Source organism: Phyllobates terribilis, unplaced genomic scaffold, assembly GCF_046119375.1.
Source record: "Phyllobates terribilis strain yellow unplaced genomic scaffold, ASM4611937v1 Scaffold_2__4_contigs__length_985480577, whole genome shotgun sequence".
In the NCBI taxonomy this organism is placed as follows: Eukaryota; Metazoa; Chordata; class Amphibia; order Anura; family Dendrobatidae; genus Phyllobates; species Phyllobates terribilis.
Genome location: NW_027362762.1, coordinates 191577222 through 192153937, shown reverse-complemented (window position 1 = coordinate 192153937; position 576716 = coordinate 191577222). Strand labels below are relative to the sequence as shown.

Below are 576716 nucleotides of genomic sequence, written 5' to 3'. Positions count from 1 at the left end.
CTCGATTCATTAAAGTGTTTACACCAGAAAAGTCATTAAAAAGTCACTAAATTTTGGGGCAACACCAAGTTAGCATTTTCACGTAAATTTTAGCAAGGGTGGAGCTAGGGTAAGATGGGGTGTGACAACACCCACCCAACCAATTCCTGATTTGTCAGGGCTGGAGTAAGATTTCTGGCATAAGGTATGCCATAACTAGAGTATGATTTCTGGCGAGGCGTACGGAGCATGGAGGCACACACCTCTTAATGAAATCAGGTGCCTCTTACCCACCATACCAGTTCATTGACACTGGCTTGTGCATCGCCAGTCTTAGGCCACGGCCCCACTATCAGTATTTGGTCAGTATTTTTTCTCAGGAGTGGGAGCCAAAATCAGGTGAGGAACAATCAGAGAAAAGGTATAATAGAAACAAGTGCACCAATCCTGTATTCTATCACCCACTCCTGAGGAAAAATACTGACCAAATACTGATAGTGGGGCCGTGACTTTAAAGGGAATCTGGCAGTAGGATTACCACTCTTAAGCAGTCTAGTTGGGCACGGAGGTCATAGGAAGCTGAATAAAATGATACCTTGATATCTTCGGTCTGATGTCTTATTCCAGAGAAATCCACGTTTTTTAATATGTAAATGAGCTGTTAAGATCTACAGGCGGGATATATGGATCTCCCTGAGAATCTGCTTCCAGGGATTTTATTTTAAATAAAGGGGGTATTACCAGTGTGAGACATGTAGATCAGGATAGCAGACTGTCAGTCATTACATACAGATAAAAAGGAGAAGACAGTGTCCAAGCAGGGTGTTCAATTGCAAAAAGAGTGTTTATTCAGCCATGCCAAACAACATTTTGACCCTATGTGTCACTTGACAAAGACCCACATAGGGTCGAAACGTTGTTTGGAATGGCGGAATAAACACCCTTTTTGCAATTGAACACCCTGCTTGGACATTGTTTTCTCCTTTTTATCTGCATATATACCCCCAAGTGGGTTCCTTGGGGATTATTGACGTGCGTCCACCACAGTAAGTGCTGTCGGCCATTACTTTCTTTTCAACAGTCATTACATGTCTCACACTGGTAATGCCCCCTTTCATTTAAAATAATCCCTGGAAGCAGATTCTCAGGGAGATCCATATCCCGCCCATAGATCTTAACAGCTCATTTACATATTATGAAAATCATGAATTTCTCTGGAATAAAACATCGGATCACAGATATCAAGGTATCATTGTATTCAACTTTCTATGACCTGTAGGTCCATATCGATGGCTTATGAGGGTTGGTCCTACTGCCCGGTTCCCTTTACGACTGGCGTTGTACAAGCCAGTGTTAATTTCAGTTCTGACAAAAGCACTGATGTAGTGCTTGATGGAGCGCGTTGCATTCGTGTATACCTAGCTTGAGGCCTCATTCATATGTGTTTTCCACAGATAGAATTCATACACATTACAGTCCTTATGTGCAGGTTTCTTTTGTGAACAGCGTGTCTGAATAAAAAAAAAGAATTTGAGACACGTTCGTTTTTGATCCAAGTCGCAAATCAAACTCAACAATTGCACCTTTTTTCAGTTAAAAGGGTTGTTCAGTTCAGGTTTGTGATGGAAGTTTATAGTCTCTCTTTTGACTGCAAATTTCTGAACTCTCACAGGGCGCGCACCGCACACTAAGGATTTTCCAGTGTCAGGGGCGAGAATGCGTGTATATGTGATTTATATATTTCCGGCCACTTTCCGACTAGACGTGCATGGTCTCTCTCAATTTAAAGTGAATTGGGCAAGGCCGAGCAGGTCTAGTCGGCACTAGACCGCATGTATGCAAATTGTATCCTTTCGGTTATGTGACTGCCCGCTCTCACTGGAGGATCCTGACGGCGTGCAGTGCATGTGCGGTGAGGATTCAGAAGCTGCAGTCACAAACCTACACAGTTACAGACTTTTATCACAAACCTAGATAACCCCCTTTAACATTTCTTGATTTCACCCATTTTTTTCTGTACTATGGCTGGGGTTTCCCTTATCCAATTTTTCTTTTAATTTATCATTTGCAACTTTTCGAAATGTTGCAATTGTTTTGCACAATCATACACCGGTATGTATAAACATGTCTAAAAGTAACATAGTAACATAGTTTTTAAGGTTGAAGGAAGACTAAGTCCATCTAGTTCAACCCATAGCCTAACATGTTGATCCAGAGGAAGGCAAAAAGCCCCATGTGGCAAACACTAAGCTCCACATTGGGGAAAAAAATTCCTTCCTGACTCCATACGACAATCAGACTAGTTCCCTGGATCAACGCCCTATCAAGGAATCTAGTATATATAACCTGTAATTTTATACTTTTCAAGAAAGGCATCCATGCCCTTCTTAAATTTTAATAGTGAATCACTCATTACAACATCATGCGGCAGAGAGTTCCGTAGTCTCACTGCTCTTACAGTAAAGAATCCCCGTCTGTGATTATGATTAAACCTGCTTTCCTCCAGACGTAGAAGATGCCCCCTTGTCCCCATCTCTGGCCTCAGAGTAAAAAGATCAGTAGAAAGGTCTTTGTACTGTCCCCTTATATACTTGTACATAGTAATAAGATCACCCCTAAGCCTTCTTTTTTCCAGAGTAAATAACCCCAAGTGTAATAACCTGTCTTGGTATTGCAGACCCCCCAGTCCTCTAATAACCTTGGTCGCTCTTCTCTGCACCCTCTCTAGCTCAGCTATGTCTTTCTTATACACCGGAGACCAAAACTGTACACAGTATTCTAAGTGTGGTCGCACTAATGACTTGTATAGAGGTAAAATTATGTTCTCCTCATGAGCATCTATGCCTCTTTTAATGCATCCCATTATATTATTTGCCTTTTCAGCAGCTGCCTGACACTGGCCACCAAACGTGAGCTTGTCTTCCACCAATACACCCAGGTCTTTTTCAGTGACAGTTTTGCCCAGTGTTTTACAATTAAGCATATGATTATACATTTTATTTCCTCTGCCCAAGTGCATTACCTTACATTTATCCCCATTAAAGCTCATTTGCCATTTATCAGCCCAAGCTTCTAGTTTACATAGATCCTTCTATAATATAAAATTGTCCTCCTCTGTATTGATTACCCTGCAGAGTTTAGTGTCATCTGCAAATATTGAAATATTACTCTGTATGCCCCCTACAAGGTCATTAATAAATATGTTAAAAAGAAGGGGGCCCAATACTGACCCCTGTGGTACCCCACTGTTAACTGAGACCCAGTCTGAGTGTTTTCCATTAATAACCACCCTTTGTTTCCTATCACTGAGCCAATTCTTAACCCACATACATATATTTTCCCCTATCCCCATTGTTCTCATTTTATGTATCAACCTTTTGTGTGGAACCGTATTAAAAGCTTTTGAAAAGTCAATATACACAACATCCACTGCATTTCCTTGGTCCAGTCCAGAACTTGCCTCCTCATAAAAACTGATCAGATTAGTTTGACAGGAACGGTCCCTCGTAAACCCATGTTGATATTGGGTCATGAGGTTATTCTTCTTTAGATACTCTACTATAGCATCTCTTAGGAAACCCTCCAAGATTTTACCCACAGTAGAGGTTAAGCTTACTGGCCTATAATTTCCAAGTTCGGTTTTGTCTCCTTTTTGAATATTGGCACCACATTTGCTATACGCCAGTCGTGTGGTACAGACCCTGTTATTATGGAATCTTTAAAGATTAAAAATAATGGTCTATCTATGACGTTACTTAATTCCTGCAGTACTCGCGGGTGTATCCCATCCGGGCCCGGGGATTTGTCAACTTTAGTGATTTTTAGATGCCACCGTACTTCCTGCTGGGTTAAGCAAGTGACATTTAATAGAGAATTTTTGTTATCACTAATCATGTTTTCTGTCATGCGATTGTGTAAATAAGGTTGAAAAAAAATCATTTACCATATTGGCTTTTTCCTCATCCTCATCCACCATTTCACCCAGACTATTTTTAAGGGGGCCAACACTATCATTTTTTAGTTTTTTACTATTTATGTAGTTAAAGAATATTTTGGGGTTACTTTTACTTTCTCTGGCAATGATTCTCTCTGCCTCAATCTTTGCAGCCTTGATTTGTTTTTTACATAATTTATTTAATTTTCTATATTTATTTAATGCATCACTACCTACTTGCTTTAGTTCTCTAAATGCTTTCTTTTTGTCACTTATTGCGCCCCTTACAGCTCTATTTAGCCATAGTGGTTTCCTCCTATTTCTAGCATGTTTATTCCCAAAGGGTATATATTGTGCACAGGTCCTATTCAGGATGTTAATAAATGTCTCCCATTTGCTTTGTGTAGCTTTATGTCTCAGGATATCGTCCCAGTTTATTGCACTAAGATCATCTCTCAACCGTTGGAAATTTGCCTTCCTGAAGTTTAGTGTCCTTGTAACCCCTCTACTACACATCTTATTAAAGGTTACATGAAAACGTATTATTTTGTGATCACTATTACCCAAGTGACCCCCAACTCGTATATTTGATATGCGATCTGGCCTATTGGTTAATATTAGGTCTAGCAGTGCCCCCCTTCTTGTTGGGTCCTGAACCAATTGTGAAAGGTAATTGTCTCTCATAGTTGTCAAAAATCTATTAACTTTGCTTGAACTACATGTTTCTGTCCCCCAATGTATTTCAGGGTAGTTGAAGTCTCCCATAATAATGACTTCTCCTTGAGTCGCTGCTTCATCTATTTGCTTTACGAGGATATTCTCCGCTACTTCCATTATTTTTGGAGACTTATAACAAACTCCTATCAGTATTTTATTATTTTTTCCCCCTCCCCTTATCTCCACCCACAGGGACTCTACATTTTCATTAGATTCACATATATCCTCCCACAAGACGGGTTTTAAGGATGATTTTACATATAAACACACCCCCCCCCCTCGCTTGTTTGTACGGTCATTTCTGAACAGACTATAGCCCTGTAAATTAACTGCCCAGTCATGGCTCTCGTCCAGCCATGTCTCAGATATCCCCACCATGTCATAATTATTTTCCAACAAAATTAATTCTAATTTCTCCATTTTGTTGGTGAGGCTTCTGGCATTAGTGTACGTACATTTTATGTCTCTCTCTGTACCTCTATTCCTTCTTACTTCATTGACTGTTCTAACCCCACCCCCAATTTCTTTATTTGTGCCCAGGTCACTATCTGCACTATCTTCCCCGCCTATAAAATGAATACCCTCCCCCCCAATCCCTAGTTTAAACACTTCTCCAACCTTCTAGCCATTTTCTCCCCCAGCACAGCTGCACCCTCCCCATTGAGGTGCCGGTCCCTAGCGTAGAGTCTGTAGCCAACTGAGAAGTCGGCCCAGTTCTCCAGGAACCCAAATCCCTCCTTCCTACACCAGTTCTTGAGCCACTTATTTTTCTCCCTAATCTCCCGTTGCCTCTCAGGCGTGGCACGTGGTACCGGTAGTATTTCAGAGAATACCACCTTGGAGGTCCTTGCTTTCAGCTTGCAGACTAATTCCCTGAAATCATCTTTAAGGACCTTCCACCTACCTCTAACTTTTTCATTTGTGCCAATGTGCACCATGACCGCTGGGTCCTCACCAGCCCCTCCCAGTAATCTGTCAACCCGATCAGTGATGTGCCGGACTCGAGCACCAGGTAGGCAGCACACTGTTCGACGATCCCTGTCTTTGTGACAGATTGCCCTATCTGTTCCCCTAATAATTGAGTCCCCCACTACCAGCACCTGCCTGGCCTGCCCTGCTCTCCTATTTCCCTCTTTACTGGAGCCGACACTCCTCCGGCTTTCAGGGGACATGCCTTGCTGCAGCAGTGCTACCCCTGTACCGTCACTCCCCTCATCTGCCAACTTTGCAAACTTATTGGGGTGTGCCAGATCAGGACTAGCCTCCCTGGCACTCTTCCCTCTACCCCCCCTTCTGTCACCCAACTAGCGACCTCACTGTCCTGCAGCTCCCGACTACCACCCTCCCCCACATCTACCCCAGTGAGCTGCTGCTCAGTGAGCAGCAGACTCCTTTCCATATTGTCAATGAATCTCAGTGTTGCCAGCTGCTCATTTAGATCCAGTACCTGGGCTTCAAAACGCACAACGTGCACACATCTCGCGCAGCAGTAAGCAACCCCGACCGGCTGTTGAAGGAAAGCATACATGTGGCAAGATGTACACTGGATAGCATTGCCAATAATGGAGCTCATTTTCTAATGGGGATTGCAATAGACAGAATGTTAAGTAAAAAGAAAAGTAAAGAATTAATAAAATACAGACAGCTATTCAGGCCAAAGTCCTCCCTTCCAAACTCCCTGAATTCAAAGTCACTGAAAAACAAGTCACACACTTACTTTCGTTCGCACTTACGCTCCAGTCACACTCAGCTCATTCACACTCGCAAACTAAGAGATTTAAAGAGGTTTTTTTTTTTCTCCCCTTTTCCAGCAATGTACCCTACAGCTCAATGCACTTCCAAACCCGCATTGTGGATAGATTAGTAAAATGACACAGTACCTTTAAATAGTTCAAAACCAGTAGCAAAAAGACTGACCGTCACTTCCAAATCAGAAAACTGGTGTGTACAGGTGCGAACTAAGAGTAGCCATCTCTATACATAATTAAACAATAAAGTTGCACGCTGCAGTGCTAAAGCATGTAAACATGAAATATATGAAATCTGAATAGCATTACTGCTCTAGATAATAGGAAAAATGGAGATGCTTAGCACATAATTTGGCCAATTCATGCATGTCCAGCTTCAGCCTAGGAGAGTGTTCACATTAGATAGGTTCCCAGCAAACCGGAGATCGCCTTGTCATTGGCTGCTGTGCATGCATGAATTGGCGAAATTATGTGCCAAGTATCTTCATTTTTTCCTATTATCTAGAGCAGTAATGCAATTCAAATGTCATATATTTCATGTTTACATGCTATAGAACTACAGAGTGCAACTTTGTTTAGTTCAAAACCAGGTCATTTTCCCAAGTTCATGACCAGTCACATTTTTAGGTTTTTCCGTCCATATGGATTTAAGAACTGTAAAATTTTTCTTGTTCGGTTATTCAAATAATTTTCATGATGCATGGAGCCCAATTTTTCCATTATATATACACACACATACATACAGTATTTTTTGGCTTATAAGACACACTTTCCTTCAAAGTTGGGGTGGAAATATGGGTGCGTCTTATAATCCGAATGTAGTTTGGAGACGGGTCCCAGGGTCGCCACTGCAGGAAGCTTCTGGAGGTGGCGGCAGCAGTGGGGCGATGCTGCGAGTTCCAGGCTAGTAGGAGGGGGTGTTAATCGGCGCGGGGGTGTCACCGACATTTTGTGGAAGCCCGGAGCTTCCACAAAAAAAAATGTTTGTCAATGCGGTGGACTTCGGGAAAATGGCCACCGAAGGCGACGCATGAGCAGATTGAGATCTCTGCACAAAGATCTTGTCTCCTGAGATTTAAATTGCACATGCGCCACCTCCAGGGGCCATTTTCCCATAGTACACCACATTGAAAAGCATGGAAGTGCGGGAGCTCCGTGCTTTCACAAAATGTCGGGGGAGCCCCTACACCGCTGAACACCACCTCCTATCAGCATTGCCCCACTCCTCCCTCCGCCGAACACCACCTCCTACCATCCTTGGACCAGCAGCATCACCGCAACTTCTGCCTCCCCCAGCTTCCTGCAGCAGTGACCCTGCCATTTGGAACCCCGCTCCACCACCGCCTAGCAGGTAAGCTACCGTAAAAGCGGATTATCATTTTTTTTCCTATCTCCCTGCCCAAAATTTGGGAAAGGTCTCAAAATTCTTAAAATACGGTATATGCCTTTGTAGCAGCTAACTGGCACTGGTCACTATAGTTTAGTTTACCATCCACCCAACTATTTTTCAGTGACAGCTTTACCCAATGTTTTACAATTTAGTACATAATTATACATTTAATTTCCTCTGCCCAAGCACATAACCTTACATTTATCTACATTAAACTTTACAATTTCTCAGCCCAAGCCTCCAGCTAACAAATTCTTCTGTAATATTCAATTATCCTCCTCTGTGTTGATTACCCTGCAGTGTTTAGTATCATCTGTACTCTCCGCCCCGCTGACCTGAATTGACAGGTCTCTCTCTACACGCGCACGTAGGCACAGACCTGTCAATTCAGGGCAGCAAGTGGGGAGAAGCGGCTATTAAAGCATGTTTCTCTCGGTTTTCACACCTGGCTGTGTTCATACAGCCAGGGCCTGATACATGCTGCTGTGGATTGGGTAGCAGGTATCATGTGTCAGGTTCTTGTGTTGCAGGGGACAACATACATGGATGCAATAATGAAGCCGGTCTCTGATCAATGCTTCCCATGGATCATGCAGCATGAAGCCGCCGACAGGTTCCCTTAGAGAGACTGGTCTCACTGTAAAGAAGCAGAGGTGCTTGAAGTATTGTAATCTCTCGTTATTTTGCTCTCATTTTAAACAGACAAGTATTATAGGAGTGACCACAGTAAGAGCACAGAGGCCTCTTTATCAGGCAGATTTACAAATTCAGAGGCCCAAGACATGGGGGATTGTATAACCCAGAACTTGGAACTTTCCAGCATTCTGCCAAACAGCAGAACTCTCGGGTGTCAGATCAGTGGAAGGACGTATTAAGCTTCCAGACTGTCATATAGAAGAATATCTACACACTCATCTGGGGACAAGATTTATAAATTCAAGCAGACCTTGTACTGATCTTCAAAAGGATATTCTGAGCATTATGGGTCTCCCCCTCACATGCAGCAACACATCAGCTTATTGTCCCAATAGATTGGTCTAGTCTGACCTAGTTATGCATTTGCAGGCAATCATTAAATATAGGATCTGATGCAAATTAGATGATTTTAGAGAATTAACCTTATGCGCATTGTTGGCAGTATTGAGAACACTCTAGGGTAAACTAGGGCGTCAGTAAGGGCGAGCGAGTGCAGTTTTCCGTGCTCTGTATTTAGGGTGCCAACCTCTGCGCAAGGCAAGTACTAACCATACGGACCACAAGGGATAGCATGAATATGTGTTCTCTCAACCTGCTCTTTTATAATGTCGGATAGATTAAGTTTTTGTCTAATTATATAATATAATTGTATTTTTAAATAAATTTTATGCAAGTTGGTTTATGATTACTCTCCACCCGATCAGTGTTCTGAAGAAAACATAAAAAAAACAAAATAAAAAAAACTGCATACTCGGGTGAGCAACAGGAATAAAACTGAGCAAAGACTGGCCATTTTAACCTGATAAGTTGACCTGATAAGTCCTACAGGTGGCTGCAATACTGGCTTAAAAGGAAGAAACTGATGCTACCCAGGCTCCTTTCTAGAACCTGTCCGCTTTTCTTCCAAATTCAAAGGGAAGGGCAGATTTTTTTTATTTTTAGACAGTTTAGTAACCGCCACATTGATTTGAGTGGATTTTACCCAAATCTCCCATAACTTTTCTGCAAATGGATATTTCTGCTTAATCCCAGTAGGGACTGAAACTTTCCAACACACATTTTCTACTTTTTTGTGAGAAGTGACAAAACCCTCTTATGAACTGTGACGTGAACACATAATGCTTACGTTCCTCAACCCACTCAGAGTTCTGAACTAATCTACGTTATTTAGGCAACTCAACAGTCATTATGATCTTACAGCTTTACATAGGGTTCTGTATCTTCCACCAGAAAGCAAAGATGACCAAAACTTTCATAAGAGCCACCTTCATTAAAAACTTCCCCGGTCTCAACAGCCTTATCCTCAGAGCTAGATTCATTTAATTATATTTTCTTGAAGGTTTCTTTTTCTCAATGTAACTTCATCCCTGATTAAGGACTTAATCTCTTGAAATAAGAGACTAGATTAACACAAGGACAGTTCTATTATAAAAATTAGGAAATTTTGCCTTACACACAAAGCACTTTCCTTATTCTTGTTATTTGATCAAGCTTTTCTAGGTCTATCCTACATAAATATATAGACAAAACACAATCTGCACATTCAAATCTGGTTGTCAACTCACCCCCTCCTATACGTTGGAAACTACAATGCTTGGCTCCTGGATGGGGTCACCTTAGGGCGTTGGAAGGGTCCTTCATTCTGCATCTGGTTTGAAGAGCCTCGGATAGCTTAAGATGGCGCAGATACTTCTAGTGAGCTGGAGGTCAAGGCCAGTCTTATGAGCACAACTCCAATGTGAAGTTGGCTTAGACAGGTGACACGGTATCTCGATGCACACAATGACAAGATGTCACGCCACTTCCGATCCTGCATTCTGTTTCTGGAGGAATCCTCCTTCGATCCCATGAATTTTCTCAAGAGGATGAAAGGGATCCAAACAAGTAGGGGGACCAAGAGATCGCACCACCAACCACTTTCGTAGGAAGACACTCGCTCCAACGAACACCGGAGGAATCTTTCCCCAGGTAAAACATCTACTGCAATCTTCTCTCAGGTAACCCTGAGCTGTAGGTCTCCCTTCAAGAAGAGGAAACCAAACTAAAAAAAAAGTGTATGGAGAAATTTCACCTTTGCCAATCCACTTTCTCTTTAATGGAAAGGTATGGAAAAAAATTGGTATTTCTATTACCCCTTGACAGTAAGCATGGATTTTAACGTAAGTTTGGCCCTTGTATGCTCTAAGGACAAAAGCACTTTTTTTTTTCTGAGTTAACCCTTTGATGTTTGTTTTATGTTGGCCACCTGTTGGCTCAATTTGCAACCTGAATAGAGGGTGAGTGCAAGACTGAGCTGAAATAGATTAACCCTTCACAGTAGCTTCCATGTTACGGTAAGTTGAGTATGTGACAATTTATCCCATTCCCATGGATACGCAGGGGTGGTACTTTTGTATACACTCCCGTGTGTCTCATCTATGGTATGTGGAGAGCTTTTATTTATTAAAAAATCTTCCATCTGACTTCACCAACATTCGTTCTGCGGCCAACACTGTGGGTGTACCTCATCAAGCTACGCATGCGCCAATACATGGAGACTGGATGGGTATGTGGGCGTGGGTCACCCTAGCAACACATGACGCATATTATGCTGGTTGCACATGATGTATTAATGCCGAGGGGAGTACTTCCGGTTCAGTAACATACACTTCCGCTCCACGATGTCTGGGGCTCCGGCGTCTTTTGGAATGCAGCTGTTTCTTGGGTAAATCATTAATTATTTAGGCTTTATATACTGGCACATGGAATGGGATCATACATGCCCCTGATGAAGCCACCGTGCGTGGCGACACGCGTTGGGAATTGAGGTCCCAGCTCCACCTTCCAGAGCACAGGCTGTCTGAATTAAGTATACTCGTCTAGGGTCATGTTGCGGCTCTAGATTGCCATATTTGCAGGGAGCAGTTTTTTCTGCCTTAACTGTCGGGGTGATCAACTTTGTGGGGGTACTCAGTGTTGATATATCACTTCCTTATTCTATCTATAGTTCTACCATATCACTGGCCCGACACCCTGCATATGGGGAGTAAACACTTATTGATAATCATTGTTTGCACTTTGGTTATTCAAACTAAGTGTACAATATATAATTTTTCTTTTTTGGGTGTGTGCAATATAGGACCTGTGCAATATTGACCACTACAGATATCTTACACAGCCTGTTTGACTCAATTGTGTGCTTTATTTGCATTCTAGTCTATTACATGATAGAAAGGTTTTTGGAGTAGCTGGCTCCTCATTAAGTGGTTCATTCCACTATCTTTTAATGGTGTTTTAATTTGTTGGTATGTCCTTCATTTGTGTCTGTTGATATTTAAATAAAATTAACTGATGTATCTTACATGCAGGATATTTATTACTATTCTTCATTTATTATCTCGGTGATCACTGCTTAGATGCACGTTTTCTTTTTGTTTGATGTTCAATAGACTAGTAAGACAGAAGTATGGATCTAATGCCCAGTGTCCCCCCGAGATCCCCTTAACCAGACTCCTAATACTTTTCCAAAAAATTTGGATTGTTTTACAGCTCCATAGCCCGTGAAACAAGTCAGTGCGATCTTCTTGACATTTCGGGCAGTTCCTCTGTCGACCTCCACCCTCCCCTTGAATCTGGACGTTGAACCCATAAATGGCCCTATGAATAATCCTAAATTGGGTATCTCTCCAAGCCTCATTAATCACGTTTTTTTCATTGTTGCCCATCCTTGTAGGATCTTATCAGCTATGTCAGGGTCATTAAGCTGTTTCACCCAACCCTTGAAAATTGTCTGCTCGCCTGTGGGGATAGAGTTTCTCTCAATGCGCCGTAGATTCTTGATACATTCAGAGCATACAAATCACCCTCCAGTAATTTATCTATAACATTTTTACATAACTCCTTCTCAATCGAACACAATTCTTTCATAATCCAACCTTTAAGCTGTGAGTATTGTATGCTTTGAAAGGGACTGAGATTAAATCGTTCCACCACTTCCCTCTCTGCCATCCATCTCTTTTCTGTCACATGCACGATATCTTCATCCGTCTCACCCCTTTCTCCTTCCATTCCTTAAAGAGTTTATTTTCCTTTCCCAGCTTAAAATTCGGGTATGCCCAAGGTTCCAGATATTTGGACACTTTCCACGAAAGCCCCATCTTTTTCCGTACCGCTTTCCAAGTTAATAGCGTGTCGCAACATATGGAATTTCTAATTTTCGGGCTAATACATGACATACAGGGCCCAAGGACTACAAAACTCACCCTCTAATTTGATGTCCGAATGTCTCTCCGATCCCCTAAGCCAATCTGTTACGTGTCTGGTGAGGCAAGTTAAGTTGTATGCTCTGACATTAGGAGTGTTTAGTCCTCCCCGCTCAGGAGCTTGCATTAGAGTGTTTAAACTAATCCTAATTTTCTTTCCCTTCCACAAGAAAGATGTGAATGCTTTATGCAATCTATGAATATCTTTGCGTTTAAGCAGTAAAGGAATTGTCTGTAAGGGGTATAGCAATCTTGGAAAGCACATCATTTTAATTAGGTGATTTCTTGCTAACAAGGGTAGTGGCAGACCACTCCAACCCTGCAACTGCTTCTTCATTTTGGATATTAGAGGCAAATAATTTAGGTTGCATACTGCATCTGCGGTGCGGCCCAGATGGAGCCCTAGATACTTAATGGATGTGTTCACAACAGGGATCTCACACATGACGGCTCGCCACTCCGTTTTCCTTTCATCATTAAGTAACAGAATTTCGCATTTCTTTTTATTAATTTTAAAGCCTGCAAAATCTCCAAATTTCTCCATCAAAGTTAGCATATTCCCAAGATCCTTTCTTGGGTCTCTCATGAATAAGATAAAGTCGTCACTGTTTGCCGACGATATTATCTCCCTACCCCCTATCGGTATACCTTCAAAGCTGTCCCCACCATTTAGGACTCTATAACGGTTCTGATTTGCTTTTAATGTACGCGTATACGCAGGGACCTGTCAATCCAGGAATCCAGGGTCAGGTTCACTTTAAGAAAAAAAAAGAAAGACACCTACAAATAAAAAACAAACAAGTTGACAAATGGCAGAAAGGAAGCAGATGCGCATGACTTGCATTTTGGTGTGTAGTAGCAAAATTGAGCACGACTTGAGACATATACCAAATATCCAACATGTCTGAGTTGTGGGTAGCAGTGTGACCCCGATTTACAACTAATAGATAGAGCTATACTGCATTGTGACACTATTATCTCCCCATAAGTGGAGCAGGGATGTTGGATTGTTCTCTTCTTCCTCCACGTACTGGTACTGTGGTTCTCAACCACACAAACACGGTCAGGTATGAACAGGCATTTACCAAGAGAAATGTAAAATAATGAATCGGACAATCATTAAGAAGCTAAGTTCATTTAATATACACACACAGTCTTTGTTTTTACTTACATTAAATACATTGGTAGATTGGGGGGAGATGTTCATTATGGTTACAACTGAAGTTAGATTTTTCTTAATGCAAATAAGAAAAAAAAAATGCACATTAAAACCGAGAAATTCTAATCTCTCAGAGCTGCGATATACCAACTTGGTCCAGGTTTCACCCATGTGCAGATAGGGAATCAAGGTGAAGTTGGCAGTGTCATTAGTATTTGGAGTACAACAGTGGTTGTTTGTGGCAATACAATGTGTCAATTCATCTGGACATTGAAAAAAATAAAAAATAAAACGACAAGCACAACATTGCAATCTGCTGTCCCATAACTACACCTCAGCAGTGATTTTATTTTCTCTAAAGTGAATTGTAGTGAGTCCGAGCCAATGACCGATGTTCACCTAAAGCCGAGCTTTGCAGAAACGATGGATGAGAGTTTCCGTGAAATCAAAGGCATAAATTGCTTGTAAAATCACAGTAAAAAAAAATATCACTTTTAAATCCGCTGCAATGATTAATAAAACTGTTTAAAATCTCAATAGCCCACTTACATCTTCCACAGGCAGAAGGACATCCTACATAAACTCTGCTACATACGCTCACTGTTCCATCAGCAGAGGGGTGTTTCAATTGTAGCAGCAACCATAAGCTGTACAAACATGGATCAATTAGTGTCCAGTTTGGTAATTTGCATAAAAGCTCCAAAAAGGATGTGATCTCGGTCTAAAAAAAATTTAGGCCGACATTATTATAGATGGTTGGAGGGTATCTTCGTATAGGCTTTTCTTACTGTATACACAAAACCTACACTTGGGCTGGAAATTCAATTAATTTCTGGGAAATTTTGTACAGTCGTATGCATAGAGGCAAGGTACGTGCAGAATTGCTCCAAGAATGAACCTTGGAGATGGAGCCATATATATCCGATAACTTTACTAAGTTACCCAAAGAGTGAAATCTGAACGTGTTCAGAACATGAGAAGTCTAGAGCTTCATATATTATTGTAGTGTTGGGAAACCATCATTAATGCCTATTACACTGCACAAAAGGTGCAGATTTTCAATAAATGTGCAATATCTGTAAAGCAGAATTAAGTAGTAAAGTACAGCAAAAGTGGCAGAAAATACAATAAAAGTGGTATAAGTTTCTTTTAACCTACCTCCAATGCCATGATAATAAATCCTAATGAGTATCATAAAGCATGCACCAAAGGAGGACCTGTAGGAGAAATTCCCATGCAGCAATATAGAAAATCAGTGTAACACCTCTGAATGATTTTCTTCTAGCCCCATTCAGATTAATTGGACAGCCTCGGCAATTACTGCAACAAATCTGCTGCTTGTGAATATATCCTTATAATAACTCCTAGATCTATGTCATTCATGAGCTGTCTAGCCCTCTCCCACATGGGACGCTCACAGAATCAAGAGTAAGAAAATGTAAAGAGTGGTACACCCTTAACAACAGTCCTGTCCACCTATGGAAGGAAGGCACATATCAAGAGAAAACTGGCAATCCATTAAGTCACCAACAAAAATTAGTAAGAACACTTAAACACACACAGAAAGGCACATACCCGTCATGCCAACTGGTGTATATATAAGACTTAGGAGAACCTCACGAGTCAGATTTGGTTCAGTGTGGCCCAACCTGGCTCGATGAGAAGACTCCTTGGTAGGGTGAAGAGTGGTTAATAATGTATGTTGTGATGTGAGAGAACATGATCACTATTCTAGTGGAGGATGATGATCTTTAATAATCAATCATTTGCTACAGGATAACCAAAAAATTGAATTCCTTAATATAATAAAAGCAAAAATGGACAGAAGAGCAACCTTTCCACCACTTGAGAACTAAAGTCCACATTGCTGGTGGCAATCCTTACAGAAGGTAACACTAAACACATAGGTCAGTATGGAAGTTGCAGATTATCAACCGAAATACTAAACCATTATATGGGGTCTCTACTAGAGAGGAGAAAAGGGTCATTTAGTGGCTGCTTTGACAGACTTCTCTATGGTTACACAGCGTGAAGGACTGATAAGTAATTGGTAGGAGAATGGTTCAGCTGACCATTGCCAAGCGGCATCAGGACTTGCAGACGGGTAGGTACAATACACATCTCCAAACTGGAAATCCTTCATCTGTCACTCTGTCCATAGTCTATATATCGATGGGGCTTTGTCTATGGTCATACAGCAGCTCTACGTCCTAACATCACAAGCTGGATCTGCTGCACAAATGGATGGAAAAACCAAGTGCTGTATAAAATCCCTGAAAACCAGATGGCCAAAAGAGCTCTAATGACTGCGGCATAGAGCGCTGCCATTTTTTCATCAAGTTTCTGTAAACCTTTTTATGTGCTTTAAAGTCCAGACACCAATCAGATTTCCCCCTTGATTTTCACTGCGTTACGAGAGGCCGCTGCGTTTCCCGCCTGGACCAACCCCACAATCCCCATCAATGGAAGGTGTTCTCACCCCTTGGAGTGCTTTACAGTAATACAAAAATCTCCTGTGTGCCTCTTAAATCTCCCGCGTTTACACCAGTGCACCACCCATAAAATGGTTCTTCATGTTTTCAGTCTAAATCTAAAGTAACGTGAATGATCATTTACCAGCTACACTTGTCCAGGTGCACAAATAATGCATTTGACAGGAGAAGCAAACAAGAAATTAAACATTTACAAGTACTGTAGCAAGATCTGTAAGTAACGAGAGGCTTCTTCAAGGTCTGAAGATCTATAGGGTGCTCGACAGGCTGCAAAACAGAAAAAAGCAGAAGGTAGATGGTAGGTAGAATATAAGTAGTAGGGAATCTACATGAAGTCAAACGAAAACCAATATTAAAGTCACTATATGCAGCTATAATACAAAGTAGAATCAGTTTTTTTTGTTTCTTTTCTTGTTGGCTCTGTTGAGAAAGTGCGGTCCCCAGAAGATGCGATCCTTTGCGGTGTCACAGGAGTAGTCTGTGTGTGTCGGAAGCGGTAAAAGGAATAAACAGAAATTAAATCCCACAATAGTGCAGTTAGCAGGGAGGTTGCTGAGGGCTGCAATGGTGTGGGGGGCGGGGGAGGTCGGTAAGGGACGTTTCGAGCCACTCGCTTTGCTTCCATGTATGTGCTGATTATCCATAGTGAGGGGGTAAGGGGTGCAGAAGGGAAAGTCTTGGCAGAAGAGTGAGGTTCTGGATGGGTGTTAGGATGTATTTCGGGAAGGTGGAAGGGCAGGTGCAGGAAGAGAGGTTATAATCTTATCTTGAATCCCCTTTGTTCTCCATTCTCCAGTATTAATTGCTGCAGCACTGGCTCCTGTTCTGCTGCGTCTGCTCATGGAGATCCACACCCCGGCTCCGACCAGCTGCCCCACTTGTGCTCTGGGGCTCATTTTTTGGCAGCTTCTTAGCTGTAAAAGAAAGAAAGGTAGGATTTCATTAAGGCATATGATGTTTATATATACACACACTCCCTAGTGGGAGATAAAAAAAAAAAAGAAAGACTTAAAAAAAAATCTTAATCTGCAGCGCTTTACAGACATTATGGGCACTGTCCTCATTGGGGCTCACAATCTAAATTTCCTATCAGTATGTCTCTGGTGTGTCGGAGAAAACCAGAGTACCAGGCGGAAACCCACGCAAACACGGGGAGAACATACAAACTCCTTGCAGATGTTGTTCTTGGTGGGATTTTGACTCCAGGACCCCAGAGCTGCAAGACTACACTGCTAATCACTGAGCCACTGTCTATCAACTAGCTTGAGGGATAAAAAGTTTTGTTGTCACTTTTTTGTAGCAATTGTGGCTCCAATAAATCTAAAAAGGGTTTTATAACTTTTGTCTACAGGGCTCCTAAGCGGACAAAAGTGCACTTGGCTGATGCAGTCTTTCATGGTTACAGAGAACAAGCAAACTAAACTAAGTTGCCTGATCCTACATTCTTGATTATGGCTGTCCTCTTGCTGAGCACAATAAAAGCTTATGGCCCAGATTCATCAAGAAAGTTGTGCTGGACGGGGTGTGCTGGAGTCAGACACTTGATTCATTAAGGGGCACATCTGAAAAGTGGTGTGCAGATCACGACAAATCTTAACCCTCAACTGGTGAGGTGGGGTTTTTGTCACGCAACTGGTGATGTGGGGTTTCCTATACCCTAGTGTTTAGAAATCTCTTATTTTTACACAAAATGCAAAGATCACGTTTGTTTTAATCGTTTTCTTATTGGCGATTGATTACACATGAGTATAACAAATTTTTGACACCCACAAATGGATGGAAGCTAGTGAGACGCGTATCCTCATACCAGCATTTTTCAATGAATGGCAGCCGAACAAAAATTCCCTGGGGTTTGGCAAACCCCACCTCACCAGTTGAGGGTTAAGGAAGTCAAGGGCAGGAGTAAGATTTCTGTTGTAAGATATGGCACAGCTGATCATGAATTACACGAGCTGTGGCATCATGCCCCCGTTCAGTCCATTTTGGCAGAGCTGATCGAAACTTACCTTAAAAGTCACAAAATCTTTGTGCAATTTTATTTTGCACAAAAATTTTGCAACTTATCAAAAGAGATTTGCACCAGAAGTCTATTGTAATATTTTAAGTACAATCAAAGCCTGTGTGTTCAGAGAATTCTAGGTTGTTTTCACACAGAAATAACAACCATATTCACATATATGAGAGTAGAAGACACAGGTGACCAGGCTTGTATGTTAACAACAAGTAAGAAAAGGGAGTATGCCTTACTTCAAACACCCACTGAGCTATGAACTTGCAGGACCACAAGCAGGTAGGCAAGATAAAGCATTAATACTGATTGGAAACAGTGGTGTAAGAGTCTGATGTCCCCCGATATATATATCCCCCATTCTGGCCTCATCTCCCATCTTGGTATATGTCCCGCGTTCTGCCGCTATTCTTTAATGTATAAAAAAAATAAATAAACCATTATACTCACCAAGGGCGTACATAGCAGAAGTATAATGCACAGCCCATAGTCCTCCATATTAGTACGGGGAGCGCATTATAGGCCTCCATATTAGTACGGGGAGCGCATTATGGTCCTCCATATTAGTACGGGGAGCGCATTATAGTCCTCCATATTAGTACGGGGAGCGCATTATGGTCCTCCATATTAGTACGGGGAGTGCATTATGGTCCTCCATATTAGTACGGGGAGTGCATTATGGTCCTCCATATTAGTACGGGGAGTGCATTATGGTCCTCCATATTAGTACGGGGAGTGCATTATGGTCCTCCATATTAGTACGGGGAGTGCATTATGGTCCTCCATATTAGTACGGGGAGTGCATTATGGTCCTCCATATTAGTACGGGGAGTGCATTATAGTCCTCCATATTAGTATAATGCACAGCCCATAGTCCTCCATATTAGTATAATGCACAGCCCATAGTCCTCCATATTAGTATAATGCACAGCCCATAGTCCTCCATATTAGTATAATGCACAGCTCATAGTCCTCCATATTAGTATAATGCACAGCCCATAGTCCTCCATATTAGTATAATGCACAGCCCATAGTCATCCATGCACTAGTATGGCCACTAATTTAAAAAACAAACAAAAAAAAACACGCAACTTCCCTTCGCTCCCCCGCTGCGCGGCGTTCTCGTGAAGCTGGCAGCTGACTTTGGCGTGCGACAGGAACGTATGACATCACTGCCATGCGTCCTGATTGGCGGGCAGCATGCATTGTTGCGCACGCACCCAATGGATCTGTGTCGCAATAGAATTCAACTGGAAGTGCGTCCGAGTTATTGTAATTGTTCTTGTATGTATACCCCCTTTTCACATGTAAAGTGCCATGGAATAAATGGCGCTATAATAATAAATAATGAGAGGTGACTGCATCTCTTGCACAAGAAGTTTTTCAACATCACATAAGGCTTACAGCAAATCTACAATATATTAGAAAGCCGAAGGCCAATACTTCCTGAGCAATGGGTCACACCTTCCATAATGCATAGTAGATTTACTTGGGGAGTGGAGAACTAAGTGACTACAAGAAACCTCCAGCAACCTAATCATCAGGGGAATAGAGAAATTAATACTATAAATGAATGTTGATTTTCTTTTGACAGGAGAGGCTTTACCGGCAACCAGAGAGTAGACCACGTGTCAAACTCTGGCCTGCAAGGAGAGTTTATTTGGTCCACGATGCCGGGGCAGGTCCCCAAAGTATACTTGGCCCGCGACGTGGGGTAGGTCCCCCACCTGGCATCACACTTTCAACTATATCGGTGTCCTAGATACCAATACAGTTGAAAACAATGATGGAGGAGGGAGTGTCAGCCGACGTTCCCTCTCCCATCATTTCGCCTCTGCGTCTGACGTCTCAGTGCAGCAGGCGTGATGACGTCATTACAACTCACCCTCTGTACAGAGATGTGCAGAGGATCTGAAGACACCATGAAGAGACCGGAGCAATTGGAAAAAGGGCAAAGGTGAGTGTTTATTTCTTTTTTTAATGTGGGGCCCATTATACTGTACGGAGCACTATGTGGGGCCCATTATACTGTACGGAGCACTATGTGGGGCCCATTATTCTGTATGGAGAACTATGTGGGGCCCATTATTCTGTATGGAGCACTATGTGGGGCCCATTATTCTGTATGGAGCACTATGTGGGGCCCATTATTCTGTATGGAGCACTATGTGGGGCCCATTATTCTGTATGGAGCACTATGTGGGGCCCATTATTCTGTATGGAGCACTATGTGGGGCCCATTATTCTGTATGGAGCACTATGTGGGGCCCATTATTCTGTATGGAGCACTATGTGGGGCCCATTATTCTGTATGGAGCACTATGTGGGGCCCATTATTCTGTATGGAGCACTATGTGGGGCCCATTATTCTGTATGGAGCACTATGTGGGGCCCATTATTCTGTATGGAGCACTATGTGGGGCCCATTATTCTGTATGGAGCACTATGTGGGGCACATTATATTGTATGGAGCACTATGTGGGGCCCATTACACTGTATGGAGCACTATGTGGGGATTACAGTTGGAGAATCATACTGTGATGGGGTATCATACTGTTTGGGGACACTTGTTTGCATCGTACTTTATTATCTGTATTATTGAAGCTTTTTTTCCTTTGTTATTACATATGCCGTTTACTGCTCTTACATAACATATTACATTATTCCAATATCTTATTCTAAGATCTATTAATTAAAATTTAATTTGTTCGTGGGACAACCCCTTTAAGTTTGTTTCTATATGAAAAAGTTCATAGTTATATTTGATCATAAGGAAAAACTTCCTCAATTGTAGGAATTCTCCAAGCTTTTAATTTTGGCCCTCCATGTATTTGAGTTTGTCATCCCCGGTGTAGACAATTCAGCTTTGCTGGAGGAAGAACGATGAACTGATCACCTTCTCTCTCCTACACCAACCAAGTAAATCCACAACAAAGGGGATAGACAAAATTGAAATGTTTATTTTCACTTTCTGTAGAAAAGTAACGTAGCAGTACCGTGTCTGAACAATTGGTTGCATCATGATAATAATGATTAAGTTAAATGATGAAGAGGAGGTCATTGGCTTGGAGGTTAAATTATTAACAAGAACACAGTAGAGCAATAGCTGTTATAAACCCTTAAGTGTCACTGTCAATTACAGCCAATCTGATAAACAGCACAATAAAGAAACCTTTCAATAAACTAATCTTGGTCAATGCAGTCAAATGATTGTACCGGAGCGGGTCACTGACATACAGTGCCTACAAGTAGTATTCAATCCCCTGCAGATTTAGCTGGTTTGATAAGATGCAAATAAGTTTGAGCCTTCAAACTGCAAACGAGAGTAGGTTTTATGAACAGAAGCATAAATCTTACAAACCAAAAAGTTATGTTGCTCAGTTGAATTTTATTAAATTTTAAACATAAAAGTGTGGGTCAATTATTATACAACCCCTATGTTTAATATTTTGTGGAATAACCCTTGTTTGCAATTACAGCTAATAATTGTCTTTTCTAAGACCTGATCAGGCCGGCACAGGTCTGTGGAGTTATCTTGGCCCACTCCTCCATGCAGATCTTCTCCAAGTTATCTAGGTTCTTTGGGTGTCTCATGTGGACTTTATTCTTGAGCTCCTTCCACAAGTTTTCAATTGGGTTAAGGTCAGGAGACTGACTAGGCCACTCCAACACCTTGACTTTTTCCCTCTTGAACCAGGCCTTGGTTTTCTTGGCTGTGTGCTTTGGGTCGTTGTCTTGTTGGAAGATGAAATTACGACCCATCTTAAGATCCTTGATGGAGGAGCGGAGGTTCTTGGCCAAAATCTCCAGGTAGGCCGTGCTATCCATCTTCCCATGGATGCGGACCAGATGGCCAGGCCCCTTGGCTGAGAAACAGCCCCACAGCATGATGCTGCCACCACCATGCTTGACTGTAGGGATGGTATTCTTGGGGTCGTATGCAGTGCCATCCAGTCTCCAAACGTCACGTGTGTGGTTGGCACCAAAGATCTCGATCTTGGTCTCATCAGACCATAGAACCTTGAACCAGTCTGTCTCAGAGTCCTCCAAGTGATCATGAGCAAACTGTAGACGAGCCTTGACATGACGCTTTGAAAGTAAAGGTACCATACAGGCTCGTCTGGAACAGAGACCATTGCGGTGGAGTACGTTACTTATGGTATTGACTGAAACCAATGTCCCCACTGCCATGAAATCTTCCCGGATCTCCTTCCTTGTTGTCCTTGGGTTAGCCTTGACTCTTCGGACAAGCCTGGCCTCGGCACGGGAGGACACTTTCAAAGGCTGTCCAGGCCGTGGAAGGCTAACAGTAGTTCCATAAGCCTTCCACTTACGGATGATGCTCCCAACAGTGGAGACAGGTAGGCCCAACTCCTTGGAAAGGGTTTTGTACCCCTTGCCAGCCTTGTGACCCTCCACGATCTTGTCTCTGATGGCCTTGGAATGCTCCTTTGTCTTTCCCATGTTGACCATGTCTGAGTGCTGTTCACAAGTTTGGGGAGGGTCTTAAATAGTCAGAAAAGGCTGGCAAAAGAGATCTTTAATCCACACATGTGAAGCTCATTATTCTTGGTGCCTGAACTACTTCTTAATACTTTAGAGAGACCAAACAGAATTCTTGTGGTTTGAGGGGTTGAATAATAAATGACACACTGAATTAACTTTTAACGTTTTAAAAAAACAAAAAAAAACAAAACAAAAACAAAATTTGCTGCAGTGCATTTTCCACTTCCAGGCTGATCTACAGTACAAATGTCACAATGCCAAGTTAATTCCGCATGTGTCAACCAGCTAAATCTGCAGGGGGTTGAATACTACTTGTAGGCACTGTACGTACGCTACAGTTCATCTGAATGGAATATAAAATGCTAAAAGGTAGAAGTATCATACTACGTTTACCCAGGAGACAACAAACCTGCATATTAGCAGTACTGAGAAGCCGCGTCCTGGCTCAGAAACAGAGGAGACCATCGAGCACAGCGGTATGTATGTGGTTGTCATACATATGTCATAGTGGTCTATAGACAAAACAAAAGACTATATCCAGGCAATGACTTCTTCAATGTGTTATAGAGCAGGGGCAGCGGGGGCATGTGCCCTGGTCTCGACCAGCATGTGGGCACCTTCAGGCCCCCTACTGTGGCATTCAGAGTAGTCTCCTAGGGGCAGCACTTTGCCTCCTCCGGGAGTGGGATTTAGCCATTCTCTGAGCTGGTTGTTAAACTGATAGCTGGCTCACAAAACCAGTAAAAAGCCGGCTGACTGCATGATTGTATTCGTGTCTGAAAGACGCGAGTACAATTGAAGCTCGGACTACCGCCACTTCCGAGGTCAAAAGGACGTACAACTTGATGACGTCACCGGATGGCGCTGCTGACATCAATTTTGCGCCACAGAGGACTAGTAGATGGCGGTAAGGAAAGCACTCCATTGACTTTCACAAAAAAATTTACACTTTGTAATTACTTCCATGACCTTGATCAGTTTTTGTTTAACCGCTTCCAGACCGTCCACTGTACATAAAAGTCAGCGCAGCCTAGGCTCTGTGCAGCGCCGACGTTTATGAACAGTTGGTGGTCCCACCGCCCTCAGGACCCCCAGGGTCCTGCAAGTGCTGCAGTTGCGGTTCAGAGCGAAAGATCTGACAGGGGACATCATCGGAACCTGATTGGATCAGGTCCCAATGATGTTAACCCTTTGCCATCTTCTATATGCCGTGATCTATAGTGATCGCGGCATATAGAAGATAGTGAGAGGAGAGGGGGTTGTCCACTTACCTCTCCGACGGCCCCCTGATGTCTTCCAGGACCTGCCGTTGTTATGGCAGCCGGAGGTCACATGACCGCCTCCGGATCTGCCTGCAGCTGAACTCTAGCAGGAGACACTGACTGTGAAACAGTCAGCAAAGCTCTCATGCAATGCAATACATGTCTATTGCATTGCACGAGAACAGTGATTAGAAAAATAAAAATTGATGTCCCATACAGGGACTAAGTAAAAATGTAAAAAAAAAAGTAAAAAAAAATGTTTTCAAACTGTTAAAATAAAAAAAATAAAAAAATAAAAATCACAAAATAAATAAATAAAATATTAAACCAATAAATCCGTATATTTATGCAAAAACAAAAAAAGTACACATTTGGTATCGCCGCGTCGGAAACAACCTGATCTATAAAACTGTCACACTAATTAACTCGTGTACACCGTAATAAAAATAAATAAAAAGCGGAGCAAAAAAACCTATGCTTTTTCATCATATCGCCAAACAAAAGTGGAAAAAAATGCGATCAAAAAGCAAAATGGAAATAAAAATGGTACCGCTGAAAACGTCATCTTGTTCCGCAAAAAAATGCCACCATCAGCCGAAAAATAAAAAAGTTATAACTCTCACAATAAAGCGATGCAAAAAAAATATTTTTTTCTATAAAATTGTTTTATTGTGTAAAAGCGGCAAAACATAAACAAAAAAATATACAGTAAGTGTAGTATCGCTGTAAACGTGCTGACCCGAAGAATAACGCTGCCTTCTCACTTTTACCACACACAGAACAGCATAAAAAAACAATTCCTGAATTGTTGGGTTTTTGTTAATTTTACCTCCCAAAAAACGGAATAGAAAGCGATCAAAAAATGTCACGTACCCAAAAATGGTACCAATAAAAATGTCAACTCGTCCCGCAAAAAACAAGCCATCACATGACTGTCGGCCGAAATCTGGAAAAATTATAGCTCTCAAAATATGGCGATGCAAAAACTAGATTTTGCAAAAAAAAAAAAAAAAAAAAAAGATTTTTGTGTACTCACCGTAAAATCTCTTTCTCTTAGCCTCTAATTGGGGGACACAGGACCTTGGGTGTTATGCTGCTGTCCACTAGGAGGCGACACTATGCTTATCTGAAAAAGATTAAGCGTGGCTCCTCCTCTGCAGTATACACCCCAGGACGGCATCAGCCGTTTTGTGCAAAAGCAGTAGGAGGAAAGTAACAGATAACATAACCATGCCTATAAGAAGGCAACTATGTAAGAACTCAAAAGGAAAACCAATATGAGAACTCAACTTAACAGCCCGGAACGGGCAAAGGGTGGGTGCTGTGTCCCCCAATTAGAGGCCAAGAGAAAAAGATTTTACGGTGAGTACAAAAAAATCTCCTTTACTCTGTCGCCTCATTGGGGGACACAGGACCTTGGGACGTCCCAAAGCAGTCCCTGGGTGGGAAGCAATGGACAAATATTGTGTAGACGGGTCCCTACAATTGGGGCAAAGCAGCCTGCAGAACACGTCTGCCCAGGCTCGCATCTGCTGAGGACTGGGTATGAACGTTGTAGTGTTTTGTAAACGTGTGTAGGCTAGTCCAGGTGGCTGCCTTACACACTTGTTGTGCCAAAGCCTGGTGCCGAAGGGCCCAGGAGGCCCCAACCGCACGTGTAGAATGTGCAGTAATACCTGCTGGAATAGGCGAATTTTTGAGGCGGTAGGCCTCTTGTATGGTGGATTTGATCCACCTGGCAAGGGTAGCTTTGGAAGCTTTGGACTTCCGGAAGGGCGTAGTCCTAGACACATAGATACGCAGAGCCCTGACAAGGTCAAGCGTATGCAAAGCCTTTTCCACTCTATGAGCCGGAACCGGACAGAGGGATGGTAGTGAAATTTCTTCGTTGAGATGAAAGCTGGATACAACCTTCGGAAGGAAGGATGGAACCGTACGAAGGACTACCTTGTCCTGGAAAAAAATCAGGAAAGGCTGTCTGCAGGAGAGTGCTGTGAGTTCAGACACCCTGCGTAGCGAGGTGATTGCCACGAGGAAAACCACTTTCTGGGATAGAAGACGGAGTGGGACTTCCCTAAGGGGTTCAAAGGGTGTTTCCTGTAATGCTGTCAGCACCAGGTTGAGGTCCCACGCTTCTAGAGGTCGTCTGTAGGGGGGAACCAATCGGGAAACCCCCTGGAGAAATGTTCTTACTTGCGGTTTATGAGCAATGCATTTTTGAAAAAGCACTGAAAGAGCCGACACCTGGCTCTTAAGGGAGGCCAGGGATAGTCCGGCTTCCAGACCCAATTGGAGAAAACCGAGTACCCTGGATAGGGAATAAGGGAGTGGGGTCTGGTTACGAGATTTGCACCAGGTAAAGAAAGTTTTCCAGGTATGGTAGTAAATTTTGGCAGAGGTTGGTTTTCGTGCTCTGATCATCGTTTTAATGACGTCTGGCGAAAAACCTGCCTGGGTTAGAACCCAGGTCTCAATGGCCACGCCGTCAAATTGAGGGCCTCTAAGTTCTGGTGGTAGAACGGGCCTTGTGGCAGAAGATCCGGGCGGTCGGGAAGACGCCAGGGAACGTCTGCTGTGAGTCGTACGATGTCGGCGTACCATGTACGCCTGGGCCAGTCCGGTGCGATTAGGATGGTTGGAACTCCCTCCTGTTTGATCTTTCTCACCACTCTGGAAATCAGGGGGAGAGGTGGAAAAATGTACAGGAACTGGAACCGAGTCCAGTCCTGAACCAGGGCGTCCGCCGCTAGAGCTCTCGGGTCGCGTGTTCTGGCCATGAAGTTGGAGACTTTGGCATTGAGGTGAGACGCCATTAGGTCCACGTCCGGAGTGCCCCAACGATGGCAGATCTGTTGGAAGATTTCGGGATGGAGAGCCCACTCTCCCGAGTCTATTCCTTGTCGGCTGAGAAAGTCTGCTTCCCAGTTGTCTACACCCGGAATGTGGACCGCAGAGATAATGGAGCTCGTTTTCTCCACCCAGTGAAGGATGCGTGTCACCTCTCGCATTGCTCTGGCACTGCGGGTTCCCCCTTGGTGATTGACATATGCCACGGCTGTGGCATTGTCCGATTGTACTCTGATGTGAGAGGCTGCCAGTAAGTGATGGAAGGCTCTCAACGCCAGGAGGATGGCACGAATCTACAGGATGTTGATGGGCAAGGTTGCTTCCGCTGGGGACCACTTGCCCTGTGCTCTGTGGTGTAGGTGTACTGCACCCCAACCTGTCAGGCTTGCGTCGGTGGTCAGGACCTTCCATTGACCTGGGAGAAAAGATTTCCCTTTTGTTAGAGAGGTCCGGTTGAGCCACAAGTGAAGGGACTTCCTGGTTGACTACGTCAGCTGGAACTTCCTGTCGAGAGAAGAAGGGTTCCTGTCCCATGACTTGAGAATGTCTAGTTGGAGAGGTCTGAGGTGAAGCTGGGCAAATGGAACCGCTTCTATTGCCGCCACCATCCTGCCAAGGACTCTCATTGCAAACCGGAGAGATCGAGGGGGGTTTGCCGAGAAGGGTGCGAACTCCTAGACGGAGAGGCAGTGCCTTGTCTTTGGGGAGAAGCACTAGGCCCTTGGAGGTATTGGATAGCATTCCCAGGAATGTCAGAGACTGGTTTGGGGTTGGTGATGACTTTTGTAGGTTGACTAACCAACCCAGGCGACTCAGGGTGTCGATTGTGATTGAGACCGCAGTCCTTGAAGGTAGAAGCCTTGACGAGAAGATCGTCCAGGTATGGAAAGACTACTATGCCTCTGGAGTGTAGAATGTGCATGGTGGCTGCCATGACTTTGATAAACACTCTGGGAGCCGTGGCGAGTCCGAACGGGAGAGCCACGAACTGGTAGTGGTCCTGGTCGATTGCGAACCTGAGAAATCTCTGATGGGAAGGTGCAATCGGTATATGCAGGTATGCAACTTGTATGTCTATGGAGGCGAGATATTCTCCTTTTTCCATGGATGCAATGATTGACCGGAGGGACTCCATACGGAAGTGACGTACTCGTACATATTTGTTGAGTTGTTTTAAGTCTAGTATGGGGCGTACCCCTCCTCCTTTCTTGGGGACTATGAAAAGATTGGAGTAGAACCCCTGGAAGCGCTCGGCTGCGGGAACAGGTATTATGACTCATGCTTGAAGAAGCGATGAGACCGCTTGGTGGAAGGCGCGAGCTTTTACTGGCGATTTTGGGGGAACAGATATAAGGAGTCTGTTTGGTGGGTTGGAAGTGAACTCTATTTTGTATCCTGAAGATACTAGTTCCCTGACCCACTTGTCTTCTGTAATAGGTAGCCAGACTTGATGAAAGAGTAAAAGTCGGCCTCCTACAGGTGGAGTGTCTTCCTGAGTCCGTGAGTCATGATGAGGAGAAATTCTTAGATTTTCCTCCTTTTGATTTTGAGTGGCCTGCCTTTGACTGCCAGGATTTGTCCGACTTTTGTGTCGGCCTCGAGTCTTCCCTGCGTGTGAAGCGGCTGTTATTTTGTGGTGGCCGTGAAACGGACCAGCCGGAAGAGTTCCGAAAGGATCAGAAGCGAGCTTGGTTACGCTTGTTATAATTGCGCTTGGGTTTCAGTTGGGGAAGAGAGGTACTCTTACCCCCTGTGGCATTGGATATCATCGTGTCCAAGCTTTCACCGAAAAGTCGACCGCTGAGGTATGGAAGGTGCGTGAGGGACTTCTTTGAGGCTGCGTCCGCTTTCCATTCATGCAGCCAAAGGATATGCCGAATTGTGATGGCGTGTGATATTGCGCCCGCTGCACCCCTTGCAGAATCCAGAGCTGCATGAAGCATATAATCTGCCACAACTGCTATCTGAACTGCTTGGTCCGACAGTTCAGGGGCAGAAGCTTGGAGGCCAGTTTGTAGATTTTTTGCCCAAGCCAGTATGGCCTTGGCTGCCCAGACTGAAGCGAACGTGGGGGCTAGGGAGGCCCCTGTGGTTTCACAAATTGAGCGAGCCATACTTTCTACCTGCCTGTCTGATGCATCCCTAAGGGTTGAGCTATCTGGCAGTGAAAAGTGTCTGTGCTGCCAGTCTGGAGACTGGGGGGTCCACTGCTGGTGGGTCTGCCCATTCTTTGGTGGTTTCCTTTGGAAAGGGGTAACGGGCCTCCAGAAACTTGCGATTGTTAAGCTTCTTGTGAGGCTGTGAGAATTGTTTTGTGAGGATAGATTTAAATTCTGGATGATCCAAGAAAACCTTAGGTGGTTTCAAAGCTCCTTCAAATGAAATCTTATTTTGTGGTGCGTCCGGGATCGGATCAGAGATGTCTAGCACCCGATGTATGGACGAGATTATGTCCTCAACTAGCGCTGCATTGCTAGGTGGGATTGGAGTTAGGGATCCATCAGTTTCCTTGTCTGAGTCAGAATCGCAGACGCCTTCTGACTCCTGTGTATCACTAAGGTGAACCAGAATGAGGGATTTCTCTGGACGGAGATTGGTGCGGAGAAATATCTTGTCTGTCCCTGGTAGGGGACTGTGTAGATGACCTGTGACTACGGTATCTCTCCCTAGACCGGGATGACCGTGTGCTATGGGATGACGCAGATGAGCGTGACCTATGGGTGCGCTTGCGTCCTGACCTTGACATGGATGTGCCTGGGTCAGTATGTGACTGAGTCCGGCTTTCCCTTTGTTGGGTAGCATTCATAGTCGAGGTATGGCTTTGCAGAGCCTGAAGCAATTTGGAGGTCATGTTATCTATGGACTGTGTCATAGACTGTGACATTTGAGTGACCCATTCCGGCGTAGGATTAGACACTGAAGGGTTGGTAGGGGCTACTTGGGACTCTGGCACAGTAGTCTGAGTACAATCCTTGCAATGCGGATATGTGCTGCCGCTGGGAAGAGCATTACTGCAGGCTGTACAGAAAGCGTAAAAGCAGTCCTGCCTGGTTTTCTTAGACTTTAAGCCCGGCATAGTGCACCTGGAGTGGCTATGCAGGGGGGCTAACTGTGCAGAGGAGGATACAGAGTAATAAAATTCACAGCTGAGGTAACTCAGACTGTGAACTTACCCCACCAATTTGCCCCTGTGAACAGCGCTGAAAGAGCCTGGTCCTGTGCCTCCCCAGAGACTTGGCTGGCCTGTATGCGTCCTGCAGCTTATGATGGCCGCCATAGCTCTTCTCCTGCTTGCAGAGATGAAGGAGAAGGGGGCGGAACGCAGCAAGGGCAGCAGTTGCTATGGAGATGCGCGCCCTGCAGCCTAGATCCGCCCCCTGTGTGACACCGCAGTGAGTCAAAATCGTCATCCGGGGGGCGGGCCGGGGGGGAATGGGCGGCGGCTTCAGAACCGGACCCCCCCCCCCCGGATTGAAAGGCAGAATGGCGGTGGGGGCATAAGTGGAAGGGGGTCTCTGAAAAAAGAGTCCCCCTTAGGCGCTTAAGATGAAAAGCTGCCGCAGGTGCAGAGCCTCTGAAGGCCTGTGCCTGTGTGTGCCATGGCTGCCTGCACTCCCCCCCCCCCCCCCCCCGGCTCCTACAGGATCCCACAGACAGACTGGGGCTCCTGTATTGCTGCTGGTCCTCGGCTGAGGTGTGCTGGCTGGTGAGAGCTGCAGATGCTGCCGTCCAGGCCCTACCTGATGGTGTCTCAACCTAATACCCCCAGAGGGGATTAGGGAGGGTGCCGCTGTCACCTGTCAGGGGGCTTTATCCTCGCCTCAACTTCGGACCAAGACCGAGGGAATTGGGGAAGGAGGGGGGTTCTCAACTTCGAGCCTGACCCGAAGGGCCGGAGAAGGAGCAGCATGGTGGCTACGCCATCTCAACTTCAACTGTGCACCTCGTAGTAGGGGGCAGAGGAAGGAGCCATGCCGGGGGTCTCTTAAGAGACCCTCTTTTCTTCATCTGTAATCCCGTGCTGAAGCGAGAGACGAGTGAAGGTCTGAGGTGTGCCTCCTTGCGACACTAAGAAAAAACTGGAGTAGGCTGATGCCGTCCGGGGGTGTATACTGCAGAGGAGGAGCCACGCTTAATCTTTTTCAGATAAGCATAGTGTCGCCTCCTAGTGGACAGCAGCATAACACCCAAGGTCCTGTGTCCCCCAATGAGGCGACAGAGTAAAGCGTCTTTTAGTGTGTGACAGCTTTCAGTCATAAAAACCCGATATAAATCTGGTATCTCTGTAATCACACCGACACGAAGAATAAAGTAATCTCATCACTTATACCGCACGAGGAACGGCGTAAAAAATAAATAAAACCAATTCTTCACCTTCTACTGATTATTATGTCTCCCAAAGATCGCAGTAAGGCTCTGCTCACATTTATCCTGCGCTCTGTGCTGAGCACTTACACCAGAGTTTCCGTGTAAATCTCTGAAATACATGATTCAGACAGAACCCATGACGGAAGATTCCCTGTAATGAGACAGATATAGGCCACTGTGGATGCCATCTGGCCTGTGATCCCACGGTGTCAGCTTTTTTAGGCGTGCATAAAAGTGCGGTTGGCTGCAGTTTTATGCACTTCTGAAAAAAAGGACACCGCTAAACAGAGGCCAGACGGAGTGAAGAGTAACTCTGCTGCCTCATTACAGTGAATGGATCCCACAGGGGTTTCATCTGAATTACATCACTTGGAAATTTAGATGGAAACCCTGATGTAAGTGCTCAGCCTAGAGCGCCGGATAAATGTTACATAAAATGTTCCCAATAAAAGCTTCAACTCAGTCCTCAAAAAAAGCTAGTCCCCACTCAGGTCCGTCATCTGTTAAAAATATAAGGGACTTCCAAGTTACTGGTAGCAGAAAGGCTCTGGAAAAGCGAAATGGCCCCCCAAAAGAAATTCAGAAAATGTTGTGCTCCCAAATCCAAATGCCTATTCTACAATAATTTGTTCTCAAATTGTCAAATAGCGCTCCGTCCCTCCCAGATCTCACCGTATGGCTAAGCGGTACGATACAGCCACATATGGGGTATTGCCACTTTTAGAAGAAATTGTGTGACACATTTCGGCACCATTTTTACCCATTGCCCTGTGTGAAAATGTAAAATCTGAGGGTAAAACATTTTTCTGTGGTAAAAATATAATTGTTTTTTTCACTGCCCAATGGTATAAATTTAAAAATTAAAAAATGCTCACTACTTCCCTAGATGAATTCCTTGAGAGGTGTAGTTTACAAAATGGGGTCACTTGTGGGGGTTTCTGCTGTTTCGGCATGTCAGCGACTCTTCAAATGTGACATGGTGTCTGCAACCTATCCCAGCCAACATAGCGCTCCTTTCTCTTCCGAACCCTGCCGTACACCAAAGCAGTAGTTTTCTCCCACATATGGGGTATCGGCGTACTCAGGAGAAATTGCACAACAAATTTCATGGTGCAATTTATCCTGTTACCCTTATGATAACGCAAAATTAGGGAATGAAAAACATTTTTGTGGGAAAAATGTGAAAATTTTATTTTTACGGCTCAATATTATAAACTTCTGTGAAGCGGCTGGGGGTGCAAGGTGCTCACCACACATCTAGATAAGTTCCCTAAGGGGTCTAGTTTCCAAAAAGGTGTCACTTATGGGGGGTTTCCACTGTTTAGGCACATCAGGGGCTCTCCAAACGCAACATGGCGTCTGCTAATTATTGGAGCAAATTTTACATTCAAAAAGTCTAATGGCACTCCTTCCCTTCCAAACCCTGCCGTACGCCCAAACAGTGGTTTTCCTCCACATATGGGGTATCTGCGTGCTCAGGAGAAATTGCACAACAAATTTCATGGTGCAATTTATCCTATTACCCTTATGATAATGCAAAATTAAGGGATGAAAAACGTTTTTGGGGGAAAAATGTGAAAATTTTATTTTTACAGCTCAATATTATAAACTTCTGTGAAGCAACTTGGGGTTCAAGGTGCTCACCACACATCTAGATAAGTTCCCTAAGGGGTCTAGTTTCCAAAATGGTGTCACTTGTGGGGGGTTTCCACTGTTTAGGCACATCAAGAGCTCTCCAAACGCAACATGGCGTCTGCTAATTATTCAAACAAATTTTACATTCAAAAAGTCTAATGGCGCTCCTTCCCTTCCGAACACTGCAGTGCGCCCAAACAGTGGTTTTCCCTCACATATGGGGTATCAGCGCGCTCATGAGAAATTGCACTACAAATTGTGTATTCCATTTTTTCCTGTTACCATTGTGAAAATAAAAAAACTGGGTCTAAAGTAACATTTTTGTGAAAAAAAGTTAAATGTTCATTGTTTTCTTCCACATTCCAAAAATTCCCGTGAAACACCTGAAGGGTTAATAAACTTCTTGAATGTGGTTTTGAGCACCTTGAGGGGTGCAGTTTTTAGAATGGTGTCACTTTTGGGTATTTTCTGTCATAAAGGCCCCTCAAAGTCACTTCAAATAATTTGGGGTCTTTATTTTCTACAGAAAGCATCAAACCTATTTTGTGATATATTTGGCCCTGGATTTTAAAGGTTGGGATAAATCCTGCTTCCACAGGTCCAGCTGTCGTACCAAAGGATATACCTGGAAAGATGAATTGTATCTCCTAATACTTTGCAGAAAATGCTTGGACTCAGGAGTTGTTCCTGACATCTATGAAAGAAGTGGTGCAGGAGGTGGATGACCAACGTTACATTTGGAGGAAAAAGGGAGAAGCTTGGAAGCCTAAGAACACCATCCCAACTGTGAAACACGGGGGTGGCAGCATCATGTTGTGGGGTTGTTTTGCTGCAGGAGGGACTGGTGCACATCAGAAAATAGATGGCATCATGAGAAAAGAAGATTATGTGGCAATACTAAAGCAACATTTCAAGACATCAGCCAGGAAGTTAAAGCTTGGGCGGAAATGGGCCCAAATTCCGACCAACTATTGTGAGAAGTTTGTGGAAGGATATCCCAAACGTTTGACCCAAGTCATTCAGTTTAAGGGCAATGGTACCAAATACTAATGAAATGTATGTAAACTTTTGAGTTTGCAGTAAGTAATAAAAATGCCTTAAAACATTCTCTCTCTCCTTATTCTGGCAAATATTAAAACATTATGGTAATCCTAACTGACCTAAAACGGGAAAGATTTATTCTGATTTCATGTCCGATATTGAGAAAAACATGCATGTGTGTCTTTTTATATAGTGTATGTTTCATGTGAAAGATATACACATACACACAAAAATAAATAAACGGAACTCATCACATAGTGGAATTAATTGAGAACAATGGAACATAAAAATTATCAATGTAAATCTAAGGGGTTAAGTTTTTCCTTGTGGAGAGTGATACACCGGCTCTGGCACGTCAAGGTAAGGAGGCTTATTCGCCGTGCAATGCTCCTCTGGGAAATTTAATATGCAAATTGCCTCTTCAGAGAAAAAGAGGACTTGAACGCTATAGCGCCACCTATTGGAAGCAGCAATCCTACAAGTCACAATCAACCCTTTAATGAGTCTTGCAGTATAACTTAGGATAAAAGAAAAATCAGAATCTCAATTTGCAGACACAGTGTTTCGGGCTGTTGGCCCCCGTCAGTGCAAAGTATGAGAACTGATTTGGCTAGGTAAGAGGCTTTGGACTGTAATGTAAATCAAAATTAATATCGCATGGAGGTCTGGATTTGGAACAATACTCAAAATCAAAGTGGAAAATCAAATTACAGGCTGATCCAACTTAAGTGGAAATGCCTCAAGACAAGGAAAACATGCGCAGTAGTCTGTGTGGCCTCCACGTGCCTGTATGACCTCCCTACAACGCCTCGGCATGCTCTTGATGAGGCGGTGGATGGTCTCCTGAGGGATCTCCTCCCAGACCTGGATTCAAGCATCAGTCAATTCCTGGACAGTCTGTAGTGCAATGTGGCGTTGGTGGATGGAATAAGACATGATGTCCCAGATGTTCTCGCTCGGATTCTGGTCTGGGGAACAGGTAGGCCAGTCCAAAGCATCAATGCCTTCATCATGCAGGCCTTCATACCACACTCATGGAGTCTGTTTCTGACAGTTTGAGCAGACACATGGATGTTAGTGACCTGCTGGAGGTCATTTTGCAGGGCTCTGGCAATGCTCCTCCTTGCACAAAGGAGGATGTAGTGGTCCTGATGTTGGGTTGTTGCCCTCCTACGGCCCCCCTCCATGTCTCCTGGTATCTGCTCCAGCCTCTGGACACTACGCTGACAGACACCGCTACCGTTCTTGCCACAGCTCACACTGATGTGCCATCCTTGAAAAGCTGCACTACCTGAGCAACGTCTGTGGGTTGTACTGTAGACACCACCTCATGCTACTGCATCACTAGGGGTGAGAGCAATGACAAAAATGCAAAAGTGGCCAAAAAACAACAGCCAAACCAGAAGTATCTTATTAAGAGGCAGTTCTCATAAATGGGGCCCCAGTTACTTCTGCAACAGTCATTGCTATAATTACAGACTTTAGAGCGACTTCTAAAGTTTCCCCACCTTAACGACTACATGGTTGCTGCCCCTTTAAAACTGACTCTTTGAGCGCTGTCACTTTAATTCGTTACGATCCTTTGGGCCAAAACTGTGGTTTTACATTCAACACACAGGCACCCATTTTCTTCTTTATTTCTATAGAGTCTAAATTCGGGAGGTCAAATCTCGTGAAAGGGGTATGGGGTGGGGAGGATTGAGTTTTAATATTCGCAGTATTTTTAGATTGGTTTTAAAGACGGGCCGTGCACAATTTCACTCCAATCGGGTGAAAAACTTTGTTTTGTATTTAACGGGCTACCACACAGATTTTCTGCTTTATATAATATACATATCTATGTATACAGTGCTGATCAACCATTTTTCTTACTTAAGTGTTCTATGTTGCGTCTGAATGTAATGTACGGTATACTTTAGAATATGGAAATGGAAAGAAATGTTCTGCATGTCAGCTCTATAACACACGGCAGCAGAAGGTTAACGACCTCGGGGTCACCCAGCATCCAAGTGTTGTTGCTTTAAACTACTATAAAAGTGTCGTTACACAAAAAGCTAAGTCCTCTCCTGTATGTTCTCTGGAAAGTTCTACGTCACTGCCATTGTATTAAAAAGTGTTAGACATAATAATCGCAGGTGAAGAGGAGGTTAAGAAACTCAAGTACAAGGTGACTTGAACTTGCAGTAATCGACCCTGTGCACCTTGACACCTATAGGGAAGTTATTCCTTTACTATCAATAAGTCTATTTTCTCACACAGAAATTATACTTACATTTATTAGCAAAATGTCAATCTGACTAACACTGTTACATCTACAAAGCCAAAAGATTCAGATCTGCATAACACAGACAGTCTGAATAAGACTTAGAGATTCTAGTTGCATAAATAAAAGAGTACATTTTATTGAATCGTATTAAAAACCAATAAGATAGGCAGGATAATGAGCTCTACAAAAGAGGGACACATATACATTAAGGCTGTGTGCCCACTATGCATTTTTTTAAGAGTTTCCGCAGCAGCAGTTCCGCCGCAGAAACGCTTAAAAAACGCTTGGCAGAAGGCCTGCCATGTTCCCCAATGATAATCCGCATGTGCTTTGCACATGCTGCGGAAATTTCTGCTGCGGATTATCATTGCGGAAAAAAACACAGCACTACCAATTATTTTGCGTAATCGCAGCGTTTTCGACGCCATTCACTTGCATTGAAATCGCTTAATATCGGCATGACTACATGTGCACATGCGGATATTAAGCTCTTAATATTAACTCTCCTTCAGACCCGGGTACCATAGAACCTGTAAAAAAAAAAAAAAAAAAAAAAAAAATTAAAATAAAAAAATATACATTATACTCACCTTCCGATGTCCCCCGGTCTCCATAGTGATGCGTCCTGGCTCCCCGGCATCTCGCGATGGTCTAAAAGGACCTGCCATGACGTCATTTAGTCATGTGACAGGTCACGCGACCGCCATCGTCAGCGGTCGCGTGACATGTCACATGACTAAATGAAGTCATGGAAGGTCCTTTTAGACTACCGCGAGCCGTCCAACACACCGGACGCACCGGAGGCCATCGGAAGGTGAGTATAATATTTATTTTTTACCATTCTTTTACTATAACTTGGTCACACTATATAAATCCATGCATATAGTGTGACCAAGTTGTCAAGCACTTTCCAAGTGATGCTAAAATCGCTTGGAAAGAGCTTGACAACCCGCATGCGAAATCGTATGATCAAAAAATTTCACTTACGCTTCTACCTGGCAGGAAAACGCATGTACAATCCGCATGCGTTTTTTTCTGCCAGGGAAATGCAGAAACGCTCAGGAAAAAATCCAGAGCATTTCTGCATCGTGGGCACATAGCCTAAAGCAGGGAAAAGTGTTCCCCAAAGTAAGGCTATAAGCATACATTAGAAAGTTACATGAAAGCTATAAGCAGTCTTCTCCACATTGTTACATACATATGTAAGCTGTCCATATAGTAAAAGTTGCTAAGACCATGGCACAACTGAAATGAGGGGAAAATTTAATCAAAACATTGTTAGTAAATATTATAAGAAAACCATCCTTCATACAAAGTAAAGTGTAAGTGCTTAGATGCCAGGTAGCAGTAATCAGAATACTAAGGGAAGCTTGATATTTAAAGTGCATGGAGCCTGATGAATACGGTGGAACCTATAGCCTATAGAAAGTGCAGTATAGTGGTAGAGTTACCTTTTGCTCAAGTTGCCACCAGGGTGTAGTGTCCTCCCCACCCCAACGCCGTTTCGCCAACGCTTCTTCCGGGGGCACAAATTCAATAAAATTTACCCTTTTATTTATGCAACCGGAATCTCTTCTTATTCAGACTGTGTTATGCAGATCTGAATCTTTTGGCTTTGTAGTTGTTGAAGTGTCCAGTGATGGACTGTTATAGGACTTAATTGGTAATTGGTCACTGTTACATGTTTTATACAATGCACCCATACATGTAGATTTTATGAAAAAAAAAAAAAAAAGTACAGTTTGTTTTATATTCCCATGCAAAATGTTTAGAAGTCACCGACGTCTAGACAGAAGAGAGTGTATATGACGAAGGTCGATGAACAGACAACCGTCCAGGGCACTATTCATCAGGCACACAGGGCGACAGCAAAATGAGAATGAGTGGAGGTCTGGGCAATCATTAACCAAGTCTAGGCAACGATAACAACGGTAAGAAGCCAGCAATGACTAGCATGATTTAGGGATTTTAGTCCTGGCAACATGCTGCACATAAAAATAATAAAAGTCAGCCATACTCACTGACCCACCTCTGCTCCAGGTCTTTTTTGACAGACTATCAACAAATGACTACAGTGCACATGACCACTGCAGCCAATCACTGGGTTCAACAGCTTATGCCGCCTACATCAGTAGAGCCGCTGAGGTCAGTGATTTAACCGATCAGGTTAAAAACAGCATTGACAAAAGAATCCTTTAAGGGTATGTGCGCACGATCAGGAATTACTTGCAGAAATTTCTGCACCTCTTGGCATCAAAAAACGCTGCGGAAATTCTGCACGTTTTTGATGAGTTTTTTTGCATCTTCATGCGTTTTTGCCATGCGTTTTTTCCAATGCACTGTATAGGAAAAAAGCAGGCAAATCCACACAAAGAATGCTGCTTCTTTTTCCGCACATGAAATCCGGTCAGGAAAATTCCTGATCATGTGCACAGATCTTCCAAAATCCCATAGAAAATGCTGGAATAAGGTTTGCAATGCGTTTTTAGGGCAAAATCCAAGCTGATTTGCCGCATAAAAAAACGCACCGTGTGCACATACCCTAAAGGGGAACCAGTCATGAAAAATAATATGGGGTTAATCTGCAGGTGAAAGGGACTCAGGATGACTGTTCAAACGAAGTGCAGGGGCCGCACAGTGTCGGAAAGCTATTAACCTGCAGATTAGCCCCATTTTACATGACTGGTTCCCTTTAAACTCTCCTGCTAGTCAGACAAGCACTCCCCTTGGTAGTAGCACTACCATTCCCCTCTTGTAGTATAAACTGGATCGCACACTTTCCACACCACGTCCCCTACAATGCCTGCACTACAGCGGACAAGCAGGTCCAAGCATCTGACCAAACTCCATAGTAAGTGTGGTTTAGTCTAGTACTGGACCAATGAACCTTGCTAATCTTGTAGTGCGGCCCAGCAGGTCTTTCTGCCAGGAGTGACCACAAAGGGTCTGCAAGCTCTTATGGAGACCAGTGCTGGCACCTTGTATACTACTTGAGGTTTTTTAACATCTTCATGCCCAAACACGTTTTCACCTTCATGACCAGGCCAAGTTTTACAATTCTGACCAGTGTCATTTTATGTGCTAATAACTCTGGAACACTTCAACGAATCCCAGTGATTCAGAGATGTTTTTTTCGGGACACATTGTACTTTATGTTCATGGCAAATTTGGCTCAATATTTTTTGCATTTATATGTGAAATATTGGAATTTTTGCAAAAATGTCGAACATTTAGCAATTTTCAAACTTTTATTTTTTTTGCCCTTAAACCAGAGAGTTATAGTACACAAAATGCTTAATAAATAACATTTACCACATGTCTACTTTACATCAGCATCATTTTTGAAACAATTATTTTTTGTTAGGAAGTTAGAAGGGTTAAAAGTTGATCAGCAATTTCTCATTTTTCGAACAAAATTTACAAAACCAAATTTTTTTTTTTTTTTTTTTTAGGGACCACATCACATTTGAAGTGACTGACAGAAAATACTCAAAATAGACACCATTCTAGAAACTGCACCCCTCAAAGTGCTCAAATCCACTTTCAAGAAGTTTATTAACCCTTCAGGTGCTTCATGGGTGTTAAAGCAATGTGGAAGAAAAAAATCTGAAAATGTTACTTTTTCCAACAAGAACGTTGTTTAAGCCCCAACTTTTTTTATTTTCACAAGTGTAACAGGATAAAATGGACCATACAATTTGTTGTGCAGTTTCTCCTAAGTACACCAAAACTCTATATGTGGTGGAAAACTGTTTGGGCGCATGGCAGGGCCACTGAGGTGCCTAAACAGTTGAAACACCTTGAACCCACAGTTGCTTCACAGAAATTTTTAACATTGAGTTGTGAAAATAATAAACACATTTTTCCTGCAAAAAATGTTGCTGCAGCCCCAGATACCCCACATGTTGTGGAAAACTACTGTTTGGGCGCACAGCAGTGCTCAGAAGGGAAGGAGCACCAATTGAATTCTGGAGCGAAATTTTCGCTGGAATAGATTGCGGATGCCATGTCACATTTGAAACCCCCACAAGTGACCCCCCATTTTGGAAACTACAATCTCTTAAGGAATTCATCTAGGGGTGTATTGATAATTTAGCCCAATGTTATACAATTCTGTGAATCACCTAAGTAAATGGAACATTACCGTTTTTTCCACTAAAATGTTGCTTTGGCCCCAAGTTTTTACATTTTCAAAAGGGATAATAGGAGAAAATAGACCATAGAAATTGCGTAACAATTGTCTTGAGTATGTCAATAACCCATATGTGGTCAAAAACTACTTTTGAGGCACAATGCAAAGCTCAGACGGGAAGAAGCGACATATTGGAATTCAGATTTTGCTGGACTGGTTTGAGGGTGCCATGTCAAATTCGCAGAGCCCCTGCGATAACAGAACAGCAGAACCCCCCATAAGTGACCCCATTTTACAAACTACACCTCACAAACTCATGTAGGGGTGCAGTGATCACTGACACTCCAGGTGTGTCACAGCATTTTATACCATTGGGCAGTGAAGAAAAAATAATTACATTTTTATCACTAAAATGTTGTTTTAGCCCCAAAGTTTTTATTTTATAAAGGCTAATAGGAAAAAATGGACCTCACAGTTTGTTGTGCAATTTCTTCACATTATGGCCAGCTCGTGATTCTGGAGACATGCACCTGTAAGATAAGTGGGTTCTCATTGCAATAGAAATGCCAAACATGTGGATGCTAAATGTGATTTAGGCACACTGGGGCATTTGGATTTGGGAGCGCAGAATTTGCTGGATTTCTTTTGGAGGGGAGAGGAGCCATAGTGCTTTTCCAGAGCCTTTGTACTACCAGTAACGTGTAGTGGGGCCTTTTGGGGAGTCCTGAGTGGGGGCTTTTTTTGTAGATTGAGTTGAAGCCTTTATTGGGAACATTTTACATAACATTTTGGATCACATTTATTCGGCGCTCTACGCTGAGCACTTGTATCGGGGTTTCCATCTAAATCTCCGAGTGATGTGATTCAGATGAAACCCCTGAGGGATCCATTCATTATAATGAGATGAGGTAGCAGAGTTACTCTGGACTCCATCAGGCCTCGGTTTAGCGGTGACCTTTTCAGAAGTGCACAAAACTGTGGCGGACCACGCTTTTATGCACGGACACCGCCGAATCACAGGTCAGACAGCGTTCACAGTGCCTCCATCTGCCTCATTATAGGGAACCTTCTGCTGGGGGTTACGTTTGAATCACGTATTTCAGAGATTTACACGGAAACCCCCGACGTAAGCGCTCAGCGTAGAGCGCAGGATAAATGTGCGCCGAGCCTTACTGCAATCTTACGGAGGCAGAGTGAAAAAAAAATCAGCAGCAGGTGAAGAATTGGTTTTGTTTATTTTTTACGCCGCTCCTCCTGTGGTATAGGTGATTAGATGACTTGTTTATTCGGGTCGGTGTGATTACAGCGATACCAGATTAATAATCGGGTTTTTATGTTTGGCAGCTATCACACACTAAGAGACGAGTTTTTTGGGGGGTGTTTTTTTTGCAAATACGAGTTTTTGCATCCCCATATTTTGATAGTAACATTTTTCCATATTTCAGCCAACAGTCACGTGAGGGCTTGTTTTGTTTGGCGGACGAGTTGACGTTTTTATTGGTACCAATTTTGGGCACATGACACCTTTTGATTGCTTGCTATACCAATTTTTGGTAGGCATAATTAACAAAAACTAGCAATTCAGGAATTTTTTTTTTTTTTCTTTATGCCGCTCCACGTGTGGTAAAATTGATAAGGGAGCTTTATTCTTCGGGTCAGTACGATTACAGCAATACTACATTTATGTCTTTTTTTATGTTTTTGCACAAACCATTTTATAGAAAAAAAAGGAATTATTTTTGCATCGCTTTATTCTGAGAGCTATAGCTTTTTTTATTTTACCGCTGACTGAGCTATATGGCGGCTTGTTTTTTTTTTGCGGGACAAGATGACATTTTAAGTGTATCATTTTTATTTACATTAGTCTTTTTGATCGTGTTTTATTCCACTTTTTTGCGTCATGATGAAAAAAATTATTTTTTTAAGATGTTCACTAAAGGGGTGAACTAGTGTGAAAGTTTTATAGGTCAGGTCCCTCCCTCTCCCAGCCTCTTAAAATGTTGCGATCGATATTGATTGCGGCGTTTAGGGCGTTAAACTGCTGGGGGCACCGCTCCTGTCTGTGACAGCTGGGGTTTGGCTGTGCCAGCGGCGATCATGTACGCACAGCTCCTGTGCCAGGGGACCCCTACCCGACCATGACATATATATATATATATATATATATATATATATATATATATATATATATATATATATATATATATATATATATATATATATATATATATATATATATATATATATATATATATATATATATATATATATATACATACATCAAATGTTGTGAAGGGGTTAAAGCAATCAGAATAAAAGGAGAGGAATAACTGAAATGTCATTGCAATGTATAAATGTGACATTACATATAACATACTATGACCACTGGCCACAATGTAGACAGTCCACCCTCAAAAAAAACACTGTACTTTCTTTGCAGGGGCCCTCTGTATAGGAAAGTGAAATCAGCAGAGCTGGGAAAAAGGAAAGGTCTAACAACATTTGCAAATTCAACGGAGGCCAGAAGGTCAGTCCTATCCTCTATCGGGTGAGGTTAGGATCAATGTATACAGTAAATGTAGGGCAGAGATGCACGGAGTCTTGAAAAGGAGACTTATCTTTAACCTTATCTTGGTGATAACTTTTTTTAGATAAGGTCCTATCAGTCACGCAAGTTCATAGTGAAATTATTAGGTAAGAGATAGCAGTAATTATTAGACAGGAATTGTTCCAGATATCAGTTCAGCCTTACCTATTGCAAGAAACAGGTCATTGACATTCATGGCTGTCTTGGCGGAGGTTTCCATAAATAACAGGCTGTTGTCATCTGCGTATGCCTGGGCTTCCTGAAAATGAGCGCAGAACAAAGAGCGGGTCAAATTCTCAGATCAATGGCCGAGGTTACGTGAGAAAACAGCTGGAGAAAGCATTGACCTTAAAAGTAGTTGTACGCAGACCTGTCGATACACATTCCCTTGTCTCTCTCCATATTGGAAAAGTCAGCGTCAAACTATTTTCTTTTAGATTTCCATTAAAAAGGATGGATCATATGAAAAATTTAAAACCTGATGCTTTTCTGGCGTAACGACCGCACTTAAAAACAATTTTTATTTATTTTGATTATAGCATTATCGGATGGCTGTGCCGCTGACTTTCCAGTCTCTCTGCATTATGGCTGTGCTGCACCGGATGGATTCAGCCCCCTCTGATGAACACGTCCAGGCCACCTATTCTGCAGCGGGCATGGGGAGCTTCATATACTTTATTACTCTTGATAGATTGCCAATAAGAGCTAGAAAACTTGAGCATAATGGGCTAAAACAAAGCCCCCTCCCCAAACCACCATTCAGTCGAGTACTGAAAGTGTAAGTAGAACCTTCATAGCATTTACTTTTGTGATGCCCAGTAGCAAGACTATTATATCAGCCTGGTAAAAGAGAATATTACACTTTACACAGCGTCCTAGAATGAAGAGAGCAGCATGAGCAGGAACAGAATAGGGTATATTAATTTCTGGTTAATATTTTATTTTTACTAGGCCTATCTGAGAAAGGATGTTTGCAGAAGGGGAACTCATTAGAATTGTTGGCAGCACTTACTAACTGCAGTTCCCTTGAGATGGTACGAGTTTCTCCAGCATATAAAAAGAGGACTTCAAAAGAATTAAAAGAGGAAGAGTATGAGGGCTATATACACTGCTCAAAAAAATAAAGGGAACAATCAAATAACACATCCTAGATCTGAATGAATGAAATATTCTCATTGAATACTTTGTTCTGTACAAAGTTGAATGTGCTGACAACAAAATCACACAAAAATCATCAATGGAAATCAAATTTATTAACCAATGGAGGCCTGGATTTGGAGTCACCCCCAAAATTAAAGTGGAAAAACACACTACAGGCTGATCCAACTTTGATGTAATGTCCCTAAAACAAGTCAAAATGAGGTTCAATATTGTGTGTGGCCTCCACGTGCCTGTATGACCTCCCTACAACGCCTGGGCATGCCCCTGATGAGGTAGAGGATGGTCTCCTGTGGGATCTCCTCCCAGACCTGGACTAAAGAATCCGCCAACGCCTGGACAGTCTGTGGTGCAATGTGACGTTGGTGAATGGAGCGAGACATGATGTCCCAGATATGCTCAATCGGATTCAGGTCTGGGGAACGGGCGGGCGAGTCCATAGCTTCAATGTCTTCATCTTGCAGGAACTGCTAACACACTCCAGCCACATGAGGTCTGGCATTGTCCTGCATTAGGAGGAACCCAGGGCCAACCGCACCAGCATATGGTCTCACAAGGGGTCTGAGGATCTCATCTCGGTACCGAACGGCAGTCAAGCTACCTCTGGCGAGCACATGGAGGGCTGTGCGGCCCTCCAAAGAAATGCCACCCCACACCATTACTGACCCACTGCCAAACCGGTCATACTGAAGGACGCTGCAGGCAGCAGATCGCTCTCCACGGCGTCTCCAGACTCTGTCACATGTGCTCAGTGTGAACCTGCTTTCATCTGTGAAGAGCACAGGGCGCCAGTGGCGACTTTGCCAATCCTGGTGTTCTGTGGCAAATGCCAAGCGTCCTGCACGGTGTTGGGCTGTGAGCACAACCCCCATCTGTGGACGTCAGGCCCTCATACCACCCTCATGGAGACTGTTTTTAACAGTTTGTGCAGACACATGCACATTTTGTGGCCTGCTGGAGGTCATTTTGCAGGGCTCTGGCAGTGCTCCTCCTGTTCCTCCTTGCACAAAGGAGGAGGTAAAGGTCCTGCTGCTGGGTTGTTGCCCTCCTACGGCCCCCTCCATGTCTCCTGGTGTACTGGCCTGTCTCCCGGTAGCGCCTCCAGCCTCTGGACACTACACTGACAGACACAGCAAACCTTCTTGCCACAGCACGCATTGATGTGCCATCCTGGATGAGCTGCACTACCTGAGCAACTTCTGTGGGTTGTAGAGTCCGTCTCATGCTACCACGAGTGTGAAAGCACAGCCAACATTCAAAAGTGACCAAAACATCAGCCAGAAAGCATTGGTACCAAGATGTGGTCTGTGGTCCCCACCTGCAGAACCACTCCTTTATTGAGGGTGTCTTGATAATTGCCAATAATTTCCATCTATTGTCTATTCCATTTGCACAACAGCATGTGAAATTGATTGTCAATCAGTGTTGCTTCCTAAGTGGACAGCTTGATTTCACAGAAGTTTGATTTACTTGGAGTTATATTCTGGTGTTTAAGTGTTCCCTTTATTTTTTTGAGCAGTGTATAAAGCTGGTGCCACTAACAATATTACTATTCTAAATACCAAAATTATATAACATTACCCTACATTGAGGCTTCCAAAATATGTAGTCAGTAACACTCAAAAGCACTGATGTACAGATGTCTGTCTAGTACAACACTGCAAGGCAAAAACTTGTGTTCAAAGCCCGAAAAGACTAATGTACAGTTTACAATGGCCGATTAATAATCCCACCTTTACTGGCCTGTATAGACAGGCCGACGAAAACCCATGGGCACAGAATGATTGTGCTAAAATACCACAGAATATTATCTCCTGTCTGTAAATGGGGATTTTTACGCCGAGCGCTAGACTTAGCCATTTCTGGTAGTCCCATAGCCAACGGATAGAGTGGAGGTCCGGCACGCACACCTCTGATTCATTCAACACTGGCTGCAGAGCCCAGCACTCCGGATTGATGGTGGTCCCAGCTGTCAGACCCACAGCAATCAGTAAGTTTTATCCTATCTTTTAAGGGGATAACTTTTTTTTTTTTTTTTTTTAGAAACGCTCTTTAGGAAAAAAAGGTCCAAATTTATTAGGTGTGGCATTAAATGAGAAGTTTGTTGGAGTGTATTGCAGCAACTGTTTTAAAAGAGGCACACCTACTAACACATTTGGCACATTTTAGACAGTCTTAAAGTAAGAACATTTAAAACTAGACTTAGATTGGTGTGATTTTCTAGTTTTAATAAATCTGACTAAGAGCTAGTGTACATCACCGTATTTTCTGTGTGAGTGTGATCCAACAAAACATTCACACCAATGTCATTCTATGGGGCACATGTCCAATATTTTCCTGCATCCAAGAAAAAAAAATGTCAGCATGCTAGAATTTGATCCAATATATGGATTGCACTCAGCCATGCAAGTCAATAAGTTCGTGGAAAACCACAGACTGCAATCGGATGATTTCCGCGCACTTACAGAATGCAGAAGATGGAGAAATTTCTAATTTCCATCTTCTCCTCCTCCGAGAAAATCAGAGTACACTGATCACACTCTGCATCAACTCTGATCTATCAGTGTGATTAGCAGAAATCGGCCAGATTCTCTCAGATGAGAGAATATAAGCTGGCGTGACTCTGGCCTAAAAGTGGCTTAGAAAAGTAAAAAGAAAATTGCACACAATTGGAGCGCAAAATTGCAACTTTGACATCAGTTTTAAGAATGGAGGTGATCTGGCACAAGCTTTTACCTCTTCTCTCTCAACTAAGGCTTTGTTCATGTCACGCTCCAAAGTTAGGAAGAATTATATATTTTTTTGGTGTATCCCCAAAAATAAGACGGGGTCTTATATTATTTTTTGCTCTGAAAGATGGGTTAGGGCTTATTTTCACGGAAGGACTTTTTTTTTTTTTTTTTTTTTTAAACAATAAATCAACATTTATTCAAATATAATCATGTCATCACACACAAGTATATATACACACACTGCACATACACATGTATATACACACAGTGCACATATGGTACATAAAAGCCTGTCTCCTCTTCAGTTCCTGTAGACTCCCACAGTTAAGAGACCTTTGGTGATATCCTGGACATCACCATCATCATCCTTCAGCAGACTTAACCTCAGAATAGAAACCCTGGGGGCCCTGAACAATTGCCCAGTTCCCCCCCCCCCTCCCCAGCCTAACGCCGACCCTGACTGCAACTAGGGCTTATTTTTGGAGTAGGGCTTCTAGTTCAAGCATGCTCCAAAAATCCATGTAAAATCATGCTAGGGCTTATTTTCAAGGAAACATGGTAGTAATGCTCCCAAAGTACAAGTCTAGAGAGGTCACAGAAGTCTAGTAGCCATACACAAATGTACTGTACAAACAGAATATGAACACAGCCCATATACCAGTTATGAAAATGATAAATGCAGGTATATATAAAATGCCTGCTGTCCCATATAGTGCATGTATGTATCAAGCTAAACAGAAAAATGCATAAAACTTCAGTCATTTTGGACTTACTTCATACTCAACCATGCGTTTGTTAGTGAGGTCAGCCTTGTTGCCAGCGAGGGCTATGACAATGTTGGGACTAGCTTGTCTCTGCAGCTCTTTAACCCATGTCTTCGCTCTGGCAAACGTCTCCTGCAATGAGAAACTGGTGAGTAAGAGGAAACCGAAGGGATGCCATCTTTAGAAAGCAGAAATGCTGTTTCCATCAATCTATTTCTCATTTGTTTGTGATCCCTCTTTGAATATCCTTTTAAAAATCAAGAACAACATCTGCCAGGAGTTTGTATGTTCTCCCCGTGTTTGCGTGGGTTTCCTCCGGGTTCTCCAGTTTCCTCCCACACTCCAAAGACATACTGATAGGGAATGTAGATTGTGAGCCCCAATGGAGACAGTGATGATGTCTGTAAAGCACTGTGGAATTAATGGCGCTATATAAGTGAGTAAAATAAATAAGTAAATGGTACATTATTGTATTCACGTGTGCTGACATCTAGTGGCCAAACTGTTTATAGAGCAGACTAATACAAAAAAAAACAAAAAACCACTTCGCAGCCTACTGTAGTGACAATGTAAGGCCATGTTCACACATGGAGGAAAATTTCTACTATAGATTTGGTGATAAATCCGTGACAATACAGCAATGAATCTGCAGACTAAATTTGCATGCGTTACTTGTGGATTTCATCCTACTTCATTTACTAAGCATTAAATAAAATCTGCATAAGAATGAACTGCAGATTTCAAATATGGATTATGCTTCTATATTTCAGTAGATTATTTTCCACAATGTGAATGGGATTTTGAAAAATCCTTTTACTTGTATTGTGCTGTAAATTGTGGCAGATTTGCACTGCAGAATTCATGATGTGTCAACTTGGCCCAAGACACAAAAGGAAGAACCGTATAGACACTGTAGAGTTGGGGAGACCACTGACCATCTCCGTGACCGGAGTGCTGAAAAAATGCACAAAACGCCATACCATACAGAAAAAACTACATGAACGACTACAAGCTGGCGGCAGCCGAGGTGATCAACAACATTTGTCTCATCATACAAAGAAAACGTGACTGCTACTAGACTGTGTATTACGAAGGCCAGTCTCATCCCAAGTGTCCTCGCAGAAACCTCAAACACCTTGACCTACACTCACTCTCTGAATCCCTCCTCCCTCTTACAGACATACATTCCTTACATGACGCAGATGTTGCTGCTGCTTTATATAACACCACAACAGCTGTAGCTCTCGATTTGGTCGCCCCTCTCACACCAGCCTGACTAAAGAACTGTGACGGGCCTCCAGGGTTGCTGAGCGGAGATGGAAAAGGTCCCACTCCATCGAGCACTTCATCGCATTCTAACAGTCCCTCACTACCTTCAAGTCCACACTCACTGCAGCAAAACAAACATACTTCTCATCTTTCATATCCTCCCTGTCTCACAACCCTAAACAGCTATTCAACACCTTAAATTCTCTCCTCCGCCCCCCAGCATCTCCTCCCTCTCCTCGAATCTCAACTTTGCCTCATTCTTCAAGCAGAAGATTGATACCATCAGACAAAGCTTTTGCCTAAAGTCCCCACAGCCCCTCCTCATATCTACTCAACCTTCCTCCTCCAAACCCAACTTCTCCACATTTACAGAAGATCAAGTCTCCTCTTTACTTTCCAAATCACACCTCACCATCTGCGAACTTGACCCAATTTCGTCCCACCTCATCCCTAACCTTACCAACTTCATCCCAACCCTAACCCACCTCTTTAACCTGTCACTAACAACCGCTGTCTTCCCCTCATGTTTCAAACATGCCTCAATCACAACCATCCTCTCCAACTAGCTATTGCCCCATATCACTTCTCCCCTATGCCTCAAAACTACTGGAACAACAAGTCCATTCTGAACCGTCTTCCCACCTCTCCTCATGTTCCCTCTTCGACCGCTTACAATCTGGCTTCCAACCGCATCACTCCACTGAAACTGCCATTAATAAAGTCACGAACGACCTACTAGCCGCCAAATCCAAGCGACACTACTAAGTCCTCCTCCTCCTGGGCCTGTCATCAGTCTTCGACACAGTGAACCATTCCCTCTTACTCCAGACTAGTGTTGAGCGAGTATGTTCTATTAACCCTTTCACAGAGTATGCTCGGGCCGAGCTCCGAGTATTTATAGCTGCTCGGTGATATAGTTGAATCGCTCCCGTGTGCATGATTTGCAACTGTTTGACAGTTTTATTACATGTGAGGAATGTCTATTTCTTACACATTCCTCACATGTAATAAAGCTGCCAAACAGTTGCAAATCATGCACACGGGAGCGATTCAACCATATCACCGAGCAGCTATAAATACTCGGAGCTCGGCCCGAGCATACTCGGACCAGAACATACTCGCTCAACCCTACTGCAGACTCATCTCTTGGCATCATGGACCTGGCCCTATCTTGGATCTCCTCATACCTAACAGACCGGACATGCAGTGTCTCTCACTCACACACCACCTCCTCATCATCATCTCGCCCCCCAGTGCTCTTATCCATCTACACATTTGGCCTGGGACAACTCAGTCTCATGGCTTTCAGTATCACCTCTATGCTGTTGACCCACAGATCTACCTCTGTGTACCTGATAGCACCTCCTTACTAATCAGAATACCACAATGTCTGTCCGCTATTTCATCCTTCTTCTCTGCTAGATTTCTAAAATTTAACATTGATAAAACTGAATTCATCATCTTTCCCCTATCTCACTCAGTCCCCCCATCTGACCCATCCATCAAAGTTAATGGCTGCCCACTCTCCCCAGTCCCACAAGCTCGCTGCCTTGGGGTAACCCTGAACTCTGATCTCTTCTTCAAGCCACATATCCAAGCCCTTTCCACTTCCTGCCGACTCCAACTCAAAAATATCTCCCGGATCCGCACATTCCTCAACCATGAATCTGCAAAAAACACTAGTGCACGCCCTTATCATCTCCCGCCTTGACTACTGCAACCTGCTGCTCTGTGGCCTCCCTTCTAACACTCTCTCACCCCTCCAATCTATCCTAAACTCTGCTGCCCGACTAATCCACCTGTCCCCCCGCTATTCCCCAGACTCTCCCCTCTGTCAATCTCTGCACTGGCTCCCCATTGCACGTAGCCTCCAATCCTCACAAGATCTCCTTCTCTACTCCCCTCTTATCTCCTCTTCCCACAATAGCATACAAGATTTCTCTTGTGCTTCCCCCCTACTCTGGATCTCTCTACCCCAACATATCAGACTCTCGCCTACCATGGAAACCTTCAAAAGGAACCTGAAGACCCACCTCTTCCGACAAGCCTACAACCTGCAGTAAACCTCGCTCCACCATGCCGCTGCACGACCAGCTCTACCCTCACCTACTGTATCCTCACCCATCCATTGTAGATTGTGAGCCCTCGCGGGCAGGGTCCTCTCTCCTCCTGTGCCAGTCGCTGACTCGTTTTGTTAAGAGTATTGTAAGTGTTTTTGCTATGTATACCCCTTTTTTCACATGTAAAGCGCCATGGAATAAATGGTGCTATAATAATAATTATTAATAATAATAACTGCCCCACATATAACCCAATGGGTCTGCTTTACCAAACCTGAGAAATAAAGAAAAAAAAATCCCTGCAACCAATCAGAGCTTGTCTTTCATTCCTCACATTACTCTGGAGAAACGAAAGCTGTGCTGTGATTGACTGCTATGAGCAACAAGCCTAGTTTTTCTCTTTGAGTGTGTTGATAATTGAGGCCTATATATGGATTATACATATTTTTCTCATAAAAACGCATTAGATATGTTTTAGATGCTTTCTCTTCTCTAATACATTGCAGAATTACAGAGCAAAGAAAAACAGTATAAATAAATAAGAGTGTGCACAAAGCAAAAATGTCACAGGGAGCTCTGGCCGCTCCTCCAGAGCATGACGTCATCAGTACCTGGTTGGTGATGTCATACACCACGATTGCAGCTTGCGCTCCCCGATAGTACATGGGTGCCAGGCTGTGGTATCGCTCTTGTCCCGCTGTATCCCAGATCTCAAATTTTACCGTTGTGTCATCCAAACAGACAGATTGTGTAAGAAATGCAGCTGCAAAGAGGCACAAAATGGGATTAGAAAGAGATTTGGAAATGGAATGAAGACACAATCCTGCCTCTTTGGCCGTGGATGAGGCTCCTACCTCCAATTGTGCTTTCCTGGAATTCATGGAACTGGCCTTTGACAAAACGTAACACCAGACTTGACTTGCCGACTGCAGATTCCCCCAGCAACACCAACTTAAACTGGCAGATCTTACTGGCCTGAGACTGACCGTTCGGCCTCGCTGCTCCTCTCCCGGCCATTTCCTCAAAACAAAATTACAAGGAACGCTCCAGAGGATGGAGAACTGGAAGCGACTTTCTTGAGCTTGTGTTGATGTGAGGGAGAAGGTCCAGACAAGGGCAGAGTCTGCAAAACAGGAAAAAAAATCATAACCCGTTTAATCCTACAGAATATTTCTGCATGCACCAAAGATGGCTGCTCTGATCTGTAAACGACGAGAATTAGTGCACGTAATTAGGTACTGCCAGAAAAGAACTCCTTACGGGGGTGACGGGGGTTAGAAGAGAAGGTTTTTTTTTTATTCTTTTCACTTTTGTCACGGCTTCTCTACTAAAAAAACTCTCTCAGTTTCTTCTAAACATAAAAACTTCAGTATAGAAAGGGGTCTGTTCAAATTCATTGTACAAATTTTGGGAGGGTGGGGGGTTTGCAGAATGTGCAGGAACTTATGGAAACCCCTTATAAATAAATGGTCCACTGAGCATTTAGATATATCCCAAAATGTGAGAAAAATTATAGCAGCAGGTGGCATTGGATTAGATAAGACCCGGGCAAAGTGTGGCCCGCGGGCTGAGATAGCCGAAGAGCTGAAAACACTGCCCCACAAGCTGCAGTATGTGGCCGGCCGCCCCTGCTCGGCATCCTGATATCACCGTCAGCATCCTCAGGATACAAGTAATGGTGCATAGAACGGTGGAGGAGGAAGCCGCTGGCTCCTTCTCCCACCAATCAGCATGTGCGCTTGAGACGGCAGACGCGATGACGCCACTACATTGCACAAAGCGAAGGACAGAGCAGAGCGCCGGGGTAACTGGAGAAGGGCATTTTAATATGTACGAATGTGTGTGGGCTCATACTGTATATAAGGGGGCTGTGTGGGGGCTCATACTGTATATAGGGAGGCTGTTCATAATGTATATAGGGGTACATACTGTATATAGCGGTGCTTTGTGTGGGATCATTTTTATTTATATAGCGCCAACATATTCTGCAGCACTTTACAATTAAGTGGTGACATATACAGACAATAATCATAGTGTACATATGGGGAGCTATGTGTAGGGGCTCCTATTGTATATAAGGGTAGTATATAAAAATAAAAAAGTTCATCCAGCTCACCATACGTAGTAGAGTTCCTCAGGACGTGCAGGGATTGTGAGCCTGTGTTGGCAGCAGGGTGGATCAACGGCAGGAAAGATTATCCAGCACAAAATCCAGGGAAATCATTAAAAACCAGAAATGTATTTAAACATGATTAAAAAGATGCTCTATACAGCATGCTATCTGACGCGTTTCGAACTGTGTGTTCTTATTCATAGTAAGTGAACAGAAATAGAAACGCGTCAGATAGCATGCTGTGTAGAGCATCTTTTTAATCATGTTTAAATACATTTCTGGTTTTTAATTATTTCCCTGGATTTTGTGCTGGATAATCTCTCTTCCCTGCCGTGTATATAGGGGGCTGTGTGTGGGCTCATACAGTATAGGGGTATGTCAGCATACTTAATTCTACTCAATATTAAGTGATACAATATTAATATAAAGCAGAATTTCAGCCTATTGATTCGGCCTCCACAACAGTCACAGTCTCTCAGGTGACCCCTTGGGAAAATTAAATGCCCACCCCTAGATTAGAGGGTTGCAGCATGATACATATTTTATACAGTCCTTACAGCAGCTGCACAAACCTTTGAAGTGAATTGTTATTTTAGGCCTGTAAGGTAAGCTAGAAATCCTTCCCACCATGAGTTACACCACCTATGCAACCAGAACTATTGATCTATAGCATACAAATGTACACTGCCATTTCACCTGCGCCATTCCAGCACTCTGTGCCACTCTCTGCGTTACATTGCCTGGCTGCAGAAGTGACATCACCCGTAGCCCACGTGACAGTTACAGCCAATCACTGGTCTCTATGGTATTTGGCCTGAGGCCACTGAGGCGAATAACTGGCTGAATAGGTCACATGGGCGTATGTGAGGTCACCACTGCCGCCAGGAAAACCGAGGCCCAGGAATACGGTGCTGGACTGGTGGGGACGGAATCGGCGAGTATACATCTGTATATTTGTTTGTTGTTGGTGGCTGTGCTAAAACCCTTTAAAATTATCACTTGAAGTCAAACATTTCATTTTAGGCCTAGAAAACCATCATATGAGGCTGTTACCTCCAGTTATGTCCAATAAAGTCTGGCGATGACTCCAAACATAAATCGGTGCCTCTAAGGCTGCGTTCACACTTACGCAGATCACTACATTGGTGTCTGTCGGAATCTCGGAAACTGTATTCCCACAGGAGCCTCGATGGAGCCATTCACTTAGATGACGCTGACAGTCACTGTGGACCCTCTCTGGCCTCCGTCCTGGCAGTAGTCATCTTTTTAAGATACTCACAGAAGAATGGTTAAGTGTCAGCTTAAATCAAGTGAATGGCTCCATCATGACCCTGCCGGTATAGAGTTTTTAGGAATTCAGACAAAAACCCAATGTTGTGCTTGACGGATAGCGCTGTATAAATGTGAACCTGCCATAAAAAGTGTTAGCTGGTAAGAATATTCCCTGAAGGCTATGTTCACATGTTGTGTTTTTGCTGCGTTATTTTTTGGAAGCAAAACAGCAGACTTTTCTGAGATTTTGCTGCGTTTTTTGCGTGGTTTTGTCAGTGTACATTTGTCTCTTGTGCATGCGAATAAAGTTTAATGGCCAAAAAAAAAATAACCCGATTCAACTGCCTCAACTGCAGGTATCAGGTTTTGCTGTGTTTTTGATTGCAAAACCTGATACCTGCGTTTTGTTTTGTTTTTTTACAGCATTTTTTCCACTACCGGTGAAAAACGCTGAAAGTAGTGACATGCTGCATTTTGCAAAAACCAAGGTTTTGCACAAAATACGGAGGACCATAAAAAACAAGGTGTGTGCATGAGATTTCTGAAATCCCAGACTTTGCTGGTACTGAAATGCGCAGGTAAAAATTTGCATAAAGGCATCAAAAACCACTGAAAAAATGCAATGTGTGAACATAGCCTAACACTAGAGCTCAATCCCCCTTGGAGAAGGAAAGTCTGGATGGAGCGACCGTAGAGTATGTGCAATTTTGCTCTATAAGGCCATGTGCACACGATGAGTATTTGGTGAGTTTTCTACCTTAGTATTTGTAAGACGAAACATGGCCTTACAGCTCCAGGGAACAGACAGAAATTAAGCAATAGACTGGAATGGTTGCTCACATCTACCAATTTCACTTTTTTCCAAAGGAAATCTGGAAAGTTGCAGTCTGATTTGTTGCTATACACAAACAACTTCACTTTTCCTCTACAATATGTGGATAAAGTCTGCACATTGCTTGATGCATAACCGCAAAACCAACACCAGGACTGTGATTATCCCCAAATCAGACACACCTCATTTGATGGGCAGGCGACCATGATGGGACACTTAAATAATTCCTGCACCCGTGCCAAAAAAATTGAACAAAGAACAATTGGAAAAGTTAATCCTTCTTGTCCTGTGACTGCTGCAGGCCGGTCGACATCACATGGTTGGGCTATTTTATTCCTATAAAACTGCATTTTTGTGACAATCAGTATATAAGCAGCCAACCTGAAAGTGCCCTCTAGAAGGCGGGTTCACATTTTTCATTTTTTTTTAATATTTATGTAACCAGATGTCAGTTAAATGGTGTGTCTCATGAGAGTCATTTATGGTAAATCCACAGGCTACTCTGTAAAAGTTTAAGGGTTTGTTCACACATTGCATTTTGATGTGTTTTTGCCATGGAAAAAAAACACAGCTTTTTACAGTACCAGCAGAGTGAATTAGATTTCTGAAACCCAAAGCACATGCTGTTTTTTTTAAATCAATTGCAGCATGCCAATTCCTTCAGCATTTTTGCAGTGTCTTTCACCCAAATTAATGGGAAAAACACGTAATAAAAAAAACCACACACCATAAAAACCACACAGCATTATTCTGCCCAACACTCTAATTTTTACAGTAGAAAATTCTCCTGCATATACTAAGCGTGTGAACATATCCCAAGACTATGTGCACACGTTGAGTATTTGCAGTGGATTTTGCTGCAGCAAAGTGTTGGCAGAAAAACAGCTGGATAAAATACAAGTGTTTTTTATCCCATTCATTTTAATTGGTGAAAAAAATAAATAAAAATCTGTGGCCAAAACCATATAAAGTCAGGTCTCATCTCTAGGATGAGATATAGAGATCTACTGGTTTCCACAATGAGTGGGCCCTGATTCACTTTTCTGACTTGTGTCTACTGCAGTGACAGGACAGGAGGACGTACATGAATACAGCAACTTGTATAAATCCACAAAATGATCAATACCAATTTTTTATGGGTAATGAAAGCAACACCTCCTATCTATGAGAAATGTCCTTGGATAATGTAGAAATGCAGATTGTAATTGGAAAGTAGTTAACACATCACAATAAATCCAGAATGACGCTATATACACCCCAAGAGCTCTGCCCCAATTACTGTATTATCACACGTAATGAGGCTCTTAAATCTGCATTAGGATCACTGGAGGTCTGACATCTCACAACACAGAAATATCATCCTTCATCAGGTTGTAGCCAGATCAAGGCCATGAACGCACTGAGTCTTTAGATGCAGAGTTATCAAGGGCGAAACCACTCCAGGAACCCACCAGCGGTATCACTGACATTACAGCTCCGGCTCTGCCACCAGCCTCTGTTACTCCATATGTGAAGTACGGAGAGTGGGCGACTTCTGAGCTGAAGATGTCTGAAGAATGAGCAGGACACTTCTTTTAACCACTCCGGGGTTTCAACATTGCTGTGCACTATGGTCATTTTATGGGGCGCTTTTTCAGGGGGATTCTGCCGAAAAAAAGACAGCTTGCATATGACAAATTACAAATTTTCGCTCCATCTTTGGAGGAGTTGTTCCATCTCCTTCATTGTATTTAGAAGTGCTTTTTTCCCTTCATTAAAGCATTTTTAGCAGCCTTGTGATCAGTGCACAGTTTGGGGCAGATTCCATCAGAGCTGCCTCATAAAAGTGACTTGCAGTCTTTGCTTTTCCACATAATGCCTGAAAGACTGAAAAAACGAACAGAAAAGTGGTTTTACAATAGAAATTAACAGGAAGAGTCTTGAGAGTTTTTAAACCCATTTTCTTTATGCACATACCCCTACAATCCTGTTTGTCCTTACCTGTAAAGTTACAGATATGTCCGATGTGCCCATATACTTTGATTTGGCATGTATATATGAAATACAATTCCCTTAAATGCACTAGAAAGCACAGACAATACTTTTTTATTGAAACAAGTGATGAATGAGCTTTAACCTACTTATAATAAAGTGTATTCAACTTGTGAAATCCAAAGTGATCAGCAGTTCTAGTTGGGGTAACTACGGCCAATCATACATTTCAACTAACACGACCACAGCAGGGAAAGTGCAGCATTACACGGATATTACTCGTGATAAGTGGACCAGCTGGATGCAAGCTGTTGATACTTAACCAATCTCCATTCTAGCCCTTAGAGGGCATCCTCCTTGAGCAAATAGACTATAAAAAGTGGTGGTCTCAATATTAAGAATGCCCCTTTAATATGCAGTCCTCTAATATGCAGGAAAAATGTCCCATATACTAGTCACCTGACTGCTGCAGCCAATCACTGGCCTCAGCGGTCACCTTTCGTACATATAAACATTACTGTTGAGGTCAGGAATTAGCTGCTGAGGTCCCGAGACTTATATAGAGAATATAATCACTCTTTGCACCAGCAATGACCATCATAACGCCAGGGAATAAAGGTTGTTTTTTTAATACCGTTTCCTGTACAGCACTGCGCGCTGCGGGGATTTGCCGGTTTTTGACCCAGAACCAGAGGGTATGTATGAGCTATACATACTCCCGGTCAGAGCCCGTCCAGTGGGCACATCCTCGCTCCACAGACTTGCATAGAGCGAGGCAGCGTCCCAACTAGTGACATGGCCGTCCAGTGAACATGGCCGACTAGAGGGTGCTGCCTACATACAAGTGTATGGAGCGAGGCCGTGCCTACTGGGAGTATGTATAACTCATACATACCCTCCAGTCCCGGCGAATCCTCGGAGAGCACAGTGCGTGCTCTAGGGGGATTCACAAGTCTGCAGCCTTACACAGTGACGATTCGGACAAGACAACCCCTTAAAGTTAACTCTGCAAACCATGGAATAAATGCATCTGTTTAAAAGCTTCTGCACCAGAATAACTTCTGCTATCAGATAAAATGTTAATGAATAAATAAAATATTTTGAAGCTTCTGGACCTTGCTACTATGAATGTGAGGAAAGTGCCATGAAATGTATTATGAATAAGCCATTCCAGCACTAAAATCAGCCAAAATAGAATAAACGACTGAAAAAAAACAGTCAAGAATAAGCAAGAAACAATGAAAAGACTTATGGACATAATATATCCATGGCAGTGAGGTTTAAGCCCATCATGCATGGTCCAGAGCACAGGAATGTAAGGCCTGGCGAAAAAATATTTCATCCGGTCACGAGTGCCCGGCACTGAATTTTAAGATGTCTTCCATATGTATCAATCATTACACAATGGCCTAGATTCACCATAATTCTGATATAAAACTATTTCAAATGTCACAAAACTTTGGTGCAACTAGGGCTGTGTGCCCACGTAGCATTTTTCAAGCGTATATGCTGCGGAATTTCCGCAGCGTAAACGCTTGAAAAACGCATGTATATCCGCACCCCATGGTCCCCAATGGGATTCCGCAAGTTCTATGCACATACTGCGGATTTTTCCGCAGCATGTCATTTAATTTTGCGTTTCCGCAAGCGGAATTGCCTTTGTCCAATGCATAAAAAACGCAAGGCAATTCCGCATGTGGAAAACGCGTGATAAACGCGCGAAAAAAGCGCGATAAACGCGTGCGGAATTCCGCATGCGTTTTTCCGGGAGAGAACTTGCATTTATGCAGCAGAAATTTTCTGCTTCATAAATGCAACGTGGGCACATAGCCTAATAGTTCTGCAAAAAAATGTGCAGCTTTTGGCATTTTTGTGGCACTAACTTTTTGAAAAGTGGAGAAAGCTTAGCAGGACGGGGATGAGCTGCACACCAAATTCTTTAAGGGTATGTGCCCACGATCCGTAATAGCAACGTTTTGGATGCAGCTCACCTGCGCTGCGTCCAAAACGCTGCGTTGTACAGTAGACGCACAGTGGATGGATTTATAGAAATTCCATTTCCACTGTGTTTCTATTTGACACCATGTAAACTCACCGGCGGTGTGGGTTTACGAGATGCAGCATTTCAATCTCTGTTGCGGTGACGCTGGTCTCCACTACAGAAATTTCCCCAATAGACTGTATAGAATGCGGTAACTCCGCATGGTTCAATGAACACATGCGGATTTACCTGCGGGATCGGACGCAGCAAAAATACACAGTGTCCCAAGCGCTGCTATAGTCTGATCGTGGGCACATAACTTGAGAATACCCCTTTAGGCTATCTCTTGATCAGTTCAGAACAAGGAAATCACCTTACAGACTCCTTACTTCATGGTTTCTAGCAGGGCGGCTCTCCACCTTGAGTGATCGCTCTGATTAATAGAATTGTAGTATTAGTAGAACTATAAATCCCAGCACAAGTTCAGCTATAACACATTTACCATCAGTGGTTTGTTCTGGAGTCTACACTGTCATCACTATATTTAGACAGATAACACAGACAAGCACACAGTTCTGGACAGCAAGACCAGAGAACAGAGCAGAGCATGAATAGTTGACCCCCTGTGAAAGCTGCCATGGTTTATCTTCAAAAGATGAGGGAGAGCAGCAGATAACTGGACAGAGCTTGTCCAGTTGTGATGTTAAGAGTTAACTAACCCCTCTCCTGGAATGTAACTACTGCACAGCTCAGCCAGGCACTAGAAGCCAGGCTCCATGGAAACCAACTGTACACTAGAAAAGATAAAAGCTCTTATTTCAGGAGATTGTCAGCACATAGAAAGAGTAAGTCAATTGCAAACTTGAATATTTTCATGCTGTCTAATTAAAGCCATTTAAGAATTTGAGAGGCATATGCCACGTAGTGAATTTAGCAGATCTTACTCATGCACACTCTGTATTAATGGGGTTGTCCGGTCTAAAATGATAAGTCTACAGTCACGCTGTGTGACTGCAGAGTTATGAATACCCCCAGCGCATGCCCTGTGCGCTGCGAGGATTCGCCGGTCTCTGAGCTGGGGCCGGCCTGTATGTATGCGTTATACATACTCCTGGCCAGAACCCGACTAGTGGGTGTGGTCTTGCTCCATAAACTTGTATTGAGTGAGGCTGCGCCTACTAGCTGGACACGCCCACTGGGCGGTCGCATCATTGGAAGGAGCGAGGCCACGCCTAATAGTCAGGCTCTGGCCGTGAGTATGTAGAACGCATACGTACCTGCCGGCCCCGAAACCGGCGAATCCTCGCAGCGCACAGTGCCTGTGCTGGGGAGATTCATACATCTGCAGTCACACAGAGTGACTGCAGACTTATTTTAGACCTGACAACTCCTTTAAGACTGGAGCACAAAATGCCAGTCTTTATAAATCAGGGTCAGAATGTTCATCAAAGTATGAAAAGAAAAAAAATGACTTCATGAATCAAAATGAAGTGTTCAACACATATCTTCTATATATCCAGACCTCACCTAAACAACACACCTGTATTAAAAAAAACAACAACACTTTACTCTCTCTCATAGATTTCAAAAAGGAGACAACTACCAGCTCTCCATTGTTGTTAGTGTGGAAAGAGGCCACTTTAAAAAGGTAAAGCCTAGGGACACACCAGCGTCTTTTCTATCACCCGAAGGAATCGAACAGATTATACTAATCATACTCTGATCAGGAGATTGATCACAATGTGCTTCAATTTTCTTGGATATGGAGAAGGTGAAAAAAAAATATTCTCCATCTTCCCCATTGTGTTAGTCCTTGAAAATCAGACTTCTCTTGAATGTCATCTGAGTGCAGCCCAATGTTTTCCACAGACTCATTGATTTGCATGGCTGAGTGCGAGTCAATATTCGGATCCAACTCAGGAATGTTGCGATTTTTTCCACAGACCAAGCCGGTCCAAGGAAAATAATTGGACATGTGCAAGGCCCTCAAAAAAGTGACACTGGTCTGAGTGTGATCTGATATCTTGTCGGATCGCACTCGGACCAAAAATACGGTAATGTGCGGGAGCCTGAACTGTCATTTCAGCAGAATGTCTCTGTCTGCCTCTAACTCCTCCCCCCATAGAACTTCATAAGCACTAACTGACATCCCTCTCAATAATGGGAAAATCTATGCTCACTGAAGACAGATTTTATCACTGAATAAAGAGTTTACAGAGTGAAAGATCAATGCTAGAGGAGAAATAAGCAGATTTCTCTAATAATATATACTACAAAGTTGTTTACTTTCATGTGTACTAATTATACATACATACACACACACACACACTGTTCAAAAAAATAATGGGAGCACTCAAATAACGCATCCTAGATCTGAATGAATGAAATATTCTCATTGAATACTTTGCTCTGTACAAAGTTGAATGTGCTGACAACAAAATCACACAAAAATCATCAATGGAAATCAAATTTATTAACCAATGGAGGCCTGGATTTGGAGCCAACCCCAAAATTATAGTGGAAAAACACACTACAGGTTGATTCAACCATGATGTAATGTCCTTAAAACAAGTCAAAATGAGGCTCAGTATTGTGTGTGGCCTCCTGCCTGTATGACCTCCCTACAACGCCTGGGCATGCTCCTGATGAGGTTGCGGATGGTCTCCTGTGCGATCTCCTCCCAGACCTGGACTAAAGCATCCGCCAACTCCTGGACAGTCTGTGGAGCAATGTGACGTTGGTGGATGGAGCGAGACATGATGTCCCAGATGTGCTCAATTGGATTCAGGTCTGGAGACGGTTTTTAACCGTTTGTGCAGACACATGCACATTTGTGGCCTGCTGGAGGTCATTTTGCAGGGCTCTGGCAGTGCTCCTCCTGTTCCTCCTTGCACAGAGGAGGAGGTAAAGGTCCTGCTGCTGGGTTGTTGCCCTCCTACGGCCCCCTCCACGTCTCCTGGTGTACTGGCCTGTCTCCTGGTAGCGCCTCCAGCCTCTGGACACTACACTGACAGACACAGCAAGCCTTCTTGCCACAGCTTGCATTGATGTGCCATCCTGGATGAGCTGCACTACCTGAGCAACTTCTGTGGGTTGTAGAGTGCGTCTCATGCTACCACGAGTGTGAAAGCACAACCAACATTCAAAAGGGACCAAAACATCAGCCAGAAAGCATTGGTACTGAGATGTGGTCTGTGGTCCCCAACTGCAGAACCACTCCTTTATTGAGGGTGTCTTGATAATTACCAATAATTTCCATCTATTGTCTATTCTATTTGCACAACAGCATGTGAAATTGATTGTCAATCAGTGTTGCTTCTTAAGTGGACAGTTTGATTTCACAGAAGTTTGTTTTACTTGGAGTTATATTCTGGTGTTTAAGTGTTCCCTTTATTTTTTGAGCAGTGTATATGTATAATATATATATATATATATATAATTTCTCTGTAAATAAAAAGGTACAGGAATGACAAGACCACTACTCTTCTACCCCAGTCAATCTCCTATCTGTCTTATCTCCCCCCCCACTCTTCCTTTTATTATCCCTCTGATGTCATCTTGTAGAAAGTACACTGCTCATTACAGAGGACAGGAAGGACATTGATACGATCAGCAAACTGGACCAAGATTCAGATTACAGAAAGCACATTATTATTGTGGTGTGTGGTTTTTCAACAGAAAAAAAAGAACTATTCTTATCCAAAAAGGCAGCAGTACATTTGAGAAAACTTTATCATTACATATTGTATGGTGCAAAAAAAAAAAAAAAAAAAAAAAAAAGAAGAAAGTTAGGGGCACAGGCAGCCCATCTCCTAAAACGGGACTCTTACTGACAGTGTGCAGCACAAAGGAAAAGTCCTCCCATCTAGTAATTTTCCACATAATCATTCACCACTTACTAGCCACAATTGTCATGTTTATAGCCTGGTCTCTAGGAGCTATAGAAGGGTGCAACCGGGTACTAATGGAAGGCTATGTGCACATGGAGCCTTTTAGACAAGCTGAATGAAGCCTGCGTTTCCCTGTAGCAGCATCAGCAGAGGTTTTGCCGTCGTTCTTGACACGGGTCCTTCACCGGCGTCTTTTACAAAAAAAAAACCAGAATAATCAGGGGAGCTGCAGGAACAAAACAAGAGTAAAAGCTGCTCAAAAATAAACTATATTAACTAATACTCAGCAGGTATGACCCATTCTATGTAGCTACCTCTTTTGTGACCCGTGTGGCTATACAGACTTTCTTTGCTATATTACCTATTCTTCCATACCGTGTGGGAGGTCCCCACTGTCTTTCTAAAGCAAAAAAAAAGTGTCTACCTAAAATTGTGCCTCTGTTCTTTACAAGGACCTTCTGGTGTCCACAGAGGCAGTCCGAATACCAAGACACGTGACTTGTGACGATAATAGAAGTCTACGGACCCGATTCATCAAAGCTTTTTCGCCAATATTCTGCAGTAAAAAGCTTTATAAAGTCGCATCATTTTGGCTCAACTGGTGTCTGTACTAAACTTATGCAACTTTTGGTATTCTCAACGCCATTTTCACCCAACTCTGACCAAACCAATGGATCTGAGACGGGACGGGGGTGTAGCGCCCGCCGCTTGTCAAATTCTGTGCCACAAATCTTAGTCCAGCAGTGACTGGAGTAGGATTTGTGGCGAGACGCATTCAGAGGCACACGCCACTCGTCTGACGACCCGGATTCATGAACGCGCATACGCCTCTTCATGGATCAGGAGCGTCTGACTCTAGCACATCTCCTCAAGACCAGACCAGTGTAAACAACAGGGTCCAACACCGGTCTTGATGTATTGGGCCCTGTGTTTGGATTAACATGTAGCAAAATTATACTCAGCAGACGCCAAATCAACAGGCCTTACAGAACCAGCTAAGTAAATCAGATTTTTAAATCGTGTCTATATGTTCCTGAAATTAACAAGCAGTGCAGATTTTAAAGTCTGCGGTATGTCAATTTTTATAAAAAAAAAAACAACAAAGGGTTTCATCCTCTGGAATGCAAAGCGTGAAATTTGTGGCAAAATACGAATGTAGCATGGTTGACTTTGCTGAGGATTCGTTACGGTTTTGTGATGAAATCTGACAGATGTACATGTAGCCTTACACAGCACTTTTGTGTTCATTCCACTTCTGGCTTTGGATTACAAACAGAAAAAAAAACGTAAAATAAGATAGAAAACTCTTCTGCTTTGGGTCCTCCACTGGTTTTCGCTTACAAAAACTTATGCAAAGTGCCAACTCAAATACTTTTGTGCCCAAGTGGCCTCAAAATGACAGTGACCAAGTACCTGTACACAACCCCAAAGATCATATTCTCTTGTGTCATCACAACAGTTTTTCAACAGTTTTCAAGGGCAACTGTAAGAAAGTTAGAGGGAATCTGTCAGCAGGATGTTACCATTTAAGCTGAGAGCAGCATGATGTACAAGCTGAGAGCCTGATTCCAGGGATGTGTCACTTACTTGGCTGTGTGTTGTAGTTTCAATACAATCAGTGTTTTATAAGCAGAAGATTATCATTCAAGGACAACATCTCACCTGCAGGTCAGTCAGGCTCATCTGTGTAATCTCACCCCCACCTCTGATTGGCAGCTCGCTAACAATTCAGTGTACACAGGACGCTGTCAATCAGGGGTGTGGCTGGGGTTATATACACAGCCCATAGTGTTACCTCTGCTACATCTACATCACACAAGCATTATATCAAAACTGCATCAAGTAGCCCAGTAAGTGATACATTGCTGGAATCAGGGTTTCTGTCCCTACCTAATGCTGTTTTCAGATTCCACAGCAAAAACCTGCTGATATATTCCGTTAATTACAGGGGTATTCCAGGCTTATTAGATCGATTAAGGCTATGTGCCCACGTTGTGGAAATGAAGCAGAAAATTTCTGCATGTCCTCTCCCGGAAAAACGCATGCGGAATTCCGCACGTGTTTATCGTGTGTTTTCGACATGCGGAATTGCCTTGCGTTTTTTATTGCATTGCAAAGGCAATTCCGCTTGCGGAAACGCAAAATTAATTGACATGCTGCGGATTTTTGGGCGCATCAAAAACGCTGCGGAAAAATCCGCAGCATGGGCAAAGAATTTGCGGATTCCCCTTGGGGACCATGGGGGGCGGATTACCCAGCGTTTCACAAGCGTTTACGCTGCGGAAATTCCGCAGAATATACGCTTGTAAAACGCTACGTGGGCACATACACTTAGAGTGCAGTAAGATGGCCATATAAATCGGAGCGAGATTGGACCGCAATAAACGGATTGACCGGTTGCTCTACCAACCCAAGAGTGACACCTGCATAGAAATATATACAGCAGTCACGCTCGGGTGGAGAAAGTCGCCAGCCAGTCCACGCACTAAGTTCCGATTTACACAGCTTTCTGACTGCGCCCTTAGGATAAGTCATCAATATCAGATCTATGAGGGTCCGACACCCAGCTCCCCCCGCTGAACTGCTGTTACCAGCTCTGGCAGTGGCTGGATATAGTTAGTGAACAGAGCCAGAACAACCAGTGGCTGCAGAGTCGCTGCTTTTCATTTCGGTAAGAGCTCAGCAGCAGTTCTTTACATAAATCACAAAACTCAGCAGTTTGCCACGTTTATGGAAAATTAAAGACAAGACTGTAAAGTGTGAATAAACCCTAAATACCCTGCACTGAGTAACCTCTTTGATGATAACTACATTTCCCATCATGCTCACCTGCCAGGTGGTTCAATGAGGAGTTATCAGGCCTTGAGCACATTATTCAATGCTCACGTATATTATTTATGTGCTATATAACACTGTAGTCACTGGACTACTAGCTTTATCTCTGCAGCTGCTATAAAGATGTATATTGGCTTATACATCCCCACATATGGCATCGCACTGGCACACATGGGTCTGATGACTGCCTGCACATAGCCCTGGAGGCAGGAATGTGGGCCCTCAGTGAGTGGCTGCCAGGAAGAACTAACAGGAGATGAGTCTTCCATACACAGACCAGCAGGCTGGGCTAATGCACTGTGGCTGATCACATGTGTCCATAGGCTCTGTCCATGGTGAACTAATACAGCGTTATCCCCAGGGACTAGAGGTATCTGGTGTCAGGTCTAAAGGCCGCAGCCCTACAAGTGGCCCCCTCACTGATTGGACACATGGGCGCCCTGGGCCCCCTCACTGATCGGACAGATGGGCGCCCTCACTGATCGGACAGATGGGCCCCCTCACTGATCGGACAGATGGGTGCCTCGGGCCCCCTCACTGATCGGACAGATGGGTGCCTCGGGCCCCCTCACTGATCGGACAGATGGGTGCCTCGGGCCCCCTCACTGACCGGACAGATGGGCGCCCTCACTGATCGGACAGATGGGCGCCCTCACTGATCGGACAGATGGGTGCCTCGGGCACCCTCACTGATCGGACACATGGGCGCCCTCACTGATCGGACACATGGGCGCCCTGGGCCCCCTCACTGATCGGACACATGGGCGCCTCGGGCCCCCTCACTGATCGGACACATGGGCGCCCCGGGCCTCCCTATGGCAAGCCAAGATGCCAGCAATGGCTACAAGGGGGAAACCAAATGGGGGTGACACAGGGCAAGATCTGCACTGGCCGTGGCCGGAGAGACCATACTGGCTCGTACAAGTCCAATGATTTCTGCTCCTGTTTAACATAGTACGGTGCCTGATGAGGGCTGTAGTCCTCTCTGGGCGCAGTGGTGATGGCTTGTGTAGTCATCCCTGGCATCCTCCGGTGTGCCCTGCACAGGATCACATGGCGGGCACAGGCTTAGCATGTACTGGACGTGCCCAGGACGAGGAATCACTCACAGCGTCACATCTACACAGCCATGGTGGCACGTACGGCAGGGCCTTGTACTGAATGCTCTGCTCATAGAGAAGCCACAGAAGAATCCGCCTCATCTGGAGGAAATTACCTTCTAACGGAGGCGACCGAGTCCAAGACCCGAGGGTCAGCACTCCTGCTCCGCCCTGCCGAACGGGAGATGCAGATTCCGGGGGCCTAAAGGACCTTCCTTGACATCACAGTCATGTGACCGGGATTAGATGACGTCACTACACCATGTGACTAGTCTGGGGGCGGAGATATGGGGCAGTGGCGAGACGTTCAGTAAGTTTCGCGGCAGTCGGGATGCATCACACTCACAGGGCTCTGTGCCGGCATCGGACACGGGGTGCAGTAATATACACGGGTTATGCTCTCATTGCTGTATTCCTTACTGCACTCAATCAGCGCCATCGTAACATCTCGGATTAGTAAATGAAAGCTGAGCTCTCATTGGTGGAGCATACACTGTGGGGTGCGCAACAGTTAACGAATGACGCAAGTTATCCCCATCACCACCTTGCAATTTTCCTTTTTTGCGTGTCCGTTTTTTACTCCAATTCTTACAAGATCCGTAACTTTTTTCTCTCTGGTCATTTAGCTGTGTGAGGGTTTTTTGTTTTTTTTTTGTGGGACAAGATGATCTTTTGAATGACACCCTTTATGTTCCCACATGTTCTGGAAAATGGGGAAAAAAAAATCCAAGTGCGGTGAAATTGCAAAAAAAAAAAGTGCAATTCCACAATTGTTTTTTTTATTTACCAGGTTCACTATATGGTAAAACTGACCTGGCAATATGACTCCCCAGCTCAGTATGAATTTAACTGGTTAACAGCCGCAGGTGGGGACCTTTAACGTTAAAGGTACGTGATGGCTGATGAAATCAGCTAAGTACGGGGAAAGAAGCGGGATCAGCGTAGGAGCCCACGTCAAAGTCAGGAGCACAACCTTTGACCAAAGTTTTTCACTTTTGTACTTTTGTTTTTCCCTCCCCTTCCAGGAGACCTAGCTGCTCATTTTCCATCCATCTAAGGCTTTTTTTTTTTTTCTGGGTCGAATCATAGTTTTGAATTGCCCTATTCATTATAGTATATAATGTAATAAAAACATGGGGAAAAAAAAGTTTGCTGAAATGGTGAAAAATAAAATGCAATTCTTCCATAGGTTTTGGGTTTAATTTTTAAAGGGAATCTGTCACCCTCTGAGAGATTTGAGACTATGGGCATACAGGATATAGAAAAGTAAATCTATACATACCTGTATGGCCCATAGTAGAGGTCTGATTGCAGAAAAAAAGTGTTAGCACTAGTGTTGAGCGAGTATGTTCTGTTCCGAGTATGCTCGGGCGAGCTCCGAGTATTTACAGCTGCTCGGTGATATGTTTGAATCTGTCAAACAGTCGCAAATCATGCACACAGGACAGTTTTAATACATGGGAGGAATGTCTATTTCTTACACATTCCTCACATGTAATAAAGCTGTCAAACAAATCATGCACATGGGAGCGATTCAACCATATCACTGAGCAGCTGTAAATGCTCGGCCCGAGCATACTCGGACAGAACATACTCGCTCAACCCTAGTTATCACCTGTTTTCCACAGGCTTAGCATCCCCCAGATGGCAAGAAATCCCCACCGATCTTCTTATTTAGCATGTCCCTCCCCCCTCCTCCCCATCCCAGGGCCCTATGATGTGCACTGGTCTAATTCATTTTGCCGCATGCGCAATGTGACTCATCAGGAGCGCTTTGTCTCTGCAATGTTCTGGTGTGCAGGTTCCCCAGCACACCAGACCACTGCAGAACCGTGCGGAAACAAACGAGGCCGGGAGGAAACAAAGCGCTCCTGATGTGAGCGTCGCATTGCGCATGCGCGGAAAGTGAGGGAGTACAGTACTCATCACAGGGCCCTGTGACGTGCAGGGGAGTGGGTGAGAACATGCTAAATAAGCAGATAGGCGGGGATTTCTGGGCTAATTAAATAGATAGGTGGGGATTTCACTGCAAGCAAACCTCTACTATGAGCCATATAGGCATGTGTAGATATAGATTCCCTTTAACGTGTTTTTTTCTTTTCAATTTAAGTCTTGGAAAAAAAAATCCAGAGATTTGTGTAAAAAAAAAAGTCATTTTCCAAGACCTTTAACGTCTTGTTTTCCCATTGATGGAGTGTTGGGAGAGCTTATTTTTTTTGTGATGTGAGCTGATCATTTTGGTAGCTAATTTCATTTTTTTTTTTTAAGGGAAATGTGGTGCCGGGAATATTGCAATTCTGGTGTTTTCATTTTTCTTATGGCATTTACTGATCAGTTTGATTAATTTTAACTTTGATCGGATGCGGCGATACCAGAAGCGATCATTTCAATGAGCTTCACCGGAGGCCTAAGAGGGTAGTGATGAGGTCCTGTCATAAGGCCCCCGGCTGCCATGGTAACCAATCAGCCCCCCACAATCGTATCATGGGGAGCTGATGGAAGTCTGTGTGCGTGAGCTCCGGGAACCACGGCATTGAAATGTTGCTTTCAGAAATTGACTGCGGCATTTAAATGGTTAACAGCTGTGTGACAAGTTTGTCTCTGGCCACAACTGTAAGGGCATGCTCACACGAGTGTATAACAAGGCCGAGCACTCTCCAATGCTTTATCGGATAGCACTTGGCCCAATGTTACACTATGGGGCATTGCAGATCTGCGATTCAGCCACTGCATGCTTTGCGTGCCTCCGATGATCGGATGACACTCACCCATACACTGGGTGCATGTGAAACATCAGGCTGCACTTGGATGTCATCCGAATGTAGTCAGATGCAAGCACACTATGAAGAAATTAAATTATGTCTTCTCTGCACCTGTGCTGCGCTTCTCATGCAATAGAATCTGATCACACCAAGAGGACACTCGGCTCAAACTCTAATTTGATCCAAGTGACATTAAATAAATAGGCCCGATTCTCTCGCATGAGAACATTCGGCCGTGTGATCCTGGCCTTGGAGAGAGATGCTGGCTATGTAATAGTGTTCTGAGCCCCTTCCGCGCATCCAGACACTCTCCATGACGGATGTATTTGTCATAAGGCATTAACAAATGCACATTAAGTTTGGAGCAGCAAGGATTAGGCAAGGACATGACTGTAATCATGGCTCCTAACTTTAAAAGTTAGGAAAAAGGGACACCCTGGATCCATGACGGTTGGGAGGTATGGTTATAGTTAAAAACTACACTTGGCCATTTCCTCCAAATTTGTGCTCTGGAGTATTTGTGGGGCAAGGACTATGAAGTGGAGGGTGACAGAATGGTTTTAGAGGGGCAAAGCTATGGTGTCATTTTCAAAGTTAACTTCTGGATCTCCTGTCTGACCACTGGAAGCACAGTGATCTCAAGAATGGGGTTTACACTTTGTCCCCCAATTAGCCACACACATTCCAACATTGTGAGCGCTAACAGGCTCTAGGTACAGAATACTGCCTTCTGCACAGAGGTCACATCCACACCCAGTCCGGCAGTAGCATGACAACTTAAGGAGACGTTCCTTGTTACCATTGTATATAAACGCATCTCTATAATGGAACACATAGTAAACTGTTTTCTTTTTCCATTAGGCCAACATTTTGGGTACAGGTACGACCTCAATGTTTTGATCAGCTGCAAGTCTTTAGACCTAAACTTGACAGCCTTTAACGTCAATTCCTGCTGGTCCAACTATCACTGACCATGCTCAGACCGTCAATGTTGGCTTAATAGAAGAAAAAAAAAAACAATTTACTAAATGTTCCATGTGAAAAGTCAACCATTCCCGCTAAGAAAGAATGTTTTGGAGCTTAAACAGATCATAGAAAAAAAATAGACATTTTTCATGGCCCAATTCTAGTATTATGAAACACTTGTTGAGTCCAAATGCTCACAACATCCCTGGTGAAATTCCTTTAAACCTGTCAGCAGAATTGTGCTCAGTAAAATACAAGCAGTGTCATGTTGGGGCTTTTACATGGATTAAAATGATACCTGCGTTGATGAAATCAGTCCTGTGATTGTTTAATCTTTATTTGCAGTTTGGAGATAATTAGATTCTGAAGGATCAGTGACCTGTCATTTAAGCCACAATGATGAAGATAATGTCAGAGCACCAACGAAAGTCCCGCCCACAGGCTGCCCCGAAGTACGAGCATATCATTATCTCCAAACTGCAAATAAAGATTAAACATCCACCACAGGACGCATTTCATCAACTCAGGTATCATGTGGCCTTATGACTTTAGAAGATAAATGAGAATAAATGACAGCATACTGGGACATTTATAAGGTATGTTTCAGGGCATACTCTGACTGTAGGAGGGGGGCTAAATGTGAACAGAGTCTTGTACTGCAGTTGACTAACATGACATGATTATGCTAGGATGCCGCTATAATAGAGAATATGGAGAAAGCTCCAGTTTGGCAGGCCTTGCCAGTCTATGCATTGGCATTAATTTCAATGGTGGATACTTAACTATTGCAAATAACAGTTTTCTAATAATGAAAAGTCAGATGTTGTGTGTGTAGATAAACTATGTAAGCGCAGTAATAATTCCTCACGTTGGGGATTAATGTACAGATAATACATATCATTAGATGATCGGTAATCTTATAATTTACACGGGAATTTCTCACACAAACAAAACTCTACACAGACCCTGGAAAGCAATACAATAAAGTGAGGCCTTCTGTGCTTGTGATAAAGACAAAAAGCTTAAATAAAATATTTTAATTAACTAACTGAACAAGCAAATACACAGTAGCACAATCCATCTATAGTAAAACGTAATACATAAAAACTATTATAGCCATATCTGAGACAAGGTGCAGATTTTAGTATTAAACAATTTTTTAAAAATCTGTGCAACAAGAAACTTAGGAAGGAAAATTCTGCATATACTAAAATTGCTGGCGTGTCCTTTATATATTAAAATGAGAAAATCACAATGTACAAGTAGGTGCCAGCTCAGACTTGTATAAAAATATGGATGGAGGTGAAAGCCACTTAGGCCTTCAGCAGGTTCATATTGAAGAGAAGATTTCTGCCGATGTCCAGCTTTATAGTCCCAAGAAGAAGCATCTCCGAGCACTTGGTGTTAAGTTTTGTTCACCCTCAATTCAAGAAGCCTTCTGCGCAGGCTGGAGGTATTCTATGGTTTTCTGCACAGATCTTATGAAAAAGATGAAATCAATGCAAGGACATTCTCCAGGCTTTATAAAAAAAAAAATTAAAACTTGGCATTTCTCAATCTCAAAACAATTCTCAACTACACTACAGAATCAAATCGGGATATAAAATCTGGACAGTCATATGTAAAAGTACAATTATATATATATAAAAAAAAAAGTTTTATTTGAATGGCATAGTAAATGCCATGGTAATAAATAGTAAGGTATTATACATGTACTATTCTTGAAGCAGAAAGTCTTATATTTACATTGCTGTGCCATTACTCATTCAAAGGACAATCTCCTCTCACAACCAGGTTAATTAAGATGTGGAGCTGGTCTGCTGACATCACGGAAGAAAGCGTGCGTTAGGGCGGCCTTCGCAGAGATCCTCTTGTTGGAATCATATTGGAGCATTTGCTGGAAAGAAGATGATGTTGAGTATTCGATCAGAAGCCCAGTACACACCAACTAAGAAGCGTCAATGGCACCAAGAAATATTAGAGCTCATCTCTTTCATTGCGTAACAAGTGCACGGAGCAGAAATTCATCCCATGTGGGATATGGAACTTCAGTCATGAGACAATTATGTAGCTAGATCTGGCAGATACAACTAGACTTTTCAAAGTCTAGTGAGCGGTGACTGAAGCCCCTCAGCGTATGTCCCCATGACAGACGGCATAGCTGCTACAGTCACCGCTTCGTATACTGTGTATGGAGGCTTCAATCACACCCAGCCTCCATGACTGAAAGCCAGCGACTGCCAGGAGGAATAAGGTTAATTTTCTTCCAGTAGCCACACTTTCAGTACCGGGGAACTTAGTAATGCTATTTACAATTCTCTGAAACATTTCAGAAAACAGCTGTTTAATAGCCGCCAGGGACAGACAGCACAGGAGACTAGTTGGACAGCCGGGTCTCCGGCATTTTCTCCTCACCTGCAGCCAGTGACTGACAGGTTTGTCCCTATACACACATACAGGGAGAGACCTGTCAGCCACTGGCAGAAGTCACCAGGGACCCGCTTGTCTGACTAATCTCTCTAGCGGCTATTAAATGTGAAGCGTTTGAGTTAAAACATATGGCTGAAGCCATTCAGCCAGTCTAATTGTGGATTGGGCAGCAGGTATCAGTAGTCAGGTATTGTACGATGTAGGCAAAAAAACAAACGTCTGATGTGCATGTTTCAAAGAGGACAGACTGCAGCATTGTTACTTCTAGTATTTGACATTTTGTGTGCAGACTAGACCAGAAGAAGAATTTTAAAATTATTTAAAATAACCAATATAAAAGTTCACTATGTTGGCCTCTCACATTGTACAAGTTAAAGTATAATTTTGATCCCCATAAAAAAAAATATATAATAATAAATAAATAAAAAAAACCACAGACAGCTGATGACACTTACAGCCAAAAGATCTCTACCATCATCATCCAGCGGTGGTACAACTTTGCTAAATTCTTGCCGAGCCCATTTGGGGAATGTGGACTTATAGTCTGGCATAGTAGTAACTCCCGGCCATGTATTCTCATCAGGAGTTCCCAATGTTCGGAAAATACGAAACAGTTGATCAATTTCAGAGTCCCCAGGAAACAGAGCTCTTCGTGTTATCTAAGTAGAAAAAAAATAAAAATTATAAGGATACATTTGGCAAAGCATTGTGCTTTCACATTACACAAAAAGTACACATACGTCAAAAGTCATGTCCCGGCCTTTGATGCAGGCTTGAACACCGATCCCGCATCTTTCCCAGCAGATGATGGTTCATTTGATCAGCCATTTTGCACCTTTAACAGCCATGGGTGGAGCAGAGCTGTTTAGTGAAAATGTCATTTAACAAGCACCAGCAGTGGGCTGTGTCATTCCACCCAGCCATCAGCACACCTGTGACGTGATCGCAGGGCGCCGATGAGTTGTCATGATAGCTGGGGGTCTGCTGATTACCCCTCAGCCTGTCATGATGAATCTCATGTGAAAGCAAACTTTTAGATGGCATTCATAGGAGATCGTGATTTTAGCTATACAGTGCCTACAAGTAGTATTCAACCCCCTGCAGATTTAGCTGGTTTGATAAGATGCAAATAAGTTAGAGCCTTCAAACGAGAGTAGGTTTTATGAACAGAAGCATAAATCTTACAAACCAAAAAGTTATGTTGCTCAGTTGAATTTTATTAAATTTTAAACATAAAAGTGTGGGTCAATTATTATACAACCCCTATGTTTAATATTTTGTGGAATAACCCTTGTTTGCAATTACAGCTAATAATCGTCTTTTATAAGACCTGATCAGGCCGGCACAGGTCTGTGGAGTTATCTTGGCCCACTCCTCCATGCAGATCTTCTCCAAGTTATCTACGTTCTTTGGGTGCCTCATGTGGACTTTATTCTTGAGCTCCTTCCACAAGTTTTCAATTGGGTTAAGGTCAGGAGACTGACTAGGCCACTCCAACACCTTGACTTTTTCCCTATTGAACCAGGCCTTGGTTTTCTTGGCTGTGTGCTTTGGGTCGTTGTCTTGTTGGAAGATGAAATTACGACCCATCTTACGATCCTTGATGGAGGAGCGGAGGTTCTTGGCCAAAATCTCCAGGTAGGCCGTGCTATCCATCTTCCCATGGATGCGGACCAGATGGCCAGGCCCCTTGGCTGAGAAACAGCCCCACAGCATGATGCTGCCACCACCATGCTTGACTGTAGGGATGGTATTCTTGGGGTCGTATGCAGTGCCATCCAGTCTCCAAACGTCACGTGTGTGGTTGGCACCAAAGATCTCGATCTTGGTCTCATCAGACCATAGAACCTTGAACCAGTCTGTCTCAGAGTCCTCCAAGTGATCATGAGCAAACTGTAGACGAGCCTTGACATGACGCTTTGAAAGTAAAGGTACCTTACGGGCTCGTCTGGAACGGAGACCATTGCGGTGGAGTACGTTACTTATGGTATTGACTGAAACCAATGTCCCCAGTGCCATGAGATCTTCCCGGAGCTCCTTCCTGGTTGTCCTTGGGTTAGCCTTGACTCTTCGGACAAGCCTGGCCTCGGCACGGGAGGACACTTTCAAAGGCTGTCCTGGCCGTGGAAGGCTAACAGTAGTTCCATAAGCCTTCCACTTACGGATGATGCTCCCAACAGTGGAGACAGGTAGGCCCAACTCATTGGAAAGGGTTTTGTACCCCTTGCCAGCCTTGTGACCCTCCACGATCTTGTCTCTGATGGCCTTGGAATGCTCCTTTGTCTTTCCCATGTTGACCATGTCTGAGTGCTGTTCACAAGTTTGGGGAGGGTCTTAAATAGTCAGAAAAGGCTGGCAAAAGATCTTTAATCCACACATGTGAAGCTCATTATTCTTGGTGCCTGAACTACTTCTTAATACTTTAGGGGGACCAAAACAGAATTCTTGTGGTTTGAGGGGTAGAATAATAAATGACACTCTGAATTAACTTTTTACGTTTAAAAAAAAAAAAAAAAAAAAATTTGCTGCAGTGCATTTCCCACTTCCAGGCTGATCTACAGTACAAATGTCACAATGCCAAGTTAATTCCGCATGTGTCAACCAGCTAAATCTGCAGGGGGTTGAATACTACTTGTAGGCACTGTACATACTATGTATAGTACAAAGGATCAGATGATCACAGCTTCAAGTCCCTTAAGGGGGACTATTAAATACAGTAAAAAAAAAAAAAAAACCAACACGTTCAAATCACCCCTTTTGCCCAATTAAAAATAAAATACAAAAAAAAAACCAAACAACCCAAAATACATTCTTTGCATCACTGCCATGGGTGTGGTGAATATTCATGGCCTTTAATAGCGGGCACGCTGATAGAGCGCAGCAGGAGCCACGCTGCAGGTACAGTGTGCGCGCTATTAGGGAGAATGAATGGTCACTGCTCCCCACGCACACAGTCCCAGCGTGGGGAGCAGTGACTATTACTGCACAGAGTGAGACGCAGCGCTGGAGGAGAGAGGAGGAGAGTATGAGTGTTTATTTTTTTCTGTGCAGCGTGATGGGGATCAGGGGGTGCCAAGCATACCAGGATGATGGGGCCATATATACCAGGATGAAGGAAGAGGGAGGCCATACATACAGGGATGAAGAGTGCCATACATACCAGGAAGAGGAATGAAAGTACCATACATACCAGGATGGGTGTGAGGGGGCCCTACATAACAGGATGAAGGGTGCCATACATACCAGGAAGAGGAATTGGGGTGCCATGCCTATCAGGATGGGGATGAGGGCCATGTATAACAGGAAGGAGGGGGCCATATATACCAGGATAGGGGAGATTAAGAGAATTGGGGGACATTACCCCTATAACAGTGTCAGCAGCAAACCCCCTCCCCCTTAACAGGGCATCATGACCACATTTTTTGCTTACATTTCTTTTTCTATTTTCCTCCTCTAAAACCTAGGTGCGTCTTATAGTCCGAAAAATACGGTATGTATATATTACCATTGATAAACCTAAAGATTAGTGATTAGCAAGTATGTTCTGTTAACCCTTTCGCCGAGTATACTCGGGCCGAGCACAGTAGTTACAGCTGCTCGGTGATCGGTTTGAAATACTCCCGTGTGCATGATTTGCGACTGTTTGACAGCTTTAATACATGTGAGGAATGTCTATTTCTTACACATTCCTCCCATATAATAAAGCTGTCAAACAGTCACAAATCATGCGCACGAGAGCGATTCAACCATATCACCGAGCAGCTGGAACTACTCGGTGCTTGGCCCGAGCATACTCGGCAAAAGAGTTAACAGAACATACTCGCTCATCACTACTAAAAGATGTATTCCACTATCTATACATCATATGCTTTTATCCATATCCCAATTAGCTGATACACTTATAATTGAGTCTGTGGGATTTGGAGCACTGGAGCAGAAAACCTTAGCTCTGACCTTTGGACCCGCAGAAGCTCTGGTACATATGCTCATGTCAACCTGGCCTTAGGCAGACTTACATAGGATAAAAAAGACCCAGGTCCATCAAATTCAACCTTTCTCCACCAATTATAAAAACAATTATCCGTGTGATTAAACATTGGAGTGCGCAGGCATTGATCCAGTTACCTCTCGCATGCTAAGCGAGAGCTCTAGAGATCACATTACAGAAGGTTGCTACATTGAGCAGGAGAGGGGTTTACATCTTTATATCAGAGAATTGTATCTAGATGTGCCCATTTAATAAAATTCAGTAAACTGTGTACAAGAACGAACGATTGGACCACATTCATCCGCCTTTTGAAAAGTTATATCTTTTTATGTGAACACAGTGTCAGTCTGCTTTCTTGATGATCATTCTCACCACTATATTAACCCATTGCCTGGTACAAAATATGCCACAAGGAATAGAACATATTGCTATGGGCACAGTCTGTACCGCCATCTGATTGCAGTTTATGAATGTCTTCAACATTACTGAGGTATTGCCTCGTCAATACAGGGTCCTGCAGAGGTGACTTTTGTTGGATGAACACTGACTGACTATCACATACATGTCAAACTCTGGCCTGTGGGCCAAATCTGGCCCGTAGGGTGATTATATGTGGCCCGCGACACCAGAACCACCACCCCTATACGGGGCCCATTACACTGTATGGAGGGCCGTGTGAGGCCCATTACACTGGTTGGCCTTTTTGGACTTTGCCATGTACATGAGATCTTTAGCATTTAGACCTTTCAAGGATGTAATATACAAGAAAAGAAACTGGCTGCTCCTTTAGTCCATTAGTGTCTCAGATTCTGAATACATCGATCACATGCCATCTCAAGTTTAGGGAATTGTGCCGTGAGGAGCATTCTTTTATCAGCAGAGGCCAATATGAAGGGTTATTCACAATCATGAATGCCATCCCTACCCCAAGGGAGCGGAAGCAGGGGGTCATGACTGTGGTGGAAGCCACACTCAAGTCACACCATAAGAATACACAAAAGCCCCATTCTGTATTTATATCTCAGATGACTGCATTTTTTTCAGCAATTCAGATTTGAATTTTATTTGTCCCTGGGTAAAACATCCAACACTGCACGATATACCCTGTCACACAACCAGAAATGCACTGCTGAAATTACACTGCCACACATGTGGTAGAAGAAAAGATAATTAGTATGATAAATGTGGTAAATTCAGGTCTGAAGTTTTACTGCTTTTTTGTAAAGTAATGCTTCTAGGATTTTCTCTTATGGGAAAAAAATTGTGGTAGAATGAGACAAAACTAATACGTTTTCCAACAAACAAAAGTTAATTTTAATCAATAGATTCTGGAATAATAATAATTTCCACAATTGGATGTGTTTAAATAAAATGTTCCTGTGCTGGGATAATCTTATAAACGTGCCCCTGTGTAATGGCTGTGTCTCACCGTGTACGGAACATGGTCTGATCATACCACAGCTCCTGGGCAGGGGGGGGGAAACAAAAGAGTATACAGACATTACAGCACGGGATCACAGCTGGTTCTTTTTGTGAGGTAAAACATTTCCCTACCTACTTTAACCCTTTCGTGCCAGAGCCTGTTTTCGCCTTTGTGACCAGACAAATTTTTTTAAATTCTGACCAGTGTCACTTTATGAGGTAATAACTCTGGAACATTTCAGTATATCCCAGTGATTTCGGAGACTGTTTATTCGTGACATATTGTACTTCATGATAGTGGTAAAATTTGTACGATATAACTCGCGTTTATTTCTGAAAATATCGGAAGTTTGTAGAAAATTTCGCAATTTTCAAACTTAATTTCCATGCCCTTAAATCAGAGATATGTCACACAAAATAGTTAATAAATAACATTTCCCACATGTCTACTTTACATCAGCACAATTTTGGAAACAATTTTTTTTTTTTGTTAGGAAATTAGAAGGGTTAAAAGCAGGGCTGTGGAGTCGGTAAGCCAAACCTCCGACTCCACGACTCCCTCATACATGGCTCATGTTTAAGTGATAAATTTACTGTAGCACAGATTCATCTCAGCTAAAAGTCTAGACCCTTAGATCAGGAATAGGACATTTCAGAACTTTCCCAAATTTTTATGAAAAAAATATTCCCCACAATCTGCATTGAACTACTGTACCCAATTTATTATATAATTTTAGGAGTTGGAGTCAGTCCATTTTATACCTATTTTGACTCCACAGCCCTGGTTAAAAGTTGATCAGCAATTTCTCCTCATTTTTCCATCAAAATTTACAAAACCATTTTTTTTAGGGACCACATCACATTTGAAGTGACTGAGGGGCCTATATGACAGAAAAGAGCCAAAAGTGACACTATTCTAATATAGTTAATATTAAAAAGACAAAAAACATTTTTCCCACAAAAATGTTGTTTTAGCCCCATTTTTTTTTTTTTTTTTTTCACAAGGGTAACAGGAGAAATTGGAAGCAAAAAATTTGTTGTGCAATCCCCCCCCCCCCCCCCCCCCCGAGTACGCCGATACCCCATATGTGGTGGAAAACTACTGCTTTGACGCACAGCAGGACTTGGAAGGGAAGGAGTGCTATTTTGCCTAAGAGGTTACAGACACCATGTCACATTTGAATAGTCCCTGACATGCCGAAACCCCCACAAGTAACACCATTTTGTAAACTAGACATCTCAAGGAATGAATCTAGGGGAGTAGTGAGTATTTTTAACCCTCAGGCGATATACAAGTTTGTGTAACATTGGGCTGAGTAAATGAAATATGACTGTTTTTTCCACTAAGATGTTACTTTGAAACTACTTTTCAGGCACCGTGCAAAGCACAGAAGGTAAGGAGCTACATATTACAGTGCAGATTTTGCTGTTATGGTTTGCGGATTCCATGTCACATTGCAGAACCCCTGAGATCCCAGAACAGCCGAAACCCCCCATAAGAGACCCCATTTTACAAACTACACCTCTCAATGAATTCATCTAGGGGTACAGTGATCATACTGACACCACATGGGACACTCAGAATTTTATACCATTGGGTGGTGAAGAGAAAACAATTATATTTTTGCTGCAAAAAAATTGTTTTAGCCCCAGATTTTACATTTTCACACAGGGCAATGGGTAAAAATAGTGCCGAAACGTGTCACAATTTCTGCGGAACGTGGCAATATCCCTTATGTGGTTATACAGTGCTGCTTAGCCATACGGCGAGACTAGGAAGGGATGGAGCGCTATTTAACTCTTGGAGAACAAATTATTGTAAAAAGGTTTTCGGACTCCATATAAAGAGGCCCCTAAGCGCTAAAAGAGCGGAATCCCCCCTCAAGTGACCCCATTGTGGAAATTATACCCCTTTGGGAATTTATCTACAGGTGTAGTGACAATTTTGACTCCATGGGTGTTTTCCAGAAACAAGCAGCAGTGGATGTTGGTGAGTGAAAATTGCAAACTGCTATTGTAGTGAACAGTACATGCTTCTGGAAACATGCACCCGTAAGTTAGGCGGGCTCTCATTGCTACAGAAATGCCAAAATTGGGGGCGTGGCGATGTAGTGGAGCTGAGAGGACAAGTCTAGGCAGAACTCCCATAATCCTGACCCAATGCCTGCATTTATATTATCCAAAAAGACTCATACCAGTGATACTGTGGACCCATGGGCTCCTGATGACCTCCAGCTCCTGAGGAGGTGCAGTGTGCGGCTCTGGTTGGATCAGATCCAGGAGAACCCAAGCAGGAGACCGAGCCAGCAGAGGACGGCGGCCATTTGCTGCTGCGTGCTTCAGCAGTTGGAGGCACAGTACGGAAGAATCCACCTCAGGAGTGGCTAGCTGGACGGCGCACCAGACTCACGGAGGTATACAGGGAGGAAGACGCGGTGTGAGCTCTGAAAAATAAGCCCCGCACTCCCTCATTAATGACAGACTGTGCTAGCACCCCCCATTGTACTTGTACTAGTACTTTCATTATCACCTCCGTTGCTCAGAACTGGGGCCGTGGTTGCTACGGCAGCCTGCTGACAGCGCAGTACACCAGACCGCAAGCGGAGGTCTGCTACAGGACTCATACTTTGCATTCACCGCTCAGAGGCTGGGGTCATAGTTGGTATAACAATTTGCTGGCAGGGCAGTATATTAGACTACTTGCTGGAGTCTCTCTGTAAATTCACTTTCACCTCCCCAGTCCCCTGAGGCTGGAGCCATAGATGACGCAGCAGCCTTCTGACAGAGAAACATATCTGCAAAAAGACCTGCACAGCAGACTGGGCTAGTCATAAACCCCACTAACCAGCCCATACTGACTCTCTCTACATTGCTAAAATCCATGCCAGTTTTTTTCAAGTTGCTCTATTACTCTGCTTAAGACTGTCTGCACTGCTTCATATTATTAGTAAACCAGGAAAACTCTACTTACATCTCATAAAAGTACTACTACAGTTGGGAGCAAGGGAAGAAGAGAATATACCTAACCATCTTGTTGTTTCTCATAAACGTTAACTATGAGCCGCTCAAAGAGTTTGGGGGTGGCTGAAAAGCTAAAAGTTTGCAAGAACTGACCCCCCCGACAACTCACGATCTCTCAGAAATAACCCATTAAATGTTAAAGCTGCAGACCAATGTAAAAATCGCCCTTCTGACAGTGAAGAGGGTGGAGATCAAGAAGATTTAACTCTTAACACAGGCATCTGAACAATTAATGCAAGCCATATCTCTAACTAGGACATACCTGACTGGGAAAATAGAGGTGTATTCTTAAGTGGGACGTCTCTGACAGGATATACAAGCCATGGGGGGGGCCACATGGAAGTCGAATCAAGAGTGTCCTACCTGGAGGATAACCTTGCACCTATGGAGACTAAATTGACGAAGTTGGCTGGTTCCATAAATGCCTGGGGAGTAGGAAGGTGGATGACTTGGAGAATTGAATGCGCCGGAATAATATCCAAATCACTGAATTACCAGAACGCTCGGAAGGTCAGCGACCTGAGCAATTCTTGGAAAGCTGGCTCAAGGACACTTTAGGGGCTGAGTTCTCTCCAACATGGAAAGGGCTCATACGGTCCCCACAAGACCTCTCCCCCCGGGCACTCTACCGCGACCTTTTCTGGCACGCCTCAAATTGCAGAGACAGGGAGACTATTCTCCGTATTGCACTTTTAAGTCCCATTAAATTCAAGAATGCCACAATATCAATATTCCCGGATTTCTCTATGGAGCTTCAGAAACAACGGGCTCAATTCATGGAGGTCAAGAAACAACTCAGAGAAAGGAATATTCTGTATTCAATGACCTACCAAGCTCGACTCCGAATTGTTAATGAGGGCTCCTCCATATTTTTTACAACCCCAGCGGAGGCCGTGGAATGGCTGCAGTCCCACACAGGAGCAAATGGAAAGTAGTCCTGATCTGTTTGCTGCCGTCCCTATATGTGTGAATAGGAAATGGAACTCTCTCAATATCTGTAATGATAGGAGCTCTTTCCGCCAGCGTCCACTATAACAACAATACCGGACACTGTGTTCAGTGAAGGTACCCACTTTTTGGAATACGACAGGAGCAGGAGATGGTGCTCCTTCTTGAACTTTATCTTGTTCTTTGTTTTAGTTTTGATAGTTAATGTTTATATAGATACTGCTGCCAAAACACCAATTAAGTTGCCTGCAAAATTTAACCTGTGTGACAATGTACATCATATCTGGATAGGTGAACATGGGATCTGAAATTATATGTCTGACCTGGAATGTGAGGGGTCTCAGGTCTCCTCGAAAGAGAATTAAAGTTTTTTTCCCAGATTAAGCATCATCCTCCTCACATTGTAGCTTTGGTTGAAACACACCCGACCAGAGATTCGGCTCGCTATGTGCAGAAACTATGGGTGCAATGGTCCATACATGCATTTCACACTAGTTACTCTAGAGGGGAGTCCTTGTTAATACACAAAGACATTGGATGGGAGATCAAAGAGTATCGGAGAGGCCCTGAAGGACGCTTTATTTTTGTACATGCATCGGTAAATCTGAAAGATTACGTTATAATGTGTATCTATAACTCGCCCCCATCTAACATGACAATGCTTAAGAAGGCGGTAAGCTTTGCCCTAAATTATCCGGATGCACATGTTATGTGCATGGGACATTTTAACCTTGTCATGGACAACGGTCTTGATAGACTCAGATTGGTTGACGGGGCCTCCGGGGTGACCGCCTCTCCATCCCAGTTATCAATGTTCATGGAAGGCAATGGCTGGATCGATCTGTGGAGGGTACGTCATCCTAATGTGAGAATATACTTGCCACTTGTCCACTAGATGCACTTTATCCCGTACAGACTATATATTTGGATCCAGTAACTTGGCAATGTGGGTGGGGGATGTGGAACATGGTAACAAGGGTATTTCAGATTATACAACCCCTGGCAAAAATGATGGAATCAGCGGGCTCGGAGGATGTTCATTCAGTTGTTTAATGTTGTTGAAAAAAGGCAGATCACAGACATGGCACAAAACTAAAGTCATTTCAAATGGCAACTTTAGGGCTTTAAGAAACACTAAAAGAAATCAAGATAAAAAATGTGGTACGCTGTAAGGGTAATTTTTTTTCAGACCAAGCAGAGGGAAAAAAATATGGCATCACCCTGTAAATTTTCACCTACATCAAATTAGATCTGCTCGTTAGTCTGCATCTAAAAAGGAGTGATCACACCTTGGAGAGCTGTTCACCAAGTGGACTGACATGAATCATGGCTCCAACATGAGATGTCAATTGAAACAAAGGAGAGGATTATCAAACTCTTAAAAGAAGGTACATCATCACACAATGTTGAAAAAGATGTTGGTTGTTCACAGTCAGCTGTGTGTAAAATCTGGACCAAATACAAACAACATGGGAAGGTTGTTAAAGGCAAACATACTGGTAGACCAAGGAAGACATCAAAGCGTCAAGACCGGAAACAAAGCAATATGTCTCCAAAACAGGAAATGCACAAAAAAACAAATGAGGAACGAATGGGAGGAAACTGGAGTCAATGTCTGTGACCGAACTGTAAGAAACCGCCTAAAGGAAATGGGATTTACATACAGAAAAGCTAAACAAAAGACATCATTAACACCTAAACAGAAAAAAACAAGGTTACAATGGGCTAAATAAAAGCAATCGTGGACTGTGGATGACTGGATGAAAGTCATATTCAGTGATGAATCGCGAATCTGCATTGGGCAAGGTGATGATGCTGGAACTTTTGTTTGGTGCCGTTCCAATGAGATTTATAAAAATGACTGCATGAAGAGAACATGCACATTTCCACAGTCATTGATGATATGGGGCTGCATGTCAGGTAAAGGCACTGGGGAGATGGCTGTCATTACATCTTCAATAAATGCCCAAGTTTACATTGATATTTTGGATGGTTTTCTTATCCCATCAATTGAAAGGATATTTGGGGATGATGACATCATTTTTCAAGATGAAAATGCATCCTGCCATAGAGCAAAAATTGTGAAAACATTCCTTGAAAGAAGACACATAAGGTCAATGTCATGGCCTGCAAGTAATCCGGATCTCAATCCAATTGAAAATCTTTGGTGGAAGTTGAAGAAAATGGTCCATGACATTGCTCCAACCTGCAAAGCTGATCTGGCAACAGCAATCAGAGAAAGTTGGAGCCAGATTGATGAAGAGTGCTGTTTGTCACTCATTAAGTCCATGCCTCAGAGACTGCAAGCTGTTATTAAAGCCAGAGGTGGTGCAACAAAATACAAGTGATGTATTGGAGTGTTCTTGTGTGTTTGTTTTTCACGATTCCATAATTTTTTCCCTCTAATTGGGCTGAAAAAAAAAATTACCCTTACTGAGTACCACATTTTTAATCTTGATTTATTTTAGGGTTTCTTAAAGCCCTAAGGTTGCCATTTGAAATGACTTTAGTTTTGTGCCATGTCTGTGATCTGCTTTTTTTCAACATTAAACAACTGAATGAACATCCTCCAAGTCCGGTAATTCCATAATTTTTGCCAGGGGTTGTAGTCTGATAATACTTAAACTCAGGTTTGGCCAAATTTTGGAAGCTAAACTCATTCTGGCTGAAATTGATAGGCTCCAACGATAGAACTCTAGACCAGTTGGATTGTTTCATTTAGTCTCATCCTGAACCACAAAATATTACTGTATTTTTCGGACTATAAGACGCACCGGACCATAAGATGCATGTAGGTTTTAAAAGGAGGAAAATAGGGAAATAAAATGTAAGCAAAAAGATGTGGTCTGCTGCTGACACTGGTATTGGGGTAATGTCCCCCAATTCTGTTAATATCCTCCATCCTGGTATGTATGGCCCCTCCTTCCTGGTATACCTGGCCATCATCCCCCATCCTGGTATGCATGGCACCCCCTGAGCCCCCATCCTGGTATGCATGGCACCCCTTTATACCCCATTTTGGTATTAATGACACCCCTTGAGCCCCCATCACGCCGCCTTCAAAAAAATAAAAAATAAAACAATTATACTCACCTCCTCTCTCCTCCAGCGCTGTCCCGCTCTTCTGCCGACACTCTCACTGTGTGAGCCGCACATGGCAGGGTGCGCATGGCGTCCCTGCCATGCGCCCTCACACACCGTGTGAGACGCTGTGCTGGAGTAGTCACTGCTCCCCACGCCGGGACTCTGTGCGTGGGGAGCAGTGACCATTCAGTCTGTTCAATAGCTGGCACACTGTACCGCAGCGCGACTCCTGCAGCCGCTCTGCGGTCAGTGTGCCTGCTATTAAAGTCCATGGATATTCACTACAACTCCTAAGAGTGGGTTGTAGCGAATATTCATGAGCTTTAATAGCGGGCATACAGACCGCAGAGCGGCAGCAGGAGCCGCGCTGCGGTACAGTGTGCTGGCCATTAAGAAAAAGGAATATTTATTGCTCTCCACGCCCATGGGTGTGGGGAGCAGGGAATATTCATTTTCTCTAGTAGCGGGCACAGGGTAGGCTGCAGCAGGCGGCTGCTGCCTCCTGTGCCACGCTGATCTCCCGCTGCCGCTCCCCCACACCCACCACCATGCACAGCCAGGTATATAGTATTCGGACTATGAGACGCACCCCCCACTTTCCTCCAAAATTTGAGAAAAAATTGTCTTATAGTCCGAAAAATACGGTAACTTGTTTTGGGATGCCATTAAAGCGTATTTAAGAGGATGTTTATCTTCTACAATATCTTATATTAAACGGGTGACATCAAAGGAGGATAATGAAATGGAAAAACGACTGAGGGATTCGGAAACAACTTATATAACTAATCAAACAAATGAAAATAGAATTAAGTGGTTATATACCCAATTTATGGACACCAAATCTAAGAGTAAATTATTCTTTACCCCCAGTCATATTTTGAATTAGGGAACCAGTCCAGCAAACTACTGGCATTTATAGTACGCCAGCATAACACATCCAATACCATACTTCAAATTCGAAAACCAGATAACTCGATAGTAACCTCAACAGGTGACACTCAAATATTTTCAGGATTACTATAAAACAGTATCTCCAAAGGTGGTTTCAACACCTTAGAATGTCTTGAATATTTATCAAAGTTTTCCACGTTAAGCCCCACTCAACAAGCCTTTCTTGACACGGATTTTACTATAGAGGAGATAAATAGAGCTATAGTGGATATGGCTTCAGGGAAGCACCTGGGCCAGATGGATTTCCTATTGAAATGTATAGGAAATAATCGGGATATTTTGGACCACTCCTTTTAAAAGGGTTTCAGAGGACCTGGGAGGAAGGTTCTTTACCAGACTCCTCTTATGAAGCCAATATAATACTTAAGAAGGGAAAGATCCCCTCGAATGTGGGTCATACCGCCCCATATCGTTGGTAAATGTGGATTACAAAATTCTCACTAAAATCCTAGCCACTAGACTAAACTCGGTGATACTTTAAATACTACACCCAGACCAGACCGGTTTTATGCACGGGAAGAAAACATCTATTAACATCAGGAGAGTTCAATCAGCAGTTCAGTACAGTTCTCTGGTGCCAGATAATAAATGGGCCCTGGCCTCGCTGGATGCAGCTAAGGCCTTCGATTCGATTGAGTGGTCCATTTTATCTGCAGGTTTACAAAAATATGAATTCGGTCCTAATTTCGGAAGTGGATTTGCGCAATATACACTGCTCAAAAAAAAATAAAGGGAACACTTAAACAACAGAATATAACTCTAAGTAAATCAAACTTCTGTGAAATCAAACTGTCCACTTAAGAAGCAACACTGATTGACAATCAATTTCACATGCTGTTGTGCAAATGGAATAGACAATAGATGGAAATTATTGGCAATTATCAAGACCCACTCAGTAAAGGAGTGGTCCTGCAGGTGGGGACCACATCTCAATACCAATGCTTTCTGGCTGATGTTTTGGTCACTTTTGAATGTTGGTTGTGCTTTCACACTAGTGGTAGCATGAGACGGACTCTACAACGCACACAAGTTGCTCAGGTAGTGCAGCTCATCCAGGATGACACCAATGCGAGCTGTGGCAAGAAGGTTTGCTGTGTCTGTCAGCGTAGTGTCCAGAGGCTGGAGACGCTACCAGGAGACAGGCCAGTACACCAGGAGACGTGGAGGTGGGCCGTAGGAGGGCAACAACCCAGCAGCAGGACCCCTACCTCCGCCTTTGTGCAAGAAGGAACAGGAGGAGCACTGCCAGAGCCCTGCAAAATGACCTCCAGCAGGCCATAAATGTACATCCATGAGGGTGGTATGAGGGCCCAATGTCCACAGATGGAGGTTGTGCTCACAGCCCAACACCGTGCAGGACGCTTGGCATTTGTCACAGAACACCAGGATTGGCAAAGTCACCACTGTGCCCTTCACAGATGAAAGCAGGTTCACACTGAACACATGTGACAGCCGTGACAGTCTGGAGACACCGTTGAGAGCGATCTGCTGCCTGCAGCATCCTTCAGCATGACCGTTTTGGCAGTGGGTCAATAATTGTGTGGGGTGGCATTTCTTTGGAGGGCCGCACAGCCTCCATGTGCTCGCCAGAGTTAGCCTGACTGCCATTAGGTACAGAGATGAGATCCTCAGACCCCTTGTGAGACCATATGCTGGTGCGGTTGGCCCTGGGTTCCTCCTAATGCAGGACAATGCCAGACCTCATGTGGCTGGAGTGTCAGCAGTTCCTGCAAGATGAAGGTATTGAAGCTATGGACTGGCCCGTCCGTTCCCTAGACCTGAATCCGATTGAGCACATCTGGGACATCATGTCTCGCTCCATCCACCAATGTCACGTTGCACCACAGACTGTCCAGGAGTTGGCGGATGCTTTAGTCCAGGTCTGGGAGGAGATCGCACAGGAGACCATCCGCAACCTCATCAGGAGCATGCCCAGGCGTTGTAGGGAGGTCATACAGGCACGTGGAGGCCACACACAATACTGAGCCTCATTTTGACTTGTTTTAAGTACATTACATCAAAGTTGGATCAGCCTGTAGTGTCTTTTTTTCCACTTTAATTTTGGGGGTGACTCCAAATCCAGGCCTCCATTGGTTAATAAATTTGATTTCCATTGATGATTTTTGTGTGATTTTGTTGTCCGCATATTCAGCTTTGTACAGAACAAAGTATTCAATGAGAATATTTCATTCATTCAGATCTAGGATGTGTTATTTGAGTGTTCCCTTTATTTTTTTGAGCAGTGTATATGAATCCAAAAACCCAAATAATTATAAACAATTCTATATCGGGGTCGTTCTCTTTGGCAAAAGGAACACGTCAAGGATGTCCCCTCTCCCCGGCCCTTTTTTGCTCTTGCAATCGAAGAACTAGTGATACGTATAAGACGCACTCCAGTCATTATGGGTATAACTATAGCAGACCGTTTAGACACTATTGTCTTATATGCTGACAACATGGTGATATTTATAGATAAAGTAGAAGAAACATTACCTCATGTGATTACCACTAAAGACAAATTTAGTAAATATTCAAGATTATACATAAACTGGGATAAATCCGCTTTAATGCCTCTTTCCCAGGATCCAATGGATCACCTTGAAACGTTATCCCCACTGCCTATTGTATCTAATTTTAAATATCTAGGAATAAATATACCAAAACAAATTTACAATTTACAAAAAACAGGGATCCAGCAACAGACATCCAAATGAGAATCTGAATGAATGTTAAAACTTCATGTTTATTAGAATTCCTTTAAAATCATGCTGTTAAAATTGTAGATCCAGGGGGATTACGTGTTTCGAACAAAAATATCCTAAGTCATAACCATGTCTTGTGATCAGTACAAAAGCAGGGTTACATTCTATAAAAAAAAAAAAAAAAAAAAAAAAAAAAAAAAAGGGAGAGGAAAGAGAATAAGGTGAGCAATTAATCATTTACAATTTAATATTCTCCCGTTGTTAGAACTCGCCAAGCTTAAATTTGCCATTTGGAGTAAATTACCGTTCTGTCTGAGGACGTATAAACCTGATTAAGATGATTCTACTTCCAAAGCTCAGTTATACCCTCCAGCATAGTGCAGTATTGATTCCTAAATCTCTCTCAAACCTAAATTCACTTATCTTGTCCTTAATATGGGGGAAGACTAGACCCAAATTTAAATTGTCCACCTTACATAGATCTAAACAAATGGGAGGAGCGGCACTGCTGGATTTCTTTTTGTATTATTTGGCTGGGCAAATCAAAGCTTTGAGTAAGTGGATGGCCAATAATTATCTACCTAATTCGGAGAGCCATTTGGCCCATGCTGCAAAAGTCGATTGCCTGTTAGGTTTATCTGTTTCTAAAAAACCCAATACCCCTAGATTATTACCCTTACTCCGATTGGCACGATCAGTCTGGAGACAAAATTAAAAAAGTGATTTGCTTTGATGTCATCATAGCTGAAATGCCATTATGGAATAAGACTTACTTCCCAGTGTTACTAAACCACCCGTCCACTCAATTCTGGATCTCACATAGTGTTTCCTTGGTTAAATATTTATATGATCACGGTGTCCTAATGTCCTTTGAACAAGTACAAACTAAATACAGAATCCCTAGGCCCCATTTTTTTCACTACCTACAGCTCAGACCAGCAATTCAATCACACACGCAACATAAATACAACTCAAACAATATCGTCTTTCCCTTTAATAGGGATCCTTAAATCACAAGGTCCCCAAGGTCTTATTTCCACTTTATATACATACATGTTGTCCGTGAGTACTGATTCTGCTTTATTGACAGCAAGAGTAAAATGGAAACTCCTCATTCCTGATATCCAAGATGAAGATTGGGAGGAGATTCTTGAATCTCCAACCAAGGTGTCCCCATTCGGCCAATAACAAAATGACCCATTTTTATATAGTACACCAAACATACCTGACCCCGTTACGGTTATTCAGAATGGGACGGTCTCAAACTTCAGAATGCTTAAGATGCCATACAATGGATGCAGATTTTATACATATGGTATGGAGATGTCCAGTTATCCTATCCTTTTGGAACGAGGTAACCTCGTTGTTAACCTCCCTTATATCTACTCCCGTTCCTCTTAATCCATTAGTATGCTTATTTGGTGTGCTAGATGAAGAGATATGGGGATATCATGTTAAAATTCCCCTGCGGGAGACGCTTTTGTTAGCTAGGAAAATATTGGCCCTACGCTGGATGGGTAATTTACATCCATCTCTTAGAGCTTGGATTGAGCTGGTAAACTCAATTATACCTTACGAGCAGACAATATATCAGAATAGAGGCTGCTTAGGGAAATTATAATAGCTGTAGTAAAGAATACATTGACTCACATTTTATAGTATCATAATGTTGTTAATGTTGAAATCGCTCTTGGCAGCAGGGTAGTCTTCGTTTTTTCGTTCTTTAAGAATATGATAGTTATGTTGGATGTATTGTATCATTCTGAGCTATGTTTAACCAAAAATATATAAATCTGAATAATGAGTCTTAATTACTCCTCAATTGTTCCATAAGCCTCGCAAAAGAATATGGACTTATGGAATTGAAGTTCATACAAATAATTATACAAACTTGCTGTTTTCTTATTATGATGAGTGTGTATACATTATATTGGTTATACACAAAACGTGCACTTTTTTTTTATTATTATTATTATTGCTGTTTAATAAACTAATTTAAAAAAAAAAGAAATGCCAAAATTGTGGACCCTAAATATGATTTAGGCACTCTGTGGGGCATTTGGATTTGGGAGTACAAAATTTTCTGAATTTCTTTTGGGGGCAATAGCAATTTGGCATTTCCGGTGCCTTTGTGCTACCAGTAACATGGAGACCCCCTATATTTCCATAAACAGTTGACAGACCAGAGTGATAATTTGGTTTTTTTTGTGGATTGAGATGAAACCCCAAAGGGATTCATTCACTATAATGAGGCAGCAGAGGTTCAAAGTCCTTCGTTTCAGAGGTGCACAAAACTGACCAATTGCACTTTTATGCACGCCTAGAAAGACTGATCCAGCAGTGACCCAGGTCAGACGGCGTCAACAGTCCATCTGCCTCCGGGGGTTCCGTCTGAATCACATATTTCAGAGATTTACACTAAACCCTGGTGTAATCGCTCAGTGCAGGATAAATGTGAGCAGAGCCTTACTGCGTTGTTTTTGGAAGCAGAATGAACAAATCAACAGTAGGTGAAGAATTGGTTATATTTTTTACGACATTCCTCGTGTGGTATATGTGATTAGCTGACTTTTTTTCTTCGGGTCGGTGCGATACCAGATTTTAAATAGGGTTTTTATGTTTGGCTGCTTTCACACACTAAAAAGACGCTTTTTTTGCAAAAACTAGTTTTTGCATCACCATATTTTGAGACCTATAATTTTTCCATATTTCGGCTGACAGTCATGTAAGGGCTTGCTTTTTAGCGGGAAGAGTTGACTTTTTAATTGGTACCATTTTCAGACACATGACATTTTTCGATTGCTTTCTATTCCGTTTTTTTTGGGAAGCAGAATGAACAAAAAACAGCAATTCAGAATTTGTTTGAGGTTTTTCTTTTTTTTTTTTGTTTGTTTTTTTTTTTTTTTTAATGACGTTCCGCATGTGGGAAAATTGATAAAAGCATCTTTATTCTTCAGGTCAGTATGATTACAGCGATACCACATTTGTATAGTTTATGTTTTGGTGATTTTACACAAACTATTTTATAGAAAAAAATAGGTTTTGTATTGCTTTGTTCTGAGAGCTATAACTTGATTTTTCCACTGATGGAGTTGTATGGTGGCATTTTTTTTGTGGGTCAAGATGATGTTTTCAGCGGTACCGTTTTTATTTACTTTCATCTTTTTGATCGCGTTTTATTCCACTTTGTTTGGCAATTTGAAAAAGCATTGTTTTTTGCTCCGTTTATTTAATTTTTCTTTACAGTGTGCGCAGAAGGGGTTAACTAGTGTGACCGTTTTATAGATCGGGTTGCTCTGGACGCGGTGATACCAAATGTGTACTTTCGTTTTTGCATAAATATACGGTTTTATTGGTTTAATTTAGTGGGGTATTTTTATAGTTTGAAAACAATTTTTAAACTTTTTTTTTTTACTTAGTCCCTGTATGGGAATTAAATTTTTATTTTTCGGTTCACTGGCAGATCTCCTGCTATACTCAGCTGCTGGCTGAGCCTAGCAGGCCACCATACATGGCTGCTATGACAGCCCCAGATCTCATCACAGGGGCAGTCGGAAAGGTAAGTGGATGACCCCTTCTCTTCTAGAAGATAGCAAAGGGTTAAAAATCATTGAGACCTGATCCAATCAGGTCCCGATGAGGTTACTTGTCAGAGCTGTTGCTCGGCACAGGAATTGGAGAACTTGCAGGGACCTGGGGGTCCTGAGCGCTGCAAAACCGCTGACCGTTCATAAACGTCTGCGCTGCACAGAGCCCAGCAAGCGCCAACGTTTATTATGCACAGTGGGCGGTAGGGAAGAGGTTAAACAATGTTTTACTTCAAAGAAAGAATCATTTGCGATCCCATGCTGTAAATGTCTACACTTGGGTCCTCCCCGTCCAGGAGGAGCTGTGGTATGATCAGACCATGTCCCTGTACGGTCAGACACAGCCATTACACAGTACACAGCAGGGGCACATGTATAAGATTATCTCAGCACAGGAACATTTTATTTAAACACATCCAATTGTAGAAATTATTCCAAGATCTATTAATTAAAATGAACTTTTGTTCATGGGAAAACCCCTTTAAATGTACTACCACACACACACACACACACATGTACATGATTACAGGGGTTACGAGGGTGTAGAAAGCCAAGGAGCCAAGCAATCAGGGCTGTGGAGTCTGTAAGCCAAACCTCCGACTCCCTCATACATGGCTCATGTTTAAGTGATAAATTTACTGTAGCACAGATTCATCTCAGCTAAAAGTCTAGACCCTTAGATCAGCAATAGGACATTTCATAACTTTCCCAAATTCTTATGAAAAAAATATTCCCCACAATCTGCATTGAACTACTGTACCCAATTTATTATATAATTTTAGGAGTTGGAGTCGGTCCATTTTATACCGACTCCACCAAAATTGACACCAACTCAGACTCCACAGCCCTGAAAGCAACCCATACAAGCTGTAGATGCTGGCTGTATTACATAGCCGACATGTACAGTGCTGCTCACCATTATTGGCACTTTTTTTTTTTTTCGATAGACTGTACAATATTTTCAGAAATAAATGGACCAAAGTTATATCCTTAGGATTTTTTAATCAGAGATCCAAAGTAATACAACATTATTTTTCAACTTCCATGCTGCAATTTCAAAAGAAAAAACCCCAGAACAAAACAGCATGTGCAGCAATAAAGGCACCCCTAATTAATACTTGGTTGTACACCCTTTGGCATTGCTGAAAGCCTCCAAACATTTCTTGTAGTCATCTATAAGCTTCTTGCACTTCTCATTCTCAGCTGGAATTTTCTCCCACTCTTCCTTTGCAATTTACTCTTGAATGTTTGCAGGATTCGTTTTCCCAATGACAGATTTCAGCTCACCCCAAAGATTTTCAATGGGATTGAGGTCAGGACTCATTGCTGGCCATTTTAACCCCTTCATGACTGGAGCAATTTCCGTTTTTTTGCTCCCCTTCTTCCCAGAGCCATAGCCTTTTTATTTTTTGGTTAATATCGCCATGTGAGGACTTAAAGCCAGTGATGAAGTTTAAAAGTACAACTCGTCCCGCAAAAATTACCATATCGTGTACTGGAAAACGGGAAAAAATTCCAAGTGTGGTGAAATTGCAAAAAAAAAAAAAAAAAAAAATGAAATTCCACAGTTTTTGGGGTATTTTTACCACGTTCACTGAATGCTAAAAACTGATCTGCCATTATTATTCTCCAGGTTATTAAGAGTTCGTAGACAACATTTTTTATAGGTTCTTTTTTATTTAACTGGTGAATTTTTTTTTCAAAGTTTGCTATAAAAAAAATAAATAAAAAAAAAGCACCATTTCCCGAGGCCCATAGCGTCTCCACTTTACAGGATCTGGGGCTGGGTGAGGGCTTATTTTTTGTGCGCCGGGCTGACGTTTTTATTGATACCATTTTGGGGTAGATCCGATGTTTTGATCGCCCGTTATTGCAATGTTGAGGCGACCAAAAAAGCCTAAATTCTGGCGTTTGGTAAACGGCGTAAAGAGAAAAAAATTCCAATTTTTATTTTGATAGATCTGGCGATTCTGAACGCTGCGATACCAAATATGTATATGTGGGGTTTATTTTTTATTATTTTATTTTGAATGGGGCGAGGGGGGGGGTGATTTAAACTTTTATATTTTAATTTTTTAAAAAAACATTTTACACTTTTTGCTTGCTTCTATAGTCTCCATAGGAGACTGCCAGAGATTGACAGCGGCATTTAACTAGTTAACAGCCGCAGGTGGATCGCGATTCCAACCGCGGCTGTTGCGGGCACATGTCAGCTGTGTAAATCAGCTGACATGTGCCCGTTTCAGTGCGAGCTCAGCGCCGGAGCCCGCGCTGAACAGGGGGTGCCAAAGTGGTGCGCACCATTACGTAGCACGTCGGAAAGGGGTTAAAACAGTCCATTTTTTCTTTTTCAACCATCCCTGTGTACTTTTGGATGTGTGTTTTGCAGGGCTGTGGAGTCGGAGCCGGTATAAAATGGACCAACAACGACTCCTAAAATATATAATACATTGGGTACAGTAATTCAATGGAGTTTGTGGGGAATATTTTTTCATAAGAATTTGGGAAAGCTATGAAATGTCCTATAAATGTCTGTCCTATTCCTGATCTAAGGGTCTAGACTTTTAGCTGAGATGAATCTGTGCTACAGTAAATTTATCACTTAAACATGAGCCATGTATGAGGGAGTCGGAGGTTTGGCTTACAGACTCCACAGCCCTCGTGCTTTGGGTTATTGTCTTGCTGGAGGACGCATGATCTTCGACTCAAACCAAGTTTTTTTTTTTACACTGGGTAGGACATTTTACTCTACAATCTCTTGATAATTCTCTGATTTCATGATTCCTGTGATACATTCAAGGCCTCCAGTATCAGGTGCAGCAAAGCAACCCCACAGCATTATGGATCCTCCATTATGCTTAACTGTTGGTAAGGTATTCTTTTCCTTATAAGCTTCATTGCACCGTCTGTAAACAAACTGCTGCTTTGCATTGCCAAAAAGCTCTATTTCTCCTCCCCCCCCATGACGGCACCACGGAGAGAGAGGGGATCAGCCCTTCAAGGACAGGAAACCTACAGATAAAAGGGCGGTGCCTCTCTTCCGCATCAGTTGGTTTCCTGTCCTTGACAGGACCCTACAGTCCAGAGGAGGCATACCTGCGGGGTGCCAGAAGATGGACATCGTGGGATGCCAGGCACGGCCAGTACGATCCAGGCAGCGGGGGTCCCCCTGCGCCACCGCTGAGGTCAGTGAGCCTTTAGGGTGTGCGGAGGGGGGTCTGGACGAAGAGGAGGCCGCCAGGACTGTGCTGGACCCGGTTGCGGAGGTGAGCTCCCCCGGATGACGCGGCGCCGCAATGCATGACTGGGTAGCCAGTCTGCGCAGGCGTCCTCCCCCGCAGGCACGCGCGCGGGCGCCCCCGGATGCCGCAATGCATGACTGGATAACCAGTCTGCGCAGGTGCGGGCGTCCCACCACAGGAACGGGGGAGGAAGGGGGGGGGGGGGGTCACTACAGGCACTCCCAGTGCCTTAAACACAGCAGAGGACGCCAGTATGTGCTCTTCTGGGCTCTGGCACGCTGTATGAAAAATATATATATATATATATTATAATAATGAGTGACCAAGAGCTACCTGAGGAGCAGCAGCTACATCCTCAGTCGCCACCACCACCGCCAAACCAATGGAAAAAGGGGCCGGAAGAGACGGGGCGCCAGGACCGGAGTGGAAGCGGGCACTCTGGCAGATAGTCACAGCGCAGCAAGGACTCCACCTCGGCATCTTCCAGGACTCCGGCTACAAAGATGGCTCCACCTCCTGAACCGGTACCCGCTCTTCCGTCTGGTTGATAAGTGAGCTTCGTGGCCCTTGCTCTCTCTTGTCTCCTATAGGGGAAAAAAAAAAAAAGGAGTATAGGGAAAACAAAAAATAGGACTTGTGCACTATGCACTGAGGCCCTGCCCACTACTGGGGAAAAAAAGACTCTGCAGCACCTGCATTGAGCAGACTATATGCGAGGGAAACCCGAGATTTGCCTCTGAACTTAGAACGCTAATTAAGTCGCAAGTTGAAAACACTTAAATCTTTTCAGGGCAAAAGAGTAAAGAAAACTAAAAACATATCCCCCGAGTCCACGTCTAGTAGTTCTGAGGATGGCGGAGATTCGGACACTTCCACCTCTTCCTTGTCTACAGATAGAGGAGGTCAGAGCCGTTTTCCCATTGAGGAAACAGCCTCATCAAGGCAGTCAGGTCTACCATGGGATTAACAGATCCCCGGCCCAAAAAATCCATACAAGACGTGATGTTCAGCGAGCTAGAACAGAAAAAGAGGAGATCTTTTCCACTCAATGAACATGTTCATTCGCTGATTAAGAAAGAGTGGAAAAGACCAGAGAGGAAGGGCTTCCCGTCCCCTAAACGAAAGTACCCGTTTGAGGACCCTGTATGTTCCTTTTGGGAAAAAGCACCGAAACTGGATGTTGCCATAGCCAAAGCCTCAAAAAAAAATACTCCCTTCCATTTGAGGACATGGGTGTCTTAAAAGACCCCATGGATAAAAAGGCAGACACCTTCCTAAAGGGTTCCTGGGAAGCAGCTGGGGGGGGGGTTTTAAAACCTGCGGTAGCTGCCACGTGTACGGCCAGATCGCTAATGGTCTGGTTGGATCAGCTGGAATCACAACTGAGGCAGAAGACATCCAGAGACACAATCCTTGAAGCCATCCCGATAATGAAAGGGGCAGCGGCCTTCCTGGCAGATGCCTCGGCGGACTCCGTCAGGTTAAGTGCTAGAGCAGCAGGGCTTGCTAACGCGGCTAGACGAGCCCTCCGGCTCAAATGTTGGCCCGGGGAACTACAAACTAAATCTAGATTGTGCTCCATCCCCTGTGAGGGCGAGTTTCTATTTGGGCCTGCCCTTGATGACATCCTGGATAAAGCAGGGGATAATAAGAAACTGTTTCCTGTCCTGTCTAATACTGCTTACAGGAAACCTTTTCGGAGTAGAAAGTTTATGCGTAGAAAACCCCCTAAAGAGCAGGATAGGTGGGAAGACAGGAGAAGGAAGACCAAGGGATTCCTATTTAACAAGCCCTCCAGTGATAACAGAAAGCCCCCCCAATGAAGATTTGCCCCGGGTGGGGGTAAGGCTATCAAGTTCTCTCCCGGCCTGGGAGCTAATATCCAACAGCTCATGGAGACTCCAGTTCCTCAAAGTCCCTCAGAGAAACTTTATTATAACCCCCGAAAGGTCTTCAAAAGAGGAGCAACTAGCCTTGGAGCAGGAAATCCGGGGACTGGTAGGGAAGGCAGTCCTCCAGGAGGTCCGGGGGGGGTGGGGGGTGGGGGACAGGGGGTGGGTATGGGCTTCTATTCTCCTCTATTCCTGAGAAACAGGATGGGACTTACAGGATGATTGTGAATTTGAAAAAGCTGAACAAGCTGTTGAAGGTGGAAGCCTTCAAAATGGAAACAATAAAATCTTCAATAAAAATGCTGTTTCCCGGTTGTTTCATGGCCGTCCTGGACTTAAAAGACGCTTATTATCACGTCCCGATACACAAAGACTACCGGAAGTTCCTCAGGGTAGCTGTTCCTATAGGTGGAGTGGTGAAGCACTACCAATATACAGCCCTCCCATTCGGCATCGCCGTAGCCCCAAGGGTCTTCACCAAAGTGGTTGCAGAGGTGATGGCTCATCTAAGGCAGCAGAACACCCTAGTCGTCCCATACCTAGACGACTTCCTGATAATAGGCAGCTCCTTCCTAAACTGCAAATCCCATCTGAAGGTGGTCATGGATTCCTTGACTCGCTTAGGGTGGCTTTTGAATCTGGAAAAGTCCAAGACAGAACCGTGCCAGATACAGGAGTACCTAGGCGTCATACTGGATTCAAAAATTCAGGAGTGTCGTCTCCCCTCAGGGAAGATTCAAAAAATCTTAAACCTGATATCATGGGCAAAATCCCACCCGTCTATGTCCCTTCGGAAGGCCATGTCCCTGCTAGGTTCCCTGACAGCGTGCTTCCCGGCCGTTCAATGGGCTCAAATACATACCAGGACCCTTCAGTGGGAAATCCTAGAGGCAGAAAAAGCACTAAAAGGGCGTTTAGAAGGGCTGTTAACGCTATCTGTAAAAAACAAATTTTTCCCTAGAGTGGTGGGGGAACATACACAATCTGGCCCAGGGGATTCCTTGGACAATCCCAACACCGCAAGTCCTGACCACAGATGCAAGCCCCGGGGCTGGGGGGCCCACCTCAACAACCTGTTAGCTCAGGGGGTCTGGACAGAACGTCTAAAACTATTGTCCTCAAACATGAAGGAGCTCCTAGCAGTAGAGCAGGCACTCCGGGAGTTCATGCACACACTACAGGGACATCACGTGAGGGTCTTCTCAGACAACCATGTAGTAGTAGCATACCTGAACCACCAGGGGGGTACACGGTCCCTTTCCCTAATGCAGACAACAGAGGTCATCTTTCGCTTAGCCGAGGAGAACTTGCAATCCCTATCCGCTCTACACATAAAAGGGGTAGAAAATCGTACTGCAGACTTTCTGAGTCGGACTCAGTTGAAGCAGGGCGAGTGGAAATTAAGTCAGGCAGTTTTTCGGCAGATTGTACAAAGGTGGGTCCGGCCCTCCATAGATCTGTTCACCAACAATCAGAACAAAAAAACACGCTCTTTTTGCTCCCTAGATCCCAAAGGGAACCCGGTAGCCGTGGATGCCTTCATGATCCCATGGAATTACCCTCTAGCTTACGCTTTTCCTCCGACCGCTCTGATTCCAGCTGTTCTGAGGAAAATCAAAAGAGGAAGCGAGGGTAATCCTGATAGCCCCCTTTTGGCCAAAGAGAGCGTGGTTTTCATGGCTGAGGAGGTTGTCAATCTCCGATCCATGGGTTCTCCTGGACCTCCTTTCTCAGGGTCCGGTCCTCCATCCTCAGGTGTCAAGCTTACACTTGACAGCCTGGAATTTGAGAGGGCTCTTCTGAAAGACAAAAGGTTTCTCCCCAAATTTGATCACATCACTACTACTTCAAAGTAGAAAACCAGTCACCACCAAACTGTAAGGGAAAATCTGAAAGAAATTCCTTTCAGTCTCAGGTTCCAGGTTGGGTGGGGAGCCATCCTGGAATTTTTACAGAGGGGTTTAGAGCAGGGCCTGGCCACAAGTACCTTAAAAGTTCATGTTGCGGCCCTGGGAGCGCTCTATAATTTTGACCTAGCCAGGGATAGATGGGTATCTAGGTTTATTAAGGCATCAGCTAGATCCCGTCCTATCCCATCCCGAAATACTACACCCTGAGATTTAAACTTGGTCAGCTCTAACGGAGGCACCTTTTGAACCCCTGTCAGAAGCATCCCTAAAAACTCTCCGTCTCTAAAAACAGCACTCTTGGTAGCTCTTACATCCGCACGTAGGGTTAGTGATATTCAGGCCCTATCGGCAGGGCCCCCCTTCGCACAAATCTTAGAGGATAGGGTTATTCTGAAAACTGACCCTGCCTATCTACCAAAAGTGGCGTCAAGATTTCACAGGTCCCAGGAAATCACCCTCCCTTCTTTCTGCCCTAACCCTAGGAACACGAAAGAGAAGGTCTTGCATACACTAGACATCAGAAGGTGCCTAATCCAGTAACTAGAGACAACACAAGAGTGTAGGCAGGATAGTTCTCTCTGTCTGCTTTCAGGGTCCTCGTAAGGGGAAGAAAGCTTCTAAGGGCACGCTGGCCAGATGAATAAGGGAGGCCATCACATTATCCTACTCTTCACGTGGAGAAGCTGCTCCGGAGAAACTGAAGGCCCACCCAACGAGAGCGGTGGCAACCTCCTAGGCGGAGAAGGCCGGTGCTACGTTAGAGCAGATATGTAGAGCGGCAACCTGGTCTTCCCCCTCTACCTTCTTTAATCACTACCAGCTAAACTTAACCTCTGCTTCAGACCTTACTTTTGGGAGAAGGGTTCTGGAAGCTGTGGTCCCCCCCCCTAATGAGTCACTTCTCTGCAATTCTCTCCGTGGTGCCGTCATGGAAGGGGGGGGGGGGGGAGGGGAGACGGGGGAGACGTAGTTACTTACCGGTAAAGGGATTTCTCAGAGCCCATGACAGCACCCGTTCATTCCCTCCCTTCACGTGTGGGTGCGCACACTTATTAGTTAATTCTTGTAGCCACGTGGTGTGTCTGACGAGGTCTTAAATTGTAAAATTTTGTGTTACTAACCTGGTGGTCCTCTCATGCTCTGTAAACAACTGATGCGGGAGAGAGGCCCTTTTATCTGTAGGTTTCCTGTCCTTGAAGGGTGGATCACCTCTCTCCGTGGTGCAGTCATGGGCTCGGAGAAATCCCGTTACCGGTAAGTAACTATGTCTTTTTGTTTCATCTGTCCACAGAACACATTCCCAGAAAGATTGTGGTTTGTCAAGGTACTCTTTGGCAAAGATCAGTCGTTCCTTTTTGTGCCTTCTTCAGCAATGGTTTCTTCCTTGGCCTTCGCCCATAAACGTCTGCTTGGTTTAGTGTGCGGAGTATGGTACTTGTTGAAACTATGACCCCAGACTGTTCCAGGTTGGCCTTCAAGTCTTTTGATGTTTGACGTGGTTTTTTTTTTTTCCCACCATTCGCACCAACCTTCGAAGACATCTCGTCAATTTCTATTTCCCCCACATCCAGGCAGGTTCTTGATGGTTTCATGCTTGGCAAACTTCTTAACACTGCGCACTGTTGAAACTGGGATACCAAGGTCTTTGAGGACATCAGAACTGCTATTAGCAAACAGAAGACATCCAAAGGGTATAAGGTCATCTACAGACAGCTCCTTTGTCTTCACCATTGTGACAAAGGAACAGGGCCTACCATGTGGCTTTTTAAAACACTGACGTCATCATTCATTGGCACAGACAGTTAATCACAGGTGAATTAACGTGTTTCCATACTAAATTAATGTAAAGGATTCCAATAGCAGTGACACAGCAAGCTTTAGGTTCTATTTTCCCTCCCATTGTTTTTTGTTTTCAATTATTGTTTTATCATTTGCTCTTTTGTATTTAGCACGGGTGCTCTATACTAAAAAAACAAAAAGCTTTCACTTGATTTATTTTTTTCAGGAGATATTTCACATTATGGGTGCCAATAACGATGAGCAGGACTGTATCACTAACAACACGGTGGCTCAGTGGTTAGCACTGTTGCTTTGCAGCGCTGGGGTCCTGGGTTCAAATCCCACCAAGGACAACATCTGCAAGGAGTTTGAATGTTCTCCGTGTTTGCATTGATTTCCTCTGGGTTCCTCCAACACTAATGACATACTGATAATCTAAATACATTTTCTGTGAGCCCCAAAGGGGACAAGGATGATGTCTGTAAAGCACTGTGGAATTAATGGCGAGTATATGAGGAAAACAAAAACAAGAGCAAGCAGAGCCAAGCTTCTGGTTGCTACTTTTAACTATTTAAATGCTGCTGTCACTCTAACAACTTCATTTAATAGAACAGGCACTGGTATTTGAAAGCACTGCCTCCCATCAGCCCCCATGTCACAATCACGGGGCAGCAAAGGGTTATTGGGGCAGCTGGGTTCCTCATCACTGCCATACTGGTATACTTTTGAAGGCCAGCTATAGAGAAATGAGATTTCCACTGTACACAATAGTGTGGCCTTGCAGTGTTTAGGTATAAGCAATTAGACGATTGCAGGTTCAAGTACTCTAAGGGGACTAAAGTAATTAAAAAAAATGTTTTTAAGAATACTATATAAAAATTTGAACCTTCCCATTAAGAAATAGAAAAACACTTTGGTATCGCTGAACCAATAAAAGTCCGGTCTATCAAAACATAAAATTAATCATGTAAAAGCTGTAAAAAGACCCATAAATAAAAGAAAAGCAGAATTGCGGTTTTTACACTCCCCCCCCAAAATGTAAAACATCCTATGTACCCCAAATTAGTATTAAAAAAAAAACAAAAAAAAAAAAAAAACACAACAACAACAACACTATCCAAGTTTAGTATCCTAGTGATCTAGCAGACCTGGAGAATTAGGATTCAGCGGCATTTTTACCACAGACTGAATGCAGTGAAAACAAAACCGTGGCAGAATGGCATTTTCTTCACAATCTCAGAGCAATTAGATTTTTTTCCCCCTCTTTCCAATACACTGAAATGTTAACATGAATGATGTTAGTCAAAACAGAAACTCTAGCAAAAGAAAGAAAAAAAAAAAAAAGGCCCAAGAACCATTGTGGACAAAACTTCACTGCAGCCCACCCATAAGTCAAGCTTAGAACATTGGGCCACGGAAGCATCCCCTTGTATAGAAAACCTGCATAAAAACAATGCTTTCCACTCTTGGGCTGTGGTTTTTTTTTTGTAACCAAAAGGATTTGATCTTTTTTTTTGCGTCTTGTATAATATTCTCTCATGACAAAGACTTCATTGTTGCATTATTTTTGACCAGAAACCATCTAATCCGTAGGCCTGAAATATTATAGTAGCTGCTGTATTGTTTAATTTCTTCCTTGCAACTTTTTTTTTAAAAATTAACATTATGGCATGTATTTTTTCTGATGAAAGGAAAATATTTAGCCAATTATTGCATTATTCATATACACAAAAAAAATAGGTAGACCCATACAGAAAGACTCTTACAAATGGAAAATTTCATAAAGTAGTGACAAAGATACAACACTGTAGTCAAATAAATACGTTATAAGTTTACGTGACGCAATTTGTTAATATATACATACCATTTCTGCAAAGATACAGCCAAGGCTCCAAATATCCACCGCTGTGGAGTAGTACTTACAGCCAAGAAGAATTTCTGGAGCCCTGTACCACAGAGTCACCACCTAGTAAAAGAAAGCATGGAGTATTGCATAAGACAGGTTGAAACACAGAAATACAAAATATAGCTATTTGTTAGTGGAGATAAAGATGAACTCTGCTCACCTCATGTGTATAGGTTCTGACTGGCACACCAAATGCTCGAGCCAGCCCAAAGTCTGCTAGTTTGATCGCTCCATCAGAGTTAATAAGTAAATTTTGCGGCTTTAAGTCACGGTGCAAGATGCGATGTGAATGGCAGAAGGCTAAGCCTTGTAAAAGTTGGAACATGTAACTCTGAAAATGAACAAGGCACAGATTAATTTCTCATTCAAAAATAACAATATAATCTACAATCAAGAGTCATACTTATATTGCTGTATGTAATACCATGTTTATCAAGTTTGATATTTATCAGGTTCTGAAAATTGACAGCCCTTCAACATCAGATAAGTTGTCTTGCCATACTCTCTTCTGTCCGATCTGACATTGCGCATGGAGAGGCAACACTCTGCCTGATCTCATATCAGATGGGAGAGTATGCCTGGACAACCTTTAATACCACCTGACTACAAATCATGAGACCATCGGCTGTCATCCACTACACCTAGCTTGGTCTTGGTGCGAAGGACTTCTAGTAGCCTAGCGAGAGTAGACATGTATGAAAACCTAGGAACATACAGAAATGCACACAAAGTCACAGATACACTGAAATCTGCATTAGAAAGTGAACCTGAAGCTGATTCATGCTGCCCGAACCACATGCCGCACACAATCACAGACAGGATGAATCAGACACTCGCTCTGACGTTTCAGAGAAGATATACGTTTAAAAGTCGGCTGGGCACTCTGCAGCTGGAGTGACTAGTCCAAGAGGATGGTCCCTGGCGCCTTCTTCCCCCACTCCACCTTTGAACAAGAATTCTCTCCCTATGCACACAACACACACACACACAAAGTCAGACTCAGATTGATGCTGGATGTGGTCCGAGCACCATGAATCACGTGCCAGGTTCACTTTATGACGCAACATTAGAGCTTGCGATGCATCACTGCACAGACAGTTTTAAAAAGTTAGGAGCCTGAGAAAGCCAGAATATAAACCACTAAAGTAGAAGTCCAAGAAAAATTTTAGTTTCAAAGAATGGTAGTTATATTACCAAATCTCAGTAAAAAAAAAAACAAAACAATCAATCACAAAACATATCCAAAAAATAAACACTTGCCAAGCAGTCTAAAGTTCAGTGTAGCTGACAATACTTTTACTCACTTTAACAAGAGTCAATGGGATCCCTGTTATATTAGAGCTGTCCATAAATTTCTTCAGATCCTGGTTAAGAAACTCAAAGACCAGATACAGCTTGTTCTCGGTGTGAATGACATCCAGTAGCCTAGCAAGAGTAGACATGTATGAATAAAACCTAGTAACAAAAATGAACACAAAATCACAGATACATTGAAGAGCCACTGACCTGACTATGTTGGGATGGTTAAGTTCCTTGAGCAGCGAAATTTCTCTGATGGCAGTGCTTGGTACGCCTTCTGTCTCCCTAGGAGAAAAATGACAAGTGAACATTTTCTTCTAACTTGTGCTTTTTTCTGCACTAAAAACAAAAAACAAAACAAAGTTAAAATAGGAGGTGCTGAGCAGAGCTTCTAGGAGACAATACTGTGCCAACAAAATATAAAAGCACTATGGGGCTCATTTACTAAAGCAATCTTAACTTTTAGACAATGCAAATGTAGACTAGATAGTCTTAAAATGGACCAAAATTACCAAAGGGGCTCATGATTGTTGATAAAACTGGCACATCTGTAGACTGTGTAGTCTAAGGTCCCAATTCAACAATGTTCAGCCCGATCTGGAGTCAGGCGCTCCTTATCTTTCCATATGAGTGACCCATTTTGCCATTCCTATCATCTGCACTAACCTGGTATGTTTGTAAGCTGACTACAGCACGACCCCCTGTTTAACACTTTCTTTTCTTTATGACTAGCCCGTTTTCGGCTACGGGCCCACGATGCAGAAATGTAGCAGAAATTTCCTGAGCATTTCTGCATCTCCTTGGCAGAAAAAACGCATGCGGAGTTTACATGCATTTTTTTTTTCTGCCAGGGATAAGCGTTTTTGCATGCATTTCTGCATGCGTTTTTCAAGCGCTTTTCCAAGCGATTTTGAGCATCACTTGGAAAAGTGCTTGACAAGTTGGTCACAATATAAATCCATGCAACTGGCATAGATTTATAACCTGTGACCAACTTATGCTGCTTTAAATGCAGCATCAATACTTAAAAAAAAAAAAAAAAAACGTAAAAAATATTACTCTCCTCTCCAGTGGCGTGCTCTGTGATCGGCACCCCGCGGTGTTCAGAAAGGACCTGCGCTGACGTCATTTAGTCAGCTGACAGGTCGTGTGACCATCACATAACTAAATGATGTCACCGCAGGTCCTTTCAGAACACGTCACTGGAGAAAAGAGTATAATATTTTTTAAGGGGTTTTTTTTTTTTTTTTTTTTTACTAGTGGTTCCCAGGTCTGGAGGAGAGTCTCCTCTTCTCCAGACTCTGGTACCATACACACATTGAACCGCATGCATACATGTTATGCGGGTAAATGCAAGTGAACGGCGAATAAATGGTTGTGCTGCGATTTTTTCCGCAATGATAATCTGCAGCGGAAATTCGCACATGCGGATTATCATTGGGAAACATGGCAGAGTTTTTAATGCGTTTTCGTGGGGGAAATGGGGCCACGGAAACGCATTAAATCCACATCGTGGGCCCAATTTGTAATTATCTGATAAACCTGGGTCAGAGGCCTCCCCCCCCTTTAACAGCTGAATGCATTTGCTAGCATATATATTGTGAAGCCTAAGTCTGGCCAATGTGAAGTCACCAATTGTGATGAAACAAATGTGGCATTGAATTAATCCTGAACTGGAACCAAAAGGAAACAGGATACCCAGGCAACGTAAATTATGTTTCTGTTTGTCTTCACTCTCTCCTCTATAGTCCTTCACTTTCTACTAACCCCCCCTAACACCTACACCGTGTTCCAAATTATTATGCAAATAATATTTTCTCAGATTTACCCAAATTACCTATATGAAGTGCAGTCATTGTAATTTCCAGTCAAATAACTATTAGAGTACAATTGAAAGGTTTTTGTACAAACTGCCTATGATAACAGTATATTTTTAAAAAAATACACAACTCAAACTGCACTCAAAATGCATGTTCCAAATTATTATGCACAGCAGAGTTTTCAACCTTTTCATTTTAATAAAGAACAAAAAAATGGTCATTTTTGAAATTATAAGCATTAGCAGGTTATTACAAACTGAAATCAAACAGTTTTCAACTCAAAACTTTATTCTAGGTGATGTTACATTTGCACATAGGACTGCTTGTTCGAAAGGAGCTTCTGAACTCTCTCATCCATTGAATTTGTCAGGTTTTGGATGGTTTCTGCTTCAATTGTTTTGCATGAGGACAGAATACCCTCCCAGAGCTGTTGCTTAGATGTGAACTGCCTCCCGCCATCATAGACACTCCTTTTGATGATGCTCCAGAGGTTCTCAATGGGGTTGAGGTCAGGGGAGCATGGGTGCCACACCATAAGTTTGTCCCCTTTTATGCCCTTAGCAGCCAGAGATGCAGATGTGTTATGTGCAGCATGAGACGGTGCATTATCATGCATGAAAATGATCTTGCTGCGGAATGCACGGTTCTTCTTCTTGAACCATGGAAGGAAGTGCTGTTTGAGAAACTCAACATACATTATGGAGTTCATCTTTACCCCTTCAGGAATCCTAAAAGGGCCGACAATCTCTCTCCCCATGATTCCAGCCCAAAACATTACTCCACCTCCTCCTTGTTAGCGCCGTAGCCGTGTTATGGGGTGTCCATCAACCAGCCATCCTCCACTCCATCCATCTGGACCATCGAGATTATTTCACGCCACTTCAATTGTACTCTAATAGTTATTTGACTGGAAAATTACAATGACTGCAATTCATATAGGTAATTTGGGAAAATCTGAGAAAATATTATTTGCATAATAATTTGGAACAAAGTGTAGTAAGAAACTCTTCATTTCTCCCTCCATCCTCTCCACTCATCTCACCTCCTCCTCAGAACTATTCCTCAATATTCACTCCTGTGTCTCCAAACACAGACAACCACTTCATGCCCTCTCCTGCTCCCACCTGCTAACACTTTCCCTGCTCCTTCTGACTGCCAGCGATATCTCTCCAAATCCTGGTCCTCCTCACCACATCCCCAGTCACTTCCACCACCTACCCACAATCTGTCACAAACTCTCACAACCCTTCTAACCTTATTCCCATGCGCCCAGCCCCGCCTCCCCAGCCCCATTAACAGGAGCTCTATGGAACGCTCGCTCCGTGAGCAACAAACTTTCCTACATCCATGATCTTTTCATTATTAACAAACTCTCCTTCCTTGGCATCACAGAAACCTGGCTCACCCCCTCTGACACTGCCTCCCTAGCTGCACTTTCGTATGGTGGATTCCATCTTTCTCACACCCCTCGCTCCAATGGCAAGCATGGTGGAATAGTAGGTTTTCTCTTGTCAGGCAACTGCTCCTTCACCCATATCTCACTGCTACCCTCCATTACTCTCCCCTCCTTTGAAGTGCACTGTTTGCGCATCTACTCCCCCTCCAACTGGCTGTCGTTTACCGCCCCCCAGGACTAGCCACCACCTTCTTTGACCACTTCACCACCTGGCTCCTTCATTTCCTTTCCGCTGACATCCCCAATATCATCATGGGTGACTTCAACATCCTCATTGACACTTCTCACTCATGTGTCTCAAAGCTTCTATCCCTCACTTCCTCCTTCGGCCTTGCTCAATGGTCTTCAGCCCCCACTCACTGGACCTCATCTTCACCCGCTTCTGTTCCCTATCTAACCTCTCCCTCTTTCTGACAACAATCTACTCACATTCTCTTCCCTCTCCTCTCCAGGTGCACAAGCACCACTCCACAAACTTACACACCCACGCAGAAATCTCCTTGACCTACACGTACTCTCTGAATCCCTCGCTCTCTCTCTCTCACAGGCATAAGTTCATTACACGATGCAAATGCTGCTGCGACTTTATATAATGCCACAACAGCTGCAGCTGTCAATTCGGTCGCCCCACCTCACACATACCACAGCTCGCTCACTCAACCGACAACCCTGGCACACCAACCTGACTAAAAAACAGCAAAGGGCCTCCAGGGTTGCTGAGCGGAAATGGAAAAGGTCCCACTCCAATGAGCACTTCATCGCATTCAAACAGTCCCTCACTACCTTCAAGTCCACACTCACTGCAGCAAAACAAACATACTTCTCATCTTTCATCTCCTCCCTGTCTCACAACCCTAAACAGCTATTCAACACCTTCAATTCTCTCCTCCACCCCCCCGCGCATCTCCCCCCTCTCATCTCAGCCGAAGACTGCCTCATTCTTCAAGCAGAAGATTGATACCATCAGACAACACTTTTGTCTAAAGTCCCCTCAGCCCCTCCTCACACCTACTCAATTATCCTCTCCACCATTATGGACGATCAAGTCTCCTCTTTACTCTCCAAATCACACCTCACCACCTGCGAACTTGACCCAATCCAGTCCCACCTCATCCCAAATCTTACCACTATCTTCATCCCAACCCTAACCCACCTTTTCAACTTGTAACTAACAACTGGTGTCTTCCCCTCATGCTTCAAACATGCCTCGATCACACCCATCCTCAAAAAGCCATCCCTTGACCCATCCTCTCTGACTAGCTATCGCCCTATATCACGTCTCCCCTATGCCTCAAAACTACTGGAACACCACGTCCATTCTGAACGGTCCTCCCACCTCTCCTCTTGCTCCCTCTTTGACAGCCTCCAATCTGGCTTCTGACCGCACCACTCCACTGAAACTGCCCTGATTAAAGTCATCAATGACCTACTTACTGCCAAATCCAAGCGACACTACTCTGTCCTCCTCCCCCTGGACCAGTCATCTGCTTTTGACACAGTGAACCATTCCCTCATCTCTTGGCATCTAGGACTTGGCCCTATCTTGGATCTCTTCATACATAACTGACCGGACATTCAGTGTCTCCCACTCTCACACCACCTCCTTATCTCACCCCCTATCTGTCGGTCTCCCCCAAGGTTCAGTCCTAGGAGCCCTGCACTTCTCCATCTACACCTTCGGCCTGGGACAGCTCATAGAGTCCCATGGCTTTCAGTATCACCTCTATGCTGACGACTAGTGTTGAACGAATTTATTCAGCATTTCAAGTTCGTGTTTCCGGCTTGCTCGCGCCAACAAAAATAAAATAAATAAATTATCGGCTCTGCCCACGAACATCCCTGATTTGCCACGCAGATGACATCTGATGACACACAGATCTACCTCTCTGGACCCGATATGTCCTTCCTACTAACCATAATATTACAATGTCTGTCCGCTATCTCATCCTTCTTCTCTGACAGATTTTTTAAACTTAACATGGCCAAAACAGAATTCATCTTTCCACTGTCTCACTCACCCCCCCCCATCTAACCTATCCATCAAAGTCAATGGCTGCCAACTCTCCCCAGTGCCACAAGCCTGCTGCCTCGGTGTAACCCTGGAGTCTGATCTCTCCTTTAAACCACATATCCAAGCCCTTTCCACTTCCTGCTGACTCCAACTCAAAAATATCTCCCGGATCCACACATTCCTCAACCATGAATCTGCAAAAACACTAGTGCACGCCCTCATCATCTCCCGCCTCAACTACTGCAACCTCTTGCTCTGTGGCTTCCCTTCTACCACTCTCGCACCCCTCCAATCTATCCTAAACTCTGCTGCCCGACTAATCCACCTGTCCCCCTGCTATTCCCTGGCCTCTCCTCTCTCAATCCCTTCACTGGCTCCCCAATGCCCAGAGACTCCAGTTCAAAACCCTAACCATGGCATACAAAGCCATCCACAACCTGTCTCCCCCATACATCTGTGACCTAGTCTCCCGGTACTTACCTGGACGCAACCTCCGATCCTCACAAGATCTCCTTCCCTGCTCCCCTCTTCCCACAATTGCATACAAGATTTGTCCTGTGCATCCCCCCTACTCTTGAACTCTGTACCCCAACACATCAGACTCTCACCTACCGTGGAAATCTTCAAAAGGAACCTGAAGACCCACCTCTTGCGACAAGCCTACAACCAGCAGTAACCCTCGCTCCACCATTTGCTGCATGACCAGCTGTACCCTCACCTACTGCATCCTTACCCATCCCCTGTAGATTGTGAGCCCTCGCGGGCAGGGTCCTCACTCCTCCTGTACCAGTCGCCGACTTGTATTGTTCAAAATTTAATGTAATTGTTTGTGCTATGTAAGGTATATCCCTTTCACATGTAAAGCACCACGGAATGAATGGCGCTATAATAATTAAGACGCATATGACTGTTATCGAATTTGATGCATCTGAAAAGTGATGGGTGCCTCCGTGTGCACCTCACCATAAATCTTAAGGAATGCCGCTGCCAATCATGAATGTGCCATGCCCATGAAAGACCATCTTTTGGGGGATAAATTAAAAAAAGAACTCGCTTGAATTCCCCCCCGAATTCAACAGTCTATGGAAAAAAAAACGTCAGGGATGTACGTACTGACCGCGGGACTCCTAACTCAGCCTCATGTATTCCATTCAAGAGGGCAGACCATCAGTCTGCAGCAGGGCTGTGGAGTCGGAGCCCATTGTGGTGTAGTCGGTATAAAATGGACCGACTCCTAAAATACATAATAAATTGGGTTCAGTCGTTCAGTGCAGGATGTGCTTAAAATGTTTTCATAAGAATTAGGGAAAGTTATGAAATGTACTATAAATTTCTGTTCCTGACCTAAGGGTCTCGGCTTTTAGTTGAGATGAATCTCAGCAGCACTTTATGTACACGCTCAGTAGTGAGGCCGTGCTGTGGAGTCAGAGTCAGGGAAATTGAGGAGTCGGAGTTGGTGGTTTGGTTTACCGACTTCACATCCCTGGTCTGCACAAAGACCACATTTCACAGCAGACTCCAGTGGTGGTCATGTAAAGATCGCCATGTGCGCCACCTAGTGGTCGGCGCTCATAGCACAGGAGCATTTCTGCTACATAGAGGTGATCTGCTCATCGCCTCTATGTAGCCGAGGCGGACAGTTGCTGCTTCTAGTCTCCTATGAAGACTATAGAAGCAAGAAAAAAGTGTAAAAAAAAAAAAAAGTTAAAAAAGCATAAAACTTTAAATCACCCCTGTTTTGCCCCATTCAAAATAAAAAATAAACCCCACATACACATATTTGGTATCGCTGAGTTCAGAATCGTCCGATCAATATAAAAAAAAAAGAATCCGATCGGTAAACGGCGTAACGAGAAAAAAATTCCAAATGCCAGACATACGTTTTTTTTTTTTTGTCGACCCAACATTGCAATAAAATGCAATAACGGGCGATCAAAACATCGTATCTACCCCAAAATAGTATCAATAAAAAAGTCAGCCCAGCGCACAAAAAAATAAGTCCTCACCCGGCCCCAGAAAAATGGCGCCATATTTTTTTTTAGCAAACTTTGGATTTTTTTTTCACCACTTAAGACACCAAACATGTATAGGTTCTTTTTTATTTAAGAACTTGTAATGACCTGGAGAATAATAATGGCAAGCCAGTTTTACCATCCAGCGAACGTGGTAAGAAAAAAAAAAACTGTGGTATTGCATTTTTTTTTGCAATGTCACCGCACTTGGATTTTTTTTTTCTCCGTTTTCCAGTACATGATATGGTAAAACTAGTAATGGCGTTTAAAAGTACAACTCGTCCCGCAAAAAATAAGCCCTCACATGGCCATATTGCCAAAAAAAAAAAAAACGCTATGGCTCTGGGAACAAAAGACGAAAATACAAAAAATGGAAAATCCCAAGGTCATGAAGGGGTTAAATTAATAAAAATATATACAGCACATGGACACGTGAAGTACAAACTCTGCGTGAAACAGTCTGCTATGTGCCCTGTTTTGTTATTTACATCAGTCTTCTAAATGAGGACAGAATGACCATAATAAATCAATAACTACACTAAAAGGTCTGAAATTATTTGGACAGCAGAACCATTTCCCAAAGCCTGAAATGGATACATAAAATGCTACTTCATAGCTTCATCCTACTATATGAAGCCCAAAAGGAACACACATTGGGTGAAATAAGTGTTGAACACGTCACCAATTTTCTAAAGGTGCTTTTGACATGAAATGCTCACCAGACGCAGGTAACAACCCATCCAATCCACACAGGCAAAGAAATCATACCACACATATCCATAGATTAGCTCCACGTGTACAGCCACTTGTTTCCACGCCCCTGTGCCCTGCCACTTTTTTCTACAACCCTCCGTTTGACTCCCTGGTATGTATAGACAGGGTCTTCATGGATTGTACATTATAGACAAATGATCGTATATGGCAGTTATTTGTGCACACTATTGGTTAGGGGTGTATAAGTGATCCTTCAGTGCATTGCACTGACTGTTAATATATGCCAATATATATGCATCTGCAAACTGTGGATTATAGTATATGCTGTACTCAGTGGAGCCATTCTTTCAAGGTTTATATTGGATATATTTATATCTTACCCTAAATCATGCTTGTCATTCATAATAAAGTCTATTGAATTATTTTGTAAAATGAAGGCTTATTGATCGTTCTTTGTCCTCTTGCGCTATAGATTAAGTGATGTGTAATAAGAAATGACAGGGAAAAAGTATTGAACGTGTTTACTGAAATTTAAATTAATACAAAAGCCTTTGTTTGAGATGAAGATGCAAGATGCCTCCTGTATGAACTAGTCACATGCATTGCTCGGGTGTGATTTTGGCCCATTCTTCCACACAGACTCCTCAAATCCTGAAGGTCAGAGCTTCTTCTATGAACTCGGAGCTTTAGTTCCTTCCATAAATTTTCTATTAGATTCAGGTCAGGTGATTGGCTGGGCCATTCTAGCAGATTTATTTTCTCTGACACCAATTGGAGTATCGCTGGCCGTATGTTTGGGATCATAGTCTTGCTGAAACGTCCACCCATTTCATTATTCCTTGTAATGGCAGCAAAATTTTTATCAAGAATGTCTAGGTACATTTGTCCATTCATCCTTCCTTCACTTGCCAGTGCCGTATGGTGAAAAACAGCCCCACACCATGACATTCCCACCTCCAGTCTTCACTGTTGATATGGTGTTTTTTGGGGTGATATGCAGAGCCTTTTGGCCTTCAAACATGGAGTGTATTATGGCATCCAAAGAGTTCAATTTTGGTCTTATCCGACTAAACTATATTCTCCTAGTATTTCAGACTCTAAATGTTAAGCATACTTTAAATGCACTTGAATATGCTTTTTGTTCAGCAATGGAGTCTTGCGTGGTGAGCGTATACAGGTCATGGAGGTTGAGGGCATTATTGTTTTCTTTGGTGCATAACTGAGCACCCTAGGCAAACTTGAGTAACGAGCACTTGTGCTCATCACTAATTACACTTAATAAAATATAGCTACCCATAATTTATTTATATAGCACCATTGATTCCATGGTGCTGTACATAAGAAGGAGCTACATACCAAATACAGATATCACTTACAGTAAATTAACTGATTGATTGGTACAGAGGGAAGAGGACCCTGCCCTTGCGGGCTTACATTCTACAGGAATGGGGAAGGAGACAGTAGGTTGGGGGGTTGCAGTAGCTCCGGTTTTGTTGAGGTGGCTGCAGGTAAGGTCATGGCAGGCTGTAAGCTTGTTTGAAGAGATTGGTTTTCAGGTTCCGTTTGAAGGATCCAAATGTGGAGGCTAATCGGACATGTTGAGGCGCAGAATTCCATAGGATGGGGAATATTCGGGAGAAATCTTGGAGGCGATTGGGTGCAATAAGTGTGGAGGAGAGGAGGTCCGGACATTACGTAAGGAAATGTATTGGGAGATTAGTTCAGAGATGTACAGAGGAGAGAGGTTATGGATGGCTTTGTAGGTCAGTGTTAGTAGTTTGAACTGGATACGCTGGGCAATTGGATTTGCAAAGGGGAATAGCAGAGGAGTAGCGAGGGGAGAGATGAACTAGTCGCGCAGCAGAATTAAGGATGGACTGGAGGGGTGTGAGTGTTAGAAGGTAGGCCACAGAGGAGGATGTTGCAATAGTCGAGGCGGGAGATGATCAGGGCATGCACAAGTAGTTTAGTAGATTGAGGGTTGAGGAAAGCATGGATTCTGGAAATATTTTTGAGCTGGAGGCGACAGGAGGTGGCAAGAGCTTGGATGTGGGGTTTGAAGGACAGGGCAAAGTCAAGGGTTACTCCGAGACAGCAGATTGCCGTTACAGGGGAAAGTGTTATGTCATTTATTGTGATAGAAAGATCAGGTGGGGGAAGATATGCGAGATGGGGAAAGATGAAGAGATCAGTTTTGTCCACATTGAGCTTAAGGAAGCAGGAGGAGAAGAAGGAGGATATGGCTGCTAGACATGCTGGGATTCTGGACAACAGAGAGGTGACATCTGGGCCAGAGAGGTAGACCTGGGTGTCATCAGCGTACAGATGGTACTGGAAGCCATGGGATTTTATGAGCTGTCCCAGGCCAAGGGTATAGACTAAGAGTAGGGGTCCTAGGACAAAGCCTTGAGGGACTGCAACAAAGAGGGGGCAGGGTGAGGAGGTAGTGTGGGAGAGGGAGACGCTAAAAGTGTGGTTGGAAATGTATGAGGAGATCCAGGATAGGGCAAGGTTTTTGACACCAAATGAAGAAAGGATCTGTAGTAGTAGGCAGCGGTCAACTGTCAAAAGCAGAGGACAGGTCAAGAAGAAGGAGTACAGAGAATTGTCTGTTAGCTTTGGCTGTAAGTCATTGGTGATTTTGGTAAGGGGGTGGAAGCTGGATTGTCGGTTGTCAGAGTTAGATGAGAAGTGAGAGGAAAGTTCAGCGTGAACATGTTGCTCGAGGAGTTGGGAGGCAACGATATGGGGCGGTAGCTGGATAAGGTGGTTGGGTCAAAAGATGGCTTTTTGAGGATGGGCGTGATTGTGGCATGTTTAAAGGCAGAAGAGAAGGTACCAGAAGTTAGTGATAGGTTGAAGAGATGGGATGAGTGTGGGGGTGAGGTTGGGGAGGAGGTGGGATGGGGTCGAGTGCACAGGTGACTTGTTCAATATTTATTTTACCCGCCGTAATACACTTCATATTTTATCCTGCTGTCGAAAAGGCATGTTTTTTTGTCAATAGGGAACAAACTAATGAACCGTATTTTGCAAACTATAAAACGCAGCCTAAACTTTAAGGTGCAAAATAGGAAAAAAAAAAAATTTCCAATAAAATGGTGGTGCGCCTTTTAGTCCGTCTTAACGGTAGCTTACCTGATGGGCGGCAGCAGTGGAGCAGAGGGGGTCACAGGAGGCAGGGTCGCTGCTTCATGAGGCCGGCGGTGGCAGAAGTGGGGCCATGCTGAGGGCACTGGGCTCTTAGAAGATGTTGGCTCTGGTGGGCGGAGTCCCCTTTCTCATATATATTTCACAGTGGTGGGCTTTGGGAAAATGGCCGCTGCAGGAAAATAACGCAGGAAAATATACAGGAAAGCTGGTTGACATCTTCTGAGAGCTCAGGGCCCGCAGCATCGTCCCACTCCTGCCGCCGTTGACCTCCAGAAGCAGCGACCCTGCCTCCCGTGACCCCGCTCCACCTTAGCCGCGCCACCCCAGTTAGATACCTTCGGATTACAAGATGCACCACCTTTTTCCTCCCAAATTTGGGAGAAAAAAAGTGAGCCTTATACAACCCCTGGCAAAAGTTATGGAATCACTGGGCTCGGAAGATGTTCATTCAGTTGTTTAATGTTGTTGAAACAAAACAGATCACAGACATGGAACAAAACTAAAGTCGTTTCAAATGGCAACTTTAGGGCTTTAAGAAACACTAAAAGAAATCGAGATTAAAAATGTGGTACTCAGTAAGGGTAATTTTTTTCAGACCAAGCAGAGGGAAAAAGTTATGGAATCATGAAAAACACACACAAAAGAACACTCCAATGCATCAACAAAATACTAGTGAACCACCTCTGGCTTTAATAACAGCTTGCAGTCTCTGAGGCATGGACTTAATGAGTGACAAACAGCACTCTTCATCAATCTGCCTCCAACTTTCTCTGATTGCTGTTGCCAGATCAGCTTTGCAGGTTGGAACCTTGTCATGGACCATTTTCTTCAACTTCCACCAAAGATTTTCAATTGGATTGAGATCTGGACTATTTGCAGGCCATGACATTGACCTTATGTGTCTTCTTTCAAGGAATGTTTTCACACTTTTTGCTCTATGGCAGGATGCATTGGAAAATGATGTCATCATCCCCAAACATCCTTTCAATTGATGGGATAAGAAAACCATCCAAAATATCAATGTAAACTTGGGCATTTATTGAAGATGTAATGACAGCCATCTCCCCAGTGCCTTTGCCTGTTCTCTTCATGCAGTCATCTTTATAAATCTCATTGGAACGGCACCAAACAAAAGTTCCAGCATCATCACCTTGCCCAATTCAGATTCGCGATTCATCACTGAATATAACTTCCATCCATCCAGTCATCCACAGTCCATGACTGCTTTTCCTTAGCCCATTGTAACCTTGTTTTTTTCTGTTTAGGTGTTAATGATGGCTTTTGTTTAGCTTTTCTGTATGTAAATCCCATTTCCTTTAGGCAGTTTCTTACAGTTCGGTCACAGACATTGACTCCAGTTTCCTCCCATTCGTTCCTCATTTGTTTTTTTGTGCATTTCCTGTTTTAGAGACATATTGCTCTAAGTTTCCGGTCTTGAAGCTTTGATGTCTTCCTTGGTCTACCAGTATGTTTGCCTTTAACAACCTACCCATGTTGTTTGTATTTGGTCCAGATTTTAGACACAGCTGACTTAACCAACATCTTTTGCAACATTGCGTGATGATTTACCTTCTTTTAAGAGTTTGATAATCTTCTCCTTTGTTTCAATTGACATCTCTCGTGTTGGAGCCATGATTCATGTCAGTCCACTTGGTGCAACAGCTCTCCAAGGTGTGATCACTTCTTTTTAGATGCAGACTAACGAGCAGATCTAATTTGATGCACGTGTTAGTTTTGGAAATAAAAATTTACAGGGTGATTCCATATTTTTTTCCTCAGAATTGAGTGATTCCATAATTTTTTCCCTCTGCTTGGTCTGAAAAAAAATTACCCTTACTGAGTACCACATTTTTTATCTTGATTTCTTTTAGTGTTTCTTAAAGCCCTAAAGTTGCCATTTGAAATGACTTTAGGTTTTGTGCCATGTCTGTGATCTGCTTTTTTCAACAACATTAAACAACTGAATGAACATCCTCCGAGCCCGGTGATTCCATAAATTTGCCAGGGGTTGTAATCCGAAAAATACGGTACTTTGTGCAGCACACGGTGACTCAGTGGTTAGCACTACAGCCTTGGGGTCCTAGGTTCAAATCCCACCAAGGACAACATATGCCAGGAGTTTGTATGGGTTTCCTCTGGGTTCTCCGATTTCTTCCCACACTCCAAAGACATACTGATAGGAAATTTATATTGCGAGCCCCAATGGGGACAGTGCCAATTATGTCTGTAAAGTGCTTTGGAATTAATGGCGTTATATAAGTAACAAATAAATAATAGTCTTGTTAGCCTCCGTTAGTGTTCTGTGTCGATACCATAGGAGAACTCTGCCTAAATCCAGGGCCAGAAAACTCGGACGATTGTCATCTGTGTATCCGTATTTTACATTGAGTGACATCCACATTAAAACATCAACACTTTAAAATGTATGTGATCAAATATAGATTTTTATGTTAATAATGTCAATAGATCTGTAAAAAAAAAAAAAAAAAAAAGTGTTATATGGTTGGTGCACTGCAATAGACGCCACCAACCAATCAGAGGCCAATAGCTGACGTCAGGGTACCAGACATTGGCAACTCATGGCAGTGACTTCATGCGTCGCCATAGCAGACCCGCCGGTTGATGTCACCCGCCAGCCTTTGATTGGTTGGCTATGTGTACTACATCACAGGGAGCCAGAGAGTCCCCACATTGCAATACACTTCAGCTGAGGATAGGTGGCCCCCCTCCCACATGGGCCCTGAAGAGGAGCGAAGGTTTTTGTGGTTTGTTTTTTAACTGCAGAATGGGGTACATGTATACTAGGAAGGGGCCCAGGATGGGGGGCATCACTACATAATGGGGGAGGAGGGGGCAGACTCGTATGTCTTTGTAGGAAATGGAATGCTACAAGGGCCCATACATCTGACCAACATGCTGAGGGGCCCCAGGTCCAAATTCTGCACCGGGGCCCATTGTACCGTAGCTACACAACTGGGCACAAGATAAGTGGAAAAGCCCTGCCAATATGCAGCTGTTAAGGATTCCCTGGGAACAAGAAGAAGATGTGGACAGTGGTTGCAGATTGGGGGCGTAAAGTGAGGCAAAGAAGGGTCCGCACCTCCACACACACAGCTCTGACTGCCTATGCACAGGGGGAGGAAGGGTCCGCGCACACAGCTCTGACTGCCTATGCACAGGGGGGGGGTGGAGGAGAGTCCGCACACAGCTCAGAGTTACTATGCACAGGGGGAGGAGGGTCTGCACCTCTGCACACACAAAGCTCTAACTGCCTATGCACAGGAGGAGGGTCCACACGTCAGCACACACACACCTCGGACTGCCTATGCACAGGAGGAGGGTCCGCATCTCTGCCCGCACAACTCTGACTGCCTATGCACAGGAGAGCGGGGCTGGGGGCAATTATACATGTGGCTTATTACTACACCACGTAAACAAGAGGCAGGATACAGCCCCACCCATGAGTCACAGAGCATGCTGCTGCTTGTAGTTCCCCTGCACGCAGCACCAGTCCCCACTCTCTGCACTTACGTGTCCAGGCGGATCTTCTTCAGAGCCACCACCTCTCCGGTCTCCCGGTTCCGCGCTTTGTACACGACCCCGTACGTGCCCTCCCCTATCTTCTCCACCTTCTGGAAGTTGTCCATGGCAGCTAAGGCCAAGCACTGTACAATTGGACCCGGGGCTGACCGGAAGCCTCGGCTAGAATCGGTAACGGAACCTTCCGGAATCCCTACAATGCTGAGCCCAAAATCTTCCCGCCACCAGTCAGCCACGCCCCGGCAACTTGCGATTGGTGGAGCAGAAGACCCTGCGGTGACGTCAGGCTCTGAATGGCGGCACTACTTCGCGCGTCGTAATTCCGACATAATGTGCGGAGACTACAGGAGATTCAATGACGCCGCGGAGCGTCCGCCGGACTCATGAGCGGGGAGGAGGTATAACGAGCGGCCACACACTGCCGCCACCGTCTGCACCACGTCACATCGCATTGATCACAAGCACACTTTCCAAAGGAAACCAATCACGCTCCTTTTTGGAGATTTTCTTTTACTGAAGCGGTTTTTTACTTATTTTCAGCTATCAGGATCATCTCCAGAGAAGGCCCGGTCCCGCACTTCATCTTTTCAACATCTATTGAGAAAGAAGACTAAAAAAACCACATGAACAGCAAAGTGGATTCCCATAGAAATGAACAGGAAGAGTCTGAGTTGGATCTTGAAGCGGATCAGCTCGAAAAAGCTGAATAGTCCCTGTGTGTTTATAATCCCAATGCAATGCTATGTCACACCCCATACACCAGCGTTACTGAGGAGCGCGAGGAGGAAAGGCGCACCTAGGGCCGGTTGTAGACAAAGTGGGGCCCAAATGCTAATATATTGCCCCGTCACACAAACATTTCGGTTGTATTTCCATGCGCTGAGTTTAGGCCGCTAAACGAGCATGATAGACAATACTGAAGGCATTTGACGCTTGTTTCCCGGCCTCTTTACACCGGCTGAGGAAGAATGATGAGGACAGAACAATCACTAATAGCTTAATCTGTCCTTGTGTGGTATGATGCACCCCCATAGTCCTCACGATAGTATAATGCACCCCCATAGTCCTCACGATAGTATAATACACTCCCCATAGTCCTCCACATAGTATAATACACTCCCCATAGTCCTCCACATAGTATAATACACTTCCCATAGTCCTCCATATTGTATAATACACTCCCATATAGTATACTGCACTCCCCATAGTCCTCCATATAGTATACTGCACTCCCCATAGTCCTCCATATAGTATACTGCACTCCCCATAGTCCTCCATATAGTATAATACACTCCCCATAGTCCTCCATATAGTATACTGCACTCCCCATAGTCCTCCATATAGTATACTGCACTCCCCATAGTCCTCCATATAGTATAATACACTCCCATTTAGTATAATACACTCTCCATAGTCCTCCATATAGTATAATACACTCCCTATAGTAACATAGTTTGTAAAGCCGAATAAAGACTTGCGTCCATCAAGTTCGACCTGTTAGTTCTGTAATTGCTAAAATTGATCCAGAGGAGGGCAAAAACCCCACCACATTACTGCATGACCTCCTCTACCCCCACCTACTGTATCCTCACCCATCCCTTGTAGACTGTGAGCCCTCACGGGCAGTGTCCTCGCTCCTCCTGTACCAGTGGCTGACTCGTTTTGTTACGATTATGTAAATGTTTGTGCTATGTATATCCCTATCACATGTAAAGCGCCATGGAATAAATGGCGTATAATAATAATAATAATAAAAGAAAAGTGAGACAAACCACATATCATGCACAAGGTGGGTGAACCCGGATAATCAAAAAAGGGTCTGTACCATATATATTTGTATAGTACCAATATTTGTCAGTGAGTATACAAGATTTGTAAAAGGTCAGATATTCATACAGATGTATTAGGTAATAAAAAGTCAGATATTCATACAGATGTATTAGTTAATAACCTAGTGGTAATCATCTTAAATATATATACATTGTTGCATGCTAATCCTTCTATATTAATAAGACTGACAAAAGATCATATCTCCACCAGATAACAATCATCCATGTGTAGGATGTAAGGTAAGTATAGATACGAGAAAAATATATACCACACTGTTACCTCTGTGGTAGCTCCGGGAACCCACCACACCCAACGAGCGTTTCGCACTGAAATGCTTAGTCGACCCCTGGATGCCGATACAGTTGAATATGCGATGCGGGGGAGGTGGGGCCTGGCGGCTGGACAGGAGGCCGCAGATCTCTTATCTTTTGGGGCAGCCCGACGTCATCTGTGCATCCTGCTCATCTCTTGTTGGGACCTGTAGATTATTTCTTGTTCCTCGTTCACAGTCAGAGCCGCCAGAACTTTCTCATCTTTATGTAGCTTCACTATACGAAATCTGGCTTTTTTGTGTCTGTAAGGCCGTGTTCACACATTGCAGAAAACTGTGTTTTATGTTTTCAGCAGATGTCCGCACCAAATTCCTCAAGAACAATCTCTTCCCCCTAATTTGATGCGTTTCTGGTGCAGATGTGAATCTGCGTTTTTAAGGTGCTTTTTATAGTACATAAAAGCTTTGCACTTAATGAAGTATATGCATTTTTTAGGCTCCACATAGACACGTCTGAAGACGCTGCTGAACTCTGCGGTAGTGATGAGCGAGTGTGTGTTGTTAATAGAGATGAGCGTTGTTCGACTCGAACTGTTCGCCAATCTCAAATTCGAGCTGTTTTGAGCGGTGTTCGAGCCGTTCTACGAACCCGAACGTTTTGAAAAAAATCCGGCTGTTCGAGGTTATGTTCGATAACTGTTCATGCACCAAAATCATAACTGGATTTTTTCTCAGTAATGATGAAAATTAATGTTAATACACAGTTTGAGTGTACAGCGGGGCGGGAGGAGGGGCAGGGGATGGATCTCTGCAGAAATAATGAAGATCTCCATTTTTTTCTCTTTCCCGCATTTACAGTGGGGAGGTGCAGTCTGTCAGCCTATCAGCAGCGCACACACGGAGCGAACTGCTTTTTTTCTCACAAGCAAGGGCATGTGTCATTGGCTGCGTATGTCACATGTCCTTGCCCTATAAGACCCAGCCATTTTCCACGTCGCCACCATTTTCTCACTGCTGCAGCTGAGTGTTAGGCTGAGTTCACACGATGCCTTTTTAATGCGTTTCCGCGGCGTTATTGCAGTTGCGTAAACGCCGCGGAAACGCATGAAAAACGCATGGTAGAAGGGCAGCAATGTTCCCCAATTGAAATCCGCATGTGCTGTGCCCATGATGCGGATTTTTCCGCAGCGTAAACGCTGCGCTCAAAAATCCGCAGCATGTCAATTAATTTTGCAGAAACGCTGCTTTTTTGGCGCCATTGACTTGCATTAGACCGCATGGAATCCGCATCACTGTATATGTTGATGCGCTTTTCATGCGGTCTAATGTGCGGATGATACCCGGGTACCATTAAAAAAAAAAAGAATAAAATAAACAATATATATATACTCACCTTCTGATGGCAGGCGCAGTGCTCCTGCTTGGTTCCCCGCACTTCGCGGTTGAATGAAGAAGGACCTTCGCTGACGTCAGAGTCATGTGATGGGTCACGTGACGCTGACGTCGGCAGGTCCTTCAGTCTTCACTGCCGGTAGCCGGGACCGAGCGAAGCAGGACACCGGGGGCCATCAGAGGGTAAAGTATATATTTATTTTTTAACATTCACACACTATATAAATCCATGCCGGTTGCATGGATTTATATAGTGTGAAGTTGACAAGCACTTTCCAAGTGATGCTAAAATCGCTTGGGAAGCGCTTGTCAACCCGCATGCGGAAATGAAAGTGAAGACCGCTTCATTTCCGCATGTCCCTGGCAGGAAACCGCATGTACAATCTGCATGCGTTTTTTCCTGCCAGGGAGATGCAGAAATGCTCAGGAAAAAATCCTGAGCATTTCTGCATCGTGTGCACATACCCTTAGGCGGCACTGCTACTGCTGCTGTTAGCACTATATTGTGTAACTGAATTGTAAGCGAATTTTCTCTTAAATAGACAGAAAGGTTTAGGGAGTATGGACTAGTTTGTAATTGCAACCCTTTTGAGGGCTAGGTTACAGCAGTTCCTATCACTTTTTGCCAGGCAGGTCTGTGCTCTTAAATCGACAGATAGGTTGGGAGTAGTGACTAGTTGTAATTGAAGCCCTTTTGAGGGCTAGGTTACATCAGTTCCTATCACTTTTTGCCAGGCAGGTCTGTTTTAGTGCTGTGCAAGTGTTTTTCACAGCATTTGGCTAAATCTAGCTAAGCAAATCCTTTTGGGCCTCTTGCAGTGTGTGTTAGTCAGTGGAGTAGCCTATCTGTGTTGCAAGCCACACCACCTGTGTATGTAATACAAATTGTTTACTGCACCTAGCCAAGTAAAACCTTTTGGGCCTGTAGCAGTGTGTGGTACTCAATCTATTAGGCCATCTATACCAAGCTCCACCAGCTTTGAAATTAATAATAATTTTTAGCTGCATATAGCCCGGAAAATAATTTTGGGCTTAGTAGCAGTATGTGGCACTCATTGTATTAGGCCATCTATACCAAGCTCCACCAGCTTTGAAATTACTAATAATTTTTATCTGCATCTTGCCTGTAAAATAATTTTGGGCATATTAGCAGTGTGTGGTACTCATTCTATTAGGCCATCTATACTAAGCTCCACGTCGAGGCGCGTCTCTATCTGTTGGTACTCCCTTTGATCCCTCTGGCAGTCTGCAGGCTCTCCGTTGCCCGGTGTCTATCATCTGGGTGAGTTATTTTCTTTACTTCTTTGGCATTCCCTGTGCTTTTAGGCACTTCCTGGGTATATAGTAGTCAGGACTTCGATCTCTGTCATCCATACTATCTCTATATAGAGTTACTACTCTTTGAGCTTTGTGCTCATTATATGACCCCTCTTTGATTTGTTTCTTATAAGGGTCAATTACTGCTATTAAGCATGATTTGTATGTATGACCACCGGGAGTGTTCTTGGACTAGATGGCCCTCCTTAGACATGTGCCCTATTAAGGGTTAACCATTATAATTATGCGTGGTTACTATGTACTGTCATTTGGAGGGTCTTTATATATGTACACTTAATGATGCCTTTTTTACCTGGGACTGCCTTGCAGTCTTACTGCCATGGGTCACGGGGTCTGGCACTGCTTTTTTAGATCCCTTTTGCCCTATTACTTTTTCTCTGTAATACTTTCTACTACTATGTTTTTGTATTATTAATAAATATATTTTTTGTTTTTTGCTACTATACTCGTGTGTCCTCTGGTTTTTTCATATCGTTTGAGAGTAGGCAATTTGAACCTGGTGCCGGACAACCTGTCCTAGCACCTTGTTCTATACCATAGTATTTATTTGGCCAGTTTTGTTTTCAGGTCTGTTTTAGTGCTGTGCAAGTGTTTTTCACAGCATTTGGCTAAATCTAGCTAAGCAAATCCTTTTGGGCCTCTTGCAGTGTGTGTTAGTCAGTGGAGTAGCCTATCTGTGTTGCAAGCCACACCACCTGTGTATGTAATACAAATTGTTTACTGCACCTAGCCAAGTAAAACCTTTTGGGCCTGTAGCAGTGTGTGGTACTCAATCTATTAGGCCATCTATACCAAGCTCCACCAGCTTTGAAATTAATAATAATTTTTAGCTGCATATAGCCCGGAAAATAATTTTGGGCTTAGTAGCAGTATGTGGCACTCATTGTATTAGGCCATCTATACCAAGCTCCACCAGCTTTGAAATTACTAATAATTTTTATCTGCATCTTGCCTGTAAAATAATTTTGGGCATATTAGCAGTGTGTGGTACTCATTCTATTAGGCCATCTATACTAAGCTCCACCAGCTTTCAAATTACTAATAATTTTTAGCTGCATCTTGCCTGGAAAATAATTTTGGGCATAGTAGCAGTGTGTGGTACTCATTGTATTAGGCCATCTATACCAAGCTCCACCAGCTTTGAAATTAATAATAATTTTTATCTGCATCTAGCCCAGAAAATAATTTTGGGCATAGTAGCAGTGTGTGGTACTCATTGTATTAGGCCATCTATACTAAGCTCCACCAGCTTTGAAATTAATAATAATTTTTAGCTGCATCTTGCCTGTAAAATAATTTTGGGCATATTAGCAGTGTGTGGTACTCATTCTATTAGGCCATCTATACTAAGCTCCACCAGCTTTCAAATTACTAATAATTTTTAGCTGCATCTTGCCTGGAAAATAATTTTGGGCATAGTAGCAGTGTGTGGTACTCATTGTATTAGGCCATCTATACCAAGCTCCACCAGCTTTGAAATTAATAATAATTTTTAGCTGCATCTTGCCTGTAAAATAATTTTGGGCATATTAGCAGTGTGTGGTACTCATTGTATTAGGCCATCTATACCAAGCTCCACCAGCTTTGAAATTAATAATAATTTTTAGCTGCATCTTGCCTGTAAAATAATTTTGGGCATATTAGCAGTGTGTGGTACTCATTCTATTAGGCCATCTATACTAAGCTCCACCAGCTTTCAAATTACTAATAATTTTTAGCTGCATCTTGCCTGGAAAATAATTTTGGGCATAGTAGCAGTGTGTGGTACTCATTGTATTAGGCCATCTATACCAAGCTCCACCAGCTTTGAAATTAATAATAATTTTTAGCTGCATCTTGCCTGTAAAATAATTTTGGGCATATTAGCAGTGTGTGGTACTCATTCTATTAGGCCATCTATACTAAGCTCCACCAGCTTTGAAATTAATAATAATTTTTAGCTGCATCTAGCCCGGAAAATAATTTTGGGCATAGTAGCAGTGTGTGGTACTCATTGTATTAGGCCATCTATACCAAGCTCCACCAGCTTTGAAATTAATAATAATTTTTATCTGCATCTAGTCCAGAAAATGACACTCACAATTTGAAGCAACACTACTGTCTACTGCATTTGAGATCGCCTTCTTCGGGGCGCTTTGCATAAGCGAATTAGTCCCTCAATCCAAAATTACCACCAGTGGAGGCTTATTACACCAGGACGTAGTCATAGGCAATAATGCAATACGTCTACGCATACGGCAATCAAACACGGTTCCAGCGGGCAGGGGCACTTGGGTACTTCTACAACCCACAAACGGTACACTGAGTCGGGTAACAATAGTAAAAACATATATAACCATCAGATCACAAAGTAATTTCTTCCTATCACACATTGATGGAATGCCATTATCAAGATACCAGTTCCAAGCTATATTTAATAAATGCATAACATCGGCAGGGAACCACCCCAAAGATTACGGGACACACTCATTCCGCATAGGCGCGGCCACGGAAGCAGCAAGAGCAGGACTGTCAGAAACAGAAGTTCAGAGGATAGGGAGATGGCGATCCACGTGTTTGGCGAGATACATAAGACCGGACTTGTTATCCTAACGTGGTTTGTATCTTTTACAGGTGACGCTAAGCCAACAGTGTGGGTGATAGGCCACTCGTATATATATTGGGCAGAAAAAAGGGCGAAAGTCCGCCCAGGCGGGAGTAAATTAGAGTTTCATAACACATATTTCAACTGGAGAGGTATTAGAGGCCTGCTATGGCCATAGGTACTAATGGAGGTAATCAAGTTAGGGAGAGAGGCAAGAGGTCCGGTCATCTTAGTTATACAGGCCGGGGGAAACGACCTAGGTCATCACAAGAGCGCATACCTAAGGCAATAATGAAACTAGACACTGAGCGCATCAGAGAATTTTTCACAAAACTAACTATAGTATGGTCAGAGATTGTGCCGATAGCGGTATGGCAAGGTGCGCGAGACATCACGGCCATCGAACGGACAAGGCGGGTAATAAATATTCGGATGGCAAAATTTAGAAGAGACAGAGGCGGTGTAGTGATACAACACCGACAACTGGAAGGAGATAAAGCAGGCCTCATACGGCCCGACGGTGTTCACTTAATGGATATTGGACTGGACATATTCCTGTCAGGACTCCAGGACGGAGTGGAACAAGCGTTAAGAGTGATGGATGGGGGTCAGAGTCCTGCATACGAGTACGCAGGATCCTCCGTGGCCTGGAAATAGAAAAGACATGTTGGAGAGTTCCACTTGTTGGCCAACTTGCCGGTGTGGAGACCCAGGGCATGCTGCAACAAGCTGAATTATTTTAGAAATAAAATGCCTTTCTAATGGAATGAGCATAAAGAGTTAATAAAGCTGTGACCGATTCTCACCCATCCAGTTGTAAGAGTTACATTATTGTATTGTCAAGGAAAGGGGAGCGGTAGGGGGGCTGAGCGTCTGGGTGTGGTTGGGGGTCCCCACAGTCTGCCTAGGCTAGATGCATTTAAAAATTCTTATTAGATACACAGGCGGTGCAGCTTGCTTCGCAGCTGGGCTACTACGCCCAAAGTATTGCCTAGGCTAGATGCAGTTAAAAATTCTACGCTGACTAGCAGACACTGAAGCTTTGGAGCAGACCTCTGCGTAAACAGCTCTTCAGACTCAACCATCTGTGTTACCCCAAGCCATAGTGTATGTAGTTTCTTACAGTTAAAAGGGGGGGGGGGCGACCCAACCGACCTGGAATTGACGATGCCAACGTCACATAAAACACAGCAAGGGGACTCCAAAAAGAGTCTCCATTTTTTCCAAAAATTGTGGCACAGACACCACTTAAGTGGCATTAATTGCCCCAGAGTTGCTTAAAACGGTTGGTGAGGTGATTTTACCAAATCCTCAAGCTTTTAGTCTCCCCAGGATGACACAGGGGTAGAAAAGTCCTTGCGGATCCATTATTTATTCATCTTTATGATGGTGAGTCTGTCTACATTCTCAGTGGACAGCCGCGTGCGCTTTTCTGTCAGCACACCACTAGCAGCGCTGAACACACATTCAGAGAGAACGCTGGCTGCAGGGCATGACAAGATCTCCAAGGCGTGAGTGGCGAGCTCCGGACATTTTTCCAGATTGGAATCCCAAAATGAGCAAGGGTCCAGTAACACAGTCATGGCTTCGATGTTCACTTGGAGATACTCCTGTACCATCCTCTCTAGGCGTTGACTATGTGTCAGACTTCTTGTCTCCTGTGGCCTTTTAAAGGATGGTCTAAAAAAGTGGTGAAACGATTCCACAAAATTGCTGTTACCAGCAGATACTGTGTTACTGTTACGGTTTGAGTGATGAAGACTCGACAGTCCCACGGTTTGCAAGTTAGAACTGTGAGATTCACCACGTGCATCACTGGTGTTTTGTGGAAAAGCACATGTAAGATTCTGCAACAGTCTCTGCTGATACTCCTGCATGCGTGAATCCCTTTCTATAGCAGGAATTATTTCGGCAAATTTACTTTTGTACCGGGGATCTAAGAGTGCGGCAACCCAGTAGTCAGGATTACTTCGAATTCTGACAATCCAAGGGTCATGTTGCAGGTAGTGCAGCAAGAAGGCACTCATGTGTCTTGCGCATCCAGGAGGACCAAGTCCTTGTTGTGTTGGTAGCGAGGTAAGAATCATGCTTCCTTCCTCTGCCCTCTCCCCCCAACCTCACACAACAGAATTGTGATCAAGGTCTCCTTCATCTGATGAGTCATACATGCCCATCGCCAGTTCGTCCTCCACTTCTTCCTCGGCTCCTGCACCTTCCTCAACAGTTTGGCTGCTACCATGCGCCCTGGTAAATCCCTCTCCCCCACCCTCCCATGCCTGCCGCCTTGGTGTTGCCGACCGTCTGGACCTTGGAGATATTATCCCTTCCGCATACGACTCCTCTTCTACTTCCTCCACCTCCTCTTGTCCCACCACCTGACTCTGAATTCTGTTTAACGTGTGCTCCAGCATGTAAATCACCGGAATAGTCATGCTGATAATGGCATCGTCAGCACTAAACATCTTCGTCGCCATTTCAAAACTGTGCAGAAGGGTGTGTGGCGCCCCTGAGGGTTCAGTCGCCACAGAGGTACTGCATCTCACCCAAAGGTGTGGTATCTCACCCTCAGGTAAGGAAGGAGTATGGCTCGGGACCCTAACACCTGCATCCAAAACATTCCCGCAGTGGGGGTAGGGCGAGATTGCTCTTAAGGGAGAGCACAGTCCCAGGTCCCTAGCTGGTGGGAGGGTCCTATGTAGTGGGTGTGGGTGGAGAAAGCAGCTTAGGGGAGAACATGACAGGGAGAGTATAAATAGGAAGCCATCTTAGAAAGAGCAAGCCAGTCAGAGGAGCAGAAGTGACAGGAGCAGAGGCTCTGCATGAGCTCTGCTCCGGAGGCGGGCCTAGCCTGGGAGGCCCAGGACTGAAGGAGAGAAGAGAGGAGTGGGAGCAGGAAGGCTCCAGGAACCGAAGGGACCCTAGGGGTACGGGCCGTGTAGAAGGCCACCCGTACGCCCGCTGCTACCAGGAGGTAGAGGGGTCTGGCCAGATAAGGGGAACCGGTCCCTCAACTAGCGGAGAAACAGCAAGGCTCAACTAGAAACCGGAGGCTGCAGCATTTCATATACTGCAGGCCAAAGTCCACACCAGTCTCATTAAGAAGGTAGCCACATAGGACCCAGGGGACGGAACACACGTCGCCTGCCAAGGCCCGAGGATACCAGATAGAAGTGTCACTGGGTGTGAGGTGCAGGGAGAAAGCCAGAGAAAGGACACACAGAAGGGGGTCCTGCTAAGTACTCCAGAGCTATCTGGGGGTGGACTGAGCCCCTCACTGAGTACGCACAGCACGACGGGGGAGATTGCTCTGGTACCTGTAATCTGGACTGCAACAACTGTGAGTAAAGATCTTGGGACTGCATCACACGGACTCTGTGTTCATTACCGACTCCCTGCACTACAACCACCATCATCCACCCACACTGCCCTGAAGCTACACTCTTCCTGTGGGGAGTAATAATACCATTGCTGCAAAACCACCAGCTTCAGAGGACTGTTCCGCAGTGGCGGCCCCTTTGGCCGCACTCCACAGGTGGCATAGTCGGACATTATAAAACCCATATATACAAATTACCCTTGGATTGACCGCCCTGGGTCACGGACTGGGTCACCACCACAGTGACTACAACCCCCAGCGTCTACCGGCCCGGCTCCGGGTATCCCACGGCCCAGGGGGCGTGTCAACTTCATAGGTCCCTGATCTGAGACCACTCCTGCAGCGTGATTTGCCCCACCTCTGGATCTCGTTGACCCAGGCTGTACGTCAGAACGTATTGCACCAGGGCTTGTCGATGCTGCCACAGTCGCTGCAACATGTGCAGAGTTGAATTCCACCGTGTCGGCACATCGCATTTCAGCCGGTGAACTGGCAGGCCCAACGACTTCTGTAGAGATGTAAGTCGTTGAGCTGCGGGATGCGAATGGCGGAAGTGAGCACACAGCGACCGTGCCCTGGTTGCAGGTCCAGTGGAGACAACCATTCATGAAAATGGGTCTCCAGAGCTGACCACAACTCCTCAGCTGTGTGACTCACATTTCCCCGACATTTCAAAGTAAACACCGCCTGATGCCGTTGAGCCCTGCTGCCAGCATAGTAAGGAGGTGTGCAGGATTCCTTCTGCGCAGTTAGAAAGCGGGTGGCATTACCAGACAGGCTTTGGGTGCAGGTGGAGGACCGAGAGGAGGTTGAGGAGGCAGAAGCAGTGGAGGAACTTCTAGATAAAGAGGATTGACGCACAACTCGTGGGGACGGCAAGACTTGGACAGCAGCCCCTTGTCCTGCTGTCACCATAGTTACCCAGTGCCCAGTCAGCGACATGTAACGCCCCTGTCCATGCCTACTCGTCCAAGTGTCTGTGGTGAAATGCACCCTGTCACACACACAGAGTTTCTCAAAGAAGCAGTGATGTTATGTGCGACATGCTGGTGTAGCGCAGGCACACCTTTCTTTGAGAAGTAGTGCCAACTGGGCATCTGGTACTGGGGCACTGCGACGGACATAAGGTGTCGAAAATCCTCTGTGTCCACCAGGCGGAAAGGCAGCATTTCTGTAGCCAACAGCTTGCAGATGGTGAAATTCAACCTCTTAGCTTTGTCATGGCTAGGAGGAAATGGTCTTTTACTTGTCCACATCTGAGGGACCGAGGGCTGGCTGTTGTGCTTAGACGGGGTTGAGTAGGGTGTCCCCGGCAAACTGCCGGTCTGTGAGGAAGATGCAGGCTGAAAAGTTAGGTTGCCTTGATCCAAAGGTGGTGCTCTCGAAGTCGGAGAGCGCTCAACACCAGCTGGTGTTTCCACTTCCAAATGAAATGATGACCTGCCAATCACACTGGCTGTTGCGGGTAAAGAGGTGGCAGGTCTGCGTCCAAAAACATGTGTGACTGCTGTCCTCCCAGTCACAGAGGATCAAGAGGCCGCGGATGCACAAGATGATGCAGACGGTGGTTGGCCCGGCCCGCTAGGCCACATTGTAGCACAGTGAGCTTCCCACTGCAACTTATGCTTCATATCCATGTGACGGTTCATGCATGAAGTACTCAAACTATGGATTTTTTGGCCTCTGCTTAGCTTTTGGTGACAAATATTACAGATAACACGAGTTGGGTCATCCTTATCGATCTGAAAAAATGCCCAGGCTATGCAAGGCTTAGAGCCCATGCGACCTGAAGAGCCACCACGACTTGTGGTCAGAGGCAGAGTTGTGGTTGAGGATGCAGTTGTTGACGTGCTTCCAGTACTCCTTCTCTGTCCAGGAAGGCGCAACCTAACCTCGTCGTCAATAGCATCTGTGGCGCCCAGCTGCGCTTGGTATCACAGATCCTAGAAGAGTGCATTGATGGAATCCTCCACAAGAGGCCCCCATAAACATTCACACATCTCCACCTTCCACCTCAGACCAGCAGAGGGAGCCCGTTAGGGATATAAATAGGGAAGGTGGAGCTAGGCAGTTCAGTTCCTCTGAAGAGTTCCTGCAGTAGAGAAGCCTAAGAGAGGTCAGTCTGCAGTGGAGCTCAGTCTAGTCTAGAGAACTCAGTTAATAGTTCAGCAGTGAAGCACGAGGCTCCTGCTAGCTAGATTCAGGGAGCCCAGTTAGAGATTAAGGTGTGCCGGCGCCATAAGATCAGTGAAGCGCGGCAAGCTGCCGTTAGTGTGTATAGCCTAGTGAGGGCCCGAGTAGGCCAAAGGTGAGTGGAGAGTTAGTACATAGGGGGCAGAGGAGCTTAACCAGCTCACCCCGAAGCATTTACCGGACACCGGATCCGAGCTTACCGGGATCTCTATGACCCAGTAAGGCATAACCGGAATCCCTGGAGAACTACAAGTCCCAGGATCGCTAAGGTGCTGATACGTAACAGAGCCAGGAGACGCTTAGGCCCCGCATACTGGGAGTGTGAACTCCAAGACAAGGCCCTACCACAAGGTCAGCCAGCGCAGGACAGAAACAAAGTTAGGCCAAGCTCCAGACAGGTCAGAAACTTACTACGCAGAGGCCAGAAACAGGAGGCCCTACACCCGCTCATTGGGGAGGATCCTGATATGCACCCTTCACCCTACAGTGCTCCGGGATGTGCCTGAATTTCCACCAGTAAAAGGTACTGAAGTGACTACCGTGTCCGTTCCCGTTCTTGCTCTGACCCAGCTGGGTCTCTCCTGTCCTGCATTCCCCCTGCATACGCTGCCCTGAGGCCTAGCTCCACCTGTGGGGAGCTATACCATCGAGCTGCCTTATCACCGGCCTCAGTGGACTGCTGCAGCGCTGGTGCTTCTCACCAGATACCACAGGTGGCGTCACGAACTCTTATAAAATTACCAATTATCCACCCTTTTAAAGAGTGACCCCAGGGTACGGGCCCGGGAGCCGACAACCGCGACATCCCAAAGGCCAGGCAAAGGCCCGGGTACCGAGTCATCCCCATCCCCTGGGCTAGTCACATCCTCCTCCACCTCCTCTGCTGACCTCATCGACTGGCTGACTGTGGGTTGACAGTAAGTGGGATCTCCAACCTCGTCATCATCACCCTGTGTGTTCTCACACCCGTCGTCCTCAGAGCCAACCTCTTCCTGCCCTGACCGAAAAGTCAAGTTGTCGCTCCAATCAGGTATTTGAGTCTCATCATCGTCTTCATCATTGTCTCCACCAACAGGAGTTACAGTTTGGGAACGAGGGTCTACATTATGCTCAGAACCTTCTTCATCTGGTCCTGGATCCGACTCATAAAGATTCTGGGCATCAGTGCAGATCATTTCCTCGTCTGGATTAACAGAAGCTCTGGAGCAGACCTCCGTTTCCCAGTCTATAGTATGAGTAAACCGCTGTGCAGACTCAACCATCTGTGTTACCCCATACTCAGATGGGCAGCTGGAGACTTGGGAGCTGTGAGGAAGTAAGTGCGATTGGGGTGACACCTCTGAGGACTGGAGTATTTGTGATGCTGAAGTTGAGGTGGAGGAGAGCCCACTTGAAGGAGCACTTGATATCCGTTGAAGCACCTGCTGTTTTTGTGCCTCATCTAGAATTTGTAGCGATGGGCTTGTCCTTAAGAAAGGGATCGTATCACATTGTCCATGAAAAGAAGTAGACATCTTAGTTTGGCTGGAAGATGGTCTTTCTTCTGCAGATGTTACCCCCCCCTCCACCGCGGGGGAGCTCGACCCACCAGCGGACAGGCACCAGTATTGGGAGAGGGGGGCTGGCCGTCAGGGTCCACCGCGGCTCTGGCACAAACCCATGGAGGTCGCACGGGCAGGAACGGATTGGCCGTGTCGGCTTCGCACTCCAGCGTAGTCCCTCTGCCCTCTCGCGCCCGTAACCTCAAAGGGATGCGCAAGCGGCTTTTCTTCCCGGGGCTGTTCCCCGCCCAGCAGGAACGTGGGGGAGCTCAGGTCGGCCTTCCACTGTACTCCCTTACCTGCCTCGCCCTCTTTCCTTCTTCCGTTCTCCATCTAACCCCTCGGCTCTGTGGTGTCCGCTCTCCCTCCAGCTCTCTCCTTCTCACAGGTGGACTACAGCGTGTATTCACACTGTGGCGAATCTTTTGGGCCCAGGCATAAGAAGTTGTCGAGGTAATGGATAATATGTGCCCCCTTAGAAACGTCCATTACAACCCATTCGAGGAAGCAACTAAACGCCTCAAATAGTGAGCCGGATCTGGAGCACCCCATGGGCAAACAGCGATCTATATAGTATGCTCCTTCCCAGAAGCAGCCCAATAGGTGGACACTATTCGGAGGCACAGGTAGTAAGTAACCGGAACGCCGCATCAATGTATGTTTTGGTCATTAGGGTGACCCTTCCCAACTTCTTGATCCGCCTGATTGCCTTGTCAAAGGATGTACAGTATATACTACTGTACTTGGTTCAGCGTCGATGTTGTCGTTTACTGACCTGCCCCTTGGATATGACAAATGGTGGATTAGTCCGAATGTATTGGGTTCCGTTTTTGGCACAGCTCACAACGGGGATACCACTACGTCTTGTAAGGAAAGTGTTCTGAATGGAACTGCCATTCTACCTAAAGATATTTCTTTTTTTAATTTTCTTGTCACGACGTCTGGGTGTTGGTAGGCTGATTTTAGATTTTTTCTCCAGCCTTTCTTGATTTTAGAAGGGCATGACATGCTTATATCTGTGTCTCCCCCTCCTTTTACTCCTCCACCTCTTTTCTTTTCGCATGACTATATGTACTTGTCACTTTTCCATGTGTTAGTTGTGTCTTCTGAGCAGTTTTTCAGCTTTTGGACACCTTTGAAGTGTTTTCTATGTGTTTTCTATGTGTTTCTATGTGTTTTTGTTTGCCTGCCATTGGTTTTAACGGTGTTCGAAGGTGTTCGACGAACAGTTCGGCTAACATTCTGGTGTTCGACGAACAGTTCGGCGAACATACGGGTGTTCGACGAACCGAACCGAACTCGAACACTACGGGGGTGGCTCAACACTAGTTGTTAACCCTTTCGGCATTTATGTTAGTGCTGTCGCAGCTGCATGTGTCACGGCATCCTGCATGTGTCACAGCTGTCTAACACCAGCGACACATGCAGCCGCTGCGGCTCAAACATAGATGCTGAGCACGCCGAAAATACTCGGCGATCACCCGAGCCTGCGCACCGAAAGGGTTAACAATACACGCTCGCTCATCACATCACTACTCTGCGGTTTTGGTGCATTTTCTCTCTATAGGCTTCTTCTGAAAAAAATGCATGGAGAAAAAAAACGCCGCTGCATTTTTAAGTGCAGAATCAAAGCTTTTCTGTACTATTAAAAAGAGTTAAAAACTCTGCTTCATATCTGCCCCAAAATCGCATCAAATAAGCGGGAAAACGCATAAAAGAAACGCAGCAAATACGCAATAATCAGCGAAGATTGTTACTGCGCTGTCTGGTGCGAACACCTGCAGAAAAAAAGCAAAAAGAATGCAGTATTTACGCTACATGTGAACACGGCCTCAGCATTACAGTTTTATTACATATTTTATGGGTTTAATAAAGAAAAAATATCAATCACGCCATTTTTTTACACCATTTACCGATCCCCGTAAATAATCTGATCGCTGTGTTCTGTGGGTCGTTACGATTACCAAATATGTCCGTGTTATTTGCTGATTTGTGATGTTCATTATTTTTTACAAAACGCATTAAAAATGACAATATTTTTTTCATTATCCAATGCTTTTCTTTATTATTTTTACCAATTTTATCAATTGTGTCTTACATATAATCACATCGATTTTGAAGCTTAAGACTCTTCAGGATAATGCCGGTGGTGTTTTTCCTGAAGCGTCTCTTGTGACTTTTGAAGACTGGTCAGGCCACATCTTTTAGGTGTGTCACGGCTTTTGTAGCAGAAGACTGAAGATGTGCTCAGCAAGTCATTTTTGCATTGCTGTGCGATATGTTCATTTTTTGTAGCGTTTTTTTTTTTTTGTGCTTTTTCAGGCAGGCTGCAGGTGGAATCCACATGAAAAAGACATTGTGTGCACATATCCTAAAGGAAACTGCTAGGGAAAGCGCCCTGTAAAATGTTAGGACATGTGCGCACTTTGAGTACTTTGTGAGTTTTTTACCTCAGTATTTGTAAGCCAAAACCAGGAGTGTAAAAATCAGAGGAAAAGTATACTAGAAACACGTCACCACTTCTGTATTTATCACCCACTCCTGGTTTTGGCTTACAAATACTGAGGTAAAATACTGACCAAATACTGAACGTGTGCACGTGGCCTAACATTATTGAGTGAAAGCCTCTGGCGTCGAAGCTGCATCATGAAAACAACTGCCGGTGTATCCCTGAAGCTTCTTCGCCTGGGAAAGCTCGGCTGCTGCTTCAGCGCTTAAATTATGTCTTGTGAGCATACATTTTTGAGAAGGATTTGGACAGTTTCCACTCAGTTTTTGCTCCTAAAGCTCCTCAAAAAACTCTGTACATACCCTAAAGTAGTAAAGCATAAAAAAGTATATATAATTTGGATCTAACCCTAATCTTACTGACCTGCAGAATAAAGTCCATATGTTAATTATACCACACAGCAAACACCGTAAAGAATAAAAAATATACCAGATTTTAGAGTACAAGCAAAATGGATAAGTGACGATTTATGGAACTGGGAAAAGAGCAGAATCCTAAAGCTGACTTCCCATAATGAGTGTTTGCTGCATTTGCTGCATTTTTGCTGTTGCCTATTTTCACTGTGCCAAAAACACATCGTCTTACAGTTTCTACAAAGTGGATGGGGTTCATAGAAATCTCCTGCCCACTGTGCTTTTATTTATTTTATTTTTTCCATTATTTGTACACATATTAGGTAAATTCATTTTTAGGTTATGTGCGTACATTGAGTATTTGGTTGCAGAAATTTGTACAAGGTTTCTGCATCTCATTGCAGTAAAAACGCTGGTGTAAACAACGTGCGTTTTTGCAGTGATGTTTATGCGTTTTTTGCCGCATTTTTGCATGCATATTTGTCCAGCAATGAATGTTTTTTGGAGCTAAATAAAGATATTTGAAAAAAGAAACATGGGACATCACTGTAACCCTTGGATTACCGTTGGAACTGGAGTGAGTATATTGATTAATTTAAATGATTGAAAATGTGCCTGTTGTATTTCAAATGAAGTGTTTTATTCTCAGTGTGTGTGTTTATTTAACTCTTTACTTACAGGTTTAGTAATGACGGTGTCTGGCTAACACCTCTTCATAACTAAACCTAGGGCAACACCTAATCCCATTACCTATAGTCCCATTCAAACATGAAGTGTAATTTCTGGGGCAGCTGAGAGCTGCTAATTTTAGCCTAGGAAGGGGCCATTAGGCCAACATGTTCCCTGGCTATTAAAAACAGCTCACACGATCAGCAACCAGCAGCGCTTTGATGTAGCGTTTTTTTCCCTGCGTCCAAAACGCTTCGTTCTAATGCCGCACTTGTGTTGTCAGTACATGCTTATCCACTGCATGTAATGACATTTCAATCGGTGAAAACCTGACTCGGAGACTAGGTCCCCGCTACAGAAATTGACATGCTGTGGGTAAGTCTACAGAGCATCAAAAACAAACACAATGGACATGGGATTTCTTATAAATGAAATAAAATGAAGAATTAAATAAAAAAAATGGCATGGGTCTCTGCGTCATTTTCATATCCAACAGAGGGAAAGCCGACCGCTGGGGCTAATATTACTAGCCAGGGAAGGGGCCATTAGCCAAAAATGTTCCCTGGCTATTAATAACAGCCCACAGCTGTTTGCTTAGCTTTACGGGCCAGATTACAGGAGGACCCCAGAAAAAAAATTGACATAGGGTCCCCCTATAAAATATAACCAGTAAAGGATAAACAGACAGCTGTGAGCTGATATTAATAGCCAGGAAAGGGGCCATGAATACTGGCCCCTCCGAGGCTAATAATATAAGCCCTCAGAGGCCCTAGAAATGGCGCATCCGTAAGATGCGCCAAATCTGGAGCTTAGCCTCGCTCTTCCCACTTGCCCTGGTGCAGTGGCAAGTGGGGTAATAGTGTTGGTGTTCATGTCAGCCTTGTATTGGCAGCTGACATGAAGCCCAGGTTAGTAATGGAGGGTGTCTATAAGACATCCTCATTACTAACCCGATAGTAAAGGTTTTGAAATAAACACATGGCCTGAAACAATCCTTTATTTGAAGTAAAAGTCCACACGGTTTTAATAATTTATTTGAAAATAAAAAGACACAGTTATACTCACCTAATGCCTAATCCGCTAAAGACAATGTCCCATGTAAAAAAAAATAGAAAATAATAAAGAACAAAAATACTGATCTAATGCCTAATCTGCTGAAGCCATTGTCACCTGTAAAAAAAAAGCAAAAATAAAAAACAACCATAGAATAGAATCATAGAATGGTAGAGTTGGAAGGGACCTCCTGGGTCATCTGGTCCAACCCCCTGCTCAAAGCAGGATTCACTAAATCATCTCAGACAGATGTCTGTCCATCCTCTGTTTGAAGACGTCCATTGAAGGGGAACTCACCACCTCTCGTGGCAGCCTGTTCCACTCATTGATCACCCTAACTGTCAAAAAGTTTTTTCTAATATCTAATCTGTGTCTCCTCCCAATCAGTTTCAACCCATTGCTTCTAGTCTTTCCTTGTGCAAATGAGAAAAAAGATGATCCTTCCACAATGTGACAGCCCTTGAGATATTTGTAGACAGCTATTAAGTCTCCTCTCAGTCTTCTTTTTTGCAAGCTAAACATTCCCAAATCCTGTAACCGTTCCTCATAGGACATGGTTTGCTGACCGGTCACCATTCTGGTAGGTCTTCTCTGAACTTGCTCCAGTTTGTCAATGTCTTTTTTAAAATGTGGTGCCCAAAACTGGACACAGTATTCCAGATGAGGTCTGACCAAAGAGGAGTAAAGTGCGATAATGACTTCACGTGATCTAGACTGTATGCTTCTGTTAATACATCCCAGGATTGTATTTGCCTTTTTTGTTGCTGCATCACACTGTTGACTCATGTTCAGTCTATGATCTATTAGTATACCTAAGTCTTTTTCACTATTGCTTGGCTCTATTCCTCCCATTCTGTATATGCTTTTTTCATTTTTATTGCCCAGATGTAGTACTTTGCATTTTTCCCTGTTAAAAACCATTGTTAGTTGCTGCCCACTGCTTCAGTTTATTTAGTTCTTTTTGAATCCTCTCTCTCTCTTCTCTAGTGTTAGCTATCCCTCCTAGCTTTGTGCCATCAGCAAATTTAATCAGTTTACCCTCAATTCCTTCATCTAAATCATTGATAAAGATGTTGAACAATACAGGTCCCAGGACAGAGGCCTGTGGTACCCCACTTGAGACATTCATCCAACTGGATGTGAAGCCATTTACGACCACTCTTTGAGTCCGATCGCTAAGCCAGTTATGAATCCACCTAACAGTTGCCTTGTCCATTCCATACTTGGTCATTTTTTCAATAAGGATGGTGTGAAATACTTTGGCAAATGCTTTGCTGAAGTCAAGATATACTATATCTACAGCATTTCCCTGATCCACACAGTCAGTGATTCTGTCATAGAAGGAAATTAAGTTAGTCTGACATGACTTGTTAGTTACAAACCCATCCTGACTCTGGTTAATCACGTCATTCTTATCCAGGTACTTACATACATGTTGTTTAATAATTTGTTCAAAGATCTTTCCTGGTATAGAAGTCAGACTCGCCGGCCTATAGTTCCCTGGGTCCACCTTCTTCGCCTTTTTGAAGATAGGAACAACATTTGCTCTTCTCCAGTCTTCTGGGACTTCTCCTGTTCTCCAAGAATTTTCAAATATTATGGAGAGTGGTTCTAAAATTTCTTCTACGATCTCCTTCAGTACTCTGGGGTGTAATTCATCTGGACCTGGAGACTTGAACTCATTTATGTTAGCTAAATATTCCCTCACAATCTTTCTGTTTACAGATAACCTGGATTCTTCTATTCCTTTAATAGGACAGTGAAGATCAGTTGATGTTACATTTTCTTTCTGAGAGAAAACTGATGCAAAATAGGAATTAAAAAGTTCGGCCTTTTCAACATCCTTTTCAACATCCTTTCTTACCATTTCACCATTTTCACCATATCCCTCACCTGTCTGACGTGATGACATAATCCAGAGTGTCCCACGAAGATCTGGGTCACTTCTAGAGCAGTCACATCAGCAATCACTGATGTGACTGTTCTAGAGGACAGCACTGTATACACTGTCAGTGCATAGCGCTGAGCTGCCAGGAGAGAGGTCACCGGAGTTCAATCAACTGAAGAGCTCCAGTGACCTCACTTATGGCACCACCGCTGTTTGAGAATTTTCTCACTCAGCATCGGTGCAGTAAGTGAGGTCACTAGAGGTCATCAGCTGATGAACTCATGTGACCTCTGTCCTGGTAGCTCAGTGCTATACACTGCCGGGTGATCGGATCACCGTGGGACGCTCGGGATTACGGCGGATAGGTGAGTATAATGTGTTTTTTATTTTAACATTCGTTTATTTAAAAAAATTACTGTGAGCACAGATGCCGGCTGATGACAGCTCCCATCAGCGGCGCCTGCTCTCGCTATTGTCAGCGACAGCAGCCGCAGGCTGATGGGAGGAGTAGTCTCTCATCAGCAGACGCCTGTCACCCGCGGTCAATTCTTTGTGCATTTTTTCCGCATTTTTGACCCATTGACTTCAATCGAGTCAGTCAAATACGCAGCGAAAATACGCAACAAATCCGCAAATATTTTTATACCTGCGTTTTTGCTGCGGATTTCACTGACTCAATTGAAGTCAATGGGTGAAAAATGCGGCAAAAACGCACAAAGAATTGACATGCTGCAGATTTAAACGCAATGACAATCCGGTAGGAAAAATCTTGATCATGCGCACAGCACTTCAGGATTGTTATTGAATTAGCTGGCACAAGGATTCCCTAGCTTTTTTGGCCCATTTCCGCTCTGAAAAAAACGCACCAAAAACGCACCGTGAGCACACAGCCTTACATTGCATTTTTTAGTGAGTTTTTTTACATGCATTTTTATTGCGTTCTTTTTTTGTGTCTTTTTGGTGTGTCAAGTTTTAAACACAGCTGCTTTGTTTTTGATGCTTCCTGGTATTTGGCTTTGACAAAACTTTCTTGATATATTCATGTATGGAGTACATGTGATTTTGTGCGGTTTTTAACTACGGATTTTATTCATCTAATGCAAGTCTATGGGAAAAATCTGCAAATAAAACTCAGTGTACCCCAAAGAGAAATTTACATGTTGTTGGTTTAAAACGCACCGCAGGTCAGTTTACGCGGAGTTAAAAAAACAGCTTGGGGGAATTTCTATAAAAATCATCCACTTTGCTAGAACTATAAAATGCTGTAGTTTTGATGCAGCAAAAATACACAGTGTCAAAAACTCATAGTGGACACACAGCCATAGGCTTCTATGTGGAGCCTGAAAAAATGCATGGAAAAAAATGCTGTTGCATTTTTAAATGCAAAATCAAAGCTTTTCTGCACTATAATAAAAACATTAAAAACGCTCCTCCAAATCTGAACCCAAAACACATCAAATAGGAAGGAAAAGGCATAAAATAACAAAAATGCAGTAATCAGAGAAGATTGTTATTGTGTCGTGTGCTGCAGAAACCTGTAGAAAATGTACAGATTAAAAGCAGCAAAAAAAACGTAGCATTTAACCTACTTGTGAACACAGCCTCAGTGTTACAAATTTAATAACATTTTTTATAGGTTCAATGGAGAGAAAAAAGCTATCAAGCCATTTTTTACACCACTTACCGAGCATCGTAAATAATATGATCTCTATGTTGTATGGGTTGTTATGATTACAGGATATCAAATATGTATATTATTGGCTGATTTGTAATGTTTAGTATTATTTTTTAAGTGCATTAAAATGTCATAATTGTATCTGATTTTCATTATTTTGTAGTAATTTCATAGGAAAAAAAATCAGACTTTTATTTTACACCTACAATACAGCTACATAGAAATGCACTGGTACATAGAGATTTATTTCTATGTACCACTACAATCTGCCTGTCATTTCAGAGACTACAATACACATTCAGGTATAGAATTTCTCCCATGCTTGTCAGTGCAGCCTGTGGTTTATACATTTTTCTACTGCTTACAATGATGCAGGTTGGGTGTTCAAATACACTGGGTAGTACCAACTGCCGGTTTTGTCCTCCTTTACGATACAGGGTACCGTCTTCACTCAGAGCTTCGTCCAGATACTGCTGGTGACTCATTATCTCTCTTCCGTTTACTTGGTGTTAGAACTCTCCTGTTAGGTTTTTTCTATCTTGCTGGTCACATGACCTTTTTGCCTATTTAGTCCTGCTCCGCCCTCCTGGCCTTGCTTGACTTCATTGTAATTTCTACTCTTAAGCTAGCTTGGTGCTTAGTTACCTTTCTCAGTCAGTTTTGCTAGGTCTTCGGACCTTTATGTTCTATGTTGTGTGTTTGTCTTTTACTGCTACAATTTCTGCTAGGAGGTGTCCAACTTTATCCCTGTCCCTAGTTCTTGTAGGGATCCCTCCCTTGCATCTATAGCTCTTCGTACAGACTAGCCGAGGACTTTAGCGTGTCTGATCGCAGGATCAGGTTCCCCGTTACATCGTAGGGATCTAGCTTAGTTCTATTGCAGGGACAGATCTCCTTTCTTTCCTTAGTGCTTGTAGCAGATCATAATAGTAAGTCCAGCCCAAAAATATCTCTAAGGAAAGACTTCCAGTTTCCATCATGGTGTCGGTTCAGGATTTGGCTCAACGCCTGCAGGGACTCTCTCTGGAGGTGGCTGAGCTCCAACAACACGTGAGTAGCTGTTCTGGAGCACATTTTGTGGAGCCAAAGGTACGTTTGCCTGATTTATTTTTTGGTGATCAACAAGAATTTTTTTCCTTTAAAAATGCTTGTTTGTTGTATTTTCATTTGAGACCCAGATCCTCTGGTGATGAATCACAGCGCATAGGGTTCATAATGTCACTTTTGGGCAAAGAACCTCAGGGATGGGCCTTTTCTCTCCAACCTAGTGATCCATGCTTTAGATCAGTGGATAGTTTTTTTTCTGCTTTGGGTTTGTTGTATGATGATCCTGATCGTGTCTCATCAGCTGAGACTGAATTGAGACGTTTGAGGCAGGGATCAGGTAATGTGGAAAAATATTGTTCTCACTTCCGTCGGTGGTCTGCCCAGGTGAGGTGGAACGATTCAGCTTTGAAAAGTTTGTTTCTTGCGGGGCTAGGTGAAAGGGTTAAGGATTTGCTGATTGCTTATCCCACACCTGGAAACTTGCAGGAGGCAATGCAATTAGCTATACGGGTGGACAGGAGACTGCGTGCAAGGGTTAATGAGAGTAAATCCTCTGCCATGTCAGCTCCGAGTCTTGAGAGGGTCTGTACTGACATTGGAGAGCCGATGGAGATTGGGGCGATGGCACCCCGCTCTCAGGAAAAAAAACGCAGGTCTTCTGAAGGTTTGTGCTTTTATTGCGGGAAATCTGACCATTTTATTAAGAACTGTGTGCTTCGTATGAACAAAGAAAAAAAAAGGTCAGTTACGCCCGTATAGCCTGTTTAAATACTAAGGGTGTATTTCTTTCTGCTACTACTGCTGCTCCGGAAGAATTAATTGAATTTCGGGTATTTGTGGATTGTGGTTCTACTCTGAATGTGATTGATGGGGGATTCTGGGAAAAACTTAAATTAAAACCCAAACCTTTGTCATCCCCTATTGCTGTGGTTTCTGTCGATAGCTCTCCCTTGAAGAGTGTTACTCACAAGGTCTGTGAATTTCCCCTCACTATTAATGGTGTTCACCAAGAGAATTTGGATTTGGTAGTATTAAATAATTTGCCTTCTCCAGTAGTTTTGGGATTGCCCTGGTTAAAATTGCACAATCCTGTACTGGATTGGTCTACCAATGAAATTAAGTCCTGGAGCCATAAGTGTTATGAGAAGTGTTGTAACGGACGTATTGCTGCGGTGGAAAAAGGGGAATTACCTGTACCTATTCAGGATTTTTGGAGAGTTTTTTCTGAGTCACAAATTTTGCCTCCCCATAGAGACTATGATTGTACCATTGAATTTGTCCCTGGAGCGACTCTTCCTAAAAGTCGTTTATTTAATCTTACTATTCCTGAGAGAAAGGCTTTGGAGGAATACATACAGACAAGCTTGGCCTTCCAAGTCTCCTGTGGCAGTTGGATTTTTTTTGTTAAAAAAAAGGACGCCGGTTTACGTCCTTGTCTGGATTTTCGTGAGATTAATAAAATTACTGTACGCAATCCTTACCCACTGCCATTGATTCCTGATTTGTTTAACCAGTTAGTGGGGGCCAAGTGGTTCTCTAAAATTGATCTCCGGGGGGCATACAATTTGTTGCGCATGAAGGAGGGTGATGAATGGAAGACTGCTTTTAACATTCCAGTGGGTCATTTTGAGAATCTGGTTATGCCTTTTGGTCTTACCAATGCTCCAGCATTTTTTTCAGAATCTTATTAATGACATCCTTAGACCTTTGATTGGCAAAAATGTGGTTATGTATTTGGATGACATTTTGATTTATTCACCGGATCTGGAGTCTCATTGGCGGAGCGTACGTGAGGTATTACAGTTATTAATTGACAATTCGCTTTTTGCTAGGCTGGAGAAATGTGAGTTCGCTGTACAGAGAATTAGTTTTTTGGGCTACATTATCTCCAGCGAGGGCTTTGAGATGGACCCGGTGAAAGTTCAAGCTGTGCAGGAATGGCCTAGGCCTATTGGTTTGAAATTGATACAGAGGTTTTTGGGTTTCGCCAATTATTACAGAAAATTCATTAAAATTTTTTCTATTATTGTCAAACCACTGACCGATCTCACCAGGAAAGGTGCTAATGCGGTTCAGTGGACTACTGAGGCCATTGAAGCTTTTGTGTTTCTAAAGAAGAGGTTCAGCTCTGCTCCCATCCTTATGCAGCCTGATGTGACTAAGCCGTTTTTGGTTGAGGTTGATGCTTCTTCGGTGGGGGTCGGTGCGGTGTTGTCTCAGAAAAACAAGGATGGAGTACATCCCTGTGCTTTTTTTTTCAAAAAAATTTTCTGAGACTGAACTTAATTACGATATTGGTAATCGGGAATTGCTGGCTATTAAACTCGCATTTGAACACTGGCGTCATTTCTTGGAAGGTGCTGAATTTCCCATTCAGGTTTTCACTGATCATAAAAATCTGATCTATCTTGATGCTGCCAAGCGCTTGAATGCCCGTCAGGCTAGGTGGGCACTTTTTTTCTCGCGGTTTAATTTTTCCGTTACTAACATCCCGGTCACCAAGAATGTTAAAGCTGATGCTTTGTCTCGCAGTTTTTCTCCCATGGTCGGTGCTGAGGAGGAGGAGAGCATTTTACAAGAAGGTGTTGTGATTGCTGCTTTGGACTCCGTTTTGGAAGATGAGATTCTTAAAGCACAGGAGAATGCCCCATCTAACACTCCCCATGGGAGGTTGTTTGTGCCTAGGACCTTTAGGAGAGATTTGTTTGTCGAGTGTCATGAGTCTCGTTTGGCAGGTCATCCAGGAATTTCTGAGACCAAGAGACATGTATGTCGCAGTTTTTGGTGGCCTGGATGGCAGAAGGAAGTCATTAAGTGGGTGCGTCAATGTACGGTGTGTGCTAGATCTAAGTCTTCACATACTCCTGCAGCGGGGTTGATTTGCCCTCTGGAGGTTCCTAGTGCACCTTGGACACATCTGGCTATGGACTTTATTACTGACCTTACCCCCTCTGAGGGTTTCACTGTCATCTGGGTGGTCGTGGACCGTTTTAGCAAGATGTGTCACTTGGTTCCTTTCATCAAACTGCCCTGCGCTAAGACACTCGCTAAGGCCTTTGTCAAGGAAATTGTCAGACTACATGGCGTTCCTACTGACATTGTTTCGGACAGGGGACCTCAGTTCGTGGCTCGTTTTTGGCATGCTTTTTGTGACAGGTTGGGAGTTCATTTGTCGTTTTCATCCGGATATCATCCTGAGTCTGATGGCCAGACAGAAAGGAAGAATCAGGATGTTGAGCAGTTCTTGCGTTGTTTTGTGGCAGACAATCAGGAGGGGTGGTCTGAGTATCTGCCACTTGCTGAGTTTGCTCTTAACAACCATACATCCTCTTCTGCTGGTTGTTCGCCTTTTTTTTTGTTGTTCTGGGAGACATCCGTCTTTTGGGTCATTCTCCAAATTGGTATCGGCTGTGCCTGAGGAGGAGAGTTTTTCCGGTGATTTGGAGAGAGTTTGGACGGATGTGCGTGGTAATCTTCAGGAGGCTAACAAAAAGTCTAAGAGGTACTTTGATAGGAAACGGCAAGAAGTTTTGTTTGCTATTGGTGACATGGTTTGGTTGTCCTCTAAGAATCTGCGGTTGAGGATTCCTTCTAAAAAATTGGGTCCCAAGTTTGTACGGCCCTTTAAGGTGCTTCAGGTAGTTAACCAATCTGCTGTTAGGTTGGAGGTTCCTACCTCCTGGAAGATTAATCCGGTGTTACATGTAGAGATGAGCGTTGTTCTACTCGAACTGTTCGCCAATCTCAAATTCGAGCTGTTTTGGGCGGTGTTCGAGCCGTTCGGCGAACACGAACAATTTGAGAAAAATTCGGCTGTTCGAGGTTATGTTCGATAACTGTTCGTGCACCAAAATCATAACTGGATTTTTTCTCAGTAATGATGAAAATTAATGTTAATACGCAGTTTGAGTGTACAGCGGGGTGGGGGGAGGGGCAGGGGATGGATCTCTGCAGGAACAATGAAGATCTCCATTTTTTTTTTCTCTTTCCCGCATTTACAGTGGGGAGGTGCAATCTGTCAGCCTATCAGCAGCGCACACACGGAGCGAAGTGCTTTTTTTCACACAAGCAAGGGCATGTGTCATTGGCAGTGTATGTCACATGTCCTTGCCCTATAAGACCAAGCCATTTTCCCCGTCGCCACCATTTTCTCACTGCTGCAGCTGCGTGTTAGACGGCACCGCTGTTGCTGTGTGCGCTATACCTTGTTAATTTCAAGCCAATTTTCGCACAAATCTACAGATAGCTTGGGAGTAGGGAATAGTTGTGATTGCAGTCCTTTTAAGGACTAGGTTACAGCATTTCCTACGACTTTTATCAGGCAGGTCTGTGCTCTTAAATAGATAGATTGTGGGAGTAAAGACTAATTGTAATTGGAGTCCTTTTCAGGACTAGGTTACATCAGTTCCTATCAGTTTTTGCCAGGCAGGTCTGTGCCAGTGCTGTGCAAGTTTTTTTCACAGCATTTGGCTGAATCTAGCAAAGCTAATCCTTTTTGGCCTATTGCAGAGTGTGTTAGTCAGTGGAGTAGCCTATCTGTGTTGCAAGATATACCACCTGTGTATAGAATACCAATTTTTTTACTGCACCTAGTGAAGTAAAATCTTTTGGGCATAGCATCATTCTATTAGTCCATCTATACTGACCTCCATCAGGTTGCAAATTGAATATAATTTTTTTCTGCATCTAGCTCTGAAAAAATATTGGGCTTCTAGCTGTGTGTGGGACTTGTTGTATTAGTCCATCTATACTGACCTCCATCAGGTTGCAAACTGCATATATTTTTTTCTTCATCTACCTCTGAAAAAATATTGGTCTTCTAGCTGTGTGTGGGACTTGTTCTATTAATCCATCTATACAGACCTCCATCAGGTTGCAAACTGAATATATTTTTTTCTGCATCTACCTCTGAAAAAATATTGGGCTTCTAGCTGTGTGTGGGACTTGTTGTATTAGTCCATCTATACTGACCTCCATCAGGTTGCAAATTGAATATAATTTTTTTCTGCATCTAGCTCTGAAAAAATATTGGGCTTCTAGCTGTGTGTGGGACTTGTTGTATTAGTCCATCTATACTGACCTCCATCAGGTTGCAAACTGCATATATTTTTTTCTTCATCTACCTCTGAAAAAATATTGGGCTTCTAGCTGTGTGTGGGACTTGTTGTATTAGTCCATCTATACTGACCTCCATCAGGTTGCAAACTGCATATATTTTTTTCTTCATCTACCTCTGAAAAAATATTGGGCTTCTAGCTGTGTGTGGGACTTGTTCTATTAATCCATCTATACAGACCTCCATCAGGTTGCAAACTGAATATATTTTTTTCTGCATCTACCTCTGAAAAAATATTGGGCTTCTAGCTGTGTGTGGGACTTGTTCTATTAATCCATCTATACAGACCTCCATCAGGTTGCAAACTGAATATAATTTTTTCTGCATCTACCTCTGAAAAAATATTGGGCTTCTAGCTGTGTGTGGGACTTGTTGTATTAGTCCATCTATACTGACCTCCATCAGGTTGCAAACTGAATATATTTTTTTCTGCATCTACCTCTGAAAAAATATTGGGCTTCTAGCTGTGTGTGGGACTTGTTCTATTAATCCATCTATACAGACCTCCATCAGGTTGCAAACTGAATATATTTTTTTCTGCATCTACCTCTGAAAAAATATTGGGCTTCTAGCTGTGTGTGGGACTTGTTGTATTAGTCCATCTATACTGACCTCCATCAGGTTGCAAACTGAATATATTTTTTTCTGCATCTACCTCTGAAAAAATATTGGGCTTCTAGCTGTGTGTGGGACTTGTTCTATTAATCCATCTATACAGACCTCCATCAGGTTGCAAACTGAATATATTTTTTTCTGCATCTACCTCTGAAAAAATATTGGGCTTCTAGCTGTGTGTGGGACTTGTTCTATTAATCCATCTATACAGACCTCCATCAGGTTGCAAACTGAATATATTTTTTTCTGCATCTACCTCTGAAAAAATATTTGGCCTTCTAGCAGTGTGTGGGACTTTCTCTATTAGTCCATCTATACTGACCTCCATCAGGTTGCAAATTAAAAATAATTTTTATCTGCATCTAGCTCTGAAAAAATATTTGGCCTTCTAGCAGTGTGTGGGACTTTCTCTATTAGTCCATCTATACTGACCTCCATCAGGTTGCAAATTGAATATAATTTTTTTCTGCATCTAACCCAGCCAATAGTTTTGGCCTAATACCACAGTTTGGCCACTCAGCTCTGCTCGGTTCCCATCCATTGTTTTTTTGTGCAAACAACTCCAGAGTTGTTAATTAGTTAACCACCAAAATGAGTGGAAAAAGGCCTGCTGCTGGTGGAAAGGGGAATAGGCGTGTTGGGAAGGGGAAAAAAGGTTGTGTCCGTGGGGTAGGTGTTAAAGCAACAGTAACATCTGCAGAAGAAAGACCATCTTCCAGCCAAACTAAAATGTCTACTTCTTTTAGCGGACAATGTGATAAGATCCCTTTCTTACGGCCACGCCAATCGCTACAAATTCCAGATGAGGCACAAAAACAGCAGGTGCTTCAACGGATATCAAGTGCTCCTTTAAGTGGGCTCTCCTCCACATCAACTTCAACATCACAAATACTCCAGTCCTCAAAGGTGTCACCCCAATCGCACTTGCTTCCTCACAGCTCCCAAATCTCCAGCTGCCCGTCTGAGTATGAGGTAGAACAGATGGTTGAGTCTGCAGAGCTGTTTACTCATACTATAGCCTGGGAATCAGAGGTTGACTCCAGCGCTTCTGTGAATCCAGACGAGGAAATGATCTGCACTGATGCCCAGAATCTTTATGAGTCGGATCCAGGACCAGACGCAGAAGGTTCTGACCATAATGTAGACCCTCATTCCCAAACTGTAACTCCTGTTGGTGGAGACAATGAGGAAGACTATGATAAGACTCAAATACCTGATTGGAGCGACAACTTTAGTTTTTTGTCAGGGCAGGAACAGGTTGGCTCTGAGGACGACGGGTGTGATAACGCACAGGGTGATGATGATGAGGTTGGAGATCCCACTTACTGTCAACCCACAGTCAGCCAAGAGATGAGGTCAGCAGAGGAGGTGGAGGAAGATGCTAGTGACGACGAGGTCAGGTACTGGAAGCACGTAGTACTGGAAGCACGTCAACAACTGCATCCTCAAACACAACTCTGCCTCTCACCACAAGTCGTGGTGGCTCTTCAGGTCGCATGGGTGCTAAGCCTTGCTTAGCCTGGGCATTTTTTCAGATCGATAAGGATGACCCAACTCGTGTTATCTGTAACATTTGTCAGCAAAAGCTAAGTAGAGGCCAAAAAATACATAGTTTGAGTACTTCATGCATGAACCGGCACATGGACATGAAGCATAAGTTGCAGTGGGAAGCTCAGTGTGCTACAATGCGGCCTAGCCGGCCGGGCCAACCACCGTCTGCCATATCTTGTGCATCCGCGGCCTCTTCATCCTCTGTGACTGGGGGGACAGCAGTCACACCTGTTTTGGGGCGCAGACCTGCCACCTCTTTACCCGCAACAGCCAGCGTGATTGGCAGGTCATCATTTTCTTTGGAGGTGGTAACACCAGCTGGTGTTGAGCCCTGTCCGACATCGATAGCACCACCTTTGGATCAAGGCAACCTAACATGTCCGCCTGCATCTTCCTCACAGACCGGCAGTTTGCCGGGGACACCCTTATCAACCCCGTCTAAGCACAATAGCCAGCCCTCGGTCCCTCAGTTGTGGACAAGTAAAAGACCATTTCCTCCTAGCCATGAGAAAGCTAAGAGGTTGAATTTCACCATCTGCAAGTTCTTGGCTACAGAAATGCTGCCTTTCCGCCTGGTGGACACAGAGGATTTTCGAGATCTTATGTCCGTCGCAGTGCCCCAGTACCAGATGCCCAGTCGGCACTACTTCTCAAAGAAAGGTGTGCCTGCGCTCCACCAGCATGTCGCACACAACATCACCGCTTCTTTGAGAAACTCTGTGTGTGACAGGGTGCATTTCAGCACAGACACTTGGACGAATAGGCATGGACAGGGGCGTTACATGTCGATGACTGGGCACTGGGTAACTATGGTGACAGCAGGACAAGGGGCTGCTGTCCAAGTCTTGCCGTCCCCACGAGTTGTGCGTCAATCCTCTTTATGTCAAAGTTCCTCCACTGCTTCTGCCTCCTCAACCTCCTCTCGGTCTTCCACCTGCACCCAAAGCCTGTCTGGTCATGCCACAAGCTTTCTAACTGCGCAGAAGGGATCCTGCACACCTCCTTACTATGCTGGCAGTAGGGCTCAACGTCATCAGGCGGTTTTTACATTGAAATGTCTGGGAAATGTGAGTCACACAGCTGAGGAGTTGTGGTCAGCTCTGGAGAACCAATATCATGAATGGTTGTCTCCACTGGACCTGAAACCAGGGAAGGCCGTGTGTGACAATGCTGCAAACCTGGGTGCGGCCCTTCGCCGGGGCAATGTCACACACGTGCCTTGTATGGCTCACGTGTTGAACCTGGTTGTCCAGCAATTTTTAGCCCACTATCCCAGACTAGATGGCCTTCTGAAGAGGGCACGGTCGCTGTGTGCTCACTTTTGCCGTTCGCATCCCGCAGCTCAGCGACTTACATCTCTACAGAAGTCGTTGGGCCTGCCACTTCACCGGCTAAAATGCGATGTGCCTACCCGGTGGAATTCAACTCTGCACATGTTGCAGCGACTGTGGCAGCACCGACAAGCCCTGGTGCAATACGTTCTGACGTATAGCCTGGGCCAACGAGATCCAGAGGTGGGGCAAATCACGCTGGAGGAGTGGTCTCAGATCAGGGACCTATGCACCCTTCTGCACAGTTTTGAAATGGCGACGAAGATGTTTAGTGCTGACGATGCCATTATCAGCATAACTATTCCGGTGATTTACATGCTGGAGCACATGTTAAACAGAATTCGGAGTCAGGTGGTGGCACAAGAGGAGGTGGAGGAAGTAGAGGAGGAGGAGTTGTATGCGGAAGGGCTAACATCTGCAAGGTCCAGACGGTCGGCAGCACCAAGGCGGCAGGCATGTGAGGGTGGGGGAGATGGTTTTACCAGGGCGCATGGTAGCAGCCAAACTAGTGAGGAAGGTGCAGGAGCCCAGGAAGAAGTGGAGGACGAACTGATGGAAGACTCATCAGATGAGGGAGACCTTGATCACATTTCTGTTGTGCGAGGTTGGGGGGAGAGGACAGAGGAAGGAAGCATGATTGTTACCTCGCCACCAACACAACAGGGACTTGGTGCTCCTGGATGCGCAACACACATGAGTGCCTTCTTGCTGCACTACCTGCAACATGACCCTCGAATTGTGAGAATTCTGACTACTGGGTTGCCACACTGTTAGATCCCCGGTACAAAAGTAAATTTGCAGAAATTATTCCTGCCATAGAAAGGGATGCACGCATGCAGGAGTATCAGCAGAGACTGTTGCAGAATCTTACATGTGCTTTTCCACAAAATACCAGTGGTGCACGTAGTGAATCTCACAGTTCCAACTTGCCAACCGTGGGACCGTCAAGTGTTCAGCACTCAAACCGTAACAGAACCACAGTATCTGCTGGTAACATCAATTTTGCGGAATCATTTCACCACTTTTTTAGCCCATCCTTTGCAAGGCCACAGGAGACAAGAAGTCTGACACATAGTCAACGCCTAGAGACGATGGTACAGGAGTATCTCCAAGTAAACATTGAAGCCACGACTGTGTCACTGGACCCTTGCTCTTTTTGGGCTTCCAATCTGGATAAATGGCCAGAGCTAGCCACTTACGCCTTGGAGATCTTGTCATGCCCCGCAGCCAGCGTTCTGTCTGAACGTGTGTTCAGCGCTGCTGGTGGTGTGCTGACAGATAAGCGCACGCGGCTCTCCACTGATAATGTAGACAGACTCACGTTCATAAAGATGAACAAATCATGGATCCGAAACGACTTTTCTACCCCTGTGTCATCCTGGGGAGAGTAAAAGCTTGATGATTGGTTAAAATCACCCTACCAACCGTTTTAAGCTTTCAAATTACTAATCATGTTTATCTGTATCTTGACTGGAAAATAATTTGGGCTTTGTAGCAGTGTGCAGCACTGATCCTATTAGGCCATCTATACTAAAGCTTCACCAGATTTAAAATTAATAATAATTTTTAGCTGCATCTAGCCCGGAAAATAATTTTGGGGCTCCGAGATGCGCAAGACACATAAGTGCCTTCTTGCTGCACTACCTGCAGCATGACCCTCATATTGTCAGAATTCGAAGTAATCATGACTACTGGGTTGCCACACTCTTAGATCCCCCAAACTTTTCGATCAACCTTTTCATTTTAATAAAGACCAAAAAAATGGTCATTTTTGAAATTATAAGCATTAGCAGGTTGTTAGAAACTGAAATCAAACAGTTTTCAACTCAAAACTTTATTCTAGGTGATGTTACATTTTCACATAGGACCCCTTGTTCGAAAGGAGCTTCTGAACTCTCTCGTCCATTGAATTTGTCAGGTTTTGGATGGTTTCTGCTTCAATTGTTTTGCATGAGGACAGAATACCCTCCCAGAGCTGTTGCTTAGATGTGAACTGCCTCCCGCCATCATAGACACTCCTTTTAATGATGCTCCAAAGGTTCTGAATGGGGTAGAGGTCAGGGGAGCATGGGGGTCACACCATAAGTTTGTCCCCTTTTATGCCCATATCAGCCAGAGATGCAGATGTTTTATGTGCAGCATGAGATGGTGCATTATCATGCAGAAAAATGATCTTGCTGTGAAATACACGGTTCTTCTTCTTGAACCATGGCAGGAAGTGCTGTTTGAGAAAATCCACATACATTATGGAGTTCATCTTTAGCGCCTTCAGGGATCCTAAAGGGGCCGACAATCTCTCTCCCCATGATTCCAGCCCAAAACATTACTCCACCTCCTCCTTGTTGGCGCTGTAGCCGTGTTTGCGTGGGGTGTCCATCAACCAGCCATCCTCCACTCCATCCATCTGGACCATCGAGCGCTGCACGGCACTCATCCGTGAACAAAACAGTTTTGAAATCAGTCTTCATGTAATGTTTGGCCCACTGGAGCCGTTTCTGCTTGTGTGAAGTGGATAGAGGAGGTCGACAGGATGGTGTATGCACAGCTGCAAACCTCTGAAGGACCCTGCATCTTGTTGTTCGGGGGACGTTGGAGGCACCAGCAGCTTCAAAAACTTGTCTGCTGCTATGACAAGGCTTTTTTGCCGCTGCTCTTTCAACCTGACGTAATTGCCTGTAGGAAAGAGTCCTCAATTTGCCCTTATCAGCACGCACACGTGTGTACTGTGAATCAGCTACATACTTCTTGATTGCCAAGACACTTCATCCTGATCATCGCACAATGTTGATTGTAGTCATGCCTTGACCTAAACACTCCACAATTTGTTGCTTCTCAGCAGCCGACACATCCTTTTTCTTTCCCATTTTGGCAGAAAATGTAGGCTGCTTAATAATGTGAGACAGCCTTCTTAAGTTGTCTTGCCTTTCATTGGACACACCTGCCAAACTAATTAGCACAGGTGTCTGCAATTGCTTACAGTGATATAAAGAGCCCTGACACACATCACCATCAATGAGTTTAACTGACAAACAAACAAATTCTTCCCTTATCACTCCTAAACACTTTTTGCATAATAATTTGGAACACAGTGTACATGTGCTTTTCCACAAAACACCAGTGGTTCACGTAGTGAATCTTATAGTTCTAACTTGCCAACCGTGGTCTGTATGGAGTTGTTCAATAAAGGGCCCAAAATTAAGATAACATAGATGGGAGAGGTCTCTATGAATAGGAATTCCTAAGTATTTGATACCCTGTGAGGGCCAGGCAAAGGGAAAGTTGGACTGGATGGAATCCTATATGGATTTGGGGAGGGAGACATCGAGGGCCTCAGACTTCGCTGCATTGATTTTAAAATTTGACCATGTAACAAAGTGATCTATTTCAGCCATAACAGCATGGATGGATATATGTGATTGAGTGATATATACTAGGACATCATCAGCAAATAGAGAGCACTTGTACTCGGTGCCTCCCACCTCAATCCACCTAATATTGGGGTTATGGCGAATTGATGAGAGCAGGTGCTCCGTCACTAGGATGTATAAGAGAGGGGACAGAGAACATCCCTGCCTTGTCCCATTGGTGATTGTGAAAGGTGATGAAAATGTTCTGACGCGCCCCCTGGGCCTTGGGACACCCGGAGCCGGACCCTTTTTGGTGGATGCTGGTGGTTGTAGTCTCCGTGGCGGCAACCCGGTTCCGTGGCTCAGGGTGGTCAAACCAGTGGCGGAACTATTTATGTGGTTTTGATGTTTAAATGTCCGAATACGCCACCCGTGGATTGCGGTCAGAGTGAACCGCCGCTCCAGGGCAGACCGCTGAGGCTGGTGTGGGTGCAGCAGAGCGTAGCATAACTCCCCACGGGAGGAGTATAGCCTCAGGGCAGTGTATGCGGAGGATGGGGGTGATGGTGCAGGGCAGCAGCAGTAATGACACGGAGTCAGTGATGCAGTCCAGGGCCTTTACTCACAGTTCTTATTATCCAGACCACGTCTGCAGGTAACGGCTGCCCACGTCGTACTGTGCTCACCAGGTGAGGGGCTCAGACAACTCCCAGATAACTTTGGAGTGCTTCACAGGACCCCCTTTGTGTGTCCTTTGTCTGGCCTTTCTTACCAACCCTTCTGTCCGGCTGCCTCGGGCCTCCTCTTGGTAAACTTGGCGCCAGTTTCCCTGACCCTATGTGGTGCCTTCCTAGCGGGTGTAGCGAGGGGCTGCACCACATAAAATGTCACAGCCTCCTGTTTCTAGCTGAGGGTCGTTTCCTGCCTCCACTAGTTTCGGGGACCGGTCTCCCCCTTTGGCCTGACCCCTCCACGCAGGTGGATTCGGGCGTGCGGTGGCGACTCGCCCGTCCGCACCCCTGAGATCCCTTCGTTCCTCGTTCCTGGTGCCTTCTCCGCTTCTCTTCCTTCCTTCTCCCTCTTCCAGGCCTGGGCCTCTGTTACTAGGCTATGACAAGGCTTTTTTGCCGCTGCTCTTTCAACCTGACATAATTGCCTGTAGGAAAGAGTCCTCAATTTGCCCTTATCAGCACGCACACGTGTGTACTGTGAATCAGCTACATACTTCTTGATTGCCAAGACACTTCATCCTGATCATCGCACAATGTTGATTGTAGTCATGCCTTGACCTAAACACTCCACAATTTGTTGCTTCTCAGCAGCCGACACATCCTTTTTCTTTCCCATTTTGGCAGAAAATGTAGGCTGCTTAATAATGTGAGACAGCCTTCTTAAGTAGTCTTGCCTTTCATTGGACACACCTGCCAAACTAATTAGCACAGGTGTCTGCAATTGCTTACAGTGATATAAAGAGCCCTGACACACATCACCATCAATGAGTTTAACTGACAAACAAACAAATTCTTCCCTTATCACTCCTAAACACTTTTTGCATAATAATTTGGAACACAGTGTACATGTGCTTTTCCACAAAACACCAGTGGTTCACGTAGTGAATCTTATAGTTCTAACTTGCCAACCGTGGTCTGTATGGAGTTGTTCAATAAAGGGCCCAAAATTAAGATAACATAGATGGGAGAGGTCTCTATGAATAGGAATTCCTAAGTATTTGATACCCTGTGAGGGCCAGGCAAAGGGAAAGTTGGACTGGATGGAATCCTATATGGATTTGGGGAGGGAGACATCGAGGGCCTCAGACTTCGCTGCATTGATTTTAAAATTTGACCATGTAACAAAGTGATCTATTTCAGCCATAACAGCATGGATGGATATATGTGATTGAGTGATATATACTAGGACATCATCAGCAAATAGAGAGCACTTGTACTCGGTGCCTCCCACCTCAATCCACCTAATATTGGGGTTATGGCGAATTGATGAGAGCAGGTGCTCCGTCACTAGGATGTATAAGAGAGGGGACAGAGAACATCCCTGCCTTGTCCCATTGGTGATTGTGAAAGGTGATGAAAATGTTCTGACGCGCCCCCTGGGCCTTGGGACACCCGGAGCCGGACCCTTTTTGGTGGATGCTGGTGGTTGTAGTCTCCGTGGCGGCAACCCGGTTCCGTGGCTCAGGGCGGTCAAACCAGTGGCGGAACTATTTATGTGGTTTTGATGTTTAAATGTCCGAATACGCCACCCGTGGATTGCGGTCAGAGTGAACCGCCGCTCCAGGGCAGACCGCTGAGGCTGGTGTGGGTGCAGCAGAGCGTAGCATAACTCCCCACGGGAGGAGTATAGCCTCAGGGCAGTGTATGCGGAGGATGGGGGTGATGGTGCAGGGCAGCAGCAGTAATGACACGGAGTCAGTGATGCAGTCCAGGGCCTTTACTCACAGTTCTTATTATCCAGACCACGTCTGCAGGTAACGGCTGCCCACGTCGTACTGTGCTCACCAGGTGAGGGGCTCAGACAACTCCCAGATAACTTTGGAGTGCTTCACAGGACCCCCTTTGTGTGTCCTTTGTCTGGCCTTTCTTACCAACCCTTCTGTCCGGCTGCCTCGGGCCTCCTCTTGGTAAACTTGGCGCCAGTTTCCCTGACCCTATGTGGTGCCTTCCTAGCGGGTGTAGCGAGGGGCTGCGCCACATAAAATGTCACAGCCTCCTGTTTCTAGCTGAGGGTCGTTTCCTGCCTCCACTAGTTTCGGGGACCGGTCTCCCCCTTTGGCCTGACCCCTCCACGCAGGTGGATTCGGGCGTGCGGTGGCGACTCGCCCGTCCGCACCCCTGAGATCCCTTCGTTCCTCGTTCCTGGTGCCTTCTCCGCTCCTCTTCCTTCCTTCTCCCTCTTCCAGGCCTGGCCCTCTGTTACTAGGCTATGACAAGGCTTTATTGCCGCTGCTCTTTCAACCTGACATAATTGCCTGTAGGAAAGAGTCCTCAATTTGCCCTTATCAGCACGCACACGTGTGTACTGTGAATCAGCTACATACTTCTTGATTGCCAAGACACTTCATCCTGATCATCGCACAATGTTGATTGTAGTCATGCCTTGACCTAAACACTCCACAATTTGTTGCTTCTCAGCAGCCGACACATCCTTTTTCTTTCCCATTTTGGCAGAAAATGTAGGCTGCTTAATAATGTGAGACAGCCTTCTTAAGTAGTCTTGCCTTTCATTGGACACACCTGCCAAACTAATTAGCACAGGTGTCTGCAATTGCTTACAGTGATATAAAGAGCCCTGACACACATCACCATCAATGAGTTTAACTGACAAACAAACAAATTCTTCCCTTATCACTCCTAAACACTTTTTGCATAATAATTTGGAACACAGTGTACATGTGCTTTTCCACAAAACACCAGTGGTTCACGTAGTGAATCTTATAGTTCTAACTTGCCAACCGTGGTCTGTATGGAGTTGTTCAATAAAGGGCCCAAAATTAAGATAACATAGATGGGAGAGGTCTCTATGAATAGGAATTCCTAAGTATTTGATACCCTGTGAGGGCCAGGCAAAGGGAAAGTTGGACTGGATGGAATCCTATATGGATTTGGGGAGGGAGACATCGAGGGCCTCAGACTTCGCTGCATTGATTTTAAAATTTGATCATGTAACAAAGTGATCTATTTCAGCCATAACAGCATGGATGGATATATGTGATTGAGTGATATATACTAGGACATCATCAGCAAATAGAGAGCACTTGTACTCGGTGCCTCCCACCTCAATCCACCTAATATTGGGGTTATGGCGAATTGATGAGAGCAGGTGCTCCGTCACTAGGATGTATAAGAGAGGGGACAGAGAACATCCCTGCCTTGTCCCATTGGTGATTGTGAAAGGTGATGAAAATGTTCTGACGCGCCCCCTGGGCCTTGGGACACCCGGAGCCGGACCCTTTTTGGTGGATGCTGGTGGTTGTAGTCTCCGTGGCGGCAACCCGGTTCCGTGGCTCAGGGCGGTCAAACCAGTGGCGGAACTATTTATGTGGTTTTGATGTTTAAATGTCCGAATACGCCACCCGTGGATTGCGGTCAGAGTGAACCGCCGCTCCAGGGCAGACCGCTGAGGCTGGTGTGGGTGCAGCAGAGCGTAGCATAACTCCCCACGGGAGGAGTATAGCCTCAGGGCAGTGTATGCGGAGGATGGGGGTGATGGTGCAGGGCAGCAGCAGTAATGACACGGAGTCAGAGATGCAGTCCAGGGCCTTTACTCACAGTTCTTATTATCCAGACCACGTCTGCAGGTAACGGCTGCCCACGTCGTACTGTGCTCACCAGGTGAGGGGCTCAGACAACTCCCAGATAACTTTGGAGTGCTTCACAGGACCCCCTTTGTGTGTCCTTTGTCTGGCCTTTCTTACCAACCCTTCTGTCCGGCTGCCTCGGGCCTCCTCTTGGTAAACTTGGTGCCAGTTTCCCTGACCCTATGTGGTGCCTTCCTAGCGGGTGTAGCGAGGGGCTGCGCCACATAAAATGTCACAGCCTCCTGTTTCTAGCTGAGGGTCGTTTCCTGCCTCCACTAGTTTCGGGGACCGGTCTCCCCCTTTGGCCTGACCCCTCCACGCAGGTGGATTCGGGCGTGCGGTGGCGACTCGCCCGTCCGCACCCCTGAGATCCCTTCGTTCCTCGTTCCTGGTGCCTTCTCCGCTCCTCTTCCTTCCTTCTCCCTCTTCCAGGCCTGGGCCTCTGTTACTAGGCCCGCCTCCGGAGCAGAGCTCATGCAGAGCCCCTGCTCCCTGCCACTTCTGCTCAGACTTCTCTGCACTGAACTAAGATGGTGCCCACCTTTTATACTCCCTTCTCAATGCACCCAGGAACTGCTTCCTCCCTGCTCCTGCACTACAGGGTTCCCCTTCCTCAGTGTTCCCTCCCCCCACTCCAGCCAGGGACAGGGACTGTCGTGCCCATCTCAGGGGCATATTGGTCGCCCTGCCCCACGGCAATGTGGTGTAATGCATGCAGGTGTCGGGTCCTGATCCACACTACATCCTTACCTGAGAGTGAGATATCACACCTCTGGGTGAGGTGCAATACCTCTGTAGCAACCGAGCCCTCAGGGTGCTACAGTTCCATTTATCTTCAGCCTAGGTGACGTATTGCGATACAGGGCCGTGATTTTGGCTATAAAAGGGTCCCCTAGACCCCTACCCCAAGCTTTTTAAGAGAATCATATATGGCGTGCCAGGAGACTCTATGGAATGCTTTCTCAGCATCCAACGAGAGTATCTAATTACAAATTTTTAACTGCATCTAGCCCAGGAAATACTTTGTGCCTAGTAGCAGGGTCTGCTAGTCAGCGGATTATCCCGGCTGTTAAGCAAGCTACACCACCTGTAGTTTGGACACATCATTTTTTCAAAGGAAATACTTCGGGACCACGGGATACTCAGTGAAGAGCATCAGGAGGCACCCCAAGGCATAGGGGCTTCGACTGGCAGTAGGATGCCTTGCGGTGGACAGCCGAGCTCGATCCTTATAAAAGCTTTTTAACTGCAGCAGCTTTAGTGGACGCTACTGGAACTGGAATTACGCGGCTGCTGGCATGAGACTTGCCCTCCAATAGATCCTTGTAAATGGATTTAAAGTGTATTTATTCAAATTAGAGAGACAGTTTAAATTAAAAAGCTTAGAGCTGCCTCCACCACAGGGGGGCTCGCTCGACCCACCAGCGGACAGGCACCAGTATTGGGAGAGGGGGGCTGGCCGTCAGGGTTCACCGCGGCTCTGGCACAAACCCGGCGACACGGAGGTGGCACGGGCAGGAGCGGACTGAACGTGTCGGCTTCTCACTTTTTGGATTTTAGAAGGGCATGACATGCCTATATCTGTGTCTCCCCCTCCTTTTACTCCTCCACCTCTTTTCTTTTCGCATGACTATATGTACTTGTCACTTTTCCATGTGTTAGTTGTGTCTTCTGAGCAGTTTGTCAGCGTTTGGACACCTTTGAAGGTGTTTTCTATGTGTTTCTATGTGTTTTTGTTTGCCTGCCATTGGTTTTAACGGTGTTCGAAGGTGTTCGACGAACAGTTCGACGAACAGTTCGGCGAACACACGGGTGTTCGACGAACCGAACCGAACTCGAACACTACGGGGGTGGCTCAACACTAGTTACATGTTTCTCTGTTGAAAAGAGCTTATGTGTCGGATGGTGACGCCTCTGCCACTGTTCCTCCGGTGGTGGAGGACGGGGAATACGAAATTTCCCGCATCCTAAATTCTAGATGGTATAGAGGGAGTTTGCAGTATCTCGTCGCTTGGAAGGGTTTCGAACCCGAGGATAACTCATGGGTGAGGGCGGATGATGTTTCTGCTTCCAGACTTGTCAGAGCGTTTCACAAGAGGTTTCCTGATAAGCCTGGGCCTAGGGGATCCGGAGGATCCTCATAGAAGAGGGGTACTGTTAGAACTCTCCTCTTAGGTTTTTCCTATCTTGCTGGTCACATGACCTTTTTTGCCTATTTAGTCCTGCTCCGCCCTCCTGGCCTTGCTGTACTTCATTGTAATTTCTACTCTTAAGCTAGCTTGGTGCTTAGTTACCTTTCTCAGTCAGTTTTGCTAGGTCTTCGGACCTTTATGTTCTATGTTGTGTGTTTGTCTTTTACTGCTACAATTTCTGCTAGGAGGTGTCCAACTTTATCCCAGTCCCTAGTTCTTGTAGGGATCCCTCCCTTGCATCTATAGGTCTTCGTACAGACTAGCCGAGGACTGATCGCAGGATCAGGTTCCCCGTTACATCGTAGGGATCTAGCTTAGTTCTATTGTAGGGACAGATCTCCTTTCTTTCCTTAGTGCTTGTAGCAGATCATAACACTTGGAAACCGATTTTGGTCCACATAAAGTAGTGTTCTACCAATTATCTGATCTTCCCGTTGTGCTCTGCGGATTTTTCCTTTTGGTAGTTGTTGAATGGACAGGGGGTGATATTGTTCTTTCACTTTTATGGTGGTTTCCACCGTCAACTGACACCACAATGGTGTGTCTTCCTCTTGATAAGCTTGCACTGCTTGGGTAGTGCTCTCAATTGCTTCCAGACTGACTTCCTCCGAGCATTCTTGCATGAACTCCTCAGGCTCTAGTGGCATTCTCAACAATCCATCAGCATCTGCATTGCATTTTCCTGGCCTGTACTTGATGCTGAAATTGAAGTCAGCTAGTTCAGCGACCCATCTCTGACCCGTTGCATTCAGTTTGGCTGTAGTGAGGACATAGGTCAAAGGGTTGTTGTCAGTGTATACCTCAAACTCTTTGCTGTAGTAGAGATAATCTCTAAATCTTTCACAGATAGCCCATTTCAATGCCAGGAATTCCAATTTTCTGGAATGTAGATGGTAATTCTTCTCGGCGTCTGTCAACGTTCTAGAACCGTAACCGATGACTCTCAATTTTCCATCTTGATGCTGACACAGGGCAGCTACCAGTACAACTTGAGAAGCGTCACAATGAAGAATAAATGGTGAGTTGAAATCAGGATATCCCAAGATGGGTGGTTTTACAAGGCAGTCTACTAGTTCTTCCAATACCTCCTGGTCGTCTGCTCTCCAGAGAATGGGCTGTTGGGACGAAACGGCGTTGCTTATTTTAAGCCCGGTCTTACCCGCTGTTTCTTCTTTTTCTCCTTGGGTGTTGTTGACTCTGTCACCCCCCCCCCCCCCAAGAGGAGGTATAGCGGGGCGGCAATCCTGGTGAAGTTCCGAACGTAAGTACGATAGTAGGAGAGGAATCCTAAGATCTGCCTCAACTCCCCGACAGTAGAGGGCCGCTTGTCTTTTAAGGCCAGTACCGGAGCGATTTCTGCTGGGTCGATGGTATATCCTTCTCCAGACACAATTTTCCCTAGAAATCGGACTTGTCTTTTGAACAGTTCACATTTCTTTGGGGTCAACTTAACTCTGTGTTGTTGATACCGCTGTAATACGGTCCTCACGTGTTCAACATGCTCCCGGAAAGTTTTGCTGTGTACCACATTGTCATCCAAGTATGGCTGGCAGATATCGTCCCTCAATCCTTCCAAACAGGTCTCCATGCTCCTCTGATATTCTGCTGGAGCTGAACTGAGCCCAAAAGGTATGCGGATCCACTCATATAACCCCCACAGTGTGATGAATGCTGTCAAGGGTCTACTGGACTCTTCAACAAACCCTTGATGGTATTGTTAGAACCCTCCTGTTTGTTTTTTCCATCTTGTGTTTTGCGGTCACGTGACCATCTGCCTTTATATTCCAGCTCCGCCCTTTTGGCTGTGCTGGACTTCAGTGTTTCTCTGTTTCTCTAGCCTGGTGCTTTGGTGCCTTTCTCTGTCAGTTCGCTTGGTCCTTCTGGGACCTCTAGTACCTTTTGTCAGTTTGTCTTTTTGTGTTCTGCAACAAATTCTCTGTTTAGGAGGTGTCCCATTTTTGTCCCAGTCCTTAGTTCTTTTAGGGACCCCTCCCTTAATGCTATAGGTCTTCGTTCAGACTAGCCGAGGACTAAGGCGGGTCTGTTCACTAGGAACAGGCAGCCCGCTACATCGTAGGGATTCAGCTTAGTCTTACTGTAGGGACAGCCTTCTCCTATCTTTCCTTAGTTCATGTTGCAGATCATAACAGTAAGTCCAGCCCAAAAAAAACTAAAAGGAAAGAAATTCGGGGATCAGTATGGTTTCCGTCCAGGATTTGGCTCAACGCCTGCAGGGACTGTCTCTGGAAGTGGCCGAGCTTCAGCAACACGTGAGTAGCTGTTCTGGAGCGCATTTTGTTGAACCCAAGGTAGGACTGCCTGATGTTTTTTATGGTAAACAGCAAGATTTTTTTCCGTTAAAAATGCTTGTTTGTTATATTTTCGTTTGAGACCAAGGTCCTCTGGGAATGAATCACAGCGCATTGGTTTTATTATGTCACTTTTGCGCAATGAACCACAGGGGTGGGCCTTTTCTCTCCAACCTAATGATCCGTGTTTAAGGTCTGTAGAAATTTTTTTTTCTGCTATGGGTCTATTATATGATGATCCTGACCGAGTCTCATCTGCTGAGGCAGAACTCAGGCGTTTGAATCAGGGATCAGGTGATGTTGAAAATTATTGCGCACACTTCAGGAGATGGGCTTCAGAAGTCTTATGGAATGATCCTGCGCTGAAATGTTTATTTCTTGCTGGTCTGAGTGAAAGGGTTAAGGATTTGCTAATTGCATTCCCTGCACCTGAGACTCTGCAGGATGCCATGCAGTTAGCTGTTCCTGTGGACAGGAGACTGAGGTCCAGGGTGAATGAGGTAAAGACTTCTGTAATGTCAGGTCCTAGTCCCCAGAAATTCTGCTCTGGCGGCGGAGAACCAATGGAGGTAGGGGCGAAGTCGCTCTCCTCTCAAGAAAGAGACCGGAGGTTCGCCGAGGGATTGTGTCTTTATTGTGGTAAAGCTGACCATTTGATTAAGTATTGTGAGCTTCGTTTAAGTAAAGAAAAAAAAAAGCCAGTTACGCCCGTGTAGCATCGGCGTCTCTGCCTCCTGCCCGACAGAGACGCCGTCCCCCTTACAGCTGCGGTCCTGCTCCGGCGTCTCCTGGCTTCCCTGGCCCTGTGCTTAGGGCACGCGTGCGCACGCTCCCACCCTCTTAAAGGCGTCGTCCTAAAAAGTCCACGGCCAATGGCCGGAGGACTTCCCCTTTAAAAGGCACCTCCTCCAATATGGAGGTGCCCGTGCAAGGCTGTTGCTCTGTATGCTAAACTCTGCTTCAGCCCACAGGTCCTGCTGCCTGTCTGACTACCATTCCAGTCCGTCTGACTATCAGTCCAGTCTGCCAGCCTGATTACCAGTCCAGCCCGACAGTCTGCTTACAGCCCAGTACGCTAGTCTGTCTATGGGCTTGGCCAGTCCGCTTATCCGGAGCCTTCACCTGCTACTTGTCTCCGCCTGCCAAGGACACTCTCCAGCCCGACGGTCTGCCTACGGTCAAACCCGCCAGTCTGTCTATGGGCTAGGCTAGCCTGCCTACCTGCAGAACTTGCCTGTCACCTGGAGGCTCCTGCCTGCACCTGCCGTGTATACCTGACAGCCTACCTAGAGGCTCCTGCCCGTCACTTGCCGTGACCATCTGACCGCCTACCTAGAGGCTCCTGCCCGTCTCCAGCCGTGCCTGCCTGACAGCCTACCTAGAGGCTCCTGCCCGTCACTTGCCGTGACCACCTGACAGCCTACCTAGAGGCTCCTGCCTGTCACTTGCCATACCTGCCTGTCACCCTACCTGGAGGCTCCTGCTTGTTACCTGCCGTGCCTGCCAGTCCGTCTGCCCGGATCATCCGTCTGCCTGCTGTGCTCATCTGCTGTACTGGTCAGTCCCTGCCTTCTGACCTGTGGGAGTCACACTCTCATACAAGGTCGGTCCCCAGAGTGGCACATGGTCCCTCTGCTCGGTCCTTCCCTGGTCACGGAGTCGATTGAGCCGCCGTACGGCCTTGGTCGGTCCGAGTTGATACCTAGTTAAGCCCCTCTGGTCCCTCCTTGCACCACAGCACAGAGGTTCCACCACCCGGATCCGTAACAGCCAGTATAGCTTGTTTACGCTCTGCAGGAGTATTTCTTTCTGGGAGTACTACTTTGCAGGAAAATTTGATTGAATTTCAGGTATTTGTGGATTGTGGTTCAACACTTAATGTGATTGTTAAAAGGTTTTTGGAAAACCTTAAATTGAAATCCAAACCTTTGTCATCACCTATTTCTGTTTTTGCAATTGATAACACTCCCTTGAAATGTATTACTTACAAGGTTGCTGCATTTCCCCTCACTATCAATGGAGTTCACCAAGAAATTTTGGACTTGGTTGTATTGGATAATTTACCCTCTCCCGTCATTCTTGGTTTGCCTTGGTTAAAACTGCACAATCCTTTACTGGACAGGTTTACTAATGTGATTAAGTCTTGGAGTCCAAAGTGCTATGATAAATGTTGTAATGGTCGCATTGTGGCTGTGGAAAAAGGGGAATTACCTGTACCTATTCAAGATTTTTGGAGGGTTTTTTCAGTGGAGGAGTCGCAAGTTTTACCTCCTCATAGGAATTATGATTGCGCCATTGAGTTTGTTCCTGGAGCTACTCTTCCCAAGAGTCGCTTGTTTAATCTGACTATTCCTGAAAGAAAGGCCTTGGAGGAGTACATACAGACTAGCCTGGCAGCTGGTCACATTAGACCTTCTATATCGCCTGTGGCAGTTGGATTTTTCTTTGTTAAAAAAAAGGACGGGGGTTTATGTCCATGTCTGGATTTTCGTGAAATTAATAAGATTACCGTACGCAATTCCTACCCATTGCTGTTAATTCCTGACTTATTTAACCAGTTTGTGGGGGCCAAGTGGTTCTTTAAAATTGATCTCCGGGGGGCATACAATTTGTTACGAGTGAAGGAGGGTGATGAATGGAAAACTGCTTTTAACACTCCAGAAGGTCATTTTAGGAATCTGGTGATGCCTTTTGGTCTTACCAATGCACCTGCATTTTTTCAGAACCTTATGAATGACATCCTGAGACCTTTGATTGGTAAGAATGTGGTTGTGTATTTGGATGACATTTTTGATTTATTCACAAGATTTAGAGTCCCATTGGCAGAGTGTACGTGACGTTTTGCAGTTATTGAGTGATAATTCACTCTTTGCTAAGCTGGAGAAATGTGAGTTTGCTGTGCAGAAAATTCGTTTTTTGGGCTACATTGTCTCCAGCGAGGGCTTTCAGATGGACTCGGTGAAGGATCAGGCTGTGCAGGAATGGCCTAGGCCTATTGGTTTGAAATCTATACAGAGATTTTTGGGTTTTGCCAATTATTACAGGAAATTCATTAAGAATTTTTCTATAATTGTTAAGCCTCTGACCGATCTCACCAGGAAAGGTGCGAATAAGGCCCAGTGGACTACTGAGGCCATTGAAGCATTTGAGTATCTCAAAGAGAGGTTCAGTTCTGCCCCTATCCTTATGCAGCCTGATGAAACCAAGCCTTTTTTGGTCGAGGTCGATGCTTCATCGGTAGAGGTCGGAGCAGTTTTGTCTCAGGAGAACAAGGGTGGACTACATCCTTGTGCCTTCTTTTCGAAAAAAATTTCGGAAACTGAACTGAATTATGATGTTGGAAATCGGGAGTTGCTGGCTATTAAACTCGCGTTTGAACATTGGAGTCATTTTTTGGAAGGCGCTAGATTTCCTATTCAGGTTTTCACAGATTATAAGAATTTGATCTATCTGGATGCTGCCAAGCACTTGAATGCCCGTCAAGCTAGGTGGGCACTTTTTTTTTCTCGGTTTCATTTTTCTGTTACCTATATCCCTGGTACTAAGAATGTTAAAGCCGATGCTTTATCTCGCAGCTTCTCTCCTACGGTCGGTGCCGAGGAGGAGGAGAGCATTTTACAGAAAGGAGTTGTGGTGGCGGCATTGGACTCTGTTTTGGAGAATGGGATTCTGAAAGCTCAAGATGAGGCTCCATCTAACACTCCCCATGGGAGGTTGTTCGTGCCTAGAGCCTTTAGGAGAGATTTGTTTGTGGAGTGTCATGAGTTTCGGTTGGCAGGTCATCTAGGAATTTCGGAGACTAAGAGACTTATCAGTCGCAGTTTTTGGTGGCCTGGATGGCAGAAGGATGTCATCAAGTGGGTGCGTCAATGTACTGTGTGTGCTAGGTCAAAGGCTTCACATACTCCTGATGCGGGGTTGCTTTGCCCTCTGGAGGTTCCTAGTGCACCTTGGACACATCTCACAATGGATTTTATTACTGATCTTCCTGTGTCCGAGGGTTTTACTGTCATCTGGGTGGTCGTGGACCGTTTTAGTAAGATGTGTCATTTGGTTCCATTCATTAAGTTGCCCTGCGCCAAGACACTCGCTAAGGCGTTTGTTAAGGAGATTGCCAAGCTCCATGGCGTCCCCACGGATATTGTTTCTGATAGAGGACCTCAGTTTGTGGCTCGCTTTTGGCGTGCTTTTTGTGACAGGTTGGGAGTCCATTTGTCATTTTCGTCTGGTTATCATCCTGAGTCTAATGGACAGACTGAAAGAAAGAACCAGGATGTTGAACAGTTTTTGCGTTGTTTTGTGGCGGACAATCAAGAGGTGTGGTCTGAGTTTCTGCCTCTCGCAGAATTTGCTCTTAACAATCATACATCCTCCTCTGCTGGGTGTTCTCCTTTTTTTGGTTGTACTGGGAGACATCCTTTTTTTTGTTCGTTCTCCAAATTGGGGTCGGCGGTGCCGGAGGAGGAGAATTTTTCCGGTGATTTGGAGAGAGTTTGGACTAATGTGCGTTGCAACCTTCAAGAGGCTAACAAGAAGTCCAAGAAGTATTTTGACAGGAAACGTAAGGAGGGTATGTTTACTGTGGGTGACATGGTTTGGTTGTTCTCAAAGAACCTGCGGTTAAGGATTCCCTCTAAAAAACTGGGACCTAAGTTTGTGGGTCCATTTAAAGTGCTTCAGGTTGTTAACCCGTCTGCTGTTAGGTTGGATGTCCCTACTTCCTGGAAGATTAATCCTGTGTTTCATGTTTCCTTGTTGAAAAAGGCTGATGTATCTGATAGGGATGCCACTGTCACAGTTCCTCCTGTGGTGGAAGACGGCGAATATGAAATTTCTCGTATCTTGAATTCTGTAACGGGTCCGGGAGGCGGAACCTCTGAGCTACTATACAAGGGGGCGGCCCTTGTAAGGGAGCGGGTGGCAGTCTCTGGGTGAACGGACAGGGAGTTACGGCAAGTGATCAGGGCAGTCTCTGGGTAAGGGGTAGGTACGACCTGTGATGGCAGAGCCTCCGGGTAGGCTAGCAGGCAGATGGTAGATGTGTGCTCCCAGGTGAGCAAGCGAGAGTCTCTGGAATAGCCGGTGGTCACGGCACGTGACGGCGGAACCTCCGGGCTGGCAGGCAGGCAGATAACGGAGAAGCGCTCCCAGGTGAGCGGGCAAGCTGGTCCATAGACAGACTGACCGGAGTAGTAAGGCAGACCGTCGGACCTCAGGCAAGCAGGCAGGTAGCTGATATGCGCTCCCAGGTGAGCGGGCAGGCTGGTCCTTTAGACAGACTGACAGGAGTAGTAAGGCAGACCGTCGGACCTCAGACTGGCAGACAGGTAACAAGTATTCAGGCAGGAATCAGGCAGGTAACTGGCAGGTAAACTAGCAGGAAACTGGCAGGAAACTGGCAGGTAACTGGCAGGTAACTGGCAACGGGACCTGAGGGCTGAAGCACAGGTGAGACACAGGTGCAAACAACATTGCTCGGGCACCTCCATTTTGGAGGAGGTGCCTTATATATGATGAAGTCCTCCGGCCATTGGCCGGGGACTCTTTAGGGCGGCGCGCACGGCCCCTTTAAGAGGAGGGGAGCGCGCGCGCGCGCGCGCCCTAAGCACAGGGGCCGGGAAGGAGCGCGCGCTGAGAGCAGAGCAGGAGGAGGACGCCGGGACGGAGCGCGCGCTGACAGCAGAGCGGGGGGAGGATGCCGGGCATGGAGCAGAGCGGTGAGAGGAGCAGCGTCCCTGCCTAGCAGAGGGCAGGGACGCCGGCACTACAGTACCCCCCCCTTTAGGCCCCCCCTTTTTTAGGCCAGACAGAAATTTAGCTAGGATGAGAGGGGCATGGATGTTCTCCCGGGGCTCCCACGTTCTCTCCTCAGGACCAAACCCCTTCCAATCTACCAGAAAAAAGGTCTTTCCTCTTACCCTTTTGGTGGCAAGAATGTTCTCTACCTCAAACTCGTCCTCAGCAGAAACCGGAGCAGGAGGCGTACCTGTAGACTTGGAAAAAGAGTTAAGCACCACAGGTTTGAGGAGAGACACATGGAAGGAGTTAGGGATCCGTAAGTTGGCCGGGAGTTTCAATTTATAGGCCACCGGGTTGATCTGACTGATGACCTCCAGTGGGCCGATGAACCGAGGCCCTAACTTATAGGAAGGGATCTTGAGCCGGACATATTTGGACGAGAGCCAGACTTTATCCCCAGGGCGGAATTGAGGAGGGTCCAGACGTTTTTTGTCAGCGTGTCTTTTCATACGCTCGGATGACAGAAGGAGTGCGGACCGGGTACTCTCCCATATGGAGGAAAATTTGTTAACAAGAGATTCCGCAGCCGGATTGTCCACCGAGGTGGAGACGGGAAACGGGATCCGAGGATGCTGACCGTAGACTACAAAAAACGGGGATTTGGAGGAAGACTCGCTCTCGTGATTGTTGTACGAGAATTCGGCCCATGGCAGGAGATCCACCCAGTCAGAATGGTGGGCATTAACGAAGTGCCGAAGGTAACTGGTCAGGTTCTGATTGATCCGCTCCACTTGACCATTAGACTGTGGGTGGTAAGCGGAGGAGAAGTCCAGGGTGACGTCCAGCAATTTACAAGTGGCTCTCCAGAAACGGGAAGTGAACTGTACTCCTCGATCCGACACGATGTGACGGGGCAGGCCATGAAGACGGAAGATGTGGCGGATAAAGTCTTTAGCCAGCTCGGGTGCAGACGGAAGACCTGGCAGTGGAATGAAGTGAGCCATCTTGGAAAAGCGGTCAGCGACCACCCAAATGACCGTACAACCGGCAGAGACGGGCAGATCAGTTATGAAGTCCATCGCTATATGCTGCCAGGGGGCAGCAGGTACTGGCAGAGGTAGGAGGCGGCCGGCCGGCAGGTGTCTCGGAACTTTGTTGCGGGCGCAGGACACACAGGCAGAAACAAAGTCAATTACATCCTTGTGCAGGTTAGGCCACCAGTAGTGCCGGGTAATAAGCTGGAGGGTCTTTTTCTGACCGGCGTGGCCAGCTAGTTTAGACGAATGACCCCAGTGTAGGATCTTCTCCCGATCAGGTACTGGTATGAACGTCTTACCAGGAGGAAGACGATTTAGACTCACGGGAGCCACCTGCATTACTCTGGCGGGATCGATGATGTGTTTCGGATCCTCCTCGAGATCAGACACCAGAAAGGATCGAGACAAGGCGTCCGCCTTGACGTTTTTGTCAGCCGGGCGAAAATGAAGGACAAAATCAAAACGAGCAAAAAACAAGGACCACCGGGCTTGGCGCGGGTTAAGTCTCTGGGCATGCTGGAGGTAAGCCAAGTTCTTGTGGTCAGTGTAAATTATTACCGGGTGAAGAGCCCCCTCGAGCAGGTAACGCCACTCCTCCAATGCCAGTTTGATGGCCAATAACTCTCGGTCTCCTATGGAATAATTGCGCTCTGAGGAGGAGAAGAGTTTTGAGAAGAAGCCACAAGTTACCATCCTCCCGGAAGATGATTTTTGAGTAAGTACTGCTCCGGCTCCAGAGGAGGAGGCGTCAACTTCCAGGAAGAACTGCTTGTTGCCATCTGGGCGATGCAGCACCGGGGCGGAAGAAAAGGCCTGTTTAAGGGAAAGAAAGGCCTCCTCTGCTTCGGGTGGCCACTCTTTGGGATTAGTACCTTTACGGGTGAGCGCAGAAATTGGGGCCGTCCGGGAAGAGAAGTGTGGTATGAAGAGGCGGTAGTAGTTGGCGAAGCCCAGGAATCGCTGAATGGCCTTCAACCCCTCCGGTCGGGGCCATTTCTCGATGGCAGACAGTTTCTCAGGATCCATTTGTAGGCCGGTCTGAGAGATAATGTAGCCCAGAAACGGAAGCGAGGTCTGCTCAAAGAGGCACTTCTCAAATTTAGCGTAGAGATGGTTCTGCCTTAGCCTGAGCAGGACCTGACGAACGTCCCTCCGGTGAGTCTGGAGATCCGGAGAGAAGACCAAGATGTCGTCCAGGTACACCACTACGCAGGAGTAGAGAAGGTCCCGGAAGATGTCATTGACCAACTCTTGAAAGACGGCAGGAGCGTTACAGAGACCAAAGGGCATTACCAGGTATTCATAGTGGCCGTCCCGGGTGTTGAATGCCGTCTTCCATTCATCCCCCTGACGAATACGAACCAGGTTGTACGCCCCACGAAGGTCCAGTTTGGTGAAGATCCTAGCCCCCCTCAGACGATCAAATAATTCTGGAATGAGCGGAAGGGGGTACTTATTCTTCACCGTGATCAGGTTTAGGCCTCTATAGTCTATACAGGGACGGAGAGAGCCGTCCTTCTTTTTGACGAAAAAGAAGCCTGCTCCCGCCGGGGAGGTAGATTTCCGGATGAATCCTCTGGCCAGATTCTCCTCAATATATTCGGACATTGACCGGGTCTCAGCAGCGGATAAAGGATAGATACGCCCACGGGGAGGAGTAGTACCGGGTAGCAGATCGATGGGACAGTCGTATGGTCTATGTGGTGGTAATGTCTCTGCCTCCTTTTTATTAAAGACATCTGCATAAGACCAATAAGGAATCGGAAGTCCAGGTAGATTAGCTGGGGTAGGAGAAGGACGGACGGGATGGACGGGAACCAGGCAGGTTTTATGACAGTCTTGTCCCCAGCGAAGGACCTCTCCGGTTTGCCAGTCTAGCACGGGTGCATGTCTCTGGAGCCAGGGCAGACCTAGCAAGAGGGCGTGAAAGAGTCCAGGCAAAACATGAAAGGAGATACTTTCAGAATGCAGCATTCCCACCTGCAGGGTAATGGATTCGGTGATGAGTTGAATGGGGCGAGGTAAGAGGCCCCCATCCACGGCAGTGACAGACAAGGGTACAGCCAGAGGTTTGGTGGGGATGCGGTATTTCTCAACCAGGGACTGTGAAATAAGGTTCCCGGCTGCTCCAGAGTCAAGTTGGGCTAGTTCGAAATAACGGTTCTCCCCGTAGATGATCGAAACAGACAACAGCAGGGATGGAGAGGATTTATTCTTGTCTAGGTGGACCTCTCTGAGCGAACCTAGACACAGGCGTTTCCCGACCTCTCCGGGCAGGCACGGATCCGGTGCTCCTTACTGCCACAGTAGAAGCAGCTCCCCTCGGCACGGCGTGAGTCCTGACGGGTTTTGACCATCTTGGTCTGGTCGACCTGCATAGGCTCAGGAGAGTGTACCTGGGGAGAGACGGAGGGAATGACGGGTTTCTGGAAAGTAGGAGCTAAACGTGGAATCCTTCTCTCACGGGTGACCTCTTTGGCACGCTCTTGGAACCGTAGGTCAATCCGGGTGGCAAGGGTTATTAGATCATCGAGAGAGGTAGGAATGTCCCGACCAGCAAGTTCATCTTTAATACGACCGGACAGACCCTCCCAGAAGACGGATACCAGAGCGTCGTTATCCCAGGCCAGCTCCGAGGCAAGGGTGCGGAACCGTATGGCATATTGGCCCACGGTGAGACCCTCCTGACGGAGGCGTAGCAGAGAGGATGCGGATGAGGTCTTCCGTCCGGGTTCGTCGAAGACTTTCCGGAAAGCCGAGAGAAAAGCAGGCAAGTTGGACACCAGGGGGTCTCCTCTCTCCCATAGAGGATTTAGCCAGGCCAGGGCCTCCCCGGTGAGATGGGACATGATAAAGGCAATTTTGGCCCGGTCGGAATTAAACTGATGGGACAAAAGTTCAAAGTGCAGGGTGCACTGATTTATGAAGCCCCGAGCCTGGACGGGGTCGCCTCCGAAGCGAGGAGGTGCAGAGAGCCGGGGTCCGGGGTAGGATACCATAGTATTAGTGGGCAGCGGAGCTGCCGGATCACTGGCGGAGGTTGTTGGTGGATCAGACAGAGTGTTCAGGCGAGTATTAACATTCCGCAGGTGACCCAGGATGGCCTCCTGTTGGGACCTCTGACGGGACAGTTCAAGACAGAGGTCCGAGAGCGAGGGAGCTTGGGTGCCACCGGGTTCCATGGCCCGAGCAAACTGTAACGGGTCCGGGAGGCGGAACCTCTGAGCTACTATACAAGGGGGCGGCCCTTGTAAGGGAGCGGGTGGCAGTCTCTGGGTGAACGGACAGGGAGTTACGGCAAGTGATCAGGGCAGTCTCTGGGTAAGGGGTAGGTACGACCTGTGATGGCAGAGCCTCCGGGTAGGCTAGCAGGCAGATGGTAGATGTGTGCTCCCAGGTGAGCAAGCGAGAGTCTCTGGAATAGCCGGTGGTCACGGCACGTGACGGCGGAACCTCCGGGCTGGCAGGCAGGCAGATAACGGAGAAGCGCTCCCAGGTGAGCGGGCAAGCTGGTCCATAGACAGACTGACCGGAGTAGTAAGGCAGACCGTCGGACCTCAGGCAAGCAGGCAGGTAGCTGATATGCGCTCCCAGGTGAGCGGGCAGGCTGGTCCTTTAGACAGACTGACAGGAGTAGTAAGGCAGACCGTCGGACCTCAGACTGGCAGACAGGTAACAAGTATTCAGGCAGGAATCAGGCAGGTAACTGGCAGGTAAACTAGCAGGAAACTGGCAGGAAACTGGCAGGTAACTGGCAGGTAACTGGCAACGGGACCTGAGGGCTGAAGCACAGGTGAGACACAGGTGCAAACAACATTGCTCGGGCACCTCCATTTTGGAGGAGGTGCCTTATATATGATGAAGTCCTCCGGCCATTGGCCGGGGACTCTTTAGGGCGGCGCGCGCGGCCCCTTTAAGAGGAGGGGAGCGCGCGCGCGCGCGCCCTAAGCACAGGGGCCGGGAAGGAGCGCGCGCTGAGAGCAGAGCAGGAGGAGGACGCCGGGACGGAGCGCGCGCTGACAGCAGAGCGGGGGGAGGATGCCGGGCATGGAGCAGAGCGGTGAGAGGAGCAGCGTCCCTGCCTAGCAGAGGGCAGGGACGCCGGCACTACAAATTCTAGATGGCATAGAGGGAAATTACAGTATCTTGTCTCCTGGAAGGGTTTCGGTCCCGAAGACAACTCCTGGGTAAGGACTGATGATGTCTCTGCTCCTAGGCTTGTTAAAGCTTTCCACAAGAGGTTTCCGGATAGGCCTCATAAAACAGGGGGTACTGTTAGAACCCTCCTGTTTGTTTTTTCCATCTTGTGTTTTGCGGTCACGTGACCATCTGCCTTTATATTCCAGCTCCGCCCTTTTGGCTGTGCTAGACTTCAGTGTTTGACTGTTTCTCTAGCCTGGTGCTTTGGTGCCTTTCTCTGTCAGTTCGCTTGGTCCTTCTGGGACCTCTAGTACCTTTTGTCAGTTTGTCTTTTTGTGTTCTGCAACAACCTCTCTGTTTAGGAGGTGTCCCATTTTTGTCCCTCCCTTAATGCTATAATTCTTCGTTCAGACTAGCCGAGGACTAAGGCGGGTCTGTTTGCTAGGAACAGGCAGCCCGCTACATCGTAGGGATTCAGCTCAGTCTTACTGTAGGGACAGCCTTCCCCTATCTTTCCTTAGTTCATGTTGCAGATCATAACAGGTATGCTTTACCCTGATCGAGGACAGAGAACCAGGTACTTCATGATAGGCTATCCAGCATATTTTGAATCTTTGGTATCGGATGCCGATCAGGTACTAACTTTCGGTTTAGATTCTGGTAATCACAGCAGAGTCTCCCATGTACGGTCCCTTTTCCTAACACAAACAATAGGAGAGGAATAAGACGAATTCGACTTTTGGACCCAACCTCTGTTGATTAGATCTTGTAAATACTCTTTCACTTCACAGTGTAATGGTTTCGGCACAGACATGTAATTTCTGGTTACTGGGGTCGTGTCTTTAAAATTGATTTTCAATTGCAACGACAGGATACAGCCTATATCAGAGTAATCTTTAGAGAATGCATGACACTCTTCTCTCAGCATCTGTTTTGCTATCGCTATATCTTCAAAACCCAAGTGTTCCAGGGATACTGGGGGATCCCAGGACCCTGAGGTGGGTCGTGCAATTTCCTCCCCTGGGCAACTTCTGTTCCTTGGTGGGAAGACTGAATTCACGGCAGACCCCTGGGCGTGTCTCACACTGGCTGGATATACCGTTTTAACGGTTTCAATGTGACCTAACACAGTCTTTGGATCCAGTCTGATTTCGTGTTTCGTAGTATTCATCACCGGTACTGTCACTTCTGCAAACCCAACAGTAGGAATCGTAAGCACAGTCTCCCCTTGAACTAGGCCTTCCGGAAGTTCTGAGGAGTCTTTTGGCACGAACAGTCTTTTCTGGACTTTTCTTCCTGGCTCTACCCGAACTCCACACCTCACCCTCACCATTTGGTTTGCAGGGATGATGGTTGGGCACCAGCCTACCTTGACTTCTTTTAGGTCCATTGTATTCTGTGCTTTCTTTACTCTATGAATCACATTTTCCGCCATGGCGTAGGGTATGGCAAGTGATGTGGCAATTGCATTCCCCACCAGCGTCCCTGACTTGTGTTTCGTGATGACCCCACTGATTACATTATAACCTCTGCCACGTTCTGATCACTGGTCATGAGAAAAGGTACCAAAAGCTCAATGGTGTTGCTGTTCTTCGTGGCCCTCAGTTGGAAGTCACTTCCACTCAGCCTATGAAAGGGATTTCGGTCTGGTTGACAGCTTTAGGCTCGCTTGGGCTCCTGTGTCCCACAGTGCTTTTACCAGGAGTCCATCTAGCTGGCACTGTATAAAGCACCTTTCACTGATTAGGCTGATGAGGACTGAGGAATCCCAGGAGTACATTGTTTGACCTCTGCATTGGGCATTAAGTAACTGATGCCCCTGTGTCTCTTGCAGTTGTTGTAGACGGGAACATATTTGGGGATAGTACTGAAGCAGCCATTTTACCTCATGCGTCGTTCTGGGGTTTGGTGAGATTTGGATTTGCTTCTGGGGCCTCCTCCGTGTCGCTGTTACCAGTTGCCCCGCACTGGCAACCTCCTGTCTTATAACCCAAATGACCGTGACCATTGGCGTTCCTTGGCATAATGTCTTTCCTCACCACATCTTAGACAGTAGACACACACCGCACTCTGATTTGATGAACTGCACGCTTTCAAGCTGGGCATCTTCTGTTTTGGAACCCACTCCTGAGTCTGAGGGATACAAGTTCTGGCTTGGAACGAATCAACTTTTTCACCTCAATCAACTCAGCTCGCAGTTCTCCTATTACTTCCTCCCAGTCAGCGCTGGCGGTTCTCTCTTTTGTTGGTGATTTAAGGTTCCCTCTTGGAGGTGACACTGGACAGTCTCCATGATGATCTTCGGACTGGCCACCGGGGGTCTCCAACTTTAGCTGACTCATTTTGGTGATTTTAGGAGCAGAGCCTTTCTTTAACTTCTGTTCGCTCTCTGACCCCAAACTAGCTGCTTCATTCAGTTTTTTAATTAGGACTTTGTCCAGAATGCCAGGATATTCTAGGTACTGTTTCAGCTGCAACTTGATGTCTTTGCTGATTAACCCCATTTCCAATGATCTCAAGAACTTCCTCTGGACTAGTCCAGCATCAAACTTCTCCTCCGTTTCTACATCTCTGGATGCAAACAACAGTCTATCCTTCACTTCAATTGCTCTGAACAAGAAACTTGGGGGTGATTCATTATTTTTCTGTGAGAGGTTAATGAGTCAGTGGAACAATTCTGAAGTACTCTCTTCTTTATGGTGCCCTTTTAAAATCATCTTCAGCTGTTGCAAGGTCAATTGACTCTTCATTTCTTGCATACTACGGATGTTCAGTCCTGGGCTGATTGCTTTCACCACCCCCTCAACGATCTCATCTGGCTGGTAGCCTTTCTGTAATCTTGCATCGATCTGGTGCAACGAGTTCATATAAGACAGTTTCTCTTACTGTTCACACTCTCCAATCCGTCCCAGGATATTGAATTATTTCCTTATGGTAATTTGTGGTGTTAGAGAGGACTGTCTTCCAGACTTATGTAACCCGAGCAGGGTAAAGGTTCTGTCTGAGTCTGTTACCCTTTCAGAGGTTTTGGTCGATTCCTGCAGGGCTGTTGTTTGGGTTTTGAATTGTTCTTTCAATTGCTGTAGTTCTGTCTGCGGACAGAGATTCCCGCTTTTGGTAATTGGTGCTGCCCCTCCATCCTCCAACTTCAACCTGGTTAGAAACTGTGTTAGCTCCTGGAGGAACGTCCCCATGACGTCTTCAGCTTCTTTCTCCCCCAGCTCATCCATTTTTGCATTAATGGCAGCTAACAGTTGCCTGTGGTTGTGTGCTTTAGAAATCTGTTCTTCTGACATCTTTATATGTTCTGCTACTGTTCTCAATTCTTCACAGGCTAACTGAAGAAGCAGCTCACTAATTCTGTCCATTCGTATTTCCACATCCATTGCTGCTAGTGAGTTTTCTTTAGGGCTGGTCCCCTTTAACTGGTGTAGCAGAGTTGAATTGAGGTGCTGTGCTGCTGTGTTTTTCCAGACACTTTTCCTCTTCTCCCTCTACACGCTACTTCCCGCTCAGGATTCTCCGTATGGGCCACCAATGTTACACGCACGCCGCTAGGTTCAGATAGGACGAGACGGGTTTCATGAATTCTTTGGAATCCTGGGGGAACAGTTACTCAGGGCGACCATAGGCTGCAGCTTCTTTCAGGCACACGATAGATTCAATTGCTGACCAGACATATCTGACAAGAGTCTTTTTCAACAATTTAACAGTGGAATTTAATCTGAAGCACGGCCAGTGCAATTCAGGGATATTACAGCAACAATCTTCATTACAGTACAGTCTGAGTTTCTTGAGCAACCGGCTCCAGTAACAATACAGTACTTTCTTCACAAGGGATAGTATTACAGTCTCTTCAGTAGCATAATTCAGCATAGATTAGATCTCTTAGCAGCACACTTCTATGCATACACAACCACAGGCTTTTCCTTCACAAGGACACAATAGTACACAGCATTCTTTATCCTGCATGGAAATGGATGGGGGGGAGGGTTTGATGAGGGAGATGATCTCTGTGACACAATTCCTTTCAGTCCTTATCTTCCTGCCCGATAATACTCTGCACTATTAGTTCAGGGAGTTTATCTGACCTGTGTTTAGTTTCTCTCCTGATCTGAATCCTGTTCAGTTGCCTTCTGTCAGATCCAGATAACACACCACCTTTCTCTTCGGTTTCAGCCAGACTACAAAAACAAGTTCCCCACAATCCCCCTGGGGCTCTGCTAAAACACGCCCTGTCTCCTATGACTGTGTTAACCCTAGAACGCATGACCATAAAAATCAACTTTTTCAGATACCTGGGGCCTTTTAGGCCCGTGTACAAATAACATGGAATAACTAAAACAAAAATGACAAACAACTATATACCTGAGGAATACCTAGAGTTTCAAAATTCTAACTAAAGTAATCTTGCAGAAAATAGAAAACAATTAACAGGACGGGCCTGCGAGGTTCCAGGTATGCGTTCTAGGGTTAACTCCTCTAGTTGCTGGATGCTTCTGGAGCTCAACAGCACTACTTCTGCATGTCACAACATATATATTGAAATCTCAAAATGACTTGATGTACATATGCCCTGTCTTTTTGGGTTTCTTTTGACCACTTCAGGCTTCCGTAGAATTTAAAAAAAAAAAAAAAAAGACAGCGGCGGCGGCAAAGATGCTGCAAAATGATAAAGAAGATCCTTTTGGAAAAACACCTGGCGTTTTCCTTGAGCTTCTTCTGCTTTATATAAATGTACTAAGGAAAACCCCTGTGGTGTTCTTCCTGACACGACTTCTTTGGTGTCTCTTCAAGCATTATTGTGATGGCTTTGCCGCCAGCATTTTTATTAAAATTTTGTATATAAAAGTGTGGTGGAAGCTGCTACAAGAATGGATGGGTCACTTCTAGCATCTTCATGACTTTCTAAGTTTAGCAGCATCTAAGGCCACAACCCCACTATCAGTATTGACAGACCCGGATCTTTAGGAGGGGAGCATTTGGTATTATCATGCACTTGCTCTTCTTCTAAAAGGTTAAAGTAAATAGGGTTTTGGCAGGAATAGGTTGCTCCAGCTGGGTTTTGCCGCCACAGCAGCATGGACTTGATTGGCTGCGGATCCCAGCCAGTAGTGAAGTGTCACAGGGGAAGATTGCGTTTCTTCCCCTGGCGACACCTGCTGATAGGGGAGTTATTAGTAAATAAAGAGAAGTGGTGGGGGTATATAGTGACCGGCAGTGCTGAGGAGTTTGTCAGTCCTCGGCGTTGCCATAAGAAATTGCTGCCGTACCTACGTAAATGGATGTCGTCTTGGAGAAGCTGCGCAGCCGGATAGGAGAGGAAGGAATCCTTGCCTGCTTGCATCGCTGTCTGGAGACAGCGAGCAGCGATGTTCCAGGGTCAAGCGCGGCGGTGAGACGGAGCAGAGGTCCGGAAGTGCGGGAGGAGTGCAAGCGCCGGAACCCCAGATGACATCATCTAGCGGCGCGGGCATGCGCACTGGTGGCAGAAGCAAGTGGAGGAGAGTGCTATATTCCCCATCTCCGGTGCGCCCACCGAGGTCCCACGGGAGACGAAGAAGTCATAGGGGAACAGCTGACTTATCGCCGGACGGCAGGATCAAGCTGGCCTCAGTTGACCACCGGCTGGAGGGAGCCGTTGCTGGTCCTGAGGCTGCCGGTATGGAAAACGGAATGTCCACGGCAGGGGTTTTCATCCAGCATGACCAGACCCAGGACCCTGCATCTGAGGGTGGTGAGTATAGCCCACCTGTCGCACATCACACATTAGAACAGCTATCACACGTATTGTCATCCCTTAGGGATATATTGCAACCCCCTGCTGTCACTTCTATGTCAGCTAGCCAGTGCTCTGGGGCCACAGGTGTAGCCGGAGTTTGGAGGCACCTAGACAGTGGCCCAGAGACTGGCGGGGGGGATGCAAGATTCCCTAGCAACCCCATTGGCATCAGGTGTCAAAGGTGGGTGAGGAATGTTACAAGGAGATTCTGGTTTGTCCAGTTTCGCCGCTGGGATATCATTTGTCCACGACAGTTAAAGAAAAAATATGGCGTAATGAATTCATTGATATCCTGTCTTTGCTACCAGCCTCCAAGGAATTTTTGACAAGGCTGGACAAAGACGAGGATAGGCGTAGGGTGGTACCTCGGTCCTTTAATAACTGGTTGCAGGCTTTTTGTATTTACGCCAGTGTGATGGGCGAAAAGTTTCCCAGCAAGTGTTCTGGCCTTTTCCAGCATGTTGAGATAGTGTTAGAAGCTTACAAACATTTTGGTAGTTTAAGCTGGTATTTTTATGATGAAAACTTTCTCCAGAACATGGCAGTATATCCATCCCTGAAATGGGGAGTTAAAGATGTAGGTTTATGGATTAATTTAATGCTGCCAAATAAACCTAATAATGTTCAGCGTAATGTACCAGCTCAGACTAGTACCTTTGGGAAAGGTACATGTTTTGCATTTAATGAGGTACAATGTAAGTGGCCGAATACGTGTAAATACAGACACGAGTGCTCCTTTTGTGGAGGGTCGCACGCTATGTCCAGATGCTTTAAAAAAGCAAGTGGGCAACCTTCCACAAAGGAATACTTTGGTAAAAGCATTGACACCAGTAAATCTGGAGAAAATGCGGCCATGGTTAGAGCAGTACCCAAACCGCAAGATAGCCAAGTTAATAATTGATGGGTTTACACATGGGTTTATGATTCCACATTTTCAGGCAAAGGGTGCATATGGGTAAAGAATTTGAAATCCGCGGAGCTGCACCCAGAGGTGGTAGAAGTGAAATTGTTAAAGGAATTAGCAGAAGGAAGAGTGGCGGGCCCCTTTAAGGAGCAGCCATTTAAAAATTTTCGGCTATCTCCTCTGGGTGTAGTTCCAAAGAAAGAGATGAATGCTTTCAGATTGATTCATCATTTGTCTTATCCATATGGTACCTCTTTGAACGATAGCATTGATAGCAGTGTAAGTACTGTTACATACACATCTTTTGATAAGGCTGCTGAGATAGTTAGAATTTTCGGACCTGGGCAGGGGCGTACATAGGATTCATGGGGCCCCATAGCAGAAGTTCAAATTGCTCCCCCCCCCCAAAAAAAAAAATGTAAATAATTGTCAGGGTCACAGAAGAGCAGATCACACAACCTTCCAGTCTTTACATAGTAATTTTCCTCCTGCTGACGTCCTAGGCCCCTCTTTCATTGTCCCATAAAGTGTGATACCAACAAAAGTGTCCCCCAAACACAGTATGATACCCCCATTGTGAATTCGTCCACATGCGCAGTATAATGACCCTACTGTACCTCACCTCAACTCCCAGGGCAAAGTTTGCTGACACCAATACAGTATGATCCCCCAATTGTGAGCCCTAGAGCTAGAGAGGATGGTAGGTAATAAGGGAGGGTGTTATACATAATAAAAGATGAAACAATATAACTAAGGACGGCGCTATACATAATAAGCGAGTACACTATATACTAAGGGCATATGCTATACATAAGTGAGTACACTATGTACTAAGGGACTGTGCTATACATAATAAGGCTACATTCCTGCATCTGTGTGCAGTGTCGGTGTGCTGCCCTGTTTTACAGACGCATTGAGCATGTCCTATTCTAATCCTCAAAATCGGATCAGAACAGGACATTCTCTGACCCTCACAGATTTCATTCTCAGATTCGTGATTTTCATGGATGTGTGAATGGATCTATAAACTCTACAAGTCCGTGGACCATCTGATAAAAAAATCTGACATTTCACACAAATGTGAGAATGCAGCCTAAGGGATTTTACATGTAACATTATCACTCCAAGTAATACAGCGCAGATACCGAATAACATTTACATCCAGGCACTTACCGCTGACGTCTCATCTGATCAGAGTCGGTTTCTGCTGCTTCTCCATCTGGTCAGACCTTCATGTCGACATCTCCCAGTCACGATTCGTCTTGTCATGATGATCTCCAGCCTAGATAATAACAAGGTCACATATATTGTATATATACATGTGTCTCCCCCGCACTGCGCCTCTGAATACAGATCTGTAACCCCCCATTAATATACTATTAGCTACTTAGTAATCAAAATATAAAGTGATAAGCAGCACTGTGCCCCCCATTAACTATAATCTCCACCTGCCAATAATATAAATTATTCAGTCTCTGTAAGGCTATGTGCACACGGAAAATATACAAGCACTCCCATCATTGCTCTGTCCCAGCACCTCCATCATTGCTCTCTCCCAACATCCCCATCATTGCTATGTCCCAGCACCTCCCGTCATTGCTCTCTACCAGCACCCCCAACATTGCTCTGTCCCAGCACCCCTGTCATTGCTCTCCCAGCACCCTCGTAATTGCTCTCTCCCAGCATCCCTGTCATTCATCTCTCCCAGCACCCCCGTCATTGCTCTCTCCCTGCACCCCCGTCATTGCTCTCTCCCCGCACCCCGTCATTGTTGTCTCCCAGCACCCCCGTCATTGCGCTCTCCGAGCACCCCCATCATTGCTTTGTCCCAGCACCAATATCATTGCTCTCTCCCAGCACCCCCATCATTGCTCTCTCCCAGCACCCCCGTCATTGCTCTCTCCCAGCACCCCCATCATTGCTCTCTCCCTGCACCCCCGTCATTGCTCTCTTCGAGCACCCCCATCATTGTTCTCTCCCAGCAACCCCCGTCATTACTCTCCCAGCACCTCCATCATTGCTGTCTACAAGCAACCCGTCATTGCTCTCCCCATCCCCGTCATTGGTCTACTAATCCCCATAATTGCTCTCCCCGCCCCATCACTGCTCTTCCCAGCCCCACCATTGCCCTCCCCAGACCCATCAGCGCTTTCCCCAACCCCATCAGACCCACCATTGCTCTCCCCAGCCCCATCAGCCCCACGATTGCTCTCCCCAGCCCCATCAGCCCTACCATTGCTCTCCCCAGCCCCATCAGCCCCACTATTGCTCTCTCCAGCCCAATCAGCCCCATTATTGCTCTCCCCAGCGTTTCAGTAAAAATAAAAATAAAAACACTTACCTCTCTGCCCGTTCCCCCGCAAGCTGCAGCATCACTGCTCTTCCCAGCCCCACCATTGCTCTCCCCAGACCCATCAGCGCTCTCCCCAGTCCCATCAGCCCCACCATTGCTCTCCCCAGCCCCATCAGCCCCATTATTGCTCTCTCCAGCCCCATCAGCCCCATTATTGCTCTCCCCAGCGTTTCAGTAAAAATAAAAAATAAAAAACACTTACCTCTCTGCCCGTTCCCCCACAGGCTGCAGCATCCTTGTTGTCTGCAATTTCCTCCCTCACACAGGCCCGCGCTGCATGATGATGTCATCAAGCAGCACGTGCCTGTGTGAGGGAGGAAGCGGCGGGCAGGAAGCAGAGGACGGATCTCTGCAGCTCCGCTGCCATTCTGTCCTGTCAGCAGCGAAGCTGCAGGGATCGCTCCCTGCCCGCCACAAGCAGGGAGACGCTGCACCGGCGGGCCCCCCGGCGCAGCTGCACCAGCAGAGGTATGTCCGCCCCTGGACTGCTATGGGCCCCCCAGCTCACGGGCCCCATAGCAGTCGCGTGGTCTGCCGCCATTGGCGGTACGCCACTGGTCTCGGGGCATTAATGGCCAAGGCCGATATAGAATCAGCCTTTAGGTTATTGCCTTTACATCCTAGCGGTTTTAATTCACTAGGTTTTCATTTCAACGGTTTCTTTTATGTTGATAAATGTTTGCCCATGGGGTGCTCAGTATCTTGTTTTTATTTTGAGGCCTTTTCATCTTTTGAAGAATGGGTAACAGCACGGCAGTGCATGAAAGGCGGTATAGCGCACTACTTAGAGGATTTTTTGTTTATAGGTCCTTGCGATTCATTGGCGTGTGATGAGCTTTTGTCTACTTTTCAATTAATTTGCAAGCAGTTTGGTATTCCTCTAGCGGAGGGAAAAACAGTTCACCCAAGCAATTATTTAGAGTATCTAGGTATAGTGATTGATACAGGTAAAGGTGAGTTTAGGTTGCCAATAGCTAAAATTGTTAAATGTAGGGAAGCGTTGTTAGCAGTGATAAAGAGGAAGAAAGTGACAGTGAAGGAGGTCGAGTCGTTGCTAGGACTTTTAGCCTTCGCGTCTAGAATAATGCCTATGGGCAGAGTATTTTGCAGACACCTGTCAGCACATATCGCAGGAATTAGGAATCCTGTATTTCATGTTAGAGTCACAAAGGAAGTAAGGGAGGATCTACAAGTTTGGTTGGAGTTTTTAGAGTAATTTAATGGCCAGGCTTTGTGGCGTCAGCCTTTTATCGCAGAAGAGGAATTGAGTTTGTACAGGAATGCGGCTCCTGAATCAGGCTTTGGTGTTTTTTGGGATGGTAATTGGTGTGCGTGCCAATGGCATTGGGCATGGCGTAAGAATGGGGGGTTAAAGAATGAAGTGTTGTTAGAACTATTTACTATTTTAGTGGTTATAGTGGTTTGGGGCAGTCAGCTAGCTAATAGAAATATCATCATTAAATCCAGTAAAAAAGGGGTAGTCCTTTCAGTGAACCATTTGTCATGCAAATGTGGTTTGGTTATTAGGATTCTTAGACATCTAGTACTGCTGTGTTTGAAATGGAATATTTGGTTGAAGGCTGTACAGGTTGATAATAGTGATCCTTCAGGGGCTGTTTCGCTTTCTCATTTTCAGTTCAAGAATTTCTTCAATATCGCCCCAGGCACCCAGGAGAGGGGAGTGGAGTGTCCAGAGTATCTCTGGGGATTGATTTGGTCAGGTTAATGGAGCTGTTACAGCGGTCTATGGCCAGTTCTACATGGAAAGGTTATTCGTCGGCTTGGGTTTCATGGGTTAAATTTTGTAGGAGAATGAAACTACATGCTAATAAGTGTTCAGTACAGTCCGTTTTGCATTTTGCATTATCGCTTTTTGACCAAGGGCTCGCTTATTCTACAGTAATGAAAACATTATCTGGTGTGTCATTTTTTATGAAGGTTATGGGCCAGAAGGCATGCAACGATTATTTTTTAGTAAAGCAGGTACTAAAGGGTTACAAGAAAGAGAAGGTAGTTCGGGATGGCAGATGCCCCATTTCTCCAGAAATGTTGGTAAATTTATGCACAGTGTCATTCTCTTGCTGTTACGATAACTATGAAGCCCTTTTATTCTCCACAGCAGCTGCACTATTGTTTTTTGGAGCTTTGCGTATAGGTGAGCTATTACCGAGGGGCAGAGACGGTATTGAAGGTTTGGCTTTTCAACATGTTACATTGAAGAGGGGGATAGTAATAATTTTTATTGCTAAATCCAAAACTGATCAAGCCGGTAAGGGTACGTCTTTAAAATTGCAATGTTTAGCGGGTAAAGGTATTTGTCCGGTTTGCTTAGTACAACGTTATTTAAGGTTACATCCCGTGGGAGGTGAGAAGTTTTTACTTCACCAGTCTGGCAAGCCTTTCACTCAGTTCCAATTCAGAAGCATTTTGACTAAATGTTTGTCAAAATTGAATATGGGTAATAAATATTTCTCTACTCATTCTTTTAGGATTGGAGCTGCGACGGAGGCTGCCAGACTGGGTTTGAGTGAGGGCTTAATCAAAAAGCTGGGAAGATGGAGTTCAGGATGTTATCGGGTGTATATCCGGAAGTGATGTATACTAAAGTTCCTTTTTTGTTTGTAGTTTTTGTAGATATAACAGTATGGATCTTGGGTCATTCCTTCGTGCACTGGGCAGAGTGGAGAGCGCAGCAGCGGTGCTATAGTCCGAATCTGTCTTTGTCTGCCGATAACGTAAGGATCTTTTGGTTTGGAATCAGGGGACAAAGATGGGAAGGACTGTTGGAGCAAGCTGCCATGATGAATGAGAGATCTCCGTCCCCGGATATAATCATTGTGCACTTAGGAGGGAATGATATTGGTAAATTAGGTACAGTGGATTTACTATTCCAAATGAAAAAAAGTTTAATAGAGCTAAAAAATTTTTTTTTTGGTGTCAAAATGATATTTTCTGAGATCGTTCCCCGTTTAGTGTGGGTGAAATCTATGGATCTCAAATTTTGTGAAAAAATTCGCAAAAGGGTGAATAGATACATGAATAAATTTATGCCATCTATTGGAGGTTTCTCTTTTCGGCACACTGACTTGGAGGGAGGTTTGCCAGGCCTATTCAGAAGTGATTGGACCCATTTGTCTGAAGTGGGTAATGACATTTTTAACTTAGAACTACAGGCGATGGTAGAGTTGGCCCTGGGTGGGGCGGGTCATGCTTGCCTGCTTGATCCAGGCAAGATGGCAGGTTGGGGTTAGTCATTCGGGGAACCGAATGGACAATAAGTTATAGGTAATGTAAACGGGCTTGAGCTTTGGCTAAGCTGCGGTTGTTTATAATTATTATTTTATTATTTGAAGTTGGTACCTGTATTAAATGATTTTAATAAAGGCCGTGGCCAATTAATTTTCCAATCAAGTCAAGTGTGTCAGTGTAATTTGTTTAAACATAGATAAGATTAAGGTATGGGTTTGTGCACTGTAATGCCATTGGTCAGTATTCGGTCAGTATTTTTTTTCAGGAGTGGGAGACAAAACCAGGAGTGGGTGATAAATACAGGATTGGTGACTTGTTTCTATTATACCTTTTCTCTGATTGTTCCTCACCTGGTTTTGGCTCCCACTCCTGAGAAAAAATACTGACTGAATACTGACTAAATACTGATAGTGGGGCCATGGCCTTAGACGCACAGTGGTCACAGTTTTCTTGAAATCACATCTGATTTGCTTGGACACTTAAACACAGCTTAATTTCTGGCAATAAAACGCAGCATTAATGCTACATGTGAACAAAGCCTAAATGTCCAAGCAAAGAGAATGTGATTCCATGAATAAGACCACGTTCACACGTTCAGTATTTTACATCAGTATTTGTAAGCCAAAACCAGGAGTGGGTGATAAATACAGAAGTGGTGACGTGTTTCTATTATACTTTTCCTCTGATTGTTCCACTCCTGGCTTTAGCTTACAAATACTGAGGTAAAATACTGAACAAATACTCAACATGTGCACGTGGCCTTATCCTGCTCTCGGTACATTGTTGAACTATGCTGTTTTGATGCATTTTTTCTTTATACATTTCTATGGGGAGCCTGAAAAAAACGTTTGTAAAAAACACTGTTGCATTTTTCAGTGTAGAATCAAAGCTTTTCTGTACTATTAAAAAAAAAAAAAAAAAAACACATTAAAAACGCTGCTTTGAATCTCCACCAAAAATGGCTCAAATAAAAGGGAAAAGGCATTAAAAAAGTGCCGAAAAAAACACCATAATCAGAGAAGGTTTCTATTGCAGAAAACATGCAGATAAAAATCAGCAGAAAAAACTAAGCATTTATGCTATGTGTGAACACAGCCTTAGGCGCGTTTCACACGATATTTCCGGGACTGGAAAAACCCATACTAGAGATATCAGTGTGTCCGTGTGCACCTGGCAACCGTGTGCCGCATCAGGATCACACGTAGCGGCGCTTGGGAATCAGCTGTACAGTTAGCGCTGTTCCCAAGCGCCGGCTGCTGAACGCTGCCCTCATCATTGTCCCCTGCCGGCGCTGCGATCAGCACCAGCAGGGGATAATGATGAGAGTAGTATTCTGCTCCTGGTGTCTCCACCTGTAAAAATAAGAATAAAATAAAAAAAATCCTTATACTCACCTGTCCTAAGTGTCCCCCGCTGTAATCCAAGCGACCGCTCGCACCAAGAAACCGGGGAGAATGACTCGCTGCAGTGAGCGGTGTCCTGTTACTCACTGAGCGCAGCTTCAGGGCCGCTCGCTGGAGCGAGTCATTCTCCTCGGCTCCTTGGTGTGAGCGGTGAGATGGATTACAGCGGGAGGACACCTAAGAGAGGTGAGTATAAGGATTTATTTTATTCTCATTTTTACAGTTGGAGACAGCGGGAGCAGACTACTACCCTCATCATGGTCCCCTGCTGTTGCCGATCATAGTGCCGGCATGGGACAATGATGAAGGCAGCGTTCAGCACCCGGCACTTGGGAACAACGCTAACTGTACTGCTGATTCCCAAGCTCCGGTACGTGTCACACGGATGACACACGGATGTCATCCGTGTGGGATGTTTTGCGGCCCGTGCAGCTGGTAAAAAACGGACATGTCAGCGTGTTTTGCCCATGGACACACAGTCCGTGAAAACACACTGACATGTGCACAGACCCATTTTCACGCACAGTGTAGGAAAGACAAAGTGCAACACGATGGGATGAGGGGAAGAGAGCCAAAACACTAAGGACAGAGAGGGTAGAGACCTCCTAGGCTGTTACCAATCGCTGAGCAGGAACCTAAACCCCTGTCTCTCCCTAGAGATAGGGTCTGGCTAGGGAATGGGGGGGATGAGCGCTAGTCAGTACCCATTAACACTAAAGACAGCAAGGGGAGACAGACACGGGGGGAAGTAGCTTAGCTTGAGTCGACTTCAGAGAGATTGCACACACGTCCTCTTAGCACCAGAGAGGAAGTAAGAACTCAATTTTCTCCAAGCCTTCACAAGGGGTCATGTGAATATCACCGGCGCCTCCCTATTGCAAAGTGAAGGTATTTATACACCCAGGCCAGGGTGTTAATTAGCAAGAGGAAGGTAGCCGCTGGGTCCTAGAGTGAGACAGCTAAGAAGGTGTCTGTAATGCCAAACGAAGAGATCTCCTGCAACCAACTGCAGGTCAACTGTCTGTCACATCTGACACACCCGTGACACCCATTAATTTGAATGGGTCTATGTGTGTCAGTGTCTCCAGTACGTGTGGAAACGGACACCACACGTACTCGAAACATTGGACATCTGAAAAGCACCTTAAGCTTACATATTATTGCTTTTTTTATAAGTTTCATGGAGAAAAATATCAATTATGCCATTTTTTACACCATTTATCAATCACCATAAATAATCTCATGTCTATGTTGTGCGGGTTATTATGATTACAAGGACGCCAAATATGTCTGTTATTTGCTGATTTGTGATGTTTATTTATTTTTTAAGAGCATTAAAAATTTCATAATTGTAACTGTTTTTCATTATTTTGTAGTAATTTTATAGGAAGAAAAAAAATCTGACTTTTATTTTACCCCTAGAATACAGATACATAGAAATGCACTGGTATATAGAGACTAGCTATTGAACCCATTCTGCGCCCGGGTGGCGAGCATTTTTATTGGTATATGGTCTCCCATGCTGGTATGTGCTGCCCCCATCCTGGTATTTGTGCTGCCCCCATCTTGGTATTTGTGCTGCCCCCATCCTGGTATTTGTGCTCCCCAATCCTGTTCCCCCCATCCTGTTATGTGCTGCCCCCATCCTATCCTGGTATGCATGGCACCCCTAATCCCTATCCTGGTATGCATGGCACCCCTCATCCCTATCCTAGTATGCATGGCACCCCTCATCCCTATCCTGGTATGCATGAAATACTGACCGAATACTGACTAAATACTGATAGTGGGGCTGTGGCCTAAGGGCTCATGCAAACAACTGTATAACATGGACGGATAGCACTCGTCCACATGTTATTTAATGAAGCCACAGACAAGTGGTCTGAGGAAAAAAATCGCAGCATGAACGATTTGTTAATCGTATGGGATTCTGTTAACCCTCTGATGAAACTTCGATCAGAGTCTGATCAGAGTGTGATCAGCATAATCGGACTGATTTTCTCAGATGAGAGACTATATGCTGGTGTGACCTTAGCCTTATGGAAGCCGCTTGCTCTCTATACTTGAAAGTATAAAGTAAAAGACGCCGCAAGAATGATGGATAAACTTTTGGTGAAGCCACTTTAGGAAACTGCTGCAAGCAATTTCCAGAAACGGCTTCACTAAGGAAATCTCAGCGTCTAAAAGTGTGTGCACCTACTATTCTAGTAAATTTGTTGTGCGGTGGCTGGACACCATACCGTCTGCTATTCCTCACCCACCGCCAGGCCTCCTTCACACGTTCGTATAATACATGTACGTGGAAAACCAGTACCGGTGTTTTCCATCCTTGTGTCCATTTTTTAATGTGTGCCGTCAGTGTATTTCACGTATAGATAAAGAAAAAATAAATGACAAAGCTTCTCCTATACTTTGCAATGTTAAACATGGACAGTGCATGGATGCCATCCAAGTGATGTATGTGTTTTTCATGGATCCTTGTCATCCGTGCTGCCGGTAAAAAAACAAACTTAGACTAAGTCTAAGTGTATTCTGCATGGTCACACGGTCCGTGTAAAAAAAAGGACATGTGTACAGCACCGAAGGTTGTAATGGGTACATGTGGTATCCATGAAAGAAACGTATAGCGCACGTACTGGAAACACGGACGTGTGAATGGGGCCTAAACAGAAGTTCTACAGTAGATTTGACACAAAAGAGCAGAAAATTGCAGTTTTTTGCTCTATTATAACCTGTGCAAAATGTTGTGACTTTTTGATGCCAGAAAACTGATGGAGAGGGAATGAAAACTCCCTCCCTACTTGTGGTATGGAGGCGCATCTTATGCATATATACACCCCTGGATTGCATAAGATCTCAATGTGGCTAATTGCCATATAGTCATGCTTTGTATTTCAGTTTTAGTAACTTTTCTGAAAGATAAAAAGAATGTATCATAGAGATTATCCAGCAGCTTGTCACAGTTCAGTGGCATCAAAGGATCACATGACCTCCAATCAGGGCCAAAGTCTTTCATTAGCAGTCAAGTTAATGAGTTGTAAATGAGCAGGTGAAGCGGGGCTGAGATTAAGGGGCTCAGATATAAATGGGAAACTCCTAGTAGATCCTTATGCACTGGGATGAGGTGAGTATTTGGCTAGGAGCATGTAATGGTGGGGCAAGGTTGTGATAATTGGGCTTGCTAGTTTTGTATGGCATGTTTGGGCTAAAGATAAGACAATGTGGCGTTTGACCAGTTGTGGAAGCCATCTGAATGGCACATGTGGTTCCGGAGTTTGGCTGTTGACTGGATTAGCATTAATTTTAATCTTTTATAGTATTTCAGTTTTACAAGCTGCGTGACTAATGTGGACAGTCCTGTATGCCAAAGTCTCATACTGCATCTCCAGTTTTTTTTGGGCATTTTGTGTTCCCAGATTGTGTACGCTATGTCTAGAGCATCTGAGATCCTAAATGGGCATATTGTGGTTAGTTTCCCCTCTGCTTTTTTTGTAATTGGGCAGATTCTCAGGTTCCCACTTTTTTATATAAGGATGATGGTGATCACATGAAATACCTTGCCTGAGGTCTAATGTTGACTCTGTCCTCTGTGGGCAGGGAGGCTTGTGAGATGAACTGGAATGTATTAATCCATGTAAAGTCACAGGGGGAGGTAAGATTATGCTAATGACTGCTTGTTGGCTATTTTATAGTAAGTTTCCCTGACTTTCCTCTTCCATTGTGCTGGAGACTGGTCTTGGAGGATCAAGGCAACAGCAGAGATGAGAGTAATCTGGCAGCTGTCTGTTCTGTGGCTGCTGTGTGCTGGGGTAGAGGTGCAGAACAGTGAGTACTGACCGCTTCATGTCCTGGATTGTGATAGTTCCTAACCTTCATGGCTTTACTACTTCAGCCATTGTCCTTAAAGTGGGTGGGATGCCTTTTATCTAACAACTTTGCATTTAAAAAAAAACAAACAAAAAAACAACAACTTTCACTCGGTGTTAAAGCAGGTTTGCTATATCCAGAATGCACTGGTCTGGTCTAACTACATAGACCAGTATCTGGTTACTCTGTTCACACAAAATGCATCTTTCTCAACTTTCAAAGTGACAAATTGTAGTTGCTGTAGCCTAAAGATTTGCCATTTTAGTCTCTTGGCCACAGAAAAAATGTTAAAGCCACAGTCCGTCTCCTCTGCATTCCTCAGGCCAAGGCATGTTGCAGTTTTGTGTGGCGTTTACTAAATGGGAGGATCTTAAATGGGCTGTAATTATAGATAATGCTTTAAATTAGGTTTCTTTTTTTTTATTATTATTTCAGTCTGATGTATGTGATGTCCTTTACAGGTACATAGTACACGTCTTTCCTCACCTATGATTGGACTACTACAAGTTTATAAATTTAACTCTGGGAAAATGGTGCTTGGTCAAAAAAGGCACTAAGTTTCAGGTAGAATAATTCCATGATAGTCCATAACATGCCATTCCTAGCAGTGATCTCAAAGCCAGTCAGGTGAAAAAATAAGCACCTTTGAATGTCGGTAGTGATTTGTGGGTTCCAGGTCTTTCTGCAGGGTCACCCTTATAGAGCAGACCCTGCATAATGCTGGCATTTAGTATAGGCTCTGAAATATGGAAACTCTCAAAGCTCTAAAGGGGTTGTCCAGGATAAGAAAATAAGTCTTTAAGAAATGACACCACCCCCCCCTGAACATGAATTGTAAATGGTATTGAAGCTCGGCTCCATTCACTTCAATGGGGTTGAATTGCAATGCTAGACACTGCCTATGGTCAAGTGGCTCATTTTCTCAGGGGTAATGCATCAAATCCTGGACAACACTAAACTTCTGCAGTCTCACTGGTTGCGCTACCGTGTTTGGGTGGGGGGGTGGGGGAATCCACATTTTATATTTATACTGATACTCATTGCTCTAATACAAATATATTCCACATAAAGAATGTCCAACAATCTTGTACTGCGTTTATTACATAGTTTCTCTTGCCTTCAGTATAAATATGTACACCAACAGTTTATTGCAAAGTAGTACTGCTGTAATGGCTGGACAATAGGATAACCATGGTTCCATAAAGCCTCAGGTTAGACACCTCAGCTGAGAGTCACATGGAAGCTCAATCCTCCTTGGAATCCCACATGTGACCAACTTTGCCTAGAGCCCCTCGGCACGACTCCAGATCATGCATCACATGCTGATACAAAGGGGCTTTCTAAGCCAAAAAAGTCTGACTACACATTCTTCAGCATACGGCAGAGGAGCCTCTACATCAAAATTGCAGCTTAATCTCCCTAGCTCATGTGACTTGAATTACTTTCACAATTTAGTATTGGGCTTAATAGGCCACTTAACACTGTCTCTACAACATTAAGTTTTTCATTGGCAATTCAATATTTATTTCTTATAGGGTCTCGGAAGAGGATCCAACAGAATGCTTTAGAGGTGCAAAATAAGAAACGTGTGCTTATCAAGTCATGGAACAGCCAGATGTACCCTGTCTGGAAAGGAAGTGAAGCCCAGAAAAGAGATTGTTGGACAGGTCAGAAAACTGAGTTGTCTTAGACAAGGCACAAATAAAGGATATACCATAATACTCCATGGATTTGCCATTCCACCTTCCTATTTAACATTGCTTTTCATATGGTGAATTTATATACTGCCCCCATCCACCCCACCTCAAGGTTTTGATAGCCTTGCAAAGTTAAAAGGATAGGGGGTTGAGAGGGTGATGCATTGCTACTTGGAGGTGGAATCCATGTTAAATAGGCTGTGTGTGTTTTTTCAGCATTTCTGCAGCTGCAGAGATGCTTAACGCATGGTAGGAGGCCTGCCATGTTCCCCAATGATGGTGCACATGCTGCGGAAATTTCTGCTGTGGGTTATTGCAGGGAAAAAAATGCAGCACTACCAATTTTGTGGAAGTACTTCACTTTTGCCGCCACTGACTTGCATGGATTATGCATCACTGCATCGTAGATGCGCATTCTATGCGTTTAAATGTGCAGATGGTACCTGGGTGTGGAGGACAGGAGACTCTCCTCTGGACCTGGGTACTATAGAACATGTGAAAACAGAATAAAATAAAAAATAATTATACTTAACCTTCTGATGGCCCACGGTGTTCTTCTCTTCGCTTGTCGGCAGATCGCGGTGGACTGAAGGACCTGCACTAATGTCAGTCATGTGATGGCAGGTCCTTCAGTGTAGTCTACCATGAGCTGCCAGCAAGCCAGGATGCAGCGAAGCAAGACTCCGGGGGCCATCAGAAGGTAAGTATAGACTTTTTTTTTTTACATTCTTTGGGGTCACACATATACCGGTATATATTATTATTCATATATATATTTTTATTCATATATTCTCCATGCCGGTTGCATGGATTTATAGTGTGACCAAGTTGTCAAGCACTTTCCAAGTGATGCTGAAAGCGCTTGTCAACCTGCATGTGAACGCTTCACATCCGCATGTGTTTTTTTTTCTGCCAGGGAGATGCAGAAATGCTCAGGAAAAAATCCTGAGCATTTGTGCATCGTGGGCACATAGCCTTATACTCAAAAGACTGCAAAATGCTGAAGGAAGAAATCTGGGGGAAAGGGTGCCAAAAAATGAAGTGAGTTCTACTTAATCTAGTGTGTTTGTTTTTTTTCCCAGCCTCAAAAGAAACACCTGAATGTGTAGCCTTATTACTTTCCCATGATCAGCACTTCTATAAGCAATATGCATGCATTATATAACTATTTATATACTCTGAGGTTATACTTAATACTAGTGTTCTTACAATGTTCTGCTTCAGGAGGTCAGGTGACATTTACTATCCAAAATGATGCCCCAACATTGACTGGTGCTAAAGCTACCTTCTATATCCAGCTGAATTTCCCCCACAATCAGACCTTATTGCCTAATGGACAAGTTGTGTGGAGCCAAAACTACACTGACAACAGTAAGTAGCCCTCAAATTAACAACTTGGTGCATAAAAACAAATCTACTGGATTAAAGGGCATTCTTTGGCAGAAACTGTAGATGTTAATCTTTTTCGTAGGTACCTGGGTGTCGGCAGGTGAACCAGTCTACCCTGATGAGTCAGCAGAAGGTTCTAAATGTACCTTTCCGGATGGTCGTCCCTTCCCACGTGAAGCTGAGAAGAAACGCAGCAAATTTGTTTATGTCTGGCAAGCATGGGGTTGGTCTCTTAATTATAATTTTATTTTTTTTTAGTGAAGAGTTGACAGAAATAAAGCTATGATTTCTTCTAGGAAAGTACTGGCAGGTGGTAGATGGTCCTTCTTCCAATCTAACAGTAGAGACAGATGGCATTCCACTTGGCTCATACACAATGGATGTTGTTGTATACCATTATCGAGGGAGACAGAAATTCATCCCTATTGGCAGTACATCATCCCAGTTTGCAATCACTGGTATGAAATTACTACTTTGTATAAACTTCATTCATCTTTTGTGCTCTAGAATGTAAACCTTTATTACAACCTGTTTAAAGACATTGTTCTGTTGAGGAGAGATAAGAACTTGCTAATGTACTTCAAAGATGACCACCATGTACAGATCTAAGTTCTCCTGGTTTGTTTTAAACCAACTTCTTAATCTTGTTTGTTATAGATCAGATACCAGTCTCTGTTTCCATATCGCAAGTACTTGATCTGGACCAGGAGGACAGGCGCTTCATCCAAAACAGAGCAGTGTCCTTCTCTGTAGCAGTTCATGACCCAAGCAACTATCTTGAGACATCTGACATATCTTTCTCCTGGGACTTTGGAGATGAGAGTGGTACACTTATAACTCGGAATACAGGCGTTACTCATACATATGTTTCTCCTGGTGTTTTCAAGGCAAAAGTTGTTGTTCAGGCTGCTATTCCAATCTCTCCATGTGGCAGTGCTGCTCCAGTGGTGACAACTGCACAGGAGGATGTGACTACAAATCAGCCAGCAGAACCCACAACTGGAGCCGCTACAACAAATGGACAATTGACTGGTATGTCCTTTCTTCTTATTACAATGGTCATGGTGCTGCAATCTTGTGAAAATTCAGTATGTGCATGGTTTTTTGTTTTTTTGCCAGAATTTTAGAGATGGGATGCAAAAAAAAAAGCTACATGCATAGCCTTATATTGACAATATTTAAGGAATTAAAATGTACCTTCACTCAACTTGGGCCTAAATGCAATTGGGGAATAAGTACTTTCATACTCTAGGTATCACATTATGGATATTTTTTTCTTTTGTAGTGGTTCCCAGTGACACAACAGTACTGGTTCCAATTAACTCCACATTATCACTTGATGGAGCTGATGATCTGTCTGTAACTGAGACTTCTGTTAACAATGAGGTTGCCCTAGATTCTGCATCTGTAGAACCAGGAACAGATCAAGCAACTGTACCAAATGCTATCCTTGAAGCTGAAACTTCACAAGTTGTTGTGGTCAGTGGTGAAGATGCTGTAACAGAAGCTTTGCCTGATGTCTTGCCAACTACCCAGGAAGTCATTCCAAGTAATGCAGCAGCTATAACAGAGGTTGTGCCAACAGAGGTTGTAGAAACTGGAACACGACTTGCTGAGGACACTGTGGAAAGTGCTGCACCAAGTGCCACAACTGAAGAGGTTTCCTCAACACTAGCACCAGCTGAAGGTATCTTACTGCAGGGTTCTTGGCATGTCTATAAAGGCTCATGGTAGAGCCACAATGCATGCCTCAATTTAATTTATAAATCTTAGTGGTTATGCATGATAACACTTACACAGGATCAGGTGCTTTTACAAATGAAAGACTTGTTCCATAATCCTGACCATACAGCTGGCTTTCCTCTAGCAATATTGCTTAGATACAAGAAGACCTTTATGGTCTGCCCCTGACAAATGTTTGTGCTATAAACTTTTTTTTTTTTTTGTCCCTTCAGTAACTGATTTGGCTGCATCCAGTGAAGCTGTACAAATCACCGCAGCTAATGGAGAAGTCCTACTGCTTGCCAAGCGACAGGCTCCTGAGGGGCAATATGTTGGGTGCCTACTGTATAGATATGGAACATTTGCTAGTGACCTTGAAATTGTTTGTAAGTATCTAGTATAATAGGAGGGATGTAGCTGGAATTAATAAGGTCCTATAGCAAAAGGAGTCTGCACCAAATGACAAACAGCAGAAGTAGTAAAGGTATGCATAATTGGAAGCCACAGGGCAATAATAAATGTTGCCTACAAAAAGGAATAACCTAGTTCTTGAGTGGACCCCCATTGGCCTTTCTGATCTCAATGGGTATAACTATGATCTCATCCACTCCAACTAATGTTACATTTTACCTTTGCAGCTGGTATTGAAAGTGTACAGATTGTGCAAGTGGAGCCAATTGTGGCTACTGGGCTTGAGAATGCTGTGGATCTCATGGTTACATGCCAAGGAAGGTAAATGCTAGTAACTGCATATGTTGGTGGTTACCGCTAGATAAAGCTGTTTCTGTCTGTAATCTTTCACTCTAGGACCCCTCTTTATGCAGTGTTGGTCCCGGTAAATCAACATTTTGTGTACAATACATTATGGACTTCTTACCAGATGCAATAATATAAGGAAAATGTAACCATAATTACAATTTTATTGTCAAAGAATTATTGTAGTTGAACTCAGAATATGTAAGTAGTTACAAAAATAGTCTATGATCAATTCATTAGACTTGTTGAGTGCCACCCATCTTTCCCTGTATCCTGAGTATAAGCTTGTCAATCTGACAATGTCCATGGTCTGCATCCAGCAAGGAGAGGCGCAGGTCAGGTCCTTAACTCTCCTCCAATATGGTAATGTATATTGGTCCTGGACTTGGCACCTGTTGACAACTTGGTGTTCATTACCATGCACCTGAGCCAAGCATACACAAGATTTCAGCAGATGTATAACCAGTACAGAGGTGATGGTTATTTTATTTTTTTACCATAATCAACAGTTCCTTCCCAGCTCTGCGTGTGAAGTCATTCTTTCTTACTAAAAGTTGCAAACTTGGCACACAAAATGCTTGCAAAACTTTATAGCCAGCTGCACATCTTATTCCAGTGTTAGATCCACTTGGATATTAGGAGTGAATGTACTGCTGTTTCCAGGACGTGATGGTCCTCACTAGCTCTCATGTGTCAGTACAGCTTCAGTTCTGGAGTGACTTCCTGTTCAAAATTGAGTAGCAAAGCCCACTTTTCATCATGATTAAGACTTTGGGGGGGGGGGGGAGTGTTTCTAATTGGTATTAAAATTGGTTAATGTTTGCCTTTATCAAAAGGGCAAATTCAGTATAAAGGTGTTAGTGGCCTTCATTTCTGTCCAGTGTGCCAAATTATCAGATTTTCAAAAATCTTTTTATTTTTTTAAGTTTCCTCAACACATTAAATTGTGTATTTTAGTGTACCAAGAGAAGCTTGTACTGTCATTTCTGACTTGAACTGTGAGAATCCACAGCAGACTGTCTGCAACCCAGTGGAGCCCTCATCTGACTGCCAGCTAGTACTGCGTCAAGTCTTCAATGATACTGGCGTCTACTGTGTTAATGTATCCTTGACCGATGATGTCAGCTTGGCTGTCGCTAGTGCACAAGTCAGTGTGTCATCAGGTAAGTTGGACATTGTGCCAGAGCAGTTACTTGACCAAGTATAACTGGAAGCCTCTGGGCCCCATACAAATGGATCCATAGTGTCCAAAACTATACAATCTGGCTAAATGGCTTCTATCAATGTTTGTAGCAACATGAAAGGGGGTTTGAGTGTATACTACATAACTTGTCATTTGTGTAGGTGCAGCCTCTTCAGTCAGTGGAATTGCTGTTACAGTCGGTGTACTATTGGTTGCTCTGGCAGTAGCTACTGTAGCTTACACATACAGGTGAGGAGATGTAAATTATATATATAATTTTTTTTTTTTCTTCCTTCAGGGAGAGAAACTTGCAAAACTATGGTCTCCCATATTGGTGTAACAACTCTTGCCTAATGTTCAAAAAAAATCTAGAGACTTGAAGGGTCTCCTGCAAAGGGGGGTACATGCAATAAACTTGTGGCATATTGGGCTACTCTCATACAATAGGCACTTTCATTTTTTTATATATATTTTTTTTTTTTTTTTTAGGCATTTGAAGACTTACACTCCTCTCAGAACAGAACACTCAGGGAACTGGTTTCCTGATCGTCCATCTCTTCGCCTCTTTATTCAAAATGCCCTTGGACGTTCCTTGAGTGGGGAAAATAGCCCCCTCTTAAATGGCCGGGTGGTGTGAACACTGGTGCACCAATCGGTTTCTGAAAGATGGCAAGCGGTTACTATTTTCACAGAAGACTTCCCTTAAATGTGTATATAAGCAGTTTTTAAAGCTAACATCTGACTGTAACCTTGTAAGGTCCAAGCACTAAGTGAAATGTCTGAAAACAGGAGTTGCTGCAGTCTTCCTAAAATTCTGCCAATAAAATTTTTTTTAAAAATAAAACTAAGGGCTTTTTATCTTTTCAAACTTAGAGCATCTCTTATTAGGTAAACCCCTTTTTCCAAATTTACTAGCCAGTTAACTTTAGCAATAGGCTCCTGATTTGCTATATCAGAATTTCAGTTTTCTTGCCATATATAACATACATGCTGCAGCAATTTTGCTGTAATCATCAATGGTCAGATCTTCAACATATCCCAGTATACATACTAATGATGAAAGCTCTACATCAATTGAATAAACCCAGTTAATCATTGCTACAACACTCTTCCAAAAGGACACAAAGTTAGGACAGTTCCACATTATACGAAGCATATCTGCTATGTTGGTTTTGCATCTAGGACAGTGGGAACTTGACAGAATTTCTATGTTAAGAATAGAAGTGTCCTGTATGCCTGGTGTCTCATATGTGATAGTCTGTGGGATTCCCTTTAAAGACAGCTGTGGATCTCTTACCAGTATATCTGACCAGTGAGATTATATATATATATATAAATTTTTTTTTTTTTTTTTTTTTTCTCTATGGGTCCCATTACTCTCCCATTTCTTTTGATCACGTCGGCTGGCTTGTCAATGTCTAAGAATGTTATAAATGATCAGTCCACGAGAACTGTGTAGACTAGCTATTCTCTGTATTATTGAGTTTCAGAGTACCCTTCCTTCCAGGACAATGCCTTGCATCCGATATGTGTGCCTAAATTGTAAGTATTTATAGAGTTCAGAGGGAGGTAACCCATATTCATATTGCAGCTGTGAATTCCTTAATTTCAGCACTTAAGTCTGTTTAAACCCTTGGCGCTCCAGGAGTTAAATCCCACCAGTTGGTATAGATTTGGAAGCCATGGAGTGTTCCATAATTAAGTAAATTGTGAAACACCTTCTATTCCTTGTAATCTTCTCACCATCCCCCAAAGTTTGACATAACAGCATAGTTGGTATTTTGCCTCAAGTGTCACTCATGCGCCTCCAATACCTCAGTTTCTGATTGGAAATAATGCTGTAGCAACATACACTGAGCTCCCCAGATATGTTGAAGCTGAGATGCCACAAAATATACCCATGGGTTTGGAACCGCAAGCCCTCACATTGTTTGGTTTCTTTGCAAGACTTCCAGTTTAATTCTGTCTGTTTGCCCCATGTTGAATTTTTCTATGGCCATGATATTTTTAAATGGTGTAAAATACAGCAGTCATTTGTGACTGGCATGAACTAACTACTGCACAAATGCTGCATGTGCATCTTTTTGCAAATGTCTTTCATGCTTTGCACCATGCTAACATTCTGGGATTAATCTGACAAGGGTATGGAGGGGGACTCAATATATTATGCAAAGCTGGCCAACTAGTAGGTGTACTACACTTTGAAGATTCTCCAGATTTATTAACCTGCAAGTTCTCAGAGTGTCCTATGTTCCACATAACAAGCATTAGATTAATGTTAACTGTCTGCACCCCTCACCCATATACAGACTTTTGTAAGACCAATCAGTTGTCGGTCAAATTAGATCCTTTTGTGTCCCAATCATTTGTTTCTCTGAGGAAGATGCTACCAGATAGGTCTACTGGCAGCTCTTGGAGAACAGTGGAGCCCTTTGGCGGAACAAACATCTGTATGGGAGTGATTCAGATGTCTGACAATTGTTCAACTGACAATCTAATGTGATTGGGAACTTTTAGTTTAATGTGGTCACATTTAGTTGTCTGCAATGCCCTAAAGTTGCAATAAGCACAGCCCTACATATAGTTATGGCCAGAAGTGTTGGCACCCTTTACACTCTTCCAGAAAATGAAGTATTTCTCCCAGAACATTTCACATTTTTTTGTATTAAAACAGAAGGGGGCAAAATGTGTGTGTGAGATTCCCAACTCCACCCCAACACCCCCCCCCCCCCCCCCAAAAGAAAAAAAAAAAATGGGCTGGCCAAAACTGTTGGAAAACTCCACTTCAAGAACTTGCTTGTCCACTCACCTGTGACTGGTATGGGCAACTTGAAAATCACACCTGAAATTCACTAAAAAGGAGGTTGATTTAATATTTGCACTGTGCCACACTAAGCATGGATAACATGAGAACTGTCGGACTTGTAACTGAGGACTTGAGTACAAATCAATCTCCAGAGAGCTTGCAGTTTATTTGCCCATGGTGCACAACATATAAAGTGTGCAACCCACAGCATTGCAGCTAATCTCCATGGACTGCAGAGAAAAATTGAAAGGTTGCAATGCAGGATGGTGGGTAAGCGGCCCCAAGAAATTCAGGGTGTCAGTGCAAACACACATTTGAAAAATGCTATGGCAGGAGACCCTGGAGGACACCACTGCCACTAAAAAAACTACACTGCAGCTTGCCCAAATGTACATCATTAAGCCAAAATCCTTCTGGGAAAGATTGCACTTTTTTGGTTAAACAAAGAAAATACAGTACCTAGTCAAATATGGTGGATGTTCTAATGTGGCGAGGTGGCTTTGCTGTCACTGCAAGGCATCATGAAAGCTTACCAAGAGATTTTGTCGCAATGTAGTGCCCAGTGTCAAAGCTGGGTTTGCGTCCTGGGTCTTCCAGCAGGACAATGACCCAAAACAGTTAAAGAAGCACCCAGAAATGGATGGAAACATTGCTGGCTACTTTAGAACTCTCCAGCACCTTGAGTCCAGATCTAAATCCCATTGAACACCTGTGGAGAGATCTTAAATTTGCTGTTATATTTGAAGGGTGCCTTCTCCTGAGACCTGGAGCAGTTTGCAAAAGTGGTCGAAAATTTCAGGAGAGTTGTAAGAAGCTTTTTGATGGTTACAGGAAGTGATAGCGGTTAATATTTGGTTTCACACCCTTTGGAATAATTTGTGTGCCAACAATTTTGTATGGCCCTTTTTTGGGGTTTTGTGTGAAATTATGTCCAACTTGTTTTTTTTTTTATTTTTTCCTTTTTTGTTGCTCCAATAAACATGTAATTGCAATAATTTTCTGGGAGAAATGCTTCATTTTCTGGAACAATTCCAAGGGTGCAAACACTTTTGACCATGACTGTATATATTAGATTTTTTTTTTTTTTTTTTAAACAGCCCCAGCTGATTATCAATGGCGGCTCTAGCAGTCACATCTGCAAGGGCTCCACTGCTTTTGAACACTAACTTGGTAACTCAGTGCAGTTTCCTCAAATCATAGAAACTACTGCAGCAATTATCCTGCTGGAGATCTTGTGGGCACAGGGGTAGGATTCAAAGCTTTAACAGGTTCTGTGTTTTGGGAAACAATGCCCATTTAAAAGCCACATCCATTCTCACTTTCCTCAACCACAAAATATAAGTAACAGTAGCTAAAAGTAAATGCGCTTTACCCTTCTCACCCTACCTATACCTTCTATAGTCTCATTGGCTCCTGTCAAGCACCTGTTGTTCCAGTTAAACTGTCAGTAGCTTCTTAGTTTGGTGTTCATCATTAAAGGGTTTTTCTACAGGTTTTGAAAATTAATATTAGAGGAACCCTAATCAAATTGGATAGGATGACCAACTGTCACCCCAACTGTCTGCTGTACCTATTTTTTGGCCTCAGTCACAGACCAAATATGTGCAAAATACCACCACACTGTAAGCAGACCACATATTACCACAACATAATGACCAAACAGTACCACATATAAGGGAAAAATACTGCCACACCATGACCAGACCACATATTACCACCACACAGTGACTGAATAATATCACGACTAATATAGTCACCGGTGACATTCTACACAGGTGCTCTGTATATAGTGTGTGTACTGGTAACAGTGACTTACCAGTATGTCTGTAGATGAAGTAATTTATCTTTGCTTTTCCTCTCCATCCAGTGCAGACCGCAATGGATTCTTTCAGCCAGGGCTAGTCTTTGCAGCAGAAAGTAACACACATCTATCTATAGGTGATCGCTTCTAGAGCATTTCCCACTTTTTTCCCCTGACTTCTATGCTGCGCCAGATGAAGAAAAAAGTGACAGTGCCACTCTGCACAGTAACAGGACCTCCTTTTTGTTCCTCCTAATATTTGTTCCTCCCAATAGAAAACAATATCATCAAAAGTAAAATATATTCCAGCTGTAATGTCCCTTAATTGGCCACTACAGAAATTGTCCCCCACTTGCCACCATAATCCAGTAATCTATGTTATATCTATTCTGGCCCCCATACAGTAATTGTCACCCATGCTGGCCCTTCCTTTAATGTTCTCCATCCTGGGCTCCTTTCTGTAAATAATGTTCCCCTTCCTGGGCCCCTTTATTTAATGTCCACTGCCCTGAGACAATTTTACTATCTATTCTGGCCCCCATACAGTAATTGTCACCCATGCTTGCCCCTTCCTCTAATGTCCTCCATCCTAGGCTCCTTCCGGTCGATAATGTCCTCCATCCTGACCCCATCCTGTAGTAGTCCTTTATCTGTAAATGTCCTCCGTGCTAATCCATTTCTGTAATATCCCCCATCCTGGGCCTCTTCCTTTAATGTCATCCATTTTGGGCCACTATGTCCTCCATCACAAAACAAGGATGTGTGTAACCAGCTTAAACTCTACACTGACAGTAATGGTATGTTGATATGCAAATAGCCTCTTCAGAAAGAAAGAGGACTGGAACTGTAGAGCCACCTACTGGGGGTAGCAATCCTAAAAATCAATATCAACCCTTTAATCTCTTTCCTGCCCAAGGCGTACTAATACGTATCTATGACAATCAGCTGACACCTGGCGGTGATCTCGCCCGCACCGCTTGTGTGCAGGCGAAATCGCCAAGGCGTACTAATACGTATCTGTGCCATGGGCCTTGTGGGCCAGATACATATTAGTACGCCTCAGCGATTTCGCCCGCACACAAGCGGTGCGGGCGAGATCACTGCCGGGTGTCAGCTGATTGTCACAGCTGACACCCGATGCTATGTGCAGGGAGTGCTCCCTACACATTAACCCCCGAAATTCTGCGATTGGAATCGATCGCAGCATTCCGGGGGCAAGAGGAGGTAAGCATGATACTTACCTTCTCTGCCGGCGTTGCGTGCTGTCTGAGTCCGGTCCCGGATGTTGTCATGGTGACCCGATGTTATCATGACAACATCCGGGTCACCAGGAGGCAGGAATTTACTTTGGTCATGCGCAGTGCATGACCAAAGTAACTTCTTCCTGTGCAGCGCTGACAGGCTGCATAGCACAGGGATGGTGCTGCATTTTTGTGCTATGCAGCCGATCAGGCTGCAAATAGTGAAAGTCCCATAGTGGGACAATGTGAACAAGTAATAAAAATGCCAGAAAGTGAGAAAAAAAAAATTGTAAAAATATTAAAAGAAAATTGAAAATAATAATAATAAAAAAAAGATGTATATTGTATCCATAAATAAATAATCTTATAAAAAAAAAAATAAACCAATAGAAGTACACATATTTGGTATCGCCGCGTCCGGAATGACCTGACCTATAAAACTTTCCCACTACTTAACCCCTTTAGTGAACACGGTAAAAAAAAACAAAAAACTAAACTTAAAACGATGCTTTATCATCATACCGCCAAACAAAAAATGGAATAAAACGCGATCAAAAACACGAATGTAAATAAAAATGGTACTGCTGAAAACGTCTTGTCCTGCAAAAAACAAGCTGCCATACAGCTCCAATGGCCGAAAAATAAAAACGTTATATCTCTCGTAATAAACAGATGCAAAAACCATTCTTTTTTCTATAAAACAGTTTTTATTGTGTAAAAGCGCCTAAACATAAAAAACAATATAAATGTGGTACCACTGTAAACGTACTGACCCGAAGAATAAAGCTGCCTTATCAATTTTACCGCACGCAGAACGGCATAAAAAAAACAAAACAAAAAAACAATTCCTGAATTGTGGCTTTTGTTTATTCTGCCTCCCTAAAATCGGAATAGAAAGCAATCAAAAAATGTCACGTGCCCGAAAATGGAACCAATAAAAACGTCAACTTGTCCTGCAAAAAACAAGCCATCACATGACTCTGTCGGCCAAAATATGGAAAAATGATAGCTCTCAAAATATGGCGATGCAAAAACTAGTCGTTGTAAAAAAAAAGGGTTCTTAGTGTGTGACAGCTGTCAATCATAAAAACCTGATATGAATCTGGCATCGCTGTAATTGCACCGACCCAAAGAATAAAGTCATCTAATCACTCATACCGCATGAGGAACGGCGTAAAAAATAAACTGTAGGGTTAGGGTTAGAGTTGTGCTAGGGTTAGGATTGGGCTAGGGTTAGGGTTGGGCTAAGGTTAGGGTTAGGGTTGGGCTAGGGTTGGGGTTGTATTAGGGTTGGGGTTAGGCTTGTATTGGGGTTTTTTCAGAAGTAAAGAAAAAAAATGATGACGATATGACGACTAATGTTGAGCGCAAGTGCTCGCTACTTCAGTTTGCATCGGGTGCTCGGGTATGCACCGAGTATAGCGGGTGCTCATGTGACATGCTCGAGTCTCCGCCCCAAATGTTTTGCAGCTGTTATACAGCCCAAAAAAACTTGCGGGGATTGCCTGCCATGCACAAGCGATCCCCACGTTTTTTTTTTGGGTGTCTAATAACCGTGAAACATGCAGGCGGGGACTCGAGCATGTCACTTGCGCACCTGCGATACTTTGTGCATACCCGAGTACCCGATGCAAACTCAAGTAGCGAGTACTTGCACTCAAGACTAATGACACTTATTCAATATGATGACATAATGTTATCAAATTCTGTGTCGTACCTCTGGGTTCAAAATGTTCACTATACCCCTTGATAAAAAACCCTTGAGGGGTCTAGTTTCCAAAATGGGGTCACTTGGGGGGGGTTCCATTGTTTAGGCACATCAGTGACTCCCCAAACACAGCATGGTGTTCGCTAATTATTCAAGCAAATTTTACATTCAAAAAGTCAAATGGCGCCCCTTCCCTTCTGAACCCTGCCGTGCACCCAAACAGTGGTTTTCCCCCACATATGGGGTATCGGCTTACTCAGAAGAAATTGCACAACAAATTGCACTGTGCAATTTCTCCTGTTATCCTTATGAAAATGCGAAATTAGGGGCTGAAAAACATTTTTGTTGGAAAAATGTGAAAATTTTATTTTTACGGCTCAATGTTATAAACTTCTGGGAAGCACCTGGGGGGTTCAGGGTGCTAACCACACATCTAGATATGTTCCCTGTGGGGTCTAGTTTCCAAAATGGGGTCACTTGTGTGAGGTTTCCACTGTTTAGGAACATCAGGGGCTCTCCAAACGCAACATGGCGTCTGCTAATTATTCAAGCAAATTTTACATTCAAAAAGTCAAATGGCGCTTTTTCCCTTCCGAACCCTGCAGTGCTCCCAAACAGTGGTTTTCCCCCACATATGGGGTATCGGCATGCTCAGGAGGAAGTGCACAACAAATTTTGGGGTTCATTTTTTAATGATACCCTTTTGAAAATAAAAAAATTGGGGTCTAAAGTAACATTTTTGTGAAAAAAAAATAAATGTTAATATTTTTCTTCCACATTCCAAAAATTCCTGTGAAGCACTTGAAGGGTTAATAAAGTTCTTGAATGTGGTTTTGAGCACCTTGAGGGGTGCAGTTTTTAGAATGGTGTCACATTTGGGTATTTTCTGTCACAAAGGCCCCTCAAAGTCACTTCAAATGTGATGTGGTCCCTAAAAAAATGGTTTTGTAAATTTTGTTGTAAAAATGAGAAATCGCTGGTCAATTTTTAACCCTTATAGCTCCCTAACAAAAAAAAATTTGGGTTCCAAAATTGTGCTGATGTAAAGTAGACATGTGGGAATGTTATTTATTAACTATTTTGTGTGACATATCTCTCTGATTTAAGGGCATGGAAATTCAAAGTTTGAAAATTGTGAAATTTTACAACATTTTTGCCAAATTTCCTTTTTTTTCACAAATAAATGCAAGTGATGATGAAGAAATTTTACAACTTCCATGAAGTACAATATGTCACGAAAAAACAATCTCAGAATCAGTGGGCTCCGTTGAAGCATTCCAGAGTAATTACCTCATAAAGTGACAGTGGCCAGAATTGTAAAAATTGGCCTGATCATTAACATGCAAACCACCCTCGGCGGTAAAGGGGTTAACAATCCTTGGCACATGACTTAGGATAAGATCCTGTTTTGAACTGATGAGAGGAAAATACAGAACACACATCTGCAAATGGAAGTGTCTGGTTTTGCTACTTATCCTAAGTCATGTCACAAGGCAGGTTAAAAGGTCAATGTTGACTTTTAGGATAGTTACCCCCCAATAGGTGGCTCTTCAGTTCCAGTCCTTTTCCTCTCTGAAGAGGCTATTTATACAGTATATTTAAAATTTGCAGGAGATCATCACATGGCCAATATGAGTATGTGCACATTTATTTGTTATAATTCCACTGCGCTTTACAGACATCAGCCTCACTGTCCCCATTGGGGCTCCAAATCTAAATTCCCTATCTGTCTTTGCAGTGTGGAAAGAAACCAGAGTACCCAGAGGAAACCCACACAAACCCTTACATTTCCTTGCAGATTTTGTCCTTGATGGGATTTGAACCAAGGATCACAGTGCTGTATAGCAACATAGCAAACCCTTAAGCCACTATGCTGCACATGACACCTTTTAGATGCTGGGGTACCTGCTGAGCTTTGCAAGCATTAGATGCTTCAGGAAAACACCATTGATATTTTTCATGAAAAGTCTTTTTTCCTTGCCACCGTAATTGTTTTTTCACCTGAACGTGTAAAATAGTGAGTGACTTCCACCTGAAAAATGATCAGGTCACTTCTTTTAATCAGTCCAAGAAGAGAAAAAAAATAATAACACCCTCGTCATCCCCACCCCCAACCCCCCCCCCCCAAACCCCCCCCCGTAACACAGGACCCTTTGAAGCGCCGAAGTGCGAAATAGCCATCATCCATAGTCCATTTTTTATGTGACAGAATAAAGAAGTGTTCTTAAAGTACCGGTGAGTGCTATTTTTTTCTTCTCTTTCCACATGAACTATTCCAACTTTTTTTTAATCGCTTTGTGTCTTTACAAATGTGAAAATGTTAAAAGCAGCTGAAAAGATTGAGCATGTACACAATTCATTATTACATTGCAGTACCTATCTTCATTCTTTTTAACGTTTATTTAGCATTATTTAAGGGTTACCCAGCCTGAAAAAGATGTCATGCACATACCCTTAGTCTCCCTATGCCAACTTGGCACTCTCCACAAGGAGAAACTTAAACCTTTAGACCCAGTAAATGTTATGTTGAAATGTTAAAAAATTTCTATGGATTTTTTGATAGTATATTGGCATCTGCATTGGTTGCATTCTGATTTTGCTGTGGATTTAGGGTATGTTTACTGTCGATTTTTAAGGCTGAAAAATCCAGAGAGAATGCATAAAAAACAATGGTTTTGACACTTTTTGGTGTTTTGTTTTTTTTAAGACTTTTTGTATATGGGGTGTTTTTTTCTGCTTCATTTTCATTTGGTAATGAAATTATTTTTTTTCCCCAAGTAGAAATCCCTCAACAATTGTCATGTTGCTTCTTTTCTTAAGCTGGAAAAAAACAGCACTGTGTGCACTGCAAGCACATTTCCTATTGAAAATAGGAAGCTTATTGAAGTAGTATTTGAAGCTGTTTTTGCTGTGAATCTTGAAGAAGAACTTAATTGATAAGTAGTGTTCAGACTCTACTCCAAAATAAAAAATGTTCCACATATGAATAAGCTTCCTATTTAATCCCATAGGGAAATACACCTAAAGTGTACATGGCAGTTTGTTCAATTATTTTCCCACAAGTTTTTATTCTAAATGTAAAATTAAACATGTCAGGTCTTGAGACATTTCTGTTTGACCAAACCCCCACAATTGCCAGTCTATATAGTCCTACCATGCGCAGTAATGTATCCAGGCTGTCAATAACGCCAAGAAGTTATCAGAATATCTGAGGCAGGACGAGTCTGGGGGGAAGAGACTACTGCTGCTTCATTAGCAAATGTGATGCTGCTGAATAAAAGTTAATTCTTCAAAGATTGTGTTAGTGTGTAAGAGGGAAGACCGGGGTGTAAGTACTTTCAGAACAAGGGATCCGGAACTGCCGGGGCCGTACCTCTGGTTGCAGGGGGAAGACAGACTTCCAGCAAAGGAGTCAGGTGACTGGGAAGCTGCAGGCGTGTCCAGAGTGAGAGCTGGGAGGTCAGGTGACTGGAAAACTGGTGGTGTGGCTAGAGAGAGGGAGAGACGAGGACCTTTGCGCGGGAAAGCAGTGTGAACGGGTCCAGGCTTCTGGCTCCAGTACTGGGAGCAAGAGTCGAGTGCAGTGGACCGGAGGAGTCAAGCCGACTAGAGGGAGAAGAGACACAGGGTCTGTGGAGCCGAGCATGTGAGGTGCCGTGTTATGGAATAGGGGCTCAGCGGGAAAAACCGGAGACCGCCCGCTGCCGCCAGAAGACGGAGCATTGTTTGGGCGGGGAAGCCCGAAGAAATCAACCCTGGCATCAGCTGGCAACTGCCTTGTGGAGAAAAACCGGTTCGACTCTGCTATATCTAGTTAAACTGTGAACTGTCAGTTAAAGACTTTTACCTGCTACTTCCCTTGTTTTCCCCCCATATTTTCCCCTGTTACTCCCCGCATGGAGATTGACCTGTTATTATAAACTTACCCTGTTTATTAACCCTATATTGGCTGCTCTGTGTTTCTGTATCGCTGCATCTACATTTACATTTGGCGTAGTCGGCAGGATGCAGTCGTTAGACACAGACACTGCAGAGCAGTCCATCCTGGGAGCCCCTAAATCTAGCTTGCCGCTGGGGACCATGCTCAGCAATCTCCCAAAGTTCACCGGGGACAATATGATGCTGTGGGACTGGATTGAGAGAGTTAGGAGTATGTTACGTATGCATCCGATGACCCCAGCTATGCAAGCAAAAATAGCCTTACTGGCCCAGGACGGAGAGGCCCGACAATCCGTGATGTACCGCCCTCCCCATGACCGGGATACTGTAGAAAAAGTGGTGCGGATACTGGAGGAGATGCATAGGGATCCCACCAATGTAGGAGAGCAGAGGATACGGCTGTTTCACCAAGTGCAGCAGGAGGACTGTGACGCAGTCTGTTAATGCCTTACAGAGGGTGCATGCCTATATCACTAGAAAAGACGACATGGGGAATTTGGGAATGGGCCCCCATGATGTGATCTTAAGGGACCAGTTTGTGGCAGGCCTCAGGGATGTGCAGCTGAAGCAGGCCTTGCGGGGGCGCCTGCGCGCCAACCCACATATGACTTTTCTAGAAGTGGGGGCGGAGGCACGTGTGAGAGAGCAGGAGATGGGGGTGACGACCCTGGCAGAGATGGTCCGGAGTAACGAGGTACCCACCCCGCCTGCAGCTGAACCGGAATAGGCTCGAGAGATGCAAAAGGAGATACAGGAGATGCAGGATGAATGGTCCAGTCTCAAGAAGATCCCTGCCCCGACACCAGAGATACCCAGATCGATTGCTCCAGTTATGGAAAGAATTGAATTCAGGACCCCAACTGCAGGAGAGTTCTGTAGGGGAGTGAGGCAGCCCTACACAGACAGAGACACGACCTGCTGGAAGTGTGGAGGCGCAGGACATTACGCCAGGGGCTGTGCTAGCCGAGGGCGGCCCTTGTCGCAGCAGCCGTTATAGTAGCGGGCTCCGTGTTTGGGGGACACAGCCCGGAGCCTGAGGAAGGAGAAAGAAAAAGAGGAAGTCCCAAGGACCTGGTTTCCACGAGCCCAACTGTCTGGGCCCAAATAAGCTGTCGGGCTGTTCACTGCCTGATTGACACGGGATCCCAGGTGACTACGATGACAGAAACCTACTTTCAACAGCGATTTCCAGAGATAGCGCGGCCTGAATGGGGACCAGTAATTAGACTCATGGCAGCTAATCAATTACCCATCCCGGTCGCAGGGGTGGTGTGGATGAAGATCCGAGTGTGTGGGAAAAAAAGAAGTCGTCCTGGTCGCAGGGGGAACCGGAAGTGGACCCCCGGTCACCCTCGGAATGAATGTGCTGAAAGAGATCGGGCAAATCCTGATTAGTGAGCCGAAGGAGATTCCTCTATATCAGTGGGACCCGCGAAACGCCCAAAGGACGGTCTTTCAACAACTAATCCGAGCTGCCCAGGCCCAGGCCCAGGAGACGTCGAGTGAAGGGAAGATCCTGGGGAAAATAATAGTGCCAGCAGCTACGGCGCTCACCTTACCGCCCGGACAAACTGTACTCGCGTTATCCGCACGGGCCTGCACACCTCTTGAGGGGGTCGAAGTTCAGATAGAACCAACATCGATGGACAAAGTACCCACCGGACTCTTGGTGGCTCGAACACTGGCCACCGTTCAGGGTGGCAATGTTATAGTACGGTGTGTTAATCTGGGCGAAGATGATCTCACACTCCCTCTCAGGGTGGAAATAGCCAAGATTCTGGGAATACGAGAGAAGTTGGTGCGACCTGATGTGGTTCAGCTGTCCACTGTACGACGAGACCCCTGGACTCTGGCAGTCACCGTGCCGCCAGAATCCCACCGGGCTAGTGCGAAGGGGGGACGAAGAATCCTAGAATGAAGCAGGTTGAGGAGGCACTGGAGCGATACCAGGAAGTCTTTGCTCGCCATGAGAATGATTTTGGTTGCACCGAAACCATTACCCACGGGATTCCCACGGGGAGCGCTGCCCCAGTGCGGGAGAGATACCGGCTGATACCTCCCCAGATGTATAAAGAGGTTAAGGAGATGCTAGCCCATATGTTACAGAATGGTGTGATACGGGAGAGTCAGAGTCCGTGGGCAGTCCCGATTGTCCTGGTCCGGAAGAAAGATGGGACCCTGCGGTTCTGTGTGGACTATAGACTACTGAATGCCTGTACAGTACGGGACTCTTACCCACTACCCCGAATCGAAGAGTCCCTGTCGGCCTTGGGGAAGGCAAGATACTTCTCCTCCTTGGATCTGGCCATATTGGATCTTGGTTCATATTAACCATGGGACTGTTCGAATTCAATCGGATGCCCTTCAGCCTGACTAACGCCCCCGGGACGTTCCAGCGTCTGATGGAGAGGTGCCTGGGCGATTTGAACTTCGAGGCGACACTGATTTACCTTGACGACATAATTGTCTATGCCGCCACCTTCGAGGAGCACCTCCAGTGACTGGAGCAAGTACTGAGTCGCCTACAGAGTCATGGCCTAAAGATGAAGCCCCAGAAGTGCCACCTGTTCCGCAAACAGATCGAATATATCGGTCATACTGTGTCCGGTGAAGGAGTCAGGCCCACCCAGGAAAAGGTGGCCGCCGTACAGGAGTGGCCTACTCCGAAGACGGTGAAGGACGTTCGGGCCTTCCTGGGACTTGCCGGGTACTACCAAAGATTTGTGAAGAACTTTACCCGCATAGCCAACCCATTGCTGGGGCTACTTAAGGGAGTGCCGGTGGGCTCCAAGAATCAGTCGATTCGGTGGGGAAGCAGCCAGGAAGAGGCCATCCATGCCCTAAAAATGGCCCTGACCGAGGCCCCAATCCTTGCGAATTTCTCCCAACCATTCATACTGATGGGAGTGACAAGCCCAGGGGATGGGGATGACTCGGTTACCCGGGCCTTTAGCCTTAAGGAGGTCGCGGTGGTCGGCTCCCGGGCCCGTACTCTGGGGTCTCTCTTTAAAAAGGCGTTTATAGATATCAAGTTTATAAAAGTTTGTGACGCCACCTATGGTTTCTGATGATATTCACCAGCACTGCGCAGTCCACTGAGGCTAGTGATAAGGCAGCTAGATGGTATGACTCCCCACAGGTGGAGCTGGGCCTCAGGGCAGTATAAGAACGGGGATGCAGGACAAGGAGACTCAGCCGAGTCGGAGCAAGAACAGGGACGGACACAAAAGTCACTTCAGTACCTTTTACTGATGGAAATTCAGGAACTCCCCGGAGCACTGTAGGGTGAAGGGTGTATGTCCGGATCCTCCCCAATGAGCAGGTTTTGGGCCTCCTGGTTCTTGCTGCTGCGTAATAAGTTTCTGACCTGCCTGGAGCTAGGCCTAACTTTGTCTCTGTCCTGCGCTGGCTGACCTTGTGGTAGGGCCTTCTATTGGAGTGCAGGTTCCCGACCTACGGGGCCTATGTGTCTCCTGGCTCTGGTACGTATCAGCACTTTTAGCGATCCTGGGACTTATAGTTCTCCAGGGATTCCGGTTTATCTTACTGGGTCATGGAGATCCCGGTAAGCTTCGGACCCGGTGTCCGGTAACTAATTCTTCGGGGTGAGCTAGTTATGCTCCTCTGCCCCCTATGAACTAACTCTCTACTCCTTCGCCTTCGGCCTACTCGGACCCTCAATAGGCTACTCACACTAACGGCAGCGTGCCGCTCTTCACCGATCTTATGGCGCCGGCACACCCAAAGCTCACCTCTCTGAGCTACACGGAGTCTTGATCTGGAAGCTCCACTGCAGGATAGCAATTGCAGGAGCTGGAACAGACTTTTGTCCTCTGAGGTAACTCTTCTCAGACTGCACTGGACTCACTGCTAAACCAGACTGAACTCTGACTCCAACTGACGTAGACTAACTGCTGCCTGGCTCCACCTTCCCTTTTATATCTCCCAAACGGGCTCCCTCTGGTGGTCTGAGGTGGAAGGTGGAGATGTGTGAATGGTTATGGGGGCCTCTTGTGGAGCAATCCTTCCATACACCCTTCTAAGATTTGTGATACCAAGCACAGCTGGGCTTCACATTCCCCCCTAGTTAAACTCAGCACTCCCGGGCTGAAGTACATTTTATAAAAACAACAATAACAATAGGAAATATAAGCAATACTAAACAATCTTCCCTTTATGGGAGGCACAAATCTTAAACGTTGCATAACAATTACAGAGTGTCCTCAGAATCCAAGTCTCTGGTGGTGAGGTTCCCAAGAAGGATGTCCATCTCACAAGGTAGAGTACTTTGGTGGTGTTGAGGGACCTGTCCTAAACCCTCTACGTAGGCCCTGGGGTGGCTGCAGGGCATGAAGATCCCGTGTTGGACCTCCACACGTGCCACTCCAGACAGGTTTTGCCCTAAAGGGCACTCCAGGGAGCGCAATTATATACAAAAGCAGTTTTTGGGCTGCACACAGTCCTCAGCCACGAAGTCCTTTGGTAAATAAGACAGTAATTAGGCAAAGTGTCCATATCACTTAAACTGTTCAAAAATAAGCAAAACTCAAAATAATGTACATATGCATGGAAATTACACAATTATGCAGTACATTACAATTTAATACTCAATACCCCAGGGGTAACTATCTACACTTTCAGCAATTTTGATCATCTACTGTGTGTACCTAGCAGGAGGTTTACCTCTTGTGCTGCGTACTGATCTGCGTAGTGCTGTGGTTGGTGGAGTGTCAGTGTCTGTATCCTCAGTTACTCTACCAGTTCTACGTGTGACCATGTTGTAAATCTGTCTTAACCTCTCTCTTGGACTGGCAAGTCTATCATTGGCTGGGCCCTCTTGCTCCGCTTCTGCCGGGGATCCTTCATCCGGGGATGCTTCTTGAGCTGGCTCTTCTGCAGCACTTACAGGTACAACTTGCTGTAGAGGGTTTTCTGGTTGTTCATAGAATTGGAGTACTGGAATGATTACTGCACCTCCTATCCGAGGCCAATCCGCTGGGAAGTCTCCTAGGTCAGTGTGGATCACTGTTTCTTTAGGTTCTTCCTGGGTTGTGAAAGACAATTCTTCCTGAGTTCTTAGTAGATGTGGACACAATTTTAGATGGTCCCTGGACACTGTAGCAGATGTTCTTCCTCCATCACGACTGATTATGCATGTCTTTTTGTTGTCAAACCTTGATGGTAACACAGTGTCGGGTTCTTTCTCCCACTGGTCGTCTAGTTTGTGGTTACGTCTTTTCCTTTTTAGTACTGTTTCACCTGGTGTGAAAGGTTCTGCTGGTGCGTTTTTGTTGTAGTGCATTTCCTGCTTTTCTCTCACCCGAGTAAGACTGTCCTTGACACAAGCTTGTACCCTTCTGTACTGCTCTTGTCTAGTGGTGTCCCAGTCCTCAGTGGTCATATCAGCTTCAGGTTCAACAACAGCAAGCTCCAGATCCATGGGCAGCTTTCCTGGCCTTGCCCGCATGAGATATGCCGGAGTGCAATTGGTGGAACTGACTGGTATATGATTGTACAGATCCACTAGGTCTGGTAGTAGGTCTGGCCACTGGTTTCTCTCCTCAAGTGGTATGGTCTTTAGCAGGTCGATGATGATGTTGTTCATCTTTTCACAGAGACCGTTGGTTTGTGGGTGGTACGGTGTAGTCCTGATCTTTTTACACCCGTAGAGATGGCAGAACTCCTTGAACAACTCAGCCTCAAAGGCCGGGCCTTGGTCCGTCAGCACCTGCTCAGGGTAGCCATGGGGTCTGCAGAAATAAGCTTGGAACGTTTTTGCTGCTGTCTCTGCCGTCAGGTCTTTGACGGGGGCGACCACCAGGAAACGCGAGTAGTGATCTACCATGGTCAGAGCATAGGAGTATCCTGACCTGCTGGGGGACAGCTTGACATGGTCCAGGGCCACGATCTCCAGGGGTCGAGTCGTCTTGATGGGTTGCAGGGGTGCCTTCTGGCTGCTGAAGTCTTTCCTTCTTAGGCCGCAGGGTCCACAGTCCCGGCACCACCTTTCAATGGAGTTGCGCATTCCTACCCACTAGAATCGACACTTCAGCAGGGTCTCTAGCTTTTTCCAGCCAAAGTGCCCCTCCTGATCGTGGTAAGCTTCCAATACCATCTGGATGTCTGTCTTCGGGACCACTATCTGCCATACCATCTCATGGGTTCTTGGATTAACGTACCTCCGGCACAGCTTCTCACGGTAGATAAACAGCCGGCTTCTCTCGTTCCACAGCTGCTTTGCTTGCAGAGACGCATCTTTCTCCAGGGAGGCACCTTCTTGGGTTATCAGCTGTTTGATGCGGCTGACAACCGGGTCGCTGTCCTGGGTCTCTTTCCAGCTGTGGTGAGGAAGGGGGTTTAACGTCTTTTCACGCGGCTTCCTGGAGGCTCGTTGCTCATGGATCATCCCACTCCGGTGAAAGGCAGGTAGCTCTATCTCTTCCAGGTCATCCACTTCTTCTTCTGTGTCTGACTGGTGAGGCATCCTAGACAGGGCATCGGCATTGGCGTTCTTGCGGCCCACCCGGTATTTAATTGTAAATTGGTAGTTTGACAGCCGAGCCATCCATCGTTGTTCCAGTGCCCCCAACTTAGCTGTTTCAAGATGGGTCAAGGGGTTGTTTTCAGTAAAGGCAGTGAACTTGCTGGAAGCCAGATAGTGCTTGAATCTTTCAGTGATGGCCCAGACTAAGGCCAGGAACTCCAACTTGAAGCTGCTATAGTTCTCTGGGTTCCTCTCAGTCGGACGGAGCTTCCTGCTTGCGTATGCAATGACTTTCTCTTGCCCATTCTGCTTCTGACTTAAGACAGCGCCCATGCCTTCATTGCTGGCATCCGTATACAGCAGGAACAGTTGGCTGTAGTCAGGGTAGGCTAGGATCTCATCATCTGTCAGGATCTCCTTCATCTCCTGAAATGACTCTGCTTGCTCCTTACCCCAGTGGAATGGAGGGTTTTTGCCTTTGGGGGACTGCCCTACAAGGAGGTCTTGCAGAGGAGCTGCTTTCTTTGTGTAGTCCTTTACGAACCTCCGGTAGTATCCTACTAGTCCCAAGAACTGACGCACCTCCTTGAGGTTCTTCGGGTCCGGCCACTTCTGGATGGCTGTGACTTTCTCCGGGTCTGGTGCTACGCCTTCCAGACTGACAATGTGTCCCAGGTACTGTACCTTCTTCTTGAGCAGGTGGCACTTTGAGGGCTTCAACTTCATCCCGTACCGGGACAGTGACTCAAATACCTCTGCCAGGTGTTTCAAGTGGTCCTCGTACGTTCTGGAGTACACAATTACGTCATCCAGGTAAAGTAACACAGTCTCGAAATTGCGGTGTTCCAGGCAGCACTCCATCAATCTCTGGAACGTTCCGGGGGCATTGCAGAGTCCAAATGGCATGCTGTTGAACTCGCAGAGTCCCATCGGGGTGGTGAAGGCCGTCTTCTCCCGATCCTCCTCAGCCACAGCTACTTGCCAGTATCCACTAGTGAGGTCAAGGGTGGAAAAGTAATTTGCAGACTTTAAGGCAGCTAGGGACTCCTCTATGCATGGTAAAGGGTATGCATCTTTATGTGTAATGCGATTTACTTGACGGTAATCTACACACATTCTCATGCTCCCATTCTTTTTCCTAACCAGCACTAGGGGAGCCGCCCAGGGACTACAACTATTCCTAATCACTCCTGCCTTCCTCATGTCATGCAGCATTTCTTTTGCCTTCTGGTAGTGAGCTGGGGGTATAGGCCTATAGCGTTCTTTGATTGGGGAATGGCTGCCTGTGGGGATATGATGTTGAACCCCCTTAATCCTCCCGAAGTCTAGTGGATGTTTACTGAACACCTGCGAGTATTCTTGTACTACCCGCTGTACACCCTGTTTTTGATGGGCAGGAGTGGTGTCCGTCCCAACATGGAGCTGTTGACACCAATCCTCCACCTGGGTTGCAGGGTCATTATTCTCTACTTCATCTGGTGAGGTTAAGGACTCCGCCTCATGGATGCAGTTATTGTTGACAGCATGTAATTTGGCAACAGTGGCATAACGCGGCAGTTTGACCTCGTCTTCCCCTAAGAGCGTGGGTCTGTGCTCGGAGCAAAGGGGTTCTACTACAGCCTGATAGCTCTGTCCTCTAAGACCTATGGCAGCTCTACACCAGATGAGCATCTCACTCATTGGGGGGATGACAATGGGTATGGGGTCTGTTACCCTCACGTTACCGATTTCACAGTCTGTTAACTTTACTTGCTGTTGATACATCAGGACAAGGATCTCTCTCTGCAATGCCCTCCTCTGTCTCGGTCTGGCAGTGTCAGCGATCTGTTGGAGCAAGAACACAACCTCTCCCAAACAGTTACCAACAATGTTAGTACCTAACACCATATACGGGTTGCTGTCATCAGGATTAGTCTCCACTACAATTAGTCCCTGGTCCTTCAGTTCCACTCTCCCCACCTTTACAGTCACGTTCTTAACCCCAAGTAGGTTAAGGGGGAGTCCATTTGAAGCATATACAGACAAATTTGGAGCTGGAGGACATAGATCGTCCATGGACCAGAACCTCTTGTAGAGGACTTCAGGCATGATGGTTACCTGAGATCCTGTGTCCAGCAGGGCATGCGTCGGGATCCCGTCCAGTACAATGGACAGGAAAGGTCTTCCTCCGACGAACCTGTTGTACCAGTCTGATGGGCCTGGTGAGTCTACTCCTGGGTGTCGGCCCTCGGACCCAGGGTTTTCTCGTTTAAAGGTCACTTCTGGGCGAGGTGTCCGGTCTTACGGCATCAGTAGCAGGTTGGTTCCCTCGGTGGGCGGCGCTGGTCACTGGTCCTTGGCGAGGGTGGTGTTGGCCTCCTCCTCCTCCGCATCCAGGGGACATCCTCAGGGCTGTCGGCTAGCAGGATCTTCCCTCCTTCCTCGGGCTCTGTCCGCAGCTGCAGAGCACTCAGCACGGTGGTCAGAGTTTTGCTCAACTGACGTACCTCAGAGCGCAAACTGTCCAGTTCCTTAGGGGACATTGCTGGAACCTTAGCTTCAGCAGCCACTGGGGAAAAGGTGGGTGTAGCAGGCACTGGAGTAGTCCCACCCTGGTAACGTTGGATGGCATTTGTTTCCAGGGGCTGCAGTCCTTTTATAGCCATGTCCTTAAGATTGTCAAAGGTGGCATCCGGATGATCCAGGGACCACCAACGCACAGTCCTGGTCTCCTCTGGAGACTTCAGTCCCCGGACAAACTGTTCCTTCAGCATTTTGTTCTCATTCTCAACGCTGGTTGGACTAACCTGGTTCAGAGCCCGCAGGGCCCCTTGGAGACGCCAGGAGTAGTCCCGAACATTGTCCTCTGGTTGTTGGGAGCAGCTGTAGAACCTCATCCGGAGGTCCGCCTCAGTAAGGTCCTCAAATACAGTCTGCAGTTTTTGGAATATTGCGGGCACTGACTCCTGGTCTGCGGCTGACCATGTTTCCACTTCCCGTTCCGCAGCAAAGGTCAGTTGTCCTAATACAACGGCAGTTCTTTGTTTGCCGGTCATAGAGTACATGTCTAAGATACCACATATCTTCCGTTTGAATCCAGACAGGGTATCTGGTTTGCCGTTGTACTGGGGGAGCCACTTTGCTCCAGGAATGTACGGTAAAGTCATAGGAATCACAGGTGTTACAGGCGCTGCTGGTGGAGCGGCGGCTTCTGCCTGCCCATTATCGGGCGCGGGCTGAACTTCAGGGACGTTGACCGGTAGGTCGGCGTTCTGCTGTTCGTCGGACATCTTAGCGCCCCCCTAGTTAACCGTGGCTACCTTCTGGTTTTTCTTCCGGTAGGCCGCAGCTCCGCAGGTGACGGTTGTCTTCAGGACCTTGCGTCGCTTGCGTCCTACGTCAGAGCATTCAGCGATGCTCCTTTCAGGACCTGGCGCTTCCTGCTTTGACGTCGAGGCGCGGGGCGTGTCCGGGACTTCGCGCTCTTTTGCAGGTATGCCCTTCTTCTTGCTCAACGGCCAAACAATGGCGGCAACCTTCACCACAACTTTACGTACACAGTTCAAAATAAAGGCGCACAGTACCCGGTGGCAACGGGCAAAACACGGCGTCGTTGCAGCGGGCACGCAATCCTGTTCGTGATGCCAGAAGAGATGACAAGCCCAGGGGATGGGGATGACTCAGTTACCCGGGCCTTTAGCCTTAAGGAGGTCGCGGTGGTCGGCTCCCGGGCCCGTACTCTGGGGTCTCTCTTTAAAAAGGCGTTGATTGATATCAAGTTTATAAAAGTTTGTGACGCCACCTATGGTTTCTGATGATATTCACCAGCGCTGCGCAGTCCACTGAGGCCGGTGATAAAGCAGCTAGATGGTATGGCTCCCCACAGGTGGAGCTGGGCCTCAGGGCAGTATAATAACGGGGATGCAGGACAAGGAGACTCAGCCGAGTCGGAGCAAGAACAGGGACGGACACAAAAGTCACTTCAGTACCTTTTACTGATGGAAATTCAGGCACTCCCCGGAGCACTGTAGGGTGAAGGGTGTATCTCCGGATCCTCCCCAATGAGCAGGTTTTGGGCCTCCTGGTTCTTGCTGCTGCGTAATAAGTTTCTGACCTGCCTGGAGCTAGGCCTAACTTTGTCTCTGTCCTGCGCTGGCTGACCTTGTGGTAGGGCCTTCTCTTGGAGTGCACGCTCCCGACCTACGGGGCCTATGTGTCTCCTGGCTCTGGTACGTATCAGCACTTTTAGCGATCCTGGGACTTGTAGTTCTCCAGGGATTCCGGTTTATCTTACTGGGTCATGGAGCTCCCGGTAAGCTTCGGACCCGGTGTCCGGTAACTAATTCTTCTTCGGGGTGAGCTAGTTATGCTCCTCTGCCCCCTATGAACTAACTCTCTACTCCTTCGCCTTCGGCCTACTCGGACCCTCAATAGGCTACTCACACTAACGACAGCGTGACGCTCTTCACCGATCTTATGGGGCCGGCACACCCAAAGCTCACCTCTCTGAGCTACACAGAGTCTTGATCTGGAAGCTCCACTGCAGGATAGCAATTGCAGGAGCTGGAACAGACTTTTGTCCTCTGAGGTAACTCTTCTCAGACTGCACTGGACTCACTGCTAAACCAGACTGAACTCTGACTCCAACTGACGTAGACTAACAGCTGCCTGGCTCCACCTTCCCTTTTATATCTCCCAAACGGGCTCCCTCTGGTGGTCTGAGGTGGAAGGTGGAGATGTGTGAATGGTTATGGGGGCCTCTTGTGGAGGAATCCTTCCATACACCCTTCTAGGATTTGTGATACCAAGCACAGCTGGGCTTCACAGGAGCGTACATGGTCTGGGAGCCGTGTTATCCCAAGTACAGGAGGGGAAAGAGCGCGTGATTGCGTACGCCAGTCGCTCCCTTCACGACTCCGAGAGGAACCCTGATAATTATAGCTCTTTTAAATTAGAGTTGCTGGCTCTGGTTTGGGCAATGACCGAGAAGTTTGCAGAGTATTTGTCCGGGTCCGAAGTACTGGTGAGAACAGATAACAACCCGCTGGCCCACCTGGAGAATGCGAAATTGGGGGCCCTGGAGCAGCGGTGGGTGGCCCGCATGGCCAGGTACCGATATAAGATCGCTTACCGGCCTAAGGCAGAGAGTACTCACGCCGACACCCTCTCCAGAGTGACTTATGAATGGCCTGATCATGACCGCGATGAAGATTTGGAGGCGGATGAGACCCCTAGCTTCTGAAGTTTCGTGGGACCGCTGGCCGCGGCGCAGGGACAGATCGGAGAGTCGTCGGAAGAACTAGTGCTAGGGCGGCCAAGAGATGACTAGATCCGACTTCAAGAGACTGACAGAGAAGTTGCTCAATTACGTCAATGAGTGGCTTTGCGGCAAGTCCCCAGTAGAGAAGAGAGAAGTACCCTGTCCCCGGGAGCACTGAAAATGCTGGGACAATGGGAGAGACTGTTTGCGAGACGGGCTGCTGTACCAACGGGTGCAGCTACTGCGAGAGTTCGGGACCACCTGGCAAGTGGTAATCCCAGAGAAGTTGGTCGGAGTAGTGGCTAAGGAGGCTCATGAACGAGGGGCTCACTTTGGACCAGAGAAGACGTTTCAGTGGTTGCTGAGGCTGGTGTATCATCCCTGACTGCGAGCAACAATAGAAGACACTTGTTGAAGATGTCGGAGCTGTGAGCTGGTTAAGTCCCCGGAGCAACGGGTCCCATACAAACCATTATGACTTCTGCCCCCTTGGAGGTGCTGATGATCGACTATTTGACTGTTGGACCAGCGCATCTCGGGTATGAACATTGCCTGGTAATGACAGACCACTTCACAAAGTTTGCGGTAGTGACCCCGACCAGAGACCAGACCGCAGAGTCAGCTGCGCAGGCCATCTGCCGAGACTTCATTCGGGTGTACGGCTGCCCAAAGAGGATCCATTCCGATCAAGGCGCCTGCTTCTAAGGCCGGGTGATGGAAGAGCTGCACCAGTTGTAAAGATTGAGAAATCACGGACTACTCCTTACCACTCTAAAGGAAATGGGGCCTGTGAACGCTTTAATCTGACACTGATCCAAATGCTCCGAACGTTGGAGGTAGATCGGAAGGTACAATGGCCTGAGTTTGTGGCCGAGCTGGTGTGGGTCTACAACAACTGAATGAATAGTAAGACGGGGTTCACTCCTTATACCTTGCTGTTCGGGCGAAAGGGGCGGGAGATTACCGAGTTAGAGCTGGATCGCGAGGAGGACTACCCACGGACGGGGATGTCTTCCTGGGTCTGGGAACATCGGCATCGACTGCAGACCCTCCGACGGTTGGTACAACAAAAGTTTCCGGAGCTCAAACATCATGAGACATTGCCTCGAGAGACAGCTCTGAGGCCCGGGGAGCGGGTGTTGGTTCGGGACAGACGGCCCCGGGGCAAATTGAGTAGGCGGTGGGAACGGACCCCGCACCGAGTGAAGCTCAGGATTGGTGCTGAAGGACCTGTGTATGAAGTTCAACCCTACCAGAGAGGTTCATCGTAGTATGCTGCGACCCTGTCTGTCTAAAGATGACGAGGATGGAGAAGAATTACCTGCTTCTAGAGAGGGTCCTGTCACAGTTGCCCCAAGCCACGATGTGGACAAAGAATTGTTGGTTCTACCTCCGAGCTCCAGCACTCGATTACCTGCAGTCCCCAGTGCAGGCGGCGAGGGAACAACCTTGGTTGAAGCCACCGGGCAGGCGGAGATTGGGAATCCGAGTGACCCTGTACCCCCCATCGGTCAAACTGAGTTACGCCGGTCAGAACGAACAACATCAGGAGTGCCTCTTCACCGTTACGAACAAGATCAATTCATATGGTACCGTATCGTCCAGGAAGTCCAAGAATGTGAACGTTTGGTGAAAGAACTCTCGCCTGTGGAATGGCGAGTTAAAGGAGAGCGGGGGTGTAAGAGAGAAGACCGGGGTGTAAGTACTTTCAGAACAAGGGATCCGGAACTTCCGGGGCCGTACCTCTGGTTGCAGGGGGAAGACAGACTTCCAGCAAAGGAGTCAGGTGACTGGGAAGCTGGGGGCGTGTCCAGAGTGAGAGCTGGGAGGTCACGAGACCGGAAAACTGGTGGTGTGACTAGAGCGAGGGAGAGACGAGGACCTTTGCGCGGGAAAGTGAGAGCAGGGTCCCGCTCAGGAGAGCAGTGTGAGAGGGTCCAGGCTACTGGCTCCAGTACTGGGAGCAAGAGACGAGCGCAGTGGACCGGAGGAGTCAAGCCGACTAGAGGGAGAAGAGACGCAGGGTCTTTGGAGCCGAACACGTGAGGTGCCATGTTATGGACTAGGGGCTCAGCGGGTAAAACTGGAGACCGTCCGCTGCCGCCAGAAGACAGAGCATTGTTTGGGCGGGGAAGCCCGAAGAAATCAACCCGGCATCAGCTGGCAACTGCCTTGTGGAGGAAAAGAGTCAGCTAAGTGTAAAAACTGTCGATTACAACCGGTTCGACTCTGCTATATCTAGTTAAACTGTGAACTGTCAGTTAAAGACTTTTACATGCTACTTCCCTTGTTTTCACCCATATTTTCCCCTGTTACTCCCTGCGTGGAGATTGACCTGTTATTATAAACTTCCCCTGTTTATTAACCCTATATTGGCTGCTCTGTGTTTCTGTGTCGCTGCATCTAAAGTACCCGTGTTACAAGTGTACAACATGAAACCCTTTATTGCATTAAAGAAACCAGCACCCATACCTCTGTAGCAGCAGATGAGGACAAACATGAGTCTGACAGGTTCCTTGTTAAATCTGCACCACGGGTCAATTTATGTATGTAAAATGTTCAAAATGAGTAGGTGAGAGTTTTTACTACTCTGCTGGTACTGATTTACGCGGTTGATTTTCTGCAAGTAAACCCACACCAAATATGCACCATGTGTATTCACCCCATGCTATGGAGAGCTTTCTTAATAAATACGGGGGGAGGTCTCAGTTAAGTCCGGGTTCATACGAGTATATGCAAACTCATCCATTTTATGTCCAGAACAAAATGACAATTTTTCTTATGTATGCCATCCGTATGTTAGTTGTTGTTTTACATCTTCAAGCAATGTGTCCACTTTTTTCATGCGTATGAGATACATTTTTTAAATGAACAATTTAAAAAAAAAAAAAAAGATCAAATCCATTTTTATATCTTTGGAATTTAAATGGATCTGTGAAAAACACATGACATGGATGGTAACCAGTATGTGATTTGTTGTTTGTGCACCCATTGACTTATAATGGAAAAGTCTGATCCGGAATATGGATCAAAGTACAGCATGCTGCGATTTTTTTTTTACATGCAGACAACTGGTCAGTGTGCAAAAACGTTCATGTGATCCAGCACAATAACTAGCATAAGGAGAGCACACTGACCAATGCAATCAGTTCTGGATGCAGACAGCACACAGACTTTTAATATGTTCGTTTGAATGAGCCCTTAGGTTAAATTCACACATCCATGTTTCAAATAGACAGGACAAAACACGTTTGCTATCTGTGTTGTATCCATGTACTGTCTCATCATGGACCCCTTCATAGAAAAGTTAGTTTAGTCTCCAAATTGGCTCAAATACAAGCACATGTAGCTGCTGATGGCCCCTGAGATTTTCATACTCCCCTTCTGTTCTGCCCTTACCCGAAGGCCACGTGCACACGTTGAGTATTTGATGAATTTTCTACCTCAGTATTTGTAAGCCAAAACCAGGAGTGGAAAAACCAGAGGAACGGCATAATAGAAACACGTCACCACGTCTTTATGTTTTGCAAACTCCTGGTTTTAGCTTACAAATATTGAGGTAAAAAAACTCACAAAATACTCAACGTGTGCACGTGGCCTTACTTAGAAAGGTAAATTAGTGATTAATTTATTTGGCAACCTGAAGCAGTTAAAATACGACCAAAAAACTGAAAGTATGAAGAAGTTGTTTTTACATAGAAATGCATATATACATTCTTTTTAGCGTTTTCTGGGCACTTTTTCATGTGGATTTCTGAGCGGATCCACTAAAAAAAGATGGTGTGTGCACATACTCTTAAACGTCTAAAACAGCCCCAGTGTGTGTGAAAATCGCAAGATTACGAGTTTATTTTTTTTAATTAAGATCAAAATATAAAAAAAAAAAAACAAAGCAAAAAAACATTGACCTATTTGATCTGCGCTGCTGTCAAATATCCCACAAAGAATAGCGGAGAATCAATAGGATAAAAACATTTGTTTATTCTGTGGTGTGGATCTACGCATTTCGAAGTACTACAGTAAAGAGGGAAATAGGACAGTAGGGCAGGCCAGGCAGGTGCTGGTAGTGGGGGACTCAATTATTAGAGGAACAGATAGGGCAATCTGTCACAAAGACAGGGATCGTCGAACAGTGTGCTGCCAACCTGGCGCTCGAGTCCGGCACATCGCTGATCGGGTTGACAGATTACTGGGAGGGGCTGGTGAGGACCCAGCGGTCATGGTGCACATTGGCACAAATGACAAAGTTAGAGGTAGGTGGAAGGTCCTTACAGATGATTTCAGGGAATTAGGCTGCAAGCTGAAAGCAAGGACCTCCAAGGTGGTGTTCTCTGAAATACTACCGGTACCACGTGCCATGCCAGAGAGGCAACGGGAGATTAGGGAGATAAATAAATGGCTCAAGAACTGGTGTAGGAAGGAGGGATTTGGGTTCCTGGAGAATTGGGCCGACTTCTCAGTTGGCTACAGACTCTACGCTAGGGACCGGCTGCACCTTAATGGGGAGGGTGCAGCTGTGCTGGGGGAGAAAATGGCTAGAAGGTTGGAGGAGTGTTTAAACTAGGGATTGGGGGGGAGGGTATTCATTTTATAGGTGGGGAAGATAGTGCAGATAGTGACCTGGGCACAAATAAAGAAATTGGGGGTGGGGTTAGAACAGTCAATAAAGTAAGAAGGAATAGAGGTACAGAGAGATACATAAAATGCATGTACACTAATGCCAGAAGCCTCACCAACAAAATGGAGGAATTAGAATTAATTTTGTTGGAAAATAATTATGACATGGTAGGGATATCTGAGACGTGGCTGGGCGAGAGCCATGACTGGGCAGTTAATTTACAGGGCTATAGTCTGTTCAGAAATGACTGTACAAACAAGCAACAAGCGAGGGGGGTGTGTGTGTTTATATGTAAAATCATCCTTAAAACCTGTCTTGCGGCAGGATATATGTGAATCTAATGAAAATCTAGAGTCCCTGTGGGTGGAGATAAGGGGAGGGGGAAAAAATAATAAAATACTGATAGGAGTTTGTTATAAGTCTCCAAAAATAATGGAAGTAGCGAAGAATATCCTCGTAAAGCAAATGGATGAAGCAGCGACTCAAGGAGAAGTCATTATTATGGGAGACTTCAACTACCCTGAAATACATTGGGGGACAGAAACCTGTAGTTCCAGCAAAGGTAATAGGTTTTTGACTACTATGAGAGACAATTACCTTTCACAACTGGTTCAGGACCCAACAAGAAGGGGGGCACTGCTAGACCTAATATTAACCAATAGGCCAGACCGCATATCAAATATACGAGTTGGGGGTCACTTGGGTAATAGTGATCACAAAATAATACGTTTTCATGTAACCTTTAATAAGATGTGTAGTAGAGGGGTTACAAGGACACTAAACTTCAGGAAGGCAAATTTCCAACGGTTAAGAGATGATCTTAGTGCAATAAACTGGGACGATATTCTGAGACATAAAACTACACAAAGCAAATGGGAGACATTTATTAACATCCTGAATAGGACCTGTGTACAATATATACCCTATGGGAATAAACATGCTAGAAATAGGAGGAAACCACTATGGCTAAATAGAGCTGTAAGGGGCGCAATAAGTGACAAAAAGAAAGCATTTAGAGAACTAAAGCAAGTAGGTAGTGATGAGGCATTAAATAAATATAGAAAATTAAATAAATTATGTAAAAAACAAATCAAGGCAGCAAAGATTGAGGCAGAGAGAATCATAGCCAGATAAAGTAAAAATAACCCCAAAATATTCTTTAACTACATAAATAGTAAAAAACTAAAAAATGATAGTGTTGGCCCCCTTAAAAATAGTCTGGGTGAAATGGTGGATGAGGATGAGGAAAAAGCCAATATGCTAAATGATTTTTTTTCAACCGTATTTACACAAGAAAATCACATGACAGAAAACATGATTAGTGATAACAAAAATTCTCCAGTAAATGTCACTTGCTTAACCCAGCAGGAAGTACGGCGGCGTCTAAAAATCACTAAAGTTGACAAATCCCCGGGCCCGGATGGGATACACCCGCGAGTACTGCAGGAATTAAGTAACGTCATAGATAGACCATTATTTTTAATCTTTAAAGATTCCATAATAACAGGGTCTGTACCACAGGACTGGCGTATAGCAAATGTGGTGCCAATATTCAAAAAGGGGACAAAAACTGAACTTGGAAATTATAGGCCGGTAAGCTTAACCTCTACTGTGGGTAAAATCCTGGAGGGTTTCCTAAGAGATGCTATACTAGAGTATCTGAAGAAGAATAACCTCATGACCCAATATCAACATGGGTTTACGAGGGACCGTTCCTGTCAAACTAATCTGATCAGTTTTTATGAGGAGGCAAGTTCTGGACTGGACCAAGGAAATGCAGTGGATGTTGTGTATATGGACTTTTCAAAAGCTTTTGATACGGTTCCACCCAAAAGGTTGATACATAAAATGAGAACAATGGGGATAGGGGAAAATATATGTATGTGGGTTAAGAATTGGCTCAGTGATAGGAAACAAAGGGTGGTTATTAATGGAAAACACTCAGACTGGGTCTCAGTTAACAGTGGGGTACCACAGGGGTCAGTATTGGGCCCCCTTCTTTTTAACATATTTATTAATGACCTTGTAGGGAGCATACAGAGTAATATTTCAATATTTGCAGATGACACTAAACTCTGCAGGGTAATCAATACAGAGGAGGACAATTTTATATTACAGGAGGATCTATGTAAACTAGAAGCTTGGGCTGATAAATGGCAAATGAGCTTTAATGGGGATAAATGTAAGGTAATGCACTTGGGCAGAGGAAATAAAATGTATAATTATATGCTTAATTGTAGAACACTGGGCAAAACTGTAACTGAAAAAGACCTGGGTGTATTGGTGGACGACAAGCTCACGTTTAGTGGCCAGTGTCAGGCTGCTGCTGCAAAGGCAAATAAAATAATGGGATGCATTAAAAGAGGCATAGATGCTCAGGAGGAGAATATAATTTTAACCTCTATACAAGTCATTAGTGCGACCACACTTAGAATACTGTGTACAGTTCTGGTCTCCGGTGTGTAAGAAAGACATAGCTGAACTAGAGAGGGTGCAGAGAAGAGCGACCAAGGTTATTAGAGGACTGGGGGGTCTGCAATACCAAGACAGGTTATTACACTTGGGGTTATTTACTGTGGAAAAAAGAAGGCTTAGGGGTGATCTTATTACTATGTACAAGTATATGAGGGGACAGTACAAAGACCTTTCCACTGATCTTTTTACTCTGAGGCCTGAGACGGGGACAAGGGGGCATCTTCTACGTCTGGAGGAAAGAAGGTTTAAACATAATCACAGACGGGGATTCTTTACCGTAAGAGCAGTGAGACTATGGAACTCTCTGCCGCATGATGTTGTAATGAGTGATTCACTGTTAAAATTTAAGAAGGGCATGGATGCCTTTCTTGAAAAGTATAATATTACAGGTTATAAATACTAGATTCCTTGATAGGGCGTTGATCCAGGGAACTAGTTTGATTGTCGTATGGAGTCGGGAAGGAATTTTTTTCCCCAATGTGGAGCTTAGTGTTTGCCACATGGTTTTTTTTTGCCTTCCTCTGGATCAACAAGTTAGGCTATGGGTTGAACTAGATGGACTTAGTCTTCCTTCAACCTTAAAAGCTATGTTACTATGTTACAGCCCTGTCCTCAGGAAACAACCACACCACGGAATAAACAAATGTTTTTATCCTATTGATTCTCCGCTGTCCTTTGTGGGATATTTGACAGCAGTGCAGGAAAGCTGGCTATCTCCTTCCGCTATCCTTGTGGTCTTTGACCCATGGTCTGCAGCAGCTATTCAAGCGTTTTCATTGTTGCAACTTCAACAAAACAGGGTGAGCATACACCTCCTTTTTTTCATCCTTTATATCATGGGTATCATCATATTTGCGCTATTGCTCCCTAGTTTCTCCACTAATTTTATACTTGGTAGATAATTAGAAAATGGGACTTTGTGTGCATGGCACGGGCAGGGTCAACTTTGTTTGAGTGTTATGTGTACAAATACCCCAACAACAACTAGCCATTTACATGCAATGTAGAGTAATATTGATCCCACTGGGACAAAATCTGTGTGTGCACACAACGCCTAAAACAAAATAGTTAAAATATGCTAGCTATTTATACAATAAAAGTAGTACAGTGGCTTGCAAAAGTATTCACCCCCCTTGGCGATTTACCTATTTTGTTTGATTACAACCGGTGTTTAAATATTTTTGTAATGCACACTGTGTGATGAATCAGCACTAAATAGTCTAAGTTGGTGAAGTGAGAAAAATCTAGGCATAAATTAAATGTATGGGTTAAAATAACTAAGAATTTGCATGTGCATATGTGTAGCGTCGGCGTCCCTGCCTCCTGCTAGGCAGGGACGCTGTTCCCCTCACCTCTCCGCTCCGTGCCCGGCGTCTTCCTCCCGCTCTGCTGGCAGCGCGCGCTGCTTCCCGGCCACGGTGCTCAGGGCGCGCGCGCGCTCCCCCTCTCTTAAAGGGGCCGCGCGCGCCGTCCTAAGGAGTCCCCGGCCAATGGCCGGAGGACTTCACCATATATAAGGCACCTCCTCCAAAATGGAGGTGCCCGAGCAACAGTTCATCACTCTGCTTCAGCCCTCAGGTCCCGTTTCCAGTTACCTGCCAGTTTCCTGCCAGTTTCCTGTCTGATACCTGCCTGTCTCGTGTCAACCTGCTTCTATTCCTGCGGTCCGACAGTCTGCCTACCAGCCCTGCCAGTCTGTCTATGGATCCGTCTGCCTGCTCACCTGGGAGCGCACATCTGCTGCCTACCTGCTAGCCTACCTGGAGGCTCCGCCGTCACGTGCTGTGACCACCAGCCTGTCCAGAGACTATTGCCCGCTCACCTGGGAGCGCTCACCTGCTACCTGTCTGCTAGCTTACCTGGAGGCTCCACCGTCACGTGCTGTGACCACCTGCCTGTCCAGTGACTCTTGCCCGCTCACCTGGGAGCGCTCATCTGCTACCTGCCTGTTAGCCTACCTGGAGGCCCTGCCGTCACGTGCTGTGACCACCTGCCTGTCCAGAGACTCTTGCCCGCTCACCTGGGAGCGTCCACCTGCTACCAGCCTGCTTGCCTACCTAGAGACTGTCCCGGTCACTTGCCGTGACCACCTGCCCGTTTACCCAGAGACTGTCCCGGTCACTTGCCGTGACCACCTGCCCGTTTACCCAGAGACTGTCCCGGTCACTTGCCGTGACCACCTGCCCGTTTACCCAGAGACTGTCCCTGTCACTTGCTGTGACTACCTGCCCGTCTTCCCTGGGCGCCACCCGCTTCCTTACAAGGGCCGCCCCCTTGTATAGTTGCTCAGAGGTTCCGCCTCCCAGACCCGTTACAGTTTGCTCGGGCCATGGAACCCGGTGGCACCCAAGCTCCCTCGCTCTCGGACCTATGTCATGAACTGTCCCGTCAGAAGTCCCAACAGGAGTCCATCCTGGGTCACCTGTGGAATGTCAACTCTCGCCTGGACACTCTGACTGCTCCACCAGCAACCACCGCTAGCGTCATGAGTCGCATCCCGGCAGCGCCGCTGCCCACCAATACCATGGTATCCTGCCCCGGACCCCGGCTTTCTGCACCTCCTCGCTTCGGAGGCGACCCCGCTCAAGCTCTGGCTTCATAAACCAGTGCACCCTGCACTTTGAACTCCTGTCCCACCAGTTTATCTCCGACCGGGCCAAAGTTGCCTTCATCATGTCTCATCTCACGGGGGAGGCACTGGCTTGGCTAAATCCTCTATGGGAGAGAGGAGACCTCCTGGTGTCCGACCTGCCAGCCTTTCTCACGGCTTTCCGGAAAGTCTTCGACGAACCCGGACGGAAGACCTCATCCGCATCGTCTCTGCTACGCCTCCGTCAAGGAGATCTCACCGTGGGCCAATATGCCATACGGTTCCGTACCCTTGCTTCGGAGCTGGCCTGGGATAACGACGCTCTGGTGTATGTCTTCTGGGAGGGTCTGTCCGGCCGTATTAAAGATGAACTCGCCGGTCGGGACATTCCTACCACTCTCGACGACTTGATAACACTTGCCACCCGGATTGACATCCGGTTCCAGGAGCGCGCCAAAGAGGTCACCCGTGAGAGGAGGTTTCCACGTCTAGCCCCTACTTTCCAGAAACTCGTCACTCCCTCCGTTACTCCCCAGGCACACTCACCTGAGCCTATGCAGGTCGACCAGACCAAGATGGTCAAAACCCGTCAAGACTCACGCCGTGCCGAGAGGAGCTGCTTCTACTGTGGCAGTAAGGAGCACCGGATCCGTTCCTGCCCTGAGAGATCGGGAAACGCCTGTGTCTAGGGTCGCTCAGAGAGGTCGCCCTAGACAAAAGTAAACCCTCTCCATCCCTGATGCTGTCAGTCTCTATCACCTGCGGAGAGAACCGCTATTTCGAACTGGCTCAACTTGACTCAGGAGCTGCTGGTAATCTCATCTCTCAATCCCTGGTAGAGAGGTACCGCATTCCTACCAAACCTCTGGCCGTACCTTTATCTGTCGCCGCTGTGGATGGGGGCCTCTTACCACATCCCATCCAACTCATCACAGAATCCATAACTCTGCAGGTGGGAATGCTGCATTCTGAGAGCATCTCCTTTCATGTTCTACCTGGACTCTCTCACGCACTCTTGCTGGGTCTACCTTGGCTCCAGAAACATGCACCCGTGCTAGACTGGCAGACCGGAGAAGTCCTTCGCTGGGGACATGACTGCCATAAGACTTGTCTAGTTCCCGTTCATCCTGCTCGTCCTTCTCCTACCCCAGTCAATCTACCCGGTCTACTGGTTCCCTATTGGTCTTATGCGGATGTCTTCAATAAAAAAGAAGCAGAGACATTACCCCCTCATAGACCATATGACTGTCCAATCGACCTGATACCTGGCTCTACTCCTCCCCGTGGGCGTATCTACCCTTTGTCCGCAGCAGAGACCCGGTCCATGTCTGAATATATTGAGGAGAATCTGGCCCCGGGATTTATCCGGAAATCTACCTCCCCGGCGGGAGCAGGCTTCTTCTTCGTCAAAAAGAAGGACGGCTCACTCCGTCCATGTATAGATTATAGAGGCCTTAACCAGATTACAGTGAAGAATAAATACCCCCTCCCGCTCATTCCTGAATTATTTGACCGCCTGAGGGGGGCTAGAATCTTCACCAAACTGGACCTCCGTGGGGCGTATAACCTGGTTCGTATCCGTCAGGGGGATGAATGGAAGACGGCATTCAACACCCGGGACGGCCACTATGAATATCTGGTAATGCCCTTTGGTCTCTGTAACGCTCCCGCCGTCTTTCAAGAGTTGGTCAATGACATCTTCCGGGACCCTCTCTACTCCTGCGTAGTGGTGTACCTGGACGACATCTTGGTCTTCTCTCCGGATCTCCAGACTCACCGGAGGGATGTTCGTCAGGTCCTGCTCAGGCTCAGGCAGAACCATCTCTACGCTAAATATGAGAAGTGCCTCTTTGAACAGACCTCGCTTCCGTTTTTGGGCTACATAATTTCTCAGACCGGCCTACGAATGGATCCTGAGAAACTGTCTGCCATTGAGAAGTGGCCTCGACCAGAGGGGTTGAAGGCTATTCAGCGGTTCCTGGGCTTCGCCAACTATTACCGCCTCTTTATACCGCACTTCTCTTCCCGGACTGCCCCAATTTCCGCGCTCACCCGTAAGGGCACTAATCCCAGAGAATGGCCGCCCGCAGCAGAGGAAGCCTTCCTTTCCTTAAAACAGGCTTTCTCTTCCGCCCCGGTGCTGCATTGCCCGGACGGCAACAAGCAGTTCTTCCTGGAAGTTGACGCCTCCTCCTCTGGAGCCGGAGCGGTACTTACCCAAAAATCGTCTTCCGGGAGAATGGTAACTTGCGGCTTCTTCTCCAAACTCTTCTCCTCTTCTGAGCGCAACTATTCTATTGGAGACCGAGAGTTATTGGCCATTAAGCTGGCTTTGGAGGAGTGGCGTTACCTGCTCGAGGGGGCTCTTCACCCGGTAATAATTTACACTGACCACAAGAACTTGGCTTACCTCCAGAGTGCCCAGAGACTTAACCCGCGCCAAGCCCGGTGGTCCTTGTTTTTTGCTCGCTTTGATTTTGTTCTTCATTTTCGCCCGGCTGACAAAAACATCAAAGCGGACGCCTTGTCCCGATCCTTTCTGGTGTCTGATCTCGAGGAGGAACCTAAACATATCATCGATCCCGCCAGAGTAATGCAGGTGGCTCCCGTGAGTCTAAATCGTCTCCCTCCCGGTAAGACGTTCGTCACTGTACCTGATCGGGAGAGGATCCTACACTGGGGTCACTCGTCTAAACTAGCTGGCCACGCCGGTCAGAAAAAGACCCTCCAGCTTATTACCCGGCACTACTGGTGGCCTACCCTGCACAAGGACGTAATAGACTTTGCTTCTGCCTGTGTGTCCTGCGCCCGCAACAAGGTTCCGAGACACCTGCCAGCCGGTCGCCTCCTTCCGCTTCCTGTACCTGCTGCCCCCTGGCAGCATATAGCTATGGACTTCATAACAGATCTCCCTGTCTCTGCCGGTTGTACAGTCATTTGGGTGGTCGCTGACCGCTTTTCCAAAATGGCCCATTTCATTCCCCTGCCAGGCCTCCCGTCTGCACCCGAGCTGGCTAAAGACTTTATCCGCCACATCTTCCGTCTTCATTGTCTGCCTCTCCACATCGTGTCGGATCGTGGGGTTCAGTTCACCTCACGCTTCTGTAGAGCCACATGTAAACTGCTAGACGTCGCCCTGGACTTCTCCTCCGCTTACCATCCACAGTCCAATGGTCAAGTGGAGCGGATCAATCAGAACCTGACTAGTTACCTCCGCCACTTCGTTAATGCCCACCATTCAGACTGGGTGGATCTCCTGCCATGGGCCGAATTCTCTTACAACAATCACGAGAGCGAATCTTCCTCCAAATCCCCGTTTTTTGTAGTCTTCGGTCAGCATCCTCGGATCCCACCTCGGTGGATAATCCGGCTGCGGAATCTCTCGTTAGCGAATTTTCCTCCATTTGGGAGAGTACCCGATCCGCACTCCTTCAGTCGTCCGAGCGGATGAAAAAACACGCTGACAAAAAACGCCTGGATCCTCCACAATTCCGTCCTGGAGATAAAGTCTGGCTCTCGTCCAAGTATGTCCGGCTCAAGATTCCCTCCTACAAGTTAGGGCCTCGGTTCATCGGCCCACTGGAGGTTATCAAACAGATCAACCCGGTGGCCTATAAATTGAAACTCCCAGCCAACCTGCGGATCCCTAACTCCTTCCATGTATCTCTCCTCAAACCCGTGGTACTTAACTCTTTTTCCAAGTCTACAGGTACGCCTCCTGCTCCGGTTTCTGCTGAAGACGAGTTTGAGGTAGAGAACATTCTGGCCACCAAAAGGGTAAGAGGAAAGACTTTTTTTCTGGTAGATTGGAAGGGGTTTGGTCCTGAGGAGAGAACGTGGGAGCCCCGGGAGAACATCCATGCCCCTCTCATCCTTGCTAAATTTCTGTCTGGCCTAAAAAAGGGGGGGCCTAAAGGGGGGGGGTACTGTAGCGTCGGCGTCCCTGCCTCCTGCTAGGCAGGGACGCTGTTCCCCTCACCTCTCCACACCGTGCCCGGCGTCTTCCTCCCGCTCTGCTGGCAGCGCGCGCTGCTTCCCAGCCACGGTGCTTAGGGCGCGCGCGCTCCCCCTCTCTTAAAGGGGCCGCGCGCGCCGTCCTAAGGAGTCCCCGGCCAATGGCCGGAGGACTTCACCATATATAAGGCACCTCCTCCAAAATGGAGGTGCCTGAGCAATGTTGTAGCACAGTTCATCACTCTGCTTCAGCCCTCAGGTCCCGTTTCCAGTTACCTGCCAGTTTCCTGTCTGATACCTGCCTGTCTCGTGTCAACCTGCTTCTATTCCTGCGGTCCGACAGTCTGCCTACCAGCCCTGCCAGTCTGTCTATGGATCCGTCTGCCCGCTCACCTGGGAGAGCACATCTGCTGCCTACCTGCTAGCCTACCTGGAGGCTCCGCCGTCACGTGCTGTGACCACCAGCCTGTCCAGAGACTCTTGCCCGCTCACCTGGGAGCGCTCACCTGCTACCTGTCTGCTAGCTTACCTGGAGGCTCCGCCGTCACGTGCTGTGACCACCTGCCTGTCCAGTGACTCTTGCCCGCTCACCTGGGAGCGCTCATCTGCTACCTGCCTGTTAGCCTACCTGGAGGCCCTGCCGTCACGTGCTGTGACCACCTGCCTGTCCAGAGACTCTTGCCCGCTCACCTGGGAGCGTCCACCTGCTACCAGCCTGCTTGCCTACCTAGAGACTGTCCCAGTCACTTGCCGTGACCACCTGCCCGTTTACCCAGAGACTGTCCCGGTCACTTGCCGTGACCACCTGTCCGTTTACCCAGAGACTGTCCCGGTCACTTGCCGTGACCACCTGCCCGTTTACCCAGAGACTGTCCCTGTCACTTGCTGTGACTACCTGCCCGTCTTCCCTGGGCGCCACCCGCTTCCTTACAAGGGCCGCCCCCTTGTATAGTTGCTCAGAGGTTCCGCCTCCCAGACCCGTTACAATATGTATTAACCCCCTTTGCTATGAAGCCCCTAAAAATTTCTGGTGCAAGCAATTACCTTCATAACTCACATGCTTAGTGAAAGGAAGTCCACCTGTGTGCAATCTAAGGGTCACATGTCTGTCAGTATATACACAACTTTTCTGAACAGAGGCTGCAACACCATTAAGCATGAGGCACCACTAACCAAACAACACCTTGAAGACCAAGGAGCACTCCAAAGGGGAAGATGGATGGTGCAAAATACAGGGATATTCTTATGCAAAACCTGTTTCAATATTTCAGTGATTTGAGACTGGGATGGAGGTTCACCTTCCAACAAGACAAAGACCCATAGCATCCTACTAAAGCAACACTCTAGTGGTTTAAGGGGAAATGTGTAAATGTTTTGGAGTGGCCTAGTCAAAGCCCAGACCTTAATCCAATACAGAAGCTGTGGTCAGACTGGAAGATTGCAGTTCACCAGAGGAAACCATCTAACTTGAAGAAGCTGAAGCAATTTTGCCTTGAGGAATGGGCAAAAATCCCAGTGGCAAGATGTGCCAAGCTCATAGAGATTTATCCAAAGTGACTTGCAGCTGAAATTGCCACAAAAGGAGGCTCTACAAAGTACTGAATTTAGGGGGGTGAATAATTATGCACACAGAAGTTTTCAGTTATTTTGTAGTATTTGTTGTTTGCTTCACAATAAAAAGAAAACCAAATGTTCACAGTTGTAGACATGTTCTTTACATGAACTGATGCAAACCCTCAAAAAAACTAGTGAAATTCCAGGTTGTGAGGTAGCAAAACAGAAAAACTGCCAAGGGGAGTGAATACATTCGCAAGCCACTGTATATATATTTTTTTTAATTCTATAGCTGTTTACTGTATAATAAAAAAAAAAAAACTTGAATTCCCCCCAAAACATGATGACTTTAGACAACAGCTACAAGTGAGCTGCCAACATGCTTCTTTTCCAAATGGTTGTTTGAAGCCCTTTTGATCAGTTTAACAGTCTTGACATTTTTTGCAAAATGCTAGTTGAAAGTGTTTATTGTAATACTAGATGGTGGCCCGATTCTAACGCATCGGGTATTCTAGAATATGTATGCGGCCGACCGGGCGCGACTAATCAGCGAAGCAGTGTTTAAATGGGTTGTGCACTACTTTAAATTAACCCCCCAATGTATCCCCCCGGGGCCCCTAATGAATTTTGTAATTACGTCATGTTGTCAATACTGCTTGTGACAACATCGCTGACCACGCACAGCCAGCACGTAATTCCCCCGGCTGCAGCCGGCTCCTGCTTCCGCTTACATCAGGACTATTTGCGGCTGCAGCCGGGTGTCTCCTGTTCCGCGTACCACAGTGAATGAAACGTGACAGAAGTGCGTCACACTGTGACTGACAGAACGTGTTCACTGAACGTGACAGAAGTACATCACACACTGTGACTGACAAAACATGTTCAGTACGTCATGGGCAGTTGGTGAGTCACATGACCACATGGGTGGAGTCCGCCCTGCTATCTCCCGACTAGTTCTGAAATCCCGCGTCGCTGATTGGCAGCGGCCGGACCAATCAGCGACGCGGGATTTCCTGGACGGACAGACAGACGGGATAAGCCGATTATATAGTAGATGGGTTTGCTTAGATATCCAGCTATGTTGGTGCATACTCATAGTGTACTACCTGAATTTTTACTATCAATGTTTCAATTTACTTTTTTCCTGCATGTAGTAAAAACTGCGGTAAGGGGGTATTCCCATTTTAAATATTTGGCTTATCCACTAAATGTGCCATAAATACTTGATAGGTCTGACCTCTTGGACCCCTTACCTATTGGGAGAACGGGGGTTCTATATTTATGGCAGCTACTTCTTAAAATTTAAAGGAAGGATGGCCTCACCTGCACACAGCCCTCTCCTATCAGCAATAGTGATGACATTCAAACATTTAGGCCACGGCCCCACTATCAGTATTTGGTCAGTATTCAGTCAGTATTATTTCTCAGGAGTGGGAGCCAAAACCAGGAGTGGACGATAAATGCAGAATTGGTGACTTGTTTCTATTATACTCTTCTGATTGTTCCTCTCCTGGTTTTGGCTCCCACTCCTGAGAAAAAATACTGACCGAGTACTGACCAAATACTGATAGTGGGACCGTGGCCTAACTCACATCCTAAAAAGTCAAGTTTGACTGTAGTATAAAGAAAAACAAAAATGATGAAGATGAAACGTAAATGTTTTCATATCAAACACAGACAGATGAATAGTGGAATGTAATGAAAAGACATGTTATTTATTACAACTGAGCAGTCATCAGCATTTGTTGGATTGTTTTATTTCTTACTGCTTACATAATTATCTAAATCAAATTTGGCAACGTCTATATTCATTCTTAATATAAGCATCATAAGTTAAAAAATATAAATAAAAACAGTGCAATGTGATTTGTTGTCCCAAGTCTGTGGTTCGTACCCATTTCAGCTGCAATAAAAGATATGAAGTGGTCACGGTCTTCATATCCTGCTGCTGTATACTATACATGTTGGAAAGTTCATATATGATATGTTATTTCCTACGCATAATGTCTAAAGCTTTTCTGTATTCTAAAAATATCAGATATTGTAAACATACATACAATATATATATAGATTTTTATCTTGGAACAAGGCAGTGGAAAATACATTCTTATCCTAAAATTGGTGCTATGGGGTTATCAGTACTATAGAATAGCTTTTTAAGAGTAAGCTAAATGGAAAGAGGAACATGCTGAATGGATAGCTAGAGATCAGTAATCTAAATATTTGTGTTGTCATACAATATAAGGTAGTCCGATGAAAGGAAGTTCACTTCTCTGATATCTTGATTGTAGTCTTTGACTGCTCAGCTGGTATATAAGCTGGTCAGCGGCACTAGAGATGGCAGGACGACCAACCCTAAAGTTTGGCTAGAACACGAAGACTCTGAAGGTAAAAAGTTAAGTTTAGGGTTCATGGTTACTTGGTTCCTACAGTAGATGAATAGATATTAGGGGTCTCAAAGGCTTATCTGTTACTTAGAAAAAAAGCTTGAGGAACGTGGTGGAGGGGCCAACAGCATTGGTGCCTGGTTCTTGTGTGTGATCTTAATCTGAAAGACAAGATGCAATCAATCAGGACATGAAGGAATTGCACAAACAAATCCATATAGAGTAATGGGCAGGAGGCTCTGTTCACACCAGTTGTACTCAGACACCAATTATTTAAAAGGCGTCAGCCATTCTGACTGCAAGAAAAGCACTGCATACTACACTATTCTTTCTGTCAACACTAATGGAACCACTGACCGGCGCTCTTAATGCCAATGTGAACAGAACCAGGTTTACATAGAAACAGGAACATTACTTATGGGCTTCTAAAGGGTAATCCAAGGCAATACCTTTAAGGCTGCGTGCACACGATGCGTTTTTCATGCGTTTATGCTGCGGAATTTCCGCAGCGGAAACACATCAAAAACGCATGGTAATCCGCACCCCATGGTCCCCAATGGCATTCCGCAATGTCAATGCACATGCTGCGGATTTTTCCGCAGCGTTTCTGCAGCGCTTATAAATCCGCAGCATGTTCATTAATTTTGCGGAAGCGCAGCGGATGCGCCGCCATTGACTTGCATTGAGACGCATAGAATCCGTGTCTGTACATTTGTACAAGCGGATAACATGCGTCTCTATGTGCGGATGGTACCCAGTTCTGAAGGAGAGGAGACTCTCATCCAGACCTGGGTACCATTGTACCTGTGAAAAAAAGAATAAAATAATAAATAAAGTTTATATTCACCTGTCTGGCGGCCCCTGCAGCGCTTCTCCTTCCAGGACCTGAGATGACGTCGCGGTCATGTGACCGCAGGCTGTCTCGCGAGATGCCGGCAAGCCAGGAAGGAACCAGGAAGGAGCGCGACGGCACACGCGGCGGCATCGGAGGTAAGTATAGCTTTATTTTTTTATTTTTACGGTCACACTGTATAAATCCATGCCGTTTGCATGGATTTATATAGTGTGACCTAGTTGTCAAGCACTTTCCAAGTGATGCTATCGCCTGGAAAGTGCTGGTCAGTCTGCATGCGAATCCGCATGTATTCCGCATGTATTCTGCAGGAAAAACGCATGCACAATCTGCATGCGTTTTTTCTGCCAGGGAGATGCAGAAATGCTGCAGAAATTTTCTGCTTCATTTCTGCATCGTGGGCACATAGCCTAGGACTGCAGAGGTAGAAAATAAAAAGCAGAACAATAATCACCCTCCCCAAGTCCATTGCAGTCCTTTCTGCACTGACCCTGGTCCGTTGTTGACAGGCTGCAGCATGACGTCACGACTAAAGCACACATGAGCGCTGCAGCAAATCACTGGGTTCAAAGGTGTACAGCTTTAGACCACTGAGGACAGTAATTGGCTGCAGTGATCATGTGGGTAGATGGGCAAACCATTGCTGCACCATAGTAAGCTTGAGAAGTTGGAGATTTATCAGGTGAGTAATTGTTCTTACATTATTTTATGGTTTTTCTCCATTTCCTCTGAAGCCCTTTACATTATGCCACATCCCTAGGAGAGGCTATCACTGATCATTAAATAATTGCCTAATTGCTAAGACTCATTGAGCATACAAATAGTAGCATCTCTGGCACTGTGCTGTGCAGAGCAATACAGCACGGTCTAATTCAAGTGCTGCGTTAGGAGTAGTACAGTGCTTTACTAGAGATGTAAATCTTTGCGAATTCCAGTGGTCTACTCCACCAACAAATATATTCTGGCATCTTTTAATAATTGAACAATATCTTTAATTCCAAGAAAGAGGTTGTGACTTTTCACAAAATGTGATCTTCAGAACAACTGATAATGGGGTCCAAATTGCCCAAGCACACCTTGGCATACAAAGGTTTATTCCATTAGCATTAGTAGGTGAATACAGTAACCCTGATAATGCAGCTATGTAATCCTAACAGAAAAAAAGATTAATGCAAAGAATGATTTCCATAGGAGAGAGAGCGTTCTTACTGTGCATGGTGGCTGCATCCAGGGCTCCCCATCAATCTGCATTGGAAGTGGCTTTGTGGTTCTATGAAAAGTAGAAAAGTTTTAGGTAAAGCAGAATTCAAGCAGCCAAGAACTACACTTTAGGGTATGTTCACACTAGGAGTTTTTTCAGTATTTTTTTCTGCAGCAAAATTTGTTTTCTTGGCAGTAAAGAACCTGTGGCAAAAATGCAGTTTTTGGTGCGTTTTTTTCAGGATCCCAAAGTTCAGTTTTGCTTCCACTACAGAAGCAAAAGGTCCAAGGTCACCAATGGCAGTGCACGGAGTTTGTAGGGCACTGTTTAACGTTCACACTTTCCTCTGCCTTTGAGTTGCTCTGGCATTGTTCAATTTCACACCTTTGTCAGCCACAGTTAGGATTAGTACAATTTAATTAAATTCGTGATGTGTACAAAGTCAACATTCCCTTACCAAGGTGTGAGATTGAACAATACATGGTCAGCCAATGTTTACTTTGTTATGCATCACTAATTTAATTAAACTGTACTTATCCTAACTGCCATCTCAGGTGACCAAGACAAGATGGTAAACTTGGAAAAATCACAAAAATAAATGCGTTTCACATACTGCTGTACTTTCTTTTGCTTCACTAAAAACGCAGCAAAACCTGATGGCCATGTTCACACCAGGTGTTTTTTTACTACCCATTGCTTTCAATGGGTGAAAAATGCTGAAAAAACGTTGAAAGAAGTGACATGCTCTATTTGCAAAAAAACATGCAAAGCACAAAAGACTGATGACACAAAAAACAATGTGTGTGCATAAGATTTCTGTAATCTCATAGACTTTGCTGGCATTGTAAAAAAACGCAGCTGAAAATTTGCATAAAAAAAAGTCTAGCGTGAACATACCCTAAGTCATTATTTATGAACCGTTAAACTAGAAGAAGAGGGGATGGGAAGAAAAACGCCGAACACGAACATGAAACCAGAGAACATACTAATGAAAGATATGAAGTGCGACAAAGAAGGTCCAAGACAAGATACTTGGAAGGGAGGTAAGAAAATTTCTAATACAATCCACAGGGAGAAGATTGGAACAAAACAAAATCGTGTAAACTGCGTGCTAGCAAATGCCAGGAGCCTGACAAACAAGATGGATGAACTGGAAGCAGAAATATCTACAGGTAACTATGACATAGTGGGAATAACCGAGACATGGTTAGATGAAAGCTATGACTGGGCAGTTAACTTACAGGGTTACAGTCTGTTTAGAAGGGATCGAAGAAGTCGGAAAGGAGGTGGAGTCTGTCTATATGTAAAGACGTGTCTAAAGCCTACAATACGGGAGGATGTATGGGAGGGAAATGAGGAGGTCGAGTCCTTATGGGTGGAGATACATGGGGCAAAAAACAATAATAAAATTATCATAGGAGTCTGTTATAAACCACCAAATATAGCAGAAGCCACGGAAAGTCTATTAATGAGACAAATAGACGAAGTAGCAAAAAATAACGAGGTGATTATTATGGGGGACTTCAACTACCCCGATATAGACTGGGAAACCGAAAGCTGCAGATCTCAGAAAGGAAACAGGTTTCTGTCAATTATCAAAGACAATTATTTGTCACAACTAGTGTTGAGCGATACCTTCCGATATCAGGAAATATCGTATCGGATTGGATCGGGCCGATACCCAAAAAGTATCGGATATCGCCGATTCCGATACCGGAAACCAATGCAAGTCAATGGGACACAAATATCGGAATGAAAATAAACCCTTTCTTTCCTTGTAGGTTAATTCTACATGAAGTAAAACAACTAAGAATAATGTAGAATGACATGAAAAGCCGGCAATTCATCAGCGGCATTCACCGGTACCCGACAATTTACAACAGAAAGAATAGAGCATCACACATAGATTAGATAGATAGAAACATGTCAGTCACATATATATGAAGTACAGTGACAGTGTTGCTTACTGTACTTGTCATTTAGTGTAAAGGATTTATTAAAAAAAATATTAGTGTTTTCGTGCACCGTCTCTTTAAAAAAGCCGGCCGGCAATTCAGCAGCGGTACCCGACAATTTATAACAGAAAGATAGAGCTTCACACATAGATTAGATAGATAGAAACATGTCAGTCACATATATATGAAGTACAGTGACAGTGTTGCTTACTGTACTTGTCATTTAGTGTAAAGGATTTATTTAAAAAAATAATAGTGTTTTCATGCACTGTCTCTTTAAGAAAGCCGGCCGGCAATTCAGCATCTGTACCCGACAATTTAGAACAGAAAGAATAGAGAATCACACATAGATTAGATAGATAGAAACATGTCAGTCACATATATATGAAGTACAGTGACAGTGTTGATTACTGTACTTGTCATTTAGTGTTAAAATAAAGGATTTATTTAAAAAAAAATTGGCGTGGGGTTCCCCTTAATTTTAGGCTCTAGCGGAGGTTAAGCAGACAGCTGGGGCAAATGTTTGAAGCCTGGGAAGGGGGTAATACCCACGGAGCTTCCCAGGCTACTAATATCAGCCCCCAGCTGAATACCTAGCCTTTACTAGCTATTAAAATGGGGGAACCCCCCCAAAAAAATAACGTGGGGTCCCCCCTAATTTAATAGCTAGCACAGGCTAGGCAGACAGCTGGGGGCTGATATTAATAGCCCAGGAAGGGAGCCATGAATATTGGCCCCCTCCCAGGCTAGAAACACCAGCCGTCAGCCGCCCCAGAAATGGCGCATCCATAGGATGCGCCAATTCTGGCACTTAGCCTCGCTCTTCCACGCTGCCCTGGTGCGGTGGCAGGGGGTAATAGGGTTGGGGTTGATGTCAGCTTATAATGCCAGCTGACATCAAGCCCAGGTTAGTAATGGAGAGGCGTCTATAAGACACCCCCATTACTAACCCCATAGTCAAAGTTAAAAGAAAACACAAACACCCAGAGTAAAGTCCTTTAATTGAAATAAAGACACAATTCTTTATTGTTCTAAATTAAACCATACTTACCATCACGCCCATTCCAGCTGAAGCCAACGATCTCCTGCAATAAAAGAAAAATAATAAAGCAACCTCATCCTTACCTTTCCATGGTTCCCAGGACAGCTCCAGCTCTGCTACATCGAGATGACAGGATGGACCGCAGCAGAAAGCTGCCATCCAGCCTGTCATCCCGCGGACACTGAGAAGCGCAGGCATGCTTGCGCTCCTCAGTGTCTCTCTGTGACGTCATCCAGATGAGCCGAGTTCATGTCCAATGAACTCAGCTCACCTCATGCACGTCACTGACAGCGTGGGAAAGTTCTCCTGCACTCAGCGCTTCAGCGTGAGAATTCTCCCACGCTGTCAGTGACATACATGAGGTGAGGTCATGTCCAATGAACTCAGCTCACCTCATGCACGTCACTGACAGTGTGGGAAAATTCTCACGCTGAAGTGCTGAGTGCAGGAGAATTTTCCCACGCTGTCAGTGACGTACATGAGGTGAGCTGAGTTCATTGGACATGACCTCGGCTCATCTTTATGCCGTCACAGCCAGACATTGAGGAGCACAAGCATGCCTGCGCTTCTCAGTGTCTGCGGGATGACAGGATGGATGGCAGCGTTCTGCTGCGGTCCAGCCTGTCATCTCGATGTAGCAGAGCTGAAGCTGTCGTGGGAGCCATGGAAAGGTAAGGATGAGGTTGCTTTATTATTTTACTTTTATTGCAGGAGATCGTTGGCTTCAGCTGGAATGGGCGTGATGGTAAGTATGGTTTAATTTAGAACAATAAAGAATTGTGTGTTTATTTCAATTAAAGGACTTTTTTCTGGGTGTTGTGTTTTTTTAAATACTTTACTAGAAATTCATGGTGGTCATGTCTAATATTGGCGTGACCCCATGAATTTTGGGCTTAGGGCCAGCTGATAATACCAAGCTGGCCTTAACCCCTTTATTACCCAGTGAGCCACCGCACCAGGGCCCTGGATGAGTTGGGTACAGCGCCAGAAGATGGCGCTTCAATGAACGCGCCATTTTCTGGGGCGGCTGCGGACTGCAATTTGCAGCGGGGGTGGCCCAGAAAGCTTGGGTCTCCCTGCGCTGCGGATTCCAGCCCCCAGCTGCATAGTTGTATCTGGCTGGACACAAAAATAGGGCGAAGCCCCAAGCATTTTTTTTTTTAATTATTTCATGAAATTCATGGAATAATTAAGAAAAAAAGGGCTTCCCTATATTGTTGTGTCCAACCAGGTACAAATAGGCAGCTGGTGGTTGGGGGCAGCCCGTTCCTGCCTGCTGTACCTGGCTGGACACAAATATAGTGCGAAGCCCCACGTCAATTTTTTTTTAATTATTTCATGAAATTCATGGAATAATTAAGAAAAAAAGGGCTTCCCTATATTGTTGTGTCCGGCCAGGTACAAATAGGCAGCTGGTGGTTGGGGGCAGCCCGTTCCTGCCTGCTGTACCTGACTGGACACAAATATAGGGCGAAGCCCCACATAATTTTTTTTTAATTATTTCATGAATTTCCTGAAATAATTAAAAAAAAATTGACGTGGGGCTTCACACTATATTTGTGTCCAGCCAGGTACAGCAGGCAGGAACGGGCTGCCCCCAACCACCAGCTGCCTATTTGTACCTGGCCAGACACAACAATATAGGGAAGCCCTTTTTTTCTTAATTATTCCATGAATTTCATGAAATAATTAAAAAAAAAAAAACGTGGGGCTTCTCCCTATTTTTGTGTCCAGCCAGGTACAACTAGGCAGCTGGGGGATGGAATCTGCAGCGCAGGGAGGCCCAAGCTTTCTGCCCCCCGCTGAAAATTGCAGTCCGCGGCCGCCCCGGAAAATGGCGCGTTCATAGAAGCTGGATGCTGTACCTGGCTGGCATACAAAAATATGGCGAAGCCCACGTCAAAAGTTTTGGGAAAAATTTATTAAAAAATAAATAATAATTTAGGGACTGCATCTTTATTAAGTCCTCAAATGTCATTTAGTGTTAAAATAAAGGATTTATTTTAAAAAAAAATGGCGTGGGATCCCCCATAATTTTAGTCTCTAGCGGAGGTTAAGCAGACGGCTGGGGCAGATGTTTGAAGCCTGGGAAGGGGGTAAAACCCACGGAGCTTCCCAGGCTACTAATATCAGCCCCCAGCTGAATACCTAGCCTTTACTAGCTATTAAAATGGGGGACCCCCCCAAAAAAAATGACGTGGGGTCCCCCCTATTTTAATAGCTAGCAAAGGCTAGGCAGACAGCTGGGGGCTGATATTAATAGCTCAGGAAGGGTGCCATGAATATTGGCCCCCTCCCAGGCTAGAAACACCAGCCGTCAGCCGCCCCAGAAATGGCGCATCCATAGGATGCGCCAATTCTGGCACTTAGCCTCGCTCTTCCACGCTGCCCTGGTGCGGTGGCAGGGGGTAATAGTGGTGGGGTTCATGTCAGCGCCAGCTGCCATGAAGCCCAGGTTAGTAATGATGGGTGTCTATAAGACACCCCCATTACTAACCTACAAAGTGTTAAAAAGAAAAAACACACTACACCCAGAAAAAAATAATTTATTTGAAATAAAACACCATTTTATTTAATTCTTAGTTTACTAAAAAAAAATAGTTACCTGTCCACGTTCCTGCGCTGATCTCCCATGCACAGCTGTCACATCTGGAGATGGTGACAGCTGTGCATGGCTGCTGTAAGCTCACGCTGCCGGGAACACGTCCGCTCCCGGCAGCGGGAGCCACTGACTGAGGTTACCGGAGTGCATTCAGGCAGCGCAGCTCCGGAGACCTCCTTTACGGCAGTGCTGTACCGTGGGAATTTCTCACGATACAGCAGTGCCGTAAAGCAGCTAACCGGAGCAGCGCTGCCTTAACTCTGGTGAACCCTTACGGCCCCGTCATTCTAGCGGCGGCAGCGGTTCAGAGCGGTCACATTCTATTTGGCTGCTCTGAACTGGAGATCTTCGTGGGACACTCGTGGACTGCTACGGAGGGGTAAGGATAAGGTTGTGGTTTATTATTTTATATTTTATTACAGGAGATCGATGGCTTCGGGGAATTAGGTGTCTAGGTGAGTATAGGTGTAGTTTTTTATTTTTTACTTTATTTTAGGTGACGATCGGCGGGGACAGGTAATGTATGAACTAATTTCTTTTAGGTAACCACTGGCCACCAATGACATGTATCTAACATTTATTGGGGACACAGTAGGGCAATTTATATAGCAGGATCAGGCTGATGGGAACTACTGCTCCCATCGAGCTGATCCTGCTGGCACGAGTGGACGGGGGACAGACATAGGCCGATGGGAGTAGTAGTGTCACATCGGCCTATGTCTGCCTGCACGCACAGACACCCCGCACACACACCCCGCACACACACACACCCCGCACACACACCCCGCACACACACACACCCCGCACACACACCCCGCACACACACACCCCGCACACACACCCCGCACACACACACCCCGCACACACACCCCGCACACACACCCCGCACACACACACCCCGCACACACACACCCCGCACACACACACCCCGCACACACACACCCCGCACACACACACCCCGCACACACACACCCCGCACACACACACCCCGCACACACTAATCATGACGGGTCTGGGAGGTGAGGCTGACCTGTGCGGCCGTGGGAAAGTTGATGTGAGTTCATGCAGTCAAGCATGAACTCACATGAACCCTCTGAGGGCACCGCGGCGACTTCAAATGAACAGCTGATCGGCATCACCTGATACCTCAGCTGTTCATTTGAAATAACCGGCGGGAAAGCGCAGCACAGAACGGGAAAGCCGGCGGTGAAGTCTTTTCACTGCCGGCTTCCCCGCCCGGGTCCTTCGCTCCTTGGTGCTGCGCTCCCCGCCCGGTCCTAATTTACGATTGGGATTGGAGGTGGCGAGGGGAGCGGAGGATCGGGGTGGGAGGCTGCGGGGAAGCAGTATGGGGCTGTGTGATTGTTTAAAAGCCGGCGGCTTTTTACCGCCCGCCGGCTTTTAAACAATCAGGAGAATTCTCCCACGCTGGGATGGCATTCTGATGACAGGCTGGATCGCAGCTGAGCGCTGCCATCCAACTTGTCATCCTTCACAGACACTGCAGAGCGCAGGCATTATGGGAACTTCCGATTCCGGTATTCGATATTATAAAAGTATCGGAATTAAGTATCGGAATTCCGATACAGTGAATATCGGCCGATACCCGATATTTCAGTATCGGAATGCTCAACACTAGTCACAACTTGTGCAGGAACCAACTAGAGGGACGGCCCTTTTAGACTTAATATTAACTAACAGGCCAGACAGAATAACTGAGGTGCAGGTCGGGGGGCACCTGGGAAATAGTGACCACAACATTATACAATTCCACATGTGCTTCAGTAGGGAGCCCAGCAAGGGAGTCACAAAAACACTGAACTTCAGGAGGGCAAAGTTTGATCAGCTAAGAGATGCCCTTCACCTTATAGACTGGGATAGTATCTTTAGTAATAGGAGCACGGATAGAAAATGGGAAATTTTCAAAACAGTCCTACATAGTCACTGTAGAAGGTACATACCTTATGGGAATAAAAGGGCTAGGAATAGGAGGAAGCCAATGTGGCTAAATAAGGAAGTCAAGAGGGCAATGAAAAACAAAAAAAGGGCTTTCGGTAAACTTAAACAAGAAGGCAGCGAGGAAGCGCTAATATCTTATAGGGAAAAAAACAAAATCTGTAAGAAACAAATAAGAATAGCAAAAGAGGAGACAGAGAGACTAATTGCCAAGGAAAGTAAAACGAATCCCAAACTGTTCTTTAACTATATAAACAGTAAAAGGATTAAAACTGATGGCGTTGGCCCATTGAAAAATAACCTGGGTAAAATCATAGAGGGCGATGAGGGTAAAGCAAACCTACTCAATAGCTTCTTCTCCACTGTTTTCACAAAAGAAAACAATGTATCGGAGGAAATGCTGAGTGATAAAGTAAACCCTCCGCTAAATATCACCCACCTAACCCAGGACATGCGGATATGAAGCGTTCTTCACATGCATTTCCGCATGCAGATTGACAAGCGCTTTCCAGGCGATTTTAGCATCACTTGGAAAGTGCTTGACAACTTGGTCAGACTATATAAATCCATGCAACCGGCATAGATTTATATAGTGTGACCGAAAGAATGGTAAAAATAAATCTATACTTACCTCCTGATGGCCTCCGGTGTCCTTATTCGATGTGTCCCGGCTTGCCGGCAGCTCGCGGTAGACTAAAGGACCTGCCGACGTCAGCGGTCGCGTGACCCATCACATGACTAAATGACGTCACCGCAGGTCATTTAGTCTACCGCGAGCTGCCGGCAAGCCGAGACAAGGACACCGGGGGCCATCAGAAGGTAAGTATAATGTTTATTTTTTATTTTATTCTTTTTTTACAGGTTCTATGGTACCCGGGTCCGGAGGAGAGTCTCCTGTCCTCCACACCCGGGTACCATCCGCACATTGAAACGCATGGAATCCGCATGTACTTATCTAGTGATGCGGATTCCATGTGTTCCAATGCAAGTCAATGGCGGCGAAAACGCCGCGATTCTACAAAATAATTGGTAGTGCTGCGGATTTTTCTGCAATGATAATCCGCAGCGGAAATTTCTGCAGCATGTGCACAGCACATGCGGATTATCATTGGGGAACATGGCAGGCCTTCTAGCAAGCGTTTTTTAAGCGTTTCTGCAACGGAATTGCCGCTGCGGAAACGCTTAAAAAACGCATAGTGGGCACACAATAAAGTTATTTGTGATAGCTGCTTAAAAAAATAATATTAAAATGGAGAAAAAAAAACAAACAATGGTTTCTATTTGTTTTTATCCCACCTTCAAAAAAATAAATAAAGTTATCAAATACTTATCTAACCTCAAATTATGTTTTTAGAGCTACAACTTACAATGAATAAAACAAGCCCTTATGGAGCAATTTTGAAGGAAAAAGGATACGCACAAAATTAAATTACTTCAATTATGTATAATCCTGGAAAACTATTTTTTTAATATTCATCCACATAAAAACCCACAGTCAAGTTTTAATACAAACGAAAGGGAAAACCAAACACTAACAACAAACTCACCGAATAGTAAGCTCTGAGCATTTTGCCAGTCTTTTTCTTGCACTTTTCAGTCCTGTATAAATTTGGCCCATCTCAATGGCTCCCTCCAATCCCACAACTTCTAGCCTCTTATCACTAAGATCTGTCATAAGAGAAAAAATGTGCAATAAATATAATCTCCTATGACTATTTATTAGAAGTACAGAATATCAGAATCTCTGATAAGCCTTCCCCAGTTATTGTCAGCTGCTATTATTTTACTTTCATCTATACGATCAAAAATACAATAGTCAATTAAACGTCCTTGGCAAAGCTAATAGAGGGTTACATTGACGAGCAAAAAGGTAACAATGCTTTGAACCTTTGACTTTCAGGCTCCATATCTCACCATCCACTACTGCTTTGAACATGAGACTACCATCATTTTATAGACAATCATCTTGGCTATCTCATACATAACTTTGACTTGCAACTATCTTACTACATAAAGAGCTTAATGTTGAGGTGAGCCAGAGAAAAACATCAGCTTCAGTAGGCCTCAGGGGCAGCATACAGAGAGATTTCCACGCCATCTGCCCTGGACAATTCACTTTTTGAATTGGCGAACGTCTCTGTAATCGTCTAAATTTTATTTTTGTTTTCTTTAATGCCATTTACTAATTTATTAATTATGACAACTTTGTTGTTTATCGTGCAAAAAGGCTGAAAGTGAATAGACATGGGTAATTTGAGTTAGTTTTCATTATGTAGAGCGCACTTTTCTAGCTCCCGAAACTTATCTGTTTCGGAACTTGGGCTGCTGATTTAGCATATGATTAGTCATGAAGATTCTTGTAATGTTACTGCAGTGTTACTGCTTTGCTCCTAAAAATCTAAATTTTAATTTCTATTATTTTGTAAATCCACCTTTAGTTTTCAATACTGCCTGAATCCTTCTGCAAATTGGCTCTTCAATTTACTGGTCTGAATCCTTCTGGGCATGCTCTCATGTTCAAACATGTTTCGACCGAAATCTGATCCCAGGTCTCTTCTACATTTTACCAACGTTGGTGCATACTGGTCGACTCACTTGGGTATGTATACAGCTTCTTCTTCATATCTACCCACAAGTTTTGGATTGGGTTGAGGTGTGAGCACCTCTACTTCATTGTCATACCTATAGTACTCGAGTGTACAAAGTAACTCGTCTTGTATCATACTCACATATAGCTCAGCATTGAGACCATTGAGATCCTGGTCAAGTATTCAACATCTTTGGCTGTGAAACAGCCCCATAGCATTAGGCTTCCTCCACCAAACTTGACAGTTCCTTCAAATTCTCGATCCATTAGCCCCCTTTTCCCCTTGTTTCATCCAGACCCATTTGCACCCATCAGAGTCTAGTCTATTGACTTGTTTCATCACTCTAAATCACCCGTTTCCACTTTTCGTGCATTTTGGCAAACTTGAGCAGACTTCTTATGAAGATATTGAAGTCACGGCTTCTTCACCTTTTTTCGGGCCACCATTCCAGACTTGTGTAACATATGTTGCACAGTGCTTGCATGGATGTCGGTGATCTCACTATTATGAAGCATATGAGCCACCTCTACTGCCGTGTTTGTTGCACCAGAACTGATAGACCTTGTGAAGAGCCGACTTGTTGACTCCAATATTTTGCCTGGACTTCCATTTCTTAGCTTTTAAATGGATGGACGGACTTAATATTCTTCCAACGGTCATGGCATTCACATGGTGCAGTTTGGCAATTTTCTTGGCTGAAAGACCACTATCGTTGAGCTGGATGATGCGATTTCTCTTTTCTTGGGAAATCTTCATGGCTGCTCCTTGATTTGAACCAGTGACCTTTCACTTTGGAATCAACCTAATAACACACTGAGCTATTAGGGGATGTGAGAACAGGTTGTAATTTGTAGTATACAAGAAGAAAAAGGTTTTTCCACCACCAGGAGCAAAACAGAAACAATGCAGTGACATGACAAGAATCTGCATAACTAATCATATGCTAAATAACTGCAAGTCAATTTCATATATGAGATAGCGAAGATGATTGTCTATAAAATGATGGTAGTCTCATGTTCAAAGCAGTAGTGGATGGTGAGATATGGAGCCTGAAAGTCAAAAAATCTAATTATTACCCGTTTGTTCAGCAGTATATCTTGGTTATATAATCGAAAGAACGCGTTTCGACTCTAATAATGAGCCTTCATAAGGTAAGTTTGCACAGATGCGTTTTTTTCATCAACGGTTTCAAAATACTGCACTAAGCTCCCATTTTTATCTTTCTCCTCTCCACCAACATTTCCACTCAAAGACTTACTTCAACATTTTTCACTTTTATTTTTTAGTCTCAAAGTTTGTTCCTTAGAAATATTTCTATATTTATATTACTAATACTAAATATTACTATTATAATAAATAATGAGAGGCTCATTACTCTCACCTTGAACACACGACTTTAGAGCCTCTGGATCAGTGATAGCTTCAGGTAGATTCTGACTGGAAGCATTTCGGGGTTCACCCAAAGGTTTCCTTGTCTCTCCCCATAGATTGGAGCCACCATGCATGCTGGGAATATTAATAACTGCAATGCCCTCAAGGGACACTGAACTAAGATCCAAGGGGGATCCACAGCACTGTGCAAAGTACAAGAACAATTTGATTTTTTAATGGTCGTCATGTAATATATGTTGGTAAAGATAAATATGAACCCTTCATAACAGAATTGAGAAAAAGTATTTTCCCTGTGTAGATTACAGACCCATAGGCCCTCTGTTTGATAGTATATGCAGCCTATATGAGGCACTATATCCTCTGCTTCTAGGGTAGAATACTGGCATAATATTCCATGTGTTGGAACTTGGGTTGGTAGTATAGGCATGTACATGAGCCCAAAATCAGTAACAGGTGGAATAAAATATGATACCACCACTATTTATACATGCACTGATTTTCTGTACAAAATAATATGCTATGCCATTATAAAGTTCAGCAGATTCAGATTTCTATTCTATTTCAGATTTCTTTATTTGAGATGTATTTCTTACTACTGGACACTACAGAAAAGAAAATATTCTATATTTCCACAGTTCTAAGTACAGTAATACTTAGTGAACTAAAATTTGAAGGGTTTTTCTCAACTATAATAGACAAAACTATAAAGTGCTTATAAACACAAACAACTTGTCTTGCTTTTAAAAATCCTCTCCATTCTCATAAACAATGATTTTTTATTTTATAGTTTACTGCTTGATGCCTAGGGAACCGGTCAGAGCTGAGGTCTACTAGCACTGGCAAAACTTGCAGAGTGCTTAAAACTCTTTCCAACAGAGCTTGTAAGTGCTGTTCTGAAACTTGCTGGATCACAGGAGCACAATGTTAGTTTCTGACCCAGCCGGCTTTAGTTCCACTGCGTCTCCCATGCTGTCCCTGCTTGCAAATTCACATCAGCTACTAGCCACTCTCCATAAAGGTAAATACTGACTTAAAGGGAATCTGTCCGGAAGATTTCATCCCCCAAAATTATTTATGTCCACTTGTAGCTCTTTCAAAGACAAATCCAGCAATAGCTTTATATGGCCAATCCGTTCCTTTGTTCACAAGAAATCAGAGTTTGAATGGATATGCAAATGATGCTCAAGTGTTTCTGGCTTGTGGAAGCACTTCCTGAGCTTTTGTCACTCTGACTCTATTCCCCACCTAGCCCTGCCTCCTCCTGCTTGACTGACAGCTCCTTTTCTGTGTAACTTCAAGCAAAAAAGTTGTTAGTCAAGCAGAAGGAGGCAGTGTTGTGTGGGGAATAGAGCCGGAGACAGACTCGGGAAGTGCTTCTAAGCGCCAAAAGCACTTCAGTGTCATTCAAATGCTGCCTTCTCAGGATGGAGGAACAAACTGGTCATGTAAAGGTATTTCTAAATTTGGCTTTGAAAGAGCTACATCTGGATATAAATAGTTTGGGGGTGAAATCCCGAGGACAGATTCACTTTATGTATTTAAAAAACAGCTACAGCCAATTGAGGAAAACTTCAGCAAAGCAGTGGTCTTTTAGAAAAAGTAGTGGTGCAGCGCCACCTTATCATGAAACCCTAGACTAAAATTGATTGTAGAATTGTAGTGGTATCTGTATTTTCCAAATGAATGAACATTATCCCACAATTTTTACAAGAAACATTTTATACCAAATTTTAATGAGCCAGATATAATCCAGGCGTTATGCCCGCTGATATCAACACTAACCTCAATTGTCACATACTCCTTCAATTTTTTACATGTAGAGAAAACCGTTTCTGATGTAGCAAACTCAAAATACCAGAGTTTATTCTTCATCCTATAAATAACACATCACACCAGCAGGTTATTCATTCATTGACAGGTCTCTTGTATTTATGAAGAAATATCAGCAGAGAAGCCTTGAAACGTTAGCAACTTAGGATCGATGAATATATTACAATATGGTTTTCACATTTTAATGTATACTATATTGCTTTTTATTTAATTCTTGTCTCTTTAAAAGCAGTACAGCAAATATATAAATTGTCACCTGCTGTTGAATTTCTCGGGATACTTCTCCCTCATAACATGAAACCGATGAGCGATGGAAGCATCCTGCAGAAAGAACACACCATCAGACATGTTTTTTAGTGGTAAGCAAGCATATAATTGATGAATACTGTACAGTTGCGGCACATTACAGTCTGGTACCTGCAAATATTGCCTATCATTTACTGGAAAACTTTAGATAAATAAGTTGCAGAGATTCCAAATTAAAAGCTTCTTTTCGGGATACAAAAGGCCGCTTGTGTTTCAGAAAGCAGTGAATCGGGCTATGTCCCCCTAAGTCAGCATCTGTGCAGGAACTTTACTGGATAGATTATTTCTCCGTAAAGCTACACCCAAACTCAGGGGTATACCGCTAATAGTGGCAGACTAAGAGACTTCGAGCATCGGGCCCCACCAGCCAGGCGTCTCAATTTTCGAAGTATCAGCATCCTATAGTCAAAAGCAATGATGGAACAGGAAGTTGTCAGCTCCTTGGTTCCATCATTAATTCTGTGAGTATAAGCGCGGTCATCTCAGTGTAAGAGGCACGATGACGTCACTACATCGCTCTCACTGTGCGGAACTTCAGAACACGTCACTACATCGCTCTCACTGTGCGGAACTTCAGAACACGTCACTACATCGCTCTCACTGTGCGGAACTTCAGAACACGTCACTACATCGCTCTCACTGTGCGGAACTTCAGAACACATGGTGCAGAGACTGACGCAGTAGGGGTGAGTAGTTGTTTTTTTTATTATTTTATCAATGAGTATCGGGTCATCACACGGCGTATAACGGGATGTGGGGCTGTCATTTGTATTAAAGAGTGATCAAACTGTGTGGAGGGCTGTCTGGCAGCCATTATATTGTGCGGTGAGCAGTGTGGGAGCCATCATACTGTGTTGTGGGACTGTGGGGGCCATTATACAGTGTGGAGGGCAGTGTGGGGGCCATTAAACTGTGTGAAAGGCTTTGGGGGCCATTATATTGCGTGGAGGACTGCGGCAGCCATAATACTGTGTGGATGTCTGTTTGAAGACCTTTATACTGTGTTGAGGGCTGTGTGGGGGCCATTATACTGTGTGGAGGGTTGAGTGGAGGCCATTATACTGTGTTAAGTGCTGTGTGGGGGGATTCTAGCTGCATAGGGGCCATTATACTGTGTGGAGGGCTGTGTGGGGTTCATTAAACTGTGTGGAGGTCTGTCTGAAGGCCATTATACTTTGTGAAGGGCTGTGTGGGGGCCATTATATTGGGTTGAGGGGGGTGGTGTGAGGATCATTATTCTGTGTGAGGGGCTGCATGGAGGACATTATACTGTGTGCATGCCGTTATGCCATGTGGAGGGGTGTCTGGGCTATCACACTGTGTAGTTAGTACTGTGGGGGCCATTAAACTGTGCATGTGGAGGGTTCTGTGGTATCATACTTTATGGGGCCAAATTAGTTTGTAAGTGCCACAATACATGTCCCTCTAATTGTCTTTAAAAGTTGGGAGATATACCCATCTGTTACTATGCGTGTGTGCCGTGAATCTGCCGAATATATATGTACTTTTTTTGGGTGCGTAGGGGAGGGGTTAGGTGGGATGGTGTCTAGTACCGCTGCTATTGGGCCCCATGATTTCTATGTACACCCCTGTCTAGACTGTATGATAGAAATAATTAAGTCAAGTTCATTGCTAGTCTGCTTACACCCAGACAAATATAATATCTATAAAAAAATCACTGTTCGGTTAACTCCTTCTGTATTGAAGAGCAATTATCATCTTCAAAGATATTGTTGGATAGTGCTTGTAAAAACAAGCATTTTTGCAATTTGCTCTTTATTAATTTTTTTTTCTGTTCTTGATGTATTAACATCTTTCTTTTATCTTTGTATACAGCTCCTTGCCTATGTGACTGATCGCCACTGAGGTCTAGCAGTAGTGGCCGAACATGCACGGTGCTTACATGCTCTTTTGTATTGCTCTTGTAGGCATTGCGTTGAAGCTGGACAATGTTGCTGGCAGCAGCTGTTAACTCCTAATCTCAGCCAGCTTCAGTGCAGTGCTTACAAGCTAGACTGCAGCAGTGGTGGTCGGTCTCCTAGGCAACAAAATGTAAACAAAAAAAAAAGTGTTTATATCTCAAGAACATCTGCAAATTTTCATAAACAGTAAATTGAAAAAGTGCTTGCTTTTACCAGCACTACCCAACAATATCCATCTATGAAGATGTGATTAACCCTTTAAAATAAGTTAGAAATTCCAAAGTATGCTTAATGTCACACATGTTTTAAACTTGGCTGAGTTCTATAATACAAAAGAACGGTCACTATTTCCTTCATCGGAGTACTGTGCAGCGGTGTAAAGCTTGGAGTAAATATATCCGTACACACTGATGTCGACAGAGCCCGTATGGCAATGAATGGAGACTGTACCACTACGTAGTAAATGAGCCATATCATCTTCATGACAGTATAAATGAGCCCTGGAGAATGGTGTCCAAAGGGGAACAATTGCTTAAAGAGAATCAACCGTTAAAAATATGGACACATCTATTCCTAAAATAATTTTTCTTTTAGTACTATTTTCCATAGTTTAGGTTCTTTGCTTTATTAGCTTCATGTTTATATATTGGAAGTGAATGTGGCACTTATACGGGCAACTATGCAGCATAGAGGAAAAAAAATGGTAAATAATGAGATACCATCATATAACCTTACTCTACACTACTTTTTGCAAAGAAAATGTGTATCTCCTTATTCCCTAAGTGTCCGTGGTCCCCCAAGAAATTCATACGAGTGCCAACAAATCCGTACGTACCACTCCAATGGAAAAGTAGTTATTGATTATCTCGTATGGGACAGGGTCTCCTTTTTCATCAGTGTTCTCTGGTATCACCACAATGTTCCATCGGTCCATCAATAATATTGAACTTTTTTCAATGTCTTTTAACACTTTAACCAGATTTTCACCATCGTACCCTGAAAAGTCAGAAGTTTATATCTGAGGATCAAATTGCATACACCGCATATATTTTCGCTTTGCTTATAAGGGAGATACCAAAACCTCCTCCCTACAGATTTGTTTTGATATTTATTTACAATGGTATCTTAGTAAAGTGAGAAAAACACTGCAAAAACATCTAATGTAATAAAATACTATTGCTGCCATAATAGCAATATAAATGACAAGTAAATACACAAAGAAATAATAGAGTCAGTTTAAAAAGACACATGGGTCAAGACATAATTTCTGCCTGTCTACCAGATGACAGTACTTTGGTTTGCCATACGTACTGACCAATTGTACAGCAAACTGAACATTAAAAAAATCTCACCTCCTCCCCATCTGAGACATCGAGCAAGGTCATTCCCTGTACCCAGGGGCAGTACAGAGACAGGAGGCCTTTGCGGAAGATTAGCTTTGTCTATGAAAGATGAAAAGGAATAAGATGATATGTTTTGCTTTATTCTTTAATATAAAACAACATTGTCATCTTTGTCCATCAGATATCCTGCTTCCAATGCATGATCCTGGCTATACTTAAGGACATATCTAAGAGTCGATCCCAGTACTATATGAAATAATGCATGGTCTCGCAGTGCTGTGCTCATCATGTACTTCATTACTTATGTACAATTTCTTCTTGTAGAAGTATAATGATGCAAGCCTAGAATCTTAACATTGTGCCCTTTGATAAAGCATCATTTTAGTATTGGAATTTTATATGGTTATGTACTTTGGGTATAAGAAATTGATATATATTAATTAAGATAGCACTGGTGGCATCTATGTTATTAAATGTAATGTTCTTTCACCCTTTAAAAAAAATTATAAAATAAAACAACTTGCTCTTACCAATGGCATCTAAAATCCATCCAACAGTACCATCCCCGCCGCACACTAAAATCCGATAATCTTGAACATCCCAGAAGAAATTGAGACTAAGGACAAATAAAAGTACATTTAAGGTTGTAAGACAGGATATTTAGTGTTAAAGAGCTTTCCACCCTAAAAGCAACTTATTATAGGATGTAATGTCTAAGTGAGTCAAATGGTTCCATATCTTTTCCACTGCGAAGAATGGAAGATGACTGTGCCCAGACAGACACTTCTCCAACAGGAACAGATTCTAGCGCTATCGATTTTGGGAAACCCCTTTAATGTGTGCATTTTAATAATTGTATACATTTGCTTGTCGTCTTTTCTTACCCGGGTGAAGGGCCCCCATTACTTAGATTATACACTTGTCGAGGGTTTAGCAAATACTGAAACTTGCGAAGAACTCTGCAGTGAATAAGAGAGAAATTCAGTATTATAAGAGGTATCTTTGAGTTATTATGGAATATATAAATATACCGTACATATATAAGGCCCCCTCCACACGTCCTGGTGATTCCAGTACTGGAAAAACCAGTACTGGTGAGATCCGTGGTCCATGTGCCATCCGTGTGTAAGTATGTGACATCCGTGTGTCTGTGTGCTGTCAGTGTGACACGTATGGAATGAAATGCAGCATTATAAATTAAAGTGTTATGTGTTAAAGATGTTTAAAGATAGAGATAGATAGCGATGAGAAACATTATAGATAGATATATAGATAGAAATATGTCGGTGTGAAATATAATCAGGGCTTTGCTTGCTTATTTTCCTGTACTTTTATTTATTGTTTAAATAAATAAATAAATTAAAAAAAAAACACGCGGGTCCCCCTTAATTTTCCTAACCAGCTGAGGGAAAGCTGACAGCTGGGGGACTGCTGTTAATATTCTGGGAAGGAGCCAATAGCCATAAAGGTTCCTAGCTCACAGCTGTTTGCTTCGCCTTTACTGGTTAGTAAAAATGGTGTGTCCCCAAAAAAATGACTTGGGGTCTCCCCTATATTTACTAACCGTCAAAGGCTAAACAGACAGCTGTGGGCTGATATTAATAGGCTGGGAAGGGGCCATGGATATTGGCCCCTCCCAGTCTAAGAACATTAGCCCTCAGCCGTCCCAGAAACGGCAAATCCATTAGATGCGCCATATCTGGCGCTTAGCCTCATCTTTTCCCACTTGCCCTGGTGTGGTGGCAAGTGGGGTAATAGTTTTGGGGTTGATATCAGCTGTTTTATGTCTGCTGACATCAAGCCCTGGGGTTAGTAATGGAGAGGTGTCTATCAGACACCCCCATTACTAACACCATAGTCAAAAGTAATAAAGACACATGCAGAGACAAGTCCTTTAATTGAAAAAACATTCCCCCATAATAACCCCCTTTTACCCATTTATTAACCAAAAAATAAAAATAAAATCAAAGGAATCCTCACCTGTCCGTCGATGATCCATAATGCTGATGTCCCACGGAGATTTCCAACTGTGCTATATCTGGATGGTTTTGTGAGCAATCACATCAGTAATGCGACCGCTCACCACACCAGCCGTAACACACTGAGCTGAGCATGAGAACGCGGCTACGTGTGACCGGCGGTGACGTCATTAAGGCCAGTAACAGGCAGCAGTTCTCACGCTCAGCTCAATGTGTTCTGGGTGGCGTGGTGAGCGGTCACATTACTGATGTGACCGCTCACCAAACCATCTGGATATAGCAGACTTGGGGATCGTCGTTGGACATCAGCATTATAGATTATCGAAGGACAGGTGAGGATTACTTTGATTTTTGATTAATAAATGGGTAAAAGAGGGCTTTTGTGGGGGAGTAATTTTATCAACTAAAGGGCTTTTCTCTGCGTGTCTTTGTTATTTTTGACTATAGGGTTACTAATGGAAGTGTCTGATAGACACCTCTCTATTACTAGCCACTGGGCTTGATGTCAGCAGACATAAAACAGCTGACATCAACCCCAAAACTATTACCCCACTTGCACCAGGGCAAGTGGGAAGAGATGAGGCTAAGCACCAGGTTTGGCACATCTAATGGATGCGCCATTTCTGGGGTGGCTGAGGGCTGATGTTCTTAGTTTGGCAGGGGGCCAATCCTTCTCAGCTTATTAAGATCAGCCCGCAGCTGTCTGTTTAGCCTTTTGCTGATAAGTAAATATATGGGGGACCCCACGTCATTGTTTTTGGGGTTCCCCTTTTTACTAACCAGTAAACGCTAAGCAAACAGATGTGAGCTGTTATTGACAGGCTGGGAACCTTTATGGCTATTGGCCTCTTCCCAGAATATTAACACCAGCCCCCCAGCTGTTGGCTTTCTCTCAGCTGGATAGAAAAATTAAGAACCTCAAGCCGTTTTTTTATTTATTTATTTAATACGCGCGATACACAACGGGTGCTGACTACAAGTCTCATCAGCGTTGCCTGGTCACGCTGATCGCAGGGAGACCAGGCGACAATGATGAGAGTTGGATTCAGCACCCAGCGCCTGGGAACAGTGATAACTGTAAAGCTTTTCCCAGACACTGATACATGTCACACTGATGACACAGGGATGTCATCCGCGTTTCATCAGTGTGCAGTACGTATTTCCTACGTGCTGCCGGGAAAAAAAGGACATGTCTGCGGGTTCTTCACACTGACACACGGTTCGTCTGAAAAATCTGGCATGTGGGCACCACCACTGAATACAATGAGTGTGCGTGTGTCCGTATTTGCGGTTCTTAGAAAATGGACCACATACGGACATAAAAAACAGACGTGTGAAGAAGGCCTAAAACTCTATAAACTGCAATAAAATATGTACATTTAGTTCTGCATAATAAGCAATGAACCCAATACTATGCTTTAATGATCGATGGATATTAAAATATAGTTGTCATGGATTTATGCTGATGTATGTAAGCGCTCAAGGTAGTGATTCATTTCTTCAATAAAGGGACCTTTAGAAGCAATTTATTATTACTCAGGATTGCTAACATGTCCACCTTTGAACTCCACAGTTTATTATTATTTATTTTAAAAGCACTCTTAATTCCAGGGTGCTGTACATGTGAAAAAAGGGTTACAAACATAACAGATATAACATTTCTAAGTAAACAGACAGGTACTGAATGGAGAGGACCCTGCCCTCATGGGCTTACAATCTACAGGGTATTGGGGGAAGAGACAGTAGGTCGGGGGGTTGCAGTGACTCTGGTGGTAGCGAGGTGGCACAAGGGTAATTGCAAGCTGTAGGGGATTTTGAATAGATGAGTTTTCAGGTTCTGTCTGAAGGTTCCAAATGTGGGAGATAATAATCGGAGGTGTTGAGGCACTGAGTCACAAAGGATTGAGAAAGCCTGGGAGAAGCCTTGGAGGTCACTGGGTGAGGGATATATGAAAGCAAAAAACAGAAGGAGGTCTTGTGAAGACCGTAGATTATGTGTGGGGAGGTATCAGGAGATTAGTTTGGGGATGTATGGGGGAGACAGATTATTTACAGCCTTGTCGGTCATTGTTAGTAGTTTAAAGTGGATTTACTGGGAAATTGGAAGCCAATGAAGGGATTGGCAGAGTAGTAGCTGGGGAAGAGGTGGGTTAATCGGAGAGCAGAGTACATGACAGACTGGAGAGTAGCGAGAGTGTTAGTCGGAAAGCCACAGAAGAGGTTGTTGCAGTAGTCAAGGTGAGAGATGATGAGGGCATGCACCAACATTTATAGTAATAGATAGGTCTGGTAGGGGGAGCTGATTGAGATGGAGGAAAGATGATGAGTTTGGTTTTGTCCACACTGAGTTTAAGAAAACGTGATGAGAAGACGGAGGCTATGGCTGATTGACACTCAGATTCCGGACAGCAAAGAGGTGACAGTTAATATATACAAATAATCTATGTAAAAAGTAAAAATATTTATGGGGAGGGATAACTTCTCCGATATCTGTGCAGTGCCCAGTGTAGCCATAACATTAAGAGCCAGTGAGACTCTGAGCCAGCAAGGAACCAAGTCTATAAAGTTGTGTAGCTTGTTATATATCTAAGTAGTCAAACTGTATACATATGCAAATAAAAAAGTACATTCTGACTGATATTTAGCTGGTATTCACTCACTTCTCTCCCTGTTTACCTCCACTCTTCGGGTTGACAAAGACAAGTAAAGGGTGTGTGTCTGACATTGGTACAATCTGAAAATGAAATAATGATTTAAAATTAAATAATTGTTTTTAGATTTTAAAGGAGTTGCTCCACAATCAAAACCTCTCACCTATGTGTTATCTCCATAAGTCCCATAAAGTTTGAATGAAGTGCATGCATAATTGTTGTTTCATTAAAACAGGGGATGAAGGACTCTAACTTGGTGGTGGTCCTGACATCTTTATTGATACCACATTGTTAAATGTGATGCTAATTACATTTTATTGCAATATTGCAGCAACCAAAAAAACTTAATTCTGGCGTTTTGATTTTTTTTTCTCTTTATGCCGTTTACTGATCGGATTAATTTAGTTTATACTTTGATAGCGCAAACTTTTACGAACGAGGAAATATGAAACATGTATTTTTTTCTTTTTCTTTAATTGTTTTATTATTAATGGGCAAAGGAGGTTGATTTGAACTTATATGTTGAACTTAAATATATTATATTTGAACTTATCGACGCCCCACAATCATGTGACAGGGGCGCTGATGGCCAAGGTTTGTGATGCGCTTCCGATAAGCGCAAGTTAAATGCCGCTGTCAGCGCCAGGACACGACTTATGACTTATCTATACGTCATAGTTCGTGAAGGGTTTAAAGGGGTTTTCCCATGAACAAAGTACATTTTAATTAATAGATCTTGGAATAGTTCCACAATTGGATGTATTAAAAAAAATGTTCCTGTGCGGAGATAATTAAAAAAATGTGCCCTGCTATCTCCTGTGTAATGGCTGTGTCTGACCGAGCAGGAACATGGTCTGATCATACCACATCTTCTGGGCAGGGGAGGAAGGAAAAGAAAGTATACAGACAGGACAGCATGAGATCACAGCTGATTCTTTTTTTGAGGCAAAGCATTTCACTGTCAGTTTTTAAGCAATGTTTTACCTCACAGAAAGAATCAGCTGTGATCCCATGCTGTACTGTCTGTATACTCTTTTGCTTCCTCCCCTGCCCAGGAGATGTGGTATGATCAGACCTTGTTCCTGTATGGTCAGACACAGCCATTACACAGTACATAGCAGGGGCACATGTATAAGATTATCTCAGCACAGGAACATTTTTTTTTTAAACACATCCAATTATGGAACTTATTATTATTCAAAGACCTATTGATTAAAATATTGAATAACATTAACTTTGTTTGTGGGAAAAAACCCTTTAAACTCTATTAAAGCATATCTTTGACATAGATGAAGATTTCTTACTTGTGAGTCTCCTTTCCTTCATGAACCAGGGTGAAAAGTCACTTTGTATGAGAGATCCTTCTGGTGGATCTGACAAATCCATGCATTACATAGATGGCTTTTCATTTTAATATCCAGCATGTAACACTACATATCTGACCACTGCAGGGGATGTATAGCCAAATGAGGAATCCATTGGCAACTTCAGTTGATATTCAAGGCTTAGATGAACAGGACGTATTAGCTGATCATAAGGCTGACTTGAGTAAAAAAGGGTTATATTTATGACATTACCCTTTAAAGTGCACTACAGCACTTTACTAGTAACTCCACCATAATGGAGCTGAAGACACCTTACCCGTAATGCCTGTCCCTCTGCTGAACTGAAGCTCTGCGCCATTTCTTCTGGAGCAGCAATAAGATTCTTCTGGCTGTTCTGTCGTTCCTGAGCATAACAGAAGTAAAATAGGAAAATATGTAGTACATGAAACAGAATATTAACATATGCATTAAGGACAACATGTGTATAAAAGATATAATGATTTTTTAGTAAATAAAGGTAACTGAAAAAAATAGATATATTAAATGTCTACATAGATAGAGATGTTACAGACCGTTAATGGAGCAGAAGTTCCACATGCCCCTAATTCATTTACAAAGAGGTCTTTGGGACCTCCATTCTTGGGATCAGAAGGGGTGTCAGCAGCTATCATACCTTTATCACTAATTTGGATTCTGTAGATATTGGATATAGGTTGATTATGGGACAATTTATTTAAAGAAGCTTTTCCAACCCCCCAAAAAAATTAGAAATTACCAGTGTATGAGTAAATATCAGTCAATGTGTTTTTCTCTTCTATGAAGTTTCAATAATATTCACTTGCTCTCTATTATCTTTTTTTAAGACAGCTCCAATTACAGCACAGAGACATTCAGACCGTATTCTACAGTATTAAAGTTATTCAGCAATAAGGGTTCTGTATTACTGGCAGATTTAATGTTGAGGAGCTTGGGAATGATAAGTGATAAATCCTGTTGGTATAATGCTATCAATGATATAACGGATTGTTTGGTTTATAAAGCCAATTTTTCAAATAAATTATCAGGATATTCTGAGTTAATATAAAGGTACAAGAAAGTTAAGAGCAACTAGGAACCTTTCATCTCAAACTGAACAACCACTATAAGGACTATTATTACATTTTTTTTATTAGTGATTCTGTTGTTTAACTTCAATAGAAATAATAGCATCTACTAAGATCTGATAATCAACCCACCAAGATTACAGGATAAATGGAGGAAGGAGGTAATATGTGGTCCCGCAAGACACCACCGTCGCACTTAGGAGAAATCATGGAAACACATTCATCATGCACCTAAAATAAAAGAGAATTTATTAGTAATATTATTTGATAAAGCTAAATATTCTAAAAGTATTTTTCAACCAGAGTTTAACTAATTGTACTATTTAAAGTGTTAGCAAAGGCAGAGCTTCATTTAAAGGTGTATGTAACTGTACATTCATATGGTAGATCATAGTTAAAGAAGTATTTTCATGACAGCCACCATAGGATGTGCACAGGTAAATAGCGAAAATGTCTAATCCATAAGAGTCTCACACTTCCAGAATCTCATGAATGGAGGTTTCCCAATGCCATGTTCCAACTGGTGCCATGGCCACAGTGAAAGAAGAGGTGGGACCTGTATCTATTAAAACACTTATGGCATATTTTATGGAGATGTTATGAACACCTGTTTTAAGACGACCCCTTTAACTATGATTTGTGCTGTTACACATATCAATCAGCTAAAATATTAAAGGCATGAAAAACCAAATGTGTGTTCAAAGAATGATTACACAATCCACAGAATTGAAATAAGCAACAAAAACCTACAATAAAGACGGGGGAGTCATGATGATTCAAATTCTATAAATGCTGTAATTTAGCATTACAATCCAAATACAACAAAATACTAAGCATATAATATGGGAGAGAAAACAAAACCTATGTAAGGGTTCAGGGATCTGAGACACATCTAATACTAATGGCTTAATGTCACACATATATACTGTAGCTGTGATAGCATTTATCTAAAAAATTGGGAATGAATATCAATTTATGCACGGATAAGCAAAATATTGCACGAATAAGATCTATCTATCAATACACAACTAGGTCATGTATTTCCCAAAAATTGTGTATCAGTATTTAAGTCATTATCCTTAATGAAGCAGTAGATGGAAATAAAATACCTTTAGCCATGATAACATAAAAAACACCATAACCTCAGAGCCCCGCCTCAACGTACGTTTCACCACCACCTGCGGTTTCGTCAGGAGGTGGTGGTGAAACGTGCGTTGAGGCGGGGCTCTGAGGTTACAGTCTCTTTGATGTTATCCTGGCTAAAGGTGGACAGGGTAGTGGGCAATGGATTTAATTTATTTAATATACTAAATACTTGTAAACTATCGAAACAACAAGATTGTTACCTTTGTATGGCACCAGACACAGCGCTGACCGGTTAGACTCTGAAAGCTTTTTATCTTTTTCTGGCATTTGTCACACTTGCTGGCTTCACAACCCCCTCTCACCCATACGTGAGTCTGTCCCTGTGGCAGTAGAAGCAGAAATGACATACATTACCCACATGAACATCAAGAGTAAAAGTTAGAGCTCTAAGTGACTACACAAAACACAGTGATGAGAGAGATGAAGCTGATGCTAACAGATGAGACAAAGACACCACAACTGAGTCAGAAAGATACAAGCAATGGCAGCACACTGAGTGACACTGGGCTACAGTCATGAAACTTACACTGGCATCTTTGCGGGACTTGGCATAAGTGCTGATGCAGCTATTCGGTGCTTTACGAGCACAGCGTTCATGAACAGTAAACTTACAAACTGCAGAGAAAAATGTAGATTTTACACATACGTGTGCTCCTATACTACCTGATGTACAGTAACCTAGGATGCTTATTTACACATCAACCTTTGTTCTCGTATGTTTGGGTTTCATTTATTTATAGGGGTTTTCCATTACTATATATTGATAATCTATCCTTAGAAGCTAATTTGCAGCAGCCACTAATCAGTGCTTCGGTGTTCCGCCATTGCCGCAACCGGTAGCAGCTGATCGGTGGGGGGACTCAGATTTCAATCTCACTTTGATATATCCTAAGGACAAGCCATCAATATGATATTAATGGAAAAATTGTTAAACATAGGAAATGCACAAAAAAATTAAAAAGATATCCCAAGTTTTCATTCTCTAATTTTCTAATTTTATTTCATCCTGTTATATTTATTACTTCAATTACATCTAAGAAATATATAAAGAAATCTTCTATGTGAGTTCCCGGAAATCAGCAATGCTCTCCCTACAATTCCGCATCTAGCTGCAGTAGATCCCTCCCCCATCTGAGGCAGGTCACAAGATTAATGCACCGCACTCCCTCAGCCATTCACCAGCTTCATAAAATTGGTAAAAATATTAATAGGAAAAAGGGCAGACATAATATTAGAAAAGTGAGATGTGCTGATACTTCGGGAGAGTCCAGGATGAAGATACAGCTAACTGTTCTTGTACCCACCTGACAAGACGGACACAATGGAAAAATGCAAGTTGCGCTTATATGAACTCCTTTTGTCTCATGTCACACTCTATGTCGCTGTCGTAGGTACCACCTGAATACCGTTTTTCAGGGGTACCAATGGAATACCGGATTTTAAGGGACAAAATGACGTGTGACTGGCCCGTTACGTCTATGGCATTGTAACTACTTCTGGTGTTTGCAATCATAACAATACAACACCTATGTATGGTTACCATAGGAGATGTTCATACTTACAAGTGCAGCACAGGCCTTGCTTCCTGACCCCAAAGAGAAGCGCTTCACAAACATTGCAGTACACCGGCCGGTTAAAATGCTTTAGACGCCACAAATGCTGCCCATCATCCTTTATATTCTGTGCATGATGATAAGTGAAATACAAAAGAACTGTGTGAAATAAAAAAAAGACTGTAACCTAAGAAGACCAAAGCTTCAATCGTCTTAAGAATGTCATCTTATTATTTACACATTGTACTAGGAAACCACTAGTACACCTGTATGTACAATGTAAAAATAAGAAACTTATTGTATGTGGATTCGTAAGCGGATTTTAAACTTAAGAGAATTGTCCTTTAATTTGCTTTTCGCCGCAATATCTGAGCTTTGTGGTCGCACATTGAGAAGGAATGGGGATACTTAAAGGGGTATTTCCATCTCCAAGATCCTATCCCAATATGTGTGTAGTAGGTATAATAATAATAACTAATAATAATACTAGCAAATACCTCCAATTAGAAATGTAGTATAGTTCTTCTGATTTGCTATGTTGCTTACCCCATGTGCAGGGCATTCCAGTAAATTAGATATCCATGGTTACGACCATTAACAACTAACTAAATAACTAGCTGTCACTATATGAGTGGTCGTAACCATGGATACCCAAGCTACTGCAATGCCCTGCACATGGGGTAAGCGATATAGTGAATCAGAAGAACTATACTACATTTTCAATTGGAGGTATTTGATAATATTATTATTACACATACTACATATTGGGATAGAATCTTGGAGATGGGAATACCCCTTTAAAACCAACCGGGGGTTTCACAGAATTCATATGTAGTGCATACAATCAGAAACCAAAAACTCACAGCTTCCATTCCTAGCAGCACCAGTAAAGGCACTGTGGTGAGTCCTCCTTTCAACCATTCCTCATAGGAAACCGTCCCATTGCCATCATAGTCTACTTGTCTCATCATCTCTTCCAGCATCTGCAGAGGGGAAATAGAGAAGTCCTCGTCAAAGCCATTATTCTTTCTAAGATTTTACTTTATCATAAGTCAGTGTTCACAGGATGCCCAACAGAAATGATCTATAATCCAAGTGTGTGTCATCAATGAAAATACAACTGTCTGGTGACAAAATGCATGATGAATATTTGGTACCAGCTTAGTTACTTTACTTGGTGCCTTTGGAACGATACATGTGCAGCACTAAGGTTGAATGGCCAGACCTTGATGTGTATGGTCTACATAGCTGACAGAGCAGCCACACTAACTGGAATAGGGCAAACTCTGTACTGTGAAGGAAATAAGTATTTGATCCCTTGCTGTTTTTGTAAGTTTGCCCACTGACAAAGACATGAACAGTCTATAATTTTAAGGGTAGGTTAATTTTAACATTGAGAGATTGAATATCAAAAAAGAAAAAATCAAGAAATCACAATGTATAAATTAGATAAATTTATTTGCATTTTGCAGTGAGAAATAAGTATTTGATCCCTCTGGCAAACAACACTTAAAGGGGTATTCCCATCTCCAAGATCCTATCCCAATACATAGTAGGTGTAATAAGAATAATATTAGCAAATATCTCCAATTAGAAATGTACTATAGTTTTTCTGATTCGATATGTCTCTTTCCTCATGTGCAGGCATTGCAGGACCTTAGATATCCATGGTTACGTTCACTGATATAGTGATAGTTAGTTATCTAGCTGCCAGTGGTCGTAACCGTGGATACCTAAGGTCTCGCAATACCTGCACATGAAGCAAGTGACATAGCGAATCAAAAATACTATACTACATTTCTAATTGAAGATATTTGCTATTATTATTACACCTACTACATATTGGGATAGGATCTTGGAGATGGAAATAACCCTTTAATACTTGGTGGCAAAACCCTTGTTGGCAAGCACAGTAGTCAGATGTTTTTTGTAGTTGATGATGAGGTTTGCGCACATGTCAGGAGGAATTTTGGTCCACTACTCTTTGCAGATCATCTGGAAATCATTCAGATTTTGGGGCTGTCGTTTGGCAACTCGGAGCTTCAACTCCCTCCATAAGTTTTCTATGGGATTAAGGTCTGGAGACTGGCTAGGCCACTCCATGACCTTACTGTGCTTCTTTTTGAGCCACTCCTCTGTTGCCTTGGCTGTATGTTTTGGGTCACTGTCTTGCTGGAAGACCCAGCCACGACCCATTTTTAATGTCCTGGCGGAGGGAAGGAGGTTGTCACTCAGGATTTTACGGTGCATGGCTCCATCTATTCTCCCATTGATGCGGTGAATTAGTCCTGTGCCCTTAGCAGAGAAACACCCCCAAAACATAATGTTTCCACCTCCATGCTTGACAGTGGGGACGATGTTCTTTGGGTCATAGGCAGCATTTCTCTTCTTCCAAACACGGCGAGTTGAGTTAATGCCAAAGAGCTCAATTTTTGTCTCATTTGACCACAGCACCTTATCCCAATAACTCACAGAATCATCCAGGTGTTCATTGGCAAACTTCAGACGGGCCTGCACATGTGCCTTCTTGAGCAGGGGGACCTTGCGGGCACTGCAGGACTTTAAACCTTTAAGGTGTAATGTATTACCAATGGTTTTCTTGGTGACTGTGGTCCCATCTGCCTTGAGATCATTAACAAGTTCCCCCGTGTAGTTTTAGGCTGATCTCTCACCTTCCTCATGATGAAGGATACCCCACGAGGTGAGAGTTTGCATGGTGCCCCAGATCGATGTCGATTGACAGTCCTTTTGTATTTCTTCCATTTTCTTACTATTGCACCAACAGTTGTCTCCTTCTCACACAGCGTCTTACTTATGGTTTTGTAGGCCATTCCAGCTTTGTGCAGGTCTATGATCTTGTCCCTGACATCCTTAGAAAGCTCTTTGGTCTTGCCCATGTTGTAGAGGTTAGAGTCTGATTGATTGATTGATTAATTGAGTCTGTGGACAGGAATCTTTTATACAGGTGACCATGTAAGACAGCTGTCCTTAATGCAGGTAACGAGTTGATTAGGAGAGTCTAAATGGTCTGTAGGAGCCAGAACTCATAATGGTTTGTAGGGGATCAAATATTTATTTCTCACTGCAAAATGCAAATACATTTATCTAATTTATACAATGTGATTTTCTTGATTTTTTGGGGGATATTCTATTTTTCAATGTTAAAATTAACCTACCCTTAAAATTACAGACTGTTCATGTCTTTGTCAGTGGGCAAACTTACAAAAACAGCAAAAGGTCAAATAATTATTTACTTCACTGTATGGTAAAAGAGCTCATGGGCACATTCATACTAAGCTCAGTAAAATATAAAAGACATAATCTTATATAAATGAAGATGAAAAGAAATTAAAGCGGTACTCTGAGCACTGTTTTTCATATACTGCATGGGAATCTGAAAGGCAGGAAGAGATTATGTCCATTCTTTGGCTGCCTGACTGCTACGGTCTGTGATCGGCTACAGTGATCAGGGATCTAAGTATGGCACATCAGTGCCTCCATTCCTGGCAAAGACTATTAGTGTGTCCTGTGCAGAAGCTATGGGGGTTACAGCCAGTTGGCATACCTTTTTCTACTATAATCGCATGTAAACTTTTAGGGAAATTGGTCAATGTCACAATGGCCAAAAAAACTTACTGGTTTGAGTTCAGTGATATCCCAGTCCAAGTACTCAGCAACCCTCATCATTTGAGTTATAATCCGGTCCACTTCCTATCGTAAATATGGAGAGAGATAAAAAAATTAGTCAAAGAAAATGATATTTATACTCATAAAAGTAACTGACACTTAGAAGGGTAAAAAAACCCGATTTCACCATGTTTTACATATTAACCCTAGAACGCATACCTGGGGCCTCGCAGGCCCGCCCTGTTAATTGTTTTCTATTTTCTGCAAGATTACTTTAGTTAGAATTTTGAAACTCTAGGTATTCCTCAGGTATATAGTTGTTTGTCATTTCCAGTTGTTCATTTATTTTTATGTTGCAGGCATTTTCGGTATAACAACTCTTTTTTGAAAATACCCATTTTTATGGTCATGCGTTCTAGGGTTAAAGAGAACTTTTGTCAGCAAGATTTTATAATGTAAAGTAAAAACATGGCTGTTATGACGCTGTAATACTGATTACATTCTTTGGTGTTCTTCTTTAATCACCATTTGAAGTTTTCTGCTAGTTAGATTTTGGCGCACAGGGGCCGGACTGTACACGAGGTCTTCTCCTCCTTGTCTGTGATTCTCCAACTCCTCCGCCTGCCTCTGGTCTGTGAATGACAGACCACTGATGAAATGTCTCACAGAGGAGGCTGATCATTCACAGACATTGAGGAGAAGACCCCGTGTACAGTCCGGCCCCTGTGCACCAACATCTAATTAGCAGAAAACTTCAAATGGTGATTAAATAAGTGGATTTCTTCACCAAAGGTATTGATTTAATCAGTATTACAGCGTCATAACAGCCATGTCTTTTCTTTACATTACAAAATCGTGCTGACAGGTTCTCTTTAAAGTTTATTCCTACAGTTTTATTACTACAGTATAATAAGTTAATCTTCCTAATGCTGCCATAAATATCCCCTGAATGTTCAAAACATAACATTTTATTTTGCTCTAAATGTCACAAAATTTCAACTGATTGCTCAATTTTCATTGATTCTGAACATACGGAGAGCATCCTGCTCATGCACTGCTCACATAGGTGCATGGATCGTTACAAGAAATAGCTTTGCATCAGCTGAAAGGTAAAAAAGTGGAAGCACCTCTGTGCAGGAAAATGCTGTTACCAGCACTGCGGCTCTTTCATTTCCTAAATTAATGGGGTTCCTTCCACTTGTTCCCTCCCGATGAGATTCTAGCAATATACCACCATCATCATCGGTACTTGAAAACCCCCTTAATCATAAGAGATTGAAACTAGCCTGTGAAATGAGATGTCATTTAAAATGTGTTTTGCTTTGTACCAGTTAACTTCAATAATGGCAACTGGTGTGCCGGGAAGGAGACAAATATAAATGGTGAAACTCACAGAGCTATCCAGAAGTCCATTGCTGTCTTTATCGTACAATTTAAAGGTGACTGTGAATAGAAAATAAAAAGAACCATCATTATCATTTTAAAGATCAGTATACTAATTCAATTATCCCAAGACAGTATTTATACCAAATAAAAAACATATACTGATTGAAAAACCCCTAACATAGTGTTCAGATCACAATTCTTTTGGTTAAAATATATTCCCCATGTGGCATCAAAATCATAGATCACGATTCCAAGACAAGCTGTACTACTGCCCTCTGACAGGTAGATGGCAATGTCCTGCCTGATATCTCCTTGCTGCCGCAGAGAAGCAAGGTCATCACTGCTTCGTTTTCCACTACTCAGATTACACAGATTTACCTACTTTTTATTACACTGACAGCATCACAAGTAAGCATCTATAAGATCATTCATTATCTATGTCTCTAAGGAATCAGGGTTATTGATAGACAGTAATATTTACTATAAAGTTCAACAAGATCAGATACATATTACTAATAGAAAATACATTCCTTCTAAGATTTGGGCTGAAATTTATGTCGATGTCACTTTGGAATATATTGTACATGTCACTTTCAAGTACGGCGTCAAGGTCACTTTTGAGTATAAGATATTACTCTTTGGCTGGGTGTCCTCATCACACTGTGCATTGCAGTATTTGTTGGTTATCTTAAAAGAGAACTATATATACATATATTTTCATCTGGAGTCATCTCATTGCTACTAATTAATCATATCTTATTATCTGATTTTTTATTTCTGAGACCATAAATAAGACAGATTTTCTAGTGTGCAGTGTCTGATTTTAAGGGGCTCTTTATAACCAGTAAAAATGTGTCTGTTTCTATGGATTTTTAGCCTTCATAACAGCTTGCATTAATAATAAGTTCTTGTCTTTTTCATCAATTTATTTTTTTAAAGATACAGTAGTATTTCCAGTTTTCCATCCCTTCGGAAGAATTATGACTTAAAAAGACTTGTCTATTCCCCATGAAATAACAATACCAGGGCATCTTTTCTTGGAACTTGTTGTTTAGTTCCTCTATTACTCCTCCAGGAAATGTAGAATAAGCTGACAACTTTGTATGTACCATTTTTCTTGTCAGTGGGGTATGTATTTTCCAATCAGTGCTAAAAGACTGTGTAGATATCCACAAGGAAAATGGTTAAACCAAGTTTTTAATTCATTCAAACATTTCCAGGGGAATAATATTTCCAGAATTATATATTTACAGAGGAATGGCAGAATGCACAGGATTGCTTTAGAATGGGTATTTTACTGGGAATGGACATGTGAGCTTACATGTTCTCCGAAAATAAGTCTTCCAACAACTTTAAAAATGTGGTCACTGGGGCAATCGGCGACTATAGATTGTATATAGTGTAAATTGTATTATTATTATTATTATTATAGCGCCATTTATTTCATGGCGCTTTACATGTGAAAAAGGGGTATACATACAAGAACAATTATAATAATCTTGAACACAATGTGACAGCGACTGGTACAGGAGGAGAGAGGACCCTGCCTGTGAGGGCTCACAGTCTACAAGGGATGGGTGAGGATACAGTAGGTGGGGGTAGAGCTGGTCGTGCAGAGGTATGGTGGAGCGAGGGTTACTGCAGGTTGTAGGCTTGTCGGAAGAGATGGGTCTTCAGGTTCCTTTTGAAGGTTTCCACGGCAGGCGTATGTAGAAGATATACAGTGGTGGCCAAAAGTATTGGCACCCCTGCAATTCTGTCAGATAATACTCAGTTTCTTCCTGAAAATGATTGCAATCACAAATTCTTTGGTATTATTATCTTCATTTAATTTGCTTGCAAGTAAAAAACACAAAAGAGAATGAAGCAAAAATCAAATCATTGATCATTTCACACAAAACTCCAAAAATGGGCCAGACAAAAGTATTGGCACCCTCAGCCTAATACTTGGTTGCACAACCTTTAGCCAAAATAACTGTGAACAACCACTTCCGGTTACCATCAATGAGTTTCTTACAATGCTCTGCTGGAATTGTAGACCATTCTTCTTTGGCAAACTGCTCCAGGTCCCTGATATTTGAAGGGTGCCTTCTCCAAACTGCCATTTTGAGATCTCTCCACAGGTGTTCTATGGGATTCAAGTCTGGACTCATTGCTGGCCACCTTAGAAGTCTCCAGTGCTTTCTCTCAAACCATTTTATAGTGCTTTTGGAAGTGTGTTTTGGGTCATTGCCCTGCTGGAAGACCCATGACCTTTGAGGGAGACCTAGCTTTCTCACACTGGGCCCTACATTATGCTGCAAAATTTGTTGGTAGTCTTCAGACTTCATAATGCCATGCACATGGTCAAGCAGTCCAGTGCCAGAGGCAGCAAAGCAACCCCAAAACATCAGGGAACCTCCGCCATGTTTGACTGTAGGGACCATGTTCTTTTCTTTGAATGCATCTTTTTATTTCCTGTATACTCTATGTTGATGCTTTTTCCCAAAAAGCTCTACTTTTGTCTCATCTGACCAGAGTACAGTCTTCCAAAACGTTTTAGGCTTTCTTAGGTAAGTTTTGGCAAACTCCAGCCTGGCTTTTTTATGTCTCGGGGTAAGAAGTGGGGTCTTCCTGGGTATCCTACCATACAGTCCCTTTTCATTCAGACGCCGACGGATAGTACGGGTTGACACTGTCGTACCCTCGGACTGCAGGGCAGCTTGAACTTGTTTGGATGTTAGTCGAGGTTCTTTATCCACCATCTGCACAATCTTGCATTGAAATCTCTTGTCAATTTTTCTTTTCCGTCCACATCTAGGGAGGTTAGCCACAGTGCCATGGGCTTTAAACTTCTTGATGACACTGCGCACGGAAGACACAGGAACATTCAGGTCTTTGGAGATGGACTTGTAGCCTTGAGATTGCTCATGCTTCCTCACAATTTGGTTTCTCAAGTCCTCAGACAGTTCTTTGGTCTTCTTTCTTTTCTTAATGCTCAATGTGGTACACACAAGGACACAGGACAGAGGTTGAGTCAACTTTAATCCATGTTAACTGGCTGCAAGTGTGATTTAGTTATTGCCAACACCTGTTAGGTGCCACAGGTAAATTACAGGTGCTGTTAATTACACGAATTAGAGAAGCATCACATGATTTTTCAAACAGTGCCAATACCTTTGCCCACCCCCTTTTTTAGGTTTGGTGTGGAATTATATCCAATTTGGCTTTAGGACAATTCTTTTTGTGTTTTTTCATTGAAGACAAATTAAATGAAGATAATAATACCAAAGAATTTGTGATTGCAATCATTTTCAGGAAGAAACTGAGTATTATCTGACAGAATTGCAGGGGTGCCAATACTTTTGGCCACCACTGTATGGCTTGTCGGAAGAGATGGGTCTTCAGGTTCCTTTTGAAGGTTTCCACGGTAGGTGTATGTATAAGATATAGATTGTGTGTTTATATGTACATACATATACTGTGTATATACACACACATAGGTATGCATACACAGTATAGGTGTTATGTGTGTCTCTCAGGGGCTGTGTATGCGTATATAGCATAGGCGATGTGTTTATATACCATAGACCACGTGTCATTTAGCATAAATGCTGTGACGTGTGTGTCACAGAGGCAGTGGGTCTGTGGAAATTTGTGGAATGGGAGAACAACTGTGTTTAGCTCCATTTCCTGTATAGTGTGAATCTGTTGAGGCTTTACCCTCTTCACAGACAATTCTACTCTTCCGGTTTTACCCGGAGTCACCATATTTGTAACCACCATCCCCTAGTGATATATAGTTTTCACAAGATTGCCAGAATCTACAATTAAAAATGCCAGCAGCACAGACAAGCCTTCATGCAGCGCTTGTTTCTGATCATCCGCCGATGTACACAAATCGCTTGGTTTTCCATTTAAGCCAGCATAAATCGCCGTTATCAGCAGCACATTGCCTGCGTAAACAGATGATATACTGCCAAAAACATGATGTTGTATATGGGGACAGAGTGATCTTTTCAATGGGGTTCTGGTTGAAGTTCAGGTACAGTTCTGGTACCTGAATCGAACTTTGGAATAAAGTTCGAGTCGGGTACCAGAACTTGAACTTCCACGGGTCCGCTCATCCCTACTCACAATAGGTGGTGTTCCCAACTCACCTAATCCCCCTTCTTTCACAATGAGGTTCTATTCTGCCCTTATCTATTTTTCTATTATCTAGTCGATCGGCGCTCATCCAATGGCCTGAAATCGTTACTGTAAATCCACCCTATGTATTTCTGTGTCGTGATGCAAAACCTTAGCAATTGTTGCTCCATTTTGAGCAAGTTCGCATTTTTTCTAAAACCAGACTTGTGTACAGCACCATGTTATGTTCGTTTGGAAAAGGTTTCCATGTATGACTAATGCATCATTACAATAATCCTAAAAAGACAAATAATAATCCCATTGTTCAAAAACTAAAACAGAAGAAAATGTTTTTAAGAATAATAAAACCTTATTTTGAGCAATTCTTGAGAGGCAGTGTACCTAGAGAGATATGATGAATCATCCGGACACAAAATAGCCAAGATAGGGAATATTTCATTTAAGTCATGGTTACAAAAGGCACCACCAGCTGTCATACAAGATCCAAGCCAAGAAAGACATGATGATGGCTCCGGACAATCTGGATACAATTGTTGAGCTTTATCATATCCTTATTTATTACAAGTGTGTTTATGTCAGAAGTGCTTTGATGTCTAATGCAGTAATAAACCAACTGTAAATGGCACAGATACAATTAACCCCTTAAATGAATCTGCGATGTTTTGTATATTTTTGCGCTTTCTTATTTTTCCATTCATATAGCTAGCCATAGAAGGTCTTGTTTTTTTGTGAACCGAGTTGTAGTTTTGAATGACATCATTTACATTAACAGTCAATGTATAGGAAAATAAAAAACAAAATTGCAAGTTTTGCGAAATTCTGAAAAAAATGCAATTCCGCCTTGGCTTTTTAAATTTAGTTTTTATGGCGTCCATCCTGTGGTAAAAATGACACTGTATTGTAAGTGTTTCTGCTATGTATACCCCTTTTTGATATGTAAAGAGCCATGGAATAAATGGCGCTATAATAATAATAATAATACAATGTTTTGATAGGCTTTCATTGTTTTTTTTTTTTTTTAGGGAGGGGTGGTGACTTAAAACTGCAGTTTCAATTTCTTTTCTCATTACAATCGGGTTCATTAATTTTATATTTTGACAGAATGGATGTTTTCAGATGCAGCAATACCACATAAGTTTATCTTTTTATTTTTCTTTTATTTATTTTTAATGTGGAAAAGATAGGTGACTCAAATTTTTATATATTTTTTATATTTTTCAAAACTTTTTTCTAAAGGATTTGATTTTGTGATTGTTCAAATCGATTCTACTACACTCCCCAACACTGAAAATGCAACACCAAGAAGGAAAAGTAATGGAATTATGTTAATCGCAGGATAGACAGATGATGAAAAAAAATGGAAACAAAATTTTCAAAACATCTCAATTTATTTATTTAGTATTGAGTATGTGTAATAGTGGGGAAGGACGTAGCCTTCCTTTGGCACTGAAGTAGTTAAAGAAAGTGTTTCCGTAATTAAACCTCTCTAACTGTTGGTAGGCCAAGCTAAGGGGTTAGCTTCAGTGGTCCAGTCAGTAGAGTAGAGGGGGGAACTTAGTGCCCTGATCAAGCCTTGAGTGTTGTAGAGCCTGTTCCTGGCATAATTCCTTGTGGGCTGCAGTACCTGTGATCAGCCACAAGATGCCACTGTCCTGGGTGCAGATGTCAGGTTGGGTCTGCTAGCAGTGTTACAGACAGTGATGGGGTTAATGCTGTGTGATGACAGTCCACAGAGGGTGGGCACATTAGGAAAATCTCGGTTTAGTTTCCAGAAGCAGGAAGTGATGAGTTGTAAGAGATAGGACAGTGAACTGTATGGGCAGCCTGACTATATGGTGGCTGCTAGGGTAGACGGGAGCTCCATACCCTCAGACAGTGGGATCACCAGTGTAAAAGTCTCCCTACGCAAGAGTCCTGTTAGCCGGCCGGAGAAACTCAACAGAGGTATTGAGGACCCGGGGCACTTCTAGTCTGCAGGAAGCAGAGGAAGATAAATATGACTTCAGGCTAAGACGTGGGGGAGATGTTGGATCCGGAACACTGTTGGTACTGCAGAAGAGTCTCTTGGGCTAGAGATTAGAGTCACAGAGATGCTTCACTTAAAGAGGGAACCAGGGCTGAAGATGGTTGCCAGTGCCTGTGAGGGAGATAATAACCTGTCGGGCCTTATCCATTATATCTGCCTGTAAATACTGTACATATTCCTCATCCCCAAGTAAAGTCCAAGTTATGGTTAAGAACCTCGTGTCCTCTGAATTTATTGCTGCCCTGGTCCCAGAAGAGAAATGCCTGGAGACAGCCGCGATCGGATGGTTAGAAGTAAGTGGAGAGCCCCACGTACACAGCCACACATCAGAGGGAGGACACGAATTGTCTGTAGGGTGCCAGAGCGAGAGGGGGCTATAGCTCGCCCACGACTACCTCGCTGGGGCACCTTACATATGTGCAGAAATACACGCACTTACACAACTTGGAACACTGGCTGTACCACTGGTTCCACGACCAAATCAATGTAACGCTGAGCTATTATTGCACCTGGAATGAAGACTAAAGGAGTCCAGCCACCATGTATTATGTTACCCCCCCACCATAATCCCAGGAGTAGGACCGGTGTGATGTTTCCTTGCGAAGACCTCTTCCTGGAATTGCCCATGTGGTCTCCAGACCAATCTCTGGCTATCATTGCTGCGGTTTGATGCCTAGGCTTGGTATGCACAAGCCAAAGAGTGCAGCAGCACACAGTTTAGGCTAAGATATATGCAAACATGGAAAATGTGAGATGTGAACTGCATTACTGCTATATACAATATACTTGTAAAATGACGTACTTAGAGCACAAATTGGGAACTTCATATACCAGCCACTGCAAGGCAACCTTTCTATAATGGGACCCTAACCATTTCTATCAGATATGTCTCTCACTTGTTTATATGGCTTTCAGTACAGAATCGTTCAATTGTGGAACTGGTGCTATGGCCATTACACCAAACTGTCCCAAGGCCATTTTTCAAAAAGGTAACACCAGGCCACTTGCTACTATGAGCAGCTTGCATGGCTTAAATGTGCTACCATGGCCTGCAGTGTCCGTCTCCACACCCATCAAGCAAATATTTGGTCACCACTCCTCGCTGAAAAATAAATGCAATAAAAACCTTGTACCCCAAATTGATATAAACTAAATTGATAATTGGTGGACAATTGCAAAAGGAGCTGTTAGTAGCAGATCTTGATGATTTGCATGCCCAAGTGCCTTCAGCATGGCAGAACATTCGTCAGACAACCATTAATAACCTCAATGATAACATGCCAAGGTGTGTACGTGTGTGTGTTTCTGCACGTGGAACTCATATGCTACACTGAATGAATGGAGATGTTTTGAAGATTTTGTTGTTTGTGTGTGTATATAATATATATTAATCTTTGAAGCTCATTATCCTTACAAGTAGGAATACAATAAAAGGTAACACTTCTATGTACAGTAGATAACACTGGATTCACCACTCACAATAGGTGGTGGTCCCAACTCACCCAATTCCTCCTCTTTCCCAATGAGTACCATCCCGATTGGGGTACAACTTGTCGTGGTGGGATGGGTTTAATCTTTTTTTGATCAAGACAATGTTAACCAAGAACCTTAAGTTATTTACATATAGCATGACTATTTATTCTCTACAGGGTATTTGCTCATTTTGTTTTTATATTAGGTTCAGTTAAATGGCCACAGTGTGAAGGCACACCTATGCATTGCACTTATACCAAAATTTGCTCTGGCTTAATTTTTTGTTTTGGTATTTATATTTTATATACCAAAAGTTTGGACACACCTTCTCATTTAAAGATTTTTCTGTATTTTCATGACTTTGAAAATTGTACATTCACACTGAAGGCATCAAAACTATGAATTAACACATGTGGAATTATATACTTAACAAAAAAGTGTGAAACAACTGAAAATATGTCTTATATTCTAGGTTCTTCAAAGTAGCCACCTTTTGCTTTGATGACTGCTTTGCACACTCTTGGCATTCTCTTGATGAGCTTCAACAGGTAGTCACCGGAAATGGTTTTCCAACAATCTTGAAGGAGTTCCCAGAGATGCTTAGCATTTGTTGGCCCTTTTGCCTTCACTCTGCGGTCCAGCTCACCCCAAACCATCTCAATTGGGTTCAGGTCTGGTGACTGTAGAGGCCAGGTCATCTGGCGTAGCACCCAATCACTCTCCTTCTTGGTCAAATAGCCCTTACACAGCTTGGAGGTGTGTTTGGAATCATTGTCCTGTTGAAAAATAAATGATGGTCCAACTAAACGCAAACCGGATGGAATAGCATGCCGCTGCAAGATGCTGTGGTAGCCATGCTGGTTCAGTATGCCTTCAATTTTGAATAAATCCCCAACAGTGTCACCATCAAAGCACCCCCACACCTCCTCCTCCATGCTTCACGGTGGGAACCAGGCATGTAGAGTCAATCCGTTCACCTTTTCTGCGTCGCACAAAGACACGGTGGTTGGAACCAAAGATCTCAAATTTGGACTCATCAGACCAAAGCACAGATTTCCACTGGTCTAATGTCCATTCCTTGTGTTCTTTAGCCCAAACAAGTCTCTTCAGCTTGTTGCCTGTCCTTAGCAGTGGTTTCCTAGCAGCTATTTTACCATGAAGGCCTGCTGCACAAAGTCTCCACTTAACAGTTGTTGTAGAGATGTGTCTGCTGCTAGAACTCTGTGTGGCATTGACCTGGTCTCTAATCTGAGCTGCTGTTAACCTGAGATTTCTGAGACTGGTGACTCGGATAAACTTATCCTCAGAAGCAGAGGTGACTCTTGGTCTTCCTTTCCTGGGGTGGTCCTCATGTGAGCCAGTTTCTTTGTAGCGCTTGATGGTTTTTGCAACTGCACTTGGGGACACATTCAAAGTTTGCCCATTTTTTCAGACTGACTGACCTTCACTTCTTAAAGTAATGATGGCCACTCGTTTTTCTTTACTTAGCTGCTTTTTTCTTGCCATAATACAAATTCTAACAGTCTATTCAGTAGGACTATTAGCTGTGTATCCACCAGACTTCTGCACAACACAACTGATGGTCCCAACCCCATTTATAAGGCAAGAAATCCCACTTATTAAACCTGACAGGGCACACCTGTGAAGTGAAAACCATTTCCGGTGACTACCTCTTGAACTTCATCAAGAGAATGCCAAGAGTGTGCAAAGCAGTCATCAAAGCAAAAGGTGACTACTTTGAAGAACCTAGAATATAAGACATATTTTCAGTTGTTTCACACTTTTTTGTTAAGTATATAATTCCACATGTGTTAATTCATAGTTTTGATGCCTTCAGTGTGAATGTACAATTTTCAAAGTCATGAAAATACAGAAAAATCTTTAAATGAGAAGATGTGTCCAAACTTTTGGTCTGTACTGTATATATATTTGAAGACGGTGTTCTCAACTTGTTAAGTGGGTAAAATTGCAAAGTGCTTGTAAAAATAAGCAACTTTGCAATTTGCCTCCGCTCACTGGAATGGAGTGATATTTTATTTCAAAGTGTACTGCTTGTTGCCTCGGTTACCAGCCACCAATGCAGTAGGGAAGAAGCATGCACTTGTAATTACTGCTCTGAATCAGTCTGGATCCGGGCAGCTTCAGTGCCCCTGCGCTCCAACACCACTGCAGAGGAAAAGCTGCCTCTGCATGTAGCATGGGAGAGGGCACACTTTGGGCCAGCGCCATGACCATACCGCTGTCAGTCTTCAGGAGCGCACTGTTCCCAGCATGCAGTAAGTTGGAAAGCATAGGAGTGGTGAGCTCCTGAGAAATGATTAGACATTCCCTTTAAACAATTTGCCTTTTTCTGATTACGCATTCAGTTCTATTATTTTAGTGACCAAGTAATGAGAAAGTTCTGTCACAGATATAAAAAGAAAACAGCACTGAAATTTTATTCATCAGAACCACATTTTAAGACATGTTGGCTACTTGGCTTGGCAATTTATTTACCGGATTTTCCAGCTACAATAGATTGTCACTTTACATCACAGAATAGTCTCTGCTACTAATAAAAACAAAACAAATAAAAAATGTTTGTTAAAAAGTTTAAAAAGAATGACCTTGTGAAAAATGCCATAAAAAGTTTATATGTTCTTTAACAAGGTTTTTTATTAGAATGGAAAGTTATCCATTATATCTAAGAGCAAATTTCCAGAATGCTTCAGTACTTCTTTTTTCATCATTATACTCACACCATAAAAATATTTTTGACATTCCTCTTTATCAGGCCATATACTATACATACAATCAAATTATCCTATTGTTCGGATGAAAATATGTAATATAAATGCGCAGTCCTGTATAAGTCATGACACCTACTCTATTCTATTTTCTGATCCTCATAGTTGTCCTTATACGTCCCCCAGCCAGAATATAAACTGGAAGGCCTTTTTTCTCCAGTTCTCTGAAAAGGAATGTACAATCAAAAATGACCTGTTGTGTAAATCAGGTTTTCATGTTAAAAACACTTAGTTTTTGCCAGAATTCTGGAGTAAAGTAAATTTCACAAAATTCGATGATTTCCTGAGTGGCCTCAGTGGCCAGTGCAAACTGCATTACATCTGATTTTTTGGAATACATGAAAGAAAAGAAATGATCAAAACTGCACGTTAATGACCAGGACATTTTTTACAATTCTGAGGTAATAACTCTGGAACGGATCCCACTGATTCTGTTATTTTTTTTTGTTTAACATATTGCACTTAATGATAGTGATAACATTTATTTGATACAACTGGAGTTTAATTGTGAAAAAATTAGAAATTTCGTGAAAATTTCGCAATTTTCAAACTTTGAATTTTCATGCCCTTAAATCAGAGAGATATGTCACACAAAATAGTTAATAAATAACATTTCCCACATGTCTACTTTACATCAGCACAATTTGAAGTGACTTTAAGGGACCTTTATGATAGACAATACCCAAAAGTGACACCATTCTAAAAACTGCACCCCTTAATGTGCTCAAAATCACATTCAAGAAGTATATTAACCCTTCATGTGCTTCACAGTAATTAACCCCTTCATGACAGGGCCATCTTCCGTTTTTGCATTTTTGTTTTTTGCTCCCCTTCTTCCTAAAGCCATACCTTTTTATTTTTCGGTCAATATGGCCACGTAAGGGCTTATTTTTTGTGGGACAGGTTGTACTTTTGAATGACACCATTGGTTTTACCATATCGTGTACTAGAAAACGGGAAAAAAATCAAATTCCATTCAAGAAGTTTTCTTAACCCTCCAGGTGCTTCACAAGAATTTTTGGACTGTGGAAGAAAACAATGAACTTTTTTTCACAAAAATGTTACTGTAGACCCAAATTTTTTTTATTTTCGCAGGGTTAACAGGAAAAAAATGGACCCCAAAATTTGTTATGAAATTTCTCCTGCGCACGCTGATACCCCATATGCAGGGGAAAACCAAAGTTTGGGCGTAAGGCATGGCTCGGAAGGGAAGGAATGCAATTTGAATTTTTGAATGTAAAATTTGCGTGAATAATTAGCGGACACCGTGTTGCGTTTGGGGAGCCCTGATGAGCCTAAACAGTGGAAACCCCCGACAAGTGACCCCATTTTGGAAACTAGACCCCTTAAAGAACTTATCTAAATGTGGGGTGAGCACCTTGAATTCCCAGGTGCTTCACAGAAGTTTAGAACATTGAGCCGTAAAAATAAAGTTTTCACATTTTTCCCACAAAAATGTTTTTCAGCCTTATATTTTGCAGGGTAACAGGAGAAATTGCACCATGCCATTTGTTGTGCAATTTCTCCTCAGTAAGCCGATACCCCATACGTGGGGAAAAAAACACTGTTATGGCGCATGGCAGGGTTCGGAAGGGAAGGAGCGCCATTTAATTTTTGAATGTAAAATTAGCGTGAATAATTAGCAGATGCCATGTGGCGTTTGGGGAGCCCCTGATATGCCTGAACAGTGGAAAACCCCCACAAGCGACCCCATTTTGGAAACTAGAACCCTTAAAGAACTTATCTAGATGTGTGGTGAGCACTTTGAACCCCCAGGTACTTCACAGAAAATTATAACCCTGACTTGTGAAAATAAAAATAAAATAAAAAAAAATCACATTTTTTCCACAAAAATTTTCTTTTAGCCAACAAAAAAATATTTTCACAAGGGTAACAAAAGAAATTGGAAACCAAAATTTGTTGTGCAATTTCTCCTGAGCACGCAGATACCCCATATGCGGTTAAAAACTACTTTTGAGGCACAGGGCAAAGCTCAGAAGGGAAGAAGTGCCATATTAGTGTTCATATTTTAGTGGGCTGGTTTGACGGTGCCATGTCACATTGGCAGATCCCCCAAGGTGACAGAACAGAAGAAAAGCAGAACCCCCCCCATAAGAGACCCTATTTTACAAACTAAAAAACATTTGTCACACAATTTTTGCTGAATGTAGAAATACCCCAGATGTGGCTGTACATTACAGCTTAGCCACACAGTGAGACTCGGGAGGGACAGAGCGCTATTTGCCTCCTGGAGGGCAGATTTTCCTAGAATAGTATGCAGACTCCGTATACACAGCTTCTAAGTGTAAGAGCAGAATCCCCCCTCAAGTGACCCCATTTTGGAAATTATACCCCTTTGGGAATTTATCTACAGTTGTGGTAAGGATTTTAACTACATGGGTGTTTCCCAGAAACAAGCAGCAGTGGATGCTGCTGATTGAAAATTGCAAACTACCGTTGCAGTGACCAATACATTATGCCCAGCTCGTGCTTCTGGTGACATGCACCTGTAAATTAGGCAGGCTCTCATCGCTACAGAAATGTCAAACATGTTGATGCTAACTGTGGCTTAGGCATACTGTGGGGCTCAACAGGGAGGTGGGCATTTGTATTTGGGAGCCCAGAATTAGCTGAATTTCTTTTGGAGGGGGCAAGGGACATTTCATTTTTCAGAGCCTTTGTGCTACTAGTAACGTGGAAGTCCCCTATATTTTCGTTAACAGATGACGGACCTGAGTGGGGGCTTTTTTGTGGACTGAGTCAAAGCTTTTATTGTGATCCAATAAGTTATGTAAAATATTCCTATTCATCCTGTGCTCGACGCTGAGCACTGATATCGTTGTATCCATTTAAATCTCTGAGTGACGTAATTCAGATGAAACCCCAGAGAGATCCGTTCACTATAATGAGGCAGCAGAGTTAGGCCTCTTTCACACGTCAGTGTGTCCTGTATGTGTGGTGACAGTTTCCACATGTACTGGAGACACATACACACGCAGGCCCATTCAAATTAATTGTTCTGTGCACGTCAGTGTGTTTCCACGGACCGTGTATCCGTGGGCAAAACACGTTGACATGTTCATTTTTTTTGCACTGCACGGGCCGCAAGACGTCCCACACTGATGACACACGGATGAAATTTATGTGTCATCAGTGTGACACGTACCGACGCCTGGGAATCAGCGTACAGTTAGCGCTGTTCCCAAGCGTCGGGTGCTGAACGCTGCCCTCATCATTGTCCCCTGCCGGCGCTGCAATCAGCGCGAGTAATGGACAATGTTGAGAGTAGTATTCTGCTCCCGCTGTGTTTTACAGGGGACATCTTTAGACAGGTGAGTATAAAGATTTTTTTATTTTATTCTTATTTTTACACCAGGACACAGCGGGAGCAGAATACTACTCTCAACATTGTCCCTTGCTCGCATGTTATCAACCAAGTAAGGTCTGCTAAAGTCTTGAGACAGCTCACTGGTTTTACCCACCATGAGATGTTTCTTGTGTGGTACCTTGGTAATGAAACAATTTTTATAGGCCATCAGTTGAGCCAGCTGATATTATTCTTCATTAAGTGGCAGGATTGCTTTCTAATTACTGATCGATTTCTGCTGGTGTTATGAATTTCCATGGCTTTTTACACCTTTCTTCATGTGTTCAATTCTTTTCCCTGTGTCATTTCTCATTATTACACATAATTTATAGACATCTTTAGTTTGATTTCTTTGCCTGTGTGGATTGGATGGGTTGTTACTGACATCTGGTGAGAATTTCATGTCAATAGCACCTTTAGAAATATATTTACTTAGAAAATTGGTGACGTGTTCAATACTTCTTTCACCTGCCATGTCATTTTCACCTGTATGTCATTTGCACCATCAAATTAACAGTTGGAAATTAAAGAAGTTGTTCACTACTTTATATGAACCCCCCAATGTATCCCCCTAGGGCCCAGAAGTGTTTTTGTAAATACCTTGCGGTACCTTTTCTGCCCCTGAGCGGCGCTATCGCTGGCTGCTCAGAGGCATCACGTGACTCGTCACTGATGTCACGTCAAGTGAGGTGTGACATCAGTGACGCGCTCCCCGCGGTGGACGCTGGGTTGTGGGCGGGGTTACCCCGTGCATCGCACCCCGCGCGTTTTCCCAGTGAATGAGCAGAGGGAGGGTACGCGGTGGATGCCGGGTGTGAAGAGCGGGGTAACCCCGCCCACAGCCCAGCATCCACTGTGGAAAGCGGAAGAGGGACTTTGGCTGCAGCCTGGACTTGTCGTGACATCAGCGGATGTCAGAGCAGGCTACAGCCGGGGGTCACGTGATGCCTGTGAGCGGCCAGTGATAGCGCCGCTCACAGGCAGAAAAGGCACCACAAGGTATTTAAAGAAACACTTATGGGCCCTGGGGGAATACATTGGGGGATCATATAAAGTAGTGGACAACCCCTTTAAGGATCCCTGCTCAAGGATAGCAGTTCCCTGTTGATTGCTCGTAGCTTCTAATGTAGGATTTATAAAAAAATATTCCCAAATCCAAAATGGCCATCCTAACAAGAGTATATGAGCCTAACATTTTCATGTTCTCTGGAAGAATTGTTATTCTAGGTTTCTGTTCTCCTGAACTGCTCTTTCTTCTGTGATTAGAGACAGAAAATTCAAGAACAATCAGCCTTTTTGAAAGTTATGGATGAAATGCATTTTGTTGGCCAGTTACAGAAAGTGCGTAGAATGCAGCCACACCACCCCATTTATTCCCTTCCCTTATAGACAAGACCCTGTGCCAATTTGGATGAGTAGACAAGGTGAAAGCATCCCCAAAACTCCCTGGGGCCAGCAATGTAAAACCCTCCTCTTAGGTTTCCAGTGCTGCCAATGAGGAAAGCTGTCCGATAGAAACCAGCTTTAATATCTGACGTATCTGATGCAGATTCGTTTTCAGCGCAGACAAAAATAAGGGAAATATATAAAATTATAAAAATAATAAAAGTTATTCTGCATGCCTTAAAGAAACTATTTTCAACACTGTCCAAACACTAACACTCAAGATACAGATGTAAAACGCACACTGAACATTGCCAACAGTTATTATGGCTGGCTTCACAGGCTGACAGATTAGGCATAAAGAGCTGTAGGCCGTATGTTTACTGAGCCACACAGAATCAATATGTGAACGGCCCTAAACCAGACTGAAGTGAAATCATTAGAATGTGCTCACTGAGTAGATTAAGAGCCTCTAGTGTTTTCAACTGTGTGGAACGCACCGTAAATAGCAGAGACTATAGTCTAAGCTGGGACTACAACTGCCATGAGATGTGGCAGCTAGAGCACTGGAGGATATGTCGTTTTCAACAGCTTACTCATCAAATCTAAAACTTTTTTTAGGGCTCGTACTTTAAAAGAGGTAAAAGAGGCCAATGCAGGAAGCCTGTATGACTCCTGAGTCTGTAGGTGCATAGGTGTCATGACCTGCTGTACTGGCTCTGTCTTACATATTCTACTCCAGACGTCTGATGGACTACCTAATCTGATGGAGCAAAGGTTTCTGCAGAGGTATAGGTGCAGAAGAGGTTTCACTGACCTACGTGGAAGCCTAATTATGGCTTCATAAAAAAACAAGATATTAGTACAGCCAAAGGCACGAGTTATGTGGATATGTCTTAAAGTGTCTGTTTGGTCTTAAGCTACAAGTCTGCAGTCACTCTATGTGACTACAGACTTGTGAATCCTCACTGCACGTTGTGAGGATTCTCCGATGCCGGGGGGCAGCAGACACGTGACCGCAAGTATGCTATTTGCATACATGTAGTCACATGCCGACTAGATGGGTGCAGCCTCATTCAATGCAAGTGTATGAGCAAGGCTGGACACAGTTTAGTCGGAATGTGGCCAGAAATATGCCAATCGCATATTTGTGGTCACATGATAGCCCACTCCCAGCACTGGAGAATCCTGACGGCGCGCAGTGTGCGCAATGTAAAGATTCACAAGTCTGCAGTCACATAGAGTCTGCAGGCTTGTAGCTTCATACTGGACAACCCCTTTAAAATATAATTTTTATGGTCATAATTTTGTCAAAAGCACAGCGTATGCAAATCTTTGTGGAGACTAATACATGGGAAAATAAAAACTAAATAAAAAGAAGTTACTCACAAGCAAGTTTGTCCTCCGCTGTACCACCTTCCAGCAAGGAAAAATAACAGGACACATCATTCAGACTGACACGACCACTTTCTGCTAAATGAAAAATAGCAAATGGAATCATAAGAAGAGGAGACAAAACTTATTTTTTTCAGAAAAGTAAGAATTATGCTTTTGTCTTTATGTAAAATTGATGAAGCCCATAACAAAGATTATCACTAGATGAGTAGATACACTTATTAATTGCTGTGTGGTTAGTAAACTGCATCTGAAATGCTTTTACTTCCTCACTAACCGGACACTACAAACACTTTGCTTTCTATGGAAATGCATATTGTGATATAATATTCACAAAGGATGTGTCAAAAATAACTTAATGGACATAACACAAAAATGGTGGGAAGTGATACCTGTCTTTAATTGTGTCTTCCAACTCAACATAATATCGCAAGCAACAGTTAAACGTCCACTGAAGAGAAGACAAAGGGGCGTCGAGGTGTAAAAATCCACAAGCTGCAGAAACAACCTCATTCAGTCATATGAAGCAGATTTTCATGCTGCCGTGTGAACAGATCCTTGTTACTTCAGGAGATAAAGATGTACCTTTACAATGTTTACTGTGGTTTCCTCTGATTGGCCATCTATCTATACTTAAAGCTAATCTCTATCATGTCTAGCCACACCCCCATCCCTGAAGAAGGTAAGCCCCGAAACTCACGTAGGGGACCTGGAACACTCTCTCCCAGCTCTGGTAATTATACTTATTGTGATACCTACTATTGCTTCACCTTTACCTCTATTGGCACTTTGTCATAGTACTAGAGGTATTGTGCATGTAGACTAACCATCATATTGTCAAGTGTGTTCATTGATCTCTTGCAAATACCACTGTTTGGTACTACTCTTATTGATCCCCTCTTTGGACATGAATATTTAAATAATTATTTATTTGCCTATTTTGCACATTGTGTGAAGCCATATATACAGTTATATGAAACAGTTTGGGCACCCCTATTAATCTTAAGCTTAATGTTTTATAAAAATTGGTGTTTTTGCAACAGCCATTTCAGTTTGATATATGTAATAACTGTTGGACACAGTAATGTTTCTGCCTTGAAATGAGGTTTATTGTACTAACAGAAAATGTGCAATCTGCATTCAAACAAAATTTGACAGGTGCATAAGTATGGGCACCTCACCAGAAAAGTGACATTAATATTTAGTAGATCCTCCTTTTGCAAAAATAACAGCCTCTAGTCGCTTCCTGTAGCTTTTAATGAGTTCCTGGATCCTGGATGAAGGTATTTTTGACCATTCCTCTTTACAAAACAATTCCAGTTCAGTTAAGTTTGATGGTCGCCGAGCATGGACAGCCCTCTTCAAATGATCCCACAGATGTTCAATGATATTCAGGTCTGGGGACTGGGATGGCCATTCCAGAACATTGTAATTGTTCCTCTGCATGAATGCCTGAGTAGATTTGGAGCGGTGTTTTGGATCATTGTCTTGCTGAAAGATCCATCCCCTGCGTAACTTCAACTTTATCACTGATTCTTGAACATTATTGTCAAGAATCTGCTGATACTGAGTGGAATCCATGCGTCCCTCAACTTTAACAAGATTCCTGGTGCCGGCATTGGCCACACAGCCCCAAAGCATGATGGAACCTCCACCAAATTTTACTGTGGGTAGCAAGTGTTTTTCTTGGAATGCTGTGAATTTTTGCCGCCATGCACAATGCCTTTTTGTATGACCAACAACTCAATCTTGGTTTCATCAGTCCACAGGACCTTCTTCCAAAAAGAAATTGGCTTCTCCAAATGTGCTTTTGCATACCTCAGCCGACTCTGTTTGTGGCGTGCTTGCATAAACGGCTTCTTTCGCATCACTCTCCCATACAGCTTCTCCTTGTGCAAAGTGCGTTGTATAGTTGACCGATGCACATTGACACCATCTGCAGCAAGTTGATGCTGCAGCTCTCTGGAGGTGGTCTGAGGATTGTCCTTGACTGATCTCACCATTCTTCTTCTCTGCCTTTCTGATGTTTTTCTTGGCCTGCCACTTCTGGCCTTAACAAGAACTGTCCCTGTGTTCTTCCATTTCCTTACTATGTTCCTCACAGTGGAAACTGGCAGGTTAAATCTATGAGACAGCTTTTTGTATCCTTCCCCTGAACAACTATGTTGAATAATCTTTGTTTTCAGATCATTTGACAGTTGTTTTGAGGAGCCCATGATGCCACTCTTCAGAGGAGATTCAAACAGGAGAACAACTTGCAAGTTGCCACTTTAAGTAGCTTTTCTCATGATTGCATACACCTGGCTATGAAGTTGAAAGCTCAATGAGGTTACAAAACCAAAAAAAGTGCTTTAGTAAGTCAGTAAAAAGTAGGTAGGAGTATTTAAAACAAGAAAATGATAAGGGTGCCCATACTTATGCACCTGTCAAATTTTGTTTGAATGCAGATTGCACATTTTCTGTTAGTACAATAAACCTCATTTCAAGGCAGAAACATTACTGTGTCCAACAGTTATTACATATATCAAACTGAAATAGCTGTTGCAAAAACACCATTTTTTATAAAACATTAAGCTTAAGATTAATAGGGGTGCCCAAACTTTTTCATATAACTGTATATTCATTATACCCATTGCTGGGACTGTTGCCCTTTTATCCTTAGGTCCAACTGTATTTTAATTTTAAATATATCCAATAAAGGTTGATATATTTTACTGCTACCTGTTATATGGTCCTTATTGCATTTTTTCCCCTAAATGGTCCCTGAACTATTTTGTAGTGCATGACCGTCCCAATGGTCCAATCTTCCTAAAGTACAAATGTATTTAACATTATTTACATTTGATGTACTCTCTATGTACCTATGGAAATTCTTCATATTTGCTTATTAATGGCCACTAAAGGGCTGCAGTTCTCACACTTCTTTCAATTGTGCAAATTCCGTCTAAAGGAAATGTGAGCAAACCTACCTATTAGTGGCCACTAATTGGCTCACGTAGCAAAACAATGTCGCGCAAGCCCTGGAGAACCCAGCAACAACATCATTGGACTAGCACAGAGGCAGGAGGGGAGTATGTGTTATTTTCATTCTACATTAGGGGATAAACTGTTTAAGAAGGGGTTGTCCGAGTAGTGGACAACCCCTTTAATCCAATGCTAACTGTTATGTCTTCTTCAAAAAGTAAATCCACCATCATTTTTTAATTGTAACAATGCATCTAAAGTGAACAATGGAGCAACTCTGCTTTTGCTTCAAATTATCTATTGTACTGTGTATGCAGCTCCTATGCAAATATATGCATCTCCATTATAACAGACAAACCTGTAGTCTGATCTTGCACTCACTTATTTTCATCTGTTCCATACCTTTTTTTTCTAACCTTTTGAATGTATATTAGCTAAACATAATAGGACATTTTTCATAGAAAGTTGTTATCTTTTCATTTTAAATGCATTAGTAAATAAACAAATAGATAACATGAAAAGCTCAGTCAACCCGCATGCGGAAATGCATGTGAAGAACGCTTCACATCCGCATGTCCCTGGTAGGAAAAACACATGTACAAATCCTCATGTACAATCCACATGCTTTTTTTCTGCCAGGGGAGATGCAGAAACGCTCAGGAAAAAATCCGGAGCATTTCTGCATCGTGGGCACATAGCCTAAAAGTTACACATCCTACTACATCAAAAACTAGCACTCTAAGTAAGCATTCAAAGGCCAAGAATAAGAATAAGAGCTACCCCACTTTCTGAGAGAGACACAAAAGGGCACTGTTGCCACCAGGATCCGAGTTGTGTACATGTACACTAAACAATTTAACAGCCAGGATAGAATTAAAGGGAAACAATCATCAGGATTTACTCCTATAAGATAATAACAGCACTGCATGTATCTTATAATGTCAATCCCTATTGTCCCAATGGTTTATGTAAAGTTCTCTGCTTTTTGGCAAAAATCGCTATTTAATATTGTGGTGCCACATATGCTAATTACCAGGACCTTTCGGAAAACAAAAAGTATATGCAAAAGGAAGACTGCACATCCCAAAAAAATAGACTTTATTATGAAGAAAAAAAGAGAACTAATATAACACAGCGATTAAAAACACCAAAAGGTGAGTATAACATATGAGTATAACATATGCCAGCCCAAGATAATGAGTACGAATAAACCACGTCCTCAAACCAAAATAATGTGTATAAGATATGAACATAGAAAAATAAAAAAAACAATACCCCCAATAATAATAATAATGTAATACAATTCAAAAAATATTTGAAGAATGGGTGTGTAATAAATAAGATGTTTTACAGCCTAAGGGGTCTTTCACGTGTCCGTGTTTCAAGTACATGTGGTGTCCGTTTCCACATGTACTGGAGACACTGACACACATAGACCCATTCAAATTAATGGGTCTGTGCCCATATCAGTGTGTTTTCATGGACAGTGTTTCCTTGGGCACAACACGCTGACAAGTCTGTTTTTTACCCACAGCATGGGCCGCAAAACATTCCGCACACGTGCACACTGATGTAACACGGATGACATCCGTGTGTCATCAGTGTGACATGTACCGACGCCTGGGAATCAGCGGTACAGTTCGCGCTGTTCCCAAGCGCCGGGTGCTACAGGCATCTGTCATCATTGTCCCCTGCCGGCGCTGAGATCAGCGCGAGCAAGGGACAATGTTGAAAGTTGTATTCTGCCCCCGCTGTGTCCAGCAAGTGTAAAATAAGAATAAAATAAAAAACATTATACTCACCTTTACACCTATTTCCCTGAAGTCATTGTCCCCTGAAATAAAAATAAAATAAAAAACAACCATAATACTCACCTGTCCGACATACTGTCCCACGCTGTAATCAATCTGACCGACAATTCTGCATCAGCGGTGGCTTGAGGTGATTGCACACGTTGAGGAGCAGAGGAGAATGACGCGCTGTAGTGAGCGGGCTCCTGAACTGTGCCGAGTTCAGTGACAGGACACCGCTTGGTGAGCTCAGCACAGTTCAGGGGCCTGCTCGCTGGAGCGAGTCATTCTCCTCAGTGTGTGCTGTCAGATGGATTACAGCATGGGACACTTAATTCATCTTCGGACAGGTGAGTAAAAGTATTTTTTTTTTCATTTTATTCTTATTTTTACAGCTTTTGGAGACAGCGTGAGCAGAATACTACTCTCAACATTGTCCCTTGCTGGCGCTGATCACAGTGCTGGCCGGGAACAATGATGAGGGCAGCGTTCAGCACCCAGCGCTTGGAAACAGCACTAACTGTACCGCTGATTCCCAGGTGCCGGTATGTGTGATACTTATGCGGCACACGGTTTTCACACATATCATACATACAGACATCTCTGGTACTGTTTTTTCCAGTACTGTAAATATCCGGACGTGTGAAAGAGCCCTAAAAGGGATGATGATGAGAGGATAAGATAAGAAGAAACTGCTAGGAGGTGTCTACGATACTGGTCATTATAGAAAAATCACTCATGGTACAAAAATACAGTAAAAAACGCTGTGAACAATATTATCATCATCCCATAGGCAAAAAAAAGAAGATAAAATAACAAATTTAGCCAACCATATCTGGAAACAAGGAGAAGATATTATATGCTGCGATTTGACCAATATCACTGTTGCGGCTACACACCTCTAGCAGTTTCTTTCTTTCTTATTCTCTCATCATCCCTTTTAGGCTCTGAAACATCATATTGGGGTATTGTTTTTTGATTTTGTATGTTCCAGCTTCATATGTGTACCCATTTTTTTGATTTGAGGACATGGTTTATTCTTGCTCATTATCTTGGGCTGAGATATGTTAACATACACACCTTTGGTGTTTTTAATTTTTTTTAATCTCCGTGTCATATTTGTTCTTTTTTTATAATAAAGTCTCATTGTTTTTGGATGTGCAGTCTTCCTTTTTTTCCCTTTCTTCTTCTTTTTGTTTTCAATTGGTTGATTTTATATGCTCGACTGACACTCCATGCAAATTTAGAGTTTTGCCTGCCGCAATTTATTTCTTCCCCAGTCTCTCCCTTTTATCGATATCACACCCACAGAGGCAGAGGCGAGATAGATGACCCAGCCCAGCCTTCTCCACATTCTCTCTGTGCTCATATGTCCAGTAATGTCCGACATACAGCGATTCCCAGTGAGCAGTGGCACATAGGCAGGAGATCATTATACACGTATGCAGCCATATCTGTAATGTGCATGTAATGTATTTAGAGAAAGGAAAGGATGGGGGAGCGCTTCGCTGGGACATCAATCACTACTCTGTGGGCATGGTGTCAGCAGAAGGGGAGAAACTGTACATCATAACCAGGGCTGTGGAGTCGGAGTCGTGGAGTCGGTATAAAATGGAACCACTCCAACTCCTAAAATATATAATAAATTGGGTACAGTAGTTCAATGCAGTTTGTGGCGAATATTTTTTTCATAAGAATTTGGGAAAGTTATTAAATGTCCTATTCCTGATCTAAGGGTCTAGACTTTTAGCTGAGATGAATCTGTGCTACAGTAAATTTATCACTTAAACATAAGCCATGTATGAGGGAGTCGGAGTCATGGAAATTGAGGAGTCGGAGGTTTGGCTTATCGACTGCACAGCCCTGATCACAACTCTTGGACTAGTCCTGGTAATTAGCATATGTGGCACCACAATATTAAATAATAATTTATGACAAAATGTAGGGAACACTGGGGATGACAGGTATAACTGATAAAAGGTACAAGCAGAACTGTAACATTGTTAGCTTATATGGGTAGTTCCTGCTAACAGGTTCCCTTTAAACAGATCAAGTGTGTTTGTACAATATCCATTTTTTTCCTTCTATTGATTAGCAAGAGCCACTTCTTCAGGAGCTATTAATATATAAATCAATACCATTTTTTCCATCAGTTATAATCCGTTATATTATGTTCTTAGGTTTCATCTTTAGCAGCAGGGTGGTCACTGAGGTCCTGAATATATATCATTCCAGAAAACATGACATGAAGGTCATGCCATTGGTTTCACGTCAAGCTTACAGAGCATAACAAGCATCATGACAAATGGTGCTGTGACAGAATTATTGCAATCTCGTGTCTACATACAGTACTTCCCAGACTCACTATTACCGGGGATGGGGAATACAGACATAATATGGCATTCCATGCTGTACTGTTGTATCAATGAGTCCAATATACATGACCTAATTTTAAAGGTAGACAATAACTAAGGAAACAAAATGAATTCTGCCTGAAACCTTCATGAAATAAGTCAAGTGTTATAGATTATTCTGGAAATTATTTTAATATTCTGTTTCTGCATTCTTTGTCTTCTTTGCATTCCAATTATAATCATTATTATACAGATTTTCGGAACCACAGCTTAAGGGGAAATAACTTTTTAAAGGCAATTCATATTGGAATATGCTTTGTGCATACACACGTTGCTGAGGGTGCTCCATGCTACTGCTATTAATGACACCTTTAGGGGCAGAAAGCTAAACAATTGTCCCTATGTGACTTCTATAAACAGAATTGTCTGCACTAAATGGACCAATTCCATAATTCTTGACTAGAATATACAGTACTGTGCAAAAGTATTAGGCAGTTGTGGAAAAAATGCTGCAAAGTAAGAAACCTTTCAAAACTGGAATCAATATTCAGTGTGACCTCCCTTTACTGTAAAATCAGCACAAATTCTTCAGGATATACTTGTACACAGTTTTTGAAGGAACTCAGCAAGGAGGTTGTTCCAAACATCTTGGAGAACTAACTACAGATGTTATGTGAATGTAGGGTTGCACAAATCCTTCTGTCTTGTCATGTAAGCCAAGACAGACTTGATTGTGTTGAGATCAGTGCTCTGTAATGGCCATATCACTTCCAGGACTCCTCGCTTGTCTTTATGCTGAAGATAGCTCTTAATGATATTGGCTGCATGTTTGGGGTTGTGGTCCTGCTGCAGAATACATTTAGAGCCAATCAGATGGATAAATATCTGTCTGTATTTCCCAGCACTGAGGACACCAAGAAATTGGCATAGTTGAGGATGGTAGATGCAGTGGTCGTTCACGGAAACATAGTGCAGTAAATAAAAGAGACTAGCTTACGTCCCTTCAAAAAAGATGTCCAGCAGTGCCATCAGTTCAAAAACTGCAACAACTAGTGAGAACCAGGTACACCCATTCAGAAGTGGTCTACATGAACAAATGCTGAAACAAGGCAGTGTGACTCAGCTATGCATGAAAGCATAGGAATTGTGGTGCAGAAAAATGGCATTAGGTGCTCCGGACTAATGAGTCAAAATGTGGAATATTTGGCTGTAACAAAAGGCAGTTTATCGCCAAAGGACTGGAGACTGGTACAGTCATGAGTGTCTGGAGGCAACAGTAAAGCATGGTGGAGGTTCCTTGCAAGTTTGGGGCTGCATTTCAATACATACAGTAGAGTTGGACATTTGGTGAAGATTAATGGTGTCCTTAATGCTAAGAAATACAGGCAGATACTTATCCATCCTGCAATACCATCAGGGAAGAATCTGATTGGCTTCATGTTTGGGGTCTTTGTCCTGCTGCAGGATAAATTTGGAGCCAATGTCATTTAGAACTATCTTCTGTATGAAGAAGAACAAGGAGTCCTGGAAGTGATGATATGGCCTCCAAAGAGCCGGAATCTCAACATCATCGAGTCTGTGTGGGACTTCATCAAGAAACACAAGGATTTGCGCAAGCCTACATCCACAGAATATCTGTGGTAAGTCTGCAAAGTTGTATGCCTCCCTCCAAGTTCCAGCAAAAATGTATACAAGTATATTTAGAAGAATTTATGCTTTGGTGCCGTTTTGAAGGAAAATGTTGGTCACACCAAATATTGATTTGATTTAGATTTTTCTTTTCTTTATTCACTTTACAAATTGGTAATTGTTAACAATAAACTATTAACATTTCTAATTTTAATGCATTCGCACTTTGCAGCATTTTCCCCACCTGCCTAAAACTTTTGCACAGTGCTGTATATATAAAAAATATATTACACTTTTGAAAATATAAGACATACTGCATAAAAATAATTTCCAATATTAAACATTTTTCTCCAAAAAATTGTAAGAAGGTGACATATACATAAAACACACATAAGTATCGGAAATAAAGTAGATGTGTATGTGGTGTCATGTTCAATCTAGGCTTTGTTCCCATCTCAGATTTCTAACATAGAAGATACATGTTGAGATGAGAGATTTCCTTCATATATACTACTAAAATGTCCACAGTCACCATGCGTCCAGCATACACCTAAAAAGCAACTTTTTAGCATACACTGGGTTGGTTAACACAGTAACATCAGTTTTTCTCCATGTAAGAAAGCATAGACTACCATGCTTTCTTAACTAAGGGGACAGAGTAAGAAAAAATATTTTTTTAATACCTCCAAAGCATACTGCGTTACATAGACAAAACCAAGATGTGGATAGACCTTTTACTTATACATTCTGTGCTCAGTATAAATGACTACACTCCCTTTGAAAAGTAAGATTTTAATCAATATCAACCTCCAAAATTTTGACAAGACTGAGTTTCATAGAACATTTTTTAACCCATAACATGAAAGGGTAATAATATAAATTTTGCATCAATTTTACTCAAATTAATTGATGCAAAAATGAATACACTCCACATCAAAAACAAGTAAGGTACATCTAGTATTTTGTATGACCTCCATGATTTGTAAGGACAGCACCAAAGCATGGAATAAACAAGTTGACGACAGATTGCAAAATCTATCTTTTTTCATTTTTCAAGAACAACCTCTTTTAGAGCCTGGATGCTAGATAAAGAATGATGCTCAACTTGTCTCTTCAGAATTCCCCATAGGTGTTTGATTGGGTTCAGATCAGGAGACATACTTGGTCACTGAATCACTTTCACCCTGTTCTTCTTCAGAAAACAGTGGCCTTAGATGTGTGATTTGGATCATTGTCATGTTGGAAACAGCATGTCTACCAAAGGCACGGAGTGATGGTAGCATCTTCTCTTTCATTACATCTGTGAATTCATGATACCATCAATGAAATGTAGCTCCATGACACAAGCAACCCTCCTGCAGCCCCATATAACAACACTGCTACCACGTTTCACTGTAGGCACCATGCATTTTTCTATGTAATCCTCACTTTTGTAACGCCATACAGTTTTAAAGCCATCAGTTTCAAAAACATTTATCTTGGTCTCATCACTCCAGAGTACAGAGCCCCATACACGGTATTGTGTCATGGGAAACACTCACCACAGTTTGACTTTCTATTTCTTTAGCTAACTGCAGTAAACTTGCATATCGATTTTCTTCAATCCTTCTCACCAGAGGACACTCCTGTTTAAGTATTAACTTCCATGGTCGGCCTGGACGTTTCTATTCGATGATTGCAGTTCCATCTTTGTTAAATGTTTGCATCACTTTTGCTGCAGTATTCTGACTGATCAGCAAAGCTTTGCTGATCTTTTTGTAGCCTTCACTTTTCTTTTGTAAAGAAATTATTTTGTCTCTCAAGTCTTGTGACATTTCTCTTCCATGTGGTGCCATTGCTGACAGCATGAATTGAAAAGGGGTTTTCTTTGTTAGGTAATGCCCTTTTATAATTACCTGTCTGATGGACATCTGTTTAATAAAGAATTATACTTACCCGTAGTTAAATTCTTGTTAATTAAAATTTTATAGTCTAAAGTTTAGCTTTGTTCCTAATACTGTAGTTGGAGTGTACTCATGCAGCAAGGTCTTGAATTAATTTGTTAAGAAAAATTACTTTTTTGGATGTGCAAAAAAAAAAAATCTTGTTTGCCATCAGTGGCCCAAATTTGGCAGAGTATTTTGTCGTATGGTATCAAATAAAAAATATGGATTCTGAAAGGAAATTAAAGGTTTTCTGACAAATCTGTTGAGGTGTACTCATTTATGCTGAGCACGGTATAGTTTATGTATTTTATGAGACTGTAAAAAAGTTGTACTCATAGCTCTCTCTATATATACATATCTTTATAAGAAATTATAACTGAAATTATTTTGGCCCTCATACTAGCAAGAATATCTTTTGAAATGCTTGCTATATTAATTACTACAATTTTGTTTATTACATTTTAAAGAGCAGATGAGCAGCACATCATTAAAAGATTGGCAGCAGATCTTGACCGTCACTGCAGTACTGTAATAAGGAGGTGTGAGCACGGCCACAAGTGAAGATACCGCCAGCACTACTCTCTGTTAGGCTGTGTTCACATCTGCACTGGATGCTCCGCCCCATCTCAGATCTGGCCAAAAATACCAGACAAAATAGCAAGCATGCTGCACTAGTTTGGCAGTAAAAGGACAGACACCATGACGGAAACACCACAAACCTCAGTATAGTTAAAGGGGTGTGTTGGGCATAGATGGGGTCTACTATGAGGTAGATTTGGCACTGCCATCACTTTTATTGTTCTGCTCCTATGATGTAGCAGAACAACAATATATGTACTTAAATGTTTTTGTGCTTTGCAACAATTGGACTAGTCCTACACAGAATCATTATTTCAGTCTCAGCTTGCATCTCTAAGATTTCATCAAAGAGGAAGGTAACAGGAGGTGTGTAATTAAAGGAGGTAAGGGAAAGCTTGAAGAGAAAAGGGACAAAACCCAGGGGACAAACCAAGGGCAAAAAGGTAAGGAGCAGCATGAAAGGGCAGATAAAACATCGATAACAAGGAGGATACAAAAGGAGGTGATCATGTAGAGCAGGTCAGCATCAAGATCTTCCCTGTGCAGCCACTCAGGAGCGAGAATAGTCAAGTATAGAGAGGGGTCTGGATTCACAGGATGTTGATATTATTCAGTTTGGCATGGTGGCATTATTGACTCACTGGATGGTGACTGATTATAATTAGTCACTGTATTTGTTACTATTTAGGGGTAGAGCTAATCTTTGTATACAGATTCGAGATTCTGATTTAGGGCAGTGGTTAATGACACAGCGGTACATATTTAGTGGGGAGCACAGTCTACACCTCTGACCTCCAGGACCCGGCTATGTGGCAGCAATACCTTGAAAAAAGATTACTATGAGTGAAATATACATTTATCTATTGTACCCATTGATCATTATTTTTTCTGCCATCATAGCTGATGATAAACAATAGTTTCTTCTCCTTTTTATAATTACGTTTGTTAGTATTGACCAATTGGCATTAAGATTACTCAGCAATTCATGATGATAATGGATGTGTGTAATTGGGCCTGTAATATGGGTGGATTTCATGGTTTGTGCCCAGGGCAGCAGGAGTTGTATATATACGACCGTGTCTGTATGCCGTTCAGAATAGGACACTCTTGGATACCGGAAGTATTAAACCGAGACACAAAATCCGAATAAGGAGAATATTCTAAAGCTGTCATGCTTGTTAACAGATTCCAAATACCTACAGGAGATTTGTTTTCTCCTTTACTAAAAAAATAAATTGTAATAAAAAGGTATTACAAGCATAAAGGAATACCATAATGTGTTTTGTCTTACTATAACATATGGACATTTTCCAGAGACTTACTTACCATTTGCCCCATCCGTTTCATTGCCTTGTCCATCGACACTGGGTGCTGCCTGGAAAGACATGAACAGCCGCTTGTAGAGATCAGGAGAAATTTCATCTGTATCCAGGTAGGCTTTCAAGAAACTCTTAAACCCCTCAAAATCTATTGACTGGAAAATATAAAAGCAAGGTTTTAGACACGTCGGTAAGGAAATCTCTTTTCACAGCCTTTAACTATGCTGAAATCCCAGCACTGTGTGCATTCTATTTTCTATTTGGAAGCAGCAGGTAGCCACTTTGGATTTAGGATTTTTTCAAAACTTGCATTAAAATGAACATTAAAGATTGTTTGCTAATCCTGTAGTCTACTGGAAAATCAACAATGACTTTTTTTTAGTAATAAACTCACTGCACATTGAGAATTAAATTAACATCTATTACAAGTCCAAGGAACCACCATGCTAGAGATAACTCTAGAAGTGGATTACATACAAAATGTGCATGGATATATATGCACAGCGCTTCTATGGCTGCCTACTGGGCTAATTGTCATTGTAATTTGTATTTCTTCACTTTGCACAGATTTTTCTTCTTATACTATAGTTAATGCAATATAAAATGACAGATGCCTTCTTAGGGCACAGCACACTGCATGATTAGTACACAGTGAAGGTGATAGGTATATCTGAAAAGCATACATTTACATGGAAACCTTGGTCATAGCAGATCCTCGAAGAGGACATCTGTGTTGGATACAGAGCTGGGAAACACCCTGACGTAATATCACTTTTAAGCTATACCACAGCACCTGCTGCAGAGGAGGCGACCCTGCACACGAAAAATAGAACATAAATCTGCAGAAAAGCTCACCTCCTCTGTTAAGTGGGGGTTGGACGTGCCATCTCCGTAAAACTCCTGCAGAACATCTTGAACCTTTTTGCTGCTGTCTAGAAACAAAAGAGCATTTGATTTGAACATGTAGATCTCTGGCACAATTTGCTTGCAGTCTTCTCCTCTATCTAGGACAAGTGAGCCTGAAGGTTGTATAATCAGGATATATGCAGGGGAGAGTTTAGAGGATGTTTACTCACAATCTATGTACTTCTGCAGTTGGGTGAACTCCTCCGGGCAGAGGATTGCCCACTCCTTGTTCTCCTCACTCATTCTGGCTCTGCGACAGCCCTGCGGCAAGGCAACAAGATGAGGTGAGCGGATCCAATGTGCAAGGAAGAGGAAAGAGTATGAAAGAAAGGGGAAACTGCCTGGGATGAATGGGGTCTGATTCTGGCTCAAACCTTGGATTACATATTAGCTGATCTAACACATTCTCATAGAGTTTTCCAGAGCCATCGTGCTGCTGTAATAATGAGAGAGAGGCAGAGAGAGACAGATTGAGTGGCAGTGTGACAGCGAGAGAGGGGGAGGCAAGAATGGGATGGAGAGAAATGGAGAAAACAGATAAAACCAGGGATGCACACTGGATGTGTGCAGCAGAAAAAAGTGGCATTGGTTAAAATAAGACAGGAAGGGACAAATGAAGGGCTGAGAACAGCTGTACAAAATCAGAACTGACGGCAGAGGAGACGGCAGAGATGGGGATCCAGCAGTGAGTGGTGGGTGTAGTGCAAAAATATAAAAGTGTCAGAGGAGGAGAATTAGAGAAAGAGGAAAGGTAAGACCACACGGATCATGGAGACAGCCTTGAATTCAGACACATCAGCAACCTTGTTATTTTGTTTTCCTTACTCCGAGGCAACATCATTGGTGTCTACATCTAATATTTTTCCTCCTCTGTCTCCTTTTACAATCCAGTCCATAAACCTACTTAGTGACTGGTCGAAGTTTATATATATATTTATATATATATATCCTGCTGTATTTGAGCATCAAGGATGAACATGTGCACATCATCTGTATATTGTCCTCAGCAACAAGATGACACGCTGACATCTAAACATGACATTCAAAAAAGAACAATCATCCCCCGCTATTAGCTATTCAAGACGATAGGCAATAATAACCACCTACAATTAGTAAAAAAAAAAGTAATAAAGTAAAGTAATAAAGAACAAATAATAAGTAGTAGCTAAGTAAATTATATGTCACATGTCATGCATGCTGGCCTCTCTGGCATAAAGAAGATCTGACACATAGTGCTGAACAGATTAATAAGGTAAATGTCTATAGAAAGCACAACAGCCGCTTCTCTCAGCAAACACAACAAAGTCAAATATACAAGTAAAGGGCATTTTCATCAGGTCACCTGCTGTGTTAGAGGCGAAAACAACGCACACTTTGAAAAAATCTTTCGGAACATCACTCTTAAGCAAAGTGACCAGAATAAGAAGACAGGTCCTTTAAACAGTCCTATTCACAGCCACCATCTGCTACCTGGACAGGACAGAGCAACCACAGCTTGACCTGAAGCTAATATGTTCTGTATGGTCCTTAATATAAAATCATGTTCTTAGATTCAGTTATTTATGAGAGGAGGCAGCAAAGAGGAGACCACATGTATGTAATATTGAGGGTTAAACCATTTTCTCTTCCTTTATTGGTATTGACTTAAATATTTAATGCTGTTTTCCAAACTATTATGAAGAATAACAATGAAGCGTTTGATTTTCAGAATATTTTCACTTCCTCCTTTACCGCCGAGTGATCTCATAATGAGATTACGGGAGCAGCTTTCACTGCTTATATGAGGAAACAGCTAATGCGCGACATGTCTTTCAGTCAGCTAACAATTTTCTTATTGAAGAAAGAATTTATATATAAAACAACAAAAAGTTCACGCAACCGCATTTTCAGTGCGAGTGGTGTCCGTGAAAAAATTGACATCACATAGACAGGACTAGAACCGATGTTATTCAATCAGGCTGTTCAGATGAGAGGGTTTTTTTTACGTGGACTGAATCTGCGCGTGAAGAAAATCGCAGCATGTACTATTCTCTTCCTCATGTCAGATGGGACTTGCCTACTGAACTCTATGGATGCACACAAAAAAAAATCGAATCCCATACCGATCAATCCCATACCGATCATAGCATCTGATATTTAAAGGGGTTGTCCACTACTTGGACAATGCCTTGTGAATTCCAAAATTTGCGCCCAGAATAATAATAACACTAATGCTCCCCTCCGGTGCCAGCGCTGTTACAGCACTGTCGGCACAGACTTTCCCAGAGTTCGCGTGACATCATATCACATGATCCCTGTGGCCAATCATCAGACGCTTCACTCTCCCTGCCTAAGGACGAATCACATACATCCAGAGCAAGTAAGAGACCAGCATGTATGCGATTCGTCTGAAGGCAGCGAGAAAAAGCTTGGGCTAACTGGCCCCAGAGATCGTATGACATAATTTCACGTAAGCCCCGGGAGAGCCAGTGCCAACATCGCTGGAACATCACCGGTACCGGAGGTGAGTATAAGTGTTTTTATTTTAGGAATAACATTGAAATTCAGACGGGGTTGTCCAAGTAATGGACAATCCCTTCAAGGACACATTGCAATTCTTTAACAAAGGAAACTATATTTGGTCTTGAATACCTGCTGATGTATAAAATTGGATACCATACAGATCCCACACAGATTGCATAAAATAATAATTGAGAGCAAAATTGCCTATTTTCTCTGGATGAAACCTGGAAGATTTATTTACATGCTCGTATGAATTTGCGTGAAATTGCATATCAGACACGCTAAGTTGCAGAAACACCTATGAAAACATACTGTAGGGTTTAGTACTCACTCAGCTGTTGTTGAGGTAGGCAGAGGAAGCGGTTTCATTAACCATTCAGGCAGATTTATTATAGCTTCATAAACCACCCAGCATAAGCAACCAAAAACAGCTTTTCCCGGCAGAGTGAAAAAAAACAGAAAAGTAAATAATTCATATAAGATTGCGGGTTCGCCCGTTCAGGTCAGTCTCCACACCTCCAGTCACAGACACTGAATGAGACACTTGGTCTCCATTTTATCTGCCAAACCAAACCCCCAGGGTGGGGATATGTGAGCAGCCTCTCCCACCCATCTCATTGACTGCTCATAAAACCTGGCCCTGATATGTCCTATTAATTCTCTCAGCACTATACATGCTGGAGCATGCTTTCCCGGGCTTACATCACCGAAGCTACTAACCTTGATGATACATATCTCCCCTCAAGGACCTGTACGGCGGTATCTTACAATACATTATTATTATTATTTATTATTATAGCGCCATTTATTCCATGGCACTTTACATGTGAAAAGGGGTATACATAGAAAAAACAAGTACAGTAATCTTGAACACAGTGTGACAGCGACTGGTACAGGAGGAGCGAGGACCCTGCCCGCGAGGGCTCACAATCTACAAGGGATGGGTGAGGATACATTAGGTGAGGGTAGAGCTGGTCATGCAGCGGTGGTTACTGCAGGTTGTAGGCTTGTCGGAAGAGGTGGGTCTTCAGGCTCCTTTTGAAGGTTTCCACGGTCGATGAGAGTCTGATGTATTGGGGAAGAGAGTTCCAGAGTAGGGGGGAAGCACGGGAGAAATCTTGTATGCGATTGTGGGAGGAGGAGATAAGAGGGGAGTAGAGAAGGAGATCTTGTGAGGATCGGAGGTTGCGTGCGGGTATGTAACGGGAGACTAGGTCAGAGATATATGGAGGAGACAGGTTGTGAATGGCTTTGTATGCCATGGTTAGGGTTTTGAACTGGATTCTCTGAGCAACGGGGAGCCAGTGAAGAGATTGACAGAGAGGAGAGGCCGGGGAATAGCGGGGGGACAGGTGGATTAGTCGGGCAGCAGAGTTTAGGATAGATTGGAGGGGTGCAAGAGTGGTAGAAGGGAGGCCACAGAGCAGGAGGTTGCAGTAGTCAAGGCGGGAGATGATGAGGGCGTGCACTAGTGTTTTTGCAGCTTCATGGTTGAAGAATGTGCGGATCCGGGAGATATTTTTGAGTTGGAGTCGTCAGGAAGTGGAAAGGGCTTGGATATGTGGTTTGAAGGAGAGATCAGGGTCCAGGGTTACTCCAAGGCAGCGAGCTTGAGGGACTGGGGAGAGTGGACAGCCATTGACATTGATAGATAGGTCAGTTGGGGGGGTGAATGGGATGGCGGAAAGATGTTTAATTCTGTTTTGTCCATGTTAAGTTTTAGAAATCTAGCAGAGAAGAAGGATGAAATAGCAGACGGGCACTGTGGGATTTTGGTTAGTAGGGAGGAGATGTCGGGTCCAGAGAGGTAGATCTGTGTGTCATCAGCATAGAGGTGATAATGAAAGCCATGAGACTCTATGAGCTATCCCAGGCCTAAGGTGTAGATGGAAAAGAGCAGAGGTCCTAGGACTGAACCTTGGGGACACCGACAGATAGGGGGCGAGATAAGGAGGTGGTGTGTGAGTGGGAGACATTGAATGTCCTGTCTGTTAGGTATGAGGAGATCCAGGATAGGGCTAAGTCTGTGATGCCGAGAGATGAGAGAGTTTGTAGTAAGAGGGAATGGTCCACTGTGTCGAAGGCAGATGACAGGTCTAGGAGGAGGAGGACGGAGTAGTGTCGCTTAGATTTGGCGGTTAGTAGGTCGTTGGTGACTTTAGTCAGTGCAGTTTCAGTAGAATGGTGTGGTCGGAAACCAGATTGTAGGCGGTCAAAGAGGGAGCAGGAGGAGAGGTGGGAGGACAGTTCAGAATGGATGTGTTGTTCCAGTAGTTTTGAGGCATAGGGGAGAAGTGATATGGGGCGATAGCTAGTCAGAGAGGATGGGTCAAGGGAGGGCTTTTTGAGGATGGGTGTGATTGAGGCATGTTTGAAGCATGAGGGGAAGACACCAGTTGTTAGTGACAAGTTAAAGAGGTGGGCTAGGGTTGGGATGAAGATAGTGGTAAGGTTTGGGATGAGGTGGGACGGGATTGGGTCAAGTTCACAGGTGGTGAGGTGTGATTTGGAGAGTAAGGAGGAAAGTTGATCTTCCGTAATGGTGGAGGTGGTTTTGGAGGAGGAGGGTTGAGTAGTTGTGGGGAGGGGCTGTGGGGGCTTTAGGCAAAAGCTTTGTCTGATGGTGTCAATCTTCTGCTTGAATAATGAGGCAAAGTCTTCGGCTGAAATAAGAGGAGAGGTAGGAGGCACCGGGGGACGGAGGAGAGAATTGAAGGTGTTGAATAGTTGTTTGGGGTTGTGAGACAGGGAGGATATGAGAGATGCGAAGTATGTTTGTTTTGCTGCAGTGATTGTGGACTTGAAGGTAGTGAGTGATCGTTAGAATGCATTGAAGTTCTCATTGGAGTGGGACCTTTTCCATCTACGCTCAGCAACCCTGGAGGCCCTTCGCAGTTCTTTAGTTAGGCTGGTGTGCCAGGGTTGTCTGTTGATTGTGCGAGCCTTGGTATGTGTGAGGGGGGCGACCGAATCGAGAGCTGCAGCTGTTGTGGTGTTATATAAAGTGGCAGCAACATCTGCATCATGTAAGGAACTAATGTCTGTAAGAGGGAGGAGGGATTCAGAGAGTGAGTGTAGGTCAAGGTGTCTGAATTTCTGCGAGGGTGTGCAAGTTTGTGGAGTGGGGATTGTTGACCTGGAGAGGAGAGGGAAGAGAATGTAAGTAGGTTGTGGTCAGAGAGAGGGAGAGGTGAGTTAGAGAGGTTAGACAGGGAACAGAGGCGGGTGAAGATGAGGTCCAGCGTGTGGCCGTCTTTGTGGGTGGGTGTGGGAGACCACTGAGTAAGACCGAAGGAGGAAGTGAGGGATAGAAGTTTAGAGGCAGCTGAGAGGGAAGTGTCAATGGGGATGTTAAAGTCACCCATGAGGATTGTGGGGATGTCAACGGAGAGTAGCCAAGTGGTGAAGTGGTCAAAGAAAGTGGTGGTTGATCCTGGGGGGCGGTAAATGACAGCCAGTTGGAGGTTGGAGGGGGAGTAGATATGCACGCAGTGCACTTCAAAAGAGGGGAGAGTAATTGAGGGCGGCAGTGGGATATAGGTGAAGGAGCAGTTATCTGAGAGGAGGAAACCTATTCCTCCACCGTGCTTTCCGGTAGGGCGGGGGGGTATGGGAGAGGTGGAATCCGCCATACGAAAGTGCAGCAGGAGAGGCCGTGTCGGAGGGGGTGAGCCAGGTTTCAGTGATGCCGAGGAAGGAAAGTTTGTTAGTGATGAAGAGGTCGTGAATGTAGGAAAGTTTGTTGCAGACAGAGCGAGCGTTCCATAGAGCTCCTGTTAGTGGGACTGGGGAAGCAGGGGCTGGGCATATAGGTATAAGGTTAGAAGGGTTACGAGAGTTTAGGGTAGATCGCGGGTAGGAGGTGGAAGTGATTGTAGGGATGTGGTGAGGAGGGCCAGGATTTGGAGAGATGTCGCCGGATAAGGAGAAGCAGAGAAAGTGTTAGTAGGTGGGAGTAGGAGAGGGCATGAGGTGGCTGTCTGTGTTTGGAGACAAAGGATTGTATGTTGAGGAATAGCTCTGAGGAGGAGGTGAGGTGGGTGGGGAGAATGGAGGGAGAGATGAAGAGTTCCTTACTAGGTGTAGGGATTAGGGGTGGTTGTAAGAAGTGAAGGATTAAGGGGGTGAGAGTAAAAACAAAGACAAAAATTGTTTACCGTGCCTTAGTATCCAGTTCCCTTCAGGTTCAATTCAGGATTAATTCTTATTTCTCATACTTCAGCTAATGGCCATACTTAAGGTAATGGCCACAGACATAGTAACAAATGTAGTTAGTGGGTTAAAAAAAACACAGAAGTCCATCAATTTTAATCTTTTTATACTCAAAGGCAATATGTGACCAGGATTTAACTATGTAATCCTGAAAGCAGCAAGACATAGGAACAGAGACCCTGATTCCAGCGATGTGTCACTTACCGGGCTGCTTGCTGAAGTTTTTGATAAAATACCTGTTTTATTTGTTGCAGATCTTGCAGTTCTCTGAATGCGGAGCTCTGTATAAGTCCGCCCACATCACTGATTGGTAGAAAGCTGAAAATCAGTGATAGGGGTGGGATTATAGAGAGCAGGAGGACTACATGGCATGAGACAATTAGTCATCTATTGATAATCTCCTACTGTTGAAACACTTTTTTTTAATTGAAACTACAATATCAGTCCAACAAGTGACATATGGCAGGAATCAGGCAGCCTGCCCCTACCTTTTGCTGCTCTCACAGTGCATAAAAAAAGAACTTGGTGACAGATCCCCTTTAACCTCAGTTCATATGGAGAAAGGCAAAAACCACTCTTCAAATTAAATATACCCAAATTGCCACAAAGTGTAAATAGTTACTTCCTAAGCGCTGACAGATCCCTGGATCAACATTATATTTTACCACCTAAATAAATATTTAAACAAATGTAATTTATGGAAAAGCAATTTAACCAGCGTGTTTCTGCCAGATGGAATGGAACGTTTTACAGTAAATAAAAAATATAAATAATCAGATCTTTAGCTATTATTTCCTAATATCCAGGTTCTTGCTGTAAAAAACAAGCTTACAAATAGTATATCAAAATATAAAACACTCCCTTGCGAGGAAAATAGTTTGTTTTTAGTGGAAGTAAACACAAAACCGAATATGTGAATGTAGCCATAGCTTGAAAAGGAGGTGAATCCGTTAGATTCTTTGCTGCAATGTCTGTTAGCTTTATTTATTGAAACAATTGCAATCCGCCCATGACATGTAATTCAGTGTCTTGAGTATCTGGTTGCAACCCTTTATATTCCCTTGGCGACGTAGGAAAAACCTGTTTACAGATTCTTTTTAAGTGACCCATCTCTGAAATCAGGCTCTCTGCCCCAACATCATGCTGTTCGCAGATTACAAAGAAGAAAACTGGTGACAAATTTCCTTTAACCCAAGTTCATCTGGAGAAAGGCAAAAACCACTCTTGAAATTGCAGATACCCAAATCGCCACAAAATAAAAATATTTACTTCCTAAGACCTTAACATTATAGAATAAAGAGGTTATTACACCAAAAACACATCACCTATCCAAGGGAAGGGTGATAAATCAGTATGAGTCTGACTGCTGGAAGCCCCACTGAACCCAAAAATTTAGGTCAGTAAACAGTGGTACCACCGCTCCATCCATAGCTGAAACGTGTAAGAGAGTATTTCAGCCATAAAAACTGTGCAGATGAAAAATAACTTGCTCCCCTTCCATCCGGCTTCCTCCTTGCTAGACGGTAGTGTACTCCTGAAGATTAACAGTTCGTTATAGTGGCACGGTCACACTTCTGGCAACAACTGTGCTCTGTCCAATGCTGCTGGTAGACAGCTTTGTCTCTGCATCATCAGAGGAGCTCAGGGGCACTGAAGCTGGCCAGATTTAGCTTGTTGCAGAGCAGTGCTTGCACGCTTTAGGCCACGGTCCCACTATCAGTATTTGGTCAGTATTCGGTCAGTATTTTTTCTCAGGAGTGGGAGCCAAAACCAAATGAGGAACAATCAGAGAAAAGGTATAATAGAAACAAGTCACCAATTCTGCATTTATCACCCACTCCTGGTATTGTCTCCCATTCCTGAGAAAAAATACTGACCGAATACTGACCAAATACTGATAGTGGGGCAGTGGTCTTAAAGCAAAAAGCTTGTTTGCTAATATTTTGAATTTTATTAGGTCATTATGTAATTTTGTTTAAAAAAATGTAATAAAAATTCAGTTAAAAAACCCCAAAAACAAATAGCTTGTACGTGCTGCGCTTTTAGCAGAGTAATACGTCCAATAGATTTGCAGGGGTGACCGGCAATCTAGGCAATGACTGTACATAATAGAATTTAAAATTTCCTCATTTTTGAGAACTGACTGTTTTTTTTTAAGAGGTGAATTGCAAAGTTTCTTGTTTTTACAAGCACGTTGAAATTTTATCCATTTAACAATATAAAAGAACTCTTTTTACCTGCATGCAATTTTGATGTTTTATTTTTTTTAATATGGTTTGACCATGCGATTTAAAAGTTTCATGTAAATGTACCCTTTACCAGAGATTGGCTTACAGAGTTTTTCTATATACTATTGTGTCTTCTGGTTTCTCACCTACTCCATGTACCTGCAGTGGTTTCTGGCATAAATACATCACTGTCGGGTGGTAACTTGCTCAAACTATATCTGTGCTTTGAACTTTTTCAAAGTCCACTGCCAGTCTACTTACTTAGATATACTGTATAAACTGATAGTAGAAATTTGTAACTAAGTAAGGAAATAATCAAAGAGCAACAAAGTCTACAGATATTACTGATAAAATTGTATGCATGTGATTATTGGGGATCAAAGAAAATATGACAGATATCAGGATATGACTAAACAAATTCATATGAATACCTGTTTATTCTTTCTTAGCATGGGATGGAGTTTCAGGGCATGGGAGATATGGAAAAAATGTTATATTATTAATGAATCATTCCCTGGGCATACGTAATTGTATATATTGATATACAGCAGGTGAAATATGTATTGAACACATCACCAAATTTCTAAGTAAATATATTTCTAAGGCTGTGTGCCCACTATGTGTTTTTTAAGCGTTTCCGCAGTGACAATTCCGCTGTAGAAACGCTTAAAAATGCTTGTTAGAAGGCCTGCCATGTTCCCCAATGATAATCCGCATGTGCTATGCACATGCTGCAGAAATTTCCGCTGTGGATTATCATTGCGGAAAAATCCGCAGCACTACCATTAATTTTGCGTAAACGCGGCGTTTTCGCCGCCTTTGACTTGCACTGGAACGCATGGATTATGCATCACTGCATCTGTAGAAGCGGAATCCAAGCGTTTCAATGTGCGGATGGTACCCTGGTTTGGAGAAGAGGAGACTCTCCTCCGGACCCGGGTACCATAGAACCTGTAAAAAAAGAATAAAATAAAAAATAAATATTATACTTACCTTCTGATGGCCCCCGGTATCCTTGTCTGTGCTTGCCAGCAACTCGCGGTAGACTAAAGGACCTGCGGTGACGTCATTTAGTCATGTGACGGGTCACGCGACGCTGACGTCGGCAGGTCCTTAAATCTACCGCGAGCTGCCGGCAAGCCGAGACGCATCGGATAAAGTCAGCGCGGGCCATAAGAAGGTACTTAAATAGATTTATTTTTTACCATTCTTTACAGTCACACTATATAAATCCATGCCGTTTGCATGGATTTATATAGTGTGACCAAGTTGACACGCACTTTACAAGTGATGCTAAAATCGCTTGGAAAGCGCTTGTCAACCCGCATGCGGAAATGCATGTGAAGAACGCTTCACATCCGCTTGTCCCTGGCAGGAAAAACGCATGTACAATCCGCATGTACAATCCGCATGCGTTTTTTCTGCCAGGGAGATGCAGAAATGCTCAGTAAAAATCTGGAGCATTTCTGCATCGTGGGCACATGGCCTAAATGTGCTATTGACATGAAATTCTCACCAAATGTCGGTAACAACCCATCCAATCCACACAGGCAAAAAAATCAAACCATAGATGTCCATAAGTTATGTGTAATAATGAGAAATGACACAGGGAAAAAGTATTGAACTCGCTTACTGAAATGTATTTAATACTTTGTACAAAAGCCTTGGTTGGTGATAACAGCTTGAAGACGTCTATTGTATGGAGAAACTAGTCGCATGCATTGCTCAGGTGTGAATTTGGCCCATTCTTCCACACAAACATTCTTCAAATCCAGAAGATCCCGCGGGCTCCTATGAACTCTGAGCTTTAGTTGCTTGCATAAATTTTCTCTTTAATTCAGGTCAGGTGATTGGCTGGGCCATTCTAGCAGCTTTATTTTCTTTCTTTCTCTAAAATCAATTGAGAGTTTCCTTGACTGTGGATTTGGGATTATTGTCTTATGGAAATGTCCACCCTCATTTCATCTTCATCATCCTGGTAGATGGCAGCAGATTTTTAGCAAGAATGTCTCGGTGCATTTGTTCATTCATCCTTCTTTCAATTATATGAAGTTTGCCAGTGCCGTATGCTGAAAAACAGTCCCAAACCATGATGTTTCTACCTACAAACTTCACTGTTGGTGTGGTGTTTTTGGGGTGATATGGAGTGCCTTTTGGCCTCCAGACATGATGTGAATTGTGGCATCCAAAGAGTTCAGTTTTGGTCTCATCTGACCAAACTATATTCTCCCAGTATTTCACAGGCTTGTCTAAATGTTGCTCAGCAAACTGTAAATGCACTTGAACATGATTTTTGTTGAGCAATGAAGTCTTGCATGGTAAGCGTGCATACAGGCCATGAAGGATGAGTGAATAACTTATAGTTTTTATACAATTGTGCCTGCTGATTCCTGGTCTTTCTGTAGCTCTCCAGACAACTCTTCTGATAATTATTTTCACTCCTCTATCTGTCTGAAATCTTGTGGGGAGCATCTTGTCATGGCCGGTTTATGTGAAATGATGTTCTTTACACTTCAGCAAGGTTGCAAAGGTCTTGAGACAGCTCACTGGTTTTACCCATCATGAGATGTTTCTTGTGTGGCACCTTGGTAATGAAACATCTTTTTATAGACCATCAGTTGAACCAGTTGATATCATTTTTCACTAAGTGGCAGGATTGCTTTCTAATTACTGATATTTAAGTGGTGTCATGACTTTCCATGGCTTTTTGCCACTCTCTTTCTTCAGGTGTTCAATACTTTTTCCCAGTATCTTTTCTCCTTATTACACATAACTTAACTTATGGACATCTATGGATTGATTTATTTGCCTGTGTGGATTGGATGGGTTGTTAAAGACATCTCGTGAGAATTTCATGTCAATAGTACCTTTAAAAATATATTAACTTTGAAAATTGGTGACGTGTTTAATACTTATTTCACCCACTGTATTTATACACATTCCTCAATGTCAGAATTGCAAAACCAAGAAGGAAAAGTCATGGAATTATGGAAATCGCACGATCAAGAGACATGATAATAATATGTACAGTACAGACCAAAAGTTTGGACACACCTTCTCATTTAAAGATTTTTCTGTATTTTCAGGACTATGAAAATTGTACATTCACACTGAAGGCATCAAAACTATGAATTAACACATGTGGAAATATATACTTAACAAAAAAGTGTGAAACAACTGAAAAAATGTCTTATATTCTAGGTTCTTCAAAGAAGCCACCTTTTGCTTTGATGACTGCTTTGCACACTCTTGGCATTCTCTTGATGATCTTCAAGAGGTAGTCACCGGAAATGGTCTTCCAACAATCTTGAAGGAGTTCCCAGAGATGCTTAGCACTTGTTTGCCCTTTTGCCTTCACTCTGCGGTTCAGCTCACCCCAAACCATCTCGATTGGGTTCAGGTCTGGTGACTGTGGAGGCCAGGTCATCTGGTGTAGCACCCCATCACTCTCCCTCTTGGTTAGATAGCCCTTACACTGCCTGGAGGTGTGTTTGGGGTCATAGTCCTGTTGAAAAATAAATGATGGTCCAAACTAAACGCAAACCGGATGGAATAGCATGCCGCTGCAAGATACTGTGGTAGCCATGCTGGTTCAGTATGCCTTCAATTTTGAATAAATCCCCAACAGTGTCACCAGCAAAGCACCCCCACACCATCACACCTCCTCCTCCATGCTTCACGGTGGGAACCAGGCATGTAGTGTCCATCCGTTCACCTTTTCTCCGTCGCACAAAGACACGGTGGTTGGAACCAAAGATCTCAAATTTGGACTCATCAGTACAAAGCACAGATTTCCACTGGTCTAATGTCCATTCCTTGTGTTCTTTAGCCCAAACAAGTCTATTCTGCTTGTTGCCTGTCCTTAGCAGTGGTTTCCTAGCAGCTATTTTACCATGAAGGCCTGCTGCACAAAGTCTCCTCTTAACAGTTGTTGTAGAGATGTGTCTGCTGCTAGATCTCTGTGTGGCATTGACCTGGTCTCTAATCTGAACTGCTGTTAACCTGCGATTTCTGAGGCTGGTGACTCGGATAAACTTATCCTCAGAATCAGAGGTGACTCTTGGTCTTCCTTTTCTGGGGCGGTGCTCATGTGAGCCAGTTTCTTTGTAGCGCTTGATGGTTTTTGCAACTGCACTTGGGGACACTTTCAAAGTTTGCCCAATTTTTCGGACTGACTGACCTTCATTTCTTAAAGTAATGATGGCCACTCGTTTTTCTTTACTTAGCTGCTTTTTTCTTGCCATAATACAAATTCTAACAGTCTATTCAGTAGGACTATCAGCTGTGTATCCACCTGACTTCTGCACAACACAACTGATGGTCCCAACCCCATTTATAAGGCAAGAAATCCCACTTATTAAACCTGACAGGGTACACCTGTGAAGTGAAAACCATTTCCGGTGACTACTTCTTGAAGCTCATCAAGAGAATGCCAAGAGTGTGCAAAGCAGTCATCAAAGCAAAAGGTGGCTACTTTGAAGAACCTAGACATGTATTCAGTTGTTTCACACTTTTTTAAGTGTATAATTCCACATGTGTTAATTCATAGTTTTGATGCCTTCAGTGTGAATGTACGATTTTCAAAGTCATGAAAATACAGAAAAATCTTTAAATGAGAAGGTGTGTCCAAACTTTTGGTCTGTACTGTAGATGATGAAAATATGGAGGAGACAAAATTGTCAAAACATCTCAATTTATTCAGTATGTGGTATGAGCGCCACATGCAGAAACAGACGCACTTGGTTCCTATCAGTGAGGTTCTTAATGGTTGTCTGAGGAATTTATATTATTTTATGTATGTTTTATTAGATTAAATTACATTAAATATACTGGGGAAAAAAATCACTTATTTCGGTCTAGTCATATTCTGAGAAACATATGTTTAACCAGTTTTTCGTCAACAGGGCTGCGTGAGGGCTTATTTTTTTAAGGTGAGATGTTGTTTTCATTATTACAATTGGTTTTATAGGCTACCTGTCAAAGTACAACTATGTATGACAGGTAGTCCATAAGACCCTTGCACTGGAAATATCTGAGAGGCTGAGTGATAAGCATAGAACTGGAAAAACAAATGGGTTATTCTGCGCTGCCGTGGAGAAAAAATTAAAAATTCCAATCCAATTTCAGGTGGTTTTATTCGTCAATGTGTTTCGAAGTATACAACTTCTTCATCAGGACAAACCACAAATATAAGGATGCAATTTCAATGTCAATTTGCAGACACTGTTTTCGGGGTACTGCCCCTCGTCAGTGCAAAGTGTCTGACACCTCTCACCCAGCCAAACCAGAACTCACACTTTGCACTGACGAAGGGCAGTACCCCGAAACACAGTGTCTGCAAATTGAGTTTCTGGTTCTAGCTTATATCCTAAGTCATGTGATAAGGCTCGTTAAAGGGTCACTATTGACTGTCCTGTGGATGGCACGGGCACGGATCCTATGCGCGCTCCATCCTTGCGTCATGCATACAGTGCCTACAAGTAGTATTCAACCCCCTGCAGATTTAGCTGGTTGACACATGCGGTTGTGACATTTGTACTGTAGATCAGCCTGGAAGTGGGAAATGCACTGCAGCAAATATTGTTTTTTTTTTTTTTTCTAAACGTTAAAAGTTAATTCAGAGTGTCATTTATTATTCAACCCCTCAAAGCACAAGAATTCTGTTTGGTCCCCCTAAAGTATTAAGAAGTAGTTCAGGCACCAAGAATAATGAGCTTCACATGTGTGGATTAAAGATCTCTTTGCCAGCCTTTTCTGACTATTTAAGACCCTCCCCAAACTTGTGAACAGCACTCAGACATGGTCAACATGGGAAAGACAAAGGAGCATTCCAAGGCCATCAGAGACAAGATCGTGGAGGGTCACAAGGGGTACAAAACCCTTTCCAAGGAGTTGGGCCTACCTGTCTCCACTGTTGGGAGCATCATCCGTAAGTGGAAGGCTCATGGAACTACTGTTAGCCTTCCACGGCCTGGACATCCTTTGAAAGTGTCCTCCCGTGCCGAGGCCAGGCTTGTCCGAAGAGTCAAGGCTAACCCAAGGACAACAAGGAAGGAGCTCCGGGAAGATCTCATGGCAGTGGGGACATTGGTTTCAGTCAATACCATAAGTAACGTACTCCACAACAATGGTCTCCGTTCCAGACGAGCCCGTAAGGTACCTTTACTTTCAAAGCGTCATGTCAAGGCTCGTCTACAGTTTGCTCATGATCACTTGGAGGACTCTGAGACAGACTGGTTCAAGGTTCTATGGTCTGATGAGACCAAGATCGAGATCTTTGGTGCCAACCACACACGTGACGTTTGGAGACTGGATGGCACTGCATACGACCCCAAGAATACCATCCCTACAGTCAAGCATGGTGGTGGCAGCATCATGCTGTGGGGCTGTTTCTCAGCCAAGGGGCCTGGCCATCTGGTCCGCATCCATGGGAAGATGGATAGCACGGCCTACCTGGAGATTTTGGCCAAGAACCTCCGCTCCTCCATCAAGGATCTTAAGATGGGTCGTAATTTCATCTTCCAACAAGACAACGACCCAAAGCACACAGCCAAGAAAACCAAGGCCTGGTTCAAGAGGGAAAAAGTCAAGGTGTTGGAGTGGCCTAGTCAGTCTCCTGACCTTAACCCAATTGAAAACTTGTGGAAGGAGCTCAAGAATAAAGTCCACATGAGACACCCAAAGAACGTAGATAACTTGGAGAAGATCTCCATGGAGGAGTGGGCCAAGATAACTCCACAGACCTGTGCCGGCCTGATCAGGTCTTATAAAAGACGATTATTAGCTGTAATTGCAAACAAGGGTTATTCCACAAAATATTAAACATAGGGGTTGTATAATAATTGACCCACACTTTTATGTTTAAAATGTAATAAAATTCAACTGAGCAACATAACTTTTTGGTTTGTAAGATTTATGCTTCTGTTCATAAATCCTACTCTCGTTTGCAGTTTGAAGGCTCTAACTTATTTGCATCTTATCAAACCAGCTAAATCTGCAGGCGGTTGAATACTACTTGTAGGCACTGTATATGGTGTGGTGCAGTGAATAACACTTCTCCATGCACACCAGGGTGCTCAAAGGTGTTAAATAAAAAAAAGAAAGAAAGATAAAAACAACACCTTGTGAATAAACTGACAGATGGGCGTAACATTTTGGGGTGTGCCTTGGCATAGTATGCCATTGACCATTCAGTACTGCTAGGGCCAGACTGTGCAGGGGACACATCGCTTCAGCAGGATAAAAGGTAACACCCAGTTGTCCATTTATTCTTACATTTCTAGGAGCATAACAAAAGTTTCAATGCAAAAAAAAAATTATGAGAAAAGTTGCCCCCAGATTTTTCAAGGTTAATTGCAATTATTTCTTAAAACAGACAGTTCTGCACAGTTGGCAGGTTCCCTTTATAACTATCCTTTTGATTTAATTCACATAAAAAGGGCATTGCCAATGTTTGAGAGCATGATTATTAACTAACAAATCAAATAATTTGCATGTGTTTATATAACCATATCGTAGTCTTCTTGTACTATATAAGGAGAACATTAATATTGTAGAGATTGTGCTTTTGGGCAACTTAGAAACCACAGAAGTACATTTAAATGCAAGTTTTCATAATTATGTAATGCCAAGATCATAAAGTGGCATGTACAGGTGGGAGAGGGAGCTGTAAAACAACTGAAATCTATGTTATGGAAGGATACGAAATGGAAATGTGTCCCTAAGCAGAAATATCACTGTAAGGAAATGCAGCGGTGGAGTCTGTGGTTGGCAAATGTATTGACTTCCAGATATACTGAACATATTGCTGGTAGCAAAACAGTAATTCATTTCACTCATCTTTTGTAGAGTTGTAAATCACTCTTCTATTCGGTTTCATGACTTATATTTGTAAGCAATATACATGCTCGCAGTAATACAGAATCTGTGTAATTACTTTCCACATTTAGAGACTTCACAATAGTGTCAGAACTGCAAGAAATATACAGATGGGACAGCCTTGTAGATAGCAATAAAAGAAATAGGAAATCTAAAGATGAAATACAATGTTTTATTTATTACGGTAGTCTATGGTTAATAGCGACAATCTGCTTAAGGTATAACGCAAATCCAAACACCTACTATTGTTGTACCTCTGTTCATTTCTCTAGAGATCTACTGATAGTCTTCGAGCCTCCATACAAATTAGAATAAAGTTGTCCGCACCCACTATATTTGGCAAGACTGGACTACCATCTAACTGCCTTGGGTGCCCCCCATTTCCCCCAGATGGATGGGCAGTATAAATTCCAATGCCCAATCTTTTTCCTCCTAGAGGAGAAAAGTCACTGCAAGAAAAATCCCCAATATGAGTATTGTATTTTGATACAATGGGAACAGTTTCACATAAAGACTCTGCGGATCCTAGTAATATCCATTGGGCAGCTTTGACTAAGCCAGTAATGTAAAACAAATAAATCCGTGTGACCTGAAATTTAATTGGCATAACAGTGTCCGGTATCAACCCAATTAAAGGGAATTTGTCAGGGTCATTTTTGCCTACCCTACTATGACTATCCTGTAATAGGGCTTGGGCAGCCCTTTCATGTTATGCAACTTTTATTCATGTACGTTACCCCATTGTGTTGATGTAAGCCCCCGAAAATGTATTGTTTCGTGCCGGCTAGTGAAACGTATGTTAATGCCAAATAATTATTCACCCCTTTCTTCGTACATTATCCTGCCCACCCCTCTGCCGGTGTCAGTGATTCAGTCAGACTGCCATATGCCGTGATGATTAAATAGCAATCCTCGGACTGGCCGTCTGCTCTCCTGATCTGAGCGTGACAGCTGCACAGAAATACATGCGGTCATGCTCAGATCAGGAAAGGAGATGGCCAGTCCGAGGATTGCGATACGATCCTCGGGCGAGTAATATGGTAGTCTGACTGAATCAGTGACGTTGGCGCAGAGGGGTTGGTGCGATTATGGGAGGGTGAAGGGGTGAATATTAATTTGGCATTAACATACGTTTGACTAGCTGGCGCGAGACAATACATTTTCAGGGGCTTACATCAACACAATGGGGTAACATACATGAATAAAAGTTACATATCCTGAAAGGGCTGGCCAAGCCCTGTTTCAAGAAACTCTTAGTGCAGTACGAAAAAATGATCTGACAGATTCCCTTTAAGTTTCCAATGTATACCAAGACAGGTGGTCTTGTTAAAAATATTACCTAGAGCCCATGGATAAGAGAAACTACAGCTGCGTCTGTGTGAGCAATGAAGAAATGTGAATGCATCCGTCCAGTCACATGTACAGCGGCCTTTCCCCTGCCCGCTGCCTGCCTCCAGCCTCTGAATGACAGGTCCCTCATGTTTCAGTAACATAACAAAGCTGCCCACAGATCACATTATATAAAATTGCAAGGATGCATTCCCACACTGCATTTCCACTGGACTTTCTACAATTGAAATGTTGCAGAGAAACATGTGTGTCACCCTGGCCTGGATGCCACAAATATAATAAAGCTGTGTCTGAGAGCAAGGGGGAGGTTCTCTAGTCAGGGAAACATTAGCATGCAATACCTCCTGTCTCAGGCCAGTAGGGGGAGCAGGCTGCCCCTATAAAAGCTGGAACTGGGGGCAGGGTTAGGGAGAACTGGACGACCTGTCTCAGGATTGAGAAGTGTCCCAGAGCAGTGAGGGACAGTTGTATTGCACCCTAAGAGGAAGTGTGGCAGTAGGAGAGCCACAAGCCAGAGACAAGAGGCGAAGTGAGCCTGTCTTGGCAGACAAAGAACTCCATTTTACCAGACTTTGGTGTCTGAGGCTGTGAGGATTCCACGTCCTGCAGAAGATAACCAGTCCGCAGGGGACTGTATGTTCCTTGGCCTGAGAAGCCCGGAGGCTCTGCCACAACAGAAGGGACCAGCAAAGCCGTACCAGGCCGGGAGTAGAAAGGGACCCACGTTGCAGGCCATACAGGCGAGAATACACGGTGAGCTCGGACCGTGGGCTGTTACCCTATCAGGAGGAGATAGCTAGAAGGAGCGCAGAGAGCACGGTAGGCCTACACCCTCACCCTGACCAGGGCCAATTTCCCAATTGCTCTCAGACATCCAGGTCCCCTCCTAGCCGGGACTGTTTGTGGGTCAGTTCACCTGTTCTAGTAAAGACCCTGGACTGCAACCTGTTGTCTGCGTGCTCCTTGCTCCTCCAGCACTAACGGTACTGGGACGCCCTACACCATCACCCCCATCTTCCATTATACTGCCCTGGGGCCGCACTCTTCCCGTGGGGAGTCAGACTATCCCAGCTGCATACATCATCAGCCCCAGCGGTCTGCCTTGCAGCAGCGGTTCCTAATAACCGCAATCCACGGGTGGCGTTGTCGGACATCACTTAAAACTTATAAAGGGACTACCACTGGTCTGACCACCCTGAGCCACGGACCGGGTCGCCACTACTACCCCCATCGTTCCCCTATTGCCCGGATCCGAGTGCCCCACGGCCCAGGGGGCGAGTCACATGCAGTGATATATATACATTTAAGACTGCATTCACACATCTGTGAGTCACTGCCTCAGGCATACTGTATATGAGGCTATCCAGCTCAGCTCAGGAGACCTCTAACCAGTACATGAATCTCAGTCCAAATACAAAAGAATGTGTGAATCTGGTTTAAGGAGCACATTTCACACTTTGCACTGCAAAGTGCAAAATAAGCCCTGATACTGACTGCAATAACAGCTCATGGACAAAAGTGGTGTAGGTTTTTGGCATTGGTATAAATACTCTAAGGCCACGGCCCCACTATCAGTATTCGGTCAGTATTTTTTCTCAGGAGTGGGAGCCAAAACCAGGTGAGGAACAATCAGAGAAAAGGTAGAATAGAAACAAGTCACCAATTCTGCATTTATCACCCACTCCTGGTTTTGGCTCCCGCTCCTGAGATATAATACTGACCAAATACTGATAGTGGTGCTGTGGCCTAAGGGTGATACTGCACATTGGATAATTCTGAAACACTACTCCATCATGATGCCCAACATCCTGCAGCCATTGTGCATCATGGTGGGCAGTTTCAGTCACATGCTGCCAGACACAGTGTGTGGTATCACGGTAAAATATAGATTTCACTTTAAAACTATGTACACATGGTTATAATCCCTAGGTGCATTAAAGGGAATCTGTCAGTAGGATCAACCCTCCTAAGCCGTCTATACGGGCACACAGATCATAGGAAGCTGAATACAATTATATCTTGATATCTGTGATCTGATGTTTTATTCCAGACTAATCCAAATTTTAATAATAATATTAATATCATAATATGTAAATGAGCTGTTAAGATCTATGGGCTGGACATCGATCTGCATGAGAATCTGAAGCCAGAGCTTATTTTAAATGAACATCCCTACCATGCCACTCCATGAATCAGGTATTCACTATAGATTTCACCAAATGCAATGCAAATAGTAAAGTCTGTGATATATCCACAGCATAACCACAGTGCAATTTAGTGCCGATATTGCAGCTGTGAATTTGCAGCAGCATTTCAACTGCAGAAAATACTGTCAGCAAATACCCTCTGTGTAAACATACTCTAAATGTATTTTTCAACTGCTTAATGGGAACCTGTCACTTTGAACATGCAGCCAATCTGTGATCAGCACGGTATAGAGAAGCATAAGTTGAGCAGAATGATATACGGGTTTGTTGGAAAAGATTTAGTATAACTTTATAGTTTAATCATTGAAGTCCCTGGTGTCTGTATGTATACGAGTCCAGTGGGCGGTCCTACTCTACTGTGATTGACAGCTATCTGCATGCACAGTCATACATGGAACACTGTTAATCACTGAGTAGGACCGACTACTGGACTCGTATGCATGCAAATACCAGGGATTTCAATGAATAAAATGAAAGTTTTGCTCAAACTTTTCTCACAAACATGTACACACGTGGTCAAAATTGTTGGTACCCTTCGTTTAATGAAAGAAAAACCCACAATGGTCACAGAAATAACCTGAATCTGACAAAAGAAATAATAAACTAAACATCTATGAAAATGAACAAATGAAAATCAGACATTGCTTTTCAACCCTGCTTCCACATAATTAAAAAAAAAAATAAACTCATGAAATAGGCCTGGACAGAAATGATGGGACCCCTGAAAATAATGTGACAAAAGGGACATGTTTAATCAAGTTGTGTCCACTAATTAGCATCACAGGTGTCTACAATCTTGTAATCAGTCAGTGGGCCTGTATATAGGGCTACAGATACTCACTGTGCTGTTTGGTGACATGGTGTCTACCACACTCAACATGGATTAGGAAAGAGTTGTCTCAGGAGATTAGAAAAATTATAGACAAGCATGTTAAAGGTAAAAGGTTATAAGACCATCTCCAAGCAGCTTGATGTTCCTGTGACTACAGTTTCACATATTATTCAGAAATTTAAGATCCATGGGACTGTAGCCAACCTCCCTGGATGTGGCCGCAGGAGGAAAATTGATGACAAATCAAAGAGATGGATAATACAAATGATAACAAAAGAGCCCAGGAAAACTTCTAAAGAGATTAAAGGTGAACTTTACGCTCAAGGAACATCAGTGTCAGATCGCACCATCCGTCGTTGTTTGATCCAAAGTGGACTTCATGGGAGACGACCAAGGAGAACACTATTGTTGAAAAAAAAATCATAAAAAAGCCAGACTGGAATTAGCCAAACTACATGTTGACAAGCCACAAAGCTTCTGGGAGAATGTCCTATGGACAGATGAGACAAAAATGGAAGTTTTTGGAAAGGCACATCAGCTCTATGTTCACAGACAGAAAAATGAAGCATATCAAGAAAAGAACACTGTCCCTACTGTGAAACATGGAGGAGGCTCTGTTATGTTCTGGGGCAGCTTTTCTGCATCTGGAACAGGGTGTCTTGAATCTGTGCAGGGTACAATGAAATCTCAAGACTATCAAGAAATTCTATAGAGAAATGTGCTGCCCAGTGTCAGAAAGCTTGGTCTCAGTCGCAGGTCATGGGTCCTGCAACAGGATAATGACTCAAAACACACAGCTAAAAACACCCAAGAATGGCTAAGTGGAAAACAATGGACTATTCTGAAGTGGCCTTCTATGAGCCCTGACCTAAATCCTATTGTATCTTTGGAAAGAGCTGAAACATGCCGTCTGGAAAAGGCAACCTTCAAACACAAGACAACTGGAGCAGTTTGCTCATGAGGAGTGGACCAAAATACCTGTCGAGAGGTGCAGAAGTCTCATTGTCAGTTACAGGAATCGTTTGATTGCAGTGATTGCCTCAAAAGGTTGTTCAACAAAATATTAAATTAAGAAGAACCATCATTTCTGTCTAGGCCAATTTCATGAGTTTAATTTTTTTTTTAATTCTGTGGAAGCAGGGTTGAAAAGCAATGTCTGACTTTCATTTGTTAATTTTCAAAGATTTTTAATTTATTATTACTTTTGTCAGATTCAAGTTATTTCTGGGACCATTGTGGGTTTTTCTTTCATTAAACAAGGGGTACCAACAATTTTGACCACGTGTCAGCTCCTACTGTTCTATAACATCTTGCCTGCAGATCAGATACCAATTTCAACATAACTGGTTACATTTAAACTAAAGAGGTAAAATCTGCAAGGAGTTTGTATGTTCTCCCCTTGTTTGTGTGGGTTTCCTCTGGGTTTTCTGGTTTCCTCCCACACTCCAAAGACATACTGATAGGGAATCTAGATTGTGAGCCCCAATGGGGACAGTGCCTATAATGTCTGTAAATTGCTGTTGAATTATTGGCGTTATATAAGTGAGTAAAATAAATAAATAAAATGCTCCATCATGACAAAGATAAAACAGTCAGTACCTGTGATTGCCACAGCGGTGAGCTGAAATACCCAAAACAGCCCATGGACAAATACGGTGTCCACTTTAAGGCCAGGGTCACACAAGCGTATAAATCGGAGAGTCCTATCCGATTTTTTATCGAACAGCACACGGACCAATGTTATTCAATGAGGCAGTACTGATGACTGATTTTTTTCACTGACCGAATTAGTCTATGAAAAAAATTGCAGCATGCACGATTTGACTCTGAAATTGGAAGATACTCACCCATTCAAGTCTATGGGTGAGTGGAAAACATTGGACTACACTCGGATGACATCTGAGTGCAGTCTGATTTCTGTGTACTTACACAGTGGAAAAGATGGAGAAATGTTGTTCTCCATCTGCTCCTCACAGTGTGCTGCGGTTCTCTCGTCTGAGGGAATCTGATAATACTATGTTTGATCGAAGTATCATTAGCATAATCAATCAGATTCTCTCGGATGAGAGAATCTACGATTGTGTGATTCTGGCCTAAGAGTGATAACACACTGCACATTTCTGAAATACCGCCAACAATGATGCCCAGTGCAGATTACAGCCGCTGAGTTGGAGTCAACTGCAACCAGTTCATCACTGGTATGTTCCTCTGCAACACCAGCAGTCCTTATAGGGTTCTCCAAAGCTTTTTTCTTGGGAACTGGTACTATTTATTTTCTCACTCAGCTACCTCTTGGACTAGTCACCTTATCCCCAGCTGCATGTTTTCCTCTGAAACGCTGCAGCGCTTCTGTATTTGGAATGCAAGAGCCGGTATCTGATTCAGGCAGCACAGTATCTGCCCGTGGCTCAGGCAGCGTGGATCATTTGACAAGTGCCCTATCAGAAGATACAGGAGATTCTGCAGCCTGTACCTGCATATGTGCTTGACGTATTCAGATACTGTTCTGTGTCGCCCAGAAAAGGATGCAGTCAGAGACACTAGAGAATGCAGGCACATGGATAAATCATAGTCATGGAGAGGCACTCATCAATCTTAACATAGCCCATACATGGGCTACAGGGGACATTTAGTTTACGAGATGGTGTAAGGTATAAAGACAGTTATGCTCTGTATGAGCCACAACAAAATATCATTTCAGAAAAAAAAATGGGCTTTAGAAAGCTAACTTCCAAATACACTATAAGGCTATGTGCCCACGTTGCAGAAATGAAGCAGAAAATTTCAGCTTCATTTCTGCAAGTCCTCTCCCGGAAAAACGCATGCGGAATTCCGCACGCGTTTATCGCGCGTTTATCGCGCGTTTTCCACATGCGGAATTGCCTTGTGTTTTTTATTGCATTGCAATAAGGCAATTCCGCTTGCGGAAACGCAAAATTAATGGACATGCTGCGGATTTTTCCGCGCATCAAAAACGCTGCGGAAAAATCCGCAGCATGGGCATAGAACTTGCGGAATCCCCTTGGGGACCATGGGGGGCGGATTACCTAGCGTTTCACAAGCGTTTACGCAGCATATACGCTTGAAAAACGCTACGTGGGCACGCAGCCTTAGAATTAAAATGCTCAGGAACTTCATGTATTAGCTAGACTGAAGAGACTAAAAAAAGTCTCTCAATCGGGTGGACCCAGCAACCAAAAAAAGGGGTCTCCCAGACTGGAATTACCTTATCTGTTATATGTTTTCTCAGATGCAGTAAGTATAATTTGTACAATCAATGAGTATAAATACGATATCTGTCATCCATTGAATAGAACACTCTCGCACCCCTCCAGTCCGTCTTCAACTCTGCTGCGCGACTAAGTTCATCTCTCTCCTCGCTACTCCTCTGCTACTCCCCTTTGCAAATCCCTTCACTGGCTCCCAATTGACCAGCATATCCAGTTAAAACTACTAACACTGACCTACAAAACCATCCATAACTTTTCTCCTCTGTACATCTCTGAACTAATCTCCCGATACATTCCCTTACGTAATCTCCGGTCCTCCCAAGACCTCCTTCTCTCCTCCACACTTATTCGTTCCTCACCCAATCGCCTCCAAGATTTCTCCCGAATATTCCCCGTCCTATGGAATTCTTCGCCTCAACACGTCCGATTATCCGCCACACTTGGATCCTTCAGACGGAACCTTAAAACCCATCTCTTCAAACAAGCTTACAGTCTGCCATGACCTTGCCTGCAGCCACCTCAACAACACCGGAGCTACTGCAAACCCCCAACCTACTGTCTCCTTCCCCATTCCTGTAGAATGTAAGCCCGCAAGGGCAGAGTCCTCTTCCCTCTGTACCAGTCTATCATTGTTAGTTCATTTACTGTAAGTGATATCTGTATTTGGTATGTAACCCCTTCTTATGTACAGCACCATGGAATCAATGGCGCTATATAAATAAATAAATAATAATAATAATAATAATACACACCCTGCAGTTTACAACCAATAAAGCCCTTTTAAATAGTTAAATAGTCTGTTTACAATTTGATCATACAGTGTTACGATTTCTGGTAATGATGTGACTCCCATTAAGCAATTGCTCATTTTCAAATGAACACTCTTTCATTCATTAAAGCATTTTCTCATTCAGCGTACATTTACATACTTTGTAATAGCGCTTCCCCCAATCAATGTCTTCCTAAATGGCAATTACAGAAAGAAGAACAATCTGTAACGAAGGTAAGATTCTCTTGTGCCTCTTCTTGCCCCAGGGTATACAGTGAGCTGAATCTTGACTTTGTGAAGACTTCAGGTTTTTTTTTAAATCTGCAAGTACAAGATAAATCCATTTTAGGAAATACATTATATATTGACTAAAAATATACAAAAAATAACCAACTGTTCAAACGTCTAGAATCACCCACAAAATGTTACAGTTTCCATTGAAAACACATTAGTTTATTAAAAATATTGGACAAGCATGAAAATGACAAGACTAAAGTTGAATAGTTTAACCACATTTGGACCACTTTTCTGAATGTATTTGCAGAGCTGCAGCAGTACCTGCAATCATGATGCGTCCTACTCCAGTCCCTGCAATCACGCAATTACCAGGTGTCGGAAAGCAGAAAAGCAGATGGGTCTTAGCAGACCCAGATCAGTTCTGCTCTCAGGAGACTATATTTCTCTAGTAATTGGGGCAAATACATCAGCCCCAATTACAGGGGAAATTAGAAGTAAAAATATTGTAATATTCAAGCAGATCTGTTATCAAGTTTCACAATACGAGCTGCATACATTATTAGATAGATAGGTCATTTACGTGTGATGACCTACTGTGATGACATATTCCCGTCTACAGTTGTATTGAGCGAGGCCACGACCAGTCTAGTGACGCGGTTGTCCAGTGGGCATGGGCGACTAAAGAGCGCAGCCTAGCTCCATACAAGTGTATGGAAGCAAGGCCTCGCCCACTGGCAGGGAGTATGAATCACGCATACATACCCTCTGGTCCTGGCTCATAAACCGGTCAATCCCCACAGAGCACAGCGCGTGCGCTGGGGGAATTCATATGTCTGCAGTCACACAAAGTGACTACAGACTTATCGGTTTGGACCAGACAACCCTTTAAGGCCGTTTACACACTCGGGGCTCGGATCGGAATACCAGGCCCAACTGCTTTGTCTCCAGACCTGAGCTTCATACAAGCCTATTAGACAGTTAGCGGTCAGGTGAGGTATTCCGATCCAAGCCCAGATCATGTATCATAAATGTGTGAAATCGGTTTTACTGTTACGGTTTTCTTAAAGTAATGAAGGCCACTCGTTTTTCTTTACTTAGCTGCTTTTTTCTTGCCATAATACAAATTCTAACAGTCTATTCAGTAGGACTATCAGCTGTGTATCCACCAGACTTCTGCACAACACAACTGATGGTCCCAACCCCATTTATAAGGCAAGAAATTCCACTTATTAAACCTGACAGGGCACACCTGTGAAGTGAAAACCATTTCCGGTGACTACCTCTTGAAGCTCATCAAGAGAATACCAAGAGTGTGCAAAGCAGTCATCAAAGCAAAAGGTGGCTACTTTGAAGAACCTAGAATATAAGACATATTTTCAGGTGTTTCACACTTTTTTGTTAAGTATATAATTCCACATGTGTTAATTCATAGTTTTGATGCCTTCAGTGTGAATGTACAATTTTCATAGTCATGAAAATACAGAAAAATCTTTAAATGAGAAGGAGTGTCCAAACTTTTGGTCTGTACTGTATCTGTCTTAAAATGGATCTAAGTGTCCGGTCAGTGAGACTCAGAGCATGCCCTGTTCTCATCCACTTTGCAGATCAGACTTGGCCATTTAAGTCTATGGAGATCCATATAAAATGGAAGACATTCTTTGTACTTTCGATGGGACACTAGTTTCTTCTGTTTTTCACTGATCCTTTGGATAAGTAGAATCTTTGGATAAATAAAAGTTCAGTCTACCTCCTTCAGGTTTTAAAAAATGGAGACACATGTAAACATTGACTCGATTGTGAGACTGTAGCCTTTGATTCTTTATTCCCAGTAAAAAAAACTCAGTTTTACCAGCCTCAAAGCACCCCAGACCATCCAAGGACAAAAACCACTACCTTATCCTATCGAGTAAAGGATGGCAAGGCTGAAATGACTCTTCAAATAATCCCTTCAAAAAAAGCATAGGATTTGGACCTTTTTGATCTCTATAAAATAAATCAATACGTGTAATATTCCTTTCGTTACATATCTTGGTATCTTGCCAGAACATAAAATACATGAAAAATCACCTACACAAATCACTCAGTTAATTGTGAGCTCAGCAAAGTGTGTAAAGCATGATTACAATGGTAAAAACAGAAAAGTATTTAGGATACTTATAACTAGGGATGGGCGGACATGTAGATGTTCAGGTCCATCGGGTTCGGCCGAACTTTATAAAAAAGTTCGGGCACCATTCTGGTCCAAGAACCGAACTAGATCCCGAACTCCATTCAAGTGACTAAGGGGCCCGAACATTTGGCAGTTCCCACGCTGTCATGTGTGTGGAAGGGTAGGAAACTCCTGCTCTGACCGGTGGCAACCTTACTGAAGTCACCGCTGGTCACAGCTGCTGGGCATCGCGGACCACTGCGGGTTCCCACGCTGTCACGCAGAGGACAGCTTGTGAGCCAGCGGCTGTGATCGACTGTGACAAGGTAACCGCCGGTCAGGCATCGGCTGATGACTACTGCTCTCATCATCGTCACCAGTTCTCGCTGATAGCAGCGAGAGCAGGTGACACTGATGATAGTATTCACCAGCCGGCACCAGTGCATAGTAAGAAATATTTCAATGAGATATATAATTAGTGAATTGCGTGTGTAGCTTACTGTACATGTATTTAGCTAATAAATAAAGAAATAAAAGAAAAAAAGGCGTGGGATCTCCTTTTTTTAAATAACCAGCTGGGGTAAAGTAGAGAGCTGGGGTCTGGTGTTATCATTCTGGGAAGGAGCCAATATCCATGAAGCTTCCCAGGCTATTAATATCAGCTCACAGCTGTCTGCATAGCCTTTACTGGTTATTGAAAAGGGGAGACCCCTCCAAAAAAATTGTTGTTGGGTCCCCCTATTTTTAATAACCAGCAAAGGCTAAGAAGACAGCTACGGGCTGATATTAATATGGCTGGGAAGGGGCCATAGATATTGGCTCCCTCCCAGACTAATAACACCTGCCCTCAGCCACCCCAGAAAAGGCACATCCATTTGATGCGCCAATTCTGGTGCTTTGCCTGGCTCTTCCCACCTGCCCTGGTGCGTTGGCAAGCAGGGTAATGGTTTTGGGGTTGAATTCAGCTGTGTAATGTCCGCTGAAATCAAGCCCAGGGGTTAGTAATGTTAGTAATTTTAGTCTATAAAACACCTCAATTACTAACCCCGTAGTCAAAAGAAATAAACACACACATAGAGAAAAGTCATTTAATTGTAAAAAGCACTCCCCGACCCCCTTTTACCCATTTACTACCTTTGAAAAATAAAATAATCCAAAGGGGTCCGCTGTAAATCCATCCCACATCCCACAACGATCCCTAACTTTGCTACATCCGGATGCAGTGCTGAGCGGTGACATTAGTAATGTGACTACTCAGCATGCCCGCCGGAACACACTGACAGTAGCGTGTGAATAAGGCTGAGGTCACAAGCCGATATACTATACATAGCCGATGAACTGTGGTAATCTTATTGACGTCACTGCTCGCAGAGTGAGAAATTTCTCATGGACCTTCCCAGCCTGAGAATACCAGTTCAAAGCTGTCTACTTTACCTTGGCTGGTTATCAAAAATAGGGAGGACTCCACACTGTTTATAAAATTATTTATTTAAATAATTTAAAAAAAACGTTGTGGGGGCCCCTCTATTTTTGATAACCAGCCAAGATAAACCAGACAGTTGACGGCTTACATTTTGCGCCGGCCAATCACAGCCATGCCAGTACTTGTGTCAATAGTGCATATTGTCAGAAAACATAAGATCGGAAAAAGCATTATCAGGCAAAGAGTACAAGAGAGGAGAAATAGAATGGGAGGTCTTTTTTCTGCAAAAAAAAGTCTTTTGACAGTTAGCATTATGACAAATTTGTTAGTGTCCAAAAATGGCACAAAAAGATCAAAGTTTTGATCTGAAATGTAATCCTTTAGATAAAAAGTTGGATCTCATCAGATGAAATAACTGTAGGGGTAAGAATAATTACACTATCAAGACCTATGATAGATTCATTCTCCTGCGCGTAAAATATCTTGAGCTTGTCAAATCCTCTTTCTTGTTGTTGGTGTGGCTTCCAGACGTATCAAATTTTGATGAAGAAAAATTAACATGTTTAGATTGATAGCTGTCCTGGTTATATGGAGCATTTTTGAGGATAGATTTAGGCATATGTTCAGACCTATTGCGTTTCCATGAATTCACCTGGTTGAGTTTTATAATCCACAGAATCTCTATGAAATTTCTTTCTTTTAGTAATCATGATGGTTTCTTCAAGTTTAGTGATGTTTTGCTGCAAAGGGACATTCATTTTGTCATAATCAGTGGAATTAGAGAAACTCGATCAAGAAACTTTAATCAATTTCATTTCAGTCTTAAGAGCTGCTAATTTAGTTTCTTCTTCTTTAATAGTCAGTCTCATCAACTCGTAAGAACAGTTAGATAACACATTGTTCCATTAAATCAGGAATTCATCTGAGAAAACATAGGTTGGGATTTTTTTTAGTTGAGTCCTCTAGGGATGATCTGTCTCTCAATGTATGTACTGAGAGTATTTGTATCCCACCACGTGTGTAACTCTTGACAAGGCACCCCATAAGTTCTTTCAATTCAAGACAAGTGGATACCATATATACTCGAGTATAAGCCGACCTGAGTATAAGCTGAGGTACCTAATTTTACCACAAAAAACTGGGAAAACGTATTGACTCGACTATAAGCCTAGGGTGGGAAATGCGGCAGCTACTGGTAAATTTCCCCATCCTGGTGCGCATTGCTCCCTCATCCCCAATCCTGGTATGCATGGTCCCCTCACCCCCAATCCTGGTATGCATGGCACCCCTCATCCCCAAATCCTGGTAATGCATGGTCCCCTCATCCCCCCAATCCTGGTAATGCATGGCCTCCTCATCCCCCAATCCTGGTAATGCATGGCCTCCTTATCCCCCAATCCTGGTAATGCATGACCTTCTCATCCCCCAATCCTGGTAATGCATGGCCTCCTCATCCCCCAATCCTGGTAATGCATGGCCTCCTCATCACCCAATCCTGGTAAAGCATGGCCTCCTCATCCCCCAATCCTGGTAATGCATGGCCTCCTCATCCCCCAATCCTGGTAATGCATGGCCTCCTCATCCCCCAATCCTGGTAATGCAGGACACCATCATCTCCCAATCCTGGTATGCATGGCCTCCTCATCCCCAATCCTGGTAATGCATGGCCCCATCATCCTCCAATCCTGGTATGCATGGCACCATCATCTCCCAATCCTGGTGTGCATGGCCCCCTCATCCCCCAATCCTGATATGTATAGCCCCATCACTGCACACATAAAAAATAAACACTTATACTCACCTTCCTTCCTCACCTCTGCTCCAGCGCTGCGTCCTGTTCTCCTGCAGCAGCTCATGTCCGCATCTGAGCAGCCCATGGTGTCACAGCCATGTGCTCTCAGACACTGATGTGAGCTGCCGGCATATTCACTCCTTTCCACGCCGGGACAATGTGCGTGCGAGGCGCAAATATGCATTCTCTTTAGTAGCGGGCACTGTCAGCAGGAGCACCGGCGAAGCGCACCACGCCCATGGGAGTTGAGAAGAGGGAATATTAATTTCCCTTTAGCAGCGGGCACAAGTGGTAGCTGCAGCAGCCAGCTACAGCATGCCCTGCTCCTCCGCCGCAACCCCCCCCCACCACTATCCACCAACGGAATATGTATATACCCGAGTATAAGCAGAGGGGGGCTTTTTCAGCACAAAAAAACTTGGCTTATACTCGAGTATATAAAGTATGTTTTTATTGGAATCACCAAACACCTCTGTGAGCTTGGTTTGGCGGTGTTCCATGGTGATGGAAATGAAGGTATATATTGTATATACTCGAGTATAAACTGAGTTTTTTAGCACATTTTTTGTGCTGAAAAAGCCCCCCTTGGCTTATACTCGGGTATATACATATTCCATTGGTGGATAGTGGTGGGGGGGTTGCAGCAGCGGAGGTAGGGGGGGTTAGGGCGGCGAAGGAGCGGGGCACATGCAGTAGTCGGGTGCTGCAGCTATCACGTGTGCTCGCTGCTAAAGGGAAATGAATATTCCCTCTCCTCCACTCCCATGGGCGTGGAGAAGAATTAATATTCATTCTTAGTAGGGGGCACAGAGGAGCACTGAGTCGCAGCTCTTGCTGACAGTGCCCGCTACTATAGAGAATGCATATTCGCTCCTCTCCACGCCCATAGTCCCAGCGTGGAGATTAGTGAATATGCCGGCAGCTCACATCAAGGTCTGAGAGCGCCATGCGCGCTGCTCAGATGCTGACATGAGCTGCTGAAGCATAAAGGACGCAGCGCTGGAGCAGAGGGAGGGAGGAAGAAAGGCGAGTATAAGTGTTTATTTTTTATATGTGTGCAGTGATGGAGCCATACATACCACAATTGGGAGATGAGGGGGCCTTACATACCAGGATTGGGAGATGAGGGGGCCATACATTCTAGGATTGCAGATGAGGGGGCCATGCATACCAGGATTGAGGATGAGGGGGCCATGCATTACCAGGATTGGAGAGGAGAGTGCCATACATACCAGGATTGGAGATGAGGGTGCCATGCATACCAGGATTGGGGGATGAGGGGTGCCATACATACCAGGATTGGGTGATGAGGAGGCCATGCATAACATGACTGGGGGATGAGGGGGCCATGCATACCAGGATTGGGAATGAGGGGGCGATGCATACCAGGATTGGGAATGAGGGGGCCATGCATACCAGGATTGGGGGATGAGGAGGCCATGCATACCAGGATTGGGAGATTAGGGGGCCATGCATTACCAGGATTAGAGATGAGGGTGCCATGCATACCAGGAATTGGGATGAGGGGGCCATGCATACCAGGATTGGGGATGAGGGTGCCATGCATACCAGGAATGGCGATGAGGGGGCCATGCATACCAGGATTGGGATGAGGGGGCCATACATACCAGGATTGGGGGATGAGGGGGCCATGCATTACCGGGATTGGAGGTAAGAGGACCATGCATACCAGGATTGGGGATGAGGGAGCAATGCGAACCAGAATGGGGAAATTTACCAGTAGCTGCTGCATTTCCCACCCTAGGCTTATACTCGAGTCAATAAGTTTTCCCAGCTTTTTGTGGTAAAATTAGGTACCTCGGCTTATACTCGGGTCGGCTTATACTTGAGTATATACAGTATATGAAATCACACGCAATCGTAACTTGAAAAAAAATACAGTCAATTTCCAAAAAACTATGTGGATGAAAATGATGAATGAGTGCGTCAGTCTCTGTGTGAATGCATTTTATTAATTGAAACTGACAAATTATTAACCCTTCTATCTTTTAGAACATTTTTTACTTTGAAATATTTTTTTCACACCTACCTAAAACTTTTGCACAATGCTGTACGAGTGTGTATATTGTATATATACAGTGGGTGAAAAAAGGATTGAACATGTCACCAATTTTCTAAGTAAATATATGTAACGGGACTGGGAGGCGGAACCTCTGAGCTACTATACAAGGGGGCGGTCCTTGTAAGGGAGCGGGTGGCGACCAGGCAGGCAGTCACAGCAGGTGACCGGGACAGTCTCTGGGTGTACGGGCAGGAGGTCACGGCAAGTGACCTGGGACAGTCTCTGGATGAACGGGCTGGAGGTCACGGCAAGTGACCGGGGCAGTCTCTGGGTGAACGGGCTGGAGGTCACGGCAAGTGACCGGGGCAGTCTCTGGGTGAACGGGCAGGAGGTCACGGCAAGTGACCGGGACAGTCTCTGGATGAACGGGCTGGAGGTCACGGCAAGTGACCGGGGTAGTCTCTAGGAAAAGGGTAGGTACGACCTGTGATGGCTGAACCTCCAGGTAGGCTAGCAAGGCAGATGGAGGATGTGTGCTCCCAGGTGAGCAAGCGAGAGTCTCTGGAATAGCAGGTGGTCACAGCACGTGACGGCGAAGCCTCCAGGTAGGCAAGCAGGCAGGTAGCGGAGAAGCGCTCCCAGGTGAGCGGGCAAGAGTCTCTGGAATAGCTGGTGGTCACAGCACGTGACGGCGGAGCCTCCGGGCAGGCAAGCAGGCAGGTAGCGGAGGAGCGCTCCCAGGTGAGCGGGCAAGCTGGTCCATAGACAGACTGACAGGAGTAGAAAGGCAGACCGTCGGACCTCAGGCTAGCAAGCAGGCAGGTAGCTGATGTGCGCTCCCAGGTGAGCGGGCAAGCTGGTCCTTAGACAGACTGACAGGAGTTGTAAGGCAGACCGTCGGACCTCAGGCTAGCAAGCAGGTAGCAGGAATAACAGGCAGGAAACAGACAGCAAACTGGCAGGACTCTGGCAGGAATCAGGCAGGTAACTGGCAGGTAACTGGCAACGGGACCTGAGGGCTGAAGCAGAGTAGAACAGTGCAACAACATTGCTCGGGCACCTCCATTTTGGAGGAGGTGCCTTATATATGGTAAAGTCCTCCGGCCATTGGCCGGGGACTCCTTAGGACGGCGCGCGCGGCCCCTTTAAGAGGGAGGGAGAGCGCGCGCGCGCGCCCTAAGCACAGTGGCCGGGAAGGAGCGCGCGCTGCCAGCAGAGCGGGAGAGGGACGCCAGGCACGGAGCAGAGTGGTGAGGGGAACAGCGTCCCTGCCTAGCAGAGGGCAGGGACGCCGGCACTACAGTACCCCCCCCTTTAGGCCCCCCCTTTTTTAGGCCAGATAGAAATTTAGCTAGGATGAGAGGGGCATGGATGTTCTCCCGGGGCTCCCAAGTTCTCTCCTCAGGACCAAACCCCTTCCAATCTACCAGAAAAAAGGTCTTTCCTCTTACCCTTTTGGTGGCAAGAATGTTCTCTACCTCAAACTCGTCCTCAGCAGAAACCGGAGCAGGAGGCGTACCTGTAGACTTGGAAAAAGAGTTAAGCACCACGGGTTTGAGGAGAGATACATGGAAGGAGTTAGGGATCCGTAAGTTGGCCGGGAGTTTCAATTTATAGGCCACCGGGTTGATCTGACTGATGACCTCCAGAGGACCGATGAACCGAGGCCCTAACTTGTAAGAAGGTATCTTGAGTCGAACATATTTAGATGAGAGCCAGACTTTATCTCCTGGACGAAATTGTGGAGGATCCAGGCGTTTTTTGTCAGCGTGTCTTTTCATACGCTCGGATGACAGAAGGAGTGCGGACCGGGTACTCTCCCATATGGAGGAAAATTTGCTAACGAGAGATTCCGCAGCCGGGTTGTCCACAGAGGTGGAGACAGGAAAAGGAATCCGAGGATGCTGACCAAAGACTACAAAAAACGGGGATTTGGAGGAGGATTCGCTCTCGTGATTATTATAAGAGAACTCGGCCCATGGTAGGAGATCCACCCAGTCAGAATGGTGGGCATTAACGAAGTGCCGGAGGTAACTGGTCAGGTTCTGATTGATCCGCTCCACTTGACCATTGGACTGTGGGTGGTAAGCGGAAGAGAAGTCCAGGGTGACGTCTAGTAGTTTACAAGTGGCTCTCCAGAAACGTGAGGTGAACTGTACCCCACGATCCGACACGATGTGGAGGGGCAGGACATGAAGATGGAAGATGTGGCGGATAAAGTCTTTAGCCAGCTCGGGTGCAGACGGAAGGCCTGGCAGGGGAATAAAGTGAGCCATCTTGGAAAAGCGGTCAGCGACCACCCAAATGACCGTACAACCGGCAGAGACGGGGAGATCAGTTATAAAGTCCATTGCTATATGCTGCCAGGGGGCAGCAGGTACAGGAAGCGGAAGGAGGCGTCCGGCTGGCAGATGTCTCGGGACTTTGTTGCGGGCGCAGGACACACAGGCAGAAACAAAGTCTATTATGTCCTTGTGCAGGGTAGGCCACCAATAGTGCCGGGCAATAAGCTGGAGGGTCTTTTTCTGACCGGCGTGGCCAGCTAGTTTAGACGAATGGCCCCAGTGTAGGATCTTCTCCCGATCAGGTACTGAAACAAACGTCTTACCGGGAGGGAGACGATTTAGACTCACGGGAGCCACCTGCATTACTCTGGCGGGATCGATGATATGTTTAGGTTCTTCCTCGAGATCGGACACCAGAAAGGATCGGGACAAGGCGTCTGCTTTGACGTTTTTGTCAGCCGGGCGAAAATGAAGAACAAAATCAAAGCGAGCAAAAAACAAGGACCACCGGGCTTGGCGCGGGTTAAGTCTCTGGGCATGCTGGAGGTAAGCCAAGTTCTTGTGGTCAGTGTAAATTATTACCGGATGAAGAGCCCCCTCGAGTAGGTAACGCCACTCCTCCAACGCCAGCTTGATGGCCAATAACTCTCGGTCTCCTATGGAATAGTTGCGCTCAGAAGAGGAGAAGAGTTTGGAGAAGAAGCCACAAGTTACCATTCTCCCGGAAGATGATTTTTGAGTAAGTACCGCTCCGGCTCCAGAGGAGGAGGCGTCAACTTCCAGGAAGAACTGCTTGTTGCCGTCCGGGCGATGCAGCACCGGGGCGGAAGAGAAGGCCTGTTTTAGGGAAAGAAAGGCCTCCTCTGCTTCGGGCGGCCACTCTTTGGGATTAGTACCCTTACGGGTGAGCGCGGAAATTGGGGCAGTCCGGGAAGAGAAGTGCGGGATGAAGAGGCGGTAATAGTTGGCGAAGCCCAGGAACCGTTGAATAGCCTTCAACCCCTCTGGTCGGGGCCATTTCTCGATGGCAGACAGTTTCTCAGGATCCATTTGTAGGCCGGTCTGAGAGATAATGTAGCCCAGAAACGGAAGCGAGGTCTGCTCAAAGAGGCACTTCTCATATTTAGCGTAGAGATGGTTCTGCCTGAGCCTGAGCAGGACCTGACGAACATCCCTCCGGTGAGTCTGGAGATCCGGAGAGAAGACCAAGATGTCGTCCAGGTACACCACTACGCAGGAGTAGAGAAGGTCCCGGAAGATGTCATTGACCAACTCTTGAAAGACGGCAGGAGCGCTACAGAGGCCAAAGGGCATTACCAGATATTCATAGTGGCCGTCCCGGGTGTTGAATGCCGTCTTCCATTCATCCCCCTGACGGATACGAACCAGGTTGTACGCCCCACGGAGGTCCAGTTTGGTGAAGATTCTAGCCCCCCTCAGACGATCAAATAACTCCGGAATGAGCGGAAGGGGGTACTTATTCTTCACCGTGATCTGGTTAAGGCCTCTATAGTCTATACAGGGACGGAGAGAGCCGTCCTTCTTTTTGACGAAAAAGAAGCCTGCTCCCGCCGGGGAGGTAGATTTCCGGATGAATCCCCTGGCCAGATTCTCCTCAATATATTCGGACATCGACCGGGTCTCAGCAGCGGATAATGGATAAATACGCCCACGGGGAGGAGAAGTACCAGGTAACAGGTCGATAGGGCAGTCGTATGGTCTATGAGGGGGTAGTGTCTCTGCCTCCTTTTTATTAAAGACATCAGCATAAGACCAATAAGGAATCGGAAGTCCAGGTAGATTAGCTGGGGTAGGAGAAGGACGGACGGGATGAACGGGAACCAGACAGGTCTTATGGCAGCCCTGTCCCCAGCGAAGGACTTCTCCGGTCTGCCAGTCAAGAACGGGTGCATGTTTCTGGAGCCAAGGTAGGCCTAGCAAGAGGGCGTGAGAGAGTCCAGGCAGAACATGGAAGGAGATACTTTCAGAATGCAGCATTCCCACCTGCAGAGTAATGGATTCGGTGATGAGTTGGATGGGGCGTGGTAAGAGCCCCCCATCCACGGCAGCAACAGACAAGGGTACAGCCAGAGGTTTGGTGGGGATGCGGTATTTCTCTACCAGGGACTGTGAAATAAGATTTCCGGCTGCTCCAGAGTCCAGTTGGGCTAGTTCGAAATAACGGTTCTCCCCGTAGACGATTGAAACGGACAACAGCAGGGATGGAGAGGATTTATTCTTGTCTAGGTGGACCTCTCTGAGCGAACCTAGACACAGGCGTTTCCCGACTTCTCCGGGCAGGCACGGATCCGGTGTTCCTTACTGCCACAGTAGAAGCAGGTCCCCTCGGCAAGGCGTAAGTCCTGACGGGTCTTGACCATCTTGGTCTGGTCGACCTGCATAGGCTCAGGAGGGTGTACCTGGTTAGAGACAGAAGGAGTGACGGGTTTCTGAAAAGTAGGAGCTAGACGTGGTAACCTCCTCTCACGGGTGACCTCTCTGGCACGCTCCTGGAACCGTAGGTCAATCCGGGTGGCAAGAGTTATTAAGTCATCGAGAGTGGTAGGAATGTCCCGACCGGCAAGTTCATCTTTAATACGGCCGGACAGACCCTCCCAGAAGACGGAAACCAGAGCGTCGTTATCCCAGGCCAGCTCCGAGGCAAGGGTACGGAACCGTATGGCATACTGGCCCACGGTGAGACTTTCCTGACGGAGGCGTAGCAACGATGATGCGGATGAGGTCTTCCGTCCGGGTTCGTCGAAGACTTTCCGGAAAGCCGCGAGAAAAGCAGGCAAGTTGGACACCAGGGGGTCTCCTCTCTCCCATAGAGGATTTAGCCAGGCCAGGGCCTCCCCGGTGAGATGGGACATGATGAATGCAATTTTGGCTCGGTCGGAGTTAAACTGGTGGGACAATAGTTCAAAGTGCAGGGTGCACTGATTTATGAAGCCCCGAGCCTGGGCGGAGTCGCCTCCGAAGCGAGGAGGTGCAGAAAGCCGGGGTCCGGGGTAGGATACCATGGTATTAGTGGGCAGCGGAGCTGCCGGATTGCAAGATATGGCACTGGCGGAGGTTGCTCGTGGAGCAGTCAGAGTGTTCAGGCGAGTATTGACATTCCGCAGGTGACCCAGGATGGACTCCTGTTGGGACCTTTGACGGGACAGTTCATGACACAGGTCCGAGAGCGAGGGAGCTTGGGTACCACCGGGTTCCATGGCCCGAGCAAACTGTAACGGGTCTGGGAGGCGGAACCTCTGAGCTACTATACAAGGGGGCGGTCCTTGTAAGGGAGCGGGTGGCGACCAGGCAGGCAGTCACAGCAGGTGACCGGGACAGTCTCTGGGTGTACGGGCAGGAGGTCACGGCAAGTGACCTGGGACAGTCTCTGGATGAACGGGCTGGAGGTCACGGCAAGTGACCGGGGCAGTCTCTGGGTGAACGGGCTGGAGGTCACGGCAAGTGACCGGGGCAGTCTCTGGGTGAACGGGCAGGAGGTCACGGCAAGTGACCGGGACAGTCTCTGGATGAACGGGCTGGAGGTCACGGCAAGTGACCGGGGTAGTCTCTAGGAAAAGGGTAGGTACGACCTGTGATGGCTGAACCTCCAGGTAGGCTAGCAAGGCAGATGGAGGATGTGTGCTCCCAGGTGAGCAAGCGAGAGTCTCTGGAATAGCAGGTGGTCACAGCACGTGACGGCGAAGCCTCCAGGTAGGCAAGCAGGCAGGTAGCGGAGAAGCGCTCCCAGGTGAGCGGGCAAGAGTCTCTGGAATAGCTGGTGGTCACAGCACGTGACGGCGGAGCCTCCGGGCAGGCAAGCAGGCAGGTAGCGGAGGAGCGCTCCCAGGTGAGCGGGCAAGCTGGTCCATAGACAGACTGACAGGAGTAGAAAGGCAGACCGTCGGACCTCAGGCTAGCAAGCAGGCAGGTAGCTGATGTGCGCTCCCAGGTGAGCGGGCAAGCTGGTCCTTAGACAGACTGACAGGAGTTGTAAGGCAGACCGTCGGACCTCAGGCTAGCAAGCAGGTAGCAGGAATAACAGGCAGGAAACAGACAGCAAACTGGCAGGACTCTGGCAGGAATCAGGCAGGTAACTGGCAGGTAACTGGCAACGGGACCTGAGGGCTGAAGCAGAGTAGAACAGTGCAACAACATTGCTCGGGCACCTCCATTTTGGAGGAGGTGCCTTATATATGGTAAAGTCCTCCGGCCATTGGCCGGGGACTCCTTAGGACGGCGCGCGCGGCCCCTTTAAGAGGGAGGGAGAGCGCGCGCGCCCTAAGCACAGTGGCCGGGAAGGAGCGCGCGCTGCCAGCAGAGCGGGAGAGGGACGCCGGGCACGGAGCAGAGCGGTGAGGGGAACAGCGTCCCTGCCTAGCAGAGGGCAGGGACGCCGGCACTACAATATATTTCTAAAGGTGCTATTGACATGAAATTCTCACCACATGTCAGTAATAAACCATCCAATCCACACAGGCAAATAAATCAAACCATAGATGTCTATAAATTAAGTTATGTGTAATAATGAGAAATAACACAGGGAAAAAGTAGTGAACAAAATTACTGAAATTTAATTAATAGTTCATAAAAAAGCCTTTGTTAGTGAGGATATCTTCAAGACGCCTCCCTGTATGGAGAAATTAGTCGCGTGCATTGCTCAGGTGTGATTTTGACCCATTCTTCCACACACTTTTCAAATCCTGAAGGTCCCGTGGCCTCCTTCTATTAACTCTGAGCTTTAGTTCCCTCCCAATTTTCTATTGGATTCAGGTCAGGTGTTTGGCTGGGCCATTCTAGCAGCTTTATTTTCTTTCTCTGAAACCAATTGACAGTTTCCTTGGCTGTGTTTAGGATCATTGTCTTACTGACATGTCCACCCTAGTTTTATCTTCATCATCCTGGTAGATGGCAGCAGATTTTTATCAAGAATGTCTCAGTACATTTCTCCATTCATCCTTCCTTCAATTATATGAAGTTTGCTAGTACGGTATGCTGAAAAAACAACCCCACACCAGATGTTACTTACCACCTCTAAACTTCTCTGTTGGTATGATGTTTTTAGGGTGACATGCAGTGCCTTTTAGCCTACAAACATGGTGTGTATTATGGCATCCAAAGAGTTCAGTTTTGGTCTCATCTGACCAGACTATATTCTCCCAGTACTTCACAGGCTTGTCAAAATGTTCTTGAGCAAACTTTAAAATTGCTTTAACATGCTTTTTGCTCAGCAATGTAGTCTTGAGTGGTGAGCGTGGATGGAGGCCATGGAGGTTGAGTGCATTACTTATAGTTTTCTTTGAAACAATTGTACCTGCCGATTTCTGTAGCTCTCCACAGTTGGTCCTTGGCTCTTGGACAACACTTCTGATAATTATTTTCACTTCTCCATCTGAAATCTTGCAGGGAGCACCTGGTCATGGCCGGTTTATGGTAAAATGATGTTCTTTCATTTCTGGATTATGGCCCCAAAAGTGCTCACTGGAACCTTCAGTAGTTTAGAAATTCTTCTGTAACCAAAGCCATCGGTATGTTTTGCAACAATAAGGTTGCAAAGGTTTGAGACAGCTCACTAGTTTTACCATCATGAGATGTTTTTGTGTGACACCTTGGTAATGAGACACCTTTGTATAGGTCATTAGTTGAACCAGCTGATATTATTTTTAATTAAAGGGCTGCATTGCTTAGTAATTACTGATAGATTTTAGCTGGTGTCATGAATTTCCTTGGCTTTTTGCACCTCTTTCTTCATGTGTTCAGTACTCTTTCCTTGTGTCGATAATAATGCATTATCAAAACAGTGGCCGCAGTCTATGTGAGACTGGGTCACGCTTCAGTGATGCAACCGCAACTTCCAGAGTCCAGCAGTTGATGTGACATCATCGGATATCAGCGACGGCTGCAGCTGGGGGTCATGTGATCGGCACTGAGAGAGCACAGATAGCGCCGCTCACAGGCAAATATGAAAAAAGAATGTATTTTAAAAAATACTTATTTCAATGGTTTAAATCAATAAGCACAATAAAGATTGTAGTGGACCTCCTCTAAGTAACAAACATAAAAACCTAGACAAAGCAGATAAAAACATTTATGATTAAATATATATTGCACCAGAACCGGTTTCCTAAGCCAAAAATTTGCACTGGGATTCAACCCATATGACCGGCATAACTAATAGTACCATGTAAATGTGGTGGATATCTGAGATAAGTATGAATGAACATTACCCCTAAAGTGATGTCAAGTAGTAGTCAATAAAGAAGAAAGGTGCAATGCACATGTACAGAGAGCCGATTTTGCACATTTTCCCACCTACAAAGAATGGAGGGGATTGTAATTTTTATAGTAGGTACACTCCAACTGTGAGAGACAAAATATAAAAAAAAAAAAAAAAAAAAAAAACCCAGAAAATCACATTGTATGATTTTTAAATAATTAAATTGCGTTTTATTGCATGAAATAAGTATTTGCTCACTACCAACTAGCAAGAATTCTGGCTCTCACAGACCTGTTAGTTTTTCTTTAAGAAGCCCTCCTACACAGCACACATTACCTGTATTAATTGTATCTGTTTGAACTCGTTACCTGTATAAAAGACACCTGCCCACACAATCAATCACACTCCAACCTCTCCACCATGGCCAAGACCAAAGAGCTGTCTAAGGGCACCAGAAACAAAATTGCAGACATGCACAAGGCTGGGATGGACTACAGGACAATAGGCAAGCAGCTTGGTGAGAAGGCAACTGTTGACACAATTATTAGAAAATGGAAGAAACACAAGATGACTGTCAATCTCCCTCGGACTGGGGCTCCATACAAAATCTCGCCTCGTGGGGTAAGGATGATTCTGAGAAAGGTCAGGAATCAGCCCAGAACTACATGGGAGGACCTGGTCAATGACCTGAAGAGTGCTGTGACCACAGTCTCAAACATTACCATTAGTAACACACTGCACAGTCATAGACTAAAATCCTGCAGGACACGCAAGGTTCCCCTGCTCACGCCAGCACATGTCCAGGCCCGTTTGAAGTTCACCAATAAACATCTGGATGATCCAGTGGACGCATAGGAGAAGGTCGTGTGTTCAGATGAGACCAAAATAGAACTTTTTGGTATCCACTCCACTCGCGGTGTTTGGAGGAAGAAGGATGAGTACAACTCCAAGAACACCGTCCCAACCGTGAAGCATGGTGGGGGGGAAACATCATACTTTGGGGGTGCTTTTCTGCAAAAGGGACAGGACAAAGGGAGGGTGGATGGGGTTATGTGTCGCGAGATTTTGGCCAACAACCTCCTTACCTCAGTAAGAGCAGTAAAGATGGGTCGAGTCTGGGTTTTCCAGCATGACAATGACCCGAAACACATAGTTAGGGCAACCAAGGAGTGGCTCAGTAAGAAGCATTTTAAGGTCCTGGAGTGGCCTAGCCAGTCTCCAAACCTGAACCCAATAGAAAATCTTTGGTGAGAGCTGAAACTCAATGTTGTCCAGAGACAGTCCAAAACCTGAAAGATCTGGAGAAGATCTGAATGGAGGAGAGGGCCAAAATCCCTGCTGCAGTGTGTGCAAACTTGGTCAAGAACTACAGGAAACATCTGTAGTTTCTGTACTAAATATTAAGTTCTGTTTTTCTATTGTATGAAATACTTATTTCATGCAATAAAATGCAAATTATTAATGTAAAAATCATACAATGTGATTTTTTTTAGATTCTCTCTCTCACAGTGGAAGTGCACCTACGATAAAAATTACAGACCTCTCCATTCTTTGTAGGTGGGAAAACTTGCAAAATCGGCAGTGTATCAAATACTTATTTTCCACACTGTATATATTATAAATATATATATATTTATACACATACATACATATATATATATTGTAATGCAGCGACTTGCTGGCATTACGGTAATGGTCCAGGATGTGTTTTACCTGACCATGTACCTTCCCCCTCAGGTGACTAGTCACATGACTGTGACATAGCACAGGTCCTGCGTGCACAGAATGTCTGTCTGATCACATGACTGTGACATCAGCAAGGTGCTGTCTGCATGTGTGTGTGTGTGTGCACGGGATGCATATATAAACCCTGCTTGATGGGAGACAGGTGTGTTCTGTGAGAGAGGAGTAAGGCCTGTTCAAGTGTGTGTGGGACATCGACCGTGTGAGGCCTAGTGAGGCCGAGTGAAGCCTGGTGCCTGAAAGGCAGAGCCTGGATCCTGTGTGGATGCTAGTGGCCTTGGAAGGCAGAGGCTTGAGTAAGAGTCCTGAAAGGCAGAGCCTGGATCCTGTGTGGATGTCAGTGGCCTTTGAGGGAACGACGGCTGGAGACCCCTACCTGGGAAGCCGCAAAGCCACAGTGGTGGCAGAGTAATGGACTGAGACAGCTAAACCCGGCAAAGGTAATACCCTGTGTTATATGGACATTAATATGGACATTGCTATTTTATTACCTTGTTGAAGGCTGTTACTTGGGCCTGTCTGCTACTTGAGAGACTCCCGGATGTTAAGTGTGTAAACATGCCGGTGGCGGACTAAGATGGACTGTGTGAACTGTGGTTTATGTAGTGTAATAAACTGCAGCATTAAGAAATACCGGAAGGACATTGCTGGTGTGCTTTGATTTACCCGGTGCAGCGAGTATTCCCCATTATGATGACTAGTGCTGCCTTACATATGGTGGAGAATGCGGGCAACTGCAGCCCGGTTGCTAGCGGCAACGACAACCCGGTTGCTAGCGGCAACGACAGACCGGTTGCTAGGGGCAATGGCACAGGACGAGTGTAGATTAAAGCATCTGGCTGCAACTCGGTGGGGTTGCGAAGATTGGCGTCGCATACATAAAGCGGCATGACCCAGTCTCACGCAGATTGCGACTACTCCCCTTGATTGACTGGGTTGTGGGCAGTGTTTCATTGCAAATCACAGCCAGGTATCGAGCGTGCGCTGTAGAAGATTTTCCTCTCTCCTTCACTGCTTTCATTGGCTCATGCTTGCGGGGCTCTGTGTACTGTGTCAGATGACATGGCCTCTACAATCACCCAACTTCAACCCAACACAAATGGTTTGGAATGAGTTGGACTGCAAAGTGAAATGAAAGCTGTCAACAAGTGCTCAGCTTCTCTGGGAATTCTTTCAAGACTGTTGGAAATCCATTCAAGGTGACTACTTGATGAAGCTGCTTGAGAGAATGCAAAGGGGGTATAAAGCCGTCAGAGTAAAAGGAAGGTACTTTAAGGAATCTAAAATTTAACACGTGATCATGACGTCTGTATGACACTGGTGAACCCGATAAATGTTTTCCTAGGCAAAGCGGATTCAGGAGAAATCCGGTGAACTTTTTCCTGAAACAGCATAGCTGTTGGTTTTGCCATATTTCTTTTCCGGTGGCCCTGCTCCCAGCGTAATTTTTCTGTACTTTCAACTATAACTAGTAGAAACTGCCAAAAGAATGAACATGCTCCTGCTTTTAACCGTTTCACTGTTTCTGAATCCTTAAGCAGATAAAGTAGCAACAAAAGACAGAACATGTGCATAGTAATGTTGTTTTTACATTGAGGGGCATTATGTTAATTTTTTGCGACAGTTTAGAGGCACTTTTTCAAGCAGAATCTGACCGATATAAGATGTCATGCACATACCCATATTTTGGTTGCTTTCAAATGTGTTTCTTTACTCCTTGTTCCCATGTGTACCTCTGTAGTTTTGATGCCTTCAGTCTGAATCTCCAATGTGCATATTCCAATAATAACAGAATAAACCATTGCATGAACAGCTGTATCCAAGAACTCGAAAGGTAATTTGTATATATTTTTTTGTGTGTGTATATAATTTTAGATACATTTCCAGTAAGTTCAATATGAAAATGTCGTAGTTGACAATATATATACTTTTCACATTTTAAAACTATCTTGAAAAAAAGCCACATTAGACTTTAGTCTCTATACTATACTAAGGAAATGTTTCTGCTAAGATCCAGTCATGCTTTTCTTTCATATGTTTGACCCAATAATAAAGATTTATCTAATTATGCAGCACAAAGTAAAAGCGGAGTACAGTTATATGAAAAAGTTTGGGCACCCCTATTAATCTTAAGCTTAATGTTTTATAAAAATTGGTGTTTTTGCAACAGCCATTTCAGCTTGATATATGTAATAACTGTTGGACACAGTAATGTTTCTGCCTTGAAATGAGGTTTATTGTACTAACAGAAAATGTGCAATCTGCATTCAAACAAAATTTGACAGGTGCATAAGTATGGGCACCTCACCAGAAAAGTGACATTAATATTTAGTAGATCCTCCTTTTGCAAAAATAACAGCCTCTACTCGCTTCCTGTAGCTTTTAATGAGTTCCTGGATCCTGGATGAAGGTATTTTTGACCATTCCTCTTTACAAAACAATTCCAGTTCAGTTAAGTTTGATGGTCGCTGAGCATGGACAGCCCTCTTCAAATGATCCCACAGATGTTCAATGATATTCAGGTCTGGGGACTGGGATGGCCATTCCAGAACATTGTAATTGTTCCTCTGCATGAATGCCTGAGTAGATTTGGAGCGGTGTTTTGGATCATTGTCTTGCTGAAAGATCCATCCCCTGCGTAACTTCAAGTTTATCACTGATTCTTGAACATTATTGTCAAGAATCTGCTGATACTGAGCGGAATCCATGCGTCCCTCAACTTTAACAAGATTCCCGGTGCCGGCATTGGCCACACAGCCCCAAAGCATGATTGAACCTCCACCAAATTTTACTGTGGGTAGCAAGTGTTTTTCTTGGAATGCTGTGCATTTTTGCCGCCATGCATAACGCCTTTTTGTATGACCAAACAACTCAATCTTGGTTTCATCAGTCCACAGGACCTTCTTCCAAAAAGAAATTGGCTTCTCCAAATGTGCTTTTGCATACCTCAGCCGACTCTGTTTGTGGCGTGCTTGCAGAAACGGCTTCTTTCGCATCACTCTCCCATACAGCTTCTCCTTGTGCAAAGTGCGTTGTATAGTTGACCGATGCACAGTGACACCATCTGCAGCAAGTTGATGCTGCAGCTCTCTGGAGGTGGCCTGAGGATTGTCCTTGACTGATCTCACCATTCTTCTTCTCTGCCTTTCTGATGTTTTTCTTGGCCTGCCACTTCTGACCTTAACAAGAACTGTCCCTGTGTTCTTCCATTTCCTTATTATGTTCCTCACAGTGGAAACTGACAGGTTAAATCTCTGAGACAGCTTTTTGTATCCTTCCCCTGAACAACTATGTTGAATAATCTTTGTTTTCAGATCATTTGACAGTTGTTTTGAGGAGCCCATGATGCCACTCTTCAGAGGAGATTCAAACAGGAGAACAACTTGCAAGTGGCCACTTTAAGAAGCTTTTCTCATGATTGCATACACCTGGCTATGAAGTTCAAAGCTCAATGAGGTTACAAAACCAAAAAAGTGCTTTAGTAAGTCAGTAAAAAGTAGGTAGGAGTATTTAAAACAAGAAAATGATAAGGGTGCCCATACTTATGCACCTGTCAAATTTTGTTTGAATGCAGATTGCACATTTTCTGTTAGTACAATAAACTTCATTTCAAGGCAGAAATATTACTGTGTCCAACAGTTATTACATATATCAAACTGAAATAGCTGTTGCAAAAACACAAATTTTAAGAAAACATTAAGCTTAAGATTAATAGGGGTGCCCAAACTTTTTCATATAACTGTATGTATTCATATAACAACTATTAATACATCTGCGTCACTATGTGACATTTTCTTTTCAGTTTTGTGAGGCAAGTGACTAGTCCAGGCAAGAGAATCCTTGCTTCATTCCGAATAGCTTTGTCACATAAAATGAGGAAGCCGATTAGGGATTAATGCAGAATACAGATCGAATGATACACGCAGCATGGAGAGGTCGGAGAACATGATGCACACAGAACAGTCTGTTCTTTTCTGTTTTCTTTTATAATAAATAATTAACATCATGGATAAAGTCTTGTTTGGACCGGACCCTTTGAAGCGTAACATCCTGAGTTGATAAATCCTCAATACAGAGCCCACAAAAATCATCTTTCAGTTCATTTGAGTTTTCATAAAATTTTCATGGTTAACAAGGATATAAAAATGGAGGATAAGCAGTTATATCACACGCCGCGTTCAACATAAAAACTGAAAGTAGATGGGAAATTACGTCAATTCAGATAGCATCCATAAAAGTAATACAATCCGGTAAATTCCTTGGCGTTCTTAAACTGAAGTCATTTTTAAATTTTGCCATCCTGACACTTCACCTTTCCTGACTATTCCGGGGTATTTCTCAGAAAAATTACGGGTCTTTTTAACAACCCTAAAAAAATTGCCGTACTTTGCAATATAAAAATGATACCGCGTGATTGGACACAGGGCTAATGTCACGGATATACAGATAAAGGATTCTAATGATGTAATGGGAAGTGTTTTATCATAATGTAAAGCAGAATTTTTGTCATGCTGTTTTGTATTCACTGCCAAAACCACTAACGATAGTGGGTTCCTCAAAGCTAACGATAATGCCTTTTTCTCTACTACAGTGGGGAAAAAAAAGTATTTAGTCAGCCACCAATTGTGCAAATTCTCCCACTTAAAAAGATGAGAGAGGCCTGTAATTGATTCATAGGAAGACACAGGGCCGGCGTCACCACCCGGCGCACCCGGCCAAGTTCCGGGGCCCTGGACTAACAGGGGGCCCCACTGGCTGTCTGGGACAACGCATCTAAAATAGAGTTGCTCCTGTGAGGGGATGATGTGATTGGAAGGGGCGAGGCCTCCTCCAGTTCAGAGCTGACGGATACCAGGAAGCAGTGAGCAGGTGCTGCTGAGGTTCCGGATATGAGGTGATGCTTCACTAAAGATCCTAGGAGGACCGAGGAGCTGCATAAGTGGTCAGTGTGGAGACAGGAATTATGAATTTTAGTTTTTATGTATAGGACTAAGTGTAAATGGTCTGATACTGTGTTTTGGGGCATAAAATAGTGGATCAGGTTATTACATAGGGGCTTGCCTGTAGTTGGTCTTGCACACGAATGTGCACAGTTCTGCAGGTTGTGGGGGCTTACATAAGTAAGGGGGTGATGTTGGGGGGTCTTGCACACGTAAGGTAGTGATGCATACATATGCTGCATGTTGTGGGGCCTTTCACAGGGAAAGGGTTGTCCACTACTAGGACAAGCCCTGTTCATACCACACATTTGGCCCCAATAAAATAAAAAAGCTTACACTCACCTCTCCTGCCGTCGCCGTTTCAGCGGTTTCGGCATTAGCGGTCTCTGGGCTCCTGTGCGGTGGTTGTGACATGTGGTCTCTGTGCCAGTCAGGGCTGGCGTTGCTGTCCCCACCTTCGTACCAACTGAACATGAAGAGGAAGTGAGAGATCAGCCACAGCCCTGACTTCCTCTTGATATTTGATTTGTCAGACAACGCTGAAACGGCATCAGAGCTGAGTATAGGCTTTTTTCATTTTATCGGGGCCAAGCGTGGGGGATGAAAAGGGGTTGTCCTAGTTGCAGACAACCCCTTTAATGTAGCATATTGTGGGTCTTGCACAGGGAAGGGGGGTTGATGTTGCATGTCATTGATCTTGCCCATGAAATGTGCTGATGCTTCATGCACAGGGCAGCCTGCATGTTGCGGGGTTTGAACAGTGAAGCAGGTGATGCATTCATGGCACCGCATGTTGTAGGGGATTGCATAGGGAAGTGATGTTGCATGTTGGGGGCTTGCATATGCAAGTGGGTGATGTTGATGGTCTAGCACAGGGATGGGGGTGATGCATGCATGTGCTGCATGTTGTGGGGGCTTGTACAGGGAATGAGTTATGTGCACACCATCCGAATTGTCAGCGCTTTGAACACAGTATACTTTATGCTGTGTCCAAAGCGCTGCACGCAGGTGAATCTGCATGTGTTCATAGAACCATGCGGACTCACCACAATCAATACATTGCACTGATCTAATTTCTCTTGCTAGCGTCTCCGCAAGAGAAATTGACATGCTGTGGTCTGGAAAGATGCGCCGCATGTCCGTGTCCGCAGGTGATCCACAGGTGCACGGAGACGCATAGTGGGCATAGGATTTCTTAAAATCCCATCCAATTTGCATGTAATGTCAAACGCTGCGTCCAATCAGCAGTGTTTACTGACTATGTGCACATACCCTTAATGTTGCATGTTGGGGCCTTGCATATGTTGGGGAATGATGTTGCAATTCATTCCTCTTGCACGTGGAATTTGACTGATGCTGCGGACATAGGCCTGCATGTTGGGGGGCTTACACAGTTAAGGGGTGCATTTAGAATCATAATATCTGTTAAAGGGGCCCACTGAGACTCTTTCGCCCACAAAAACCTGGAGCCCGCCCTGGGTAGACCTCAACTATGAGAGACAAAATGAGAAAACAAATCCTGAAAATCACATTGTCTGATTTGGAAAGAAATTTTTTTCAAATTTTGGTGGAAAAAAAAGTATTTGGTCAATTACAAACAAGCAAGATTTCTGGCTCTCACTGACCTGTAACTTATTTAAGAGGCTCCTCTGTCCTCCGCTCATTACCTGTAGTACTGGCACCTGTTTGAACTTGTTATCAGTATAAAAGACACCTGTCCGCAACCTCAAAGGCTATGTGCCCACGATGCAGAAATGAAGCAGAAAATTTCTGCAGCATTTCTGCATCTCCCTGGCAGAAAAAAACGCATGCAGATTGTGCATGCGTTTTTCCTGCAGAATACATGCGGATCCACATGCGGGTTCACATGCGTTTCCGCATGCAGATTGACAAGCGCTTTTCAGGCGATAGCATCACTTGGAAAGTGCTTGACAACTAGGTCACACTGTATAAATCCATGCAAACAGCATGGATTTATACAGTGTGAACCGTAAAAATTAAAACAAATAAAGCTATACTCACCCCCGAGGCCTCGGCGTGGCTGCAGCGCTGCTTCCTGGCTGGTTCCCGGCTGCCGACATATCGCAAGACAGAGCGGTGAAGGGCCTGCGGCCACATGACTGTGACGTCACCGAAGGTCCTTCAGCGCTGCTGGCATTCAGAGAGAAGACGCCGGACAGGTGAGTATAAACTTTATTTGTTATTTTATTCTTTTTTTACAGGTACAATGGTACCCAGGTCTGGATGAGAGTCTCCTCTCCTCCAGAACTGGGTACCATCCGCACATAGAGACGCATAGAAGCCGCTTGTAAAAATGTACAGTCGCGGTTTCTGTGCGTCTCAATGCAAGTCAATGGCGGGAGTTCCGCTGCACTTCCGCAAAATTAAATGACATGCTGCGGATTTTTGTACGCAGCATAAACGCTGCGGAAAAATCCGCAGCATGTGCATAGAACATGCGGAATCCCCTTGGGGACCATGGGGTGCGGATTACCTAGCGTTTTACAAGCGTTTCCGCTGCGGAAATTCCGCAGCATAAACGCTTGAAAAACGCTACGTGGGCACACAGCCAAACAGTCACACTCCAAACTCCACTATGGTGAAGAACAAAGACCTGTCGAAGGACACCAGAAACAAAATTGTAGCCCTGCACCAGGCTGGGAAGACTGAATCTGCATTAGGCAAGCAGCTTTGTATGAAGAAATCAACTGTGGGAGCAATAATTAGAAAATGGAAGACATACAAGACCACTGATAATCTCCCTCGATCTGGGGCTCCACACAAGATCTCACCCCGTGGGGTCAAAATGATCCCAAGAACGGTGAGCAAAAATCCCAGAACCACATGGGAGGACCTAGTGAATGACTTGCAGAGAGCTGGGACCAACATTACACATGCTACCATCAGTAACACACTACGCCACCAGGGACTCAGATCCTGCAGTGCTAGAAGTGTCCCCCTGCTTAAGCCATTACATGTCCGGGCCCGTCTGAAGTTTGCTAGAGAGCATTTGGATGATCCAGAAAAATATTGGGAGAATGTCATATGGTCAGATGAAACCAAAGTAGAACGGTTTGGTAGAAACAAAACTCGGCGTGTTTGGAGGAGAAAGAATGCTGAGTTGCATCCAAAGAACACCATACCTACTGTGAAGCATGGGGGTGGCAACATCATGCTTTGGGGCTGTTTCTCTGCCAAGGGACCAGGACGACTGATCAGTGTACATGAAAGAATGAATTGGGCCATGTATAGTGAGATTTTCAGTGCAAACCTCCTTCCATCAGCAAGAGCATTGAAGATGAAACGTGGCTGGGTCTTTCAGCATGACAATGATCCCAAGCACACCGCCAGGGCAACAAAGGAGTGGCTTCGTAGGAAGCATTTCAAGGTCCTGGAGTGGCCTAGCCAGTCTCCAGATCTAAACCCTATAGAAAACCTTTGGAGTGAGTTGAAAGCTTGAGTTGCCCAGCGACAGCCCCAAAGCATCACTGCTCTAGAGGAGATCTGCATGGAGGAATGGGCCAACATAGCAGCAACAGTGTGTGCCAACCTTGTGAAGACTTACAGAAAACGTTTGACCTCTGTCATTGCCAACAAAGGATATATATAGGAAAGCATTGAGATGAACTTTTGCAATTGACCAAATACTTATTTTCCACCAAAAGTTGAAAAAAAATTCTTTCCATATCAGACAAAGTGATTTTCAGGATTTGTTTTCTCATTTTGTCTCTCATAGTTGAGGTTTACCTATGATGTCAATTACAGGTCTCTCTCATCTTTTTAAGTGGGAGAACTTCCACAATTGGTGGCTGACTAAATACTTTTTTTTCCCCACTGTATAACTCAGAAAATGCTGCTCAATATCTTGCTCTAGAAAACTATACGGCTGTGTTCACAGGTGCAGAATCTGACATGAATTTTGGTGAACATACAACCGAAACCAGCATTAGATCCAAAAATGTGCATCCCCTGAATGTAAAAGGAAAAGGCCTGGAGCACCATCCCCTGGTCATGGGTGGAGGCCGGCATGACGATGGGTTGGATGAAGGTTTTATCATTATTAGGGAAAGGGGTAGGTCAGGAGTGTGGGGGTTTATAAACGGCAATAAGGGGTGGGGTTTGGCATTATCCCGCTCTCAGGGTCATCGCCAGTCCTGCCCGCCCTCCTTATTTTGTAAGGTGTTTGGGGATTTGGTGTTACTTAGGGACAGTTGTTTTGGGGGTGGGGTGTGGAGTGGGATATTGAGGAGCAGGTGACGTAGGCATCGCACCAGAATATCGGCAATGCCAGAGTCATGTGGTTTTCACAACTCCTTCACAAGTCGCTACAGATTTTGTTGTGGGTTCAGCCCAGAATTCATCTTAGGTCTTGCAAAAAATTAGGTAGTGAAAATCTGCAGTTTTTTCTTCTCCACATGGAGCATGCTGCAGATTTGAGAATCTATGGCATGCACATATCTATGTGTCAAATTTTACTGCTACATGCGGATGCAGTTTTTAAAAACCCATTCACATGTTGTTGTTTACTGATGATCTGCTTTGCACCATCTTCACTGATCATTTCTTCACAGTCTTCTCTTGGGGTATGTGCTTTCACTCTTCACTCCCAGATGCTGTCAATCACAGCTCAGCAGTCTAGCAGTGCCAGATGCTGCAAAACTGTGATTGGCAGCATCTGTAAAGGAGAGAAAAAGCACAAAGAAAAGTGTGGCAAAATGCCCAGTTGAGCTGCAAGCAGAGATTTCACATACTGTGCTCCCAAATCAACAAATGTGAATATTCCTCCAAAGGAGTGACACAGCGCAAAACAGAAAAAAGCAACAGAATCAGAGAAGATTGTGGATTTTTACACAGTATCTGACTCAAATGTTTTGAGTAAGTGACAAGTTCTCTTTAAATGGCCAAGTCTGAGCTGCAAATATGGATGAGAATAGGACATGTACTGAATATAACATAATGGACACAGTTATCCATTTGAAGAAAAAAAAGGCACGTGCATGGGAGAAAAGGATGTGTGAATGTAGCCTAAGCTACAAAAAAATAGTGTTTCAGCCCATTCCAGATCAATATGCTAAAACAAAGCTCCTTTGGAATGTAAATGTCTACACATGTTGTTTGGAGTATACATTAAATTTTCCCAGTCTATGCACCAGACATGCATACCAATTGTGAAGAAAACTGAGCCTATGTAAGCCTTACATCACATCATAGGAACAGATCAATCTAGTTGATTGATGCTCTGTAAAGATGTTGCAAAGTGCTGCACGGTTCACATAAGTGTATATTCTAGTGTTTAAAATGCACTTGTCACCAGGATTGTGCTCAGTAAACTACATACACTGTCAGGTGGGCGACATTACACTGATTAAATTGATACCTTGGTTGATGAAATCCGTCCTGTGGTTCTTGTGTAATCTTTACTTTCAGTTTGGAGATAATGATATGCTCGTGCTCCCGGGCGACCTGTGGGGGGGCGCTCTTTCACCTTACATATTCATCTGTATGCTCTTATGACAGCTCACTAATCGTTCACTGACCTGCCTCCTATTTTACATAATGCATCTAGTAGTGCGGGGCTAGGTAAAATAGGAGGCAGGTCAGTGAAGACACAGTGAGCTGTCATAAGAGCATACAGATGAATAAGTAAGCAGAGCACCAGGCCGCCCCGAAGCACGGGCATATCATTATCTCCAAACTGAAAGTAAAGATTACACAAGAACCACAGGATGGATTTCATCAACCAAGGTATCATTTTAATCAGTGTAATGTCGTCCACCAGACAGTGTATGTAGTTTACTGAGCACAATCCAGCTGACAGGTGTACTTTAAAGAGTTAGCTTCAGCAATAAGTTCCCAAAGTTGTCTCTCTAGAAAATCGCATTGTGGCACTGCACACCCAGTCTTGTGTACAGATTTTTTCAGAATTGCAAAAAAAACTAGCATAGCATACAGCACTGTTTTAACCGTAAAAGGATTGAAGCCATGATGAAGTAGTGAAGGATCCAGCACTGCCGTTATTTTCTATTTTCTGCCCTTATGAGAGAACTAAAAACATAAGTGATTAAAGCAGATGTGGTCCTAACCTAACCTGCATTTTTATTTATTGGTCAAAGAACAGAATTCTCATTACTATTCCTGTTATGCTAAAGGAGAAGTCATGGAGCAGGCATTTCTCAGCTGTATTGTGTGAATGGCATTTCATAAAATTCCATTTACTCCAGTACAATATCCGGCCACTGCAGAAAGTTACTGTAAATTAGTTAGATCAGTACCAGAAACACTAAATCCATAGTTTGTAAAAGTATTTTAAGGTCATCATCTGGACAAATTATATCACATAAATGGAAAAGAAGAAGCAAAACATTTCATTACTGGAGAGTCCCCTGTGGCAGCATCCATTTGCATACATAAAATAAAAGCACATCACAACCAGTATGATGGCAATGTGTATTTAATTCCCATCCCACCGGGCAATTTAACCAGCACTTGTGCCCCTTTATTTTATAGGAATGAAGCAGTGCAATTATATCTAAGACACTTTGGCTTGAGCCTCACTTGCTGGAAGATCAATAAATAGATGATGGGAAAAAATTACAAAAGAAAGCCAGGAAAGCAAAAAGAGGGAGTGTATAATGCAAGATTAGACACAGAAAGTAGGCATGTACATACAAACAGGACATGCATCAGTTTCCTGCTTTAGACCAATAATACTACATTATCAGATCATTAGTCTCCCATATCTTATTAGGCCTCCAACTTCCTTATTAAAATGTCATAATAGTTTGCTAATCCAGCTCACATCTGCCTCTTTGTTATGGTCGACGTCATGCGAGATATTAAAGAGCAGGCTGAAAAAATCTTCTGCTTAGTCTAAGCCAGTTTTATACTGAAGCTTTGGCATGTGAAAGTGTGACCCGTATGATGAGGGCTGTTCATATTACTTGTCATCTAGAGACTGCTGATTTCATTCCATGATTTAGACAAGTAACCTCAGTCACTTCACTTCTGTTCCCGACATTCTCTGTAGTAATCGTAAAGAACGTGTTGATGACAACTTCATGGTTACAAACTCCAGCCATGTAATAGTCCTAAATATTGCATACTGGACACGCTGTTGATATTCTTATTCTCTGGGCTTCACAAATTATATACTTTTATAGATCAGAAATGTAACTACATATATTATAAGGGAACCAAAAAACGTACGGGATGTTCGGCACAACCACCAGTTCCACATGACACATACAAAACTGTCGGGTTTCTGGCGTGAAAACCGCCCTTAATCATAGTATATATAAAAGGATCATGTGAACATTATTTAAACCAGTTAGAGCCAATCATCTGGAAAAACAAGTTAATAGAATGATAATAAATTAAAAGCATCAAACATAAAGCAGGATTAAGGCTGTGTGCCCACGATGTGTTTTTTAAGCGTTTCCGCAGCGGCAAAAACGCTGCAGAAACGCTTAAAAACAGCATGGTAGAAGGCCTGCCATGGTCCCCAATGATAATCCGCATGTGCTGTGCACATGCTGCGGAAATTTCCGCTGCGGATTATCATTGCGGAAAAAAACGCAGCACTACCAATTATTTTGCGGAAGTGCTGCGTTTTCGCCGCCATTGACTTGCATTAGACCGCATGGATTACGCATCACTGTATATGTAGATGCGCATTCCATGCGTTCTAATGTGCGGATGGTACCCAGGTCTAGAGAAATTGAGACTCTTCTCCGGACCTGGGTACCATAGAAAACTGTAAAAAAAAAGAATAAAATAAAAAATAAATATATACTTACCTTCTGACGGCCCCCGCTCTCCTTCTCTTCACTTACCGGCAGTTCGCGATGTACTGAAGGACCTGCACTGACGTCATAGTCATGTGACGGGTCACGCGACGCTGACGTCGGCAGGTCCTTCAGTGTCACGCGATCTGCTAGCAGCCGGGACGGTGAAGCAAGACAGCGCGGGCCATCGGAAGGTAAGTATAGATTTATTTTTTTATTTTTTGACATTCTCTCGGGTCACACTATATAAATCAATGCAGTTTGCATGGATTTATATAGTGTGACCAAGTTGACAAGCACTTTCCAAGTGATGCTAAAATCGCTTGGAAAGCGCTTGTGAACCTGCATGTGGAAATGCATGTGAAGAACGCTTCACTTCCGCATGTCTCTGGCAGGAAAACGCATGTACAATCCGCATGCTTTTTTTTCTGCCAGGGAGATGCAGAAACGCTCAGGAAAAAATCGTGAGCATTTCTGCATCGTGGGCACATAGCCTTACTGAGAATAATAAAGAAATATCTCAAGTTAGTAAACGATGAAGAAGAGATAAACCAAATGAAAAAACTGGCACTCGCATCTTCATAAAAAACTTCTTTATTTAGTCCTGATTTAAAAGCAGCGATGGTAGACACAAGCAGCGCAAAAAAACTAAATGGCAGGAGGGTAACGCATACAATCCTCCAGGTGATGCGTTTCTGACCTACGTGGTCTTTTGTCCAAGACAGAGGAGCTGATTTCTCTTTCCTCCTGCAATTTTAGATAAAGAAGAGGTTGTTCTTGAAATTCATGCCATTTGGGTATGTTGTGTCTAGCAATAATATCCAAAATGCTTCACGTAGAATGACATGTTTTTGCCAACTCCCTCCACTATTGGGACGTCTGATTTTTTGAACTCCATAAAAAATCAATCAAATTAGTGGTGTCACAGTTGTGCATTGTTGCAAAGTGTTTGATTGCACCAGAGTACAACTCAATTTTGTTATTAATATTTGATAAATGTTCATTAATGCGTTTTTTTTAGGTTTTATGGTCATGCAGCCTATGTATTGTACATTACAAGTTCTGCATTCAATGCAGTAAACCACTTGGAGGGAATCGCAGTTGATGAAAGCGTCAATTCTGGGATTCACACCATGTGGCACTGAAATGGATTGTTTTTTTTTTATCAGTAAATCGACATACATTACATCGGCTGCATGCACACGTGAAAAGTTTTACTGTGAAAGCCAAGTGGAGTTAGCAGGTTGTTCATTGGAAAGACTGGGGAATAAGATGTTACCTTAAGAGTGACTTCGTCTAGCTACACATCTACAGTTGAAGCCAGAAGTTTAAGGGGTTAAACTGGCGTGTACTCTGTCTAAGCTGATGCAATGGGCTTGTTTGCCCAAACTACACGGTAAAGTTTAATTCATCGCATTCTCAAAATTCTGATGATGCAAAGTGTAATTTATTTATACAACAAAAACCAAGTAAATTTATCAAACCAGAGGTGAGTGGCGACAATAGAATGAGATGTTTCGGCCTGAAACTGGCCTTATTCAATTCAGTCGCTATTTCTGCTGGTGAGTGTGTAGCCTAGAGGTTTAGGTTGTGTTTTCAAGCAAGAAGGACCACTGCGGTGGTAGACATTTTATAATCCAGGGGGCGCTGGGTTTGAGTAAGCCTTGTAAGTAGATGCCAGTTTACAGCTGGTTGCGGGATGCTGCGGACATTAGGGCGACACTGGTGTATAGCGGCGCTACCAGCGCCTTGCTTTTGGGAAGCCAGAAGTTTACACACACTATATAAAAAGACACATATGCATGTTTTTCTCAATATCTGACATGAAATCAGAATAAACCTTTCCCGTTTTAGGTCAATTAGGATTGCCATAATTTTTAATATTTGCCAAATGCCAGAATAATGAGAGAGAGAGAATGTTTTAAGGCACTTTTATTACTTACTGCAAAGTCAAAAGTTTACATACACTAAGATTACTATGCCTTTAAACAATTTTGGACTGCCATATGATGATTATACGCAAGTACAAACAAGATGGGAATGTCCAGCCATCATGAACATGCTTTGGTCCGACATGTGCAAATAAACCCAAGGACAAAAGCAAAAAAAAGACCGTGTGAAGATGATGGCGGAAGCTGGTAAGATTGTGCCAATAACCACAGCGAAACGAGTACTGTATCAACATGGGCTGAAAGGCCACTCTGCCAGGAAGAAGCCATTACTCCAAAAGAAACATAAAAAAAAAAAAAACAGATTGTTTGCAAATGCACACAGGAACAAAGACCTAAATTTTTGGAGTCATGTCCTGTGGTCTGATGAAAGTAAAATTTTACTTTTTGGGCATAATGACCATCGTTACGTTTGGAGGAAAAAGGGAGAAGCTTGGAAACCTAAGAACACCATCCCAACTGTTAAACACGGGGATGGAAGCATCATGTTGTGGAGTTGTTTTGCTGCAGAAGGGACTGGTACACTTCACAAAATAGATGGCATCATGAGAAAAGAAGATTATGTGGCAATACTGAAACAACATCTCAAGACATCAGCCAGGAAGTTAAAGCTTGGGCAGAAATGGGTCTTCCAAATGGACAATGACCTGAAGCATACTGCCAAAATGGTAACAAAGTGGCTTAAGGATAACAAAGTCAATGTTTTGGAGTGGCCATCACACAGCCCTGATCTCAATCCTATTGAAAATGTATGGGCAAAGCTGAAAAGGCAGGTGAGAGCAAGGCGACCTACAAACCTGGATCAGTTATACCAGTTTTGTCAGGAGGAATGGGTCCAAATTCCAACCTACTATTGTGAGAAGCTTGTGGGAGAATATCCCAAACGTTTGACCCAAGTCATTCAGTTTAAGGGCAATGGTACCAAATAATAATGAAATGTATGTAAACTTTTGACTTTGCAGTAAGTAATAAAAATGCCTTAAAACATTCTCTCTCATTATTCTGGCATTTGGCAAATATTAAAAATGATGGTAATCCTAACTGATCTAAAACGGGAAAGGTTTATTCTGATTTCATGTCAGATATTGAGAAAACATGCATATGTGTCTTTTTATATAGAGTATGTAAACTTCTGGTTTCAACTGTACATCCATTTTTTGCAACCTTTTAAAGCATCCTAATTTAATAAAAGTAAATATTTTTAAATAATATGCTTGATCTTGTCATATTGTAAAGTGAAAGGTGTACTGAAGGTGATTGGAATATTTGATTTGTGATATTTGGTTTTAATTTTTGTGACTGTTGTGGTAGAACGACTCACTTGGTTGCACATAGAGACACACAGGAACACAGTCTCTTTAAATCTTCTGCTTAGTTTATGAAGAGCACTGCATAAACTACAGCAATGTTAGCAAAAACGAACACGGCCTTCCCGGCCTAACAGGAAATACAAAACATAACCGTAACGCATGGCAAAGTCATTGTTGCTACGGGTAACTGCCCGCTTCAGGAACAAACAACCCAAGGTTTGTCTTTCCTTCACATGACAAAACAGCTCAGAGTTTTCACCTCTATGCCCTCCCCACACCAAATGCTCTCAAGGCTGTGAATTTTATCCTCTGACCTCCTTCCTCTCTACAGGTGTTCAATCATCCTAGTCCTAAAGATGGCTGATTAACCCCTTTGTATGCTGGAACTTTTTTTCCTATGTTGAATTATTGAAGCTAACAGTCTCAGTGCTACATATCTCCCCTCCAGTACTTTGCCAGTGACTTTGTCACAAATTCCCCCCCTCTGCCCAAAGGCGTAGCTTTTGGCACTTTCAGTCACCAAACAGGGGTGGCATCTGCGCCTGGCATCTGCGTTACCGTGCAGCTTCCCAGGCCTGGGTTCATATGAAAGATGAAGACCTATAGTCCTCTTAGAACACTATCTCTGCATCAAGAGGCCATTTGGCCATTGACGTCTTTGGGTCCTTAAGAAGGTCAGTCAGGGGTGCGGCTATCATGGCGAAATTCGGGATACACACCGCTGATAGCATCCCACCATTCCCAGAAATACCTGAAACTGCTACTTGGAGACCGGTTTTGGCCAATTTTGGGCTGCCTCCACCTTATTCACTTGCGGCTTTACTTCGCTTCTTTCTTCCAATGATGTAGCCCAGGTATTTTCCCTTCTTTTTCCCAATGGCACATTCTTTGGGTTTATGGTAACCCCCTCTTCCCCCCTTTGCTCAGCGCATCCAGCACGGCCTGGTCCTTCTGCAGATGACTTCCGCAATCCGGTCTGAATATCACGATATCGTCAAGGTAAGCTATGGCATACTTTTTGTGAGGGGCTAAGATCCGGTCTATGGCCCTCCGGAAGGTAGCTGGGTCTATTTGCAGGCCCAATGGGCTTCTGGTATACTGGAAGCAACCGAAAGGTGTAAAAGAGGTGGTCTTCTTCTTGGCACTTTGAGAGAATAGGATTTGCCAGTAACCTTTCATTAGGTCCAGGGAGGTGATGTATCTGGCTGACCCTAGCTTCGATATGAGTTAATCGTTGCAGGGTATCGGATACGCATCTATTTTAGCCCCTTCCTTCGAAATCACCATGTGGCGGACTTAGGGGATTCTATATGGCCTTTGGTTCACCTGCACATGTGGTTCCGTCAGGATTGCATGTTCACCAACCTGCGTACATCTTGGTAACTCCGAAAACAGGTCCCGGTTCCGATGTAGAAGTTCTCTGCACTGTTGTTTCTGGGCCAGTGACAGTGTCTCTGCCACAGATACACCCTTAGTGTTATTTTCTGGTCTGTCTAGCCCACATGGAGTTTAAACTTGGCTTTTCTGTTACCCTGCCTTGACGGATATCGAGGTGGTAGCAGTTAACTGGCAGGTGTGGCAGGACTTGGAATATTTTAGGATTTCACGGTGACATCTAGGCCAATAGTACCTCTGCATAACCCGTTGTTGAGTTTTGTCCACCCCCAGATGGCCACCCAAGACATGTGAATAGGCCCTATACAATACCCTTTCTCTATAGGGTCCTGGTACCAATAACTGCTCCACTATCTCCTCCCTCACCTTAGTGAACCGGTACAATAAGCCCTCACTCGACATGAAATAGGGAAACCTGGTATCAGCCCCGACTCCTGTGCTATGCCGTTTATGACTGTTACCTTATTGAATGCCTCTTTTAGAATAAGGTCCCTATGTTGGGTGAACCCAAAATTTTCTCTGGTCACCCCTATCTCAGGAATGTCTGCCTCAGGTGATACTACCTTCTCCTCTTCACCCATTACACAGAAGGGAAACTTGTCAGACTGAGGTCAGTGTGATTTTTTTTAGGGCCAACCCATTTCTTACTCGAGCAATTGAGGTCTTGGCCGCTCCCCAGAAGTCCCAACCTATGATAATTGGGTGCAACAAATCCTGGACCACGCCGACCTCATGGGACTCAGTACCTTGGGCATTCTCAATGACCACTCTGGCCACCGGATAGTCTTTAGCATCCCCATGATTGCAGCGGACGCCCACCTTCTTCCCAGGGATCAATTGGAGAGGGAGTCACTGAACTCCCGGAGTCTATAAATCCAGTCATTTGAAGGCCATTCACCTTTACAGGACAAACTTGGGGCTCCTTGCCGGGTGGACAATCCACACTGCAAGCTGGATATGCATAGAAGGAACACCGGCGTCCCATGCTACAGTCCATTTGCTCGGTGGTCAGGGACAATGAGCTGCCATATGACCTGGGCTGTGACATCTCCAACAAATTACATCCCCTGAGGGCCTTGACATGACTTCTGCCGCCCCCTTGGATGCCCCCACCCCCTTTTTAACCTCCGCCCCCAGTATGGAATGGGTTAACTCCCCACGGATTCGTCAACTCCCTGATACCTTTCGACCAGTCCGACCAACTTATCAGCATTCCGGGGATCTCCCCGGGCAACCCAAGTCTGCATTGGGCTCGGAAGGTAGTGCACGAACCGGTCCATTACAACTCACTCCACCATCTGCGCTGGGATAGAGGACACTGTCTGTAACCACTTTTGGATGAGCTGCAGCAGATCAAACATTTGGGAGCGAGGGGGTTTGTCATGGTAATATGCCCAGCGGTGGACCTGTTGAGCTCTGACAGACATTGTCACCCCCAAGCGCGCCAAAATTTCTGTTTTCAAATTTTTCAGATTCTTTGGTGCCCTGTAAGGCCAAATCATAGTGGCTCCCATGTTAAGTATGGCGCCAGGACATCCGCCCACTGCTCTGGCGGGAGTTTCTCTCTATCGGCGACCATTTCAAAAACGGTTAAAAAGGCCTCTATGTCATCACCCAGGGTCATGTTCTGTAAGGCTCTTCTCACCGCCTTCCGGACAGAGAAATCATCAGCTGACATTGGAGTCGGAGCCGCTGCCGTGCCACGAACCGTCTCTGTGAGTAATTCAATCTGCTGCTGCTGTTGTTGGCTCAGTTGCTGGTACTGTTGCTGCTGCCGTTGGAGCTGCTGCTGGTGCAGCTGTGTAACATCCCTGGCGGCGTGCTGGCATGGCTTACCACCTCCCACCATGCAAGACCGCCATCTTACCTATCAGTCCAGGCTGCACACTTTGCTCCAGTACCTGCTGTGTGCATGTCTCTTGTCTGATTGCTTAGGGCGGCGGCGCGGTTACTGCCTGATTCTTATAGTTACAGTGTGCGCACTCCTAATGCGTCCCCAGCCTATTGTGAGTCACTGGATACTTAAACCCCCTCCACCCAGTAGGAGGTGCCTGAGAAACATTTTCTTTCAGTGTGTTCTGTGCAACTGAGTTGCCAGGTCTTGTCCTGTATCTTGTCTGTTTTCCGCCACCCTGGGGGCTGAGTACCCAGGCCTGTTACCTGTATCTGTGACTTCTAGTCTGTTCTGCCATCCTGGGGGCTGTATACCCAGGCCCGTTACCTGTATCTGTGACTTCTAGTGTTTCCGCCACCCTGGGGGCTGAGTACCCAGGCTCGTTCCTGTATCTTGTTCCTGGTTCAGTTCCTGTCTGAACAGTGTCCTAGCCCGTTACTTGTTTGTCTCTATGTTCGTATCTTCCCTTTTCCTGCAGTGACTGAATCTGCACCTAACTCCAACTCGTTGTCTCTGTACTTCTGTTTGTGAGTTAGGTGTCCACTCGCTACTTCGTTATAAGTACTTTGTGTGTATCTGCTCTGCTTGTCTACCGCACCTGCGGGTTTTGCTCTGGTCTGCTTGTCTACCGCACCTGCGGGTTTTGCTCTGCTTTGCTTGTCTACCGCACCTGCGGGTTTTGCTTTGCTTGTCTACCGCACCTGCGGGTTTTGCTCTGCTTGTCTACCGCACCTGCGGGTTTTGCTTTGCTTGTCTACCGCACCTGCGGGTTTTGCTCTGCTTGTCTACCGCACCTGCGGGTTTTGCTCTGCTCTGCTTGTCTGCCGCACCTGCGGCTCTGTTCCTGTATTCCAGTCTGTACTGGTCCCTATCCTGCCTGCGTTTTTACCTGCCAGTATCCACCTGTCTGTATACCAGCCATGCCTGCCAGTACCCGCCTGTCAGTATGCCAGCCTAACCTGCCTGTTCCTGCATTCCCTGGTGTGGGTCAACAGCTGTGACCGAAGTCTGGCCTGGAGTAGCACCTGGTCCCTCTGCTCGGTTCCTCACTGGTTCATGGAGTCAACTGAGCCGCCGTGCGACCTTGGTCAGACCGAGTTGATACTTAGTCACGCCCCTCCAGGCACTCCTCGGTTCATGGACCAGTGGGATCACTAACCACGCTCACACCAGTCAGTCCAGGCGTGTGCGTAACAAGCTGTTTGTTGTGCCAGCTGTTGCTGCTTCAGCTGCTGCTGCTCCCTCTGCTGCTGTAGCTGCTGCTGCTCTCTGTGCTGCTGTAGGTGTTGGCTTTGGACCAGGTGCTTGATCAGCTCCTCCATTTTGTTTGACCGCTGCTCCATGCTCACAGCCGCCTTCACCCAGGACACGCAGTCTGTCCACAGCCATCACACTTGCTTCCTGGGGATCTTGGCTGCACTTCTAGCACCAACTGTGGTAGATTGACTCACTTGGTTGCATGTTGAATTACTGGAGCTAACAATCTCAGTGCTACATATCTCCCCTCCAGTACTTTGCCAGTGACTTTCTCACACTGTATAGAGTCATATTACTAGTTTTGGAATTGACCTTGGCATAAGCAGAATCTACCAAACGTTTGTTGTAACCCATATTTATGAGCCTATTACTGATGACAGCACCCTCATTTATGAAATGCTGTCACTTGAGCAAATGCATCTGGATTGCAAAAATTCTCCATGGATAGCTCTAGTAGTATAAAAAGAATGACTGCTAGAAGGCTGTGGAATGGTAAAAACCTGAATTGCATTTTCTGTAAACAAGCGAATGGACCTTATTGTTTTTTATAGCTTTTTTTTATCCTTTTACTAGTGGTTATGCCGAAAATCCCCTATGTTTTTTCGTGCCTTTACTGTTTAATACCAGCAGGATTTGGCACCCACCCACCTGTCTATGGTTTTAGGACGTATAAATTACATGCAAGCGTGGTAAGTTCACTTTCCCTCCCTTTTTATACGGGAACCACTCAACATCCTACTGCCAAAGTCTGAAGAGAAGGCAAATAAGGTGTATTTCAGATTGTGTTGGGTACTGTAAAAAGGTTTATTTACTACCAAAAGTCAAGCCTATTAGAGTATTGACAGGCTTACACTGCTGACTGCAAATCCTGGCCCAACCGGGGTCTAACAATTTTAACTGACGGCATCATAGATCCTTATGATGCTGTTACTTCGGGTCATTAGGTCTATGGTTGGGCACAGAAATACACCCTTAAAGGGAATCTGTCTGGGGAACGCCAAGAAATGCCCGCCTATATGCTTAATTTAAATATTCGTCCCCTCCCCCGCCTGCCCCTGCACGTCACAGGGCCCTATACGATGTAGTTCCTCAGTGTTGCAAGGGTGCAATCCTATAGGATTCTAGGCAGCAAATCCATAGGATAAGAGATAAAAGATTTAGGCTAGGTTCGCACCCACGTTTCATCTGACTTTCCATAATTCCAACTGGAAACCGTAGCATAGCCACTGGCGTTATTTGTTCCAGTAAAAAGACACAATGACAAATATGATGGTTCTCACTATAGGTTAATGGAGTTCATCTAGCAGCAATAATGTATGTCATGTGACAGATCCATTCTGGGCATGAATTCTATTATTATGTCCCTAATACACCACAGAATAACAGAATTCAAAGCATTTATAAGTACCCAGCCTAGCAGGTGGTCGTCTTACTGATTTTTTAATGCGTTGTCCACTACTAGGACAACCCCTTCTCATTCTGAATTTTTGCCCATGTTTAAGTAAAAACATCTATACTCAACTCCGATGCCAGCACTCGCGGTCCTGATGCTCACGTGAGGCTGTTACGTCACGTGAGCCCTGCGCCCAATCAGCGCTGGTGTCACTGTCCCCGCCTTCAGTGTATAAGTAATCAAGAGGACGTGAGAGCTGCGGCTGATTATGTGAGCTCCGGGAACGCAAGTGCCGATAAGGATGTAATAGTGCTGGCACATGAGGCAAGTATAGATGTTTTTATTTTAATGTGGGCAAACATTCAGAATGAGAAGGGGGTGTCCTAGTAGTGGACAATCCCTTTAAAGAGTAAGGCTATGTGCCCACGATGCAGAAAAGCTCAGGATTTTTTCCTGAGCGTTTCTGCATCTCCCTGGCAGAAAAAAACGCATATGGATTGTACATGCGGATTGTACATGCGTTTTCCTGCCAGGGACAAGCGGATGTGAAGCGTTCTTCACTTGCATTTAAGCATGCGGGTTGACAAGCGATTTTAGCATCACTTGGAAAGTGCTTGTCAACTTGGTCACACTATATAAATCCATGCAAACGGCATGGATTTATATAGTGTGACCGAAAGAATGGTAAAAAATAAATATATACTTACCCTCTGATAGCCCCGGCAGTCTTGTTTCCCTCCATTCTCCCTTGCTGGCAGCGCTACACTGAAGGACCTACCGACGTCAGCGTCACGTGACCTGTCACATGACTATGACGTCAGCGCAGGTCCTTCAGTCCATCGCGAACTGCCGGCAAGTGAAGAGAAGGAGAGCGGGGGCCGCCAGAAGGTAAGTATATATTTATTTTTGATTTTATTCTTTTTTTTTTTTACAGTTTTCTATGGTACCCAGGTTCGGAGGAGAGTCTCCTCTTCTCTAGACCTGGGTACCATCCGCACATTAGAACGCATGGAATGTGCATCTACATATACAGTGATGCGTAATTCATGCGATCTAATGCAAATCAATGGCGGCGAAAACGCAGCACTTCCGCAAAATAATTGGCAGTGCTGCGTTTTTTTGCGCAATGATAATCCGCAGCGGAAATTTCCGCAGTATGTGCACAGCACATGCGGATTATCATTGGGGAACATGGCAGGCCTTCTACCATGCGTTTTTTAAGCGTTTCTGCAGCGTTTTTGCCGCTGCGGAAACGCTTAAAAAAATGCATCGTGGGCACACAGCCTAAACGTTGTTTCCATTTTGTTTTGATAACTCAATAGTACACATGAAAATAAAAAATATCTCATTAGAAAAATCTTCTTCTTTCGCCTCTGGGACTGATCTTTCAGAAAATTCAAAATTCATGTGTAAAATTTGTCTTCAGTGAATACATACTGTCCCATTAATGAGATAGATAACAGTTGGTGCTCTAAACATTCTATGGAGAACTGTAACTGTCATATCAGCATAACATGTAGCAGAATATCTTTGCCTGCCTCTAACTCCTCCCCCTCCATAGAACTTTAATAGCACCAATTGTCATTTCCCATCTCAGTAATGGGAAAATCTGGTTTCACTAAATACAGATTTTACCCATTGAGAGTGAAAGATCAGTCCAGAAGGAGAAAGAAGTGGATTTATCAGATAAAAGATATATAACAAAGTTGTTTATTTTCATGTGTACTATTGATTTAAGAAACAAAAATTAAAATAATGGTTATAACTCCTTGCTGATATCAGCCATACATGTGTGGCACAAGTAGGTAAAGGGTTATGGGGCAGGCTCACTGGTAAGCCCAAGCCATACCTGGCAGATAAAACTGTGTGTCAGAGACAGGACCTGCTTCTAACAACCGGGGGTGGAGCGAAGCTCCGTCTGCGGCTATTAACCTGTTAAATGTCATTGTCAAACTCTGACAACAGCATCAACAGCACACTGGCATGGGGGTGCGTCATTCTATGCGTCCATTGATGCCACGTGATGCGATCACGGGACGTCAATTGGTTGTTATGACAGCTGAGGATATGTTGAAAACCTCACTACCTACAGAGCTCCTGTGCCTGTGGCCGGGTTTCAAAGGAGACCTTGATTTTTGGTATATACAGCAATACTGTGGCATTTCTAAGTGGATTGATGCTTGTTTAGGTCCTTTTACACAGGCTCATACAAACTGCAATACAATTGTTGGTCCACATACACTTTGCATATTGTCGGCAGCACATTCCTGTTTAAATGATGCGATGTGCTGCTAACAAGTATTTTTAGACAGCATAAAACCAGTCATCAAACAAGTGTTTTGCTCATTCATCAGCTGTTTGCCATCATGTATACATGGCTCAGTGATTGGGAAAAGGCGTCTTACATAAGTATTACTGTTACGTCTCCTATAAAATGCACAAATACAGTGGACCTTGAAAGCTTAGAATAGGGAAGAGTGGACCCGTGGAAGTTCAGGTTCTGGTACCTGACCTTTAGTCCAAAGATGGAGTACCAGAACTGTACCCGAACTTGAACTAGAATACCACTGAAAACAATGGAGGCCCAAACTTTGGATCTGGGAAAAAAAAATCTCTCTAACTCGTATCTCTATTTTTACTTATGAACCCTTCAGAATTTTCCATGTCTGCATAAATTTGACCTAAAACTACATCAGATTTTCACACAAACGTTTTTGTAGAATGACTTCAGAGCTTTGGGTCATTGTCTTGCTGCATGACCCTCATTCTCTTGAAGTTCAGCTCATTGACAGATGTCCTGACATTTTCCTTTAGAATTTGCTGGTATAATTCAGAATTAATTGTTCTATCAGTTATAGCAATTCTTCCTCACTCAGATGCAACAAAGTAGGCCCAAACCTGAAAATGCCACCACTGTCTTTCACAAATGGTATGAGGTTTTATGCTGTAATGCAGTGTTTTTTTTTCCCAAATGTAACATTTCTCATTTAAATCAAAAAGCTCTATTTTGCTCTCATCCATTCACAAAACATTATTCCGATAGCCTTTTGGCTTGTCCAGGTGATCTTGAGCAAACTGCAGATGAGCACCATTGTTCTTTTTGAAAAGCAGTGGCTTTCTTCTTGCAATCTTTACATGCACAGCATTATTGTTCAGTGTGCTCTTGATGGTGAACTCATGAACACTAGGTCATGAACACTAGGTAATGTAAGAGAGGCCTTTAGTTGCTAAAAAGTTACCTTGAGTTCCTTTAAGACCTGGCGGATTATATGCCTTGCTCTTTGACAGTTCTATGTTGGTCGACCATTCGATGGCAGGCTAAAAATGGTCTTGAACATTCTCCATTTGTACACAATCTGATTGTGGATTGTTGGAGTCCAAACTCTTTAGAGATGATTTTGTACCCCTTTTAAGCTTTATGGGTGTCCAGAACTCTTCTTCTGAGGTCCTCAGAATCTCCTTTGTTCATAATCATGACACACTACCACAAACCATTGTTAAGATCCCTGTTCTTTTAATAAGACAGATCACCCACTCACACCTGATAGTCATCCTATTGATTGAAAACACCAGACTCTAATTTCATCTTCAAATTATTACCTAATCCTAAAAGTTCACATACTTTTTCCACTTAAAGACATGTGATATTGGATCATTTTTCTCATGTAAATGGAACCTGTCACTTGATTCATGTTGCCCAAACCATGGACAGCACGAATCAGAGACTGGCTGCACGACTGCAGCCAGGTATATTTTTCTCTGAAATGCTAGAGCATTTCAAAGAAAAATAATCATGCAACCAGATCGGATTCATGATGTGCATACTTTTGGGAGTATGAATCAAGTGACAGGCACCCCTCAAAAAAATGATTAAGTCTAATATTCCTTTACTCATTTGTTATATTTGGTTCTCGTATCTATTGTGGTAAAGCGACTTGATTGGCTCTCTCAGAGGCAGACAAAGAACACACGTCTCGGGTTAACTTCCTGCTGGTTTAGTTAGACGGCATAAGCTCCAGCAGGGTTCCACAAAAATAAACAGGCCCTCTCCGGGGTAATGGGAAAATAAAAAGATAAAGTATAACAGAGGCCATTAGCGAGTAAGGATTCACCCACTCCGGGTAGCACAGTGAAGTCTCACCAAACACCAGTCCTTCGGTGTTGCTCTCAGTCTTCACCAAACACAGCCTGGAGACTTCACTCTCCAGACCACACACTCCAGAGAAAAAACAGTGACTGAGCATTTAAACTTGCTCAACCACACCCTGAGGGGAGGTAGTGTGAATGGCTCCCCCCCCCCCTCTTTGCCATTCACAAAAAAACACACCCTTTAAGTGAATTAACCCCCAGCATATAACATGTTGGCAGAAAGTTTGTAGGTTTCAATTCACACAGGCTAGCAGCCACAGTAACACATACCTCCCCTCGTATATAACACCAGTGACTCTGTCACACTACTTTTAGGACTTCTGCGAAGATCTGATGTAGTTTTAGGTCAAATTTATGCACAAATATGGAAAATTTTGAAGAGTTTACAGACTTTCAAGCACCACTGTACCTTCAGGCTTCCTCCTCCTAATCCCTGCTAGGTAGAAGGAGGAAGCCAGCATCAAATATTTGACAATTTTTCTGAGTCCTGCTCATTAATATTTTATTATAAATCCTTTAAATTGAAAAAAAAAAACAAGAAAAATGGAGAATTGCCCAGAAGCTTGGGGAAAAATAATTTAGACCTTATTTTCAGGCCACACATGAAGCCTGACTGATCCCTTACATCTTGACCATCAAACTATATTGGTAAAAATAGAATTTGTACATAACAGGCTCCAAATTCACAAAGCAAACTCACCATCTTCACTATTAAAAAATGAGCACTAAAATATAGGTGACGGTGAATCCAGAATAGTCATTAAACACAGTATAGTCCATTTAGTGGTGTAGATTGACTTTTACAGGGGCTGACACAAAAACTGTACAAGACCTAAATTTAAGAAGACTAAATTTGTTTGATGAAACTTTTCCATCAAGCATGAATGCATCGGTCTGCAATCAGCATGACTTGTCAGCGCACGTCTCCACCACCCAGTTATATAGCTTATGTTTCCGCACACATAAAAAGCCTATGAATAATAATAGGCAGATCTATCATAATAATAATTTACAGCATGCATCCACTTAACTACTGTATGTAAGGGAAATCTTCAAATAAGGAAAAAACGAGAAGCTTCCCCATCCGTTATCACAAGGATAGATAGACGGCAGACTGTGCAAACTTAATTTAGTGCCAGAATTTCTAATTTAGAGGTTTACTGCATATGAAAAAAGCTATTACACAGCTCAGCCTGCCACGCTCAGTATATCTATTCAGAGTCCTGACCTCTGCCAATCTACCACGGGTCATCTGAAGACTCTAGAAAAGACTTTCTACAGTTGTAGTCTAAACTGGAAAATTTCCATTGGAAATTTCCGTACAAATTTACACCCTGGTAATTTCACACCACCAAAAGATTCAGGACCGTACCGCAAAGGGAAGCACTGTTGATGAATGAGGAATCAATAGGCTTTCCAGCTGACTTTATAAAAGAACTGTGGCAGAGATCCCGAAGGCAGCATCTAAAATGTATGGTCAAGTTCTGTAATTACTTTCCAAGTTGTAGTGATATTAAGCAGCAGTTCAAGAATTTTGCTCATTTGCTTCCCTAAAAAGTCACCCTCTAAGGTTAACGAATGTGATCTAAGAATGAGTATAATTCTGTGAGAATCATTACTGTACATTATTATCTAGGATTTTTTCTAGGACAGTAGATGGCTCAAAACATTAAGTGCAATCATCGCAGGATTTCACTTAGTAATAGGTTGCCAGCCACTTGTGATGGCATCATCACCACATAATGTAGAAATTCTTTTCCCCAGTTTTTGAACGTTAAGCTTTTTCACAAAAGAACTTTCATACTGAAAAATGGCAGAAGTATTTAACCACCCATTTCACCAAACCACTGCTCAAATCATAGGTTATCAAAGAAGGTAAACCCTGTAACCTAGACCCAAAGCTCCTCAAAAAATATCCTCTGCAGCATTTCAGATGCCCACTGGCCTGTCATATCAGCAGACGGTGAACAAAGGGGTTACAAATTGGAACTTCTTTTTTCACTTTTCTGTGCCACTGATTTTTAGTGAATCAACCCAGTTTGCTATATAGTCTATTCCAGGGGTGGACATATCATTGGTGCAGCTGCACAGGGGCCGAAGAGGTAAGGGTGCCCACTACCACCTCCAAAGAAGGTGTAATTATGCATTATAATGAGATATTAGAATGCAAAGGGCCCTCTTCTGTCTATGTTCACCACTGGTCTATTCTAATATAGTACTGTATCTTCCTAACAGTTGCCTGTAGATCTTCTGATGTACAATAAATTTATATTGTGATACCTCGTTAGCCAGAAAAATTTCTATAAATACTTTTATGCCCAATAAAGACAAAGTATTCTAGGAGTGATACCTTTGTAAACCCCTCTGATGAAGAACCCTTTAAGCTCTGAAAGCTTGCCAATACAATTTTTCTGGTTAGCCAATAAAGGTATCACTCCTAGAATGCTTTTGTCTTTTTTGGGCAAAAGTCTTGTGACTTACATCTATAGACCTTCTAAAAGGTGAAAAATTCACTAAGGATTTTTTTACTTTTATGATAAAGGTATTCGCAAGAACTACACCTGTAAATACTTGTAGATCACAGCTCCAGATGCTGAATGAAATTTTCTTAAAAGCAATCAAAAAGTATAATTAGGATCCCAAATCCTGAATCTGTCACTCCCCAATCTAGTGTGTAAGTGGTAAGGTTTCTCCTTGTGGAGAGTGACATGCCAGGTCTGGAACAACAGTATGAGCAGACAAACGCCTTGCATGCTTCTCTGGGAAATTAAATATGCAAATTGTCTCTTCAGAAAGCAAGAGGACTAGAACTCTAGTGCCACCTATAGGAAGTAGCAAACTACAAGTCAATATTGAACCTTTAACGAGCCTTGCAATATAACTTAGGATAAAAGCCATAAAAGCATTTAGTCATATTGCAAGGCTCGTTAAAGGGTCAAAATTGACTTGTAGGATTGCTACTTCCAATAGGTGGCGCTAGAGCTCAAGTCCCCTTCTTCTCTGATGAGACAATCTAGTGTAAAGCCTTTCTTCATTTCACATATAAAAAAGTTGTTTTTTAATATAGTGACAAAAAAAAGCAGAGATTTCTTGAGTTAATGCCCACAATTTTTATTGACATGCTTGAGGTTTATTTTTTACAACTTTTTGGGCAACACATTCGTTTTGAATGGTTCCAATAGGCTGGGGCTACACATGGACTTTGGCCACGACACCTATTGCGTGGCTAAAGCTCATTACATCGCAAAGCAATACAAGTAAATGAGGGCACATTGCGACCACCAGGGAACTGCGACAAGCAAGCTACAGAAGATCCAACACTGTTGAAAGTCTTGTGGCTTGATTGTTGCAGTACTCCTAGGGTTGCAATGTGACCCCATTCACTTGTATTGCATTGTGATGTAGCAGCGAGACCCAGCGAACTTTGGCTATGTGACAGGTGTCACGTACAAAGTCACCATGTAGCCTCAGCCTTAGACTATATAATTTGGATTAAAGAGAAGGGAAACAAACATATAATATTCGATATTTAGGAAGCAGAGTAATATTAAGCCACACATGTCTCACTATGCACATGAAGGTGGAGCTTTTATTGTTTTCTTGGAATTAAATACAGTAAGGGTACATACAGCAGTCTAGTACATTTCTTATCACACAACTCGACAAACTACATTCCAGGATCACAGCCTTGATGGTGAATCATTGCAGGTCAGTAACAAATAGTCCCCGCTGGGCATCATCCTCCCACCTATCTACTGAACTAAAGCAGGAAAATAATATTCCTCCCACACATCCAAAATCAAGGACGGCCAAATGCTGTTATGTTCTATTCTCTAAGGCCAACCGCTCACAAGACGTGAAATCAACCAATTCCTTCTCCTGCGTATTTCTCTCTATGTGATGTTCCTTGTAGATTATTAGCCAGTCCTTCATGCTTTGTAGTCAGCGATTTCTCTATTTCTCTACACATTTTGACAAGCTTTTCTTTCTGTATTTGTTCTTTCAGATATACACTGTAAAACATTGCTAATGCATATAATACATGACAGTTTGTGTTGGTAAAGAACACAAAGTTAGATATAGTTGAACAGTATTGCAACATCAATAATGAAGCAATGCAAAGAAATAATAATGCAGTACTGGGTGGAATAGTCTCTTTAGCACATGATGCATCAGTACATTCATGTCAAGCTGTGTGTTTTTAAACATGAACTTTATGAGGCTCATGGACAAAACTAAATATGGTGGACAAGTAACTGCACAAATCTACTGAATGCCCAGAATGACCTGTGCCCAACAGCTTATGCAACTGTCCCGATACTGAAAGAGCCAGTACTCGGACCCAATGCTGCTGGAGCTTCCAATGCAGAAGAGGTGGTAGCTTGCCCCCTGAGTATTCAAGTTGTGCACCCATGCTGCTACCTTGTGCTGCCATCCCTGCTTAGCCACGAGAAAGACCCAGGTCTGCTGTTGCTGGGTTCTGCTACTGCCTCCACAAAGTGTGCATCAGGACAAACTCATCTCAGCCAGTCCACATACTCCGCTCTGCTAAATCAAGGTGCTTCACTGCCTATCCAGCTCTGCTGTTCAAAGCTACAGTCAGCAATCTCGGTTCTGCTGCACCAAGTTGCCGTCCAGAATACCCAGCTCCAATGTTTCTCGTCATTCCACATGGCATCCAGCATACTCAGCTCCACTATTTCTTGCCTTTCCAGGTGTCAACTTGCTATCCAGTTCTGCTGTTCCATGTGCCATCTGGTTATCTTGCTCTACTGTATCTCATTACACCAACACCTCTGGGTCTCAGTTGTTCATCCAGACCTATGGGTTAGCAAATTCACCTCACCAGATAAGCAGTACCAGAAGTCAGTTTTGGCTATTTTTTGCAATAGAATTGTTTAAACTTACTTTTTGTGCCAATAATGAAACAGGGAAAAAATAACAACACTCCTCCATTACTTCTAGTTGTATAGACAAGTACGGTACATATTTAGGTTCCTGTTGGATATGCAGGTGCTGCTATACTTGCACAAAAAATATTGATACAAAAGTTCTGCACAAATCTATATTTAGCTAAGGATGTGCCTGCCTGCAAGCAACAAAAGAACTGCCAATTTACTTTGGCCTGAAAGTCGAAAATAGGAAATAGTGGAATACCTTTACATGTAATGTGCCACTAGGTTTATGCGGTCCTATCCGAGACCCTGATTGCACCACTGTGTCATTCGCTTTTTTTCTTGCTGTACATTTCATCAAACCACTATTTATCTGATGCAGTGTAAATGAGGCCATGTGCATGCTGTGGAGTCCTTGATATTCATGGGCTGCCAGCTCCCAATACTACCCGCCGCTGAGTGACAGCTTTTTTCCATTGCTCATTATAGAGAGAAAGAAGTCAATCAGCATTGGGAAAGCCGTGGACCCAGTGCTACATACTGTACAAAAAGTACAGCAAGAAAGAATAGGTGCCATGGTGATGGAATAAAGATGTCAGCATAAATCTGTTTACAGATTCCCTCTAAATAGATTTGTCATTTCAAAGGGTCAATTGAAGAGTAAGTACATCAACCTCATCAGATCTAAGACCCGTTTACTAATTTATGCTGTGAAATCTAGTGATAGATCCGCTTTAAAATTTGATCCATCACACAGACAATAGATAATTTTATCTTACTAGGATAGAATGAATGCAGTTCTGTGCTATGCAGTAATTGATCCACACCATATGGAAAAGTAAATATGTAAACTTGTGCAACTCCCTGCATAATTATATGCAACTATTATCATTGCTGCATTTCTATCCAGATCGTAGCAGAATTATAGAATCCAAACCCATCATTAGTATATAAGTATATAAAAGGAACCCCAAAGTGACCCTCCACCCTGGGATTAAAAAGTGACTATACGTTTCTCATGTATTGTCACCCTACCTGGTTACTTCCGCTTTCCTCCAGCTGCCTGTTCTGTTTAGATCAGCGTTCCCTTCCTCCCACTTCCAAGTTGGCCATCATAGTGGTATAGGGAGAGCAGTGGTAAGTCTAAATCATGCCTTCTCTGCCTTTCCTATCCCATAGTATAGAAAAGTTAGTGGAGGTCTCTGTAACATGGTCCATATAACTATCTTGGACCGATTTATTATATGATGCTATAGGTAGTAATATAGGTACTAATATGGAAAGCATGGGTTAAAATGATAGAAAATAGCTTGGCTTGCAGTCTTTGAGTGGGCTGCCAGAGAAATAGCACATTGTGCTGGGAATTATTCCTCAATAGGAACAGTAAAGCTCGAGGGAAGCTGAGTGTTTTCCTAAGAAAGAGAAGCCTTAATGATAAAACACTTTGTACTTTTCCTCTAGACCTATAAAAAGACCTGGACAGCTTCATTTTTGCCTTATTTAGAAAAAAAAGCTTTTCCTTTCATTTAATCACAGGGACAATGGATTATTTATGACAGAGAGACGTAGTGGCACTGTGATTCTCAATGTAGCCGAGGGATAATGTGGGTTAATAAGCAGCTGTAAATGAATAATCAGAATTGTACAAGACATACAGTGTTGGGTAGAAGGTGGCATATATTCCTTTATTATAGGATGACTGCAGAATTGCTGACTATGTAGCGCTGAGCGTAAGTAAGCAGAGAAACAGAATGCTTGAAAAAGTACAACTGAGCACTTGATTCTTACCCCAGAGTGCGATCCATAAGGAACGGAGCAAAAATAAAACACTAGTCATTGTAATTAGGGTGTGACCAGATTTCAGGTTGCCCAGAAATACAGAGTACCTACTGTTTTTTTTTTCAAAGGGGTCTCTATGCTGGCTGGAGCATCAGGCCTCAAGCAAACTGACAAATTACATATCCATAATGCTGCCCCCATGGCATCCAATGGGCTCACGATGTATCATTGCGTGTCTCTGATATCATACAGAATTCAATTCCCTATTATGAAGATGATATAGAACATTAAAGCACGTGTAAACTTGACCGTAAGCGGATTGGAAAATTCTGCAAATACTTAAAGAGGTTGTCCAGTCCAAATCGATAAGTCTAGTCACTCTTTTAGTGACTGCAGACCCGTGAATCCACGCAGCGCACAATGTGAGAATTCTCCTTAGCTGGTCGCAAGACCGAGAAGTTATGTGACTGCAAGTATGTGATATGCAAACTTCCGGCCACATTCTGACTAGACGTGTGTGGCCTTGCTCAATACAAGTGAATTAATCGAGGCTGTGCACGAGTAGTCGGAATGTGGCTGGGAGTATGTGTACTGAATACTTACAGTCACAAGACTGCTCAGTCCGACTGGCAGATTTTTGTGATAAACCTGGACAAACCCTTTAACCTAATCATGGTATAAGTGTGTAAATTCTTAGAGCGACTCCATTGTTTTCCCATGAGAAAAAAATTCAAAATACCTATTTAGCCTGGAACCGCAGTGACACTTTATGTAGCAATACTTTTTTTTCCTAAAGGTAATTGAAAAATGAGCAAGCACTTTCAAAGATGCTGATATAGAGTGGGTGAAATAAGTATTGAACACACCAATTTTCTAAGTAAATATATTTCTAAAGGTGATATTGAGATTAAATTCTCATTAGATGTCGGTAACAGCCCATTCAATCCACACAGGCAAAGAAATCAAAGCATAGATGTCCATAAATTAAGTTATGTGCAATAATGAGAAATGACACAGGGAAAAAGTATTGAACACATGAAGAAAGAGGTGCAAAAAGCCATGGAAAGTCATGACACCACTGAAATCTATCAGTAATTAGAAAGCAATCCTGCCACTTAGAGAAACATTATATCAGCTGGTTCGCCTGATGGCCTATAAAAAGGTATATCCTTAACAAGGTGCCACACAAAAAACATCTCATGATGGGTAAAACCAGTGCTGTCTCAAGACCTTTGCAACCTTATAGTTGCAAAACATACTGATGGCATTGGTTCCAGAAGAATTTCTAAATTACTGAAGGTTCCAGTGAGCAATGTTGGGGTCATAATCCAGAAGTGGAAAGAACATCAATTCACCATAAACATGCCACAACCAGGTGCTCCCTGAAAGATTTTAGACAGAGGAGTAAAAACAATTCTCAGAATAGTTGTGCAAGAGCCAAGGACCACCTGTGGAGAGCAACTGAAAGTCCTGGAATCAGCAGGTACATTTGTTTCAAAGAAAACTAGAAATAATGCATGATAATAATAATAATAAATAATTCCATGACCTGTATGCACACTCACCATGCAAGACTCCATTGCTGAACAAAAAGCATGTTCAAGAGCATTTAAAGTTTGCTCAACAACATTTAGACAAGCCTGTGAAATACTGGGAGAATATAGTCTGGTCAGATGAGACCAAAACTGAACTCTTTGGATGCCATAATACACACCATGTTTGGAGGTCAAAATGCACTGCACATCACCGCAAAAACACCATACTAACAGTGAAGTTTTATACAACAACCCATTTGGATCACAAACATAATGATTAGAGGTTCAAAAGTGGGAACAATGCCCCTTTTGTCCCTCAAAAGCAACTCCATATATATGCCATAATTTATAACAAAGAGAAAAATGGAGCCATAAATAGCTTAGAACAATTATTCAAATTTTATTGCGTATAAAGATTAAAATCAGTAACAAAAAACACCCATATAACATTTATGCACAACAATGTGATCAACACAGACCTCAGGCTGTGAGTAACCAGTGGCGCCAATTACAATGTGGTATGATGAATAGTAACTATGCCACAAAGGCATTCCTATACATAGTACATACTGATAGTATCTAATGAGTTCATAAGTTAAACCCTGAGCCAAAGGAAAGGTATAGTACCTAGTGCATCTTGGTAGTTATCAATAGGCTCAAGGGAGAATACATATTAAATAATTGGACTCATGAACATACCCAGCAGTTGGAGATGGACGCCAATGGGACCGTTAGCCTGGTGAGAAGATTCCCCACGTCCCCTACGCACGTTTCGCTTGTATAAATGACTGCTTCATCATGGGGGAATATACACCTATACCTTCCAGGACCTTCTTATACCATGTGATGAGTCACATGGTGTAGCCTCAGTCAAAAAGGGGGGAATATGCACCTATACCTTCCAGGACCTTTTTATACCATGTGATGAATCACATGGTGTAGCCTCAGCCAATGGGTGGTGGTTCTAAAGGCGCATGCACGCCTACTCATCCGAGCTAACGCCCCCCCACAGGCGTCACGCACCGTGCGCATGCGCGGGACGTGTCACAGGGCTCCCGGTCATGCGCACAACCCTGTGCGACACCACAAGGGACACAGAGCCAGACAAGAGGTGGGCAAATGCGCACCGCATCACAAATGCCACAGGTGGGCAAGGGCAATAACATAAATCCCACCCCTAAGAACAAATATATCAAATAGATGTGCAGATGATACAAACAATTTAGAGGTTCACACAAAGGATTCTCCTGGTGATTCGTCCTATTAACGTACATACATTGTCTTAACACAAGGAGCAGCAGTTTTCCCTAAGGTGATGGCCCCAAAGCAACTCTGTATTGGCTTTCAAAAGGAAGATCACTGTCAGGTAAGAATAGAGAAATAAACAATAAATAACAAATATACATAAAAAATAATAAAATATCATTATATAAATTAAAAAACAAGGAACAGAAAAAAACAACCAGGGGAGATAGGGATGCTTACAGGAAAGGCACAAAACTAACAGTCTCATTGAGACCATGCGGTACCATTGAACCCAGGACTGTGATCTATCGAGTCTCCTTTTGGGCCAATATCTTTTTCAGGTTGCCTCCTCTAATGCCACCATGCACAACATCAATGCCTTTAATGGCCAAGGTCTTCGCATTGCACGTGTGGAACTGTCTAAAATGTCGTGGCAGAGTTTTTAATGTAGAGGGATCGGCCACTGTGCTGGCAGAAGCAATATCGCGAACATGTTCCCTAGTCCTCACCCTCAGCTCTTTGGACGTCAAGCTCACATACACCTTTGGGCAGCCACACATGGCATAGTATACCACGTGGGTCGTGCCACAGGAAATATATTGGTTGATGTTAAATTGGCGCATTCCATCGACAGAGCTGAAGGTGGTGGCACGGGATATATTAGCACATGCCGCACAGTGGCCACATGGAAAGCAGCCTTGTAGAGGTCGTCTAGCACCGAAGGGATTGGAGGTACGGGGAGCATAATTGCTCCGAGTTAGGATATCCTTGAGATTCTTCGAACGCCTTGGGGTCATCATTGGGGTGGCTCCAAGGCTCTTCCATCATGAGGATCGGCCAATGTTTTTTCATGTGAACAGTGAAGTTTGCAGGTGGGAACATCATGGTGTGCGGCTGTTTTTCAGCATACGGCACCGGCAAACTTCATATAATTGAAAGAAGAATAAATGGACAAATGTGCAGTGACATTCATGATGAAGATGAAATGAGGGTGGACATTTCAGCAAGACAATGATCCCAAACACACAGCCAAGGAAACTCTCAATTGGTTTTAGAGAAAGAAAATAAAGCTGCTAGAATGGCCCAGCCAATCACCTGACCTGAATCCAATAGACAATTTATGAAAGGAACTAAAGCTCAGAGTTCATAGAAGGAGCCCGTGGGACCTTCAGTATATGAAGAGAGTTTGTGTGGAAGAATCTGACAAAATCACACCTGAGCAATGCATACGACTACTTTTTCCATACCGGAGAAAATTGATGACGTGTTCAATACTTATTTCACCCGTTATATATTGTTATAGAGAAAACAAAAATAGCATTTTTTTTTTAGAAATAAAAAATACCATCACATAGCAGTTAAAACAAGCATTTTCTTTCAATCAAGAGATTTTCTAGTGACTCAATACATACCGTAATCTAGTGATTTCTTTTGTAGTAGAGCAAAATAAAGTCTTCATGTAGCTCTAGCTAGATTGCTTGCAATTTAATTTTCTGTCTTTACCATAAAGCCCTGCAGTATGAAAAAGGAAGGGGCTTAGTTGGGATTTTAACTAGTAATGAGCAAGTATGTTCTGTTAACTCTTTCGGCGAGCATGCTCGGGTGCTCGCCGAGTATCTTCAGCGTGCTCGGGTGTTATGTTTTAGTTACTCCGTGCTCATGATTTGTGACTGTTTGACAGCTTTAATACATGTGAGGAATGCCTAAGAAACAGTCGCAAATCATGAGCACGGAGTGACTAAAACATTACACCGAGCACGCTGAAGAGCACGCTGAAGATACTCGGAAAACACCAGAGCATGCTCATAAATCTCGAGTAACGAGCGTGCTCGCTCATCACTAATTTTAACCCTTTACAGGTGAAGCCTGTTTTCACCTTCCTGACAGGGCCCCATTTATAAAATCTGACCTACGTCACTTTATATAGTAATAACTTTGGAATGCTTCTTCTTCCAATCCCTGTGATTCTATTTTTTCATGACACATTTTACTTCATGCTAATGGTGAATGTAGGTTGATAAAATTAGATGGTTAAAGTGTAACAGAGATTTTCATTTTTCCAACAAAATTTAAAATATGTATTTTTTTACATACCTATTAAGTTTGGAAGTTACTTTAAACCCTTACCGACATTGGATGTACTGATACGTCCTATTTTGCAGTGACTTCCCAACATTGGGCGTACCAGTACGTTTTGGTGATCGTGTGGGAACAGGATGAGGACCGCACAATCGCTGCCGGAAGCTCGGCTTAAGTGATAGCCAAGACCCGGCTGTCACAGCCACAAGCAGTGACCGCACTGCCCCCAGCTGTTTAACCCTCTAAATGCTGCGATCAATAGCATCATTGCAGGGGCCCGATGGTTGCCATGATAGCAGTAAGTCAAATGATAACCTCCTGATTTGTCAGCTACAGCGGCCTGTTAGACCACGCCTGAAGCATGGTCCAACAGGCGTTCTATCAGGGTAATACAGACAGGTATAATGCTTTGAGATGCTTGTGCATTGCAATGCATTATAGCAGTGATCAGAGTCATAAAAGTTATAAGACCCATACAGGGAATAAGTAAAAAAATAAAAGTTTAACACCTTTACGACCTATGACGTATAGGTATGTCATAGGTCGCCTCCCCCTGTTTGATGGCGCTGAGCCAGCATCTTTTCCGACACATGACAGCTGATTTCGCAATCCACTCGCTACTGTTAACATGTTAAATGCCGCTGTCAAACTCCGACAGCGGCATTTAACATGGCCATGCCACACGTGTCAGTAGCTCTGCCAATCGTTGCCCCTGTCACATGATCGTGGGGCGCCGATGGGTTGGCATGACTGCAGGAGACCCCTGTGGTGGTCAATGCGGATCTGCTATGAGCGCCTCCCGTGGCCGGCGTTCATAGCAGATGAGCATTTCTGCTATACATAGCAGGGCTTAAGCCCTGCTACGTGTAGCACAAGCAATCAGAAGATCGAAGGTTCAAGTCTCCTAAGGAGACTATTGAAACAAATAAAAAGTAGAAAAAAATGTTTTTAAAAATATTAAAACATTTTTAAAAATATAAAAAGTTAAAATCACCCCCCTTTTGCCCCATTCAAAACAAGACAATAAAAAAATAAAAAATATACATTTATGGTATCGTCGCATTCAGAAACACCCGATCTATCAAAATAAAAAAAGAATTAATCCGATCGGTAACTTGCAAAGAAACAAGCCCTCACATAGCCATATTGATGTAAAAAAAAAAAGTTATGGCTCTGGGAAGAAGGGGAGCAAAAAACAAAAACTAAAAACGGAAAAACCCAAGATGGTAAAGGGGTTTAAAAAAAATTGTAAAATTATTTAAAACAAAACAAAAAAAAATCACAAAATAAAGAACAAAAAAAATGAAAAGAATAAATATATGTATTCATTACTATAATATGTAAGAAAAAAAATTTACAAAAAAAAGTACACATATTTGGCATCGCAGCAGATGGAACGACCTGATCTATAAAACGGTCACACTAGTTAACCTCTTCAAAACCCAAGACAGAAACAAAATGAACATATACCTTGCTGTAAGTAAAAGAAATAGTGTATATAAAAAACATAGCGTACTTAGTAAACACAGTTTTTTAATTAAAAAAAAGCGTAAAAGCCATGCTACAGCATCAAGGTTTACCACAATCGGGATGGTCCTAACCTCTAGTATTAAAACCTTATGATGTGTCAAAGTGACATCAATGTGAATCAGGGCAGAGCAGCACCTGGTCCCGAATGGATGCCCAGCAAATGGTAAGCTATATATAAATGTTATGTACAGCTCAAAGAAAGGGAGGCCACATCCTTACCAGCACTAAATACAGAGCCCTGAAACTTAACCGAAAAAAATGAACTAGAGTATAAGTTGGCATGCATGCAAAATAGGAGCATGTTAACATTTGCCATTAAACAGACAAAACCAAAGACAGAAACAAAATGAACATATACCCTGCTGTAAGCAAATAAGTAAAAGCAATAGTGCATATAAACAACATAGGGTACTAATTAAACACAGTTTTTGATCAAAGAAGCGTAAAAGCCATCCCACCAGTAATAATAATAATTTTTATTTATATAGCGCCAACATATTTCACAGCGCTTTACAACTAAGCAGAGACATATACAGACAATAAAAACAATACAATGTAACACATTTCAACAGTTACAGGAGGAGGGGTGAGGGCCCTGCTCGCAAGCTTACAATCTATAAGGAAATAGGGGGACACAATACGTAGAACGTGCTTGTTATGTACGGTCCAACCATCATTATAATAAATAAGGGTTTTCATATTAAGCTGCATGATCCGGTCATCAGTCGGATCTGTATGAGTGCAGTTACCGTTTTGCTATTGGGTGCATGGAGGATGTGGAGACAGATGAATAGGTAGGAGCAAATTATGACTAACATTTAGGAGGGAACAGGGGAGAGTTATGTTAGTGAGTTGAGGTGATAGGCCTGTATAAACAGATGTGTTTTTAAAGCACGCTTAAAAACATATGTGGTTAGCGCTGTAGCCTTGCAGCGCTGGGGTCCTGGGTTCAAATCCAACCAAGGACAACATCTGCAAGGAGTTTGTATGTTCTCCCTGTGTTTGTGTGAGTTTCCTCTGGGAAAGACATACGGATAGGGAATGTAGATTGTGAGCCCCAATAGAGACAGTGCCCAAAATGTCTGTAAAGTGCTGTGTAATTAATGGCGCTATATAAGTGAGTAAAATAAATAAATAAATAAATATGAGCTAGATATTAGTCGGATTGTTTGGGGTAGTGCATTCCAGAAAACTGGCGCAGCACGAGAGAAGTCTTGGAGACGGAGGTGCGAGATTCGGATTATGGAGAATGTTAGTCTTAGATCAGTTGCAGAATGGAGGGCACGAGAAGGGTGATAGACAGAAACGAGGGATCAGATATAGGCAAAACTGTGGAGAGCTTTGTGAATGAGAGATGAGTTTGTATTCTGTAGCGAATTGGTAACCAGTGAAATGACTGGGAAAGGGTAGAGGCGTCGATAAAGCGGCCCAATAGAAATACAACCCTGGCTGCTGCATTCAGGATGGACTGGAGAGCAGAGAGTTTGGTTAGAGAGAGACAGATCAGAAGAGAGTTGCAGTAGTCCAGAGTGAATACGAGTGACAGTAAGAATTTTTGCAGTTTCAAAGGTGAGAAAAGGTAGGATTCTGGAGATGTTTTTAAAGTGCAGGTGACACGAGCAAGTGAGTGATTGGATATGGGGAATAAAGGAAAGTTCTGTGTCAAATATGACACCAATACAGGGAGCTTGTTGCTTGGGAGTTATGGTTGCACCACCAAAGGAAATTGCAAAGTCAGGTATAGATAGGTTGGTAGAGGAAGGAAAAGCAAGGAACTCAGTTTTGGAGAGATTCAGTTTCTGATAGAGGGGGGACATCATGTTAGAGACAGCAGACAGACAATCCCTGGTATTTTGTATTAAAGTGGGGGTGATGTCAGGTGAAGAGGTGTATAGTTGGGTGTCATCAACATAGAGATAATGCTGGAAACCAAATCTGCTGATGGTTTGTCCAATAGGGGCAGTATATAGGGAGAAGAGAAGAGGGCCTAGAACTGAGCCTTGAAGAACCCCAATAGTTAGGGGAAGATTAGAGGAAGAAGAGACAGCAAAAGATATTGTGAAGGAGTGGTCAGAGAGATACGAGGAGAACCAGGAGAGAATGTTGTTCTTGAGGCCAATAAAGCGGAGCATAGTGAGGAGGAGCTGGTGATCCACAGTGTCAAATGCGGCAGAAAGATCCACGAGAAACAGCAGGGAGCAGTGACCATTGGATTTTGCGGTTAGTAGGTCATTAGAGACTTTAGTAAGGGCAGTTTCAGTAGAGAGTGAAGTGTGGAAACTAGATTGTCAAGTGTCAAGAAGAAAGTTATCTGAGAGACAGCGGATGAGACGGGAGTAGACCAATTGTTCCAGGAGTTTAGAGATGAAAGGAAGATTAGAGACCGGTCTGTAGTTAGCAGCACAGTTCTGGTCTAGGGATGGCTTTTTAAGTAAAGGGGTTATGATGGCATGTTTGAATAAAGAGGGAATACCCGAAGAAAGTGAGAGGTTAAATATTTCAGTTAGGTGGGTAGTGACAGCTGGGGAGAGGGACTGAAGAAGATGTGAGGGAATGGTGTCACTTTTGGAGGTTGTAGAGTGAGAAAAAGCGAATAGTCTGGTCACTTCTTCTGTGACAGGCTCAAAGATGGAAAGTGAACTTGATGTGCGGCAGGGAAGGGGATCCAGGCTCCGGGGGGATTGTGCAAAAATGTCTTGATGGATACCACTGATTTTTTTGTAGGAAATAAGTGGCTAGATAGTTAGAGCTTATCTTGGTGACGGGGTCTGTACTTCTGTACTTTAGGACTCTGTAGGGAGTAGAAAGTTTCAAAGAGTTGTTTTGGATTGTTGGCTAGAGATGTGATGAGGGTGGTAAAGTAGACTTGTTTAGCCAGATGGAGAGCGAAGTTACAAGTTTTGAGCATGGACTTATAGTAGATGAAGTCTTCTGCTGAAAGTGATTTTCTCCACAGATGCTAGGCACATGTTGAGCAGCGCTGGAGAAAATGTGTTTGCAGCGTGTGCCAGGTCGTTCGGCGTGTAGCAGGTGCTCCTTCATCCAGGGCGCTCGGCAATGTATTGTTATACCATGACAAAGCTGAGTCTGGACCGGAGAGGGAGAATATGAGAGCTAAAGATAACTGTAGATTGTTCATAAGCTACTGGGTATTTATGGCACATAGATTTGTGTGTGTGGTAAAGTGGGGGTGTCTTGAGTGAGGAGACAGTTCTTGACAGAGAAGGAAAGAAGGTTGTGGTCCAAGAGTGGGAGAGGGTAATTAGTAAAAAGAAATGCAGCGAGCAGAGTCGTGAGAAGACCAGGTCCAGAGTATTCCTGTCTTCATGTGTAGGAGAGTTAGTAAGCTGTGAAAGGCCAAAGGAGGAAGTTAGAGAAAGAAGATGAGAGGCAGATGGGGATAATGGCTCATTAATGTGGAAGTTAAAATCACATATAATGAGAGTGAGAATATTACAGGGATAGGAAGTGAGGAAGTGTGGAAGCCAAGTGACAGGAAATTGACACTGGAAACAGAAACTGACAGGAAGAGCGATACACAACCACCACTCGCACGGAGAAGGGTTTGAAGAGTCTACCGGTGTGGACTTCGAAGGAAGGAAACAAAAGTGAGGGAACGGGGGTGGGGGTGATCTGGACAGCACACTGTGATGAATGGAGCAGACCAACACCTCCACCTTGTCTGCTCTCAGGTCTGGGGGGGTATGTGAAAAATTGTAGCCCACTATAACAGAGAGCAGCCCCGGTAGTGGTGTCAGACTGATGGATCCAGGTTTCAGTGAGAGTCAGAAGATTAAGTGAATTTGAAAGGAAGAAATCTTGGATGTAGAAGCGTTTGTTGCATGCTGACCGTGAGTTCCAAAGGGCACAATTAAAAGACAGGAGAAGGCATGCACTGAATGTTTATAATATTGGCAGGGTTTCTTTGTGCTGTGGGATGACAGTTAGATATAGTACTGTATGGAGGCTCAGGGTTGGGAGAGATGTCACCAGCGACTAGGAGAAGGAGACAGAAGACAAAGAGCAGGTGGTTCAATGATTTGTGTGAGAGTTTTGTGTGCTGTATGGTGGTAGTAGATGGTTTTGCGTGATTGAGAAAGGTCAATAGAGACTCAGTGCTGTACACTAGTGTTCAACATAATAGCAGTGTGTTCAAAAACATGAGTTAAGCACAAAATCATTATACTAGTTTTTATTCCCGTGCATTGGGAACATTGCACACTGTTTTCTAATTCAAAACATGAAGAGAAATGTATATAATTTTTAAAGGGGTTGTACACTACTATTTAAAATATGCCAAAGCGTTTTATGATGAAAAGAAACTTCTTTATAATTACCTCCCTCTGCCTTTTCTGCCTGTGAGCGGCGCTATCACTGGCCGCTGACAGGAAGCACGTGAACCCCCGCTGACGTCCCGTCTATTGAAGCATGACTCAGCGCTGGGTTGTGGATGGGGTTACCCCACCGCGTCACACTTAGCATCCACAGCGCGCTTTCCCAATGAATGGAGTGAGGGAGAGTGCGCGGTGGATGCTGGGTATGACGCGCGGGGATAACCGGGGGGTCACGTGATGCCTGTAAGTGGCCAGTGATTGCGCCGCTCACAGGCAGAAAAGGCAGAGGGAGGTAATTACAAAGAAGCTGCTTTTCATCATAAAAACGCTTTGGCATATTTTAAATAGTAGTGGACAACCCCTTTAACTACTTTACAGAAAATAACAAAAAATGAGCATTGGACTGTTCTTAAAAATAGCAGTGTTTGCATTTGTCTTTACAATCTCACAATATGTACAATTTTGTTGGACTAGAACCAAGATTTTGATCGTTTACTGGTGTATTTAGGGTCGTTATCTTGTTGAAACACCCATTTCAAAGGCATATCCTCTTCAGCAGAAGGCAACATGACCTCTTCAAATATTTTAATATATGCAAACTGGTCCATGATCCATGGTATGCGGTAAATAGGTCCTGAACCATAGTAAGAGAAACATGTCCATATCATGATGCTTGCACCACTATGCTTCACTGTCTTCAGAGTGTACTGTGGCTTGAATGCAGAGTTTGGGGGTTGTCTGAAGAACTGTCTGCAGCCCTTGGACCCAAAAAGAACAATTTTACTTTCATCAGTCCACAAAATGTTTCTCTATGTCTCTTTAGGCCAGTTGATGTGTTCTTTTGAAAATTGTATCTGCTTTAGTACATGTCTTTTTTTTAACAGTGGGACTTTGCGGGGACTTCTTGCTAAGAAACTAGCTTCACACAGGCGTCTTCCAACTGTCACAATACTCACAGGTAACTTGAGACTGTCTTTGATCATCCTGGAGCTGATCATTGGCTGAGCCTTTGCCATTCTGGCTATTCTTCGATCCATTCGAATGGTATTCTTCCTTTTCTTCCACGTCTCTCTGGTTTTGCTTTCCATTTTAAAGCATTGGAATCATTTTAGCTGAAAAGACTATCACTGTCTGCACTTCTTTATAAATTTTACCCTCTCCAATCAATTGTTTAATCAAAGTACGCTGTTCTTCTGAACAATGTCTCGAATGACCCATATTTCTCAGGCTTTCAAGAAGAAATGCATGTACAACATGCGCTGGCTTCACCCTTAAATAAGGGCCACCTGATTCATACCCGTTTCTTCACAGAATGCTTGACCTCACCAATTGAACTCCACACTGCTATTTTTTTGAACACACCCCCTTTAAATTAATTATTCAAATGCACAGACTCAAAAACATGCAGATCATGAATGCTGAGTCTGTTGGTTTTCTTAGAATCTACTGCACCAACTGGTAAATTGTTTGACATGTGGTAATATAATTTATACCAAAAACAGTGATTAATCTGGTTAGTTATATTGGACTGCTATTATTTTGAACACTATTGTATATGGGGGAGGGGAGGAGAGAGGTGACACCCCCGGAAGACGGCACAGCGCCGAAATGCACGTAGGGGCGACAGCACCATAAGACTGATATCCACAAGTGAGTAATGTGAGGTTATCTACATGTAGTTTAGGTGTAGGATGTTTGTTCCTTACTTATTATAATACTATTGCACTGTGCACTTTGCAGCACCTCATATGATCTAGATTGATGACTTGCTTAGTGACTTGGCTTGAACAAGTGTTATAAAGATTTTTTTTCCATTTTTCATTGTCTGACCTGTACTACTGTAATTCATGCTCATTTGGGTATCTATTATGGTGCTTCTTTCTTTTTGGTTCAATATTGATACTTACTGCCATTTTTTAAACATCATGTGTTTTTTGTCTGATTTTAAATATCACTAATAAAGAATTTTTTGTATTTTTGTATTTTTTGGATATTGTTCGGTTTATGTCTTTTTTTCTATTTGGTATACTTATTAATTGACGTTGAACAGCGTCACGTTTGGGTCCATCCTACTAAATTTCTGCATGATTGGTCAGTTATGTTGTCTGTATAGAGACTGTGTAGAATATGTCAAAGGGCGGTAGAGGTGAAACAGCAGCTAGAACATATATGAAGCAAAGAGAAATGGAAATTAGATGCTGTAGTGCAACTGAACGAGAAGCATTTTTGTTTGAATATCTTACCTGTTTCCTACCCTGTCCGCTTGCCATGTTTAACTGGTGAGACACTTAGAAAATTTTGGACATAGAATAAATTTCACATGTGCCCCAGCACACATGCTCTTTGTAAGCCAGATCTGGACATATTGGAAGTGTGTGCTGGGATGTAGGACCAGTTTGCCTTGTTGAAAAAGCAATAAGCAAGAGACCACAGCAGGCATTACTAAGCAAGATATACAAACATCCACACTGGACAGACACAGACCACAAATCATCAAGTGAAAGAAAACTGAACATTTAGAATAAAACATAGGAACAATTAGTAATTCGCAGACTTGAAACCTTGTGAATCAAGTAAGATGTTCACACTTAACAGAAGTAAAGCACCAGTGTCAAGGTGTACCACAATCGGGATGGTCCTAACTTCCAGTATTAAAACCTTACCATGTGTCAAAGCGACGTCACAAAATGGTTGCCCAGGACTGGACCAGTGACGAAAAATGGTGAAAACACCGGAGGGTGAGTATATGACAGGGGGTGGAGGACTTATGCTTAAAGCACTCCAGCGGTGAAAGAACAACAACATTGGAGTGGTGCTTTAAGTTTTCATTGATGCCATTTGGGAGTATAAAACATTTTTTATCACTTTTTATTATGATTCATTCCAACTTTTAAAGGTTGGATCATTGCTTCTGCATTGCAGGGTATTAAACCTTTCAGTCTAACACTGACAGTTCACCATAGCTAGGTGACCCTGCAGCCACTATTCCTCCTGGGTAAAAAGATGAATTTGGCACTCCAAAGTTGATGCAAAAATTAATAAAGTTTTATTGTACAAATTATCCACTGTTTACAATTGTTAACGTTTTGGCCAATTATGGCCCTCTTCAGAACAATTTGTTGCTCAGTAGAAAGCATATATGGCTTGTAGAGGCAAGAGTACCATGAGGTCATGTATACAGGTCCAAACCCCTGGGACTGGCGCTGCAGAAAAACACTACCGAGCTAGAAGGATTGAGCCATCTTCCTAGCATGGTAGTATTTTCAGAAGAAGGCCATAATTAGATGAAACGTTAACAATTGCAAACAGTGGATAATCTGTACAATAAAACTTTGTTAATTTTTGCATCATTTTTGCCAAATTCATCTTTTTACTTATTCTGGAGTGGAACACTACTGCAGTGCCCATTATAGGAGTATCGCGCAGCCTTCATTTCTACTATTCCTCCTGGGGTCACCATCTTGAACATCAGTACCCCGTGATCGAACAGAGGGAGCCCCGACTCTCAAATAAGCAGATAGGTGCCACTGTTGCTATTGACAGCATCATCATGGGGAATGGTAGCATCAATCGTAGCCATTGCAGTAGGGTGTCAGCTATAATTTATAGCTGACACACACTGATGATTTTGTCGGCTCTACTTGCAGGCAAAATTGTTGTGCTGTTCATGTGCAAAGGTTTGCGGGAACACACTGTCCGCAGCCCAATATAGGTACGCCGGACGTAGGGAAGTGGTTAGAGATAATAAAAGACTGTACAGTTGTACAGTAAAAATCTTATTGGGGTGCAGCAACCTGCAAGCACTTCCATCTAAATACTGGATTACTTTCCTCATTTAAAAAATATGGTATCGTTTTAGGTTGCAGAAATATGGAAAATTCTAAAGGCTTCACAAAGGTTCAAGCACCACTGAACCTAGAGGTGTAAATCAACATTAAAAGACTGTTGTAGTGGTATCATAACAGGGAAAATATATAGGACTATTGCTAGTAGTATTGCATTTCTATCCTGACTTATATAATAATAATTTAGTTTTATTGTTAAATTTTAACCAATTAATAACTAAGTGGTGTAAATTTACTGCACTAGGTCCCGGGCTTTAACCCTACGCCATTGTGAATTTAGAATGTGGGGTTAAAGTTCCTGCAATCTAGCAGGAGCAGGTCTGGGAAGAAGACTGAAGTGGCTTATTACCTTAGTAAGTGCTGATGCTTCTCAAGGACTTGAGGATCACATGATCGACTACTGCAACATCCTTCTCTGTGGCCTCCCTTCTAACACTCTCTCACCCCTCCAATCTATCCTAAACTCTGCTGCCCAACTAATCCACCTGTCCCCCCGCTATTCCCTGGCCTCTCCTCTATGTCAATCTCTTCACTGGCTCCCCATTACTCAGAGACTCAAGTTCAAGACCCTAACCTTGACATACAAAGCCATTCACAACCTGTCTCTTCCATATATCTGTGACGTAGTCTCCCGGTACTTACCTGTGCTCAATCTCCGATCCTCATAAGATCTCCTTCTCTACTTCCCTCTTATCTTCTCTTTCCACAATTGCATACAAGATTTCTCCCGTGCACCCCCCTACTCTGGAACTCTCTACCCCAACATATCAGACTCTCGCCTACCATCGAAACCTTCAAAAGGAACCTGAAGACCCACTTCTTCCAACAAGCCTGCAGTAACCATCACTCCACCATACCGCTGCACGACCAGCTGTACCCTCACCTACTGTATCCTCACCCATCCCTTGTAGACTGTGAGCACTCACAATTTTACATCGGAATTCTGGCATAAAAAGCTTTGAAAAATCACAACATTTTGGATCAACATGAGGCTACACTACAATTTTGCAACTTATGGCATTCTCAAGCCATTTTTGCCCAACTGCAACACAGTGGGCAGAGCTGGGGCGGGACAGGGGCATGGCAACCCTTGCTGTTTAAATTCCCTGACAGGGGTAAGATTTGTGGGGAGACACACATGAAGGCATACTCTACTTGCCAAATGCGTCGGATTCACTAAGAGGCATATGCCTCTTAGTGTATCTGGAATGCCTGACTATAGCACAGCTCTTTATCAAGACCGGTGTTGATCAGGAATCGAGCCCAATGTTTCAACGACATTGAGGTGCTGAAGACAAAGAACTGTGCATTACATCAAACTGAGACGTTAAAAGGAAAATATGAAAAAAACAAAATAAGTATAACGCCATGGGTCTGTCTTTGAGTCATCGGCTTAGATGGTCCTCTGCTACAGCAAAATTAGCTCATGGAATTATGATATTTTGCTGTGAAATGTTAATTAAACTTAAAAATAGCTTCTTTTCTTTTTTTAAATATGGGCAAGCATCAGCAGGTCACTTCTTGCAAGCAGGTGTGCAAATGAGTCACGGCTTTCCCCTGTGTATGGTATCACAAATGTAAGCATTTTGGTGAAGGAACTGCTCTACCAACCCTTTCCACTGTAATCAGCTCCTAATTTATTATCATTAGTGGACATCTAGAAGAATATCGGCCCAAGACCAGGCTAGAAATTCAGTCAGCCCTTAAATAAAAATGGAGAGTCATCTGGTGTTCAGAGTTTTCTGTCATGTGTCCACTGTGAAGGATTACTCTAGGAAAATAGTTTATTAGTTTATTGCACAAAAACACGAATGTTCTCACAATATTTAACCCCTTTCCCACATTTGAAGTATATATATGTAATGGAAGGGAAGGACTTCCCGACCAATGAAGTATATATACGTCATGTCATTCCTGCAATCATCGTGACTAAACGCACAGTGATCGCATGAAGGTGCCTGCTGTTTCTAACAGCAGGGCACCAGGACTCGTAGCCACCCCCTGTAACTATGATCGCTGTGATTGGCTGTTAAATTCTGAATAGCCAATCACAGCGATTTCAGTGTTTCAGGCAATGAAATTGCCTTAAACACTGATGTCCAGCCTATGATAGTTGCGGTGACATCACCGATCATAGGCTGGAGCCTAGCAATGACAGAGTCACCAGGCCCAGTTGTGATTGGTGCGATCAGACAATGACGTCGATCACACCAATCAGAATGCACAGGTATGATCTGACCTCAGTATGACCGCCCTGCGCTTCGTCATTCTAGCTTTGGACGTGTACAGAGCGGTCACACTGCTGTTCTGTCAGGCTGTGTTCATCCTTATGATGCCACAGACTTTTTGAAGCCTGTGTCATCACTGCTGGTATTGCTGCTGCTGTTAAGGAAAGACGTTCCTGATCCTTCCCTGATCCGTTCCTAATTTCTGATCATTCCTAATCCAACCCAATCCCCCTCTTCCACCTTTCCCTCCATTTCCCCCTCTCCCTAAAAGCCTTCCCACCCCCACTTTTGACACTGAGAGCAGAACAGCAGTTGGATCTCTTGATTTTTGGCAGTTTTTTTTAGTTCATGTGTTCTGCAGCCACTGAGCACTGATTAGTGACACAAATCAATGATCGGCGCTCACGCTCGCTGGTTTCCAGGACTTTTTTCATCCCTGTGTATTTCCTCTCCCCCCCCTTTGCACCACCTCCATGTGTGCGTCCTGTAGCCTCCAAGCACTGATCAGTGACACAAATCACTGATCGGCACCCGTGCTCGCTGTTTTCCAGACTTTTTTTGTCCCTAACTATTTTTCTCCCAGACCCTCCTTTGCACCACCTCCGTGCATGTGTCCTACAGCCTCCGAACCACTGATCAGACGCACATCACTGATTGGCACCTGTGCTCTCTTTTGGCAAGGACTTTTTGTTTCCTGTATTTTTTTTCCCCCTTTTTACTGACGTCCGTTTAGCAAGTCTGTTTTTTATTTTACCTAATTTTTATATTCTTTTAATCTTTTACTTTCTAGATTCTTTCCTTGCTTTTTATTTTCTAAATAAAAAAGTTTACACTAAACACTCACACACACCTGAATAAAATTTGGTACACACACAAACACCGCATACGAGATAAAAAATGTGCCGCTTGTCCAAAACACGGTATTCAGCCGAGGAGGCATATGCCTTCCTTGCCTCCGACCCAAAACCAGATGAGGAGCAATCAGAGAAAAGGTATAATAGAAACAAGTCACCAATTCTGCATTTATCACCCACTCCTTGTTTTGGCTCCCACTTCTGAGAAACAATACTGACCAAATACTGATAGTGGGGCCGTGACCTGAGGGAGAGTATACCACCTTTCTTTATTTTTCCACCTCTTCCCCCTCCTCCTCAAGTGATAACGAACCGCGACACAGATGCCCCAGGACAGAAAATGAACCAGCACCTACAGTTAGTGACCCTCTATGCACCTCACCTCCCGAAAATTATGAGAAAGAGATTCCTGATTTTGTGGCGCAATCAGAAATCCAATTTGACACTACCAGCATCAAAGAAATTTACTTTTTCAAAGTCTTTTTCTCTGAGGATTTTGTAAATCTCAGTGTCCCATAAAAATTTGTATACACAACAATTTTTATCTCAAAATCCCACTTCATCATTTGCCAACTGGACCCCTGTAACAGCCGTAAAAATTCTGAAGTTTTGGGGCCTTGTTCTTCACATGGGGATAGCGAAAAAGCCAGAAATTAGGCAATATTGGAGTGTTCACGTTTTGTATAACATTCCACCGCTCCGCATGGCTATGACCTAGACACGCTTTGAGGCCATCCACTTTTTTTGCATCACAGTGATAATGCACAATGTCCTCCCTGAGATGACCCCAACTTTGACCGATTTTTCAAATTTCAGCCGGTCATTGATCACTTCAGCAACTAGTTTGCTGAGGTGTACGTTCCCCAAAGGGACATCTGAGTGGATGAGTCCCTAATACATTTCAAGGGGAGGCTCAAATTCCGGCAATACCTGCCCAGTAAGAGGGCCAAGTACGGAATGAAGCTCTACAAACTGTGTTAGAGAACCTCAACGTACACCCACAGGTTAAGGTTTATGAAGGGAAGGACCCCCAAATCCAACCACCTAAATATCCCCTCTCCTGGGACTGAGTGGGAAAAGTGTGTGGGAATTAGTGCACCCACTGCTAGATCAAGGTGATCAACTCTACGTAGATAACTTTTATAAAAGCATACCACTCTTCAAGTCCCTCTCTGCACAAGCGCCCGCAGCATGTGGTACTGTCTGCAAAAATCAGAGAGGCCTCCCTAGGACGCTAATTGTTCAGCTGCTCAGAAAGGGTGAAAGCAGAGCCAAATGTAGCGACAACATGCTGGTGGTCAAGTACATGGACAAAAGGGATGTCCTTTTCTTGACCACCATACATGGTGATGGCAGCACCCCCCACCACTGTATGAGGTACCTCTACACAGGTCCACAAACCAAACTGTGTACTAGGGTACAACAAGAACATGGAGGGGTGAGTTGATCTCTCTGATCAAGTCCTCCAGCCAAATCCTCCAGTGCCATGAGAAAAGCCATGGTGTGGTATAAGAAGCTGGCCTTGCACATCATACAGATGGCAACGTATAACTCTTTTGTGCTATCATGATGTGCAGGCCAGACCGGGACCTTCCTTCAGTTACAGGAGGTAGTCATCAAGGCCCTAATATTTGGCAGTCAGGAACGAGCGGGCCCCAGTACTTCAGGAACTGAAGGTGCCAGTGTTGTTCCAGGGCAACATTTTTCCCGTGAGGACCCTCAAACTGCAAAGAGAGGAAGGTCTTAAAAAAGGTGCAAAGTATGTTACAGAAGGGGGATATGAAATTTATCAGTGTAACACCTGCCCTGACAAACCTTGTCTGTGTATGAAAGACTGTTTCAGAATCTACCACTCATTCGAGGACCAATAAATTTATTTCTGACTTACACAACTCACATATGCCAACCAGATGCACTCCACACAATTCACGTGTGAAAAATTCACATTCAAATATTCATATACCAGGAAAACACTACATCAATTCCAATATAGAGTCACTTGTGGAGGCACATCAGGGACTCTCCAAACGCCATACCATTCCATCAAAGTCTGTGCTCCAAACATCATACCTTCCTTTCCGATCCTTGCCGTGTGCCCAAACAGTAGTTTTCCCCGACATATGAGGAATCAGCGTACTCAGGAGAAATTGCAAAACAAATTTTGGCGTCCATTTTCTCCTTGTACCCTTGTGAAAATAAAATACTTGGGCTAAAAACATTTTTGTGTAAAAAATTAGATTTTTTATTTTCACGGCTCAACGTTATAAATTTCTATGAAGTACCTGGGGGTTTAAGGTGCTCAACACACTCAAATACCTTGAGGGAGTCTAGTTTCCAAAATGGGGTCACTTGTGGGGGTTTTCCACTGTTTAGGCACATCAGGGGCTCTTCAAACGCAACATGGCATCCGCTCTCGATTGCAGCCAATTTTGCGTTCAAAAAGTCAGACGGTACTCCTTCCCTTCCGTGCACCCAAACAGTAGTTTTCTCCCACATATGGGATATCAGCGTACTCAGGAGGAATGGCACAACTAATATAAGGGTCCATTTTCGGCTGTTACTTGTGAAAATAGAAACATTTGGGTCTAAAGTAAATTTTTTGTGAAAAAAAGTTAAATGTTAATTTTTATCTTCCACATTGCTTCAGTTCCTCTGAAGCACCCACTGTTATGATCTGCAAACAAGAACTAAGGAAACAAAGGGAAAGTTTTCCCTACAGTGAAATTAAGCTGCATCCCTACGATGTAGCGGGCAGCCTCTTCCTAGCGAACAGACCTGCCTTAGTCCTAGGCTAGTCTGAATGAAGACCTATAGAATAAAGAGAAGGGGTCCCTAAAAGAACTAAGGACTGGAACAAAAATGGGACACCTCCTAAACAGAGAAAGTTGTTGCAGAAAACAAAAGATAAACTGACAAAAAGGTACTGGAGGTCCCAAAGGACCAAGCGAACTGAGAGATATAGGCACAGAAGCACCTGGCTAGCAAAACAGTCAAACAACACTGAAGTCCAGCACAGCCAAAAAGGCGTAGCTGGAATATAAAGGCAGACGGTCACGTGACCGCAAAACACAAGATGGAAAAAACAAAAAGGAGGGTTCTAACACCTGAAGGGTTAATAAACTTCTTGAATGTGGTTCTGCGCACGTTAAGGGGTGAAGTTTTTAGAATGGTGTCACTTTTAGGTATTTTCTATCATATAAGCCCCTCAAAGTCACTTCAAATGTGATGTGGTCCTTAAAAAAATGGTTTTGTAATTTTTGTTGTAAAAATGAAAAATGGCTGATCAACTTTTAACTTCCGAACTAAAAAAATATGTTTAAAAATTGAGCTGATGTATTGTAAACATGTGAAAATTTTAATTTATTAACTATTTTGTGTGACATAACTCTCTGGTTATGTCATAAAAATGAAGAGTTTGAAAATTGTATTGAACAAATTTTACCACTATCATGAAGTACAATATGGCACAAGGAAACAATCTCAGAATCACTAGGAACCATAGAAGCGTTCCAGAGTTATTACCTCAAAATGACACTGGTCAGAATTGTAAAATTTGGCCTGGTCATGAAGGTGAAAACAGGCTTGGAGGTGAAGGGGTTAATCCACATCAGAGTCAGGTGAAGTCACAAAAATATATATCCAATATATATACAGATAAGGAAAGCTAATAAACTGGCCATTGCGGTCTGTTCAGGAGCATTTCTATAGCTGTAAGCATTCTGTGGGGGTGTGTAATAGTTGATATCATTACATGGAACACTATAAAGACGCAATAGTTTCACTGTTATGGCTTATGTGCAGGAAGTAAGACAGAGTTAGGCTGTCTGCCTACTATGTGTTTTTCAAGCGTTTTTGCAGCGGAATTTCCGAAGCGAAAACGCTTAAAAAACGCTTGGTAATACGTGCCCCATGGTCCCCAATGATAATCCGCATGTGCTGTGCACATGCTGCGGAAATTTCCGCTGCAGATTATCATTGCGGAAAAATACGCAGCATGTCCATTAATTTTGCGGACAAGCAGCATAATTGCCGCCATTGACTTGCATTGAAACGCATAATATCCGCATGGGCACATGTGCCCATCCGGATATCATGCGGTTTAATGCGCGGATGTTAACCGGGTCAGGAGAAGAGGAGACTCTCCTCCAGACCCAGGTACCGTATTACCTGTTAAAAAAAATAATTTAAAATAAAAAATAAAGATTATAGTTACCTTCCAATGGCCCCTGGTGTTTTCTCCGCTACGTCCGGTCTGTTGTACGTCTCGCGATGGTCTAAAAGGACCTGCGGTGACGTCATTTAGTCATGTGACAGGTCACGCATCTGCTGACGTCGGCGGTCGTGTGACCTGTCACATGACTAAATGATGTCATGGCAGGTCCTTTCACACCACCGCGAGCCACACAACAGACCGGACGTAGCGGAGAAAAGACCGGGGGCCATCGGAAGGTAAGTATAATCTTTATTTTTTACCATTCTTATTCTTTTTTTATAACTATTACTTTGTCACACTATATAAATTCAAGCCGGTCGCATGGATTTATATAGTGTGACCAAGTTGTCAAGCACTTTTCCAAGTGATGCTAAAATCGCTTGGAAAAGCGCTTGATAACCCGCAAGCAGAAATGCATGCAAAAACGCTTGACAAACGCTTCTACCTGGCAGGAAAAAAGCATGTAAAATCCGCATGCGTTTTTCCTGCCAGGGAGAAGCGGAAAAAATATGCAGCATTTCTGCATCGTGGGCACTTAGCCTAAGTACACTTTACACTGCTATTAGGCAACTGAGTATTTTGACCAAATCATCATCATTATTTTTAAGCAGATTTTCCTACTCCAAGTTGTATAACCTTGAATGCTCATTGGATGAAGCAGATCAGGTGATGTGTATATGTGTAATGAGGGAGGGTGAGGCCTAAGGAAATCAACACCCTTTATCAAGATGTGCAGAATTATTACGCGGCTTGTTTTCTTCAGGCAAAAAGGGCCAAAAAAAGAGAGATTAAACTGACTCTGAAAAGTCAAAAATTGTTACAAGTCTGACCTAAACCCTATTGAGAACCTATTGAGAACCTGAGGGCCCTTATTAAATGGGAGATTTATGGTGAAGGAGAACAGTAGACTTGTCTAAACAGTGTCTGGGAGGCTGTAGTTGAGGCTCCCCAAAAAGTTGATTGTCAGCAAACTAAGAAATTGACAGACTCTATGAATGGAAGACTTACAGCTGTTATTGAAAAGAAGGGTCGCTATTTTGGTCACATATATATTTTTAGAAAATGTCAGAAATGTATTTTTGCACATTTTGAATTGTCTGCTTATTATTCTCACTTTATTAGATGAAAAGAAACAGTTGCAATGGGAAAACTAACGTTTTTCATTTAGTTGCTTAATAATTCTGCACAGTAAAGCTATGTTGATACGTTGCGTTTTTGCTGCGATTTTAATGCAAATTAAAAGCTGCTTTTCACAGTACCAGCAAAAGCTATGAGATTTCAGCAATCCCATGCACATACTTGTTTTTTTCACTGACTGAATTGGAAAACTTCTACTTTTTTGAAAACTGCAGCATGTCAATTCTTTCAGCGTTTTTGTAGCGTTTTTTCACCCATAGGAAGCAATGAGTAAATGCAAAAAAGAGCATCAAAAATGTTGCAAAAAACATTTATCATCAGTTTTGCAGTGTTTTTAGTGAAAAAAACACAGGTACACTTATTTTTTTTATTTCCCCAAGTTTAAATCAAAATGTCTTGGTGTCCTCACAGGAGCCTGGCAGTTAGTATCAGTACAGTTTAATTAAATTAGTCATATGTATTAAAGTAAACAAATCCTGAACATTTCAATGCCCTACCAATGTGTGAAAGTATACAATGCCCAACCAATGTGTTAAAATAAACAATGCATGATCATCTCAATGCTACACCAATGTCCAAGGTAAACTAAGCCTGACCAATTCAACTCCCCCTGCTGTTTTTATATTTGCAATTGTGTATTTTTTCATGAACTCATATGAACTTTTTTGTTCAAAATAGTCACTATTTTTCCAGACATACATTTTTTTTTACGATTTGATCATATTGCCCTTTTTTCCAAAAATGTTTTATGGTTTCACATATGTCTTGTACTGGTGGCCTAACACCTTGCATTGTTCATGCTTGTATGGTGAAAGCAAAAGCTGAACTTTTGGAGCCTGAACAACACAGAAAAAAAGAAGCAAAACCTGCTTTTTGTCTGCAGCTTTTTTACTGCCACAAGATCAGGTTTTGGCTGAAAAAAAAGCAGCAAAAAAAGCAACGTGTTTACATAGCCTAGTAGTTGCCAAACAATTCTGCACACATAAAGACAGAAAGACAAAACCTCACTTACTTTCTTAACATTTCAGGCTTATTAACCTTTTGGATTGACTGACAGGCAATTTGTATTTTGATGATTAATTTTTATTATTATTATTAAACAAATACAGTGCTAATAATTCAGCACACACTAGTCAAATGATATTCTAACATTTCAATGATTTAATATCAGAAGGTTACAGCTGAAATTGATTAAAAATGACATTCACTAACAGTACCATATTTTTTACTAATCAGCCATGTAATAAAAATGATGTCAATATGATCTAAATATAAGATATTTTGACTGCATTTCTCATATAAGACTGAATATTGCAAGGGTTTTTATAACATATACATATTTATGCTATTTGTATTGTTGCTGTGTCTTATAGCAAGAGGAAGCTATAAAATCAGCATAGACAAAAGTTAAGTTATACAACAAAGTTTCCTGTTTGAAAGAACGGTTGGTTACAAAGACGCCTGATCAGATACAGCCATTCTATGAATACATCCTCCTCCTTTCAAGCGTTACCCTTTATCACTATCACCCACACAGCCTACGCATATTGTCAGCCTCAACACCACAGAACAGACCTAAAAAAAAAAAAGTTTGCTTCGCTAGAGAAGAAAATTGGGTTGCATGAGTCATATACATATCACACACGTATCAATAGGACATAGATATTATTTTTTTGATGGAAGATCTACTGTCTTTTGGGTCTGGTAGACTGTTTTCAGTTAGCTGCCCTTAAAATAACTTTTACTTGGATGTTTGTCCAATGTAAATGGTAAAATTATGCTAACCACGTCAAACCTCGCCAGTATAATTTATGCTAGATTTGGTCGCAAACAAATCATAAATAGGTTTAAAGCATAGACACTCCTAAACTGAGCCCACCTTTGAGCATTCAAGAGAAAGGTGTCAAGCATATTGAAAAATATGATTTTATGAATTTTTTCTAGCACAAATAGTTTATAAATCTGTCTAATCTAAAATGCGAAATTTTTTTTAGAACATTTTGAACTGAAAAACAGGCGTATTTTGTTCATAAATATGCCCGAATATAGTAGGATATGTTAAAAGGAATGAACGACGTAAAGATAAATAATCAATATCACAGTTATTGACAACTCCTTTAATATCAGACTGCACGCAGTTCCGCACATCAGTTGATCAAAATATCATAACGGTTTAGCGAGCACTTGCTAATGAGACACATCCCTTTGAATCAACTAATTGGTGGCAGGACCGTTACTCAAATCCTTGCTGATCTGACAATGATGACCTATCTGAAAATATTAAAGGGAACCTGTCAGTAACACTAGCCATGTGCAAGTAAAGGTAGGGCAGGATAGGGAAGTGTAAAATATTAGGAAAGATGTCTATTACAGAGTCATCCGCTGCATCTACATTTGTTGAAGTTCAAATTAGGTTAGCATGTGCATGGATGGGCGTAATAGTGCCCTACCAGTAAACCACATTCCAAATTATTATGCAAATGCTATTTTTCTTTGACTTTCCTAAATAGTCAATGCAAATGAGTCAGTATAAGGAGGAAGAGAAGAGGAGCCATATATACCGCATTCCAAATTATTATGTAAATTGGACTTAAGTGTCATAAAGATGTAAGTTTTTGTTTGGCAAATAAACTCATGGATGGTATTGTGTCTCAGGGCTCTTTGGATCACTGAAATCAATCTCAAGTACCTGTGATAATTAGTTTGGCAGATGAGCTCAATTAAAGGAAAACTACCTAAGAAGGACGTTCCAGATTATAAAGAAGGCCACAAGTTTCAAACAATACAGGAAAGAAATGTGATCTCTCTGCTGCTGAAAAGCGTCAAATAGTGCAATGCCTTAGACAAGGTGTGAAAACATTACATATTTCACAAACATTTAAGCATGATCATTGTACTGTGAAGAAATTTGTGGCCCATACAGAGCACATAAAGGTTTGTGCATATAAAGGTATAATCAGGAAGGTTTATGTCAGACAAATTCATCAGATTAAGAGAGCAGCTGCTAAAATACCATTACAATGAAGCTGCTGGTGGTTCTGGAGTCCTGCGAACCTCAATCTGTAGGATCCTCCAGAGGCTTGCAGTTGTGCATAAACCTTGTATTCGGACACCCGTAAACAGTGCTCACAAGCAGAAACGGTTGCAATGGGCCCAGAAATACATCAAGACTAATTTTAAAACAGTGGGAAGTGGCACCCTTGTTCAAGCTAGGTAATGATTGTTTTATTACTTTATATATATTCATGCATGCCCTCTTGGTCTTGTAGCCTGATGCTGGTTATCCTTCTACAACAGTGACATCAGCTCTGTCATTGCATTGAATCACTCTGTGTAGTTATACATATGAACGCTTTTCCACATCAATACAGTAGTCATTTGATTGTTAGTTTGCAACGCCTTAGCTTTTGTATAAAAGTACATGTATGCGGTATAGATTGTAGTTAGACTTAGCTGAACCTTGGTGCCACCTTTTGGCTTATAGCCATATATTACCTGCCCAACATTATGCATTGATTTTATTGTTGTCTGTATCAATAAAAATATATTTTTTTATATATATTTCTGTGTACGTATTTCCTTTTATATAACCTATAAAATGTTTGGAAACTGTTGTGCATAATCATTTCGAACAGTGCATTTCGAGTTTTTTAGTTTAAAAAAAAAAATACTCATCATTGGGAGGTTTGTCCAAAAAAATTTGATTTCTACTCTAACGAATGATGATTTGACTCATTTGCATCGACCATTTAGGAAAATCAGAGAAAAACAGCATTTCATTTGGAATGTGGTATATAAAATGTTACAGGTCTCGGAAAATGGCGACGTAAACCAAAATTTTTTAAATTTTTTTATAAACTTTTACATTTTTTGTTCAATAAACTTAAATAAAGCTTAAATAAAAAATAAGTCATACAAGTTTAATATCACCGTAAACATGCTCTATAATTTGAAGAATCATGTTGCCATTATTATATTTAAAACTAAACAAAATCTGTAAAAACAAAATCCAAAAAGCAATAGTGAATTAGCATTTTTTCACCATTTTATTCCAATTGCAATTTTTCACCATTTCAGCACATTATATTGTAAAATGACTGGTGTCAATCAAAACTACAACTTGCACTGCAAAAACACAAGCCCTAATATGGCTATGTGGATGAAAAAAATAAAAAATGATGGCTCTTAGAAGAAGGCAAGGAAAAAACAAAAGATCCAAAAAATAAATAAAATTAAAGTTCAGACTTTCAGCTTTATTTTGAGGGTATTCACATCCTAATTAAAGTAAAGGTTTAGCAATTACAGCTCTTTAATATGTAATTACCCCTTTTGAAAGGGACTAAAAAGTAATTGGACAATTATCTCAAAAACTCTTTAATGCGCAGCATGGGCTTAACTCGTTAATCCATCATCAATTGAGCAAGTGAACGGTCTGGAGCTGATTCCAGATGTGGTATTTGCATTTGGAAGTGGTTACTGTGAACCCACAACATGTGGTCAAAAGAGCTCTCAATGGAAGAGACAGAAGTATGGATAATATGTGGTTCGTCTGCGCTGCTGAAAAAAATCCAAAGTAAAATTCCAGGGGACACTATATGACTTGATGTGATTTTATTATCAACGCGTTTCAAAGTCATCCAATTTCTTCATCAGCCTAACTGTGGTTATATTCTAATGAACAAGTTGGATGACTTTGAAACGCGTTGATAATAAAACTGCCTCAAGTCTTTTAGTGTCTCCTGGAATTTTTCTTTGGATCTTCTTCAGCAGCGCAAAGGAACCACATGTTATCCATACTTTTGTCCCTTCATGGTTCATTTACCCGTGAATCTGAAGCAGTTGATTTACCCAAGGTCTTTTCTAGTTGTGTGGTACACAACTGTTCCCTGCTCTTACAACTCTTCTTTTATGGGATAAGACCCTGTTGCACATTTTTGTCCCCCAGCTATCTCCTGTTCAGCGGAAGAGAAACAGACTATCATTAGGCTGAAAAAAAAGAAGAAATCCGTCAGAGAGGTAGCAGAAATGTTACGAGTGGCCAAATCAACAGTCTCCAGGAAGTAGGTGTTTTAGTATGTAAGTCTACCATAAAGAGAAGACTTCATGAGAGCAAATACAGAGGGTTCACCACAAGGTGCAATCCATTAATCAGCTTTAAAATAGAAAGGCCAGATTAGACTTTGCCAAAAAAACATCTAAAGAAACCAGCCCAGTTCTTTGGACAGATGAAACTAAAATCAACCTGTACCAGAATGATGGTAAGAAGAAAGTATTGAGAAGGCTTGGAACGGCTCATAATCCAAAGCACACCACATCATCTGTAAAAGCAAAAGGAAAGTTAAATACAAATGAAAAAGGGAGGAATTAGAAACTTTGACCCTTCATCAATTAACAGACAAATGTTTGGATTCTTAAAACTAGAATAGAAAAATTGGGCAAGGATTGTATGATTACATTAAAGGCAATTTGTCGGTACGATTCACCCCGCACACTGTTGATATTATCATGTTACTCTCTTTCCATACCAAAAAAAAAATAATCACAGTTTTAATCATATGCAAATTAGGCTGCAGTGCTTTGGCTGTGACAAAGAACTTCTGATCTTCTGTTTACCTAGATCTATTCCCCGCCAGCCCCACCTTCTTCTGCATGACTGACGGCTCACTGGCTGTGTAAACTGGTTGGTAATCTGTCAGTGAAGCTGAAGAGAGTGGCTCCAGGTGAGGAATATAGTTCGGGAAACAAAGGATCAAGAAATTCTCACGGCACGCTCAGAACACTTCGATCTCATTTGGAATGGAATTAAAACAGTGTTTTTTTTGGGCAGAGAGTGATGGATTGCATAAAGGTGTGGATGACCTTATCTTTCAGATAGTAACATGACCACATAAACAATTTGGAGAGTTAGCAGGTGCTGACAGAGTCCCTTTAAGGCGTGCACTATAAAATATGGAAAAGGTTTAATAAAGTAATGTGTGGGTCAGGAGAGGTTGCCAAAAACAACTCAATCACCTGAAATATATAATGTCACATAAGTGAATCAGAAGAAAGTCTGTTTGGGAATTTAGACCTTTAAGGGTTTAAGTGTTACACAACCTGAATCTTTGCCCAGTCTATATTTGGATGTAGATTTGGCAGCAAGTGCAATATACAAGAAGGAAAGAAGAGACTATTCAGCTGATGTTCTCAATCTCAAATGAAAATCTAAAACTTCTATTGCTTAGAAACCCCTTTCTAGTCTTCCTAAATTAAACATGTAATCCCCAGAGAAATAATCATCACTGCGTTATTAAAACTAAGAACGCTTTGTGGTAATTATTCTCTAAATACTTATTTTAATGATGTTCCTTTATAGCAGTTGAGCTCAAAAGAACAAATACACAGCAAATGTGTAGACACCTATCACATCAGCAACAGATGTGCCTTCCTTTACCTTCATTCCATATATCCTAAAATAAAAGGCATTAAATGAAACCAAAAACCTAGAAAGAAAGGGAAGTATAATGCCCAGAAGGAAAATCAAATAATTTTTTATTAGATTACAAAATGTATATATACAGCTCTGGCAAAAATTAAGAGACCACTGAACAGTTTTCTATTGGAAAGCATGGAAAGACTGGTGGAAAACATGCCAAGACGCATGAAAGCTGTGATTCAAAATCATGGTTAGTCCACCAAATATGGATTTCTGAACTGTTCCTGAGTTGAAAAACATGAGTAATTTGAGGTCTGAAAGCACTATTTCTTTTTTAGTATTTTGACGCTTTATCATTTGCTGCAAATAAATACAAAATTTTTATCTCTGAATTTCGGACATATTGTCAGTAGTTTATAGACTAAAACAACAATGTACATTTTACTCAAAAATATACATATGAAGAGAAAAATCAGAGAAACTGAAAATTTTGCAGTGGTCTCTTAATTTTTGCCAGAGCTGTATATAAAAGTAGGGGATGGAGAATGTGTACAGATATACTACATCACTCAAGTGTCCTAGCAAATAATCAAGACAAATGTCACTGTATGCTAAAAACCCAAGAAGACAATGCAATTCAATAAATAGTGGCAAATGCTGCTACAGAGTTATTGGATGGCAGAGGGTGGTATTATGCAGTGATATGAAAATAGATGACACACATTACAGCACACTTTATAAGAATAAAGACAATAATAATAAAATAACTAGTCCAAAGGAAAAAATAAAAGCGGCACTCACCATTCCTGTAAAATCATCTGTCCTTTATTTCATACAATGGGACTGATAAGTATCAAGTAGGGGGAGTGGGGAAGAAGAGCGGACAACAGACGTTTCGCGCTTGTGCTAGCGCCTCTAATATGAATTCATATTAGGTAGGTCCTGGTAACGAGAAACGCCTTACCACGGCTACCAGGTACACATGAACTGGCCAATTTATGCGCTAAGATTTCTCAGTTATTTTTGTTTTTCTTGAGCAGTAGTGCTATTCAGGTTTCATACATTTCATGTTCGCATAGTTAGCGTTGCAGAGTGCTGCTTTATTTGTTAGTTAGAAAGTCTCCCCTCCTTTCTTCTTGATACAGGAGAATTACTAAAAAGAGTAGATGGCTTATGCCTAAGTTCTGATATGATATTGGTGACAGGAGATGTTGAATCACTGTATACGAACATTAAACATGAGGATGGCTTAAGGGCGGTTGGTTTCTATCTAATGTCATCTAATTTACCCAGTGATATGGCCGAATTGGTGATGGAACTTTTGGAATTCACTCTTACACATAATTTTTTTACTTTTAAAGGGTCCTTCTACCTACAGCTCCAGGGTACTGCCATGGGTGCAGCCTTTGCCCTGGCATATGCCAACTTATTCCTGGGGCTGTGGGAGAGGGACCTTACCCTGCCAGATCGGCGGGCGTCAATGGACTGCGTCCCCCTTTGGACGCGGTACATTGACGACATCCTGCTGATCTGGCAGGGCTCTGTTGAAGCACTGCTGGAGTTTATGGAGTCCCTTAATAATAATAATAATAATAATAATATGAATATTCATATTACATATTCATGGGATAGGGACTCAATTAACTTTCTTGATGTGACCTTTAAGAGAGATAGAAATAACTTCTTACAAACGAATATTTACAGGAAGGAAACGTCCACTAATATGCTACTCCATGCGGCATCCTCCCATCCCCCACATATGATTCAGTCTGTACCAACCAGTCAATTCCTTGGCTTGCGGAGGATTTGCTCTGATGATATGGAATTTGCTAAACAGGCGGAAGACTTGAAAAATAGATTCTATGAGAGAGGGTACAGCAGATGTATAGTAAAGAGAGCATACCATCGTGTAAAACACTCTAACTGACATGATCTGCTTTATAAAACTAGGAACCCTAATATGGAGGATAAAGTGAGATTTATTACACGCTATCACGGACAGTTTGAACATATGAGGGATTGTTTGACAAGGGCATGGCCAATCCTGTTGACAGTTAGTACCCTAGCAAAAATCTTTCCTGATCGGCCATGTATTACCGTGTGTCGATCTAGAAATTTACGGGATCAACTCGTAAATAGTCACTACCGTGTTGAATCCATAAACACTATTTTGGGCGCTTCAAGCCCTGTGCCTGGGTGTATACCATGTGGTCGATGTGTCACGTGTCCCAATGTTGAAAGAATCAATACATTTACAAATTCATCTGGTACAAAAACATATCAAATTAGAAATCGTATCACATGCACCTCACGTTATGTTATCTATTATGCCACATGTCCATGTGGGCTAATATATGTTGGCCTAACCACACGCCAAGTGAGAATAAGGGAGCATGTGTTGGGTATCATTGCGGCCACTGACTGCATGGACATATCTACACTCAGGACGATACCAAGACACTTCAAATTACTTCATGGGTGCGACAGTTCCCAGTTAGAGGGATTGACTCATTAAAAATTGGGATTCGCAGAGGTAGGTTGAGCCAGCGTTTGGCTCAACTGGAGTCAAGATGGATTTGGAGCCTAGACACAGTACATCCTAATGGCTTGAACAAGAATTTAAGCTTTGTCCCTTTCCTTTGGTCGCTCCTTGTCTGCTGCATACATTTATATTGTTTTTATGCATTTTAACATTGTTTTATTGTTCACAGTTATCATCCTACGTACATTTAGTGAATCATTTTTGGATGGACAGTGTTTTGCCATGCTTGGGGTGTACATCATTCTGTCCATTATATACGACATGTGCATGTGTCACCATTGCATGGGGGCATGCACGCATGCATGCATGCATGTGCGCGAGAGCCCACGTGCATGCTTACCTATGCATATGAGGATATATCTACATGGCCAGGATTTATCCATGGATTGAATGAACAGCTTGGTGATGAGTGACCTTTAATCCTCATTAGATTTCTGTGTCTGAGTAAAGTTAGACATTGGTGGCAGTATACTATATCACTATTACTGTCTTTCACTACTTTAGTTGTTATCTAATTAATGTTTACTAATCCAGCCACCACTATATATATTTACATACACCATTGTACTTTACTCCTATGAGACTATAGGTCACAGATGATTATTTATTACATGACTATGACTATCATATACTACCTATATACTATATGATTTATTACTAATTGATTATTTCGATATATAGTCACCATGAAACTCATATATTAATACCAGTTATGTCATCACTAAGTATCCTCATTTATATCCTGGGATTTTATTCCTATGAGACTGTCCTTCAGAGATTGCAATGCATTATATAATATATATACTATTGTTTGTTCTCTCTGTTACATGGTCACCTGTGATCATTATGTATCGATACTTGATGTATTAATCATGTTATTATTATATTCTCACCAGTGATCATTATACACTGATATTCTAATCATGCCCTTACTTAGTGTCCATGAGATATATGCATATATACTGTTCATTGCGAATGATAGGGTAACTTAGATGTATTGGTGGACTTGAAAGACCTGCACGCATGCGCATCACGGGCCTCAGGAGCGTCCCACGGCTTTCGGCGTCTCTCTGCAAGGACCTGTGTGGTCACATGGGCCCATGTGACCATCACGTGATCCGTTGCATGACGCTGACGTCACAGGTCGACCCGGCAACCGTGACACGACATGCGTCATAATTGGCCCGCCCACATGTTTTGATTGGTTGATATACTATTTAAAGAGGCACACCTCTCGATATGATTCACGCCTCCTGAAGAAGGCAGCGCCGAAACGCGCGTTGGGGTGGACGCTTGGCCCCTCTGTGAGCTCCTGTATCCTGTGGTCCTGTGCCTGGGTATGATATTATTGATATGGTATATTTATTTAACTGTATGCTCCACTACTCACTGACCATCAGTATAAACTTGGCAGTATTAACAGCTGCTATACCTTGGGCAACTAAATCCTAAGATCCATATGAATGTGACCACAGTGCTTACTTGTTGAACAGTCACTGTTTAGTACACATGGCTATATAGCCTTATGTTGATCTCACAGAATGGGCTTGGCATGTCCGGTACTATGATGTATTTTTATAGTGTATGTGTTTTGCACCACCTGTGCATCAACTATCTGTATCTTATTTTTATATTGATTCAATAAAAGTATATTTTTTACAGTTAAAATTTGGGTATTGGATCGTTGGTGTCCTTCTATGGTTATTTATTTGTTAGTTGTATATGGAGATGGCTGCTCCTAGTAAGCACCTGTACACACCAGTTTTCTGTTTAAGATGGGCAGGTCAGTTTTTTCGTAGTATTTCTATACACATCCCCCATCTTTTATGTATATATATATATATATATATATATATATATATATATATATATATATATATATATATATATATATAAATATATACAGTACAGACCAAAAGTTTGGACACACCTTCTCATTTAAAGATTTTTCTGTATTTTCTTGACTATGGAAATTGTACATTCACACTGAAGGCATCAAAACTGTGAATTAACACATATGGAATTAAATACTTAACAAAAAAGTGTGAAACAACTGAAAATATGTCTTAAATTCTAGGTTCTTCAAAGTAGCCACCTTTTGCTTTGATGACTGCTTTGCACACTCTTGGCATTCTCTTGATGAACTTCAAGAGGTAGTCACCGGAAATGGTTTTCACTTCACAGGTTTGCCCTGTCAGGTTTAATAAGTGGGATTTCTTGCTTTATAAATGGGGTTGGGACCATCAGTTGTGTTGTGCAGAAGTCTGGTGGATACACAGCTGATAGTCCTACTGAATAGACTGTTAGAATTTGTATTATGGCAAGAAAAAAGCAGCTAAGTAAAGAAAAACGAGTGGCCATCATTACTTTAAGAAATGAAGGTCAGTCAGTCAGTCCAAAAAATTGGGAAAACTTTGAAAGTGTCCCCAAGTGCAGTTGCAAAAACCATCAAGCGCTACAAAGAAACTGGCTCACATGAGGATCGCCCCAAGAAAGGAAGACCAAGAATCACCTCTGCTTCTGAGGATAAGTTTAACAGCAGCTCAGATTAGAGACCAGGTCAATGGTACACAGAGTTCTAGCAGCAGACACATCTCTACAACAACTGTTAAGAGGAGACTTTGTGCAGCAGGCCTTCATGGTAAAATAGCTGCTAGGAAACCACTGCTAAGGACAGGCAGCAAGCAGAAGAGACTTGTTTGAGCTAAAGAACACAAGGAATAGACATAAGACCAGTGGAAATCTGTGCTTTGGTCTGATGAGTCCAAATTTGAGATCTTTGGTTCCAACCACCGTGTCTTTGTGCGATGCAGAAAAGGTGAACGGATGGACTCTACATACCTGGTTCCCACCGTGAAGCATGGAGTAGGAGGTGTGATGGTGTGGGGGTGCTTTGCTGGTGACACTTTTGGGCATTTATTCAAAATTGAAGGCATACTGAACCAGCATGGCTACCACAGCATCTTGCAGAGGCATGCTATTCCATCCGGTTTGCGTTTAGTTCGACCATCATTTATTTTTCAACAGGACAATGACCCCAAACACACCTCCAGGCTGTGTAAGGGCTATTTGACCAAGAAGGAGAGTGATGGGGTGCTACACCAGATGACCTGGCCTCCACAGTTACCAGACCTGAACCCAATCGAGATGGTTTGGGGTGAGCTGGACCGCAGAGTGAAGGCAAAAGGGCCAACAAGTGCTAAGCATCTCTGGGAACTCCTTCAAGATTGTTGGAAGACCATTTCCGGTGACCAACTCTTGAAGCTCATCAAGAGAATGCCAAGAGTGTGCAAAGCAGTCATCAAAGCAAAAGGTGGCTACTTTGAAGAACCTAGAATATAAGACATATTTTCAGTTGTTTCACACTTTTTTGTTAAGTATATAATTCCACATGTGTTAATTCATAGTTTTGATGCCTTCAGTGTGAATGTACAATTTTCATAGTCATGAAAATACAGAAAAATCTTTAAATGAGAAGGTGCGTCCAAACTTTTGGTCTGTACTGTATATATATATTTTGTAATCTAATAAAAATTATTTGATTTTATTTCGCAGTGTTATATTTCCCTTTCTATGTAGGTTTTTGTATTCAATAAAAGTGCCCTTCAATCTTTGGCCATATATAGAAATGTGATGAAATGAAGAGCGTTGAAAAAAAAAAATCATGTCACTCTGTCGGGCGTTACTTATGCTATGCATGTCAAAATGTATTGAATTTGTATTGAGAAACTGGAGTCCATAAAAGGGGTTTTCAAAGACTAATATATTGATGACCATGGGATAAATTTATCAATATGAGACTGACAGAGGTCCAACGCCAGAGACTCTATGAGGGTTGCTAGCCCGAAACGTGTAAGCTTAGGGATGGTTTAACATTTTACCATTGGTGCCGTAACCCAGTCCTCATGGACCTTTCTTCCATTTCTGACCTGGATACCAGCCTGGTGTGTTCTTACAGCCCCTGCACCACATCCTGACCAAACAAGGTCTACCAGGGTGCCTATGGAAACTCAAGTTTTCATACTATATTGTCCTCCCTGGAAAGTGAGCCGAGAACCATTTTTACTTCTTCCCTAACTGTTTATAATGCCCAGCTTACATTATTTTCAATATTTTACTGTGGCAAAACCACCAAAATTGCAAAATGGAACAAAATGAGCCATTACCAAATAAGAACATTAACAGATATAGTGCATGGCATGACTGATTTGTTTTTCTGTAACAGAAGAAGAAATAATTGGGACAGTTTGCTAAGCAAAAGTCACCGGAGTCCTGGCTCAATTTGCAACAAAAGAACGTACATATATTTCTTGGTTGAAATGTAATAAGTGTTATAGACACTTTCCTTTTTACACGACAGTTTTGAAAAGTGTTTAAAAATGGGGACCTGGCTAGAATGAGTCTTGAGGCATGTTTCTACGGGCAAAACCAGTGTGTTATCCAGATGGAAAATGTGCAGCATTTTAAAGTAGCAGTGCTGTATATGAAATTTTAAGAAATGTCATGGAGGTACAGCAAAAAAATCAGCAGCGTCATTTGATAAATGCTAAATATTTGAAATCCGCAGCATGTGAATTTATGCTGCAGGTCTCAGAGTGTATTTCTCTCTTTCCAATAAAGGGTGAAATGTGCAGTTCATCCAGACCATTTTCACAGCGATATCATATACCCTTAAAAGGGACTCTGTCATGTCAAAAAAACATTATTATTCTTTCAGTTTTCAGTCATGGAGGCATAGCTAGCACAGGTTCAGTCATTGTTCAGTACATAGTGAGCAGTGGCAGTAAACATGCCCCTCGCACTGACTGACAGTTTGCTCTGCACTGATGCACTGCTGAGGCGGATGTCAGTCAATGCCAGGGAGTGGTTACAGCTGCCGCTCACTGTATAAGAAGTGGTGACTGAAGCCGCCCTTCTATGACTGAAAGCTGGAGGCTGCCATGATGAATAAAGTTAATTTCCCCCTGGCATCAGAGCTTTCAGTGCGGCGGCCACACTGCCTCAGAATGCTATTAGCCTGCAGATTCACCCCATTTCTGCATTTGTTTTTTTTTACATGACAGGTTCCCTTTAAAATGCTAATGATTTATTAGTGGCTGTTAGTGGCCTACTTTACCTTACTAACATGGCAAAAACATGTTAGTAAGCTAAAGTAGGCCAACTAAATGGTGAGTTAAGAACTAGTATAGTACAAATTTATCACACAGCGGGTCAAATGTGCCAAATTTATCACACAAATTTTCCACAGCTTCTATTTATCTATCTTGCATCGACGTCTCTGCCTCCTGCCGGGCATAGACGCCGTTACCCTCACTGCCGGGTCTGGCATTTTCCCGCTCCCCTGCTGCTGTGGCGTGCACCGCGCGCAGCTTCCCGGGCACTGTGCTTAGGGCGCGCACGCGTGTGCGCCCGGAGGACTTCCCCTATATAAGGCACCTCCTCCAAAATGGAGGTGCCTGTGCAAGGTTGTTGTTCCGTGTGCTAAACACTAGCTCCAGCCCTCAGGTCCCACTGCCTGTCAGTCCAACCCGCCAGCCTAACAGTTCTATCCTCCAGTCTGTCTACAGTTGTGTCCGCCAGCCTGCTTACCTGGAGCACCTGTCAGTTACCTGTTGTGCCCGCGCCAGCCTGCCTACCTGGAGCACCAGCCTGTTACTTGTTGTGCCCACTAGCCACCATACCCGGAGCACCTGCCAGTTACCTGCCATGCCCGCCAGCCTGCTTACCTGGAGCACCTGCCAGTTAGCTGTCGTGCCCGCCAGTCAGCCTACCCGGAGCACCTGCCTGTTACCTGCCGTGCCCGTCTGCTTGCCTATCCGAAGCACCCATCTGGCTATCTGCCGAAACAGGCTACTTATCTACCCGGACCACCCATCAGCCTTCCTGCCGTGCTTATCCGCTGTACCGGTCAGTTCCTGCCATCTGACTCGTGGGAGTCACCAGCTCTCACACAAGGTCGGTCCCAGAGTGGCACCTGGTCCACCTGCCCGGTCCCTCCCTGGTTCACGGAGTCGACTAAGCCGCCGTGTGACTTTGGTCGGGCCGAGTAGGCACTTAGTCACGCCCCTCTGGTCTCTCCTTGCACCGAAGCACAGAGGTTTCACCTTCCGGACCCGTAACAATCTACTTTAGTTAGAAATGTTAGTAGGACTATCCTAAATTTAGATATTACATGTGCTGCTTTGTGCAGGTCTTTGTTAAAGGGGCTATCTACCTTTTTGGACAATTTGCTTAAAAATGCATGCTAAATGTAAAAAAAAAATGTTGAAAATTTAGCAGCCAGTGATAGATTATTGTGACTTGTTTATTGTTGTACATTGTTGTACATTGCTTTTGTTATGGGGAATCTGTTTCAGACAAGTCATACAATACTGCATGAGATCACATGCAAAAACGTACCGATAAGACTGTGTGCACACGTTGTGTTTTTGTCCTGTTTTCTTCATGTTTTTTCCTTGCGAATTTGTCACAAAACCTGAAGGGTTTCCTGATGCCAGCAAAGTGAATGAGAATCCTGAAGTGTCATGCACATGTTGCTTATTTGTCACGTGCAGATTTGGTACAGATTCAAATCTGCAGCATGTCAATTCTTTCAGCGTTTTTTTACCCATTGACTTCAATGAAATCAGTAAAAAACGCTATAAAAACCAGGTATAAGAATGATAGAGGATTTGCTGCGTATTTGCTCCAAAAACCGCATGGGTGTTAATAAAAGGAAAAAGTTTCTGATGTCATCAGTAAGACGAGATTGTTGTTGTGTTAAATTATTTTAATTGTGTGTGTAATCGTGAATACACATACACATGTTTATTTCTCAATGTGTTTATATTTATATTGTAGGGATTTAGCTCTTTGGCAGTTGGCAGCGTTCACACAGGCACATAGTTTCTTGTGCAAACAGGAATTTAAGTCCATACACTTCCATAAAGTAAAAAAGTATTTCCCTCTGGCAAAAAGGTACCATACAAAATAAACAGTCCCACAGAAGGTATGGGCTCATCCCTTTAACTGTCAGTCCTGCTCCAACAGACTCTGGTTTAGACTGAGCAACATATCCCAGGTTTTGTCACTTCCACACTCAGACACTACTCCTTGCTCAGTTTTGGTCAGCAACAAAATGATCTCCCTTCAACAGCACATTTCCTGGTTCTATATAAAACACTGGAGGTGCATTCTAATCAATACCTACAGAGCTTAGATTTAACTCTCCTCACCCTGGCCTTGCTACATACCCTTACCCGCCACCCAAATCCGGGGGCTGGTCACCTTCTGCCAACCAACAGTGAGCACTATTTTGCCAAGGCTTGATTAAGTATATCTGCTAGAGCTTCCTTTTCCCTGGTTCGCAAACTTTATCGTGGCCCTCACCAACCCTTTCCACCACTTTATAGGGTCCTTGCCACTTGGCAAGAAACTTGCTCTCCGATTTTATAAAAAGATATATCAAAGTAAGCAGACCTCTAATATGGGGCATACAGGTATGTATAGATTTACATTTCTATCACCTGTATGCCTATATTAGAGGTCTGAAAAGTTCCAGGGGATCACAGATTCCCTTTAACTACTTGTCAAGGGTGCCAGCAGCTGGACCCAGATGAGAAAATCCTTTTAAATGGCTCTTGAGTCATCGCTTCTTACATGAATGAAGTTCTCCAGACCATCGTGCCACCTTGTAAGATGGAAATGTCCAGGTAAAAAAATGGAGCAGTGGCTATGCAGAACTCTACATTTATTTTAATGTGAGTTACAGAAACAGCTGAGAAAGGTGCCACCGCGCCATTCATTTTATGCTAGGATATGGAATTGGAGACCCATATTAGAGAGATAAAAACAGGTCCCAGAGATCCATATCCCAGAAATATCTACAATTGGTATATGCCTTCAAAATATGCTGCCTGACATCTACTCAGCTATTACTCCAGACAACATAAAAAATACTGTTCAGCTGAATAGAGCGTAGCCTCCTGCTTCAGAGTCCGCTGTTTTAATTACAGGAACCAAGTATATTCTTTCCAATCTGCTATTATACAAATGGCACAATATTTTCTCATTTGGCATAACAGATCAGCAGACCTGGCATTATAGAATGATCAACTAACAGTGGCATCATGCAACAATGCAGAATCAAAAGTCATCTACCTAAGCAAAGTCTGGGGCAAACACAACTGTTGTCCTAAACTTGCAGCACACACTGAACTTTGAGAATGCATGAATTATATAACCTGTTATCTTTTTCTATTTGAAGAAAATTACTGGTAGTTTTTTTTTAAGTTACAAAACTGTCTGAATGTGTTATTCTCAGGCCATGCATTCAAACACTTAAGGCTATGTTCACACTGCGTATTAGCCTACTGTCAGTAGCTCTGTTGGTGGGCATGTCTAAAGCCCTGAAAAATGGGATCCGGACATTTTGCGTTGACAGGGCCGTTGTCTTTAATGATGCAAATGGAGTCACTGTGTGCTCTTGTGGACTTCATTTTTGTCAGTATCCGCCTGTTTGAGCCGGGCACTATGACACATACAGACACCCTTACAAAAACATCTGAGCAACAGTGAAGCACCAGTGTGAGAAAATATTACTCTATGGGCCTGATTCATTATAACATTTGCGCCTTTTTTGTCTAGTATTTAATGCGGTCTTTTTTTTTACCTGTTTTTCATTTGCATCTAATTCTTATTTTAATTTGCACCGTTTTTAAAAGTCTTATTCATATGTGTTCGCCTGTTTTATCTCATTTTCACCATTGTGGGATTTCCAGATATTTTATGTTAATTCATCAATTGCAATTTTTTTTTAAAGTCATGCAAGTAGGCACAAATGTACTCCACTTTTCCGCTGGAGTCATTTTATGTGCACCAGATATTTTGGCATAAATTGTTTGTCATTTTGCAAAACATGAGACATTTTGTGCTAAGTTGTCGCAAAACAAGTCAAGGACAAAAATAAAGAACGGTTTTGACATTGCACAAAGTTCATAAAGTATGTGCACACTTTTGGAGAATTTGGCTCAAAAAACAGAAACAAATACTGTGAAGAATGGAAGCAGAGAGATCCCACAGAATCCCACCGCTGCCACCACTTGTGATGAATCCACACCTCGCCACCCGCCTGAAGTCACAGCTATGCCACACGGAACACGTGATATGGATCTGCCCTTTACACCAACGTGACATTCCACACCCCCTCGGGGACACATATGGTCAGATTGGTACACTTCTACAGACAACCCCTGTCCACACAGGTACAGGAAGGCACCGGGAGTGAGAAGAGGTGGCCCACTCAGTCACTGACGTGGAACCACACTCGCTCACACCCCTGACAGGCTGAGAGGCCCCTTCACTAGCCCCAGTGAAGCAGAACCTTGTCGGCCTGGTAGAGCTGCCACCAGTTTCTAAAAAGATATAATTCCTGCTAGGACTGGGGGAGGGATTATATCGGGCCAGAAACCAGCCCGGTAACGTGTTCGTTGGATCGAACAACAGACATGAGAGTTCATGGATCGAGATAAAAGAGCAGCCCAAGGTTAAATTATATATTTAATCGCCTTAAGGGCACACTAGACAATACACTATATACATAAGGGTTATAAATACATAATGGTCAGAGATGCAAACACAATAGTAGTGGTACAAAAGATATAAACAGTTATTGAGAGTCAGTTACCAGTCAGATGCAAGGCCTGGCTTGCGAAGGAGGGGCTGCCACATGGGAGGCTTGTGGTCCCCTTTGATGCCGGACTGCTCCCACACAATGTGTCGTCGCGACCTCCCAGGAAAGACACTGAGCTAGGGCTGCTGGAGCTCTTAACCCCTCTGGGTCACACCCCCTCCTGCCCCCAGGCTGAGCCTAAATCTTCACCCCTGGTCTCATTCAGCTACAAACTCTAACTACTAAAATGGGCTATACTTCCTTAATGAACGGTCCTAGGGAGCTGGTTCTAGTGTCATCGGATCCAGCCGGGCCCCTGCTATGCAGGGAGACCAAACACAATGGCCCTAGGGGTTTCCGAAAGGCTGTGCTGTGTATCTCCTCATCCCTACGCGCTAGACTGTGCTGGAAGCTAGAGTGACATTCCTCCTGTTTGTGTGATTCCAAAAATCTATTTGGTGCATCGCTGGGATGGATCGCATTCCCATAACTCGGTATTGAATTATACTTGTCTGACACAAAGGACATGCCGCATGACTGGTGTCCACAGGGGGTCTTCCTGTGGCAGCTCCACAGCAGAAGGTGGGGGTTTTGTCACTCATTGTGCCTCAGCCCCCTCCCTTCTTGTTTAGCTGCAAAAGTATCCGATTACAGCTGTACATTGTAGACCTCTATAATCCCCCGCCAAACAGGGAACAATGATTGACATGGGATTATATCTTGAATATTCTTCACACGAGACAAAGAAAGAAAAGGGAACGTTAAAAAACAAACAAAAAACCCAACAAGACAAATGATGAATCAGGGCCTATATGATTAATGTGATGTGTTATATGTGTAAAGTATTGCAAACACATTACAAATGACCATGTTACAGACCTATAGAAAATATATAATATACTTACCTTGTAATGTCTTCACATCCTGTTCCGTTCAGAGGTGTCTGGATCCCAGAATTCCAAGCAGCGGAAGTTCGTTGACCGCCATATTGGGACACCCAAGTGATGGGTGTCTCAATATGGAAACCACTGGTGGTACCAGCCTCTTGCGTGGTGCCACCAGCGGAACACCGCCGTACACGCCGCCGCCGGGATGAGCCAAATGATTCACTGACCGCCGCCATCTTTGTACAGGGGGTGTGCAGGCGCAGTTTTAATGTGACCGCCGCTATCTGCCTGCACAAAGATGGCGGTGGCCAGATTTACTGAACGGGGAGACAGCTCAAACGAGAGAACACATGAGGGAAGAAGACAGCACAGGGGTGGAGAGAGAGAGCAGACAAGGGGGAGAGCACATGGGGTACACAGGTCAAAGAAGAGATCACATGAGAGGAGAAGACAGCAGATGGGGGAGAGAGAAAGAGTACAGGGGGGAGAGAGACAGAGCACAGGGGGGAGACAGCTCAAATGGGACAACACAGGGGGGATAGCACATGGGGTAGACAGGTGAAAGAACAGAGCACAGACGGGAGAAGTCAGCACATGAGGGAAAGAGAGAGTGGATAGGTGGGTGAGCACATAGGGGGAAGGATTCTTAACGCTGCAAAGCCTGCCCCCATCATGACATTACCGCCCTCCCGATGCGACAGCATCGGGCCTCTATCTAGTAAAATATAATTGTGTTTTTCATTCATATAAAATCTCTTCCACAATCTGCAAATAGGATCTGCAGTGTAAATGGAGCGACTCTGAGGATGTGACATTCGTAGCTTGTCATTTTATGCTGTAAGTATTTACTGTAGATTTCACCCTTTGAGATACAAACATCAGATCAGTAGCAAAATCAACACACTTTGCTGCTGCATATTTGCTGCAATATATCTACTCAGTCAGACAGTTTGGTCTAGGTATACACAATGGCGTTATCAGATAAGATGAAATAACTGGCCTATTCACTTTTCGCTCCAGCAGAAAGGTAAGAAGTTATTGTATACTACTGATGCCTCTATGGCTGGGTCAAAGGGTAGGCACTATCAGCCAAAGTCAGGTTTAGGGCTATGCATAACAAGTTATATTTGTTGAAATATAGAAATTGGCCATAACAACCTAGAGCACTGTTCCCCAACTCCAGCCCTCAAGGCCCACCAACACATCATGTTTTCAGGATTTCCTTAGTATTGCCCAGGTGGTAATTGCAGTGCCTGTGTAATACTAAGGAAATCCTGAAAATACGACCTGTTGGTGGCTCTTGAATACTGGAGTTGGGGAACATTGACCTAGAGTATTAAATATATACGCAGCTGCAAGTAGACTGTGGCAGCTTTTCAGCAGTCTGCAAACATTATATGCGAAATGCACTATTACTACACATATAAAACATGAAGTTCATTGCGCACCTTTTGATCAAAGTGTGTGAGCCCATCTGCAAACAACAAGGAAACGGCATTCAGTTAATACCCTATACTAAAGGCTCACATTTTTAGTATTAATAGTGTAATTCATGTATACAATGTCTGCAGAGTTCTGTTGGATAATGTTTGCTTACAGTGCTGGCCAAAAGTATTGGCACCCCTGCAATTCTGTCAGATATTACTCAGTTTCTTCTTGAAAATGATTGCAATCACAAATTCTTTGCTATTATTCTCTTCATTTAATTTGCTTGCAAGGAAAAAACACAAAAGAGAATGAAGCAAAAATCAAATCATTGATCATTTCACACAAAACTCCAAAAAAGGGCCGGACAAAAGTATTGGCACCCTCAGCCTAATACTTGGTTGCACAACCTTTAGCCAAAATAACTGCGAACAACCGCTTGCAGTAACCATCAATGAGTTTCTTACAATGCTCTGCTGGAATTGTAGACCATTCTTCTTTGGCAAACTGCTCCAGGTCCCTGATATTTGAAGGGTGCCTTCTCCAAACTGCCATTTTGAGGTCTCTCCACAGGTGTTCTATGGGATTCAGGTCTGGACTCATTGCTGGCCACCTTAGAAGTCTCCAGTGCTTTCTCTCAAACCATTTTATAGTGCTTTTGGAAGTGTGTTTTGGGTCATTGTCCTGCTGGAAGACCCATGACCTCTGAGGGAGACCCAGCTTTCTCACACTGGGCCCTACATTATGCTGCAAAATTTGTTGGTAGTCTTCAGACTTCATAATGCCGTGCACACGGTCAAGCAGTCCAGTGCCAGAGGCAGCAAAGCAACCCCAAAACATCAGGGAACCGCCGCCATGTTTGACTGTAGGGACCGTGTTCTTTTCTTTGAATGCCTCTTATTTTTTTCTGTACACTCTATGTTGATGCTTTTTCCCAAAAAGCTCTACTTTTGTCTCATCTGACCAGAGAACATTCTTCCAAAACGTTTTAGGCTTTCTCAGGTAAGTTTTGGCAAACTTCAGTCTGGCTTTTTTATGTCTTGGGGTAAGAAGTGGGGTCTTCCTGGGTATCCTACCATACAGTCCCTTTTCATTCAGACGTCGACGGATAGTACGGGTTGACACTGTTGTACCCTCGGACTGCAGGGCAGCTTGAACTTGTTTGGATGTTAGTCGAGGTTCTTTATCCACCATCCGCACAATCTTGCATTGAAATCTCTCGTCAATTTTTCTTTTCCGTCCACATCTAGGGAGGTTAGCCACAGTGCCATGGGCTTTAAAATTCTTGATGACACTGCGCACGGAAGACACAGGAACATTCAGGTCTTTGGAGATGGACTTGTAGCCTTGAGATTGCTCATGCTTCCTCACAATTTGGTATCTCAAGTCCTCAGACAGTTCTTTGGTCTTCTTTCTTTTCTCCATGCTCAATGTGGTACACACAAGGACACAGGACAGAGGTTGGGTCAACTTTAATCCATGTTAACTGGCTGCAAGTGTGATTTAGTTATTGCCAACACCTGTTAGGTGCCACAGGTAAGTTACAGGTGCTGTTAATTACACGAATTAGAGAAGCATCACATGATTTTTCAAAGGGTGCCAATACTTTTGTCCACCCCCATTTTTAGGTTTGGTGTGGAATTATATCCAATTTGGCTTTAGGACAATTCTTTTTGTGTTTTTTCATTGAAGACAAATTAAATGAAGATAATAATACCAAAGAATTTGTGATTGCAATAATTTTCAGGAAGAAACTGAGTATTATCTGACAGAATTGCAGGGGTGCCAATACTTTTGGCCAGCACTGTATATACAGGAATATGTAAATGTTTTAGGCAAGTGTACAAAAAATGCTACAAGGTAAGAAGTATTTCAAAAAATGAAGTTTTAATAGCTTTTTTTAATCAAATAACAAAATGCAAAGTGAATACACTAAAGATAAATCTAAATCAAATCAATATTTGGTATAATCGCCCTTTTCCTTCAAAACAGCATCAATTCTTCTAGGTACACTTGCACAGTGTCAAGGATTTTGTAGGATTACAATCAGATGTGCAAATAACCAATTATACCAAGCAGCTGATAATGATCATCATATTCATAGTTTGAAACACTGTAATTAACTGAAACAGAAACAGCTGTGTAGGAAGCTTAAAACCGAGTGTGGAACAGCCACATAGGTGAGGTTGTGGAACTTTCATGTTACAGGTCATACTGTTAGAACCCTCCTGTTTGTTTTTTCCATCTTGTGTTTTGCGGTAACGTGACCATCTGCCTTTATATTCCAGCTCCGCCCTTTTGGCTGTGCTGGACTTCAGTGTTTGACTGTTTCTCTAGCCAGGTGCTTCGGTGCCTTTCCCTGTCAGTTCGCTTGGTCCTTCTGGGACCTCTAGTACCTTTTTGTCAGTTTGTCTTTTTGTGTTCTGCAACTACTTCTCTGTTTAGGAGGTGTCCCATTTTTTGTCCCAGTCCTTAGTTCTTTTAGGGACCCCTCCCTTTATGCTATAGGTCTTCGTTCAGACTAGCCGAGGACTAAGGCGGGTCTGTTCGCTAGGAACAGGCAGCCCGCTACATCATAGGGATTCAGTTTAGTCTTACTGTAGGGACAGCTTTCCTCTATCTTTCCTTAGTTCATGTTACAGATCATAACAGTAAGTCCAGCCCAAAAAACTAAAAGGAAAGAAATTCGGGGATCAGTATGGTTTCCGTCCAGGATTTGGCTCAACTCCTGCAGGGATTGTCTCTGGAGGTGGCCGAGCTCCAGAAACACGTGAGTAGCTGTTCTGGAGCGCAGTTTGTCGAACCCAAGGTAGGACTGCCTGATGTTTTTTATGGTAAACAGCAAGATTTTTTTTCCTTTAAAAATGCTTGTTTGTTATATTTTTGTTTGAGACCAAGGTCCTCTGGGAATGAATCACAGCGCATTGGTTTTATTATGTCACTTTTGCGCAATGAAGCACAGGGGTGGGCATTTTCTCTCCAACCAAATGATCAGTGTTTAAGGTCTGTTGCAGAATTTTTTTCTGCTATGGGGCTATTATATGATGATCCTGATCGAATCTCATATGCTGAGGCAGAACTCAGGTGTTTGAATCAGGGGTCAGGTGATGTTGAAAATTATTGCACACACTTCAGGAGATGGGCCTCAGAAGTTAAATGGAATGATCCTGCGCTGAAATGTTTATTTCTTGCTGGTCTGAGTGAAAGGGTTAAGGATCTGCTAATTGCATTCCCTGCACCTGAGACGTTGCAGAATGCCATGCAATTAGCTGTTCGTGTGGACAGGAGGCTGAGGTTCAGGCTGAATGAGGTAAAGATTCCTGTAATGTCAGTTTCTAGTCCCCAGAAAATCTGCTCAGACGGCGGAGAACCAATGGAGGTTGGGGCGATGTCACTCCGCTCTCAGGAAAGAGACCGGAGGTTCGCCGAGGGATTGTGTCTTTATTGTGGTAAAGCTGACCATTTGATTAAGTATTGTGAGCTTCGTTTAAGTAAAGAAAAAAAAAAGTCAGTGACGCCCGTATAGCTTGTTTACGCTCTGCAGGAGTATTTCTTTCTAAGAGTACTACTTTGCAGGGAGATTTTATTGAATTTCAGGTATTTGTGGATTGTGGTTCAACACTTAATGTGATTGATAAAGGGTTTTTGGAAAACCTTAAATTGAAATCCAAACCTTTGTCATCACCTATTTCTGTGATTGCAATTGATAACACTCCCTTGAAATGTATTACTCACAAGGTTGCTGCATTTCCCCTCACTATCAATGGAGTTCACCAAGAAATTTTGGACTTGGTTGTTTTAGATAATTTACCCTCTCCGGTTGTTCTAGGATTGCCTTGGTTAAAACTGCACAATCCTTTACTGGACTGGTCTACTAATGTTATTAAGTCTTAGAGTCTGAAGTGCTATGATAAATGTTGTAATGGTGGCATTGCGGCTGTGTAAAAAGGGGAATTACCTGTACCTATTCAAGATTTTTGAAGGGTTTTTTCGGAGGAGGAGTCGCAAGTTTTACTTCCTCATAGGGATTATGATTGCGCCATTGAGTTTGTTCCGGGAGCTACTCTTCCCAAGAGTCACTTGTTTAATCTGACTATCCCTGAAAGAAAGGCCTTGGAGGAATACATACAGACTAGCCTGGCTGCTGGTCACATTAGACCTTCTAAGTCACCTGTGGCAGTTGGATTTTTCTTTGTTAAGAAAAAGGACGGGGGTTTACGTCCATGTCTGGATTTTGGTGAAATTAATAAGATTACTGTACGCAATTCCTACCCATTGCCGTTAATTCCTGACTTGTTTAACCAGTTAGTGGGGGCCAAGTGGTTCTCTAAAATTGATCTCCGTGGGGGTGATGAATGGAAAACTGATTTTAACACTCCAGTAGATCATTTTGAGAATCTGGTGATGCCTTTTGGTCTTACCTGCATTTTTTCAGAACCTTATTAATGACATCCTGAGACCTTTGATTGGTAAGAATGTGGTTGTGTATTTGGATGACATTTTGATTTATTCACCAGATCTAGAGTCCCATTGGCAGAGTGTACGTGAAGTTTTGCAGTTACTGAGTGATAATTCACTCTTTGCTAAGCTGGAGAAATGTGAGTTCACTGTGCAGAAAATTAGTTTTTTGGGCTACATTGTCTCCAGCGAGGGCTTTGAGATGGACCCTGTGAGGGTTCAGGCGGTGCAGGAATGGCCTAGGCCTATTGGTTTGAAATCTATACAGAGATTTTTGGGTTTTGCCAATTATTACAGGAAATTCATTAAGAATTTTTCTGTAATTGTTAAACCTCTAACCGATCTCACCAGGAAAGGTGCGAATACGGCCCAGTGGACTACTGAGGCTATTGAAGCGTTTGAGTATCTCAAAAAGAGGTTCAGTTCTGCCCCTATCCTTATGCAGCCTGATGAGACCAAGCATTTTTTGGTCGAGGTCGATGCTACATAGGTGGGGGTCGGAGCAGTTTTGTCTCAGGAGAACAAGGGTGGAGTACATCCTTGTGCCTTTTTTTTCGAAAAAAATTTCGGAAACCGAACTGAATTATGTTGGAAATCTGGAGCTGCTGGCTATTAAACTCGCGTTTGAACATTGGCGTCATTTTTTGGAAGGCGCTAGATTTCATATTCAGGTTTTCACAGATCATAAGAATTTGATCTATCTGGATGCTGCCAAGCGCTTGAATGCCCGTCAAGCTAGGTGGGCACTTTTTTTTTCTCGGTTTCATTTTTCTGTTACCTATATCCCTGGTACTAAGAATGTTAAAGCCAATGCTTTATCTCGCAGCTTCTCTCCTACGGTCGGTGCCGAGGAGGAGGAGAGCATTTTACAGAAAAGAGTTGTGGTGGCGGCATTGGACTCCGTTTTGGAGAATGGGATTCTGAAAGTTCAAGATGATGCTCCATCTAACACTCCCCCATGGGAGGTTGTTCGTGCCTAGAGCCTTTGGGAGAGATTTATTTGTGGAGTGTCATGAGTCTCGGTTGGCAGGTCATCCAGGAATTTCGGAGACTTATCAGTCGCAGTTTTTGGTGGCCTGGATGGCAGAAGGATGTCATCAAGTGGGTGCGTCAATGTACTGTGTGTGCTAGGTCAAAGGCTTCACATACTCCTGCTGCGGGGTTGCTTTGCCCTCTGGAGGTTCCTAGTGCGCCTTGGACGCATCTCACAATGGATTTTATTACTGATCTTCCTATGTCCGAGGGTTTTACTGTCATCTGGGTGGTCGTGGACCATTTTAGTAAGATGTGTCATTTGGTTCCATTCATTAAGTTGCCCTGCGCCAAGACACTCGCTAAGGCGTTTGTTAAGGAGATTGTCAAGCTCCATGGCGTTCCCATGGATATTGTTTCTGATAGAGGACCTCAGTTTGTCGCTCGCTTTTGGCGTGCTTTTTGTGACATGTTGGGAGTCCATTTGTCATTTTCGTCTGGTTATCATCCCGAGTCTAATGGACAGACTGAAAGAAAGAACCAGGATGTTGAACAGTTTTTGCGTTGTTTTGTGGCGGACAATCAAGAGGTGTGGTCTGAGTTTCTGCCTCTCGCTGAATTTGCTCTTAACAATCATACATCCTCCTCTGCTGGGTGTTCTCCTTTTTTTTGTTGTACTGTGAGACATCCGTCATTTGGTTCGTTCTCCAAATTGGGGTCGGCGGTGCCGGAGGAGAATTTTTCCGGTGATTTGGAGAGAGTTTGGACTAATGTACGTTGCAACCTTCAAGAGGCTAACAAGAAGTCCAAGAAGTATTTTGACAGGAAACGTAAGGAGGTTTTGTTTACTGTGGGTGACATGGTTTGGTTGTCCTCAAAGAACCTGCGGTTGAGGATTCCCTCTAAAAAACTGGGTCCTAAGTTTGTGGGTCCATTTAAAGTGCTTCAGGTTGTTAACCTGTCTGCTGTTAGGTTGGATGTCCCTACTTCCTGGAAGATTAATCCTGTGTTTCAGGTTTCCTTGTTGAAAAAGGCTGATGTATCTGATAGGGACGCCACTGTCACAGTTCCTCCTGTAGTGGAAGACGGCGAATATGAAATTTCTCTTATCTTGAATTCTAGATGGCATAGAGGGAGATTACAGTATCTAATCTCCTGGAAGGGTTTCGGTCCCAAAGACAACTCCTGGGTAAGGACGGATGATGTCTCTGCTCCTAGGCTTGTTAAAGCTTTCCACAAGAGATTTCCGGATAGGCCTGGGCCTGGAGGATCCTCATAAAAGAGGGGGTACAGTTAGAACCCTCCTGTTTTGTTTTTTTCCATCTTGTGTTTTGCGGTCATGTGACCATCTGCCTTTATATTCCAGCTCCGCCCTTTTGGCTGTGCTGGACTTCAGCGTTTGACTGTTTCTCTAGCCAGGTGCTTCGGTGCCTTTCTCTGTCAGTTCGCTTGGTCCTTCTGGGACCTCTAGTACCTTTTTGTCAGTTTGTCTTTTTGTGTTCTGCATCTACTTCTCTGTGTAGGAGGTGTCCCATTTTTGTCCCAGTCCTTAGTTCTTTTAGGGACCCCTCCCTTTATGCTATAGGTCTTCGTTCAGACTAGCCGAGGACTAAGGCGGGTCTGTTCGCTAGGAACAGGCAGCCCGCTACATCGTAGAGATTCAGCTTAGTCTTACTGTAGGGACAGCTTTCCCCTATCTTTCCTTAGTTCATGTTACAGATCATAACAGTAAGTCCAGCCCAAAAAACTAAAAGGAAAGAAATTCGGGGATCAGTATGGTTTCCGTCCAGGATTTGGCTCAACTACTGCAGGGATTGTCTTTGGAGGTGGCCAAGCTCCAGAAACACGTGAGTAGCTGTTCTGGAGCGCATTTTGTCGAACCCAAGGTAGGACTGCCTGATGTTTTTTATGGTAACCAGCAAGATTTTTTTTCCTTTAAAAATGCTTGTTTGTTATATTTTCGTTTGAGACCAAGGTCCTCTGGGAATGAATCAGTTTTCCCCTATCTTTCCTTAGTTCTTGTTGCAGATCATAACACATACACCATGGCAAACCTAAGCACAGTAACAAGACACAAGGTAGAAGGTGGTGAGCCCCAAATGCAACGTGTTCGCCTTGAATCACATACCGGTCAAGTTTTTCAATTACACTAAATCCATAAGACTGTGACGGATTTTTTAAACCAAAAACTGCTTCAGCAAGGTCTCTCCTAAGCAAAGATTTCAAAGCAGACTGGGGATTCAACATGTGCTGTTCATGCACTTATTAAGAGGCAACAAGAAACGCTGGGCAACACTGAGGACTGCTGTGGTAGGCCAAGGAAAGTTAGTGCAGCAGATGAAAGACACATCATGCTTACTTCCCTTATAAACTGTGTAAAGATGTCTGACCAGAACTGTTCTTCATGGAAGAATTTCAGCTAGAAAGCCATATATATGACATGGAAACAAGACCAAGCAACTCAACAATTCATATGAACTGGGATGCAGAAAAAATGGCAGCAGGTGCTCTGGACTGATGAGTCAAAATGAGAAATATTTGGTGAAGGTAGTTTGCCAAAAAGCTGTAGAGCGGTACAAGTGTCTGCATGTAAGGCTTCACTCACATGAGTGTATAACACGGCCGACTGCTATCTGATGTTTTATCGGGTAGCACTCGGCCCAATGTTATACTATGGGGCAGTGCCGACCAGCGCCTTTTTTCTCATGCCGATTTGGCATGCTGTGAGTGCATCCAGTAATCAGATTACTCCCACCCATACAAGTCTACTGGTGAGTGTGAAACATTGGACTGCGCTCAGATGTCTTCCGAGTGCAGTCCGATTGCCGTGGACACAGAGAATGGGGAAGATGGAGGAATTAAGTTCTCCATCTTCCCTGCACCTGTGATACGATTCTCTCATGCAAGAGAATCGGATCATACTTAGGTGACACTCAGATCAAACCCTGACAGAGTTTGATCCAAGTGACATTAGCATTATCAGCCCGGTTCACTTACATGAGAATCGACGACCATGTGAGCGAGCCCTAACAGTGAAGCATGGTGGAGGTTCCTTGCAGAAATGCAGCCCCAAACTTGCAAAGAAAGTTTGTAATTTGTTCAGGATTAATGATGTCCTCAATACTGAGAAATGCATGAACATATTTATTCATCATGGAATACCACCAGGGTGGCATCTGACTGGCTCCAATGCCCTTGGGGCTCTAAATTTGAGCACCATAGATATTTAATTTGCTCCTGTTGTCTTCAAAGCTTGAATGGGGTTTTAACTCATTAAAGAAATTAAAATGATAGACAGGGCTATAAAACATACAATTGTGAGATTCTATACTGGATGTCTCATTATTTCCATTTCACAAGGCTGCATCTCATTTGGATAATACTTGGCAGCGAAATATCATGTCAATATCTTTTTTTTTTTAGAAAAATAAAAGTTTCAGCAAAACAACAAAACCCTGTAGACAAATAAAACATCCATACAAACAATCATATTAGGCATCAAGCAAAAGTGCCGGCGATACCACTGGCAAAGGGAACATTATTTCCTCTCACACCAACCTATAATTAGCACTGTGTACAATGGATCATTTTTTTACGAATCCATTTTTCCAGCTTGGTTTCCCCTAGAGGATTATATTTTAGATGAAACATGACACATTAATGTGAATGGCGACCTTTCAATTCCTAGCCATTATGCTTTTATTACTGCACAGAGTACTTTTAGTCCGGGCGTGGGTAGTTAGTGGTTTAGAGCTGTTCAATCGTGATCCTCTTCCATGGCTTTAACTCTGTGTGATGGATACTATTTCCACATTTCTAATAACGGCATCTTAAAAAGTGTAGCAAATGGAAAAAAAAAATATTGCCTCCTTTCTGCATTTCTCAAAAATAAAGTGAAAATAATATATAATGAAAAGAAGATTCGCTTTTTGTCTAGAAGAAACAGCACTCTTGTCCATGGGCCATGTCTATAACTTAGCCGCGTGGACTTGAATGGAGACATGTTACATCCCACGGACACAAGGGTTGCCATTTCTGATGATTTCTTTTCATCTTATTCCAGACAAATTCTTTAAAGCTAAATGTACAATGCGTCTGAGCACTTAGCCTAAATTATACATTGGGAGATTATCCTGACATATAATTTAACAATTCCATAGGTCTACATTCACCAGATGAAGGCCAAAAGTGTGATCTTCTGGCCTCCGTCTAGCAGTGAGGCATCTGCCTGTTGTTTAACTGTATAGGAAAGGTCTGCTAAGCTTCCTATACAGACAACCATCACACACACAAAAAAAGTAATTACATTTTTTTTTTCGTTTTTTTACAATGTGTCCCAATGGACTCATAGGCCTCCATCCTAACAGTGGCCACTGTCAGGTCTACACTTCTTGAAAGTATGAATCCAACAGTGGTCATAATTGCAGTGTGTCCTTAGCCGGTCACCCTGAAGTTTCACTTTCTGGTAATGAAAAAATACTATATATGCAATGCATTCAACAAACTACTTTTCTCAATTGTTATCAATGTGCAGTTTAATATTAAAATGATAAAACCAACACACTAGATGGAAATGCTCCCAAAAATATATAAAATATGTAAAGTTCAGGGTAAAAAGTAGTCCCATTGTAAATAGAATAGTAAAAGAATAGTCTCAATCCCTCTATAATCACAAAATAGAGACAAACTGTAAGAGAAAATACAGACACTTTATTTATGTAGGAGATGATTATCCACAAGATATCACAAAAAACACCAATGATGCATGGACAAGAAATAAAAGAAGACTGAAATAGAAAGCGGCAGAGGGGCAGCAGAGAAAGAGGAAACAAAGTAAATACCCCAACCAAAGAAAGGAAAGATATAGGCAATAAATATGTGCAAAGGGAAAAAGCAATAAGGCACCAATGCTAAACTAAGGCAAATTCAGATATATTTATATTAAAGCTAACAAACAATTCTCTATACTCCACCTTCTAGACCTGTCCTCTGCCTTTGACACAGTTGTCCACTGCCTCCTACTACAGATGCTCTCTTCCTTTGGTGTCAAAGACCTTGCCCTACCCTGGACCTCCTCATACCTTTCCAACCGCACATTTAGCATCTCCCACTCCCACACTACCTCCTCATCCCGCCCTCTCTCTGTTGAAGTCCCTCAAGGCTCTGTCCTAGGACCCCCACTCTACTACATCTATACCCTTGGCCTGGAACAACTCATAAATTTTCATGGCTTCCAGTATCACATATACACTGATGACACTCAGATCTACCTCTCTGGCCCAGACGTCACCTCTCTGCTGTCCAGAGTCCCAGAGTGTCTCTCAGCCATATCCTCCTTCTTCGCCTCTCGCTTCCTCAACCTCAGTGTGGACAAAACTGATCTCATCATCTTTCCTCCATATCATGTATCGTCCCTACCTGATCTACCTATCACAATAAACGACATCACGCTTTCCCCTGTACTGGACATCCACTGCCTCAGAGTAACCCTTGACTCAGCCCTGTCCTTCAAACCGCACATCCAAGCTCTTTACACCTCCTGTCGCCTCCAGCTCAAAAATATTTCCAGAATCCGTCCTTTCCTCAACTCTCAATCTACTAAACTGCTTGTGCATGCCCTCATCATCATCTGCCTGGCCTACTGCACCATCCTCATCTGTGGCCGACCTGCTAACACTCTCGCACCTCTCCAGTCTGTTCTGCTGCCCGACTAATTCATCTCTCTCCTCGCTACTCCTCTGCTTCTCCCCTCTGCAAATCTCTTCACTTGATCCCATTTCCCCAGCATATTCAATTCAATACTAACACTGACCTACAAAGCCATCCATAACCTGTCTCCTCTGTATATCTCTGAACTAATCTCCCGATATTTTCCCTCACGTAATCTCCGGTCCTCCCAAGACCTCTTTCTCTCCTCCACACTTATTCATTCCTCACCCAATCGCCTCCAAGACTTCTCCCGAATATCCTCCATCCTCTGGAATTCTGTGTCCCAACAGGTTCGATTACCCGCCACATTCAAATCCAGAACTTGAAAACCCATCTCTTCAAGAAAGCTTACAGCCTGCTATGACCCCGCTTCCTCTTCAACACCACTGGAGCTGCTGCAACCCCCCAACCTACTGTCTCCTTCCCCATCATCTTGTAGAATGTAAACCCTCAAGGGCAGGGTCCTCTTCCCTCTGTACCAGTCTATCATTGGTAGTTTGTTTACTGTAAGTGATATCTGTATTTTTAATGTAAACCCTTCTCATGAACAGCACCATGGAATCAATGGTGCTATATAAATAAATAACAATTTATACAAAGAGTATTTCAATCAATTGAAAGGATGCAAGTATTACACCTCAACAAAATTATACAAACCAATATAGCCAATGCCTAAAGATTACAGATGTGAGAAACAGTTATTCTGCATCAACTTTTTAAGCATAAGTTACACTTTGTACAATGGATGACAGAAAGATACAAACTCAAGTTATTGATGCGAGATTGCACTGCTCCTCTGCTTCACACTCCAAAGAGTGTTTTGCGATGTGCTTCCTCAGGGAATGAGGGGATTAACAGCACTCACTTGTCTGGAGCCCGTAATGTCAGTACTGTCTGTAAAGTGGGGAAGGTGGAGCATGCAAAACCACTACAGTTTACCAGAGCAATCAGTTGCAGGAGCTCGACTATAAAACATAGCAAGAAGTCTGCTGCAACTGTTAGGACTGATATTCTCGACAATCCTAGCAGTTTGTCCCCTCATATGTCACTGTCAAATATGACAGTGGCACATGAGGCACTACACAGAGGGAAAGCAATCCCTGTCAGCCCATTGGCACCCCCACAGTGCAATTGTAGGAGCCAATGTTTTGCTATGCAACCAGGGGCCTGACAGCAGGTCTGCCATGCATCATAGTCAATTAGATCCTACTAGGGGTGGGGCCTAATAGGCTACATATTAGTAACAGTGTAGTGTAATAAAGAGCACTGCTAAGGGAGTACTGAGTAATATTAATGCGATCAGGAGATCGCATGTTAAAGTCCACTACATCTCCTCCTTCATCCCGGTCTATCATCCTACCCATTTTCCCAGTTCTGCAACTGATCTAAGATTAACATCCTCTGTAATCCGGATCTCCCACTTCCGTCTCAAGACTTCTCTCGTGCTGCACCAGTTTACTTGAATGCATTACCCAAGACAATCCAGTTAATACCTAGCCCCAACCTTATTAATTATGCTTTAAAAAAACATCTCTTTAGACAGGCCAATCACCTCACTTTACTAATCTAACTCTTCCCTATTCCCTCTTTCTAAATTCTCCTCAAAATTTGTTCCCTCCTTTTCACCCATCTAGAAATCCTTCATGCAACCAAAAGAAATTGGTAACTGTATTTAGACAGACACTGGCTGGTGACCGGATCATGCAGCTTATTTGAAATGCCCTATTATTTATAATGATGGCTGGACCATACAAGACAAGGATGTTCTACCTATTGTGTCCCCCTTTATTTAATTATAAATTGCAAGCTTCCGAGCAGGGCCCTAACTTCCCTTGTAAATCTTGAACTGCAAGTGCCTCTCACTAAATTAGAATATCATCAAAAAGTTAATTTATTTCAGTTCTTCAATACAAAAAGTGAAACTCATATTATATAGTCATTACAAACAGAGTGATCTATTTCAAGTGTTTATTTCAGTTAATGTTGATGATTATGGCTTACAGCCAATGAAAACACAAAAGTCATTATCTCAGTAAATTAGAATACTAACAGCTTGAAAAATGTTTTTAAAATCTGAAATGTTGGCCTACTGAAATGTATGTTTAGTAAATGCACTCAATACTTGGTTCGGGGCTCTTTTTGCATCAATTGCTGCATCAATGCGGCATGACATGGAGGCGATCAGCCTGTGGCACTGCTGAGGTGTTATGGAAGCCCAGGTTGCTTTGATAGCAGCCTTCAGCTCATCTGCATTGTTGGATCTGGTGTCTCATCCTCCTCTTGACAATACCCCATAGATTCTCTACGGAGTTAAGGTCAGGCGAGTTTGTTGGCCAATCAAGCACAGTGATACTGTTGTTTTTAAACCAGATATTGGTACTTTTGGCAGTGTGGACAGGTGCCAAGTCCTGCTGGAGAATTAAATTTCCATCTCCAAAAAGCTTGTCGGCAGAGGGAAGCATGAAGTGCTCTAAAATTTCCCGGTAGACGGCTGCGCTGACTTTGGTCTTGATAAAACATAGTGGACCTACACCAGCAGATCACATGGCTCCCCAAACCATCACTGATTGTGGAAACTTCACACTAGACCTCAAGCAGCTTGGATTGTGGCCTCTCCACTCTTCCTCCAGACGCTGGGACCTTCATTTCCAAATGAAATGCAAAATTTACTTTCATCTGAAAACAACACCTTGGACCACTGAGCAACAGTCCAGGTCTTTCTCCTTGGCCCAGGTAAGACGCTTCTGGTGCTTTCTATTGGTCATGAGTGGCTTGACACAAGGAATGCGACACATGTAGCCCATGTCCTGGATACGTCTGTGTGTGGTGGCTCTTGAAGCTATGACTCCAGCAGCAGTCCACTCCTTGTGAATCTCCCCCAAATTTTTGAATGGCCTTTTCTTAACAATCCTTACAAGGCTGCGGTTATCCCATTTGCTTGTGCACCTTTTTCTACCACACTTTTTCCTTCCACTCAACTTTCCATTCATATGCTTGGATACAGCACTCTGAACAGCCAGCTTATTTAGCAATGACCTTTTGTGGCTTACCCGCCTTATGGAGTGTGTCAATGACTGCCTTTTGGACATCTGTCAAGTCCCATGATTGTGGAGCCTACTGAAACAGACTAAGGGACCTTTTTAAATGCCTTTACTGGTGTTTTTTGTTAATTATTTTAATTTTCTGAGATAATGACTTTTGTGTTTTCATTGGCTGTAAGCCATAATCATCATCATTAACAGAAATAAACACATGAAATAGATCACTCTGTTAGTAAGGACTCTATATAATATATATTTTTGTATTGAAGAACTGAAATAAATTAACTTTCTGATGATATTCTAAGTTAGCGAGAAGCACTTGTATGTGTTATTTTGAGATGTCTTTATTGTCTGTATATATCCCCACTTAATTGTAAAGTTCTCTGGAACATATTGACGCTATAGAAATGAAATTATTATTGTTTACAAGCAAGTCAGGAATATTCACAGCTCCTCTTTAGGAACAACCTCTTGAGTCCAGGATGTTCTTTGAATACTACCAGAGAATGTAAATGAAATGAATGTAAGTGCAATGCCTTAATTATTTTACAACCAAATTTATACAGGCATATTGAAATAAACTAAAAATACACAGCTAAGGCCTTCCGTATGAATTCTGAATGCAAAAACAGTACAATGCTATTTCTTTATATTGCCTATTGACTTCTATAGGGAGATTTTGGCTGTAAAATGGTCCATTGGAGAATTATACATATCAATAAGTGAAGATTGAATACAGATATAAATGTAACCATAAAAAAACTGCATGACTAACATTAGCTCTGTATTCAGGAAATACCAAATGTAAAACTAAAGGAGTTGGTAAATATGCTCATAGAAAAAAAGGCCTAAAGCTTGTTTCCAGTTGTTTATTCAATCCTTCTGGTAAAGATTAGCCTCTGGGTGTGCCTTACCTTGCGGTTTTCTGCCTAGCTGATCCATCATACTTCCCTAAGTTACCACAAAACTGACAAAGAGAGGAGAGCTAAGAAGAGAGTAAGAACGCAGTCAGGTCAGACGGCCGTATGTATCGGACCAAGATCAGAGCACAGTGCACGGACTGGCCGGCAGCTCTTCCGACTCGAGAGTGACAACTTCATGTATTTCTATGCTGCTGTCATGCTCAGGTTGGGAGAGCCACCGGTCAGTCCGTGGACTGCGTTCCAATCTCGGTCTGATTTATACAGCAGTCTGATTGCGCCCTTAGAAATACTGTAGACAGTATTCAGTAGCGGGTGACCAAAAAATCTGTAACCCGCCTCTAAAATTATTACCTGTGGCATAGTTACCAACATTTCAGTTGATAACTTAGGGATGTTTTACTTTAGCTCCCAGCTGCGACCCAACCCACGTGGTGCCGACTTTGTGGATGGGGGCTGTGTAACCATGTTCCATTTGGCCTGGGATGCTGCCATTTTTCTGCGATTGTTTCTAAAAAATGTGGACAACCTTGGCAAATTCAGGACAGTTGGCACATGCTATGGCAAAAGGAACACAATCTACTGTGAAATATTGTACAAAAGAATGTTCATGAGCCTTTGGTAATTTTATTTTACCTGAGTAATACTTTAAACCACCAGATTTTTCTTGCTGAACTGGATACACAATGTAATGTAGTGGCTGCAGAGAGGAATAAATTATTATTATTTTTTTTAAATTTCACCTCTCCGTTGCGGAGAAATTAGCAAACACATATTTGGCACCTAATGAGTTAAACTTTAGTTGAGTCCAAGTGGGTGCTATTAGTTCTCACTGGGGACGTGTACTTCTGCCTCCTGTATGAGGCTGTAGATATATTACACAGTCCAGAAGTGTTAATATTTTCACACTTCTGTGCCGTGTACTATATCTTCAGTGCTCATTTAGGCGGCACACTCTGGCTAGCAGGACCTGTGGACTCGGGTCATGTGACCCTGATGACATCACAGGGCCTTCTGTACTCCTATGTCGCTGCCTGCTTATGATTGGTCAGTGCCATACAGGAGGCAGAAGTACATATCCCCAGTGTAAACTATCTCATAACACCCACTTTACCCCCAGACGATTTTCTGTTTCTTTTTTCATTTTTTAGCCATATGAAGTCATGTTTTTTGCGGGACAAGTTCTACTTTTGTATGACATCATTCATTTTATCACGTGATGCACTGGAAAGCGGGAAAAAAATTGCTTTAAGGATTTTCTATTTACCATGTTCACTATATGGTAATAATTGTGCAGATAAATAAAAAATAAACTATACATTTTTGTAGGTGGTGAAAGAAAAAATTGTAAAAAAAAACCTGTATTGTATTGTACCTGCAAAATGTATTGCCATTTTCTGAGACATGTCAAACACTCCATTTTTGTGATATAGTGCAGTGTGAGGGCTTATTTTTTGCGCCCTGTGATGATGTTTTTACTGATACCATTTTGGGGTAAATATGATGTTTTGATCATCTCTTGCATTTTTGCATCTTGCATTTCATTGCAATGTTGCGGGGGCCCAAAAAAAATTGCAATTCTGGCGTTTTGATTCTTTTTCCTCGTTACGCCATTTACCAATGGGATTAATTTACTTTATTTTGATAGATCAGACTTTTACGAAAGCGGTAATACCAAATAAGTGTTTGGGTTTTTGTTTGTTTTTTATTTCTTTATTTGTAATGGGGCAAATGGAGGGTGATTTGAAGTGGTGTTTTTTCCCATATTTTTTTAAAACTTTTTACTGTATAAGGGGACTTGAAGCTGTGATCATCAGATCGTGGTATACATAGCAGTGCTATGTATAGTGAAAATCACGATCTATGAACACCAGCTACAAGTTAACAGCCGCAGGTGGAGCTCTACGCACGGCTTTTAAAGGCACATGATGGCTTATTAAATGAGCCATTATATGAAGGGAAAGTTGTGGGCTCAGTGTGCGAGCCCGCACCAAAGTCAGGGATATGACGTAAATATAAGTCGCATGTCGTGACGAGGTTGAAGGGTTTATCTGGGACTATTTTAATTCTTCCTTATGGGCCAAAGAACTTACAGGAAGGTAGTTGCTATCTATCTGAGTGTTGTGCCCAGCGCTGATCTCTGCTAGCTCAGAGCGCTCATGAACATAACATGAATAACTGCAGAGAGCAAGACGGCTGTCAAACAGCATGAGATGTCAGCAGTCACGTCGTGTTGACAGAGCAGACCGGAAGAGGAAGAGTTGAACAGAGCAGCAGAATCGCCGGCATGAGCAGTTTGTGATCACTCTGTGCTGATGCTGGGCAGAACAGCCAGGTAGTTCGCAACTACCTGACGGTCTTTTGTTTTATATCATGGGGCAAAAACTTAGTCCCGGATAAACCCTTTAACTAAAGTTAACTCATTAGGTGCCAAATATTTGATTGCTAATATCTCACTCTGTGGTGAAATTAAAAAACAAAATACAAAAATGTTTTATTCCCCTCTGCAGCCACTTTTACATGGGAGTCCACTTCAACATGAAAGATTTGGTGAAGGGTTTGCTTTAAAAAAGGTTTTATTATGGATATTAAAAAAAAAGTAATTCTGCCCAAAATGTTTCAAATTTTCAATAAAATTATCATTCAATTTTTCATCATTTCCTTAATGCTGCTGCGAGTAATTCTTTATTTCTAACATTTATCTAAAATGTTGATATCAGGCAGACATAGTGTTAACTAATTACAACTGACAATCACAGCATTATGGCTTCTTTAACCAGTTCTAGACTAGGCACATTTTTGTGTTTTTTTTGTACAAGCAGGATAAAAAATATTTTTTTCTCGTTTGAATATTCAAGTAATTTTTGCTTTTTTTTTTCCTTTCTTGATACATCGGGTTTCATTTTTAGGTCACTGTAATATTTTCTCTCTTTTTTTCCTCTGATAAAGGGTGGTATCAGTGGGAAAATAAGGGAAATAAGTGTGTTTTTCCCATATTTTATGACCATGCAGGACCACTAAAACATATTTAATAATTTGTTCCCCATTCTGTAACAAATATTTTTATATATTGGATACATTTTGTTTACGTGGTTGGTCTATTAACAGCGATTTGGATTAACAGTGGCATTTTTTTACATTTATTCTATACATTGTGCCTGCCATAAGGTCATAAAAGACCTTTGGGGGTATTTAAATATTGGAATATTTTAATTTTCATCTGCTCCCTAACTACACACAGCGATTTCATAACCACTGTGTATAGAAGAGGAAGACCCATCAGCGCTGCCTATTACTATGTACACAGTTCTTTAGTGTTGTGTATACTAAGGGATTGAGAGGGTACAGATGTTAATGAACCTTGAGTGCCTTCTCTACGGGGACTCCAGCCATCTCTGACAGACAGTTACCAACTTTCAGGGATAGATGATCTTGTGTAGCTGCACTGCTATGCAGTGACGTTTCAGAACGTCACTGCAGAGTGGGAATGGGACCGCACGAAAGTTTAAAACAGAGCTGTAGAGTCGGAGTCGTGGAGTCGGAGTCGGTATAAAATCGACCGACTCCGATTCCTAAAATATACAATAAATTGGGTACAGTAATTCAATGCAGTTTGTGGGGAATATTTTTTCATAAGAATTTGGGAAAGTTATGAAATGTCCTATAAATGTCTTCCTTTTCCTGATCTAAGGGTCTAGACTTTTAGCTGAGATTAATCTGTGCTACAGTAAATTTATCACTTAAACATGAGCCATGTATGAGGGAGTCAGAGTCATGGAGTCGAAGTTGGTGTCATGGAAACTGAGGAGTCGGAGGTTTGGCTTACAGACTCCACAGCCCTAGTTGAAAATCTATGGGCGATCCAGAAGCAGTTAAATCAGAAGTTAGTTTATTGGCAGATCAGGTCTGGCTCATCCTTGGGTACAATTTCAAGATACCTGAATGTGCCTCGTTCATCTGTACAAACAATTATACGCAAGTACAAACAAGATGGGAATGTCCAGCCATCAGACCGCTCAGGAAGGAGAAGGGCTCTGTGTCCCAGAGATGAACATGCTTTGGTACCACATGTGCATATTGTATCAACCCAAGGACAAAAGCCAAAGACTTGAAGAGGATGGCGGAAGCTGGTAAGATTGTGTCATTATCCACAGAAACGAGTACTTTATCAACATGGGCTGAAAGGCCACTCTGCCAGGAAGAAGCCATTACTCCAAAAGAAACATAAAAAAGCCAGATTAATGTTTGCAAATGCACACAGGAATAAAGACCTTAATTTTTGGAGACATGTCCTGTGGTCTGATGAAACTAAAATTTAACTTTTTGGGCATAATGACCATCGTTAAGTTTGGAGGAAAAAGGGAGAAGCTTGGAAGCCTAAGAACACCATCCCAACTGTGAAACACGGAGGTGGCAGTATCGTGTTGCGGGGTTGTTTTGCTGCAGGAGGGACTAGTGCACTTCACAAATTAGATGGCATCATGAGAAAAGTAGATTATGTGGCAATACTGAAGAAACATCTCAAAGCATCAGCCAAGAAGTTAAAGCTTGGGCGGAAATGGGTCTTTCAAATGTGCAATGACCTGAAGCATACTGCCAAAATGGTAACAAAGTCAATGTTTTGGAGTGGCCATCACAAAGCCCTGATCTCAATCCTATTGGAAATTTATGGGCAAAGCTGAAAAGGCAGGTGCGAGCAAGGCGACCTACAAACCTGGATCAGTTACACCAGCTTTGTCAGGAGAAGTGGGCCCAAATTCCAACCAACTATTGTGAGAAGCTTGTGGAAGGATATCCCAAACGTTTGACCCAAGTCATTTAGTTTAAGGGCAATTGTACCAAATACTAATGAAATGTATGTAAACTTTTGACTTTGCAGTAAGTAATAAAAATGCCTTAAAACATTCTCTCTCTCTCATTATTCTGACATTTGGCAAATATTAAACATTATGGTAATCCTAATTGACCTAAAAACGGGAAAGGTTTATTCTGATTTCATGTCAGATATTGAGAAAAACATGCATATGTGTCTTTTTACATAATGTATGTAAACTTCTGGTTTCAACTGTATGGCTGGCTGTTGTTTTGGTCACTTTTGTCATTGCACTTATCCTTAGAGGTACAGTAGTGTGAGGCGGTGTCTACAACACACAGACGTTGCTAAGTTGCTCAGGTAGTGCAGCTCATCCAAGATGGCACATCAATGCGAAATGTGGCAAGAAGGGTAGCTGTGTCTGCCAGCACAGTGTCCAGAGCATGGAGCAGATACAGTACCAGGAGACAGGCCAGTACACCAGGAGATGTGGAGGAGGCCGTAGGAGGGCAACAACCAAGCATCAGGACCGCTACATCCTCCTTTGTGCAAGGAGAAACAGAAGGAGTAGTGCCCAAGACCTGCAAAATGACCTCTAGCAGGCCACTAACATCCATGTGTCTGCTCAAACTCTCAGAAACAGACTCCATGAGGGTGATATGAGGGTCCGACGTCCGCAAGTGGGTGTTGAGCTTACAGCCCAACATCGTGCAGGGCGATTGGCAGATTTTACATTGGTGTACTGTGCACTTTACAAATGTGAGCAGGTTCACACTGAGCACATGTGTCAGACGTGACAGAGTCTGGAGACGCCTTGGAGAATGTTCTGCTGCCTGCAATATCCTCAAGCATGACCAGTTTGGCAGTGGGCCGGTAATGGTATGGGGAGGCATTTCTTTGGAGGGCCACACAGCCCTCCCATGTGCTAGCCAGAGATACCCTGACTGCCAATAGGTACCAGGATGAGATCCTCAGACCCATTGTGAGACCATATACAGGTGCAGTGGGCACTGGGATCCTTCTGGTGCATGACAATGCTAGGCCTCATGTGGCTGAAGTGTGTCAGCAGTTCCTGCATGATAAAGGCTGTAACGGGTCCGGGAGGCGGAACCTCTGAGCTATTATACAAGGGGGCGGCCCTTGTAAGGGAGCGGGTGGCAGTCTCTGGGTGAACGGACAGGGAGTTACGGCAAGTGATCAGGGCAGTCTCTGGGTAAGGGGTAGGTACGACCTGTGATGGCAGAGCCTCCGGGTAGGCTAGCAGGCAGATGGTAGATGTGTGCTCCAGGTGAGCAAGCGAGAGTCTCTGGAATAGCAGGTGGTCACGGCACGTGACGGCGGAACCTCCGGGCTGGCAGGCAGGTAGGTAACGGAGAAGCGCTCCCAGGTGAGCGGGCAAGAGTCTCTGGAATAGCTGGTGGTCACCGCACGTGACAACGGGACCTCCGGGCTGGCAAGTAGGCAGGTAACGGAGATGCGCTCCCAGGTGAGCGGGCAAGAGTCTCTGAGATAGCTGGTGGTCACAGCACGTGACAACGGAGCCTCCGGGCTGGCAAGCAGGCAGATAACGGAGAAGCGCTCCCAGGTGAGCGGGCAAGCTGGTCCATAGACAGACTGACCGGAGTAGTAAGGCAGACCGTCGGACCTCAGGCAAGCAGGCAGGTAGCTGATATGCGCTCCCAGGTGAGCGGGCAGGCTGGTCCTTTAGACAGACTGACAGGAGTAGTAAGGCAGACCGTCGGACCTCAGACTGGCAGACAGGTAACAAGTATTCAGGCAGGAATCAGGCAGGTAACTAGCAGGAAACTGGCAGGAAACTGGCAGGTAACTGGCAGGTAACTGGCAACGGGACCTGAGGGCTGAAGCACAGGTGAGACACAGGTGCAAACAACATTGCTCGGGCACCTCCATCTTGGAGGAGGTGCCTTATATATGATGAAGTCCTCCGGCCATTGGCCGGGGACTCCTTAGGACGGCGCGCGCGGTCCCTTTAAGGGGAGGGGAGCGCGCGCGCGCCCTAAGCACAGGGGCCGGGAAGGAGCGCGCGCTGAGAGCAGAGCGGGAGGAGGACGCCGGGAAGGAGCGCGCGCTGACAGCAGAACAGGAGGAGGACGCCGGGACGGAGCGCGCGCTGACAGCAGAGCGGGGAGAGGACGCCGGGCACGGAGCAGAGCGGTGAGGGGAGCAGCGTCCCTGCCTAGCAGAGGGCAGGGACGCCAGCGCTACAGTACCCCCCCCTTTAGGCCCCCCCTTTTTTAGGCCAGACAGAAATTTAGCTAGGATGAGAGGGGCATGGATGTTCTCCCGGGGCTCCCACGTTCTCTCCTCAGGACCAAACCCCTTCCAATCTACCAGAAAAAAGGTCTTTCCTCTTACCCTTTTGGTGGCAAGAATGTTCTCTACCTCAAACTCGTCCTCAGCAGAAACCGGAGCAGGAGGCGTACCTGTAGACTTGGAAAAAGAGTTAAGCACTACAGGTTTGAGGAGAGACACATGGAAGGAGTTAGGGATCCGTAAGTTGGCCGGGAGTTTCAATTTATAGGCCACCGGGTTGATCTGACTGATGACCTCCAGTGGGCCGATGAACCGAGGCCCTAACTTATAGGAAGGGATCTTGAGCCGGACATATTTGGACGAGAGCCAGACTTTATCCCCAGGGCGGAATTGAGGAGGGTCCAGACGTTTTTTGTCAGCGTGTCTTTTCATACGCTCGGATGACAGAAGGAGTGCGGACCGGGTACTCTCCCATATGGGGGAAAATTTGTTAACAAGAGATTCCGCAGCCGGATTGTCCGCCGAGGTGGAGACGGGAAACGGGATCCGAGGATGCTGACCGTAGACTATAAAAAACGGGGATTTGGAGGAAGACTCGCTCTCGTGATTGTTGTACGAGAATTCGGCCCATGGCAGGAGATCCACCCAGTCAGAATGGTGGGCATTAACGAAGTGCCGAAGGTAACTGGTCAGGTTCTGATTGATCCGCTCCACTTGACCATTAGACTGTGGGTGGTAAGCGGAGGAGAAGTCCAGGGTGACGTCCAGCAATTTACAAGTGGCTCTCCAGAAACGGGAAGTGAACTGTACCCCACGATCCGACACGATGTGACGGGGCAGGCCATGAAGACGGAAGATGTGGTGGATAAAGTCTTTAGCCAGCTCGGGTGCAGACGGAAGACCTGGCAGTGGAATGAAGTGAGCCATCTTGGAAAAGCGGTCAGCGACCACCCAAATGACCGTACAACCGGCAGAGACGGGTAGATCAGTAATGAAGTCCATCGCTATATGCTGCCAGGGGGCAGCAGGTACTGGCAGAGGTAGGAGGCGGCCGGCCGGCAGGTGTCTCGGAACTTTGTTGCGGGCGCAGGACACACAGGCAGAAACAAAGTCTATTACATCCTTGTGCAGGTTAGGCCACCAGTAGTGCCGGGTAATAAGCTGGAGGGTCTTTTTCTGACCGGCGTGGCCAGCTAGTTTAGACGAATGACCCCAGTGTAGGATCTTCTCCCGATCAGGTACTGGTACGAACGTCTTACCAGGAGGAAGACGATTTAGACTCACGGGAGCCACCTGCATTACTCTGGCGGGATCGATGATATGTTTCGGATCCTCCTCGAGATCAGACACCAGAAAGGACCGAGACAAGGCGTCCGCCTTGACGTTTTTGTCAGCCGGGCGAAAATGAAGGACAAAATCAAAACGAGCAAAAAACAAGGACCACCGGGCTTGGCGCGGGTTAAGTCTCTGGGCATGCTGGAGGTAAGCCAAGTTCTTGTGGTCAGTGTAAATTATTACCGGGTGAAGAGCCCCCTCGAGCAGGTAACGCCACTCCTCCAATGCCAGTTTGATGGCCAATAACTCTCGGTCTCCTATGGAATAGTTGCGCTCAGAGGAGGAGAAGAGTTTAGAGAAGAAGCCACAAGTTACCATCCTCCCGGAAGATGATTTTTGAGTAAGTACCGCTCCGGCTCCAGAGGAGGAGGCGTCAACTTCCAGGAAGAACTGTTTGTTGCCATCTGGGCGATGCAGCACCGGGGCGGAAGAGAAGGCCTGTTTAAGGGAAATAAAGGCCTCCTCTGCTTCGGGTGGCCACTCTTTGGGATTAGTACCTTTACGGGTGAGCGCAGAAATTGGGGCCGTCCGGGAAGAGAAGTGTGGTATGAAGAGGCGGTAGTAGTTGGCGAAGCCCAGGAATCGCTGAATGGCCTTCAACCCCTCCGGTCGGGGCCATTTCTCGATGGCAGACAGTTTCTCAGGATCCATTTGTAGGCCGGTCTGAGAGATAATGTAGCCCAGAAACGGAAGCGAGGTCTGCTCAAAGAGGCACTTCTCAAATTTAGCGTAGAGATGGTTCTGCCTTAGCCTGAGCAGGACCTGACGAACGTCCCTCCGGTGAGTCTGGAGATCCGGAGAGAAGACCAAGATGTCGTCCAGGTACACCACTACGCAGGAGTAGAGAAGGTCCCGGAAGATGTCATTGACCAACTCTTGAAAGACGGCAGGAGCGTTACAGAGACCAAAGGGCATTACCAGGTATTCATAGTGGCCGTCCCGGGTGTTGAATGCCGTCTTCCATTCATCCCCCTGACGAATACGAACCAGGTTGTACGCCCCACGAAGGTCCAGTTTGGTGAAGATCCTAGCCCCCCTCAGGCGATCAAATAATTCTGGAATGAGCGGAAGGGGGTACTTATTCTTCACCGTGATCAGGTTTAGGCCTCTATAGTCTATACAGGGACGGAGAGAGCCGTCCTTCTTTTTGACGAAAAAGAAGCCTGCTCCCGCTGGGGAGGTAGATTTCCGGATGAATCCTCTGGCCAGATTCTCCTCAATATATTCGGACATTGACCGGGTCTCAGCAGCGGATAAAGGATAGATACGCCCACGGGGAGGAGTAGTACCGGGTAGCAGATCGATGGGACAGTCGTATGGTCTATGTGGTGGTAATGTCTCTGCCTCCTTTTTATTAAAGACATCTGCATAAGACCAATAAGGAATCGGAAGTCCAGGTAGATTAGCTGGGGTAGGAGAGGGACGGACGGGATGGACGGGAACCAGGCAGGTTTTATGACAGTCTTGTCCCCAGCGAAGGACCTCTCCGGTTTGCCAGTCTAGCACGGGTGCATGTCTCTGGAGCCAGGGCAGACCTAGCAAGAGGGCGTGAGAGAGTCCAGGCAGAACATGAAAGGAGATACTTTCAGAATGCAGCATTCCCACCTGCAGGGTAATGGATTCGGTGATGAGTTGAATGGGGCGAGGTAAGAGGCCCCCATCCACGGCAGCGACAGACAAGGGTACAGCCAGAGGTTTGGTAGGGATGCGGTATTTCTCAACCAGGGACTGTGAAATAAGGTTCCCGGCTGCTCCAGAGTCAAGTTGGGCTAGTTCGAAATAAAGGTTCTCCCCGTAGATGATCGAAACTGACAACAGCAGGGATGGAGAGGATTTATTCTTGTCTAGGTGGACCTCTCTGAGCGAACCTAGACACAGGCGTTTCCCGACCTCTCCGGGCAGGCACGGATCCGGTGCTCCTTACTGCCACAGTAGAAGCAGCTCCCCTCGGCACGGCGTGAGTCCTGACGGGTTTTGACCATCTTGGTCTGGTCGACCTGCATAGGCTCAGGAGAGTGTACCTGGGGAGAGATGGAGGGAATGACGGGTTTCTGGAAAGTAGGAGCTAAACGTGGAATCCTTCTCTCACGGGTGACCTCTTTGGCACGCTCCTGGAACCGTAGGTCAATCCGGGTGGCAAGGGTTATTAGATCATCGAGAGAGGTAGGAATGTCCCGACCAGCAAGTTCATCTTTAATACGACCGGACAGACCCTCCCAGAAGACGGATACCAGAGCGTCGTTATCCCAGGCCAGCTCCGAGGCAAGGGTGCGGAACCGTATGGCATATTGGCCCACGGTGAGACCCTCCTGACGGAGGCGTAGCAGAGAGGATGCGGATGAGGTCTTCCGTCCGGGTTCGTCGAAGACTTTCCGGAAAGCCGAGAGAAAAGCAGGCAAGTTGGACACCAGGGGGTCTCCTCTCTCCCATAGAGGATTTAGCCAGGCCAGGGCCTCCCCGGTGAGATGGGACATGATAAAGGCAATTTTGGCCCGGTCGGAATTAAACTGATGGGACAAAAGTTCAAAGTGCAGGGTGCACTGATTTATGAAGCCCCGAGCCTGGACGGGGTCGCCTCCGAAGCGAGGAGGTGCAGAAAGCCGGGGTCCGGGGTAGGATACCATAGTATTAGTGGGCAGCGGAGCTGCCGGATTGCAAGATATGGCACTGGCGGAGGTTGTTGGTGGATCAGACAGGGTGTTCAGGCGAGTATTAACATTCCGCAGATGACCCAGGATGGCCTCCTGTTGGGACTTCTGACGGGACAGTTCAAGACAGAGGTCCGAGAGCGAGGGAGCTTGGGTGCCACCGGGTTCCATGGCCCGAGCAAACTGTAACGGGTCCGGGAGGAGGAACCTCTGAGCTATTATACAAGGGGGCGGCCCTTGTAAGGGAGCGGGTGGCAGTCTCTGGGTGAACGGACAGGGAGTTACGGCAAGTGATCAGGGCAGTCTCTGGGTAAGGGGTAGGTACGACCTGTGATGGCAGAGCCTCCGGGTAGGCTAGCAGGCAGATGGTAGATGTGTGCTCCAGGTGAGCAAGCGAGAGTCTCTGGAATAGCAGGTGGTCACGGCACGTGACGGCGGAACCTCCGGGCTGGCAGGCAGGTAGGTAACGGAGAAGCGCTCCCAGGTGAGCGGGCAAGAGTCTCTGGAATAGCTGGTGGTCACCGCACGTGACAACGGGACCTCCGGGCTGGCAAGTAGGCAGGTAACGGAGATGCGCTCCCAGGTGAGCGGGCAAGAGTCTCTGAGATAGCTGGTGGTCACAGCACGTGACAACGGAGCCTCCGGGCTGGCAAGCAGGCAGATAACGGAGAAGCGCTCCCAGGTGAGCGGGCAAGCTGGTCCATAGACAGACTGACCGGAGTAGTAAGGCAGACCGTCGGACCTCAGGCAAGCAGGCAGGTAGCTGATATGCGCTCCCAGGTGAGCGGGCAGGCTGGTCCTTTAGACAGACTGACAGGAGTAGTAAGGCAGACCGTCGGACCTCAGACTGGCAGACAGGTAACAAGTATTCAGGCAGGAATCAGGCAGGTAACTAGCAGGAAACTGGCAGGAAACTGGCAGGTAACTGGCAACGGGACCTGAGGGCTGAAGCACAGGTGAGACACAGGTGCAAACAACATTGCTCGGGCACCTCCATCTTGGAGGAGGTGCCTTATATATGATGAAGTCCTCCGGCCATTGGCCGGGGACTCCTTAGGACGGCGCGCGCGGTCCCTTTAAGGGGAGGGGAGCGCGTGCGCCCTAAGCACAGGGGCCGGGAAGGAGCGCGCGCTGAGAGCAGAGCGGGAGGAGGACGCCGGGAAGGAGCGCGCGCTGACAGCAGAGCAGGAGGAGGACGCCGGGACGGAGCGCGCGCTGACAGCAGAGCGGGGAGAGGACGCCGGGCACGGAGCAGAGCGGTGAGGGGAGCAGCGTCCCTGCCTAGCAGAGGGCAGGGACGCCAGCGCTACAAAGGCATTGATGCTTTGGACTGGCCTGCCCATTCCCCAGACCTGAATCCAATCTAGTACATCTGGAACATCGTGTCTCGTTCCATCCACCAATGCCACGTTGCACCACAGACTGTCCAGGATTTGACTGATGCTTTAATCCAGGTCTGGGAGGAGACACCTCAGGAGAACATCACAGTCTCATGATGAGCATGCCCAGGCGTTGTAGGGAGGTCATACAGGCACGTGGAGGCCACACACTTGTCTTCAGGCATTTCCACTGAAGTTGGATCAGCCTGTAATTTGATTTTGAGTATCATTCCAAATCCAGACCTTCATGGGCTATTAATTTTGATTTACATTGATCATTTTTACGTTTTATTGTACTCGACGCATTCCACTATGTAATGAATAAATATTTGCAACTGGAATATTTAATTCACTGATATCTAGAATGTAGTATTTTAGTGTTTCCTTTATTTTTTGAATAATATATATATACACATTACAGACCAAAAGTTTGGACACACCTTCTCATTTAAAGATTTTTCTGTATTTTCTTGACTATGAAAATTGTACATTCACACTGAAGGCATCAAAACTATGAATTAACACATGTGGAATTATATACTTAATAAAAAAGTGTGAAACAACTGAAAATATGTCTTATATTCTAGGTTCTTCAAAGTAGCCACCTTTTGCTTTGATGACTGCTTTGCACACTCTTGGCATTCTGTTGATGAGCTTCAAGAGGTAGTCACCGGAAATGGTCTTCCAACAATCTTGAAGGAGTTCCCAGAGATGCTTAGCACTTGTTGGCCCTTTTGCCTTCACTCTGCGGTCCAGCTCACCCCAAACCATCTCGATTGGGTTCAGGTCTGGTGACTGTGGAGGCCAGGTCATCTGGCGTAGCACCCCATCACTTTCCTTCTTGGTCAAATAGCCCTTACACAGCCTGGAGGTGTGTTTGGGGTCATTGTCCTGTTGAAAAATAAATGATGATCCAACTAAACGTAAACCAGATGGAATAGCATGCCACTGCAAGATGCTGTGGTAACCATGCTGGTTCAGTATGCCTTCAATTTTGAATAAATCCCCAACAATGTCACCAGCAAAGCACCCCCACACCATCACACCTCCTCCTCCATGCTTCACAGTGGGAACCAGGCATGTAGAGTCCATCCGTTCACCTTTTCTGCGTCGCACAAAGACACGGTGGTTGGAACCAAAGATCTCAAATTTGGACTCATCAGACCAAAGCACAGATTTCCACTGGTCTAATGTCCATTCCTTGTGTTCTTTAGCCCAAACACGTCTCTTCTGCTTGTTGCCTGTCCTTAGCAGTGGTTTCCTAGCAGCTATTTTACCATGAAGGCCTGCTGCACAAAGTCTCCTCTTAACAGTTGTTGTAGAGATGTGTCTGCTGCTAGAACTCTGTGTGGCATTGACCCGGTCTCTAATCTGAGCTGCTGTTAACCTGCGATTTTTGAGGCTGGTGACTCGGATAAACTTATCCTCAGAAGCAGAGGTGACTCTTGGTCTTCCTTTCCTGGGATGGTCCTCATGTGAGCCAGTTTCTTTGTAGCGCTTGATGGTTTTTGCAACTGCACTTGGGGACACTTTCAAAGTTTTTCCAATTTTTCGCACTGACTGACCTTCATTTCTTAAAGTAATGATGGCCACTCGTTTTTCTTTACTTAGCTGCTTTTTTCTTGCCATAATACAAATTCTAACAGTCTATTCAGTAGGACTATCAGCTGTGTATCCACCTGACTTCTGCACAACACAACTGATGGTCCCAACCCCATTTATAAGGCAAGAAATCCCACTTATTAAACCTGACAGGGCACACCTGTGAAGTGAAAACCATTTCCGGGGACTACCTCTTGAAGCTCATCAAGAGAATGCCAAGAGTGTGCAAAGCAGTCATCAAAGCAAAAGGTGGCTACTTTGAAGAACCTAGAATATAAGACATATTTTCAGTTGTTTCACACTTTTTTGTTAAGTATATAATTCCACATGTGTTAATTCATAGTTTTGATGCCTTCAGAGTGAATGTACAATTTTCATAGTCATGAAAATACAGAAAAATCTTTAAATGAGAAGGTGTGTCCAAACTTTTGGTCTGTACTGTATATATATATATATATATATATATATATATATATATATATATATATATATATTTACAGTACAGACCAAAAGTTTGGACACACCTCATTTAAAGACTTTTCTGTATTTTCATGACTATGAAAACTGTACATTCACACTGAAGGCATCAAAACTATGAATTAACACATGTGGAATTATATACTTAACAAAAAAGTGTGAAACAACTGAAAATATGTCTTGTATTCTAGGTTCTTCAAAGTAGCCACCTTTTGCTTTGATGACTGCTTTGCACACTCTTGGCATTCTCTTGATGAGCTTCAAGAGGTAGTTACCGGAAATGGTCTTCCAACAATCTTGAAGGAGTTCCCAGAGATGCTTAGCACTTGTTGGCCCTTTTGCCTTCACTCTGCGGTCCAGCTCACCCCAAACCATCTCGATTGGGTTCAAGTCTGGTGACTGTGGAGGCCAGGTCATCTGGTGTAGCACCCCATCACTCTCCTTCTTGGTCAAATAGCCCTTACACAGCCTGGAGGTGTGTTTGGGGTCATTGTCCTGTTGAAAAATAAATGATGGTCCAACTAAACGCAAACCGGATGGAATAGCATGCCGCTGCAAGATGCTGTGGTAGCCATGCTGGTTCAGTATGCCTTCAATTTTGAATAAATCCCCAACAGTGTCACCAGCAAAGCACCCCAACACCATCACACCTCCTCCTCCATGCTTCACGGTGGGAACCAGGCATGTAGAGTCCATCCGTTCATCTTTTCTGCGTCGCACAAAGACACGGTGGTTGGAACCAAAGATCTCAAATTTGGACTCATCAGACCAAAGCACAGATTTCCACTGGTCTTATGTCCATTCCTTGTGTTCTTTAGCCCAAACAAGTCTCTTCTGCTTGTTGCCTGTCCTGAGCAGTGGTTTCATAGCAGCTATTTTACCATGAAGGCCTGCTGCACAAAGTCTCCTCTTAACAGTTGTTGTAGAGATGTGTCTGCTACTAGAACTCTGTGTGGCACTGACCTGGTCTCTAATCTGAGCTGCTGTTAACCTGTGATTTCTGAGGCTGGTGACTTGGATAAACTTATCCTCAGAAGCAGAGGTGACTCTTGGTCTTCCTTTCCTGGGGCGGTCCTCATGTGAGCCAGTTCCTTTGTAGCGCTTGATGGTTTTTGCAACTGCACTTGGGGACACTTTCAAAGTTTTCCCAATTTTTCTGACTGACTGACTTTCATTTCTTAAAGTAATGATGGCCACTCGTTTTTCTTTACTTAGCTGCTTTTTTCTTGCCATAATACAAATTCTAACAGTCTATTCAGTAGGACTATCAGCTGTGTATCCACCAGACTTCTGCACAACACACCTGACGGTCCCAACCCCATTTATAAGGCAAGAAATCCCACTTATTAAACCTGACAGGGCACACCTGTGAAGTGAAAACCATTTCCGGTGACTACTTCTTGAAGCTCATCAAGAGAATGCCAAGAGTGTGCAAAGCAGTCATCAAAGCAAAAGGTGGCTACTTTGAAGAACCTAGAATATAAGACATATTTTCAGTTGTTTCACACTCTTTTGTTAAGTATATAATTCCACATGTGTTAATTCATAGTTTTGATGCCTTCAGTGTGAATGTACAATTTTCAGAGTCATGAAAATACAGAAAAATCTGTAAATGAGGTGTGTCCAAACTTTTGGTCTGTACTGTATATATATATATATATATATATATATATATATATATGTTCCTCAAATAAAACCACAATTTTTTAGATTCTGGAATCGGGGGACTTCCATTACGATTTCTTTGATGTCTAAGGGTTCGCTCACACTAGCGTAGAAGACAAAAAAAACGGCCCCCTTCTCATCCAGTAGAGTGGGACAATGTTCTTTCACTTGTCATCTGTGTGCTATTCGTATGTAATCGGTTTTTTATTTAGCAGCTATTAATCTTTTACAGGACCATTTACAGTTTCTTACGCTACAGAATTGTAATGTATTCATAAAAATCGGATGCCATACCTCTTGGTGCATTATAGCCATTATATGCTTTATTTGCTTCTATTTACATTGCAAAACTCGCTTTTTTACACCTAACCTTTTAGTCTATCATTGTTTTGATTGATATTACTTATATGGATTAAAGGGACTCTGTCAGCACAGAATTACTGTTCAAACCAATTACAGGCGCTCTGTGCTTCATGACGTGGCCAATCATTTAGGGTATGTGCACATATTCAGGAATTGAAGCAGAAATTTCCTGAGCGTTTTTGCCTTTCCCTGGCAGAAAAAATGCATACGGAGTTACATGCGTTTTTGCCGCGTTTTTACATGTGTTTTTTTAAGCAGTTTTTGAAGCGATTTTGAGCATCAATGATTTTTGGAGCTAAATAAAGTTATTTGGTGGGACATTGCTTAAGCCCTTGGATTACCATAAGAACTGGGGTGAGTATATTGGTTAATTTAAATGATTAAAGAATGGGCCTGTTGTATTTCAAATAAGTGTTTACACTGTGTCTGTGTGTTTCTTTACTTTGTTTGGTCATGAAAAGGTCTGATTGACACCTTGACATCACCAAACAAAAGAGCTGGGTATCAGCTAGTCCCATTCACCCAATCTTCATTAGCATTTCTATTCATGTAATTTATGCGACTGCTGTGAGCTGTTTTTTTAGCCTGGGAAGGTGCCAATAGGCAAACATTTCCCTGGCCATTAAATAACAGCTCACAGCTGGTTCCTTAGCCCCTACATCCCCCGATCAGCACTCAGCAGCGCTTTGGACACAACGTATTTATGTTGCGTCCAAAACGCGGTGTTCTAATGCCGCAGTTTTGTTGTTGGTACATGTAAATCCACCACATATAATGACACTTCAATCGGTCAAAATCTGCAGCGGAGACTGGCTTGTCCGCTACAGAAATTGACATGCTGTGGGTGAGTTTGGGAACGTGGCCACGGTCAGGAGCCACTGCAGGTATATACAGCGTCAAACCCGCAACGTCCAGATGTTACAACATAGTGGATGGGATCTCTAGAAATCCCATGTACGTTATGCGTGCATCAGAGGCTGTGAATCACCCATGGACACTGACATGAGGTGCGTCTTTCAGGATTGCAGCATGACAATTTCTCTTGCGGAGTCGCTAGTCTCCACAACAGAAATTTGACCACTAGAAAGTATTGAATGCAGTAAATCTTCATGGTTCAGCGAACACATGTGTATTTACCTGCATTCAATAGAATGCAGCATTTTGGACGCAGCAAAAATTTGTGTCCAAAGTGCTGCTACGTCTGAATGTGGGCTCCCGTGTCATTTTTATAACCAGCAGAGGGAAAACCGACCACTGAGGGTTGATATTAGTAGCCGATGAAGGGGCCATTAGCCAACAATGTTCCATGGCTATTAATATCAGCCCACAGCTGTTTGTTTAGCCTTTACTGGCTAGATTACAGGGGGACCCCAGAAAAAAATTGATGTGGGATTCCCCTATAAAATCTTACCAGCAAAGACTAAACTAGACAGCTGTGGGCTGATATTAATAGCCATGGAAGGGGCCATAGATACTACCCCCCTCCGCAGCTATTAATATCACCCCTCAGCAGTCCCAGAAATGGCGCATCCATAAGATGTGCCAAATCTGGCGCTTAGCCTCACTCTTCCCACTGCCCTGTAGCGGTGGCAGTGGGGTAATGGGGTTAGGGTTCAGTCAGCCTTGTATTGGCGGCCGACGTGAAGCCAAGGTTAGTAATGGAGGGTGTATATAAGACGCCCTATTACTAACCGTGTGGTAAAATGGTCGCCGCTTTTTCAATAAAAGACAGTCAGAATAAAGTATTTGAATTAAATAAACATACACGGTTCTACAATTTTTTTTATTACATGCCTCCGCGAAGCCCTCGATCTCCTGAAAAAAACGTAGAAAAGCAAAAAGCAATATTCCTTACCTGTCCACCGTCAACGACACAGTCCACGTAACGCCAAGTGTCCGACGATGATCCATGTCACTTCTACAGCTGTGACATCAGCAATCACTGATGTCACTGCTGTAGAATACAGCACTGTATACTGACAGGGGTGTAAAATCACCCCCTGTCAGTATACATGCTGCAGGAGGTCACTGGGGTTCATCAGCTGAAGATCAGCTGATGAGCCCCGGTGAGCTAGAGATTGTGGGAACATTCTTGTGAATGTCCCCACGCATCAGCAATCATCTTGACCATCAGGTGATCAGTGACGTCACCGCAGGTCCTGAACGTACACTGCGGGGCGCAAGCCCGCGCCCTGTAGTATTACGCTGGCTGCCGACGAGAGAGGATCACAGCCGGGGACCAGGAGGACGCCGGGGGCCGCCAGACAGGTGAGTATACTGTTGTTTTTTCTTTTATTTTTACTTTTTTATTCTTTTTTTTTACTACTGCAGGCATGCGGGCTGGGAAGACCAAACTGCTGCTCCTTCCATCCACGCTGCTCTCGCTGTTATCAGCCAGATCAGCGGTCAGATGAGAGTAGTAGCAGCCTCCTCTCCCGACCCTGGTACCAGCCGTAGTGCGATTCCGGCGCGATTTTGCACCTATTCAATTTCATTGAAATGCAGCAAATCTGCATGTATAGATATTATATATGCGGGTTTACAGCAACTCAATGCAAGTCAATGGGTGCGAATTCGCCACGGAATCGTGCCTGAATTGGTTATGCAGCGGATCTTTGCGGCAATGATAATCCGGAGCGGAAATTTCTGCATCATGTGCACAGCACATGCGGATTATCGTTGCTATACATGGCAGACCTATTACCAAGCGGTTTTAATGCGTTTCCGCTGCGGAAAAGCCGCCTCGGAAACACATTAAAACCGCATCACGTGCACTCAGCCTTATATACACCTTCCCACTTGCTTGGATTTCCTCTATCGTCTATGTTCTCTGGCCCTATGAAGCCAGAGCTATCAATCAAAGAAGTATAGAGGAAAAAGAAGCATGTGTGTAGGTGCTTATACATAGGATTGGCCTCACCATGAAGCACCGAGCGGCAGGACTTAGTTGGAACAGTCATCCTGTGCTGGCAGAGTCTCTTTAAGGTTGGATCTCTAAATGTATAACTAAATTATTTGTGTAGAATTAGTAAAAGAAAAGCAAACAGTCTGCAATATTCTGTCTAAAGGTAACTTATAAAAATTCACAATGCATATATATACGTGTATATATATATATATATATATATATATATATATATATATATATATATCTTGTGCTGTATATGACTGTAACATATAGCTATTGACTTTTCACTTGCAGGTCTCATAATCAGCTCTAGGGAGGATAATGAATTGTAAATAAACCGTGCAAACACGGCACAGAACAAATTTAATTACATCATCCGAAGCCTTTAAGCACTGTCAGCCATAGCCAAGTACTATATATTCCCATTAGCATGTTATTGTTTAACAATAAAATGCTTACATATATAAAAATCAACGTAACCAATGATCATTATATCTTTATTACAAGTATTCTGATCAGAAATATCGACAAGCAGCTTCATTACAGCTTTATTCATGTAGTTTGAAGATGTTTTCAGAATTCACAATCTTTATACATAAATCTTATGAACATAGTGTACTACAGGGTTATTCAACATTTAAAGTTATCACTAGAAAGGTGAGAACTTACCCAATCAATGGGAGTCTGACCTCTGAGATCTCCACCAATCCCAATATTGAAACACAGCTTTTTCTGACAGTCCCAAAGACAATGAATGCAGCGGCGCTCCGTTCTTGGGATTGGTGGAGCCCCAGTGGTGAAACCCATCAGTCTGCCAGTTATCTATTCGAATAGGTAATATCTTTAATGGTAGGAAGTATACTATCAAATATTAAACAATACTTGCTGAAAGTTATCTAAATAATTGTATTTATAGCCCGAAGAATCTTCATAATTTTACTCATCCAATGATTTTTCTGCAAAATCTGATCACAAACAATAAATATTCTTCCAAAATCCTACAGATCCTTGTGTTGCAAAATCTCACAAACTGAACGTCCCTTACTTTTATGCTGATGCGATTCCGAATGACATAATATGAGCTAATCTGCAGTACCCGGCAGAGTGGGATGGAATAGTAGTGCTGTGCTTCTTACACAGTTTAGATCAGGTCTTTTCTTGCATTGCAAACAGCTGATCAGTTGGGGTACCAGATGTCAGACACTCAGTGATCTGATATTGATGACTTTACCTAGGGCTCCCATACATAATTGATAAGATCATTTGGCCAACAGTTACCTACCCCTACTGTCAGCTGAGTGCTCTAGTGTTCTCTATAGGAGAGCATGACTCCTCTCTCTAACATCTTTCGGAGAACAAAAGGATTGGCCATTGGAAATGAGGCACATTGGAGTCCTCTCTCCCAACATCATCTGCCGGGGTAGAATCGGGAGGCCGCCATACACAATACTCTTGGCCGATTTTTGGCAGGTTCAACCGATGTTAGTGTAATGTATATAGAGGCCTTAAGAATAGAACATCAGTATTGAAAATAGTGGAAAACCCTTTTAACATGTTACTCTATCCTTGGAAAGGAAATGCCATAAGTAGTAGTATCCTAATATAACCAGAGTGAAACCTGCAGGAAAAAATGCATTATTAAAAGATTTTCTCCCGTTTTCATGTTTTAAACTCATCCGTGATTTTGCCATTCAAAAACTGATACAAGATACTGTCCAAAACAAGCAAGTGTAAAAGAGATCTCAGAAAAACCTGATAACATACCAGGCAGCAGGCAATTTCAGCCTTACCTGGTTCAACACACACCGATCAGATGATGGCTAATGGACTGGTCTGCTTCTAATGCGTACATTAACTAAATGCTCCCATTTGAACAAACCCATTTCATACAGCTCATTATCCCCTTCCCCCACATGCATTCTGGGCCTCAATGACCAAAGCAAATTAGCAATTTTGCTAGACCTTTTAACAGTTTATAACTTTGTAAGAATTGTATGTATCCCAAAGAATTTGGTATATTTTTCAGGAGAAACAGGGCCTAATATTGGCTACATTGGTTACAGATATTCTGCTCTTATACAAAATGGCAAAAATACACCAGTTTATTTCAATTTCGTATGTAACATTTTTTAAATGAAGATTTTACTTTTATTTTCTACATATGTTCTGATTACATTGATAACAAATATGAAGGTGTGCAATAATTTATTACATTACTATATGATCTAAAATGCATTTAGAAATTTTAAAATACAAGAAAAATTAGATACATTCTGAAATTACTTTGCAGGTCTTAGCGTACATATAGAAAAAATATTATTTTTCAACTACACTATTTGCATTAATTCACACCATAATATACACACAAATGGGTATACTTTGCCTTTTTGCCTTTTTTTTTTTTCGGATTTTTCTAAAATCTGACTTAAAACATAAAAACTACAATATAAATACAAAATCCAAATTTAAAAAAATGCTTTGACACTGGGTAAAATGTAAAGAAAACAAAAATGCAATGATGGCGAAACCCTTATAGTCATATTTTATTCAAAGCAGAACAAAGAACACAGAACAGAAGGTGAAAATAAAAAAGTTGGGGGACAGGGTTAACTAAAGGCTGGAAAAGTAAGTGGTGCTAATGAAAAACAGATGGAGGGTCAATTTTCAACTCAAGTCACATGAAAGTGTATAAAAAGAGCATGCTGGAGAGGTAGAGTCTCGAAAAAGCAAGATAATCAGAGGTTTACCAATCCGAACAACTGAGTCTAAAAATTGTGGAACAATTTCAGAAAAATACTTTGAATATCTCACCATCTACAGTACCTAATATCATCAAAAGATACAGAGATTCTGGAGAAAGCAATGTACAGTACATAAGGGACAGGGCTGATGGTCGATATTGGATAGTCATAATTTATGGGTCCTCAGGCGGTACCACATTAAAAAACAGAAATGCGTTGGTCACGCAATACATAGCATGGGCTTAGGAATACTTCCAGAAATCATTGTCCAAACACAGTTTGCGATACAATCAAATGATAATGCTCTATCATGCAAAGAAGAAGCCAACTATCAACACAAGCTCATTAATTCTCATTTTTGAGGATTGGGGATGGTAATATAAAGTGTATATATATATATATTATATACATATACACACACACACTGTATATATTTACTGAAATTTGTTATTTTAAGGCTATGTGCCCACGATGCAGAAATGCTGCATATTTTTTCTGCTTCTCCCTGGCAGGAAAAACGCATGCAGATTTTACATGCGTTTTTCCTGCCAGGTAGAACCGTTTGTCAAGCATTTTTGCATGAATTTCTGCATGCGGGTTATCAAGCGCTTTTCCAAGCGATTTTAGCATCACTTGGAAAAGTGCTTGACAACTTGGTCACACTATATAAATCCATGCAACTGGCATGGATTTATATAGTGTGACCAAGTAAATAGTTAAAAAAAAAGAATAAGAATGGTAAAAAATAAAGATTATACTCACCTTCCGATGGCCCCCGGTCTTTTCTCCGCTGCGTCCGGTCTTTTGTACAGCCCGCGGTGGTGTGAAAGGACCTTCCATGATGTCATTTAGTCATGTGACAGGTCACACGACCGCTGACGTCAGCGGTCGTGTGACCTGTCACATGACTAAATAACGTCATGGAAGGTCCTTTTAGACCATCGCGAGCCGCCCAACACACCGGACGCATCGCTATGGAGACCGGGGGCCATCAGAAGGTAAGTATAATCTTTATTTTTTAATTATTTTTTTAACAGGTACCATGGTACCCGAGTCTGGAGGAGAGTCTCCTCTTCTCCAGACCCGGGTACCATCTCCACATTGAATCGCATAATATCTGCAAGTGCACATGTAGTGATGAGGATATTATGCGATTCAATGCAAGTCAATGGCGGCAATTACGCTGCGTGTCCGCAAAATTAATGGACATGCTCCGTATTTTTCCGCAATGATAATCCGCAGCAGAAAATTCCGCAGCATGTGCACAGCACATGCGGATTATCATTTATCATTGGGGACCATGGGGCACGTATTACCAAGCGTTTTTAAGCGTTTTCGCTGCGGAAATTCTGCAGCAAAAAAGCTTGAAAAATGCATAGTGGGCACGCAGCCTCGCATGATGCACAACCTATTGATGCTTGGTAAAGATAACCTCATAGAGCATTATAACATCACAGCTTCTCTCCATGTCCACGGCTGTAAATTAATTGGCGCATGGAGATTTTAGCACTGCTTACAGTGCAATAAATCACTATAGAACTGTAAAAAGGTAGTACTGTATAATTAAGCATATTAATAACTGCCATAAAAAGGTGTATTTGCAGACATTATGTGATCATAGAGGGGGGGCCTCTGCAGAGCGAGTGCAAACAAATTAAATGGTCGCCCGTTCATTCGTTATGCCTTCAGTGCTCATAGTTGAAAAATAGCATGTCAAGAGGGCAATGTGAGATAGTGGAAAGACAACAAACTTATGTGTATACAGTATATTTCTCTGTTATTTGCATTTAATTCAATGATTTTGAATTAAAAGCAGTTTAACTGCTGATGGGACAAATAACAAGCTTTATAGTAACTGATGACATTTCTTGTATGTACATACAGTAAGTTTCTATACAGGAAGATTTGACAATCACTGTGGGGGCAGGGGTAACAGGACTTACAGGTATTTTATGACTCTAAGATGCCTGGCAACAATTAAACAGATCTTAATAGAAAAAAACTGAATCTAATAATTTGAAACTAAAACGTCCCTGAGCTTAGCGTCCCTCTTCAGCAGCAATCATCAAATTGAGACTTCATGCATAGGGTTGCTAATAACCTAATTTTTTTTTTCATGGCAACTTATCCAAAAACGTTGGTGGTGGTGCTGCTGTCGCTCACACTGCTTCTATCACCGCCCCCTGATGATTCCTTGTAGGAAAAGACACTGCATTGTTACAAGTAGTGATTGACGGAGGCGGTGGTAACTGAAGATATCATCACTTCTTGATCACCTCAACTGAAGCAAGATGTCATCAGAGGACGGTGGTGACAGTAGCTGTGGTAAGAGACCACAGGGCCGCCCGTTGATGATGTTCTGTTTCAAGAGGAAAGATAAACTCTGCAGAGAAGTGAGTGAAGCCCCAGCCTCCTGTGAAGTCTATTCTGATACTCCTCTCAAACGAAATGTCACAGGAAGTAAAGTAAAAAAACACATATAGGAAATAGCAGGATAGGGAGAAATGTAGGGAATTTAAACCCTTAGTGACCAATAGACGTCTTTTTACTGACCTGCGATATAAGAGACTAGCGTTCCCCGACAGGTGACAAACTCTGTAACTAATCTGTACACTATAGCTGACAACTTGCTGCATCAGCCACGATCAGTGTTGGCACCGACCATGGACATTTAAGCCCTTAGATTCTGCTGTCAATAGTGACTACAGAAACTAAATAGTTAACAGAGTGTGGGGGCTTCCTCTTTAACCTCATTGGCACCCTGAGATCTTGATTGTGTGGTCCTGATGTTTGCCATAGCAAGTAATGGCCAAATAACAGCCTAAAGGCCCCGTCACACATAACGAGATCGCTAGCGAGATCGTTGATACGTCACGGTTTTTGTGACGCAATAGCGATCTCGTTATTTCTGACAGGTAGCAACGATCAGGCCCCTGCTGTGAGATCGCTGATCGTTACAAAGCTTCCTGGACCATTCCTGGGACGTTGCGCTCCCGCTGGGCAGTGTGCATCGCTGTATTTGACACCTTATCAACGACCTCGTTAGCAATTCAGAACTGAGACACGTAGGCGTGCATCAATTGGACTTTTCCACGCCCCTCGTCCCCGATTGGTGGTCGCTACAGAGTTCTCATTTTCCGCCATGCATAAAGAAGGCAACAGAAAAGCGATTCCATCCTTTGTTTCTGACCTCGTGCTGGATTGCAGATCCTAGCAGAATTCTCCGGGCTGTTGATATCCGTTCATTCGACTGAGTTCTGATTTTGCGTAATTTTATGCACGTCTTTGTGACACAGTACAGTCCCTATCAAGGTGTGGATCGTTGAAATAGCTGCTGTGTGAAAGCGTCCCAACGACCGCCGAGATCGTTAGTTAGATCACTGGGGCGGCCGAAATCGTTGGGAAGTTCTGCATGTTTGACAGCTCCCCAGCGATCACGAAACGACTCTCCAGCGATCCCAAAACCGTGACGTAATAATGATCTCGCTAGCTTCTTGAAGTGTCCCTGAGCAATTTTAGCCCATTCCTCATGAGTAGTGGCCTCGAGTTCATTAATATTCTTAGGTTTGCTATAATTGCCTTCTTCAAAACCCACTAAAGGTTTTTATGGTGTTCAAGTCAAACCAAGCCTTTGTTGAGGTATGCTTAGAATCATCTTCTTGTTGGTCCAATGAACCAAAGTCTCAGCTTTCTCACAAAAGGCATGATGTTTTCCTGATACTTGATTGAATTCATCTTGCCCACGACATTTCCAGTGTCAAAGGAAGCAAAACAAGCATAGAGTATCACCATGTTGCTGCCATGAGTCACTACAGGCAGGGTGTTCATTTCAGTGTCCGTTAATTGTTCCTCCATCAGACATACTGCTAACCCTCAGACCAAAAAAAGTTAGTTTTGTTTCATTGCTCCACAAAAAAATCCCAAAACTTCCGTGGTCTCTTCAGGAATTTGATGACAGCAGGTGATTGCTTCATCTGTCTGCCATGTCCAGGTAGTGTAGCCAGTGTTTCTTTAACTCATAAACACTGTGTCACACCAGGTGTGGGGAAGACTTAGTGCAACAGAGAGGGAAAAGGGAAAGGGAGCCCAGACACTAGGGAAAGGGGGGAAGTGGAGACCTCCTAGTCTGGTCTAATGTCACCCTGTCTCAACTATCGTCCCTATATTGCCTCCTCAGCATGCGTGCCTCGCCCTACTCTCCCTGGCGTATGGCTACGGCCAGGGATGGAAGGAGATGAGCCCTAGTCAACCTCTACTAAACTCTAAAGACATCAAGGGTGGACAAAACAGGGGAAATGGCTTAGCTTTAGATGAACTCCAAATAATCACACGGCCTCAAGCTCCAGAGAGGACGAAGTACTTCTCCTGCTAAGCTTCACAAGTAGAAATGGATATGGCCGGCGACTCCCTCTCAGACACACCAGGTATATATACACCGAGGCCAGAGACCTAATTAGCAAGAGAGAGGAAGCCGCTCGGTCCTAAAGACAGCCTATCTAAGAGACTGTTAGCAATGCCAAACGTAGAGATGTCCTGCAACCCACTGCAGGACGACTGTCTTGTCACCTCTGACACACCCGTGACACACTGCTTCCAATTGAAGTTAATATCTTTGCTACCTTTTTGTATCCTTTTCCTTCTTTGTGCAAGGCAATCAATGCCTAACTTTTTGGATCACAATCTTACCAACCTATGAATATTAATGAACTGGAGGCCATTGTCCATGAGGAATGGGCTGAGATTCCTCAGGAACGCTGCCAGAAGCAGGTGTTGGCTGCACATCATAAATTCATAATAACAAAAGAGTGTTCTACTAAATTCTAAAGATGCTATTTATCAAGGGGTTTAATAATTCTGGTACTTTAATAGTAATTAAAAGTGGAATATTGTGATGAATTTGATGAATTTGGAGAAACCACTTGTTATATTAATTGTGTTGAGCTATATAAATTGTTTTTATTGATCTTATTTCACTGCTTTATTGCAAATGTCAGAAAGTTTGTAAATTTTGGGCATACACCAGGGATTGAATAATTTTGAATGTAACTGTAAATATAGCTGCAACACTTCCCTTCCATTAAAGCACCACTTTAGAGGCTTTTTTTTTCAGAGCTGCAGTGGCACTTTCAATGTAAGTTCCCTATCAGATACTCAGCCTCTGGCGTCTTCACCGTTTTTTGGCGCCATCTTGTGACAGTAGTTTCTGACTGGCCAAAAGTTAGAAGCCACGTCACAAGCCCTCAATGCAAGTCTATGAGCGCCAGAACAAGGGTCTCATAGACTTGTACTGAAAAGTGACCTCCGCACAGCTCCATGAAACACTGCAGCTGCCGGCAGGTCACTTTCCACCAGAGACAAGTAAGAGCGACGATGGTGAAAACAAATAAAAACGCTGGAAGGTGAGTGTCAAACAGGGGGCAGTGAACGTACATTTGAAGCACTACTCCAGCGGTGCAATAAAAAAAAGACGCTGGAGTGGTGCTTTAAGCTGATTTCACCTTATATTTAACAATGTGTTCACTTTGATCTTTTAGGGTCCTATGGACACTTCTGTCGCATTTGACGGCAAGCATACCGCACCACGCAGCTCTACTCTTGCTGTCAATAAACGAGACACCGTAAAGGAGCCCTAATTAATCTCATAGTGTTATCGCTATTTATTGCCAATATTTATAATTTTATTGCTTATTAAATTACCTTTAATTTTCACAGAAATAAACTATCAATGCTTGGGCATTGTGTAGACTTGCGTCGTGAGTCTCATCTGGATAATATGAAGCTTACTAACAGGTTTTATGTCCAAAAACAGAGCAATCTTCAGCACTGTTCATAAACATCAGCAACCTGACTATCCCCCATTAAAGGCAACCTGTCACCAGAAATCACACTGCTAACCTGCAGGTTAACAGCGTTATTATGCTGCCCGGCTCCTGCACACAGCCGAATGCAGCGGAGAGAAAATTAAATTTATTCTCCCTGCCAGCATTCGGTTTGAGTCTTAGTGGCGGGGGCGGCGCAGGTTCAGCCACCTATCTGACAATAGAGAGTGATGGCTGTAACTGCGCCCCTGACTTGCACTCTCTCTGCATTGGGGCTGGTCATCAGTCAGGGCCGGGGGCGCAGTTACAGAGGCCGCTCTGTATAATCAGAGCAATGACTGAACAGTGGCTCTATGACTGAAACCAAATGCTGGTGGAGAGAATGAAGTTTATTTTCTCCCCGCTGCATTCGGCTGCGTGCAGGTGCTGGGCAGCATAATAACGCTGTTAACCTGCAGATTATCAGCATATCTGCAGGTTAATACCTTTGTTTCTTGTGACAGGTTCCCTTTAAAGTCACTGAGGTCCATCAATTACCTTTACAAAAGAAAGCTATGACGCCAACATGAATAGTACCTGAAACAAAAACCTAAAGAAATGAACTGGACATTACGTTTATATAGCTCCTCGTGGCTGGGAGTCCATTAGTCGGGGTGTCGGCCCTTATTCACATTTATGTCATTTGACATATGGTAAGATTTTAATACTAGCGGTTAGGATCGTCTCGAATAGGGTCACCTTGACCCAGTGGGATGGCTTTTACATTTTTTTTATCAAAATTAAGTAAACTAAGTACCCCATCTTATTTTCATGCACTATTGAGATTTATTTACTGCAGGTATCTGCTCACTTTGTTTTTAGCGTAGGTTTTGTATGAATAGTACCTGAATGAGAAAACATTATTTTGACTTACACTACATTAGTTTTATTCATTTTTAGTACCCTTTAAAACATAATTAAAACTTGTAATAATAATGACAATAATAGTATGTTTTGGGGGATATATTAAAAATATAAATGAATAAAAAAAGAATAACCTAACTGATGAAGACTGGTACAAAACAATGCAAGCACTCTGTAATCAATTTAAACCATAGAAATGAATAGGATTTGTACACATAGCTCAAAAAGGACAAAAAAGTACAAACTTTAGTATATAGACAAATATCCCATATGTTTTCTACATTCATGGATACTGACTAAAATAAACATCTAAAATATGTATGTTTTACTCTGAAATGCTGCAGTGTTTCAGAGTAATTCCTACACAAAACATGGAGCCATACAGTACAGACCAAAAGTTTGGACACAACTTCTCATTTAAAGATTTTTCTGTATTTTCATGACTATGAAAATTGTACATTCACACTGAAGGTATCAGACTACCTCTTGAAGCTCATCAAGAGAATGCCAAGAGTGTGCAAAGAAGTCATCAAAGCAAAAGGTGGCTACTTTGAAGAACCTAGAATATAAGACATATTTTCAGTTGTTTCACACTTTTTTGTTAAGTATATAATTCCACATGTGGTAATTCATAGTTTTGATGCCTTCTGTGTGAATGTACAATTTTCATAGTCATGAAAATACAGAAAAATCTTTAAATGAGAAGGTGTGTCCAAACTTTTGGTCTGTACTGTATATCCACAAACTATGTCAAATTTACAAGCTTTATTACACATATGCACAAATAATAATATATAAAGCAGTAAGAATATACGTATCAATAGTGAAAACTCAACCACATATAGGGAAAATAGCATTATGTATGAAGGGGCAGCAGTAAACTATTAACCCCTTTATGCCATGGCCATTTTCCTTTTTTTCCTCACCTTCTTGCAAGAGCCATAATGTTTTTACTTTTCTGGCAATATGGCCATATGATGCTTTGTTTTTTGCGGGACGAGTTGTACTTTTGAATGGCACCATTGATTTTACCTTATTGTGTACTGGAAAACAGGGGAAAAAAATCCAAGTGTGGTGAAATTGGAAAAAAAATTCCAATTCCAAAATTGTTATTTGGGTTTTTGATTTACCATGTTCACTAAATGCTAAAACTGACCTGGCACTATGATTCTCCAGGTCAGTACGAGTATGCAGATACCAAACATAAATAAAAAATATACTATACAAATGGTGGGAAAAAAAATCTGAAATTTGTATGAAAAAAAGTTTTTGCGTTTGTTGCCATTTTCTGAGACCCGTAAACTTTGAATTTTTCGGGATCTGGGGCTGGATGATGGCTTATTTTTTACGTCCTGAGCTGACGCTACGAGCTGGCGCTCACATGAGTATCATAATGACAAGTACAGTGGTCTTCTGGAGACCCCTGGCTGTCCTGACAAGCCATCGGCGCCCCCCAATCAAGTGACAGGGGCGCCGATGGGCGGGATTTGTGACGCGTGTTAAATCCTGCTATCAGAGATTGACAGCAGGCTTTAACTCTTTAACAGCCGCGTTTGGAGCTCTGATTCACAAGCGTCTGTTAACAGCACGCGACAGCTCGATCAAATCAGCTGTCCTGTGCGGGGAAAGATGCAGGCTCAGTGCCGGAGCCTGCATCAAAGTCAGGGACATGGCATTTTACGTAAATATAATACGTAATTGGTGGGGTTGCTTGGTGTCAGGTCCCCACTAATCTCTTGTAGAAGTCAGAGAGGTCATTAATATGAGAGATCAGGACAACCCCTTTAAGCTTTCAGAAATTACAGAACTAATACAAATTTCTTTTATGTGCTGTAAGTGAAACGGGCCTTTTACCATTGTGAAAGCTACCAGTTAGCCTACGCTAGATGTGTTGTTCAGTCTGTTTGTCAGAGATTACATACTTAATGCAGAATAAAAGGTACACAGCATATAGACAATCCATAGCGAAGGGGCAAGATTGAACTAATAAAAAGTCAACACTTAAGAAACCAAAATGTAACTGACGGAGTTATACATGGCAGTCAGCAGCCGTAAACCACTGACCTAATTCTTCAACTGCTCCATGTAAGCAGGAGCTGCTGAGAAAATTCTGAAATCATTGACAAAGCAGCAATGACTGCTTAAAAACATTAGATGGAAAGCTGTGATCCCGGGAAGGGGTGCACACAGGCTATATTTAAATTCTTCTGGAAAAATGCCGCAATATGTTAAATTGAAGTATACAGTAACAGGGAAAGTGGGTTATATCCGAATCCAAACATTTCTGCATCTATCCATTCGTAGTCAAACATCTCTCGGTCTTTTCATCCAAGATTATTCTTCTCTAATATCTATTCTTACTGTGCTCCTCCTGATGATACAGGGTGCTAGCTGTACTTCAATTAGGCCTTATAAAACACATAATGTTCAAATAAACAACAAGTATGCTGGTTTTATCCATTTACGTGTCCTCGCCATGGCCTATATACTGTACAGGGTTAGTGAATCTGTCACACTGGCTACTTGGCTTCTGAGATATTTTCCAGCCCGGCTTTAGTATAAAGTCAAATGTGATCATGCCTCTCCAATACTAAGTAGTTCTTTTTCCTTTGTTCACAGTTTTCAGCTAAGCAAAGCACTGTAAGCCCTGCCAAGAACAGTAGGGAATAAGAGTCTTAATTGTTTTATTATACTAGGGCTTGCTAAAATAACAAAGCATATATGTACAACATGGACCTGAACATGTATGTGACGCGCCCCCTGGGCCATGTTGTTAGGGATACCCGGAGCCGGATCAGATGGGGGTTGTAGTCTCCGAGTGGCTGTGACCCGGTCCGTGCCCAGGGTGTCAAACTAAGTGGCAGTCTATGGCAGTAGATGTTAACTTGGATGTCGACTACGCCACCCGTTGATTTGCGGTCAAAAGGCCGCCGCTGCAGGATGGTCCGCTGAGGCTGGTGGTGTGTGTGCAGCTGTGGTAGTATAACCCCCAACGGGAGGGGTATAGCCTCAGGGGGTCAGACGTGGAGGATGGTGGTTGTTGTGGTGTAGAAAGGAGACTCTGAGACGGGAGGTGCAGTTCAGGGTTTTTACTTACTGATGTTCTTTTGGTCACTCTGGCCTTGAGTGCCCACCCGAGCCGTGCTGCGTCCACCAGGTCCTGGACTCGGCCAACCCCCAGGCAATTCTGGAGCGTGGTCCTGAGCTCCTTTCTGACTTTCCCTTTCTACTGGCCGTTCCCACCAGGGATCCACTTATGTCCGGCTCCCTCGGGTCTCTTGTTGGTCAAGCCTCCTCTGGGCTCCCTGACCCTATGCTCGGTGTGCCTTTCTAGTGGATTTGGTGAGGGTCGTGGCAGATCCTGCCCACGACCTCCGGTTCCTGGCTAAGGTTTGCTTTGGCCTCCGCCAGCTTGGGTTCCGGTACCCTTGTTCGCCAACCCCTCACCCTTCTGTCCTTATTCTGGGATCTTGGGGTTCCTTCTTGTTTCCTCTCTGGGTCCTTCTCACTCCTCTCTCTCTCTCTCAGCAGGCTCTGTTCTGGAGCTGGGCCCAGCCGGAGCCACAGCTCCCTGTCAGCCCTCCTGGCTGAACTCCTCTGCTCTGCTCCTCAGGTTAAACTATCACTGACTGACCCTGTTCTAAGATGGTGCCCACCTTATATACTCCCTCTATGTGTGAGCTCAGGTGACCAGCACCCAATGAGCTCCTACATTTACCCAGACTACTCCTCCTATCTGCCCCTACACTACTGGGATGTTCCACCCCCCTCCCACTCCAGCCAGGGACAGACGCTGTCGTACCTGCACATATACTGGTGGGAGTACCGTTGATCTGTCCCCCGGAAATGGGATGTATGTAGTGCATGCAGCCTACTAGCTCAGTTCCACACTCCATCCTTACCCGGGAGTGGAATACCACACCTCTGGCTTGAGGTGTAATACCCCTGTAGCAGCCGAGTCCTCAGGGTGCTACATATGAATTATAACACAACTCCTTAACTGGAAGTTAAAAGGGTTCTCCGAGCATATAATATTAATAACCCATACTTAGGTCATAAATATCTCAATGGCAGGGGTCCGACACCCTGCACCCCTACTCATCAGATGTTATTAGCAGCGGTGGCAGCCAAATGTAAACCCATTGAATGGAGCTGCACTCAGAACTGGACAACACCTTTAAAATAATTTACATTTTGCAATAATTATTCTTCAGCTTTACCCATCTAGGGTCTCAATCAGACCTCCATTTGCCATGAACAAGTCCTGTGTTTTTCATGGATAAAACACATTCTTGTTAGTCTAAAAGAGCTATTCACTTGTCCATTTTTTTTGCACATTAAGTGCTGCCCACTCCCCCTCTCAAACAAGGAGAAATGTTTTCTTTTGATCCAAGTCATGGATGAAACGAGCTCATTCAAATCAATGGGTCAGTGAAAAAATAAAAGACAGAGAGCCCATGCGTGCCATCCATGAGTCATCCGAGTGCTGTACATATTTTACTGTGTAATGGGTGGAGAAGCTTAGGGGTTTTTTTTTGACATACAAGAGAAAAAAGGATGCCACACTGATGGTATAAATGGACACATGGATCAAAAATGGATGAAAATCAGATTTAGAACATTGAAGCAAAACAATCGCTTTTTGGGGTTTTTTTGTATGCAAAAGAAAAAAAATGGATGTCTGAATGAAGCGTAACGCCAGGTGACAATACAAGTGATTTTCCACTATCCAAAGCAGGAGTGGCCAAATAACATCAGTTTACAATCTTTTTTGTGAGTTAGGTGAACTAGGGACAGGTTCATGAAGCGGTGGGGGGGGGGAGGGGGATGGGGGATATCGTTCTATGCATCATTTTCAGATAGAAGTGAATAATTATAGCAGTAGTTAATTATTGCTCTCGCTCCACAATCTTGCCATTTTCAGACCATTCCTTTTCTCTGCACTCCTCAAGAGTCCGTATCTGCTGCCAGGGAATGTCTACACCAATTAACAGCCCTGGTCCAAAGTCCTGATGCTAAATCAAGAACCCGTAAGGGTATATTTACACCACGTACAAATTTTGCCGCAGTTCTTGCCACCAGAGCTGTGGAGTCAGTAAGCCAAACCTCCGACTTCTTGAATCAGCGGTGGATATCGCATTCTCTGCCCTACACACCACTTATCTGGATACATGATTTACCTCAGTTTGGACACGGTGTCCTCTTCCTCCTTCCTCTTACTTTGTCCACAGCAGTCGGTTCACTGATGACGGTCATATAGACCGAAACGTCTGTTGTTACCACTAATGCACAGCCATTAAAATTTAAAAAATTTACTTCTTTCTGAGTACCAAGTTTTTCTCACTAAACCTCCAACTCCACAGCCCGGCCTCACTATTGAGCATGTATATAAAGTGCAGCACAGATTCATCTCAGCTAAAAGCCAAGATCCTTCGATCAGGAACAGAATAGACATTTATAGGACATTTCATAACTTTCCCAAATTCTTATGAAAATATTTAAAGCACATATTGCATTGTACTACTGAACCCAATTTATTATATATTTTAGGAGTCTGAGCCGGTCCATTTCATACGGACTCCGATTCCACGACTCAGACTTCACAGCCCTGCTTTCTACATGGCAAAAAAAAACAAACAAAGTTTACCAACAGGGCTGTGGAGTTGGAGTCGTGGAGTCGGTGTCCATTTTGGTGGAGTCGGAATAAAATGGACCAACTCCTAAAATATATAATATATTGAGTACAGTAGTTCAATGCAGTTTGTGGGGAATAATTTTTTCATAAGAATTTGGGAAAGTTATGAAATGTCCTATAAATGTCTGTCCTATTCCTGATCTAAGGGTCTAGACTTAGCTGAGATGAATCTGTGCTACAGTAAATTTATCACTTAATGTATGAAGGAGTCGCAGTCGGAGGTTTGGCTTACCGACTCCACAGCCCTGTTTACCAATAATTGCTACGGTTTTGTAGTTTTACTAAGCTCCACCTGTTCTTGCTGGGATACCTCAGCAATTCATTGTTATACCACTGGCTTTCTCACTATTTGATTATTGGCTTATAAACAAGAAGTGAGGTATGTGGTGCCCCTGCGGGTCCAGTTGCCACAGAGGTACTGCATCTCAGCCAGAGGTGTGGTACCCCACTCTCGGGTAAGGAGGGAGCACCACCCGGGACCCATACACCCACATCCAACAACACATCACTGCAGTAGGGAAGGGCAAGATTGCTCCTGAAGGAGAGCACAGTCCCTGTCCCTGTCTGGAGGAGGGAACTAGGTAGAGGAGGTGGGTGGAGGAAGTAGTTTAGGGGAGCACACAAGGAAGGACTGAAGGTAGAGGGGACCACGTAGAGTGACAGTTAGTGATGTGGGTCACATGACAGAGAGTATAAAAAGACAGGTAGAAACATCTAGAAGCGCCCAGTGAGTGAGGACTGTTGAGGAGTAGGGTCCAGACAGAGTGAGGGCCCAGTCTGAGGGGCCCAGTAGGAGAGAGAACGAGAAGAGCGAGGGAGTCAGAGAAGGGCTCCAGAGACAGAGAAGGGATCCTAGGGGCACGGGAAGTGCGGAGTCCACCCGTGCGCCCGAACTCACGCCGACCGTAGTCGGGAGAAGGGATCAGGTTACAGTGGGGGACCAGCCCCAGACTAGTGGAGGACTGCAAGACTCAGCTAGCAAACCGGAGGCTGCGGTATCTCTAAGTGCCGTAGCCAAAACCACACACATTCGCTGAAAAGGTGGCCATATAGAACAAAGGGGGCAGAGAGGACGTCGCCCGACAAGGCCCGTGGCCAATGGCTCGGGACACTGTGTGTGAGGCGCAGGGCAGGAGGGCGAGAGCCAGCGCAGAGAGACGACCAGGGAAGATACACAAGAAGGGGGTCCCGATCAAGTGCACCCAAGTTATCTGAGAGTTGGCTGGATCACTTCCCCGGAGGACACAGGACTCAGTGGGCTGTTATAACCTGCTGGTAGTTGTAACCTGGAACATCATAAGAACTGTGAGTAAAAACTTGAAGACTGCACCCCGCTGTGTTCTTGACTTAATTGCTGCGTCACCTGCCTTGCACTACACCAACAACAAAGCTACCTCTTTAAGGCTGAGTTCACACGATGCGTATTTAATGCGTTTCCGCGGCGTTTTTGCAGTTGCGTAAACGCCGCGGAAAAGCATGAAAAACGCATGGTAGAAGGGAAGCAATGTTCCCCAATTGAAATCCGCATGTGCTGTGCCCATGATGCGGATTTTTCCGCAGCGTAAACGCTGCGCTCAAAAATCCGCTGCATGTCAATTACTTTTGCGTAAACGCGGCGTTTTCGCCGCCATTGACTTGCATTAGAACGCGCCAATTCCGCAAGACTGCATTTGTACTTGCGTTATTGGCGCGTTCTAATGTGCGAATGGTACCCGGGTGTAGAGGAGAGGAGAGTCTCATCCACACCCAGGTACCATTAAAAAAGCTGTAAAACAAGAATAAAATAAAAAATAAATGTATACTTACCATCTGTTGGCCCGCGCACCGCTCCTGCTTGGTTCCCGGCACTTGCAGTGAGTTGTAGGACCTGCGCTGACGTCAGAGTCATGTGACGGGTTACGTGACGCTGACGTCGGCAGGTCTTTCAATTCAAAGTTGCCGGCGAGGGAGAACGGATTGAGCAGGACAGCGCGGGCCATCGGAGGTAAGTATATACACTCTCTCGGGTCACACTATATAAATCCATGCTGTTTGCATGGATTTATATAGTGTGACCTAGTTGTCAAGCACTTTCCAGGTGATGCTAAAATCGCCTGGAAAGCGCTTGTCAATCCACATGCGGAAACGCATGTGAATCCGCATGTAATCCGCAGGAAAAACGCATGCACAATCTGCATGCGTTTTTTCTGCCAGGGAGATGCAGAAATGATGCAGAAATTTTCTGCTTCATTTCTGCATCGTGTGCACATACCCTAACTGCCCTGGGGCCTAGCTCTACCCGTGGAGAGCTGAACTGTCTCTGCTGCGTCACCAACGGCCCCAGTGGATCTGAACAGCAGCAGCGGCCACCTATAGCCGCATACCACGGGTGGCGTCACAAAACTTTATTCCCAAAACTTTATTCCCTTCCATTATTGACCGCCTGGGGCCACGGACCGGGTCACGCCACCGTGACTATCCCAAAAGAATCGACCGGCCCGGCGCCACATTGGTACATAGAAGGCAGTTTTTACACTTTGTTGAAGCCATGGAGAGAACAGCTAAGTGGCCTAACATCCAAATTTGTTGATCCACACTTTGTGTTGCACCTGTAAATCATGATGGACAATTTGGCCACCATGGACAACCAGAAAATACCATGTCTATTTCTAATGTGCACATAAATCCGCCAGAGTTACTTATAGATACAACGTTTCACCACTTTAAATGGAGTATACATGAATTTATGGACAGTTTGATCAAATACATGACTTGAGAACGAGATTGAGTCAATCAGTGGTGGAGCAGTAAAATTAATATTCATATTAATAGAAATTAACCCAAAAAGCTAGGAATAAGTAAGTATCCATAGCCACAATGGCTACAGGGATGCAGAAGCCAAACTTCTGAGTCATCTTTTTTTCCATACTCCCAATTCCATTATAAATGACTCATATATAATAATTAGTAATAGCAAATTTACTGTAGCAAGAAGGTATTATCACGATTTTCATCAAAATCATCATCATTCCATTGAAAGTAAATTTGCAAACTATACTTTTGTTGCATTAATTATTTAACACTATATTAATGGCATCTTGTATTTTTATTTTGCAGCTGGAGTCAGTATATATTTACTGACTGACTCTACTGCCCTGAACGCTACTGGGTGTTGTCAAGGCCAGATCTAGATATTTACATGCTGAGATATTTTGCTCTGATTTTAAAAGGCAAAATAAAGCCCTGCTACTGTCCAAAATGAAATCTCTTGGAACAAGTAGCTTTGAAGTGTATGCTTAACACATCGGTCACGCAGTATGGTAACATACCCTTGGCAGCGGCCATGGCCTAGATTTACCTGAAGAACAAGCAGGCACATTAAATATAACAGGAAAGTTACTGCGTTCTAGTTTTGGGTACAACTCATTCTGCACCATCTTCTTACTTTTTAAATTAAAGTTAAAAGTATTTTGAATTTGTGAATATATTTGCACATTATTGTGTTATTAGACTGTATTTTTAGCCATATGCTCTTTGGTGTAATCATATTAAATTCAGTTTTTACAACAGTCTTATCTGAAAGCAGATGTTCATATTATTAGATAATATATCTAACACTCTAGCAGCTCCATGAGGAGCTCTGAATAATATATACCGTATTTTCCGGCGTATAAGACGACTTTTTAACCCCTGAAAATCTTCTCAAAAGTCAGGAGTCGTCTTATACGCCGGCTGTCATCTTATAGGGCAGAGGTCCCCAACCGCCGGTCCGCGGACCAGGACCAGGCCGTTGGGGTTTTTCAGCCGGTCCGCGGGGAGAGGGGGCCCCTCCAGCCTCCAGCAGGGCCGCCATCAGGGCATGACTGCCCTGACTCCAGTATGGGGCCCGGCCGGTAGGAGCCCCCTCGGAGCCCCCCTCTTGTGCGTCTCTCTCCTCATGGGGCCCCCGGCCGCATGCTAAGCGCCGGGTCCGGGACATCTTAGCGCTGCGCTGCTGCGGCAGCACCTTCATGATTCCCCTGACTTCCGGTCATGTGACGGCGCCGTCACATGGCCGGAAGTCAGGAGAACCTGGTGTCAGCGATTTGGACGAGCGCCAGGATTCTGCAGGGATCGCATGGGGGTAAGTATAACAAGTTTTATTTTTTTTTAAATACAATTAACTAGGAGTGGGGGGAATGGGAGATGCACATGGGGGGAGGGGAGAGATGAGAGATGCACATGGGGGAGGGGAGAGATGAGAGATCCACATGGGGGGGAGGGGAGAGATGAGAGATGCACATGGGGGAGGGGAGAGATGAGAGATCCACATGGGGGGAGGGGAGAGATGAGAGATGCACATGGGAGGGAGGGGAGAGATGAGAGATGCACGGGGGGGGTGAGAGATGCACGGGGGGGATGAGAGATGCACGGGGGGTGGATGAGAGATGCACGGGGGGTGAGAGATGCACGGGGGGGATGAGAGATGCACGGGGGTGGATGAGAGATGCACGGAGGGGGATGAGAGATGCACGGAGGGGGATGAGAGATGCACGGAGGGGGATGAGAGATGCACGGGGGTGAGCTGCACATGGGGGGGTGAGAGATGCACATGGGGGGGTTATGTTTACATAACTTTGTTGCCTTATGAAGGGCGGGGGGGGCCCCCAAAAATTTCTTGCACAGGGGCCCACTACAGTCTGTGTCCGCCCCTGGGATGAAGTAAATGCAGCTGAACAGCAGCTGTCAGGACAGCTGCCCTGTCCTGCTGCAGGGCGTGATGGGGTCTCAGTGATGCGGCTCCTGGCACAGCACATTATGTGGGGCTCCTGGCATAGCTCCTGGCGGGGACCTGGTCTACACTATATGATAAGTATGCACTAAACTCCAAATCCCTCCATTACCCCGCCCCCATATGACCAAAGCCCCGCCCACCCCACCCCCTCCTTGCTGGGCCATGGAAAAATGATCTTGCTTCAAGCCGGTCCCTGGTGCAAAAAAGGTTGGGGACCACTGTTATAGGGCATATAATTATGGTAATTTATAAGCCCTGCCTGTCTCCCAAGACTATCAGAGCGGTAGCATATCCCTCTGGCCCACCCTTGTATCCTATTACTGGTACCTCCTTCTCTGCCTCTCTGATCTCGCTCCTGAGGGCTGCAGTGACGAGGTGAGGGGGCGCCTCACTGGGAAGGTGTAAGTGAAGCAAGCTGCAGGCGTCCGGGATGCCTGGGGTATGGAAAAAAGAGAAAGAGCGGTGCTGTGCCCAGAAAAACATGCCTCTTACTCGTCTGGCCCGCCCTTGTATTACCTCCTTCTCTGCCTCTCAGATCTCGCACACGCGCGCCTGCGCCGCTTCACTGCAGTCCTCAGGAGCAAGATCTGAGAGGTCAGACGAGTGAAAGAGGTATGTTTTTCTGGGCACAGCACAGCTTTTTTCCATACCCTGGACGTCCCGGACGCCTGCAGCTTGCTTCACTTACACTTTCCCGGTGAGGCGCCCCCTCACTTCGTCACTATAGTCCTTAGGAGCGAGATCAGAGAGGCAGAGAAGGAGGTACCGGTAATAGGATACAAGGGCAGGCCAGAGGGATGTGCTACCACTCTGATAGTCTTGGAGACAGGGAGAGCTGGGCAGGCAGGGACAGCTGACCAATCCAAGCAGGATTTGTATACAACAACCAGCCAATCGCCGGTAAGGTTCATCACTTTAAAATTACCATGTTGAAATCAAATCTGATTTTTTTAACATTTTTGCCGTATGTGCGTTAGAAGAGGGGTAGTCTTATACGGCGAGTATATCCCAAACTCTATATTTTAACTGGAAAAGTTGGGGGCCGTCTTATACTCCGGAAAATACGGTGCTGTATTTCTCAGTCTATTTTTTTCTTCAGTTAAATCATTGGGGCTGCTAGGGGCAATTTATAGCTGAGTAAAAAATGTTGTTGGAGATAAAAGATAAAAAACAAAACAAAACATAATACAAATATATACCATGCCAATGTGTGATGTGTCCATGTATTTAGAGTAGTCTACCGGATCCAAAGTCATATAAATCATTTTACAAAGTGCTATAAACTGGGGGGAAAGGTAGCAGCACCCCTTCACTGTGCAAACAGAAAAACTGAATATGTAACTAGCTTAAACTACGGCGGGTACTGTGTATACTGTATGTCTACATAATTAAGAAGACTGAAAACAAACCCACCCCCCCACCCCAAAAAAAACAAACAAACAAAAAAAAACATGCTGGTCCATCAAGTTCAACCTCTATTCCTACCTTGCTGATCCAGAAGAAGGAATGCCTCATATTAGGGGATACATTTCTTCCTGACTTCAAATATTGCAACCCTCAAATATCCCTGGGTCAGAGCTCCATCTCCTTAAATCTAGTACTCATTACCTATAATATATTTTCTAAGAAAGGCCTACAGGCCTTCCTGATCTTGTTCAATCAATCAACCATCACAACATTGTGTGGCAGAGAGTTCCATAGTCTCACGGCTTGTACAGTAAAGACTCCTTGTCTATGATGATGTTAAAAGTTTCTTTCCTTCCATTAGACATAGACGCTACCCATTTTCATGATTACAGGCCTAAAAACAAAAAGCCAATGTACTGTCCGTTCATATATTTGTACATTAATAAAAAAAATAATAAGTTGTAATTTTTCAAGTAGTCAAGTTTGATAACCTGTCCTGGTATTGATGTCCACCCGATTCCTTAATAACATTTGACACTCTTCTCTGCACCCACTCAAGTTCAGCTATATCCATCTTATACACTGGTGGCCAAAACTGCACATAGTATTCTAAGTGTGACAGAGACGCTAAACTTTCTTCTTGCCATCAGAACCTATGATGCCATTTGCCTTGACAATGAAACCTAAAGTTGTACAGGGCTGTGAAGTCGATAAGCCTAACCTCCGACTCCTCAGTTTCCCTGACTCTCGACTTCAGCTCCTACTCCACAGCACTGGAGGAGGAGCTTCACTTCTGAGCATGTACATAAAATGTAGCACAGATTCATCTCAACTAAAAGCCGAGATCCTTAGATCAGGAACAGAACAGACATTTATAGGACATTTCAGAACTTTCCCAAATTCTTATGAAAACATTTACAGAACATCCTGCATTGTACTACTATACCCAATTTATTATAGTTGAGTTTACAGTTTACCAATATCCCCAAGTCTTTTTCAGTATCAGTTTTACCCAGGGTTTCACTGTTTAGTCCATAATACAGTATTATACAGGGTGAGCCATTTATATGGATACACCTAAATTAAATGGGAATGCTGCACATCTCGTATCTTGATGGTATGGTGTGGTATATGGGGTACAAAGATAGTGGGGCCATTCTTCATCAATGGAAACCTCAATGCCACTGGATATCTGAAATTGCTACATGATGATGTGTTGCCCTCTTCATGCACTGAAGATGGCACGTTCCCTGAGTTTTTCCAACAAGATGGTGCACCACCAAATTATGGGTGTCAGGTCCGAGCATTCCTACATGAACAGTTTCCTGGAAAGTGGATTGGTTGTCGTGGGCTAGTTGAATGGCCACCAAGGTCTTCCGATTTGACCCCCTTAGACTTTTATCTTTGGGGTCATCTGAAGGCAATTGTCTATGCTGTGAAGATATGAGATGTGCAGCATCTGAAACAACAGATACTGGAAGCCTGTGCTAGCATTTCTTCTGCGGTGTTGCTATCAGTGTATCAAGAGTGGGAAAAGAGGGTTGCATTGACAATCCAACACAATGGGCAGCACTTTGAACACATTTTATAAGTGGTCATAAACTTGTAAAAAACTCATGAAAGAATAAAGTTACGTTAAAACCAAGCACACCATTGTTTTTCTTATGAAATTCTCAATAAGTCTGATGTGTGACATGACCCTCTTCCCATTGAAAAAAATAAAGTTGGATCCAAAATGGCCGACTTCAAAATGACTGTCATGGTCACCACCCATCTGGAAAAGTTTTCCCCTTCCCATATACTAATGTGCCACAAACAGGAAGTTGATATCACCAACCATTCCCATTTAATTTAGGTGTATCCATATAAATGGCCCACCCTATATTTAGTTTTCTCTGCTCAAGTGCACTACTTTACATTTATCCACATTAAACTATATTTGGCATTTCCCTAGACATTGTATGATTTAAATAAAAAAGGGCCACTCCATTGGCTACTGGTTTATATAGCTGTTTAATATCATCATAGTAAATTTAGGAGCTTGCAATAAAATTATCACTACATCCCTAGTAGTGAGTGCTTCAACTGACATTAATTTGCTCAAGATCGACTCCTCTGACAGAATATGTCTCTTACTTTACAATGCCGAGGAATGTTAGCAGATATAACTTGTCTGCTTACTTTGAACATTGGACACATAGTTCAATGGTCCATAGTCTCATTGCTCATACAGTGAGATTATGGAAGCAGAGAGACAGTGGTTTTATCTGGAACAAAGAAGGCAAAACCTGGGTTTGTCAGCAGGCTACTCGTGCTGATGTTATAAAATATACTGATATATGCATTTTTTTGAGTATGACCAATAAATGTACCTTGTCTTTTTTATTAGTGGTCAATGTGCATTGTGGAGCACACTCATCATTTGGTTGTTTTTTGTTTTTTTAAGTGACGTTTTTTTTTGTCTTGTATTATTTGCAGACAGATTTTTCACCAAATTCTTAAGAATGGCTCATGAAAGTTGGTGAATTTTGTGCAAATGCAAAATAAAGCTTTAGCTTTGTCTTTTGTGGTTTTTGAGCCATTTCAGACTGGAAAGCTTCCCAATCCTTTAAAATGTGGCACATTAGTATTCAACTGTGCAAAGAAAAAAATTGACATTTTATACTCAACTGGGGTACTGGAAATTAATTGCATAAAAATGTTACAACAATTTGAAAAGTCCCATATGAAGAATTAGGCTAAGACATCTGGATAACCATAACCACGGCCATAAGGCCAAAACAAAAGAAGAAACAGATGAAACTAAGTAAATTTAACTTAAAAAAAAAGTACAAATAAAGATGCATAAAGCACAAAGAAAGAAGTCACTATTAAAACACTTAATACTCCAGAAAAAAAAAGACTTATCAGGAACCTTTCAAGGGGTTTTTAGACTCCAAATAAATGCCATTTACAGTTGAGATCAGAAGTTTACATACACTATATAAAAAGACACATATGCATGTTCTTCTCAATGTCTGATATGAAATCAGAATTAACCTTTCCCGTTTTAGGTTAATTAGGATTACCATAATTTTTAATATTTGCTAAATGCCAGAATAATGAGAGAGAATGTTTTAAGACATTTTTATTACTTACTTCAAAGTCAAAAGTTTACATACATTTCATTAGTATTAGGTACCATTGCCCTTAAACTGAATGTCTTGGGTCAAACGTTTGGGATATCCTTCCACAAGCTTCACACAATAGTTGGTCGGAATTTGGGCCCATTCCTCCTGACAAAACTGGTGTAACTGATCCAGGTTTGTAGGTTGCCTTGCTCTCACCTGCTTTTTCAGCTTTACCCATAAATTTTCAATAGGATTGCGATCGGGGCTTTGTGATGGCCACTCCAAAACATTGACTTTGTTATCCTCAAGCCACTTTGTTACCATTTTGGTAGCATGCTTCGGGTCATTGTCCATTTGGAAGACCCATTTCCGCCCAATCTTTAACTTCCTGGCTGATGTCTTGAGATGTTGCTTCAGTATTGCCACATAATCTTTTCCCATGGTGCCATTTAGTTTCTAAAGTGCACCAGTCCCTCCTGCAGCAAAACAACCCCACAACATGATGCTGCCATCCCCGTGTTTCACAGTTCGGATGGTGTTCTTAGGCTTCCAAGCTTCTCCCTTTTTCCTCCAAACGCAACGATGGTCATTATGCCCAAAAAGTTCAATTTTAGTTTCATCAGACCACAGGACACGTCTCCAAAAATTAAGGTCTTTATTCCTGTGTGCATTTGCAAACATTGATGTGGCTTTTTTATGTTTCCTTTGGAGTAATGGTTCTTCCTGGCAGAGTGGCCTTTCAGCCCATGTTGATACAGTACTCGGTTCACTGTGGTTAATGACACTGTCTTACCAGCTTCCGCCTGTTATGATCTGCAACATAAACTAGGGAAAGATGGGGAGAGCTGTCCCTACAGTAAGACTAAGCTGAGTCCCTACGTTGTAGCGGGCAACCTGTTCCTTGTGAACAGATTCCTTGTGAACAGACCCGCCTTCGTCCTTGGCTAGTCTGAACGGAGACCTATAGAGAAAGGGAGGGGTCCCTAAAAGAACTAAGGACTGGGACAAAAACGGGACACCACCTAACAGAAGTTGTTGCAGAGCAAAAGATAGACTGACAAAAGTACTAGAGGTCCCAGAGGACCAAGTAAACTAGAGATAGATAGGCACAAAAGCACCTGGCTAGAGAGACAGTCAAAACAACACTGAAGTCCAGCAAAGCCAGAAGGGCGGAGCTGGAATATATAGGAAGATGGTCACGTGACCGCAAAACACAAGATAGAAACAAAAACAAACAGGAGGGTTCTAACACCGCCATCATCTTCACAAGGTCTTTTGCTTTTGTCCTTGGGTTGATATGCACATGTTGGAACAAAGCATGTTCATCTCTGGGACACAGAACCAGTCTCCTTCCTGAGGGGTATGATGGCTGGACATTCACATCTTGTTTGTACTTGCGTGTAATTGCTTGAACAGATGAACGAGGCACCTTCAGGAATATTGAAATTGTACCCAAGGATGAGCCAGACTTGTGCACGTTTACAATTCTCTTCCTGATATCTTGGCTGATTTCTTTAGACTTTCCCATGATACTACACAAAGAAGCAGTGTGTTTCAGGTGTGCATTAAAATACATCCACAGGTGTGTCTTTAATTAGCTCAGATGTTGCCAAAAAACCTTCCAAACACATGACATCATCATATGGGCAGTCCAGAATTGTTAAAGGCATAGTAATCTTAGTGTATGTAAACTTTTGACTTTGCAGTAAGTAATAAAAATGCCTTAAAACATTCTCTCTCTCTCTCTCTCTCTCTCTCTCATTATTCTTGCATTTGGCAGATATTAAAAGTTATGATAATCCTAATTAACCTAAAACAGGAAAGGATTATTCTGATTTCATGTCAGATATTGAGAAAAACATGCACGTGTGTCTTTTTATATAGTGTATGTAAATTTCTGGTTTCAACTGTATGTAAAGTCCCTGTAATGTTGACGAAGTCCATACCTGTTTTATAAATCTGTGCCTCTGTTTTAATAGAAATCTATTGGTGGATTTTCATGGAAATGAGCTGCAAGTGCTGGGGGTATGGCACTGCACATACAGCTCTCTGGCCTCTCTCCCTTCCCGCCACCAGCCTCCTGTCACTGACTGCAGGTCACTCTTCTCTGTGACTTGTTCCCCCATGTGAGATCTTAAGATTAAGTTCGATAGCCGGACTGTCATTATGCACATGCATCGCCCTGGGAATTACAGCGCTTGTACAAGACCTAAATGTGGGGGGGAGGTAACAGAGAAGAGTGACCTGTCAGTCACTGAAAGGGGGCCGGTAGCAGACGGGGAAAGAGGGCGAGAGGTCGGAGAGCAGTAAGCGCCGGACCCTGCCACCTGTACTTGCGGCTTGTTTGCATGAAAATTTACTTATGGATTTATATAAAACAGAGGCACTATCTTATAAATCAAAGATATGGAAGTCATCAACTTTACAAGGAATTTACATGGATGACATTAGTTTAAGGTGTAAAAATCTGCAGAGGCTACTTTTAAAAGCAACGATGAATCAGTGCATATGTTCACTTTTTGACTCCATACAGGACCTGTTTACAAAGCAGCCATATAACAAGAGAGCGGAAACACACAATCTGTTTTCCACACTGCATTTATCCTTCTGTAAATGGGTGGTAAGTGGAAGTCTTCTGAAGATCTGCTTTACTCCTACAGAATAGTAGTTGTAGCTCACAATGAACCTTTATTATTTCTCCAGCAATGATCTCATCACATGTCCTCACACAGTACCAAATTTAGGATATTAACAACCCTTTATTTAATGGGGTTTTCCCACAAACAAAGTACATTTTAATTATTAGATCTTGCAATAAAATAATTTCTATAGTTGGATGTGTTGACAACATTTTTTTTTGTGCTGATATAATGGCTGTATCTGACCGTGCAGGAACATGGTCTGATCATACCACAGCTCCTGGGCAGGGGAGAAAAAAAAAAGGAGTATTAAGACAGGACAGCACGGGATCACAGCAGAATCTTTTTTGTGAGGCAAAACATTTCCTTGTATACTCTTTTCCTTCCTCCACCACCCAGGAGATGTGGTATGATCAGACCATGTTCCTGTACGGTCAGACACAGCCATTACAAAGTACACAGCAGGGGCACATTTATAAGATTATCTCAGCACAGGAATTTTTTTTTTAAACACATCCAAATGTGGAAGTTATTATTAATCCAAGATCTATTGATTAAAATGTTGATTAAAATTAACTTTGTTTGTGGGAAGACTCATTTAAAAACAGAAATGTCTGGAGTCTGATGAACAGGCAATAACTCACAAAAAGGAACCAGGTATTCCAGTTTTGTAGTTAGACAAGACCTGTTTATTAGATTGTGCACAGGACATAAAAGTCATCATTGGTAAACCCCTCTAGAGTATATTCACCCTACAAGGTCAAGTTGCATTTTATTTCAAGACTGCCAGGATTTTGCAGAAAAAATAGTGCCATTTTCACATGTTTCCTATAATATGTGATTGCGTCCACCATGAGAATGTATCCTAGGACTATAAATAAACATGCAATTTTTTTTATGCTAAAGCCAGATGTGTATCCAACAGGAAGTAGTATTAGTCGTTCCTTTATATTTACTGTATCATCTTAATCCATTTTTGGCTTTGGCTCAAAAAAACTGCACATAGTACTGCCATTAGGCATGGTACTAGGACTACAAGTGTGATTACAGCATAAATGTGCTTCAGTAACTTCCATGACCCTAACAACTCGGAATCACACAACAAATACTAATTTGTTGTTGTTTGTAAATTTCATGCAGCCATAAAAATTATTATGCATCGGCAGTACATCCCCTCATATAAAAAGTTATGTGCTGGCTACAATAATTCAAGGTGTATGAAAGAAGGGGGAACAAATTATCCCAAAATCATTCATACAAGCCCCACCTCACAATTGTAGAAAATGGCATCAGCTTTCTGGATTCCAAAAACATAACAATGTAGCACAACTTATTAGGCTAGGGCTACACGGCAACATATCATAATATTGGATGTAATGATTTCCTGTGGTGTCACGTTGCGATCTGCAACTAAACCATGGAGTTACAAATGTTTCCAATTTTGGAAGTCACATCAAGTCACAATGTTTTTGTGTTGGATTTTCTGTCAATAATCTCCACAGAGCACTACATCACCAAAAATACTGCATTCCACAGAGTAAAATACCTTGTAAAAATCCCTATGCTCCACTGATTCCGCCTCTCTTTTTCATTTTGCGCTGTGTCACTCCATTGCAGAGATATTCACATTTCTTGCTTTTGGAGTACAGTATGTGAAATCTCTGCTTGCAGATCAACAGGGTGTTTCTCCAGAGTCTTGTCTTTTCTGGGGGCGTTCACTCTCCCTCTCTTCCAGACGCTGCCAATCACAGTTTGCCAGTTGGTCTAGCAGTCTCAGATGCTGCTGAACTGTGATTGGCAACTTCTGGGAAGGGAAAAAGCGCAGGCTAGCAATTGGTCTGCAAGCAGAGATTTCAAATACTGCTCTCCAAAAAAGATAAAACATGAATATCTCGGCAATAGAATGATGAGGTGAAAGACAGATAAAAGCGGCAAAATGAGGGGAGCTCAGGGATTTTTTGTTGCCATTTAACTAAGTTTTACTGAGCAAGTCCAGGTCTACCTTAAATGAATTGCTTTGGCTGAGCTTTATTGGGGCTCCAGTCAGAATACAGTTTTTGGGGATTCTGGCAGGAACTCTTATGTAGTGCTTGGCAGACAACAATGTATTAATGTGAACCGAGCTTGAGGCTCATTGAGTAAGCCTAACTTCTATGTGGCTACAAGATTTCTTAGCGAAACACTCATTACTAAAAGGAACACTTCACTTACTTTTCTTCCCTGATGCAGATTTCAAATCCATGGGGGAAAAAAATCTGTCAAATAACCTATGAAGCAATTCTCATTGAAATTAATGGAAGGTGAAATACGCAGAGATTGCATGAGAATTTCAGTGTGGAACACAAGTCAAAATCCATGTGAACAATCTGTAACACTAACAACGGGGTTGTTGAAGTATTATTTATACTGAAAAATAAAGATGATATCTGTCAATTGTTGGGCGTGAAGACTATTATATAAAAAAAACTGACAATCTGTGAGTGTACCGTAAGCACTAATGATGAAATCCTCATTACAAAGTGATGGCATAACACGGAGACTAGCGCTGCCGCATGCCAGTATTCTATTGCAGAGGGCCTGGGAAACTGGCTCAAGGTTATGTTCCTGATATGTCACTTGGGCAATGATGAATGCCAGCATCCTTGAAAAGGGCAGAAATGAAGCTATCTAAAGGAAGAGCAAAATCATTTTACCAGCTACAAGTCTAAAGAAAACTGCAACGTTCTAATGTACTAGGTCTCAATTCCAGCAAATTTGAAGCTCTCTATTTGCAGTCAGTGTATGGGAACATTTTAGTTTATATCCTCAGGGTAAAAGTTTTAAAATTCCAAAGATCACAGCTGAGACTATGACACAAAATGTATCCAGTCTGAGCTAAAAAGCCTGGACTTGCCTACACTTAGAGTACACGCCCACGATCAGGAATACTAGCGTCTTGGACACAGCGTATTTTCGCTACGTTATACATTAAACCCATGTGTTTTGGAACTATGCAGATTTACTGCATGTAATGCCAGTCTATTGGGTAAAATTCCCACAGAAGACTAGCGCCTCTACTACAGAAATTTACATGCTGCGGCTCGTAAACCCACACCGCAGGCGAGTTTACGCAACATTAAAAAGAAGCACGATGGGCATGGTATTTCTATGAATCCCATCCACTGTGCTTGTAATGTAGAACACAACGTTTTGGACGCAGTGCACTATTCTTTATCGTGGGCATGTACCCTTATACATTGTAGAAAACTACCAGGCCAATAGAGATTTGTGCTCCTGATGTGTTTAAAAGGAACCTGTCACAAGAAAAAAAACACCATTATTATTCAAATAGGGAGTTAATCTGCAGGTTAATAGCATTACTAACTTGCCTGGCGCCCGCACTTAGCCAAATGCTGGGGGAGAAAATTAACTTTATTCCCCCCAGCAGCATACGGTTTCAGTCATAGGGTGGCACCGGCGTGAATTCAGGTGACTGAACCCACGCCGCGCCACCCCCGTGACAGAAACCAAATGTTGCTGGGGGGAATAAAATTAATTTTCTCCCCACAGTGTTAGACTAAGTGCAGGTACCGTGCAGGTTAATAACGCTATTATGCTGCATATTAACCCCATATTGCAGGTTAATAGTGTTTTTTCTGGTGACAGGTTCCCTTTAAGGCTATTCACATCTGTGATATGGATTCTCCATCATAGGATCAGAAAAAAATAAAAATTCCAAGCTGTAACTGTTCCGTCACATAACAGACACCAACTATGCCTAAACGGATCTTATGAACTATAAAAGGTGTCTGATTGGTTTCTGTCATGTTGCAAGTAATCTTACATGGAAAAAGGATAGCTATTTTTATTGTCTTTATGTCAGAATCTCCAAAGCAGGTTCCTAAAGGAGCCTCCAATGCAGATGTGATTGAAGACTTACAGAGAATTGCCCAGACTGAACACAATTAGGGCTCATTCAAACTTCAGGTTTTTTTCATGTATGAAAAAAAACCAGACTGAGTTTCATCAGTGATTTTAAGGCTATGTTCACACAGGTTGTATTTTGCAACAGATTTTTATGCAAATTTTCAGCTGCGTCTGGCAGTACCAGCAAAGTCTATGAGAAAGCAGAATTCTCTGTTCACACTGTTGCTCTTTGTTTGCTGCATATTTTCCGCCTTGCTTTCGTATTTGGAAAAGAGAGCATGTCACTTCTTTCAGCGTTTTTTCACCCATAGGAAGTAATGGGTGGTGAAAAAAAAATGCTGCAAATACGCACTAAAAACTCAGCAAAAAATGCACCTGCATTTTCCAGCATTTTTGATGGCAAAATAGAATGGGATTCTTTTTTTCACAGAATTTTATGTACATGCCTAAATAGGGACAGAAGGACAGTGAAAAAAAACGCTGCAAAACCGCATCAAAAAATGCAGTAAAACCTGCTTCTTTGACACAGCTGTTTTCCTGCCAGAGAAAAGTTGTCAGCAGACTTAGCTGCAGAAAAAAACACAGTATGTGTGAACATAGCCTAAGAGTGTCATCCAAGCTTCATTGGAGTTTGGTCCGATTTTCAAGAATTTTTCTCATATGTGAAAAAATTTTTTATTTAGACCTTCTATCTAACAGTCCATGAAAAACACTCGAGTGTTGCTTGTTTTTTTTCACGGGCCCACATCGCTCGTTCGCAAAAAATTGATGCCTGAATGAGCCCTTATGTAAAACCAGAACAAAGTACATAGAGACTTGTGCTGATTCATCTAACAGTTTGACAGAATTTTGATTGAAAACTGTTTGAAATGTTTAAAACTTTTTGCCTAACTCATAGCTCATAATTATTATTATATATATTTTTTTACTCTTGGCTTTTTTATGCCAGTCCTGGCCAACTCCTCCGACTTTACGGAAAGAGGGCAATGCTAAGCAGACAGGGGCCAACAAATTAATCATAATTTAATCCACAAAAGTGACATAAATTAGGACAGAAATGTTCTTGTGGTGGTGCATGGCAGCTGAAAGATGCACCTAATAATTACGAGGCACATCTTACTCCATCCCACTCTTCATCAAGACTAGCATGCAAAACACCAATATTGATGAATTAGGGCCTTATAATGTAAAATAATGAGTCTACTCAGATCATATCATTGAAATACCTCAATAATGTGCCTGTCAGCCTCACCTAACAGAACTGTCCATCATATATAGGATACAAATAATGGTGCATGCGTTCTTCAAAGCTAAGCAACCAGATTGTTCTGTTCCTGCTCATCTACTGCTTTTACCTGCACATAATGTGCAGGACATGAGATTAGGGGTAAAAATGGAAAGAGAAGCATCCTCAGAGCTCCAGTCTATGCGTTACGAAAACTTGCAGGTATAGACAGGTTGCAGTATATCTGCTTATGTATATGTTACAGAATACATTCCTGTCAATGTCTTGTTGGCAAGTAATCCCTCAGGGACTGATCAGCATTATTTTGTAGTACTATCAGTGTCCACCAATAACAACTGATCCCCACTCATTTTCATGGACATCCTAAAATATTTCTATTAGCGTTTCCACAATGGCTGCAAAATGGAAGACCAAGAATAAATTAAATGTGCATCTCACTAAATTAGAATATCATCAAAAAGTTGATTTATTTTAGTTCTTCAATACAAAAAGTGAAACTCATATTATATAGAGTCATTACAAACAGAGTGATCTATTTCAAGTGTTTATTTCTGTCAATGTTGATGATTATGGCTTACAGCCAATGAAAACACAAAAGTCATTATCTCAGTAAATTAGAATACTTTATAACAACAGCTTGAAAAATGTTTTTAACGTCTTTCTGGCCTGGGGCATATTAGTACGCCCCAGGCCATCACCCCCGGTTTAGCGCTGGCTCTGGCGCTGAGCCCGCACTGAACCGGGCACCTGTCAGCTGATTTCTACCGCTGACATGTGCCCGCAACAGCGGAGGGTGGAATAGCGATACACCCGCGGCTGTTAACCAGTTAAATGCCGTGGTCAATCTCTGACAGCGGCATTTAACATCGCCGCGCTGGAAGTGCGGCATTAGCCCCGCCCATCAGTGACCCCGTTACATGATTGCGGGTCACCGATGGGTGGGCATGACAACCCGGGGTCTGCAGCAGACCCCTATGGTTGTCATGTCTCGATTGCTATGAGCACCACCCAGTGGTCGGTGCTCATAGCAGGTGAGCATTTCTGCTGCATACAAGCGATCTGCTCATCACTTGTATGCAGCAGAGGCAATCTGACAACTGCAGCTTCTAGTCTCCTATGGAGGCTATAGAAGCAAGCAGAAAGTGAAAAAACATTTTTTTTTAAATATAAAAGAAAATAAAAAAATATATAAAAGTTTAAATCATCCCCCTTTCACCCCATTCAAAATAAAAAAAACAAACAAAACCCCACATACACATATTTGGTATCGCCGCGTTCAGAATCGCCCGATCTATCAATATAAAAAAATAATTAATCCAATCGGTAAACGGCGTAACGAGAAAAAAATTCTAAACGCCAGAATTACGGTTTTTTGGTCGTTGTAACATTGTAATAATGGGCGATCAAAACATTGAATCTACCCCAAAATGGTATTATTAAAAATGTCAGCTCAATACACAAAAAATAAGCCATCACCCAGCCCCAGATCCCGAAAAATTGCACCATTTTTTTTTTTTTTTTAGCAAGCTTTGGATTTTCGTAATGGCCTGGAGAATAATAGCAGGTCAGTTTTAGCATTCAGTAAACGTGGTAAAAAAAAACAACTGTGGAATTGCATTTTTTTTGCAATTTCACCGTACTTGGAATTTTTTTCCCGTTTTCCAGTATACGATATGGTAAAACCAGTGATGGCGTTTAAAAGTACAACTTGTCCTGCAAAAAATAAGCCCTCACATGGCCATATTGACAGAAAAATAAAAAGGCTATAGCTCTGGGAAGAAGGGGAGCAAAAAATAAAAACGCAAAAATGGAAAATCCCAAGGTTATTAAAGGGTTAAAATCTGAAATGTATGTTCAGTAAATGCACTCAATCCTTGATCAGGGCTCCTTTTGCATCAATTACTGCATCAATGCGGCGTGGCATGGAGGCGATCAGCCTGTGGCACTGCTGAGGTGTTATGGAAGCCCAGGTTGCTTTGATAGCAGCCTTCAGCTCGTCTGCATTGTTGGGTCTGGTGTCTCTCATCTTCCGCTTCACAATACTCCATAGATTCTCTATGGGGTTAAGGTCAGGCGAGTTTGCTGGTCAATCAAGCACAGTGATACTGTTGTTTGTAAACCAGGTATTGGTACTTTTGGCAGTGTGGACAGGTGCCAAGTCCTGCTGGAGAATGAAATTTCCATCTCCAAAAAGCTTGTCGGCAGAGGGAAGCATGAAGTGCTCTAAAATTTCCTGGTAGACGGCTGTGCTGACTTTGGTCTTGATAAAACACAGTGGACCTACACCAGCAGATGACATGGCTCCCCAAACCATCACTGATTGTGGAAACTTCACACTAGACCTCAAGCAGCTTGGATTGTGGCCTCTCCACTCTTCCTCCAGACTCTGAGATCTTGATTTCCAAATGGAAATTGGAACTATGGGACCTTGTGGAATGTGTCAGTGACTGCCTTCTGGACATCTGTCAGCAGTCTTCCCCATGATTGTGGAGCCTACTGAAACAGACTAAGGGACCTTTCTAAACGCTTAGGAAGCCTTTGCAGATGTTTTTTGTTAATTATTTTAATTTACTGAGATAATGACTTTTGTGTTTTCATTGGCTGTAAGCCATAATCATCAACATTAACAGAAATAAACAATTTAAATAGATAACTGTTTGTAATGACTATGTAATATATGAGTTTCACTTTTTGTATTGCAGAACTGAAATAAATTAACTTTTTGATGATATTCTAATTTAGTGAGATGCACCTGGACATGTGATAGATATACGCAGTTTGCAATGCTTCTCTCAACACATTACCTGCAATGGCTTAGGCTATGTGCCCACGATGCAGAAATGAAGCAGAAAATTTCTGCAGCGTTTCTGCATCTCCCTTGCCAGAAAAAAACGCATGCAGATTGTGCATGCGTTTTTCATGCAGAATACATGCGGATTCACATGCGGATTCACATGCGTTAATGCATGCGTTTCCGCATGTGGACTGACAAGCACTTTCCAGGCGATAGCATCACTTGGAAAGTGCTTGACAACTAGGTGACACTATATAAATCCATGCAAACGGCATGGATTTATATAGTGTGACCGTAAAAATAAAAAAATAAAGCTATACTTACCTCCGATGCCCCGCCGCGTGTGCTGTCGCGCTTGTCCTGGCTTCTTCCTGGTTGCTGGGCTCTCGCGAGACAGCCTGCGGTCACATGACTGCGACATCATCTCAGGTCCTGGAAGATAAGCGCTGCCTTCAAGCAGAGAGAAGCCGCCGGACAGGTGAATATAAACTTTATTTATTATTTTATTCTTTTTTTACAGGTACAATGGTACCTAGGTCTGGATGAGAGTCTTCTCTCCTCCAGAACTGGGTACCATACGCACATTGAACCGCATATAATGTACAGACGCACATTATATGTGTCTCGATGCAAGTCAATGGCGGCAATTCCGCTGCGCTTCTGCAAAATTAATGAACATGCTGCGGATTTATGAGCGCTGCAGAAACGCTGCGGAAAAATCTGCAGCATGTGCACTAACATTGCGGAATGCCATTGGGGACCATGGGGTGCGGATTACCAAGCGTTTTTGATGCGTTTCCGCTGCGGAAATTCCGCAGCGGAAACGCATGAAAAACGCATCATGGGCGCGCAGCCTTAAACAGACTTGCAGAATTGCACCGTTTCCCTGCCATCTTGCATGTTGAGGGAAAGGGAGTGTGGAGAGAGGAGATGGGAACAGTGGGCTCCTCTTTGACTGACAGTTTAGACTGGCGGAATAATCGAGCACTGGCCCAAACTGTGTGCTCTCCGAAACGGCTATTTGGGACAGTTGTGCTTCTGCAGCATCGGAGGACAGCAGGGGCACTGAATGTGGCCAGATCCAGAGCAGCACTTGCATGCTCTATTGGAAAGAGCTTTGCACTACTTGCTTACGAAACCAGCCGCCACTGCTAAACTGCTACACAGCAGAGGTAACCTAGGTAATGAGGAGTAAACAAAAACTAAAAAATCCTCTGTTCTTGAATAAGGAGAGAAATTTTAATAACAAGTGAATTAATAAATAGCAATTTGACACTTATAATAAGAGTAGCCCTGAGAGAGCTACGTGTATGCCCCAGACAGTGGCATCATTTTCTGTGCCCAAAGACATATCACAATTTGCGAAGAACCCTCTGAAGGCTTTGTGCATCTCTTGGAACCTGCCAAAGTTAGTTATACCTGGTGGAAGTTGCTGACAAGTCAACATCCCACTGAAGTCAATGGGCTACCATGCAATACAAAGTGGCACGAGGGCTTCCAGAATTAGAGCCCCTCTAGCTATTGATGAACAGTGTGCACTAGTCAATGGTGTCTGTATCTACTAATTTAGTTTTTTTGTGGCCGATTTCACCCCATGCATTGCAGAAATAACTGACCGATCTGTGCATTTCAAAAAATAATGTGTAGCTGTAATTTATAAAAATTATCTGCTTATCTAACACAGCATAACTCTGTGGATTTCCCACATTCAAATCCTTCCGGAAAGCCAGCACCATATGCATTTATCATAGTGGAAAAGGAAAAAATCTCTTTAAGGCAGTGTGCCCATGAAGAGTTTTTGGTGAGGTATTTTTTTTTTGCGTATTTTTGAAAAAATGCAAGTAACCAATTTCACTTAATGGATGCAGAAATGGTGCAGAAAATCTGCAACATCAAAAACTCACCAAAAGGTCATCATGGGAATGTAGCCTCTGGCTGTGTGCCTACAATGAGTATTTGGTGAGTTTTTGATGTTGCAGATTTTCTCCAGCATTTCTGCACCTATTAGGCTAAATTAGGTTATGTGCATCCTTTTCATTGCGGTTTTGAGTGCATTATTTTTTACAAGCGTTTCATCTCTTTTTTGGTATGTCTTGTTTTAAATAAAACTTCTTTGTTTTGGACTTTTTTATACTTGGTTTTGATAAAACTTTACTGATACAGTCATTTGTAGATTACATGTTTCTTTTGTTACCACAAATAAAATACATATTTACTGCAATTGACATCTTGCGGATTTCAAAGACGCACCACAGGTCAGTTTATGCTGCGTAAAAAAAAAAAAAAAAAAAGCATTGCGGCAACGAGATCTCTATAAATCCCATCCGCTTTTCTGGAATGTTATGATGCTATTTTTTTGCACAGTATCAAAAACTTATCGTGAAAACTTAAAGGGGTTGTCCTATCAGAGGCATCACCCTTATCACCCTCTGTAAACGTGATCTGATGATTGCCCCGATCCCGCTCCTTGTAACCCCAGTAAGCAGCTGCTATTTTCGAGGGATGAGCACCATAATTGTGAATGTTGTGACCCCACTACACATGATTAGATGCGCCTGTGACACAACAGTGGTGAAAAATACAAAACTCAAGCAATTCTAATGCTTGCACGCCAACCCTTAGGCAGTGTCCACCATAGATCACACATGATGGACAGGACTGCAGCATCAGCAAGCACAGGCGGGAAGTGCTGACACTTGTAGTTCCATAACTCAGAGCAGCTGCCTTGTAGCCTTACTGATTCTGCATAGACAGCTATGGATGACCCACAGGTAATAGGGGAACACGCTGCTCCACTCGCAACCATTAGCCACTGGTGCCCAGTAGCTTCATTAAGCTGATGTCTGCAATGATTAGATTAACTATTGCTCTGCCAGACCCCAGCAGCAGCCGCCCCCCTGTGCAGTTTTTAGGCCAAAAGCCCATCAGAGCCCGAGCTACATGGCGCTTACCTGTGTGCAGCCCGGGCTGCTCCTCCTCACTGGGGACGGTCGCGTCTTCTCCTCTGCTATTCTGTCACACAGGATGTGGCCACAAAACATAAGATAAAAGAGCCCAGAACAGGGTAAAACACGCAGGGGGCGGCGAATAAAAGTAATAAGATGTCGCCCAGATGAAGTCTCTGCCAGGAAGTGAAACTTCACCAGTGTAACTAACAATAATGGTTACATGTTACTGAGGGGGAAGATTAAAGCAGGTTTAGTCAGAAAGCTGGAGAGCCTCCAGAGCGAAGCTCACACCCTCTATGAGGCGGCCTCTCCCCTGACAAACACATCTGTGAGGTGACTGACATAGCAGAGCCGGAGGAATCCCTGCCTACTGTACATGAGCTTTGTACTGTGCAGGAGGAGCAGCCATAGCCCCCACTGCTGCTGATGACGCCAGAGCTGCACTCATAATACTGGGGAATCCTCACAGACATCTCTGCGGCTGCGGCTTTTCTTGCCGCCTTCTTCTTATTCCATGTAGTAAATCATGGCGGGGGTCGGTGGATTTCCTCATGGTACACAGTGGAGGGGCTGATTATTCCAGAACAAACATTTACCTCACAAATAGTTACATTATTACATTGTGATAAATGACGGTGGCCTGCCCCGTTCTCATAGGTGGGTGCGTCAGCCATACTGTGCATATATGTGCACTCCACATCTATTTCTGGTAGCCAAGAATACCCATCGGAGACGCTTCAAGGATTTCTCAAATTTCCTTTGAGCTTTGTAAATCTGAAGTGTCTTTTTTTTTTGCAACGTTTGTTGTCGTTTCCTCGGCATTTTTTCAACGTTTTTGAGGCATCTTTTTTTCTGATGTTTTCAGTTTTTTTTTACAGCTCTACTTAAGGCCACGTTCACACTCTTTCAGTATTTAGTCAGTATTTATACCTCAGTATTTGTAAGCCAAAACCAGTAGTGGAGCAACCAGAGGAAAAGAATAATAGAAACACGTCACCACTTCTGTATTTATCACCCACTCCTGGTTCTGACTTACAAATACTTATGTAAAATACTGATCAAATAATGATCATGTGAATGAAGCCAAATAATAAATAAACTGCTAGCAGTTTTTGAAGCAGAAATGTACATAAAGACGCCAAGCCATCTTTTGAGCCTTCCCATCGATGTATATTGTAGAGTATTGGAATGTCTGGCCTGATACCTGATCAATTTTTCGGGTCTCTTCTTTTAACTGCTTGGTGTGGCGCCCCTGAGGGTTCAGTCGCCACAGAGGTACTGCACCTCACCCAGAGGTGTGGTATCTCACTCTCAGGTAAGGAGGGAGTGCTGCACGGAACCCCAAAACACCTGCATCCAACACTACTCTGCTCCAGGCCGGCAGGAGGGGCAACATGCAGAGCGCAGCTGCTGAGCCCTGACCCTGGCTGGAGTGGGGGGAACCCAAAGGTAGGGGGAACCAGTAGTGAGTGTGGGTGGAGGAAGTAGTTACAGGGAGCACTTTAGTAGGAGTATAAATAGGGAAGCCATCTTAGGGTGGCAGATCAGAGTTAGGGAGCAGTTCAGAAGAACAGCTCGGGACAGTGGCTCATTAGGAGATCTGCTCCACAAGTAGGGCCAAGTCAGGAGGCCCAGGTGGGGAGCAGGGAGTAGGCTCTGTTCTACAGAGGGGATCCCAGGGGGTACGGCGAGTGCAGGAAGGCACCCGTACGCTCCGCATCTGTCAGAAGACAGAGGGATCGCAGCCGCATTCTAGTCCCCTGAGGGTCAAGCAAGTCCGTGTAACTCTGACGGACAGGAGGGACTTCAGAGTACCTGAACAGGACTGAGAGTGGGCAGCGCAGAGCAGGAGGGAGAAGGACCAGTGTGAAGTCGGTCAAAATAGGAACACGAGAAAGTGGGGTTCTGCCAGGTATTCCCAAGCAGCCTGAGGAAGGATTAAACCCTGCCCGGTGAACGCAGCGCGACGTGGGAGGCCTTTACCTGCACAGTGCACCTGTGAAGTGTCTTAAGAACTGTGAGTAAAATCTTGGATGACTGCACTGCATTGCCTCCGTCCATTCTTTCAGCGGCGCCATTGTTCCCCCTGCACTATAACGCCCAGCGCAACCACTAGTCCATCTTACACTGCCCTGAGGCCTGCTCCACCTGTGGGGAGCCGTCCCATCACTTGCTGCCCTAACATCTGCCTCAGAGGACTGTTGCAGCGCTGGTGATCCTCACCAGACACCCCAGGTGGCGTCACGAACTTTCTAAAAAAATAACCCTTTTTTGCACTGACCGCCCTGGGTCACGGACCGGGCCAGCCACCATGATATTCCCTGCTAACCGGCATCTAGAGGCCCGGCTGCCAAGTACCCCTCGGCAGAGGCTCCTAATTCATAAGGAGGTGCACGCCTCTTAATGAATGTGGAGGGCCACAAATCTTACTATAGTCAGGGAGTGGAATAAGATTTCTATTGTAAGGAACGTCACAGCTCTACATGAATTAGATGACCTGTGGTGTAACGTCCCCTTCCCACCTTGGTTCCTCCCATCAAAAGTTGCACATTTTTTCGACATCCTCGACTAGCGCAAACATTTTGAAACTTTTCAGAGTGTTTTACTCCTCAAACACTTAGACATGTTGTAAACTATATACAGTTGTGCTCAAAAGTTTACATACCCCAGCAGAATTTTTGCTTTCTTGGCATTGCTCAGAGACTCCAGTTCAAAACCCTAACCATGACATACAAAGCCATTCACAATCTGTCTCCTCCATATATCTCCGACCTAGTCTCCTGTTACATACCTGCACGCAACCTCCGATCCTCACAAGATCTCCTGCTCTACTCCCCTCTTATCTCCTCCGCCCACAACCGTATACAAGATTTCTCCCGTGCTTCCGCCCTACTCTGGAACTCTCTACCCCAACGTATGACTCTCGCCTACCATGGAAACCTTCAAAAGGAACCTGAAGACCCACCTCTTCCGACAAGCCTACAACCTGCAGTAACCACCGCTCCACCATACCGCTGCACGACCAGCTCTACCCTCACCTACTGTATCCTCGCCCATCCCTCGTAGATTGTGAGCCCTCGCGGGCAGGGTCCTCGCTCCTCCTGTACCAGTCGCTGTCACATTGTGTTCAAGATTATTGTAATTGTTCTTGTATTATACCCCTTTTTCACATGTAAAGCGCTATGGAATAAATGGCGCTATAATAATAAATAATAATAATAACAAAAAAACTTTTTCTCCTCTCATGGTTATTGGTTGGATGAAGCCATTTATTGTCAAACTACTGTGTTTTCTCTTTTTAAATCTTAATGACAACCAAAAACATCCAAATGACCCTGATCAAAAGTTCACATACCCCAGTTCTTAATACCGTGTATTGCCCCCTCTAACATCAATGACTGCTTGAAGTCTTTTGTAGTAGTTGTGGATGGGGGTTCTTTAATTTCACAGATGTACAGCTGCCCATTCTTCTTGGCAAAAAGCCTCCAGTTCCTGTAAATTCCTGGGCTATCTAGCATGAACTGCGCGCTTGAGATCTCCCCAGAGTGGCTCAATGATATTGAGGTCAGGAGACTGAGATGGCTGCTCCAGAACCTTCACTTTGTTCTGGTGTAGCCAATGACAGTTCAACTTGGCCTTGTGTTTTGGATCGTTGTCATGTTTGAACATCCAAGTACGTCCCATGAGTGCAAATTTGCCTCCAGTATTTGCTGATAACGTGCTGTATTCAGCTTTCCTTCAACTTTTACCAAGTTTCCTGTGCCTTTGTAGCTCACACATCCCCAAAACATCAGCAATCCACCTCCGTGCTTTACTCTAGAAATGGTGTTCCTTTCATCATAGGCCTTGTTGACTTCTCTCCAAATGTAACGTTTATTCCGGTTCCTCTTCTTCTGTTGTTTTTTAACATGAACTGATTTTAATTGGTGTTTTTTTGTTTTTATTTTAGAATTTTACATCCTTTGTTCGAGTAACGGTTTACATCTGATGATTTCTGACTGATCGCCTGTTCTGCTTCATGTGGACATTCTGCACTGAATAAGATACCTGTATGCAGTTGCATCCCTTCATGGTGGACCCCCATAATGTCTTAAGGGGGGAGAAAAAATACTCTTCTGATTTATGTGACTTTATCCTTAGAGGACCTCTCTTTTTATAAGTGTGGTGATTGATTAACAAACAAAAATGTTTTGAGGGGCCCCCGATCGAGAAATAGATATGATGGTTTGGTGATGGTGTTGTTTAGAATGAGTAGACCCATGTGTATATGGAAGTCCCTCATATGCAATATATTCAGATGATGTCTTCTTGTGATGGGATTTGGTGTGCACATGGGCCCAATACTATGTCTCTTTTTGATTAACACCATAATTTGGGAATGTGTGCAATATGTCATGGGGATATTTTCAGGGAGGGTGTGGATCGGAGGAGTGGTGTTACTGAACATGACCCCTGTGGGTTGTTTCCGGTTCACTGTACTGTTTTCGCCCCATGCACCTGTGCTTGGTGACCCATAACTCTCTTCTGTACATTACCATGCATACCCATGTAAGAATGACACATATTATTATTTTTTTTTTTTTATTAGTGATGTGTAACATTTGACACTAATGGATTAATACCTGCATGTTTACATGGTGTCTGTTCAGTGATCTCTCTTTCCGTTCTCTACATGCTATCGGATGTGCGCGTGCGCTCTAGCGCATCTGTGCTGCCGCTCGGTCTCCGGAGTTCGCACGATGCGCGCACACAGGGTTCGGGGGATGTGCACCCTCCGACCTGTGCGAGTCATCGCGGTGCCCCGGACGCTCTGCGTGTTGTGGCCTCTGGGCTGGAACGCACGCTCCGACATGTCCGGCTTCACAACTAATGACACAGCTGCGGCTGCAGCTTAAAAGAAGTGAGCAACATCATGTCTATCAGGTCATTCCCCTTGAGGAAGGTGCTGTGCGCACCGAAACGTACGTAGGGGGCACTGAACCAAGTAGTGCGAACACACAGGCCAGATAATTGTTATGCTGATATATTACATTATGATTATGATTTATCGTGATTATACACTTTTTAGCATACTTGCTTAGGCCAGATCTGTGACTCTGATACTTGTTTCCTGGGTCATGTGTGTGGGGGGCGATATTGCAGTATGAACTTTCATGCTTTACATATAAGGTTGATTACAGCCCCATATGTGCATGATCTACACTTTCATGCACATTTCCACCTATGATCCAGGACAAGTGTCAGGCATATACAGTTCCGTGACCTGTCTCTGCTTCTTTTACATGTGGTTTGCACTACATTGATTGTGAGCCTATATCTGGACCTTCGTTGTAGTATTGATGAGAAAAACATTTTTCTCTTGTACTGTTGCTAAAATGAGCACAGTTCCTTTTTATCATGTTTGTACGATTTGTATTTAATAAAATCATGGTTATTTCTAATATGGTTTATGTTTGGATCTCTTTATGACTCTATATTGGTGCTTCGTAGATAGTATATCTTATGAGTCTTGATCTATAATGAATTTGGTTGCCCAGATCATTTTTTCTTGTCTTTAAGAAATCTTACTATAGTAGTAAGATTAGGCGCAGGGAGGCCCATGCCACTTTTCAGATGCGCCTGATTCATTTAGAGGCATATGACTCCAACATGCCGACTCATCAAGACCGGTGGGAAAATCACCAGTCTTGATGAATGAGAGCCATTGTCTGTTACAATACACAAAGTGATATATAACAATGATCTTGCTCGATACTGGTGAAATGAACAAAGCTATTGCACAGTATTATTATTTATTATTATTGTAGCGCTATTTATTCCATGGCGCTTTACATGTGAAAAAAGGGGTATACATTGCAAAAACAGTTACAATAATCTTGAACAAAAGGTAACTGCGACTCGTACAGGAGGAGAGAGGACCCTGCCCGCAAGGGCTCACAGTCTACAAAGGATGGGTGAGGATACAGTAGGTGAAGGTAGAGCTTGTCATGCAGTGGTATGGTGGAGCAGTGGTTACTGCAGGTTCAGTGGCGTACCGCCAATGGCGGCAGACCACGCCACTGCTATGGGGCCCGTGGCAGGAGGGGGCCCGTGAGGGCCCCAAGCAGCGTGGGAACGAGGAGGATAGGTGAGTAGGAGGTTGCGGCAGTGGAGGAGCGGAGCACACACAGTAGCCGCTGCTGCAGCTATCACGTGTGCCCGCTGCTAAAGGGACATGAATATTCCCTCTTCTCCACTCCCATGGGCGTGGAGAAGACGGAATATTCATTCTCTTTAGTAGCGGGGACGAAGGAGCGCTGAGCCCCGGCTCCTGCTGTCAGTGGCCGCCGCTAAAGAGAATGCATATTCACGCGAGAGGAGTGAATGTGCCGGCAGCAGCTCACCTCAGCTTCTGAGAGCGTGCGCTGCTCAGATGCCAACATGAGCTGCTGCAGACAGGACTCAGCGCTGGAGCAGAGGTGAGGAAGGAAGGCGAGTATAAGTGTTTATTGTTTTGTGTGCAGTGATTGGGGGATGAGGAGGCCACATATTCCAGGATACTTGGATTGAGGAAGCCACACATGCCAGGATTGGGGGATTAAGGAGGCCACACATGCCAGGATTGGGGGATTGAGGAGGCCACACATGCCAGGATTGGGGGATTGAGGAGGCCACACATGCCAGGATTGGGGGATTGAGGAGGCCACACATACCAGGATTGGGGGATTGAGGAGGCCACACATACCAGGAATGGGGGATTGAGCAGGCCACACAACAGGAATGGGGGATTGAGGAGGCCACACATACCAGGAATGGGGGATTGAGGAGGCCACACATACCAGGAATGGGGGATTGAGCAGGCCACACAACAGGAATGGGGGATTGAGGAGGCCTCACATACCAGGAATGGGGGATTGAGGAGGCCACACATACCAGGATTTGGGGATTGAGGAGGCCTCACATACCAGGAATGGGGGATTGCGGAGGCCACACATACCAGGAATGAGGGATTGAGGAGGCCACACATACCAGGATTTGGGGATTGAGGAGGCCACACATACCAGGAATGGGGGATTGAGGAGGCCACACATACCAGGATTGGGGGATTGAGGAGGCCACACATACCAGGATTTGGGGATTGAGGAGGCCACACATACCAGGAATGGGGGATTGAGGAGGCCACACATACCAGGATTGGGGGATTGAGGAGGCCACACATACCAGGATTGGGGGATTGAGGAGGCCACACATACCAGGATTGGGGGATTGAGGAGGCCACACATACCAGGAATGGGGGATTGAGGAGGCCACACATACCAGGAATGGGGGATTGAGGAGGCCACACATACCAGGATTGGGGGATTGAGGAGGCCACACATACCAGGATTGGGGGATTGAGGAGGCCACACATACCAGGAATGGGGGATTGAGGAGGCCACACATACCAGGAATGGGGGATTGAGGAGGCCACACATACCAGGAATGGGGGATTGAGGAGGCCACACATACCAGGAATGGGGGATTGAGGAGGCCACACATACCAGGATAGGAGGGTTGAGGAGGCCTCACATACCAGGATTTGGGGATTGAGGAGGCCACACTTACCAGGATTTGGGGATTGAGGAGGCCACACTTACCAGGATTTGGGGATTGAGGAGGCCACACTTACCAGGATTTTGGGATTGAGGAGGCCACACATACCAGGATTTGGGGATTGAGGAGGCCACACATACCAGGATTTGGGGATTGAGGAGGCCACACATACCAGGATTGTGGGATTGAGGACGCTACAGATATCAGGGATTGTGGGATTGAGGGGGCCACACATGCCAGGGATTGTGGGATTGAGGGGGCCACACATACCAGGGATTGGAGGATTGAGGAGACTACACATACCAGGGATTGTGGGGGCCACACATACCAGGGATTGTGGGATTGAGGGGGCCACACATACGAGGATGGGGAAATTTACCAGTAGCTGCTGCATTTCCCACCCTAGGCTTATACTCAAATCAATAGGTTTTCCCATTTTTATGTGGTAAAATTAGGGGCCTCGGCTTATATTCGGGTCGGCTTATTTAAAATATGCGGTATTTTAAAATCAGTGAGTACGTGGTGCCAATAATACTGCAGGGCTGTGGCTTGCATTATACTATATGGGGGCTGCATTTTACCCTATGGGGTGTGTAATATACTGTATGGAGGACTATGGGGAGTGCATTATATTCTATGGAGGACCATGGGAAGTTCATTATACTATATGGAGGATTATGGGGAGCGCATTATACTATATGGAGGTTTATGGGGGGAGCATTATACTATATGGAGGATTATGGGGGCGCATTAAACTATATGGAAGATTATTGGTGGTGCATTATACTATATGGAAGGCTGTGGGGCCATTATAATATTTTGAGGGCTATGTGGGGGGCCATTATACTGTATGAAAGCAATTATACAGTGTGAAGGTTAGTGTGGGGTCATTATACTGTTTGTTGGGCTGTGTGGGGGCCATGAGAGTGTATGGACGGCTCTGTGGGGTTCACAGTTGGGGGATTATACTGTGTTAGGGTCACCATACTTTGCCGTGGGAGTTGATGTGGGGTACAATAGGGTCATTATACTGTGCATGTGGAGGCTAATGTGGAGGAATGCACCATAGGGGTATCATACTGTTTGGGGGGCACTTTTGTTGGCATCATACTTTATGGGGGCAATGAAGGAGGAATCTACGACTTCAGAAGGAGGTAAATTACTATGTAAAGGCTGGAAAGCTATGAGAGCTGCTCTTCTGTGACTCAGACAAATATTTATTTTTTGTAGGGGGGGGGGGGGCCCAATTAGAGCTTCTGCTATGGGGCCCCATGACTTCTATGTACGCCCCTGTGCAGGTTATAGGCTTGTTGGAAGAGATGGGTCTTCAGGATCCTTTTGAAGGTTTCCACTGTAGGCGAGAGCCTGATATGTTGGAATAGAGAGTTCTAATAATAAAAAAAAATTATGTCAGAGTGTAGGAATAACAGACAGTGATGTCACAGTACAAGCAGTGATGGTACAGAACAGGAATAAAAAGCACAAGGCAATGTTTTAAGACCCCCAAAGACACATTAACCCCTAAGTGACCGAGCCAATTTTGACCTTTATGACCAAGCCAAATTTTACAATTCTGACCAGTGTCACTTTATGAGGTAATAACTCTGGAACGCTTCAACAGATCCCAATGATTCTGAGATTGTTTTTGTAACATATTGTACTTCATGATGTGGTAAAATTTCTTCAATATGACTTGCGTTTATTTGTAAAAAAAAAAACTAATTTGGCAAAAATGTAGAAAATTTTGCAATTTTCAAACTTTGAATTCTTATAAATCAAAAGGTATGTGACACAAATTACTTAATAAATAACATTGCCCACATTTCTACTTTAAACCAGCATAATTTTTTAAACAAAAATTTTTTTGATAGGAAGTTATAAGGGTTAAAAGTTGACCAGCGATTTCTCATGTTTCCAACAAAATTTACAAAACCACTTTTTTTAGGGACCACATCACATTTGAAGTGACTTTGACAGAAAATACTCAAAAGTGGCACCATTCTAAAAACTGCACACCTTAAGGTGCTAAAAACCACATTCAAGAAGTTTATTAACCTTCTTCACAGGAAGTGAAGCAACGTGGAAGGAAAAAAATGAACATTTAACTTTTTTTTCACAAAATCTTTACTTCAGACCCAATTTTTTTTTATTTTCACAAGGGTAACAAGAGAAAATGTACCACAAAATTTGTTGTGCAATTTCCTTTGGGCATGCCAAAACTCCATATGTGGGGGAAAACTACTGTTTGGGCACACAGCATCGCTCGGAAGGGAAGGAGCACCGTTTGACTTTTTGAATGCAAAATTGGCTGGAATCGAGAGCAGACCCCATGTCGGGTGTGGAGAGCCCCTGATGTGCCTAAACAGTGGAAAACCCCCACAAGTTACCCCATTATGGAAACTACATCCTTCAATGATTTTATCCAGGGGTATAGTGAGCATTTTGAACGCATAGGTACGACACAGAATTTGATAACATTAGGTCGTCATATTGAAAAAGTTAATTTTTTTCAAAAAAATCTTGTTTTAGTTCTAAATTTGTCACTTTTGCCAGAGGTGACACTGAAAAGTAGACCCCACAATTTGTTACTCACTTTCTTACAAGTGCTACAATACCAAACATATATATAGTCAAAAAGTTCTGTTAGGACAAACGGCACGGCTCAGAGCGGAAGGAGCAATCTTTGAATTTTGGAACACAAATTTGGCGCTGAAAGACGGTGGGCACCATGTCTCATTTGCAGGGTCCATAAGGTGCCTAAACAGCAGAAACCCCCCACAACTGACCCCATTTTGGAATCTACACCCCTCAAGGATTTTATAATGAGGAACCCAAAGGTACTACACTTTTGATAACATTAGGCTGTCATATTGAATACGTCGTCATTAGTGTTGAGTGCAAGTGCTTGCTGTTCGAGTTTGCATCGGGTGCTAAGGTATGCACTGAGTATCGTGGGTGCTCGAGTGACATGCTCACGTCTCTGCTCCGCATGTTTCGCTGTTGTTAGATAGCCAAAAAAACATGCGGGGATTACCTGCCAAACACGGGCAATCCCCGCATTTTTTTTTATGTATCTAACAGCCGCAAAAACATGCGGTGCGGAGATGCGAGCATGACGCTCGAACACCCGCGATACTCAGTGCATACCTGAGCACCTGATGCAAACTCGAGTAGCAAGTACTTGCTCTCAACACTAGTCATCATATCGTCATCATTTTTATTTTTTACTTTTGAAAAAAAAACATATCCTAACCCCAACCCTAAGCCTAACCCTAACACAACCTTAACCCCAACCCTATGTCATGCAAGGTGTCGGAAAGACTAAGTGCAACACGAAGGGAAAAGGGGGAGGAAGCCCAAACATAAGGGGGAGTGGAGACCCCTAGGCAGATCTAATATCACCCTGTCTACCCTACCATCCCTATATAGGTTCCACACCTATAGTCAAGCAGGACCCTAAACCCTGGATGACCCTAGAGCTTGGCCCTAGATAGAGAGTGGGAAAGGTGAGCACTGGTCAGGCCCCACTACAAACTAAAGACTTGTCGACTGCTAGTGCTCCAAGCTTGTACATAGACGTATCATTGGCGATTCCCTAGAGCAAACTGAGTCTTTTTAACTCCCAGGCAAGGGTGTGTCAATCATCAGCAGGAGGGAGGTCGCCGCTGGGTCCTAAAGGCAGAAGGATTAAGAAGACATCAGTAATGCCAAGCACAGTGACCTTCTACAGACAGATCCAGAGCGACAGTCTATTACACCTGACACACCCATGACACCCTAACACAATCCTAAACCTAACTCTAACACAACCCTAACATTAACACAACTCTAACACAACCCTGACTCCAACCCTAACACAACCCTGACCCTAACACAACCCTAACTCCAACCCTACCCTAACCCTTTCCTAAACCTAACCTTAAGCCTAACACAACCCTAACCAGAACCTTAACAACAACCCTAACTGCAAAGAATGAACAATTTTTTTTTTTAATTTTATTTTATCATTTTTATTTGACTAAGGGGTTGACAAAGGGGGATTTTATTAACTCTTTTTTTGACTTTTGATCACTGTGATAGACCCTATCACAGTGATCAAAAGGAACCAATAGAAAAAATGATCTGTTCCCGAGTATAGGCCGGCAGATCTCGGTGGGCACACTACGCATGCACCTGCCATTTCATTTTAAGAAGGTGACACAGGACTGGGGGACAGATCAGGAAGGCCTGGGGTTGGCGGAGGTACCATAGGTATTTGGGGGGCATCATTTCTCTCTCCTCTGACATATATATCATGTCAGAAGAGAGAGAAATGATTGTAACACTTTTTTTTTTACTTGATCAATGAATAACGGTGATCACGTGATTAGGGACCAGAAAAACCAGCCCTGATCATGTTCTCCAGAGTCTCAGCTACCCCCGTTGCTGAAACCCCTGGATTTTCGGACTCTGGGGAACGCTACAGCCTTATTCCAGATCGCCGTTTTAAAACAGCATTGCGGGAATAAGGCCCCTTAACGGACGCAGTTTTAATGTGTATCTGTGGTCGTTAAGGGGTTAAAATCAGCTGACCCCACAGATTTCAACTGACCATCTAATGTGTTTGGGGACCTCATGACTCTCATCCAACAGAGTTCGATACATTCGTTATCATATACATATCCTGCAAAATAATGCACAGTCCTCGACTTAAAGTTATAATTAGAAAGTCTCCCTAAAACCTGTCATACCACCTGCCATTTTGTAACAGTGTCCCTTGCCTTTGGGCATATACAGTATGTTTAGACTTTTTGTGGTGCCAGTCCTTTAATTTTTTTCTTCCCTTGCCTTTGGGGCTGCATATTTGAAATATATCCCTCACCTCTCCACACTTATAATTATACTGTAACGGGTCTGGGAGGTGGAACCTCTGAGCTATTATACAAAGGGGCAGTCTTTGTAAGGAGGCAGGTGGCTCCCAGGGAAGGCGGGAAGGAAGACACGGCAGGTGACAAGAACAGTCTCAGGGTAGAAGGACAGAACGGACACGGCAAGTGACGGGAACAGTCTCTTGACAGGCGGGTGGACACGGCAAGTGACAGCAGAGCCTCCAGGTAGGCTAGCAGGCAGGTAACAGGTGAGCGCTCCCAGGTGAGCGGGCAAGAGCCTCTGGACAGGCAGGTGGTCACAGCAAGTGACGGCAGAGCCTCCAGGTAGGCTAGCAGGCAGGTAGCAGGTGGGCGCTCCCAGGTGAGCGGGCAAGAGTCTCTGGACAGGCAGGTGGTCACAGCAAGTGACGGTTAAGCCTCCAGGTAGGCTAGCAGGCGGATAGCAGGTGAGCGCTCCCAGGTGAGCGGGCAAGAGCCTCTGGACAGGCAGGTGGTCACAGCAAGTGATGGCAGAGCCTCCAGGTAGGCTAGCAGGCAGGTAGCAGGTGGGCGCTCCCAGGTGAGCGGGCAAGAGTCTCTGGACAGGCAGGTGGTCACAGCAAGTGACGGCTAAGCCTCCAGGTAGGCTAGCAGGCGGGTAACAGGTGAGCGCTCCCAGGTGAGTAGGGTAAGAGTCTCACGGCTGGCTGGCAGGTGGTCACGGCAAGTGACGGCAGAGCCTCCAGGTAGGCTAGCAGGCAGGTAGCAGGTGGGCGCTCCCAGGTGAGCGGGCAGACTGATCCATAGACAGACTAGCAGGAGCTGGTAGGCAGACTGTCGGACCGCAGGAATGCAAGCAGATAGACTGGTATCAGGCAGGTATCAAGCAGGAATCTGGCAGGTAACTGGCAGGTATCTGGTAACGGGACCTGAGGGCTGAAGCAGAGTTGATAGGCTTTGCAACAACATTGCTCGGGCACCTCCATTTTGGAGGAGGTGCCTTATATATGGTGAGATCCTCCGGCCATTGGCCGGGGACTCCTTAGGACGGCGCGCGCGGCCCCTTTAAGAGAGGGGGAGCGCGTGCGCGCCCTAAGCACAGTGGCCGGGAAGCAGCGCGCTGCCAGCAGAGCGGGAGGAAGACGCCGGGCACGGAGCGGAGAGGTGAGGGGAACGGCGTCCCTGCCTAGCAGGAGGCAGGGACGCCGACGCTACAGTACCCCCCCTTTAGGCCCCCCCTTTTTTAGGCCAGAGAGAAATTTATCAAGGATGAGAGGGGCATGGATGTTCTCCTGGGGCTCCCACGTTCTCTCCTCAGGACCAAACCCCTTCCAATCCACTAGAAAAAAGGACTTTCCTCTTACCCTTTTGGTGGCCAGAATGTTCTCTACCTCAAACTTGTTTTCAGCGGAAACCGGAGCAGGAGGCGTACCTGTAGACTTGGAAAAAGAGTTAAGTACCACGGGTTTGAGTAGAGATACATGGAAGGAGTTAGGAATCCGCAAGTTGGCCGGGAGTTTCAATTTATAGGCCACCGGGTTGATTTGTTTGATAACTTCCAGTGGGCCGATGAACCGAGGCCCTAACTTGTAGGAAGGAATCTTGAGCCGGACATATTTGGACGAGAGCCAGACTTTATCTCCAGGACAGAATTGTGATGGATCCAGACGTCTTTTGTCAGCCTGTTTTTTCATCCACTCGGATGACCGAAGAAGTGCGGATCGGGTACTCTCCCAAATGGAGGAAAATTCGCTAACGAGAGATTCCGCAGCCGGATTGTCCACCGAGGTGGAGACGGGAAACGGGATCCGAGGATGCTGACCGAAGACTACAAAAAACGGGGATTTGGTGGAAGATTCGCTCTCGTGATTATTGTAGGAAAATTCGGCACACGGTAAAAGATCCACCCAATCGGAATGGTGAGCATTAACAAAGTGCCGGAGGAAACTGGTTAAAATTTGGTTGATCCACTCTACTTGGCCATTGGACTGTGGGTGATAAGCAGAAGAAAAGTCCAAGGTGACCCCCAGCAATTTACACATGGCTCGCCAAAAGCAAGAGGTGAACTGAACCCCTCGGTCGGATACAATGTGGAGAGGAAGACCATGAAGACGGAAAACATGATGGATAAAGTCTTTAGCTAACTCAGATGCAGACGGGAGACCCGGCAGGGGAATGAAGTGAGCGATCTTGGAAAAGCGGTCAGCGACCACCCAAATGACCGTACAACCGGCAGAGACAGGGAGGTCCGTTATAAAGTCCATAGCTATATGCTGCCACGGGGCAGCAGGTACAGGAAGAGGAAGGAGGCGGCCGGCTGGCAAGTGTCTCGGAACTTTGTTGCGGGCGCAGGACACACAGGCTGAAGCAAAATTTATTACGTTCTTGTGCAGGGTAGGCCACCAGTAATTCCGGGTAATAAACTGGAGGGTCTTCTTCTGACCAGCATGGCCAGCTAGCTTAGATGAGTGTCCCCAGTGTAGGACCTTCTCACGATCAGGTACTGTTACGAACGTCTTTCCGGGTGGAAGACGATTTAGATTCACGGGGGCCACCTGCATTACTCTGGCGGGGTCGATGATGTGCTTAGGCTCCTCCTCAAGATCAGAGACCAAAAGGGATCGGGACAAGGCATCAGCTTTGATGTTTTTGTCTGCCGGGTGAAAATGAAGAATGAAATCAAAGCGGGCGAAGAACAAGGACCACCGGGCTTGGCGCGGGTTAAGTCTCTGGGCGCTCTGGAGGTAAGCCAAGTTCTTGTGGTCCGTGTAAATTATTACCGGGTGAAGAGCCCCCTCGAGCAGGTAACGCCACTCCTCCAGTGCCAGCTTAATGGCCAATAATTCTTGGTCTCCTATAGAATAATTGCGCTCAGAAGAGGAGAAGAGTTTGGAGAAGAAGCCGCAGGTTACCATTCTTCCGGAAGACGACTTTTGGGTAAGTACCGCTCCGGCTCCGGAGGAGGAAGCGTCAACCTCTAGGAAGAATTGTTTGTTGCCGTCCGGACGATGCAGCACAGAAGCGGAGGAGAAAGCTTGTTTTAAGGAAAGGAAGGCCTCCTCTGCTTCGGGCGGCCATTCTCTGGGATTAGCGCCCTTACGGGTGAGCGCAGAGATAGGGGCAGTCCGGGAAGATAAGTGCGGAATGAAGAGGCGGTAGTAGTTGGCGAAGCCCAGGAACCGCTGAATAGCCTTCAACCCCTCTGGTCGGGGCCACTTCTGGATGGCAGACAGTTTCTCAGGATCCATTCGTAGGCCGGTCTGAGACATTATGTAGCCCAGAAACGGAAGCGAGGTCTGCTCAAAGAGGCACTTCTCATATTTAGCGTAGAGGTGGTTCTGCCTGAGCCTCAGCAGGACCTGACGAACGTCCCTCCGGTGAGTGAGAAGATCCAGAGAGAAGACCAAGATGTCGTCCAGGTACACCACCACGCAGGAGTAGAGAAGGTCACGGAAGATGTCATTGACCAACTCTTGAAAGACGGCGGGAGCGTTACAGAAACCGAAGGGCATTACAAGGTATTCATAGTGGCCGTCCCGGGTGTTGAATGCCGTCTTCCATTCATCCCCCTGATGGATACGGACCAGATTATACGCCCCACGGAGGTCCAGCTTGGTGAAGATTCTAGCCCCCCTCAGACGGTCAAATAATTCAGGAATGAGCGGAAGGGGGTATTTATTTTTCACTGTGATCTGGTTAAGGCCTCTATAGTCTATACAGGGACGGAGTGAGCCGTCCTTCTTTTTGACGAAGAAGAAGCCTGCTCCCGCCGGGGAGGTAGATTTCTGGATAAATCCCCGGACCAGATTCTCCTCAATATATTCAGACATGGACTGGGTCTCAGCAGCGGACAAAGGGTAAATACGCCCACGGGGAGGAGTAGCGCCGGGCATCAGGTCGATTAGGCAGTCGTATGGTCTATGAGGGGGTAATGTCTCTGCTTCTCTTTTATTAAAGACGTCCGCATAAGACCAATAGGGAACCAGTAGGCCGGGTAGATTGGCTGGGGTAGGAGAAGGACGAGCAGGATGAACGGGAACTAAACAAATCTTATGGCAGTCCTGTCCCCAGCGAAGGACTTCTCCGGTCTGCCAATCAAGCACGGGTGCATGTCTCTGGAGCCAAGGTAGGCCTAGCAAGAGGGCGTGAGAGAGTCCAGGCAGAACATGGAAGAAGATGCTCTCAGAGTGCAGCATTCCCACCTGCAGAGTTATGGATTCGGTGATGAGTTGGATGGGATGTGGTAAGAGGCCCCCATCCACGGCAGTGACAGATAAGGGTACAGCCAGAGGTTTGGTGGGAATGCGATATTTCTCTACCAGGGACTGAGAAATGAGATTTCCGGCAGCTCCAGAGTCAAGTTGAGCCAGTTCAAAATAACGGTTTTCACCGCAGATGATAGAGACCGACAGCATCAGAGATGGAGAGGGTTTACTTTTGTCTAGGGCGACCTCTCTGAGCGATCCTAGACACAGGCGTTTCCCGACCTCTCCGGGCAGGAACGGATCCGGTGCTCCTTACTGCCACAGTAGAAGCAGCTCCCCTCGGCACGGCGTAATTCTTGACGGGTTTTGACCATCTTGGTCTGGTCGACCTGCATAGGCTCGGGTGAGTGCGCCTGGGGAGTAACGGAGGAAGTGACGGGTCTCTGGAAGGTAGGGGCAAGGCGTGGAAACCTCCTCTCACGGGTGACCTCTTTGGTGCGCTCCTGGAACCGGATGTCAATCCGGGTGGCAAGTGTAATTAAGTCGTCGAGAGTGGTAGGAATGTCCCGACTGGCGAGTTCATCTTTAATACGGCCGGACAGACCCTCCCAGAAGACGGACACCAGGGCGTCGTTATCCCAGGCAAGCTCCGAAGCAAGGGTACGGAACCGTATGGCAGATTGGCCCACGGTGAGACTTCCTTGGCGGAGGCGTAGCAGAGATGAGGCGGATGAGGTCTTCCGTCCTGGTTTGTCGAAGACTTTCCGGAAAGCCGTGAGAAAGGCTGGCAGGTTGGACACCAGTGGGTCTCCTCTCTCCCATAGAGGATTTAGCCAAGCCAGCGCCTCCCCCGTGAGATGGGACATGATGAAGGCTACTTTGGCTCGGTCGGTGGAAAACTGGTGTGCCAACAGTTCGAAGTGCAGAGTGCACAGGTTAATGAAGCCTCGTGCCTGGCCGGGATCTCCGCAAAACGAGGCGGGGCGGAGAGGCGGGGACCGGGAAGAGATGCCATGGTATTCATGGGCAGCAGCGGTGCCGGGGTAGTAAGTGTGCGAGTGGAGGCAGCTCCCGATGAGGCAGTCAATGTGTCCAGGCGGGAGTTAACACTACGCAGGTGACTCAGGATGGACTCCTGTTGGGACCTCTGACGGGAGAGTTCATGACATAGGTCCGAGAGCGAGGGAGCTTGGGTGCCACCGGGTTCCATGGCCCGAGCAAACTGTAACGGGTCTGGGAGATGGAACCTCTGAGCTATTATACAAAGGGGCAGTCTTTGTAAGGAGGCAGGTGGCTTCCAGGGAAGGCGGGAAGGAAGACACGGCAGGTGACAAGAACAGTCTCAGGGTAGAAGGACAGAACGGACACGGCAAGTGACGGGAACAATCTCTTGACAGGCGGGTGGACATGGCAAGTGACAGCAGAGCCTCCAGGTAGGCTAGCAGGCAGGTAATAGGTGAGCGCTCCCAGGTGAGCGGGCAAGAGTCTTTGGACAGGCAGGTGGTCACAGCAAGTGACGGCAGAGCCTCCAGGTAGGCTAGCAGGCAGGTAGCAGGTGGGCGCTCCCAGGTGAGCGGGCAAGAGTCTCTGGACAGGCAGGTGGTCACAGCAAGTGACGGCTAAGCCTCCAGGTAGGCTAGCAGGCGGGTAACAGGTGAGCGCTCCCAGGTGAGCGGGTAAGAGTCTCACGGCTGGCTGGCAGGTGGTCACGGCAAGTGACGGCAGAGCCTCCAGGTAGGCTAGCAGGCAGGTAGCAGGTGGGCGCTCCCAGGTGAGCGGGCAGACTGATCCATAGACAGACTGGCAGGTGCTGGTAGGCAGACTGTCGGACCGCAGGAATGCAAGCAGATAGACTGATATCAGGCAGGTATCAAGCAGGAATCTGGCAGGTAACTGGCAGGTATCTGGTAACGGGACCTGAGGGCTGAAGCAGAGTTGATAGGCTTTGCAACAACATTGCTCGGGCACCTCCATTTTGGAGGAGGTGCCTTATATATGATGAGATCCTCCGGCCATTGGCCGGGGACTCCTTAGGACGGCGCGCGCGGCCCCTTTAAGAGAGGGGGAGCGCGCATGCGCGTGCCCTAAGCACAGTGGCTGGGAAGCAGCGTGCGCTGCCAGCAGAGCGGGAGGAAGACGCTGGGCACGGAGCGGAGAGGTGAGGGGAACGGCGTCCCTGCCTAGCAGGAGGCAGGGACGCCAACGCTACATATACCTGCAAGTTTCATCTTGACGGACCTCTGAAGCATAGTAGAATATTCCAATCCTGTATGAAATCAGTTTAAAGAAATAAACATTTGTATTGCGCTTTTCTCACAATTGACTCAAAGCGCAGTAAAAAGAATTGGATAGTAGACTCTACTATCATCATGCGCCTCTTGAAAAAGATTGGCGAAACGCGTGTCGGTGGGTCACTCCTGGGTGAGTTGTACAGGGGATACTATAGATGTTAGGGGGTTGGGATAAATACTAAAGGGGATTACCTATACGTTTGGGCTCCAGAGCTCCCCATTGCACTGAGCAGCATACCACTAAGCACTTATCCCTACAAAACTTTCCTGATAGATATTCCAACTCCCATCATTTATATTTATATGGAGGTATCTACATCCGCACAACTTTCATGACCCATCATCTGTGTGACGCTCTGATACCTGGCACCTTGCACTTTATATCTCCTATCATGTCATGTGATTTTTTGTACTCGCCATTATGTAATCTTGATTGAATAAAATTATGTCTTTTATGCTGCAATACTCATTTTTCCTTCTTTTTCAATATATTTATCATATGAGTAGGCAACAATCGGTCCAACATCTGGTACTTATGACCAGACACCATGGTCCGTCCAGCTTTGTAAGGTGGGCCACTGTTTGTTTATCATCAGTTAGAAATAAAAAGGAAACATTTAAGATATCCCCTTTACTCTGTTGCATTACTACAAAACTATTTAGTTGCTTGAAGAAAACCTGTCATCAGGATTTTGCGAAGTAAACTACAGGTATTGTCAGGTTGTCGCTTTTACACTGATTAAAATGATACTTGGGTTGAAGAAATCCGTCTTGTAGTTCTTGTTTAATCTGTGTTTGCAGCTCTAAGTTAATGAGATGCACGTGCCCAGGGGCGGGCCAGTGGGCGGAGCTTTATTTGGTGCTCTGGCCTCATCATCATCATTCTGACTTAAATGACCGGTCACTGAACCTTCAGTGACCTGCCTCCTATTTTAAATACTGTGCTTGAGCAGTTTATATTGTGGTCTTTTAAAAAAAATAGCGCAGGCGCCATTTTGCTGGAGTTGATTTTTTTTGCTGCAACAAAATGGCTTAGGTGAATGCGCAATACCATCTATCTGCAAGCGATGCTCTTAATCTGTGCAAGTCCCACCCACTATTGGCTATGCTTGCGCAGATTGAGAGCAGCACTTGCCAATAGATACTACCTCGCATGTGCTGCCACCGGCGCCATTTTGTTGGGGTAAAAAAAATTTGGCTCCAGCAAAATGGCCGTGCATGTATAGGTAGTCATTTTAATCCAGGGTAGCGGACTATCCATGGGGAGCTGACACCAAGCTAACCCACCAATGAGCTGACGTGTGCTCCAGCAGTGTACGGAACTGAACACCTCAGCTCCGTACATTGTTTGATGCTCCCCCGATGCACATGATTGACTCGTCTCTCTCTATATACACACATAGTGAAAGACCTGTCAGTGAACTGGGGCGAGGAGAAACCGGCCGGGGACCGCATCAAACTATTTATCCAAGGTACATAGTCTCCAATCTATAACTCATATGAATGGCGACTGTTCATCGATAGCTCAAAGTGGAGCTTAAAGTGTTTCCTCCTCCATAATGGCAATTTATTTGCTGCTGTCCCAATTGGCTATTCAGTTTCTCTTTGTGAAGAATACGGAGACATAAATAGAGTCATTGAGTTGTTGTAATATCACAAACACAATTTGATCATCTGCGTTGATCTTTTAATAAGATACTTACATCTTTGCAGCAATGTGGTGTAGTGTGGTGGTGTTCACACTGTGCGGTAATGAGGCAGTGACCCAAGGAAAGTCCAACTTAAATGGCTTTATTTAGCAAAAACTCACACTCCAAAGCAAAAGCTGTCCTCCGGATCACAGCCGGGATATCCACACAGCTGTGGTACCTCGCGGGCAGCGAACATCAAGTAGGGCAGTAACATGTCCCAATCCCTCCCATACTTGGAGACCACCTTTTTTAGCATAGATTTAAGTGTCTTATTAAATCTCTCCACAAACCCATCGGTCTGTGGGTGGTACACCGATGTGCGCAACTGTTTAATCCGGAGCAGCTTGCATAGCTCCCTTGTCACCTTGAACATAAAATGAGTCCCCTGATCTGTAAGGATCTCCTTTGGTATCCCAAGGTGACAGAACACTGCAAACAGCTCGCGGGTGTAGTATCGGCGTCTCTGCCGCCTGACAGGAAGAGACGCCGTCCCTCTTACCGCCATGCTCCCCGCCCGGCGTCCTCCGGTGCTGCTGCTTCCGGCGAGCTCAGCTTCCCGGGCACTGTGCTTAGGGTGCGTGTGTGCTCCCTCCCTCTTAAAGGGGCCGCGCGCGCCGTCCTAAGGAGTCCCCGGCCAATGGCTGGAGGACCTCTCATATAAAAGGCACCTCCTCCAAAATGGAGGTGCCCATGCAAGGTTGTAGCTTTGTGTGTTATACTCTGCTTCAGCCCTCAGGTCCCACTGCTAGCCTGACTACCAGTCCAGCCCGCCAGCCTGACTACCAGTCCAGCCTGCCAGCCTGACTACCAGTCCAGCCTGACTACCAGTCCAGCCCGCCAGCCTGACTACAAGTCCAGCCCGCCAGCCTGCTTACCTGGAAGCACCTGCCCGTTACCTGCCATGCCTGCCAGCCTGCTTACCTAGAAGCACCTGCCCGTTACCGGCCGTGCCTACCAGCCAGCCTACCTGGAGGCTCCTGCTTGTTACCTGCCGTGTCTGCCAGTCCGTCTGCCCGGATCACCAGTCAGCCTGCCTGCCGTGCTCATCTGCTGTACCAGTCAGTCCCTGCCTTCTGACCCGTGGGAGTCACCTGCTCTCATACAAGGTCGGTCCCAGAGTAGCACCTGGTCCCTCTGCTCGGTCCTTCCCTGGTCATGGAGTCGATTGAGCCAGCGTACGACCTTGGTCGTTCCGAATTGATACCTAGTTACGCCCCTCTGGTCCCTCCTTGCACTGCAGCACAGAGGTTCCACCACCCGGATCCGTAACAGCGGTCGATAAGTTTTACCGCAGTGTGGTGAAGGGGTATTGCCTCTGGGTAACGGGTGGCATAATCTACTACCACCAAAATATGTTGGTGGCCACGGGCGGATTTTACTATGGGCCCCATCAGATCCATAACAATCCGCTCAAATGGTACCTCTATGTAACATACCTGGCGGCGTCCTTGCATAGTGGTCCATCTCCCACTGTGCAAGAGCGCGCACTTGATCTCCTGTCCAGAATGTCTCTCTGGCTTCCCTCCATGCTGTCTGTTTGTGTCTGTTTCTGCTGCTTAAGGGCGGCGCCCGATCACTTCCTGCTTTTTGTACCTGCTGTGGGTCACACCCCTTGTGCGTCCTCAGCCTATTGCTGTCTGTCACCTGGTATATAGCTCAGCTGCTCCAATCAATCCCTTCCTGAGCATAGTGTTTCATTCAGTGTGTGCTTGCACTCTGAAGGTGCCAGGTCCCGTTCTGTGTTCTCTTGTCTGCCTATCCTGGAGGCTGTATTTCCAGGCCTGTCTGAACACGCTCCTAGCCTGTTCCTCCTGCCTTCTAGGGGCTGATTACCTAGACCCGCTCCTGTATCTTGTCTGTCCTGTCTGAACAGGCTCCTAGCCTGTTCCTCCTGCCTTCTAGGGGCTGATTACCTAGACCCGCTCCTGTATCTTGTCTGTCCTGTCTGAACACGCTCCTAGCCTGTTCCTCCTGCCTTCTAGGGGCCGATTACCTAGACCCGCTCCTATATCTTGTCTGTCCTGTCTGAACACGCTCCTTGCCTGTTCGTCCCGCCTCTCTGGGGGCCGTATTCCCAGACCCGCTCCTGTATTCCGCTGCAGTGTCGGTCTCCTCCGTACACTCAGTTCCAGTCTGAACTCTCTCCTATCCTTTACCTGTTTTGCCTCTATGTCCGTTCCCTTCCTTTTTCTGCAGAGTCTGAACTCGTACCTAACTCCTGCTTGTTGTCTCTGTACTCCCGTTTGTGAGTTTGTGGTCCACTCGCTACTTCACTGCAAGTACCCTGTGGGTATCTGGCTCTGCCTTTCCCTTCCTGTCTGTTCCGTGTGAACAGAGCCCTGTCCCCCCTGCTCAGCCTAGCCTGCTCTGACTCCTTTGCTCACCGCTCCGGCGGTTCTAGCCTGCTCTGACTCCTTTGCTCACCGCTCCGGCGGTTCTAGCCTGCTCTGACTCCTTTGCTGACCGCTCCGGCGGTTCTAGCCTGCTCTGACTCCTTTGCTCACCGCTCCGGCGGTTCTAGCCTGCTCTGACTCCTTTGCTCACCGCTCCGGCGGTTCTAGCCTGCTCTGACTCCTTTGCTCACCGCTCCGGCGGTTCTAGCCTGCTCTGACTCCTTTGCTCACCGCTCCGGCGGTTCTAGCCTGCTCTGACTCCTTTGCTCACCGCTCCGGCGGTTCTAGCCTGCTCTGACTCCTTTGCTCACCGCTCCGGCGGTTCTAGCCTGCTCTGACTCCTTTGCTCACCGCTCCGGCGGTTCTAGCCTGCTCTGACTCCTTTGCTCACTGCTCCGGCAGTCTCGCTCAGCTCTGACCCTTTGCTCACTGCTCCTGGCGGCCTTGTCCTGCTCTACTCTTGCTCACCGCCCCAGGCGGTCTTGTCCTGCCCTGTTCTCGCTCACCTCTCTGGGCGGCCTCACTCTGCTGTGTTTGTCCGCCACATCTGTGGTTCTGTTCCTGAGTCCCAGTGTGTACTGGGTCCTATCCCGCCAGTGTCCCTACCTGCTAGTGCCTCCTTGTCTGCACTCTGGCTGTGCTTGCCTGTACCCCCCTGCCTGCATACCCGCCTGCCTGCATACCAGTCGTGCCTGCCTATACCCACCAGTCAGGGCGCCAGCCTAACCAGTCTGTTCCTGTGTTCCCCTGTGTGGGTCAACAGCCGTGTCCGGGGTCTGTCCTGGAGTAGCACCTGGTCCCTCTGCTCGGTTCCTCCTTGGTGCACTGGCGTCGTATGCCGTCGTGCGACCCTGGTCGGATCGGGTGAATACCTAGTTACGCCCCTCCAGGCAATCACTCTCCGGCACGGTCCAGTGGAATCACTCGCACACGCCGCTCAGCCCGGGCATGTGCATTACAGCATGCTCAGGCCATGGTTCCCGTTGAGCCCCACGGCCTTCGCTCTCTGAGAAGTTTTCCAGCGAATACATGCATTAAAATAAATAAATACATTTTTTTTTCCCTTTAGCTGAGTTCCAGGCGAATTACGCACCCGTCCAGATGGATCTATCTGCTCTCGTTCCTGCGGATCCGCTACGTTATTATGGGGATCCATTTGCATTTGTGGAGCAATGCATGCTACACTTCAAGTTCTACCCTCTATGTTTTCCCACCGATCGGGTTAAGGTGGCATTCATTATGTCTTACCTGGCGGGTGATGCCTTGGAATGGATCAACCCCCTATATGAAACACAGGATCCGATCCTCCTGGGCCTAATGGCCTTCCTGGTGGCCTTTCTAATGGTCTTCGATGATCCTAACCCGGAGGCTCCTGCTGAAGCTTCACTTCCCAATATCCCGGAGCAGCCCCAATGGGTAATGTGTGTGGGTAGCGCAATAGTCCTCCAGCCCAATGAGACTACTGCCCACCCAGAATCCTCACAGGGTGACTACGCTTTCCGGAATACTTCTCCCAACCTCAAGAGGCAGTCCAGACGTGCTAGACGTAGAGGCAAGCCGTCAGGCCAGGATCTGTCCTCCCTGAGACCTCCTGACCCCAACCTTGAAGTCTCTACTGAAGCTTCATCTCCCTGTATCCCGGAGAAGCCCCAACGGGTAATGTGCGTGGGTAGTGCACCAGTTCTCCTGCCCGAAGAGACTTCTGCCCATCCAGACTCCACACAGGAGAACTTCCTGCACCCGGCATCAGATGCTTCACCCACTTTAACCGGTGTGCATGTCCAAGGATGCTCCAAAGCTGTGGTTACCTCAGAGTCTGTGCACCTCTACTACCTGGCAGAGGACCCCCTGTTGCCTCCTGAATCCTCCGGGATACCACTCGATGACAAATGGAGAGAGACTTCTCTACACCCGGTACTCGATACTTTGTCCGCTTCGTCCTGTGAGCCTGACAATGGGTACCCCAAAGTGGTAGTTACCCCCGAGTCTCTACACCCCTCCGACCAGGCGGAGGACCTCCAGTTGTCAAAAGAACCCTTCGGGGTGCTACCTGGTAGCGAAAGGACAGAGACTCTCCTATACTCTGTACCTGATACCTCGCTCGCTTCGTCCACTGAGTCCAACCTAGTGTACTCTGAAGCAGAGGTTACCCGTGAGTCTCTACACCCCTCTGACCAGGCGGAGGACCGCCAGTTGTCTCCAGAACCCTTCGGGGTGCCACCTGGTGGTGAATGGACAGAGACTTTCCCATACTCGGTACCCGATACCTCGCCTGCTTCGTCCAGTGAGTCCGACCTAGTGTACTCTGAAGCAGATGTTTTCTCTGAGCCTCTGCACTCTTCTGACCCGGCGGAGGACCTCCAGTTGTTTCCTGAATCCTCCGGGGTACCACCAGATAACAAAGAGACAGTGACTTTTCCTCATTATGTACCTGATAACCCGTCTATTTCTTCCTGTGAGCTTGACAAGATGTACCTCGAAGCAGAGATTACCCCCAAGTCTCTGTCCCCCTCCAACCCGGTGGAGGACTTCCAGTTGTCTCCTGTACCCTCTGGGGTGCCACCTGAAAATATGTGGAGAGAGACTTCCTTGTGTGCTGTTCCTGGTACTCCACCCGTTTCGTCTGTTGCTGAGGATGGCTGGATGAGAGGTAGCATCCTAGCTACCCAGAGGAGACCAGTTTTTCTGGTGGACAGTGGAAGTGATCTCTTCGAAGTGAAGAATTGGCCCTCGAATTCCCTGCGGAAGATCCTGGCAGGCCTGAAGAAGAGGGGGCGTAAGGGGGGGAGTACTGTAACATACCTGGCGGCGTCCTTGCATAGTGGTCCATCTCCCACTGTGCAAGAGCGCGCACTTGATCTCCTGTCCAGAATGTCTCTCTGGCTTCCCTCCATGCTGTCTGTTTGTGTCTGTTTCTGCTGCTTAAGGGCGGCGCCCGATCACTTCCTGCTTTTTGTACCTGCTGTGGGTCACACCCCTTGTGCGTCCTCAGCCTATTGCTGTCTGTCACCTGGTATATAGCTCAGCTGCTCCAATCAATCCCTTCCTGAGCATAGTGTTTCATTCAGTGTGTGCTTGCACTCTGAAGGTGCCAGGTCCCGTTCTGTGTTCTCTTGTCTGCCTATCCTGGAGGCTGTATTTCCAGGCCTGTCTGAACACGCTCCTAGCCTGTTCCTCCTGCCTTCTAGGGGCTGATTACCTAGACCCGCTCCTGTATCTTGTCTGTCCTGTCTGAACACGCTCCTAGCCTGTTCCTCCTGCCTTCTAGGGGCTGATTACCTAGACCCGCTCCTGTATCTTGTCTGTCCTGTCTGAACACGCTCCTAGCCTGTTCCTCCTGCCTTCTAGGGGCCGATTACCTAGACCCGCTCCTGTATCTTGTCTGTTCTGTCTGAACACGCTCCTTGCCTGTTCGTCCCGCCTCTCTGGGGGCCGTATTCCCAGACCCGCTCCTGTATTCCGCTGCAGTGTCGGTCTCCTCCGTACACTCAGTTCCAGTCTGAACTCTCTCCTATCCTTTACCTGTTTTGCCTCTATGTCCGTTCCCTTCCTTTTTCTGCAGAGTCTGAACTCGTACCTAACTCCTGCTTGTTGTCTCTGTACTCCCGTTTGTGAGTTTGTGGTCCACTCGCTACTTCACTGCAAGTACCCTGTGGGTATCTGGCTCTGCCTTTCCCTTCCTGTCTGTTCCGTGTGAACAGAGCCCTGTCCCCCCTGCTCAGCCTAGCCTGCTCTGACTCCTTTGCTCACCGCTCCGGCGGTTCTAGCCTGCTCTGACTCCTTTGCTCACCGCTCCGGCGGTTCTAGCCTGCTCTGACTCCTTTGCTCACCGCTCCGGCGGTTCTAGCCTGCTCTGACTCCTTTGCTCACCGCTCCGGCGGTTCTAGCCTGCTCTGACTCCTTTGCTCACCGCTCCGGCGGTTCTAGCCTGCTCTGACTCCTTTGCTCACCGCTCCGGCGGTTCTAGCCTGCTCTGACTCCTTTGCTCACCGCTCCGGCGGTTCTAGCCTGCTCTGACTCCTTTGCTCACCGCTCCGGCGGTTCTAGCCTGCTCTGACTCCTTTGCTCACCGCTCCGGCGGTTCTAGCCTGCTCTGACTCCTTTGCTCACTGCTCCGGCAGTCTCGCTCAGCTCTGACCCTTTGCTCACTGCTCCTGGCAGCCTTGTCCTGCTCTACTCTTCCTCACCGCCCCAGGCGGTCTTGTCCTGCCCTGTTCTCGCTCACCTCTCTGGGCGGCCTCACTCTGCTGTGTTTGTCCGCCACATCTGTGGTTCTGTTCCTGAGTCCCAGTGTGTACTGGGTCCTATCCCGCCAGTGTCCCTACCTGCTAGTGCCTCCTTGTCTGCACTCTGGCTGTGCTTGCCTGTACCCCCCTGCCTGCATACCCGCCTGCCTGCATACCAGTCGTGCCTGCCTATACCCACCAGTCAGGGCGCCAGCCTAACCAGTCTGTTCCTGTGTTCCCCTGTGTGGGTCAACAGCCGTGTCCGGGGTCTGTCCTGGAGTAGCACCTGGTCCCTCTGCTCGGTTCCTCCTTGGTGCACTGGCGTCGTATGCCGTCGTGCGACCCTGGTCGGATCGGGTGAATACCTAGTTACGCCCCTCCAGGCAATCACTCTCCGGCACGGTCCAGTGGAATCACTCGCACACGCCGCTCAGCCCGGGCGTGTGCATTACACTCTATAATAGGCAGAGGTACCAATGGACTCTGGAAATTTGCAGTGGGTGTGGTAAGTTGACACTCGGGACATGACTCACAATACCTCTGCACCTCGGCATAAATCCTGGGGCAAAAGAACTGCTGCAAAATAAGTTCTTGGGTTTCTTTACGCCCAAGTTACCACCCAGCATGTGTGTGTGGGCCATCTCTAGCACCGCCCGACGGTACGACTGGGGCACTACTAGCTGTTCCACTATTTCACCCCGGATTTTATCAACTCTGTATAATAACTCCTGGTTGACAGCCATGCGGGGAAATACCGCCTCTGCACCCGGTTGCTGAAGAATCCCATTTATTTCTACCACCCTTTTTCGTGTCCGAGCTAGAGTGCGATCCTGGAGCTGAGCTGTCCAAAACGTACCAGGGGACACTTCCAGCTCTGGAATCGACGGGGTCTCCTAGACCTCTCCTTCCAACACCTCTAGGGGAAACCTATTGGAGTTACAATCTGTCCCTAGGTTGGCAACCCCTACAGCAGGTATCCCTGACTTGGGATCTTTGGGTTCCGCGCCCGGAATGACGTTTACCATGGAAGGGTTCATTTTTTTTCTCCCACAGGGACCAGAACAGGGGCAGGTCTCTTCCCAATACCACTCCCACACATGTTTCATCTCTCCACACAGGGTGGAAAAATTAACCTCCGCTGTCGGGTACTCTCGGAGGACCCCATGTATGCAAACAACCCCGACTTTCCGACCACTGGAGCTGTCCTCGGCAACCAACGATGCATAGACAAGGGTCACCGGGCTCCCTGAGTCCAAGAGGTCCTCTTTTGGGTACCCGTTGATGTGTACCTGGCACAGTTGGGGTTCACTGCGTGTCATGTCTGCATTCGCGATGCAGACTGTCTGGGCATACATGGACACGCGGCAAATAAACCCGCAGTCCATGGGTTCTACAGTCAGGGGGCAGTTAGCAGCCACATGTCTGGGCCCTTGGCATCGCCAGCACCTAATAGTGGAGGCGCTGTTAGTCCTTGAGCCTGTTTTAGGGGAAACAGGTCTCCTGCCACCCTCACTCCGGGGTACTCCCTCTGTATGGGCTCGGTGCTGACTGTCTGCAGCAGAGGGATGCAACCCTTTCCCCGGCTCCTGGGTTTGCAGGGTCCGGCATGACAGTCGCAATGGGGCAGAGTCCCGTATAAAGTCTTGTGTGGCCGTGTACCACTCGATCAGGCCAAATCACCTGGTCTAGAATGCCTGGGTCCCCTTGCCCCACCCAACGCTGTATAGCGGCTGGCAGAGTTCTCACCAGCCGGTCGACCACCACCCTCTCCACCATCTGGGCTGGGGTCAAGGTCTTAGGCTGGAGCCATCTTTTTACTAGCTGCAGCAAGTCATATGCCTGAGACCTGGCAGGTCAGGCCTCCACAAAGGTCCATGAAAACACCCTTTGGGCTCTCACATAGGTATTACCCCCAATCGGGCAAGGATCTCACCTTTCAGCTTCCCAAAGTCCTGGGCGTCCTCCCGATTGAGGTCAAAGTAGGCCTTCTGAGAGTCGTCCATCAGAAAGGAGCCACCACTTCAGCCCACTGGTCGGCTGCAGGTTCTCTTGCTCCGCGGTGCACTCGTAGACGGTGAGGAAGGCTTCTACGTCGTCTTCTGGACTCAGCTTCCTCAAAGCAGAACGGACCTTGTCTCGAGCCTCATGACGTTCCGGGGTCGGTGATGGTGGCATCTCCCGCAGAGCCGCAATCTTCTGCACAATCAGTTCATTAGTGCGCTGTTGCTGCTGGAACTGCTCCTGCTGTTGCCGCTGAGTGAGTACCAATTGTCTTAGCAGTTCCTGCATTTTGTCTGCAGGCCTGGGCTGCAATGTGTTAGGCTTAAGATCAGACATGCAGCTGGCGTTGGGGTATGCCTCAGTTCACACTGCCCGCATTCTCCACCATAATGTAGTGCGGCGGTGTTCACACTGTGCAGTAATGAGGCAGTGACCCAAGGAAAGTCCAACTTAAACGGCTTTATTTAGCAAAAACTCACACGCAAAAGCTGTCTTCCGGATCGCAGCCAGGATATCCACACAGTCCGTGTAACCCTGTTGGCGTGGGAGACGGCTTGGTGTTGGAGAACAGTTGGCGTTACTCCTCTGGTGTCTGCTCAAGCTAAATTTATCCCCTTTGTTTGTCTACCTTGTTGTCTTTAGTTTGTAGTGGGGCCTGACCAGTGCTCACCCCTCCCCCTCCCTATCTAGGGCCAAGCTCTAGGGTCATCCAGGGTTTAGGGTTCTGCTCGGCGATAGGTATGGAACCTATATAGGGACGGTAGGGTAGGCAGGATGATATTAGATCTGCCTAGGGGTCTCCACTCCCCCTTTTCCTAGTGTTTAGGCTTCCTCCCCCTCTTCCCCTTGCGTTGCACTTAGTCTTTCCCACACCTTGCGTGACAAAGGTATCCTGTAGCTTAAAAAGTTATTTTACTAGAGAAAAACTGGGGTCACTTTTGGATTCAGAAGCCAAAAGTTAGTAAAAAAACAAGTGTTGGATCTAACTCAATGAAAATTGTGTTCCCCATTATTATTAATAGAGATGTTAAAGTCCCCTATGATGAGAGTGGGAATGTCACAGGCTAGAAAGTGTGGAAGACAGGTGGCAAAGTGATCCAGGAACTGATGAAAGGGGTACGGAGGGTGGTGCACAACCACCACTCCCAGAGAGAAAGCCCGAAAAGTCTGTCAGTGTGGACATCAAAAGAAGCAAAGATAAGTGAGTGTACTGGAGTGATAACCTGAAAAGCACATTGTTAGAACCCTCCTGTTTGTTTTTTTCCATCTTGTGTTTTGCGGTCACGTGACCATCTGCCTTTATATTCCAGCTCCGCCCTTTTGGCTGTGCTGGACTTCAGTGTTTGACTGTTTCTTAAGCCAGGTGCTTCGGTGCCTTTCTCTATCAGTTCGCTTGGTCCTCATGGGACCTCTAGTACCTTTTTGTCTGTTTGTCTTTTTGTGTACTGCAACAACTTCTCTGTTTAGGAGGTGTCCCATTTTTGTCCCAGTCCTTAGTTCTTTTAGGGACCTCTCCCCTTATGCTATAGGTCTTCGTTCAGACTAGCTGAGGACAAAGGCGGGTCTGTTCGCTAGGAACAGGCAGCCCGCTATATCGTATGGATTCAGCTTAGTCTTACTGTAGGGACAGCTTTCCCCTATCTTTCCTTAGTACTTGTTGCAGATCATAACACACATTTTGTTGAAATACGCTGACTAACACCTCCACCTGGTCTGTTCTCAGAGTGCAGCAGCAGCGGTGGTGTCCAACTGCTGGATCCAGGTTTCAATAAGAGCCCGAAGAGAATTTGAAAGGAAAAAGTCGTGGATATAGGGGAGATTCTTACACGCTGACTGTAAGTTCCAGTGGGCACAGATAAAGGAGGCTGGCGAAGGCATGCAAAGGATATTAATGAGAATAACGTAGCTACTGCTGTAAAAAAACGGATGACATATGGACTGTATACAGATGACAAGTGAGAAAAAAATTTCTTGATGGAACTCTGACCAATTTTTTTTTTTTTTATGTACCCTAAGGCTAATGTGCTCTATGGCAACTCGTGATTTGCTCCTCATTGTGATATTCCCAAGAATTTGCTAGGAGACACTACAAAAGCATCTCTCACATATGACTTGTGGGGCTGTATATATACACTGCACAGTACCACTTCTCCAGTCCTGTATATATACACTGCACAGTACCACTCCTCCTGTCCTGTATACAGTTATATGAAAAAGTTTGGGCACCCCTGTTAATCTTAAGCTTATTGTTTTATAAAAATTGGTGTTTTTTCAACAGCTATTTCAGTTTGATATATGTAATAACTGTTGGACACAGTAATGTTTCTGCCTTGAAATGAGGTTTATTGTACTAACAGAAAATGTGCAATCTGCATTCAAACAAAATTTGACATGTGCATAAGTATGGGCACCTCACCAGAAAAGTGACATTAATATTTAGTAGATCCTCCTGTTGCAAAAATAACAGCCTCTAGTCACTTCCTGTAGCTTTTAATGAGTTCCTGGATCCTGGATGAAGGTATTTTTGACCATTCCTCTTTACGAAACAATTCCAGTTCAGTTAAATTTGATGGTCGCCGAGCATGGACAGCCCTCTTCAAATGATCCCACAGATGTTCAATGATATTCACGTCTGGGGACTGGGATGGCCATTCCAGAACATTGTAATTGTTCCTCTGCATGAATGCCTGAGTAGATTTGGAGCGGTGTTTTGGATCATTGTCTTGCTGAAAGATCCATCCCCTGCGTAACTTCAACTTTATCACTGATTCTTGAACATTATTGTCAAGATTCTGCTGATACTGAGTGGAATCCATGCGTCCCTCAACTTTAACAAGATTCCCGGTGCCGGCATTGGCCACACAGCCCCAAAGCATGATGGAACCTCCACCAAATTTTACTGTGGGTAGCAAGTGTTTTTCTTGGAATGCTGTGTTTTTTTGCCGCCATGCATAACGCCTTTTTGTTTGACCAAACAACTCAATCTTGGTTTCATCAGTCCACAGGACCTTCTTCCAAACAGAAATTGACTTCTCCAAATGTGCTTTTGCATACCTCAGCCGACTCTGTTTGTGGCGTGCTTGCAGAAACGGCTTCTTTCGCATCACTCTCCCATACAGCTTCTCCTTGTGCAAAGTGCATTGTATAGTTGACCGATGCACAGTGAAACCATCTGCAGCAAGTTGATGCTGCAGCTCTCTGGAGGTGGTCTGAGAATTGTCCTTGACTGATCTCACCATTCTTCTTCTCTGCCTTTCTGATGTTTTTCTTGGCCTGCCACTTCTGGCCTTAACAAGAACTGTCCCTGTGTTCTTCCATTTCCTTACTATGTTCCTCACAGTGGAAACTGACAGGTTAAATCTCTGAGACAGCTTTTTGTATCCTTCCCCTGAACAACTATGTTGAATAATCTTTGTTTTCAGATCATTTGACAGTTGTTTTGAGGAGCCCATGATGCCACTCTTCAGAGGAGATTCAAACAGGAGAACAACTTGCAAGTGGCCACTTTAAGTAGCTTTTCGCATGATTACATACACCTGGCTATGAAGTTCAAAGCTCAATGAGGTTACAAAACCAAAAAAAGTGCTTTAGTAAGTCAGTAAAAAGTAGGTAGGAGTATTTAAAACAAGAAAATGATAAGGGTGCCCATACTTATGCACCTGTCAAATTTTGTTTGAATGCAGATTGCACATTTTCTGTTAGTACAATAAACCTCATTTCAAGGCAGAAACATTACTGTGTCCAACAGTTATTACATATATCAAACTGAAATAGCTGTTGCAAAAACACCAATTTTTATAAAACATTAAGCTTAAGATTAACAGGGGTGCCCAAACTTTTTCATATAGCTGTATATACACTGCACAGTACCACTCCTCCTGTCCTGTATATATACACTGCACAGTACCACTCCTCCTGTCCTGTATATATACACTGTACAGTACTACTCCTCCTGTCCTGTATATATACACTGTACAGTACTACTCCTCCTGTCCTGTATATATACACTGTACAGTACCACTTCTCCTGTCCTGTATATATACACTGTACAGTACCACTTCTCCTGTCCTGTATATATACACTGTACAGTACCACTTCTCCTGTCCTGTATATATACACTGCACAGTACCACTCCTACTGTCCTGTATGTATACACTGCACAGCACCACTTCTCCTGTCCTGTATATATACATTGCACAGCACCACTTCTCCTGTCCTGTATATACTGTATACACTGCACAGTACCACTCTTCCTGTCCTGTACATATACTGTGAGGCAGTGACGGGGATCGTATACGAGGGAGCCTAGTGACTTTGGTACATGGGTCGCTGGTGGCAGGAGACAACCCAGTGGACGGACAATCTGGGGACCTCCGAGAGTACCCAACCGCGTAGGTAGTTTTGTCCATGCCATGTGGCAACATAAAACATGTGGTGGGGGTGGTAAAAACTCTTCCCTATGGGACTGTGTTGGGAAGAGACTGGCCCCTGTTCTGGACTCTGTGGAAAAACAAAATCCACTCTCCCCCCGGTAAAATTTATTACAGGCGCTGTACCCGACAAACCCGAGTCAGGGGTACCTGCCGTAAGGGTGTCCAACCTAGGGACACATTGTGACCCCGATAGGTCTACCCTAGAGGTGCTGGCAGGACAGGTTGAGGAGGCCCCATCGATCCCCGAGCTGGAAGTATCCCGTGACACGTTTGGGACAGCTCAGCTTACAGGATCCCACCCTGACTCGGGCGCAGGAAAAGGTGTTAGAGGTAAATGGCGTAGCTCAACAGCCCGGTGCAGATACTGTGATTCCACGCATGGTGGTCAATGGTGAGTTGCTCTATAGGGTAGACAAAATCAGGGACAGGTCGTGGAACAGTTACTGGTACCTCAGTCGTACCGTCAGGCGGTTCTGGAGATGGCACACAAACACCTGCTGGGTGGACACTTAGGGGTTAAAAAGACGCAAGAATGTATCTTGCAGCGGTTCTATTGGCCTGGGATTTACGAGGAGGTCCAAACTACTGCGAATCCTGCCCCGAATGTCAACTGACCACACCCACCGCCAGTTTCCGTAGCCCATTGGTACCTCTGACAGTGATAGAGGTACCTTTTGAGCAGATTGCAATGGACCTGGTAGGGCCCATTGTAAAATCCACTCGTGGTCGTCGACTATGCTACCCGGTACCCGGCGGCTGTACCGCTACGCCACACCTCGGTGAAACTGATTGCTCTGGAGCTGTTTGCCATGTTCTGTCGCCTTGGGCTACCTAAGGAGATGCTGACGGATCAAGGGACCCCTTTTGTGTCCAAGGTAACGAGGGAACTGTGCAAACTGCTAAAAATAAAACAATTGGCTATTAAGTGGGCCTTGGAATCGCTACGTTATTATTTACTTGGGCGTCAGTTCCGCTTGGTGATGGACCACTCACCCTTGGTATGGATGAGGAACGCCAAGGAGAGGAATGCGCGAGTCACCAGGTGATTTCTGTCACTGCAAAATTTCAGTTTCTCTGTAGAACATCGCCCTGGGAAGTCGCAGGCAAACGCGGATGCCCTGTCCCGGGCACCCTGTATGGTGACAAATGTTCAACCTCACAAGTTTGAACAGAGGGGGGGATATGTGAGGCAGTGACGGGGATCGTATATGAGGGACAGTATATATCCCCCAGAATGTGTACAGAGACCTATTAAATCCATTGAAGTGCATTGCAGTCACAGACACACCTGCGGCTGCAATGCAGGAATGAAGGTGAGCATTGACCTGGTCAGGCTATCTGGCTAAGGCAGATTAGTAAAACCCGGCAGGGCCTTCATTTCTGGGAGGAGGTCACAGGAGGCAGTGGGGCGGCCTCCTCCCTCCAACCTGGGTTTTCCAGTGGCTCTTGCCACAGGTCCTTTAAAAACCCTGCATTAAGGATTAGTGTTGTTCAGTGTTGGGACCTGCTAGGAGTATAGCAGGAAAGCTTGGCGGGCCTGTGTGTAGCTGAACCCACGCCTGGGAAGGCTCTGCACCCACCAGGCTCTAAGCGGCCTGGTGCGGCCGATGCCCACGGCAACCGTTATTCATGGATTTATGTTAACCCGGCTGCGAACCGGAGGACTTTCTGTTTACCCGTAAGTTGCTGAATAAAAGCAGTTTATGTTGGACTTGCTTGAGTCATTGCCTCAGTTACTGCACGGTGTGAACACCGCTGCCTTACAATACACTGCACAGTACCACTCCTCCTGTCCTATATATATATATACAATGCACAGTACCACTTCTGTCCTGTATGTATACACTGCATAGTGAGGAAGTGAAGATGGATCCAGCTCAACACACCGGGCAATTAATTAAAATTCAACAATCTTTATTGGCAAATGCTTTTAAAAACTTATAGAAAAGACAAAAAATGGACATCTCAGACGACAAAGCATATATTATGGGGTGGTGTGTATAAAATATACCGTACGCGTCTCAAGTGAAAAACTCTTGAACACTGGCTATGATATCATAGGTGTGTTGAGCTGGATCCATCTTCACTTCCTCATTGACCCAGGTGCTGTGCAGCAGCGAGGACGCCGTGCTCCATGCCAGACAGGGATTACATCTCAGGGATGAGCTGAAATTTTCTCTTTATTCATATACACTGCACAGTACCACTCCTCCTCTCCTGTATATTTTACACTGCACAGTACCACTTCTCCAGTCCTGTTGTCGGAGAGGCGTCAATATTGGTTTAGTATTTTCAATATTACTATGGCCAAATATAAATAAATATTGGAAAACCTGTTTAAATTGATTATCCCAAGTAATCCACTTTCCTCTGGATATGGGACAACTGTCCAATCGCTGGAGATCCGACTGTTGGGACCCCCATGATCCCGAGAATCGGAGCTCTGTAGCGCACCATGTAAATGTAAAGCGCTGCGGGATATGTTGACGCTATCTAAAAATAAAGATTATTATTATAAACTAGATGGTGGCCCGATTCTAACGCATCGGGTATTCTACAATATGTATGCGGCCGACCGGGCGCAATCAGCAGAACGTTGTTTAAATTTGGCGCCAAAATAGCCGATTGGTCGCGGCCGGCAACCGCGACTAATCAGCAAAACGGTGTTTAAATTTGGCGGCAATATCGGTGATTGGTCACGGGTGGCGGCCGCAACCAATCAGCGAACTGTGCTAGTGAGGACCGGAGAGCTTGTTAAAATTTGGCGATAAAATCGACCAATCAGCAGAGCGTTGTTTAAATTTGGCGACAATCTCGCTGATTGGTCTCGGCCGGCCGGCGGCCGGGACCAATGAGCAGAGCGGTGTTTAAATTTGGCGCCAAAATCGCTGATTGGTAGCGGTCGCCGGCGGCCGCAACCAATCAGCAGAGCGTTGTTTAAGTTTGGCGCCAATCTCGCTGATTGGTCGTGGCTGGCGGCTGCGACCAATCAGCACAGCGGTGTTTACATTTGGCGCCCATCTCGCCGATTGGTCGCGGCCGGCCACCGCGACCAATCAGCAGAGCGGCGTTTAAATTTGCCGCCCATCTCGCTGATTGGTCGCGGTGGCCGGCCGCGACCAATCAGCAGAGCGGCATTTAAATTTGCTGCCCATCTCGCTGATTGGTCGCGGTGGCCGGCCGCAACCAATCAGCAGAGCGGCGTTTAAATTTGCCGCCCATCTCGCTCCTTGGTCGCGGTAGCCGGCCGCGACCAATCAGCAGAGCGGTGGTTAAATTTGCCGCCCATCTCGCTCATTGGTCGTGTCCGGCCACCGCGACCAATCAGCAGAGCGGCGTTTAAATTTGCCGCCCATCTCGCTGATTGGTCGCGGCCGGCCACCGCAACCAATCAGCAGAGCGGCGTTTAAATTTGCCGCCCATCTCGCTCCTTGGTCGCGGTAGCCAGCCGCGGTGGCCGGCCGCGACCAATCAGCGAGATGGGCGGCAAATTTAAACGCCGCTCTGCTGATTAATCGCGGCCGGCCACCGCGACCAATGTGCGAGATGGGCGGCAAATTTAAACGCCGCTCTGCTGATTGGTCGCGGTGGCCGGCCGACTGCGACCAATCAGCGAGATGGGCGGCAAATTTAAACGCCGCTCTGCTGATTGGTCGCGGCCGGGTACCGCGACCAATCAGCGAGATAGGCGGCAAATTTAAACGCCGCTCTGCTGATTAATCGCGGCCGGCCACCGCGACCAATGAGCGAGATGGGCGGCAAACATAAACGCCGCTCTGCTGATTGGTCGCGGCCGACCGGCCACCGCGACCAATCAGCGAGATGGGCGGCAAATTTAAACGCCGCTCTGCTGATTGGTCGCGGTGGCCGGACGCGACCAATGAGCGAGATGGGCGGCAAATTTAACCACCGCTCTGCTGATTGGTCGCGGCCGGCTACCGCGACCAAGGAGCGAGATGGGCGGCAAATTTAAACGCCGCTCTGCTGATTGGTCGCGGTGGCCGGCCGACTGCGACCAATCAGCGAGATGGGCGGCAAATTTAAACGCCGCTCTGCTGATTGGTCGCGGCCGGGTACCGCGACCAATCAGCGAGATGGGCGTCAAATTTAAACGGCCGCGACCAATCAGCAGAGCAGCGTTTAAATTTGCCGCCCATCTCGCTGATTGGTCGCGGCTGGCCACCGCGACCAATCAGCTGAGCGCCGTTTAAATTTGCTGCCCATCTCGCTGATTGGTAGCGGCCTGCCACCGCGACCAATCAGCAGAGCGGCGTTTAAATTTGCCGCCCATCTCGCTGATTGGTCGCGGCCGGCCACCGCGACCAATCAGCGTCGTATTAGTGTGGGCCCGGGAGTGGCGCTGCTTGTGCGGCTCCGTATTAGCGAGGACCGGGGAGCGGCGCTGCCTGTGCGGCTCCTTCTGCTGCGAGAAGCCGGGAGATGAGCGGCTGCTCGCAGCAGAAGCATCCCGACCGGCGGCGCCGCTTCCCGGTCCTCCGTTCACACTTGCTGTTGGGAGATCAGCGGGCCAAGCCGCTGATCTTCCGACGTTAGCCGCATGGAGGTCGGGGTAGTTGTGCTGCTAGCGCCGCTCATCTCCCCGCTGCATCGCCGCTGACCTCCGTCCGCCAGATGAGCCGCTAACGGCCACCATCTTTTTTCAGAAATCCCGCGGCGCTGATTGGCCGCTGCCGGACCAATGAGCGACGGGGGATTTCCAGGACAGACAGAAAGACAGACAGACAGACGGGATAAGACGATTATATATATAGATGGAGCTGTGGCCAATCATACGCACTGTGGCGCCATTCAAATAACTCCTTTTAGGAGAGTGAGGGGCATGACAAAGTAAAGCAAAATTCACTGATCGGGGGTATTAGTGTTAGGATACATGCACCCGATCAGTAATTGCTGCGGATTGCACGCAGCACACTTGCGCTGCGTGTAATCCGCAGCAGCCAGATGTTGCAGCATAGTGGATGGGATTTGTAGAAATCCCATGTCCACTATGCGTCTCCGTGCACCTGCGAATCACCCGCGGACACGGACATGCGGCGCGTCTTTCCAGACCGCAGCATGTCAATTTCTCTTGCGGAGACGCTGGTCTCCGGAAGAGAAATTGTATCAGTGCAATGTATAGGATACGGATTCACCTGCGTGCAGCCCTTTGGACGCAGCATAAAGTATACTGCGCTCAAAGCGCTGCCAATACCGACCGTGTGCATATAGCCTTATAGTATGTGGGCTGGTGGAGTTTGTGTGGAAGAGCTGCTTTTTTTAACCAGTCCGGCCCTGACTCTCATACACAGCAGTCAGCAACACGAACAAGCATGGTCCCACAGTGACACTAGTATTTTTCAGTATTTTTTTTCCTACGCTTTCTAAGTTATTTTGTTTTGCCACCTGTTGTTGGTTGCTTTTATTTAGTTGTGCTTTTAACTTCATAAGTTATTAGGTTCATCGATCTTGTGATTCCAAGGTTTTGTAATTTCAAAAATGAAATTAAAAACATCACCAAAAATACAATGCACATTAACATTATAGAGGTTTATGGGAGAAAAATGACACAAACTGCCTGTAAAACACCATTCCTAGAGCTTACTGTGTTTTTTAAATAAAAAGGGAAAAAACCCTTCACTAAAAAAATGCAGTGTATGTATTGTGATTTATAATTTATATAGTTAACTCTTAACAATGATCAGGCTGCAGTGTGTCCGTCCCCCCCCCAAAAAAAAAAATAGCAGAAAACCACGACAAAAATGTCACTAAAATGTAGTGTTTTTACTAAAAAAGCTGTGTATGTGAAGGCAGTTTTAATTTCTCCCTCACAATTTTATAATCAGCCTAATCATCTGTCCGTTATCAATCTCTTTCAGACCGTTGTGATAATAGGCTGATGCAACCTTGATAAAGATTAACTTTTACTTGTTATGTTTATAAATATAGACGTCTAATACATTTAGCAATAGCCTACACCATATTAGTTATTGAAAGAAAAGAGAAAATTCTTCAATTTTGATCATCCTTTTCTTTGGCAGTATGATGTCTCATAGGCAGCCCTTACTACTTACCAGCTATAAGCCTCTACTGACTTTCCCTCTATGTTTAAACTTTAAATTCCTGTACCCGATGGGTTATAGGCACTCTGAGCAACTCAACAAAATGATGTACAGTCTTTTTTTAGGACAGTGGAGTAGGACTGTCCATTGTCATTAACCCCTTTAAAGCCCAAGACTTAATACGTATCTGCGCCCTGGGAATTAAGAGCCTGATACGTATTAGTACGTCTTTGCAATCGCCGCTCCCGGCACATTAACCCCCGCAATGCTGCGATTGAAGTCGAGGGGAGGTGATCGGGATACTTGCCTCTCCTGCCAGCGTCCAGCGATGTCTGCCGTGGCTTCCCGGATGTTGCCATGACGACCCGATGTGATCATGACAACATCCTGGTCACCGGACAGCAGGAACATATTTTGGTCATGCGCAGTGCATGACCAAAGTATCTTCTGCATCTGCACCTCTGACAGCCTGTATAGCACAGGGATGGTGCTCCATCAGAATAAAAAAAAGTGCAAGTCCCATAGTGGGACAACGAATAAAAGTGAAAAATGTGTCAGAAAGTGAAAAAAAAAATAAATTGTAAAAATATTAAGAAAAAATAAAAAAAAAGAATCCACCAAAAATAAAAATATAATGTACCCATCAATAAATATTATTATGAAAATAAAAATAAAATAAAAAATAAAAGTACACATATTTGGTATCGCCACATCCGGAACAGCCTGACCTATAAAACTGTTCTACTAGTTAGCCCCTTCAGTGAACACGGTAAAAAAAAAAAAAACCAAACAAAAAACAATGCTTTATCATACCGCCAAACAAAAAATGGAATAACATGCGATCAAAAAGACGAATATAAAAATGGTAACGCTGAAAACGTCATCTTGTCCTGCAAAATACAAGCTGCCATACAGCTCCATCAGCTGAAAAATAAAAAAGTTATAGCTCTCAGAATAAAGCAATGCAAAAAAATATTTTTTTCTATAAAATAGCTTTTATTGTGTAAAAGCGCCAAAACATAGAAAAACGATATAAATGTGGTACCGCTGTAAACGTAGTGACCCGAAGAATAAAGCTACCTTATCAATTTTACCACACGCGGAACAACATAAAAAAATTTTAAAAAAACAATTCCTGAATTGTTGGTTTTTGTTTATTCTGCCTCCCAAAAAATCGGAATAGAACGTGATCAAAAAATGTCAAGTGCCTGAAAATGGCACCAATAAAAACGTCAACTGATCCCGCAAAAAGCAAGCCATCACATGACTCTGTCAGCCAAAATATGGAAAAATTATAGCTCTCAAAATATGGCGATGCAAAAACTAGATTTTACAAAAATAAAAACCCGATATGATTCTGGTATCGCTGTAATCGCACCGACCCGAAGAATAAAGTAATCTAATCACTTATACCGCACAAGGAACCGCGTAAAAAATAAACTAATAGGGTTGGGTTAGGGTTGGGCTAGGGTTAGGGTTGGGCTAGGGTTAGGGTTGGGCTAGGGCTAGGATTGTGCTAGGGTTGGGGTTGGGGTTGGGGTTAGGGTTGGGCTAGGGTTAGGGTTGGGATTTTTTTCAAAAGTAAAAAAAAAAAAGTTGACGATATGGCGACTATTGTTGAGCGCAATTGCTCGCTACTTGAGTTTGCATCGGGTGCTCGGGTATGCACTGAGTATCGCAGGTGCTCGAGTGACATGCTCAAGTCTCCGCCCCATATGCTTCGCTGCCAAAAAAAACTTGCCGGGATTGCCTGCCATGCACGAGCGATCCCCACATTTTTTGGGGGGTTGTCTAATAACCGTAAAACATGCGGGTGGTGACTCGAGCATGTCACTCGAGCACCCGTGATACATGGTGCATACCTGAGTACCCGATGCAAACTCAAGTAGCGAGCACTTGCACTCAAGACTAATGACAACTTATTCAATATGATGACCTAATGTTATCAAATTCTGTGTCGTACCTCTGGGTTCAAAATGTTCACTATACCCCTTGATAAAATCCTTGAGGGATTTCGTTTCCAAAATGGGGTCACTTGTGGGGAGTTCTACTATTAAGGCCCATCAGGGGCTCTCCAAACGCGACATGGCGTCCGCTCTCAATTCCAGACAATTTTGCGTTCAAAAAGTCACAAGGTGCTCCTTCCCTTCTGAACTCTGCCGTGCGCCCAAACACTGTATTTTCCCCACATATGGGGTATTGGCGTACTCAGGAAAAATTGCACAAATGTTTGTGGGGTCCATTTTCTCCTCTTACCCTTGTGAAAATAAAAAAAATTGGGGCTAAAACATCATTTTTGTGGAAAAAGTTAGATTTTTTTATTTTCACGGCTCGATGTTATAAACTTCTGTAAAGCACTTGGGGGTTCAGGGTGCTCACCACACATCTAGATAAGTTACCTGAGGGGTCTAGTTTCCAAAATAGTGTCACTTGTGGGGGTTTCCACTGTTTAGGCACATCAGGGGCACATCCGCTAATTATTCAAGCAAATTTTACAATCAAAAAGTCAAATGGCGCTCCTTCCCTTCCGAACCCTGCCGTGCGCCCAAACAGTGGTTTTCCCCCACATATGGGGTATCTGCTTACTCAGGAGAAATTGCACAACAAACTGCATGGTGCAATTTCTCCTGTTACCCTTATGAAAATGCAAAATTGGGGGCTGAAAAAACATTTTTGTGGGAAAAAGTTTGATTTTTTTTTACTTTCACGGCTCCATGTTATAAACTTCTGTGAAGCACCTGGGGGTTCAAGGTGCTCACCACACATCTAGATAAGTTCCCTGAGGGGTCTAGTTTCCAAGATGGTGTCACTTGTGGGGGGGGGTTTCCACTGTTGAGGCACATCAGGGGCTCCCCAAACGCAACATGGCGTCCGCTAATTATTCAAGCTAATTTTACATTCAAAAAGTCAAATGGCGCTTCTTCCCTTCCAAACCCTTCCCAAACAGTGGTTTTTCCCCACATATGGAGTATCTGCGTGCTCAGGGGAAATTGCACAACAAATTTTGGGGTTCATTTTTTCCTGTTACCCCTGTGAAAATAAAAAAATTGGGCCTAAAGTAACATTTTTGTGAACAAAGTTAAATGTAATTTTTTTTCTTCCACATTCCAAAAATTCCTGTGAAGCACCTGAAGGGTTAATAAAGTTCTTGAATGTGGTTTTGAGCACCTTGAGGGGTGCAGTTTTTAGAATGGTGTCACTTTTGGGTATTTTCTGTCATAAAGACCCCTCAAATTGACTTCAAATGTGATGTGGTCCCTAAAAAAAAATGGTTTTGTAAATTTTGTTGGAAAAATGAGAAATCGCTGGTCAACTTTTAACCCTTATAAATCCCTAATAAAAAAAAATATTGGTTCCAAAATTGTGCTGATGTAAGGTAGACATGTGGGAAATGTTATTTATTAACTATTTTGTGTGACATATCTCTCTGATTTAAGGGCATAAAAATTAAAATTTTGAAAATTGCAAAACTTTAAAATTTTTTGCCAAATTTCCACTTTTTTTCACAAATAAACACAAGTGATATCGAAGAAATTTTACCACAATCATGAAGTACAATATGTCACGAAAAAACAGTCTCAGAATCAGTTGGATCCGTTGAAGCGTTCCAGGGTAATTACCTCATAAAATGACAGTGGTCAGAATTGTAAAAATTGGCCTGGTCATTAACGTGCAAACCACCTTGGGTTGTAAAGGGGTTAATAAACCCAGAGTGAATAAATACGGCACACTATTGCATATTACCAACTACTGAAAAGCAGTGACTCCCTGGACTCCTATAAAAGTTGTCAAATGTGGCTGGCACTGAAACCTTGCAGAAATCAGCACTTTTGGAAGGTTTATTATTTGAGCTTTTTTTTTCTCTTAAAGGGGTTGGCAAGAACTTTTTTTTAGCAAACATTTCAGCTTGCCCCCACAAAACAAAATCCCCCAAAACAGGCTCACCTGCCAACACTCCTCTACACCACCAATAATTGGTCGCAGCAGTCCATACTGCTGAAAGCTGATGTATCTGTACATCTAAAAGTGTGCTATGCTATGTCTTAGGCCTCTTTCAGACATCCGCTATTGTTTACATATGCCCCAAAAAATAAATGGTACAAATCAATTCTTTGGATCTGAGTTTCATCAGTGTTTGGTCAGTGTATCAGTTTTTACAATCAGTGTTTCATCAGTGCTTTTTATGTATGGATAAATAGAATAAATCTTCTCTTATCCTTTGCCATGTTAATCACAGACTGACCACTGATGCCACCCGTGTGCTGTTTGTGGTTTTCACGGACCCATAGACTTGTTTTAGTAATTTTCACCCACGTCTCCATGATTTTGCATGGACACATGGTCCACAAAAAAATGGGTCTTGTCAACAGTTCCAAAGATTATAATGGGTACATGTTTTATCCGTAATTGAGGCTTCACTGAACAAGGCAATCCACTATCAATTCGTTAAAGAACCACTCCAACATTTCTTTTTATTTCAGCACTGGAGTGGTGCTTCTAATATAAGGCCCCTGACCCCAGTATTATACTTACCAGCTTCCCTCATCAGCTGTTTGCGGAGATGTGCCAGTCCTGCGCCACGATCTTGTGACCGCAACTTCTGACTGACTGGAAGTCAGAGGTAACGGTCAGAAGTTCTCAGTGTAAGTCTATGAGCACCTCGCTCTGGCCTTGTTCTGGCTATCATAGACTTACATTGAGTTGTGACTTTCGGAATGCACCAGCAAACACTGGAGCGATCAGGCAGGTTGCAAACTGTTAGAGACCGTTGGAGACGCGCAGAGAACAGAAGAATGCGGCAGCTGGTAAGTATAAGACTATGGGCAGGGAACTTAGATTAGTAGCACCACTCCAGCAGTAAAAAAATTAAAAAAAAACACTGGAGTGGTGCTTTAAAAATGATCTGTCTGTCACCAACTTGAGTTATAAAGTTTTCAGAGTATTCAGATAAATTCATTATCTAACTCTTTTAGTTTCCTACTAAAGTGCTTTTCAAGAGATCTTAATTTTCTAACTGCAAAGGAATCTAAGATACTTTTTAATTTTTAAATAAATCTATAGTGTAGAGTAGTGTTGAGCCACCCCCGTAGTGTTCGGGTTCGGTTCGGTTCGTCGAACACCGGGATGTTCGAGGAACTGTTCGTCGAACTGTTCGTCGAACACCTTAGAACACCGTCGAACACCGTTAAAACCAATGGCAGGCAAACAAAAACACATAGAAACACATAGAAAACACCTGCAAAGGTGTCCAAAAGCTGACAAACTGCTCAGAAGACACTCTCTTTAAAAAAGCCGGCCGGCAAATTCAGCAGCGGCATACACCGGTACCCGACAATTTAGACAAGAAGGAATAGAGCATCACACATAGATTAGATAGATAGAAACATGTCAGTCACACATATAAGAAGCACAGTGACAGTGTTGGTTACTGCACTTGTCATTTAGTGTAAAGGATTTATTAAAAAAAATATTAGTGTTTTCATGCACCGTCTCTTTAAAAAAGCCGGCCGGCAATTCAGCATCTGTACCCGACAATTTAGAACAGAAAGAATAGAGCTTCACACATAGATTAGATAGATAGAAACATGTCAGTCACATATATAATAAGTACAGTGATAGTGTTGCTTACTATACTTGTCATTTAGTGTAAAGGATTTATTTAAAAAAATAATAGTGTTTTCATGCACTGTCTCTTTAAAAAAGCCGGCCGGCAATTCAGCAGCGGTACCCGACAATTTAGAACAGAAAGATAGAGCATCACACATAGATTAGATAGATAGAAACATGTCAGTCACATATATATGAAGTACAGTGATAGTGTTGGTTGCTGTACTTGTCATTTAGTATTAAAATAAAGGATTTATTATTAAAAAAATTGGCGTGGGGTTCCCCTTAATTTTAGGCTCTAGCGGAGGTTAAGCAGACGGCTGGGGCAGATGTTTGAAGCCTGGGAAGGGGGTAATACCCACGGAGCTTCCCAGGCTACTAATATCAGCCCCCAGCTGAATACATAGCCTTTACTAGCTATTAAAATGGGGGACCCCCCCAAAAAAATGACGTGGGGTCCCCCCTAATTTAATAGCTAGCAAAGGCTAGGCAGACAGCTGGGGGCTGATATTAATAGCCCAGGAAGGGAGCCATGAATATTGACCCCCTCCCAGGCTAGGAACACCAGCCGTCAGCCGCCCCAGAAATGGCGCATTCATAGGATGCGCCAATTCTGGCACTTAGCCTCGCTCTTCCACGCTGCCCTGGTGCGGTGGCAGGGGGTAATAGGGTTGGGGTTGATGTCAGCTTATAATGCCAGCTGACATCAAGCCCAGGTTAGTAATGGAGAGGCGTCTATAAGACACCCCCATTACTAACCCCATAGTCAAAGTTTAAAAAAACACAAACACCCAGAATAAAGTCCTTTAATTGAAATAAAGACACAATCCTTTATTGTTCTAAATTAAACCATACTTACCGTCACGCCCATTCCAGCTGAAGCCAACGATCTCCTGCAATAAAAGAAAAATAATAAAGCAACCTCATCCTTACCTTTCCATGGTTCCCACGACAGCTTCAGCTCTGCTACATCGAGATGACAGGCTGGACCGCAGCAGAACGCTGCCATCCAGCCTGTCATCCCGCAGACACTGAGAAGCGCAGGCTTGCTTGCGCTGCTCAGCGTCTCTCTGTGACGACATCCAGATGAGCCGAGTTCATGTCCAATGAACTCGGCTCACCTCATGCACGTCACTGACAGCGTGGGAAAATTCTCACGCTGAAGCGCTGATTGCAGGAGAATTTTCCCACGCTGTCAGTGACGTGCAGGAGGTGAGCTGAGTTCATTGGACATGAGCTCACCTCATGCACATCACTGACAGCGTGGGAGAATTCTCCTGCACTCAGCACTTCAGCGTGAGAATTTTCCCACGCTGTCAGTGACGTGCATGAGGTGAGCCGAGTTCATTGGACATGACCTCGGCTCATCTGGATGCCGTCACAGCGAGACAGTGAGGAGCACAAGCATGCCTGCGCTTCTCAGTGTCTGCGGGATGACAGACTGGATGGCAGCGTTCTGCTGCGGTCCAGCCAGTCATCTCGATGTAGCAGAGCTGAAGCTGTCGTGGGAACCATGGAAAGGTAAGGATGAGGTTGGTTTATTATTTTTCTTTTATTGCAGGAGATCGTTGGCTTCAGCTGGAATGGGTGTGATGGTAAGTATGGTTTAATTTAGAACAATAAAGAATTGTGTCTTTATTTCAATTAAAGGACTTTATTTTGGGTGTTGTGTTTTTTTTAAATACTTTACTAGAAATTCATGGCGGTCCTGTCTAATACTGGCGTGACCCCATGAATTTTGGGCTTGGGGCCAGCTGATAATGCCAAGCTGGCCCTAACCCCTTTATTACCCAGTGAGCCACCGCACCAGGGCCCTGGATGAGTTGGGTACAGCGCCAGAAGATGGCGCTTCTATGAACGCGCCATTTTCCGGGGTGGCTGCGGACTGCAATTTGTAGCGGGGGGGGCCCAGAAAGCTTGGGCCTCCCTGCGCTGCAGATTCCAGCCCCCAGCTGCCTAGTTGTACCTGGCTGGACACAAAAATAGGGCGAAGCCCCACGTACTTTTTTTTTAATTATTTCATGAAATAATTAAGAAAAAAAGGGCTTCCCTATATTGTTGTGTCCGGCCAGGTACAAATAGGCAGCTGGTGGTTGGGGGCAGCCCGTTCCTGCCTGCTGTACCTGGCTGGACACAAATATAGTGCGAAGCCCCACTTCAATTTTTTTTAATTATTTCATGAAATTCATGAAATAATTAAGAAAAAAAGGGCTTCCCTATATTGTTGTGTCCGGCCAGGTACAAATAGGCAGCTGGTGGATGGGGGCAGCCCGTTCCTGCCTGCTGTACCTGGCTGGACACAAATATAGTGCGAAGCCCCACTTCAATTTTTTTACATTATTTCAGGAAATTCATGAAATAATTAAAAAAAAATTGACGTGGGGCTTCGCACTATATTTGTGTCCAGTCAGGTGCAGCAGGCAGGAACGGGCTGCCCCCATCCACCAGCTGCCTATTTGTACCTGGCCGGACACAACAATATAGGGAAGCCCTTTTTTTCTTAATTATTTCATGAAATAATTTAAAGAAAATTGACGTGGGGCTTCGCCCTGTTTTTGTGTCCAGCCAGGTACAACTAGGCAGCTGGGGGCTGGAATCCGCAGCGCAGGGAGGCCCAAGCTTTCTGGGCCACCCCCGCTGCAAATTGCAGTCCGCAGCCACCCCGGAAAATGGCGCGTTCATAGAAGCGCCATCTTCTGGCGCTGTACCCAACTCATCCAGGGCCCTGATGCGGTGGCTCACTGGGTAATAAAGGGGTTAGGGCCAGCTTGGCATTATCAGCTGGCCCTAAGCCCGAAATTCATGGGGTCACGCCAATATTAGACATGACCACCATGAATTTCTAGTAAAGTATTTAAAAAAACCACAACACCCAGAAAAAAGTCCTTTAATTGAAATAAACACACAATTCTTTATTGTTCTAAATTAAACCATACTTACCATCACGCCCATTCCAGCTGAAGCCAACGATCTCCTGAAATAAAAGAAAAATAATAAAGCAACATCATCCTTACCTTTCCATGGTTCCCATGACAGCTTCAGCTCTGCTACATCGAGATGACAGGCTGGACCGCAGCAGAACGCTGCCATCCAGCCTGTCATCCCGCAGACACTGAGAAGCGCAGGCTTGCTTGCGCTCCACAGTGTCTCTCTGTGAGGGCATCCAGATGAGCCGAGTTTATGTCCAATGAACTCGGCTCACCTCATGCACGTCACTGACAGCGTGGGAAAATTCTCCTGCACTCAGCGCTTCAGCGTGGGAGAATTCTCACACTGAAGCGCTGAGTGCAGGAGAATTCTCCCACGCTGTCAGTGACGTGCAGGAGGTGAGCTGAGTTCATTGGACATGAGCTCACCTTATGCACGTCACTGACAGCGTGGGAAAATTCTCCTGCACTCAGCGCTTCAGCGTGGGAGAATTCTCACGCTGAAGCGCTGAGTGCAGGAGAATTCTCCCACGCTGTCAGTGACGTGCAGGAGGTGAGCTGAGTTCATTGGACATGAGCTCACCTTATGCACGTCACTGACAGCGTGGGAGAATTCTCCTGCACTCACCGCTTCAGCATGAGAATTTTCCCACGCTGTCAGTGACGTGCATGAGGTGAGCCGAGTTCATTGGACATGAACTCAGCTCATCTGGATGTCGTCACAGAGAGACGCTGAGCAGCGCAAGCAAGCCTGCGCTTCTCAGTGTCTGCGGGATGAGAGGCTGGATGGCAGCGTTCTGCTGCGGTCCAGCCTGTCATCTCGATGTAGCAGAGCTGAAGCTGTCGTGGGAACCATGGAAAGGTAAGGATGAGGTTGCTTTATTATTTTTCTTTTATTGCAGGAGATCGTTGGCTTCAGCTGGAATGGGCGTGACGGTAAGTATGGTTTAATTTAGAACAATAAAGGATTGTGTCTTTATTTCAATTAAAGGACTTTATTCTGGGTGTTTGTGTTTTTTTTAACTTTGACTATGGGGTTAGTAATGGGGGTGTCTTATAGACGCCTCTCCATTACTAACCTGGGCTTGATGTCAGCTGGCATTATAAGCTGACATCAACCCCAGCCCTATTACCCCCTGCCACCGCACCAGGGCAGCGTGGAAGAGCGAGGCTAAGTGCCAGAATTGGCGCATCCTATGAATGCGCCATTTCTGGGGCGGCTGACGGCTGGTGTTTCTAGCCTGGGAGGGGGCCAATATTCATGGCTCCCTTCCTGGGCTATTAATATCAGCCCCCAGCTGTCTGCCTAGCCTTTGCTAGCTATTAAATTAGGGGGGACTCCACGTCATTTTTTTTGGGGGGTCCCCCATTTTAATAGCTAGTAAAGGCTATGTATTCAGCTGGGGGCTGATATTAGTAGCCTGGGAAGCTCCGTGGGTATTACCCCCTTCCCAGGTCTCAAACATCTGCCCCAGCCGTCTGCTTAACCTCCGCTAGAGCCTAAAATTAAGGGGAACCCCACGCCAATTTTTTTAATAATAAATCCTTTATTTTAATACTAAATGACAAGTACAGTAACCAACACTGTCACTGTACTTCATATATATGTGACTGACATGTTTCTATCTTTCTAATCTATGTGTGATGCTCTATTCTGTCTGTTCTAAATTGTCGGGTACCGCTGCTGAATTGCCGGCCGGCTTTTTTAAAGAGACGGTGCATGAAAACACTATTATTTTTTTTGATAAATCCTTTACGCTAAATGACAAGTACAGTAACCAACACTGTCACTGTACTTCATATATATGTGACTGACATGTTTCTATCTATCTAATCTATGTGTGATGCTCTATTCTGTCTGTTATAAATTGTCGGGTACAGATGCTGAATTGCCGGCCGGCTTTTTTAAAGAGACGGTGCATGAAAACACTATTATTTTTTTTGATAAATCCTTTACGCTAAATGACAAGTACAGTAAGCAGCACTTTCACTGTACTTCGTATATATGTGGCTGACATGTTTATATCTATCTAATCTATGTGTGAAGCTCTATTCTTTCGGTTCTAAATTGTCGGGTACAGGTGTATGCCGCTGCTGAATTGCCGGTTTTTCATGTTTCACTGTTGGCACTGTTCCCATCAATTTGGGCAACCACTGTAATGCCACAACCACCATGGCTGTGACATTACAGTGAGTGGCAGGCAATCCCTGCATGATGTGAAAAAATCTAGTTACGCTTTTGGTGCACGAACAGTTATCGAACATAACCTCGAACAGCCGAATTTTTTGCAAATCGTTCGGGTTCGTCGAACAACTCGAACACCGCCCAAAACAGCTCGAATTTGAGATTGGCGAACAGTTCTAGTCGAACACCGCTCATCTCTAGTGTAGAGCAAATCAGATTATTTAGTGAGGGTTTGATTATATACTGTTGTTCAGCAAGGAATGTGATGGTCACATGATAAGTTAAGTAGCTCTCAGCATTTAGAGGCCATGCTATATTATATACTCTAGTAAGGGGTGGACTGGGACATATTCCCTAAAGTATATTCACGACGAGCTGCCGTTTTGATTCAGATACAATCTATGAGAATCAGAAAAAAAAATTCTCACTATAAATGTCCAGTGCAGGAAACTGAGTGTTAGATTTGTTCCACAAAATCATGGTCCAAGTATGGACCTCAATGTACGGAATGGGCATATACAGTCACAGCCGAAAGTGTTGGCACCCTTGAAATTATTCCAGAAAAGGAAGTATTTCTCCCAGAAAATTACTGCAATTACATGTTTTATTATACATGTTTATTTCCTATGTGTGTATTGGACACAAAGGAAAAAAAACAGATAAAAAAGGCAAATTGGACATAATTTCACATAAAACCCCCAAAATGTGCCTGATAAAATTGTTGGCACCCTCAACTTAATATTTGGTTGCAGACCTTTTGGAATAAATAACTGCAATCAATTGCTTCCTATAGCCATCAGCAAGCTTCTTACACTTCTCAACTGGAATTTTGGAACACTCTTCTTTTCCAAACTGCTCCATCTCTCTCATATTTGAAAGGTGTCATCTCCAAATTACAATTTTAGGATCTCTCCGCAGGTGTTCAATGGGATTTAGATCTGGACTTATTGCTGGCCACTTCAAAACTCTCCAGCACTTTATTTCCATCCATTTCTGGGTGTTCTTGAAGTATATTTGGGGTCATTGTCCTGCTGGAAGTCCATGACCCAGGACGCAAACCCAGCTTTCTGACACTGGGCACTACATTGCGACCTAAAATCCTTCGGTAACCTTCAGATTTCATGATGCCTTGCACACAGACAAGGCACCCAGTGCCAGAGGCAGTAAAACAGCCCCAAAACATCTTTGAACTGCCACCATATTTGACTGTAGGTACTGTGTTCTTTTCTTTGTAGGCCTCATTCCGTTTTCGGTAAACAGTAGAATGGTGTGCGTTACCAAAAAACTTTATCTTGATCTCATCTGTCCACAAGACGCTTTTGCAGAAGGATTTTGGCTTACATACATTTTGGAAAACTGCAGTCTAGCTTTTTTATGTCTCTGTGTAAGCCGTGGGGTCTCCTGCTTTAGCGTTTCATTTCATTCAAATGTTGACAGAGAGTTTGCGCTGACACTGATGTACCCTGAGCCTGCAGGACAGCTTTAATTTCTTTGAAACTTTATTGGGGCTGGTTATCCACCATCCGGACTATACTGTGTTGCAACCTTTCATCAATTTTTCTCTGCCGTCCATGTCCAAGGAGATTAGCTACAGTGCCATGGGTTGTAACACTGTTGACAAAGGAACATCAAGATCTCTGGAGATGGATTTGTAAGCATGAGATTGTTGATATTTTTCAACAATTTTGATTCTCAAGTCCTCAGACAGTTCTCTTCTCTCTCTGTTCTCTTTCTATTCTCCATGCTAAATGTGGCACACATAGGCACACAATGCAAATATTGAGTCAACATCTCCCCTTTTTATCTGGTTTGAGGTGTGATTTTCATATTGTCCACACCTGTTACTTGCCACAGGTGAATTTGAACGAGCGTCACATGCTTGAAGCAAAGTTGTTTACCCAAAATTTTGGAAAGGTGCCAACAGTATTGTCTTGCCCATTTTGCGGGTTTTGTGTGAAATTATGTCCAATTTGCCTTTTTCTCTCTGCTTTTTTTGTGTTGTTCCAATACACACAAAGGAGATAAACATGTGTATAACAAAACATGAGTAATTGAAATAATTTTCTTGGAGAAATACTTCATTTTCTGGAACAATTTCAATGGTGCCACCACTTTCGGCCATGACTGTATGAGTCTTATTAAGGTCATGTGGTCCGTCCTCAATCACAGTGTATATCACTGAGCCCTACTATTGTGACTGATAGCACATATTCTGTGACAATGGCCATTGTCAGGAAAAACTACAATCTTAAGTGTTTTTTTTCCCACAACTACTGCATGGTTACTAATAATCCTAAATTTGTTCGGACTGTCCTGAATTTTGGTAAACAATCCTGGCAAATTTGGGCATGTGATTGTTTCAGAAAGGATCAGCCATTTTTGCCAAATTTGGGGCATTATCAACACAGTCTGTGAAATGTGTAGCGTCGGTATTCCTGTGAGATTCCCATCCTCCTCTTCCCCGGCAGGGACACCGACTCACTCACCGCCCTGGCCCTCGGCCCGCACTTCCTCATGCTGCTGTGACCTCCCGGTGTCTGCGCATATCTGGCAGATCCCCAGGCATTACACTTAGGGCACACACGCGTTCCTGGTCTCTTAAATAGACAGCGCGCACCATGCCAATAGCTGAGAGAAACTTATTGTTTAAGGCACCCCACCTTTTGGGAGGTGCCTGAGTAATGTGTTCATTCTGCTTTTCTGAATGCTTGCTAGTTCTCAAGTATCCTATTCTAGTATACTGTATTCTGTAGCTGCCAGCATCTGCCGTGCCTGCCTCTGTATACTTGCCTGCAGGGCCGCCATCAGGGTATTACTGCCATTACTGCTGTATGGGGCCACGTGAGCAGCAGTACAGAGGGGGGCCTGGGCCCAAGCGCCTTAGGCGGCGCACATCTCGGCGCTGGGTTCCTTACTGGAGCTGTGCAGCTGCAGCAGCTCCTTCATACTTTTCCTGACTTCTGCTCATGTGACAGCGCGTACATGCCATCACTTTACCAGAAGTCAGGAGAACCCGGTGGCGGCGTGCATCTCCTCGTCGCAGCAGGAGCGCCAGGATGCTGCAGGGATCGTATGAGGGGTAAGTATGACAATTTTATTTTTTTAAATAGATTGAATTAAATGGGAGTGGGGGGAGGATCAGCTGCACATGGAGAATTGGGAGTGGGGGGGGATGAGCTGCACATGGGGTATTGGTATTGGAGGGAGGATGAGCTGCACATAGAGAATTGGGAGTGAGGGGAGAATGAGCTGCACATGGGGAATTGAGAGTGGGGGGAGGATGAGCTGCACATGGGAAATTGAGAGTGGGGGAGGATGAGCTGCATATGATGGGGAATTGGGAATGGGGGGATGAGCTGCACATGGGGAATTGGGAGTGGGGGGGGAGAATGAGCTACACATGATGGGGAATTGGGAGTGGGGGGGGTAAGCTGCACATGGGGAATTGGGAGTGGGGAGGAGAATGAGCTGCACATGATGGGGAATTCCGAATGGGGGGAGGATGAGCTAGACGTGATGGGAAATTGGGAGTGGGGGGAGGATAAGCTGCAATTTATGGGGAATTGGGAGTGGGGGGTGGTTGAGCTGCACATGGGAAATTAGGAGTGGGGGAGGATGAGTTGCACATGATGGAAATTGGGAGTGGGGGGGTGAGCTGCACATGATGGGTAATTGGGAGTGGGGGGAGGATGAGCTGCACATGATGGGGAATTGGGAGCGGGGGGGGTGAGCTGCACATGATGGGGAATTGGGAGTGGGGGGAGGATGAGCTGCACATGATGGGGAATTGGAAGTTTGGGAAGGATGAGCTGCACATGGGGAATTGGGAGTGGGGGGAGGATGAGCTGCACATGGGGAATTGGGAGTGGGGGGAGGATGAACTGCACATGGGGAATTGAGAGTGAGGGGAGGATGAGCTGCACATGGGCAATTGAGAGTGGGGGAGGATGCGCTGCACATGGGGAATTCGGAGTAGGGGGAGGATGAGCGCATGGTGGATTGGGAGTGGTGGGTGGGGAGATCAAATGGTGAATTGGGAGTGGGGAGAGCACATGATGAATTGGGAGTGGGGGGTGGGGAGAGCAAATGGTGAATGGGGGATGGGTGAGAGTAAATGATAATGAATAGAGGGTGGGGGTGGGGAGACCACGGACATGACAATGAAGTGGGGCAGAGGGTGCATGTAAATATAATGAATCGGGGGAGCAGGAGATACAGAGTGGGAGGCGTTGCGGATGCAGGAGTGTTACTGGTAATAAATTGGGGGAAAGAGTACAGGTTCTAATTAATTTATATATTTATTAGGTGGGGAAAGTGGCTATTTACAGTTAGTGGGGGCACAGGGGTGGATTACAATTTATATTTGGAATAGTGGATTGCATAAGGACTAATTATATATTAATGGTGGATGTACGTCTGTATTCAGCTGTGTAATGTATAAGTTGGGGAATGTGCTCTACATAACTGTGTGTTATTTTATGCAGAGACAAGTCTTGGCTGGAAGAAGTGATGGCGGTCTGTGTTGGATGAAGGAGAAAAGCGAAGATGAAGGACTTCACCTAGAGACGTCACCGGTGAGTCAGGGTATTACATGTACACTGACACTATACACTATATACTATGTACAGGGCTCCTGTGTATAACGTCACTGGTGATCACTGTATTACCTATACACTATACACTATATACAGAGCTCCTGTGTATAATGTCACTGGTGATCACTATATTACCTGTACACTTACATTATACACTGTATACCATGTACAGAGCTCCCGTGTATAATGGCACTTATGGTAATATTAGTATTGTGTTTTTTTTATTAATGATCAGTATTGTAGTATTTGGTGACAATGTGGTGGTAATATGTGGTCTGGTCATGGTGTGGCGGTTTTTGTCCCTTCTATGTGGTATTATTCAGTCAGTATGTGGTGGTAATATGTGGTCTGGTCATGGTGTGGCGGTAGTCCTTGAATGTGGTATTATTCGGTCACTATGTGGTGGCAATATGTGGTCTGGTCATAGTGTGGTGGTATTTGATCCTTGCATGTGGTATTATTTGTCATTTTAAAAAATGTATATGACACATTCCCTTAAAGAAAAATAAAGAAAAATATACCTAAAAAGAGTATTGGATATTTTAAGAAAATTTTAATAGGTTAGAATAGAGTAGGGCCCGGCCAGAAGAGTCTACCTTATCGTGGTGGCTGATTTAAAAATCTTTTGGCCAAAACAAAAGCTGCTGACTATGTATGTGATCTGATGTTCACTGGGAACTGGTAATGTGTGATTGGTGAGGATGGGGTGCAGAAGTGGAGTTTTTCCAAGAGTGGGCGGTGGGACTGTAAAAGGTTTGAGGGATGGAGGCAGAGCCTAGGCGGAGTCTCAAGGGGGCCCAAAAATTTTGCCAGTATGGGGTCCCAAAATTCCTGGTGGCAGCCCTGCCTGCCTGTACCTGCCAGCACCTGCCGAGCCTGCCTTTATACCAGCCGTACCTGCCAGCATCTACTGTGCCTGCCTGTATACCAGCCGTAACTGCCAGCACCTGCCGTGCCTTACTGTATACCAGCCGAACCCACCTGCACCTGCCGTGTCTCCCTGTATACCAACCGTGCCTGCCAGTACCTGCCATGCCTTCCTGTATACCAGCCGTGCCTGCCTGTATCAGCCATTCCTTCCCATTCCTGGCCATTACAGCTTCCTGTCCCTTTGGGGGTCAGCTGCCATGTGTCCGAGGTCCGTCCTGGAGTAGCACCTGGCGTCCATCTGGAGCCATGTCTACCACACCATGAAGGGCTCTAGCAAAGAGTCAGGTGTTTGCCTAGCCATACCCCTCCAGGCTCTCCTCGATCCACGGCACAGTGGTTCCACTACCACGTACGTTACAAAATGGTATTGTATTATTGTTATTTCATGAGGTATTTATTTTACTCATTTATATAGTACCATTAATTCTATCAGCACTGTACCCATTGGGGTTCACAATCTAAATCCCCTAAAAGTATGTATTTGTAGTGCCTGGAGAAACCCCACGCAAACACATACGAACTCCTCACAGATGTTGTCCTTTGTGGGATTTGAACCCAGGATCCCATCACTGCAAAGCAACAGTGCATACAGTACAGACCAAAAGTTTGGACACACCTTCTCATTTAAAGAATTTTCTGCATTTTCATGACTTTGAAAATTGTACATTCACACTGAAGGCATCAAAACTATGAATTAACACATGTAGAATTATATACATAACAAAAAAGTGTGAAACAACTGAAAATATGTCTTATATTCTAGGTTCTTCAAAGTAGCCACCTTTTGCTTTGATGACTGCTTTGCACACTCTTGGCATTCTCTTGATGAGCTTCAAGAGGTAGTCACCGGAAATGGTTTTCACTTCACAGGTGTGCCCTGTCAGGTTTAATAAGTGGGATTTCTTGCCTTATAAATGGGGTTGGGACCATCAGTTGTGTTGTGCAGAAGTCTGGTGGATACACAGCTGATAGTCCTACTGAATAGACTGTTAGCTGCTTTTTTCTTGCCATAATACAAATTCTAAGTAAAGAAAAACGAGTGGCCATCATTACTTTAAGAAATGAAGGTCAGTCAGTCCGAAAAATTGGGCAAACTTTGAAAGTGTCCCCAAGTGCAGTTGCAAAAACCATCAAGCGCTACAAAGAAACTGGCTCACATGAGGACCGCCCCAGGAAAGGAAGACCAAGAGTCACCTCTGCTTCTGAGGATAAGTTTATCCGAGTCACCAGCCTCAGAAATCACAGGTTAACAGCAGCTCAGATTAGAGACCAGGTCAATGCCACGCAGAGTTCTAGCAGCAGACACATCTCTACAGCAACTGTTAAGAGGAGACTTTGTGCAGCAGGCCTTCATGGTAAAATAGCTGCTAGGAAACCACTGCTAAGGACAGGCAACAAGCAGAAGAGACTTGTTTGCGCTAAAGAACACAAGGAATGGACATTAGACCAGTGGAAATCTGTGCTTTGGTCTGATGAGTCCAAATTTCAGATCTTTGGTTCCAACCACCATGTCTTTGTGCGACGCGGAAAAGGTGAACGGATGGACTCTACATGCCTGGTTCCCACCGTGAAGCATGGAGGAGGAGGTGTGATGGTGTGGGGGTGCTTTGCTGGTGACACTGTTGGGGATTTATTCAAAATTGAAGGCATACTGAACCAGCATGGCTACCACAGCATCTTGCAGCAGCATGCTATTCCATCCGGTTTGCATTTAGTTGGACCATCATTTATTTTTAAAGAGGACAATGACCCCAAACACACCTCCAGGCTGTGTAAGGGCTATTTGACCAAGAAGGAGAGTGATGGGGTGCTACGCCAGATGACCTGGCCTCCACAGTCACCAGACCTGAACCCAATCGAGATGGTTTGGGGTGAGCTGGACCGCAGAGTGAAGGCAAAAGGGCCAACAAGTGCTAAGCGTCTCTGGGAATTCCTTCAAGATTGTTGAAGACTATTTCCGGTGACTACCTCTTGAAGCTCATCAAGAGAATGCCAAGAGTATGCAAAGCAGTCATCAAAGCAAAAGGTGGCTACTTTGAAGAACCTAGAATATAAGACATATTTTCAGTTGTTTCACACTTTTTTGTTAAGTATATAATTCCACATGTGTTAATTCATAGTTTTGATGCCTTCAGTGTGAAGGTACAATTTTCATAGTCATGAAAATAACGAAAAATCTTTAAATGAGAAGGTGTGTCCAAACTTTTGGCCTGTGCTATATATATATATATATATATATATATATATATCAGGAGGACTGATAAGTTGTCTGTAAATTGTCAAAATAATGGTTCCATACTTCAACATCTGATACTTTTGAGCAGTTAAAGAAAAATAAAAACCTAATAAGGGGACATATCAACTATAGTATCATATTAAAATATAATAATTTATTGAGTAGATTAAAATAAAAAACAGGGGAAATGGGGTAGGGTATCCAACAAAAGGGGAAGCGCTAAGGGTATAAGATAGTACTTGTAGAAAATCACCATCCCACTACAGTACAGTATAAAAGGATATGAACAAATTAGCAATAACAATAAGCAAAGATTCATTAAACTGAAACCAGTAGAGTGCAAAGTGCAACAGCATATATCCTCAGTATCAACTGTTACAATGTGTTAAGGTAGACCTCAATAGGTAAATACAAAGTGCAAATAGTGCTATGTAAACATGTATTGGGAAAGATGGGAAAAGAGTAATACTGACCCTCAGCACTGCCACCACTCATCCTTTTGAGAACTTGAAATAAGATATATATTTGCTAAACTGATAATTACTCTTTCTAAATCTACAATCTAGTTTTTGTTAATAAATATTACAGAGAACATTTTTGTGTTCTGTTGCTTTAATTTACTTGTCTTATAAAAATGGAGTGATTGTTATTTGTATTTTTTTCTACTAACATAACTGGATTCCAGAACAATACAATCTTTTCCACAATAACAATCTAAATAGTTTTCTGCTTGCCACATTATAATCTATTATAATATCTAAAAGAAAGCCACCCCTGACGAAGCTTGATGCGAAACGCACGTCGGGTGCATTTTCTTTGATAGGTAAAAGTGTACTCCAGGCCATTATTATCATTATGTGTATTTTTAAAGGGAATCTATCACGTGGTTTTTGGTTATTCATCTGACAGCAGCATGATGTAGAGACTGAGACCCTGATTCCAGCGATGTGTCACTTACTGGGCTGCTTGCTGTCATTTTGATAAAATCACTGTTTTCTCTGCTACCGATCTAGAAGTTATTTGAATGTGGAGCTCTGGAACCCCGTCCACACTGTTACGGGTCCGGGTGGTGGAACCTCTGTGCTTTGGTGCAAGGAGGGACCAGAGGGGCGTGACTAAGTGCCTACTCGGCCTGACCAGGGTCGCACAGCGGCTCAATCCGTGAACCAGGGAGGGACCGAGCAGGGGGACCAGGTGACAGTGGATGCGCATGGCAGGAAGGTCCGAATAGATAAGCAGGCTAGTTCGGCAGATAGCCAGACGGGTGCTCCGGGTACGCAAGCTGGCGGGCACAACAGGTAACAGGTATGTGCTCCAGGTAGACTGGTGGGCTGGCACAACAGGTAACAGGCAGGTGCTTCCAGGTAAGCAGGCTGGCGGGCACGGTAGGTAACTGGCAGGCAGACTGGCGGGCAGGACTGACAGGCAGACTGGCGGGCAGGACGGACAGGCAGACTTACCTGAGGGCTGAAGCAAGTGTTAGCACACAGAACAACAACCTTGCACAGGCACCTCCATATTGGAGGAGGTGCTTTAAATAGGGGATGTCCTCTGGCCATTGGCCGGGGACTTTTTAGGATGGCGCGTGCGGCCCCTTTAAAAGGGAGGGAGCGCGCACGCCCTAAGCACAGTGCCTGGGAAGCTGTGCACAGTGCGCACCACAGCAGCTGCAGGACGGGAGCCGGAAGACGCTGGACCAGGGCCGTGGCAGTGTGGGGAATGGCGTCTCTGCCTGGCATGAGACAGAGATGCTGATGCTACAGTACCCCCCCCCCCTTTACGCCCCCTCTTCTTTAAGCCCGAGAGAAATTTTTTAAGAAGATGAGGGGCATGAATGTTCTCCCTGGGTTCCCAAGACCTCTCCTCCGGGCCAAACCCCTTCCAATTCACAAGAAAGAAAGTCTTTCCTCTTACCCTCTTGGTGGCCAAAATGTTTTCTACCTCAAAGACGTCCTCAGCGGAGACTGGAGCTGGAGAGGTACCTGGATCGTCAGAGAAGGAATTAAGGACAACAGGTTTGAGGATGGATACATGAAAGGAGTTGGAAATCCGTAAGGTGACCTTGAGTTTCAGCTTGTAGGCCACGGGATTGATTTGGTTCAGAACCTCGAACGGACCGATGAACGGAATTGAGGCGGATCCAGACGTCTCTTATCAGCATGTCTCTTCATCCGCTCGGAGGACTGAAGAAGTGCAGATCTAGTGTCTTTCCAAATAGCCGAAAATTCGCTGACAAGAGACTCCGCGGCAGGATTGTCCACTGAAGAGGAGACGGGAAACGGAATCCGGGGGTGTTGACCGTAGACCACAAAGAACGGGGATTTAGTAGAAGACTCGCTGTCATGGTTGTTATAGGAGAACTCAGCCCAGGGCAGGAGCTCAACCCAATCGTTATGGTGAGCATTGACAAAGTGCCGGAGAAAGCTGTTAAGGACCTGGTTGATACATTCCACTTGACCATTGGATTGAGGGTGATAAGCAGAGGAAAAATCCAAGGAGACATCCAGCAGCTTGCACGTAGCTCTCCAGAAGCGCGAAGTGAACTGAACCCCGCAATCAGACACAATGTGGAGGGGTAGGCCGTGAAGACGGAAGATGTGATGAATGAAGTCCTTAGCCAGCACAGATACAGATGGAAGACCAGGCAGAGGGATGAAGTGGGCCATTTTAGAGAAGCGGTCAGCGACCACCCAAATGACTGTACAACCAGCAGAGACAGAGAGATACGTAATGAAGTCCGTAGCTATGTGTTGCCACGGAGCGGAAGGCACGGGAAGAGGAAGGAGACGGCCGGATGGAAGGTGGCGGGGAACTTTGTTACGGACACAGGAGGAACAAGTCGTGATGAAGTCTGCAACATCCTTGCGCAGAGAAGGCCACCAGTAATGTCGGGCGATGAGCAGAAAGGTCTTCCTCTGATCAGCATGACCAGCTAGTTTGGATGAATGGTCCCAGAGTAGAACCTTCTTACGATCTGGTACCGCCACAAAAGTCTTACCGGGTGGAAGAAGAAACAGGTCAAACGGAGCCACAGTCATTACTTTGGAGGGGTCGATGATATGTAGAGGCTCCTCCTCTTGGTCAGTGGACAGGAACGAGGGGGATAAAGTGTCAGCCTTAATGTTCTTGTCCACCGGGCGGTAATGCAGAGTGAAGCAGAATCAGGCAAAGAATAGAGACCACCTGGCCTGACGCGGATGAAGTCTTTGGGCATTTTGTAAATAGGCCTGGTTTTTGTGGTCCGTATAGATGACCACCGGGTGTAGAGCCCCCTCCAGGAGGTAACACCACTCCTCCAGTGCCCATTTGATGGCTAGAAGCTCACGATATCCTATGGAGTAGTTGCGCTCGGACGAGGAGAAGAGCTTGCAGAAGAAGCCGCAGGTTACCATTCTCCCGGACGGGGATTTCTGAGTGAGCACCGCTCCGGCTCCGGAGGAGGATGCATCAACCTCCAGGAAGAACTGCTTGTTGCAATCCAGACGGTGCAGCACAGTGGCGGAGGAGAAGGCTTGTTTTAGGGAGATGAAGGCCTCCTCCGCTTCAGAAGTCCATTCCCTGGGATTTGCTCCCTTACGGGAGTCCGGGAGGGAAAATGAGGGATGAAGAGGCGGTAATAATTTGCGAAGCCCAGGAATCGCTGAATCGCCTTCAACCCCTCCAGGCGGGGCCACTTTAAGACGGCAGAAACCTTCTCGGGATCCATCTGCAGACCAGTCTCGGAGATAATATAGCCCAGGAACGGAAAGGAGGTCTGCTCGAAGAGGCATTTCTCAAATTTTGCGTATAGGCGATTCTGCCGGAGCCTTAGCAGAACCTAAAGAACATCCCTCTGGTGTGTGGGCAGGTCCAGAGAGAAGACCAAGATATCGTCCAGGTACACCACCACGCAAGAATACAGGAGATCACGGAAGTTGTCATTAACCAGCTCCTGTAAGACGGCTGGGGCACTACAGAGACCAAAGGACATCACGCGATATTCATAGTGACCGTCCCGGGTGTTGAATGCAGTCTTCCACTCATCTCCCTGGCGGATCCGGACCAAATTGTACACCCCAAGAAGATAGAGCCTGGTGAAGATCTTCCCGCCTTTAAGGCGGTCAAACAGCACCGAGATGAGAGGCAGGGGGTACTTATTCTTGATGGAAATCTGGTTAAGACCCTTGTAATCGATACAGGGACGTAGTGAGCCATCTTTCTGAATCCTGCTCCAGCCGGGGGAGGTAGATTTCTGGATGAATCCCCTAGCAAGATTCTCTTCTATGTACTCAGACATGGCCCGGGTCTCAGCCAGCGACAAGGGGTAGATACGCCCACAGGGAGGAGAAGCATCAGGTACCAGGTCGATTGGGCAATCATACGGCCTATGAGGTGAAAGTGTCTCTGCCTCCTTTTTGTCGAAGATGTCCGCATAGGACCAGTAGGGTGCCGGCAGACCCGGTAGATTAGCCGGAGTAGACGGAGGTTGAGCTGGACGAACCCTAACCAGGCAGGACTCATAGCATTCCTGCCCCCAATGGAGCACTTCACCAGACCTCCAATTCAGGACGGGTTCATGTCTCTGTAACCAGGGTTGATCAAGCAAGAGGGAGTGAGAGAAACCGGACAGCACATGAAAGGAGATCTTCTCCGAGTGCAGCATTCCCACCTGAAGGGTTACAGGCTCTGTGACGAGCAAGATGGTCTCCGGAAGAAGTCTCCCATCCATGGAAGCAACCGCCAACGGTTCAGCCAGGCGTATGGTAGGAATCTGATACCGCTCCACAACAGACTGTGAAATGAGATTCCCAGCGGCTCCGGAATCCAGGTGGGCAGTCTCAAAGAAGCGGGTCTCACCACTGGAAACAGAAACAGATAGAGTCAAGGATGGAGAGGATTTACTCTTGCCTAGGACGACCTCTCCAAGTGGTCCTAGACACTGGAGTTCCCCGACTTCACCGGGCAGGAACGAATCAGATGCTCTTTACTGCCACAGTAGAAGCAACTCCCCTCGGCTCGGCGCGTCTCCAGGCGAGACTTCACCATCTTGGTTTGGTCAATTTTCATAGGCTCTGGGGAACGTGTCTGAGAAATAGCTGGTTGTGAGGCAGGGCTTTGGAATACAGAAGCGAGACGAGGAAGTCTTCTCTCCCGGGTAGTCTCCTTAGCTCATTCCAAAAAACGGATGTCAATCTGGGTAGCTAAAGACACCAGGTCATTCAGGGTGGAAGAGATGTCACGAATGGTTAGCTCATCTTTGATCCGTTCGGAAAGACCCTCCCAGAAGGTGGACACCAGGGCCTCATTGTTCCAGGCAAGCTCAGATGCGAGGGTTCAAAAATGTATGGCATACTGGCCCCCAGTGAGACTCCCTTGGCGTAGACTGAGAAGTGAGGAGGCAGTAGAAGATTTTCGTCCGGGCTCATCGAAGACCTTCCGGAAGGCAGTGAGGAAAGCCAGAAGGTCGGACACCAGGGGATCCCCTCTCTCCCACAGAGGGTTTTGCCATGCCAATGCCTCCCCGGTGAGGTGAGACATGATGAATGCCACCTTGGCCCAGTCGGAGGGGAACTGATGTGTCAGGAGTTCAAAGTGCAGCGTGCACTGATTTAGGAAGCCCTGACAAAAGACGGGGTTACCACCAAAACGTGGAGGCGCAGAGAGCCGGGGTCCAGAGCCAGGTGCCATAGCGCCAGTAGGTTGAGGTGCCGACGGAGCGGGTGCCGCTCGGTTAGAGACGGACACAGGGTGGCGAGAGTTGACTGACCGCAGATAGGACAGAATAGTCTCCTGTTGGGATTTCTGACGTGAGACCTCCTGGTACAGATCAGAGAGAGAAGGAGCCTGGGGACCACTGGGTTCCATGGCCTGTGCAAACTGTTACGGGTCCGGGTGGTGGAGCCTCTGTGCTTCGGTGCAAGGAGGGACCAGAGGGGCGTGACTAAGTGCCTACTCGGCCTGACCAAGGTCGCACGGCAGCTCAATCGACTCCGTGAACCAGGGAGGAAACCGAGCAGGGGGACCAGGTGCCACTCTGGGACCGACTTTGTGTGAGAGCAGGTGACTCCCACGGGTCAGATGGCAGGAACTGACTGATACAGTGGATGCTCACGGCAGGAAGGCTGACGGGTGGTCCAAATAAATAAGCAGGCTAGTTCGGCAGATAGCCTGACGGGTGCTCCGGGTAGGCAAGCTGGTGGGCACAACAGGTAACAGGTAGGTGCTCCATGTAGACTGGCAGGCAGGCACGACAGGTAACAGGCAGGTGCTTCCAGGTAAACAGGCTGGCAGACTGGCGAGCAGGACTGACAGGCAGACTGGCGAGCAGGACTGACAGGCAGACTGGCGGGCAGGACTGACAGGCAGACTGGCGGGCAGGACTGACAGGCAGCGGGCCTGAGGACTGAAGCAAGTGTTAGCACACAGAACAACAACCTTGCACAGGCACCTCCATATTGGAGGAGGTGCTTTAAATAGGGAAGTCCTCCGGCCATTGGCCGGGGACTTTTTAGGATGGTGCGCGCAGCCCCTTTAAAAGGGAGGGAGCGCGCGCGCGCCCTAAGCACCGTGCCCGGGAAGCTGTGCGCAGTGCGCGCCACAGCAGCTTCAGGACAGGAGCCGGAAGACGCCGGACCAGGGCCGTGGCGGTGAGGCGAACGGCGTCTCTGCCTGGCAGGAGGCAGAGACACCGATGGTACACACACCACTGATTGGCAGCTTTCTGCCCAGTTACAGTGTACACAGAAAGCTGCCAATCAGTGGTGTGGGTGGGGTTATACAGAGCTAATGAATATACTTGACTAACTGACAGCAGGCCAAGTAGTCCTCTAATGATAGCGGACTACTTGATTAAACATTGGTTAAATTGATTAAACAGTGATTCTATCAAAACTACTCTAAGCAGCCCAGTAAGTGACACATCGCTGGGATCATGATCTCTCTCTCTCTACATTATGCTGCTCTCACATTAGGTGGCAAAAACCTGGTGACAGATTTCCTTTAAGTGATATCACTCTCTCCCTGTTTATCTGTATGTACCTTAAAGCATACCTGTCAGCAGGATTTAGCCCTATAAACTAAAGGCATGGCTATAATGGTGCTGTGATGCTGATTAATATGATACCTGATGTGTAGGAATCCACTCAGTGGCTGCTGAATACTCACCTTATGAAGTTTTCAGAAAATGACGTATTCTGTGCTCCAGTTTGCTTCGGGCAGGACGTGAGGGCAGGGTCCCCCCCTGTCCCCCACCAAGCTTCCTCTGTTTCTTGTGCAGGTTACTGATTATTCAGTGATCTGCCTTCTTTTTAAAATTCCATTGCGCCGCCACCGCCATCATTGTGTGGGCAGCGTGTGCCCAGTGGGAGCCTGCGTCCTGTGTGCAGGACTTTAATAAAATGGCTCCGGAGGCAGCGCATGTGCAGATCGAGATCTCGGCTCAGAGCTGAAATCTCGATCTGCGCATGCACTGCATCCGGCACCATTTTATTGCAGTCCTGCACACAGGACGCAGGCTCCCCTGCGCACACGCTGATTCATAAAAGCTATCACACCTGAATTCTGCATTACTATGAAGGTGGAATGAAGTGGAAATCAAGCAACAATGGATGAAGACTGACATAGATGGCATTGTTTTGTTTATGTTTATATCTATATCTATTATATATATTATTATATATATTATTTATATTTGAATTTTGATGCATTTCTGTATGTGCCCTCTATCTTAGTTTCTCTATGTTTCTCCTCCTTTCTTTTCCGCACCTTATTTAGTATTATCTCTCTTTCTTACTTTTTAAATTCGGAATTTATTTCAGCTCACAGAGTGGTTACGTGACCGCTATCCTGTGCCCTTTGCGATGGAGTGCGGTCATATTACTATTACTATAGTGCTCTGATGCTTTGACCTTGATTGGTTAGCATTTTGCGCATGTACAAGGAGCGCACTTAGTCACAGTGTTGCTGTCATGTAGACCTTGTTTCCTTTACTCAATGGATGCCTGGACTGTGATTGATTGGCATTCACGCGTACGCACTAGCTCCAGTACGCTCTTTACTCTTATTGGGCGCACATTGCCTTGGTGATACTGAAGCTTTCTCCCAATAGGTGCACTTACATGCAGATGCAGTTATCTTCCTTAAACACCAAAGCATGTGCATATGATTGCATGGTCATTGATCTTTGAGGTTTACCAGTTATTGCTTGCTGAATTTTATATAAACATGAATATTGTTTATTATAGATGTATTTAAACTATGCTCCATTGTACATTATCATGTATTTTTTACACATTATACTATGAATTATTTTGATTGGGGTGTTTCACTATGCACTGATTGGTGTGACGTTATGGACTACACTATTTAAACCTGGCTTGTTGCCTCTTTCATGTACTTGACAAAGACCTGATATACACTACTCATAAAAAGTTAGGGATATTTTACTTTTGGGTGAAATTTATGGAAAACATAAAAAGTTCACACTACAGTGATATTTTCTCATGAAAGTAGGGCATTTACGTAGAATCATGCAATGGTGATTTCCTCATTTCAAAAAATGTATTAAAACAAAAAAAAACAACAGTGGTAGGTACTCACCAAAAAAATGTCAATGTCTCAATTACTTTTCACGTGGCCTTGAGCATCAATTACATCTTCACAACGGCATCTTATGCTGTTCACAAGTCGAGTTATTGTCCGCTGAGGCATTGCATCCCACTGTTCTTGAAGGGTGTCCCTCAGGTCATTCAGGTTCTGGAGTACAGCGTTACGAGCCTCTACACGGTGACTCAGCTGATTCCATAGGTTTACTATGGGATTCAGGTCTGGAAAAAGTGCAGGCCACTCCATTTGGGGAACCCCAGTCTCCCGCAGCTGTTCCCTAATGATGTGACCTCAATGAGCTGAAGCATTGTCGTTCATAAAGATAAAATTAGGCCTGTGTTGTTCATGCAGAAACACAATGACTGAATTAATGATGTTATTGAAGTAGTAGGGGCTTGTCACAAAGTGTAGGGCAGTTCTGTATTGACTAGACACTCCTGCCCATATTGTACCACCAGTACCACCAAAGGCTCATCTGATGACAACAGTGGCTGACACATAGCCCTCTCCTTGACATCTCGAACATCGTTAGTGGACATAATTTCTGCTCAGCGTGAATCAACTTTCATCAATGAACATCACTGAGGCCCACTGGTCCCTAGTCCAGTGTAGATGCTCCCTGGCCCTTGCAAGACAATGGTGGTGTGGTCAGGAACCTTTGCAGGTCGTCTAGCAGGCAGATCATGTTGATATAAATGATTTCAAATGGTCTGATGTGACACTTGGGTGCCTCTCATCTCCCTTAAATATGCCTGGAGTGGTGTGGCAGTCATCATCTGATTTCAAAGGGCATTGTTCACAATGAAGCGGTCATCAGTATGGGATGTGGCCAAAGGACGTCCACTTTGCTGCCTTTCTGTGACTCTTACAGTCTCTCTGTATCTCTGTTGCAACCTGCTGATGACACTCTGTGGCACTCTAAGCTCAGTGGCTACTTCCGTCTGAGAACATCCTGCTTGAAGCCTTGCAATGGTATGGTACCATTGATCAATTGTTAGGTGTCCTCTTGGTCTATTGATGTCAAAATGTGAAAAGCATGATGAAGAGGACTATTTAAATACTAATTCTAATTGAAGCCTGAAATTGAATGGGTAATTCATGAATCAAACACCTGTTGTGAATGTTGCCATTAAGCTCATTGTTAGAGAACAGCAAATTGTGCAAAAAGCACTGAAACATTAAACAGTTGAACATGTGATTTCAAAAGTTTAGAGACAGTCACATTAAGTTCACCTTAGAGTGCATTTTAGGATCATCCTAAAATGTACCCTGAAAGCCAAACATCCCTAACTTTTTAATATGGCAGAATAAAAGAAGTTTAGAAGTTTTGATTGGACTATCACCTGTTTTTTACGCTGTCTGATACTTTTTTGGAGTAAGATTTGTGTCAAGACTCCAACACACCCCTCATCAATTCTTGTGTTTTCACGTTTTTCAAACACACAAATGTAGCTTAAATTTAGTATCAACTGTAAAGATCCACCTTTGCTGTTTTTGACAATAGTCTTGGAAATTTTTCAGCATAATATCCTGCTAAAGACTGCATTTGTAATACCATCTTTAGGCCACTTACACAAAAGTTAAACCTCTGACACTAAATGTGACTGTATTTCTTATGTAGTGGCAGCAGAAGTAGGTGCAGCCAACTGGAGGACATTTGGTATGGTATCTATACATTAGAAATGTATAGTCACATTTAATGTTTGGGGTTGAGAATCACTTCAATAAATGTGTTGTAAATCTTGTACGCAAATTATTTGGTGATTTTTAGCTTAGTAAATGTCTGTATGAATCTGGGCTCAGGCTACTATCACACAGCAGTATTTTGTCAATATTTTAAGCCAAATCCAGGAATGGATCATAAAAACAGAAAAAGTGTTATAGAAATACTTGAACATCACTTTTGGCTGTGGCTAATAAATACTGATGGAGAAAAAAGTGCTCCATATTTAACAATTCCTATTCCAGTTTTAAGGCTGCAGCCAGTTTTCATCTTCCTGGTCAAGCTAAATTTTTTTCAAATCTGACATGTCACTTTATGTGGTAATAACTCTGGAATGATTCTTCATATCACATTGTTTATGTGATTGTTTTTTTTCACCACACATAGTGCTTTATGTTAGCAGTTGTTAGAGAAGCCCCAACTCCAACTAAGCAGTTTCTGGAAATATGTCTACAGCCCCTGAGAACAGAAGAAAAACACATGCTTGTGATTTCTAACAAACTATTAGATATTCTGTACTTAAATTTAGGCGGTTCATACATAATAGCAAATAGAAGAATTCATAGCTGCTTAATAAGAAAAGAAACTTAGGCTATGTGCGCACGTTCAGGATTTGAAACAGAAATGTCTGCAGCGTTTCTGCATCTCCTTGGCAGGAAAAAGGCTGCTGAAAATGTGCAGTTTTGCCGCGTTTTTGACGCGTTTTTTGATGCTTTTTTTAATCTTTTTTTGTACATCAATGACTGCTTTTTGGAGCTAAATACAGTTATTTGGTGGGACATTGCTTTAACCCTTGGATTACCATCAGAACTGGGGTGAGTATATTGGTTAATTTAAATGATTAAAGAATGCATCTGTTGTATTTCTAATAAAGTGTTTACTCTGTGTGTTTATTTAACTCTTTACTTTACTTTAATTAGGTTTGGTGATGAAAGGGTCTGCTTGAACCTTGTCATCACCAAACAAAAGAGCTAGGTGTCAGCTAATCCCATTCACCCAATCTTCATTAGCATTTCTATTCATGTAATTTCTTGGGCAGCTGTGAGCTGCTATTTTTAGCCTAGGAAGGTGCCATTAACATGGTTCCTGGCTATTATTAACAGCTCACAGCTGTTTCATTAGCCGCTACGTCCCCCAATCAGCACTCAGCAGCGCTTTGTACGCAGTGTCCAAAACGTGGTGTTCTAATGCCGCACTTTTGTTGTCGGTACATGTGAATTCACCGCATATAATGACACTTCAATCAGTCAAAATCTGCAGTGGAGACTAGCGTGTCTGCTACAGAAATTGACATGCTGCGGGTGAGTTTGGGTACGTGGCCACGATCAGGAACTGCTGCAGGTTTGACCCTGCGTGTTTATACAGCGTCAAACCCGCAGCATCCAGATGTTACAGCATAGTGGATGGGATCTCTAGAAATCACATGTTCACTATGCGTGCATCAGAGGCTGTGAATCACCGGTGGACACTGACATGGGGCGCATCTTTCAGGACTGCAGCATGTCAAATTCTCTTGCAGAGTCGCTTGTCTCCACAACATAAATTTGACCACTAGAATGTATTGAATGCGATAAATCTGCATGTTTCAGTGAACACATGCGGATTTACCTGCGCTCAATACAATGCAATGTTTTGGACACAGCAAAAATATGCTGCATCCAAAGCGATACTACGTCTGGATTAGTGGGCACAGAGCCTAAAATTAAAAAAAAAACATGGTGTGGGCTCCCACGTCATTTTTATAACCAGCAGAGGTAAAGCTGACCACTTGGGGCTGATATTAGTAGCCGGGGAAGGGGCCATTAGCCAAAAATGTTCCCTGGCTATTAATATCAGCCTACAGCTGTTTGCTTAGCCTTTACTGGCTAGATTACAGGGGGACCCCAGAAAAAATTGATGTAGGGTCCCCCTATAAAATCTAACCAGAAAAGGGTAAACAGACAGCTGCGGGCTGATATTAATAGCCAGGGAAGGGGCCATGAATACTAGCCCCCTCCGCGGCTAATAATATCACCCCTCAGCAGTCCCAAAATTAATTTCCCATGCACTAAGATCCTGGCCTTGGCTTCCATTGCCTCTCATTTCTCTAGTATATGTGCTGGGACATTTTCATAAGGCAGGTGATGTGAATCATTAAATGGTAATCCATTGGCGGACACAGACCAAAAAGGGCCCCTGTGCAAGAACAGCATATGGACCCTTTGCAGTTTAATAGCGCATCATAGTGCAAAATTCCACCTTATTTAGAGGTGGAAATGGCCCCTCACAGGTTGCACCAATGATATGTCTGCCTCTGGGTAATCATTTTAAAATTCTTCTACATATTCCAATGATTCTGAGATTGTTTTTCATTACACATTGTGCTTTATGTTAGGGGTTGTTAGAGCAGCCTTAAAGGGAATCTGTCAGTAGGATCAACCCTCCTAAATATATGGGCATACAGGTCATAGGAAATTGAATAAAGTGATACCTTGATAACGGCCATCTGATGATTTATTGCAGGGAAATCCATGTTTTTGTTATATGTAAATAAGCTATTAAAAACTATGGGCTGAAGACTGATACAATTTGACAGTGTGGCCTTTATACCAAAAACATAGTGCACACCTGATCTAGAGAGGTCATGCAGAAAAAAGCCAGCACCACTGCACTGTTGCGCTTTCAGCGCTCCCCAGTCTGCAGAGCACACACCTCTCCCACATACACTGTGTGTTTGTCAAAAAAGTCAGTTTCATCTATTGCAAAAATATATAAGAGACAGACAGCACTCACCGGTATGTAAAAACACTCTTCTTTATTGCTTCATGTAAAAACAGCAAGCAAGGGAGTAAGAGGTACACCTGTCGGACGATGGCCGTTTCGTGCCTACTTGTGCTTCTACAGGTCACTGAATACTAGAGAGTAGTTGGTGTTGTGCCCCATTAGTTAACTTGGTGACCAGATTCATAAGAAGAGTAAAACTGCTAACAAAACACCAATAATTGTCAGTGTTGTTAGCCATGGGACTATAGTATGTGTAAAGGCCACAATTTTTGTCTCCCTCATCCTCCCATCTGGATCCCTATATTTTCAATTGTGTCCCATCTCTTGAGCGAAAAAATATAATGATGCCCTTGTCTATGATCCTTTATGAACATACTGTATCTGATTGTGCATGACCCATGGTCACATTTCTGGTTTCCCCACTTGTTCTTTCCCTAGGCAGAGAAACTATTTTTGAGCTTTATTGGTACAATACTCCATTGACCTTTCCTCTCCTTTCACTCAACTAGAACCTCACTCTCATTGTGAATGTAAGGAGGATAAGTCACCGGGTCAAAAGCAGTCAGTTTTTCCTTTTGCCAAGGGGGCGTTGCTTACAGAATCCTATTAGGCATTTCGTTAGGCTGCTCTGCATTATTACCATGCGAGCAATGCCCATTTGGTAAAAAACGTAAAAAATGCACTATATAAAAATGCACATATCTCTGGAACCCTCTGGTGGATTAAAAAGAAAACAAAACAAAATGGCACCTATAGGATGGCGCACACTGTCCCTTTAAGCACAGTGACGGGGGATCTGAGTGCAGTAGTGCACCCTGGGCCGGAGCAGGAAGTGCGGGATGGGGGCTGCGGCGGTGAGTGAGTCAGCATCTCTGCCGGGGGAGGGAGGCAGAAGGCAGAGACGCCGGCACTACACAGTGATGAGCAAAAGGGTAACAATGTTTTGAATGTTTGACTTTCAGGCTCCATATCTCACCACCACTACTGCTTCGAACGTGAAACTACCATCATTTTGTAGACAATCATCTTAGCTATCTCATACATAAACTTGGCTTGCAACTATTTAGGATATGATTAGTTATGCAAATTCTTGTCATATCACTGCATTGTTACTGTTTTGCTCCTAAAAATCTAAATTTTAATTTTTATTATTTTGTTAGTATTTTGTTAATCCACTTTTGGCTTTCAACATTGCCTGAATCCTTCTGGGCATGCTCTCGATCAGTTTCAAACATGTCTCGACTGAAATCTGATCCCAGGTCTCTTCTACACGTTCCCAAAGTTGGTGAATACTGGTCGACTCGCTTGAGTATGTATACAGTTTTTTCTTCAACTCTATCCACAAGTGTTTGATTAGGTTGAGGTGCGGGGACTATGGGGGCCAATCCAGCACCTCTACTTCATTGTCATTGAACCATTTCTTCGCCAATATTGACGTATGCTTCGGGTCGTTGTCATGCTGTAACACTATGTCGTCCTTTTCATACCCATAGTACTCAAGGGTACGAAGTAACTCATCGTATAGTATACTCACATATAGCTCAGCATTGAGACCACAATCAATAATTGGTCGCTTTTGGCTGTGAAACAACCCCATATCATCAGGCATCCTCCACCGAACTTGCCAGTTCCTTCAATTTCTCGAACCATTATCCCCTTTTTACCTTGATTCTTCCAGACCCATTTGCACCCATCTGAGCCTAGTCTATTAACTTTTATCTCATCACTCCAAAACACCCATTTCCAATCTTCTACGGTTCACTTTTTGTACTTTTTAGAAAATTTGAGCCGATGTGTCTTTTGACAATATTGAAGTCGAGGCTTCTTCACCTTTTTTCAAACCGCCATTCCAGACTTGTGTAATGTCTGTGATCTTACTATCGTGAAGTATACAAGCCACCTCCACTGCCATGTTTGTCATGCCAAAACTGATATACCTTGTGATAAGCCGACTTGCTGACTCCAATATTTTGTATGGACATCCACCCTTTGGACTTTGAATGGTTGGACGGACTTCATTTTGTATTCTTCCAACTGTCATGGCACTCACATGATGCAGTTTGGCAATTTTATTGGCCGAGAGACTGATATCGATGAGCTGGATGATGCTGTTTCTCTTTTCTTGGGAAATCTTCATGGCTGTGCCTCAATTCGAACCAGTGACCTTTTGCTTGGAACTCAACATAATAGCATACTGAGCTATTAGGGAATGTGAGAACAGGTTATATTTTGTAGTATACAGGAAGAAAAATATTTTGCACCACCAGGAGCAAAACAGTAACAATGCAGTCACAAGACAAGAATCTGCATAACTAATCATATGCTAAATCAAATTTATATACAGTACAGACCAAAAGTTTGGACACACCTTCTCATGTAAAGATTTTTCTGTATTTTCATGACTATGAAAATTGTACATTCACACTGAAGGCATCAAAACTATGAATTAACACATGTGGAATTATATAGTTAACAAAAAAGTGTGAAACAACTGAAAATATGTCTTATATTCTAGGTTCTTCAAAGTAGCCACCTTTTGCTTTGATGACTACACTATTGTAACTGTAGCGGCATGAGCAGCACGCCACTACAGTTACACTCCGGGCAGAGCAGGGAGACTCGATGTCCCTGCACTGCCTGGCGGGCGCTATGGGGCTATTGAGCAGGAGGGGGGGCCCCCGGTGCCAGCATCGGGCCCCCCCACCATTCATCGCAACGCTCTCTCTCCCTTCAGTCCCCATAGCGTCCTCTGTGTCTGAAGTCACTGTCGTCATTACTTGGCGCCCGGCCTGCTGTGCTGTGCGGGCCGGGCACTCCGAGCAGCGGGGGAACCAGGAGGAGAGAGAGGTGAGTATTGTGCTTATTTATTTATTTCTTATGGGGGGGATTATGCTACAGACTGCCTATGGGGGTGGGGGGATTATGCTACAGACTGCCTATGGGGGGGTGGGGGGATTATTCTACAGACTGCCTATGGGAGGTGGGGGGATTATGCTACAGACTGCCAATGGTGGTGGGGGGATTATGCTACAGACTGCCTATGGGGGGTGGGGGGATTATGCTACAGACTACCTGTTGGGGGATTATGCTGCAGACTGCCTATGGGGGGCCTATTATGCTATGTGGCGCCTCTGTGGGTCCAGTTGCCACAGAGGTACTGCACCTCACCCAGAGGTGTGGTACCCTACTCCCAGGTAAGGAAGGAACACTACCCGGAACCCACACACCTGCATCCAGCACTACACCACTCCAGACCAGCAGACAGGGTAAGATGCACTTGGTCACGGCTGAGCCCTGTCCCTGGCTGGAGGGGGGGGGACCAAAGGAGAGGGAACCATATAGTGGCTGTGGGTGGAGGAATCAGCAAAGAGGAGCATCCTAGCAGAGGATATAAGAAGAAGGGGAATGTTCTAGAAGGGGTTCAGTCAGGGCTGTAAGCCCAGAAGGGAGGTCCTTTCTTGTGACAGGTCCAGACAGGAGGGGCCCAAAGTAAGGGGCCCAGAAGAAGGAAGAAGAGACAGAGGGGGTCTCAGGGGCACGGGAGAGTGGACGATCTCTGTGGGACCCACATCCACCCGACCGCCGTCGAGTGGAGGGACCAGGCCGCAGAAGGGGACCGGCCCCAGACTAGTGGAGAACAACGAGGCTCAGTTAGCCAACCGGAGGCCGCAGCATTTTCAAGGTGTTGCAGCCGAAATCCATAATTACATCTCCAAAAAGGTGGCGACATAGGGTCCAGGGGACTGAGAGTAAGTCGCCCGACAAGGCCTGAGGCCACTGTCTTGGGACACTGATTATGAGGCGCAGGGCAGGAGGGTGAGAGCCAGTGCAGGGAGACGGCCAGAGAGGCACATAAGAAGGGGATCCAGACTAAGTGTACCTGAACTGCCTGGGAGTTGGCTGGATCCTTTCCTTGGAGAACACAGGACGACGTGGGCGGTTATAACCGGCTGCAGTGATAACCTGGAACTGCCTAAGAACTGTGAGTAAAGCCTGAAGACTGCACCCCACTGTGTCCTTGATCTATTGCTGCGTCACCGGCCCTGCACTACACTGTCCCTGCCAACAACATCTACCTCATCAAGTCCTATACACTGCCCTGGGGCTTAGTTCTGCCCGTGGAGAGCTGCACTATCTCTGCTGCATCACCATCAGCCCCAGTGGATCTGCACCGCAGCGGCGGCCCCCTATAGCCGCATACCACGGGTGGTGTCACAAACATTATCCCCAAATATTTATTGCCCCAATTGACTCTTCACTTTATTTTATTGACCGCCCTGGGACACGGACCGGGTCACTGCTACCGTGACAACCCCAATAGAAAAGGACCGTCCCGGCTACCGAGAGCCCCACGGCCCAGGGGGGCGCGTCAGCTACAGACTGCCTACGGGGGGTGGGGGGATTATGCTACAGACTGCCTATGGGGGGTGGGGGGTTTATGCTACTGACTGCCTGTGGGGGGATTATGCTAAAGACTGCCTATGGGGGTGGGGAGATTATGCTACAGACTGCCTATAGGGGGGTGGGGGGATTATGCTACAGACTGCCTGTTGGGGGGATTGTGCTACAGACTGCCTATGGGGGTTGGGGGGATTATGCTACAGACTGCCTATGCGGGGTGGGGGGATTATGCTACAGACTGCCTGTTGGGGGGATTGTGCTACAGACTGCCTATGGAGGGGTGGGTGGACTATGCTACAGACTGCCTATGGGGGTGGGGGAATTATGCTACAGACTGCCTATGGGGGTGGGGGGATTATGCTACAGACTGCCTATGGGGGGGTGGAAGAATTATGCTACAGACTGCCTATGGGGGGGTGGGGGATTATGCTACTGACTGCCTATGGGGGGTGGGAGGATTTTGCTACAGACTGCCTATGGGGGGACTTATGCTACAGACTGCCTATGGGGTGATTATCCTACAGACTCTGCCTATGGGGAGTGCATTATACTATATTGAGGACTATCTGGCGCATTATACTATATGGAGGTTATTTAGACAGTGTGGCGATTACAGTTAGGGTAATACAGTATGGGAGATTATGTGGGGTCTTTGCACAGTGTAGGGGTCATCATACAGTGTGGGAGATAATGTGGGGTCTTTGTATATTGTGGAGCCCATCATACAGTGTGGGGCATAATGTGGGGTCTTTGCACAGTGTGGGGGCCATCATACAATGTGGGAGATAATGTGCGGTCTTTGTGCAGTGTGGGGGCCATCATACAGTGTGGGAGATAATGTGGGGTCTTTGCACAGGTGGGGTCCATCATACAGTGTTGGAGACATCAGTTTGGAAGCTACTAAGGGGTCAGTATACTGTGTGTTGGGTACTATACAGTGAGGGGGCATTATACTGTGTATAGGAGAACATCATACTGTGTATAGAGGAGCTGTACATGGGGGGAGACTCAGGACATTATTAAATGTTAAGTGGGCACTTATCGTTATAGGGGAACTCAGGTTGTTGTGACTGTCAGAGGGGCACACAGAGGGCATTATTACTTTCTAGGGGGCAAAATGTGGTCACTGTTTTCTAGGGCACTTGCACACGGCATTACTATATTCTAGAGGGTTGTTTTACCATCTTGAGAGCACACAGAAGGTGCAGTAATATGGACACGTACAGCAACAGAGGCTCAATATTGGGGTATCAGCAGGAAGAGGTGTTTGCGCAGGTTGGGAATAGATGGGGACGGGGCCTGAAATGTAAGGAGTCAAATATGTCTTTGTTGTGATCTCTGCAAACCTGAGACTCTGAGTCCTGGATGGAGAAGTCGTCGTGACGGTCTGGGACAGATGGAAAAGACATGAAAAGTGAACAATTTAATCAGAAAGAACGTCAGCTGTAAGTTACTATATATAACTGTGCTGTCATCTCTTAAATGTTCTGCAGGACTGGTATCTATCAATATATGTCACCATATGGCGGTAATAGCAGTGCTGGTCTTTGTATAGAGATTATTTTCAGTAACAGCGCTGTCATCTGCTGAGGTTCTCCTACATCCACTATCTGGGTGCATCACTATTTTTGTAATCAGGGTTACCTGGCTAGGGGCCCACTCAGAAGTTTCGCCCCCCCCCCCTGAACCAAAACCCTAGCTACGCCTCTGATTATTCATCACACTGGCAACTCCCCGTTTATGTAAAATAATCTCTGGAGGCAGAGATATCTTCCTGGCAGCATCCTCCCCATAGCCTGGAAGAGGTCATTTACGGTATATAAAGTCATAAAACATTATTTCTCATCAACAAGGCATCTGATATGAGGCATACAGGTGGGACTTTTTCAGCAGTCTATAGCCTGTATGTCCATATTAATATTTTAGATAGTTAAAATGTGATGATAGATTTGCTTTAAAGGTGGAAAAAGTTCTGAAATTATTCTTCGTGGTATGATTTTTTACATAACAAAATCCTGGCATTTTGACAGGGGTGTGTAGACTTCTTATCCACTGTACACCCAATGGTCCTTCCTTCCAGTTTAAACAAGGTTGGGGTGGTTAATTGGTCTTGGAATGACTTTTCATACCAGAGCTCCAAACATTTCCTCACTAGCTCCTTCACAACTAACTAGCTTTCAGGCTTTAGTGAATGACACCCCACCAATCCTTACGGGTCACTTCTGCATCAGTTTTATTGGCTACTGCTTTCATAGTTCTCTCCACATAAGGCCAGGTCTTAAGTCAAATTAGAAAAAAATGGATATATACTGTAGATCCATTAACTATACACAAGGAGTAACCCAATCAATTCAGAAACATCAACAATTCCTCCCTTTGTTATATTATAGAAATCATATGAAATAGTCGTATAGTAATTAATTATATTTGGTACTTTATTCAACACAGCAAACAGAAAACTTTTTTAAAATTCATTGTTCTGCCCCTAAAAAACCCAATTAAAAACCATGGGCAGTGTGGTCTACGTATAACCTTATGACATATGGATAATTATAGATGCCCTTTTATAGATACATATTACTGCATGCAAAATAAGTATCAGTATGCCATTTCATATATACATATAATAAATACAATTGTTTATAAATCAGTACCATTAAGGCATTTCACAAATACATACAGTAACCAAGTATCCCAGGCATAGCCTGTATCAATTTGAATAGTATATAATTAAGCATCAAAATACAAACCATTTGCCATGGTAGCAGCCCCACACTGCCCAGCACCCCATGCATCTTCCCACCGCTTTTTAAAAATATCATCATCCACTGAGAAAGATGGAAATACCTGGACACGTAAACCTCTAGGTGTAATGTCTTTGCTCAAATATTGTTCAAGTGTAGCCTTGTTCCACCAAGTTTTTGTAGTTTATATAGAAGTTTTTTAAGATTTATTTCCAACTCATGACTCTGTTGTGTAGGGGGATCTGATCCTACATGACTATCATTACCAAAGATGTCCGCCAGCTGTGTCGCCCAATTTGCATTGCGACTGGGAAAATCCATATTGGATCCTAAATCCACACAAAACACAAAACTAATTAGAAAAAAATGGATATATAGATCCATTAACTATACACAAGAAGTAACCCAATCAATTCAGAAACATCAACAATTCCTCCCTTTGTTATATTATATAAATCACATGAAATAGTCGTATAATAATTAATTATATTTGGTTCTTTATTTTGAATAAAGTCTTAAGTCATCCTGAAAAGAGATCCACATATACAAGGACACACTCATGTGCCTATCTTGGGTAACAATTTGCAGTTTCTGAAATAGGTACAATGACCTTGAGCTGCATCCTTGCAGGATCTTCACAGTATTACCTGGGTTATGGAGAGTACAGAAAACATAGGCATGAACATGTGCATTAGCAGCCTGATTGAACCCAGGTGCTAACTATGGTTGATTGACCATACTTCCATAGCTTATTTAGCATCCTGAATCAGTCCATACACCAAATGGGTCATTTGGAAATGTCATCTGGGAAGACAACACCACTTACCCGATCTCCACACACCACATACACCTATCTCCCAACCGTCTCGGATTCAGCGGGACTGTCCTAATTTGGGGGCTCAGTCCCAGGCTTTTAATATTCACCTCTCTCCGACGTCTTCATCGCTCCTTAGCTTATCCTGCTCGGGTGGGGGGGCAGGGCTGCATCTCTCTGCTCAATGCATAAATTAAATTATATTATTTATGACGCGCCCCCTGGGACATATTCCTTTTTGAGGGGAATACCCGGCACCGGATCAGATGGGGGGTTGTAGTCTCCGAGCGGCTGTGACCCGGCCCGTGCCCAGGGCGTCAAACTCAGTGTTATGTGGCAGTCCTACAGATGTTATTAAGAGTTCTTTTGTGTCGACTACGCCACCCGTTGTGATGCGGTCACTGTGGCCGCCGCTGCAGCAGGGTCCGCTGAGGCTGATGGTGTAGGTGCAGCTCTGGTGATATAACCCCCAACGGGTGGGGTATAGCCTCAGGGGGGACAGGTGCAGAGGATGGGGGTTGTGGTGGTGCAGTGCAGACGGCAGTGAAGACAGAGTCGGGTTGTGCAGTTAAGGGTGTTTACTTACTGCAGATGTTGTACTGGTCACTCCAGCTTCGAGTGGCCACCCGAGCCGTGCTGCGTCCACCAGGTCCTGGATCCAGCCAACCCCCAAACAAGTCCGGAGCGTGGCCCTGAGCTCTCCTTCTGTCCCGTTCTCTGGCCGTCCCCACCAGTGATCCACCTAGGTCCAGCTCCCTCGGGCCTTCTGTTGGGACACCCTTGGCCTTGGGTTCCCTGACCCTTCATGTGGTGTGCCTTCGGGGTGGATGTGGTGGGTGACCGTGGCAAACGCTGCCCACGGTCTCCGGTCTCTGGCTGGGGAATGTTTTTACCCCCACCAGCTTGGGTTCCGGTACCCTGTGCCGACTCTTCACCCGGGGATTTAAGTTGGGATCTTGGAGTCCTTTTCTGCTGTTTCCCCCTCTGGGTCTCTCTCTTCTCCTCTCTCACTCTGGGTCTTTCTTCTCCTCTGCTCCTGACTTTCTCTCTGCATCTGACCCTGTTCTTAGTTGGTGCCCACCTTATATACACCCTCTATGTGTGAGCTCAGGTGACCAGCACCCAATGAGCTCCTATCTTTACCCAGGCTGCTCCCCCTATCTGCCCCTACACTACTTGGGATGTACCACCCCCCTCCCACTCCAGCCAGGAACAGACTCGGTCGTACCTGCACATTTCTAAGTGGGAGTACCGTCGGTCTGCTCCTCGGAAATGGGATGTGTGTAGTGCATGCAGCCTACCGAGCTCAGATCCACACTCCATCCTTACCCGGGAGTGGAATATCACACCTC

At 44.3% G+C, this 576716-nt stretch overlaps 4 protein-coding genes and 1 long non-coding RNA gene across 15 annotated transcripts; 2 read left to right on the top strand and 3 right to left on the bottom strand.

Moving 5' to 3' along the window:
• Positions 1-13824: 13824 nt before the first annotated feature.
• On the bottom strand, positions 13825-67258 carry RAB5B (RAB5B, member RAS oncogene family). The gene is made up of 6 exons (XM_073663714.1): positions 67102-67258; positions 51846-52114; positions 51603-51754; positions 47672-47794; positions 43174-43267; positions 13825-17270 (listed from the first exon to the last, which is right to left on the bottom strand). Exons 2-6 carry the CDS (start codon positions 52006-52008, stop codon positions 17155-17157), a joined length of 648 nt encoding a protein of 215 aa, XP_073519815.1. The 5' UTR covers positions 52009-52114; positions 67102-67258; the 3' UTR covers positions 13825-17154.
• Positions 67240-75026, top strand: LOC141202102 (uncharacterized). Its single transcript, XR_012273390.1, has 3 exons — positions 67240-67295; positions 71059-71309; positions 72508-75026. It is a non-coding gene; the product is annotated as an uncharacterized lncRNA (long non-coding RNA).
• On the bottom strand, positions 71773-119972 carry CDK2 (cyclin dependent kinase 2). Of its 2 annotated transcripts, XM_073663713.1 has the most exons (8): positions 119572-119972; positions 105082-105159; positions 104880-105000; positions 103736-103906; positions 103534-103635; positions 73599-73802; positions 72460-72610; positions 71774-72191 (listed from the first exon to the last, which is right to left on the bottom strand). In XM_073663713.1, the coding sequence occupies exons 1-7, from the start codon at positions 119685-119687 to the stop codon at positions 72509-72511; spliced, it is 894 nt and encodes a 297-aa protein (XP_073519814.1). In that variant the 5' UTR covers positions 119688-119972; the 3' UTR covers positions 71774-72191; positions 72460-72508. The 2 variants fall into 2 exon arrangements, with proteins under 2 accessions (XP_073519813.1, XP_073519814.1); XM_073663712.1 differs by having other exon boundaries at positions 71773-72610.
• A 72237-nt stretch (positions 119973-192209) lies between these two features.
• PMEL (premelanosome protein) lies at positions 192210-200140 on the top strand. Of its 3 annotated transcripts, none has more exons than XM_073663711.1 (12): positions 192210-192334; positions 194085-194216; positions 195471-195617; positions 195718-195858; positions 195932-196093; positions 196293-196667; positions 196921-197322; positions 197591-197743; positions 197996-198089; positions 199071-199276; positions 199458-199545; positions 199786-200140. In XM_073663711.1, exons 2-12 carry the CDS (start codon positions 194165-194167, stop codon positions 199931-199933), a joined length of 1968 nt encoding a protein of 655 aa, XP_073519812.1. In that variant the 5' UTR covers positions 192210-192334; positions 194085-194164; the 3' UTR covers positions 199934-200140. The 3 variants fall into 3 exon arrangements, with proteins under 3 accessions (XP_073519812.1, XP_073519810.1, XP_073519811.1); XM_073663709.1 differs by lacking the exon at positions 192210-192334 and adding an exon at positions 192343-192507; XM_073663710.1 differs by lacking the exon at positions 192210-192334 and adding an exon at positions 193885-193977.
• A 39306-nt stretch (positions 200141-239446) lies between these two features.
• DGKA (diacylglycerol kinase alpha) lies at positions 239447-496548 on the bottom strand. 8 transcript variants are annotated; one of them, XM_073663706.1, is made up of 26 exons: positions 496142-496548; positions 329245-329405; positions 306710-306809; positions 304047-304137; positions 303826-303902; positions 302978-303125; positions 290405-290488; positions 273860-273909; positions 272476-272550; positions 269703-269822; positions 268849-268966; positions 267813-267901; positions 267487-267606; positions 266273-266371; positions 265354-265440; positions 263722-263795; positions 259967-260041; positions 259613-259698; positions 259092-259181; positions 258575-258735; positions 255768-255832; positions 255464-255554; positions 253671-253863; positions 251249-251369; positions 242155-242215; positions 239447-240253 (listed from the first exon to the last, which is right to left on the bottom strand). In XM_073663706.1, exons 4-26 carry the CDS (start codon positions 304117-304119, stop codon positions 240176-240178), a joined length of 2235 nt encoding a protein of 744 aa, XP_073519807.1. In that variant the 5' UTR covers positions 304120-304137; positions 306710-306809; positions 329245-329405; positions 496142-496548; the 3' UTR covers positions 239447-240175. The 8 variants fall into 8 exon arrangements, with proteins under 8 accessions (XP_073519807.1, XP_073519805.1, XP_073519804.1 ...); XM_073663704.1 differs by lacking the exon at positions 306710-306809 and adding an exon at positions 383888-383987 and having other exon boundaries at positions 496142-496547; XM_073663703.1 differs by lacking the exon at positions 306710-306809 and having other exon boundaries at positions 496142-496547.
• Positions 496549-576716: the final 80168 nt, after the last annotated feature.

What these genes read in the sequence shown, in the direction of transcription:
- RAB5B (XM_073663714.1), bottom strand. Translation starts at nt 52,008, where the DNA reads ATGGCCGGGAGAGGAGCAGCGAGGCCGAACGGTCAGTCTCAGGCCAGT. An exon ending in AACGCATGGTTGAGTATGAA is followed by an intron (nt 43,268 to 47,671) that starts GTAAGTCCAAAA and finishes GCTCATTTTCAG; the next exon opens with GAAGCCCAGGCATACGCAGA. An exon ending in TGACCTGTTTCTTGCAATAG is followed by an intron (nt 17,271 to 43,173) that starts GTAAGGCTGAAC and finishes TTTCTTTTACAG; the next exon opens with CTAAGAAGCTGCCAAAAAAT.
- CDK2 (XM_073663712.1), bottom strand. Translation starts at nt 119,687, where the DNA reads ATGGACAACTTCCAGAAGGTGGAGAAGATAGGGGAGGGCACGTACGGG. An exon ending in AACCATCCCAACATAGTCAG is followed by an intron (nt 105,001 to 105,081) that starts GTCAGTGGCTCT and finishes TACTCTTGCTAG; the next exon opens with GCTACTGGATGTCATTCACA. An exon ending in TCCCATTGACTCTTGTTAAA is followed by an intron (nt 103,907 to 104,879) that starts GTGAGTAAAAGT and finishes GTTCATTTTCAG; the next exon opens with AGTTACATGTTCCAACTTTT.
- PMEL (XM_073663709.1), top strand. Translation starts at nt 192,444, where the DNA reads ATGAGAGTAATCTGGCAGCTGTCTGTTCTGTGGCTGCTGTGTGCTGGG. An exon ending in GAAAAGAGATTGTTGGACAG is followed by an intron (nt 194,217 to 195,470) that starts GTCAGAAAACTG and finishes GTTCTGCTTCAG; the next exon opens with GAGGTCAGGTGACATTTACT. An exon ending in TTATGTCTGGCAAGCATGGG is followed by an intron (nt 195,859 to 195,931) that starts GTTGGTCTCTTA and finishes GATTTCTTCTAG; the next exon opens with GAAAGTACTGGCAGGTGGTA.
- DGKA (XM_073663701.1), bottom strand. Translation starts at nt 496,231, where the DNA reads ATGTTTTGTGGCCACATCCTGTGTGACAGAATAGCAGAGGAGAAGACG. An exon ending in AGTCCCGCAAAGATGCCAGT is followed by an intron (nt 267,607 to 267,812) that starts GTAAGTTTCATG and finishes CTACTGCCACAG; the next exon opens with GGACAGACTCACGTATGGGT. An exon ending in CCATTTATCCTGTAATCTTG is followed by an intron (nt 265,441 to 266,272) that starts GTGGGTTGATTA and finishes TGTTATGCTCAG; the next exon opens with GAACGACAGAACAGCCAGAA.